General features: G+C 48.2%; 10 protein-coding genes and 1 long non-coding RNA gene across 28 annotated transcripts; 4 read left to right on the forward strand and 7 right to left on the reverse strand.

The window, feature by feature from the left end:
- Window positions 1-20,983: 20,983 nt before the first annotated feature.
- On the reverse strand, window positions 20,984-99,661 carry LMX1A (LIM homeobox transcription factor 1 alpha). The gene is made up of 9 exons (XM_075937146.2): window positions 99,443-99,661; window positions 99,215-99,320; window positions 95,983-96,169; window positions 38,757-38,989; window positions 28,599-28,768; window positions 26,295-26,372; window positions 26,096-26,165; window positions 24,757-24,927; window positions 20,984-23,472 (listed from the first exon to the last, which is right to left on the reverse strand). Exons 2-9 carry the CDS (start codon window positions 99,288-99,290, stop codon window positions 23,312-23,314), a joined length of 1,146 nt encoding a protein of 381 aa, XP_075793261.1. The 5' UTR covers window positions 99,291-99,320; window positions 99,443-99,661; the 3' UTR covers window positions 20,984-23,311.
- Window positions 99,662-110,576: 10,915 nt separating this feature from the next.
- On the reverse strand, window positions 110,577-168,079 carry RXRG (retinoid X receptor gamma). 6 transcript variants are annotated; one of them, XM_014569940.4, is made up of 10 exons: window positions 167,396-168,079; window positions 129,205-129,458; window positions 120,397-120,541; window positions 119,552-119,731; window positions 118,834-118,994; window positions 116,996-117,125; window positions 115,947-116,079; window positions 114,135-114,226; window positions 113,109-113,214; window positions 110,577-110,965 (listed from the first exon to the last, which is right to left on the reverse strand). In XM_014569940.4, the coding sequence occupies exons 1-10, from the start codon at window positions 167,604-167,606 to the stop codon at window positions 110,818-110,820; spliced, it is 1,560 nt and encodes a 519-aa protein (XP_014425426.2). In that variant the 5' UTR covers window positions 167,607-168,079; the 3' UTR covers window positions 110,577-110,817. The 6 variants fall into 6 exon arrangements, with proteins under 6 accessions (XP_014425426.2, XP_025036927.2, XP_075793087.2 ...); XM_025181142.3 differs by lacking the exon at window positions 167,396-168,079 and adding an exon at window positions 166,050-166,832; XM_075936972.2 differs by lacking the exon at window positions 167,396-168,079 and adding an exon at window positions 165,740-166,008.
- A 7,896-nt stretch (window positions 168,080-175,975) lies between these two features.
- On the reverse strand, window positions 175,976-218,678 carry SELE (selectin E). 3 transcript variants are annotated; one of them, XM_075936977.2, is made up of 22 exons: window positions 218,144-218,675; window positions 217,205-217,355; window positions 194,536-194,647; window positions 192,608-192,740; window positions 189,808-189,980; window positions 188,986-189,065; window positions 187,486-187,878; window positions 186,099-186,206; window positions 185,777-185,959; window positions 185,052-185,237; window positions 184,767-184,952; window positions 183,899-184,084; window positions 183,614-183,799; window positions 182,752-182,937; window positions 182,467-182,652; window positions 181,600-181,785; window positions 181,315-181,500; window positions 180,283-180,468; window positions 179,321-179,440; window positions 177,766-177,787; window positions 177,570-177,654; window positions 175,978-177,206 (listed from the first exon to the last, which is right to left on the reverse strand). In XM_075936977.2, exons 6-21 carry the CDS (start codon window positions 189,020-189,022, stop codon window positions 177,606-177,608), a joined length of 2,586 nt encoding a protein of 861 aa, XP_075793092.2. In that variant the 5' UTR covers window positions 189,023-189,065; window positions 189,808-189,980; window positions 192,608-192,740; window positions 194,536-194,647; window positions 217,205-217,355; window positions 218,144-218,675; the 3' UTR covers window positions 175,978-177,206; window positions 177,570-177,605. The 3 variants fall into 3 exon arrangements, with proteins under 3 accessions (XP_089636746.1, XP_089636745.1, XP_075793092.2); XM_089780620.1 differs by lacking the exons at window positions 182,752-182,937; window positions 183,614-183,799 and having other exon boundaries at window positions 175,976-177,206; window positions 218,144-218,678; XM_089780619.1 differs by lacking the exons at window positions 181,315-181,500; window positions 181,600-181,785 and having other exon boundaries at window positions 175,977-177,206; window positions 218,144-218,676.
- A 139-nt stretch (window positions 218,679-218,817) lies between these two features.
- Window positions 218,818-220,428, forward strand: LOC102447649 (14 kDa phosphohistidine phosphatase-like). The gene is made up of 3 exons (XM_006115886.5): window positions 218,818-219,047; window positions 219,324-219,448; window positions 220,204-220,428. The coding sequence occupies exons 1-3, from the start codon at window positions 218,906-218,908 to the stop codon at window positions 220,294-220,296; spliced, it is 360 nt and encodes a 119-aa protein (XP_006115948.2). The 5' UTR covers window positions 218,818-218,905; the 3' UTR covers window positions 220,297-220,428.
- Window positions 220,429-226,078: 5,650 nt separating this feature from the next.
- METTL18 (methyltransferase 18, RPL3 N3(tau)-histidine) lies at window positions 226,079-228,323 on the reverse strand. Of its 5 annotated transcripts, none has more exons than XM_075936992.2 (2): window positions 228,251-228,323; window positions 226,079-227,500 (listed from the first exon to the last, which is right to left on the reverse strand). In XM_075936992.2, exon 2 carries the CDS (start codon window positions 227,238-227,240, stop codon window positions 226,134-226,136), a length of 1,107 nt encoding a protein of 368 aa, XP_075793107.2. In that variant the 5' UTR covers window positions 227,241-227,500; window positions 228,251-228,323; the 3' UTR covers window positions 226,079-226,133. The 5 variants fall into 5 exon arrangements, with proteins under 5 accessions (XP_075793107.2, XP_006115945.2, XP_075793105.2 ...); XM_006115883.5 differs by lacking the exon at window positions 228,251-228,323 and adding an exon at window positions 228,069-228,222; XM_075936990.2 differs by lacking the exon at window positions 228,251-228,323 and adding an exon at window positions 227,966-228,201.
- A 32-nt stretch (window positions 228,324-228,355) lies between these two features.
- On the forward strand, window positions 228,356-261,878 carry FIRRM (FIGNL1 interacting regulator of recombination and mitosis). Its single transcript, XM_075936976.2, has 26 exons — window positions 228,356-228,527; window positions 230,461-230,501; window positions 231,610-231,698; window positions 233,237-233,341; window positions 234,608-234,748; window positions 235,893-236,055; window positions 236,502-236,586; window positions 237,114-237,252; window positions 237,781-237,861; window positions 239,772-239,836; window positions 240,599-240,747; window positions 241,389-241,518; window positions 242,808-242,985; window positions 245,274-245,356; window positions 246,689-246,740; window positions 247,295-247,384; window positions 247,955-248,140; window positions 248,678-248,800; window positions 250,334-250,429; window positions 250,860-250,973; window positions 251,402-251,506; window positions 251,865-251,945; window positions 252,933-253,052; window positions 253,706-254,912; window positions 259,786-261,102; window positions 261,755-261,878. The coding sequence occupies exons 1-24, from the start codon at window positions 228,412-228,414 to the stop codon at window positions 253,889-253,891; spliced, it is 2,718 nt and encodes a 905-aa protein (XP_075793091.2). The 5' UTR covers window positions 228,356-228,411; the 3' UTR covers window positions 253,892-254,912; window positions 259,786-261,102; window positions 261,755-261,878.
- On the reverse strand, window positions 254,170-280,510 carry SCYL3 (SCY1 like pseudokinase 3). 2 transcript variants are annotated; one of them, XM_089780622.1, is made up of 15 exons: window positions 280,291-280,510; window positions 277,930-278,100; window positions 273,735-274,022; window positions 272,412-272,597; window positions 271,518-271,631; window positions 269,614-269,670; window positions 266,871-266,973; window positions 264,716-264,827; window positions 263,914-263,991; window positions 261,736-261,875; window positions 260,842-261,029; window positions 259,890-260,061; window positions 257,115-257,267; window positions 255,753-256,429; window positions 254,170-254,732 (listed from the first exon to the last, which is right to left on the reverse strand). In XM_089780622.1, exons 3-15 carry the CDS (start codon window positions 273,897-273,899, stop codon window positions 254,670-254,672), a joined length of 2,208 nt encoding a protein of 735 aa, XP_089636748.1. In that variant the 5' UTR covers window positions 273,900-274,022; window positions 277,930-278,100; window positions 280,291-280,510; the 3' UTR covers window positions 254,170-254,669. The 2 variants fall into 2 exon arrangements, with proteins under 2 accessions (XP_089636748.1, XP_075793102.2); XM_075936987.2 differs by lacking the exon at window positions 277,930-278,100.
- A 7,742-nt stretch (window positions 280,511-288,252) lies between these two features.
- KIFAP3 (kinesin associated protein 3) lies at window positions 288,253-387,669 on the reverse strand. 6 transcript variants are annotated; one of them, XM_075936983.2, is made up of 22 exons: window positions 387,494-387,669; window positions 372,330-372,461; window positions 370,881-371,035; window positions 370,582-370,620; window positions 368,038-368,093; window positions 367,415-367,556; window positions 365,826-365,925; window positions 364,794-364,918; window positions 364,213-364,311; window positions 362,570-362,748; window positions 360,194-360,356; window positions 345,827-345,927; window positions 341,268-341,376; window positions 338,961-339,073; window positions 337,998-338,163; window positions 337,634-337,759; window positions 337,128-337,226; window positions 335,674-335,759; window positions 321,461-321,650; window positions 315,216-315,315; window positions 311,994-312,096; window positions 288,253-288,711 (listed from the first exon to the last, which is right to left on the reverse strand). In XM_075936983.2, exons 1-21 carry the CDS (start codon window positions 387,550-387,552, stop codon window positions 312,015-312,017), a joined length of 2,421 nt encoding a protein of 806 aa, XP_075793098.2. In that variant the 5' UTR covers window positions 387,553-387,669; the 3' UTR covers window positions 288,253-288,711; window positions 311,994-312,014. The 6 variants fall into 6 exon arrangements, with proteins under 6 accessions (XP_075793098.2, XP_075793097.2, XP_075793100.1 ...); XM_075936982.2 differs by lacking the exon at window positions 311,994-312,096 and having other exon boundaries at window positions 387,494-387,666; XM_075936985.2 differs by lacking the exons at window positions 311,994-312,096; window positions 387,494-387,669 and adding an exon at window positions 382,710-382,865.
- A 1,909-nt stretch (window positions 387,670-389,578) lies between these two features.
- Window positions 389,579-416,613, forward strand: NTMT2 (N-terminal Xaa-Pro-Lys N-methyltransferase 2). The gene is made up of 4 exons (XM_006115881.5): window positions 389,579-393,284; window positions 399,838-400,013; window positions 407,326-407,575; window positions 410,491-416,613. Exons 1-4 carry the CDS (start codon window positions 393,131-393,133, stop codon window positions 410,787-410,789), a joined length of 879 nt encoding a protein of 292 aa, XP_006115943.1. The 5' UTR covers window positions 389,579-393,130; the 3' UTR covers window positions 410,790-416,613.
- Window positions 416,614-442,019: 25,406 nt separating this feature from the next.
- Window positions 442,020-460,152, reverse strand: LOC102446426 (uncharacterized). The gene is made up of 4 exons (XR_012906060.2): window positions 460,055-460,152; window positions 458,338-458,679; window positions 449,552-449,612; window positions 442,020-446,088 (listed from the first exon to the last, which is right to left on the reverse strand). It is a non-coding gene; the product is annotated as an uncharacterized LOC102446426 (long non-coding RNA).
- A 31,753-nt stretch (window positions 460,153-491,905) lies between these two features.
- GORAB (golgin, RAB6 interacting) lies at window positions 491,906-504,639 on the forward strand. Its single transcript, XM_075937003.2, has 5 exons — window positions 491,906-492,066; window positions 493,653-494,001; window positions 497,185-497,286; window positions 499,138-499,278; window positions 502,410-504,639. Exons 1-5 carry the CDS (start codon window positions 492,003-492,005, stop codon window positions 502,891-502,893), a joined length of 1,140 nt encoding a protein of 379 aa, XP_075793118.2. The 5' UTR covers window positions 491,906-492,002; the 3' UTR covers window positions 502,894-504,639.
- The last annotated feature ends 14,600 nt before the right edge of the window (window positions 504,640-519,239 follow it).

The following is a 519,239-nucleotide window of genomic DNA, read 5'->3' on the forward strand; positions in this document are numbered from 1 at the left end:
CGTTGACTTATTTCAATATGTTTCAGCTTTGTGCCCCTCTCGGATGAGGAGCAGAAGCACCAAAATATTGGGATCGGTGGATGATGGGGTTACCATCCTCACCGAAAGTTTGGATCATCGCACCCTGAAAGAGACTTTACCTCCTGCACTTCTTCCAGGGTGGGCTGTCTTTCCGCCATATGAAGAGAAATGAAAAAACCTGGGACTTTTCAGCTTAGAAAAGAGGAGGCTAAGGGGGGATAGGATAGAGGTTTATAAAATCATGGCAGGTATGGAGAAAGTGAATAAGGAAAAGTAATTTATTTGTTTCCATCACATAAGGACTAGAGGTCACCAAATAAAATTAATAGGTAGCAGGTTTAAAACAAACAAAAACAAGTTTTTCTTCATGTCAACCTGTGGAACTCCTTGCCAGAGGAAGTTGTGAAGACGAGGGTTCAAAAAAGAACTAGATAAATTCATGGAGGTTAGGTCCATCGATAGCTCTTGACTAGAATGAGTAGGAAGGGTGTCCCTAGCCTCTGTTTGTCAGAGGCTGGAAACGGATGACAGGAGAGAGATCAAGTGATGGTTCCCTGTTCTGTTTACTCCCTCCGGGGCATGTGGTATTGGCCACCGTTGGCAGACAAGACACTGGTCGAGATAGACCTTTGGTCTGACCCAATGTGGCCATTCTTATCTCATGTTCTCCCCCCATCCAAAATGATTTCTTATCTTTCTTCCACCTTGATATTCCTCCAGGAGAGGCAGCTGAGAAACTGGCCAGTGGATGTTTTCTCACCTGCAGATAAAGACCAGGCACATTCGGGGAGTGGTGCAGCTGCTTGCGTCTGCTGCCAGCTTTCCTCCAATTCGGTCACCTCCTCCCGGCTCACCTCGCTCCCGGACCATCTGAACTGAGACGAGCCTTCATTCGAGTGTCAGCCTGGCTGTGAAAACACCTTCGCTCCGGTGTGCAATGGTGTTGATTGTGTCTGCGGCCCTGCAAGAGAGCTGGGAGACCTGACTCACGTGGCAGGATGAGACGTACAGCGGAGAAACTCCATTTAGCACTAAGTCAGGGCCGAGTCTTTCTTTTTGCAGGGGACAATGCACTTCCGGACATGGGATGGCAGAGCGATGTCGACCCATGGCCACGCCACACCTGCCCTCGCCCCTGTGTGAGAGCCAGCGGCGCACGCTGCTAATTAAAACGGCTCCGTCAGATGCTGGAGAGAGATCAGTTGTCACATTGTGTTAAAGGAATCCTCGGCTTATTCCCGACTGCCTGTGAGCTTGTCATCTGTTCAGGAGCAATGGAGATACCCAGCCAGTATGGCTAATTGGCAGATTCTGCAGGACAGACGCCCCCTTGTTCTTGGGAGACTCCTAACGAAGAAGAAAAAGGAAGGGGACGCGCAGGATCTAAAGGGTCCCAAGGTTTCTCTGGACGGGCACATGCTGGCCAGATTTGGGCTCCGTTTGAACGGAAAAGAACCCAACCGAAATGTAGGGTGGAAAGGTGGCTAGTGGGTCTCGAGCAACTGCACCCAGCTACACCTCAACCTGAAGCCTAAAGCAAGTGGCTTCTTGGGAATCTCCTGATTTAAGCTTCCCATAATCATAAGCAACTGAACACTGAAAACTTGACGCACTTATAAGAACATAACAGCCAGACTGGGTCAGACCAAAGGTCCATCTAGCCCAGTATCTTGTCTTCCGACAGTGGCCAATGCCAGGTGCCCCAGAGGGAGTGAACAGAACAGGGAATTATCAAGTGATCCATCACCCAATCCCAACTGCTGACAGAGTCTAGAAACACCATTCCTGCCCATCCTGGCTAATAGCCATTGATGGACCTGTCAAGTCCTGGTCTTCATAACATCCTCTGGCAAGGAGTTCCACAGGTTGACTGTGCATTGTGTGGAAAAAATACTTCCTTTTGTTGGTTTTAAATCTGCTACCTATGAATATCATTTGGTGACCCCCTAGTTCTTGTGTTATGGGAGCTAATAAATAATTTTTTCTAATCTATTTTCTCCACACCAGCCATGACTTTATAGACTTCTATCCTGTTTTCTAAGCTGAAAAGTCCCGGCTCCATCCAAGCACAGTTCTAAGGGCTGCTCACTAGAGCCGGGTCAGGCTTCTTTGCTAGCATGGAGAGGAAGTAGAATTCTCCTACTGGTTTAATAACCACAGTCTTATTTTCTTCAAAGGCTCAAAAATTGGCGAGAGAAGGTTAGATCCTACGAAGTCACCACTAAGCATAGAGGATGCGGTGGCATAGCTAGGCTATCAAAATCCCTCCATCTTCTTCTAGCTGATCATGCATAACTATCCCGTGGATAAGATGTTAATAGTTATTTGTGTACTAGTAGCTCTCCAAGGCCCAGCTGAGATCTCGGTCCGATTGTGCTCATCATGGTACACGGTGGTGGAAGACAGTCTCAGCCACAAAGAGCTTACACCCAAAACAGGGGAAAGAATGGGAGCAAGGAGATACCTCCATAATAGAGATGGGAAACTGAGGCACTGAGCAATTCAGTTCCATGGCCCTGTGGCTTGACATAGGGACCTGGTGAGTTCCAGATGGCCACCCCCGGCCTTTCAATCCAACCATTATAGAGTTGGATTTTCCCTGGTTGTTTTCCACTCCCTTCATCAGTCTTGGATGGTTTGGTGCATTGGCCCTCTCAAGATGTTCCCGAACCAAAACGTTTCCTCCAAAGATCCTCAAAGGCGGAAGAGTTTGAGATTCGTGTCTGAGGGGTTGTGGCTTGAACCCACCTCAAGTGCCCGCTATAACATTTGGATCTGGGCAGGGTGACAGATGAGCTCAGAGGGCCCCAAAGAGGCAGAGGCGGGTGTTCATGGGCAGGTTCAGAAATGACCAATACCCGGGTGGAAAGGACTGAGGGGTGAGTTTCCCGTCTCCGCGCCCGCCACTCAGACCTGGACCTTGCGGCAGAAGTGAGCTGCCCTCTAGCTTTCTTGTCAGGACCGTTATCTGCTTGCAGTAACGAAAGGCCATGATGGAGCCATGACCATGAGCTGGGGAGACTGGAGACCGGAGGGTGACAGTAACACCCATACTCCAGCTGGGATCCCGCTTACAATAAGCCGGCTTCTGAGACATCAGCCACTGCACTGGCCCAGCTCTGGACTTTTAATCGTGCATGGTCTTTGCATGCTCAAGGCAAGGTAGTCCCATAGTCATGGTGGCGCTACAAGAACTGGGGCAGGGAGGGGGATAAAAAGAAGAAGAAAAATCACTCCAGCTGATGACTCTTCTGGAACAGAGGAGACGGCCAGATTTTATTTCACACAAATGTTCTATGAATCGTAACGAACAGAGCTGTAACGTATGGGCTACGTCTAGACTGGCATGATTTCCCGGAAATGCTTTTAACGGAAAAGTTTTCTGTTAAAAGCATTTTCGGAACAAAGCGTCTAGATTGGCACGGACGCTTTTCCGCAAAAGCCATTTTCGCGATTGGGGCTTTTTTGCGGAAAACAAATCTGAGCTGTCTACATTGGCCCTTTTGCGCGAAAGTTTTGCGCAAAAGGACTTTTGCCCGAATGGGAGCAGCATAGTATTTGCGCAAGAACACTGACAATCTTACATGAAATCGTCAGTGCTTTTGCGGAAATTCAAGGGGCCAGTGTAGACAGCTGGCAAGTTTTTCCGGAAAAGCGGCTGATTTTCCGGAAAAACTGGCCAGTCTAGACACAGCCCTGGGCTTAAATTGCAGCAAGGGAGGTTTAAGCTGGACTTTAGGAAAAACTTCCTACTGATCAGGGTGGTTAAACGCTGGAATAAATTGCCTAGGGAGGTTGTGGAATCACCATCTCTGGAGATATTGAAGAGCAGGCTGGATAGACATCTATCAGTCAGGGTTGGTGCTTTGTGCTTGGTCCTGCCATGAGGGCAGGGGACTGGACTCGATGAGCTCTCGAGGTCCCTTCCAGTTCTACTAGTCTGTGCTATGATTCTATAACAGAAATTCAGCAATAGCAGTATAAGGGAGCATTCCATTTGTTCGTGGAAAAAATGTTCTTAGTTGTCCTGGAGGCTGACTGATAAACAAGCACCCATATTCTTATTTCTGCAGTGTCTATCCACCCAAGCCAAGGCTCTGTTCTGCTACTCTGCACATTTACACAGCCAGAGATGGCCCCAGACAGAAAGAGAGTGCTTTACAGGTAGATAATTCTTTAGTCTGTTGTGTCATCATCTGTTTACCATAAGGATCTAAGACACTGAGGGCCAGATTTTTAAAAAAATGTAGGTGCCTAAAGACACAGAGAGGGGGAACATTCAGAAGTGCATACGCAGCTGAGTCTCACTTTTGAAAATCCAATCTTAAGTGACTTGCCCAAGACCACCCGAGCAATCTGTGGCAGAGTGAGGATTGACTTCACAACCCCAGACACCCTGTCGGCTGTTTGAACACTTAGACCAGCCTTCCACTCCGCAACACTACTATACAAAATCCAAATCACTCTTCTGTCTCTCTCACCTGATTCTGGATCAGCACAGTTAATAAAAACCTCAACATCGCTGGCTCACCTTTAGTGCTACAACTTGAACCTCTCTAGTCCGGCACTCTCCGGTCTGGCAACCTCCGTGGTCTGGCATGATTTCATTTAGCTGGATATCCACTTTTCATGGGTGTGGCCAAGTTTCCTGCAGTCCCAGAAAGTTTGTTTACAGCCACCGGTCCTGGCTCAGTGTTCTGTGCTGTTATTCAGCTCTACTTTACCCCTCAATGTCTTCTCAGAGCCCAGGAAGCAGTGGGCGTGTTGATAATGCGGCTAGGCAATATTGACCACGATTCACTCGCGCTCAGTTATCAGTTTATGCTTCTCCCTGCACACACGGCGCGCTCCTCGCATGGGGCACGTCACCCCTGGACAATACAGAGCTCCCTGCCAGCGAGTGACGGCCGCGGCATGCTTCTGCTATGCCCGGCATTCCTGACGGCAGGCCGAGCCAGCAGATTCACCTGTGTGAGCAGACAGTGGGGGATTGTTCTGAGCAAACCCCTGTGCAACCGCGGCGAGATAGCGGCGGCTGCGGGGTCAGGCCGGCTGCCTGGGGCATCTTTCATCTCCCGTTTATAGCGGTGGGGTGTAACGCGTGTGCCGGACGGCCCCAAGGGTTGCTCAAAGGCAGCCTTGTTCAGCTGCCTATCGCTCTCTCTCTGATGTCACGGGTTTCAGGTGGTTAGCTTGCTTCAAAGGCGCCGTGGGGGGCTGGAGCTTTCGAAGCGGGGGCGAAGGGCAGCTTTTGAAAAGCATTTTGCTGCCCAATCAAAGCAAATATTCTTAAGCGCAGCCGGCCGGGTTCACCCAGCTCAAGGCAGCCAGGCCGGGGCCGAGACAGGGCAGCGGGGCTTTCTTGTCCCTTTCCACCAGCTCCTCCTCGCTCCAGCCCCGCATGAGGCCCGATGCGGCCAACAGGGAGGCTATGTCTAGACTGCAGGCTTCTTTCGAAAGATGCTCTTTCGAAAGCATCTTTCGAAAGAGCATCTTTCGAAAGATCGCGTCTAGACTGCAGGCGGATCTTTCGAAAGAAAAATCCGCTTTTTCGAAAGAGAGCACCCAGCGAGTCTGGATGCTCTCTTTCGAAGACGGCCTCTTTACATTGAAGAACGCCTTCCTTCGAAAGAGGAACTTTCGAAAGAAGGCGTTCTTCCTCGTGAAATGAGGTTTACCGCCATCGAAAGAAAAGCCGCGTTCTTTCGAAATAATTTCGAAAGAACGCGGCTTGAGTCTGGACGCAGGGGAAGTTTTTTCGGGAAAAGGCTACTTTTCCCGAAAAAAACCCTGAGTCTGGACACGGCCGGAGCGCGCAGCACGTGCTGCTCCTGCTCACGGAGGGCACGGATCGGCGTGCGAGAGCTCGGCTGCACGTGGAAGTCGGCACAAGTAAGCACGGAGCACACAATCTAAATAGATAAGTTCGTTGGGCTGACGACTCTCTCACCAGGGGTAGGTCCAGCCCCGGCAGTGCTACCCCCAGGAATTGACATTGTGGGGGGCGGGTGTTTGAACTTATGGGGGAAGGAACTGGAAAATAACTCTACTGGCAACACTAAGTAATTAGTTGCCCACTGGAGGGGTGGGGGCAGGAGATGTAGACGCTAAGTATGTCCACAACACACATGCACCATCACTGTCTAAGAAGCGCTATGGGATGCTCCAGTGTGTCCCCTGACATAGACTAGAAGAAATGCCCCCATCTTACTGAAGACAAGCACACTCACGTACGATCGTCTTGGATCCTCACTAGCAGGCCGCGCGTGGGAGGATTTTAGCACGTGGTCGCGCTGCTGGGGGATGTGTCCTGTCTCCGGGACCGAAACATTTTCCAGCCTTCCTTGCTGCTTTGATCGGCCACGCCGGCCACCGGGTCCATCTGCCGGCACCGCTCCCCCGACAGGCTCTGCGGGGGCTGCTAACCGCAGAGGAAGCAGCTGCCCATCGCTTTAATTGACTCCCGCCAGGGTTCGGCGTTGGAGGGATGCTCTCTGAGGATCGGGGGAAGGTTGTTAAGCACGGGGTGGCCCGGCCCTGGTACAAAACGCGTAGACTGAATTTGTGGCCTTCCGTTTTCCATCGCTCAATTGCTTACATAGGCCAGCCGGGCCTTCATCCCCACTCCATCTGACCACCCCATTTCTCCCCTCGAGTCAAAACTCTTCTGATTTTGGTGACAGCTGCAGAACCCCAACCAGAGTCCGATTTCCCTTCAAACCGGCGGCTTCTCACCAGACCCAATAGGATTCTGACCCAGGACTAGAAGGGCCCTGTCGGAAGAGGCGCTAGAGGAGTCTTATGATCGCTGCTGTCTGGGGCTTCTTATCTTGATTCTGGCACTTTAGACAAAGAGGCGGGGTGGGGCTTACATAAGGGAGCAGCTTCACAGGACAATATGGTAATGGCAGCTCCGAAGGAAATGGAAAATAACAGAACCCATAAGGATGGATGGGAGCTGGCTACGCACAGAGCAAGCTGATTGGTGAGTATTCAGCATTCACAAGAGCCCTAACAGGGATCTGCCAACGCCCAGCTAATCCTTCTTGACAGAGGCCGTATAAGAAGTTTAATGCGTTAACTTGCTCTAGAGTCTAATCAGTGTAAAAGCGAAGGCGGTGGAATAAGGATTATATTGGCCTTCCTCATTTAACTGATATAGTCTGCAGCGTCACTGAGAAAATAGAGGCTTTGGCTTGGAAGTTGCTTGCTGTCCTTATTGAACGGGGCTCGAGCGAGCGGTGGCACAGCCTTCTCTCCCTCTCCCCCAATATGCATTCACTCGCCTCCCCCCCACATGCTTCTGATGAATACGCATTGGACACCCTGCTCCATGAAGGACAATAGTGGGTCTGTCTGCCGGCGGGGAGGGGGTGGAATGCATGGGGGTACCAGACCAGCACACCTGTGCCCACCTCAGCCCGGTCAAGAATGTTAATAATTTACATTTTGCAGGAGTCGGAAACCCCTCGGTGATGAGAGACGCTGGATCCCTGTGCCCTGATGGGGAATAGTTTTCATACGCTGGAAATCATTTTGGTTGCACGGACAGGTACAGACTCCTAGAGTCAGCTTGTGTATTGCCGCTGAAGACCGTAATCCTGCCTTTTGGCCTTCAAAGCCATGAGTTCGAAGGCCAAGCGGGAGCAGCATGATACTCCAGTGCAGCGGTTCCCAAACTTTTCAGCATCACGCCCTCTTTTTGATTTTTGAAAAACCCTCCCCCCCCCCAAAATAGCAGCAAAACTTGTTGAACAAAGAAAAAAAGAAACTGACCAGGGCAGCAAAACTTGATAGGGGGAGGGGGGAAGGAGGCTGGGTTGCTTCATGCCCCCCCTGGAATTTCTTCATGCCCCCCAGTTTGGGAACCCATGCGATACCCTTTGTCACGTAGGCCACAGGATCTCATGAAACCAATGAACGAGCAAGTGAATTACGGCATCTCTGGTAGGAACCCATCCCCACTTGATTTAAAGATTCCATGTGGAGACTCCACCATATTCCACATATCCTCCCTGTTACTAGTCTCCAGCCTGAACCTGGCTGGTTTCTGGTCCAGCTATTGAAGCACAGACCATAGACAGGCATGAACCAAAAAGCTCATATCTGCACTCTGCTGCACTAGAGGAAGATCCCAACTTTAGAGCATGGCTCCATTTCGTCTGATCATGGGCCTATGGACAGAATGGACCCTGGTTGTTCTTTGACAGACCCATTCGCATACATATCATCGCGCCTTCAGCTATGCTGGGGAGTCAAAGCATTTTACAAATTGTAGGCATGTTTTTACACCTTGTCTTCATGGTCTCTCTGGCTGTGTCTACACAGCAACTTTCTTTCAAAATAACTAGCATCCTTTCGAAATAATACAGTCCATGTCAACACAGCCGGCAGTTATTTCGACATAGTGTCGAAATACTGTCAAGCCGGAGGACTTCTTACTCTGACTCCTGTAACCCTCATTTTATGGGGATGTCTAGACTGCAGCGTTTTTCTGGGATCCCAGAGGTATCCCGGAAAAGCTCTGCCACATCCAAGGAACGCGTCTGCTTTTCTGAAAAAAAATGTCGGAAAAGTAGACACGTTTTTTTGGCATCCCTGTAAACCTCGTTCTATGAAGAAGGAGGAATATTCCAAAAGAAGCTTTTTTTCCGATATTTAGACCAGTGTAGATGGCCCAATGGTCGGAAAAGCCTCTTTTGGAATAAAAGTGGAAAAAGCTACGCATATTGCAGTTCTCAATTTGGGTATCTTTTTCCGACTTTTTTTTGTAATCTAGACACAGACTATGAGGAGTAAGGGAAGTCCGAGGAAGAGTGCTCGATTTTGAAATACGTGCTGTGTCGACAGCACCAAAACTCAAAATGAGTACGGGAAGTCCCCGGGTTACGTACAAGATAGGGACTGTAGGTTTGTTCTTAAGTTGAATTTGTATGTAAGTTGGAACTGGTATATATTGTAGGGGAAACTCGAGCCAAACATTTCTCCAGAGCTCAGTTTTATTCTCCCACACCTCACTTCCCTCAGTCCTTTATTCTCAAGCTGAGGTGTCTGCTGAGAAAAGCCGCGGAGGACGTGGGCGGCGGGACCGCGGCGTGTCTCGGCGGTCTGCTGGGGGGCGGGGGGCGCAGCTAGTGCGGGGTTGCCTCACCCCGTTTGTAAGTAGGGATCCTATGTAAGTCAGATCCATGTAACCCGGGGACTGCCTGTACTCTGCTTCTGTTTCTCCTCCCCATCCATTTTTAAAGTAAGCTCCTCCGAATAGGGACAGACACTCGCTAGGTGTTTGTACAGCCTCTCGCATCAGTTAACACCATGATGTGTTCAACACCAATGGCAAAACCTGGATGCAAGAGGCTGTAATGCCCACGGCAGCTTTTTATGCCTATCTTGCCTCCGCAAAGAGAAGCGTAACATTGCCCCCAAAGGTTTTACTGAAGGACCAGCAGGTCCCTAGAGATCTGTAAACACAGTGAGGCATTGTGAATACTACCTTCAACTCCTCTGTGTCTTAGTAGTGGCTCTTTGTTTCCATTTGGCACACCTTTCTTTGCAACTTGTACCTTTCAAGAGCTTTTTCCCATGGACTTGCCAGAGTCCTTCACCTGTTTAGAAAAAGGATCGATGCTACTTCTGTTGGAGAACCCCTGGGGCATTTAATCGAGGCTGGTAATCTTGCTGGAGGTTTTCTTCCAAACAACCCCATAGAACTGAATGGAGAATTTTCCCTTGTGCAATAAAATTCTGAGGAAAAGCGCAAAACAGCGGCGCAGAAAGGACTTTGCGCTCTGTTCAATTCTAGATATTACTTTAAACATCTCGGAAGGACCCTCTTGGTTTTGATGTTACCAAATTCAGTAGGATTCGTCCTTTATAGGGAAAAATGTCCCAGCCCAAAAGGCACTGAATAGCAGAGTGGCAGAGCAGTCGTTAAATTCATGGAGGCGAGCAATGATCGTGTAAATGAGTAGGAACAGCTGCCGTTAGCCTGCTATCTGCGTGCTTGCTAGCCACTACAGTGTTGCTCCTTACAAAGCCGCTGTGGGTTAGGCATGAATCGCTTTTTAAAGGTGGGGAAACTGAGGCACAGCACAGGTAGGCGATTGGCCATGGTCACAAAGGAAGGCTGTAGCGGAGCAAGGAAGTGAACCCGGAGCTAGCCTCTTCACTCACATCAGCAAAGGATATGGTTCTACAACCCCTGTGCCACTGAGTCTGGAGTGATAATGCCTTGCACTTGTGTGTTGTGAATGCTGCGGCCTGTGCCATTCAGCCCTTCAACACTGCAATCACAGGGATAGCTTCGTTGCCAGGCAACTGGCCGGCGGTACCAGTCCACTTCCAATCCAGCCTAGGCTGAAAGATGCCGCTCTGTGGTGGTGGTTCTGAACGTGACATGACTTTTGGACCTTAGTCTTGGTCCTTTTGGACACCTGACTACCTCCTCTGGATGCGATGTGCCATATGGCAAATCTGCTGTAAATCCCCGTGGAAAACGCTCTCCAACCAACCCCAGGGACTCTCCGAATTCCCTCGGCGTGCCAAGCGTTTCAGAACTGCCCTCAGGCCGATGAGTTGGGAAGCCCCCAAGAGGGACACTCCTATAGGATTTCAAAACCAATCTCTTTTAATGCCTTTTTTACTGAGTCATTCCCCAGTTCTTGTCAGCTCGCCCTCAGCCCCCACTGAGCTGTTCCCAGGTAACCCGAGCCCTTCCCGTACACAATGGGCCTACTGTACGCAAAGTGATGTTATCAAGGCAGGCTCGGCCTAGTGCGCCCGGTCAGAGAGCGGTTGAGCTAGGGTGGCCCTGGGTTGATGGAGCGAAATGAGACTCTTCATCCTCAATCAATACACAGCGGGCTTTGTGAGGCCTGTGGGGCTCAAAACACCTTTAGAAAGACTCATTAGGACTTAATTGGGGAGTGATTTACTTGCTGAGTTCGGCATTCGCTCCAAAGTCACTGTACGGATCTGTCTGCGGAGCCTTTCATTGCAGATAAACGACACACTGAGGTAAATAGTTCGTAACGCCTTGAACGTTATGGGCCTGAGGTGAAGTGGGCAGGGCAGTTGTGGATAGTCTAAGAAAGAGGGGGGGAAAATCAAAGACACATATGTTAAACTGCAGGAATAATTAACTGAGGGATAATTCCATTTTCCTGATGAAGCTTGCTTGCTGTTAAAAAGTTTCGGGCCTCCGCTTGATGGGGCTTTTATCACTGAGGAGGAAGAAGATGGAATAAAGCACAGGGCACCCAGGCACACAGGGCACTGACGTTATTCTGAAATAACATGGTCTGTGTCTACACTACAAGCAGTTATTTCGACCTACTGTCGAAATAATACCGAGCTGGAGGACTTCTTACTCCAACACCTATAGCCCTCATTTTACAAGGCGTAAGGGACGTTGGAGGCAGAGGGCTCTTTCTCAGCCTTTCTGTTGTGTAGACTGTGCCAAAATCTGAATTAAGCTATCAAATTGTGGGCTGTATAGATGTGTCCCTAGAGCTATTATTTAATAGAAAGACACACTCAGACCTACAAGGTGTTTAATGGACAAGGGGCAAATAGGCCAAAGAGAATTCTAATGACACTCAATGGGTTCATCGTTATGGTCTTTGCCCCACACGGGGACTGAAAGTGAGGGGAAAGGACTCTTAATGCCATGGGAAGGACACATCTTCATGTGTCGCGTTTCCATAGGCCAGGTTGTGATTTCCTGACTGTTCCAAACTAGGATCTGACTCTGTGGGTGGAATCCTTCCTGGCCACACGGATGTCCCTGGGAATTTTGTTGCTGATGTCAATGGGATGAGGGTGTGCCCCATTGATTTCAGTGGGACGAGTCTGGGTGTAAGGTCCTCCGGCCTTCTGTATGTAAGAATGCAAGAAGCCAGACATCAGCAAGAGCAAGATATGAAAGGTGCCCGAAAATACAGGAGTGTTCCCAAAAGCATCACCGGGATGAGATATTTCAGAGAGGGAGCTGTGTTAGTCCGTGTCAGCAAAAACAAGAAGCACAACAGGACTTTACTGGGAAATTCTTCCCATCAGTCGTTTTAGGGCTAGATCATACCTAGAGGGGGGAAAAACCCCAAACAAACCCCACACCAAAAAAACCCAACCAACCAAACAAAAAACTCATTAAAAGATGATTGATTGCTATCCAGGAAAGCTTATAGTTTGAGTCTCACATCACGCTTATGGGGCCTGGCCCATGGCTTCCACAAGTGGTCATGCTGTACATGAGATGTAGAACCAATAGACCGTGGAGCCTTGCTCTTTTCTATTTTGAAAAACATAGAAGATGCGCCGATGTTCTTAAATTGCATAGCTGCAGATCCTCAACCGCTGCCAAAGAGGAGCGAGAGAAGCAGACAGAAGCACTCTAAACTCAACGGGACTCATTTTAAATCCCCGTGAGGAAGAGTGTTATCTAGCTCTTTTTCAAACCCTGTTATAGTCTTGGCCTTCACAACATCCTCCAGCAGGGAGTTCCACAGGTTGGCTGTGCATTGTGTGAAGAAATCCTTCCTTTTGGTTGTTTTAAACCTGCAACCTATTCATTTCAATGGGTGACCCCAAATGACTGGGAAGCATTTAACCTCCCGGTTCCTGAATGTGCCACTAGGAAAGTGCTGCTTTTCTCCCCTGCTTGGGTCGGCTTAGGGCCGCTGCCGCAACGGATCTACCTCATTTCGATTTCAAACAGATGAGGTTGCCCCGTAATTTGGAGTGTATTTGTTCCAGAAGTCCTGTCTCGGTTATTATGTGCTTCTGCACCACGCAGTGCTGAACTTTCCCTGCTCAGAAGCTCACATGCTCCACCTGACTTTGGTTGATTCTATTTCAGCCTTGTTCCGTCCGTCGTCTGGCCACGCACCTGCAGAAGCACGTCACTGGGAGCAAGTTAATTAACATACTGTCACTCAGAACTCGCGAGGGCCTTCCTATCAATAGCATCTCCTCCGTAGCCTCAGCTGAAAGGTAATCTCGGCCTTCATCGCTGGTTGGCCACAGAGCAGACTCTGCCTACACTGGGTCTTTGTTTACGCAGTGTTCCCACTGACTTACACCAAGGTCACATCCCGGTCCCTTCCCCTTCAGCGGCCTTGCGTTGGGTAAAACAGGCAGGACTTGTTTTCTGTAGGAGGCTCCTAGACAAGCCCCCCGTGCCTTTCCTAGGTGCTGTGGCAGGCGGCAGTGTGTCCTGCGCAGAGGAGAAGCGAGGAGCTAAATGCGCAAGGAGCAGGCTGAGCAGAAAAGGAAGTGGACGTCCTATCATAGAATCCTAGGGCTGGAAAAGATTTCAGGAGTCATCAAGTCCAGCCCCCTGCCCAAAGCAGGACCAATCCCAACTCAATCATCCCAGCCAACACCTCTAGGGATGGAGCTTCGACCTCCTCCCTAGGGAACCCAGCCCAGTGCTTCCCCACCCACCTAGGGAAATAGTTTTTCCTAATGTCCAACCTAGACCTCCCCCACTGCAACTTGAGACCATTGCTTCTTGTTCTGCATCCGTCACTACTCAGAACAGTCTCTCTCCATCCTCTTTGGAACCTCCCTTCAGGGAGTTGCAGGCTGCTCTCAAATCCCCCCTCACTCTTCACTTCTGCAGACTAAACAAACCCAAATCCTTCAGCCTCTCCTCATGAGTCCTGTGCTCCAGCCCCCGAATCATTTTGGTTGCCCTCCACTGGGCCCTCTTCAATGTGTCCACATCCTTTCCATAGTGTAGGGCCCAGAACTGGACACAATACTCCAGATGTGGCCTCACCAGAGCCGAATAAAGGGGAATACTCACTTCTCTGGATCTGCTGGCAATGCTCCTCCTAACCCACCCTACTACGCCATTAGCCTTCTTGGCTACAAGGGCACCTTGTTGACTCGTATGCAGCTTCTCATCCACTGTGATCCCCATGGAACCCTTGGCTAGGGTTCTTTTAGCTGCCTTGTCTATCCTAGCCCGTCAGTCCCCAGCCTGTCGGAGAGTTTGGGATTCTTCCGTCCCAAGGACTCTGCTCTTATCCTTGTTGAACAAGTTGTCCTAGGTGAGCCCCCAAAAGGTCCAGTCCATGCTGAGGTTGCCCTATGACCTTGCAGCTCAGGAGAACAGTATTGGCTAGAGGGACGTTGAGATCTGGTACGTGCCTGGTAAGAGGGCTGATAGCGATCCGGGCTGACAGTTATCAGTCACCTGACAGCTCAGCTAGGCCAAGGACACGGGCTTGAGGTCATGGCTTAGGAGACAAGGGACTGGTGCTCCTTGGCCATGTAGGGTACGTCTCCACTTCCATTAAACACCCACACGCACCTGGTTCAGCTGACTTGGGCTCGGGGGAAGGTGCTAAAAACCATTGTGTAACCGTTCAGGTGCCGGCTCAAACCTGAGCTTTGGGACCCCACGATGAAGGAGGACCCCCCCCCCCCCCCCGCAGCCACAGCTGACCCAGACTAGCCGCGTCTTTTATAGCAGTGTAGATGTACTCTCGTGAACAGTCCCAGGCCACATGCTCAGTAACTAAGGCACATTCATGGGAAGGCAGGAGGAACCAGCTTGTGCTACCGACCAATGCGCCTCTAAACTTTTCCATCATGTGTGGATTTTTTCCATCAACGTGCGGAATAATTGTATGCGCACCAAGGCATGTGTGCATGTGCACCACCAGTAGAAACACAAACCTAGCTGTGGGTGCCCTGCTAATTGGCTGAGTGGTAATGGAATCTCTTCTGAGTGGCCGCACAAGCACCCAGCTTACACGAAAGACTGCTACTGATGTTAAACATAAACTGCCTGTGTGTATTACACTCCAAGAAACTGCCAGCTTTGCCGAAATCAATGGACACTAATTTATACCAGCTGGGAATCTGTCCCTTTGAATCATTCTGTCATCAATTCACCTTGCTTTATAGCTCAAGAGAGCTGGCTGAAAAATGCTATTTGGGTGGAAACTTTTCTTTAAAAAAAAAAAAAGTTCTGCGAGAGTGTTGAGTGTTGTCAAAATAACCTAAACCAACGAGACCCTTTTTGAAAACTCTGTGGGAAAAAGACATTGGGTTTCTGGACACATTTCTGGTTTCTGAAAAACAAAACAAATCGGGAACACGCAACATGTCATCAGGAAAAACATGCAATCTTTGAGGTCTTGTTTTCAGAGAAAAGACTGGGAGGTGTCTGACCCACATGAAAACATTGTGATGAAAATATTTTTGACGAGAAAAAAAGGTGTGACGAGAAATTTCAAGCATTTCAAGCCGCCGCTCTCAGAACAAGGGCGACACGCCCAACTCCCTGGCGAGGATTCAGCAGCGAGCCGAGCAGGAAATGGCCCGCACTCAGAAACACATGCATGTAACGCGAAAGGGCACTAAAAACATGGCTGGTGAGCTGCTAAGCCAGGACCTGTGTTGCAGTAGGTCCAGGCTTGACGGCCTTCCAGGAGAACTGGAGTCCCAGTAAAGATGCCCTTCCCACAAAGAGCCACGGAGCTGCCACGGAGCTGTCAACCTGCCGCAAAATCTGTTGCTTAGTTACAGCCCAACGGCTCAAACTGGTTTCTCTAGGCTGAAGCCAGTTTGTTGAACAGGTCATGGAACGGACTGCTTCTTGGTTGTTCTCCCTTATTAGCCCCGTGCTAAATGGAAGGATTTCTCCTGACGCTTTTGATGTGTTCAGTCCCTGAAGAGGTTCTGCACAAATCCAAGGTGCAGAACAATTTCACAGTCAAAAGGGCAGTCACGGAGGGCTGGATACAGTGCAACATTGGTGTTCATTTCATCGCTGACAGCGGTGGAAAAGGTCACGTGCTGTGGAAAATGTCAACCTATGCTGTAGACAACGCTAGGCTATCAAAAATAGTTTTCCCTAGCTCCCATTTCTTGGGGGAGTGAATTAACTACGCCAATAGGACAACCCCGTCTGTCTACACTGAATCACTTCAGGGACACAGCCATTAATCTGTAGTTTCAAGTGTAGCCAAACCCTCAGGCTACGTCTACACTGGCATGATTTTCCAAAAATGCTTTTCACGGAAAAGTTTTCCGTGAAAAGCATTTTCGGAAAAGTGCGTCTAGGTTGGCAGGATGCTTTTCCGCAAAAGCACTTTTTTGCGGAAAAGCGTCCGTGGCCAATCTAGACGCCGTTTTCCGCAAAAAAAAAGCCCCAATCGCCATTTTCGTGATCGGGGCTTTTTTGTGGAAAACAGTACTGTGTTGTTTACACTGGCCCTCTTGCGCAAATGATTTGCGCAAGAGGGCTTTTGCCCGAACGGGAGCAGCACAGTATTTCCGCAAGAACACTGACGATCTTACATGAGATCATCAGTAGTCTTGCGGAAATCAAGTGGCCAGTGTAGACAGCTGGCAAGTTTTTCCGCAAAATCATCTGATTTTGTGGAAAAACTTGCCAGTCTAGACACAGCCTCAGTGTCTACATTACAGCCAGGCGGCGGCGGCTTTTCCAGTGTAGACATAGTGGTGGCATCCGCAAAGGGACACAAAGGCATCCACAAAGCATGTTATGAGGCTGAGTGTCACAGCACCTATCTGTGAGGGGCCTGGAAATTCACAGGGACAACGTGCGCTCCACAAAGCTTGAGTGAGGTACTCCGGACCTGGGTTGTCATGGCTACGGCGCTGCAACCAGGGCGAAAGAGTTGAGCTCGTCAGACATCTCATCCCTTGAGCAAGGCCCTTTCGGGGGCAGCTGGCGATATCCGGGGCTCTTCCGCACGCTCTCTCCGAAGGCGGCCCAGGAACGATGTGCCACACGCCTGGACATCATTTTTGGTGGAGGACGGATTTTAGAAACCTTAGTTTCGCTGCACTCCAGGGCTCGCCGTGTCCTCCACACCCCGAAGGGCACCGCTGTCGCACAGAGAACTATCATTCACGGGGCGTACGCTTTGACATACCTTGATACAGCCAGGAGCCAACCCACCTCAGAAGTTTCCATATTTGTATGGCCAGATCTGGGAGCCACCCTAGCCCTGTCAAAGGAGGCCTGGCACCCCCTGAATTTCAGGCAGGTTTCCCGGCCTTGTTGAAGACGCCTGCCTGAGGTACAACTCCAGCTGGGAACAACGGGCGTTTTGCCCGAGACACAGCTGCCTCTCAGCGTTGGCCGCTAGCGACCAGTGTCTTTTACCTGGCCTTTTCAGAGATCTGAAGGGGTTTTGATCCTTATTGCCTCCGGCCGGATTCCTTTCATTCCGGCCTCTTGAAGCAATCCTATTAGGCCATTGTTCCCTAGCTCCTTCCAGCCACGATTAGTGAACCCCTTGAAGTCCTGAGGTACCCAGCTGTGTGGGCTAAGATCCCAGCCGGCCACACCTCCGCGGTTTGCAACACTTGGTTGCTTCGAGGTGGCTGGAGGCAAGGCCTAGCTCTTCAAAGGTGCGGAGGCCTCTAATTCCCACGGATGTCCCGTTAAGAGGGGTCTGGAAACAAGGGAAACGGGTCAGTGTGAGCTTCAGGCTTGAGATTAGGAGGGGACAGGGGCAGGTTTCCCCATTTATCTGTGTCACTTCAGTCTGACCTAATCCTCACCAGCTGCTCTGTGGGGGTCGGGCTCTTACTTCAGCACCCAGAGTGAAATTCCCCTGCTATAAATCTGAAGCACCATTTAAATCTTCCACAGGAGGTGGGATTGAAATTTCTACCCCTGACTTCCTCCACCTCTGTGCTTCTGTTCCCACTGCCTCCATCCCCCCAAAAATCCTATCCCCGACTTCCTCCACCTCTGTGCTTCTGTCCCCACTGCCTCCATCCCTCCCCCCTCCCCCCAGGCAGCTATGCAGGCAGCAAATTCAGACATAGGCATGGCTGGAAAGTCCTCCTGCGACCTTGCTTGCATGAAAACCTCCCTGGTGCGCCTGGCAGGGCTGACAGCATTCACCTGTGGTCCAGATCCTATCAGTGCAGGGTGCGGAATAACCTGTCGCGTGACCTGCAGTCCTGCCACCGGCCGCAGACAGCTGGTCTGTTAACTCCACATGTAACAGGCCAAGAACGGGGGGGGGGGGGGGAGAGCGAGGGGAAAGGGGTCTGGGCTTTGTTAGACACAATCCTGCTGCGCGTGTCTGTTTTGAAATCAAATGCCAGAATTAAAGGCAGGACCAGCCAGGGCTTGCGCTCAAGGACAGCTAGCCAATGGGCTGCCTACATGCAAGCGAGGCGTGTGGGGATTTTGGTATAAAGCTGGGACTGAGGGGCGGGTGACCACAGAGCCGCTGTGGGAAACAGTGAATAGGGTTGCCAAGTGTCTGGTGTTTGCTCGGACAGTGTGGTATTCGGGTCCCCCATCTGGTAAAAAAACCCAGAAAATACCGGACATGTGAAATGTTTTGTATTTCCTGTTTCCCTCTGCCGGTAGCCCGACGGGGACAGTTTCCCCTGCTGCGTCTGGTAGGGGCAGGGGTGTGAGGAGCGTGGGGCTATTTAAAGGCACAGTGATTTTTTTTTTTTTTTTGCTCAACAACTTCTTTGGTCTCTCAGTTTTTTTGTTTGTTTGTTTTTGCTCAACCAAGTTTGCCATGTTCGGGATTTTTGTTGAAAGCAGCTCGCGTGCCTAACAGTGAATTGTGCAAAGTGCTTCCGTGAATGGTTGCCAAAAGCCAGTGGCAGAGGGACCTGCTCCGAAGCCCAAAGACGTGAAAGGAAAAATTCCCACCGATGGCGAAAGCCTCTGGCTCAGGCCTCATAAAGTGAGCAAACACAGGGCCTGCAGTGGAGCAAGTTTAGAGCATCCCCAGAGAGGCGGAAACTCCGTATGCTTAAATTTCTTTTTGTCTACCACCTTCCCTCAGCCTCGGCAGGGATCCCCCAGCATTTTGTCCGGTCTAATCACAACCCTCTGATGTTGAAATGTTATTTAGTGGGATTTTCCAACCCCAAAGCAGTGACGGATTTATTTCTGAGTGGGAGGCAGCCATGGACTTTCGGTGGCTTCTCTATTGTGTGTGGCTATTTCCCTAAGGGTACAGCTAGATTACATGGCTGCATCTAGACTGGCATGAGTTTCCGGAAATGCTTTTAACGGAAAAGTTTTCCATTCAAAGCATTTTCGGAACAGAGCGTCTAGATTGGCACGGACGCTTTTCCACAAAAGCATCTATGTCCAAAGTCCGGCCCACGGGCCAATTGCAGCCCATGTTCTGGTTTAATACGGCCCCACAGGTAATTTGGCAATATCTATCTTTTGTGGCCCCCAACGAATCCATGGCTGTGTCTACACTGGGCCACTTATTCCGGAAAATCAGCCGCTTTTCCGTAATAAGCTACGAGCTGTCTACTCTGGCCCTTGAATTTCCGGAACACTCTACTGTACAAAATCAGCCGCTATTCCAAAAAAACTATTCTGCTCCCGCTCGGGCATAAGTCCTTATTCCGGAACACTGTTCCGGAAAAGGGCCAGTGTAGACAGCCCAGTAGTCTTTTCTGGAAAAAAGCCCCGATCACGAAAATGGAGATCGAGGCTCTTTTCCGGAAAAGCGCGTCTGCATTGGCCACAGACGCTTTTCCAGAAAAAGGGCTTTTCCGGAAAAGCAGCCTGCCAATGTAGATGCTCCTTTTCCGGAAAAACTGAAAACGGAATAGTATTCCGTTTTAAGCAGTTCCGGAAATTCATGCCAGTGTAGACACAGCTCATATGTATTGAGATGAATACATTGTAAAATCTCAGTTAATGTCAGTTGGTCTAAATCAGTTATAAATATATTTGGACACAACATGTATACTTGGTGTTATGTTCCTGTTCATATTTTTTGAACTTAAAAGTTGACAGACAACCTTTATTACCAATCATATGTAATGTACTTTACAATGTTCCTGACGTATATTTCAGCTTCCTGGATTTTTTTTTCATCTGGCCTTCAGATCTGAAAGGCAGAGTGATTTAACACCTGTTTAGATTTGTCATCCATGTGACGAAATGAAAAGTGTGCCGTTCGCAATAAACTTTGCATAAAATAGTTAATTTGCATTTAATTTTAATGGTTCAAAGAATGTCAGGCAAAATGGTCGGCCCTCACGCATGTTCACTTCATCAAATCTGGCCCTCTTTGAAAAAAGTTTGGACACCCCTGATCTATGCCAATCTAGACGCGCTTTTCCGCAAAAAAGCCCCAATCGCCATTTTCGCCATCGGGGCTTTTTTTGTGGAAAACAAATCTGAGCTGTCTACACTGGCCCTTTTGCGCAAAAGGGACTTTTGCCTGAACGGGAGCAGCATAGTATTTCCGCAAGAAGCACTGATTTCTTACAGTAGGAAGTCAGTGCTTTTGCGGAAATTCAAGCGGCCAGTATAGACAGCTGGCAAGTTTTTCCGGAAAAGCGGCTGATTTTCCGGAAAAACTGGCCGTTCTAGACCCAGCCCATCTGTTTGTCGGAAAAAGCTACGCAAAATCTCCGATACTTTTATCGGAAGAGGCTTTTCCGACATTTGGCCCATCTAGACTGGGCCAAATGTCAGAAAACCCCCTCTTTCGAAAGCTCCCTTCATCCTCGGGGAATGAGGAATACAGGGGCTTCTGAAAGAGCGCATTTGCTCTTCTGCAAAGAAAAGCGGAAGAGCAAACGTGTTCCCTGGACGTGGCAGAGGTTTTCTGGGACATCTCCGGTATCCCAACTCCCCCTCCCCCTCCCAGTCTAGCCTTACTGTAATAGAGCCCTCGTTGTTAAAAAATAATACCGCTTGACCCTCCTAAATCCAGGGCTCTGTGGTCCAGCAACTTCTGTGGTCCAGCCAGGAGCGGGATCCGGCTGGGAGTCCGGCAGCTGGGAGTCCCAGTCTGGACCAGTAGCAGTGGGGCCAGCAGTGGCCGGGAAGTCCCATCCACAGGGAGCCCCAGCTGGGCAGAGCAGAAGAGGGGCCTATGGTGAATGGTGAGCCCCCGAGAGACCTTCTGCTAACGGCAGAGGAAACAGGCCATGTCACACACACAAAGAGACCAGGCGCTTTGCAGAGATTTTTAATTCAATCTTAGTACGTCACTTCCGGGGGTGTGTCAGCTTCTAGCACAGTTTTTTCCCCCCCTCCATTAAAGTTGGTGTCAGATCTTTCCCACGGCCCCTCGCCGGACACAACCGCGCCACCGTTCCTTTCGTTCCCCTACATGTTGCGGTTTGCATAATGCATCCAGGACAACAGCACACGATTACACAACACAGAAACGCTACCAGGAGAAGGATGGGGCTGCGCCCGCCTCCGCGCAGGGCTCGAGTCGGAGAAAAACGCCGCCAAGGTGCCCGCGGCTTCAGAGCAGCGTGCGGGTGGGAAGTGGACGGCCCTTCCCAACCTCACCCTGCCCCGAGCACTCAGCGTTCTGCAGTACCCGGTGAGCTACTCTGCTTTGCAACGGGAGCAAAGCACGCATGCCCACCTCCGCCCACACGGCTAGCACAGGGTAGAGTCACGCCCCAGCTGGTCGCATGAACAAACCCGAAGTGTGGCCCGCACGCTGCCTGCCAGGGTCCTGGAAAAGTCATCTGTGCTCAGCAGCAGCACGTAAGGGCTTGTCGCCCCTTAAAACGCTACCATGGTGCCGTGTAGCTGCTAACTACGCCAGCAGGAGCGGGGACTCCCAACGTGCCGTCAGGAGAGGCAATAGCTAGGTCAGCAGATGATTTCTTCTATCCACGTACATGAGTTAGGTTGGCTGCGGGGAGCTGGAAACCTTGGCTATAATGGAACCCACGTCAATCCAGGGGGTGCAGCAGCCTCCCCCCCAGTTCCAGCACTAATGCATAGCTATGAAGCTGTAATTTCCTGGCCCCTATATTCTGCCATTGCACCATAGCTAGTCAGGGCTGGCCCCGGGGCAAATCCAGCCTCTATTAATGGTCACACCAGGATCTGCCTACTCCAGGATCATGGAAAAACTCCTCCCAGGACCGGGTTCAACACACAGCGATCCCAATGGGAGGTTTTCCATTGGCTTTACTGGGCTTTGGGTCAGGTCCGTATTTGGAGACTGAGGAGCCCGTGCTGGTCACCGCATCTGCAGGCGTCTAGAGCTAAACCGCTTGCTGGTGATGCGTGGGGGAAACGTGTTCACGCTCCTAGCACTTTACCGGGGTCAGGGATGGAAATCTCCCAAGGTGGTCAGCTGGACTTTGAAGACTCGAGGGGACTTGATCCTACCCCATTGATGTCCATGCCTTTGACTTCAGTGGAGCAAGATCAGATTCTGGTGGCTGACACGGATGCTCTTTGGATTATAACCGGCCTTTAAAAGCCACCGAGCCAATCTGAACGCACCAAGGAGCTCTCGCCTTCACCGAAGCAAATGTTCCTTCCCCATGCCGGAGGGCTTTTGCAAACTAAACATAACCTTTATAAAAGTCAATCAGTCTCTTATAACTTAAGTGCATCGAGCATTTCCTTAAATACGGTTCACGCTGAAAATAAAGTTACTTTTGCTGTACAGTACATTTCTGATAGAATTAGGAATAAACTTTGTTGATTTTCTATGGCACGTGCATCTGTGGAGTACAGACATACTTACACCCCCCCACACGCACACATGGAAACATACCTACCTCTTGCCTGGAGTTTCCCCGTTAGCGAGAGAGATTAGGAGTTCCTAGCTGTCTATACTTGTATGAGAATGTCTATATTAAAAGTCCCTGGTTTTATCAAGAGAGAGAAACAGGAAAAAAAATACGGTGACCATTTCCACGTTTTTTCCCATCGCGTTTTCAAATCTTGCCAAAACGGGACATCTCTGACCATGTCTGCAGGAGACCTGAAATCGTGTGTTCATAGAACGGAAGGCCAGAAGGTCATGCCCTATGACATCTTGAGTGGCTTGGATATCGCAGGGCGTGGCTGAAATAAATCCCAGTCAATCACAAGGGGAGGATGGAATTATGAAATCTTTGCACCAATTGTGCCCCGTTTTTTTCATTCCCCACCCCAATTTCGTCTGCATTTCAAGATAAAAATAAAGACACGAATCATTGTTTTTAATCAGCCCTTTGTATAGCTGGATGGGGGGAGTGGGGGAATGGCAACATTTAATAGAAATGTAGAACCATGTTTTTTTCCCCGTTGAAATTTCAAGTTGAGAAATGCAGGCCAGCTATAATAAATACGTGGTGTCTACTACTAGGATGCTAATAGAAACATTACACTATGTGATTCATAACTTAGTCAGTCCTTGAAAATACTGAGCTATAAAACAGTGTCTGACAGCATTCCCATGACACAAGCCCAGGCCCAGAGCTGCAGTGAGTTTCACCGGTAATGTCAAAGCACCCGAGCCTGGCCGGGCGACAGGACGAAGGCTCATGAAGTGAAATAGGCGTTCTGCATGGAGTACAGATGGTCAATGGGGTTTCCCAGTCTTGGCTGCAGCGGCCCAGCTTCTGACGGCGCCAGGAAACAGTCGCCCAGGTTGCTAAGGGAGGTATCGTCACTATCCATGTCGTGGAAAAGGGGCTCGGCGCCTGAAAGTGAGGCAGACAACGGAAGGTGAGGTGTGACTGGGGAGGGACAGCCCTCGCGGTGTGCTTTGCTGTGCCACTGTCTCTCTGGCCCTTCCCAGGACAACTGTGCAGAGGCAGAGGGCTTAGGCAGTCTGTGTGACCCCCCATGAGAGAGATGCTGCCTCTACTTTACAAAGGGGAAACTGAGGCACGGACCGACACTGTCGCTTGGCCTACATCATGGGAGGCATATGGCCCGCCATGTACACAGCTCTGATAGGTCCCTCAAGGCCACACTCCGCTCGCTCTGTCTTGTGAGTGTGATGCAAGAGGATTTTATAAATAAAAAGTGAGCAAGGAGAAGAGAACCCCAGTGCTCCTGGGCCTCTGAGCCAGCCCCCTCCTGCCGAACGCAGATTGCAGCCAGCACACGTTTGGCTGCAGACGTCACCTACGTGGCCCGTGCTGTAACCCAGCGCTGGTCTAGGACTGCCTCGTGCACGCTGGGCCTCACACTATTCCACAACTCAGGCTGTGGCAGCGACGTGCGGAGCTGTGGCACCTAAGCAGGACTTTGGATTCAGACCGTGCCGGCCTGCCCTGTTCCCTGCGAGGGTGCTCTGCGGCGTGTCGGGAAGGAAGCTGGCTGGGCAGGGCGGAAGAGCAGCGGCTGCCCAACTCCCTCAGCAGAATAGATCTGTCTGCTCCGTAACACAAGGCCTGCGCTCAGCTCAGTGTGAATCACCATTAGCCGTGGACACCAGTCACTATAAGGGGAGTTGGTATCCCATCCAAGTGCATGCTCGCTCACACACGTGCACGCACACACGTGAACACAATGTGCGCACACACTTGCATGCACACACATCCCCGCACCCATGCAAACACATCCACATGCGTGCGTGCACGCAAACACACACACACACACACACACACACAGGTGCACGCACAAGCACACATCCACGCATGCACACGTGTGCATGCGCGCACACGTGTGCATGCGCACACACCCATACGCACACACAATATGTGCGTGCACACACATGTGCACACACATATGCACACACATGCAGATACACTCATGTGCATACACATGTGCACACACACGAAGACATTCACATGTGTGCACACATGTGCACGCACAAGTACACACACACAGGCATGCACACACATTCACACATGCACACACACATTCACATGTGTGTGCAGACATGCACCTTGTGTGTGTGTATGTGCAAGTCGGGAGGGGCCTCTCCATTCTGGGCCGGCTCGGGCAGGTGGAAAGCAGGCCTCTGTGGCGCGTACCATAGGGGTGCATGTGATCTCCTGGCATCTGGGGCGGGGTGAGGCCTTGCCGGAAGGGGTCCGAGCTGTACGCGCCCTGCTCAATAGCCAGCAGCTGCTGCGGGGGGGGCAGCGTGGTGTATGGGTTCAGGAGCCCCTCCAGGCCAGCGCTCCCACCACTGTTTGCCTGAGCTGCAAGACAAGGGAGAAGCAACGTCAGAGCCCAATGCTGCTCTAGTTCCCCCCATTCCTGCCCCGTCACCCGAGCGCCTGGCCCTCTTGGGACAGAATCGGCATCCCTCCGTGCTGCTTCATCCCTCCTTCCCTGCAGAAACGGGGACCCTTCTAGCCCCTGGATTCTGGGGCCATCCGGGAGCACCGTGGCCTGCAGCGTATGCTAGAGCCTGCTCGGGGCTGCGCTGACTGACCCTCGGCTTCCCAGGACTCCCTCTGGGCCTTGGGATGCCAAGAACAGACACAGAGCCGTGTGATTGGGCCGTGTCTCCCACCACGGGGCAGCCCATCCTACACACGGGTCCCAACTCCCCTGTCCCTTGCTCAGGGTGGGAGAGCAGGACCGGTGGACCTTCCGCTAGGTCTCCACTGGCCAAGAGGTCATTCCAGTTCCCTTTCAGGCTCCTTTCCACTCGCAGAGCAGCACCAAGGGGTCTTAGCAGAAACGAGACCCTCTCCCTCCCTGGCAGCAGCTGCTTCCTCGCCCCATCTCTGGCCCCTCGCCCTTATGCCGTAAGCGGTGCACAAAAAAGAAACGCTGCTTCACCCAGCATGCGAACCACCAGCGGAACTCACTGCTGCAGGAAATTATGGAGTCACATGCTATGGCTGGGCTTCTAAGCGAGCTGTTCATCTTATTGTAACCCGGATGGAACCATGTCAGCAGGAGGTGGGCCTGATCCTGGGCCCTTTGGCAGGGCCCCTTCTGCAGAAGCTACAAGCCAACTGGCTGTTTGCTAAGGTCGCACGTCACTCTCCCTTGCTGTGGTCTCAGTGCTGAGGGGTTATCTTACGATGGACGGTAACATTTTCAGCACTCCAGTCTAAGGAGTGGACATACAGCCCTCTCCCCCCAGGCAGGACAGTCCACAACAGGCTAGTGGATTTGGGGGTAACATGCAACCAGTGTTGGGGGGGCCCTGGGCAGAGATGATGGGATGCTGTCAAGTTAGGGACTGCAGTAGGGGCCCGTCTTGTAGTAGAATGGGGGAGCCTGGCTGGAAGGTTGGGAGTCCGGTATCTAGGACAGGTCATGGGGGACGCAGACAGCAGAAGGTGGCTCAGTGCCGCAGAGGACGGGGAAGGGTCTCGTGCCGCAAGGGGGTTAGGAGGCGGCGGGCGGTACCTGAGCTGAGCCGCTGGGTGTTTTGCTGATCTTGCTGCTGCTGCTGCTGCCTCCTGGCCAGTTTCTTCATCTGCTCAGGAAGGAAGGGGAGGCAGGGGGTTGGAATCAGTGGCTCTAGGGAGCAGGCCCTCGGAGCAAAGCTCTGGCATCGGAACCAAGGGAGCTCCTGGTCCCCGTGGCCCGTCCCCACCTCACCTACCTTGGCCCGCTGATTCTGGAACCAGACCTGCACCACCCGCACGCTCAGCCCCGTCTCGGCGGCCAGCGTCTCTCGCACCTGGGACAAACGACACAGCGGCTTCATCTCAGCAACCCGGCACGGCGTGGCGGGCGAGCCGGGACGTCAGGGAGCCCCCGGTTCACCCAGCCCCCCGGAGGCCCGGCAGCCACCCACGCTTGGCTCCAGCTTTCCTACTCCCTGGAGCCATGTCAGGGACCCAGCGCCCTGGCCTGCCCCATCCCTTGGGGGCAAAGGCTTTTGCCTGGCAGCCCGTGAACTCACACTGGCCAGACAGAGGGGGAGCCCCAAGCTGCCATATGAAGCCCTTGTTTCCCAGAGCTCATCTTCTCTGCCTCCCCACAGTCTCCCCTCACTTTGATTGCTCCCCCTGAGGCTGGTGAGCAGAGAGCGGCCGTCCCTGCAGGGTCCCCAGGAATTAAAGGTTAGGCCATGGGATGAAACCTCCTGGGGTACGTCCAACCCAAACCGGTAACCCTAGGCAACCAGGGTAGGCCTCACGCCCTCTGTGGTAAGGACCCTTTATTGAAATGGCCTAGCTTTATGGCAGCTAGTGCTACAGGGCCCCGATCCTGGCCAGGACCGCGGGGGGCTTCCAAATAATAAGGAATTACACAATTTGGTTCACACACACACACACAAACACGCACACTGCCTGGGTATCCCAGTGGCTGGAATTTAAGATTTGGCCTATGAACTGGGGGAGATAGAAGGATGTCCAGTGCCGTCCTTGTGCTGTTGTTTAGCTTTAATTTAGCCCTAAATGTCTCCTAGCAGCCCAGCAAGCAGTGGACGTGTTGGTGACACTGCAAGATAATATTGACCTCCCGTGGGCCGGTGACTTCTCTGGTTCGGCACTGAGCAGGGTGCCGGACTGGAGAGGTTCAACCTGTGCAAACTGGCGCTAACTGGGCTGAGTCCTGGTTATCGGCAAGACTTGTGATCGTGCAGCAGCATGGCAACATGCCTCCCGTTGAGGTTGGGATGGGCCCTTCTCAGAGGGAGGGTCGCAGCTCGGGACCCGTTTCCCCCTCAGTTCACCAGAGCCCGAATTTGTTGACCTTCTGGTCACGCTGAGGCCCTTCTGAGGTGCAGGTAGGGCGTGGGGTGGGGCAGACTAGTTCTGCGGAATCCCAGCCGGGTTTCCGTTGTAGGCCTGGCTGAGCACCTCGTATTGTGACCCGTGGAGAACCTCCCAGCTGGGACACGAGGCCCGCTCACACGGCCCGGCCCAGTCTGGACACGTGCAGCTACTGATCAGAAGACCTGGTTGGGAACGTGAGAACAGAAGCCTAGCCCGCAGGCAGGCAGCCCCTTCAACACAACAGGCAAACTTTTAAACAAGAAAATCAATGTCTCACTTGACAGCGAGTCAGGCCAACCATTTCCGCCGTGGAGTAATGTTCTCGGACAGCTCCGTGCCTGTCACAACGGGTTCCCCGGCAACCCTTAACGAGCGGGTAGCCTCAATCAGTGACGAGAAGGAGCCCCTTCCAACATTTACTGTAAGGGATCCTTGAGAAAACCCAGCCCTCTAGCTGTAACTCTAAATCTAGCTGCCGGAGCACTGGGGGGAAAAGGCTTTTAATGGAAGACAGGCGAAAAGGGACCACATTCCCAACGGGGCTCGCTCGACATGACTCCATTAGCTTTGCTGGAGCGGTGCTGGTTTATACCAGCCAAGCACCTGGCCCCGCTAGGAGGAGAATATGCGGGTACATCTAGACTACAGGCTTTTGCCGAAAGAGGCTTTGTGTGCAGATACAGTCGACAAAGCTTCTGTCGACAAAGAACGTCTAGCCGACATCCAGTTCTGTCGACACAGCCAGCCGCTTTGTTGACATGACAGTGTAGACGCAAAGGACAGTGTAGATGCAGTAACGCCTACTGTCAGCAGAACTCTGTCGAGAAAAGGCGTTATTCCTCGTAGAATGAGGTTTACAGCCGTCGACAAGACTGCTGAGTACTGTCGACAACTCAGCGGCAGTGTAGACGCAGGTATCGTTTTGTCGACAAAAGTCCACTTTTGTCGACATAACCCTGTAGTCTAGACACACCCTGAATGGCAGAGTTGGGTGAGAATGGAGTCGAGCTGAGACGGAAGCTGGTGTCTCCCCGATGATTTCAGTGGAACTTGGAGGATCTACACCAACCTGGGGTCTGGCCCAGACTCTTAAGAACGCCCCACCTCGCTACATGCGCACAGGCATTCGGAAGGACACTAGCACACACACACATCCCCAGACCAGCTCCCCCGCGCTCTACCTTCCTGCACGGCTTGGAGGAGACCTCAAACGAGGCTTTGAACGCCCGCCGCTGCTGCGTCGTCAGGATCGTCCGGGGCCTTTTGGGACGCTTGTGATCCTTGCTCTCCTCAGCGCCTTTCCCGGGCCCACGGCCCATTTTGCATAGATTCTCTTCATCGTCGCTTTTCCCTGAAAGCATCAAGCAGGCCCGTAAGGGCGATGGACACAGCTTGCTGGCTTTCTGGACGGTGCAAGAATTGTACAGTTCTTGGTGGACAATTGTACATTTTAGCACCCAGATCCCCAAAGGGATTTAGGTGCCCAATTCCCACTTGGCCCGAGGAACCTGAGACATATTGACTTTGGGGATTCCACATTCCCTGCTGCCTCAGTTTCCTGTCCAGACCTCTAACCAGAAAGTGGCAGCCATCGTCTCTCCGGGCAGGCTGGCTTCCCCGAACACAGAGGGGACGACCGCCTTCGGGAGAGGCAGCCTCGCTTTCACACGGCTGAATGCCCCAGATGCCATGCTTTTGGGGGGCCCCCGGCAGCCACCCCAAACATCATATGGACAGAGGGCCATGGGAGATTACGGGGCCTGGTGCAGGATGGCAGCAGGGGTCGCCCACTCCCCATACTCACCACCTGAGCGGCAGGAACCAAAGAGGGCCAGCAGCCTGCTCTGCCCCACTCCGACCCACCAGCCCACCACTCTCTCCTGGCCCACCGCCCTGGGCTTTTCAGCAGTGGCTGCCATCACGCCAGGCCTCCTGTAATCGCCCAGGCCATAGCAGGGGCAGGGTGGAGTGGAGGTGGGCAGGGCCTGCAGCAGGAAGGTTACCCTCACCCCACACCTGGGGCACCGGGAGGGGTTGCACCAAGCCCCACACCCCCCTCACGATGCCCATGGTGCACTCTTAACTATGGAGGCCCAGCCATGATTTCAGGTTCTTTGTACTAAGCATATAACACAGGTATCATTCTACCCATTTTACAGATGGAAAAACTAAGGCTCAGGGAGATGAAGTGACTCAACCAAGGTCACACACCAGATCTGGGGAAAGCTGAGCCTAGAAGCCAGTTTGGCAGCGATGCTGACGGGGCTTCACCCCGGGCTGCAGGGAAGATCATGGGCAGCAGGTTCCCCCTTCCTGGCAAAGCAGATCGGCCTGTGTAGCACATCCTGTGGAGCGTGTCCCCAAAGCTGAACTGGAAACGGGCCTCCGCTCAGCTGAACCTGTGGTCGGAGCCCCTGGAGAAATGCAGCCAGCTCAGCTTCACCATAGAGGCTCCATCCACACCCAACCACTCAAGGAAGTAGGGGACCGAGGAGCTAAGCAATTGCTTGGCTGCGTCTTCCTCGGCCCAGGAGGCCAACGCACATTCCCTTGATCACAGACGCCGAGAGAAATCTGGGCCCTTTTCTCCCAGCGTCCCTTGTTCCATTTGCTTGCAGCGTGGCAGTGACTGACTGGCTGGCAGCATGAGACGTGACAATGTTACACACTAAGGCTGTGTCTTTGTTGTACCATGGCCTCTTCAAGCCAGCCTCCTGCTGGCGTCTTGTGGGTCTCTCATCATCACCCACTGTACCAAGACAGTTTCTACTACTACAAAAATGGGGAGGGGGAAAAAGGTCCATTTTTGACTGATCCAAAGATACCCTAGCAGACCCCGGAGCAGGCCTGTTTTCAAATGGGCATGGATGCCGTTTCCCTCACTAGACATTAAGATTTTGTGCCAGGAATGCCTCCAAAGCAAAACACAAAATGGTCGGAGCTTCTACATGTGGCAGAGGGTTTCTCTTAAGGACTGAAAATACCGTGGCAGTGGAATATTACAGGGAAGGGGCAGGCGCGGATGCCCAAATCCAAGGTCTCGATGTTCTTCATCGTTTAACCTGACCGCGCAAAAACGAGATGAAAGGACAAACATTTACAGAACTGTAGCAGATAGGAGTGTACATAGTGGCTGTGTCTAGACTGGCAAGTTTTTCCGCAAAATCATATGATTTTGCGGAAAAACTTGCCAGCTGTCTACACTGGCTGTTTGAATTTCCAGAAAAGCACTGACGATCTCATATAAGATCGTCAGTAATTTTCCGGAAAAACTATGCTGCTTCCGTTTGGGCAAAAGCATCCTGCCAATCTAGACACAATTTTTCCAAAAATGCTTTTAACGGAAAAACTTTTCCGTTAAGAGCATTTTCGGAAATTCATGCCAGTCTAGACGCAGCCCTCCTCTCTGACATAACCCCCCCAAACTCCAGCACTTGGGATAAAATAAGAATTAATGCCAGGGGAAGTTTAAACTTGTGGCACATGTTTTTTAAAGATTGGAAGGAATTTGAGGAGGAGGCTTCTTGTCCCTTCCCTCCCCCCCATTCATACCAGTAATTTATGATGTGAGCAGTCACTGCTGAAGATGACTTCCAGTGAGAGATAGACACGGGTGGAGTGCTGGTTGAGACAACTGTATCAGCGCTAGGAAAAGGAACAACGCTTGATAAATCCGTTTCAGGGAAAGCTGTATTTTCTCCAGGAGGTGGAGCCTGGAGCCAGGCGAACAGGACAATGCTCCCTGAAGGTCTAAACGACTGAATGGAAAAGCTGGCTGCTTAGTGCCTCCGGTGGCAGATTAAAAGATGACTTGTGGAAAGGGAGGTTCAGGGAGAGGAGCAATGTCAGCAGCACGGAGGGACCAGCGTTCAGAATTCACTGTCTTTTCAAAGGCCGCCACTTACCGCTCAACCCCCTGACTCCGAGTGATGCTCAAAACGACGGACAATGAGGGACAACCCACCTTAAAATGAGAGACAACTTTTGTTTGTTGGACACACACGGTTTTTTATTAGTATTTTGGTTTTGAAAGAGAAGTCCAAGCAAACACGCAGCCGGGAACGTATGATGATGAAGCTAAGCAAGGATTCTGTGCACTAAAAAGCATACGCAAGCTGCTACGGTGAACAGGTTGTAAGCGCTTGTCTCTTTAGACTGCTCCTTGGCTGAGGCCTTTACGTTCAAGCAGGAATGTCTCTGGCTTCAGAAGAGAAAAGCATTCAAGCAAATTAACGCATTTTTTATACGACACATTGAACCTCTCTGGTTCGGGACTCTCTGGTCTGGCAACATCCATGGACCAGCAGCACTCTGAAGTAATTTCAAGCCATTTTTATTCCAAGACTGAAGTTATCTTGATTGAAATAAGAGCATTCCATGACATGGGCATATTTTTCCTTTTTCTTTTAAACCATTAATCAGTGTTTTTTAATGCCCCCATTGTGGCAGGGTGGGCTGGCCACTGCCTGCCTCAGAGGAACCATAGAGAGGTCCTCCAAACCATCAAGAGTGGCAGGGGAGGAACCAGCCAATCAGAGGTGAGAAAAGCCTACAAAGGGCGTTGCAAAACAGAGCAGCAGTCAGTGCAGGGCAGAGCTCAAGGTGAGCGGACTGTGAGGCTGTCTGAGGAAGTTGTCTCCTGGAGGAGAAGACCTGTGGAGGCGCCACTCTCTCTAAGTGGGGACCAGACCTGGAAACACTAGCCTAGGGCACCCTGTTATTTGTGTATCCCAGAAGGGGGTTTGTTGTACAGGAGTGAGACTCAGCAGAAGGGCTGAGTAGCTGAAAAGGCTGGTAAACTGAGGCAGTGCAGGTACACACAGTTGGCCAGACAGCGGTGTTTGTGGGAGGCGAGTGCTGCCCCGTTACACCCATAATTTTCTATAACCCAACACTCCTTTTCATTTTTTAATTCCTCAGTTACTGGCCCAGACTGTTTTAATGCCTTCCTTCCTCATTGTCTCCCCACAGTTATTCTCTCGACCTCGTGTCCCACGCTGCTTTGTGCTGCTTCACTCAGGGTGGCATTTGGGGACGCAACTTGGACAGGAGATGCAATGCAAGGAATGCTTCCTCGCACGGCACAATGAAGAGACCTTATTTATGACTGAAATCCTGTATCGGTAACCGCTGTTGTTAATCCTCAGAGGAGCACAGTGAAAGCCCTTATAAAACAACCGTTTTACTGCACACAAACTCCCCTCTCATGTGCTATAAATCGATCGTAACCTTTCCAGCGACACTCCTCTAGGCTCCATTGGGGAAGTGTTTATAGTAATTACAGCTAGAATGAATCTAAGCGGTGACTTTTAACAAGGCACGAAAGGGGATACCCAAAATGGCAGTGGGTGGGTGTGGCCTTTGCCAGAAGTGGGGCGTGGCCTGGGGAAACGGCAGTTGTCGTTTACAACAGGTAGTTGCCTGTGATCCCCCTGGCCTGTTGTCACTGTCAGAATCAGAGGGGTTAGAAAGAGGATGGGGCCACGCTGAAATACTCATAGATATATATGTCTGCTCCTCTTTCAGTTCAATATGAGATACACTGCTATAGGCCTTACTTCACCTTGCATGGTCCCTCGAAACGTGTGTGAGCCATTTATGCAAAAGACCCTGTTCTGCCTGTTATTTGCAGTATTCCCAGACCAGAACGCTTGGACGTCTCCCTCCCGTCCCAGAAGTTGGTCCAATAAAAGAGATGACCTCTCCCACCTTGTCTCTGGTGATATCCGAGGATTAACACAACTACAACTGCACTGCACAGGCCTTGCAAAGGCAGTCTAAGAAACAGGGAATTACTCCCGGCAGCAGCAGTCCACAGAAAACACTGACGTGTGGAACCAGGGAATTTCTCTGTCGGTCACAACTGCACAAGAAAAATGCAACTTCAGCATCAGCCGGGTGTACAGAAAAAAGGATTCTCAAAATAGGCAAAGCTTCGTCTTGGTGAAGGGAAGAAGGCTTCTGTAATTCGGGCATTGGCCTGCAACTCAGCAGATTTGGTTTGACAGCCCAGCTCTGCCACCGACACCAGATGTCACCTTGGGTAAGGCACCTGACCTCTCTCTTCCTCATCTGCAAAGTGGTGATAATGGTTCATCTTCCCACTCGCTTTCTGTGGTGGCTATTTAGGCTGCCAGCTCTTTGGGACAGGGGCTGGCTCTTGCTATGTGTCTGGACAGTGTACACCCCAACCTCTGTTGGGAGGAGTAGGTCCTACTGGAATAGCAATAAATAAATAACAGCAATAAAATGTTTGCGTGTCGAGCCCCTCCTCCACTGATGTCTGCAGCAGCCATTGAATCCTGACGACTGTTCTCTTTTGTTCTGCTGGGTAAAAACTTAAAAAACAGCAAATAGTCCTGCGGCACCTTAGAGACTAACAAAACATGGAGATGGCATCATGAGCTTTCGTGGGCACGGCCCACTTCTTCCGACGAATGGCATTTAAGAGATTCAAGTTCCAAATAAATAGCAGAGAAAGAGAGGGAAGGGGGAGGAAAAGGAGAGGAGAAAAAAATGGGAAAAGAATAGTCAATTAGAGTGTCCATGCTAATTGAAGCTGATAGAGAGGGTTCTAAGTACTCTTAAGTACCTGGTGTTTGGCTTTTTATGATGTGGCATTAGGATGTGGAATGTAGCTGGTAATCCAGTTAAGGTCTCTGTTTAAACCTCTATTGTAGATATCAAACGTGTAAATTCAATTAAGCTCTGCAGCTTCCCTTTCAAGCTGGTTTTTGAAATGGGCTTCTCATAATAAGTTTGAGATCCATTAATGAGTCCCCGGGCCAGTTAAAATGGTCCCCCAACAATGTTCTGCTAGGTGTTCGGCTGACAGGACATTTCACGCTGAGGCCAGAGTCTCAAAGCGCTACCACAATGCCACCGATAATGATCCTAAAGGCTCTGGCGACACACAGCATGAATTTGAAGACCAGAAGGGACCACGGTGATCATGTAGTCTGACTTCCGGCATCACCACACACGGCCCAGGACTGGCCTGAATTAATTCCTGCTTCCAGGCCAATAGCTGTGCTTGAACAAGAGAAGATCTTTTAGAAAAAAACCAGCCAGTCCTCCGGATTATAAAATGTCCAGAAATCCACCATAACCCTCGGTACGTTGTTCCAAAAGTCAGTGTCCTTCAAGGTCAAAAACGGGCATCTTATTTCATGTTGGGATGTGTCTAGTTTCCACTTCTAGCCCTTGAAGCTTTCTCCGCTGGTCTGAAAAGCCCTTTACCCTCAAACGTCGGTTCCTTGTCTCACGACTGATGGACTGCGGTCAAATCCCGCCTTTCCGTTACCACAGTACATGGATTGAGCTGACGGCGGGTTATCTAACCCTTTCATCCTTCTCGTGGCTCTTCTCGGAGTCCTCTCCCATTTCTCAGCCTCCTTCTGGCCTCATGGGCACCGTTTCCAGTGCCAAAGACACGGCTCTTTTCCACCGGCAAAGTGCTTCGCCAATCACACCGGGTTAACAAGCCTCCCAGCTCCCTCTCGGCACCGTCCGGTTGATTCATCCAAGGATCGCGCGGGTCAGCAGGAGAAGAGGGGCCAGGGGTGGCGGGTAACACAGGCAAGGGAAGGCTTTGCCTTCCTTAAAAGACCGGGATGGCTCCGCCCACCATGCTCCGGCCAGCGGGTGGCGCAGGTGCCCGGCTGCTCCCAAGACCGGAATTAGGGCGGGGCCATTGTGCAGCTGTCCGAGGATGGAGCTGGGGGGCAAGGGAGGGGGGAAATTAGTGCTGCTCAGCGCTCTCGATGCCGGGAGGGGGCAGACGGAGTGGGGCTGGGGCTTGCTTTCCCGAGAGACAGCAGGGGGGCAGGCGAGGCAGAGGGGAGGGGTAGAAGGCAGCTCTGATTGGCGCAGGGCAGCTGCCTAACCGCGGAACTTAACGGCTTCCCTCTGCCAGGCCCTGCTGATTGGCATGCCGCCAGCCCCGCCCTCCCTGAGCACACACAGCTGGTGTGGCTAATAGGCCCCGCCCACACGCTTTCTGAGCCGTGGGCAGCTGCTTCCCGTTGCAGCGTAGGATCGGGGGCGGACGGCATGGCTCGCGGCTTGGCTCCTTGCCCTTTTACACATGAACAGCATTCACGCCAGCGTCCGGACGACATTCCAGTGCGGGTCATTGCGCTCTGCCCCCTGCCATCTCAACCGCGCGTGTTCTGCTGAGCCCTGGGCCCCGGTGAGGGGGGTGTTCCGCACCAGAAGTAGCTGCATTTTCAGTCGCGGGGAAAGCGCTGCCGATATAAACAGCTGGCTTCCGCACAAAGAGACTGTTGCGGGATCTGAACTTCCTCAAAGGCCCGTCTCCATGCAGAACCCGCTCACATTTGTCCGACGCTATGTGCAATTGATCAGTGGTACTCTAGGCCCTAAGGGGAACCTCCAGATCCGAACAGCCCAGTCAGACCCACCTCTGAACTTGGGGGCATCAGCCCTTCGCTGGAGATCTACGAATAAAGACACTGAACTGTTTGTCCGTGGGATATAACCCCCCCCCCCCCCGCCCCAAACACCTGCTCCAAGAATCCATCCGAGTGGAGGGGGAACCAGTTGAGTCGGCTTTAGCATGGTAATACTTTTAATTAACTCTGCCTTTAAAGCCTTCCGCGAACGAGGTAGGAATTAATTAATCTTTAAGGCTCCTCTTGACGTCACATGGGAAAGGTCTGGGGGACATTTATATTGTCTGGGGTGACCTCTGGGCGACCCCACAGCTCAATGGGGAAGGGAGCTGGGGGGGGGGGTGATCCGGGGCTACTCGATCTCATGCGCGGAGATGAAGAAATTCTTTGGTCGGAGGGAATTAGGGAGAGGCGAAATGTTAGTACACTTTTAATTGGAAACCGGGGTCTTCTTTCAGAAGGGCTTGTTTACTTAGGCTCGGCCGCCGGAGCTCAGGGGAGGCAGTAATTGAAGCGAGGGCTTGGGAGATTAGAGGCGACATATGGCTTCCACCGCTTTGCTTTTCATCTGCATTTTCTCACAAAATGGCCTTCGGTTTGTGTTCCTCCCTCCCAGCCTCTTCCGCTCCTGGAGGGCCTCGGGAAAGGCAGCCACCGGCTGGACAGGCAGCTCTTGATTTCACGGCTCCTTTCAGCAGGGGGGAAAGTCAGGGACCCAGCTCTGTCTGAGGTCTGAGCGGGGGAGGTGACCTGGCCCTGTGAGAGAGCTGGCAGCCATGACAGGTCCAAGGCCTCGGGGTCTCCTTCCCGCTGAGGTGAACGTGAGGGAGAGGGAATCGTTCGAATCTGGCAGGGGGCACGGTCTGGCGTCACGCTTGCAGTGGGGCTGAGCGGCTCTAGGAGTTCCCATTGCTCTTCCGAGTGGGATGCAGGAGGCCTGAGGAGCATCGAGGGCCTGAGAAGATGAGGTGAAAGGAGCCAGACCAGACGGGCGACTCGTTCACGGAAGGCCATGCCGGGAGCCCAGCTTGTGCTCTCGTTCGGCCTGAGGAAACGCAACCGCGTCCGCTTGGCACACGACGCGGCGTCGCCCGACCTTCCTGGCACCAGCCCGCTTCCGGGAGCACCACTCGGTGTCCTATCCACAGGGCCCGGCGCAGGCCACCGCTTCCTGCTGCTGCTCAGCCCACGGGGAGTGCAGAGCCACCCCGCTCCAGAAGAGGGCAGCGTGGCACCCATGTCCTTTCCCTCCCCCTCGTAAAAGGCGCGTCGAGATACTTATCGAGTTCTTTGTTTGAACCCGATTATAGTTTTGGCCCTCGCAGCATCCCCTGGCAATGGATTCCACCAGCTGGCTGTGTTCTCGTCCACTTTAGATCAGAAGGGACCATTGTGGCTAGTTATTTTTATCTTGACAGGTTGAACCTCTCTAGTCCGGCACCCTCGGGACCTGACCGGTGCCAAACCAGAGCATTTGCTGAACCATGGGAGGTCAATATTGTCTAGCAGCATCACCAGCACTTCCACTGCTTACTGGGCTCTGAGACGACATTTAGGGGTAAATTAGAGCTAAAGAACAGCACAAAAAGCTAAGAGCGAGGACTGGTGACTGTAAACAAACTTTATGGGACCATGGGAAACCTGACCACATCCATGATAAGTGGACATCCAGCTAACGCAAATCATGCTGGACCACAGATGTTGCCGGACCACAGAGGTTCAACCTGTATTTCCGTTTTCACAGAGGGGGAAACTGAGGCACAGAGCTGCAATGTACCTTGTTCAAGGCCACTTGGTGACTCAGGGGCAGAATTGGGACTTAGTAACCAGGTCTTCCAATTTCCCCCACCTATTTCCTATCCTCTGACCCATGGCAAACAGCCTGCCTTCACGACAACACCGGGAGGAGTCTAAGGCTGTATTGTGGATTCCTGCAGGGATCTCCATGGATCAGCCCTTCCTCCAGCTGGCAGGTGGAACTGGGGGTAGGCAGGGGATGGGGATATGCGTGGATCCCCACCTTGGACTCACAGGCTGGAGTTTATATTTGCAGCAAACCAGTTCCACATTGGAGCAAGAGGGAAACCCCTCTCAATTCCTTCCCAGCTCTGTTTCTGAACAGCGCTTAAAAGGTCAACACCTGCCTCCGGCAAGCTCACGACACCAGCCTCCATCGCCCCCATTACCCCCTTGTTGTATTTTCACTTTGGTGCTTCCTCCCCCGGCTTGGAAAAGCGCCCTGCAAACAGCCACAAAACTGACACATTATCCTCCTTCGGATCCCTCCTTCAAAGTCTTCTCTGCTGGGGAGGCCTACCAAAACTCTGAACAACAGTTCGGTGGGCTGTCTGCAGCGACCACGGCCCAGCAGGTGGACTCAGTGGGATCCCACTTTCTGGGGCTCTGTCTGCCCCTATCAGGTGTCTCTTACCTGATGCTCTGTTTGTAAGCCCTTCAGAGGAGCAGAAGTTGTTGTGTTTGGGTGTATGTACAGCACCTAGCGCAGAGGTTTTTAAACTTTTTAAGACCAAGCAATCATTTTTTTTTATGTGAAACACCAAGGATTTTTTGTTGAGGGAAAAAAAAAAAGGTCACCTGCCCCTTTAAGGGCGGCCATTTTGAACTCTGTTCTCCGCGGCACACCGGTGTGCCACGGAACACAGTTTAAGAAACGGGATTTTGGCCCACACCGAGAGCTCCCATACTCGTGTGTCTCTGTCTCCCTCTAGTGGCCAAACCACACCTGGAGATGAACAACCCTACTCCCGCCTACAAGCTAAGGGGATGGGGCTCCGGCGAGGTACGGTCACACAAATCGATCAGCCTCGCCAGGCCTGTCTCTGCGGGGGGCCTGGACTCCCCCCCCCACTCCCTCCCGGGCCACAAGCAGCGCAGCCCCCCCTCCGCGCCGGGTTCCCCCCTTACCGGAATCCGACAAAGCCGGGCTCACCAGGCTGAGCAGCTCCCGCTCCTTCTCGTAGTCGCCCTTACACAGCAGCTGGCCTTCCTTCAGCACGAACTCGTCGCCCTTCTGCAGCCGCCGCTCGCAGACGCAGCAGCAGAAGCAGCCCAGGTGGTAGACGCTCTGCTGGGCCCGCATGACGAGCTCGCTGGGCGCGATGCCCTCCAAGCAGCCGCCGCACTTGGCCGCGAAGAGCCTGGCAGGAGAGGGGGAGAAGGAACACGTCTCGCACGGCTGCCAGGCTGGGGGGCCACCGGGCCCTCAATAGGCCGGGCACACCAAAGCTGCCAGAACACAGCGGCCGTCCTCTGTCACATGGAGCAGGGGCACGTAGATTGGGGCCTGTGTTCTCCTCACGGACTGGGACCTGCCTGTTGCAGTGCGGCACCGCCCGTAAGTGGACAACTCTGCCTTCCGTGGGCCTACACCAGGGATGAGGAACTTCAGGCCCCAGGGACTCAGGACTGGAGCCTGAGGGCTGGACCGCACAAAGTCTATTAGGCAAGGCCCCGCTAGGCTCTGGTGTGTGAGGGGAATATGGGGAGTGTCTTTCTCCTTCTGTCGAGGGCCACAGTGAGGGATTTTTCTATGAGGTTCCCCTCCCCAGCCTGCACAACCGGTGGTCAGAGTCCAGTTGTGGAGCACATCACAACTGGAGCCACCGGCGGTAATCTCCTCAGGCAGAAGAGGGAATTTGGCAGATGGTTCTGGTGGCGGGCGGAGTAGGCCACATGCCCATTTGGCGTTTCGTCTCTCGGGCTTTCGGCCGAAGCACTTAAAAGAGCTGCAGAAACGAGAAGGCGAGGGATTGTTTTGGGGAGGCTTAGAGTGTCGGACAGATGCTTCCCAGACTACGGTGTCGGCACATTGGTCCCACGTGGGTCCGTGAGAGGAGCCCGGTGTCTGTGCTACCACGTGGCTTTGTTCCTGGAATGCAGGCACCGTAAGGGAACGTGCTCGTCTTTGCGGCACCTTCCACGTTTCCCAGGAGGCACCAGGGGTCTGGAACCAGGCTGCGGTGGTTCCTGAACACACCACCACCCAAAAGGGCTGTGTGAGTGGGGAACAGCAGCCTATTAGCCCCATGGGCTGACGCCCCACTAGATGGCCTCCCCTCAGAGGCCCAGACTGACCCTGCCTACCTCATTGGACTAAGCACACCCGCGGGCTGGCTGTGAAAGAAGGCAGATGTCAGCCTTGACAGACCCTGCCGCACACCCCTCGCCGGACTCCAGGTCCCAGTTCATGGCTCTTGGCCCTCACCCACTCCTAATTTCTCTGTGCCACTCACATACCTCAGCTGAGTTACTTGGCTCCAACCCAGCACAACTCATTGACCTCAGCCGTGAGCGTGTCCTACAGCAGGATACTAGCACGGATGGTTGCTTCTGGCTGGGCCCCCCGGCCTGATCTCAGAACCTCGCTACCAATCCCCTCTGGTTTCCACCCGGGATCCTGCTGTTCACAGAGTCTGAGGACACATTGGCTACGTCTACATTGGCATGAGCTTGCGCAAGAACTCTTTTGCGGAAGAGTTCTTGTGCAAAAACTCTTCCAGAAGAGCGCGTCTACACTGGCATGTGCCTTTGCGCAAGAGATGTGCTTTTGTGCAAGAGCATCCGTGCAAGTGTAGACACTCTCTTGCACAAGAAAGCTCTGATGGCCATTTTAACCATCGGGCTTTCTTGCGCAAGAAATTCATGTTGCCTGTCTACACTGGCCTCTTGCGCAAGAACAGTTGTGCAAGAGGGCTTATTCCTGAGCGGGAGCATTATCGTTCTTGCGCAAGAAGCCCTGATTTCATACATTAGAACATCAGTGTTCTTGTGCAAGAACTCGCGGCCAGTGTAGATAGGCAGCAAATTTTGGCGCAAAAGTGGCTGCTTTTGCGCAAGATCGCGCCAATGTAGACACAGCCATTGTGTTCTTCTGGTCTGACCTTCTCCACAGCACCCAGGGATTGCGGGAGGGGACAATTATTGTCTGATACTACAGGACATTAATCCAGACCAATCGCTTCAGCTTGAGCTACAACATGGTGTTTAGAAAGCCTCCAAATTGTACTGAGCGAGGTCAGGCAATGCCGAATTTGCCCCTTCCCTTGAATGCCTCATTTTTCCCTGGGTTTCCCACAAGCAGCTCCTCAGACATTACCAGATAACATTCCTCATTGGGTCTTCAGGGTAGATACTTTAAGAAAAGCTATCTATTAACCTCCCTCCCCACACACACAGAGGACATGAAATGCCTACGTCTTGAGTCAGTCTCGCTCCAGCGAGGAGAGGAGCAGATGCGCGCAGCGGGTTGACAGCCCAATGCCAAAAGTCCCGGCACATTGATTATAATCGATTCCGAGGGCAGAAGGGGCCATCCCCAACATGGGACTTTGGAGGCCAAGTCTGTTGCTAAGGTACGTCAGACCTGGTCCTCGGCTGGCCTCCGTGAGCCTCGGGTCACTGAACTCGGTGGAGCGGATTTTTGGGAAAAAAACCGAGGCACCTTAAAGACGAAGAGATTTATTTGGGCATATGCTTTTGTGGGGAAAACCCCCACTTGGTCAGAAAGTAGGCGCAGGCATAATGAAAAGAAGGGAGTGGCCGTATCACATGGAGGATCTGTGCGAACGAAGGCCAATCCAGTCAGGATAGATGTGGCCCTCGCTCCCAGCAGTCTGAGGAAATGTGACTACGCAAGGGAGGGAAAACGGCTTTTGTAGCGAGTCAGCCACTCCCTCCTGGTCATGACGTGCTCAAGGCCTCCCAGAACGCGAGGATTACCTCAGCGCGCGAGGGGACGCGCGCCGTGCACTTGGTGAGCAATCGTCCCCTGGCAAGTACGCTGATGACCACACGCGGTACGAGGAAGCGTGGGACGAACGCCTGCATAAATCAACTCCCCCATCCCCGGGCCCAGACACCCCGCAGTGAGCTATAGCTCCCCGGGGGGCCTCGCCAGGCGGAATCCAAGCTGCGGGGGCGATACCGGACACCGCTCCTTCCCCGCCAGATGAAGTGTCGCAGGAAACGGCAGCCCGTGTTGTCAGGTTCCTGCACTCCGCCTCACAAGCCCCCCCCCCCCCCCCCGCCAAAATCAGACCTCAGGGGCTGGAGCTGATGAGCCAAATTCAGCTCCTTCAAATCAATACATCAGCCAGCGGAGGACTGCAGCCTTGGTGCTTGGGATGGGGCGTGTCTACCCCACACTGGGCTGGAAGGGGTTAATACTCTGGGTGGAGGAAGTCCTGCTCCCCCCCCCCAGCCCTACTGGGCATGCTCCAGGTGCCGGGGTAGTATGAAAGGGAGGAGCTCGGAACAGTCTGGGCTGGATGCTTGAAAGGAAGGACCTGCTGCCTTGTGACCAAGGGGCTCTCTCATAGACTCTGGCCACTAGGCCACACTGCCATGCAAGGAAGGACTACCTTAAAAGCTCTGGCTGTTAGGCCACACTGCCTTGGGGGTGACAGACCAACTCAGGTCACCCACAGACCAGCAGCGGTGCAAGCGGTGTCTACACACATCCCTGTGACCTCCCCCTCTAGGGACGGGCTGTGTATACACCGTGACCACGCCCCTTCGGGGGTCTGGCCTCTCTCTCCTCCTCAGTACTGGAATGAAGAACAACCTGCTAGAGACGCTTGTCCTCTCCTTTCCCTCGCTCAGTCACCGCGTGGCAGCCAACTGGAACACGCAAGGCCTCCAATTTCAGAGGTAGAGCCGGCCCTGTTTCTGCTGCCCCGACATAAGAGCCACCTGTTGCCTCTTGCCAGCCACCTTTGTCACTTACATCACCCATCCGGAGCGTCCTACGGAAATGCTGGGCTCTTGCATTTCAACCGTGACACTCTGGAAACAAGAACAATCATGTTCCTGTACCAAATCTGAGCTGGACTCAGAGCTTGCGCGCGCGCGCACACACACACACACACACACACACACACACACACACACACACACACACACACCAAAGCATACAATATGGCTCAGCGTTCCTTTCCATCTCCCGCTTACGTTCAACATTCCTACCGTTTACAAAATATTTATCATGTTCTCTTCACAGATCAGTAGGTATCGGTCTGTGTAGGGTCTCTGAATTGTACTGGTTTCCCTGAATGTGTAACAGCTCGGTCATGTGGCTGTCCATTAGTTGTAACAACCGGGTATGGTTGTTGCAGAATCCTTGAGTGGCCATCTTTTTCTGAATCTGCCACCCGTGGAGTTTGTTCCTCAAAGAGCACAATCAAAAGTGCAAACTGTAGCTGCCAATGGTTTCTGTCAAACTCTTCACTGTCAAGTCTCAAAACGACATAAGATCTAGGTGCTGACTTCCCTTTGTTTCTGACAGCTGGGGTTGTCCATCCTTTTTCTCCATCCAGTTTGACACAAAGAGGGGCAACAGGTTCTAGATCAGGCAGTGCTCTGAGGCTATAGCTACACTCCACACTTATTTCAAAATAACAGAGTGTGCATCTACACAGCAAGCCCGTTATTTTGAAATAATTTTGAAAGAACAGACTTCTTACTCCAAAATAATTTCAAAATAAGAGGCATCTTACTCCGACTTCTGTAACTCTCATTTCATGAGTAAGAGAAGTCAAAGGAAACGTGTTCTTCCTTCCACTTCCTGCTGTGTAGACAGTGCCAAAAGCCGAGTTAATCAACTTGGACTTCAGCTATGCAATTAACGTAGATAATTAATTAGCATAGCTGTAGTCTGAGTGATGTCCGTTATGAAAGCATCCGTAAGCACTTTTAGCCATTTTCTCTGATTTACTCTTCTCTTTGCTTTGCAGATAGAGCTGCTGTTCCAACATTGGAAAAGAAAGTGTTGTCTTCCCATGTGGAGTTCTGCTGGATGTGGTCCAGGAGCTGCTGGTGGTGTTGATCTGTAACTCAAAAGAGTGAGGAATGGATCTTTCTGCTGTAGGAATTTCTTGGCTGTCTGTACATCTCTCTCAGCCTCTCCATTTACTTATGATCAAAATCATCTTTGGTGCAGAAACAGCAAATTCGGCTGCCATGAATTGTGGTCCCTCGTCCATCACAAGTTCTGCAATACCAGAGTGAGCAAAAGGGCACTTCGGTTGCTCGATAACAGTGCGACGATCTTTCAAGTATATTGTATTTCTATATATCTTGAGACTAGTCCAGAACAATCAGGTAATTTTGCATATATCTCTGAAACCTCGAATTTTGCATCTCTGCGCTACCAAAGTTCTCCGGTAAAGGTGTTGTTATTAAAAAGATTCTTTGCGTTTGTCTGTTAGTTCTGCAATTGTCACATGTGGATACTTCGTTCTTTATATGACTGCCGATGCCCGGTCTCCACACTGATGGGTTAGCCTAGTCACAGCAATGGTTAATCCTTAATTCCTTCCTGGATGAGGTTTAGGATTTCTCCTCTTGTTTCACTTGGAAACACAATGCAAGCGCCTTTAATCATGAGGCCATCTGACTTGCTGAAATGTCCATTCTCCACAAAGCTGTCATGCCACCTCGTTATGATACTTTGGCCGGTTGCCCCCAAAATAATTTAGACCTTCCTGAAGTTACATCTTTCTCCAATCTTAGAGGAGTTGCTGTGTGAGTCTGTATCTGCAAAAACAATGACAAGTCCTGTGGCATCTCCGAAACTAACAGATTTATTAGGGCACAAGCATTCATGGGAAAACCCCACTTCCTTAGGTGTATTGGAGTGGAAATTAACGAGACAGGGGTGTATATATAAGTACTAGTATAACAAACAAAGGAAATTACTTTTTAAGTGTAGGACCAGTGTTAATAACGTTTATTTAGTTGGGGAACCTGATGGGGAGGTGTGAATGCCCCTTTCTTAATATTTAACCAGTTAACTAGTTAAACAGGATTTGACATCCCTAGCTGCAATGGGTCTAGAACATAACATAAGAACATAAGAACGGCCGTACTGGGTCAGACCAAAGGTCCATCTAGCCCAGTAGCCTGTCTACCGACAGTGGCCAGCACCCGGTGCCCCAGAGAGGGTGGACCGAAGACAATGATCAAACGGTTTGTCTCCTGGCATCCCTCTCCAGCCTCTGACAAACAGAGGCCAAGGACACCATTTTATCCCCTGGCTAATAGCCTTTTATGGACCTAACCTCCATGAATTTATCCAGCTTCTCTTTAAACTCTATTATAGTCCTAGCCTTCACAGCCTCCTCTGGCAAGGAGTTCCACAGGTTGACTACACGCTGTGTGAAGAAGAACTTTCTTTTATTAGGTTTAAACCTGCTACCCATTTAGCAGCATGGCAACTGGTTTTTGTCTGGACCTCCCTAGTATGCTCAGATCCATCCAGCTGGTTGGATTATTATTCTTTGTAAAGTGCTGGTGATTTAGGTTATGCGGCAAGTTCCGCCTATGTCAATATATTTAGTCCGGGAGAAGGGTCACCAACACGATTTTTGAATCACTGCAGCACCACACAAAGGGCAAAGCCGAGGAAGAAGATGCTACCAGCAGCTGGAGGAAGGACGTGGCAGGAAAGAGAGAGAGAGCTGAGAGGTGTGTCTCAAAGCTAGGATATGCTAAAGGACCCTGCAGTGAAATGGAGACGGTGTTATTTGCTGAACGGTATCAGGAGGCTTCGGAGCCATCTCGGTTCTGATGATTAAGTGATGTTTCAGAAGGCCAACTTTCATTGAATTCCAACACCCCAGCGGTTTGCTCTGGACAAGAAAATGTCACAGCCTGGCTGTGATTTGTGCCAGAGAAGGGGGCTCTTCCGCTTGAAAGACACAAACACAAAACCCTCCGCGTGTTTAAGTTAATTGCAAACATTTGCTGCTTCCGAAGAGAGCTCCATTTTTCAAGAACCCATCAAGGTCTGGTTACTGCATGGCCAGAACGCCAGCCAACCTTGTTGGCTCCCTTCATGAGCCAAACCGATGAGTTATCAGTGATGGGAATAGTTTGTCTCTCACCATCCACGTAACCCGAGAGGGTGCGAATTCTCATATTCAACCTATTTATAAATCATCTGGAGGAAGGGGTAAACAGTGCAGCAGCAAACTCTGCAGATGGCACTAAATTGCTCAAGATAGTTAAGACCAAAGCCGACTGTGAAGAGCTTCAAAAGGATCTCACAGAACGAGGCGATTGGGCAGCAAAATGGCAAAGGAGTGTTAATGTTGATAAATGCAAAGTAATGCACATTGGAAAAAATAATCCCAACTATACATACAAATAATGGAGACTAATTTAGCTACAACTACTCAAGAGAGAGATCGTGGAATCATTGTGGATAATTCTCTGAAAACATCCACTCCATGTGCAGCAGCCGTCAAAAAAGCAAACAGAAAGTTAGGAACAATTAAAAAAGGGATAGAGAATAAGACAGAGAACATCTTATAGCCTCTATATAAATCCATGGTACGCCCACATCTTGAATACTGTGTACAGATGTGGTCGCCTCTGTATATATTGGAAAGATATATTGGAAAAGGTTTAGAAAAAGGCAACAAAAATAATTAGCAGTTTGGAATGGGTCTCATATGAAGAGAGGTTAAAAAGACTGGAACTTTTCAGCTTAGAAAAGAGGAGACTAAGGAGGGATATGATAGAACTCTATAAAATTATGACAGGTATGGAAAAAGGAAAAGTTATTTACTTGTTCCCATAATGTAACTACTTGGGGGTCACCCAATGAAATTAATAGGTAGCAGATTTAAAACAAACAAAAGGAAGTTTTTCTTCATACAGTATATAATCAACCTGTGGAACTCCTTGCCAGAGGATGTAGCGAAGACTAGGACTTTAACAGAGTTCAAAAAAGAACTAGATACATTCATGGAGGTTAGATTAATAAATGGCTCTTAGGCAGGAGGGGTAGGAATGGTGCCTCTTGCTTCTGTTTGTCTGGAAATGGATGACAGGGGAGGGATCACGTGAGGATTACGTGCTCTGTTCACTCCCTCTGGGGTACCTGGCGTTGGCCTCTGTCGGCAGACAGGACACTGGGCTGGATGGGCCTTTGGTCTGACCCAGCCTGGCCGTTCTTATGTTCTCCATCAAACACTGAGGCTGTGTCCAGACTCCATGCCTCCGTCGACGGAGGCATGTAGATTAGCCAGATCGGAAGAGGGAAATGAAGCCGCGATTAAAATAATCGCGGCTTCATTTAAATTTAAATGGCTGCCCCGATCTGCCGATCAGCTGTTTGTCGGCAGATCGGGAGAGTCTGGACGCGATGCCCCGACAAAGAAGCCTTTCTTCATCGACACAGGTAAGCCTCGTGAAACCAGGTTTACCTGTGTCGATGAAGAAAGGCTTCTTTGTCGGGGCATCGCGTCCAGACTCTCCCGATCTGCCGACAAACAGCTGATCGGCAGATCGGGGCAGCCATTTAAATTTAAATGAAGCCGCGATTATTTTAATCGCGGCTTCATTTCCCTCTTCCGATCTGGCTAATCTACATGCCTCCGTCGACGGAGGCATGGAGTCTGGACACAGCCTGAGTGAGCATTCAGGATGGGATAAGAACTCTAGTGGTCCATTTTCACCAGCCAATACACTGAGATCGGAGGGGCTGATAAACTCCAGTCGACCCAAGAGGCGTAATAAAGCAGATTTCTAGGCATGGATGCACACAGGTGTGGACTGGGTGGATTCCCAAGCCACAGGGGTAGGAGAAACACTCAGCTGAAACTTTGCTGGCCTCCTTAGCAGGGAATGCAGATTCCGAGAACGCAACACAAGAAGAGATGTGTGTGTGTGTGTGGGGGGGGAGGTGATTGACAGGCGCTTCCAGGCAGCTGGCTTGCCCACACACTGGCGATGTGCGCCGCATATGAATAAAGGCCTCTGTAGCCCTCTCACACGGGTTGCGACGGAGCAGGGATTCCTTTATTAAATAGTGATGGACAGATCTCAAAAGACGCGGAGACTTGCTTCCCCTCTGACGGCCTCAGACGTTACAACTTTGTTCCGCCGTGCAATTTGGCTCCCCAGGTGCCATCCCAGCAGTTTTTCAGAGTTCAATAATTAACCGGAGCAGAGGGAGAGGAATCAAAAAGGTAGATGGATACAAGAGGGAAGCGTTGCACTCAGCGAAGACGGGAATTTCTCTTCTTCGGTGGCAGCTGACAGCCCGGGAATTCTGTATCAAACATAGTGGAAACAGGAATACGACGGCTTTTCTCCCTCCGCCGGCACTGTGCTTTCATCCTAGCTACCTCCCTCTTGGGATAAGAAGGAAACTCAGTCTGAAAACTTGTAGCCCATACGACAAGATCAGATGGCCTTTATTTTACTCACTGCCTTGCCTTCATTATAGTCAACAACAACAAAAGGACCCTACCGGCCTGTAAGCCATTAGCTTCAGCTGTTAGCATGAGGGACATGGATTTTGGCACAGAGAAATGATCAAACAATCACCCTCATGCTTTGAGAACCTGGAAATGGAGTGTAGCCCCCCACAAATTCTTAGCAAAAACGGAAAAAAAAACTTTTTTGGGAAACCCAAAGGTTTGGGATTTTAATTTGGGGATTTCGTGGCAAAGCCAAACTATTGTCATGGGAACATTTCACCAGCAATGAAAATCATGACGCTTTTGAATTTTCTCGCCAAGAGAAATGGATGGTTTTTGACCTGCTCTATCTAAGTCCGCAGTCGCTTTTGGTCACCGCTGAAAGCATCAAAGGATTCAAAGCAGAGAGGAAAATCCAGTCAGCTGATTTCACTCTCCGGAGCCACCCAGAGAGGAGGTGCGGTGAAAAAGCGACATGGAAGCTGTTATTGATGGCTGCAGAGGGAAAGACTCCATCCCTAGAGGTGGCTAAGTCCCAGCTTGACCAAGCCCTGGCTGGGATGATGGAGTTGGGTTGGTCCTGCCTTGGCCAGGGGGCTGGACTCGATACTCCTGAGGTCTCTAACAGCCCTGGGATTCTATGCCTCTCGCCCCAGCAATGGGAAAAGGGAGGAAAGAAGCCTGTTACAGAAGGGGAAGGGGTGCGTATGGGTCGGGAGAGCAAAAGCGTCCGGCTGAAGCTGGCTGGGACAAATCGTTAAGAAAAAAACGGGACTGCTCCATTCTTGTTAGAGATTCACAGCTTTCAAGGCCAGACGGGCCACTGTGATACCGGATGCTGGGGTGGCTATTGGGCATATCTGAGCCTGGCTTGCGCGTGTGACGTCTCCGGTACTCGGTTGTAAAGACCAGCGGAAGGGAAACGAGGGGCAGAGACAGAGGAGCGGGAAGGCAGCTGGAGAGAACTCTAGAACAGTCGGACTGGACGGGACCTCGAGGGGGCATCAAGGCCAGTCCCCTGCCCCCATGGCAGGGCCAAGCACCGCCTAGACCACCCCTGGCAGAGCTCTCCCTGGGACGGGTGTGGCAGTGACGGACAGCCCGGAGGGGCCAGGAGGAGACCCTGAGGAGACTGCAGCAGGCAGCTAGCAGGACCACTCCGCAGAAGACAATTCTGGGGGCTGCGTAGTCCTGGCACCAGGGCCGGAGAAGCTCGTGGTGGTGGTACGGTGCCTTTCCTTGCCTGCATGGTTTGGACATGCATCCGGGCCCAGCGGCAGGAGCCAGATGCAAAGCTTCTGCTGTCCTGGCAGACTTCTTGTGGAGCTGCGCTTGGGGAAGGCTCGGCCGAGGGGAAGGCTCGGGGAAGGCTCGGCCGAGGGGAAGGCTCGGCTATAGTTGGTGCCCGCCCCAAACCACCTTCCAGGGGGACAGAGCAAGTAACAGGACTCTGTGGGGCCTACTGGTTGGCGAGGGGGGCGGATGGGGACAGAAGGCAGGACAGACACCCCGGCTCCTTCCTCCTGCCTCTCAAATGCCAGATTCTCTCTCTCGCTCTGCCAACCTCCTTTATCAGCCGCTATACTCCTTCCACACAAGAGCATGCCACGTCTCCACCTCCCACGCCACCCCAGGCCGCCGTCTGACTGGAGTGGAGGGGAACGTAAGGAGAACGTCTGTGCCACGTACACCCTCTCCTCGGCTTTTGAGGGCTTGTCACTAGACTCCTGTCATGGGACGTGAAACGCTTGGTTCTGTCGGAGGGAAGAGAAGCCATCAGGAGATCAAAACGGCCCAAGCTCCCTCCATTTTGTCTCTCCGAACACTGCCCGGGCTCCTCGCCAAAGAGCAGTTTCAAGCAGAGAGACCCGGCGAGGGAGGGCCGCTCTTGCACTGGTTTTGTAGGTGCGAGATTCCAGCTTCCGAGCGCTTCCTCGGGTCCGGCCTAGGAGGTTGCTACTTCTCCTGCGTAGCTCGAAAGCTGGCCTGTCTCCCCAAGAGAAACTGGTCCAAAGAGAGATTCCCTCGCCCGCCTTGTCTCTCTGACCTCCTGGGGCCGACCCAGCTACCCCACCCCGGCGTGAGGTGCGTACACACACCCACCGCAAGAGGCGGGGCACGGTTTTCCATTCGAATGGAATTAGGGAGCGGGGGACCTGTGGGTTTGTTGGATTAGTAACACCACAGGGCCGGAGGCCAAGGCGCTGCTATGAAGAGAGATCACAGAATTTTGGGGGGTGATCCCGGCATGGCCAATGAACTCCCTGGAGCATTCCTCCCAGTGCAAGCTCAAATGAGGCATAAATCTTTAACCCTTTCTAACCCGTAACAAATGAGGCGATTTGTATTTTCTCTCCATAGGGGGGAAAATGTCCAAAGTTGTTTGGGGGGAAAAAAAACCCTCCCAAATGACTTGAAGTGGGGGGAATGTTTTTCCAAGTCGTTTGCACGACCCTTCCCTCCTCCCCCTCCCCACTTTTCCATCCCCTGGGGCGGACAAGTGTTTCGCTTGTCTGCCTGGCAACCAGGCTGGAGCTAAGCTTGCTAAAATATGAGTGGTTTTTTGGCTGGAGTACCGGAGGGCTTGCAGCCCTAGGGAGAGAAAAAAATGGAGCACTCCATGCCATGGCTCCAGAAAGGGGAAGAATTAGGTTTCACACTGAGCAGGCTGGACCATCGCATTCTTTAGCTAATGCTTAACAAACCCCTGAACAAAAGCTGCTAACTTCGCGGCATGTTTGGAAAATGTATTCTCAGCAGATTCGGGTTTATTGGGGAATTCGATTGCTTTGCAGCAAGGGTGGGGTTAAGCTACGCCCCCTCCGGCTCCTGTGTCTCACTCCCGCCGGCAGAATGCATCCGCTCATGCTTGGAGGGGACCTAGCAACCGAGGGTAAATCGTATTATTGTATCAAGTGCATTGACTTTAGCTTCGGCCATGGGACGTGGGCTCTGAGGGTTCGGTGTCTCCCTTTTGCGAGGGGACCACGCAATGGCACGAGGTGGCGAGCTATCGTCTAGAAAGGGGCCACCCTCGACCCTTTAACCCCACTCCCTTCACCCCACTCACCAGGATGAGGAGACCAACCCCACAACGCTGCCACCTCAGCAGCCCAGACTCCACCTGGAAGCCGTTGGGCGTCTCCAAAGTGCTGAAGGAGGGAGGTGAGGCCTTCAATGCGAACGTGCGGCCAAATGCTGCCCTGCCTCCTTCCTCAGAAAAATACCATGAGCACGGCCCCTCAAGAGCTAGCACCAACTACGGTTCTAGCCTGCGCTGGAACCCAGGAGCCAGACCGGCCCCTGGTGTAAACGGGCCTACGGCTGTTGAACCCAATGGAGTGCCAGGTAATGGCTGGGCTTGAAAATGCACACGCATTTTAAGGGGAAAACCAACCACGCAAAAACGCAGTCTTGGATACTTCGGAAGCTTGTTGGAGACCCTCTGGGGTTAGACAGGACCGGAAATACCCAAACTTCTCAGCAGCAGTTCCTTTGACAAGACCGATGGTGACCGGAGAACTAGTGAGATCATAAAAGCCAAGAGACTGGAAGATGAGCAACAGAGAGGGATATGTTGCCTGGCTGTTTACAGTGCTTGGGTTTTCCCCCTGCTGAATCCTCCTGAACGTAAAGGTCTAATGAATATCTTGGAGAAAGAATTTCTTTGTCCCCGTTCTCTGGGTACGATGTCAGACCTAACAACCTACATCCTCAGACATCCCAGGGAACCTAGGAGGGAACAGCCAAGCTGCTGTTTAACGCTCATATTTCAGCGTTAAAAAACAAAAAAACATACAAACCTTACTTCTATCCCAAAGGCGCCAACGAGCCTCATTATTAAAAATCTTCCACATGTCACCTTGACGGCAGGGGGTGGGAAAGGGTTTTCTAATATTAACATTCGCTGCTAAGGATAATGGACGTGCATAATAACCGCTCATATTTTTATAGGGTCTTTAATCCCCGAGAACCCCATAACTGTTTACAAGCCCTGGCCTGCCCCTGTTTACATAAAGTATCAGGACACCCATTGAACTCAGCGTGGGCAGGGTGAGGGGGGGGGTCTCTTAATTGTACCCATAGGAACCATGCGTCTGCTTCTGGGGTGGAAAAGCAACAGCTAGACAGATCACCCGCACATAACACCAAGGCAATAGAGCCAAGAGAAATCCTTGGCTGAGGGCAAAAGTCTGGGGCAGATCTCTACCCTGAAATCTCCCATGAGATTTTTCATGTGCACAAAAAGAAGGCAGGATCTCACCAGACGGTCGCACCTCGACCTGCATAGCACTCGGATCAGGACTGAGGTCAGTGTCGCCTATAAGCCGAGTGCTTGGGTGGACACCCAGGAGAGATTCCAAGGCCACCCAGGCACCAACAGCCTCTCACAGCTGGCAGCAGGGCCGGATTAAGCCATGGGCTAGCCAGGCTGCTGCCCAGGGTGCCAACCTATGGGGGAGGCCTTATAGCTGCCATCAGGCGCTGCAGCGGCCGCCCGGGGCAGGGGCTGCGTTAACCCCCGCAGCGCCGGCCAGCAGTGCCCTTCCCCCTGTGGTCGCGGGGCCCTGCATGCCCCAGACGGCCCCGGGCTGTGCCCCAGCAGCGGTAGCTGGGCTGGGCACATGCGTCCTGCCACTGGCTCCGTGTGCCCTCTCCCACGCACCGGTGCAGGGGTGGGGCCGTGCTTGCACCCTCCCCCAACCTGGGGCACAACTAACCTGTCTGCTCGGGGCGCCAGAATGGCTCGGTCTGGCCCTGGCTGGCAGCGTGTGTTTCCTTTGGTGGTGCACATCTGCACATGCCTTGGTGCGTTAAACAAAATTTATTCCGTACATGGATGGGAACCGTTAGAAGGAACATTGGCTAGGACTAAGGACAAGCCAGTCTGCAATAACATCAAGCCTGCTAGTACCACATCCTCCACTGGTATAAAATCACGGTCGAGCCATCAACGCCAATCATCAGCCGAAGTCAATGCCGATTTACACCATCTACAGATTTGGCCCCACTTCCCTAATTGCAGTTCCACATGGCAGAAGCCAGCACCAACTCAATTTACTAGCAGGGAAACCCCCCCAAGAAAGACAAGATAATTGAAAACCAGAATATCACTAGTCAAATCTAATATTAAGAAAGAGCAAGCGGGAGCCAGAGGTCAAAATTAATTACACCTTTCCGTGTTTCACCACAAAGCCCCGCTCTCCCGGGGGCGCGGCAGCTACCAAAGAGAGACCGACTGACATTATTAGAAAGGACTGATTTAAATGTGCCCCCAGGAGTTTTTCAACTTTCTTCTTCGGAGCTTTTGTTTTTATTGAGATTAACGGGAGTGAATATGAGGCAAAAGCCGATCCACCAGGGGCACGGAGGTCTCCTGGCTTTACAAAACTCATTGCCACGTCCAAATTAAGCCACTTTTCAGACAGGCTTACGAGTGGAAAATTCAGAATGGTCCATGCCAAAAAGTTGTCCTGCTGTAAAATACGGTTTTATTGAAATGGAATTTCTCTCTCCTCCCCACACTGGAAACGTGTAAAAGGAAAACGTTTGTATCGCTCTTTGGAAGGCCACATTTTCATTTTGCTTCCACTTCAATTGTTTTAGTCCAGTTTTTCCTAAATGAACATTTTTGTTTTGAATTGGTATGAAACCTCCCATGGGAAAACCTTAACCTTGGGAGTGCAAACATTTCATTAGAACATAAGAACGGCCAGACTGGGTCAGACCAAAGGCTCATCTAGCCCAGTATCCCGTCTGCCAATAGTGGCCAATGCCAGGTGCCCCAGAGGGATGGACATAACAGGCAACCATCAAGTGATCCATCCTACACATCCTGGCTAATAGTCATTGATGGACTTATCCTATGTGACTTTATCTAGCTCTCTTTTGAACCCTGTTATAGTCTTGGACTTCACAACATCCTATGGCAAGGAGTTCCACAGGTTGGTCATGTGTTGTGTGAAGAAGCACTTAATTTTGTTTGTTTTAAACCTGCTGCCTGTCTATTTCATTAATTCCATTTCTGGCGGGGGGGGGGGGGAGGGAGGAATGTTTTCCCACACCAGCTGGTTAAATGTGTGTGCCTGGGGAGGGCTAAATACTCAAAAGTGTTCAGCTCCCATGAGCACCAAAACTGGGGCCAGATTTTCAAGATCACTCCACACCTAGCAGCTCCCACTGGAACGTGCGCAGTCAGATTTTCACTAACGCTCGGCAGCCAATCTGCCTTTCTACAACTGGCCATGGGAGACCAGCCCGTACCCTACAGCTTCATTGATCCAGCAAGGGGTGGGAGCATAGTCACTCCCGCAAGGAGGCGATCAAAGGTGGAAGGGTAACATCAGACCGGGGTAGGGAGGAATATGAAAGAGCTGGACAATTTGAACTACACAGCTATAAGAGTGCCTAGGTTATTGCTCTCTCTTTAAAGTGCCTGGCAAACATCACTTGGGCCAAAAATGGTTGCAAGGGACTTCAGTTTATGGTCTCATCTAAAAGACAGATCTTCCAGCAACAGGTGCTCAGTTTTCTTTCGTTTTTTCCCCCCGATGCTGGGAAATAGAAGCTGCTGTTTGGGGCAAAGCAGACACTTTCAATCAACATTTTTGGTTCCTCAAAACCCAATTTGCTTTAAACAAAAAGTGCTGATGGAAAAACAATTGACCTAGCCCTAGGACAGAGATTTAATTCCTGTGCGTGGAAAACTCAGGCTTCGTCTATACTGTGGTTTTTGCTGCAAGAGACTATGCAAATGAAGCATGGGTTAGCATATCACCGCGCTTCATTTGAATAATTTATTCAAGCTGTTTTTGTGCAAAAACAAGCAGTGTGGACTTTTTTTTTTTGCGCAAAAAACCCCCGTCCACACTGCTTGTTTTGTGCAAAAACAGGTTGAATAAATGATGCAAATAAGTGCAGTGATATGCTAATCCATGCTTCATTTGCATAGGCTCTTGTGGCAAAAGCCACAGTGTAGACGTAACCTCAGAGATCTCCAAGGTTTAGAAATGTAAAAATTCGAAGGCAAGAAGGGATCATTGCAGTCAGATCCGAGCAGAAGAAAACAGGCCAGAAAACATCTCCAAAATAATTCCTCCAGCAGATCTTTTAGAAAGGCCTCTGATCTGAATTTAAAAACGGCCAGTGACGGAAAATCTACTCCAATCCTTGGTACAGTGTTCCACTCCTTAATTTCTCTCAACATTAAAAACTTGAGCCTCAGTTCTAGTGTGAGTTTGTCTAGCTTCAATCTCTAGCCACTGGCACATGTTAGACATCTCTCTAAGACTGAATAACTCGATACAAGTTGAACCTCTCTAGTCCTACACTCTTGGGACCTCACCAGAGAATTTGCCAAACTACAGGAGGTCAATATCGTCTAGCAGCATTCCCAATACTTCCAATGCTTGCTGGGCTCTTAGATGACATCGAGGGGTAAAATTAGAGCTAAAGACCAGCACAGAACATCAAGGGTACAGCTGCACTGCGACATTACTTCGAAATAACCAGCGCTATTCCAAAATAACTTAGTCTGCGTCAACACAGCAGGCAGTTATTTCGAAGTAGTGTCAAGATACTGTCAAGCTGGAGGACTTCTTACGGCAACTCCTGTAACCCTCATTGTACGAGGAGTAAGGGAAGTCGGAGGAAGAGCGCTCTGTTTCGAAATAAGTGCTGTGTAGACACTCCCTATTTCAGAATAAATAAGCGACATCGATTTGCATAGTTTATTTCGAGTTAAGCCCTGCAGTGTAGATGCCCCTCAAAAGCCAGGACTGGTGACTATAAACAAACTTTATGGGACTGCAGGAAACTTGGTCACACCCATGATGAGTGGACATCCGGCTAACTCAAATCATGCCGGACCAGGGATGTTTCCAGACCAGAGTGCCGGACTAGAGAGGTTCAACGTGTATTTGTTCCCTGTATAGGTACTAAAAGCCATTGTCAGCCTTCACTTGGATTGAACTTCTCGGTGTTATAAGGCAGAGTTTCTAACCCATTAATCGTTCACTGAGCCCTCTGCAATTTACAAATATCCCGGACACGGCACTCCAGCAGCAGACACACCAGTGTCACATGCAGAGATGCACTAACCTCTTCATTCCAAGGTTGTGTCTACACAAGAACTGCTGCAGTGCACCTCAGTATCCACCAGCACCCTCAAATCGTTTCCAGAGTCACAGTTCCCCAGGATAGAGTTCACCACCCGGGAGAGCAGGCAACTGGACTCGATGACCTTTCGAAGACCTTTCCGGTTCTGGCGTTCTATAAGTATGACCCATGTACTTTGCTCCTCGGGTATCCATTGACCGTTAGTCCTATGGAAATTGCGTGTACTTTGGAAACTGGACTCAAAGGCTGTGTCTACACTGGCAAGTTATTCCGGAAAATCAGCCGCTTTTCTGGAAAAACTTGGCAGCTGTCTACACTGGCTGCCTGAATTTCCGGAAAAGCACTGACGATCTAGTGTAAAATCATCAGTGCTTTTCCGGAAAAACTATGCTGCTCCCGTTTGGGCAAAAGTCTTTTTCCGGAAAACTGTTCCGGAAAAGGGCCAGTGTAGACAGCACAGTAGTGTTTTCCGCAAAAAAGCCCCGATCGCGAAAATGACGATCAGGGCTTTTTTGCGGAAAAGCGCGTCTAGATTGGCCACGGGCACTTTTCCCGAAAAAGTGCTTTTCCGGAAAAGCGTCCTGCCAATCTAGATGCGCTTTTCCGAAAATGCTTTTAACGGAAAATGTTTCCGTTAAAAGGATTTCCGGAAAATCATGCCAGTGTAGACGTAGCCAAACAGTCTAGATCGCTCTGAATCAGTGACCTGCCTTCTTCTGTGCCAGGAAAGATAATGGAGCAAGTAATAAAGGAATTCATCTGTAAATACTTGGAAGGTAGCAAGGTGATAGGGAACAGCCAGCATGGATTTGTAAAGAACAAATCATGTCAAATCAATCTGATAGCTTTCTTTGATAGGATAACGAGTCTTGTAGATAAGGGAGAAGCGGTGGATATGGTATACCTAGACTTTAGTAAGGCATTTGATACGGTCTCGCATGATATTCTCATCAATAAACTAGGAAAATACAACTTAGATGGAGCTACAATAAAGTGGTAGCTGAATAACTGGCTGAATAACCGTTCTCAGAGAGTAGTTATTAATGGTTCACAATCCTGCTGGAAAGGCATAACAAGTGGAGTTCTGCAGGGGTCTGTTTTGGGACCAGCTCTGTTCAATATCTTCATCAACGATTTAGATATTAGTATAGAGAGTACGCTTATTACGTTTGTAGATGACACCAAGCTCGGACGGGTTGCAACTGCTTTGGAGGCTATGGTCATAATTCAGAATGATCTGGACTAATTGCATAAATGGTGTGAGGTGAACAGGATGAAGTTTAATAAAGACAAATGCAAAGTGCTCCACTTAGGAAGGAACAATCAGTTTCACACATACAGAATGAGAAGCGACTGTCTAGAAAGGAGTATGGCAGAAAGGGATCTAGGGGTTATAGTGGACCACAAGCAGAATATGAGTCAACAGTGTGACGCTGTTGCAAAAAAAGCAAACATGATTCTGGGATGCATTAACAGGTGTGCTGTAAGCAAGACACGAGAAGTCATTCTTCCGCTCTACTCTGCGCTGATTAGGCCTCAGTTGGAGTATTTTGTCCAGTTCTGGGCACCACATTTCAAGAAAGATGTGGAGAAACTGGAGAAGGTCCAGAGAAGAGCAACAAGAATGATTAAAGATCTAGAGAACATGACCTATGAAGGAAGACTGAAAGAATTGGGCTTGTTTAGTTTGGAAAAGAAGATTGAGAGGGGAGATTATCGCAGTTTTCAGGTATCTAAAAGGGTGTCACAAGGAGGAGGGAGAAAACTTGTTCTACTTGGCCTCTGAGGATAGAACAAGAAGCAAGGGGCTTAAACTGCAGCAAGGGAGATTTAAGTTGGACATTAGGAAAAAGTTCCTAACTGCCAGGATGGTGAAACACTGGAATAAATTGCCTAGGGAGGTTGTGGAATTTTCATCTCTGGAGATATTAAAGAGTAGGTTAGATAAATGTCTACCAGGAATGGTCTAGACGGTACTGTGTCTGCCGTGAGGGCAGGGGACTGGACATGATGACCTCTCAAGGTCCCTTCCAGTTGTAGTGTTCTATGATTCTATGATTCGTTATTCACACTCCTCACTTAGTGTGCCATCTGCCAACTTTACAGTGGTGATCCACCTCTCAGACGCTGCGTGAGAAGGGTTCACCTTTGATGCCCCCGCCTATCCGGCCAAAGAGGGAAAGGCAAGCCAAGCCAACCTGGCAAGGACAACTGTTCTTTTTCAGGCGGGAATCTCCTGCTGCCTGTCCTACAGGTCTTCTTGGGTTTCAGTGACGTCAGCGAGCTGGAGGAGGCCGGGAAAGAACCAGATCCCAAACTGCTCTCCTGTCTCCAAGGTTAAGGTCAAGGGCTGCATTGAAGCAGAAGACCAGGGGACTACCTAAACATCTGCATACCGGATCACACAAGCCCGCTGTCAGTACCGTTCCTCAAACAAACCTCGCTCCAGTAGTTCAACTGCGTTATCTGTGGCAGCATTGGCGAAGCTCTGGATGTGTTAACCCAATTATACGAGGGGTAATATCCTGTTGCGCTGGCATGTCATTTCTTTACGAGCTGGCTGCTGTAAAACTCGCTGGGTTGTACACAATCGAAACAGAGTAAACTGAGCCTCACGGACAAGCCAGCTGCTTAGAGCAAACATGACAAAGAGCTGAAACCGTCAGGAAGGGTTAGAGAAACAAGCCAGGAACTGATCAAACGGACTTGTCAATTTCCCCGTTCGAACAGTTCTTCATTATCTAATCTTTCATTTTCATGGCCATCAAATCGGCCCTGCGTGTGTGTGGGAGGGGAAATTAATGTTGATTCTTCCATAAAAATAATTGTAACGTGTACTTAGGTTGGGGGAGAGGGGGGAGAGTTTAGAATGGAAAAAACAACGGTTCTGGGATCATTTACAAGCCAGATAAACTAGTGCTTAAAGCAGATCCTGATAGCTCAGAAGAGGCCTCCTTCATTCATGGGTCTATGCACTAGACAGCCCTCGCACAAGTGTGTCGATGGCTCCCAAATTCAGCCGTGTCCGAGAAACGTGCTTGGGAATGAATGGAAATATTCTGCCACAAGAGTTGTTACTTTAAGCCAGCCTCTCGCCTTTCCTTTCCGTCTTCCTGCAGGCGCGGTCTAGAGTTCTGTCTGGATGGTTTAAACAAAAACCCGCAGCGATGTGTCGCCAGATGCAAGGTGACACCGGAGGGCAAGCCAGAGGGCACGGGTTTCAGGCGTGAGAGACCGTGTCGGGAGCTCGCACGTGTCTGTCCACACTTTACCCAACGTTAGCAACCCCCTTGCCATGGTCTAGCCGCCCAATGATACTCAACCACCGGCATCACGAAGTACACGGCGACACTGCAGATGAAAAACCCACCACGCTGAGTCTCAGAGCTCAGACCCAGGCGGCGCAGGGGGAGGGGCTTACAGGCTCATATGCGCCCTCCCCTTCCCTGCTTGGCTTGTACTGAGCAGGGTCACATGGACTGGGCATGCTCAGTAGCACCGTTGAAGACGGCTGCCCTCACTCTGCCCTTCCTCCCCCCACTAATTGGCCAGCTCAGGTCATCTTGGGAGGTCAGTTGCTTTGAGCTGGCCGGATTACCAATAGCAGTGTAGACAAACTTGGGCGCCGAGATCCTTCCTTCCATCATTATACCCATTGTACAGATGGGACCCAAGCACCGGGCCGTCACCTTGCACAGGGCCCCCCCCAAAGGAGGTGGCAGAGCCGGGCACCCAGGTCTGCGTGCCAGTCCACGGCTCTGCCCACTAGACCACACTGCCTCCATACCAAACAGCCAACTCCCGAAACCACACAGAGCCATGGACGGTCCCTCCTCCCCCCCCCCCCCACACGTCCCTCACAGCCCCAAACCACACAGAGCCACACACACACGAGCACGGAGAGCCACGGGAACGGCTGTCTGCTCGGTCGCTTTTGCAAATCAGGCCCCAAGAACCTTGACACGGAGCCCCGATCTCCGTACCAGCTCAAGGGCATCCCCAGCTCTGCCATGACCAGCGCTGCAAGGGCTCGAGGGAGAGGGGAAAACGAGCCTATTTCCAGACCAACACGTCCCGCGCCGTGTTTCCCTGGGTGAGCGGTGCGTCGGGTGTCGGCGCGGTTCCCCCCAGCCTTCGGCAGCAGGATACTGCATGGATGTGCAGCCACTTTATTGCGTCTCCTTTCTAAATATTTGCTTGGCAGGAAAAGGGTTCGCTTCACTATGTATCTGTTTTTACAGCTCAATTTAATTTCTGGCTCTCTAAAGCCCTCTTTCCCTCCGCTCGCATTTGCAAACCAAATATTGATCGTACCAATTAACTGCTCGCTCCGCCAAAGGCTGGCAAGCATCTCCCACTCCATCCAAGGAGCGGGGCAAATTTCCAGCATGCAAACGGAGAGCGAGCCAGCCAGCCAGCCCCGTAGCCCCAGGTGAGGTAGCCAGATGTCCACACCTTGGGCAACATTGGCTGTTTCAGCCCTGCTCGGGATTCGCAGTGGGGAACCGTTGATTCTGACTGGCCGCAGAATCCCTTGCAGTGACCAGATCTTTACAAGTCTTCCTTCAGCACAGGCAAAGGATTCTGGGGAGTGAGCAGTGTTCCCTGTTAGCTGGAGAAGTTCCAATGCTGCCCCGCTAGGGTTTTTTGTTTCTCTTGGTGGTGCACATGAACATGCCTCGGTGCACATAAAATTATTCCACACATGCATGGGAAAAAATCCACATACACGTGGAAAAAATGAAAGGGAACATTAGGCATGAGCGGGGACTAAATTTGTTCATTAAAGACAGCGCAGGATGGTAGGAAATGATGCAGGGAGGTGGGGAGCCTGGAGAAAGGGACAAGGAAGCACAGGGTAAGAGGATCCACATCCAGTCTTTCAGAGGCACTCAGAGCTGGGTCATCTCTCAGCCCCTACAACCACAAACGAGCAGGTTCAGACCATAGGTAACCCTATAACAACAAGCCAATATGCTCAAAGGGACGGAAATTTGATAAGGACACAGGGCCAGATTCACCTCAGGCCTGCCTCAGGAAGTGGGCTGTGCTGGCCCCATGTGACCCACTGCGGACAGGGGCTGCTCCAGCAGTCTGGAACCGCCCAGTCCATGATGGGCTCAGGTGCGCACGTCCCAGGTAGGGGCAGTAAATTTTAAGCAGTTAACTAATGAAGCAGTTAACCATCATAAATTTGAAGCAGTTAACCGATTAAACAGGATTTTACACCCCAAATGGAAACTGGGTGCCTCAGTTTACTGCCAGCCCTGCCCATTGGGGATGGTTTCGAGTTTCCTGTGCCATTCATTACAGATCACCGAAGGCTTTGCTCCCAATACGACAAGAAGTAACAGGTATGTTCTTGCACAGTCACATTCTCCCCTGGACACCAGTCGCTGGTTACTTTTTGTTATTGATTTCATTTTTCCTGGTGAAAATGGGATTTTGTCCAAAACATCCTTTTGGAAGGAACAACAAGAAGTCCTGTGGCACCTTATAGACTCACAGATTTATTGAAGCATAAGCTTTTGTGGGCAAAGACCCACTTTGTCAGATGCATGTAGAGGAATTTCCAGTACATGCATCTGACAGAGTGGGTCTTTACCCACGAAAGCCTATGCTCCAATAAATCTGTTAGTTTATAAAGTGCCACAGGACTGCTCATTGTTTATGCAGATTCAAACTAACACAGCTACCCCTCTGATTTTTGGAGGAAAAGGTCAATATTTTTACAGTCACTGCTTCTATTTATTAGTGTAAAAATTTCTGAACAAAATGAAATGAAAGTTTTGTGGGTTTGTTTAAGTGACATTTTTGTATCGTTTTCGCTTCCGAAATAATCTTTTTTGTTCTTTCAAACTTTCACATTCCCCCTCCCCCACAACACACTTTTTTTTTTTGCCATGAAATGAACATTATCTTGGTTTTCATCTCACTTTTTCTTTTCCCTCATTTTTCCAGTCTGTAGCATCTAAGAATGTTCTCAATTTTTAGAGCAGCAAAAGGAAATTGAAGCATTGTAATTTTGCCCAGCAGAAGTTTCTCAAACTTGAGGAAGCTCAAAACTTTACTTAAACGAATGGCTCCTTTTTTAAAGAGTTGTTCCACTTTGACCCTGCAAACCAAAAACAACTTTAAACAATCTCTTGCCCTCCGTCCTCATGTCTTGCCCTATTTTTCAACTGACTCTCGTGAGAATACAACAGAATGGATTAAGAAATAAAATGCGCTTTGCTTATTCAGAATCCACACTTTGGGTATTTCTTATCTGAATCAAACGCACTTCTGCTGCTGTCCATCATCTCAGTTTAAACACGTGGGGTTGTATTGTGAATTCACTACCCACCCACTTGTGCGGCTAACCCAGCCAGCGAAAACTGATGTGACAAAGGAATACGAAATGACTGCCCAGGGCGTGCGGGATTCAAACGAGGTAACATGCTGAGTCACTTGCAGTGAAAGGATCCAGCATCCTGCTCCACTCAGAGAAATGTGACAGTGATCACTCTCTCCTGGAGTCTGTCTGCAACCTGGCAGCTTGCCATGGAAAAAAAAAAAAGTCAGAACTCACTGCTAAATATGCCCAAGCGGTGTCAAAACTCACAGCCTAGATCAAGGAGACACTGAAAAGAGAAATCTGCAGCTAAATGAGTCCTAAAACATGAGGGAGGGCGGGGAGCTTATGGTGGCTTGAGAGGTCTTGTTTTCAATGGATTGATCCCTGGAAATTCAATGTGTTAGTTGGACTAACGCAGGCTGGGTTCGAAGCAGCACAGAGTGTAACGCACACTGGCCACAGTAGTGTCACCCTGAGGAAATCTAGCTGTTCCCAGGTTTGTTACACAAACGGATGCCACAGTCCATTGCAAGCAGAGAGGAGGTTAAAGACCCCACGCTGGACTCTGGGCCGGACTTTTCCCAGAGGGCTACCCAGGTGGATGTTTTATCCATCACAGAAGGCAGCCAGGCCTCTAAACTTTGGCAAAGTTTGGGGCTCAGGCCCATGTCTCCAATTTTAAAAAGCTGTGTTCACACCAGAGGCTTATGAAGTCAGGCCGCTCCCTGGCTTCACTGGAAGGTCCGTTTGGAGCAGGTGAAAGACGCCGCACTGTTGCCAACCCTGGTGATTTTTTAATCTCGAGACTTGCAACGGTTGACGTTCCACTCAGGGCCCCAGCTCCGGGACGCATGCGATTGGGTGAAAAATCTCAGCTTTCTAATTGGTTTTAAATCTGTTCCCAGTCCTCGCGGCTGCCGAGAAAACACTTACAATGAGGATGCTTTAAAGGCGCATAAAAGGAACCCCCCTACTTCTTGAAATCTCATGATTTTTAAGCCAATCTCAGGGTGTTTTTTAAGGCCGGTTTGTGAAGAAGTGAGGCTGGCAATACTGTTATCCAGGAAAGACCTGGGATTTGGATAGTGTGCTCTGTCCTTCTCCATCATCTCCAAGCAGACTGCAGTGATCTGCCTTTCGGTCTGTTTAACCTTGCGCTTGCTTTCAGGGTCAGTGTGTTATAACCATCGGGTTTGAATGGGCTTTTAGTTCTTGTGGGTTCAGGTCCTCTCCTGAATTCAGCTGAGTGAACAGCTCAAAATGCATAATTTATTTGGCTTCAAGCCTGGATTCTTTCCCCCTTTCCTTGTGGTCTGCTGCAAGGAGTTTGTATTCGAGCAGTTGCTTTCCCGCTCTGATTTCAGCCGGCCGTTTCAATGCAGCTGGTCAGAAGCCACGCTGGATCGGAGCGGGCCGCGCCAACACGTTGCTATTCAAGATGTGTGTTCATAGGAGTCACATGAGGTCTGTTCTGTCACCGGACTGGGCGGCTGAGATTGCTTAATGAACAGCTGGGCCGGACGAGTCACTGTGACTGGAACAGGTGGCAAAAATTTGAGGCAAGGAGGGACTTCTATGAGCAGAGCCAGGCACGATATTTAGGCTGCTTGGTCTGCGAGGAGACGGGTACGGGAACTAGTGAAGGGTCGTGAGAAGGTAGGAACGGAAAATAGAAGCACCAGCCTCAACAAAGAGGTCATGCAATGAAAGTGAAAGGCATCAAAATAAAAGCTGGAAAGAGGAAATGCCCCCCCCCAACACCCAATTAGCCACTGCCACAAGATCCCACTTCCCTGCCTTGTTCCTCAGTTTCCTCATCTGTAAAATGGATATAATGGTCCCGACCTACTTCATAGCACCCTTCCCTCCAGATGTTGCCCCACAGCAGGGCCCCTACACTCTAGGGTCCTCCCCCTCAGGGAGCCCCCAAATCCCTAGGGCCTCAGTGACCCTACTGCCAGGTGTCCTGTAGCCCCGTACCTCAAGGGCATACTGCAGTCTGACATGGTTACTCATCAGGGCAAGGGGGTGTGGACCTGCTGCCTTTGCATGCTCTGGCTGCCTCCCTGCAGGCCTAGCATTCCTCAGGCCCCTGTCGCTTGGCTTCAGCCTAGGGCTACCTGCCTTACCCTGCCTTTCCCCAGCACCGCTCTGTCCGTCGTTCCCTGGCTAGCAGGCAGCTGGGTCCTTCTCCCTTCAGGCCTGGAGTGAAAGTGAGCTCAGCCTGGCCAGCCATCTCGCTTATACAGCCCTCCTGGGCTCTGATTGGCTGCCACAAGGCCTCTCCTGATTGGCCCCTGGCTACAGCCCTCTCCCAGGGCTGTTTTAACTCTGTGTATGTCTGGAGCGGGGTGAGCACCCTGCAGCCCTGGGGAACCAATATTTAATCGTGGGCGCTTCAATCTAGCAGAGAAAGGTCTCACAGCGGGATGGGCACTAAGTGACACTTGGAGGGGTCGGAGGCTTTTCTGGAGCCTCCTTCATTTGATCTTGTCTGGTCTTGAGTTCTGGTCAGGGTTAGGTGCCTGGGCTACATGCCCCAGGGGGCTTTCCACAGGGAGGGGGCCCGGAGAACACAAATCCTGCTGGGGTTGAATACAAAATACAAACAGGGAGCCACTATAACCAGGCTGCTGGAGTTGAAGCCATTCGACGCCCTTCCCCTGGCGTGGACGCGGTTACCTACTGGATATTGTAAAACCTCCGTCTGTCTGTGCGTCCGTCCGTCCGTGAGTCTGTGCATTCAAGAGCGTCTCCTAAATGGGAAGAGCTAGGACCACCACATTCGGTAGGCAGCTTCCTCTCATTGTAACATAAAGCAAGGGCAGGGTTTGGTTGTGCCAGGCAGGACAAAGGGATGTGCCTGGAATGGGATTGTTTCGCATCAAACGGAAAGGGAGGAGTATGATAGCAGGGGCTGTTATACTCAGGAATGACCACAGGGGGGCAGCAAGTGACCTAGGCCTGGGGAGCAGCTGTCAACCATACCACATAGCTCCTACTACCCTGGGCTAGCCCCAGGCCTTGACAACACCAGGTAAGCCTTCTTACAGGCATAAAACTGCCTTATATCTCTATAGCTGTTCCCCTAGAACAGTGATATTCAGCCATGCATGATTCAGAAGCCAATTTTGCAATCAGCATTACCAAAAGAGCCACAGTTGTGTGACTTCATTGTTTAATACAGTATTGTACTAGATAGTCACCTTTAAACAGTATGACAGGGAAATAAACTAATTAAATTTTATATATATATATATATATTCTTCTCTGTGCAAATAAGTTATTAACTTAGTGAAAGTTGTTAACTTCGTTGATTAATAACAGTAAAAGCATCTTGATCGGTTAATGACTTAGATGGGTTAATAATTAAATCACAGTGGTTTCATATCATGCGCTGCACAGAGCAGCGGGAGACACGTTAACAAGCCCCAAATCTGCATTTGTTGTGGTTACAACAGCGATGTCTCACTGAAACTGATGGAGCAATGTTAGTCCATGGTCCTAGGACCTTACCTGACCCCTGGTACTGCCCCTTCCCAAGACATGCAAACCAGCCACACATCTATTCCCCAGCAATTAAGGATTTTAGATACAAATTTGTCTAACACCACTTGCATAGACTGTAAGCTCTTTGGGGCAGGGTACCTAACAACGCAATAGCCGATTGTGGGTGAATGTGTGCAAATTACACTTGAAAGTAAAGTCCCTAATCTGCATGAGCAGACAGCCTTGTTTATTATCACGCCAGACTATTTCAAGCCAATCTTCATTATTCCTAGGCCCTAGAACAACATCACACAGTCAGCAAAACCAGTGAGAGACAAACCAGGCTGCTCCAAAAAGCTAGAGAGGCACAAGTACCCCACATTGTTCTAGACTGCTTCTTTCCAGACTGAGAGCCGCTCCTTATAGAGTCCCTAATCAGCAATCAGGACCAGGCAACTCCTTAGCATTTAACGTGACGGTGCTACAATTTGAATGCGGTTTTCCATAAACCCCCAGTAACAAGTTGTTGGATTAACAGGCACGAGGACCAGTGTGTTCTACTTACAAACTAGGTACGAGCATAAGCTGCGGCACAGCTAATTTTCCCCACGCTGTTGGCCAACAGGCTTTTAACCTTGGAGAGACACCAAGGGAGTCTGAGTGTTGTGACCCGTTCAGCCAGGACCCTCTCTGCTAACACTGCCACTCGTGGGCAGTTGTGATTAGAGATTTCATGAGAGGTCACTTGCAGGGTGCGGGCCCCGATGCAGGCTAATCTGCCCAGGCCTTTTCCAAAGAGAGCAGAGCCTTGCAGTCACGGTGCAAAATCCGCTCCACGTGAACCTGCACCCAAGGTGGGTTCTAAGCAAGGCGTAACATCAGGTTGGTCTGGATTTCCATTTGCAGCTTAGACATGAAACACCCTGTACCCCAGGGCTGCACAACTTGCCACAATTATGCTCACAGCACATGCCAAGGGCCACAACTTTTGTGTGGGTGCATGCACAGGAAAATATATATGCAAATATATGCAAATAGCTTCTTTCACACAGAGGGGTATGACTGCAAAGATTAAGGCAAGACTATATAACACGCAAGCCCCATTTAAGTCAGTTCTGCTGATATTCATACAATGCAATGTTTATCTGATTTCCACCCATATGACAGCACTTTCTGGGTGTTTCTAAACTACACCCCTCTGTCGGCAGAAGGATGTAAATGAGACACATCGAATGTGCAAATGAAGCGGGGATTTAAATATCCCATTCTTCATTTGCATAATGGCGGCCACTACTTTTTTCTTTTTTTTTTTCAAAACGGGGCTTTTTGGAAAAACCCAGCAGTTTAGATGGGGCATTTTCGACAGAAATGCCCCATTTCGAAAGATCTTGTACTCCTTTTTGAGGATCTTTCGAAACAGGGCATTTCTGTTGAAAAATGCCCCGTCTAAACGGCTGTTTTTTTTCAAAACGCCCCATTTCGAAAAAAAGCGGTGGCTGCCATTATGCAAATGAAGCACAGGATATTTAAATCCCTGCTTCATTTGCACTTTTGATACGTCTAATTTACAACCCTTTGCCGACAGAGAGGTATAGTTTGGACATACCCTTAATGAGCAATGACAGTCCAGGAATTTAACTATTAAAGTGTATATCAACAGAAGACCATTATATTGACCATTATGGAACGTGTTCCCAGTGGAGGCCATGTTTAAAAGACCCCATCCACGGGCCATGTGTTGAACCCTGAATAAACCCAAACTGCACCATGGGACACAAAAAAACCAGGCCACGGGTCACATGCAGACCACAGGCTGCGCGTTGAGTAGCCCTGTACCCAATGTCTATTCACCAGTGAAGGACGCCATCCTCTCTCTCTAGTATTTCCTTCTTCCCGTCGCACAGTGTGTTCTTCTTTGGGTGGATTCCGAATCTGGGTATTCCCCCTTTGCACATGCTCGGAGTTTCTAGCTCATCAAACCATTCCAAGATCTCTGCTTCGTCAGCTATGATTTGACATCTTCGTTCCGTGAGACCGCGGCGATATTCCTCTTCCGTCAAGCCAGGCGGGGCCCCGCAGCCCTCGATCAAGAGAGGCCCGCTGCCTTTGTGGCCACTATTAATTGCTTCCTGGTTTTGAAAAAGCATAAATAAAACAGCTTGCCGGGGACTGATTTAGCCCGAGGATAAATGCTTCGCCGTTAATGCATTGTTGACCCTGAGGATGATGGGAGATCCAGGAGAGCTCTCAAGAAATTTACCAGAAACCATTTCAGCGGAGGCTGTGCGGTGTAACTCCTTAACGAATGGCATGAAGGGAATTAGGCGAGATAATAGTTTGCACCAACAGCCTGACCAGGAATCTCCATGAACGACCTTCAGAGCACTATAAAGATGACATTGCGATGCCGGGCTTTCATGCACAGTGATCCCAGAAATGAACAAATGCTTTTAGACATCGTGAAACACGCGGTGATCGCGGGGCGACTCAGGTTTTTACACACACGGCAATACCAAAGACCAATACATTGCTCATCTATGGAGAGTGGCATCCCAATCCTTAGAAGCCCACCGCAACCAGCATCCTCCTGAATTTCAAATGGTCGGGCACCTGCAAGCGTGGCCTTATTGTCAGGGGCCACGAGAGCCCACTGGCTTAGGCTGACTTCCCCAGAAGTTGTAGGTGCTTGGTCCCAATGAGATTTAGATCATCCACTGGGGATGATCCTCTGAGCTGCATGTGATAACAGCAGGTTCATCAAGAGCAGGGCCGAAGCCCCATCCCCAGCTGAGATCTCCTGCAGCCTTAGATCCTCTCCCACTAGGCGGAAGCCCTCAGCCCCGCCTCCCCATTGCAGGGGAGAGTCCCTGAGCTCTCCCTCCTCTCCACCCAGTCTGGTTGGTGAAGAACGCGGGGCTCCATGAGCCGTACTTTAACTGTATAAGAGCTGCATGGGGCCTGAGAGCCACAATTTGGCCACCTGTCTCCAGGACCCTGGCAAAGCAATAGCCAAGCACCTCACAACATGCCCATTTGGTGGGGCAGCGTCGTTATCGGCCCACTGCTGCTGGAGGGGACTGAGGCACGGAGAAACTAGCGGTGGTTCCAGCCCTCCTGAGGGATGGCCTCCATCGACAGCCACTACACCTGGGGTTTGCTGACACCGAGCACTGTGGGCCACGAGGATGGAGCGAGACCTGGTCTCTTTGCCCGTCCTGAGTGACGAGAAGCAGTCTAATTTGTGAAGGCCTGAAACTCAGATTGGACTCCCTGTCCTCTTGCCAGCTATCTATCTCTCCCGTCAACTGAGAGAATGGTCAAGGCTTCTAGCACTGAGGTGTCCAAGACGCTAGCCGGTTGAGTGTGGCTATTTGGCCGGTGGAGTGTGGCTAGTTTGCTATAGCAGCAGCCATCTGCTTCAGAACTGGTTGAACACCACGGGTCTAGAAAGTCTGAGCTGGGTCTTGGCACCCCTGTGCCAGCTCTGCCTCCCTGCCTAGCGATCCCGAGCTATTTCACAAGGGGGTGTTGGCGTGTGGAGATGTTTGCTGCCTTCGCCCCAGAAAGCATCTTCCGTTTGCTTGCTACCTTTATCAGTTTGCTGCTACCGCTCCTCTCTCGGTTCAAAAAAACCATGAGCCAGGATCCTGCCATCTGTGGACTTGTAACGTGATCTTTCATCGCTGCTGCCCCACGTTTTCCTGAATGCTAGGACAGGCTGGGGCAGGGCAGCTGGCACCATCCAATATTTTTATTTTCTCATTGGCCAGGAGAGAGGAAATGAGCTAGAAACTCTTCTCCTTTCCCTTTATAATTAGAACTAGAACAAGAGATTTGGAAGAGTTGTAAATCTGTAGATGTCGGGGTTATTAGTTAAAGGTTGGTGTATGCAGGAACCTTCCCTCGGGGCAGATTTATTCTACAGCTGCATGGTTTCTTGTACACTCTTTTGGAACTAGCTGGCATGGGAGGTGGACCACTGGTCGACCCCCGTGGAATATCTTGTAACTTCCTAAATGTAGTGGTCACAAGAGGGAGGATGGGTTGACCTGATGGCTTGGCAATCAGAAGGACAGGCCGCTCCTCATTTTCAGGCAGCATGCCAACGTGGCAATGAGTGAATGTTATGAAAACGGGTGCTTCCCACTAGAACAGATTCATGGTCCCAGCTCCGTTTCACCCTTGGCCACTCTTCTGAGTAGACAGTGGAAATTCGGTATCATTTCCAGAGCTGGTTCTTCCTGCTCCAAGTTCACACAGGGTGTGTCTAGACTACACCTCTTGGTCGACAGAGAGATGTAGATTAGGCACATCAAAATCGCTAATGAAGCCGGGATTTAAATATCCTGCGCCTCATTAGCATAAACATGGCCGCCGCTTTTTTCCGAAACAGAGCTTTTTTTGAAAAAAACGACAGTCTAGACATGATCTTTTGAAAATACAACCCTTTTTCAAAAGATCCTGTGAACCACATTTTTCGAAAGGTCGTGTCTAGACTGCTGTTTCAAAAAAGCTCCGTTTTGAAAAAAAGCGGTGGCCATGTTTATGCTAATGAGGCACAGGATATTTAAATTCTGTCTTCATTAGCAATTTCCAAGTGCTTGATTTGCATCCCTCTGTCAACAGAGAGATGCAGTCTAGACATAGACACAAGTTGCATGGAGGAAGCTAGTGAGAGATGGAGTCAGGGAACTAGAAACTGCCATTGCTTGAAGTAGAGGATTAGCTCTATTAGCTCTAGTAGCAGTAGAGATTCATAGAATCATAGAATCATAGGACTGGAAGGGACCTTAAGAGGTCATCGAGTCCAGCCCCCCGCCCTCAAGGCAGGACCAAGCTCCATCTACACCATCCCTGACAGATGTCTATCTAACCTGTTCTTAAATATCTCCAGAGAGGGAGATTCCACCACCTCCCTTGGCAATTTATTCCAAGGCAATTTATTCATAAGGCTTTATTTAGTCTCTGGTCACTCAAGGGAGACAGAGAGACACTTTGGGATAGAATGGGCTACCATTCCACTGCACTTTATCCCACAGTGGCAGCTCCTACCCCGTGGACCTGGGCTCAGCTCCCTGCTCGGGGAGTTGCAACCTAAAACATGTGGCACATCAGCTAAGCTGAAGGGGTGGAGCAATTCACACACTTCGATCAAATTCATGGTTTCCATGACCATCATGAGAAAATGGTAGATTCAATCATAAAAGGAGGCAACTGTCCAGGGCTGTCCAGACGAAACTATTCATCAGCCCAAAATTCACTTCGAAAACCCTAAAAATGATGACACCTGATAGCAGGTCAAATTAACATTTCCCTGTTGCCTCCATCAGGAGTTTGGTTCTGGTTTCATGGGAGTTTTAAGTCACAAAGTGGTGATCAAACATTTCAGGGAACAGTTGGCATCTTCAATACCCCAGGCATTCAACAATTTTGGGTTGTATTTTCTTTTTCAATCTCAGGATTTTTAAGCCAATGATAAATTTCTCATCTGTCTTTTGAGTCCTTACAATGCATTCGGGTCCCATTTTCCAGCTTTCCTCCACAGAAATTCCTTTTTCTCAAAGCAAAAGCTGAGGTACTCACCCTAATCCCAATGACAAGCAACAGAGGGGTCGCTGTGTTAGTCTGTATCCCCCAAAACAGCCAAAAGTCGCATGGCACATTCACGACTAACAGATTTACTTGGGAATACACTTTCGTGGGCCAAAACGTCTTTGATCAGATATAGTCATTCATCTAACAAAGTGGGGGTTTGCCCATGAAAGCATATGCCCAAATAAATCTGTAAGGCGTTAAGATGCCACACGACTCTTCGTTTTCTCCCAATCACGTGTCGTCTGGAGATGGGGCTTGAAAATGAAGTACACTCGATATCACCAGTCTCACTGTCCAAATCAGCTGAGCTGGCAAGCTAGCATCTTTCTGGAAGAACGATGCAGATGTCTTGGCCGATGACCTATCAGACTAGCAGCCCTAGGTCAATTTACTTGGATGCCAAAAGGTGGGTAACATTAGGCCCCCGTGTTTGAAATAATTGGCAATGTCCTCTTCTGGGCCACAGAAGGGGTTTAGCTCATGGACAGAAGCATGGAGCTTCTTCGGCTTCCCTCCATACCCACATGGTGACCTCAATGGACCATCTAGGAGAGTGACAGGACGTGGACTGACGCCAGTAACTAGCACCTGCAGCTGAGGTCCCTGGTTGCATGACACTGGTTCACAAAGGCCACCAAACAGCCACCACGCAGCAGCGATTTTCATTCGCTACCCTCCCGAGCTAGTCCCCAACCAGCTGCATAGAGGTCATGTATGTCCCATCCCACCCCCTACACATGACCGGTAGCTAGTGCCTGGCCTGAGGGAACTACCCCAAATTCAGCTGTACTTTGAGCATCTCCTAGAACCACCCAAGTCTTGTCCCAATCACAAGTGAAATGTTTATGTAAGCAGAGAGCGGGCGAGAGCCAAGTGTCCATTAATATTTTATACCCCACTAATTCCAATTTAATATGCCATGCTAAAGGTACTCGTCTTTGTTATGTACAGTAATAGGCCTACACGGCCTGTTTAATGATTAAGAATGCGATAAGACTCGCCCCGTTGTTTGGGGGAAGGTTCTGTTCTTGCATGAGGAGATACGCAGTGAGGGGAAAGATAGAAACAGCGGGGGGAGTCACTGGATAGACCATCAGAACCCAACATCTCAGTTGGGAGCTAGCAACATGCCGACCCTGTTCCACCCTCTATACGTTCATTGAGGGGCTCCGGTGCGATTCCGGATCCGTGACGCTTTACCTCAGGACTCAGCCAATGCGGGCGACCCACAGGGCTGTTGCTCCTGTCCGGTATCCCAGTCACAGGCCGGCCCCATATTTCCCCTTCGCAGCGAGACCAGATGGAGAAGCAACTCCTGAGGTGATCCTCTCCTCACTTCTCTGGCAGCCTTGGGCTGCACGACTGAGGCGGTCAGGCCTAGATGAACACATGCGCGTGCGCTTACACCAAGAAGCGCCATCACATCAGCCCCCACCTCGACGGTCTCTAGTGGCTCCCTGCCACCCCCGCTGCCTTTTCAAGGTCGCCCCACGGAGAGGCCTTGGTCTCAGAGCCTCACATGAAGGCCGTTTGCTATCCTTTCACCGGGGAGCATTCCTGGCTCCCCCCCAGGATGCAATGCATTCTGCTGCGGGTTCCTGCACCTCACTCACTTCCCTTCATCGGGCACACCCCTGGCATGCTGGGAAACCCAACAGAGTGGTGGGGGTGAAGCCTAGTGGCTAGGGCATGGCTCCCAGAAGCCTTCCCAGTCACACCTCTCAAGAGTCAAAGTGCTGGGAGGTAGAAGCCAGCCAGGAGGCAGAGCGTGTGACGAAGAGATTCGGAGGGTGAATTAGGGCAAGAGGAAAGGCATGAAATCTCTGACACCAGCCTTGGCTACCACCCCATGGAGGGAGACAGGACTCATCTCACCGCACAGGTGAAGTGTCTCTCCCCAAGGAGCCAATGTGGAGGCGACAGAGCTGGCGACGGAGCCGAGAGACGAGTCAGGAGAGGCGCCGGGGAAAGCTGCTCTTTATATCTCCAAGACCCTACGCTGAATACCCTGTGATCGCCCGCCAAATGTCAGCTCAGCTCAGGCTCGGAGGTTGGCAGCAGTTCCAAACCTGGTGCTGAGACGCGATGCGCTGGAGGCTGGGGGATACCTGGGAGTGTCTGCCCATCCGGCTCCTAGGGGTCTCGTGAGGCAGAGGGCCCCACCACTCCCTCCCTCTCCTATGCAGAGGGCTCAACCCACCCGCCCCTTCCCACGGGGTCTCTCGTGGGACATCACAAGAGGGAACAAGGGAAAGCAGGGGGCACCGAAGCAGTCAGGGACTCAAGTGAAGGGGGCAGATTCTGACCAGGGGTAAGTCGGTGGGGCTGAAGTGGAGGGAAGGAGGGGCGGGAGACCCCGAGCTTGGAGTGAGAGCAGGGGGCAGCAGAGACGAGGGGGAAGAGAGGACCCTGCGGGGAGAAATACCAGGTGGAAGAAGAGCAGGGATGAGGCCCTGAGAGGGTGGGCTGAGCAGAGAACGGCCGCGCTCTACGGCGGGTGACGGCGTCTCCGCTCGGACGCCGGGGAGGGAACCGGCACCGAGCTACGAGCCACCCTGGGGCCCTCACGCCCGCAGCCAGCTCGGCTCCCGGCGTCGCAGCAGCCCTGGCCGTGAGGCGTCGGCCGGGAAACCAACACACCGCCTCCCTCGCCCGGCTAATCCCCAGCTCCGGCCTGCGCGCTTCCTTGCCTCTAATTACTCCGAACGCCAGCCCCTCGCCCCTCTCGCTGGGACCGCGGCACCCCGACGAGCCGGGGGCATTTGCCGTGATGAGCAGAGACTTCCCCAACTTAATAAAAGCGGGAAGCGGGGTTATTAGCATCCGTGCCGGGCTGGGACCTCCCCTCCCCGCCCCACAGCCGGCAGTAATATTGTGTGAGTAATCCCAGCGGAGGCCCTCAACGCCGGCCTGCTGGAGGAAGCAATAACGCAGCCCGTGTAGGCAGCCCCCGGTCCCTCCAGGCCCGGCTCTGCCCTTTTATATTACACACTCTTCACTCAAACGCAGGCCTTTCCAGCGGGGGAGGGGGTGCGGAGAATGATTAAAAGGGGGGGTGGCGGGGGATTTGGGTCATGCCTGAGCTGTCAGCAGCAAGTCCGCTCGCTCAGCTTTCAATATGATCATCTCGCAGACTCCATATTTCTCCAGCCCCTCCGGGCAGGCGGCTCCCCTCTCGGATAACTCAGGGATCTCGGGGCGCGCCAGGAATATTAGCCAGGCTCCAACGGCGAAATCCCACACGGAGGGGCTCACCAGCGCATTCCTTGCGCCAGCCCTGGTATTTATAATCGGGGACTAAGGTCAGTTGGGGCACATCCAGGCTAGTGCTGTCTCTTCTGAGCTACAGCAGCCAAGGCAGAAAGACGGGCAAGAACATTCCTGTGGCATCCCATAAAAACCACGGCCTCGATCCTCCAAGGTACTTCGACAACGTACTTCCATCGATTCCATTGCCTTGACTCCCCTGAGGAGTTAGATCCACAGACTCACAGAACACTAGAACCAGAAGGGACCTCGAGAGTTATCGAGTCCAGTCCCCTGCCCTCACGGCAGGACCAAGCACCGTCTAGATTATCCCTGACAGGCGTCTGTCCAACCTGCTCTTAACTATCTCCAGTGATGGAGATTCCACAACCTCCCTAGGCAATTTATTCCGGTGTTTAACCACCCTGACAGGTAGGAAGTTCTTCCTAATGTCCAACCTAAACCTCCCTTGCTGCAGTTTAAGCCCCTTGCTTCTTGTCCATATTCTTTAGCGAGACATCAAGACATGGGAGAAACAACACAATGCGATGCTGCCAAATGTCTGTCCATCTGAAACCTGGACACTCAGTTCTCATTCAAATTAACAGGGAGACAGCTGCCCACATCGCCGAGGTGGCTGTGAAAATCTCAGGTGAGAAATTTGGGGGGGCTTTGGGTCTTGATTGGAGCTCAGTTCTGAGTTGCGTCGATGCTATCCCAACGCTGAGTTCCAAAGTGGGCAAGTGAGCGGGGGCCAAATTTTCAAACGTAAGGTCCAGATTTTTTAGACAAGGTGCCTAAAGTGAGCGGTATCCAAGAACTGCCCTAATCGCCAAAGCTCTAGAAGAGTGGCGGGGTGCTTAGCAATTTTGAAAACCAACCCACGTATTTAGAAAACTAAGTCGAGCTTTATGGGCAGGGTTCTTTGAAATGTCTACGTTGCTTATGCTCATGAGCCCTGGGAAAAGTCATTGGGATTTCTGCTGCTACATCACCGAGGTGTTGCCATTTTAAAACTGTTGGCCCAGCTGTTTAGCTCTGCACCTAAAATTGAAAATTTGGAAGGAGATTTTCAGAGGCCCCAAATGAAATTAGGACTCTATCCTCCATCCATATCAATGGTAATGGGTGGAGAAATAGTTCTCATTTGTACAGAGTGTGCCAAAAGTTTGGGGTGGAGAGATTTTTTGGTGAACCAAAAAAAGTGTAAACAATTTTGTTTTGGGTTGAACAAAACATCGAATTTGACCTGACAAGAAACGTTTCAGCTTTGAGTTGAAGGGTTTAAAAAAAATTCAAATCAAATTAAAAACAACAACAACAAAAAATCATTTGGAAACCAAATAAATAAATAAATAAATATTATATTCTAAAAATGTCCAAACACTTTTTCTGTTTATTTCCCCCGACCAAAACAAATCAGTAATTTGACCTGGATTCATAAAAATGTTGCTGTTGATAGAAAATCTGCATTTTTGCTGCCTCTCCCACCCCAAACAAAAAGAGTTTCAGCAGAAACATTTCACCCAGTTCTAAATGAGACTTTTTTCCATTGGTTTCAGTGGGAATATAGTGCTGATGTCAAATGTGTAACTTGACCAGCTGGGGATGTTGTAGGAGGATAACCATCCATAAATATCTGAAGGCTGTGAACACAATGGAGGAAGAGCAATGGAGGAAGAGCAATGGAGGAAGAACACATCAGGGCATAATGAGAAATTCATGCAGCTGAAGAATGGAACATAAGAACGGCCGTACTGGGTCAGACCAAAGGTCCATCTAGCCCAGTAGCCTGTCTACCGACAGTGGCCAGCACCAGGTACCCCAGAGAGGGTTGACCGAAGACAATGATCAAACGATTTGTCTCCTGCCGTCCCTCTCCAGCCTCTGACAAACAGAGGCCAAGGACACCATTTTATCCCCTGGCTAACAGCCTTTTATGGACCTAACCTCCATGAATTTATCCAGCTTCTCTTTAAACTCTATTATAGTCCTAGCCTTCACCGCCTCCTCTGGCAAGGAGTTCCACAGGTTGACAACACGCTGTGTGAAGAAGAACTTCCTTTTATTAGTTTTAAACCTGCTACCCATTAATTTCATTTGGTGTCCTCTAGTTCTTCTATTATGGGAACTAATAAATAACTTTTCTTTATCAGCCCTCTCCACACCACTCATGATTTTATAGACCTCTATCATATCCCCCCTCAGTCTCCTCTTTTCTAAACTGAAAAGTCCCAGTTGCTTTAACCTCTCCTCATATGGAACCCGTTCCAAACCCCTCATCATTTTAGTTGCCCTTTTCTGAACCCTTTCCAAGGCCAAAATATCTTTTTTGAGGTGAGGAGACCACATCTGTACACAGTATTCAAGATGTGGGTGTACCATCGTTTTATACAGGGAAATGGAAAACTGTAGGTGCATCCCAATTAAAAATGTGAAGCTTTATCACTGGATCGCACAAAAGCACTAGAGAATACACACGAGAGAGTAACCGTGCAAGTGTCTCCAGGGGTGAGCTAGCTATGATCCAACAGGACCATCATCTATCATTTCAAAATCCATTTCTGATGCTTCTGTAGCCAGGAAACGTCCATTCATTTACCCGGTGGGGTTTTGCTGTTTTGTTTTGTTTTTTAAACACAAACTGTAGTTAAAACTTGAAGGGCTTCAAAGTCTTACATATTTTCAGGGGTACCAAGGAAATGCACGTTACTTTGTGGACTGAAAAAAGCCAAATCATTCAGAACTGCTTAACAAACACAAAGCCCAAAGCGCTTATAATTATGTCTGTGCCAAAGGCTTGACAATCCGCCCTCGGACACTAATCCTTACGGAAAAATGCAGATTCTAGAATCGGTGCTGTCACTCAAACGTTCTCCAATTTTCAAGTGAGATGAACTAATAATAAATAACAGTAATAAATGCATTTCTCTCTAGGCAGCAACGATCACCCAATGGAAGCTCACAACCCACCACCAATAGCCCTATGACCGTCGTGTCCTACCACTGCTATGGTGAACTAGCCACACTCAACCAGCCACATAGCCACATGTGGCTAGCGGATAGTGTGTTGGACACCACGGTTCTGTGAGACTCATTCATAAAACCAGAGAGAGGACGGGACCCTCGACAAAGGTCATTTAGTCTAACCGCATGGGCGTTCACTCACAGCTGAAATGCAGCCACCTTTGGGTGAAACACTTCAGGAGGGGAAGTGGAGACTAAAGGATTTTGAAATGTGGGTGCCTGAAATAAGGAACTTCGGCCAGGATTTTCATGAAGGACCAGGCAATCTGAGCCCCACTGGTTTTTGGGGCCCATTCTGAGATCTTAAAAGGGGGCTGGTTTTCAGCAGGCAGGTGCTCAGAGGTGTCTGAAGTCGGGCTAGGATTTTTGTAGGTGCTGGGTCTATTGACGTCAGCGGAAGAACCGGGCGTTGACCACTTTAGAAACTCCGGTGCCGAACAATGAACGTAGGGGTTGAACTGTAAGCATCCTAACCGGAAAACGGAGGCCGGAGTCTTCATTTCAACCCCAGAGGGCAATGTACGGAAAAGAATGATACAGGCTTAGCTAAGCTGAGTTCAGCCCTTGTAGAAAGGTCCAGTGACTGTTTAATCATGATCGCGCCAAGGACCTCGCAATCTGCCATCACCCAAGTGTCATTCCGGGCCCGTTACGAAAAGTCCATCAAATGAAGGATGCTAAGCAAGTCCACCAGGAAATGACTTCTCCTCCGCTCCCACGGGGTCCTATCAAGGGGCCATGGAAGGAAGGACCAGTTCTCGGCTACATGAGGAGAGATCAGTCCGTTCGGTCCCGGACCTCGTTTCTGAGACCACTAATTAAATATGGATTGGGTGCCGCAGGCCTCAGGCAGAGAGAACTCCCCGGATGGTTCTCCCCATGCTAGGGACGGCCGTTCCCACTAGGAGCCCACCAGAGCTTCTCACATGGACCATCAAATGGCCGGGACTCCACAATCTCTCTCTACAGAGAGGGGCTGGCCCACAGGAGTGGACCAATCCAGCCCCAGTGATGAAAATGGTCCCGTCGCAGACTCACCCACCTGGAGCATCTCCTGATGGGGAAGCCCGGCACTGCAGCCCCTCGGCCTCACCATCTTTTCCGAAACTCTCCTGCCTCCCAGGGTGGCAATGTCCCAACCCAACAGGGCAGAAGCTCCGCCACCTTTCCCAGGCTCAGTCCTCTCCAGAGATCTTCTTCGTTCTATTCTCCCGGAGCGGCGTCCTGCCTGGTGGCCCAGATCTTCTCAGATCCCCTGACCCTGGCCTCTTCTCAGGGTCCAGGCTCTTTCCCACAGGCGGGTCCTCCTCCAGAAAGAGGACGCTTCCAGCCATCTCTGCCTTGATCTCCTCTCCCTATAGCAGGGGAGGGCAAAAGCCGGCTTGTGGAGATCCTGCTGCTCCCCCACCCCCAGGCCAATTAGGATCCGGGAGCGGAGGGGAGGGTTAGGGTTAGGGGTACGAAACCGCCTCCCGCCCCGCGAAGAGCACGCGGCACTTCCCAGTGCTATGCGCTCCTCACACGGTGGGGGTAGGGCAGGAGGAAGCTTTGTGCTCCCCCCACCCCCAGGCCAATCAGAGCCTGGGAGCGGGGGAGCTGCGCAAAACTTCCTTCACCTTGCTCCGGACCTGCTGGGGCATGGGTGCCTAGTGGGAAGGGGGGAGGCAAAGGGGCTCCCCCACCCCCAGACCAATTATGGTCTGGAGGTGGGGTAGCCCAGAAGAATCCTGGCCCCGCCCCTTCCAGGCAGCCTGGGGCCACTTCAAAAATGTTTAAAGTGGCCCCCAGCCCAAAATGATTGCCCACCCCTGCCCTATAGCCACACAGTCCTTCCTCTATAGCAGGGGTTCCCAACCTTTTTCGGTCCCCGGACCCCCTTGGCTTTTAGTAAACCTTCCCGTACCCCTATCCAATATGAAAGGAAATACATTCTAGACACTAGAATCCACAACTTTTTTCACTCACACTATAACTTTTGGAATATTTCAGTTAGGATAATCTAGTTATTTACCAAATATTCCCCGTATCCCCTTGACAAGCTTCACGCACCCCCTGGGGATATGCGTACCCCAGGTTGGGAACCCCTGCTCAATAGGAACCGCTGTCTTCCCCCTCCCCCCTGCAGCCACATCTAATCATTAATTACCTCACTTCCCTCCAAAGGCCAGGCAATGGGTTAATTAGGTTCTCCGCCTCCTCTTAGTATTGTCACTCCCCGTGTGGGGAAATCACCCCAACGCTGCAGGGAATTTGTAATTTACCACCCCTGGACTCTAAGGCTGGCTTGATTTCCGGCCCCACGCCGACCGGCGAATGGAAACATTTCTTCCCTGCGACACAAGCGAAGCCTCCCAAGTCCATTTTCCTACACCAGACCCAGGCCTGCTCTCTGGTGCGTCACGTTGCTCCCCCATTACATTCTCCTCATCCCGCTCCCTCGTGCGACCTCTTCGGCGTGTGGGTTTAAACGTCCTCGAGGAAATGCGCGTGCCGTAAAAAGGCGCTCGTTCTTTCTGGTTAACCAACGGCCTCAGGGCCAGGGCCGAAACAAGCCTGGTCTTCAGAGTCCAACCCATAAAACTTTCAGCGTCATTAAACTTTTAAGCTGCTCCACGGAGGTCACCCGCTAAGCCGTTCATAATTAGAGAGGCAGCATTTACCTGAGCCGATATTAAGTAGATTCCGCCGCTAATGGCTTTCCTACCAATGCATCGTGGCCATGCGGCCTTTTAAAAGGATACATTTAATAGGCTCTCCAGCTCTTTAGCTGTCAGCGGAGAAGTCAAAAGATATACATAATTAAATATTTCATCCCCCTCCCAGCCTCCTAGCACACTTGCGCCCTGTCCCGGGAAGCACGGAACAGCAAAGGAAAGCAGCTTAGGCATTGGTAGCCCAACAATCGTACGAAGTGTGGGACCGTTATGCTCTGGAGGACCCTGGTGGTTTAATGTCCGTGTATGTGATGGGCACAGACCCGAGGTTCCATGGGGAAAGTAAGCAATGCATGGAACTGCCCAGAACATACGTTGGAGAAGTAGAGATTCAAACTGTATCCTTGTCCATGTGCAGAATGTTTCTTGAGACGTTGGGGGAGAACTGGATCTGGTTAGGGCACATTTAGATTTTCCTTCCTGATCAATTGCATTATCATAGAATCATAGAACTGGAAGGGACCTCAGAAGGTCATCAAGTCCAGCCCCTGGCTCTAGGCAGGACCAATCCCAACTAAATCAACCCGGCCAGGGTTTTGTCAAGCCGAGACTGAAACACCTCTAGGGATGGAGACTCCACTACTTCCCTAGGGAACCCATTCCAGTGCTTCTCCAACCTCCTAGTGAAATAGTTTTTCCTAATATCCAACCTGGACCTCTCCCACCACAACTTGAGACCATTGCTCCTTGTTCTGCCCTCTGTCACTACTGAGAACAGCCTCTCTCCATCCTCTTTGGAACCCCTTCAGGTAGTTGAAGGCTGCTATCAAATCCCCCCTCACTCTTCGCTTCTGCAGACTAAACAGACCCAAGTCCCTCAGCCTCTCATTATTTTATGGGCAGGCACAACTAAGGCCGTGTCTACACTAAACGGAAGATCGCTGCTGCCGCGATTGATCTTTCAGCACTCGATTAGCAGGTCTAGTTAAGACTTACTAAATCAAACTCAAAGGGCACTCCTGTCGGCAGCCTGTACGCCTGCTCCTGGGAGGAGTAAGAGAAGCTGATTGGAGCTGCCCCCGTGGGGACAGCAGGGAAACACAAAACAACATATGTCGACTCCTGCTACGTAATCAATGTAGCTGGAGTTGCGTATCTTGCTTTAACATTCCCTATGAGTGTAGACCTGGCCTGTGTCACACGTCACCACGGACTAATGGAAGCAGAAGTATTTGGTGTCAATAATACATCCTGTACTCCATACTCTCTTAACTACTCTTCAGAAACTCAGTGGCACGACTTCTTTTAATTGACCACAGGCCTTCCCGGGGCTGTTTGCATTTCTTGTCCATGTTTCCACAAGATAAACGTTGGAAGAGGGAGAAGACACGGGATGTGTCAGCTGCAGTTTTTGTTGCCGGCAGCAAACGATAATTAGTCCTGTCTCCTCACTAACTGGAGTCCCTTCTCCCCCTGTCTTCAAGCTATAAGAGCTAACTTCCAGCCGTCAGCTGGGGAAGTGTCCCATTTGGGAGTGAGACAACTCTATTCTCTCCGTTCATCTTAGAATCACAAGGATGAGAATCTGTAAGGATTGAAAAGGACCCTTTGCTTCCTATGGTGTGTCTGTGTACGTTTAATCTATTTTTGTTGCTTAATCCAAACTGTAAACCAGAATTCTCTCTGAAATTGGAAAAAAAAATAGATTGGATGTCTTTCGGAAAAAAATGGTCTAGCTTAACCAGAAGATATTGGCTTGATGCAGGAATTGGCTCCTTCCAGTCTTAAAAAAAAATCTATGAACCTATTAAATCAATATTAGTTGCTCTGGAGACATGTAAAGGCATAAACACAGACAAAAAATTGAGTTTCATGAGAAATTTTGAAGTTTAAAATTCAAATGCACAGCATTCAAAAAAATTAACCCATTTATCCTTTGTTCTTCCTCCCAAAAATGAATCAACACTTTTGCTGAAAATGTCCTACGAATTTTGCATTTACCAAAAACCTGTTTTCCAATCAAAGAAAAACTTCATTAACATTTCCAAAACAAAAATGGGATGGAAACATCCGTTTAAAAATGTCACCACATTTTTTTGCCGAAAAAAATCGTCAGCTTTAATAGGGGGATAAATTTGGGTTTGGAAAAGAAAAGGCCACTTTTTCCCTACCACAACAAAAAAGCTTTTCCTCCAAAGATTTCCAGTGAGCCGGCCTTGCACACAGGAGATCTGAAGCCTAATTATCCCTGTGCAATCTGGTTCGTTTGTTCAAGATTGTACGGAGTGTAAATAAACTCATAACTTGCACCTGAATTCAGCTAGAGAAACAGAATCCCAGAGTCTCTCAAATAACCCTGCATAATAAAAAGGAGGTAAAGAGACATGGCCAACAAGACTGAGTTACCGTATTATGACAAGCCAATTTCAAAAACTAGCTTGAAAGGGAAGCTGCAGAATTTCATTTCATTTACAAGTTTGGTACCTGCAATAGAGGTTTAAACAAAGACCTTAACTGGATCACCCGCTACAGTCCACATCCTAATGAGATAAAAAGCCAAGCACCGGGTACGTAGGAGTACTTAGAACCCACTTTATCAGCTTCATTTAACATGGACACTCTAACTGACCATTTTTTCCCCATTTTTTCCTTCTCTTTTCCTCCCAATCCCCTCTCTTTCTCTGCTATTTATTTTGCAACCTGGACCCCTTAACTCCATTCATCTGAAGAAGCGGGCTGTGCCCACGAAAGCTCACGATCCCATCTACATTTTTCGTTCGTCTCCAAGGTGCTGTATTTTAAATGTTTACAATTATAGGGCTATTCCGTGACACTTTTCGCCATGACAAACTGGGTGAGATGCTCCTCCCTGAGTTTAAGTCCCATTTTGCTTTCTTCAGGTGGAGGGAGAGAGTCTTTTTCACTGAGTTCTGCCCCCGGCGCATCATTCCGGCGTGACCCAGGACTATGGATACGCCACTGGGAGATTTGCACGGTGCCGATGCGGGGGTGGGGGGACAATGAGGAAAGGAGTGATGGTTGTGTTAAAAGGGATTTGTTCCGCTGTCAACGCCAGAAAGACCTCCCTACGAGCGGCATTAGGAAATGTAGCCCAGGAGGGGAGGAGAGGAGACTATGTACAGACAACAGCGACAGGGAGACAGCTGTGAAGAATCAATACATACTGCCCTGATGGACTCGGAGTGCAATTATTGTCTGAGGACTACCCGGCAAACATGCTACGCTCCTCTAGGCATGTAGGCCCCGGAGAGGAGACGAGACACTAAACTGACTTACCCAGTCTTGAGACGTCAGCGCGCTGCACAGTTAGCCGGGTACAGAGCAACTCTCCCTCCTCCTGCAAACCATCTCATGGCAACGCCATAAAACGCCGACCAGGGGCGGAGGCAGCTTCCTGTACGGTTTGGAGGAGAACCCAGGAGCTCAAGGGAAAACGGCTCCTGATAGAACAAGGAGGCATCTCAGAAAATGGAGGTGGGTTAAAAATTCAGGTGGAACAGAAGTTGGGTGAAGCGAACTGACCACTTGAGGGTGGGCAGGGGATATTTCTATCACTATTAAAAATGAGATCACTCTGCAAAAATAAGGAGTTGGAAATTACAGGGGTGCACTTTCATAACACGTCAATCCTTAAGCAAGTGATTATTATTACTGAGATTGCTGAAGAACCTAGGGCCAAAATCCGATAATGCTTCATACTGTATAAACACTGAACAGAAAGTATGGTCCCTAATGCATGAACCCAGTTGGAACTGGTCCTGCCTAGAGCAGGGGGCTGGACTTCATGACCTTCTGAGGTCTCTTCCAGTTCTATGATTCTATGAACCCTTGAAGCACCTCTTTGGGGGTACCTATGTGAGATTCCCTCCAGAGTACAGTTGGGGAAACTGAGGCACAGGCGGGGTTAAACAATTTGCTGACAGTCACACAAAGTCTGTGAGAATAAAACCGGATATCGATCCGCCAGCCCCTTTGAATCCCAGAATTGTATCTGGTTCACAAGGACAGAGAATACTTTATGTGTGTTGCTGATTAATTAGGTCCCCAATTTCATTTGACCAAAGAAAATCAAGAAAGGAATCATTTGTATTAAATATGACATGACGCCACCCTCTTTATTTTGATCTCTTTAGACAAGTACTCTTGTATTAATGACAAGGAGTCCGGTGGCGTCATGTTATGTGTGTTAGCACATAGACTTCCATAAACCACAACTCACTTCACCCTAATAAATTTGTTCGTCTTTCAAGTGCCAGCGGATTCCTGGTTGGTTTTGCTGAGACAAACTGACCCGGCTACTTCTGTGATTCTTGTCTTAGTCACACACTAAACAAGAGCTCTGCTCAGCAAGCTCTTCAGAGGTCTCGGCACATTGGAGAATCTAGCCCTGAATTAATCAAACGATTCTGAGCAAGACGGATGATGAGTGAGTCCCCGGAAGAGCCAGCCGACAGTGCAAAACAAATGCAGCCCTCCAGATGTCGGTAGTGCTGCTCGGCCAGATCCTCAAGTCCTAACGCCCTACGAACTCCCGTTGGCTTTGGCCCAGATATGAAAAGGTATTTGGACTCTTCACCGACGTAGGCCCTCACGTCTGAACGAGAGCTGCGGGATTTGGCCGTGTGTTTTCAGAGAATCAGCAAAAGCCGACGAGCTCATCGGGTGACACGTCCGTGCTGATCCTCTTCTGCCCCCACAGCCATTGGTGCTTCTGAGATATCCCATAATGCACAGCTGTCTCACCAGTGGTACTGGCCAAAAGGGGAAGAGGCTCTGACATTGGCCCCCTTTCTCCAACGCGATATGATGCTGCCTCGGCCCAGGGGGTCGGACTAGACCAGGGGTTTTCCAGCGACGGGGCACGACCCGGTCTTGGGTGGTGGGGTGTCGGGTGCTGGGTCTGGTTGCCACAGGGGGATCAGGTGAGCAGTGGGGAGAGCCAGGGCTAAGGCAGCTCCCTGCCTGGCCTGGCACTGCAGGCTTTGCTACGCCCCAGAAGTGGTCGGCAGCAGGCCCGGCTCCTGGTGCAGGGAGAGCACAGAGGGCTCCGTGCACTGCCCCTGCCCCAAACATTAGCTCCGCACTCCCGTTGGCTGGGAACTGCTGCCGGCTGCTTCTGGGGGCAGCCTGGTCTATGGGGCCAGGAGAGCCAGGAAGCTGCCTTAGCCCCCCGCTGCATCACTGACTGGGAGCCGCTCAAGGTCAGCCCCTCCTGCCCCAGCTCTGCCCCCCCCCACGCCGGAGCCCCCTCCTGTACCCCAAGCACACCTACTCCGCCCCACCCCGGAGCCCACGCTCCAGCCAACTTCTGCTCAGTCGCGGGCACCAACGATTTACTTCAACTGGGTCGTCAGAAAAAAGAAAGTGAAAACCACTGGAGCAGAGGACCCCTCCAATGCCTACACGACGTGGGTTCTAGGCAGGCTGGATTCCTCCCCCTGGCCTGCCTTCTTCTGACGTCAGTGTATAAGGAGACTTCACCCTCTTGGATGAAACTCCGGCCACGGTCCTCACCGCCCTACTGGTTTCCTCTCTTCCACTGCGTCTGAGGCTCAACACGGAAGCAAGGGGGGATTTCCTCTGGCGCAGGACAAGCTGCCCACGGCCAGCCCACAACATTTTGGCACCTGAGGCGGGGAGCTCAAATGACGCCCCCTCGCTTGGGCCAAAACTGGGAAAGGTCTCAATTCTGCCTCCTTCCTGTTCTGCTCCTCTCATGGGACTGCTCTGCTGCCCACCCGATAAAGGAGAACTAACAACTTGAAATGTCGTGTTCAAAAAGCGTGAACCAGTGGCGCCTCCCCACAGTCTGGCACCTGAGGCGGCCACCTCAGTTCGCCTCGTGGTATGGCCGGCCCTGCCATCATCCCTTGGGGTCTGACGGCTCTCCTGGCTATAGGCCCAACTCAAGGCCTTGGTCCCCGTTTCCATGGCCACCAGAGGGGACAGGGCACTGCCACCACACCAACCAACGGGACAGCTGAGCTCCTCCGACAGAAAGCCGCTGCCAAAGCCCCAGGCGAAGGATCTGAGAGCCGAAAATAAAGCATCACGCAGCTGAGCGGGCCTGGCTGTAGAGGGAGCAACCAGAGGACGTCCGTGAAATCTGAAGCAACTTTCAGGACATGCAGCAAAACTCATCATTTTGGTAAAACTTTTCATACCATGACTGAAAGGGGGAGGTTACATTAAAAATAGTACTTAAAAAATGCATTTATCCCAGAAGAACCTGAAATTGCATGAGGAGCGGACAGACAGACAGACAGAATTTGCTGGTGTTACTGACTACAACTGAAAATTGAAATGCTCGTTAAAACGTTCCCTACAATTTTGGTGTCTGTTTAGTTTCTTCGTTGATATCACAATGACAAAAATATTGTCGCCATTTGATTTGTTTTGAGCTCTGACCTACCCAAACCTGCCTACCAGTTGCCAAGGGGTTGAATTGTGGGGGTACAGCATGACAAAAAAAATCCAGCAACAGAGGCAGATGAAAGCTAGTAGCACAAGAAGCTTAAGTCAACATGGGACTCACTTTATCAGCCCCGATAAAAATCCCCGTCAGCTTAGTTTCGCAAGTCGGCCTATTGCACGTCCATAATTTTATAGTGATAACAAGGAGATGAAAACAGGTCTCTGAGGAACGGAGGACGAGAGATCCAAGACGGAGTCCGTCCCGGGCAACGAGAGACAGATGATGAGTTTATCTGGCTTGTTTGCATGCACGGATGCCCAGTGCTAAGGCTGCCAAGTATCTATCAGCTCCGCTCCTTTATATGAAATGATCATTGTGAGGCACAAATCTAATTAAGGGCGGGGTGAGCGGGCAGCCGGCCAAGTCTATTATTTGCTCCCCTTCTAAAATAGACGACTTAAAGTAGAACTCTGGATGAGAGGAGCCATTTCATGTGGCTCGTGTTACCCGCTAGGAACAGCGAGCAGCACGCCTCGTATTTTTAGTTATCCTCATGGTGGGCTTATGAGAGGAGCCCTGATAGCACCCACAGCAAACCCCGGCCTGTCCTGACACAGTGGCCGGGCCAGCGTGGGGCCTAGCCTTCACTTCAGGCCCAATGCGCTCGAGAGAGACCCCTTTGGTCTGGCACGTCCCAGTTCCCAGGTGCCCTGTGTAATAAAATGTGGGTTTCTGCTAGGACTCGCCCTCAGAATTCCCATCTGCAAAGTGAAACCATGGACAGGGACAGCTCCCAGAACCGTGACTAGTTCAACACCAGTGATGGGATCCGGGGAAATTCCTGTTCTCAGCTCCACTGGGGACAATCTGGATCCGGATTCACTCCAGAACAAGTGAGAGCCACGTGATGCAGAGAAGAAAGGCAGGTGAGACAGACCAGCAGAGCCACCCTGTCCCAAATAGATTCCCTTTCACATCCTCCCTTATTCCCCTGACATTGCCCCTGGGAAAGGTCGAACTGGAGTGCCGGTTGCCTAGGGAACGCTCCATCCGCACCATGCTCCCGGCCCATTCACCCCAGAGCCACAGAAGAGTGTGTGGAGAAACCAGAGCTCCAGGCTGGCCAGGGCAGGGGCACAGTGGGAGTATACTGAATGGAGGGGGGCATCAGGAGATGAGAGGGGAAATAAGGGGGGAATGCCAGCCGTTAGGAGGAAAGGGGATGGAACTAGGAGCATCTGGTGAGGGTGGAAAATGGGAGGCAGAGATCTTTGGAGGAGAAAGCGAGGGGCACAGAGGAAATTCTGGAGGGGGGGGAAGCGGTCACTGGTGGGAAAGGGTGAGCAGGTGGGGAACAGGGGCAGATAAGTTCACAGGGCTAACACCAGCACTCTGTGGCTAGCCTGGTCACCCCTCCCAAGCCACCTCTGGCTCCCCCCTGCTCTTCTGAGGGGAGATATACCTATCTCATAGAGCTGGAAGGGATCTTGAGAGGTCATCAAGTCCAGCCTCAAGCCTTCATGGGGTTTACACTAGTGTTAACAGGCAAACCACAGTGATTACCCAGAGAAACACCATGGGGCTGGCAGCTTCTCTCCAGCACGTCCATTCCTGTCAGGTGAGGAGAAAAAAATGCCACCTCAGCCAGCCACAGATGAAGGGCGGGTCTACACAGCACCCTAACCTCGAAATTAGATACGCAATTTGCACTATGCAAATTGCATATCTGATTTCAACTGAATTTCGAAATCGGCTATTTTGAAATTTGGCACGTCTCCGCAGCACCAAATTTTGAAATAACCCACTCTTTCGAGACATCCCTTAACCCTCGTGCAACGATGCCGAAATAGCGCGCCCATTATTTCAAAAAATATTTCCAAATCGCGGGCAGCTTGTGTAGACACAGGGTAGCTATTTCTCCGGTAGCTATTTCTCCGAAATAGCCGTGCAGTGTAGCTATACCCTAAATAAGAACCATTTCAGTTTTATGAATGAGAATATAAATAGTTCCTAAGGGATTTAGGAGCACAAATCCCACTGAAAATCAAAAGGACTTAAGAACATAAGAATGGCCGATCTGGGTTAGACCGAAGGTCCAGTGTCCTGTCTGCCGATAGTGGCCAATGCCAGGTGCCCCACGTGATCCCTGTCACCCATTCCCAGACTTGTGCTCCTAAATCCTAGGAGGCTTAGGAAAATGTGCACCCCAATTGCTTAACTGCCGGTCCTTTCTCCTAGGTCATTTTCCCACATCATAAGTAGCGTTGAGTGTTGCTTTAACGCGGCGATAGAAAATCACGTCCATGTTTTTACCTCGTAACGTCTGTTTGCATGTTAAAAAGAGAAGGTGTCTAATAGCGTCCTAACTCTTTCAACTGAAGGGATGGATCCTAAAAAAGAAATTTTTTCAGATACTGTTTAATTCTAGGCAGGGCCTAGATACACACTAACCTTTCAAGGACTCTGCTTTTCAGCCCCTGAGCCACGAGTAACTAACACGCTCAGCAATGTTTGGCTTTTCTTTTTCCGAGGGTTCTTTTTCCCCCCTGCGTTTCATTTTACCCGCGGTGGTGCCAAAATAATAAAAACCCAAATCCCAGGCAAACGGCTTTACAAGTGCCGCTTTATATGAGCAACCACAGATGTAGTTAGGATCTCGGCATAATGTGTCTCGGCCCCACAAATAAATACAAATACCGACCCAAACTCCACAGGATTGATGAACTCCAGGTTTATAATCCCCACTTTCAATACCGAAAAACACAATTGGCATTCTTCCGCAATGTAGGACCCCATCTCAAGTCAACGGGAGACTTGTCACTAATATCAACAGGCTTTGGCTCAGGCCTTTCATTGTTGGCTAGCTAGAAACTCAGACTTTGCTTTCTCAACCTACTTCCCATTCTAAAAAAGCTCATTTTTTCCAAGCCAAGGTTTTCCAAAGACTCCTCTGACTTACTGGGCTGCACACGGTCTGGTGGGAACTAGGGTTGAGCAAAAACCAAAAACCAAAAACCGGGGGGGGGGGGGGGGAACCAAAGTTGTTAAGGGGGGAAAAAAACACGAGGGACCAAACTTGTTGAGCAAAAAAAAAAAAAAAAAAAGATGCACTGTGCCTTTAAATCTTCCATCTGAGAAAAACGGAAAATACTGGACATTTTACATGTCGGGTATTTTCTGGGGGGTTTTACCAGACAGAGGTCACAAATACCAGACTGTCCGGGCCAATTCCAGATACCTGGTAACCGTAGTGGTAACCGCTAGTGACAGTGGAATCATGATTCCTATCTTGGCCAACAACACTAAAGAGCTTGGAGTGGAGGCTGTAAAACAGACTCCTGTCCTCTGTGGCATGGGTACAAGGAGCACAGGTAATAATAATTAATAATAATTATTAATAATCCTAGAACACTAGAACCGGAAGGGACCTCGAGAGGTCATCAAGTCCAGTCCCCTGCCTTCACGGCAGCACCAAGCACTGTCTAGACCATCCATGACAGGTGTCTGTCCAACGTGCTCTTAAATATCTCCAGTGATGGAGATTCCACAACCCCCATAGGCAATTTATTTCAGTGTTTAACATCTACCCTTGATTCACAAACATATGAATGTAACAATGAAAACGTGAGGCCAAATTCTGCTCCTATTAAAGCAAAAATACCCTGGACGTCAACAGACACAGGCCCTGGATTCCAATCCAGGGTGCATTCCACAAGGCCTTTATCATCTTAATCGATGGCCGGCACAAGTCCCCGGTGCTATTTAAGACGGGTGAGCTCACCACAGAAGGCTTCCGAGCCGCCGTTATAAATGGAACCTTAATGAGCGGGGGTTGGTTCTGTGCATACGGGCAAATGTCGCACAGACAGGAAATTTTGAACCCTCAGTCACGAGGATGCACAGAGCAACTCTGAGTCCCAAAACGCACCCTCCTCCAGTCAGGGAACAGACACAACGCCAGCTGACCTCTGTGTCCAATCAAAAGGGCACCAGTTTCGAATGTCAAATGCTTGCAGTGAACGGCTTGCAAATCATCCGCACACCCAGCATTATTCAGAGGGATCAGCTGGCAAATGATGTCTAATGCCCTGGTCAACTGGGAAAAATCGGGCTCTTTTCACAGACCGAAAACGAGGCGAGGCTGGCCAAATACACACACACACCACAGACATCCTCCTAGGGCACTAGAATTTAGGACATTCTAAAAGAAGGGTATGTCTACACTACCCTCCTATTTCGAAATAGGAGGGTAATGTAGGCATACCGCACTTGCAAATGAAGCCCGGGATTTGAATTTCCCGGGCTTCATTTGCATAAGCCGGGCGCCGCCATTTTTAAATCCCCGCTGGTTCGAACCCCGTGCAGCGCGGCTACACGCGGCACGAACTAGGTAGTTCGAACTAGGCTTCCTAGTTTGAACTACCGTTACTCCTCGTGAAATGAGAGCCACCCTTACCCATTTGCACAATATGCAGCTACGTAGGGCACCCGAAAATTTGGGGCATCGCTGGGTCTTAATGTCCACCTATCCACCTCTTCCTACCCCGTTCTGTGGCTCTGCTTCCTAAAGAGAGGATCTAATTCACTTAAAAGTGAAAAAGCCTGCCAGATCTTTGCAAACACCTGCCATGGGGGGGGGGGGGGCGGGGGGAGAAGTGGCTCATGCATAGTTCAACTCCTCCTAACCAAAACCTACCACAAATAAAAATCATGAAACATTGTCTATTGATTCTCTTTTCCCCAGCCTGGCTCTTCAGGTTCAGAACTGCCTAGTGTTCTGTTTATATCGTCCTACCACAACAGAATCCCTATCTTGGTTGGTAGGTACTACTGTCATCAACCTAATTCATTAAGTATCCCCCCTGATTGTTCTATGAAGATACCCAAGAGTTAATGTTGTGTATTGAATGGCAGGATTTGGACTTGTGTATTTGGACTTAGACAACGTCAGCAATTGTCAATGCATTCCCCTTCACGGTACCATTTATACAAGTTTTCTAATAAAAATGTTTAATCGACTTTTTAAAAAATGGTTAATCAATTATGATAGAGGCTAACGAATCAGTTGCTCATAACTCGGGCTAGGAAGACGAGGTTTTCTTGCCCTTTGCAAATTTTTCACATTTTGAAAAATGTTGCACATCTTCCATGGGGACAAAATCCCCCAAATCTCAAAAAGATGCCTTGACTCAAAGCCATGGAAATGGACTGTTTCCATGGTGTCAATATGGGAGCATTTGACACAGTCTTGGAACTTTATTTTAAATTAAACTCTTTTCAAGTCGGATGCTTCACTGCGGCCGCTTTGCAGACTGGCGTTTTCAGCGCAAAACATTATGTTGAAAAACCTCCAAGCACCCTTATTACAACCATCTGGAATGCTTTCTACTGCTGTGTTTATCCCTGTCTATAAACACACACTAGACCATCGAATGCTCACGGATTAACCCTTTCTACACTCTTCATGAATGAAATCTTAACCCCATCGCAAGCAGAGACACGCTGCAGATACCGGAGAACTGTAATTATTTATCTCAAGTAACATGATTTTTAGAGCCATCATAAAGTTTGTCCAAATCCCTCCTCTAGATAATTTTTTTAAAAAATCAACATCTAGGTTCAGAGGGTGAAATCTGGCCCTATTGAGCTGAACAGCAAACCTTCCATTGACTTCAACAGACCAAGTTTCACCCTGGCACGGAAGCCAATAAGAGCCTTGCCGTTAATTTGTACAGAAGAGGTTCCAGGCCATTAGAAATCTATTTTACGTTCATAAACACTTATTTAACGTGAGATTTTGTAGGTAATATCTAGGTGCTTACCTTTGGAAACAGAGCCAATGGAACTAACTCATAAATCGCCTACTATAATAATCAGCCATTAAAGAATCATAGATCAGTTTAGCATAATTTGCTGTTTCCAACATTAACGGCTTTCCCCACATTAATGTCATGCTAATCATGCCATATTAAGGCTCTGGATCTGTTTGTCTGTGTGCTTTTCTCTGTGGCTCTTCTAAGAAACTGTCACTAAATCGAGCACTTGAAGAAACCGAGCTATAGGCAGAATGAGGGGAGGATTAATAGACATGGAAAAGTTATTAAAAACATACAAGTATGGGAAACCTCAATACAGTTAAAAGAAATTGGAAGGATCCAGAGATACTTGAGGTTCCCCCCTTCTTCTCTACATTGTGTCACACTAATTAAAGTGATCCGGTTATGAAAACAATTTGCATGCCCACTGTAATTCATACTGTCCCCATTCTGTTGCAATCCCTTAACTTCTGAAGGTTTTTTTAACCCCTTAAATCTCTGATTCTGTTCGCACACAATTCAAAATGGCACAACTCCCACCGATTTCAGTGGGTTAGGATTAAGCCCTGAATAAATTAAGTAACAACCGATTTCATTTATAATTACACCATCAAAGGGTGGGTTTTTAAAAAAATGCTAGTAAAAAGCTATTCGCAAAATGCAGCCATCTAGGTATCTAGTGGGTATATTCACAGGAAATTGGCTCTTTGTATACCTTTCTATATGTCGCTCTTTCTCTAGGTTGGAATCATTTTCCCATGTAAAAGTCCCAATCTGCCAGGTCCCCTCCACTGGTGAACATCAGCCTGGCTCAGTGCATTTCAACAGAACTATTGCAATTTGGCCCAGCTGCAAATCTGGCTAAGTGACTACACTGGGACTGCTTAGTTGAATTAGAAAGATTTCAAATAGGAGTCGAGGCAGCAGGAGTGGGCCCCGTCCCAAGCTAAACATTCAGAAGTCAGGAAAAATGGACCACTCTAAAGCACAGCCTCCAAAGCCAAGCAGGCGGCAACGTAGACAGGTGTTTCTATTGTGACATTTCGGCATATTTCCCCTTCCCTGCCATCCTAGCAACAAAGTTCATTCCTCAGGTACATTTTGATTTCTCTCTCAACCCGGCGACGCATTCAACTGCTTTTGATCCCACAAGGAACTAAAAATCCCAGCAGGATTTTTGCCAGCGGATGAACACGACACACAGTCACGAGCCCAAAAAACACACCCCAAAAACCCAAACAACAACAAAACCCAACAACCCAACCGCCAGTTGTTACTTTTTTTCAGCTGAATCTCTTCCTTTCATTTCATTCTCAGAGAATTCTTTCCTTGTTTCCTGAGGGTTTGAAAACAACACCACGCTTCTACTCTCAAAAAATTCGGCTTCAAACTTTCCCTGTCGCTGCAGGAATTAAACGCAGGACTCCACAGGACTTAAAGGGAGGTGACAGCCGCGGCGGCAGTGAAATAGATGTGTGCTAGAAAACACCCTCCTTATTAACGTGCCGAGAGAAGAACGCAATAGACTCGGTTTTCTAACAAATCTGATATATTTCCAGTGTTCCCGAATTAGATCCTGGGTGTTGTTCTCATGTATAATATAATTCTGAACTTTTAACTCCTTGGGACAGTCTCCATTAAGTAAGTCCACTAGCCCACAAAATAGGGTGGCCACAATTCTGGTATTTCCAGGAACAGCGTGGGCCCATCCCACCTTCGTGACCTTGCCTGCCACCCAGAGGGTGAGACTTTGAAGAGCCACTGGCGTGACCTCACATGGATGGGCTGAGCGGTGCGCTCTTTGCCCATCCGAAATACGGCACAGGGCAGAAAGCCACGGAGAACCGGAGGCCTGTCTGGTTTGACATGGGGCGAACGGCCGGCCTCCCACCAGCACACACACCTGCTAAACCACTCCCAGAAACGGGGCAAATGAGAGCAAAACTGCCAAACTGCCACCGACTTCAGCAGCAGCGGCGGAATGCGGCTCTGTCCCCCCCCCCGCCCCCCAGCCCCATCCAAAGCCCGTTTAAAGCAGGAGGGCTCTTTCCATGGGCTTTGAGGCAGGCCGTTGTGGGGGGCTGGTGGGGCCATGTCGGGAGCGCCCCTGTAAGAGGCCTGCCTAGCCCCCACGGGGAGCCCAGGGAAGGAGTGAGAGGGGGGAAGGTCGTCTCTGATGACCTGCCTTTCCCGGCAGGGATTTTAAGAGCCTAATTTCCAGCGGGGCTACAAAAGGTCTCACACCTGATCTGCAGACACATCACACGCGGATCATGGCACCGGTAAGTTGCTGGCTGGCACAGTCCTGACGGGCTACCCTTTCGGTGAATCAGGGGCCTCCCTGTAAGCCCCCCATTCATTCCCACGGCAGCCTGCCCATTGGCATGGAGAGGGCCCTAGGGCGATGCAGCGTGGAGGGGAGGGTGAACCCCTGGGGGGCAGGGCCTATGGGAAAGTAGCAGCCCCTGGGCCACTCCTGCGTCTGTCACTCGTGCTCCTCGCACACCAGACCTCCTGCCCTGCCTGGGGCATGACCCGAGGGTTGGAATGGGAAATAGAGGCACCTCTTGCAGCCCCTCCCCACGCCATGCACACTACAGGGCACAGCCTGCGGTATCCCCCAAGCCACCTGCTGCAGTGAAGATTTTTAGCGCAAGGCCCAGTACAAGGTACGAGTCCTCTCCCCTTTTCCAGCCCTGCACGGACACGGGTTCCATTCCCGGGAGGGGAGCTTGGCTAAGTCCCCTCCAATGAAACCAGAGTTTTCCCCGTTCACCTCTGGGGGCCTCCCTGCAGCGGAGCGATGGACGGACACCCTGGAGCCTGCGGGGCTGGGCAGTTCCTAAGGGAGCATTTCCGCCCCCGCGTGTCAAATCCGCTTCCTCTCTGGACCAGCGGGTCGGGGACCCAGCGTGCGCAGGGCGCCGAGCGCCAACACGGCCCGGGGCGAATCCGGAGCAAGGGCCCGCGGGCTCTGGGGACTCTCCGAACGCGCCTGGAGGAACCCGGCTCCTGAGGGCACCGGTCCCTGGTGGCCCCAGGCTCTGCATGGGCAGGGCGCCCGCTGCAGTCCGGGCCCGGCTGCTCTGCGCGCCGTGCGCCGTGCGCCCTGGCCCCGTGCGCTCCAGCGGCGGGCACCGAGAAGCGCGGCCCCGCCCCGGCCCACGCCGCCTTCCCCCGGCCCGGCCCGGCCCGGCTGCACTTACTTCTCGTAGTCGAGCTTGCAGTAGAGCTTCTTGTCCCGGTAGAAGCAGGTGGTCTCCAGCGGCTCCTCGCAGGCGGCGCAGCGCACGCAGCCTTCGTGCCACAAGCGGTCATTGAGCCGCAGCAGGAACCGGTCCGAGATGACGCCCTGGCAGCCCTCGCACACCGACTTGCCGCTCCCGGCTCCCCCTGCCAGCGAAGACACCCAGCGGGGTGGCACTAGGGGCAGCCAAGTAGCCCCCGGCGGGGCTCCGAGGAGCCGCCAGCCACGCCCAGCGCCTCCCCGGGTGTGTGGCTCGAATCCACCCCCCCCCAAATGCGTGGGGGAAGGGGCTGTCCCTCCTAGGCAGAGAAATCCCCCAGCAAACGGGTTTCACCGGGGCGAGGCCTCCCTGGCACCCCCCGATCGCGTTCACACGCCGGAGAAAAATCCCCCACGCGTGGGAAATGGCCCTGGCCCTCGAAAGCGCCCGTGTGCGGGTCAGGCCCCGAGCTCGATCCAAGGGCGCTGGGGGAGTTTTCCGACACGCATCTGTCGGGGGAAATAACACACATTTGACCCCCAAAGCGGGCGAAGCCTCCGGGGCAGGGAAGCGCTTTGGAGAGACGCCTCTTGCGGTGGGGGAGGGGGAGGTCGTTTTACAAAGAACCAACCTTTCCTAGCTTAGTCTGGATTGATGCCCCCCCTCAAAACTCCCCCCACATTTTTCAAGGGGCGTTAAAAGAGTGACACGGTCGGTGTCCAAAAAACCGCGAGGGCTCGCTTGTGCCTCGCCAGGTACCGGCACGATTCCCCGCGCAACAAAACCCGGGCGCGCAGATTCCCCGCGCAACAAAACCGGGGCGCGCAGATTCCTCGCGCAACAAAACTCGGGCGCGCAGATTCCCAGCGCAACAAAACTCGGGCGCGCAGATTCCCCGCGCAACAAAACCCGGGCGCGCAGATTCCCCGCGCAACAAAACCCGGGCGCGCAGATCCCCAGCGAGCAAACGTGGGGCCTCGCGCGAGTAAAGAAGAGAAATAAAGACGAAAAAAGCAAACACCCCGCCCGGCTAATTCAAAGGCGACAGTTCCCTCCGCTGAACCCTGAGATTGTTACCGACGGTGTAACTGCGGTACTTGAAACCGAATTCGTTTGGAACCGTCTGCTCCGGAATTAGGAGTTCCTGACAGAGACTAAAGCGACTTCAAAATATGGGCATGTTCCTCTCACCCGCATTGTCTGTCTGTCTGTCCCCACGCACCCTATTATCCAGCTAGCTCTCTGAAACACCCAATTCTAGAATAGACGGCGCCAAATTAATTCGTTTTCAGTACCTCAGCGGAAGTGTTGATAAAAATCTTAAAATTCAAACGAGCGAAATGTCTTCTCGTAATTAGCTGGAGTGTTTGCTTTTTTCGTCTTTATTTCTCTTTTGCATCTTGACAGACAGAGTAGATAGATAGATAGATAGATAGATAGATAGATAGATAGATAGATAGATAGATAGATAGATAGATAGATAGAGGAGGTGTGTGGGGATAGATAGATAGATAGATAGATAGATAGATAGATAGATAGATAGATAGATAGATAGTGTGTGTGGGGATAGATAGATAGATAGATAGATAGATAGATAGATAGATAGATAGATAGATAGATAGATAGATAGATAGATAGATAGAGGAGGTGTGTGGGGATAGATAGATAGATAGATAGATAGATAGATAGATAGATAGATAGATAGATAGAGGGTGTGTGTGGGGATAGATAGATAGATAGATAGATAGATAGATAGATAGATAGATAGATAGATAGATAGATAGAGGGTGTGTGTGGGGATAGATAGATAGATAGATAGATAGATAGATAGATAGATAGATAGATAGATAGATAGATAGATAGGCGGTGTGTGTGGGGATAGATAGATAGATAGATAGATAGATAGATAGATAGATAGATAGATAGATAGATAGAGGAGGTGTGTGGGGATAGATAGATAGATAGATAGATAGATAGAGGGTGTGTGTGGGGATAGATAGATAGATAGATAGATAGATAGATAGATAGATAGATAGATAGATAGATAGATGGGATGTTTGGGGATAAATATATCGATAGATAGATATTTGTGGAGTCTATTCTCTTATGAGTATACCGGTATGCTTTACATACCCGCACACACTCGATTTGTGTTTTATAGATTTGTCTTTACAGCCCCGAACCCAAACGAGCACAGCTAAGAAAGAGACCCTAGCTCTACCATCGCAGGAAGGGGGGTGAGGTCGCTGGGAGCTTTACACCCCTTCCCTGGGTATAAATTACGCAGCGCTATTTGCGCCCATCTGGGATTCCCAGCTCTGTAATTATTATTTGTATAATAATTACTAATCAAAGCCCCAGAGAAAGCTCGAAGCCGTTACTTCTTTTTTATCCACTCCCTTTATAACCTTTATTTCGCCAATTAGGTGGCTAATTTGTTTCGTTTCTTTTAAGAGCGGGGGAAACATTTTAAAATAAAACGAGTCCGTGGAAAATCGCCCGTTTTCCCAGACCCCTCGCCAATATTTTTGAAGGCATTTTTTAAATGTTTTTTTTAATTTCCCAGCGCCTATTTCGCAGAAACAAAAGACAGCCGAAGAAAGAAAGAAAGAAAGAAAGAAAGAAAGAAAGAAAGAAAGAAAGAAAGAAAGAAAGAAAGAAAGAAAGAAATTGCCAATTTCAGTCCCTGATTTTTCTACACTCGGTCGCATTTGTCACTTTCTCACAGGTGGGAAATTCGTTGCAAGAGGCGGCTGGGGTGGGTGGGTTTGCACCTAACTGGGGTGCTCATCGCGGGACGCTGGAAGCCGGGCGCGTGCGATCCGGAGCGGGGCCGTGCACACTTTGGCTCCGGCTCCGGCTCAATCCGATTTCGTTCCTTGCGGCGGTGGGAACGCGAGCCCGCCAGAGGCCCCTTCCCCAGCGCCTGTGCCGGGGATGGGCGGAAAGGCCCGGGGACAAACCGGCCGGTTTTAGCGCAGCCTGAGGCTTGCCGGGCGGGGCTGCGATTTCAGGGCGAAGCGGGGCTCGGATCTCTCCACCGGCGCTGCGCGGGGGCTGCCCTTTGAGCCGGGGCGCAGGGCCTGGGCGGAGGTGCCCCGCGGAAAGGGGTTCACCCCGCAGCCGTCTCGCTCCCCTGCCCCGGGGCTGGCAGGCGGGTCCCTCCCCGGCCCGGGGGCCGGACCCGCGCGGGAACTTTCTGGCCACTCACCCAGCAAGGCGGAGAAGGGGGCCGAGGTCTCCAGCGCGCTCTGCAAACTCTCCTCCATTTTCAGCCCGTCCAGCATGGCCAGGGCCGGGCTGGGGCGTGCGCCCGGCTGCAAAACAGCGAGGGACACGGGGCGCTTAGGGCCGGCCGCGGGGCCTCCCCCCCTGCACGCCCAGGGACCCCGCTTAGAAGCCGCGAGGGAGCCCCGCAAGCGCCCCCCGCTCCGCTCACCTGGCCGGCGGGGGCGCAGGGCGGCCGCCAGCTGGGCACGGCTGGTTCCCGCGGGCGGACGCGCCCGGAGCGGTCCAGCTGCCCCCGGCGAGGCTTTGCCCCCCTCCTGGCTCCCCGCGGCCGGCCCGGATCCGGCCGCTCTCCCGCCGGGCTGCGCTGCGGCGCCGGGCGACGCGGGAGCCGCAGGTGAGCGGGGGGCGGCTGCGCGCATCGGGCGGGTTCTCCCGGCCGCTCTCCGCCGCGCTGCTAGCTCCGGGCTCCTCTCCAGACTCTGGGACCGCCCCGTCTGGCCTCCAGGTTCCCTCCCCATCTGGCCTGCCTCGCCCCCTCTCCCGGCCCCGCAGGTTGCAGGAAAGGCGCGCAAAGCAACCCCCACCCCGCACGGTTAACGGGGGTGCCCCTCCAAAGGCGGCGCGTGCGGCCCTAACCCCCTCCCCCCGCGGGTGCGATCTTTGGGGGACCCGAGCTCCCCTGAAGTCCAGGGCAAAACTCCCAGTAAGTTCACCGGGCCCGAGGCTTCCCCCTTCCAAGTCCGGACTCGTCTCCAGAGTACCCCGCACCTGCTGCATTCAAACCCGGCCCGACCTAGAGGCGGGAGGCACCGGGCAGCCTTGCAACCCGTGCGGGGAAATCCTCCGCAGGGAGAAGCCGCCCGCCCCGCGTTTCAGAGGCAGGGCAGCAGAGCTGAGCCCAGATCCAGCGAATCCCCCCCGCATTTGTAAGGACGGCTGTGCCCACCCCTGGCAGGCCTTGACAATCCCTTCCCAGTCGGGACTACCTGGGAACCGTTCGGTCCTGGGGACACGTTTCCTTTTATAGCTTCAGAGGGGTAGCCGAGTGAGTCTGCAACTAGAAAAACTTCAAAAACAACCCCTAGTCTGGCAGCACCTTAACGACCAACAAAACAGGTAGATGGGATCATGAGCTTTTGTGGGCACAGCCCACTTCTTCAGATGACTGGAGTCTAGAAAGTCCAGATCTAATAAATAAAATAATAATAATAATAATAATAATAAAAATATTTAGTTAGTTTTATGTCCGAGCAGGAAAACAATCAAATCCGTTGGCAAACTCTGACCCTTGCAAAGTTCGCAAAAGAATCGGGAGCCCAGTGTTACTGGGGTCAAGAAATTGGGATCGCTTCTGCATAGGAAAGACGCCTTGTCATCAACGACCCCATGAGATTTGGATTGGATCCTGCCTAAATCCATCTTCACCCCCAAGGTGAAGCGTTGCTCAAAATCAGATACGCAATTTGAGCGAGGCAAGTTGATCTTATTTCGAAATAGCTTATTTTGTCAGACGGCGCCAAATTTTGAAATAACCCGCTATTCTGAAACGTCCCTTACTCCTCGTGGAATGAGCGTTACAGGGACGTGGGAAGAGCGAGCCCGTTATATTTCGAAATAACGGGTTTGCTGTGAAGATGCAGGATGGCTATTTCGAGATACTCTGGTATCCCGAAATAGCGCCGCCGTGTAGACATAGCCCAAGACAGAAATCGCTGCATTTTGCAGTCACCAGGTTCACACCAGTTTTAAGTCCTGTCTTGCAAACAGTGATAGAAATGTAGCCGTGTTAGTCTGGGGTAGCTGAAGCAAAATGCAGGACAATGTAGCACTTTAAAGACTAACAAGATGGTTTATTAGACCCACTTCCTCAGATCAAATAGTGGAAGAAAGAAGTCACAACCATATATACAACCATATATACATGTCTTGCAAACAGCACTTCAAGAGAATCCAGAGAACAAACTCAGAGGAAACTCAAATAGGAATATCTTACAAGATAGTAAATACCCTTGCCTAATTCATCTACCTTGCAGTCCTCAGTAATTTCCATTAGATATTATTTGAGACATCATTGGTGATCATTTAAAGACTGCTGCTTACATACACTTAAAGGGCATACACATTTGCACAGGCAAATTTCAGCCCGGTGCTTTTGACGACTTCTCAGAGCCATCTGAAATGTGCATCGCTTGCATTGATTCTCAGTCGTGTACAATAGTGCAAAAAACAAGGCATATTTCCATTACAGCAGCGTTACAGCAGTGCCTACCGGTTGGCTGTCTGAATCCCTTTGTTCCAGTCCCTGTCCATACACGTAGACACAAAAGCTGATTAGCGAAGGTTCCTCAAAACATTTTTCCCCTTGGAAAAGGCAATTTTCACTGATTTGCAACGGTTCCTGGCACCGTATTGATCTGGGTAAAAAATTGTGGGTTTCTTTTTTAAATGGGAAAACCATTTTGCAAATGTAGAACATCTCCTTTTGACATGTTTGGAATGGGAAAGTTTTGATTTGGTTTCCCTGGGAAGTGCCTTTTCACCTGGCATTTTGTTGTAGAAAAACATGCAATGACTTAAAATCAAAACCCCATCCCCCTGAAATGTTTCTCGTTGCTAGAAACAAAATATCTGGACACAACACTTATTTTCTATTTTGTTTTGTCACATTTTTAAATGTTTGGCTTTTTGCTTCACCGTGGGACTTTTTTTTGGGGGGAGGGGAGGCAAAATCTCCGGATTTGTCATAGGAGAGAAAATCCATTTTCTGACCTGTGGTGCCAGTAACAGACAGGCGAGCCTAACCCTGAAAAGTTGAAAGCCAAACAAAGATGACTGACAATGGGTTTGAGGAGAAACTGAGGCACCGTGCTGTGAAATGACTTGCCCAAGTTCTCACGGTACACCAGTGGCAGAGGTGAAATAAGACGGTGAGGTGTCCAACACCCCAGGCTATTCCCCTAACCATGCTGCCTCACACACTAATTTAACACCGAAGTACAAGAGGTAGCACAAAAATTTTTTTAGTTGCCTGTCAGGTGCGTTGTGTTCCCACCTCCTGGCTCTCCAGATTTGGAGGGTGGGGGGGGACAGGGTTGCACCAGACTGTGGCTTGAAGTGGTTTCATCACATACAGGGGTTACAGTTGTGCGCAGTGGATACAAATCATTCCAACGCCATTGGTCAGAAGGAACTTTTCCCATAGGTCAGAGAGGCAGCGGCGATATTGGGGTGGCGGGTAGGGGGGGATTCATAGATTTGTATGACTCTTCCTTTGGAGATTGAGCAGTTCGGGTCTGCTGATCATCCGTCACCTAACTAATTACAGGCCGTGGCAGGTGGCATCTGCATCTCTCTTACACTCTGCCCTGGACACATCGGGCACATCTACACTGCAGGGCAAAAGTCGAATTAAGCTATGTCACTTCAGTTACGTCAATTGCGTGGCTGAAGTCGAAAGAGCGTAATTCGACTTTTGGCGCTGTCTACACAGCAGGAACTCAAAGGAAGAGCACTCTTCCTGCGACTTTCCTTACTCCTCGTAAAATGAGGGTTACAGGAGTCGGGGTAAGACGACCTCCAGCTCGAAATAATTCCGAAATGACGACTTGCTGTGTGGACGCGCACTTTGTTAATCCGAATTAACGCTGCTATGTAGACGTACTCGTAGCTACTGCCTTGCAACTTGCCATTCTCCGGACAACCCTCCGCCCCCTAAAAAGCCCCCCCAAAAACACAAACGCAAACAACAGCAACAAAACCTTCAAAAGCAGGCTGCAAGGAGAAACTGCCACGCTGGCCCTCACATGCAAATCTGACACCCTGAAGCAAGGTTTCAATAGACACGTGGACTGACTTGCTCATTCCAATAGGTCACTTCCCAGCCGGGTACCCGCACCTTCTCATCCCTGTCGGACGCAAGCCGCATCCGCTCCGATGTAATCAGCAGTGACGTCAGCCCCCATCTCGGCTTCCCTTCAAGCATCCCAAGAAGCGAGGGGTGGGTACTCACGAGAGCCTCTGGCTTAATACACGAGCTAGTCATCAACGTGTCGCCGGACATTTTAAAACTTGCAATCTCACCGTCCGATTTGAGAACATCGCTCTCACAGGGATCCGGGCCTGGGGGCTGCTCCGAGCACCAGCCGCCCCAGGGCCCTCGGAAGGGGAAAGCACTGGGAAGGGAGCTACAGAAAGGGGAGAGAATCCGGCATAGGGGCACGGCCCTTTATGCCCGGTGGGCACAGATCTCCGCCATCCTCCGGGCCTGGAGGAGCACAAGGCTCGTGTTTCTAACAGTCCTTCCTCGGGTGGTGGCATCAGTGGGAACCTGGCTCCGAGACGGGATCCAGCGAAAAAACCAGGAGAAAGCTGCAGTGCGATATGGCAGGATACTGACTGTGAATTGGGTCCCAGTTCCCTTCCGAGTGCTGTGATAAGAGCCCCCTCGCTCCCCGCGCCCCCACGCCAGGTACTGTACAAACACGGAGTAAGAGGCATTCTCTGCCCTGGGAGTTTACACGCTAAATCGGCAAGGCACAGAAAGGGTGGGGAGGGGAAACTGAGGCACAGCTCAGTGAGGGATGGGTGCAGCTCCCAGCGTGCCAATTACAAGGATCAAGGGCACTGTTTAGAGACAGCAAGGTGGGGCAGTAGCTGTGGACACCAGGAAGCGGCTGGCTTTTCATCCTGTCCCCCTGACTATCGGGGTGAGGGGGAGTAACTGGATTCTGTGCAGGCCTCTCCCACCTGGAGGGTGAAGGGAGGGGGCAGAAGAGTAAATCAGGGAATAGTATTCCCCCCTTGCTCCCTGATCGTCCAGGGATGGGATGAAAAGCAAGCTGCAGCCCGGTACGCACGGCTGCCCCGCCCCTTCTGCTCTTCCAAAATGGTGCCTTTGATTGCAATGCAGACCCACGTGGCCTACCGAATGCGCTGTACCTCCATGTTGCTTCACGGGGGCAACCCTCCCCGCAGATACGTAACATCACATCAGACAGCGCTGCCTACTAGGCAGAGCACTGGCTGGGGACCAGCGACTTGGGAGCCTCTCCTGATGCCTCCACTGGCCTCCTGGATGACCTTGGGTAAGTGTCATCTCTGCTCTGTGCCTCAGTGTCTCCAACTGTGAAGTGGGGCCGAGGATAGAGACGGGCTTTGAGAGCCAGGGATGAAAAGCGCTGCCTTAGACCTACGTCTTGTCTAAATGGCACCCTCGGGACCTGACCGGTGTGGAACCAGAGAATTTGCTGAACCAAACCATGGGAGGTCAATATTGTCTAGCAGCATTTCTAACACGTCCCCTGCTTCCTGGGCTCGTAGAAGACACTGAGGGGTGAATTAGGGCTAAAGACCAGCACAGAACCTGAGAGCCAGGACTGGGGGCTGTAAACAAACTTTAGGGGACCGTGGGAAACTTGGCCGCACCTATGTTAAGTGGACATCCGGCTAACTCAAATCATGCCGGACCAGGGATGTTGCCGGACCAGAGAGGTTCAACCCGACCTGACATATCGATTTGCATGGAACTTCCTTGGTTTTATTTTTCCAAAGGCAAATACCAATATTTATCTCCAAAGAAAGACATCTCCCGCACCAGCACCATGCTGCGCCTGAAACCATGAGCAGAAACACGCCCTCTTAAAATTCGCAAGCATCCAGCCAATCCAGCGCTGGGGGTGGGTCCGTGCAGAACGGGAGGCAGGAGAGAGGGAAAGCAGAGACATGCGCTCTTGTGGCCAACGTCCCAGCACCACGCCACTGTCCGTGGAGCTCTGGCAATTGCCAGCTGCTGAGGAAATAGGGGCGAGGAGGGGACAGACCCATTTGGGAGCTAGGCCCAGGTCGTCACCCGACTCATGCAGCCACCGATCGGTTTCCCTCCAGCAGGGGAACACGTGGGTGAGTTTTTCCGTTGATGGCCATGCTGGAACGCGGAGGGGTAATCACTGACCTGCAAGGGGGCAGTGAGGCACAGGTCCGCCGTTTGCCCTGTCCCCGAGGGGCAGGGGCTAGCGAGGGGTGTGGTGTCAGCCGCACGCAGGTCGCCACGTTCATAGCGAAAGGCTCAAAGCTGCGTCCACTCCAGTGTTAACCTGTCAGAGCTTTGGGGCAGGGACTGGTTCTGTGTTTGTACAGCGCCTGGCGCAGCGGGGACCCTCTTGCTGCAGTATGAATATCATCCCCACCCCATGCAGCCCCCCCACCTCTCCCAGATCTCCCATCTCGGGGGAGCCAGAGGTGTGTCCTGAAGGAAGCAGCGGTGCTCCTGGCATCCCGAGGACCTTCCTTCTTATTCTGCGCCTCCCCCGCACTGGGCTGCTGTGGATCCTGACAGGACAGGAGGGGGGACGGGAGAGGGGCAGCTGCAGTTCCTCCCTGATGTTTTCAACAGCAGTTTTGATTCAGGAAGAACCACTGACATCTTTCCAGGCACTGCTGCTGCCCCAGCTGACTCCTCCCCTTTTAAAGTTGTGGCTACAAGCCCCGCTCCTTTCAAGGCCACCTGAGTGGGGTGTCTAACTGCAGTCAGGCAGAAACAGGGAAAGGGCCCCCAGATTAACAATTCACAGAGGCATGATGGACACCTATGGTGCACAGAGAGGCACGTATGGTGAACAGACAGGCGCATATAGTGAATAGACAGACATGTATGGTGCACACACAGGCACATATAGCGAACAGATAGGTGCACAGACAAGCACATATGGTGAACAGACAGGTGCGCATGGTGCACAGACAGGTACGTATGGTGCACACACAGGCACATACAGCGAACAGACAGGCGCGTATAGGAAACAGTCAGGCACACATGGTGCACAGACAGGAGTGTACGGTGCACAGACAGGCATATATAGCAAACAGTCAGGCATGCATGGTGCACAGACAGGCACGTATAGCAAACAGTCAGGCATGCATGGTGCACAGACAGACACGTATACTGAACAGACAGACACGTATAGTGAACAGACAGACACGTATGGTGCACAGACAGCAGACCAGTAGAAACAGGTGCACACTGATGCTTTAAGGAAAGTGCACTGAATATTGAGAGAAAGTCAGACCTGAATTTTAATAAAACAGGCCTTAAGCACCTGCTGACATGTGTTCCTGACCAGGGATGGTTTAAGGAGACTCGTAAGTGCTTTCTGACTTAGAGCTACGTCTAAGGTCAAGTCACCTGAACAATCCACTTCAGCTCCAGTTCTACATTAAAGGAGAGACACAAGATCAGCTCAAATATACTCACTAGCAGAGTTACCTGGCACTGCTGGACAGGGGGATGGCGGTGTGTGTGTGTGTGTGTGGGGGGGGTGCAGGAGACAGGGAAAGGCCTTGGGGATGTGGCGGGGAGGGGTGCAGAAGGCTGGGGGAGTGAGTGTGAAGGTTGGGGGTAGGAGGGGCCATCTGACACAGGCCTTTTCTCTCCGCCCAGAAGGGGGAAAGAGTTTGGGGCAGGGAGGCTACTTACCAGGTGTGCTGGCAGGCAAGATGGCGGAGCCTCATCCCCGCTGACCACGCCCTTGGTGGTACAGCTGCGTCCCAGTGGTCACTTTGCAGGATAGCTCTCCCCTGCCGGCTCGCTGCCCCTAGTGGCCACTCTCAGGATTGCGTCCTTCCGAATAGCAGCCCCTCCCTTTGCATGTTGTGGAAAACAGTCCCTTTCCTGGGGCTTCCAATTGTCCTGGCACAACCAAACCCAGCCCTTACTTTAAGTTAGGAGAAACGGAAGCTGCCTACCAAAATTTAGTGTTTAGGAGGAGTTCCTGAACAAACAGACTGACACACAGACAGACGCACTCACTCTAAAATACATATATAGAGAGATGAATACAGGGTCCACTTCCCACCCCACAGATGTGATTTCCTGGAGATCAGCTTACACTATATTTATTATTAAAACAACAGCTGAGATGTAGTTGTCCGTGCAGGAAAACAGTTTTACCCTCTTAAATAAAAATGCACAGCATGGGAGGAGTTCCACAGGGCGGGTAGTTAACCACTGGAACAATTTGCTATGGGATGTGGTGGATTTTCCATCACATGCAGTCTTCAAATCTCTATGTGTTCTCTGAAAAGTGGAATATGAACAGAGATTTTATGACTGTGCCAAGCACACACCTTTAAGGGGTAATATGTAAGATTTGGGGGGAGGGTTTGTTTTTTTACATGCTTGAAATGGGAAACTTTGGCATCCAAACATTCCTCTAGCCCAAACATGCAAGGCCCAAAGAGCAAGAGATAGACAGTTCTATTGCTGCTAAGCAGGCATATTTAGCTCTCGGGTATTTCTAAGGTGCTTGATCACCTTGGTTTATAATCACTGTACAGAATTTAGAAGTCTGATACAATTATATTAAATAAATAATAATAATAAAACTCCTTGCTCTTTTTTTTTAGCCCTTCTTGCTAGTTGATCTCAGAGCACTTTGCAAAGGAAACCAGTGACATTAGCCCCACTTTACAGATGGGAAAATGGAGTCAGAGAAAGGCAAAACCACTTGCCTTGGTCATCCAGTAGTCAATCTGAGAAGAGAAGCGAGGTCTCGAGTACCAGTCCAATGCTGTATCCACTAGGCAACGCTGCCTCTAGAGTTTCTGTGTTCTCTTGTGACCAGAGCTATGTGATTTTAAGTGTTCAGGCAACTGCTATTGGGGAGTGTATGGTGGTGATGCTGGCAGCATTTACAGAGACTGTTTTTACAGGATAGATTTTCCCCAATGGATGTGTCCCTACTCAGTGTTGAGAAGTAGCCTCACGAAGAATCACATGAAGAACCGGGGAGTTAGGACCAAACCCAGGTGGAGCCACACACCAAATCCTAGGGGATGATGGGAAGTCATTAGTCGTTCATTACCCGTGGCTGACTCCAGCCGTCTAGATAGGGCAGAATCCTCTGGGGGCAAGTGTGTGTAAATCTGGCATCTATGCAACAATCCATGTTCGGGGGAAGGGGAAGAGGAGGGTCCATATTTTCAAGAGCTGGTATCAGAGGATTCTGGGAAATCCAGCATCCGAGCAAACCCCCAGGAAGACTGTTCCATAAGGACCTACCGCAGACAAAAGATTAGGTCATGTGATGACCCATCCAGGAATACGTCCAACCAAAACTGGCAGCCCTTCTGAACACACCCAGAAAGCGTTCATCTAGCTGGCTCCTTGCGCTGCCTACAGGTGAGGGTAAGTAACATCCCCGAGCGTCAGGCACAGCTCTTGTGTGGAGCCAGTTAAAGTTTGTTCTAAACGTCTATTTTTAATAAAAAGTGGTCTTTTATTTGCAAAAAAGACCCCAAAACAGCACTGAAACGTTCTCAGTTATTTTGAAATGTTCCGAAATGTTCTGGTTTTTTTCTCAAAACAAAAATATTTGAATTTTCAAGAGATCCCATTTTCCACGTGCTGGGTTTTCCCCCCTCCGCCCCATTTGTAAGTGGCATTTGTTAGGTGCACTCAGACCCTTTCCCAGGGCAACTTTCACAACATTCAGTCTCGCTCATATTTTTTACATTCCCAGGTCCTGGAACTGTGGGATTAGGAGATTTTTTTTTAAAGGGTCAATTTCTAACCCTGCTGGGTTTCAAAGGAGAGCTTGCAGCTATGACCCTTCAAGGCTCAGGAGCCAGAAGGCAAACGATAAGACTCCCTAATTTATTTGTTTTTAAAAACGTGGTAATTTTTAAGCCCATCTCGCAATATTTTTGGGGTGCCTCAATTTTAACTCAATGTAGACTGTCTCTTTGTTCTGTGTTTGTACAGCACCAAGCACAACGAAGTCTCAGTCCATGTCTGGGAGTCCCAGACGTTACTTCAGAGATATAATAGCTACAGGGATGATGATGGCTTTGGATTGGTTGGCCCTGGCAAATTCGGCAGGCTAGAATCGCTGATACTTGCCTTGCAGCGAGGTGGCGTTAGTCAAAACCGAGGCCAAGAAGTGTCCGTAAGCCATGGCTCACACCAAGTAAGGCGGGGCCTGTCCACTAGGGGGCATTATCTTGCCAGCTGGCTAGGGAGGAGTAACAACTCCATATTTGGCTTGGCCACTAGGGGGCGATGTGCATAACGCCATCACAATGCACCAGGAAACACTGCGGGGACTGAATGCCACTGCGGACTTTGCGCTTGCCTTCCCAAAGCGCTGTACCCTTCCCTGCCCACTTCCAGGGTGTATCCTGTCCACACCACCTTCGCAGGTGGGGGGGCCCAAGGACTGGGTCATGATGGGCTCTCAGGCTCACAGGAGAAGAAAATTGTTCCTTGTGCTTTCGTCTCTCCCATTGCTTGAGCTCCGGACCACAAGCTGGTATAAATAGACTTCATTGGCGCTACGCCCATCTACCCCGGCCGAGAATCTGACCCAAGGCCAGAGCGCACGTTCCCCTTCTCAATGGCAAATAGAAAGGGATCTGCCCCCTTTCCATGGCCGGGTAACGCTTCCAGAGTCCCGACATTGGCATAGGGGGCAGCATTCCAGCAGGTGGGAAGGCTGATCCGTGCCTCGGTTAGGGGTAGCCAGCCTGGCCGGGCCTGTTTACACGTTGGCTTCAGCGAAAGCCGTGTGCTAGGGAGCCCCCTAGTGGAAAATGACTGGAAGTATTTCAAACTCTCTGCATCCGAGTGCCAGGCAAGATCAGCCAGTGTTTAAGTCACGCCGGAAGCCCACCACAGGCCTTGGAGAAGAGTCTTAGCTGGGCTCTGGCTCAAACCCACGCCGTTCCAGGTGCAGTAGCCACTCGCAAGGCTATGTGGGGTGATGTACCCCACTGCAGTTAACGGTGGTAACCCAGTATGACCCCGGAGGGACAGGTTGGTGGGAAGCTGAGGCCAGGACTTGTTGTGAGTCTTGCAGTAGTCTGCGTTTTCCTGGACGCTCCAGGCCCAGGTGTCCTGGGATTATGCGAGTCCCTCAGCTTCCATTGCAACCTCACCAGCCAATTTCTAGCCCGCAGGGGTGCAGGGAGCTGGGTGCATGCTAGTGCGCAGCACAGGTGGGCGTGCAACCTGAAATCCTGCCCACGCCCTGACATCGGCACACGGGGGGAGTCTAACCCGCCCTGGCCAGGCCTGGGCCTGCCCGCCACCGCAAGGGGGGGTTGCAAGGCCTGAGTGAACAGACCTTACATCCGCAGCACGAACTGGCTGCCAATGCGTTGGTTCAAACGTCGCCCACGGGTAGGCCTCTGAGCTATCCGACTCCTTCCCGGTCCCCACCTCTGTGCCGAATGCTCCGCCGGGTGACAGAACAACACACACTCGGCTCTGATCCGGGCCCGTGTCGTATATATATATTTTTTTTTTGCGTTTATTGAGAGTGAAAAAATAATTTAAACCGATTAAACGTACAGGGGGAAAGGGTCCTGTTAGTGCTTTGATAAATTGCAGCAATTCCACAGGGGAGGGGCTGATGAGTAACTTCCTGTTTGTACAAATAGTCCCACCTAGAAAGATCGGAAGGTTTAAAAATCCTCTCTTTATTACAATCAGTCGCAGGATGGGACAGAGGCCGGGTGGAGGGGGGGGGGGGTGCGCAGGAGCTGACGGGGTCCACGATGTCCTAAATTGTCCTCGACTAGTTCCTTCCCAGGTCAGGTGATCTGCAGCGGCGTCTCCAGCATCTCCATGAGAAAGGTGTCGATGGGCGTGTCCCCGATCAGCTTGAAGAAGAAGAGGTGCTCCAGGCATTTTAGCCCAATAGATCTCAGTGCCGGCAGCCGGAGGAGGAGTTTGGCAAATCTGGAAGAACGTGCCAGAGAATCACAGACGTTAGAGAGGGGAAAGGACGGTTATCCTCGGTAGTCCAGTCAAACACAACCAAGATCAGGCACCCATTGCACAGGGCTGCAGAAACTCACAAAGCCTGTCCTGAAAAGCTCCCACTTTGAATAGACAAGGTACGGGAAGGAGAGGAATCAAGGAGGTGAAGGACAGTAGCAGAGCCAAGATGAGAATCTGTGTCTCGCAATTTCCCCTCCTGTGCACTAGCCACTGACTCACACTGCCTCTTCTCCCTGCACCTGGCCAGCCATACCACTATGTCCCTGCCAATGCTGGATTGTTCCCTACTCTGCTACACAGTACTGAGCAAATGAAGGATTCCTCCCCTCCCCCCATTTCAGGGGCTGAAATAAAATACCTAGAAGAAAAATTTGGTTAGGTTCAAATAGAAACTGATCTATTTTCAGAAACACACAAGATAACAAAAAATAAAACAAAGCAAAAAAAAAACCCCCAAAACAAAAACATTCAATCCCCCCAAAACAAAAAAGCTCCCCCAAAACCCCCACACAAAATAACAAAAACAATCTATTTCTGGCTAAACTATACATTTTTTTCAACCTGAAATGATTTTGTTGTTGTCCTTGGCTTTTTTGTTTTAAGTGGTTTTCCACCATTTTAAAAAAATATTTAATTTTCCAAATGAAATGGTGGTGTATTCCAGAAAGTGAAAACATCTTGATTTTTTTTGCAGAATTTGACCTCGGAATTCACAGAGATTTTCAGTGCCCTGAAAAATGCAATTTGCTGAAAATATTTCACTGCATGTTCTCTGTTCTGTCCAGTCTAGTTTGCACAACTTTCCTTAGCAGAATATTTCACAAGCCCAGAATAGCACGCCGTGAGGAAGATGTCTTTGATGCTCACCCTATATTTTCCTTCTCATAATTTAATCTCTCAGTAACAGATGCTGGTTCTCTGCTTAATCGGATCAAAATTACGGGGCACATTTTCACTACCTGCCAGATCAAGGAGAAGTGATCGATCCCATGAGGGTTGATTTATCATGTCTAGTATAAACACAATAAATCAACCACCAAGTACTCTCCCATTGACTTCAGCACTCCACAAAATGAGAATAAGGTGAGTCGATGGGACAGGTTCCGCTGTTGACCTACCGCAGTAAAGTCACCACAGTAAGTAGAGCTAAGAAGTTCCACTTCAGCTATGCTATTCACACAGCTGTAGTTGCTCAACTTACATTGACAGCCCCCGGTAGTGTGGAGTCGGCCTCGGGGACTCAACTTATCTGTGTTGAAAGCACTACAAACCCCTCTCTTTAGAACATTTGGGGGCAAATTACAGCAGCTGTGCAGGATACACAAGGATCTTCTTTCTGGCCTCCTAAAACCAGCCTGTCTTTGGAGAACGAAGAGCAAAGAGCAGGAGAAATTTTTATCCCCCATTTTCAAACCTAAAAAGCTAGTTTGGCATCTCCCCCAGACAGGGCTTGAACTAGCGATCTAGAGCTAAGCCATGCCACTGAAATCACTGCTGAACTCTGCTTAAAAATGAATGGCCCTTAAAAAACCTTCATCGCCTATCACCAGCCTCGGCCTGCTCACTTTCTTTAGCTTATGGACCAAACATGGCCATGTTGACAGCTGATTGACCTTTAACCTTTTCCCGCTTCCTGTTTGCAGCACACAAATCCGGAACCAAGAAAATCACAGTAATGCTGCCTGCAACTGAGGAAGTGGGTCTGGCCCACGAAAGCTCATCACCTATTAAACCATCTGGTTAGTCTTTAAAGTGCCGCATAGCTTTTCCTTTTGCCTACAACTTTAGGAGGTTTCAAAAAGCCGTGTGATGTTACGTGTGCCAGCATTTCTCAAAATCAGCCAGGAGAGGGGAGTGTTGCACTGGGTTCATCAGAGAACCACCACCGGTCAGCCAACACAAGCATTTTTTTTCCAGCCAAAAATGTTTCTAGTTTGGGGCTGCAATTTTGCTGATACAAAATCAAGTCTCCAAACAGGTCTCTGTTGAGTCCTTCGTGCCTATCAGCATTGCTTCCTAGCTGGGACCGGTGCCATCTCACTATTCCACACCCCTAAGGTGCATGCCACGTGTCCTGTAGCGACCGAGGCTCAGGGTTTACCTTCCAGGCTGCTCAGGATACTTCTGCTTTGTATAGGCTTCCAGCGTGGCATAGACCTTCTCTCGAAGAGACTCCACCTCGAAGGGACTGGACAAGCCCTTGGCATCTGGACCAGGGAGAAACCCAAAGCAAGAAGATCACTGTAGAATTGACGTTCCATACTGCATGTGGTTTACAGGACGAAGGGTCACTGAAGAAGTGCTGGAGATAGCTCCAGGGTGCTAGGGCCTGTACATACACATAGCCAGGGACAGTCTGAGCGTGCAGTCTTTAATGATGGGATCTCACACTGTCTCATGCCACGCACAGGTGGAATGCCCCGTGGGACAGAGTCAAGGCTGTGTGTGGAAAACCGTCAATGTGACATTTACTGACTTTCAAGTGTTCCCACTTTGCACCCTAAATCCTGCTCTTTTGATGCAGTTTTTAGCAAGTGCGTGCTCTCTCACTTTCTCACACACACACACACACACACTCTCTCTAGTCCCCCCAGCACTGAAATTACCAAAAGCCTTTGACAGGGTCCCTCACCAAAGGCTCCTAAGCAAAGTTAGGAGAAGAGGGAAGGTCCCGTCCTAGATCAATGACTCACATTTGTCGAGTCCTCTCAGGGCATAGGTCTTCCCTAGATTGCAGCCGCCACACGGGCAACCTGATCACAGCACACTCGGAAGAAATCAGAGTAGTAGCGTACGGACCATGTGTAGCCACGAGAGGGCAACACCCTCCTACACCCTTGTGAAATCCGGCTGTCCCAGCAGAGGGCAATGGTGAAAACACATTGTGTGGTGGGACAGACTCACAGACACGGCACAGGACAGATGGCCATAACAGTAAGAGGAGGCGTCTCCCCTGCATGTTGCTGAACCCCAATAAGAACAATTAGAGAGAGCCTCTGAGGGTGCCAAGACCCTGGCTGTACCCATGGGCGTATCCATGGCTGTACCCATGGCTGTACCCATGGGCGTATCCATGGCTGTACCCATGGCTGTACCCATGGCTGTATCCATGGCCACCAGGACGTACCTGGGTTGAACAGGACAATGGCTCGCAGGCATCCCAGCTCAGACTTGTCCATCTGCATGTCTTTCATTTTAGACACCAGTTCTGTCAGAACCCTGTGCACGGGAGACACAAGCGGACAGAGCACGTGTGAACGGCGGGAAACGCCGCGCCGTGGCCACCGGGGGTGGCTCCGTCGCTCAGGGCTGGCAAAACCCTTGGATGGCTCTTGGGAGAGGACAGGTCCTTAGGCTGGTGCCTTCACACAGGGCCCAGCTCCGGGGCCTGCAGCCTGAGGGACGCTAGCCTGAAACGGAAGCTGCTGCTAGTACTGGCCCTCCGGCCTCGCTGGTCCCCCCGCTGGCTGCTGGCCAGCCCCTCCCGCGGGACCCCGGGTGCCCCCCATGTTCCCTCTCGACTGCAACAGCCACACACGGAGGGGCTGGCCTGGGCTCAGGCCAGTGGGGCGCCAGACGGGGAGCCCCCCCACGAGCCCCACCGAGCTGGTCAAAGGGGACCTCGCTTCTGCCTTTTTACACCGCTGCTTTCTTTCCACCGTGACATTAACTGACAGGCGCTGTGAGGGAAACAACCCGCCACGGGATTTACCTCAGGGCGACGTGGAAAATCCCGGATTTTAAATCCAGTGAACGCAGAGTTCGGGGGCCAACGGTTTCCCAGTCGGGGGCCTCCGGTTAGGCCCCTGAGTCGCCAGGAGGGCATTTAAAAAGGGGCCTGGTTTCCCAAAGCGCTAACCATCTGCCCGTCCCCCTGACAGGCCTGGCCTTCCATTTGTAGTCAGCCCCTCTGGAAATCCAAGCAGGTCCTTAGGTGCCTCCCTTTAGACCTGGGGTGGGGAACCTCAGGCCCGGGGGGCTGGATGCGGCCCCCGGCGTGCCTGAATCCGGCTCCCAAGACTCAGGGCTTCCCCCTCAGCATTGGGGAGCCTGTGCTGAGTTCTAGCCCCCCCCACCCCCCCCGCTGCCCCACCATGGGCCTGGAGGATGCAAAATCTACTAGCCTGGGCCCCCCTTAAGGTTTGGTGCGTGACAGGAATGTGGGGAGGGTCTTTCTCCCTCTCAGTCGGAGGCCACCTCAGTGAGGGTCGGTAAGTTTTTCGGTTTGTTTTTTGTTTTGCTTCTCACTTGTGTGCGGCCCCCGGCTGATTTTTCTGTGGGTCAGCGGCCCCCGACCCAAAAAAGGTCCCCCCCTCGCTTTAGACCCCTAACTTAAAGCCCCCGATTTCGAAAACGTTAGCTCCTGTTTCCACGTCTGCAGGGCCAGATCCATCCCCGGGACCCTTCGCAGCGGGGTTGCTCAGGGTGGCTCCTCAGAAGGATATTTAAGGCCCGTTTCAGCAGGACGCTCTTCCGTGAGGGACCTGCTCTTGGCGACAACTCAGAGCAGCGGTTCAAATCTCTTGGTTTCTCCGGCTGGCTTGTGGCCGGGGCGTCCGATCTACAAAATCATGCTAAGGGAGGTCAGCGTATCGTCGTTCGAACGACGACCTGACAAGCCTGGGAATAAAATACCTCACACTTCTGGTGGAAGAGAGGTTTATCCCTGTGTCTCGGTGAGATTTTTCCTCCCGTCACTTTGGCGGCGAGGTGTAGGAGACTGAGCCTTTAAGAGCGGAGCGTCCCAGCCAGAGAGACGGAGTTAAGGGCACAGCCCTCAATACCAGAGGCCGGGAGGTGGGGGCAGGGCTGCGCGGGTGGCTTGTGAAACACCTGGGGCCAAGACCCGGTGGCACGGGGAGATGTGAGCAGGAAAACGCGGCAGGTTCCTGAGGCGCGGCCCGGCGGGGAACGGAGGGCAGAGAAATGGAGGCAGCACCTGTCGAAAATGGAGCCCACCCCGGCGCTGTGGGCGCTGCTGCGGTGCACGTGTAAGCCCGTGGCCAGCAGGATGCCGTCTTGCACGGACACCGAGCGGTGGGAGAACGAGGCGATGAGCAGCTCATTCCAACCTGCAGGAGCAAGAGACGGGTGCATAGGCCGTGCCAGCGACGGCCCATTGAAATGCCGGGCACCGGCCCTTAACAAAGGGAGACGGGGGGCAGGCAGAGGGGAGCAGGACACCGGAGCGCCCCCTTCTGGCTGGTGTTGTGCCCACTGTTCCCTAGCTCCTGTTAGTGGCGCTGCCGCCGCCGCGCGTTAGAACCCGTGTCCCTCCCCGACCACGGCGCCGCCCCCTGGGTACCGCCCTGCCGCAGGGACCCCTCGCTTTGGGGTCCTCCCTCTCAGGGAACCCCCAACCCCCTCAGCTACCCTACTGCCAGTCGTCGTCTCACCCCTTACTTCGGGGCACACTGCAGTGTGACATGGCCACTCATCATGGCAAGGGGGTGCGGACCTGCCGCCTTCTTCTGCAGCCCTAGTGCCCCTCAGGCCTCTGTTGGGGGACCTCCGCCTGGGACTACTCAGGCCACAGTTCCCCAACTCACCCTGCCTTTCCCCAGCACCGCTCTGTCCATGGTACCCTGGTTAGCAGGCAGCTAGGTCCTTCTCCCTCCAGGCCTGGAGTGAGTGTGAGCTCAGTCTGGCCAGCCGTCTCTTTTATACCACCCTCCTGGGCTCTGATTGGCTGCTGCAAGGCCTCTCCTGATTGGCCCCTAGCTACAGCCCTCTCCCAGGGCTGTTTTAACCCCTTTTTATGCCTGGAGGGGAGTAACTGCCCCGCTACACACACTTAAAGGCCACCAACACCATAAGGTACCGTCACTATGTACAACGCCTGACCACAACGATTTGGGACAAAGACGTTAAGTGGCAGCACTAGGAGAACATTGTGACGTATGGGCAGACACGTCTCCGTAGGCAGAAAACAAGGACTAATGCAGAGAAACAAGAGACCGGGGGGATGCCGGGAGCCAAGAATTTTACCTGCTCGCAGAAGAATCACTTGATCTTCCAGCATGAGGTCTGAGAAGTGGGGGATGCGCTTGGCCCATTCCACTAAGGTGAAAAGCTGTTTGTCTGCGGCGTGGCATATATTGGTGACAGGGTCATTAGTCTGAGGAAGCAAGAGAGCGAGAGAATACTCCACTGCGAACTTCAGCTCTGTAAAAATCCATGACAACAGGCGTCTTCCCCACGGCCCACGAACGCTCATGATACCAGCTACATGATTGGTTAGTCTCGACAGCGCTATTACAGACTACAACGAGTCCCCTTCTGAAACTTTGGTCAGGTTAATGTTACTCCAAATCAGCACGGACGCAATCCAGTCTTTTGCCAGCCACATTTCAAATTGTGCATTTAACATTCTGGCTTATTACTAGATGTGGCAACATTCAATCTTTAGTTTTTATCATTAGGACACATCTTCTCAAGGTTTATTTCTAAGCCTATTTTATTATTTTTATGGCTTTTCATTTTCACAGGGGCGCTAATGTGTGGGTTTATAAGCATTTATTCGATTTTTAACTGTTTACATTTTCATGTGTGCAGGTCATAATGAGGCATCAGACAATGCGGGAGGGTTAGACAATAATTATTTAATGACAGTGGACACGGACATAAAAAGTTAAAGCTTTGAATGGTTTAAACACAAATTGTCAACATCACATGTCAAAATATCCCTAGTAAATATCCCTAAATTAGACTCTGAAGTTTTCAAGGAGCTTTCTCTTTGCTTTGACAATCTGAAATTTCAATCTTCATTCATGGAAATGTTTTTCTGTCTGTTTACGGTGAAACTGACATTTATCGACATAGATAAAAATCGAATCCTTCTACACCACTTTATTGTATGTGCTTGTAGGATGCCAGCTCAAATCCAGACAGGGTTGTTTGTTCACTGTCCTTTGTGATAAGACATTGAATCTCAGTCTAGTTCCTACCGTGTAACAATATCTCTGGAGATATTTAAGAGCAGGTTGGATAGACACCTATCAGGGACGATCTAGATGGTACGGGGTCCTGCCATGAGGGCAGGGGACTTGACTCGGTGACCTCTGGAGTCCCCTTCCAGTTCTAGTGTGCTAGGATTCTATGTCACGTCATACCAGCATTGGTGGCCCTGGCCAGTAGCTGAACAAACTCAACGGTCCTGTTCTAGTCTTAAAAATGAGGCAATAAAATCAGAGACCTTCATCCAAATTCCTCCTGCCACAAACACAAATGCCCATTTAAACGGAATGACTGCGCTCAGACCAGCAGGGCGCACCAGCGCACAACAGCCGTCAAAGTTGGCGTTAGTCATTATTAAAGGCCCAGTTGACCTCAAAAAATGGGGGGGAGGGGGGCGGGGGAATTCACCTATGTGCTTTGCAACTTTCTTTCCATGTGATATTTTTACATCGCTGGTTGGCACATGGATTGATCAATCTGTAACAACTTCCTTGGAAAATTTCAGCCAGTTTTTTAAAATCAAAATTCAAATTTTGAATGAAAACTTCGATCGAGAATCTAATGTTTTGGCCAGCCCTACTACGAGTCTGTCGGCCACTGCAGCTCACCAGCAGCCATTGGAAAGTGACTCTCAGTCCTCTGCTGACAATCCCAGAATTTGTTAGGGATCACGTGGCTTCCGTCTGGAACTGCCACAGACTAGACGCCCGTGTCCCTCCCAGGTGTGGCACCTTACTGGAAATGCAGCCCCATCAATTGGTTATCAGCTGTCACTTCTAACGACAGGCCAGAGTGCTGCCATCTCAGACTGCAGGTGACTTCACTGCAAGGGACCTGCCGACACAGGCCTAGCGGAAGCAGCCGCTTACCGAATTCTCAGCGCTCACGTCGCTGTAGGATTCCGTCTTTGGCTCAACCGCCAGTTCGGCTTCTAAAATCCTCTCCACGGGCATATCCTCATTGCTGCTGCACGTGGACTCGGCTTCATTCTCACTGCGCTCTCGGCTCCTCTGTCTCTCCTCTTGCACGGCTGGAACACAGAAGGAGAGTCCTTTGCATCAGGCAGAACTGGGGAATACTGCCCAGCTCTCTAACCCGGGGGATCAGTCCCTCTCCTTCCTGGGAAGGAGAGTGGGTGTAACCTTGCCCACGAGCGAACACCACTCCCGCCCTTCTCTGGTAACGACCCCCAGGGCTGCGAGGACCAGAGGGACGCGGGGGAAAGTCCCAGGGCACTTGAGGCGGAAGGAAGGACGCCGGCGTGATGTGTGACAGGAAAGGCCTACCACCGTCTCATCACCCGCAAGCCGGTTCCTACAAGCGGAGCAGCCGGAGGGTTGCTCTAACAGCCCTCTGGGAAATGGCTGGGCCGGGCAGAAGTGACTGACACGGTAGACTTTTCGGAGCCGAACTGGGAGCTGTCGCACCACATCAGAGATGAGGCTGGGCTTTGGGGGCTGAGGAGACGGCGTGTTCTCAGGTGACATGGGAAGCTCGACTGAGATACCGCCTGTCTGGCGCTCCACAAGCCAGGGAGGTAAGGAGGGGTGTGTTTGTCCACCCACCCCGGCATGTGCTCCTGCCTACCTTCTCTCTTCATCCCCATCGCCAGGCACTTCTGATAGCGGCAGTACTGGCAGCGGTTGCGCTGCCGCTTGTCGATTAGACAGTCTTTGTTATCGCGGCACGTGTAGACCAGGTCCTTCCTTATCGTCCTCTTGAAGAACCCCTTGCAGCCTTCGCAGCTATACACCCCGTAGTGCTTCCCTGAGAACAGGAGGAGGAGAAGTCACACACAGCCCAATGGCCTGCCTCTCCCCCCTTGTGCTACTGTACAGCGCCTCCTACTGGAATAGCTGTGGGCTACACGCCAAGACTGAGGGGCCGTGTCAGGGAGGCAGGGGTGGGTGCATAGGGGAGACAGGACTCGGGGCAGACGTGGTCTGAGATACTTCCCGTCAGGACGGAGGCGCGCTGGGGGAAGGATGGGGTTACGTCTCAGGAGCCCGGCACACTGACAAATCGGGCGATCAGGAAATTCCCAGAATCGACCCTGCGGTGTTATGTGAGGTGCTAGCGTGTTCTAGCAAGATTCCTCAGCAAACCTCCGTAGGGTGTGTCCCATGAAAGTGCCGTGTCACGGCCCAGGGAAGGCTTGTGTTGCTAAAGGCTGCTCCAGTCATCGGAATCGTATACCCCTGGGCGGTGGCTGAAGGGTCAGCTGTGGAAGGCACCCAAAGCCCCGCCCCCCCCACCCAAAGCCACACCCATTCCCCAAGACCATGCCTCTTCACAACCTTCCCTCCTCCAAGCCCCGCCCAACCCCAGCTGAGGGCCAGGGCTACCACACCACACGGCCCCAGTCCCTCATCAGCAGCTGAGTAGTGTAGGAAATTTCCCTTGTCTACATTACCCACCGCCCGTGCATATACCTGATGATCTGTCCCCGCAGATTGCACAGATGTGTTTGGCCAGGGATCCTGGGCTGGTGGAGGCATAATTCATGTTTCCGATCCCTGGGAGGCCTGGCAGAGGCTTAATGTCTTCAGAACTGCTGACAGCGTTCATGATATTGAGCTAGAAACAGAGGAATTTACAAGAGACAAGCCCAATGAATGGTTAAGCTTCATAGGCTAGGTCCACACCTGCACTTGATCGACAAAACTTTTGTCGTTCATGGTTGCTTAAAAAACACCGCCCGTGAATGAGAAAGTCTTGCTGCAGCAAATGAAAGCGTGACCACTGCTTTGCCGGCAGGAGCGCTCTGCTGTCGACAAGACGAAACCCCCTCGTTGGAGGCGGACGTATTTTGTCGACAAAAGTACCAACAAACAGCATTCACAGAAGTTGACTTTTAGTGAAAGGCTCCATCCACGCAGCCCTGTCACTAAAAGCTGCAGAGCGCAGACATACCCCTAGTGCAGTAATGTCCGAAGAGCTGAACACGGTGCAAGGAGCTGTACAAATTCATATCAGGACAGATTTTCTGTGAAACCTGGTTGGCATTTTTCCTGCAAAGGTGTTTTCATGACAGAATGGCCTTTTATTTAAAACAAATATCTTTTTTAAATCATGAGAGGTTATCCATGTTGTAAATTTTCATGAAAAGTTTTATGATTTTTGATGGGAGTTATTTGGAGGACAATAATTCTATTTTGCGGCACCATACACCAGCCACTGGGCTAGAGAGAAAGACTATCCACTTAAAAATGACCACAATCATCAGAGTGCCCTGGCTACAAAAGACAAACAAACAAACAAACAAACCCAAAAAACCTCTCTTCCAGAGAGAAACTTAGCAGAAACAAACATTTTCATTCATCAGAAACAAGGTTTCTGATGCACACATTTTATGAACCATTTTAATACCATTTTCTTTTACAAAACCAATACATAATATCTGATAAAAAAAAAGTGTTGTGGATATTTTTTTAAATTGAAACATGGCTCCATTTGGAACAATGCTTAAAAAACCTTGAATTTATTCATGACTTTAGTTCTTCAGTTTTTGACCCCACTTTTATTTGTATCCAGAAGACATGGAAGCAAAAATGCATTTACACACACAAACACACACACACATCCCTTTAAGAAGCTAATGAAAAAGGGCTTGATTTTGTCATTGTTGTCCCATCTGCTGAGTTGCGGGGCACCCCGTGTCTTGCAAGTCAGTTTCCAGTGTAGAAGAAATTGGCATAAGTGTAACTTGCTTTATTTACATATACATACGCACCAGTCCCGGAACAGAGGTAGTCAAAACAGCAAAACTCCCAAAATCTGAGAATCTTTGGCGCCATGGTTCCAGCTTGGGCTATTACAGAGCTGAAGGGCCATTTCCAAAATTTAGCCCTAAATTCAAATTCAAATTCAAATTCAAATGTGGGTTTGATTTCTGATTGTGCCCAGTTCTGCTTTCTAGCTCACTCATGTTTCCCCCAGCTCTTGTGAGATTTGATATCGGAGGCCTGCTTTTAACTCTAGAGTTGCTCATGTTGACTTTTCTTTTAGGGCACGTCTACATTAGGAAACTATTTCGAAATAACTGAAATCAATTTACTAACTCCTGATTTAACAAAATCAAAATAGCGTGTCCTTACTATGGGAAAGCCTCGAAATGAGTCCGAGGCAGGCTCCATTAATGTGGACACGCTACCTCAGACGTAGAGCCCCAGGAAACACAGGGGAGTAATTAGTTCGAATTTCTCTGGGAAGAAGTTATTTTGAAACAGCGACACCAGTGCGTCCACACGACTGTTATTTCGAAATAACTATTTTGACATTAGCATTATTCCTTGAGGAAAGCAGGAGTATAGATTTTGAAATAAGCGGCCCGTTATTTCAAAATAATGGGCGTGATTGTGTGGCCGCTCTACTTATAAATTCGACTTAAGGGGCTTGATTTTGAAATAAAGCCCTAGTGTAGACCAGGGCTAACAGACTTATTAGGGTATAAGCTTTTGTGGCAACCTGATCTCAACACACTTGGAAGAAATCAGAGTAGTAGCGTAGGAACTATATGTAGCCACTAGAGGGCAACTCACACCGATACCCTTGAGAAATCCGACTCTCCCAGGGTTAGTAATGGTGAAAACACACCTTGTGGTGGGACAGAGTCACAGACACGGCACAGGACAGATGGCCACAATGGTAGGAGGATGCATCTCCCCTGCATGTTGCTGAACACCAATAAGACTAATTCGATAATTATTCAATAATAATTCAATAATTCGACCTAAGCAGGGTTATTTCAAAATAAAGCCCTAGTGTAGGGCTTAGAGAAGATGCTTTGAGCTGTCAATTCAGCCAAAAGAGCAAATCACTCTGATTTGGAACAAGAACAGAGGATGGTGTAAGCACGGGAAACTGCAAACCTACAGCTGATTTGATGCCCGATGCAGAGCATGGTTTTACTCCCTGGATTGCTCAGGTATCTGAATCTGATCTGCCCATACACCAGCCGCTGGGCTAGAGAGAGAGACCCTGTTTTCTGTGAATAAACGACCACAACCACCAGAGCGCCCTGGATGCAAAAAAACCCGGGAACGGAGGTGGGAGACACAAACCCACAGTTGCTTAGCTGTAGGTCATGTTTTGTCTGACTCCTGTTGTTTTGAAACACCGGCAGAAGGCAAGCCCATTAGACCTTTTCCAGCCTTGCAAACCCACAGCTCTTGGTGCATGACAGCCAGTTTGCATCCTTCAGTGGCTGAATGAACCCAGGGGAAGGCTCCGGCGTGCGTTCGGTCACTTGCGGTGTCCTGGCGTTCTGTCTCTCCTATTTGTGCCTGAATTGGTGGCTACCGCATCGCTGCAGCAATGCATCGGTGGAATGCAGCACTCTGGGCTCGCAGGTCATCTGCATAAAATGTGTCAAGCCTCCGCAGCCATAAAATCCAAGCCTGGGCGACGGGCAGGCGTGTATGTTCCGAACACCACCCCGCTCCTCGGCAGGGCTAGTGCAGAGACGCAGGTGTCTCTTGCATCCCGGCGGGGCTTTGCGAAGTGGGATCGGAGCACTCCACCTGCTCTCTGCGGAGAGCGCTGCCAATTGCATCTGGATTCAATAAGAAAAGGACACCTTTCCATAGAGGCATTTCCATAGGGGCTCCAGACAAGCGTGTGGACACGAGCGATCATCCGATGTACCAGAGGCCTGGGAATTCCCCTGTTGTATCACTGCACACAGAACAGCCGCACAGATGCTGTAGTGTCGCTGGGAATTAAATCCTGACTCCAAGAACATCGTCACATTTTGGGAACCGGCAAGAGGTCTGCCACGTACAGCTTTTAAGTGCCGGCTGCTTAGCAACAAAGCGTTTTTTTCCATCAGACGATCAGATGGTCAGAAAGGACATTGGGCTAGATGGACCTTTGATCAGACCCAATATGTTTGTATGAGAGAGGCTGTTCTCAGTGGGTACGTCTAGACTACAGAGCTTCTGTTGACAAAGAGTGTCTAGACTACATTCAGTTCTGTTGACAAAGCAAGCTGCTTTGTCGACATAAGAGCGGAGACGCAAAGGACAGTGTAGATGCAATAACGCCTTCTTTCGACAGAACTCTGTCAACAAAAGGCATTATTCCTCGTAGAATGAGGTTTACCGCCATCGACAAAACTGCCGAGTTCTGTCGATGTTATGTCGACAGAACTCAGCGGTAGTGTAGACGCAGGTATAGTTTTGTCAATAAAAGTCCATTTTTGTTGACAAAACCCTGTAGTCTAGACACACCCAGTGGTAGCAGATGGCAGAAGGAGGAGCCCTTCTCCCAAGTTGCAGTTGGGGAAAGTCTAGGTTGGAGATTAGGAAAAACGATTTCCCTAGGTGGGTGGGGAAGCACTGGGCTGGGTTCCCTAGGGAGGGGGTGGAATCTCCATCCCTCGAGGTGTTTAAGTCCCAGCTTGACAAAGCCTTGGCTGGGATGATTGAGTTGAGATTGGTCCTGCTTTGGGCAGGGGGCTGGACTCGCTGACCTCTTGAGGTCTCTTCCAGCCCTACGTTTCCATAATTCTTATGTTCTCAGTCTGACCTCTGGTCTAACAAAGGCCAGGACATTTCCCCCAGCGATATCCACATCCAACCCTTTAACTTCTGGTCGAGCTGGGTTCTCTATTCAGACCTCCAGATCCAGATGTAACATGAGGGAGAATCCACCGCAACCCCAAGCTGTTCCTGTCAGAACCACCCGGCACATTCCCCACCTTCCAGTTTCCAACTTCTGAGGGAAAAATTCTCCTGTTCATCCAGGTTAACCACACGTATTGGTCAGCTAAATAGCTTCCTCCCTTCTAAAGTTACCAAGGGGAGGAAAATAGGACTTGGAAAGGTCTGGCCACATGCTCGGCTATGGCTCCACTCTTGCTAAAGTGATGGATGTCAAGTGCATTCCTGCAAGTGCTTATCTGGCCCGAGGAGACTTCCACCCCCTCGTTAAAACTGCTCCAGGCAGAGGTCATTAGGAAAGGACGATGAGAACAAGAGGAGAAGAACAGTCCACAGTGGCAAGACGTGGAAGATGCGTCCATCCGCCCTCAGTCAGCCTCCATTTTTTGCATTTAAAAAAAAGTAATTTTGAAGAAAAATGGGACACTGGCATTTTTTTTTCTGGAAAAATTTAACTATTTTACAAAGCAAAAAGGATTTCAAAAGATGAGTATTTTACCCCATAAGGAAACTTTTTTCATTTCAATCCCATTCCTCCCTCAGTAAAACCTAGGTTACAAACAGCTCAAGTATGAAGGTTGTTCGTAACTCTGAACAAGTCTGACCAAAACAAGATGGCGGCTGTTTCAACCGTTTACAATAGAACACGGACTTCATTCAGCTTTGAACCTTGACTATCCAGAGGGAAAACACTGCTTTTAATCATCTTCATTTAAACAAAACCATTTCCTGACCTCGTGAAATTTTTGGTAAACAGTCCCGTTATTTTTTTTTAGTAGTTCATGTTTAGCAAAATACTGCATTTGCTTCTCTTGATTGTTTCTGATCATGCCTGATTGTGTTAGACCGGTGCTAAATGAAGCATGTGATCAATGCTCCTCACATTTTTTCAGGTTTGTCAAAAGTTTTTTTTCCGCCAAGGGAAACGAGAAATCAAAAACCATTCTCACCCACCCCCCATTTTTTAAAACTGAAGTTTTTTTTTTGGGGGGGGGGGTTCATGTTTTCAAAAGAGAAAAAAAGACTGAAAATGCGACATTTCTAGTGAAAATGTCTGTGTTGTGAAAAAGTCATTTTTCACTATAAAAAATAGGCTTCTTACACCTATGGAAAAACAGGGTCAGTTTTGAACCCTGTCCACACACTGCACCACAGACGCACCCCGCCCCTGGCACAATGGGAACTGAAAAACAATCCGGTTTGTGACTGTGGAAGTGGACTGCAACCTTTTGAACACCTTCTCAACCTACGCCTCAAGCAATACCAGCCTGATCGTACTTTTCCATCCACTCCACATCACCTGAGGCAATCCATTAGATCGCTAACCTGGACTTGACGATCTGGCATTGCAGCTTTTGAAGGAGACAAATGGAAAAAAAGTTGCCTGAAATTTTTGGACCACCCCTATTCCCAAGAAACATTCTGCCCAACCGAGAACTAACCCCTGCGAACGGACAGTAATAAACTCCGGTGTGGTGAGCCCTAAACTCATTAAAAAAGTGCAAAGAACAAGAGAAATTCCAGCAGCCGTCCCTCACCGGGCAGCTTCCTCTCACCAGGATACTGAACACAGAGAAATTCTTTATGGTTTTAAATATTAGGTGGAGCCGGGGTTCACGATTTTTTCCTCTCTTTGGCTGCACTCTGAGATCACAACAGCTATGAAGGGAGGGGCAAGTTTTTAGCCATCCGTGTCTTTGGGGCTTTTTTGCATGTTGAGCGCAATGATGTGTGATATTTGGGACAACTGCTTGAACCCAAATCCATTAGCAGCCTGCCTGCTGAATCCCCAAAGCCCGGCCGTCTCATTCGATTAGAGGCAACACGAGTGAAGTGCGCTCCTCGGAGCTGCTAACTCAACATGACAGCTGAGCTCTGCCGCTCCGATCAGAAAAGCTGCTTCCGGATTTATCCAAGGCTCTGAAGGAAAGGACTCAAACTCCCCCACATCTGGGCCAGCAGCTGGTTCAGAACTCAAGGAGAGACAAAAATTTAGGCTAGGGCATGCACAAAACTTTTATTTCAAACTACAGCAGAAATGCAGGAAAGGCAGAATGAAATTAACCAGGATGAGATTCGACTGGGACAATTCAAAGTGCGGGGCAGGAGGAACCACAGGTCTGGAGGGCTCCTATTCCTTCATGCTGGTTTCCCTCACGACAAGGCCATGTCTACACTAGGAAACTATTTCAAAATAACTAAAATCCATGTAATGACTCCTGATTTAACAAAATCCAACTAGCGTGTCCACACTCCAGGGAAGCCTCAAAATTAGTCCGAGGCAGCTCCGTTAATGTGAACATGCTACCTCGGATTTAGCACCCTAGGGAGCACTGGCAGTCGTTATTTCGAAATAGTGGTCGCGGAGCGTCCCCACTAATGCTATTTTGAAATAACTATTTCAAAATGACCGTTATTCCCTGAGAAAAGCAGGAGGACAGATTTCAAAATAAGAGGCCCCTTATTGGTCATGAGGCTGCTCCATTTATTAATTCGACCCAAGCGGGATTATTTCAAAATCATAGAATCACAGAACTCTAGAACTTGAAGAGACCTTGAATGATCATGAAGTCCCGTCCCCTGCCCTCACGGCAGGACCAAGCACCGTCTAGAGTAAGACCATCCCTGATAGATGTCTGCTCTTAAATATCTCGAGTGATGGAGATTCCACAACCTCCCTGGGCAATTTATTCCAGTGTTTCACCACCCTGACAGTTAGGAACTTTTTCCTAATGTCCAACTAAACCTCCCTGGCTGCAGGCCAAGGAGAACAATTTTTCGCCTTCCTCCTTGTAACACCCTTTTAGATACTTGGAAACCGCTATCATGTCCCCTCTTGGTCTTCTCTTTTCCAAACTAAACAAGTCCAGTTCTTCCAGTCTTCCCTCGTAGCTCATGTTTTCTAGACCTTTCATCATTTTTGTTGCTCTTCTCTGGACCTTCACCAGTTTCTCCATCTCTTTCTTGAAATGTGGTGCCCAGAACTGGACACAGTACTCCAACTGAGGCCTAATCAGCGCAGAGTAGAGCAGAAGAATGACTTTGTGTGTCTTGCACACAACACTCCTGTTAATGCATCCCAGAATCATGTTTGCTTTGTTGTTGTTGTTGTTTTTTGCAACAGTGTCACACTGTTGACTCATATTTAGCTTGTGGAAATAAAGCCCTAGTGTAGACCAGGACCAAGTGTCCACCTCAACCCATCCTGCTATCTTGCTTTCCATCAGGACCTTGCTGGATCTGCTCGTCCTCACAGACCCCATCTCCACTCCCACCTACAGGAACTCCAAAATAGCTCGCTTGGCCAGAACCAAAGCAGTGTCCAGTCTCTTGCTCCCCATTCCCTGCTGTCCTTTGATGCATCTTCTGCCTGGTTCTCCTCATGCCAGCAGACCCCGGGGGTGAGATGCTCCCTTCTCCTGTACAGTAGGCCTGGAACCACCTCTCTGAAAGGCATCATGAGACTTTCATCACCGTCAGGCTCTCAGGGCCTTCATTCCACAGCTCATCCGCAAGGTATAAGGAAGCCTTTGGCAGAAGGAATATGCAGCCCGGCTCATTGGTATTTCCACGCATTGGTCCTCCCGCCATCCTGTCGCTGTCGACAAAGTTGAGGCTGTTTTGAAAAAAGCGACGGTGCCGCAAAAGGGGAAAAAAAAGGACTCGGGATAGAATTGGGAGCATGGCACTCCGCAGGTGGAGAGGGGAAAAGATCACGATTCACATGCTCACATTTCGATTCTCAACATTTCAAATCAAACTAATGCCAGGGGGTTTGGAAACCGGTCGTTTTTCATGGGGGAGGGAGCGTTTTGACATAAAAGATTCCAACTAGCTCCTGTTAGAACCAGCTTGGCCTTGTTTCTCTGTAATCATGTCTTGTACCACCTCTCCTGGGAGTCCTTTCGAGCACCTGCTTTCTCTCGCACTTACAGACATTTACCTAATACGCCGCCCATCCTCCCCTTTTAGTTTCAGGCCATTTGCCTTTGTTCTGCCATCATCTGATTTGTCGCACCCTGCTGGAACGACCAGACAAGAGACTTTTCCAATTCTCAAAAAATTTCAAAGGATTTTTTTTTCAATTTTTTTGGAATTGCCACCAGACTGAAAAAGTAATTATTCAGTTACATAGTAAAGAACCGATTCTTGCTGTCCATCTTAAAGAGAGTTATTGGGGAACAATCAAAGGGCCTTGAGGTCAGAAACAGATAAACACGCACAACTGAAAACTAAGGCTATGTCTACACAGCAGCGTTGTTTCGGAATAACGTACATTATTCCGAAATAACATAGTGTGCATCTACACTACAAGCCTTTATTTCAAATAATGTCGAGCTGGAGGACTTCTTGGTAACCCTCATTTCACGAGGAGTAAGGGAAGTTGGAGGAAGTTTAGCGTAAAAAGCGCTATAAGTTGAGTTAAGCTATTTCGACTTAAGCTTTGCAATTGCCATTGCTGAAGTTGCATCACTTAATTTTACTCTAGCCCTGCTGTGTAGACGTACTCTAAGTGATCAAATGTGGCCATTCATGCAAGAAATATAATAAGCCTAGGCAAAAGGACAGAGTCCCCACCTGTGGGCTGGTGTGCGCCACGAAATTCATGCTGGGAGCGGAAGCCAGGGAAACGGAATGGGGTCCAATGGAAGAAGCGATGACTCTGTAGGGTGAGCCTAGTGCAGGCGACCCGAGCGTGTTCATTGGAGATGTCCGAGTCCTCGAAGCATTGGCTGGAGCCTCGATGTAGCTAGGATGACCATTCACTGCATCCCCGGGGGAAAAGCTTGGTGATGAGCCCACCGATGTAGAACTGGCGTGAACGGGAGAATCTAAAAGCACAAAGGAAAAGCCTTAGTACATGGAGGGGAAGAGGGAAACCCAACCAATTTCTTCTCCAAATCAGTCACGCTCCAGGTCACCCTGTCGAGAGTGACTCAGGACAGGCGGCTACAAACCCCAAGTGGGCTGTGAGTGGTACACTTCAGTTTCACCGACCAGGTATCGAGAGTTATAACAGCTGTAAGAATAGAATCACAGACAGTCCTCTTGGGCACCCACTCCCTTGAAGTCCAGCTTGCATCTTTGTCTTAGATGGTCCCTTCCACCAAAAACCACGATATTCAGGTTACTCCCAGTCCCAAAAGGCCAGTCACTTACCAGATCTCACACCAAAGACATTTGTAGCCAATCCCATCGTAAACTAACTAGAGGTTTTTTAACTGAACCCTGGTCTACATGACAAAACTACTTTGGTATTAGAGGTTGAACCTCTCTAGTCTAGAACAATCTGGCCCAAAAAAACCCTTGGTCCGGCATGATTTGAGTTAGCTGGATGTCCACTTTTCATGGGTGTGGCCAAGTTTCCCACGCTCCCATAAAGTTTGTTAACAGCCACCAGTCCTGGACCTCAGTGTACTGTGCTGTTATTTAGCTCGAATTTACCCTGAATGTCTTCTAACAGCCCGGTAAACAGTGGGAGTGTTGATAATGCTGCTAGACAATATCGACCTCCAGTGGTCCGGAAAATTCATCCAGAACCTGTCACGTCCCGAGGGTACCAGACTAGAGAGTTTCAACCTGTAGTACATTGCTCAGGGATGTGAATAATCCCTCCTTCCCGAGCAACTTAATTACACCGACTTTAGCGTCGGTATAGACCGTATTGTGTCAACGGGAAAATATCTGCCACCAATTTAGCTCCTGCCTCTCGCAGAGGTGGAATAATTAAGTCAATGGGGGAGCTCTCATCTGAGGGCTTATAGCTTCTTCACCAGACGTACTACAGGGGTGCAGCTGCTCCAATGTGAATTTCTAGTGTGGACCTGCCCTCAGAAAAGAAATTAGAGAGTGATTGACAAGTTAAGGCAGGTAAATCTCTACTCTCTGATCAGTTACAGTCTGAAGCAGATGTAATGTGCAAGCTCTCTATGTTCTAACCCAAGCTGCACAGAAGGGGATCGCTTGCTTATGCTTAGAAGTTTTGCCGTCTCCTTAAATGTCCAGGAAGCTTTGCTCCGCAGAGTCCACACAGCATAAAGGCAACAATTTTTGTTTTACCCACTTCCCCCAGAGTGCAAGCTAATGGGACGAGGGAACCTGGTGCTGGCCACTGTCGGCAGACAGGATACTGGGCTAGAAGGACCTTTGGTCTGACCCAGTGCGGCCATTCTTATGTTCTTATGACTGGCCAAACAGCCACATGCGGCTAGTGGCTAGGTCTTGGACACCACAGCTTCTACCTATTAGTCAAGACCACTGCTCTTTGCCTTAAAGGCTTCTGTTGCTGTCATGGTCGTTGGCTGCTTTCGGGCTGTGTCCCTTTCCCTCTGGGAGAATTGATCGCAGAAGCTACAGCAGGGATGGACAAAGACCTTTTCCCCCTCCCTGTGCAGAGTGGAATCTGAAAGGGGCTGCTAACCGCACGATCCAGCCCTCCTTGACGCTGACAAATGCCTTCAATGTTACTCGGCGAGCTGACCTTTTCCCGTCTTTATTGTGCATCTTCCCTCGGAATCAGATTTGATTGGGACTTCAGGTAGAATCACACACGCTGTCATGGAAACAACTTTGCAGCAGGGTTCAAAGACGAGACGCTGCCAAGTCAATGGAAAGCTACAACCACGCGTTAGTCCAGGGGCTCTCAACCTTTCCAGACGACTGTGCCCCTAGCGGGAGTTGGGCTTGTCTTGGGTACCCCAAGTTTCACCTCACGAAACAACTATTTACTTACAAAATCCGACACAAAAATACAAAAGCGTCACACCGCAGGTTGTACCTCCCTGGTCTGGCAGCCTTGGGAGCTGATGGGTCCTGGACCAGGAAATCTGCCGGACCGGGGGAGCTCAGTGCCGGCCAGACCTGCCGAAGGGGGGAGGGGGAATAAAGGGGGCAACTGGCCCAGGGCCCAGTCAATCAAAGGGCACCAGGACTCCCAGTCATCTCTGCTACTACGGCAGCAGGCGGAGTCCTGGGCCCTTTAAATCACCGCCGGAGCCCCGCCCCACCCTGCACGCTCCAGGCGGCTCTGAGGGCTGGCGGGGGAAGGGCACACTCTGGGTGGAGCAGACGTCTGGCTGCTCCCGGTGCTGCCCCGTCTGCCTGAGGCTCCGCCCCTTCCAGGAGCACAGAGAAGCCCCACCCCCAACCCAGAGGTCAGTGAAGGCTATTGGTGCCCCAGTGCCCACCCCTCTGCTGCTACCGGCTGCGGAGCTCCACTCCAGTAGCAGCAGAGGGGCCGGCATAGACCAAGCTGGGGCTGGTGGGGGTGCCTGAGGCAGGGTTTTTATAGAAAAGGCCGGGGGGGGGGGGGGGGGAGAGGAGGGGTTTTCCATCCAAAGACTAAAAACTGTGGACAAATTATTAACGTTGCATTTTTTGGGGTCTCCCCTCAAATTTTCTGCAACAAATTGAGTCGACCAGTGACGGAAATTTCTGCAGGTATCAAAAAATCCACGTGTGCCAAAAAAATAAAACCCGGGTCTGCGCAGGTCCTGCTTTACACCCTTTTTATTGGTGTTTTTAAACCCAATGAAACGGAAAGAATGTTTTTGAGAAAAATTCAAACTGTAAACCAAAGCCGTTTGGGATTCTCTCTGCCCACCCGGGGTGTGTGTAGTCTCCTCTTCGTGCCTCAGAAATCGTTCAGCCGGAGACGTGTTTCCAAAAGAAAGCAGATTGACGACACACCGAGCTGCCTGGGGCCTGGGTCCAGTCCTTGTGGACAAGATGCACTGGTGTTAGGGACATGCTGCAGAATAACAAAAAAGGGAACAGCGCACAACCACACACACACACACACACACACACACACACACACACACACACACACACACACACACATTTCCTGCAGGCCCTGTGCATAAGGTTTACCTGCAGAAGAGCAGGACCGTAGCACGGACCTCACCATGCGTCTGTGGTCGTGAAATGTTTTGCAAACAGCAGGTGAGAATCTCAGCTTATGTTACTTTACACAGTAACCTTTGAGCCCTCCTGATGGCAGAGAAAAATATGAAGAGACGAAGCCCAAACACTCAAAATCCAGAGGACAAATTAGGGGGGAAAAAGAAGCTGTTTTAAAAATCTCATGAGTTGGGGGCTGCCGTGAAAGTTCTCCACCTGTGTGGGTGCATGTGAGGGGGTGATGTCAGAGCCCTAGACCTGGAGAAAAGGCGGGCATGTTAGATCGAGCCAAACGTGTCAGAGGATAAACACGCTGGTCACATGACGCAGCTGTGGGGCTCAAACCCAACCCTGCAGAAACAGCAGCAATCGCTAAGAGGAGGCCACCAGAGAACCGTCTTATCGCCTAGTGAGGACACCAGGGGTGTAGATTTTAACCTCTCCACAGACGGCACAGACGATTCATCACCTCTCCTTTGGCAGGTGTCAGTGTTTCAATCAGACACTCAGCAAGAGCCGCATTGACCCCAATGAAACAACTGATTGCTGGCGGCTTCTGATCTAAATAAAGAAGCAACTGTTTAGGGGGGGCCGTCTAAGTTGGTACTGCAAAATGGAAGGCCAGTGGTTCAAGGCTCTCTCATCCATGGAACCATAACTGCACAGATTAAGGACATAAGAACGGCCACGCTGGGTCAGACCAAGGGTCCATCTAGCCCAGAGTCCTACCTGCAGACAGTGGCCAAGGCCAGGTGCCCCAGAGGGAGTGAACACAACAGGGAACCATCAAGTAATCCTTCCACTGTCGCCCATTCTCAGTCTCTGACAAACAGAGGCCAGGGACACCATTTCTACCCATCCTGGCTCAGAGCTATTGATGGACCTGTCCTCTATGAAGTTATCTAGCTCTTTCTTGAACCCTGTTAAAGTCCTGGTCTTCACAACATCCTCTGGCAAGGAGTTCCACAGGTTGACTGTGTGACGAAAAACTTCCTTTTGTTTGTTTTAAACGTGCTGCCTATTCATTTCATTTGGTGACCCCCTGGTTTTTATATTATGGGAACAAGTAAATAACTTTTCCTTATGCACTTTTTCCACACCAGTCATGAGTTTATAGACGACTGTCATATCCCCCTTAGTCTCTTCCTTTCTAAGCTGAAAAGTCCAAGTCTTTTTCATCTCTCTTCATATGGGACCTGTTCCAAACCCCTCATCATTTTTGTTGCCCTTTCCGGAAGCTCAGAGGAGAGTTCCCAGTTTTCTACTGTCACCGCTCGTTGGTCAACATTAAAATGATGAATGTCAACCACAGAGACCTCTGGAGCGATGGTGGGCAACCTACAGCCCATCGGGGTTCTGTGTGTGGCCCACGAGACATTTTGTTTACTGTTGCCCACCTACAGGTTTTCCAATTCCACTGGTTTCCTTCCATGTCGTTTTTTTCCTACTGGTATTACAGAAGTGCCGGGCCCATAAAGCTAGGGTACGTGACGTAAGGTGCATGCTGATTGCACATAACGTTGACCGTCAGAGCCGTGTGCTCCATCTGCATCCAATCAAAGCGCTGTTACGGTGCAATCGGCACCCTTCGTAAATTCTAGGCACGCAAGCGACCCTGTCCCGGGAGATCATCTTGGTGACAACGATCTTGCGGTCCACGGAGATGGAGGATCGCTGATGTGGCCTGCTCGCTGGCCGAGGTTGCCCCTCACTGATCTAGCCACTGAGCAAGAAACTATTGTTTGTGGCTGCTTAGACAAGCTTCTGTGGAGCCCTAGGCAAAAAAAAAAAAAAAGCGTTTCCTCCAGCTCACGTTGATTGAGTTTCTGTTGCTGCACAATGATAAAGGACCAGATGGCTTCAGGAACTACCCAGGAGCATGGGGGTAAGATCCGGAGATCTCTCATGGGAGTGAGATCTGGAGATTTGACCCCACTAAAATCAATGCAGGTTTTGCTCATTCACAAATTAAGAGGGTGATCTCACACTCGGGAGTCAAGGCCACACTCAAGGGCTAATCCCAGCTCTGCCACTGACTCGTTGTGCAACCCTGGGCAAGTCACTTTGCCTCTCCGGACCTCAGCTTCCACACCCATAAAATGGAGACCTGACGACTGCGGTGTCAGGTCGGAGCATCTGTAGGGTGAAAGCGTCACACGTACCACAGGAAGGCCCAGAAGCCTCATTCAAGGTCAGAGCCCCATTGTGCTCGGCGTGTACAGACCCGTGCGAGAAGGCAGTTCTTGCACGAAAGAGACACAGAGCGCAGTATTGCCAACATTTTGCAAACAAGGCGCTGAGGAATGCGGAGAGTAAATAACACACCCAAGATCACACAACAAGTGGGCGGCAGAGCCAAGAATCAGATCCTACGTCTCCAACTATCTTGGTAGGCAAGTGTGGCATGTATCACATTGTTATGGTGGCAATCACTAGATGGCACTGCAACCCATAGTTTGACACGTTCTTTCTGTTAGCAGGCGAGCGGCGTACTGTACATGTTTTAATGAAACACCGTGGTTGGTCGGCTGATGGGGCTGTTGTTGCAATCAGAAAGCTTGTCATTAGCCTTACATTCGCTCATTAAAGTCAGTGCTTGGGGCTGATTTCTTTGCTGGGAACAGAGCACCCGTGTTTGGGTGAGAATCCTGAATGGAGGAGACTGTGTCGTTTGTGACCACCGCTGTTCCAGGCCATGTGCATGTAGCATAAATAAAACAAATCACACTAGCAAAGTACTCGGCTTCTACCTCTCTGATTTTTCCAACAGGAAACTGACCCCAAAGTTCCCAATATTCTTCACAACTCCCCAGAGAGTCAGCAGAATAATTCATATCCTTCCAACTTAGCAAGGAGAAAATTTCAGCCGTGGGGAGTCAACTGATTCAGCAGGGAGATGACTTGCTGGAGAGACGATGGTGTTATTGTGGAGGCGAACAGACACTAAATCCTCGGAACCAGCCGCAGCCTGGAGGGATTGAACGTTCAGCCTTTCCCGGCGACTTTGGGACCCGTGACATTTAAAACAGGCTCCTCCGGACCCAGAGCCTGCCCGTCAGGTAATGAAACATGACAAGTGACTCCTGGAAATTCTGCCGCCCACGGTGCAGCGGTGTGAAGGGGAAGGGCGAGCCATTTGCAGAGCAAAACAAGCACCCCCCATCCCACTGCAGTTTCAGGGTGGGCAAAGCGCTCCGATCTCCCTCCCCAGCCCTCGCCCTGCTACCGGAAAGCCTGGCTCAATTTTCTTATTTACTGGGGCCCAGATGAGATTTGCAGCCTACACCACGGATGGAAAGCCTGATTTCCCCGACTCACGTCGGTTTCATGCTGGTGTAATTCCATTGACTTCAATGAGGTCACACCTGTGTAAGAAAGAGATGGACCGAGCCCTTTTTCTGCCGCTGCATTTATTATCTCTGGAATAGCTGCACAAAAATTACAAGAGCAAGACGATGCCATTAACTCTTTAGCATCTGAATACTCTGCAGGAACATTGCTATACTGGAAGAGATCACTGATACCGTGGTATCCTGCCGCGATACCCGATGAAAAACATAAGAGCAGCCAGATTGGGTCAGATCAAAGGTCCATCTAGCCTGGTATCCTGTCTGCCAACAGTGGCCAATGCCAGGTGCCCCAGAGGCAGTAAACAGAGCAGGGAACCATCAAGTGATCCCTCTTTTGTCACCCATTCCTGGCCTCTGACAAACAGAGGCTAGGGACACCAACCTTGCCCATGCTGGCTAAGAACCATTGATGGACCTAACCTCCATGAATCTATCTAGTTATTTTTTGAACCCTGTTAAAGTCCTGGTCTTCACAACATCCTCTGGCAAGGAGTTCCACGGGTTATCTGTGTGCTGCATGAAGAAAAACTTCCTTCTGTTTGTTTTAAACCTGCTACCGATTTGGTGACCCCTAGTTATGGGAAGAAGTAAATAATTTTTCCTTATTCACTTTTTCCACACCTGTCATGATTTATAGATCTCTATCCTATCCCCGCTTAGTCTCCTTTTTTCTAAGCTGAAAAGTCCCAGTCTTGTTAATCTCTCTTCCTACGGGACCCGTTCCAAACCCCTCATCATTTTTGTTGCCCTTTTCTGAACCTTGGCCAATGCCAAGGAGAAGAAGAGTCTCCCTCCAAGCCAATGGGGCAATAGTGCACGTAGAAGGAAAACATGTCTTCCACTTCCTGCACAGACCAGCTGACATTCTGCAGGGTGCAGTCTGGTGATGCTGTCTGATACAAATGTGGCTAGCAAGCCTCAAGTCTCTAGCTCCTTGTACCATGCAGCCCCGGTGAGTTCCAGAGCCAGGCCTGGGTCTCTATTTGCAGTTACCAATCACACGGTTTAAAAAAACAAACTCAAATGTAACGCTGAAGTTCAAGAGACAAGTCTAGAGAGCACTTCGCAGGCTTTACCCTGTCTTGGCCATCGCTCCACCTCCTTCCGCCACCGCTGGTTTTGAAATTCGTGTGTAGATTAAATGCAACATGGTGCTACAGCAAACCGAAAGGGGCCCGGGAGGAGATCAGCCAGGGCTAAAATCTGCCCAACCGGCCGAAAAATATCTGACGGGGAACCCGATAAATACTTATTTTAAACATTTTATTAACATTACAGCTTAAGGCCATTCTGAGCTATTGTGCCATCTTGGGTGCCCGGCTACTGAGACTCAGAGAGAGGACAGGAGGTTTTGATTCTCAGGTTTTGTCGGGGTGTGGGCGAAGGGTTTAGCTACTAGTGTGGTACCAGAGCACTCGTCGAAACCGATTGAAATTGATTCAGGTTTCACCAGTGCAAGTCACCATTTGCACCGGTGCAAGTCACCATTTGCACCAATGCACCCAGCAAACGCTGGGTGTTTTCTCCGACACAGGTGTGCGACGTAGGAGATTCACTCTCAAAACAGACACAGCCCAAAGGTGTCCAAACCCAGCGAGCTAAAAGAGCAACTCTTATTTATGGCGACATTTCACCCACCGAAGGCAGGTGCACGCACACACAGACAAACATCAAACGCATCAGGCACCAGAACAAGGGATCTGAGTTATAACTAGGGATGTAAAGGGTTAATCGGGTTACCTAGTAAGTAGGGTCTTAACCAGCGCCTAGCGCAGCTGGAGCAGCCTGCGCCATGCTGTGGACTGGTTAACCAGTTAAACATATAGTTTAACCAATTAATATTTGAAATAGTATTTTACATCCCCGTTATAACAGATTCAACAGGTCAGGTTTGCTCGCCTGCCTGCTTCCTGACATGCGTAACAATATCAGCTGTCCCTCTATCTCCGCAGCGGAATATGTAAAACCTACTCCTCGTTGTTGTCTGGGGACCAAAGACATAATTGGGGAATGTTTCAAGGAGTAAAGCTGCTAAAGAAGACAAATTCAGTCAAATACACGGGCATATGCATGCATGCTCAGTGACCCCAAAGCCCATGTAAGTAGGAGGGTCTCGATATAAGAGCGTTCCCGTGTGGGAGTGGAAAATGGCGTGTGTCAAATTTGTCTTTGCTATCTCAGAAGAGTCTATAGTGCATGGAAAAGTAGGGAAATTACAACACGACAAATGACAAGGCACTTGAGAGGAGAAACAAGTTTGCTTTCACTAATATGCATTTAACTCCAATACCTAATATACTCTTGGGAGAAAGAATGTTTGTGTCAAAGGCTCGACTATCCCTTAAATAACAGTGTAAATGCTCACAAGAAATAATTCTGAGATTCCCTAGAAGTCCACCAGTAGGTCTAGAGAGGACCAGATCTACGAGTCCTGATATTTCTAAGGATCTTTGGGGGCTTTATTTATGTACAGGGCATCCATGCTAGAAGTCACCCTGGTATACATCCGTTCCGCACTAAAGTCATTGATGCTTGTAGCAACTGATCCATGATAAGTCCTCCCATTCCTCACTCTTAAGTTGCGCAGCCCCCGCCCCCCCCACACACACATATTTCCCGCTCTTAAGTCGTGCAAAAAAAAAACCCAATTTGCACAAATGGAAGTCCGCCGTGGGGGTAAAAATTCCCCTCGTTAAGTTGTTTCGCTATAAGTCCAATTTTTTTGGAACGTATCTTGGACTTATAGCAAGGACTTATATCATAAAGAAGCAAAAAAGGCACGAACATAAAAAACTTATTTGCAGGTGCTGCTAAGAGACCATCTTGCTAGTAGGAATAATTTCTGTGGCAAAACATCCAAGACTCAAATTGCTTCCCAAAACAATTAGGCCTTGCCTGACCCATACACCCCCCAAAATGTACAACAGGTGCCTGATTCTCAAAGGATCCGAAAATACCAAGAAAATCCATGGGGGTGTGCACAAGAGACCAGAGTGGGAAGGCCAGAAAGAGGAGAGAGCCCTTGTCAGACGCAGGATATGTGGAACCCTTCCACAGAGGCATGACTTGACGGACATCCCTTATGGGCAAGTCTTGTAGAAAAAATAACCAGGGTAAAAGCAACCAAAAATAATACAGTTCTACTGAAAGGATTAAGTTTCAAGAGTTTTGCCATGGACCTCAAATTGGTCAGGGTTTCAGCCGGACCAAAGAACAGAACACAAGACAGTTCTATAGGATTTTATAGCCATCCAACCAAATTCTATAGCGAGGAAATTCCCGATTAAATTCCGCCAGGTGGTTTTAAATCAACCCTACAGAAAAATTGTTTTCTACGCAGTCCTGCTGGACTCAGGGCAGCACTAGTTTCTATTTATTCAATGAATAAAGCATACATCCCGTGATAGAGGAGCCTCGCAGGGGAAATGAAGTTCTACAGCACTTCCTTTCTCCCGTCCCTTACAAAGCCGAGTAGATCACGCAAACTTTCAAAGAAAAAAAAAATGAGTGAGAGGAAGATGGTTCCCCTGCTGGCCAAGCCTGTTGGGTTGGGGAGATAGCAGCTTTCACCACCAGCACTATTGGAAGTAAATTACAGTGTGCGGTTTTGAGGCTATAGAAGAGTCCACAGGAGAGACCATGTGTTGGAACCGCCCTCTCTATTGGGTTTCCCAGCTCAAACCAGGCTCCCCCCGGTGTCTGTATTTTGCCATCTTTTTCTGTTCAGGCTGGAGTTCCTGTCGTTTCCTAGTGTGCTCCTCTCTCCAAGCTCAGCTCTGCACTGTCCCATCGGGAAGATCTGTGCCCTTCCACCCCATTCCGCACTAACGTTCGGATCCACCCTGCAGCATCACAGAAGCTGCCCTGCTCAGCCATGTCTCTCTGAAGATGTCTGCACTCCTGTTGGTGGGGGCCTCCCCTGCCCCACAGTACCACCAACAGAATCATTTGCAGCGCCTGGGAGTTTTCCTATTCAAAGGCTGACCTGACCTAACCCTATGTAACTGGGGAGAACTGATGAGATTTCAGCCTGAGGCGGCGTGCCCGCCAGCCCAGCTAGATGAGTGTTTATAAAGGAGACTTTGTGGCCAAGCCAAATAGCTCTGCTCTCCGAGTGAGTCTGCCAACAAGCATTGGTGGCAAAGGAGACAGCCAGTGCAGCACCCCCAGTGAGCTGTATTCTCTACCCCATGTATCCTTTTAACACAGAGAAACTTGTCAGATCCCCCCCACCTCTCCAGCAAGAATGGATCGGTCCACGGAATGTCGTTATCGCATGAGGCGACCCCTTGAGGAAATGCCACAAATTGGGGTATCTCCTCTCCTCCCACTTTGAGAAGAAAGGGCCCCCAGTCTTTTGGGTTTAGAGAAATTAAGGCAATCAAGTGTCACGTCTTGGCTCCTGCAATGGTCTGGAGGGATTCCACACCTCCCCGGGTACCATCACCAGATGAACTGTACGTTTTCACGAACACCTGCTTTACGCAGATCCACCCCATCAGATGGACGCTAAAAAGATCAGAGCTGAAGGGCTTTGGAGGAGGACAAAACCAATAGATAGGACAGGAAATTACGGCAAGGCAAAGGTGGTGGCTAGGACACCGCTGGAGGAAAGAACCGAACAACGGAACAACAAGAGAAGTGATGGATTGGGCTCTCCTGAGCAAGAGGAGACAGGGTAAACCTAGGACAACGTGGAAACATACAAGAGAAGCAGAAAGGCCCTCTATCAAAATGGTTAGGGAAGATGTTACGAGTCGATCTATGCTTAGAGCGGCTTATAGAGAACAGACACGACGCCCCCAGACAGCACAGGTATGAAGAGGAGTATAGACACTGAGGTATGGGCTTAGGCGAGTACAGCAGAAGGTCCTACACGCCTGATCGCCTGGTGTCTCCCCTACTCAGCTCTCTACGCCTAAGAAGTACCCACCTCCATGCTAGTTTTAGCAGTGCAGCATCCCGCTACCTCCCGGTTCACAGGACCTCTCTCTGCCGCATGTAGCCACGCTCCCGAGAGAATTTGGCTGCAACCTGACTTCCCCTGCGCCGGGTAGCTACGGGATTGCCACACACCACCACATGCACAGAGGAGGTCCAAGACCACAGCAGGAGACCGGTGAAGGATGGAAGGCCGGGTGAGGGCCTGAGGGACCGCACGGAATAAAGAAAAACAACGCAAGTTCACCAGAGAATCTCAACGTACATTGAGGCCTTCAACCTCCCAACCGCCTGGTAGGCAAATGCCGCCCTCCGCACCTCACAGGTGGGCCGCTATGCGTCAGAGAGATGGGGTGGGCGAGACAGAGCTGAGGAGACGCCCTGCAGCTCTGAAGAAGAAGGGAAGAGCCGGGTGGGAAGGGAACAGGCCGGGAGCAAAGGGGTGACCGTTTTCGCTCATCGTTCTTGGTGGGGAGTTGCTGAAACGAGCTGCCCTCAACTCATCACGCCCTGCTTCTGAAGGTAACAGGGGGCCAGCTGTACCTCACCTACAGCCAGTGGTGACGGGGTAACGGATCCCTCCGGCGTCCTGACTCCACTGTTGCCAAGGGGGAGTTGCTGGGTTTTAGCCACTGGTTACCGTGGGAACGGCCGGCCTTTGAGATGCCCGTTCCCACTCACCAGCAGTCAGCCAGCCCCTGGCCCTCTGCTCCAATGAGGGACAACTCCAAAGGCCCTCGGCCAGGGAGTGCGTCGCTTCGGGCAGGGAGACTCACCTCACCATCATGAGGGGCCAGGGCAGGGAAAGGGAGCTGAGGGAAAGAAAGAGGACAGAAAGATGAGATGGGTGGAATTTGCTGACAGGAACTCATGGAGCTGAGGCCGGGCAGCTACAGAACAATGCACGCAGCTTGCACGCACAATCTGTGCAAAACGGGATCGGTAAACTCTGTACACAAATTCTAGCTTTTTTTCCCGGCCACTCCGGGCAGCTCTGAGTTGCTCCCATCTGCCAGCTTTTGAGCCAGCTACTTCTGGATCTGCCTATGGAAACCAGCCAGTCACGAAGGGCCCACCCACGTCCCCAGCCACCTCCTCAACAGTCCCTGTTTCTGGCAGGTCAGTATTGAAAATCTGGCGCCTCGCGAGGAATTCTCACTACTGTACTTCAGCCGTTGGTATTAATGCAAATATTTGCCCACTCAGCTGTGGTATTGACTGTCAGGGTGATTGGCAGTGCCGAAGAAGACCTAAACTTCAGGGTTTAATAAACATAGTCCCAATTTGATCGTGTGGCTATGGATTTTTTCCTCCCGAAAGGACAGAAATGCCTACGTGTAGCAAATAGTTAAACCGAAGTTCAAGAGGGGACAATGGTAGCACACCGTTTCCATGATACCTTAGGTACTCACGCTCTAACCAGATGAGGATTACCGTCTTTTTCTACTTAGCCACCTGCCAATTAGCCTTTCACACCCAATCAGTGGACTGGCACAATGCAAGAATTAACTCACGGCCCAAAAAAGCTCAGCTGATGACAGCCAAAGAGTTATGTCTCCCAGGAGAAAAGGTGTGCGTGCTAAGCTTGGATGAGGCGTGGTTGGTAAGGGTCTGTTTTATTATTAAACCCAAAGGCTGTGTCTAGACTGGCAAGTTTTTCCACAAAAGCAGTTGCTTTTGCGGAAAAGCTTGCCAGCTGTCTACACAGGCCGCTTGAATTTCCGCAAGAACATTGACTTCCTACTGTCTGAAATCAGTGCTTCTTGCGGAAATACTATGCTGCTCCTGTTCGGGCAAAAGTCCTTTTGAGCAAAAGCTTTTGCGCAAAAGGGCCAGTGTAGACAGCTCAGATTTGTTTTGCACAAAAAAGCCCCGATCGCGAAAATGGTGATCGGGGCTTTTTTGCGGAAGAGCGCGTCTAGATTGGCACGGACGCTTTTCCACAAAAAGTGCTTTTGCGGAAAAGCGTCCATGCCAATCTAGATGCTCTTTTCCGCAAATGCTTTTAACAGAAAACTTTTCCGTTAAAAGCATTTGCGGAAAATCGTGCCAGTCTAGATGTAGCCCAAACGTATTATTTCTTCTGAATCGTAATTTTTTAAAAGATTTTTGGGAAGCCCAACTAAGAGTTTGAGTGCTCGGCATTGGCAAAGAGAGCCCGAGACAGTTTTTCATTCAAAAATTGTCCAAGCTTTTACCCAACCATCCGCTCACAGGCCGGGAGAGTATGCTGTTAAACAACGGGCATGGTTCATTGAGTATGCTCCGAAGTGAATCTGCAGTCATTTAGGAAGCTTTTCATACCACCCCTAACCCCCAACGCATTGATCTTTGTGTGGGTCTCTCTGTGTGTCAGTGGAGAATCCCTCGCTTAGTGTGAAAACTGCTCGAATGCAAAGAAATTAATAATAATACAGAGCCCTGTAAAGCCTGCTGAGTTGAACTAGAGCATTATAAAGATGGCTTTTTTATTCTGTCTTTCAGCCACTGCTGACTTGATCACAGTTTATCATGCCTCAAAGACAGACAGCTCTCAAAGTGATCAAACAGATGAACTAAACGGGTTTCAGACAACGCATATGCCACTTTTTCCCTGTTGCAGTTAAATTCCCTAAAGTGTTAAGCTGTTGGTAAGGTGCAAAACAGCATTATAATAAAAGCAGCATTGATCAGTGTGGGTGGAGCATAAAATAGCTCTCTTCGTCAATTTCATTCACACCTAAACCTCACTAACAAATAGCGTCCTATCTATGCCCAGGTAGGACTCACTACCTTCCCTGATTTAAACTTCAGCATTGCTTTGATTCATTTATTTGACTGTATCTCTGTTCAAATACAAGGGGGTGATTTTTTTTAATGATGGGAAAAGGATGGGTTCTCTCCTCCCTTATGCTCAGAAATGGATTTTATTCGAGTTTTTCCCAAACCAACGTCCCCTTTTGGCCAAAACGAATTCTAGAAAAATTCTGCCTGAAAGGGGAATTTTTTCGACAAGTTAAGGGTGCATGATAACAATACAACATCATCATCAGCCAAGGTAGCATGGTAGGGAGCCAGTGACTTCAAAGGCATTATAAGCTACAAGGGTCTGCACCAATCAAGAACCCGGTCCGAGAAAACAAAAATCGATTTGTTACTTTAGCTAGTGAGCTTTGAAATTAACTGCTGCAACTCTGTTAGCTGAGAAACTGATGCGATGCATTGCTAGCTAGACACCTCCTAGGTGGCCTCTATGTGTGGTTTGAAATAATTTACATATTTAAGTACGTGTTTAGAGAATTATAACAATTTGCATACTTATATAAATGTTCACAGCCCAATGTAGTTTGTCGTTTAATTGCAGGTATTTTTAAGCAGTCACTAGGAGTACGTCTATACTGCACGGCCATTTCGGTATCCCGAAATAGCTACCCCGCAAGCCATTCATTATTTCGAAATATTTTTGGAAATAACGGGAGCTCTATTTCGCCATCCGGGTAAACCTCATTGCACGAGGGATAAGGGATGGCGCAAAGAGCACATTATTTTGAAATTTGGCTCTCTGTAGATGCGCCAGAATTTCAAAATAAGCTATTTTGAAATAGTTTTGAAATAAGATAGAGGGAGGAAGGGATAGCTCAGTGGTTTGAGGATTGGCCTGCCAAACCCACGGTTGAGTTCAATCCTTGAGTGGGCTATTTAGGAAGCTGGGGGAAATCTGTCAGGGATGGTACTTGGTCCTGTCATGAGGGCAGGGGACTGGACTCGACTCAATGACACCTCAAGGTCCCTTCCAGTTCTATGAGATAGGCAATTTGCATATCTTAACCATATAGAGATATACCTATCTGGTTTAGGGTGCTGTGTAGATGCACCCTAGTGAAGTTTAAGTCTGAGACATGTTAAATATAAATACTGGAAGAACCAAATGTAAACCTGTCCAGATCTTTGTATAATGGACTGAAGTGATGCCCAGATCCCCAACCACCTCATGAAGCCAAGACCCTCTCCATTTAACTCCGACACATCTTCCCAATGTCTCTAGGGTATGTCTACACTTGCACCCTCTTTCGAGAGAAGGATGCAAATGCAGCTGAGCAAAATTGCAAATGAAGCGTGGATTTGAATTTCCTGTGCTTCGTTTGCATAATCACAGACCGCCGCTATTTCAAAATAACAAACACAGTGTAGACACGGTTATTTTGGGAGAAAACCCATCTTCCGAAATAACCGGTAAACCTTGTTGTATGTCCTCAGGACATACCACACTAATACCAACCCTGGAACTTTCCCTTGCAACAAACCCCATTGCCAGCTTTGTCCACATATTTACTCTGCTGACACCATTGTCGGCAAACCTTGCCAGCTACAAGATCAAGAACACATATTCCTGTTCATCCAGAAATATAACTGATGCTATCATGTGTCTAAAGTGTCCGTCTGCTATGTACATTAGACAAACTTCTCAGACACTTTGCCAAAAAATCAATGCACATAAAACAGACATCAGGCTCTCTCACAGAGAGAAAACTGTTGCTTGCCATTTTAACCAGACTGACCATTCTCTCAATGACCTTAAAACATGCATATTGCTTCAAAGAGATTTTAACTCCAGACTTCAAAGAGAAGCCTCAGAACTGTCATCCATGCTTAAATTTGACACTTTATGCATGGGTCTTAACAAAGATGCTAATTATCTTACCCATTACAAAGATAGCTTCCCCAATTACCACCCCTAATGTCATTATCTCACAGACACTAACCTTCCCCCTCCCTCCCTTCTGTTCTTAAATCTGATTCGTCAATTTTATATGTGTTCACTTTTTTTTGATTGTATCCCTTTGGTATATATGGCCATGCCAATTTTCTTCCACATCTTGATCTGAGGAAGTGGGGCTGTCCCACGAAAGCTCATCACCTAATAAACCATCTTGTTAGTCTTCAAAGTGCTGCATAGTTCTGTCTTTTATTCAGCTAGACCAGACTAACACAGCTGCATCTCTATCACTGAACTTTAGAGAAAAACCCTTCCCTGGCTCCGATCAAGCATGCTTCATTTCTAGGCAAAGTTCAGTTGTGGCATAATTAACAAGGATAAACTTAAAAAGCAACAAATGCTCTGGTAGCACTTTATAGACTAACAAAATTGTAGATGGTATCCTGAGCTTTTGTGGGTACAGCCCACGTCTTCAGATCACCGGAGTTATGAGTTTTGGATGTGCAGACCCAAAACCAATAGGGGAGAAGGGAGAGCAACAGTACAGCTGTCTAGGAGCAAGGTAAATGCTTTTCTCTTTGCCATTCACATACTCTGGCACTTTTAAACGGTCTCTCTCTCCAACCCCGCGGGCTAAGATTGCGATAAGCGTGATACTTACTCCCAAAGCCAGCGGGAAACTTAATGAAGTGAGGATAATTCCCATACATGTTTAATCTTCAGTTCATCCCTCGCTTTTTGAATACGACTGCCTCGTCTCTGACGGCGAAGATGCTTAATGCACGGTGCGGTCCGGCAAGCTCGGAGCAGCGACTCTGTGATGCCCTGGGATCTCTGACAAAGCTGAGGCCACTGCCTCCTCCGACCTACAAGCGCCCCTCCATGCAAGAAGCTTCATCGTCTCTCCGAGGCGGTAGCAGCTGCCGCCTGTAATCTGACATATTGCTGTTCTGCCGCTCAGGGCTCGGCTTCTGCACGCAGCTGTTTCAGCTCCTGCACAGTGACAGAGCACTGTGCTGGTGGCTTAATCCACCAGCAACGAGACCGGTTGATGTAGGGCAGCGCCCGGCCTGGGTCAGAAATCTGAGGGGCGGGGGAATGAAATTGTTCAGGTGGTGGCGGCGTTTGGCCCCCAGAACAACATGGTGCAATTGATCACAGCTCTTCATTATTATTTACAGTAGCCCCTGCTGGTGGGGGAAGACGCTTTCAACAGAAGACGGAACAATTGCTGCTTTTCATGAAGACAGAGAAGGAGACTCCGGCTAGAGGAGGGGAACTCACAGATTTCCTCCCCCGACATTTCGAACAGTGGGATACGTTTAGGGTTAGGATTGTGATCCCCAAAAGGTCGCACTCACGGTGTCTGAAACTAACGTTCATTCCATCCACTCCTCCTCCGGGTGCCCAGTGAAACAGCATCAAGGCAGGGTACACTAGACCAGTGTTTCTCAACCAGGGGTACGAGTACCCTTAGGGGTACTCGAGAGAAGTCGGGGGGCACATCAACACAGCTGAAATGTGGAGAACACTGAATTTTTGTTTTAATTTTATAGCGCTTTATTATTTGTGTACTTTTTACACCCAAAATTTCATCGCCTGCCCGGCTACGATTAAGTTGTTTAAACAAATGTGTTGCAATGGTAGAATAACGTGTGTGTGTCTGAAAACTGTAGGTACTGGGGGTACTTTTAATTTTTTTTTTTTTTTTTGAAAAAGGGATATCTTGTAAAAAAAAAAAGGATGAGAAACACTGCACTAGAGTTTGGGTTTGTGTAGCTCCTTTCGGTTTCTCAACAGCAATTGTTATTAGTTTCGGTTGGGGGCTTCGAAGGGCGAGGAGTCCCACGCAAGCTGAAATTCAGCGGACTTTGGGGCGGGTGAACTCCTTTACGTCTCTTCGAAAACCTGGCTCACGTGCATTCGGGGGTCCCGACACTCGGCAGAGCTCCGTCCATTCACAGACCATGCCCAACCGCGCTGAGTCTCAGGAGCCAAGCAACTCAGAGGGTGTGGCTAGACTACATCTCTCGGTCGACAGAGAGATGTAGATTAGGCACGTCGAAATTGCTAATGAAGCCGGGATTTAAAAATCCCGTGCTTTATTTGCATAAACATGGCCGCCACTTTTTTTTCGAAACGGCGCTTTTTCGAAGAAGAAAAAAAAGCCAGGCTAGACGTGATCTTTTGAAAAGACAACCCTTTTCCGAAAGATCCTGTAAACCTCATTTTATGTCGACAGAGGGATGCAGTCTAGACATAGCCAGAGAGAGAGAGGGCTGCAGCATTTGTACGTATTATACAGTGTGGGTTAAAAGTCCCTCTCCGCTCTCCCCAGCTGCCCCTTGGCTTAGCCATTTCCTGCATCCAGCAGGCCTCCCAGTGGAGGGTACCAAGTTGCCAAAGAAGTGGAGGTTGAAGGTAGGGCTGGTACAAAATCTTCCCTCTAAACTTTAGTTGCACATCAATTGGGGTTTTCGACTAAAAAAAAAAGATTTTGGGAAGCAAAAACGCGTCTGTTCTCTTTAGAAACGTGCCGTTTTTCAGCAGACCCCAAACCTCAAAATCTCAGCCGAAGTGCAAAGAACGTTGGGGCTCGGTCGCTGATAACAAAACCCAAAGAAAAGTTTGCGGCAGTTTGCTTTTGGACCGCAAGTCAACCTTTCCCATGGGAAGCAGGCTATCTGACCCTTCGACAAAGCTACTGTGCCTGTCGGAATGCAGCTTGCCTCTGCTGTGCGTACCAGTCCCCCTGCCTATCCCTGCATGGCACCCATCTCACGGGCACCGGGGGAGCTAGCTACGCCTGCCCACACACTTCCTGCGGCACCCCAGGACAGCTCCTAACCTCCAGCTCTCTGCTGTGCAAGCACCACCCTCTCCCTGCTTCTGCCGGGGAGAGAATTTCACGGTGCTCACACTAGGGTTGTCAGGTGTCCAGTATTCACGTGGAAAGTCTGGTATTTTCACCTCCTGTCTGGTAAAAAAAATTCAGAAAATACCGGACACCTAAGATGTCCGGTACTTTCTGATTTTTTTCCCCAGCCAGGAGGCAAAAATGCCGGGCACCTGGCAACCCTACAAACACTCAGTGCCCAGCCTTTCCCTTCCCCGGCCCCCAACACCCCCCAGCCTGCCAACCCCAGATCCTATGTTTTCCTGGTTCCGCAAGGCTGCCAGCATAAAATGACTGTCGGCAAAAAGACCAAGGAGAAGCAATGACTCCTCTGGGTCTTAGTGCTCAACTTCTCCCCTCTTCTTATCCCTGCACTCACTTTTAAAGGGGACATGCTGTTTTATTTTATTTATTTATTTATTTTTTTGCTTAATAAGTCTTGGAGTCTTTGTTTTTTCTCTCAACAACTTTGGTCTCCCCCCCCTTTTTTCCCTTCAACTGAATTTTTTCTCAGGTTTTTTTGGGCGGGGGGCGGGTGTTCGGTATTTTTGTTTCAACCATCTGGCAATTCTAGCTCACACTCAGCTTGCACATCTCTTTGCGAGTGGCAGACCCAGCGGTGTACTTTGCGGGCAGCTTAGGGTTAGACCTGCAAGCGAGTCTTCTGCGAAGCCGAGTAGGCCGAGGGGCGATTGGCTATGGCCAAGCCGAGGTGGTGAAAAGCACCAGCCACGGTTGGATTTTCATGTGGCTCCAACAGCTGACGATGCGGATTTTAGCAGCTGCCTGGCTTGGGAGCGGGCACACGGGACTGGGGCCGATTTTCAGGAGCCGCATCGATTTTCGGGGCTTGCGTTGGTTTTTAGCAGGCGCACAAGGTCTGTGCGACTACTTTAATGATGCTGTAGTGGAGAATTATATTCCTGACTAGCCGTGGGCAAAGCGGCTGGGCTAGCCACGCCTTTCCTCCCTCCAGCCGGAGAGAAGAAAACAGAACAGCTCTGAGCTCCTTAAAAAGGCTGAAGGACCAAAGGAGTAAGTGGATTACTTTATTGATTTTCCGTGGATCTAGGTTAGCGTCTGCTTAGTGCTACACACATTTTCTCTCTCTCACACACACGCGCGCCAGGGGAAATGCATCTCAAGATATTGTTATATACTGTGGCTAATATCTTAAGTCTTTAGTGCCCAAACTTAAGGGCCTGTCAGTTTTAGTTAGTTCACGGGGGACTGCAGATGATTAGCACCATGGAAAAACCTGGCCACTTGTTTATGTAGGTGCTGGAGTGAGTGTAAGCGACCGGCTTTCATATGTACAACAGTCCTGAGAACAGCCATGTGGGTGATTTAATCTAAGTTGGATAAAGATCTCACTAACAACATTTCCCTCCTCCCCCTCCCCACAGCTGCCTTCTCCTTCCTTTCCTTCCGCCCCGGTGATGGAGGGGTGGTCACAGGCTCTCTCACCTTGAATGGGCTCCTAAAACTTTCAAGCCACGGGGTGCGGCCCAGTCCTGGGGGGTTGGATGTCGGGTGCTGGGTCTTGTGGGTGCAGGGAGATCAGGTGAATGGGGGGAGGAAGGGGACTAAGGCAGCTCCTGCCTGTCCTGCACTGCAGACTGTGCTGCGCCCCAGAAGCAGTCGCAGCAAGATCAGCTCCTAAGTGGTGGTGGTCTCTGTGCACTGCCCCTGCCCCGAGCGCTAGCTCCACACTCCCATTGGCTGGGAACCTGCTGCCGGCTGCTTCTGGGAGCAGCCTGGTCCGCGGGGCCAGGAGAGGCAGGAAGCTGTCTTATCCTCCCCACTGCATCACTGACCGGGAGCCCCTCCTGCCCCATCCCTGACCCCTCTACCCCAAAGCTGGAGCTCCTCCTACACCCCAAAACTCCCATCCTCCACCCCACCCCGGGGCCCGCCCTCCAGTCACATGACAATGGGTCGTGGCATCCACCATTTTCTTCAACGGGGCCAGGAGGAAAAAAAAGTTGGAAAAACGCTTTCTTCCACTCTGCTCTTTAGCTGGGACGCTCGGCCCTTTCCCCAGCCCGGTGCAGCTCGACAGCTTGTGTCTCCCCCCCAGAAGTTGGTCCGGTCTCCCCACCCCCACCCGGTAGCTCTGCCGTGAATAACAAATACTCCCATACCCTGCAGCAAGATCCCCCAATGCCCCGAGGGACAATTCTCGAAGCAGCAGCCCCCCGTTGCCATTGCTGGAAACGAGCGTCGTATTTTTTCATTCGTTTTAGGACGGGGGCTGATCATAGAATCATAGAACCCGAGAACTGAAAGGGACCCCGAGAAGGTGTTAAGCTCCATCCCCTGCCCCTCCGGCAGGACCGAGCACCCGCTCAGTTGTGCCTTATCCACCCCCTGGAAAGTAGGGAGTCAGAGAAGAAAGGGTCGTCCGTACGCCGTCCAACCTGGCTTGGGTTTTCACAAAAGCAACACCTAGTGGAGGAGTTTGTGAAGAATCTAACAAAATCTGACCTCCGCCTCCCTGTTCTCTGCCTCAGATAGTTACAGCAGCCTCCGCCCCACGATCTTTAACAGGTTTAGCCTCACAACAGCCCAGGGACCTCACAAGAGCCCCACTGTTCAGGTGGGGAAACTGAGGCACGCAGCAAGCAAATGCCATGACCCAGGTTACACAGGAAGCTGGGGTCGAGACAGGAACTGAAACGCCAGCACCCAAGTCCCAGGCCGGGCACTAACCCCTAGGCCAGCCTCCCCCTCTCTCTTAACCTGCCTCCCTTTGTTCTATTGCTTTCTGTCCTCGCTCACCCCGCGGCACCCTCGTGCGACCACACCAGGCAGATTTGAACCTGGGACTTAGTGTAGGAGCTGCTCCTGCTTGAAATAAAACACCAGCTGGCTCTCTGCCTAGGCTGCGGAGCTCCCTTGCTCTTGTGTCTTGCTGTACGTGGTCTAAGTGCCGCTCTCAGGGATAGTGACCCACACTCGGGGTGTGGGCTACACTTGCAATGGCCGGGGGAGGGGGGTTATAAAAGCCAACGCTGAAATTACTCCCTCCCCACATCGATGCAGAGGAGGGGAAGGCAATACCTCCCCCACTGTCCCATTCGGGGAGACGACAGCTGACATGGAGCTAATGAAATTAGCCCCACCTGCTAATGCAATTACCAACGGTGGCGTGGTCAAGCCAGGGCGTCCCCGACACACCTGAAAACAGAGCCGCCCCCTTGCCCTCGTGGCCTTGCCCCACCTCTCTGTCCCCAGTCACTCTCCGCCTCCCCCGCACGGCCAGGCGTGGCCTGGCCACCCTTCCCACGGCGGGCCCACAGCAAAGCACCCACTCACCAAATGCAAGGGACCCGGGGCAGCTCCGATCTTGCACAGCGCACCATCCCGCCCGGGCAGACGTGGAGACTGCGGGCCGGTAATTCCCAGTTCGTGTAAACCTCAGGGGACCGGCAATTCCTCGCTTCATCGGGAAGCCCTGGACGCTAATCAGCGGTGTCACTGAATCCTCTTATGTCCGCCTAAGGACCGCCTGCAGCTTTAGCCATTGTGCGGCCAGCTGCCTCGTAGGCCCAGGGAATTGCCTGCTCGGTCAGGCGCAGTTGGCAGGCTGAGGCTATTTTGACACATGCGAAGGGATGTTGCCATTGGATTTGAGGTTTAATCTCCACCTGAAGCACCGGGGCTCTGAAGAGGCACCAAGCGCCCTTTTTCTTAGGTGCTTGGTGGGTTGCTTCTTGCTTCCACGCCCAGGGTCTTACTGTTCGCTTTCCCCTGCAGCCTCTGGGTGTGGGTCGCACTGGGTAGCTCTCGCGCAGGGAGTGGCTACACCACAGCCTGTCAGTGAACACGCTACCCACGCCACACATGGGTCCCACCTGTTCTCTGCCTGGGGCATGTAATAGTCCAGTCCGGTGTTTCCCAAACGGTGTTCCGCAGAATGCCGGGATTCCGCGAATTGAAATGAAGGGTTCTGCCAGAAAATTCCATTACAACATTTTAGGACTTAAAAAAAAATTAACATTTAAGCATTTATACATTTAATTTTCATTTGTGTTTGCCACAATACGTGTCCCTGCGTCATGTCAGCTTAGCCAGAGACAGGGGATGATGATATCACTACTTAGCGCTGTACACGAAGTCGGTCAGTGGTGCGATTGCCTGTTAGATACCACAGTAAATCCCCGTCCTCACTCTCGGGAGCGTGGATCACGTGGGTGACTGAATAACGAGTATACTAGCGCCGCCTCGGACACAGTCGAAGCTGATCGAAATCACTTCGGACGGCCAATACGTACAAAAATGTAAAGAAGTTTCTCGGATTTCATTTTGGGGCTGCTTATGTCAAGAATATTCAGCTTTATCAAGACGTGCAATTCGTCAGTTGTTACCCTTCGCCAGCACATACTTGTCCAAAACTGGGATCTTGTATTACGCAGAAAAACAAAAACGAAATACAGAAATCAACTAAATGCCAACCAGATATGCGAATCCAACTTGCCAGCGTTAAACCAAATATAAAAAGAATTTGCCAAGAAAAGAAGTAAAACCACTTGTCGCACTGAAAACTGACAATATAATGCATATTCGTTTTTGAGCTTTATTTTTTGTACACGCTAAATGTGGTTTTTGTTTTTAAATATGTGCAATTAAACGAAATGTTGATCTCATGACCTTGTTTAGCATTTGTTTATTATTATCCTTACTTATTTGTGGTCTGCTTTTTCAGCAGCGGCAATGTTTCTATTCACGTTTCTCTGCTTCAGAGCACTGTAGAGACCCAAGTGTTCAAATCATGCGTCGTCTTTGTTCTCCTATGCAGAGCAGGGACAAGAAATCGCCAGGGCCCTCTCTCTCCTCGCTCCTGTTCCTGGGAGTATACACGTCGTGAGCTCAGCGTCAAGGTGGGGCTCATGGCTCCCAAAGACCACAGGCAAGGAATGCTGGGAAAAGAGGCGGGGCTATAAATAAGGGTGGGTTGGGCTTCTGTTGAGCTGGAAGGGGCGGAGTCTACTGGCTGAAGGGCCACTGAAATAGCCTGTCAGGAGAAGTGAAACAAAACGATGAGCCAATGAGCCGCTATTACGCCTGGCCTATGAACAGCCTTCCGCCCGAAGTCACCACAGGTGCCGCTCAGCCGGCGGCAGCCATGACGGCATCCATGACAGAGCCACGGCTGGGGTTGAATTACCAAAAAAAAGCTTATCAGTGAAAATAAAGGCCCGGAGATTTCCCTCTACGGTGCCAGCGTTTTCCTTCTTCTCCCTCCCGCCAGCGGCGAGGCGCTCACTTTTTCCAATTCCCAGGCTCCGAGCACAGGGCGGGCCCCCCGCGCACCCCTCTCTGACTCACACTCGGATTCCACAAGGCACTTTTTAGGCAACCGGAGGGGCCAAAACAACAGGCCCACTGTTCTGCCGAGATAGCCTGCGGCAGAAAAGCCAGCGGCAGCCCAGCGAGCGAGATCGGACTCGGACGCTGGATCCGGCGCAGCGCTGCCAACAATCCCTGCCTTTGTGAGAGCAGAAGAATCGCCGCTTCTGTGCTCCTCCGGTGACTCCTCTTGGCCAGAGCAGAAAGGTCAGCCACAGAAGCATCCTGGGAAAAAACTCTGCCTGGGAAGGTGAAGCAAAAATAGCCGTGTGGGTGCTGTGGAAAATGCCTCTGATTTCCCAATCATCCACTCATGGGAGCTCCGGGATGTGGGGAAAGAAGCCAGGACAGGGATGATTCATGGAGGAGGGCACTAGCCTAGAAACTGGGAGCCATCTCTGCCACCGACTCTCCGTGAGACTTTGGGCAAGTCACTTAGCGCCCCTCTGCCTCAGTTCCCCGGCTGTGCAATGCACGTCCTTACGCCTGCTGAGAGGGCAAACGCATGAGAAGGTGAAGAAACACTCAGGCACGGGGTGAGGGAGTCCATGGAAATAACTTCGGCAAGATGCTGAGCAGCTGTTTAGATGAGGCTGCACTTTTGCTCAGAGGCGCTGTTGTTTTAAGTTGCTAGTGGCTACTTGGACCCCCTCTTTGCCCCAGGCCCCGCCCCACTCCACCAGTTCTGCTCAACCCCACCCACTCCCCACATTCTGCCCCCTATCTCCAGTGTGCATGGCCCTCCCCCTTCTCACTCCCCTCCAGCACTGCTGAACAGCTGATCCTCAGCAGGTGGGAAATGCTGGGAGGCGGGGGGCGGGGGAGGAGCAGCTACCAGTGGGTGCTATGCACCCACTATTTTTTTCTGTGGGTGCTCTAGCCACATAACACCCACGGAGCCGGCACCTCTTGCCACCCATGAAGCGAAAACCTTGAACTGGAATCAGGATGCACCAAGGCCAGCGAGCTCACACGGGGGTTCCTAAAGCACTGAAATCTACCTGCGGGCATCTGGTTTCCAGCAGCGATTTCAGTGGGGGGTTCGGGTCGGGGGCTCAGCCCTTTGGAAAATCGGGCCATTTTGCATGTGGACCTGCTCTCGCCGTGCCAGTTCGCAAATCTGGGCCTCTGATCTCCCGGACGTTGCTTTGCAGACAGACTTTCCTGCCACGCGCATCTGCGAGTTGGAGCGGTGTCATGTCAGCAGGCAAGCGCGACCCGTTTTCTCCTGCTCCGGTGGTGAGGGACGTGTGCCCAGTTCATTAGAGCGGGGGGAACAGATTTTCCACCAAAAAACAATCTGAAGACAACCGAAGGCGTTTGGTTTTGTTTAATGGTTTTGGGGGAAACTTTCATTGCAAAACCAAAACACGTGCGTTTTCCGTTTGTCAAAAAGCAACACGCTTTCAACGAAAGCCAAAAAACGTTTGGCAAAGCCCAGAAACTTCCTTGTGGAAACTTCCTGGGTCCATCCACCAGACCAAGTTCCTAATATCGGTGAGAGACATGGCAGAGTCAACTGCACGACAGGGCTTGGATTGCTGAACAAAATACTCCCCAGATGCATGAAAAATCTGTCTGACTTGAAGGGCACTCCCTTAATTATAATCATGCAAAGCAATGAATGGACCCTTAGGGGCATGGTATCTTACAATGTCACCCGAAAATCTTCCCGGCCTTCAGTCCTGAAGCCATTTGCTGGCTCCGATGCACCCAGGTGAGATACAAGCCCTTTGCTTGCTGCTGTCGGCCGCTGCTTTTGGATTCCTTCATGATCCGGGGAGTGCAAAACTCCAGAGACAACCTGTCAATTCCCATCACATCCACCTGCCTCCAAAGCTCTATTTATACCGCTACAAATATAGAGCGGATCTGGGAATTCAGGGTCAGAGGAATTATTTATGGTTTGAATGGCTCCCTCTTCCTTCTTCGGGGAGCCAAGAGTGGAGGAAGTAGCTGCCCAGCTTCCAGGCTGTCAGAGATTCAGCCACGGCCCACGGTAGTTGAGGTGGCCGGCCGGTGAAGCACCGCGTGGTTTTAAGGGAAGTTCCAGCTCCTAGAAACAAGAAAGGAGCGCTGGTTCTGGGCAGCACGCACCAGGTGCCTGGGACATGCCATCAGGTCTTCACGGGCTTGGCCCAGGAGGCAGGTGGGGGGAGAAGAAAGTCCAAGGACCTGGCGGGACCAGCTCTTCTTCACCGCCTGCCACACGGAGAGGAGAAAAACGGAGACAATTGTACGGCTTCCCCGCCCTGCTCCTTTCGCTCGGCCTCTCAGGGCCGACTTATCCAGTAGGCACAGTAGGCACAGTGCCCAGGGCCCACGACACTTTTAGGGACTCACGCAAATGTTTTAATTTCTTTTAAAATCAGAAGGGAAAAAAAATGAACTTTTAGGGGCGAAGAAAACGTTTTAATTTTTTCCTCACATCAGAAAAAAATGAAACTTTTAGGGCCCACGATAATCTATTACATTTTGCCTAAAACAAAAACAAACAAAAAAATGATGAAGAATTTAAAGTTATATCAAAAATAAATTTTAATATTTTTTTTTTATGGAGGAAAGGGCCCACGAAGGCAAAAGTGCCTAGGGCCCACGAAAGTCATAATGCGGCTCTGCGGCCTCTTACACCCACGTTCCTCGGCTCTCTCCCACTCACATTCCTCGGCTCTCTCCCACTCCTCCAGGGGACCCCCCCCCCTCAGCCCGGCGGTCTTTCTTCCACGCCCTCTGCTCACCCGTTACATCTGATTGGCAGGGACGCAGGTGGGAGAAGGAAGCGAAGAGCCCCGTGCAGCTGCCGGCGTCGGCACTCCGTCTTCCCACAAGGCTTTGCTGTCTTACCGAGTGACCCATGGGTGTGGCTGCATAATGACCATGCTCTTCCCAGTGATGGGACTGTCCATCAGACCAGGGGGATCCTAATGTGTTTCCTCTGCTTTAACTACCCCAACAAATATCTCTGGCCTTGCAGAAGGTCAAAGCTCAATGTTTCCGGCCACTAGGCCAGCCTACCACCAATGTATCCAGCACCGGGAGCAACAAATCAAAGCCAGCAAACGGCAGCTCCCTGCATGGGGAAGAGAGGAGCGCCTGACTCTGTGTGATGGAAGGAATGGGTTTTTTCCTCAAGTACCCCATGTGACGACACCTCAGGGAGGCCCCGACCCTGCCCCCCGTCCGCAGCCAGATGGGACACTCCACCAGCCAGTAGAGTAGACAGTTTAATTGCTTCTCAGACACAGTGTGGCATAGAATCGGTGTTAGGCCAACGCCGAGAGCAGACAGCCTCATTCCTTTGGGGGGGAAGGGCTCATGGGCACCCCGCTTTCCTTGGTCTCAAACATCATCACTCAACCTAGCCCAGCCGAGACCACCCCAGCTCCCTGGCCCTGCTCCCCTGCCTGGGGACAGTCCCCGCCTCTCTTCTTTTGTCTCTCTCTGGGAACAGCCTTGATAACTGCTCAAGGCTAGGACTTCGCTGTCTACGGCCAATACACATGTGGAGTGAGTCAGCGGGAATCACACATAGCAACACCGCCAGGTGAGAACACCGGGGTACAAAGCAGACAGCACCCGCACTACGTCACCCCCCAGACACAAGGATGCGCGCGCAAGAGAAAGGCCCCTCCTCAAACGCCAGGAACCAGAAGAGACGTCTCACCCAAGGTCTCATAGCCGGTCTCTTCACCGGGCTCTCCTTTCGGTGGCTGCGGGGGGTGTTTTACGATGTGAGCTTTCAGCGAGATCTGAGCTAGGAACCCCTCTGGAATTCCCGACCTTCTGCTGAATGTACAATTTCAACGGGCCCGTCTCCTGGTCACGGAAGAATCAAAACTGGCCAGACCCACTCAAATAAATCGAGGATCCACCTGAATCATTCTCTGAGCTCCAAACTCTGGGGGTATGTCTACACTACCCCCCTAGTTTGAACTAGGAGGGTAGTGTAGACATACCCTGGTTGAGTCTCCAACGTGCTTAGAAGAAGCATGGTTATCCTCTTTCCTCGATGCCCTGCTCTGCTCTGATCACAGGGCAAGGGGACGACGCCTGCTCTTGAACTGGGCAACGGTTTTGAGTTTTCTATGGGATTGGTTTTTGTCTCAGATTGTAAAGTTGGCCAAAAAAAAATCCGTAACCACGCAAAAGAAAAAAGTCCCGAGGATGACAGTGGATGAGACGTTTGATATGAGTCAATAGCACGTCCTTGTCACCAAGACGACTCACGGCATATTGGGGTGCATTAAGAGGGGCATTGCCAACAGATCTAGAGAAGTGATTATTCCCCTTTATTCGGTGCTGGCAAGGCAACATCTGGAGTATTGTGTCCAGTTCTAGGCACACACGCTCCAAACTTCAGTCAATTGACTCTCACGTTGGAATGCTCCATCGCTGTAGTCTTTTTGCAGTATAAACATACCCTGAGACGCTTGCTAACCACTGCACAGCTTGAAATTCGCCCATTGACAGTACCGGGGTGTCAGAATGACAAGCAAACAAGTTGCTTTCCCCCTGTGCTTTGCAGCCTGTACGCCTTGGCTACAAAAGATCTACATTCGTTCAACTGCGCTAACACAGTGGCGGAACTGTAAACTCATTTATCAATGGGGACCTGGCCTTTTGCTAAGTGCCAGAGGCCCACGAAACGAAAGGAGACAGACCCAAAGATAAATGGAGTCAGATCCAGTCCCAAAGGGGCGTAAAGTTCAATGAGCTTGCATCTGTGCAATCTGTTCTCCTTGCAGCAATTGCTGTTGATACCAGACCTGATGGATGTGAAGCGGCTAGTTAAATGTATTGTTACATTTGGAGCAATTCAGAACATTATTTCTAAGACTGCTGCTGATGTTAAGTTCCAACAGAAGTGAGTAACCAAAAAAAAAAAGCTTTTTTTATATAAAACATATATATCTCCACACACACTATCCATATGATTTTGCACCCGCAACAGAATTGACTTGAAACTTACAAATGCTTAGGTATTTGTAAAACACAATGTCTGAAAATCAATTCCCCTGCCAAATCTCATGTTCCTAGACTCTGTTTCCCCAGCAAGCTAACATCCCTCCATCGGAAGGCAAAGGTTTTCCCTGCAATCCTTCTCCTGCCTTTTCCTTAACAGCTGTATTGCCATCAACTCACGCAGAACCACACTGCCCAGAAGTGAGACTGTGGAAAATACAGAAAAAAACACCCCTCTAAAACTCCCTCCATCTGACTAGGAAAACCCCTTTCCTCAGGGTTCCGAAGCATTGCCTACAGAAGATGTGGGTCCCTATTAAATGTGATAGCGTTACAGGTTAGCACCTTTTGTAGGACTTGCCAATACTGGAGCCCCTACCCGATGAAGGAATCGTAGGCCGAGATACATTAGGTAGAGCCCAACTTACAAAATCCGGTGGGTCAGATCCCCAGGTCTTGATTTCACTGGCGTGAGTCACAAAACTTAGCTGGCCCTCAGCTTCCCTTCCTGAAAATGCCAGAGATGTGCTTCTAAAGGAGCAACATGGGAAGTCCATGGTAGCAGGGGGGTAAGAGCCAAAGGGAAACCAACAGAGCTGGAAATCACCAGAGGAGAGTTTTGCCCATTCAACTAAATCATGGCCTGCCACACCCTCTGCTTTCCCAGTCCTGAGGCCCACACCCCACCCAACGCCCCTCAGTCCTAACCTGTCGCCTCTGCTGCCATCCTTGTCTAGGCCCACACACAGAGCTGTCTCAGTCCTACCCTGAAATAACGCAGCCTCCCTGCAGACCCCAACCCTAGTACTGGGCTGAAGTTGTTCCCACACCCCCATCCCCTCGAACTCTTCCAAGGCGGCTCCATCCTGACCCGCCGCTGCACCCCCAGGTCTCTCCCAGGCCAGCCATGGAAGGTTCTAGACACTTCTACTGACACGGCCAAACGTCCTCAGAAATGCGCCTTTTTCTCACTGCTCCGGACCCCCGTGCAGACATTTTGCTTCTAGTCCTGCCCTCTCTCAACCCCCCTCTCACAGATAACTCCTCTGAGCAGCCGTGTCCCTCACCTTCGTACCGAGCCAACAGCCAGGAAAGGCCGGATGCTCGGATCAATACCCGCGTGGCTGTGAGCTGGACCGTGAGCGACAGGACGCACAGGTGAGGAAGAGAAAGCCGTGAAGGAGACGTGTATTGACAGAAATGACATTGCCATCAGATCACTCTCTGTCACGCAAGAGAGAAGTCGGCCTCTTCCGCACGGTGCTCTGAAACCGGGGCCAACGCAGCCCAGTTGGGTTCAAAAGGATGGATCAGGACTGGCATCGGGAGAGTCCACGGCGGAAGGCCACGCAGAGCGGCGCTGAAGTGTGCCCTGCCGCCCAGAGTCTCCACAGCCGGGGAGCTGCTTGGAGCTTTCCTTCTGCCCCACAAAAGCCAGGTGAGACTTCCATGGCGGTAGAGTAGAAAGTCAAAACTCATCCACGATTTACTAGAGGGCACGTCTGCAGTGGGGGAGCCACGTGACAGAGCCAGGACCGTAGATGGGAATTTGGGGAACCACTCACAGAACACGCGGTCCTCTGTGGCTCCAGCCTTTCCCTAGTACTCCGGCCTGGATACGGCTTTTGCTCTTCCAGTCCATCCTTGCTCCTGGACTGAGCAAATCCGGGGCGAGTCTGGGTGCATTGGGATACACTTTATGCTTTAACATGCAAGCCAGGAGAAATCTGTCCATTTCATCCCTTTGGTGTGTTGTCATTCATTCAAGCCTAAAACGCAGAACGCAGCCCAGAGGTACGAACCGTGTGAACCAAGAGCAGAAAGAGACTGCTAGTTAACACTTAAGTGCTGGCATTTTCCAAGCTGTCGGGCAAATTAATTCCTTGGGAGCATGTGTATTTTCTCTATTCCATTCAACCGGTCAGTTTCCGCTAGATCCTCTCAAATTCTACTAATTAGGCAGCTAATGGGTCACATCCTGCTTTTGCTTGCACTGGCTCCCATGAGCCCTGCAAATGGAAAATGCAGAGTCACTGCCCTCGTGGGTCAGAAAGGTTGGTGTCCGTCTTATCTGGCGTGAAACACATGTTTCCATAGCTGGAAGAGACGTGGGGTGCTCCAACTCATCTGAGGAAGTGGGTTTTCTGCACAAAAGCGCATGACGTCAGACACGTGTTAGACTCCAAAGGGGCCACAGGACTGCTCGCTGTTTTGAGAAGGACGCAGCCTGTCTCGTCTCTTGGCCAGTGCGGAATTGATCCCGATGGTGCATTTTCCACGCCTTCCTGCCTGGGATCTGGGAAGTGCGCCACGCCTATGAGCCCCTAACCGATGAAGAAATCGTAGGCCGAGTTACATTAGGTGGAGCCCAACGCGCGAAACCTGGTGGGTCGGATCCTCAGGTCTTGATTTCACCGGAGCTGCTCCAGCGATTTATAGCAATCTAAAATAGGAGCGTGCCTGTCACTATGGGAATAAACATTTGGGAGGGACCCAGGCTCTTCTCCCTGCATCTCCATGCCCAAGGACATGTTCCAGCCCCTCCGAGGGGATGCAGCTCCCTTGCTCTGGGGAAGGTGGGGGCTGCTCCATGCCCCGGTTTGAGTCAGATCTGCTGGTCCAAACTGGCTCTGGGCGAACCCCTTGACTCTCTCCCCGCTGCGATGCCCTCTGCCCCCCGCCCCGTGCAGCCCTCTGAGGACCCTCTGAGCTCCACACGCGGCTTTCTCCGCTCCGCTGCGCGCCCGCCCTTCCCAGAGCAGCGACGTGGCCCCGCCCCGAGAGGCCTTCCGCTCCCAAAGGGCAGGAGCCCAGCCGAGCGAGGTGGAGGTGCCGGCCTACCTACTAAATACACCCCTAGGCAGGGGTGTCTTTCCTCCAGAGTCTGCCCCCCCTCAGCCCTCCCTCGTCTGCCACAGCTGCCACCCCGGCCAGTGTGTGCCTCCGAGCACAAAGCCCCACAGAACGCCCGCCTCCGCTTTCTCCTGCTCTGGCCCTTTGGGGCGTCAGCACCCTGGAAAGGGGGTTCCAAAGAGGCTGTTCTCAGTGGGGACGGAAGCAGAACGAGGAGCAAGTTACAGTGGAGTCCAGGCTGGATAGGAGGAGAAACGATTTCCCTAGGCGGGTGGGGAAGCCCTGGGCCGGATTCCCTAGGGAGGGGGTGGAATCTCCATCCCTAGAGGTGTTTAAGTCCCTGGCCGGGATGGTCGAGTTGGGTTGGTCCTGCTTTGGGCAGGGGGCTGGATTTGATGCCTCCTGAGGTTTCTTCCAGCCCTAGGATTTTATGATCCTTACAGCAGGCCCAGTTTGCCCTTCCTGGGGCACCTGGTAACCTTCCTCCCCTTCAGCCCCCTCCCGAAATCCCCACCGTCTGCCGGCCCTTCCACCAGCGACTCCGCCGCCCTGGCGTTGCCCAGCTGTCCGAGAAGCCAGTGGGTCATTTCCTGTGCGCAAGGAATCCCTCCCCAGCAATGTTCCCCCCCCCCGCAGAGAACGTGCCCCATGCCTCAGCGGCCCCCACGTCCCCGGCCCCCTTCCCTCGCTGGGTGTCTGCCCCCTGCCTCACGCTTGCCGGATCGCCGGCCGCCCCCACAGAACGAAGCTCCCGCCGGGAGAGGGAACAAAGGCGACATTCCGCAGCAATTAGGGCTGAGGAGAGGAAGGGGCGCGGAGAATGAATGGACAATGGCGACGGCCAGGCCGCGGCAGCCCAGAAACTCAGCCGGCTGTGTGCAAATTGCCACGCACCCGAGGCCGCAGCCGCAACGGGCTGCACGGAGCCGACGGAGAGTTGTTTAAACACGCTCGGGGCCTCCCCTCGGGCTCGGCTCCCTCACACTCTCCCCTGTGAAGCGTTTCCCCTCAGCGAGCCCTGTCCGGGGGTCTGTGTGCGGCTGGGCCCGGCACTAGGGCAGAGGCTAGTCCTCGCCCGTTCAGGGGGAAGGACTCCATTCATCTCACTGGTAATTACCGGCCCGTCGGGGCCTGCACAATTACCCTCCGTTAATTGGTCGTCGCAGGCGAGCCAGATGGATCGCACAGAGCGCTGCGGCGTTAACCCCTCCGCTGCCGCCCCATGGGTGCGAGGCGCGGCCCCTCCCCAACGAAAGCCTCCTGTCACATTGGGGGGAACGCGCTCCAGGGCCGCCTGAGCTCGGCTACAAAGTGTCGCCCCCAGTTCCCGATCGCCTCTAGCGCCCCCTTTGAACCGCCTGGCGCCCCATTTCCCCCCAGGTGCGGGCCCGCCTACCCCCACGGCCTTGCCTTCCGCGCCCCGCGGAGAGCTGGGGTTGTTATGTCGGCGTAGCAGGGCAGTTCTTTCGGCAGGTGCCACATTAGGCATTTCCGCAGTTACGGTGACGGAAGCGTCACCGTGACGCTTTGGAGGAGGCCAGGCCTCTGCCAGATACCAGTTGCCGGGTGAGAGACGACTTTTTGTGAATCAACGGCAAGAAACTACCGGACTCGCCTCGCTGATTTCTCAGCCTAAAGAGAACAACCCCCAGAGTCAGCAACCCCCTCAAGCCAAAAGGGCCGCACACTCGTCCTTGGCACGTGGTATTCCGCTCACCTGAGTCCTGACAGCGGGATGCTGGTGTGTTCCACACATGGCCAGCAGGGGATCAGCGCGCTGCAGCTATGGGTGACGCAAACACCCACAATCATGGGACGTTCTCCATCCTACTGGGCCAAGCTAGGCTCAACCCCCGTTTAACTGGCTGTTTGCCCCTGTTAAGCACCCCTCGGTGTTAAAGTGAACGAGTGACATAAACGCAGTCTCCAGCCATCCAAGTGTTGTAACCGCTTGCAGCAACTCAAACAGCTGGGCCGGGCAGACCCACCGTTGCAGCTTGGGCACACCCACCCTGGCACAGAGGACTTTAGACAGCTACCACCGGCAAGCCCCAACAGGTCCTGGCTGTAAAGTAGGATCCCTCCTGGAAAGTAGTCAGTACACCCGCTAAGGTACAACAGCTTCCGCTCTATGTAGACTGGGAAAGACGCACAGAGACCTAGCCAACCTTACACAGCAAATCGGTCACAGAGCCAAGACACGAACCCCACTCTCTTGACGCCCAGGTTGGCGCCTTCTCCACTAGGCCACACTGCCTCTGTATTGAGATCACGCACCGGAACGTTGCTGGACTCTGCCGCTTGGCAGATGGATTTCTTCTCCTGCCCCCGCGCGCACACACACCCTACCCCACACACAGCCAATTTCATGGGGTGGGGCCAGAGTCCCTGGATTTTGGACCTATATCTCGAAGGTGACTCATCACGCTGCAGTAACAACAAACAGGGCGCACGCCAGGCTCGGCTTGTGAGCAATCCGTGGGCTCACCATCGGTTCCTTGGAGGGATGTTGTTACCCAGCAGTCACCGGCCACACACAAACTCAGGAACATCAGCCTGTTCTCAAACACGAAACCGGCTGGATTTTAGACAAAAAAATAATCTGGCCTGCAAATAGTTCAGCCCAGTTCTACTGTATTCCGCACTCAGTTCAGCCCTCCGGTCTTGATTCCCCACTGCCGTGTGCCGGGGGTAGCCATTTAGAGCTATGCCAAAGGGCTGCAAAATGCCGCCGTACAATCACACGGACCAGACTGGTGTGTGGGTGGCGAGGGGATTCTAAGGGGCAGCTTGATTCGGAGTCTAGTTCTACAATGGTCTTTGCTCCTGTTTACTTTAGAGCAACCTCGGGGCTGCTCTAAACTAGGCAGGCCGATTGTTCCCACAAAGGACCCCCTGAGACTATCTGGAGCACAGTACAGCTGTAGCTGCATCCTCTCCTGCCCCGCTATGCTGGGGAGGTATTGAAGCCAGCTATGCTAACTCTATACTATCTACTGACTCCCCACGCCCAGGGAATCCCCCCATGAGAAGATCTGGGGCGGTTAAGGCCCCTTTGTAGCACCGGAAGAGCATGAAAGGACCAGATCACAGAAGAATCTGACCTATCAGAGTTCATTAGAGAGCTCCATTTATGCAGCCGGGAATTAGAACACGCGGTATAAGATTCTCCACTGTGTAACCAGCTTCTGATCAGTTTTAGTTTCTCTGAAAGACCAGACAGAAGACTGTCTGACAGATGAGGTTTCCTCGCTGTGCAATACTTTGCACTATATGCAATAATATTTGCACATCCGTGAAAAACCAACGTGCCCAGCTTCCATGTGTTCTGCCGTGAAATGCTAGTGAACGTCTTGGGTCACACCACTATTAACCAGTTTTCGTAACCTACCTCGTGACCCAGTGACGTTTCCGTCGCGCTCTCGGTCAACCTGGTACTAAGCATCAGTTCGCAGAATTTGATTTCGCACAGAAGCAGTGAGCTTACTTGCTTGTTTCAATCCATGTGTGCTCTGCAGTCTGGAATCATTTACTGCCCCAAGACGGGTCACATCATTGATTTAGGTGCATTTATAAATAGCCAATAAGGGGCCAAGAGATGATTGTATTGGTCACCAGCAGTTGGTTCAATAAAAGGCATTACCTCACCAGCATTGTCTTCCTAATAAATGACTGACAGCGTAAGAAGCAGTTAGATCAATTGTTACTAATTGTTAGAGTCTAGCAGCTCAGCAGGTTGATTTTATAAACATCCATACCCTCACTTAGGGAAACAGACTTGAAAAACCACCAGGCTAATGTTTGGTACAATATTTTTTCCTGGATCTCAGCATACTTCTCTGCTAGGGTACAGACCAGGACTTGATATATGTTACAACATGGATTGATTTAAATCAAAGCTGTTTAAAATCACTGATTTAGCCACGATTTAAATGAGCAGGTAGGAAAACTTGACAAACAAACAATTTTAATCTTGGTTTGCATTTGTACTTTGTAGTTATTTTCCTAAAGAAAAGTTGATACTCACGATTTGATACCCATTAAAACACAGTGATTTGCAAGTAAATAAAGCTTTTAAACTACATTCATTACTTTTTGCTCACTGGAACAGCATATTATATCTATACACATCCATTTAAGCCATGATATAATGTAACATACCTGTATTCCGATTCATAATGTTTATATTTTTATGTTGGAAAATTGTGATGACGCATTTCTCATTACTAGACGATTCTTAATTTTTTACTTGGGATTTGTATCAAGTCTCATTTGGCTAGAAAGTAGTGTTTGTTTAAAAATGCTCCAAAACAGCATTTTTTAAAAAGTAGTTACATAAAAACACCTTACCAAGTGCTGGAAACCTTAGGGGAAAAGATCAAAATAAGTTTTGTATTTAACACTAACTGAGTTAGTAAACAAAATAAGTATTATCTGTAGTTAGTGAATTGAACACATTTTCTCTGCTCACCAAGCTCTGCAAGATAGAACTAGCAGACCTCATCCTGTCATGGCTGATTTCTATTTGTAGATTGGAAAGAAAAAAAACCCCAAGCTTTCCTGCTATTTTCAGCTTTCAATTAGTGTCTTCACTGTGAATGAACTAGTCATTGGACTGAACTAGTTGAACAAAATAAACTCTCTGCAGCTGCGGAAAGACGACTGCTCTCAAAAGCCGGGTTAGCACTTTCTCATAGAGTCCAAGGCCAAAAGGGATCATTGTGATCAGCTGATTGTAATCAAGTTACCCTGCTTTGTGTTAAACTAGCACTTTGGTGCTATGACTGTCTTTACAGTCCCAGCTGCAAATAGGGCACTGCTTAACATTCACTTTCATTTCCCTTAAATGAACTGAATGGTTGATTGTAAGTTTCCGCCTTGGCAGAGATTGTCTTGTCTTCACATTTAATTTTAAGGAGGTTTATTTTGAAAAACAAACTTTCAAACCCCTGATTAAAATAAAATTGGATTTCAATAAAAAAGTTGGGGTTTTGCATATTTTAAAAAAATCATTTTTCCCTGCTCATTTTGATTTCGAGCAATAGCTTCCGCAGGGGGCTGCAGGTAGGTTTCGAGGGGTCTGCCAAGCAGGATCCAAGTTAGATTCCTTGAGGCCCCAAGACAGATAGCTGAAACCCCACCACATGGTCTGAAACTTGGGGTGCTCAGCCCTTCCTCTGGGACTGAAGCTAAAGAAACTTACCTTCATGGGGATCCCAGTGTTGCAGGGCTCCAGGGAGATTGTGCAGTTTGCAACGCCCCCGTGCTAGTCCTGGATTTTTTATGTAGAAAACTAGGTGTTGGGGCACGGGGGGGGGGGGGGGCGATGGAATTTTTATAGCATGTTGAAAGGACCTCAGGAAGCACAAAGCTTGGAACCCCTGATCTAGAGTTAACTAGCTAATAGGAACCTGACCCCAAATCTCTACCAATAAACATTTATTCAATAGATCATGGGTTCCCAAATTGGGGGTGTGAAGAAATTCCGGGGGGGGGACGGACGCAAGGTGACCCAGCACCCCTCCCCCATCAAGTTTTGCTACCCTGGTCAGTTCCTTTTTTTTTTTTTGCTCAACAAGTTTTGCTATTGGGGGGGGGGGAGATTTTTCAAAAATCAAAAAGGGGGTGTGATGCCGAAAAGTTTGGGAACCGCTGCTCTAGATGCACGCACAACCCTGGTCGCAGTTCTGAATAGTATCAATAACAACCCTTGCTAACTGACAACACTCTGTCAAGGGGACATGTCCCCAAGTTTTAGCGTTTGTCACTCGCACGAAGTCCAATGCAAAACGTAATTCCACGCGGGCTCGTACGTACGTTTCTCCAGGGCTCTTCGTGCCACCTCCTTCAGCTGGGAAACAAGCGCTGGCCAGTCTCCTTCAAATTCCCCTGGAGTCTTGTTAACCCCCAGACTACAGTCGGCACCGCCTGCAGCCAGCGTAGCCCTCTTCTGCCGAGTCTGCGGGAAACTGTCCTCTAAATCCAACACCCTGGCAAGATCTCTGGAATAGATCTTGGGTACAAGCATTTAATCCTTGTGCTGCTCCCACCATTAAGTTCTCCACTCCAGCCAGGCTCCTCCTCTTTATAAACTCCTCCCCTTCCCCTCCAGCTCCCATTGGTCCACCCGAGAGCAGCTCTGGGTGTGTCCTGCCAGGCTGCACACCCCCCGTGGAAATCACTTACAACACCCCATGAGCATGCTGGGTGGCCACCCTGCTACCTCGGTGGAGGATTCTGGCCCAGCCAGCACCGTGTTCCAGTCCCACCTCCCATCGGCATCTGAGGGAAGGCAGAGAAGAGGACTTATGGAAAGGAGGGAGGGAGCCCGTCACCGGGCCCTGGGGGACCTTCATCTCTGTGCTCCGTCCTCCTGTTACCAGCTGGGGAGGGGCACTGCAGCCTCCGGTCCCTGGGCAAAGGGGACCCTCGGGGGAGGATGAGGTGGGAGGAGGCAGCAGGAGCCCTGTTGGCACATTAGAAGCTGCTTCCTGACAATCGGCCCCGAGTTACAAATTTACTTCCCAGACCTTGACCTGGGCTGGGTTTGGGGTTTTGTTGTGGTTTTTCTGCATGAGCGCGTTTGCTTATTGGGCGCCTCTCGCGTCGGTGTTGCGACACCGCACCAAGCGGTGCCAGACAAACCAGCCACGGCTGGCACCTTCTCGGCCGGGGCGGGGGAGAGAGCTGGCTGAAAACCTGTGTCATCCAGGGAGAGGGGGCAGTTTGCTGCTTGCAAGCAGGGTGTGTTTCTAACCAGGCCTGCGCCTCCCCCCATTCCAGTCTCGGCTTCCCCCTGCAAGATAACAGCGGCCCTTTGAACCTTCTACCTGACTCCATAAACTAGCCACTCGCATTTCTGCTTTTACCACTTCTTTTCTCCGCCTGTACGAGCCTCTCCCTGGCTCTCTACGGAGAGCTAACAAACGCGCATTAGCTCTTTGCCTGTTAATGCTTAGGACACACAAATCACGGGGCCTTTTTACCTTGCTAAACCTACCAGAAATCCACCCAGAGTTGACCTTGACTAGCTACATCAAGGCAAAACACTGCAGAACATTGTCTCCACTGGGATTAGCAGCTACTATGTGCTATCCTCTTATTTTGGGAGAGACGGCCTAGTCACTGGCTTTGGATAGATCTATATCGCAATTGCGGGAGGGGCGCGACTGCAGCCCCGAGCTTGGCGCCGTCTTCAGAGAGGGAGGCTGATGGGAGCAAACACTCCTGTCGGCTTCCCCACCGACCGGAGCCGCCCTCAGCATTCGATTTAGCGGGTCTTCACTAGACCCACTAAATCGAACGCCAGAAGATGGCTCTCCTGAGCGGCAAGGGAAGACGTGGCCTAACCCGGCTCCCTCTCTGAGACTTGTATAACTATAATGGATGCTTCTTAAGGATAACTTCTTGATCTGGTTCTAAAACACAGCTGGGGAAATGGGACACACACTGCTAAAGAGAATGAATTGCTCTCTGCACATCAGATTCACAGGTGTCTCTCTGAGAGGTGCCGGGGTAATATAGGGCGTAAAAGGACAAAGCCAAGGAGATAGGATGAGCTGCAGTCAACATGTGGGATGCTGGATTTGAAACCAGGGTCGATCTATTTAATCTCATAATGAAGAACTCACACCAGATGTCCCCAGGATTCTGGCAGACACCGGATTGGGCAATATTTAAATTTCCGAGGAGCCCTCCGATACAGCCGAGATAAGCAGCGTGTAAAAACCTGTAGAGAACAGAAATCGTTTGATTGTTTTATGAAACGGGAGGCTATAAACCTTTATAGACCAGGTGGCCATAAAACTTTACAAGGGCAAAACCACGTGGGAGCTTGTTCGAGTTGCCAGTTAGTTTGCAGGTAGAATTTAAGCTGTTGGTTTTGCCGTATAAAAACAATCTCCATATCCTGGTATCACCGTATGTAACAGGCTGCCTCCCGCCCATGCCGCGGAGCCGCTGATGCATCCCTGTGAAATTCCCCCGTCGATGATGTGACGTTCCCTGAGCAGGTGCAGGGACGTTGGATGCACACCCCATGCACTTGCTGAGAGGTGGCGTTGGACCGCCAGTTTAGCATTCCAAGCGGGAGCACAGGAACCCAGGAATGGAGAGTGACGACGTCCGCGGATCCCCAAAACAGAGAGGCACGAACGCCTCCCACTTTGATTTCATTAAACACTCCATTCCCCAGTCCCTCGCCTACACGAAGGACCAGGAAACCATGTGAAAGCTGAAAGTCACTGATCACAATTTTCACTACACCATCCGTGACATAGAAGGAATTGCTCGCAGGGCCCATTGGGTTAGGAATTCAGCCCCCTCATGATCTGAAAATGCCTGAAACCATGGAACATCAGGGAACGCTCGTGGTCCCATTTCCTTTCTCCAGGTTTTTGAGGCAGATGGGGTGCTGGTATTAAGGTTTGCCCACAGCTGGATTTCTACTGGGGATGGGCGTTGCATTGTACTCTGTGACTGGCATGTGTTTTATCCAAGGGATTTTGCTGTGAGCCCTTTATTTGGATTGCTAAATAAACCAATGCCCCGCATTGTGTTAGGTGCTGTACAAACGTGCCAGCCCGAATCACATCCCGCGTCCATTCCCTGTATCACACAGCGGATGTGAGTGTGTTCCTCTGTGCTTTGCACGTGTGCACCCAAATATTGATTTTTGGCATGCGATTTTTGTCCGCCTCTCTTTCGAAATAAATGTCAAACAAATAAGACAGGCACACACACACACACAGACACTCTTATTGATTTCTCTTGGGACTTTAACCCCCCGATGTCATCCCGTTCACGTGGCAGATGCTCCCACGCCTGGGAACAATGTACCAAGAGGCTCAAAGAGCAGAACTAATGTTAGCAGGCGCTCGGGCCGTATGTCCCCAGACTACTTTTCTGCCGGTGAAAACTTGTGGTGCAAGCATCACACATAAAAACACACCGCTGGCCCTGGATTCTGGAAAAAAAATAAAAATAGAAACCTGCCAGCAGGAGGTGAGCTCCTGGGCAGATTTGCAGGGGGAACGCACATCTGCGTTGCTTGTGGAACTATGGAAGAGACAGGAGCAACAGAGTGGATGCCAGGTGACACCGTTTTATGTAGAGAGCTAGATACCGATGGTAGCTCTCTCAAGCATTCCAGCTCCTGCACTGATTCCTATCTCCCAGGGATCTCAGCTCACTTCACAGAGATCTCCCAAGCTGTTATACAGTTAGAGCGGTGTGTTCAAAACTGGCACGAACATTTAAAAAAACTCACCCTGTGACTGTTTTGGAGTGGCTCCGAGTCTCCTGTGGGAAGATGCAGGGGAATGGATGAAGTTTAGCATGAAGTGTTGGGCTAGGTTCTTTCCTGTACCCACGCCTGCGGACGGGGGGGCCTGTTGCCCCAGGGCCTGGCGATTTAAAAGGGCTAGGGGTTCCCAGACACTGCACCGTTGGAAGCCTGAGCCCTGGGCCCTTTAAATCTCCGCCGGAGCATCAGGGAGTGTGCTCCAGGCAACTATGAGGGCTGCTGGGAGGAAGGGAGGGGCTCAGAGCAGCGCTCCTCCCACTCAAGGCCCCGCCTCTTCTGGGAGTGTGGAGCTGGGCCTCCTCTATCTTGCCCAGGGGTCGCTAATCCTGTTGGTTCTCGCCCCCTTCCTACAGCGGCTTGTGGGGGAGGCATGACGGAGCGGATTCAGATCTACATCAGGCAAAGTGAGAGAGAGAGAAGCCTCCGGCTGCCTGTAACTCACACCAGTTGTATCCGGGACTGTGCGTCCTCACCGGGCAGCCCTTTGCACCGCCCCCCAACACAAGCAAGTTACTCGGGAACCCGAGTCTTCCTCATTGCAGTCACATACATGCTCCCGACGCCGGTCAGGGCTCTCTTTCACACCGGGCCTTGGGTCAGGGTGCCGGTATGCAGTTCAGAAGGAGCGCTGCTAGAAGCTGACAAGATGGTTTCAAACACCCCCCATAAAGTAACTCTGGCTACTCTGCAGTGAACGCAAGAAAAAGGTATCTGGACGCCTTAAGAAAAAGTCAGGCATTTTTAGGCTTTTGGAAGGCAACAATTTTGGTTTTGTCTGTTCAAAATGTGCATTCGTTTTGCAAACACGAAGAGCTGAGTCATTGTACTGCCTTACTAAAGCGACGTGGGGAAAGCATGGGTTTATTCTTGTATTCAAGCCTATCCCTGCCCTCCAGCATATCTACCTCTCCCCTACTGTCAGCTGGGAACTTGCTGGGGAGCAACCCAACCCAGCATCCAGAGCGTTAATGAAGATGTTGAACAAAACCAGCCCCCGGACTGAGCCCTGGGGCACTTTCTTGAGCCCGGCTGCCAATAAGTTAAGTGCCTTAATAATAATACCTGCATCCCCATGCACTTTAGAAAGGAGAGCGGTATCACGGAGCCCATTTTAGAGATGAGAAAACTGAGGCACCTAGTTGATGTGTGTGGCTGACAATCGCCCCACAGCAAAGCCAGGACCAGCACCCGGGTCTGCTAAGCCACAGGTTACTGCGCTAGCCTCTAGTCCACACTGCCTACAAATGCTCGCTATGCTCCTGCTGGGCCTTTCAGGGTGGCAGGCGTGACAGTCTCTGCCACGCCTCCAGAACAGGAAAGAACAGCCACCGGGGATAGGGACGGGCCAGGGAGCAGAGGACCATGGATCTTAGACAACAAGCGGGACACACTGGCCTCGTGGAAAGCAGCAGGTGCTTTGCCCTTGAATTCGACAGGGCCAGGACTTCACCCCAGCCGGTACAGACGTCAGGCAGCCAGCGCTTCTGGAGGGATCGGGCACCATTGCGAACCAAACAAACGTGTGCCTGGCTTTGAAGAGTGGAGGCCATTTCCCACGCTGGGCTTGTCCCCGCTCCCCGCTGCTGCCTGGGGGTCCCCCTCCCAGTTTCTGCGGAGGCAGAGCTGTGAAAAATAATTATATAACAGAGAGATACCTACCTCATAGCACTGGAGAGACTGGTGAATCCAGTCCCCCGCCCTCACAGCAAGGCCAAGTATCATCTGGCACAGGTCTGCCCCTGATCCCTAAATAGCCCCCTCAAGGATTGAACTCTCAACCCTGGGTTTAGCAGGCCAATGCCCAAACCACTGAGCTATCCCTCCACTGCTGCTGCTGTGCTTGTCCCTGAAGGTCACACAGGAAGGTGAAGGGGAGGCAAGTGGTCAGCATGGTAACCAGAGAGCCGGCACATCCCGCTGCTTCTCACCGAGGCGCAAATCCACCTGCCCTTGGAGAAGAGACGCGCGAGCTCGGTGGGCGCCTAGCGAGCTGGGGGAGCCTGGCGTCCAGCCGCTGTTTATACCAGCCGCCGCCCGTGCCCATGGTCGCTAGGTGTGAGTCACGGGGGCTGTGTCCGCTAAGGATGCCTGGATTCGGGGCCCGCTTCGAGCCGTGGCATCCCCCGAGAGCTGCTTCGAGTTCCAGGCCGAGGCGGGAGGGCGGATGCCTGCGCTCTATATAGAGCTCACGAGGGTGACGCGCTCTCGAAGCTGACGGGTCGCGTTGGCCCGAGCACAAAGGGATCTCGAGGCCAGGAACCAATTCAGGCTAGAAATCAGCCGGTGCCACGCCCGAGAGGGGTGGGTTTGGAGCAGCCTCCCCCGGGGCGAAAGGCTCCAGAATGCTTGCCGCCTAGATAGGCAAGATGACCACAGGCGGGAGGAAGGAAGGACCATGAGCCCCGCGGTCCAGCTGGGGGTGGCTGAGGGAGGGGCAGATTGAGTGACTGGGCCAGGAACCGAGGTGTGTACAGGCGTGCGCCCTGGCTGTAACCGGACGGCTGCTTCCGCCCTCCAGCTCGGTGGCCTAGCACGCTGTGCGCTTCTCGGCCCCTCACACGGCATCACCCACTCCTGGATGGCAGCTCCGTAGCCACCAGCTGGCGTTTCAAGGAGCCAGGACGAGCCTTAGACGCAGCAGCCCCCGCGAACGGCACCTCCCACCCAGAACAGCCGGGGGCCTTCCCCTTCTGCTGCCCCGGTCATTCCCCGCCTCTGGCCAAGACGGCCTCCCAGTGATGGTCACCTGAGAAACGTCCATTGGAGTCCGGGTGCAGCAGGCCACCTCTAGCAACACCGGCGAGAAAACACGCTTCACTCCGGCGATCTGCCTCCCACCTGGACCCCCCAGCTGGCACAGACGTGATGGCCTGGTTGCCACATCCGGGACCCAACCAGAGCCCAAGCATGAGTGGAAGAACCCAGCTCCCCCTCTCTGGGGCCATCACAGCGTCATCTCCTTGGCTGCCTTAGCCCAAAGGGGGCCTAAACCCCCCACTTCCTTGCGGGTTACACGGGCGCTGTTCAAAATGGCCTCAGCTTCTGGTGCCAAAGCCTCGCTGCCCGATTGGCTGACTGGCTGGTAGCCTCTTCCTATATAATCTGTAACACGGCTCCCTTCCTTTCCCAACTCTTGTGTAGAACACGCCGGGCGGGTATCATGGGACCCACATTGCTGGTTGAACCGGCGTTGTGCAGCATGGGCTTTTAGCCCACCGAATGCACCCCCGAGGGCCAGCCTGCTCCTGCGTGGTCGGTAGCTATGCTGTTGGGCCGCAGGTCTTGTGCTGCAGGGTAATAACTTGCCCATCCACAGGAACAGCGCCAGGTTCATTCGCAATGAGTGACGAGGCAGGCAGAGGGGTAGGAGAGAGGTCTTTGCTGGGCATGCATGGAGACCCGTGTTCCTGTGCTTGGGAGGTAGCCACCTGGCCTGGCTTGCACCCTGGTGCTCACCCTCCTGGCATCTAACTCTCCTTCCTCTGTTCCACTCATCCTACTAGGGCGGCTGGCAAGGGGGTCAGAGGCTCACTGTGAGGACGGATGCCCCGTTGATATCCCGGTCGCGGGGTGACAGCCTCAGGCTGCTCCGGACGAGCCCAGAGCTTGTAAAAACGTGCTCAGGGTGGTTTAGACCACATGGAAACTAGGCTCCAGTCCTGCCTCCCTTGCGTCGGTGGTGCTGGATGAGTGATGGAGAGAAGTCCCCTCTGAAGAAGTAGGGGCAGCAGAGATAAAGGGCGTAACGAGGGCAGGGTGGAGAACCACGGTGGTTTAACTCTCCGAACAGCTTCAGATGGGATGCTGAGCTGGGCGTTTAGGGCTAATCTGCACCTACCCTCGGGGAACCGGGGGGATTAACGCTTGACATATGCTCAGGCTGTCGGGCTCCGCCTTCTCCGGGGGAGGCCACATTAGCTGCCATTCGTTAATCGGTTTGTAACGAGCCATCGTGGTTCTGTGCAGCGTTGGGAAGGGTTCGGACCAACTCCTTGCTAAGGCCACGATCCTCCAAGGTATTTCGGTGCCTAACTCCCATTGGTTTGGGTTCCGGGCAGCTCTCAGTTGCAAGTAATGCTGGCTAATGCCTGGAGTAGGACAAAGAGTCCCATGAGTCTCGGCTCAGGGATAAGCTGGCCTGCCATGAATCTGGCAACTCTTGAGCGCTGCAGAGATGCCATGAGGCCAAGGCCTGGCCATCGATCGTTGGCCCTGGACGAGTTCCCTGCCCTTTGTCGCCTTTTAGCCTCTGAGCTTGGTGAGAAGTCACCCTGAAAAATCCCCAGGCCCCATGCCGAGTCTCCAATCCTTCTCTCCTTTCCCAGCCTTCATCCTCAGTCAGCACCCCCACGGAGAGGAGAGTGCAATCAAACCAGGCGGCTCGCCTGCAGAAGAGCGCAAGAATGGTCCCAAACGCACACACGTGTGTGTGTGTGTGTGTGTGCGTGCGCGTGCGACAAAGAGATGGTGACAGAGACTCCAGACACAGCTCTGCAGTGACAATCAACGAGCCGCTTCCCCCCAGTGACGTGGCTAGACTCATTAACATTGCACAGTGGTTCCTTGTGGCTTAGCACGAGTAGGTCTCCCCATCTTCCCTAGCCTTTCCATCCCCACATTCCCCTGTGCAGGGCTACAGATCCAGCAGCCACGCGCTAGACACGTCTGGGGGGTGCAGGTCTGTTCCGGATTCTAGAACTCAGCTGCTGTCCACACACGTCACCTGATCACTTCTCCTGCTGGGCTCATAGCCTACCTGCCACATGCCCAAGCGAATGCTTCTCTGTCTTCCAGTCCTCATCCCTGCCTCAGGCACCTGTCTTATACACCATGTACCGGAGCCCTTCTCTTTCCAGCACCTTGGATGCTCTGCCGGGCTGTTTATGCCATGGTGCTTTGGCGGCCACGCAGCCGTTGGCACTGAGCGCCATCTTCTGGCTACTTTGTGGCCTCCCACACTTTACGAATATGAGCGTCAGCAAAGCCAACTTCCGAAAGCCCCAAATTCTTTTCCCCCTCTCACTCTCTGTTTTATTGAACGGAAACTTTTTACTGAAGCAACATCCACGCCTCTTGTACAAGGAAGATTAATAACACACATTTCCCAAATGTGAGCAATAATCTCAAACCATTTTATTAATCAACGTCACATAAAGCACTGCACATATCAAATTAAAATGGATGTATAATTATAAATAAATTAAATACATAGCTTATTCAAAACCACAGTGATAAATATAAAACCTAAACAGATTATACTTGTTATACAGAAAGATCATCTTATGCTTCCAGTTAAGAATTAAATAATCTGCAGGCATGGATGTACACACAGACCTTTAATCATCTCTGTCCCTACATGACGGAGAAGTTTAAAGGAATAAGTACATAGCATGAAACCCTGTCTCCACTGAAACCAATGGTAAAACTCTCATCAATTTAAATGAAGCCAGAATTTCAATAGTCAGTTTGGGATTCTTTCAGGTCTGCAGTCATTACCTTTTGAGATAGACTGCAGACTATTTTATCTGAACAGAGTAGGTGTCCCATACTTTTTGCATAACATCTATGATGCTGCACTGAAGGGCAGACATGCTACAGCGGTTCTACAATTAACAAGCAGCACAGAAGTACATGCAGAAGAAGGTACACAAGAAACTAAACACATATTTATATAGATTACAATCCTTAATCCCATGGGGATGAGCTAGTTCCCTATCTACTTACTGCCTTCCCAAACCAGAGGGCCTGAATAATTACTCATTCTGATTGTCCTCCCATTAGCATCGCTTTAAAGTTAAGAACTTGCAAGGAACTGCAGCAAAACACCCTGCCCTTAGTCTCACAGACATATGTATTAACTGTGATGTATTGCTGCAGTACATTTACTTCAATAACTATCAGCGAACCAAATCAATGGTTTGCAAAGCAGTTCTGCACATATATCCTACTTTGCTTTAAAAATGCAACCCGTATGTCTCCATGGGAGAGATCTCCAGCAGCGTATAACAAGGTATTCACTCCATCCTGCTAGCTACAGACTGACCCTAAGTGTCCAGCTTATTTCGTCTCCATCCAGAGAATGAAAACATTTCTCCCAATCACTGTAGCTGTATGTTGACCGGGTCTGTGTAGTCTCTTGGTAAACAGCCAGCGTTTTACCCCCAGCTCGCTTGTGGTTGTTAGCCAAAGCAGATGACTCGGCTCAGTATTTAGTAGCAAGAGACGAGGCTAATCTTCTTGTCAGCAAGATAGATGAACGCCTGGTCACTTGCAGATCCCTGTATACTTCCGATTCCTAGGCATCCGTGATAACAGCTTCGATTCCTGCAGAGAGAACAGGTTTCCTTTTTAAAACAGGAAGATAGGGGCACGGGTTTGCATTCACTTCTTCCAAAGCTCTTTTGCATCTGGCCCCTAGCCACAATGTAAAGAAGCATCTCCTACTTCGTATGGCAAGGCCCAGAAGCTAACACAATTGTCCCTGCCTTGCAGGAATGTCACTGAATCGATTCATCTGCCAGTCTTCGGGTACTTTTATGGCCCTCCTCACCCCAGCACGTATGCTAGCAGTCCCACAATTAATCTTATTGCTGGAAATCCACAGCAGTGAAAGGTCGCTGGTGCATTCAGTGTCCGCATTATTAAAAGGAAACTGAATCACGAGAGTAAACATCTCCCGTATCTTACCTCACTTCTCTCTCGCGTCACTTGGCATTAGATGAGTTACCCAGTACTTTGGTAGGTACCTTCAGAGTTGAGAGTCTGACAGCTGCTGTAAGATCAAGAAGAGAGGGGTTTAGACACAACTGCTCTGCTCAGCCATGTGATGTTAGCAAAGAATGGGAGGCAATGATTTTCGTGGGGGTTTTGAAACACAACTTACCTGGCAGGAGTAAATTTCTTTGCTGCAAGAGAAAAAAATAACATCGTTAGCTCTTAAGGTCAACATTCCCATCTCGCAAGCTATTTATTTTGTCATTTTCTTGGAGCATTTGCACCATTGATTCAACAGCAGAAATCTGTTGTAGCTTGGAACTGAGCTACCATCCCCACTTCTCCATAACACTTCTGCCCGGTAGTGGCCTTAGAGCTGGGAGCTGTTCTCCAAATTGTTATTATTTGTGAGCAGTGCTACCAACCCCTCTGCTCTCTGTGAGAAACCAGCTCTTAATAGTAGAACTGAACAGGTATCTCAATGAATGTTGTCCCCATACAGAGAATGAAGATGGGGTATTCTCTTAGGGTGTCTTTGTATCTCTCTTGTGTGTTTTTTCCATTCATAAGCTAACAAACATGTTGACTGTCAGGAAAATTAATGGAAATAATGAATCGTAAGTTAATCTGAGGGTATGTCCACACTGCACGGCTGTATCCTGAAATAGCTACCCTGCATCTTAACATGCTGCCCTTTATTTCAAAATATTTTTCAAAATAACAAGTACACTGTTTCAGCCTCCCTGTAACCCTCGTTCCACGCTGTGTAAATGCACCACATTTCAAAATAAGCTATTTCAAAATAGAATCGAAATAAGATACGCAATTTTCATAACGCAAATTGCGTATCTTATTTCAGGTTTAGGGTGCTGTGTAGATGCACCCTCAAGGAATATTCCTGGGGAGTAAATTTTTAAGTTGTAAATGCAAGTCATTTAATTGAAAAACGGATTTTATATCTCAACCAATCAGGAAAATGAAAGATACCATGTGACTCAACTGTCCAATTACAACTAATCAGCATTGCTCATGTTTTGAATATCTAACACTTGCAACAAAGTGTGAGCAAACTGAAGAGAAGAGAGGTACTCAGTGAGTCGTTTTTAAAGTACAGATCAATCAAAAATGGCATACACTGTGTATCACTGCTTGTGAGAGGAAAAAGAGGCTCCATTTGACAAATAAATGATTTCCTACGAATTATTTGTTCAGCTCTGCAGTCATTAATGTCTTTACAGACATCTGTTTCTATAACGATCATTATTCATTGAAACAAAGTGGTCCAAAAAGAGACATTCTCTTACACACCTTGTCTCTCTAATTTACTGGGACCAACACAGCTACCAAGAGACAGCAAACCCCTTAGCTTGCATACTGAGCAATGGCAGTTAGACGCACTAGTGTTATTTCTGGCTGACATCCTGCTGGCTAATCCCTGGTCAGCTCTCCAGCCAATAAATGCTCATGAGTCAAAAAATGGTATTGTATTGTCTTCAACAGCATTCAAAGAACATGAGAATTCTTTTTTATTCCTTGAGTTTGGGGTGATTTTTGTCAAAACCCTGACAATGGAATATTCCGAGGGAAAGTTGAATATTTCAACGAAAACGGGAATTTTCTCACTACACTTTCCACATTTATCAAAAAGTGTTTTCCCCCCGAAAGATGTCCCGCAGTCCTACGGAGGAGGCAAATAAAGAGAGGAACCTGGTGCCGCGTCTCACCTTTCCTTCGAAGCCGCTTTACGAGCCAAATGAGGAGTGATGCTGTCGACAGCAGAGAGGCGCTGGTGGCAGCTATTGCAATGGAGATGTAACTGATGAGTTTCTCAGATGCCGGAGGAGCTAGGGGGGCAAAAAAGATCCTATGAGAAGCCCATTCTATGAAGTGCTTGTTTCCTTTTGCTTTCTCCCACTGAGTGGGGGCACACACTGGAAGCAGAGCAGAGCAGAGAAAGCCTGGCAGAACGCTTCCTGATGAAAATACTTCCACCTAATGGACGGTGCAATGTTGTAGGACCCCTCATTACACTGGATGGGTCAGATCTCAATATTTTGACGCCCATTATGCGGTGTCCGACTCCGTGAACTCTCACTGAAGTCAATGAAGTAACTCAAGGAGGACTAGGTGACCCAATGTGAGTGCAGGTATCTTGGGGACAATCGGTGGGAATTTCTGAAGCACTCGGTGTTCGCCTGTTGTTGCTGTGACATAACTCCCATGGACTTTGATGAGAGCAGAGTTAAGCAAAGACAGAGCACTCAAAAACCACAGCCGGTTGTGGAAGTGAGTTCTTGGTCCCAGCCTCACAATACATTAGTGATGAGGCATTTAGAATTGACTAAAAAACCCTGTCTCCATTTGGGGATTTGTCTGAAAATTGGGCTTTTGCCGAAAGGAACATTTTCACAGAAAGTGGCTGCTTTCTTTGAAAATGTTCAGATTTTCCATAGAAAGCCAAAAACCCAGAGAGAATTTTTTTTCTTTTTAGCAAAAAGTCGATTTTTGAGTTTCTGAGGTTTTTAACCAAAAATCAAATCTTTTCAGTGGGGAAAAATATTGGGCCAGCGCTAGAAATGACCACAGTCTGCCTGGTCACATTCCGTCCTTCCCTGCACTCTTGTCCAATGACAAAGCGAGGCCTCTTCAGCACTGGTAGTCACGAGGAAAAACCCAAATAAAATACCTTCACACGTCGGCTGCCTTGAAGTCCAGTTCCCTTCAGGGCTGCACTGAAGTACGTTCGAGCCGTTTAGCAACCATCCCCCGGTGCAGTTAAACTTGCACACTGTGCCGGATGCAAAATCCCCAAGAGGGTGTGAACAATTCATGGAGCCCTTTTCAGGAGGCATCAGGGTTTCACACTGTGCAACTGAAATACAAAAACACACACAAATCGTAATCACCTCGCTAAGAAGTATCTTAAATTAGGTCCCACCATCGGTGCCGATAAACGTGCACTGTATTTCACCATCTGCATTTAGCTTCTGGGGTAAGGGACCTTGCAGTAAGTTTTTGCTAAACTGTATGGCTGTGTCTACACTGGGCCACTTATTCCGGAAAATCAGCCGCTTTTCCGGAATAAGCTGCGAGCTTTCTACACTGGCCCTTGAATTTCTGAAAAGCAACGATGTTCTACTGTACAAAATCAGCTGCTATCCCGGAAAAACTATTCTGCTCCCGCTCGGGCATAAGTCCTTATTCCGGAACACTGTTCCAGAAAAGGGCCAGTGTAGACAGCCCAGTAGTCTTTTCCGGAAAAAAGCCCCGATCGCGAAAATGATGCTCGGGGCTCTTTTCCGGAAAAGCACGTCTACATTGGCCACAGACGCTTTTCCGGAAAAAGGGCTTTTCCGGAAAAGCAGCCTGCCAATGTAGACGCTCCTTTTCCGGAAATACTTATAACGAAAACTATTCTGTTTTAAGCATTTCCGGAAATTCATGCCAGTGTAGACACAGTCTATCAGTGTTCAGCAAAGTAAAAGGCTGGTACTATTACTGTAGCAAGCTAAATGGTTTTCCCAAATGTGCTGTACTTGAAGACCTCAATGAAAATCACTTTAGACTAGATCCTGAGCTCCTGTAAACTGAAGCTACACCAATTTGAAACAGCTGACAAGCTTAGTCCTTGATGCACAGAGCTGAGCTATCCGAGGCGTGTTTTAGATACCCGGGCTCTTGAGCCTGACTCAGTTATTTCCAAAGGAAAAGGACCTACCTTCACACTTCGGGAAAGGCGTTGACCATTCTCCCTGCGCTGTGCACTGAACTGAGGGTGCTCCACGTAAACGGTAGCCCTCCTCACAACGGAACTCACAGGTCGAGCTGTAGGCGAATGCTGGCTCATGGGGGGTGCAGTCCACAAAGCCGTTTTCAAGCCCCCTCACGGCTTCGCATGTCACAGCTGAGACACAGAGAGCACAGCAGCAATTAGTCTGGTCACCACAGGACACAAGCACCGAGAGCCCCGTGTGCTGGACAGGGCTGTGACAAAGAAAGGTACCTTCGCATGTTGGCGGCTGTCCTTCCCACCTCCCAGAAGCATCGCACTGGAGCCGGCCTGAGCCCTTCAACGCAAACCCTTCTTCACAGGCAAAGTCGCAGGTTGAATTCCACACAAAGTTCCCAGAGGCAGGAGAGCACATCAGGGAGCCATGAGCTGGAGCCTTTAAGCCGTCACACTGCACCACTGCAAAGCACAGGAACAGCGCGCAGCTTAGCTTGGAGCAAGCAAAGAGAAAAACGCCCCGTCTGCGAGGTAACAGATCCCACAGTGCCTGGAGCCGGGCGTGGGACAGTGAAGCTGACACCCAGCAGGTGAAGAACGTGACTGGGGCGGTGGAATCTGGGAGTCTCAGGGGACTGGACGTGGGCTGTCAGTGGGATCAGAGTTTTACACTTAATAGTGAAAATACAAAACTTTACGTGTGTCCTTTATAAAGTGTCTCCTATTTCTGGCACAGACACATGTGCACCAGACCCCCCTCCAGAGCAAACTGCATTTCAGCTCTCAGGCAAACAATTGTTCAGTCACCTTTCCCCAACTCATCTTAGCGTTCAGCCCTCTCCGAAAAGAGGAGCTAGAGGAGTATCAGGGCTAAGATTATCCCTCAATCTAGCGGGGCTGCATTAGCACAGCAGCTGCACTTGAGGCATTGGACAGCAATTGTTTAACCAGAACTGCGCCCATTCCTAGTGTGCAATCATGCTGTTCAGATTTCTGCTGTCTGCTGTGTGCCTCAGTTTCCCCTTTAGTAAAACGGAGGCACTAATATTGGCCTCCTCAGGAAAGCACTTTGAGACCCATTGATAAGAAGTACTGTTTACAATCCAGGCATCGTGTTGTTATTTCCAAAGGCCAAAGACCTACCTTCACACTTCGGGAAAGGCGCTGACCATTCTCCTTGCCCTGTGCACTGAACTGAGGGTGCTCCACGTAACCGGTAGCCCTCCTCACAACGGAACTCACAGGTCGAGCTGTAGGTGAATGCTGGCTCATGGGGGGTACAATCCACAAAGCCGTTTTCAAGCCCCCTCACGACTTCGCATGTCACAGCTGAGACACAGAGAGCACAGCAGCAATTAGTCTGGTCACCACAGGACACAAGCACCGAGAGCCCCGTGTGCTGGACAGGGCTGTGACAAAGAAAGGTACCTTCACATGTTGGCGGCTGTCCTTCCCACCTCCCAGAAGAGTCGCACAGAAACCGGCCTGAGCCCTTCAACGCAAACCCTTCTTCACAGGCAAAGTCGCAGGTTGAATTCCACACAAAGTTCCCAGAGGCAGGAGAGCATGTCAGGGAGCCATGAGCTGGAGCCCGTAAGCTGTCACACTGCACCACTGCAAAGCACAGAAACAGCGCGCAGCTTAGCTTGGAGCAAGCAAGGAGAAAAACGCCCCGTCTGCGAGGTAACAGATCCCACAGTGCCTGGAGCTGGGCGTGGGACAGTGAAGCTGACACCTGGCAGATGAAGAACGTGACTGGGGCGGTGGAATCTGGGAGTCTCAGGGGACTGGACGTGGGCTGTCAGTGGGATCAGAGTTTTACACTTAGTAGTGAAAATACAAAACTTTACGTGTGTCCTTTATAAAGTGTCTCCTATTTCTGGCACAGACACATGTGCACCAGACCCCCCCTCCAGAGCAAACTGCATTGCAGCTCTCAGGAAAACAATTGTTCAGTCACCTTTCCCCAACTCATCTTAGCGTTCAGGACTCTCTGAAAAGAGGTGCTAGATTCGTATCGGGGGTTGAGATTATCCCTCAATCTAGTGGGGTTGCATTAGCACAGCAGCTGTGTTTGAAGCATTGGACTGTGATAGTTTAACCAGAACTGTGCCCGTTCCCAGTGTGAAATCATGCTGCTGCAGTTTCTGCTGTTTGCCTCAGTTTCCCATTTAGTAAAGTGGAGGCTATGATGTTGGCCTCCTCAGGAAAGCACTTTGAGACCCATTGATAAGAAGTGCTGTTTACAGTCCAGGCATCGTGTTGTTATTTCCAAAAGACAAAGACCTACCTTCACATTTCGGGAAAGGCGTTGACCATTCTCCTTGCTCTGTGCACTGAACTGTGCGTTCTCCACGTAACCAGTAGCCCTCCTCACAATAGAATTCACAGGTAGAGTTGTAGGTGAATGCTGGCTCCTGGGGGGTGCAGTCCACAAAGCCGTTTTCAAGCCCCCTCACGGCTTCGCATGTCGCAGCTGAGACACAGAGAGCACAGCAGCGGTTAGTCTGGACAGCCCAGGACACAAGCACCAAGAGCCCCGTGTGCTGGGCAGAGCTGTGACAAAGAAAGGTACCTTCGCATGTTGGCGGCTGTCCTTTCCACCTCCCAGAAGCATCGCACTGGAGCCGGCCTGAGCCCTTCAACGCAAACCCTTCTTCACAGGCAAAGTCGCAGGTTGAATTCCACACAAAGTTCCCAGAGGCAGGAGAGCATGTCAGGGAGCCATGAGCTGGAGCCTTTAAGCCGTCACACTGCACCACTGCAAAGCACAGAAACAGCGCGCAGCTTAGCTTGGAGCAAGCAAAGAGAAAAACGCCCCGTCTGCGAGGTAACAGATCCCACAGTGCCTGGAGCCGGGCGTGGGACAGTGAAGCTGACACCTGGCAGGTGAAGAACGTGACTGGGGCGGTGGAATCTGGGAGTCTCAGGGGACTAGACGTGGGCTGTCAGTGGGATCAGAGTTTTACACTTAGTAGTGAAAATACAAAACTTTACGTGTGTCCTTTATAAAGTGTCTCCTATTTCTGGCACAGACACATGTGCACCAGACCCCGCTCCAGAGCAAACTGCATTGCAGCTCTCAGGAAAACAATTGTTCAGATACCTTACCCCAACTCATCTTAGCGTTCAGCCCTCTCCGAAAAGAGGTGCTAGATTTGTATCGGGGGTTGAGATTATCCCTGAACCTAGTGGGGTTGCATTAGCACAGCAGCTGCACTTGAGGCATTGGACAGCAATTGTTTAACCAGAACTGTGCCCATTCCTAGTGTGCAATCATGCTTCTCGGGTCTCTGCTGCCTGCTCTGTGCCTCAGTTTCCCCTTTAGTAAAGTGGAGGCCGTGATATTGGCCTCCTCGGAAAAGCACTCTGAGACCCATTGATAAGAAGTGCTGTTTACAATCCAGGCATCGTGTTGTTATTTCCAAAGGCCAAAGACCTACCTTCACACTTCGGGAAAGGCGCTGACCATTCTCCTTGCCCTGTGCACTGAACTGAGGGTGCTCCTCGTAACCGGTAGCCCTCCTCACAACGGAACTCACAGGTTGAGCTGTAGGCGAATGCTGGCTCATGGGGGGTGCAGTCCACAAAGCCGTTTTCAAGCCCCCTCACGGCTTCGCACGTCACAGCTGAGACACAGAGAGCACAGCAGCGGTTAGTCTGGACACCACAGGACACGAGCACCGAGAGCCCCGTGTGCTGGGCAGGGCTGTGACAAAGAAAGGTACCTTCGCATGTTGGCGGCTGTCCTTTCCACCTCCCAGAAGCGCCGCACTGGAGCCGGCCTGATCCCTTCAACGCAAACCCTTCTTCACAGGCAAAGTCGCAGGTTGAATTCCACACAAAGTTCCCAGAGGCAGGAGAGCACGTCAGGGAGCCATGAGCTGGAACCTTTAAGCCGTCACACTGCACCACTGCAAAGCACAGGAACAGCGCGCAGCTTAGCTTGGAGCAAGCAAAGAGAAAAACGCCCCGTCTGCGAGGTAACAGATCCCACAGTGCCTGGAGCCGGGCGTGGGACAGCGAAGCTGACACCCAGCAGGTGAAGAGTGTGACTGGGGGCCGACAGTTTGGGTGTCTTTGGGGACTCGAAATAAGAGACAGTGGTGGGGTGCAATGTTAGCCTGGGCAGGAAGGAAACGTTGTAACCAAAAGTTGTTTCCCTTTGATGGCTGTTTGAGCGCATCTCTGCAACAAGCATGAGGACCTCAGGCGATGTCTTGCAGAAAGGGGTGTACTCAACTGTCTTCTCCCCAATGGGGCACAGGGTGTAAAGCTGTCGAGGGCAGGGTTAAGGCAATGCCCCTCACCGAACGGTACTTCTTTGGGAACTACGGGAAGCTTGGGACCCAATTCACTTTAAGGATTGAATCTGAAAACAGTGGGCCAGATCCTCTGTTGCTGGGAAGTTGCATTGAGATCAACAGAGTCAGCCTGATTTATGAAAACGTACCTGTGCATGCTGGAGTTGGGGCCGACCAGCTCCCGGAAGAGGTGCACAACACTGGCTCTTCCGTGGGTTCGTAGCCTTCTGCGCACTGAACCTTGCAGGAGGAGTTGTAGCTGAAGTTCTGCAGTGGATGGATGCACTCCAAGGTCCCGTGTTCGGGTTCTTTTAGTCGGTCACACGCCACAACTGCAAAGGAAGGCAAGCAGGCCTAGTGTGAGTGCCACTTTCTCTCCACAGCTACGCTCACCCTCCCACTAGCTAGGCCGGCAGCAAACTGGCTGGCAGCACAGCTGCTTGCTTGGAAGGCAGTGAGAACTCCACTTACCATGCTGGCATTCAGGCCCGTAGAATCCCGCATAACAGAGACAGGTATGATTGTTAATGGTCTCCACGCATTCACCACGGCCACTGCAGGAAGACGCGTTGCAGGAAGCTAGAAGGAAAGTCAGCATGGTTATAAAACAATCTCCCTTCACTCCAGGCTGACCTTATTGAGTCCAGCATGGGTGGTGCTGAACCAAAGAATTTGCCACACCCTGGGCGATCAATATCGTCTAGCGGCATCACCAACACGTCCACTCCTTGCTGGGTGCTTAGAAGACATTTAGTGGCAAATTAGAACTAAAAAACCAGCACAGAACACTGGAAGCCAGGACTGGTGGCTGTAAACAAGTTCTATGGGACCCCAGGACACTTGGCCATGCCCACGATAAGTGGACATGCGACTATCTAAAATCATGCTGAACCCCGGACATTGGGGGACCAGAGAGTGATGAACTAGAGAGGTTCAACTGGTAGTTAATCTGTTTCGAGGCACTGCAGGGCTTTACTTATCCAAGAGAAAACACACGCTGGGTAATAAATACTTTGCAATGTAAACGGAGGGTGAAGGTTAATGCCGTGTGAAATGACAGTGGTTTTTGCATTGCAGCATTTCAGGAACCAAGACTATAGCTATTCACAAAAGTATTTCTCTGGCTGGAAGCAGACTCCCCAGCTTTCCTTCCACCTTTTACCAAAAGTCAAATCACAAAAAGCCATAGACATTCACAAGCTCTGCATTTGAGCACCTACACCCTGATCCATCGGACACTTTGTGTACAACTGGCTTTAAGCATAGGAGTAGCCCTCTGTGATGTAGTGGGGGGCTGTCTGCTCTGTAACCCGGGGTCCTCCTGCGCTGTGATGTGGGATTCCCACTGACCCACCCACGTGTGTATTGGCCCAGACACCCAGGCTCAGCCTGGGCAGTTAGCAAAGCTCTTCCCAGGGGGAGAGACAAAGGGAGGGAGGCGGAGAAGAACATCAGGTATAGGGGGAAGCGTTGGGAAACATGACGGGAACAGCCTAAGCTGAGGGCTGAGGGGTTAGGGGCGATGGACCCCCTAACCGCAGGGGTCTGAGGCATCCTGGCTTTGACTCCTGCAACCACATCCCGTCTGTGCTGGGCTGTATCCTGGAGAAGCAATAAACCCCCTCTATTCTACTGGCTGGCAGAGTCTGTTCTTGCTGCCACGGGGCTGCAGGATCGAGGGGAACCCCGACTGTGCCGTCACACCCTCACATTCTTAAAGTTGGGCAGAGGCATGAGTTTGCAGAATCAGGGCCTGAGATAGTAACGCCTTTTAATGCATCTGCACAGGTTAGGGATCTAGTAAACCTCCACTTTCTTATTAGCACGGAGGCTCTTTGGGAGTGACTGCATTCTGTACCTGTGTAGCACAAGGCAACCTTCTCCTTGCTGCAGCTTTCATCGTTCCATTTCCCAGCATTAGTTGAGTTTTTTTGTTTGATGTAGATTTCTACACAGTCCTCGTCGTTATTTCCATTGTTTGGCTCGCTTTTCGCCCAGTTTTCAGCCTCGGCCGTCAGCTGCTTGTTGGTTCCAATCCAGGTCCACTTATTGTCAATCTTTCTGATTCCAATCCAATAATAGGCTGGATTGTAGGGTAAAGATGCATTCAGATAGGCAATTTCCTCTTTATTCTGAATGGCAACCATGTCTGTGAAGTGTTTCCTACACCAGTCCTTCGCATGCAGAAAAGTCATATTTATTTCTGAATGATGATATGTCCAACAATTGCCCTCCTCAAGCACCATGAGTCCTAGAAAGAGAAGACGCAGAGAATTTGGTACCCTTTTACCTAAGCTTCCTGTTCTGTTATCAAAGGCCTTTTTTCTCCCTTCGTATTATTCTGCATCATGGTGAGCATTTCCAGGAAGAATCTCTCTCTTTGCGAGAACTATTCGCAAAAGACCAGGAGCAGCTAGAACCCGGTTGGTAGCAGAGAGAGTCAAAAACAGAGACAAATCCCAGAATGTTACTAAGAGAAGCAGCGGCAGAGGGAGAGAGGAGAGGAATGAGACCAGCATAGAAATTTAGCCAAAGCATTCAAGGTTTCAGTGTCAAAATGCTCTTCTAAGAGCTTCCAGAAATCATGATTTTGAATTAGGGAATCCTGCCTACATGCCATTTTCTGACAGAGCTTCTATAGCAAATTGGACCTTATTGGTTTTTTCCTAAAGGAGAATCTATCTAGATGCCAGTGGATATTGCATAGGTGCATGTACTTGAGTCTGTGTAGGTATTGGCTGCATTTGCTTTGTACAGAGTCACGTTAGTCCAGCGGTGGACAGCTTGTGCTGCTTATGGCTCCTCATGCCACGCACAAAAAGCAAGGGCACGAGAAGTGAAGTGGCTTCTATTGCAAACACTGACCGTGAGAGCCGTGTGTTCCCTCTGCCTCCAATCAAAGCGCTGCAGTTCAGTCGGCACCCCCCACACATTCGAAGTGCACAAACACAGTTAGCCAAGCCCCTCTATCCCGAGAGGCCGGTGTGGTTATAATCTTGCGGCCCACTGAGATGAAGGAGGGTCGTTCGTGCAGCCCACTCCCTGGTCTAAGTTGGCCATGGCTGCATCAGTCTCCCAAGCAGACATGTCAAGATCAAAGGTAGGATGTCCAGCTCCTAAGGGTGTGTCCAGTCATTGCCCACCCTGGCTGGGAATACTGCACAGACATCCACAGGAGTCTCTTTTGGCTTTGGCATTAAAACGAGGAAGCCCATCCTCGCGTCTACTGTTTTCTGAGCAAATCTGCCCCCTGAAGTTTAACCCTTCTATTGCATCCCTGGTTGCTTCAGAAGAGAGCTGAGAGAAACCAGCCGCTTCCACTCTAACTTCTTTCCCACTCCGATTTACGCTTGCTTACCACAAGTGAGAACAGAGAGGAGCCACAGGCCAATCATGTTTCTGGGGAACTTCTCTTCACTTGGCTCTTTGAAGAGAGGGCTGCAAAAAACAAGCGTGCAGAATTACAGCCCATGGTTTGATCACGGATACACACAACAACGCCCTCTGAATCCGACTTTACTGTCCACAGTACCTTTCCCATCTGCCCTTTTACAAATCACTGTACAGGGTTAAACAGCAAGTGTGTTGTTTAAAGCAGATCGTAATGGTAAGGCAGACTGGAAGTCGAAGTAAACTGCACAAGATATTCGCGTAGTGTTACTTCAGATCTGGCTGACACGGACAGATCATAGCTAAGCTCCCTGAAAGTGAGCTCAGCTAAGATAGGGATGCCTTTGGAAGGATTCGATTTTTATTGGTAAACGTTGATAAATACTGACTTCAAATAAGAAAAATGCTGCATGAGAATTCATTAGACTTTGATTTACGAAGATTGACTCAGTACATTGTTACCTACGATATTGACAACTGGTGTTTTAACTATTATAAGGCTTTAGCTTTTTGAATCTCAATGTTTACTGTCATTAAACAATTATTGATTCGCTCCCCAACAGACACACTTTCTTACTCCCCTCTTACAACTGTGAACGTTTAAACTGATATAATTTGGAGGGAACATGCTTAACGGCAATAGTTTTTTACAACTATGAACATTTAAATCAATAACAAAACTTTAAGAATGATCTGAAATTATTCATCAAACTTAGAAAACTAAAACTTGAATCCTTCCCAGCCCTGAGATGAAATACAACAAAACAATGTGAAAGCCTCAAATACGTACAGACGGTGGTTCTGATGTCCTGGTGCTGTGTAACGGCTTGGTAGAGTGGTTCCTTCTGCCGCTGGTTTCCTTTGATAAGCTGCTGCAGTAGTTCTTGCACTCAGTCTCAGTGTGTGCTCTCTGCCTTCAGCTCGTGCCTCGCAGCCTTTTTGTTCTCTCTCGGCTCCTACTTCCTAGAAATTCCAGTGACGTGGCTAAGAGGATATCTCATAATAAGTGAAAAAGTCCCCAGTAAAGGTAAATCCCTGATGCCAAAACTCACAAAGATACACCCATGTGCCTTCCTCTCCCCGACACATGCCAATACCAGGATGAGAATTTGCTGAGTCCCGGCTCATAGATTTTAATTCAGATGAACACACAATTCCAGGATATCAAGAGAAATTAAACATTCGGACACAACTAATCTTAGCATGTGGGTGAACAGAGTCCTTCCAGCTTTTCTGTTCTCCTGCCTGTGTTTGGTTTTTTTTTTATCATAAAAGGTTTTACATTGCTTGCCCGCACATTGACTTTCCATAGTGCAGTGTTTTTCAGAAATGTAGGAACAAAATCTATCATTTACTGACTTACATAAGTGCTCCAATACATGGGGATGGGCACAGAATGTGTACCAAATAGATGAAAGTGGCATCTTACTAAAAAAGCCATCCTCCATCTCTGTCACATTTCTAGAGGCTTAACATAGTCAAAGCCATTTAGTGGATTTAGATGCAAAACTCCTACTAATTTCAATGGGAATCGTGCATCTAAATCCTCTGGACATTTTGGGAAATCTTAGATAATCTTAGCTGAAACATACAGAAACATATTCAGTATTCCACCCACCTTCTCCTCAAATTCTTCTAGGTGTCATGCATTGTAAATATATTAAAGAGATGTTCATTCTGAGGACTTTGGAGCAGCTGTAAAATTAAGCTGAGCTGAACTTGCAATTAAAGCAGGCGGGTTAAAACTCCTTGTGATGGATGAATAGTTCAGTGTGTCTTCCTCGAACATATCCCAGTCATTCTTTGAGTACGGGAAGAATTGTCGGAAGATCGACAAGTTAATCCATGGATTAGTTTGGGAGCAAAACCATGAGAGTTAGACATCTACCTCCTTAAAAACCTTATAAGATCCCGTCTTTAGATGCTAAGGTGATACTTGCTTCAGAAATGAAAATTAGATAGATAGATAGATAGATAGAGGGGGTGTGTGGGGATAGATAGATAGATAGATAGATAGATAGATAGATAGATAGATAGATAGATAGATAGATAGATAGAGGGGGGGTGTGGGGATAGATAGATAGATAGATAGATAGATAGATAGATAGATAGATAGATAGATAGATAGATAGATAGATAGATAGCCATTGTACCTCAGCAGAAATAAATGTTTAAGAAATAGCCATAGTTTGGTAACTGACCACAATTATCAGTCTTTGACTTTGATAGAGACAGGAAAGATTCAACAGAGAATATAAACTGTGCTGCTCCCAGTCATCATTAATTTCTTTCAGTGACCAGAGCAAAATTATTGGGATAACAAGGCATTTCTTGTACACAATATGCACTTAACATTGGAACTTTCCATTACCATTACAAGGCACTGGGCTAGGACTCAAAGAAAATCTGGGTGCACTTTCTGGCTCTGCTACTGATTCCCTGTACGATCTTAGTCAAGTCACTTAGGCCTGGATCAATTCCACTCAAATCAATTATCAGTGGGGTAGCCCTGTTAGTCTGTATCTGAAAAAAAACAAACCAGTGGGGATCCCTGTGGCACTTTAAAGATTAACGGTACGTCTACACTGTAAGGCTATTTTGGAATACCCCGCATCTTTTGAACGCGTCTGCTACTGTGAAATATAGCGGAGTTGCTATTTTGGCATCCCTGTAAACCTCGTTCCATGAGGGATAAGGGATGTCTCGAAATAGTGTGTCATTTCAAAATAGAATCAAAATAAGATATGCAATTCGCATAGTGCAAAATTGCATATCTTATTTCGAGCTAAGGGTGCAGAATAGATGCACCCTAAGGCTACATCTACACAGCCCAGTCTTGCGCAAGAACATATGCAAATGAGGCACATTGATAAATATCGCTGTGCCTCGTTTGAATATTTAATGAGATGCCATTTTTGCACAAGGGGCTTCTGCGCAAGAAGCAGTCTACGCTGCTCCTTCTTGCGCAAAACCCCCCTCTTGAGCAAGAGCCGTTCTGCCTGAAAATAAGCGGCAGAACGGCTCTTGCGCAAAAACGGCAGCTCATTTGCATATGTTCTTGTGCAAGACTGGGCAGTGTAGACGTAGCCCCCGGGTACAGCTACACAGCAGGGCTAAACTCGAAATAAGCTACGCAACTTGAGCTACGCGAATTGCGTAGCTTACGTCGAAATACCGTATTTCGAATTTGGGCACGTCTGCACAGCATTTATTTCGAAATAGAGCACTCCCTTACTCCTCATACAATGAGGTTTACAGAAGTAGGAGTAAGAAGCCCGTGATTTTGAATGTATTTTGAAACCACGGGCTTGCTGTGCAGATGCACAATATATTATTCCAAAATAACGCTGCTGCATAGATGTACCCTGACAGATTTATTTGGGCATATGCTTTCCTGGGCATGCATCCTATGAAGTGGGTCTTTGCCCATGAAAGCTTACACCCAAATAAATTGGTTTGTCTTTAAGGTGCCACAGGACTTCTTGTTTTTTTTTTTTACTGAACTCAATGGGAATCTTCCATTAGTGCTGTATAAGGTTCAAGATTTCTCTGTGCTTCAGTTCCCCATATATAAATTGGACTAATCATACCTCCTTTTTCCCAGCCTTTGCCTGTCTTGCTTATTTCAACTGTAACCTGTTCAGACCAGGAACGGTCTCTCACGGTGAGTATCTAGTTCATAGTGCAATGGATTTCTGATCTCACCTGGATCTCTAAGTGGAACTGTAAAACAAATCAAGAATAACGATGAGTTGAAGTATGCCCTTCCTGATCATTTACTATTATGTATACAGAGACACAGACCCAGCCAGAAGGGATGCAATACTCTTTAAAGTCAGTGAAAAAATTAAACAAAAAGTATATATTTTTTCTAACAGTTTTTATGAGCTTCCTACATGGGCAAGGCGCCTAGTGGAAAATTTGATTAGAACAATGCTATTGTTGGTGGACTTACAAGAAGGAAAGAAACTTCAGGAAGGTGTAGACTTGTTAGTTTAACATATCCTTTCCTGCACAGTGGCAGGCCAGACCCCTTGTCTGCAGCCCGAAGCAGGAAAAATATCCCTGTGGCATACAAAAGCCCCTCTCGGGCTGTTTGCTTTGGCTGAATCAACTGCCTCTTTTCGTAACTCCAGGCAATCTGTTTCTGTATATGGCCCACAGAGGACTATTATTAGACCTACTCCTCAAATCATTTCTCTCGCCTCCTTATTTTGTTTTGATCTCAATTTCATATCACAGAAAATCAAACCAACAATAGAAACTTTTTGACAAATCAGAGATGTCAAGGACCTGTGGATCAGGGGTAACATTTTCTAAAACCCCAGAGTGTTTTAGGAAGAGCCAAAGTCCCGTTTTCAAAAGAAACTTACAGACTCATTGACCGTCCGTGAGACTGGGGCTGCTAAGTGTGTACGTTAGTTTTGAAAATGAGACTTCATCTCCTAAATCACTTTGGTGCTTTCTGAACACTCTCCCTCTGGCCTGGTAGGTTTGCTGGAATCCCTGACATTAGTGGCAGAAAAGCCGTTCGGCTTGCCCGTGGCTGAGTATATGTGACTAATTCCTGACTTGTTCTTTCAGTTCTTTTTCCTTTGCCCCCTAATTTGGGACTATAATAAACCACTTTTCTTTGGCAATAAAGAACTAGGGCCTGATATTTCACTCCATTATGGCAGCTTTACACAGGTGAAATTCGGCTGAAAGAGACGGAGCAACACACTGGCATAAAACTGGAGAACTGGGCCCCTGACATGGAGGGTAGGGGCTTCGCTGCTCCACTGTGCAGTAGTGCATGCTGTGGGGTGAGATTTCTAATGCGCACCAACGTGTTGCACATGAATAGGTCTAAGTGGACCCCGTGTACACTTTAATGTAAAGCTGGAACCAGTGCTGTGTTAAACCATACAGTGCGGCCCAGCAAGGCCTACCTGGACCAATTAATGCCTAACACATTAGCGCCCATTAGAAATCACACCCCTGCAGCACACATTGCACCCCCCCCCCCACCTATCTACACAAGCCCTACATATCTTGAGCTTAGTTTTTAGAAGTGCTGAACTCCTGCAGTTCCCGTGGACTTCAATGCTTCATTTCCACAAAGTGAAATCCTGGCTCTGTTGAAGCCAATGACAAAACTCGCATTGATGTTTATCAGGCTTAGATTTCACCCCCTGTGTCTAAGCAGAGGAGGGACAAATTGCCATCGATTAATTAAACACAGACACCTAACACGTTATAGATCTACCTCACTGTGGGTATGTCTACACTACCACCCTAGTTCGAACTAGGGTGGTAATGTAGGCAACTGGAGTTGCAAATGAAGCCCGGGATTTGAATTTCCCGGGCTTCATTTGCATAAAGCCGGGCGCCGCCATTTTTAAATGTCCGCTAGTGCGGACTCGGTGCCGCGCAGCTACACGCGGCACGGACTAGGTAGTTCGGACTAGGCTTCTTATCTGCTGCCCTGTGACCATTCAGAGACCCATATGTTAATTTAGAAATAAAATCCCATTACCTTAATAATCATTCATTGCGTATTTCCAGGCCAGCACAATCTGCCCCCTCTTTGGGTGACCCATGTGTGCTTGGTGTGTTGTTCTGTCCCCCTCTAGTGACACCTAGATCACCTAGAAATTAATGAGTAGCAGGTTTTAAACTAATAAGCGAAAGTTCTTCTTCACACAGCGCATAGTCAACCTGTGGAACTCCTTGCCAGAGGAGGCTGTGAAGGCTAGAACTATAACAGAGTTTAAAGAGAAGCTAGATAAATTCATCGAGGTTAGGTCCATAAAAGGCTATTAGCCAGGGGGTAGGAATGGTGTCTCTGGCCTCTGTTTGTCCGGGGTACCTGGTGCTAGCCACTGTCGGCAGACAGGCTACTGGGCTAGATGGACCTTTGGTCTGACCCAGTACGACCGTTCTTATGTTCTTAAACTCATGAGCCTGCTACAGCCTTAGCTAAGTGGTATGTAGTGTTTTGCTTGTGCAGTAAAAGCTCACACATTAAGACCACAGGTCGATCCCGCCCTGCCAACAACCAGGGTCTGTTATTATTACATTTGCATTGCTCAAGCTGCACAAGATAGCCAGGTTGTGGCTGTAAAAGTCTGACAGTGAATTCTTCCACTGGAAGGGAATGATCTGGTGGCATAAACCTTGTTTGCACTCCTGCACCAGCTACCCCCAAGCTGGCAGCCAGGGCACGCCATGGAAAAGTGGGTACTGAGCAGAGTTCTGCTTAGGCCCTTTTGCTGGTGGAGGGCTGGTTTTAAGAGGCGAGACTGCCACAGAATCAAGGAGCCACCGGCTTCCTGATGCCCCCTACCCTTCCCTGCACCGAGCAGGACTCAGAGTTGGAGGCGTGAGCTGTCTCTGTCCTCGTAGAGAAGGAATTCCCAGGAATCTCCGTGCAAATAGGGGGAAAGGAAGGCAGCAGCCTGAAGATGTTTCCTGTTTGGTGAGTTTCAGCATAACCTTTAACATTATTACTTTGAAGGGTTCCTTTTGTTTTTAAAAGGGGGAAAAAAATGGAAAACTGGTGCTGGCACTTTCCCCGGAGATCTTTCCTGCAAACAGAGAGGGAGGGCTTCTGAGAGACAGTGTGTCATCCCACTTCGCATTTCACTGGGAAAAGCAAAGAGGGGCATGAAAACAATCCGACTGAAGGAATTTTTCTGGTTGTGCAAGACAGTCTCCAGTCTGTCTGGCTCGAGGCACTAAATGCATGAAATAATTGGTCACCCTTTCTAGTGCCCGGAATTCTCTGCCTGGTGACACCTTGGGTGACTCAGACAAGAGTCTGACTCCTCCGAAGAGATAGTAATAGACACCCCCGCACCAACCTGAGACCAGGGTTCATCCTCGCTGGAGACCTTGGAGTCCTCTAGGCGGCTGCAGTAGGCTGAACAAAGGAGCAGAGGAAATGTACTTGGCAAAAGGACAGGGGCTTACTAACATCTTTTTAAATCAAAGCTGGCTGCTACCACTAGATTTACCTGCATCTCCTCAGATACTGGTGATCACAGCTCCCCTTGTGTCAGCCGACAGTCAGGGCAGTGTGTGTGTCTGTGTGTGTGTGTTACCGAGAAAAGGTTTAGCGTCTGTGTCTTTACCACTAGGACCGGGGTCCCGTAGCAGAGGGCAGCCAACAGGCTGACAGATGCCCCAAGTTTATAGGGAGAGCTTATTACATCTCAGATTTCAACTGCTAGGATACAGGATCCCTGTGCAGCAGGCAGTCTAGGGAAGACTGAGAGATGCCCCAACGGATCTGTCCCCTGGAAGGGACATGATCCAAAATGCCCAAGTTCTTCCGATACCTGTCCCTTATGACCGGCTGAAGTTCTTTTAAATTGTGCTTGGTTCTGTTACAGCCACTGAAGGAGTCAGGTTAAAGCTTAAGCAGTTACAGGTTTATTAAAGAAGCTTATAAATCATATGGTTACAATGGCTATTGCTCTATTTCTTAACTGCTAGCAAATATAGATCTTAAAAATGGTTACAAAGAAATAAAGATAGAAAATAGAAATAATGGTACCAAGTGACAGCTTAATCTTTAAAGAGCTCTAAGTCTATGTGCACACTTAAGACAAAGGACCACATCCAGGTACAATTTTTACCCTCTTCTGTGCCTCTCGACTCCAGCGTGTCAGGCCAGGGCCGGTCCCTCAATTCCTAGGAAAGACGAATACGAGGTGGGCGTCCCCGTGCAACCTCGGGAGGTCAATCACCTAACCCGACCAGCAGATAGATGGTAGATTGACACTCAGAGTAAATGTGCTGCTGGACCCATCTTTATACCCATAGGGGCCCGTATCCTCTTTCTTATCTAAGATGCCAAATTGTACTGGTTTGTCTTTGTGGCACCAGTTCTTACAAGCGAGTTTCAATTTAATTTACACTTGCAAGAGAGATAACTAAATTGTGAGTACTGGACATTTTTTTTTACTGGGCGGGAGATTCCTCCCCCCGCGGATGGCTGTGTGTTCGTATCAATATGGGTTTCAGTCAACGGCACTCCTTGGCAGCCTCATGGTCAGCAATTGGCGTATCTCTGTTTACAGCCATTCAGGGTCACTGAGCCTGCATATCTGGGCCTCCTGTTCAAGGCTTTTACTGCTCTGTGTGCCCTGCATGCTCCAGGCAAGCAAAGATGGTTGTTACAGCAGGGTTCCTGTCTGGCTACACCTTGGTCGGGACCCGCGATCCACAGCCAGTAGGTGCTGTGATGCCCGTACCTGTGGAGGCACAAGTAAATATGGCAGTGTTCAGCCTGCCTGAGACCAACCCTGGCATACCAGACCACGGGATTTACCCAACCCCATTTTAAATAAAAGATTGTACTTCTGGATACGCGCCAGGTGCCATCTGCTCTGCGGCAAATAGGATCTTAATTCTGTGACTAGATCTCTTTTTTCTCTCTCTACCTCCACCGATGAGAATTCCAGATCCAATCTGAGTCCTGGACCACCTCTAAAAGATCTTTAGTAGGATGCAGTTTGGGTTCTAACAGGCCATCTTCCTACCAAAGCAGCCATGATCCCTGGGAACTTGGCAACTTTCAAGGCCAGGGTAAAACTGGAAGGAGTCAATGGCTGAAATGTGCTTGTGCTGGGCCATAAACCATGGAACTGGTCCCTACCAGAAGAGCTCAGAAGGAGCATATGCCTCACCATGCTGAGAAACACGTATCTGATCCATTTCTGCATGCAGCGTGTCCCCAAAGAGAATACCAAGCATCTCAGAAAAAGAAAAGGGACACTATCTACTAAATATAAAATAAAAGAAGAAGAAAAAAATCTGCCCCAGAAAGCAAGAGCTGCTGATCACAGCTATATGCATGTTAGGCTGGATACAGTAGTAGATGATCTAGAGATGATCTAGATGTCTAGAGAACATGACCTAGAAGGAAAACTGAAAGAATTGGGCTTGTTTAGTTTGGAAAGGAGAAGACCGAGAGGGGACATGATAGAAGTTTTCAGGTATCTAAAAGAGTGTCACAAAGAAAAGGGAGAAAAATTGTTCTCCTTAGCCTCTGAGAATAGGACAAGAAGCAATGGGCTTAAACTGCAGCAAGGGAGGTTTAGGTTGGACATTAGGAAAAAGTTCCTACCTGTCAGGGTGGTTAAACCCTGGAATAAATTGCCCAAGGAGGTTGTGGTATCTCCATCTGTGGAGATATTTAAGAGTAGGTTAGATAAATGTCTATCAGGGATGGTCTAGACAGTACTGGGTCCTGCCATGAGGGCAGCGGACTGGATTTGATGACCTCTTGAGGTCCTTTCCAGTCCTAGTATTCTATGGTTCTATCCCCTGCAAAGTTACAGGGAGAAGAATTCACACCCATACTACACTGCATCCCTATGCAAAAGCATATTCAGGCAGGATATAATTCTGAGTCCTGGACCACACATCTGATACCCAGAGTTCTCCGTTCTTCAGCTTATACAAGCGGAGGGACTCCTCCTCCTCCTGCTCTTCCACCCGCTCTCTCTATGTAGGCATATCTTCAGATCACTTGGGAAGATCGGATGTGCCGGAATGGATTCAGATTTCCTTGGCCTTTCTGCTCTGGGATGGGCAGACCTGTCAGTTTACTCCCTTCTGTGGCAGAGAAGTGCTCCTAGAGAGAGAAGCTTTCTGAGAACCTCACAGGAGAAGGCTGCAATCTGGGAACCTATCCAAGCTGACTGATGACTACAGTTGGCCAGTAGCATAACCCTGGTCTAGGACAGGAGGTGGGGGTCTCCTGGCTTAAGGTGAGCAAGACACTGAATTAGCCCAAGACCTGTGGGTCTAATGAGGACTAGTTTTCTTTGTACTCTGAAAAACAAGCTAATAAATGAGACCCGGCAAAGGAGGCATCTTGTTCATAGTTGCCACGTGAGAAACAAGATTTTTGCAGGGTCCACTACAGTGTCATTGATTGGAAAGGTTATTTTTTGATCCTGGAGGACAACACATTTTTATGAGCTTGTGAGAAGGTTCTTGGACACATTTCAGAGATATCTGCATAGCCAGAAGGTTGTGAACACCTTTCAAATCATCCAGATGTGATGGGATAGCTGGAATTACGGCCTCATCTGGAGATAAGGAAAAAATCATGGGACCCAGTATATCACACGGGTGAGCTACATCCTCTTCATTTGGTTCCTCGGGTTGAGGCTTGAGGTTGTTGAACAGGAGCCGCTTGTGTAGCCCTCGCTGGAAAGGATCTTTCATGGCCAGGTGATCGCCCACAATAATGTTCCAGCCTGCACATAGGCCCCAAGGATTCCAAAATGGCGGAATTCCTAGGCTGACTATCTCTGTAAAGTTTCCCTCCGGAGGAGTATCTGGAATCTCTACCCAATGCAAAAGATGTAGGAAGGCTGCTCTTGGAGAATACAAATTTATGAGATTCCCACACATTGCCTTGAGATGATGAAGAAGATGAACAAGAACATTCCCCATTCAATGGTGAAGCAGAGAAAACAAGCTGACGTTTACCCCAGAAAAGACTGAAGGGTGGGGCTCCTAGATGTACCCAGTACAGCAGATAAAGCTGGTCTCATTATTTAAGATGTCTCATTGATAAGTCACAGAAAGCAATGGAGACTTAGACTCTTGCAACACCTGTAGGTCTCCTAGTTCCATATATCTTGTCAGTATTAAAAGGTAGAGGCAGGGCAAATAGAGGAGCCAGAGCTGTGAAGAGTGGCGTCAACAGTGTTGATTCAATTGGTACTGATACATCTGGGAGTGGAGACACAGTACCAACATGTCATGGTACCAATATGGTAGGTACCAACATGACTGTTACTAAAAGAGCCGTAACTATAGTCTCACTGGGACATGAAATCTCTTGACTCAACAGTGCAGGGAAACAAAACTTTTTTTAGAGCAGATCTTCTGCGGGGACAGCTTTTAATTTTCCCCAGTGTATTTTTCACAGCTTCTCAGAACGCTCTGTCAGACTTTCCTGAGGAAGCAGCTGGAGCCATAGATGATAGGACTGTGGAGCTTTCAGACCCTATGCTGATTGGCGCAGCATTGGAAACAGGAAGGTCTTGTACAGAGAGGTAAATGACATCACATTTCTGGCTCAGGGACCCATGCAGTAGAAACATCTTGAGACAGGCCTCTTTTGATTGTAAGGTCGTCTTGGGAAAGGATTACTACATGACATATGTACTGGTGGTGTGAGACTCTCCAAAACAGAAAAGGAATCTAGTATTCCCTTCTTTAATGGACACTGAGACGTCTCATGAGGGACAGTGCATCTCTGGAGAAGTCAGAATTGTTCATCTCTAAGACACCTGAGTCCCAGAGAGTCAAAAATACAAAAAATTCCTCGGGAATTTGTCAAACATTGATTGTCAATGAGCAAACAAGTGACCCCACTCTATTTAAAACCTAAGCAGGTCCTGGAGAATGGACAGCAAACAGCTCTCTCTTGTAGCATGAGAAGGAACTGAGTGGTGGCTGGCATGACCCTTTTTATAGGCTCTCAGTGTGGAGTGCAAGAACACGCAGAATGCACGCATGACCGAGTATCTTCAGCTCTGCACGTTACCATTAGAACCAACATCCAAACACGAGAACGAGTTACACTGCAAAAAGTTCCCAGCACTGGTTTCAAACTGACACATCCACAATCTGTTATGGTGGTAGTTCAAATCCGTTGCCCAGATCTACATCCTTCTCAGGTCTTGGACCTGACTGATCTGACTTCTTTAAGTAAAGAAGGTACCCAAGACAGTTGGTTCTGATTCCACAAGTGGTAAGTCGTTCTTTGGAAAAGAGAAGAGCGGTTAATGTCTGAATCGCTCCATTTGTCCTCCACTTAAGACCCCTTCATTTTCTGCAAACAACAGGAAAACCAAACTCCCAATCCGTGCTGAAGGGGGCAATATTATATGCATATCTGATTAGTCTCATCTTATTGGCCACTTTCATGCTCAGCTTGAGTCTGCACCTCCCCTATGATGCTAATTCTAGTTATCCAGCCATTAGCCATTATCATCAGCTCCTATTCTCTATCTTCACTGAATGGGTGAACTTCCTCTCATGGAATTTACCAGCTTCGTGTTACAGGAAAAAAATGAGCGTGTGTTAAAAATACTTAGCAAAAAAATCATTAAACCATCAGCCAAAATATCCTCACATCTTGCGCCAGGTTGGCAAAGGGAATGTGAATAGAGTGTTTTCCTATTCGGGAATGCATTAACCTGATTATATTTCTCTACGGTTTGGCAGAATCCGCACCTCAGTGCTCTCTCTCCCGTAACGCAGGTAATTGTAAGTGCCTTTTGGAGTTCTACAGTCCAGAATTCTCCTGGTCTCCTGAACTAGAAGAAATCAAAACGAAATCATCCCAAGCTGGGCCATAAAAACCTCTAAGGGTGGAGAGTCTGCCTCTCTAGGTAACCCATTCCAGTGCTTCACCACCCTCCTAGGGAAATAGTTTCCCCTAATATTCAGCCTGGCTCTCCACTGCAAATTAAAACCATTGCTCCTTGTTCTGTCATCCACCACCATTGAGAACAGCCTCTCTCCATCTTCTTTGGAATCCCCCTTTAGCTAATTGAAAGCTGCCCATCAAATTCTCTCTCTTTCTTCCCTTCTGCAGACTAAATGTGCCTCAGCCCCCTAATCATTTTCACTACCCTCCTCTGGACTGTCTCCAATTTCTCCAAAACTCCAGATGTGGGGCCAAAACTCCAGATGTGGCCTCCTCAGAGCTGAAAAAGGGGAATAATCACGTCCCTCAATCTGCTGGCAAAGCGCCTACTAATGCAGCCCAATATGCCGTTAAGCTTCTTGGCAACAAGGGCACACTGCTGACTCACATTGAGCAAAATGATAATATTCATTTTGCTATAAAATGTTTCTGGGTTGCATCTATTTTTCACAGATGCCCTGAAACGAAAGGACTGCTCTGCTAATTGGCAAGTCAACTCCTTCTTTTTTTAGTCTCTCCCCACATGTCCCCTCCCAACATTTCAATTTGAATTGGCAGGAGCACCTGCCAATAGCTCACATTACAGTTTGACTCCTGGCTTCCATTAAAGGCCAAACTCATTTTCAGACGCCCCAACTAAACAAACTTGCCTTTCCTGATCCACTGTCACCCTTTGAAATGACTATCTCTGTGCTTGTTACTGAACCTAAACAGGCCTGTGGGAATTCTGTCAGTAACAGGCTCTTTAGGAAATGGACAACGTATATTCCCTTTGTAAGATTTAGCTACAGCATAATAATACTATACATTGTCTGAAGTCTGAAAAGCACAAATCAAAAAGATCAATGAGAAGTGTCATTAAAAACCCCTCCATTTTGATTGTCCAGGTCTTAAAAGAAAGGTAGTAGCATCTGGAGTGAAGAGCCAAAATTCCATCCTGATCTGCTATTCATAGCCAAGCCTGAATCGGAGACCTGTGTCAGCCAAATTAGAACAGAAATACTGTCACTATCCATGGAGCCTCGGCTAGCAGGACAAAACCACGCTTTGGATCGTTATTATTTGGGGGGGGAGGGAGTTTTGCATAGAGCCATGGTGCTTAATTTGTTCCAGGGCTGGGGCTCCTGCATGTCGCGGTTCAGAGATTCATAGCTCCACACTTCTGGGCTGGCTGCGTCCGTTATGAATGTAAAACAATTGCTCCAGACTCAACACCTAATAGCTTGTGCACCGGCACCTCTTTCATTACAACCTAAGCACTGTCACCACCCTAACAACACAGACACCAACTCCTTTTAATGGGAGCTCCCTACAGGAACATGGATGGGATGGAAAAGGGAATTCTTTTCCCACTGCTTTTTGCTGAACAGCAACAAGCAAACAAACAAAAAACCACCCTCACCAAACCAAACCAAACCAAAAACAAACCAACAAAACCCCAGTGGACACGCTACAGAATAGCTCTTCCCTGCCGACTCCCTGCCCCCCGTGTCCACTCTCCTATCACGTCCCCCTGAACAGCAGCCCCTTACTTTGCATAATATAGAAAACAGTCCTTTTCCCGGGGCTTCTGGCTTTCCTGGCATAACCAAACCCTAACCTTGCTTTAAGTTAGAAGAGGAAGCTGCATACCAAATTTGGTGGCCTTACCTCTTACCATTTAGGAGGATTTGTTGAACAAACAGACTCGCAGACAGACAGACACACACACACACACACACACACACACTCTAAAATATATATATATTTAGTGTTGTTCTAAGCCAACGGTTGTTTTGGGGTTGTTGTTGTTTTGTTTTGTGTTTTTTTGCAGTCCCCTGTTCTCTGTTTCAATGGGGCTCCAAGGTATAAAACTGGAGTATTGCAGTCCTGAATTAGGTGCTCTATAAAAACAGACTCATTTTATTTTATTTAATTATGTGTTATAGATGAACCATATATTTAGAGCCACATAGTTTGCATATACATAGCTGACTACTAGGTTCTGATCTTTTACTTCATTATATTAGTTTTATGCCATTGTAGCTGAATGGATTTCTAAATACTATGATTCTATACTAAACATCTATGTCCTTCTATTAGGGTGTGTCTAGACTACAGGGTTTTGTCGACAAAAGTGGACTTTTGTCAACAAAACTATACCTGCGTCCACACTACCGCTGAGTTCTGTCGACATAACGTCGACAGAACTCAGCAGTTTTGTCGACGCTGGTAAACCTCATTTTACGAGGCATAACGCCTTCTGTCGACAGAGTTTCTGTCGACAGAAGGTGTTATTGCATGTAAACTGTCCTTTGTGTCCACACTACCATGTCGACAAAGCAGCTTCCTTTGTCGACAGAACTCAATGTAGTCTAGACGCTCTTTGTCAACAGAAGTTTTGTCGACAGTATCTGTCGACAAAACTTCTGTCGACAGAAGCCTGTAGTCTAGATGTACCCTTACAGGCATTCACTCTTGGAATAGAATCTTTTTCCCCCTCAGAATGTTTATCTTCAGTTGATGCGGCCAAAATATGTTAATAACTCTGGACAATAAAATGGCAATACTGCTATTATTTACATGCTGGTTGCATTATATTACCAAATGCTACAAAGACCTGAGGAAATGAACACTTGAGAAAAAGAAACTGTTTAGTTTTCATTCATTGGGCTGTTTGCCGTAGTGAGGTTATAAGACACCACATTGCTACATAATTATGTGTCCTTTGACTGATAAGGCAAGTAGGGGATATATCTCTTAGAGCAGGAGAAGGAGGGGCGTTCCAATCAGATATCCTGAGAGAGGCAATATGTCCACTGTGATAACTAAAAAAAGAAGTTGGCATGCGTAGTTCTAGGGAAAGATCTGGAAAGAATTCACAGAATGGTAAAAATGTAAACCAGTTTGCCTTTATAATGCTCATTTTCTGAGGAAAACGGAACAAACTTTGGAAAGCGACTATGAACAGGAAATGATGTGAAAAGAGAATTCTGACTTGACTCTACAGCCGCCTTGCGCAGGTGTATCTCATCACCGTACAGAGAACACTGGGCCCCCAGATCACCAGGCTATGGATTAACCGCCTAGCCTCTGTGATCGGCTCTGTCATTGGACTCAGTGCTGAGCCTGCCAACTCAGAAGCTGCTCTCAGCTGCTGCAAATTCCCAGTGGTTTTTCTGATGTACAAATGTGCACAATAGAACTGCCCCAAGAACCACCAATTCACTGCTTACTGAATGAGCAAATTACAACTCAGTTTTAAGGAGACCATCAAAAGTCAATTCATCATGTGGACTTGAGTTTCAGACGCACAAGAATATTATTTTTCTTATAAAACAGCCCTTACAAAAGGGGATATCTAATGGCTTAATGAAAGTGCTTCCTGTTAGTATAATTACCCCACTGTAACAAAAGAAATCAGCAAATAATTTTAATATGAAAAACTACACAGCAAGGAGTGCAGTACAATGGATAAGGTTATTGTTTGGTTTTCAGGGTGTCTAGTCTGTCCCCTTTGAGAGTAGTAGGGACGGTGGGAGAGTCAACCTTTGCTTTCACCCCCTCTGTGTCCCAACCTCCTGCCACAGCCCAGAACCCCCACCTGCATCTTAAGCCCTTCATTTCTGGCCCCACTGCTGAGGCTAGAGGAATCCATCAGCTTCTGTAGCACTGCCTCCATGGGTCTTTGTGTGCTCCATCACAGAAAAAACTTTCCCACTGCTGCTTTAAAGGCAGACATGCTTGAAAGAAACATAAAGATAAAACGCTTTCTAAACTTCACAAATTAGACTTGATTCAAGATGAAGTCTCTTGCCACATGTTTCAGTGCACAGCTGACAATACTCTTGGGCCAGGATTTGCTCCCAAAGTCCATAGGGATTTTTTTGTCTTCTTAAGTAGAAAAGAGAGATGAACAGAAAGAGATAACTTGGGGTGCTTTTGCCCCCCACTTTTATAGTTCAGTCACCTTTTGAAATGCATTTTCCTGAGAGTGAAACTGAGATAAAGTTCTTTCCAGCTGCGACCAAGGAGACATGGAGTCTGGTGGGGGAGAGGTTTTATGCTGTTGTTTGCTAAAACAGCGATCTGATTGTTCCTGTCCTCCTTCCTTGCCAACATTGATGGGTGATGGTTCATCAGTTTTGCTGACATCTGGCCAGAAGCATCAACTTTGTCTTTGAGAAAGATTTACCCATTATCAGACTTCTCTGGTAGACACACTTCAGTTATGATTTCAGTTTACACTCAGAACTTTACATATAAAATTGATACATTCATTTCACTATGATATTATTGACCAGCAAAGTAGTACAGGTTGAACCTCTCTTGTCCAGAATTCGCTGGTCCAGAAACAGTTAGTTAGCCAGATGTCCATTTTTCATGGGCAAAGCCAAGTTTCCCATGGCCCCATGAAGCTCTTTTACAGCCACCAGGCATAGCTCTCAGTGTTCTGTGCTGTTATTTAGCTCTAATTTACCCCTAAATGTCTTCTACGAGCCCAGTAAGCAGGGGAAGTGTTGGTAATGCTGCTAGACAATATCAACCTCCCGTAGTCCGGAAAACTCTCTCATTTAGAATAGGTTAGGTCCCAAGGGTGCTGGACTAGAGAGGTTCAACCTGTAGTTTTCAAACAATACCTTATAAGGCATATTTTGTAGAACGTTCTTACAGTAGTGTGCAGGGTATTAATATGGAATGCATTCTATCACAGCGGGTGACTGTTATTTTAAGGGCCTGGGACCAGGAGCCCTGTAACGTGGGGTAGGGCGAGCCACCCCCCACCCTGTCAACTAGGACGAGTTCAGGAAAAGAAGTGTCTATTCTGCATTTTCCTTCAGAAGAGGGGACGATTGCTATCTGCTGACCTATATCAGCCGAAGCAAAAAGCAGGCCAGACGAGTGGAGATTGTTTAGAGCCGCAATCAACTTGAACGAACTTAGTGCAAAGAAGGGCTGTGGGACTCCTGGGTCAAGCAGAGGACATTGACATAAACCAGCAGACAGGCACTAGAAGGAGGGCTGTGAGACTCGGGAACGAAAGAGAAGAGGGGTTGAGCCCATCGGGCTAAAAGAGCTCTATTTGGGAAAAGACAAAATAAATCAATCCCTAATTAAAACTTATTGGAAGTATTCTGGCCTGAGTGTAAATTATTGCAAAGGACTAAGAAGGAACTGAAGGCAAGATGCTGTGGGCACAAGGTAGGATCTGATGTGTGCCGTACATTACACTCATGGTGCTCCGGTGTATGGGATATCTGCACGACTTGCATCATGTGCCTTTGCACCAAAGATTGATGTCTGTTCAGGATAACAGTATCCACTTCCAGACAAAACTTCCACAGAGTACTCAATGGTTATGTGGCATTTTTTGTCCTATAGTGGCTTAGGAGTCTGCTTTTTTATGACCTCTAAAAGAGGGGTTAGCCTGTAAAGGACTATATTTTTAGATCCAGAGGCCTTGCCAGCCTGACCAAGGGTTAAACTAGCTGTCATTTCAAGAAGCGCATCCTGAGTTAAGGCTGGCATAAGTCGACTTCCCTGCTTAGCGCGGATTTGACTTGTTTGATGGAGTGAATTGCAGAAATAAAACTCTGACTTTATGTTCATGTTGGGTATCAGAGCCTATTGACTTCTATGGTGTTTTCATCAGGATCTTTGGCTACGTCTACACTGGCCCCTTTTCCGAAAGGGGCATGTTAATTTCACAGGTCGTAATAGGGAAATCCGCGGGGGATTTAAATATCCCCCGCGGCATTTAAATAAAAATGTCCGCCGCTTTTTTACGGCTTTTAGAAAAGCCAGAAAAGAGCGTCTACACTGGCCCCGATCCTCTGGAAAAAAAGCCCTTTTCCGGATGGTCTTATTCCTACTTTTCCGGAGGATCGGGGCCAGTGTAGACGCTCTTTTCCAGCTTTTCTAAAAGCCAGAAAAAAGCGGCGGACATTTTTATTTAAATGCCGCGGGGGATATTTAAATCCCCCGCGGATTTCCCTATTACGACCTGTGAAATTAACATGCCCCTTTGGGAAAAGGGGCCAGTGTAGACGTAGCCTTTGTGTTTGAATCTAGGGTACAGCTACACTGCACAGCTATGTCAAAATAAGCTATTCTGGAATAGTTATTCCGAAATAGCTTATTTCAAAATAGGACGTCTACACTGCATGGAAGCCTCAAAATTAGTCTGAGGCAGGCTTCCTTAATGTAGACGTGCTATCTCGATTTAGAGCCCCAGGAGGCACTGGGAGGAATACCTTAGAATGGCCCTGTGAGGGGCTATTTTGAAATAGCAGAAGTGGAGCATCTACACACGCCTTATTTCAAAATAGCTATTTTGGACTAGGCATTATTCCTCGAAGAATGAGGTTTACAGATTTCGGAATAAGCCATCTGTTATTTCAAATTATTTCGAAATGACGGAATGGCTGTGTAGACGCTCGCATTGTTATTTTGAAATAACACTAGTTATCTTGAAATAACGGTGCAGTGTAGATGCACCCCTAAAGACTAAACTTATACAGCGTGAGGGACACAATTAAAAAAAAGCTGGCCATCACCCTCAGCTTCATGCACTTAATCAGTGAGGATTCCGCTTTTCCATGTTACTGGCTAAGGAACTGCTTCTGCTGTTACCTAGTATCAGCTTTAATGTTTCCTTTCCTTTGTAGAAAAAGTACATTTAGGTGATACTGTGAAGTAGGCGACAGTCGCTTGGGCAATGCAATTTCTGGTCTGCTGAGGAAATTCAGTTGAACAACCTGGCACTGTCAGTGATGAGTAAACATATCCCATCTACAAAGAGGGTGCAGCTTGGAAATTCCCTCAACAAAGTCCTATTTATTTGTCTTGGGCAAAATATATCTCAGCCCTTGCTCCATCCGCTTTGTGCTCCCTGAGGGGGTCTGGAAGAGACATAAAATGACCACAAATGGCCAGATGAAAATTCTCCCAGAAAAGGGGAATTCTTCATTGGCATAACACCAGAAGACTGTGCCTGTGCCAACTGACCCCACCACATATTGGTATGGGTAGCTATGTCAAGTGTACAGAGGCGTGAGGACAGAACAGAGCTCCGTGATGCTAAATAATTCTTAACTCACAATCCAAGAGAGCTGCCTAATGACTGCTCTAATGTTCATCAGGGCTAGATTGGGAGGACCTCTCCTTTGTCAAGCATGAGATGGTGCAAGGAACCTGGCCACTCATTTAAAATATCCTGTATCTGTCATAATGCGCACATTACAGCTATATGTTTTATGAATTCTTATAGCTGACACTTTTGGGCCTTCTTCCCCACTCCACCACACTGTTTTGTTGTCCCTTTCAACGTTTCATGTCTGAAATTAGGTTCCTCGTTTTTTCTGCAGGAGAGGCCAGGGCCATATTGTCTGGTGGGGACACTCTACTGATTTCAAAAGAGTTATGTCAGGAAAAATTTTTGCCTTATGCCCTTTTATCTGTACTGTGAGACACCTATCATACTTGGGGGAACAGTACAGTTAATTCATAAACGAGGAGGTAACTTTGGAGGAGGAATGAGGGTGGGCCCCCTTTTCTAGTGGTGCCAAAGGCAACCACAAGAGGTATAATGAATTGCTGTTGGAAATCTGAGACTTCTCTCTCTAATTACCTGACTTGTACCCACAATGGAGTCGCCAGAAGCACAGGTCCTGCATTATACTCACAATTCAATAGCAAGCCCCAAAGTAAAGTGGAATTCCATGGACTGAGAACATTCAGTCTGAACGTCACTGAGAAACTATGAACTGAGGATGCCACAATGCTGCAAGGATTCCCTATTCAAATTGCAGATTCCCTATTCAACTAAGAATGCTTTCACTGACAGAATGATTAATTTACACAAAAATCTGCCATGACTAAAGCCCTTTTTTCCTCTTACTGAGCACATTGGTTGTGACAATTCCATATTTCCATTCAGTGCCCTGTGTTGTAGAATGGGATCTTCTCAACGGCCCCCTTATAAATTGAGAGACCCTGTCCTCAGAGGCAGTGTGTTCATATGTAAAAATGACATTACTGGCATCAGGTGCTGCTTTATGCTGTTTCTCTCAGACATCAGCTGTGAAACCCCAAAAAAGTTTGAAACCAAGCTAACCCTTAACAGTATACCTAATTTAGAAGTGTCTTGCCAGAGAACTGTATAATCCTATTATTTCAACCCTTGTCCATTCTTCCTCTTTTCTCTAGGATACTTTCTTAACGTGCCATGCCTGAGTTTAGACAGTAAGTTCTCCCCAGCAATGTCCATCTTCACTTATTTCTGTGAAGAAACTAGAATACATTGGAGCACCCTGAGCTCATAAACAAGACCAGATTCTCAATGGCATTTAATCAGTAGGCAAGTAAATGATAATGATAAATACCTTATATAACATATTTACAATTGTATCTCTACATTAGAACTCACTCAATCAAGTTCACTATCTAGGGGTACCTAATTCTTTTTTTCCATCCTATTTGCATGGCTACACATTAAACATTTTAAACGGTTCTTTTAATTCTTGTATGTTGTTAATATATTTGGTTCAAAAAGATCTCCTGTCCCATGTGGTTGAAAACAGGTCTTTTGTTACGCTGATCATGCCTACAGCACAAAACTATACCGTCTGTGAACAACTGAGTTAGTTGATGTAGGAAAAACTTAAAAAACAACAAATAGATTAGTAGCACCTTAAAGACTAATAAAATAATGTAGATGGTATCGTGAGCTTTCGTGGGTGCAATCCATGAAATGGCTTCAGATGAGACCAGTCATCTGAAGTGGGTTGCGCCCATGAAAGCTCATGATACCATCTACATGTTTTGTTAGTCTTTAAGGTGCTACCAGTCTATTTGTTTTTTAAGTTTTTTCTGTTATAGACTAACTGGGCTACCCCTCTAAAGATGGTGTAGTAAGTTGAGGATCAGTAACATGGAGTCAGCAGGCCTGAATAAAGGCCTGTAACATAAAAACAGCAACAGGCCTGAAATCTAGTGAGCAAGCCTTTGGTTCAGTAACACAGCAGCCAAGAAAGAGGCCCTATTGATAATTGTGTGATTATGTAAGTTAGGTTGAGCATGGAAGGACATAGGGAGGCACCGAGTACAGATTGTAAGCCAAAGGGGAGTAGAGGAACATCTTAGTACGAAATGTCTTGGTACCAAAGACTCTGCAAAAACTAAGGTACATACCAACCTAGGTTCAGGACTGGGTCGAAGTTGACAGCATGAAGGACAGTAAGTAAGATCCCCTCCTGTAAGGTGAGGGGTGGTAACTATACAACAGAGGATGGCAATCCGGTACATAAAGGAGTGATGTAAATTGTTTGTACATGTCTATAAAAGGGCACCGCAAAGGGTGAGCGTCGACTGATTCTGGTTGGGGGGGTGCTTTATGCATTTATGTAGGCAGGGATGTTATCAACGCTTACAGACTGCACAGTGGCTTAGTGTTGAGACTTTCTGCTGACAACTGTTAATGCATAGCATTTGGCAATAAACCTGCTCGATTGGTTTCATTCTTGCCTGAATCTGTCACTTCCAAGGGCTCTCAGAGATCTACTGTGTTGACCCAAGTGCACAGAGTTTAACGGTCTAGATAAAGGGAGTACACGCAAACAGCTGAGAGTTTATCACCACCGATGGAGTAGAGGACCTGTCAGGAACGCACCAGGACAACCCCAAAACCCTGACGACAGATGACACAGTGCTGACTATACTTTTCCGGTGAGTGTAGTCTAAAGTACGCAATGTTCAGACATGTGCCCTATTAATCGTAAGTAATAGCAGTCACTATTATGTCATCTAACTATATTGTTCATAATTGTTCAAATGCAGTCAAATCTGTACAGTGTAGATAAGTCAAGCTGGTTTCCTTCTTCCTCTGGCTACCTTATCCAACAGTAGAAACACACAAATGGCAGAATAAAAAGAAAGAAAAGCTTGTGCAAAATATGGAGTCCAGAAAGTCCACATTATTCCTGAATGTAAACACATTATTTATTCCTAGTTAGGGCCATCGAGAATACTGAAAAAGGAGTGCTGAATACTGAAAAAGGAGACACATAAAAATGAGCATAGAAAATATGGAGGGATCAAATACCAGAAGCCCGTACAGGTGACTCCCGACTTACAAACACCTGACTTACGACCCCCCCAGCATTTACAATCATTTTTTTCATGTGAGATAGCTCCTAAACTCCCCCAATTTACATCCGCAGTTCGCATTTATGACAGTGTATGACGCAGACTCCACGCATCATCCCAAAACAGGAAACATACAAAGTCAGTCAGACTCGCCAGTCTGCAGCTGTTGCTTGAACTGACGCGTCTCCACCACATCAGTCTTCACTCTTTAGTTATTTTTGTGCATTATTTGAACTATTTAGTTTAGTTTTCCTCCATTTCTGTAGTCAATATTGGTATTTTTAGGGTATGAAATGGATTTCCAGGAACAGAACCACCATTTATAACATTGAGCCTCTAAGAAATCAGGGTTCGACTTACGCCGGCTTGACTTACGCTGGTTCTCCTGAAACCAATTAGGTTGTAAGTGCGGGGGTCACCTGTATTAGGGTACATCTACACTGCACCGTTATTTTGAGATAATTGGCGTTATTTCAAAATAACAATGTGAGCATCTACACAGCCATTCCATTATTTTGAAATAATTTTGAAATAACGGAGGGCTTATTCCAAAATCTGTCAACCTCATTCTGCGAGGAATCATGCCCATTCTGAAATAGCTATTTTGCAATAAGGCATGTGTAGATGTTCACTGCTGATATTTCGAAATAGCCCCTCACTAGGGCCATTCTAAGTTATTCCTCCCCAGTGCCTCCTGGGGCTCTGCATGTTCACATTAGGGAAGCCTGCCTCAGACTAATTTTGAGGCTTCCCTGCAGTGTAGACGTGCTATTTTGAAATAAGCTATTGAAGAATAAGTATTGCAGAATATATGACTATGCAGCACTTTAAAGACTAACAAGATGGTTTATTAGGTGATGAGCTTTCGTGGGCCAGACCCACTTCCTCAGATCAATTTGTGGAAGTCTGGCCCACGAAAGCTCATCTCTTAATAAACCATCTTGTTAGTCTTTAAAGTGCTGCATAGTCCTATATTCTGCAATACTTATTCTTCAATAGCTTATTTCAAAATAGCACGTCTACACTGCAGGGAAGCCTCAAAATTAGTCTGAGGCAGGCTTTCCTAATGTGAACATGCAGAGCCCCAGGAGGCACTGGGGAGGAATAACTTAGAATGGTGCATAGTCCTGTCTTTTGTTTCAGCTAGACCAGACTAACGCTATTGCAGAATATCTTATTTCAAAATAAGCGTGTAGTATAGCCGTACCTGTAGTGAGATAAGGATTGTGTAGGGGTCACGAAAGAAAACATTGCATTTCTTTGTTATTCTCCTGAACATATTTTGGAATTTCCCTTTGAAAAAAAGTTCTGAGCGCCTTCTTTTCTGAGTAGGTTTTTGGCAAACATAAAAAAAGACTGTTTTTTCAATATTCAGACAGGAAATGACCAGAAAACAATATCAGGAAGCAATTCGTTGGACAGTAAATGTTGTAGAAACAAATGTTTATCTCAGCTTGGTCAGAAGAAATTTCTGAATACTAATCTTGATTTTTGCCAGTAAATCACTGTGTGGCCATTAACCAATCATTTGGCCCCTCTTATCAAAGATCATGGGGCAGTAAAGAGAAAAAAGGCTTCTCTTTTTAGCTTTCTTATGATGTATAAAGGTGAGTTATAAGTCTTTACTTATTTATTTTTCCAGCTTTGTTTTTTTTAATATTATAAATTCAGATGCTATCTAACGTGGAAGGAAAACTCTAATCAATGATGATTAGAGTACTAGAGAAATGGTGACACCACAAGATCCAAGTGAGTGAAAGCTGAGCAACTGAAAGGCAGAATTTAAAACTTTTTGGTTTTGTTAATGCTTATTTAATCTTCATGTAACATTGCAAACTCTAACAATTTTACCCCAAGTCTTGACACATTAGGTGTTTTTCTTAAAGCCTGGAATCAAATGATTAAGAAGCTCAGCTTCCATTTTTTTTAAAGTGAGTTTCCAGCCCTTATAGCTGGGGAGAAAAACTTGAATATGTGGATAACTTAGAGCAGAGCTACTCAACTTTGGAAGCCCCGGGGGCTCAGTAATACAGCACATGCTGAGAGCTGCAACTTAACTGTGGTTGCATGTACATATATGTAAACTGTGTCCAACTCTGGGCACCATATTTCAAGCAAGATGTGAAGAAATTGGAGAAAGACCAGAGAAGAGCAACAAGAAGGTTTAAAGGTCTAGAGAACATGACCTAGGAAGGAAGACTGAAAAAATTGGGCTTGTTTAGTTTGGAAAGGAGAAGACTGAGAGGAGCCATGATAGAAGTTTTCAGGTATCTAAAAGGGTGTCACAAAGAAAAGGGAGAAAAATTGTTCTCCTTAGCCTCTGAGAATAGGACAAGAAGCAATGGGCTTAAACTGCAGCAAGGGAGGTTTAGGTTGGACATTAGGAAAAACTTTCTAACTGTCAGGGTGGTTAAACACTTGAATAAGTTGCCTAGGGAGGTTGTGGAATCTCCATCTCTGGAGATATTTAAGAGCAGGTTAGATAGACATCTATCTGGGATGATCTAGACAGTACTTGGCTCCTGCCATGAGAGTAGGGGACTGGACTCGATGACGTCTCGAGGTCCCTTCCAGTTCTAGGGTTCTATGATTCTATGAAATAGCTTCTTTCACACTGATGGGGGCATGAATACAAAGATTAAGGCAAGTCTACACAACACACAGGTTCCGTATAAGTCATTTCTGCTGATATTAATAAAATGCAATATTTCCCTGATTTCCACCCATAAGACAGCACTTTTAATGAGCAATGATAGTTCAGGAATTTAACTACTAAAATGCATATCAACAGAAGACCATTATATTGACTACTTTTTTGTTTTGGCTCCTACCCGCAGGCCTTGTGTTGAGCCCCACATGAAACCAAACCACACCGCGGGCCGCAAACAAATGGGCCGGGGGGCACATGTTGAATAGCCCTGAATTAGAGTATCAAAAATCAGCTAGCAAAGAAATAGAACCCCGACTGTATTATTTCTAAGTCAGTCTCATAATTTTTCTTGCCTGACTCATGACTTTGGAATACCCAGGGTTAGCAGTGAGAATGACTAATTACTGTAACATAAACATTTCTAAAAGAGCTTTCAATCTTAGACCTTTTTCATTTAGGAGTTTAGAATAAACATTTTTGAGACCTTTCAATATGTCATAAAAGTCAGCCACTCTGGATATTATGAAGGTAAAGTAAACAAAAACAAGGAAAAAACACATGACAAAACTGAAAACCACCATAGACAGGAGGGAGGTACAAACCCACACAATTAAAAAAAAAATTGCATGTCACATCTGGGTTTCCCTATTAGAGCTGATCATATTATCTTTTTAATAAAGGATCTAAGTAAAAAATACAGTAAAATATGTTCAATTATTTTAATTTTTTATAAATATTTTGATATGTTTGAGGGTTTTTTTTCTTTTCTGCTTTTTTATTCTTTTCCAAGTAATTTTCCAAGAAGAAAAAATAATCTTTTTCAAGAGCTTACTGGAATAAGGAAAAAAGAAAGACAGTGAAAAAGAGACAGAATGAAGAAAAAGAACATAAAATCAATGTATTTTTTAAAACCTGACAAAAACACTTTTAAATACCCCCACATTGGTCCATGTCAAACTCTTAAAACAGAAACAATTTCAATATGTTCATTCAATTTTTTTCAAATGGAAAATATTGTAAACTTTTGCAATTTGATCACGTCTTGTGACATTTGGTGCATTTCTTATAGACCCAGTTCCTGGAGTCAAGGGCTCTCAACAGAGATTCTTGATTTTAATTTTGTTTGAGTCTCTAGCTCTCATCGTTACAGAGAACAGCTTGAAAAGGCAACCCCTAAAGCCCCAACTCCAAAGCCAATATTTATTACAAGCAGGTGAGGCCTGTAACTGACTGGGCAAAGTCATTTTGTGTAGATTACACTTATAGTGAAGTTCAAGTTCAAGAAATTAAATATATGTATTAGAATGTTTATTAATATGCTTGCAAAAGGGAAGCAAAAGTACAGTTTTAAATTTGTAGGATTTCAACTTCAAACATTATTCATTTTATTGAACAATTACCATACGTAGCAAATATGAATCAGAAAGTCATAAAGTTTCTATTACTCTTTCTGTAACTAATTTTAATTATTTTGTGATTTGTAGCAGTAAAAATTTTCTTTGCACTAAAACGACAGTTGAATAGGTGACCCAATTTTAATTTTGTTAGCAAATATTTTTATGAACTCTAAGCATAATAGTCATAACCAAAGTTAGTCTTTAACAGGAAAAACTTAAAAAACAAAAAATAGTCTAATAGCTCTTTAAAGACTAACAAAACATGTAGATGGTATCATGAGCTTTCATGGGCACAACCCACTTCTTCAGATGACTGGAGAGTTGGAAGTCCAGAGCCAAGAATAAATAAGGGAAGAAGGGAGGGGGAAAGAAGGAAAAAAAATTGACGGGGAGGAAGAAGCCTGTGAGTAGATAAGCTTCAGAGGGCTAGCCGAGTGAGTCTGTAACAGGAAAACTTTAAAAAAAAAAAAAAGTCTAGTGACATCTTAAAGACTAAATAGTTACAAGAGGCTGATAAGGACCGTTAGTTTGCACTTAATAGTCATGACATTTTTCCAATGAAAAACAAAAATTAGTATTTAAACCTTTCACCTAGCATAGTCTGGTGTAAAAAGTAATATTTTAATCTAATTTAAGTGGCAGGATTAAACCAAAGTAAGTGCTTGGTTGTGCCAGGAAAAGGGGATGTGCCTGAAATGAGATTGCTTCTCATAAGACGATATAGAAAAGAACAAGGAGACCTGTGGTACCTTAGGGTATGCCTACACTACCCTCCTAGTTCGAACTAGGAGGGTAATGTAGGCATACCGCACTTGCAAATGAAGCCCGGGATTTGAATTTCCCGGGCTTCATTTGCATAAGCCGGGCGCCGCCATTTTTAAATCCCGGCTCGTTCGAACCCCGTGCCGCGCGGCTACACGCGGCACGGACTAGGTAGTTCGGACTACGCTTCCTAGTCCGAACTACCGTTACTCCTCGTGGAACTACCTAGTCCGTGCCGCGTATAGCCGCGCGGCACGGGGTTCGAACGAGCTGGGATTTAAAAATGGCGGCGCCCGGCTTATGCAAATGAAGCCCGGGAAATTCAAATCCCGGGCTTCATTTGCAAGTGCGGTATGCCTACATTACCCTCCTAGTTCGAACTAGGAGGGTAGTGTAGACATACCCTAAGAGACTAACAGATTTATTAGGTCATGAGCTATCACGGGTAAAATCCACTTTATCAGATGAGTTGGGAGTGAAAATTACAGAAACTGGGAAATATGTAACAGCAAAAGAAGTTACCTATTAATCTCACTGCCAATTGAATCAGGAAAAATGTGAGGTTGGAAACGGCAGTGTCATGAAGTAATCCAGGCAAGCTCATATTCATACTCATACGAGGCTTATCCTAGGAGTGATGCCATGTATAGTGTGCTCTTTGATTGGTGATAGTGGGAAGGCTGACACCTTTTGTTTATGGTCCAGCTCGCTAAGTCTTATAGTGCTTTTGTTCCTGTTTTTCTTTATTAAGTATTAATGTGTTCTTTTTCCTTTTGACCTGTACATCTGTGTATTTTAGTGCACCTACCGCATTCCGCTTGATGTGCTATCCATACATCTCATGATTTGAGTTTGCAGGTGATCATCTTATATACTTGGATTGAGTGAATCTTGAAGAAGATAAACTTGCGTTGGCTTCCCCCTGTCAATTCTGGGGTCCTCCGCTGTATTTTTATGGCCTGGCAAAAGAAAAATCACAGCAATTCATTGTTTGGCAGCAAAAATTAAATTAGAACAAATATTTGTAAATATATTTTATATATTGTTGGGATACAGACTGTATTTCCCTAAAAAAATTACTCAAACTCTTTTTTTTATTTATGAAAAGAAGAATAAACTTCCTTATTCATGGTGTAAAAAAATTATATATCCTCTCTTGTTCCTCTGTGAGAACATAGACAAAATAGTACTAACTTTCACAGAAATATCCTGGTAAAATAAAACAGGTTTTTGGCATCTACAGCCTGTCTCCGACTTACGAACCGGTTACGGACCAAGCAATTGGTCGTAACTTGGTTTGTTTGTAAGTCGGACCCCATTGAGTTACACGCGACTGTGCTGTTCACAAGCGCGGATCGCATTCGTAACTCAGGGTCCGCCATTTATGACATTTTTGGTCGTAACTGTGAACGGTCATAAGTCGACCGTTCGCAACTCGGGGACTGGCTGTATTAAGACATTTATTTGTTGTTATACAAATATATAAATCTCAATATTTATAATATAAAAATATGTGTACTGGTTTCAGGAAAAAAATTCTGCTACTAATTTAGTACCGATATATGGTAATTCAGCATAATCTTCTATAAAAACAAATCAATTTATTGGACAAATGCAAGCTACATACAATTTTCTGATGGCTTACTTATTCCCTAGATGTAAGTCATATCAATATAATTAATAGTTGTGCTTTAATCTTGTGGGTTGTCTATACAGATAGTCCCTGACTTATGAACAAGTTACGTACCAAACACTTGGTCGTAACTCGATCTGTTGGTAAGTCGGACTCCATTCATTTAAATGGGACCGCGCTGTTCGTAAGCGCGGGTTGCCGTTCGTACGTTGGGGACCGGCTGCATGGGAGGTTGGTCGTAAGTGCGGCTGGTCGTACGTTGATGTGTTCGTAAGTCGGGGACCACCTGTATCCACTATTGCCTCTTGTATCCTCTATTGCCATTTTATAGCCTCTAGGAGTCTCATCGTGCGTTTAGACAAGGAACGAACGTCACAATGCGCAGAGGATGCAGCAGAGATGAAAAATGTCCCGAAAACTTTTCGTAAATTGCATTATTTACTGGAGGGGGGGGGATTCCAGTGTTTTAGACTCTATTGTTTACTTCAACCACAGGGTGGCCCACAGACCTGTCAGGCCCTTGGGGAAGATGGGGGGGCTGGCTCCGCACCCAGGGAAGGCGACTCCCCCAGCCAGCCCTTCAGTGCTACCCAGGTGCCCCTTGCCACGTGCGGGGGGAACTGTGACCGTTATAACCCAGCCCCCGACGGGCACGAGCCAGTAACGGCCAGCGTAGCCCCGCCCCGAACGGCACGAGCCGGGAACGCCCCTTAGCCCCGCCCCCTACCACCTAGCCAACAGCCTCACCGCCGACGGGCCTGGCCCCGCCTTCTCATGGCACGTCATAAAGGGCCATACGCTCCCCTTCTCCCCCCTCCTTGCAGGCGCGTAACGGTCCCTCCAGCCCCGCGCGCTTGGCGCCTGCGCGCAGCGGCCATGGCGGCGCAGCTCGAGTCGGTGCCCGCGGTGGAGATCGACCCGGACGGCACGTTCAAGTACATCCTGGTGCGGCTGCAGCGCGCGGGCGGCGCCGAGCACCGGGACGTCGTCCGGGGAACCGCGGCCGCCGAGTTCCACAGTGAGTGGGCCGCGCGGGGGCGGGGCCTCTCTCCCGAGGGGCGGGGCCTGGCGGGAGCTCCGCCCCTATCTATTTCTCCCCCTCCCCCCACGCTGTTCTCTTCAGGCCCCTCCCTACTGAGCCTCCCTGCTGCCCCATAGAGCTGGGTCTGGCTCGGGCCCCTAACGACACTTGCCCCCCAAGGGAATGGGGGGGGCGCGCCCCATCTACGAGCTCCCCCCAGTCCAGCCCCCCTGCCTGCGCCCTGGCCCCTGCTCTGAACCGGTCGCCTTGCAGATCACATCCTGGAGCGAGTCGGGCCCGAGCTGGAGAAGCTGGGCTTCGAGTGCAAGTGCCTGGGAGGCGGAAAAATCGAGCATCGCCCGCAGCAGAAGAAGATGCGGGTGTTCGGCCTCTCCACGGTAGGTGCCAAGACGCCAGCCCCTCAGGGCTCTGTTTGAAACCCCCAGCAACGGGGGACCCGTCCTGCACATTCCTGAGGTCATCCACAGTATGCAGCTGTGAAGGGGGTACAAATGCCCTGTTGTAGGGGGGGCAACTACAACAAAGAGGTGAGATTGGCTTCCCCACAACCACAGAACTGTATTTAGTGTTAGAGCTGTAACAGGTACTCGGCAGCGCCTGACAATTCTGTACACGCCTCTGGAGTAGAGGTAAGGCTCTTGTGATTACCTGAAGTGAGAGACCATACCTTAGGGGCAACTTAAGTCTGATTTTCCTGACCTCTAATTCTGAAATGTTTTAACTCAGATATTCTTGAAAGGGAATAAACATCTAAATCACATGTTTGAGCCTGCAGCTTTAACTCAATTTTGTTTTGTCTGGGAATGATTTCTGGGTACATTGTAGTTCTGAAAATGGAATAACGCCATAGGAATAACACCATTAGGAGTAACTGCAAATGCCATAAGCTGCTTTATTCCATCATGTGAATCTAAAGAGTTATTGTGTAATCTGATTGTTAGTCTGAAAGTCACGATCTGAAATACATATTAAAGACTTGATATTGCAAGTGTGCAGCCTACAGAACCTGGTTCTCCTTAGTGGGACTTGTGTGAGGGGAAGAATAAGGCCACAGGAGTGCTAACTGGAGCTAGATACTCTTGCAGTCTTACATTTTGCATCCCTTTAAAATCTTTTGTTCTCTTGTTTGCAGGGATATGGTAAAGCAGATCATGCAGTGACAGTAGAAATACTGAAAAAAGTATACCAAGACTATGAAATCACTTGGTCAGATGACAAGAAATGAAAAACCACTCCAGAATCTGAAATTCAAAATAGTTTGCACTCTAGTTATTGATCTAAATGAAAGTCTATATTGTGTTCAAACAAACTGCTGTTAGCTTTATCTGAATAAAATATGGAATGGGTGTTCTCCATGCTTCAGAAATTGGAATTAAGTCCTAGTGAGCAAAACAGAAAGGTGCATAAATGCTGATAAAAGTGTAATAAGAAAGACAGGGGGGGCCAGTACTCATGGGGTGTGGTACTTCTGCCCCCTGCAGGCCTGGTGCTACAGTGGTTGGGCTGTCTCTGCTCCCTGCCCGTCTTGCTCCCTGTGGCACTGAAGAAGTGGACAGGGCTGCTCTGAAAGGCTGGGGTTAGTAAGAGACCAAAACACAGCACTGTGTATTGACCTCCTCTGCTGGACTGGGCCCTTCAAAATAGCCCCATCTGCTTTCCCTGGCTGATGGGTGGAGGGGTCAGAAGAAGAGCGGAAGGTTGCCTCTTGTCACTATTGCGGAGATCAGGAGGGGGTTCTGCCTGGCAAGTGAAGCAGATAGGATTCTGTGTCCTGGCGCCATGTTGAAGGGTTAGGATCAGATCTGGAGGGAGCTCTAGGAGGGGGATCTAGTACTGAGGGAGACAGGGCAGCATTCCTGCTCATGCATACAGCATGGTACCCTCTGTTCCTCAGCACAGTGAGAGAGCAAAACCTGCAGGAATCCAACACCCTGCAGCTGAGACCACCTACCCACTGCACCCCGTGGGTACTGGGCACCCCTCCTACCACCTACTGCCCTTCATTTTCAGCTTTTACCCTTGTCACTTTAAAAAAAAATAGAACAAACACTTACACATACTTGAGCAATTAAAACAAAGACTGAATATGAAGAGCTCCATTTATAATGCCAGTGTTTAAACTACTGGCCAAAGCACAGACAGCTGATTACATTTTGAAATCTGACATATCTACTTTTAATGGCAACTTGTTTTAGCATGGGGAGCTGTGGACAAAGATTGGCAGTGCATTGCTACTGTTTTCTAATGTGAGCCACAAGACAGCAGAAAGTGGTTGTGTACAATAATGGTGTCTCTTTCTTGTGCTAACTTTACTGTTGCCTTGTGGAGTCCAAAGTCTTTGAGCTAATGAAGTGCATGCAATCCATTTGTACTGGGAGCATGAGATGCAAGAAAGAATCCTAGCTAGGTCCTTTTGATGAAATGGTACTTATAACCATGTATCTACTTTAGCATATCCTTCTGCAAGGAACTTTTTTCAATAATGGAAGAGATGCATAATTCCTCCTCCTCCTGACCCCAAAACTATTTTAAGACGACTTTTAGAAAAAAACTCTTACTATATATTTTAGAAAGGTCTGTGAGTCTATTAAAAAACTTCTAAGACCACCAAATGTGATGTGCAGCGTCCTCTTATAACTTAAAGCAAGGTCAGGTGTTGGTTGTGGCAGGATAATGAGATGTGCCTGGAATTTGATTTTTCTCAAAACATTAGAAAGTGAGGGATCTGGTTGGAGGGACAGTTATATAGTAGAACAGTAATTATGTATTTCAGAGAGTTTGTGCATCTATTTGTGTGCTAGGGGATATGCATGCTCCTGGCTATGCCCACTGCAGCGGCCATGGATAGGTATGTCTCACCTGGCCCCAAGCTGCTGTGGCAAGACGGGGCTGGAGTTGTCCTCTCTTTCCAGGGCAGCCTGCATCCTGAACCCCGCCTCCCCAGAGCAATTATTTAAATGAAGAAAAACAACTTATTTGAGTTAAGGACCCAAGCAATGCCAGTAAATCTATGTTCAGATACTTGAATGCATTCAAGTCTCTGATCTAGTGCCTTATGCTTCACACTAAGTATTTATTAGTAGCAAACCTTGAGTTGACTTACTGCTGTACTCTCCCATATTTTAACTGTCACTAGTCACACAATGTAGCTTTTCCTCTCATCCTTTTGATAATATACTTCCTTATGAAAACCCACTGTTGTTTTTTTCCACGTTACTTAATTTCCTCACTAATTCTACATTACCCAGCTTCTTGGAATGTCCTTGAAGTTTTATGTATCTACCTTTTAAGGCTTGATTCAGTACTTGGTTTTATTAGCGCTATACCACAGGCAACAAAAACACAGGAGAATTGACATAGTATGAATAATTTCCTCTTTCCAAATCATGGCCCAAAGGTGAATAAAATTATCCATTTAGGTCATTTGAGATGAAACTAACAAAAACAACTCTGGAATTTCTAAATACTCTTTTAGCTCTAGTTCTGTTCTGTCCTCCCTGCTCCTGTTAGTCAGCAGCCATATACCTCAAGGGAGATGGATTGAGCCATTGGTTTTAGAGGCTGGTGAGCCTGAGGTTTGAAGATGGGCATCGTTCTTCCTTCTGGCCATGTCTACATAGTAAAAACCACACAATGGCTTACCTACCTGAACGAACATGAATCTGCCTAGCACAGGTAACAATGGCATTGGAAACAGTGCAGAGCAGGCTAGCAGCCAAGTGACTACACAGGGCCAACACCAGGCTTTTACTATGCTGAAGATGGGAAATACAAGCCTGGCATGAACCTTAAGTGTGTACTTTGCTCACTAGCCCGCTCTGTCCTATCTTCAGTGTTCTTGCTAGCTGGCTTCAAGCAACCTGTGCACAACTTTTGATGTGTAGACTCACCGTTAGACAAATAGTAACACTGCCACTCCAAACTTTCAAAACTTTATTACTCAAAAGCCTAACTCTAAATCATCTTTTCAAAATCTGAAATGTATGGCCACTCCCTTCTGGCTAGGGAATGCAAATAACCAGTGTTTCCATCACAACCCCCTCTCCATACCTTTTCATTACAAGATGAGGGGATAAAATCTAGAGGTTTGTTCCCCAGCCATGTCCCCTGATAGGAACTTGATGTATTTCTATGCCATCCACCATTTTCTGTGTGTGCAAACTACACTGAAGATTGCAGCTGTACATCTTTCTCGTCTGCCCATTCCCAGAACTCATCCCCACTCCACCCTCACGTTTTGGAAGTGTGACTTGTATGATCAGAAATCCGGTCTGGCTTTGTCTTTCCAGTAAATCAGTATTGTTGGAAGACTTATAATCCTGTCCAAATTCTCTCAGGAAAGCGAGTTTCAGAGAGACTATTTTTGCTAAGGAGTTTGCCTTATCTGATTATCATCCTTTGAAGAGAATGTTTGCTGATTACAGGAACTGAGACCAATCCAACTTTCCGCACAGGGACTAATGAGGCAATACAATAGTATCAGTTATCTTTTTTAAGGCAAAAAACAAAGGGGAAAATGCATCAGAGGAGGCTCATTGGGAAATGTTTAGAAACAGTTCTGATTCTCTTTCCCCATTATTGGTTTCGGGACACATTGGCATGGAAACATGTTCTATATTTGTGATCCTTGTAAGGAAATCAAAGCTGTAATCTGTATTATTGTGATCACTAGTTATTATTAAAGTCACAAGTGTTAGCTTTGTGCAGTCCAGATTGGCATCTTGGCCTCTCTGCTAAATCTGGCAGCCACAGTAGCACATGCACGTGTGTGTGTGTTGTGTTTTATACATATATCGGCTAGGAAATGGATTTTAGAGGAGGAAACTTTCTCTTTGATACCACAGGTAGAAGATTCATCAGGAATCCCAGCAGAGGGGAGAAAAAGGATTTAGCTATATTTACATAACCCGTAGTCATCTGGTACACTTAGCCACCATAAGCTGGAAATAAAACTATAGAGGCAGGAGAATCCAGCTTTGGTGTAGACAGAAAAATATCAGCTGCAGCAGCGGCATTACCAACAGGAATTGCTACATTAAAATCACAGATTCATGGAAGTGGGAGTATGGACAAAATAAGCTTAAATTTCTGCAAGTTTCTTACTGGGTGCTTCAGTTTCTTGGTTGAACTTGTTTTTGTTGATAAGTAGAAACTATGAGGTTTAGCTAGAGAAATTTTATCAGCCCATTAGGGATTCTGATTGGTTAGATTTAGTGTATAGCCATGCATTGATACGAAGAACTCCCATTTTAACTATAGAATGAGGGTCAGAAAATAAGCTTGTATCGTGGTGTTAAGGTCCAACAACTCAAGACCAAAGCTGCCAAGACTTTTAACGCCACAGTTTCATGTTGTGCAGAAGCTAGAGCTGCAGTTCTATAGGGGTGGCTGTCGTGTTTCAGTGCAGATACTCGCTACTGTGACAGGATGGGGTCACCCATTGCTGTAGTTAATCTATATCCCTAAGAGGTGGTATTTGTTGGATTTGATCAGTTTTAACTGTGAAGATCAAAGGTTTGTATTTTTCACATCCCTGAGTGACATAGGCTGGGGTCAACTTAATTTTGAATGTAGATTTGGCCTTAGTTTGAGATCTGTATGCATCAACGTTTTTCTGAAAGTTCACTGAGCTATCTAGGGCTATGTCTAGACTACGCTCTATTTTCAAAAGAGCATTTCAAAATTTGCATATCTTCTTCCGATTTCACTTTTGAAAGCAGATCTTTTGAAAGTGAAAATAGTCTGGATGTGTTTTGGTTTTTCAGAAAGAAAACGTTTTTTGAAAAAACTGCTCTTCCTTTTGAAAATAGAGTGTAGTTTAGACGTACCCTATGGGATTTACTGGGTGAAATCTTGGCCCTTCAACATCAACAGTAAAACACACACTGCCTTCAGCTCTGAAATCAGGAGTTCACCAAATTATTTTAACCGATGTACCTCTCATAGAATGAATCCTTCAAAAGTTTTCCTAAGTCCCATAACAACTACACATGTGCACGTTACAAGCATTTACAGAATCAGATTAATAGAACACAATAAAAATGATACATATGGCCACATTGCCCTCTGGTGGTAAAATTGAACCTATATGTAATTTAACAACATGTTTAAGACTAAGACCTGGTCTAGATTTGAAAATTAAATCAGCTTACCTGTGTCACTCAGGGCTGTGAAAAATCCACCCCCGAGCAGTGTGGTGAAGCTGACCTAGCCCCTTGCTACTGCCTCTCAGGGAGGTGGATAACTATGCTTTTGAGAGAACCCCTCCTGTTGCTATCAGGAGCACCCATACACAACAGCTGTGCTACTGGAGCAGTTCAGCGGTGGAACAAGCCCAGTCTGCAAACATCACCAAGATGAATGTAAGGCCTCACAACTTGCATGCAACAACAACAACAACAAAAAACCAGAAACCACCTTCCCCTCCCCACATTCCTTGTTTTGAAAAGGAATCAAATTCCATGTGTGAATTTTAAGAAGTTTTTGGTTCAGGGGAAGTTAGATAATTGGGATTAGTGGTATGTGATGGGAACTTTTCAACTCTAGTACAGCTTTAAATCAAGCCCAGGTGAGTGGTGATTGCTAGCAATTACTATCAGATGGTTCCAATCCAGTGGACCAGCGTCACCACCACAACCACAGAGTATTAATCCTTGTGGGCCTGCCCCAGCAGGCAGGCCAAGAATTGAACTGAAATGGAAACTATGTTCTCTTACTTGTACAGGTGGTCCCTGTGGAGCAGGGAAGAACTGGATGGATGAAGAAAGTTGTACCACTGCTTCCTCTGTTGTATCTGTTTTATAAGAAAGAATTTAAGTGCTTTGCCTTGTCAGTTTGACACCTTCTGACACACTTTAAAAACTCATATGAAGAAAAGCAAATTTATACAATGATCTAGTGAAAATGAATTTTTCACCTTTTTCTCCAGCTCAAAGAAGGAAAAAAACCAGCCTGGCCTACAACACATTTCAGAACTACTCAACAGAAAAAAAAAAAGAAGCAGGACATCTGGCTATACATCATGTCTTTATTATTTATCAGGCACAATAGGGAATGAGTGGATTAACTGGCACTCTTAAAGGCTATTTCAATAATGTACCGCCTCAGTCCTTCATCAATAACTTTGACAGTTCTAGTCTTGAATACATTCCTCTCTTCAATGAATTTCTCAAAGAGATGCACACCACCTCCCACCCCAAAATAATGTGCTTTGCTAGCCAAATACACACAGCCATTTTTATGCAATAGTTTAGAAAGTGTATCATGCAAAGCACTGTAGTATTCAGGATTGTAGATGGTCTCTGATGTGAGAATAAGGTCGTACTTTGAAAGGGATTTGCTGTCACTTAACATGAGTTGGCTAAACTCAGTCCATTCTCCAGAAAAGAATCTGCACTTGGACATTAAAGCTGGTATGAAGTCTGCTTTCTTCTGTCTTTTTGAAGAAGGTTCACTAATTCTGTCATCATCATCGTCACCACCAGTACAATTAGCCACTACGTTAGGCAAGGTTATTTCATCAATCACAGTACTGTTATAATCCTGAAAATGGACTTTTTCAGCTTTTCCCTTTAATGCAAATATTCCCAGCAGCCCTGCCCCACAACCAAGATCCAAGACTGTCTTGTTGAGAAACTGCATTTCAGCTTCTGACAAATAATCCAGGAGATCAAAAGTGCATTCCCAGATTTTAAGTCCCCCTTCATAGACGCCCGTGATAAGATCAGAGTGAGAGGAAATACTTTTAGATACGATGTCTTCTTCATGGAAGTCATCTGAAAGGGTCATTTCCACCACAGAAATATTTACATGGTATAAGCCCTGTACAGCTTCCAGAACTTTATTTTCTAATACTCTGCTGAAATCTTCAGGAATTTTATGCTCTTTGGCAACTTTAAAGCAAGTTTGTTTCTTTGGCAGCACCCGGACTTGGCTTTTGTCTGAGCTACAGTTTGCTACTGGATCAGCAATCTTGGGTGTTGCTTCATGTGTACTCAGAGACTCCTTGGACACAACCTTTTCTTCTGATAAAACTTCCTTGCTCTTTTCTGTAGATCTGTCTGAGTTCAAAGACCCCCGTGCAGAGCCCAGTAGTAAGGGTGAAACACCAAGAGTCTCTAGTTCATTTTCTTCATTCTCTTCAATAGAGAAGTTAAATTGAAATGCCATCTTTCACAAAAGTATGAAAAAAATAAATCACAGCCTAGATCCAAAGTTACAACTACGCAGACACTCATCCAGTGAAACTGCTAATATAAATATGATTTTTCTTCTATGGCTTGTGCAGATAAAAACTTCCTCCCTGGCTGTCAGGATGCTCTGCTGCAGTTAAAAGTTCTCTGCAAATATTTTTACATTAGTCATTACAAAGAGAACCTCTGCTTTGAAGGTAAAACGTCCACTTTCTCTGCAGGTAATTCTGTTGCATTCTATAAAAAGAGAATATATGTCAAATATCACGTCATTAAATTGCAAGATAAATACTTTACACTTGTATCTCTTAATTGTAACTTATATTGTTCTTTTCTCTAATACCACCTTGTAACATCCCTTTGACGTAAGCAATTATTACTCTTTCCATTTCACAGAGGAGAAAACTAAAGACAAATCAAGGCTTTGTGAAAGGTGACACAGGAAGTGAGTGGCAGAACTGAATAAAGTCTGGTCTCCTACTTTAATCACAGTTTTTCTCCCTTCAGCATCCACTGGCAAGTTCAAGAAGAGATACATTGCTTGTCTACAGGAAGGGAACATTTCAAATTGGATTGTCTGGCTCATATTCATCTAGCGTGAACGCAACAGCCAACGACCCAAACCAGCACTCCTCTAACTCCTCGCTAGCACGGCCCCATCGCGCTACTTCCGCGGGCACTACAGCCCATGCTTAACCTGACTGCTGAGCGCAGCCCCTCGCCTCGGCACGTGTTGTCTCTCACGCGGTCCCGCCGCTCCGCGAGTCTGGTCCGGCGCGTGCACGGGCGCGTGCAGCACTTGTACCTCAGCAGCGAGACGGGCTGTGCTGGGCGCTGCGCACACACAGCCCCTGCAGCGCAGGGCCCAGCCAGGCACCAGCAGCGGGCTGCCCTGCCCAGCCACAGGCAACCGATGCCAGGTGCCCCGGGCTGGGGGAGGGGCCAGTCACCCGCCCCAGAGACCCCCCCGGCCCCGGTGTCGCTCACCATCGCCCCGCGCATGGCCACAGCTCCCGGCCTTCCGCCCCGCCCCCCTGCGCGTGACTCGCTCAGCTCCGCCCCCCGGCGCGCGCTTCCTCCGCCCCGCCCCGCCCAGCCCCGTGCGCGGGGGCCGCCGGGAGAGCGCGCGGCGCGGGGCTGCGGGCGGGATGGAGCCGGCCCGGGCCGTGTCCCCGGCAGACCCCGAGCTGCTGCTGCGCGAGCTGGGCGGCTGGGACGGGGCGCTCTGCCGCCGGGAGCTGCCCCGCGCGCTGCCCCGCCTGCTCATATCCTTCCGCCGCGCGCGGGGCTGGGCAGCGACTGCGGGGGGGGGCAGTTACTGGGGTAGTTGCTATGGGGTAGTTACTGGAGGCTGGGGGGTTGGGGCAATTGCTGGGGGGTAGTTACTGGAGGCTGGGGGGTTGGGGCAATTGCTGGGGGGTAGTTACTGGAGGCTGGGGGGTTGGGGCAATTGCTGGGGGGTAGTTACTGGAGGCTGGGGGGTTGGGGCAATTGCTGGGGGGTAGTTACTGGAGGCTGGGGGGTTGGGGCAGTTGCTGGGGGGTAGTTACTGGAGGCTGGGGGGTTGGGGCAATTGCTGGGGGGTAGTTACTGGAGGCTGGGGGGTTGGGGCAGTTGCTGGGGGTAGTTACTGGAGGCTGGGGGGTTGGGGCAATTGCTGGGGGTAGTTACTGGAGGCTGGGGGGTTGGGGGGGGGAATTGCTGGGGGGTAGTTACTGGAGGCTGGGGGGTTGGGGCAATTGCTGGGGGGTAGTTACTGGAGGCTGGGGGGTTGGGGCAATTGCTGGGGGGTAGTTACTGGAGGGCTTGGGGGTTGGGATAGCAATTGCTGGGGGGTAGTTACTGGAGGGCTTGGGGGCTTGGGATAGTTGCTTGGGGCTGGAAGCGCTGGGGGGGATTGGTTGTTGGGGCTGGCACAGGGGCAGGGTTACGGGTGTTGGGGGCAGGGGCAGGGCGGGTGTCTGGGCACTGATGAGAGCAGATACAGGGTAGCCATTGGGAGGCATTGGTAGGGATGATGGGTTTAGGCAGGGTCTCTAGTGCCCACCACTGTTGGTTTCTGACTGACGGGCGCCCATCGCTCTGTGCAGCCCGCAGCCTTTCTTAGCCTGTTCTCCAGCCTTAGCCACCACTAGTCACTCCCTTACTCTGGTTTCCTCCCTACTCACATCTCAGTGTGCTGGGCTTCCTTTAGAATGCCTGAAGATCAACGCTGCTTTGGTCGATCTTCCGGCACTCGATTTAGCGAGTCCAGTAAACAAATGCTGTTAAATCAAATGCTGAGGACGCCCTCCTCCCAATCTACGCTGATATGCCTGCTCCTCGCAAGGAATAAGGGCAGTCGATGGGAGCATTTCTCCCATCATTCTCCTCCTGTGAATGATAGCGGATGCGTTTAAAAGACGAGGGATAGCAATTTCAGGATACCTCTGTGATTAACACGGCTACATTTCTGTCTGGGGTAGCTGAAGCAAAATGCAGGACAATGTAGCACTTTAAAGACTAACAAGATGGTTTATTAGATGATGAGCTTTCGTGGATCTGAGGAAGTGGGTCTGGCCCACGAAAGCTCATCATCTAATAAACCATCTTGTTAGTCTTTAAAGTGCTACATTGTCCTGCATTTTGCTTCAGGATACCTCTGGTATCCCGAAATAACTCTGATGTGTAGACATACCTTAAGGGAGCCATATGCTCCCTATGCATTTCCTCAAAGCGTTGTTATGGTTCATTCGGCACAGCTGCAAATTCTGGATATGCAAGCGCAGTTAGCAAATCTACCCTCTCTTGGGAGACTGTCTTGGTCATCACAATCTTGTGGCCCACCAAGATTGAGGGTCACTCACGTAGCCCACTTGTGACCATAGGTTGCCCCTCACTGGCAGAGAGGGTGCTGTTCCTGGAATATAGGAATAATTCAAAATTATAAAGAACATTTTATTTATTTTTCTGTTTGATTACAGTAGTTAAAGTAACTTTAAAAAAATATGACTTTGAGTATGTATGTGTGGGTACATAGTTATATCTGTTGTAATCCTGCAACTATTTAAGCTCACGGTGGATACAGCTATGGAAATAGTGCCATTGATTTACCACTTCTTCTGAGGTGTTTGCAGAACTGCCGTCATACTAACTTCCATTGTGAAATTAGTCTGTACTTCAGGGCACATTTGTGTTTCTTTTCTTTAACCTTTTTACTCTGTGTATCAAAATTCTGATGACTGGAGCGAACACATTCGTAAGTTGCGATAGCTTTCTTTGGTGTTCCCTAGAAATCATTTTGTGTTATAATGATTGTACTGTGTTAATTACAAATACTTCTATAATGTGACCTTCCTTGGTTTTGTAAGAAAACCCTCAACAACCACAGACACTGTGAAAAACTTAAAAACAAAAGGAGAAATAGATGCCTGTGTGTGTGTATTTTTTTTTTCCTTTTTTTCCTTCCATTGCTAATTGCTAGGATATTTTTAAAAAAGAGAATCACTTCATTTTCTCTCTCATTTGTACACTGGCATCACAGTTTGTCATCAGCATGCAAATGGTTCTAAGATCCCAAGAACTAAAGTGTGGTAACAGGGAATCTGACACATTAATTAAGCAATCACTTATATTCTAAATATTCTGGTAAAGAATGGTGGGGAGCAGAAGAAATGCAGACCACGGATAACAGTTTAGTGCCTTGAGTGTTCTGTATAAAATTGCAAGTTGTAGGATCATCCAGGAGAGGGGAAACTGGAATATTTTATTTATATATATATATATATATATATAAATATATATATATAAATAAAACCTCCACAACACACACACACTTTCAAGTGCAACTTCTACTAACTTCAGTAGGTGTTGTGTATGCTGAGAAGTTGGCATACAGTAAGCTTATTTATAGTTGTCATAATAGTTCAGACTACTAGTCAGTGTGGCCAGGTATCCTGTCTATAGGATATAGCATTGTATTACATTGTGGCTTTCTGGGAAGGTAGACATTCCTCCATCCAGTGCTTTTTTTGTGACGGTAATGGCCGGTACGCAGTACCGGTACCTCTAGTCAGAGCTTAACAACTTTTCCCCTGGAGTACCAGCACTTTTTTTTTTAATACAAAAAATGCACTGCCTCCATCCATGCGCCTCTCCAAATGTGCATTGCTATAGGGGTGTGATGGGATTGCACCCCTCCTAACCCCTCAGACTGCCAATTTGTTTGTTGGGATTGTTAATTGTTTGTAGCTTCAGAAAGAATACTCATGCGGTTGCAGGTATTTTTATTATAGCAGGACATAGGTAGTGGTATTTTTTTATCATTTTGTGGTGTTCTCATTTACTGTACATATTTTGCTTCACAGGTGTACTGAGAATCCTGACTGAAATGTTCCTGCCTCATATCAACCTTTCAGAGTTAGAGCAAACCTTTTTCTCAAAAGTGTTACCTAAGGTATGATGTCTTCCGCAATGTGATGAGTCACACATTGATATAATACTAAAAATCTGGTTAGAACTGCAGATTTGCCTCTCCAAGGTCTGTAGTAGTTTGTATTATAGAATTCTTGTTTGGAATAAATTCCATTTCACCTTAAAAAGGTCTGGAGTCCTGTACTTATGATTTTTACTGTCAGTTTCACTGGCAGGAGGAGAGGATCCGTGATGTTATACATGATATAGTCAGCAATGGGAATTGTAAAAGCCTGTTTTGATCTATCAAAACAGCTGATAAGCAAATGCAGAATTTCATTATTATTGTTGTTATTATTAATTATAACTTTAGGTTGCTGCTTTGGCTAAATAAATTGCAAGGCCCAAGACCAAAGTATTTGTAGCAAATAATCTGTTAGGTCCAATTAACCTAGGTATGGTTAATCATGACTTAACATGACATACTTTCTGTTTATCATAGCTATACTGAAAATCTTAATACTCACATTGTAAATGGAATACAAGAGTGTACAATAGGGTTGCCTACCTCCCATTGTCTGTAGGAGATATTTAACTCCCTAGAACCCCGGCTTGCAGGCTAGAGGACATCTGTAAGGTTTTGTCTACACAACAAGCACTTATTTTGTCAAGCTGGAGGGTGTCTTCCTCCGATTCCCATAACCCTCATTTTACAAGGCATAAGGGAAGTCGGAGGAGGAGTGCTCTAACTCGGACTTCTTGCTGTGTAGACAGCACCAAAAGCCAAAATAAGCTATTTCGATTTAAGCTACACAACCCTAAGCTCAAATTGTGTAGCTTATTTCGGCTTTAGCCCTGTTGTGTAGACATGCCCTAAGAGCTCCTGTTCAGTTCCTATCTCAATATTAATCATCCTTGAACAGATTTTCAGAGCATAGAAAAAAATGTGCATATACTAAGCCTGTGTAATTTCGCCACATCAGCCATGCAATGTTCTGTATATGCTTGGGATGAGCTGTTTGTTGTTCTAATTCCACCACTCGCAACTCTAAGGCATCAAGACCACGCAAAAGAAAAATCTTCAAAATGGCATGACCTCCAAAACTCAAATATTATGAACAGAAAGAGTTTTTAACCTTTTCAGAAGAGTTAACTGCCATTAACTCCAAAATGATTGATTTGGACCAAATGTGTTAAAAACAAAAAAGTCTGTGATAAGGTATGATGTGCTATATAAAATGCGCAGTAATGTTAATATTGGTTAGAAAAGGGGATGGAAGACAAAATTGGGGTAACATGGGAAACTTATTTTAATTAACTCACTTCTGTGTAATAACAGAACACATGATATCTGCCCTCATGTTGAACAGACGTGTGATCTGTGGAAATGGCAGATTTTGGCATGCAGTACTTAGCTTCGGCTGTGAATGGCTATGAAGCATGTCTCTGCATTCCATACCTCCGTAGCAAAGATGAAAGTGAATCTACTGTGACTTGTACTGTAGGTGCCCTTGATTTATGAAGGGAATATGTTGGAGTCTATTAATACTGGGTTTATTTTAATTTGCTTTGTTCTGACAGGCTATGCAATTATTTGATGATTTGTTGTATGAATTATCCAGTCAAGCCAAAGGACTAACCAGTCAGAATGCAGAATTATGCAAAGCAGTGAGGAATGTTTTGCAGGTAAGTCTATTGAAATGGGCTGTAAAAAGAGTGGTTCAGTGACGATCTGTTTTTTTACCAAAACTGTGGAGAGATTTTTGAAGTGTTTGTGCTAGCCACAGCGGACTGTAAAATTCAGTTCTGGATTTGTCATAGTGCAGATAGTTTGACTATATTAGGCACTGTCCATATATTTCTGTTGATAAAAGGTAGTTCTGCATGTGTATAAATATTTTCAGGATTGGGCCTTAAACTTCTAATCCTCAGCAAAGTTAGTCTCAGTTTTCATCATGTTGCATTTTTTGTGAGGTTTCTTGTTTAGCTGCCATTGACTCTATATCGTATTCCATCCTCACTAACAAAGATTCTACAGGCCAAATTCTGCCTTAATGACACATTGTATTCAGGAGTGTCACTTAAGTGTAACTGAAGGCAAAAGTTAGCCTGCAGGTGGATCTGAGTTAAAAATGTGGTAGATGATGTATAAGCTAAAATAAAAAACAGGTTTTTTTCCCAGATCTGAATTGGGTCTGCAGTGCTAACAGGAATAAATACTTGTTAAAACTACTTAAGTGCGGTCAACATTACCGGGGAAGGTCAACCTAAGACATGCAAATCCAGCTATGAGAATAGCGTAGCTGGAATCAGCGTACCTGAAGCTGAATTTCTGCAGCATTCCCACTGCGGGACGTTGATGGGAGAAACATCCATTTCCCTTTCTCCTTATGACCTGGTGGAGTACCAGGGCACTGTCATTTAGCAGGTCCTTAGTAGACCAGCTAATTCAAATCCTGGGAGGTCAAACTCCAGAGCATTGATCTTGGGGTAAGTGAAGACAAGGCCTCAGTCTCTGAAGCAAGCAGGTGTTCAAAATGCTCTCAAAGAGCAGAGCCAGTATTTAGGAAGATGGCATTTTGTTTGTAATTATTTTTTGGTGTATAATTGTGCTTTGAAAGAGATGTTGATACTTTGAATCTTGCAGTAATAAATGACTGATAAACAGCAGGCAATACAAACATGATTCTCACATAAAGATACTATGACATCACATAAAAATTAAGGTCTGAAACGGCGGCTGTTTTTTTACAGAGCTTCATTGATCTTTCTGGCTTCCTAGTACTTTTCTGTTTGCTAATGTTCTTAAAGATGTAGAACAGTTTAGCCAAATGCAGAAGGGAAGAGCTGCTCTATAATTTTTGCTCTTTGAATTATTGACTGCAGTGTTCTGTCATAGATTGTGCTTTTAGACTGTGCTTTCAGTGAATGCGGTGTTGTTGTCACTTGCAGACTATGGTTCAGCTGCTGGAAACTCTGACAGCTTGTGTGCGACATATCTGTACTTTGCAGGAGTCTGTGCCTCTGGAGAGTATCCGTTCCCTTCCCTCTTCCATTCTATATGTAGTCAAAACCACATTTATGTACTGCAAGGTAGGTCTCTGAATTAATGGGAGAAAACATAGTTCTAGATCTAGTTTGAGATCATTTAAAGAAATCCTTTGGGATATGATTCTGCTTTGAAAAGTCGCTTGTGGCTTTCCATAGTTGTTGCCTCAATACTAAATCACAAGTGCTCAGTTTATAAGTACGAAGATGGTCTTTCCAACTACCAGCTCTACAAACTCAACTTGAGCTCTGGGAGCCATGCTCAGTTATTTCTATCTTGTGCATTACTACTAGTCATAAAGGTCCTTCTGATGGAATTGATAGAATTTCATAAGAGAGGATCACTAGATTATCTAGTCTGATCTGTATACTGCAGGCCGTTACATTTCACCTGGTTACTCCTGTATGTATGTACTCCCAATAAAACTTGTTAATTAATTGTGCTCTCATTGATACCTGTGCAAATCCATTTTCTTCATTGGATTTGCAGAGGTGTAAGTGATTATGGATGTGTTAATATTAACTCTATGATTCAGTTTGATTCAGAATAGTGGTTGGAATTTTAATACCTTGCTTTGTGTAAAAACACGTTTGCATGGCACTTTACAGCACCTACACTTGGAGGAAAACTGATAGTTGTGCTTGAAATCTTTCCCGCTGTAAGCAGTGTCAGTAACGCTGTTACAAATCTATAGTAATTTGTCATCTGTCTTAATGGCATCAGTTTCACTTTCCTTGCTTACTTAATATCTTTAAATACTTACAGAGTCAAATTATTCAGTGAAACCTTTGCTAAGGACTCTAGGAGACAATCAAATACTTTAACTTACTGGGAAATATTTGGGTTACAACTTTGTCATGAAGTTTGGTACTAGATTTTAGTAGAAATCTGATTTTAGAGTCACGCGTCAAGGGTCTGATGCAAAATGCAGTGAAATCACTAGAAAGACTGTTGCTGACTCATTGGTCTTGGGTGAGTGAGATTTTGCATTTCATGCCCAATACCCACAGATGGCTTTTTAAAATCTATAACTCTTGCTGGTTGTACGAGTTGAAGTAGATGTTTGTATGCCTTGATTCTGCGTCCATTCAAATTTGTATCAATATTCCCGTTGATTTCAGCAGGAGCAAGATCAAGTCTTGATCCTGAGACATTTTCTAACTCTCCATCATCCCACATTTCCTACAGGACAGTGAGTCACTGTACAGTGGGTGCCTGCACTTGATTTCTGACCTTCTCCAGGCTCTGTTTAAAGAGACCTATTCTCTTCAAAAGCAGCTTATGGAGCTGCTTGATATGATCTCCGTGGGATCTGCTTCCGCTGAGGAGAATGTTGCAGACATGGTGTCAGGTATGTATTTCTTTATCCTGGCCAGCCTCCTCTTTTCTACAGACAGTAGGCCGCATCCTCCAAGAGGCAGAGCACTTTCTGCTAGGAGCTGAGTACCTTTAGTTCCTGATGCCTTCAGTGGGAGTTAAGGGTGCTCAGAACTTTAAAGGAGGCACTTGATGTGCTTGCAGGATTTCCTATTTCCTGCAATCTGGTATTGCCCTCAGTTAGATAGGAGATGGAGTGTTGATCTATAAAACCCAGGGATTGAAGTGGTCTCTGTCCCACCAGGCACCTGATAATTGATCAGTGTTCCAGACCTGGAAGTAGTTTTGCAAACACAGTGATCTGACAGCTGTTTGGTTGTGGGTTTTTTTTTTTCTTCCAAGCGCATGGAATAAGCATTGAATGTCTGGGTCCATTTTAATTCAGTGTTTATTTGCTTTCGCTTACTATTCCCTCTGCAGTGATCCATACTGTGCTGGAGATCTGCGCCGTCATTTCCAACATGGACCATGCCCTTCACGCCAACACGTGGAAGTTCATAATCAAGTATGTTTTCAGACTTTGCATGTTGCTGTTGTGTGTCCCAAGTGTATTTTATAGCTGCTGTTCTGTAACATGTTTAAAGTGCCTGACGTTCAACTAGTGACCAGAATTAAATGCATTCTTAGCGGGAAGAGCTCTGAGCCTGGCCTCAGAAAATCAAACACACTTTGATCTTTTTATATGCTAATGTTTAGGAAATAAATTCTAAATGAAGTATTAGGCTTTAGATATTCCCGCAGGGTCTGAATTGGAATCCCACCCATGCTGTTAGATTAGATTCTGCCACCTTGTTGATACATGCTGTGTCCCCCTGGTGCCTCAGTGACTAGTCACAGTGAGACTAGTGTGCTTCTAGCTCCGAGTTTTTTGGTATTTATCGGAAAACTGCTGCATTAGTGCACTCAGATACTGACAGGTCTTGACAGGGTAGAGTGGGCACCGTGGAATAACGCTTGCTACGACCTGTTGTCCCTTGATGATTCATTTCTAGTAATTAAGCCTCTGATCCTGTTCCTGTTTGGCTTTTTTAGGCAAAGCGTCAAGCATCAGCCCCTACTACAGAGCCATTTGAAACACAAGGACATCCTTTGTGGCCTGTGCAAGGACACCCTTTTCTCCTTCCATTCCTGTGTGCAGCTGGCTGAGCAGATGAAGCTGTCTGGGACGCAGGTGAATGAACTACCACCCAAAATGACTTTTGGGCTTGAGAGAGAGTTGGGTTAGGAAGCACTGCAAGGATCATGTTTGCTATGCAGTGTCAGTGGCTAAAGTATCTCATGTTACACACTAACTACCCAACACTTCCATACAAGGTTCTCTAGAAAACCATGCTGAAAGGGAATTTAGTATATATGGATAACATCCTGGATACTTTGGGTAGATACAAAGAGTGTTCACCCCCATCTTCCCCAGAACTCTTATCAGGAATCCCAATCATTTCACATACTGCTGCTTCCACTGGCCAATAAAAAGAGCAGGTAAATGTTGACGATTCCCATGACACATTGTTTTGAGAGGCCAGGGTCATCAAACTTTTTTAGGGGTTTCCCCAATATCTGCTGTATTTGTGTGGATTCCAAGCATTCTTTAACAAACAAGGTTTCTAGCCCCGTTAGCAATGTATCGTGCAATGTAGATTTCTTTGATTACTTCTTGGTCTGTCCATAGTTATTTTATAGCTGCTTTCCTTTTGGGTAGGAGACCACTGACCAGAAGTTGTTCCAGAAGACAGTCAAACTCTGTAGATTCTTTGCAAACTCCCTTGTACACTACACCAAGGTAAGATTCATTACTTGGGTCCTACGTGAGGATAAAACTGTAAATAGGCACACTGGTGAAGTATTTGGTATTGCTATTCCATACTTATAACTGTGGAATCTGGATGGCATAATAAACACCCATACTCATTTGGATCCCTACTGTTCAGCGCTTCTGCCTATCTTCTGCTGAATACCAATGCCTTGCTATCTGCTGAGCACCATGCCCTCTGACGCCATCAGACTCCATACGCCAGGCATCAGCACCGTCCCTGCATGGGAGCAGCAAGCTGCAGCAGGCAGTGGCATTGAGGAGTCGATAGGGGTGCTTATCCCTCACAGCTGGCAGGGAACCGATGTCGTGGCAACATCGCTTTGAAAATGTCAACAGGCAAATGGTTGCGAAGGGTGCGAGCTTGTTGCTGATTTATCCCTAACGTTCAAAACGTATTGGTGGTCCCGCTTCCAGCATCCCAGGGCCGGCATTTGCCCACAGCATCCTCCGCTGTTGTCAGTGGGACTCAAACGAGCAGCCATGGGAAGTAGTTCTACTCTGGAGGCTGCTGATTGTATTGGGCCCTTTCACAGCTTCCTGTTAACATATTGCCTTCGTCCGAACTTGTTCCACTGCCGAATATGATCTCTTGCCACGAGGAGGGAACATTTGACAGCAGCCGAGGCAGCATGGGCTGGTGCAGTGGCTTTCAACCTGTGGTCCATGGACCCGTGGGTGTCTGCAGACTAACAGGTCAACACCTCCATTCAAAATGCCTATGGGCTCACAAATAAGTTTGAAAGGATTAGGTAGAGGATTGAGAGTAAGGGATTCCTTCATTCACGTCCTGTCTCTGATTCTTTGACTTTTGATCAAGCCATTTAACTGTTGTGCCTCAGTTTCCCTGTCTGTAGGATTGGGATATTAATACAGATCTACCAACGGAGGGTGTGAGAGAATATCAAGTTCACCAGAGGCTTTAGGGCCCATTGATCGCCAGACCTCCAGCTTATTTGAACAACTGCTCTTTGCAACATTTGAACAGGGGTTGGCAGCTGTGCATAGCGCCAGCACAATAGGTCGATTTCATTTCTTGCTGCTGGAGGTGGGGGGATAGGTTGGTTGAGTTTGGGATGTAGCTGAGTGAATCCCTTTCCCAACCGTCCCAAATCCTCTGGCTAGGCTTGTGCAGCAGCGTAATAGCGATGCAGAGGAATCCGTTCCATATGGAGATGGGCGGTGAGCGATGCATTACTAGGCTGTCCCTGAATGTGAGAGGTCGGGGGTATGTTCGACCTTCAGCAAAACATTGCACTCCCTTTTAAAGCAAATATGAGCAGGAGATCACTGCAATGCTTACTAAAAGACAATGCTCTAAAAATAAATAATCTAGAGGCCCTCTTTTTCTCCTGGGATATTCTGCTTCCCTTCTTCTCCTACCGAGGGATAACTCTTCCCTACCCTTTCTCTCTGTCCTTTACTTTCCTTCTCCCTCAACCTCTTTCTTCTAATAGCCTTGTTGTATCCTCCTGATACCCATTTAGGGAACAAACCAAATAGCAATAACAAATACGGAGTAGATAATGAGGTGTAGAATCCCCTTCTCTGTTGTATTAATGTCAGTTACCTCTTTGTTTCTACTTAAAATATGCGAAGCATGCATTTTTGTTTGACTGACTGTAGTTATTGCTCCTGTAAATGAAGTGTAGGAAACTTCTTAGCCTATTAATTTAGCTTTCTAAAGAGAAGGAAAAACATATGGTAATATTACTTAGCATTATGTCAGGTGTTGTGGATTTTGCGTGTTTTGCTCTGTGCATTGCAGCAGGCTACAGCCTGACTTCCTAATGAAGCATTTCACGAACTCAAGCAAGCAGTAGAAAAATGTATTCTTGTTTCATTTTGAAAATATCATTCAAACTTGGTGACTTTTGCAGGAATTTATTCCTTTTCTCTCGGATTGCGCCAGTCAGTTACATCAGCTGTATCTTCAGATATATAGGTAAGTGAGCTACAGAGACCGGCTCTTTGGCTCTGTTTAAGGGACATCTCTGTGTCCACCCCGAAGGGTCACAGCTAGGGACAGCAGTTCTAAAGGTTACGAGACTTGTAACAATAGAAGATTGCAGCAGCCATTGGGCCCGGTTGGCTGTCTGTAGAATTGCAGTAGTATCTAGAATTTCTTTGGTGCACAGAGATGGGAGAAATTTGCACTTCCTCTCTGGAGACTTCTTTGGCTGCATTAGTGGGGTCTGTTTACTCGTGTAGCTATTAGACACTCTAACCCGGTGACAAATCAACCTATTTACCATTGTGGGCCACATCCAATACTATCTGTTTGGCCCTGAGGATGTCACCTGGACTGCAGCGCTGCCACCAGAACGGGGGGTCAGTGCCGGAGTGGCAGCATGTTCCCAAACTCCTCATTTTGTTGCATTTTCTTCTACTAGTTCCTCTCCGTGGCTATAGCTGGGGAGAGTTTGCTGTACCTGGATCCCTTTGAGCCCTTCAAAATGGATTTTCTTGTATTCACCCCACAGGCCCACTGCTGTGAAATAACTAGGCAATATTTTGTTTAAAAGAAGTTAAGTGCGAAAAGAGAAGTTAGGGCACTCTTAATCTTCGCTTAAACCCCACAAAGGTTTGGAAATAATGATTTCTCCCACATTTACTACAGCTCTGCACTGGTGCTTGCTCTGTGAGTTTGTTACTGTGTAATCACCTAACAATGGGGACGTGCACATCTGTATTCTCTCCCCCTCAGCAAATTCCCTCCGAGTCTGTATGCTCCTGTGATTTTCGAGGCCCATCAGGATGAAATGAGCAGGGTTTTTCTGGTGGCACTGGATCCTCTCATTCACCAGCTTCTTCCCTTCAAGCCTTTTCTGGAGCAGGTATTAAGTGAGAAACTAGGTAGGTTTAAACCTGCGAGTGCCTGTGTTTTATAGCAGAGTCGGTGCCATCTCTCGGGAACAGAACGAGGCGTCTTGACTTTGTGTGCTTCACTCACGATGTAACATTTCCGCATACGTCAGGTTCTTATTTCCACACGGTGGTTTTCATAGCGGACCCTAAGCAATACTTCCAGGTTCATAAAACAACATGAAAGGTTCCTTAACTTGACCACTGCTGCTGTGCGCGTACTGGAGAAATTACATTAAACCATTGGTTTTGTTACATTGAGCAAATCATGTTTTTTGTTAAGATGCTCTTCTGACACAAAAGTGGAGGCAAAAATAGAGCTGTCTGAAAATTGTCTGCCAATTCTTTTTCGATGGGAAAAATTGAGGTTTTGTCCAAAAACAATTTTTTTTAAATAAAAAAAAGTGCCATTTGGTGGGAAAATGTTTCAGCAAAAGTTGCATTTTTGTTTTCTAGTTTGGGGCCAAATCCGAAATATTTTAACTGAAAATAAAATATCTGTGAAATGCTGCCCCAGTGCATCCTGGGAGTTGTAGTTTAGGCATCTTGTGCTCCCACTGTCCTCTTGTGTGCAATGCTGGGCTACTCCAACCAGCCTTCATCTTTCCTGATGCGCACTGAATTCCCCGCAGATCTCTCTCCTGAGTTGCACCTACCTCAGTGTCGTCTACTGATCACCATCATGGACAAGCTGCCCTCTCAGCCTGAGGATGTGCAGGCTCTCTGGACAACAGGAAGCCAGTCGTCAGAAGAGAGTCCCAGGTAGTTTCTGCCAGGAGCAGTCAAGCTGCACAAGTGGACATTGGGGTTCAGGTGCAAGAGGCCCCTCAGGCTAGCAGGTCGGTAGCATTAGCAGTGCCGAGGGCATGCGGTCTGACCCTCGGCCAGTCGTGCTGGTGGATGTGATGTAACGCCTCCAGGGGACACAGCACAAAGCGGAGATGCACTGGTCCACCGAGGGAAAGGTTGGCCTTCAGGCTCAGGCAAGGACGTGGAAGGCCAATTTTGTTTATTTCCAAAACTGGTCAACTTTCCCCTCAGGTCAGCATGTTCAATTTATTCCTGTGGTAGGCAGGCTATTTACTGAGGCCCATTGTGGCCAGAGTGAGGATGTAAATTGTCATTTAAGAAGTTAATCGGTTAAACACTGTGCTTAACCAGTTCACTGTGGACTAGCCCCTTGCCCATGGCATGATGCGATGGCCCAGTCTGGATGGACCAGCCCCCCGTCCACGTTGCACACAGGACTGGCTGAGCATCTAAGCCCTGGCACTGTGCTGCCCCTGATTCCCTTTAGACATTCCCTCAGTTTTCCTTAGGATGCCACCACCTGTCAGCTCTCCATCCTGACAGACAGGGCTACGTCTGCACTCGTGGGAAGACTGACGCTGCGGCGTTCAATTCAGCGGGTTTGGTAAAGAGGGCGTCCCAATACTGCTCCTCGTGAGGAGTAAGGGAAGTTGACGGGAGCATTTCTTTTGTTGACTTCCCGCTGTGCGGACGGCACCACAACCCGGCTTAAGTTCGGTGGACTCGGCTACGTTTTGTACATAGCTGGAATTGCGCACCTTAGGCTGACCTTCCCCTGTAGTGTGGACCTGGCCTGAGTAGCAGCAGATATATTGCCCTCCCTCAGAGAGCTTCCTCTTGATTGGGCAGACTCCCTTCCCTCCTGCCCAATCATACACTACAAGGCTTCTCATCCTGGGCTCTTAAAGGGACAGTGACTGGATTTTTCATAACCAGCTGTGGATCGCCCAGGATCACTTCCTTTCTTCCTGCTACGAGGCCATTTCCAGAGCTGCTGTTTGTTCCAGTGTCCCTGGAACAGAATCTCCTGGCTACCTCTAATTGTAAAGGGCCAGTGTACCCAGTTACAGCCCCGTAAGCCCGATAATGGCCTGAGTTTATAAGCAGGAAGTTGACCAGAGTTGGTGGTGTTGCCTCAGCTCGCAGCAGGAGGCAAGAAGGAGGTTCCCTTAGTTCAGATGTCTGTTCTTGGGGCAGCAGGCGTGGACAGAAGTATCCTCACTGCCTTCATTGTTCTGCAGGCTCTCTTTGTTCTCCGCCCTTTTCCTTGGTTTCCAGCAGTGCTCTGGGGAGCTCTCTTTTCCTGTTTGTGTGCCAGGAGACATGGCTAATGGACAAACTGTCACCTTGTATCACTACGTCTGTGTCCAGTTGTGTGCCTTCATCGCATCCACCCCCCCGGCGTGCTTCCCTCCGCTGGTAGGTTGGCTTTTAGTTTTCAGCTGCTTCCTTCTGGTGGATTTAAACTTTTTCAGACAGTGACCCTTTCCGTACGCTCTGAGCGCCAAAGATGCTGTGCACAGGCAGGCACAAGGCAGGTAAGACTGCAGGTGTGCCGCAAATGCCGTTTGCCAAAGAACCCACTAGAGCAACATGGCTGGAGACCTCAGTTACATTAGACATCTGTTCGTAAAAGCACAAAAGGAACGCAAAAATCCAGCTTCTTTTTTAAAAGCTGCTTAGTACTTTCCACCTCCCAAACACTGAGAAATTCCAGCTGCCGATTTTATCTCCTAGAACAGGGGTGAACAAAGGGGCCTCCGTGGGCCACATCTGGCCCGCCAATCCAGACCTGGGGACAGGGGAGTGTGCAAAGTCTCCTCCTTACCGCTAGGGGCGCGCAGCATCAGAGGAACAGCCAGCTGTTTTAAAACAGCCAGTGTTCCTCTCTAGCTGCCACGTGCTCTGGCAGGGTGGGGGCAAGGGGTGAGGGACTTCACATGCTCCTCCCACCCCCCAGCCCTCATTGGCCTGGAGAGGGGGAGTGAAGCATGTGAGGTCTCCTCCCATTGCAGCACCTGTTTCTTAAACTGTGTATCACTCACACTGTCAGAGTTGCGCCGCGGAGAACAGATTTCAAAATGGCTGCCCTTAAAGGGGCAGGCGACTTTTTTTGCTCAACTTCCCCCGAACCTTCCCTCCCAAACCCCCCGACCTTTTTTTTACGCTCAACTTCCCCCGTCCCTTTTTTTCCTCAATAACTTTCCACCGACCCTTTCCCCCCGATTTTTTGCACTCAACTTCCCCCTGACCCTTTTTTTTCCTTAATAACTTTCCCTCAACTCTTTTTCCTCCCCACTCAACAAAAATCCTTGGTGTTCCTCATTAAAAAAAAAAAATTGTTTGGCGTTCCGTGGTCTTAAAAAGTTTAAGAAACACTGGCCTGGGGGACTCGCTGGCTGTTTTAAAACAACTGTTGATTCTCTCTTAAGCGTGATTCTCTGAGCGCCGGGGGGGGGGGGACTTCATGCACTTCCCCAGGCCAGTGGGTCTGTGGGGCAGAGCATGAGAAGTCTCCTGCCCCCGCCCCTTCTGGGTGGCCTGGGGCCACTTCAGACATGTATTAAGTGGCTCCTTTTGAAAACGATTGCCCATCCCTGTTCTACAAGATAAGACATCACAACTACTCTCATCTAGGCTGCACTTAAGACCAACTTCATTCTCCAGCTTGTTTTGAGCCAGTGAGCTGCCAATTTACAATTCCATGAGCCAGGCCTTTTAAGTTTGTCAAAGTGTTTTACTCATTCACGGCGCATAGACATGAGGAAGTGTCACCTAGTGATCGCAGCAGCAGCCTCCTCGTCTACCACTGTGTTTTTGTGATCCAGTTCAATCCTGTGCCTTAAAAGGGAAATAAGTAGTTAGCAGCTTTTGGAGGGTGGTTTTGAGGCGTAAAGTTACTGTTTTTATAGTGTTTTGAGACCTTCTATCAAATTCCCTCTATGTTGGCGACAGTATATATAAGTAGACAGAATAAAGGGCTCTACAGAATTGCAACATATTAAGAAGTCCAGGAAGGCATAGCTGTGTATGTGTGTTTGTATAAACAATGCAAACAGTCTTTTCAGACAATATATTAGGACTGACTCCTGAATTCCTCACTCAGAGGAAACTCCTACCGAGGCAGCCAAGTGTTTTGCCTGCAGAAGTACTTAGTGAGGATTGCATTTGGTCTTAAGTGAAGTTTAGAGTGACCCGCCAAAAGGATAACATTTTCATGAAAAATTCATTCCCCTTTTTTGTCATAACTTCTAGCAAAAAAGTTGGCCCTATTTTTCATTGAAATTGTTTGAAATGTACACAGCTGGCCAATGTTGACAGGTTAATGTTAAAAATAAACCTAATGTCTGCTTGCCTTTTGAACAAAGCATGCGATATAGTACTAAAGCCAGTTTGTTCCTATACATTTTAACCGCACAGACTGACCGTCTAATTATATATGCAGTGGAGTCGTCGTGTTGCCGGTCCCCGGATATTAGAAACACAAGGGTTACGTAGTATCTTTTTTTTGGACCAACCGCTCTTGGCGAGAGGGAGAGAGAAGTTTTTCGGGTCAAGTTTGAGCGGCTTGAAAACTTGTCTCTTTCATCAACAAAAGTTGGTCCAATAAAAGATACGACCTATCCCGGTTTGTCAGTCTAATTCTGTCCCCCACAAGTCAGTGGATGAAAATCAGTTCATAAGTGCCTTCTCCGGTCTTTCCTTAGGAGCGGGCTCTGCTGGGTGCAGTCCTTGGTTCTAGTATGATCACCTCACTACTAGCTATGGATGCCTGGTGCTTCCTGGCCCGGTAAGAGACCCGGTTATTGTCGGGCAAGGAGCAATGGGCTGTGTGGTTCAGGCTGCATGAACGTGGGCTTTGGCCGCATGGTTTGAATTGCTCATTGCTCTGACAGGTTCACTTGTTGAGCAGCAATGGTCCAGGGCTGGTCTCCCTCAAAGATGTAGTTTATTTTGGAAAATGAGCTGTTTTTCCAGCAGCAGGGAAAACGCAGTGTCCCCCTTTAGAAGAGACTCTACAGTGGAGAGCTGGCGGTAGCAAGTTGAAATGTGCTCTGGACATGCCCATCTTTGAGGAGACAGAGCCTTTAACTCGCTGTGATGCTTTATTTTGACTTGTTTGCGTTACAAGCTTTTGAATCACTTTGCTCATGTCTAGTGTGTTTGGCGCAAGGTTTTATCCTGAGCTTGTGACTAGTCCAATGGCGCACAGCGTGGGCTGAAGGAAGGGGTGAGAGATGCTTGAGGGAGGGCTCTTGCGGTGCACGTCCTTAGCTACGTGTCTCCTGTGGCTTGCAGGAGAGGGGCTTTCCATTACAGCCCCTGGAAAGTGAGCGGGACGGGGGTTCTGGCGGGATCTGGCCAAACTGTTCTAGCCTATTGACTTTCTGAGCATGGCTTCCCAATTTTGGCAAGCCAGCGGCGGTCCAGAGTCCTGTAACATGGAGGTGCTGCTGTGTTTAGGGGGGTTTCTTAAAAAAACCCACCCAAACATCTGCCAAGAATGGACTTGCCACTCACACTTTGCCCCCTTGTGCACATGCGTTATGCACGGGGGTTAAAGGAAGATCACAGACCATTTCTCAAATAATTTATTAACATCACACGTGTGCCACCTTAGATCTACTTCTCTAGTATCATGTAACTTGCATTCCCCTATAGTGACACTAATGTCACTGTGAGAGTGGTCCAGTGAACCTGTATTGGCTAAAAGTCTTAGGAAAGTGTTCTTCACTCTACATACAACACTCACTTGAATTTATTATTCATTTGAGTAGCATCAGCAGCGTTCATGTAGTCACGTATGGACTGTGCACTTGGACATAGCTGTCTTTTTTTAAATATTGCAATCACAGGCAATGCTACAGCGGTCCTGTGTTTTGACCTGCAAAAGGTGGGCCCAGTTTCCTCCCTCCTACTGCTAATTCGAGTCCTCTACATTCCTTGATTTGGTGGCCAGAGAACAGCTTTGGGGTTCTCTCCTGGCAAATGAAATATGCAGAGGCCTTAGGAAACCCCATTTCTCTGCTGCGTGTGGCAGAGCACAAACTATGCTCTCAGAGCCAGCAGGACAGGGCAGATGTGCTAACGGGCTTACCTAGCTCTCTCTGTTGCATCCCAGGTATGGAACAGCTGACCTGTGCGCTCATCATGCCGGTGTGATTGCCCACGTGGTGAGTAGCATGGCAGAGGCTGGTGTACACACGCATGGGTGTGCTTGAACAAACCGTGCTTCCCCTCCTCTCTGTGCCTCATTTTTGCTATCCACAAAATGGGGAGAATCCTGTAACACCTGTAGCACTGAAAATACAGCAAGTGGTAAGAACTACACAGACGCTGCCAAATTGATGTGCTAATGTAGGAGTTACTATAACGATCCCATATGGCTAATGAAAGGAGCGTACAGAGAGGAAGTCAGCGAGATGTCCCAGGAATAAATAAGAGCACAGGAGCAGACACAGGCAATACAAATAGTGCCCTGAAGTAGAAAGCAGTCGATGGCCTGTAATGCAGGGGAAGACCTGGCCGCAGTGGCTCATCGGGAGGTTTTGATTCACAAGGGAAATGCAGTCTTTGGTGTAAGAGGAGGATTTGTTGCTGCCCGAACAGAGGCCCAGGAGCTGTTAATGTTCCAGGTCATTTTCTTGAGGCTTTGGAAATGGTTCATGTGCAGGAGCAGCGTGTCTCTCTCCTTTGAGGAGCTCAGTTCCCTGTTATCCCATTTCAGATAAAGGCTTCCCCTGGCGAATGTCACCAGCTCTCTGCCTTGGGAGTCCTGCTGCGGCGTATGCTGTTTTTGATGGCTCCAGAGCACCAGGCAAGTCCAGCGCCGATTCCCCCAGAACTCCAGCTGGCCTCTAGTAAATCACCAACCCTCCATCTTCAGTGCGCTGGAAACAAGAGGGTGGAGCAGACAGTGGTTTCTTGCCAGCCTGGTGGTGTGAGATGGTAAAGCAGAAAGGGCGCAGGGGGTTCCCGCCATAAGTAACTCGGCCGGTGGGCTGCCCCAGAAGTGCTTTCTCTGACTGCTCGCCTGCGTGAAGCTACGCAGCGTGAGTGGTAGCAGGAGGGGCTCTTCAGCAGCAGGCCGCTGTCCACGGGGAACTGTTCCCCAAAGGCCGGGGGTCAGTGCGTCAGCTGCCCTTGCCCTGGCGACCTCAGAGAAGCAAAACGGAGTGGGGATTGCTGGGGGTGTGGCCTGTTCTCTGGTGCTAGTCGGCCATGAGGTTGGGAGGGACGGCTGAGCCACCAGGCCCCTGGTCAGGATTCTCACACCCCTCGTGTGGGGCTCCCCATGAGTCGCACGTCCCAGGGCTTTGCACCAATGGTGAGTTCAGGGGCTTTGCAGCTCGCTGGGGCGGAAGTGATCGCGCTCGTTAACTTGCAGGTGGAGTTCACCCAAAAGTTTCCTCCCGAAGAGGCAGAGAACTTGTCCCTGTGGCAGCACATTTCTCTCAAGGCCCTGCCTCCCGAGCTCAGGGAGGAGGTAGCCCGCCAGCTGTGCGCGGCGGGGCTCTCGCAGTGCAGGCAGTGGCTGAGCGGCAGGTGCACTCTGGGAGAACTCCCGCCTGTGGTAAGGGAAGGGGCGACTGCTCGTTGACCCTAGAGCTCGACGTGATAAGCAACCCAGCGCGTTTATCTTCCCCGGGGGCAGCCTTGCGGACTTCAGGCTCCTAGTCTCGAAAGAGCCCATCTTTGGGCACGTAGCACCTCCCTTGCGCTCGTGTCCGCCCACGCAGACCAATAATTAGTTCATTGCCACGCACGCCCCCGATGGGCTCACCTAGCCGCCTGGGCTGCTCCTGCGAGTGACACGGCCTCGGCTGGTCTGGGAAGCTGACGTACCTGAAAGACAAGCCCTGGTTTCCTCGGCAACCTAAGGAGACACCCCCACATCAAAGGCCAGCGATTCAGGGCTACTTGATGGATAAGACAGCTAGTCCTGCCCCTCTGCAGAAGTCCCCGGGGGCTGGCTCTGGGGGGGTGGCACGTGTGGGCTTACAGCCTGGGGGAGGAGCAGAACTACGTTACTGACGCTGTGGGCCTCTGGTGCGGCTGTAGCAGCTGAACTCAGCAGGCTGGGTGTTCCCCCTCTCTCTGTCTCTGCTAGAACACTGCGCTCTCCGCCTTGCTGGCTGGCTGCAGTTCCGCTGGCGACTCTCTGGAGGCAGGACTCCGGGCAGCAGTGCTGGCAGCTGCTGGGCAGCTCTGGGCTCGCCTCCAGGCCAAACAGGTGAGGGCATTTGCTGCTGCAGCAACGTAAGGGGTCCTAGTGCCCCACCAGGGCTGAGCCTCCCTCTGCTTCAGGGAGCCTGGAGCGTGAATTCCTCCCACACGCAGGCTTGCTCCCAGTGTGGTGTAGCTGGCACTGCGCGTGCCGTGAGGAGTCCTGGAGTTCCCCGGCTCAGTTTTAGAGGGACTGAGCCCCAGAAAGGGGGAACACAAACCAATAGCCAGATCCATCGGCCAACAGCGATAACTTAATGACCTTATCTGACTAAGAACAAAGAGAGAGGCAGCCAGGGATTTCCTTGCAAGGAGAACTGGATTCATCCTGGCCCTGTGTAGCACTGAACTGCCTGCATAAGCACGGTTCTTTGTGCAGAATAGTGAACATAACAGTCTTCCGTGGGAACTCCTGGCAGTGGTGAAAAAGAACGTAGAGATGGACGTCTGAAGTCAGAATTTTCTCTGTGGTGTGTAAACGTTGTGATTACTGTTTTATCTTCCCAAGCTAAATATATACGCCCAGATCCACAGCTATCGCAAATCAGTGTCATTCCATTGACTGTCTGAGCTGTGGGTGGACTAGGACTTCAGCAGAGTTACTGCGTTTATACCAGCTGTGTATCTGCCCCATGTTTTCAATCCATTCCTAATGTGAATGAAAACCCCTTCCGTCTAGTCGCACTCCCAAGCTGATGTTCCTCTTTCCACCCAAGTTTCCACAGTGCCTACTATACCAATATCCTCACTTAAACACCAGGCACCTTTGTCCATCTCTTGGTATTTCGACTTCTTGCCTTCCTCCCTGCTTCTCGTGGGGACTGTCCCTATGATAAGAACATAAGAACGGCCCTACTGGGTCAGACCAAAGGTCCATCTAGCCCAGTAGCCTGTCTGCCAACAGTGGCCAGCACCAGGTGCCCCAGAGAGGGTGGACCGAAGACAATGATCAAGCGATTTGTCTCCTGCCATCCCTCTCCAGCCTCTGACAAACAGAGGCCAGGGACACCATTTCTATCCCCTGGCTAATAGCCTTTTATGGACCTAACCTCCATGAAATTATCTAGCTTCTCTTTAAACTTTGTTATAGTCCTAGCCTTCACCGCCTCCTCTGGCAAGGAGTTCCACAGGTTGACTACACGCTGTGTGTTGAACTTTTAGTTTTAAACCTGCTACCCATTAATTTCATTTGGTGTCCTCTAGTTCTTCTATTATGGGAACTAATAAATAACTTTTCTTTAGTCACACTCTCCACACAACTCATGATTTTATAGACCTCTATCATATCCCCCCTCAGTCTCCTTTTTTCCAAACTGAAAAGTCCCAGTCGCTTTAACCTCTCCTCATATGGGACCTGTTCCAAACCCCTAATCATTTTAGTTGCCCTTTTCTGAACCCTTTCCAAGGCCGTATATGATCGTATCTGTCTGACATTAACTGAACTGGGGGACGATACTGAAGTTTCACATTTAAAAAAAAAAAAATTGCCCTGTAAGCAGAAATGTCCTGGTGCTAAATATGCTCTTCTGATCTGGTGAAGGTCTCAAGTCAGCCCTGCCTCCAGCAAACACTTGGCTTGCTCCTCCCACTGCTGGAATTTTTCATCCAAACCTTAGACCCTCAGCTGATAGTTCAGGTAAGAAACATCTTTTTTGGGCAACCAACTTCATGCATGCTGGATTTTTGGTTATTACATGAGATCCCGTCTAGTGAATTGTTTCATGGTCTGCTTTCTACTACTTAGCAAGAATGAGGAGTTCTTAACTTTATTTTGATTCCTTCCTACACTGTTTTGTTGGCTTTGCTGTGGTATTTGCTTGGCATTGGTTTTGGGTCTATTTTTTTCCCCCGGCGTAGGGCAGTGATGTGGTATGAGGTGTATTTCTCTTTGGGGTTTTCCGGAAGGATCCAATGTTTTTTTAAAATTTTGACGAGCTCTAGGATACATTTTCTTCCATTGACCTGTCTCTATGTAGACTTGGTGGCCATTGCAATCCCCAGTGGAACAAGGTTTTTGTCTTGTTGTTTTATTTGATTGGCCTTCACCCTGATTGATTTTCCTGCAGGTGTTTGCAATGCAGGCTTCTCTTCTGGAGTTGGATCCCCCAGATCATGTTCGCTTGGCAATGCTGGATCTGCTCTCGTCGATGGGAAAACTGTTTATACCACAAGAAATCCAGGTAAGTGCAACATTTTGTCCTGAGACATTTGTGTATGACATTGTAGTCAAGGAAAATACACAGCGCCGCGCCGCAGGGCAGGGGATCTCGGAGACCTTCACTTTTCACGTCAGGAGAGAATACTCCCATGGCAGTGCTCAGTGCCATTGAGGCGGCTTCTTATCCCCATGGTCCGTGGGATGCCGGGTGCCCTCTCCCGTGTGTCAGGTCCCGGGGAGGGAGAGACGGGCTGCTGTCTGAGCTGCAGAAGGGAAGGAGCGCGTTTTGTGTACCTGTTCTCTCTTTCAATGGCTTTTGCCAGCAAAGGCCGGTGCAGACTCTCGAGAGTTGTAGACTCCAATCCTCTGACTCGAGTGTTTTTTTGAGGATGAATCGGGGCAGGCTGTGCCAGTGTAACACAAATCTGACTAGTGTGTGCTCCCCTTCAGGGGCAAGTTCTACCCAAGCTGGCGTGTCTCTTTACCTCCCTGTTGGCTGACAAGACTTGGCTGATTTTCCAGCATGCACTGGAGGCATTCACTCAGTTTGCAGAGGTAAGGATACGTGGTTAGCCCTGTTAGTCTTTCCTTGTGGATCGGTTCCTCTGGCATTTGAGTGTTTGTTGCTCTTAACTCCCTCCACTGTATCTGTCCAGTGCTGGGACCTTGACTACAGTATTGCATATGCAGTCACACCGAAGTAAAAGGATTAGCAAAATTCAGGAGAAATGCAGTGGCCTGGGGAGGCGGTAGAAGAGATTTCCAGTATTGTTTTAAATCACACACCCCTGCGTGCTCTTAATACGCAACAATTTTCAGATTGTTGTGTAGATGATCTACAGCTTGTCCTGAATAGGGCTGCACTGGACGTGAACATACTAACCAACTTTTTCTTGCTTAAAACCTTCCACAGGCAACAAGGCATGAAGATGCAGTTCCTCTGTGCCTTAATTCTGAAGAAACTAAAAACAAAGTTGTTTGCTTTCTGGCCAAGGTACCTTAATGAAATACTTTCCTAGGTCCTTGCTTAGTAAGGGAGGGGTTCTTGCCCGCAGTTAACTGAAACAAGATTGCTCTGGATCCGGAATCTGAGGATCGGCTTCATGCCTGCTAAACTCGGCCAGACTGAGGAATGACAAACGCTGGGCGGGTTTCCACCACAGATCTCTTTAGTGCTCCTCAACTCTGATTGGGTCTTGGTGAGAGGATTATTCCAGGAGTGGGTGGGTGAGATTCTGTGGCCTGCATTGTGCAGGGGGTCGGACTAGAGGATCTGACCTTAAAGTCTGAGTCTATGGTTCCCCTCCCCTGCCCTTCTCTTCCTCCTGCGAGGGGACAAAGTCGGCTGGCGCTTGGGGTAAGGTGACACGGTCGCCATTAGGGAGCGGACAGATCGCAGCTCGCTCGTGTTCTTAGCCCCAGCACAGAGAGGCAGGCCAGGGTCCTGAGCCCCTTGGCTGGCTCCTGTTTTGCATGTACCAAGTGGCCAACTGAGCGCATCCATGTACTTCCACGGCAGCCTCCAGAGAGTCTGGGGGAACAGCTCAGGAAAGAAAAGGGGGGTTGTGCTTCCTGGAGGAGCACGTGGACTCGGTGACTGTGAGAGGGGAAGAGGGTTCTCTGCTGCTGGAACCCATGCTAGCTTCCCCCCACGGTACCAGACTGCTGGAACCCATGCTAGCTTCCCCCCACGGTACCAGACTGCTGGAACCCATGCTAGCTTTCCCCCACGGTACCAGGCAGTGGAGAGGTGGCACTGAAGTTGGTACCTGCCAGTGTCGTACCCAAAGGGAGGTTACAGCAGCATGGGGGGCCCACATCAGCTGGCGCTTGCCGCAGACATGCTGGCTGCCACCGGGCCGATGCGCTGCCGTCGGTCTGTTTGCGCCAGGGTGTCTGTGGGTCCGAGGGAGCAGGGCCAGGGCTGGGAATGCTGCTGTTTGGGCTGGTGCAGTCACCTCTCCTGTGGCTTTTCCCTTAGACGGGGCTGGCGGAGGAGACGGCAGAAGCAAGGGCAGCGCGAGTGAAACAGGAAACCGCCGTGTGCCGTGCGCACCTGCTTCGCGTGGAACTGGCTGGAGCCGGGGGTGCAGCATTGGAGGTGGGTGTCTGTCAGACAGGCCAGGGGCTCCCCCTTGGGGAATGGCGCTGAGCAGGCCGTACGTGCCCCCACCCAGCAGCTGCCCTTCAGCGCTGGGGAGCGGGGACAGCCAGGAATCCTGGCCCACCCCTTCCATTGCTGCCCAGTGGCCCGGTTCTAGTGAGATTTTCCATTTGGTGCTGGTACCAGACTGTTAGCAGCAGGGACTAGAAACAAGCCCTGTCTGTGGGGCGGAGCAGCGCCCCCTAGTGCTGCAGCTGCACGTACCACAGTGGTCTGGGCTGAGTAACAGCTGTTAGACTGTTGTACGCAAGGGCTGGGTGAGGGATCTCCTGTCACTAGAGCGAGGAGCCCGAGTGCCTGGCTGTGCCCCTGAGTGTCTCGAGGGGTATTTAAAGAGCAAGCGAAAGGGGAACTTCTTGGCCCTCAGCCTTACACCCCTGCAAGGGATTCCGCCAATGTGGGGAGCCCCCGGCTGGGGTAATTGGCACACCGAGCCAGCAGGCAGGGTGCATACAGCTTCTGCTAGGAGAAGTTCAGAGGGCTGAAACCTGCACGAAGAGTCCCGGCTGAAGGGGCTTGTGCATTCCTGCGCTGCCTGCATACTTTTCATCTCCGAGGTGGCAGCTTTAACATCTTGTTTTCCTCCGCAGCCCTTGGCCAAGAGAGCGCGGGGCGCGCCCTGCGAGGAGGAGTACAGCGCGGCCGTCGCGGCAGCCCAGAGCGCACTGGAGGCTGTGAGAGCGCTGCTGCAGCACGGCCCGGCCCCAGCGTGGCTGGCAGGGAAACTAGATGCCCTCCAGGCAGCTACAGCTGCTCTCAGAAGCAGCGTAGGGTGAGGTGCTACAGCTGCAGTTCTAGAGCCTGAGCTGCCCAGGGACCAAGCTGGATGGAAAGGGAGACACCTGGCTCCTGAGTCGCCCTCTGGCAGCAGCGTGTTGTGCTCAAGTTAAGATGTTGAATGTTACTGAGTCCCTGCTGCTGTTTGAACCTTTTGTAAGAGAAAACTCACCCGCACGAGCCCCACCAAGGGGACACTTTTGTATTAAACTGTTACCGGTGAACGTGGGAGTAGTTCGAGTGCATTTAAGACGCCGCCGCCCAGCGGAGCTGCTGGTCTCTTGAAAAGAAGCTTTATTGGCCAGGTGTAAGAGCAGCGTGAACTCTGAGCTCTGATAGGCTGTGTTAAACACACTTCCCTTGCAATGGTCTCCCAGCACGCTGCCCCCTCCCCCCAGCCTGGGAGAACAGCAATAAATAGGTCACCCAGGGACACAGGACAGGCTAAAGAGTTAAAAGGAGCCCCCTTGCTGTGGCTTCTTTCCAATAAAATGGCACGCCCACGAGTAGAATTTCTCCGAACGATGCAGCTCTCCTCTAGAGTAGTGATGGCTCCTGACAGAAAAGTATCAGTCACGTGTCTGTGGGAACTTCAGCTCCAGCACACGAGCCCTTCAAGCTGTTCCGCTGCCCCCGTGCCCGGGCTACGCACCTCCCTCGTGCATATGGCTTTGGCCCAGGCGCATCCCGGTGCAGGAAGATGGGGGCGCCCGCCTGCCTGGTACGTGTTGGTGAGGTAATAATCTAGACTGGCGTGGAAGCAATAGGCTGGAGCAGTCACCAGTCAGTATCGTCTTCCCACTTCACCTCTTCCTCCTCGGCCCAGCCGGCAGCTTCTGCCTAGAAGGGGATGACAGTGGGTCAGATGAAGGCCGTGCAATATTCCCTGGGCAGCCCCTTGGGGCACCGCCGCCCGCTCCGCCAGCAGGACTTTCTCCGTCCTTGGATGCTGGGACAGGTCACGGCCCACTTCAATGGGCAGCACAGGGCTCGTCTGGCTCCAGCTGTCTGCCAGCCCAGGTGAGCATGGGCCAGCCATCACATTCCTTTGCACAGACCCACCCCCCGCCCACTGCACAGAAGGGCTCACTCGGCAGGGATTACAGAGTCCCAGAACCCACGTCCCATGGAATGCCCCACAATTCACACTGCACCCCTCCCCCCAGCCTCGGCTGGCTCAGCACAATCACTGCAGGGGAAACGAGGCTCCCAGTTGTTGGCCACTGCACTGAATCGGCCACAGGGCCAGGCCTGCACCTCAACAGGCTGCACAACTTGTCCCCACCGTGGCCGGGGGGGGGGGGGGGGGCGTTTTGTGGGCGGGGGCAGTGCTGGGATTGGTTGCAGGGGGGCGCCTGGCACTGGGTGCCATCAGCCGTGCCTCCCTTCCCAGGCCCTGTGCCACGGATACGAAAAACTGCCCCGGGACCCGAGCCCGCTGCACATGAGCAACAGAACCCACCAGGGGTTGTGGGCCGCCCCCGCCTAGGGAATCCTCATTTCCCACAGGCCACTGCGCCGCCCCTCCAGGGTCTGAACTCTAGAACCCGAGGGGGAGTTTCCAGCCTCTTCCTCAGTTGGCCCACAGGGCACCGTCCGTCCCACAGGCCTGTCACACCTGCCACGAGGAGAGCGGATCAGACTGACCGCACCGGACAAGACGCGGCCTGGAGCCAGGCGACGGGCACCCATCTTCCCGCCGCAGAGGGTCCTTCCCTTCCCCGTTCTGTCTACAGGAGGCGGCTGAGACCTGCACTGGGCAGCCCCCCAGCAGCGAAGGCCAGGGCAGTGCAGCACCAGCTTGCATCCCTCCAAATGCATTTCCCCTCCCCCCCACATCCCCCTCCCCCGTCTCCTCACCTCAGCCACTTCAGCAGCTGCAAATTTGGATGAAAAGGGCCCGATCCGCGAGGCGCCCGCTCCACTGGCAACCGCACTGAAGTGATTGAGAACGAGCGAGTCCGTGGGCCCGCCCTGGAAAAGCAGGAAGGCAGCAGAGGGTTTGATGTCCGGGGTCATGTCAGCAAACCAGTCCAGCTCAGGGTCCCGCACCGGCCTCCTCTTCACTTGAATCGTGAACTCCTCTCCCAAGCCAGACTCCCACAGCGGCCGGGGAGCCGGGGCCGGGGTTTCCCCCGGCTGCTCCCAGCTGTCCCTGCTCCAGCAACTGGCAGGGCTGGATGTGGGGGGAGGACTCGGTTTGATGCTTCTGGATTCTTTGCTCAGCTGAAGGGCACCAGGCCTCTGCGCGTGGGCTCCGTCAGCTCTCGGCGTGCAGAGGCCGTTCCCCGAGCCCAGGGGAGGAGCAGGGCAGGCCGGGGGTTCCTCGTCCGCACGATCAGCAGCACTCGGCCCCGCGCCGCCAGCGGGCTGTGTCGGCCACAGTCGGACGGTCACAGGTTTCTGAGTCTCGGGCTCCTCGGACTCGCTCCAGTCTGGCCACTCCTCCGCTGGCTTTTCAGGAGTGCTCCAAGGGCCTCCAGCACACTCCAGCCCGGGCGGGGCTCCGTTCAGGGCCGGCAGAGGGGCGTGTCCGCCTGTGGAAGACACACGGTTGGACCTTCCCCATAAAACTGACACTTCTACCTAGATCTCCATGATGCCCCAAGTCTATCGCTAAGGAAACAAGCCTGCTCGGGAACAGTCACCCCCGACCAGAACAATGTTCCACGCGGCCCGGTGCTCTAAGTGCCAACGGGGGGAGGCAGGGAGGCCTCTTGCCTCAGCAGCTGGAACCAGCTTCGTGCCTGGGGGGGCGTTACTGAGCTCGGAGCATCTATCCGACAAGTGACCCAGGCGGGCGGAGTTTCCTGGACAAGGACACAGCAGCACTCGCGGACGAAAGTTTTGGATCGGCTTGCGGAAGCCAGTGCACACGCAGGGCCAAGCACGACCAGCTAGTCAGGACAGCTGTCCACACGTGGCGAGAGCTACCTGGCAGGGCGGGACGGCCAGGGTAGGTAGAAAACCTCCCTGGGTTTGGTCTCCTCTCTGACCTTCTCTCCATCCCTCCGGAGAGCGAGCCCTCAGAACCCCCCTCCAGAGGCTACACACGCACCGTTCACAACGTTGTGCTCTCACCATCCCCTCCGCTAGCCTGCCCTATGGCAGCAAACCACAGACAACTTGCAGGCAGCACGAGGCAGCGCTGTCGGGCCGCGCCCGGGACGGGTATCGTGCATCAGCAGGGACGGCTCCCCTAGGAACGCGCCAGAGGTTTACCTGGCGTTAAGGCCACGGGAGAGTCTTTTCTTGGCGCTCGCTCCTCGCCGCCGAGGGACGCGTTTCCAACAACGGGGCGCTGGGGGAACACGCTGGGCGCGCTGTTCTGCAGGGGTTGGGCGCGCTGGCTGCTGCTAACGTGAGCGGGGGAGCCTGCGGGGATACGAAGCAAAACACAAATGAGGCTCGCTCAGCAGCTGATGCTCTGCTCAGAACAAAGGCCCAGGGAGATCCTCGTGGCATCCAAGTGCCAGAGTGGGGCCGGAGCATCGCCACGCACGAGCCCCTTGCACCTGCAGCACAGATCTGGGTCAGGAGACCGCCGGCCCCACAGGCAGTGCTCCGGAGGGACCCACGCCACGCCGGAGCGAGACGGAGGCTCGCAGGCGCATGCTCGTAGCAGTCACAGCTGCACCATTAATCCCACCAGCTACTGCAATTTAGTGGGGTCTGCCCACTCCTGGCCACTCGCTAAGGCAGCCCCTGGGGGAGCAAATCGACTTAGGCTCTACAGCGATCTGGCTGCTTTGCAGACCCGAGTGAAATTAGCACGAGTCCCACTCATATTCGATACTGGGCAGGTACGATCGGTCTCCCCCACGCAAGCATGTGCTCTGCAGAACACAGGCCCAAGAGTGACGGCTTCGGTCAGAGATCCCGCCTGCCCTGCGGGGCGCCCCTCCTGCTGAGCTGACCCATCTCCTCCAGCGCTGGCGCCACAGATGCGGGGATCAGCTCGGCTCCGGGAAGGCTCCATCACAGAGACTTGCCCCAGTGGGAGCAGAACCCCAAATGAATCCGTCTTACTCTGCATAGCGTTGTATACAGAGCAAGCTCATAAGTCGATCGCCCGCTAGCAATGAACAAGAGCTGCACCGCTGTCCCCCAAGGGAAGAATTGGTTAGACGGGTTTATTAATAACGTGCTTTTTATTAAGTAGAAAAAGGAGGCTGGACGTGCAAGTAACAGGTCAAAGTAAAGAACTAATCCAAGTCCAGCAACACACACCGGCTACGCCTAATACTCAAACCACCGCTAATCCTCTTTCCTCACAAGCTGGGAGCTCCCAACTTGAGCCTGATGCTTCTTAATGTTCATTTCCCGGTGGCTGCAGCAGAGGTCTTAGATGGTATAACAGGCGTCTCCTGGTACGACACAGGCACAAATAGAACAGAGACGTTCAGCAGATTGCAACTCGTTAAAGGGCGTTACGGGAAGTATTTGCATAAAGCACGTCCCACTTAGGTCATATCCCTTTTCCTGAACGTACTCCCATAAGGAATCTGGGGCCCATCACCACACCCCTCGCCTGGGGTCACTCCTAGAGAACCGGCCACTGCCCGACACGGAGGCAGGGGGTCTAATCTGTTTGGCCTTGATTACACATCCACCTGGTGTCATTACAGGGGGGTTTGCAAAGTTCTAGGTTTCTGGTGCCTGAAAATATTTTGGGAGTGTAGTATTGTCCTGTCCCCCACCCCCACATGCAGGTAGCGAAGTTTTTTAAATGTGTAGGTGTCTTGGCATTTAGCCACCAAAGCCATATGGCCGCGTGCCTCCGTTTCCCCTTCCAACCAGCAGTGTTATGCTCCTGCTGTGAGGCCAAGCTCTAGGCCTGTTCACAGGTATCAGCTCTAAGCTGCCCCTACCCCAAGCACATACAAATGTTGTCTCCAAAAACTGTGTGTCGCATCCATTTCCAAGGGATTTACCACTGGTACCAGTTCCTTGTTTTGAGCCCTCGGGGTTGCAGGAAAAGGCCTGAGATTGCCAGCGAATGTGTAAGAGGGCGGTGTTCACCGGCCCACGCCTTGTGTTTAAACCTGACGGGAGGCTGAGTGTTCACTGCACCTTCCACGTACCCAAGTGTGTCGTTAGCTACAGGCCGCCCGTTCCTTCAGGAAAGCTTTCCTGTCCCTGTGGCTCTGGGAAGGAAGGGTTTCCTCTGGAGTTGCACCCTCTACCCCCAGGGCTAAACTCAGTTCTGGGGCTTCTAATTCTCCGTCCCTCCAGGGCTAACCTGGGCTTTCATGGCTCTCTCCAGGGCTGCTTGTACTTCAACATCCAACCTTTCAAACCCCACCTGGCTCACATACCCGCCCTCTCTCGTTTCCTGCCTCTTTCCCTTGCCTGAAAGCCGCAAACAGGACAACCAACCAGCAGCCACGCTGCTGTTCTCCAGCCCCCAGCCTCAGCGCGTACGTCAGTCACCCCGGCACTCCAGAGTAACGCCCTGCGCGTGGCTGCGCCTCGGACGGTTTCGGTCACAGAGATCCCCTTGTGGCTGTCGCGTGATGTGCTGAAATGCCACTGAGCCCCCCGGGGTACCCCCCACCCTGTCCTGCTGGGCCAGCCCCCCACGGTCTCCTCCAGCACAGAGCTGGGGCCTCAGCCCACAGCAGAGCAACAAGACCCTGCGATCAGCTCAGCTCGGGAAGGCGTCCTGCCGACACCTAGACCCACCCAATCAGTTGCTGATTTTCCTTCTCCCCCCATCGAGGGGGCAACAGATCTGTCACAGTTAAGATGCCACCAGCTGCCACTCCAGGCCCACTGTGTTGTGCCCAAAGCCGCCGCACAGTCTGGCACTGGGACCCAGCCCTCCTAGTGGAGCAGCCCGTGCGAGGAACAAGCTGTCGCTAACCCCGTTGCCCTGGTTCGATCTCTGCAGGTCACTTTTTCACGCTCCTTGGAGTCGCTGGCCGAGCAGCACAGGGCAGGCCTGGACAGCAGGAACCAATCCCATTTCGCTGCCACCCCCCTGCACTGACCTACCTGCCGGCGAAAGGTCCGTGGTTTTAGTGAAACTTGGTGCGGAGGATTTGAAAATCTTCGTTCGTCCGCCCCCCACAACCACCTCGGGGCCCAGCAGGGAGACCAGAACCGCCAAGCCGTGCAGCGTTGTCGCCACAATGGAGTCGCTGCTGTCTCGGAGGCCCAGCAGCACCTAGGAGAGGAACCACCAGGCAGCTCAGACACGGCGAGGAGCCGGGGCTGCTCTTCCCCCAAAGAGGTTTGCAGGTTTCTACTCTCATGCAGAGACTGGCGTGGCCAGCCCCCTCTGCGTCACCACAGGCCTCAGCCGCCCCCCTCCTCCCCCGCGGGCAAAGCCTGATTAGTGGTACCACTCAGCTCGCTCCCGGGGGAGGCTTTACCACCCTGCAAAGCTACCCAGTAATCTAGCACAATTCAGAACCACCAGTCACCTCTGCTCACGAGAGCCCCCGGGATATTGGGGAGGCGAGGATGGAGAGGCAGTGCGCTGTCATAGGAGGAAGGGAGTAAGTCAAGAGTGGTGGGTAGGAGTCCTGGGAAGGGAGGAAAGGGAAGTCCGAGCACTGGAATCTCTATTATTCCAGGAATGCCGGCATCGCTAGGGGGAGGGGCAGGACTAGACTACCAGGGGGTGCCCCAGATCAGGACGGAGGACACCGGCGTAGCTAGGGGGAGGGGCAGGACTAGACTACCAAGGGGTGCCCCAGATCGGGACGGAGGACACCGGCGTAGCTAGGGGGAGGGGCAGGACTTGGCTAGCAAGGCGGAGGTGGACTAAGCTGCGAGGAGGCGCATGGGTGCCAGGCCTGGGAACGTGGCTGAGCTGGGCGCCTGGCGCGTACACAATCTGCCTGACTCTGGGTGACTGTTGCCTAGGAGATGGTTGTGTAACAAGCAGGAGAGGCCATCCCCCTCCCCCCCCCCCGCCCGATCGGCTGCCTGGGGCATTCACCTGGGGCAAGATGATGTTTCTCAGCTCGTCGTGGGTGAAGAGCTCGGCGTAGGCCTCGATGTGGGACAGCAGCACCACACGCACGTGCTCTTCGTGGACCTCAAACAGCTTCAGCAGCACCGGCGTGATGTGCGTCTGGAAGAGGGCCGGGGACAGCAGGCGGGCGGCCTGGCTCTCTCCACTTTTATCTAGGGACAGCGGGAAGACCAGAGACAGCTGGCCTCGAATCAGTTGCCACGGGCAACGGCCTCTAGGTCTGAGGTGTGGCAGGAGGGGCCTGTGTGAATCGGGCCCTAGCCCCCCCCCCCCCCGAGCTCTCTGGGTCAGCAGCAGCCGGGAGCCCACAAGGGGACACGCCGCGTTGCCCAGCAACTGAGGTCCCACAAGTCCCTTCCAGTGGCTGGCTGGCTGCAGTGCTGGGGGCTGCCTAGGGCCGTGAGGGCGGGGGAGCAAAGAGCAGGAACAGGAGCAGCTGAGGGGAAAGGAGGGAGAGCGAGCGAACACCCCTGGGAAGAAAGGCTGCCCCTGCCAGCAAGGGGGCAGAGGAACTGCTGCCACCCCATAGCTCAAGCGAGGGGGCGGAAGGCTAGGCCAGCGATACCATGTGCTGCCCTACGAATGCCCCAGCCCAGGCTAGGCCACTCACAGCATGGAAGGAGTTCGGACAAGTGTTAATCCCCTTGTCAGCACCAGGGGGAGACGAAGGGCCAACGGGACGTCGCTGGGCAGCCGCTCCTCAGCGTCTGGAATGCCAGTTCTCTTTGGCACTTGGCCGTACCGTCCTTGCTTGGCTTAAACACGGCTACTAAAACCACAGCCCCGATTCACTAACCCTTCTGGCTTCACGCCGAACGGGGCAGCGTTTGCTCTGAAAAGAGAACACTCAGCTGTCACCTTTCTTTGGACCCAGCAGATGCGGAAGGAAACTCTTGACAGCCACCGGCTCAGCAAACACAAGCTGATTGAGTAGAAGGGGCACCAGCCGCTTCGCTATCAGCTTCTCTGACAAACCAGCCACTCTATCCAGCAGGAACCTGTACGGCAGGAGAGAGGAGTTAAAAACCTGGCTAGGACTTGGTCTCAGAATGAGTTTCGAATAAATATCCCTCCCCTTGCATGTCCTCTCTATTTAGGCTGTGGGCTCTTTGGGGCAGGGATGGTCTCATGGGGTCTGTACAGTGCCTAGAATAATACAGCCCCAGTCCCGATGGGGGAGTCGAGGCCCTACCGTAAAGCAAACAATAAATAATAAGGAAATGGATACACTGAGAAACCTCACAGCCAGGCTACTGGCTGACAATGACACCAGCCAGCCAGCCAAGCCAGCACCAAATTCGGTAGCTAGAAGATGAACATTTCCGCCTTCTATAAAACTGTTCATCACCTGTTTCCGAGTTTGGTTCGGAGCCAGAAGGGCCCATTACCTAGCCCGAGTTCAAATGCACTTACATCTCAACCCCCAGACGCTTTCCAAGGGTCAGCCTACTGCCACTTGGTAAGAGACAAGCCACAGGGCATCGCCTGACCAAGACTGTCCCATGCAAGGAAGAACGTCAACTCAGGAACACACTTCCCTTAGTCTGAGGCAAGAGGTGATTTACAAGTGAGCTGCAAAGTTCTTTTTAAACGGCTCTATCACTTATGCAGAGGGTGTGAAAGGGTTAGGACTGCGGGACCACTTAGCTGGAGAGACCACTTAGCTAGCCACGTGGAAGAAGACCACTCGCTGGCGTGCCCAGCATCACACCCCTCCACTCCAGATGCCTATGCCACTCCTCCGGGGTATTTCCTGCACCTGAAACACCAAGGCCAGGCAGCATCATCCGTTAAGGTAAACCCGCCTCTATCTCGGCCTTCCGTCCGGGAGCGTCTGGACGTTTCCAATTCGCCCAACCGTAGAAAGGCATTTCCTTAAGGGCCTGGAAAGCTTAGATCCACATCCGACAACCCGGGCCTCCATGGGACCGTAACTCCATCCTCTTCAGACTCCCAGGGCCCCCTTTTGAACAGCGGGAAACTTGCTCCCTTTTCTATTTGTCGTCGAAGGTGGCCTTCCTGGTCACCATCCCATCAGCTAGGAGGGTGTCCAAGTTAAAGGCATTAACCTCCTACACCCCCCTACAATCTTCCACCAGGACAAGGTGCAGCTGACCCAACGGGAGTGAAAAAGGGAAAGTCACCGACCGTGCATGTGGCATGCACAAACCTGATTGGAGTGGATGTGACCAACACATCTCAAAGAATTACGAGAAGGTGAGTAACCGTTTTGTACGGGGGGAGGTTCTTGGATTTAATCAAATGAGCAGAATTACAATGAACGGGACACCAAGACTGATGCAGAAGAGGAAATGGATAGTTCGGCAATGTAGAGCAAATATATAAAAAACCTTCTGCTGTGTTAATCATGCTTCTCCCTGTCTGTACTAAACTAACTAGACTAATTTCCCATTGTAGCTTATGGACAATATAAAACTTGGTTTGTCTTCACAGCCTGCGCCCAAGGGAAAACTTCTGTCCTTGGTTTTGCACAAGTTCCCATTGAAAATCCAATCAGACCTCCAAAATACACCTGAGATTTCAGACAACCATGCTTGAAGTAACTGCAGTCCAATTTTCTAGCTCATTTCCAGGGTACAATGGGACCAATTACCTCTGCCGTAAAAATACTTGCTGCTCACGTAGGTAGGTTTGCCTATCGTTTTTATTTATTTATTTTTACTGACAGTGATCAGCTGCACATAGAAAATTGCGTAAACACCATTTCCAAGAAATCGACTGTTCAGAATCCAACCACACAGCAAAGCTGGTGGCAGGTACATCGTAGTCAACACTAACCGTGGATTTGCTTGGAGCGTGTCTGAGATTGCATTAAAATCACAACGCACAGGTGACGTTTTGCATAAGAGACTGAGAACCACAGATCGAGGAAGTATTATCCCACCCGTCAACCTGCCACTGAGATGCTGTTTGGATTACGAAGGTGTTTCCCTCCCTCTCTGCCCTCCTCCCGCTCCCCCCTCCTCCTCGAAATGTTCTCTGCAAAAATCAAAATTCTGAAAATGTCTCACTTACTTGAAAAATTCTGTTTTTTCCTCTTCAGTCTTTAGGGTTAAACTTTTCAGAAAGTTCACAACTTCCAGAAAATCATTCCTGAGCACAAAGAGAAAGAATGCTAAGCATCAGGAACCCGCGACTCCAGAAATCCACATCCTGCATTAAGCAAGCCATGGAAGAAAGGGGAGTATCAAGTCACATGACACTGTCATGCCAGTGCTCCCAGTCCAATCTGAGCATCTTGCGTTCCTCACTGCACCCGTGTGCTTCAGCCCCCGTGGCCCATTCCCTTCTTAGCCTCTCTCGAGTGCAAACATTATGAGATCTGGACACCTGTCCATTAGAAGTTGGATTGAAACCAACAAGAGTAACTTCTTTAGTCTGCTGGTCTACAAGTGGAAGTTAGAGAAGCCGTTTTTACAGTGTGAGCTGGCTATAGGACAATTGCAAGCCCTTGAGCATGGTACCTACATTATCATGAGAAAAGGAAATGAAGTTCAGTAGAAACTGGAAGTCAAGATGGAGCTAAGTCAGAGGCACCTCCGTCAGCAACTGGCATGAAGTAGGGGAGATCACACTGGCTATGGACAGTAGTGCCCGTCCTTCAACCATCCTGCTGCTAATTCAGCAGCTTGGTATGAGGACTTCTGAACGTAAGGCGTCCCCGGGTCAAAGATCCCACACAACACCACCCCCATGAGCGTGGTAATTACGTTTGCACTTCATGCAGCAAACAAGAACCACCCTTCAACACGAAACGAGCCTCAGGAGTGAGGAAGAGGGAACTAGATCCAGACACATGGCACATGCATTCCCTCACCTGAAGAACTCATGAGACAGTAAGCTGGACAGTGGTGGCCGACTCTCTGGATCTGGATTCAGCAGTGTACAGTGCAAGGTCTGTTGAAAACTGGAGAGAATATCCGCTGAAACTGAAGCCAGAGTGAGCGTTAGGTTCGCTCCCAGAGCCGGGAACAGACTACGCTCAGACACTACCCCTCTCTCTGCTGCAGACTTGCTAGTTCTCAAATGCTGGTGGACAGCAAACTAATTCAGAGCCCCTGCTATTGCTCTGCAGTTGGCATATGCCTCTACCTTTTTTAGAAAGGCCATGTCTCAAGGGTAGACTTCTCCTTGGCTCAGTGAAGAGGGCAAGAGAAGCCTTCTTTCCCCTCACCCTTCACATTTTCACTGCTTTCCACTGCAGAAACTACAGACATCCAGTTTGGGACGACAGCGGGACAGGAACTAGGAGTTCCATCTGGTGCTGTTGCAAGCAAAGTGAGGCATAGGCATGGGCAGGCTTCCACGTGACATGACAGTAGAAAGATTCAGTTTACAGAACAGATGAATACGGTGACATGCTAGAGATCTATAAAACAGCGAGTGTTACAGAGAAGTCAAGTCATGATCTCCTATTAACTCTCATAGAATCATAGAATTATAGGACTGGAAGGGACCTCGAGAGGTCATCGAGTCCAGCCCCCCGCCCTCAAGGCAGGATCAAGCTCCGTCTACACCATCCCTGACAGATGTCTATCTAACCTGTTCTTAAATATCTCCAGAGAGGGAGATTCCACCACCTCCCTTGGCAATTTATTCCAATATTTGACCACCCTGACAGTTAGGAATTTTTTCCTAATGTCCAATCTAAACCTCCCCTGCTGCACTTTAAGCCCATTACTCCTTGTCCTGTCCTCCTTGTCCTGTTCTCACCACGCAAGGAAAGAGACAGTGGTTCAGGGAGCCAGTGTTCATGTGATAGACTCAGAATGTGATAAGAGGTTTGACTTGGGACCACATGACATTCTGATAAACTAAAATGATATCAAATGAATATGGCACGTAGAAAATGAGTTACAAACAGGCTGACCGATAGGTTGCAAAATGTAACACTACACAGAGAATCATCGAGTGGGTCTGTTTCCAGTTTTTGGCCCGACACTATTCAACACTTATCAATGGCCTTGATGAAAACAAGACCGCTGATAAAACTTGCCGATGACACAACAATTGGGAGTACACAAAAGAGGACAAATCACTGGTTCACAGCAATCTAGATGGCTTGGTAACCAGTGCAAGGAAACACAATGTGCATCAGTACAGCTAACTGTCTACATCTGGGCATGAAGAGCACAGGCCATAGTTACATGAGAGGGCACTCTACCCTGGGAAGCAGCGACTGTAAAAGATTTGGGGTCCCGATTAGTAGCTGAACGTGAACTTCCAGTGCAACCCTGTGGCTAGAAGGCCAAGTTAGGGACTCGAGTGGGAAGAGAACAGTCAAATTATACAGAGGTCCAACGAGATGATCACTATGGTCCCTCCTAGCCTTCGAATCCATATGACAGTTGAGAAGTGAAAACATGGGGCAATTTCTTCTACCTTAGAACTGCAGGGAAAGATCACCCCCAGCAATTTGCATTTACACGGATCCTTTCACTGACCATCACAACATGGTTTACAACATATAAATCCATGATCTAAACATTGCCGATGGGAAAAGGTGATAGAGGTGAAACCATTTACCCAAGCCACAGAGGAAGTGAGATTTTCGAATCAGACACAGCAACCCAATAGCCACACCTGGTGCCAGTTACTGGACAACTTTCCCCACTCTCCCCCCCAATGTGCCCTCATTTCCATTAACACCCCCCCCCCCCCACCCCAGTCACTGATTCCTGGACTACCACGCAAGCTATACAGGAAAAGCAACCAGCAAGGAGTCCCCCGTCCGGCGAAGCACGGCATGGAACAGGAAGAGCTCTCACAAGAAAGTCATTTCTGAAATGCATTGAGAGTGAAATGTACAATCACTTGTCTGCAACAAGAATTTGGTCAGGCTTCTTCTTGGGGACTCCTATTGGAAACGGATAGCTTGGGTCATTCATGCAAGGAACGAGCTACACGGGAAAGCATGGTAAGGAAGGCAGCAAAATAAAATCATTCTATTCCTTGTCTTTGGGGAATCTCACCCTGATCGTTTAAGAATGTCAGCAGATTTTCAACCATTGTTCCAAATGAATAGGCATCCCGGGCATGTCCGTGGCTCTCAGGAAGAATTCTGAAATCTGCAGACTGAAAAAATCATCAGCATCAAGCAGAATCCTGCTATATAGTTTCTGGGTTCCTATTCTCTCCTTATACCCTCTGATTCTTTTTATAGTGCCGTAACGCCATTCAGCACATTGCAAGTGGAATATTACGCTAAACTCAAAAGCCTCTAGAGCCTTTAAGAACTTATAGCCTAGACACACAAACAAGAACACCACAGTTAAATGATGCCCCAGGAGTTCATCCAGCATCTGTAAGCCAGAAGCTTCCTTCATTTCTATAGAAACCAACGTTAACCAGGGAGAGAACTCTCTCTTCGGGTCTGTAAGTAGCCGATGTGTCAGTATAGACATGATAGATGATAAATAAGGGAAACACATGAACATTAAATGCAACAGGGCCACGAAACTACGTAGCTATAAAAGGATCAACAACTTCTCAAAGCAAATGTTAGCTGAAGGAGGCTTTGAGGTCTTAGAAGTTTAAAGAGCATACTATTTGCATCAACTTTTACAAAATGAAATTGACAAGTTTTAAAATTTAAAGGCTCAAGGAATGACTTTCTTTTCTGAAGTGCAGCTTACTAGCGTCTCACATTTGAGTTACTGCATAGCACAAATTGGCTTCAGTTTCAGGATTGGCACTTTCTAAGTTATTAGAATACAAGTGGCTAGATTGCTCAAGAGTACAACATTTACATCAACAACCGCAACCTTCAAATGGCTACGAGTGACACTTGAAAATCAATTTCTATACATACCCAGCAACCTTTTATATACAGGCAGTCCCCGGGTTACATGGATCCGACTTACATCGGATCCCTACTTACAAACGGGGTGAGGCAACCCCGCACTAGCTGCTTCCCCCCAGCAGACCAGGGAGACGTGAAGCTAGCGCCGCTTCCCAGCAGACCAGGGAGACGCGGAGCGGCTTTTCTCAGCAGACACCTCAGCTTGAGAATAAAGGACTGAGGGAAGTGAGGTGTGGGAGAATAAAGCTGAGCTCTGGAGAAATGTTTGGCTAGTTTCCCCTACAATATGTACCAGTTCTGACTTACATACAAATTCAACTTAAGAACAAACCTACAGTCCCTATCTTGTACGTAACCCGGGGACTGCCTGTACAGGATCTGGCTTGTTCTTCTGGCCAATTTCATCTTATAAAACTTGGTACAAAAACGTGCTCAGCACGAGCATGCTTACAAATACCAAAGCCTTATTTAGCCAGTGTTGGTTCTGGGAAATGATTTGCCAGTCATTTTATGGCTATTTATCTGTGCAGTCCTCTGGCAATTTAACAAAAACTAAATAATATAGCAGCCATTTACTTTTAATACTTCCTAACAGCACCTAGCAAGAATACAGAAAGGCATAATTTAAAAAAAAATAAACCAAAGTTGGGATCTACCTTGGAGATATGAACTGGTTCTGGAGCTAGAACATGACTATTTTATATCACATTCCATGGAGATCCATCCCAACAAAGAAGTGTCAAAAAAGAAAAGACCATCAACACAAACAAAACAAAACAACCTGTGATAGATCTCTGAGTATTAGTTCATCCTACAGCTGCTCTCCCCTGTAACTGCAAAGCTCATCAACTGTGGGTATTTATTGCTGGGAAAGTGTTTTGTGTTTATCAAGACAGACAGAAGCAAATACTGTCAATTCTCTTTTTAAAAATATTTAAATGCATGTGAAAAATTGCAAATGTAGCTATTGGGGTGGGAAAAATTAGGCACTGCTGTTGCAAATATTAAGGCTGGGACACAAATGTGAAAAAAAAATTCAATGTTAGGGCAGTTACTCTGTCATTAACTTATTCTGTTGAGTCACCATTCCCTTTCGCAATGTACACGTTAGGGATAGAAGTACCCAATTCTGAAGTTATTTAGATGGACATATCCCTTCCCGTCAAAGCATGCTCTATTTTATATAAATCTAAAGAAATAAATCTTTTATATAGATCCATAAAAGCCTCCAGCAAAAACAGAGGAACTTAACTTCCACTCCTCGGGGAATTCTGCACCAAAAGAATCAAAAGTCCGCATTCCAAAATGCGGAATTTTGCGTATTCTGTCAAAATAGTGCAATATAATCACACCCGTTTTAATTAATTTGGGATTTTGTTTTAAATGACAATACAGAAAGCAAGTCCCAATAATCAGTCAGCATTTCCTAAACACAGAGAGTGAAGTTATAAACACTTGGTAACTAATACCCTGCATTCCCGTTTTAATCCTGGCCTTTTATTTAAATTCCATTACAGAACACTGAGCAGAAAAAAAGTAGAATGTCATTGTAAACTGCGGAAAGTCAGACAGTTTTGCTAATCATTGTCCTGGACCTGGCTGGGTGCTTTGGGAAGTGCTTGGTTCCAACTGCCCTGGCATTTTATTCACTGCTTGGTAAATGTTTTATTTGCCCTCTGTCTTTTTTGTGAATGGGCAAGTAAAATCAGTCTTGGCTATAATCACAGGAGAAAAGAGAGAGAGCACATAGCTCTTCCTAGCTTTCCCTTCCTGCCATTCATCATAAAGTGCACGACCTCAGCTATCGGGGAAGAGCCAGCGTGTGTGGCGCAGGCACATGCAGGCCAGGGTGCAGAATTCTGCCAGGAATAAATATCTGATAAGCCCAGGACATAGCAATGGTACTCACTCACCAGCTCTTCCGGTGGGATGGTTGCCTGGTCTCGCACCGACTTGATACTGCACAGGAACTAGAAAGGAAGGAAGGAAAACGTCACGGTAAATGTTTTGCTCCAATCATCGATCCAGATTGGCAAGTAGGTGTCAAGTGGCAGCGGACAAACCCCAGCTTGCACATGTGCAGGTCGCGGCCAGTAAAGACGGGCTGAATGTACACTGGGGTTCCCCCTTCCCTGTTCAGTATAGGATATGCCTCACTACCTTACCCACCTGGACAGACAGCGCTGAGGTCTCAGCGTCAAGGGTAAAACACTGAGATGCCCTGGTGCCGCTGAGTCTTACCAGTCAATTCTGCCTTCAGTCTTACAACCACAGCCCTAGTTGCGGTATTTGGACATCAGAGGGGAAAGGAAGTGGGTGCCCTGCTTAGCTGTGGCATAAGCCAGCAAAGAGCTATTTAAAGAGCTGGCAGGCCCCCGGGCTGCAATAGAAAAGTTACTTTCACCGCTGCTGGTCATGAAAAGTACCTCTGGGCCTGTAATGACGATAGGCTATTACACCAACTCTCCGGGTGAGATTCTCACCTCTTGTAATCACAGAGCACCAGGACTGGAAGGGACCTCGAGAGATCAAGTCCAGCCCCCTGCCCTCATGGCAGGACCAAGCACCATCAAGACCATTCCTGGCAGGTGTCTGTCCAACCTGCTCTTAAATATTGCCAGTGATGGGGATTCCACAACCTCCCCAGGCAACTTACTCCAGTGTTTCACCACCCTGACAGGCAGGAAGTTTTTCCTAATGTCCAACCTAAACCTGCCTGGCTGCAGTGTAAGCCCATTGCTGCTTCTTCTATCCTCAGAGGCCAAGGAGAACCTTTTTCTCCTTCCTCCTTGTGACACCCTTTAAGATACTTGAAAACTGCTCTCATGTCCCCCCGCGGTCTTCTCCTTTCCAAACTAAACAAGCCCCATTCTTTCAGTCTTCACTTATAGCTCATGTTTTCTAGACCTTGAATCATTTTGTTGCTCTTCTCTGGATACTCTCCAAATCTTTCTTGAAATGCAGTGCCCAGAACTGGTCACAGGACTCCAATTAAGGGCTAATCTACACAGATTAGAGCAGAAGAATGACTTTTCGTGTGTGTGTGTGTCTCTCTCAATGCAGCCCAGAATCAATGTTTGCTTCTTTTGCAAGTGTCACGCTGTTGACTCGTATTTATGACCCTTTCTGCAGTTCTCCTTCCTAGACAATCACTTCCCATTTGGTATACATGAAACTGATTGCGCCTTCCTAAATGGAGCACTTTGCATTTGTCCTTACTAAACTTGATGTTGTGCATCACGCAAAGTACCGATTGCCTGGCCAGAGTCCCCCTCCAGGAGGTGGCACATCCGTTAGTGATGCTATGTGGGGACAGTTCAGGAAGAATGTGGGGATCCTTTGCAATGGAAGTCAGAAAGGATTTGAGAGGGGCCTTACTGTGCCATCAACTGCACAGAACGGCATTTTCCTGCCAGCATCGCTAATGCCCAGTTAGGGATGGCCGCAGGGAGAGCCAAAGCGCCCTTTAAACGAGGGTGTTAACCCACTTTCACCTGGATCCAGCTTCTCTGCTGCAGGAAATGAAGGCAAACTCCTTTCTGCACCAGGAGCAGTAAAGAGGACAGACATCAAGTTAGTTCCCACCATTCCTCGCATCTAGCACCTTCTTGCAGCCACTTCTGGACCGGTTGACTTTACCCACACCTGGCAATGTCTGGCAAGTGCGCCCTTAGAGCGAGCATTCGGGCTGGGAAGCAGCGGTGATATTAATTCTCAAGTCAGGCAATTACATTTGAGCAAAGCTTCCTACAGATGATGCTCCAACAAGCCAGAAGCCCTTCTCCCAGGCACTGCAAGTGGGCTGCTGGGCTCTTACCTCGGGGGTAGCTTCATTAAGGTTGCAAACCGTTTCCATTCCTCCTAGTTTCCAGTGCCCATCCTCACTTACAAACACAGACGACAAACAGACGTTGTTATGCGTTAGGTTTCCCTAAAAATACAAGATAAACAATAGACCTGGGGATAGATGAAGGCATTCAATCCTTGTTAGCACTAATTAGGAGGGCTGATTTCAGAAAAAGCTGCTGCTAAGTATGCAGACCAGCATTTATGCCGCAGCTTCCCTAATGGGTTTTAGTAGGCCACACAGCACCTGTTCCACAGTCTGAGGTTTTAAAGGAGGCCACAGTTAAATATCACAGTCTTTTCACTGTAATTTCAAGTTCCAAGAGGTCCTCCATATCTGAGCACAGAGACTGAAAGTTACACTGGCTTTGCTACTTTTAATCCTGGACACACGCCTCAAAAGCACCAAGCGCAAAGTCTGATATCTCACGCACTAGCACAGCGATAAACAAAATATGCTAGGCTGAAAATCCCAGTTTTCCAGCAGCATTTATTCATATCTCTGACAATCCATAAACATGAGAGTCTCATAATTATCTTCCCCGTACTGGCTCTTCAGTTACATGCTTTTATCATTCACTGTCTTAAGAACAGCTAGCGAGAATCCTTTGTACCGTCTAACAGAAGTCTGGCGCGCCAGCTGCCAGATGGTAGAAAATGCTATTCCCTACCCGTCTGAAATAGCTATTAACGCCCTGTCACAAGTGAAGTCAAATGAAAAGCAGGCAGTGACCAAGAAATGTGAGATTTTCAGGGTTCAATCTCTCACAATTATCCTCATAAGCTAAAGCCATCCCTCTCCTCACCAAATCCCGCCGGGAGCCCAAACCCTTCCACACGCACATCTGTTCTCTTGGGCGCTTACCCGGTCGTGGAGGAAGATGAGCGCTAGCAATACATCATAGATCCCCGCACAGATCTCATCAGAGGAGAGCTCCTCCAGCGCCATCTCCAAAGGCTTCACGCGCTCCGTAACCAGGTGAATTCCATCTGGCTCCACAGTACACGAGAGGAAGCGCAGAAGGCAAGGGTGGCGTAAGGTTTTCAGGTGCTTCAAAAGAGACAAGGAGGAAACAAGTTGGTCTATATCCCACATGCTTTGCAGGCAGGGGGTTTAGCAGGAATTCATCACTTTGGCATCTCCCCACATGCAAGTGCTTAACCACACGACCTGCGTGTCCTCTGGCGTGAGTTTTCTGGAGGGAATTCTAAATTCCAGCCCCGCTCCTGCCAGGATCTCCCCCACCACACACTGCTTTGATTTTCATCGCACTGCGGCGCGTCCGTCACACAAACCCCAAAGCCAAACCTGTCTGCGAGAGCTGTGATTGGCTGCAAGCGGGGATCATGACCTTTGAACAGCGTATGAATTAACCTCCTGCCTCCCAAGGGGCTTTGAGGACATTCCTGTACAGCAGTGGTCACCGAATGGTCGATCCTGGGGAGTCTCCCAGTCGGCCCCCTGCCTGCCCTGACCCTAGGCCACCAGCCCATTCCTGGCAGCGGCCAGCACGGCTCCATGTTTGCGGAGGTGGGGGCAGGAGTCTCAGCACATTGCTCCTGCCTGCAAGAGCACTGTCCCCTACAGCTCCTATTGGCCGGGAATGGGAAACCACAGCGGCCAACGGGAACTGAGAGGGCGGTGCCGGCAGAGAGGGGCTGTGCATGGAACCACATGCCCTCTGTCCCCCCAGGCAGGGCAGACAGGTAGCCTGCTTCAGACTCACTGCACCGGAGCCGCCCACTGCAAGTACCACACAGTGGGAGGCCACCTCTCAGCCCCCCAGACTCCCTTCCTGAACCCCAAACCTCCTTCCACATCCCTGCTCCAGCCTGGCCCGCTGCCGCAGCCAGTGCCCCATACTTGCTCCTGCACCCTGACCCCTCTGCTCTGCCCCCGCTTTCAGAGACAGCACCCCATACCCACTCCAGCCTCCTGAGCCCCCTCCTATACTCCAAGCACCTGCCTGAGCCCTGGCCCCCTCCTCACAACCAACACCCCACATCCCTACCCTCTGCTTTGGGGGAGCAGGTTCTCTGGGAAGGGGCAGGGCAGATCTTAGGTTGCCCTTGAATTCAGAAAGTGATCTTGGCCATAAAAAGGTTGGAGACCACTGCCGTACAGCCTCACACTGGGACTCGCAATCATTCAAAAGAAGCCTGTTTTCAGTACGACCACGTTCTCTACCTTGGCAGCTTTATTAACTGTGTCTTCATTCTCTGCTTTATACACAAAGACTGAGGCAGGCTTGCCATCTTGCAACGCAGCTGGGTAAATTGTGAGTCCAGTCGGCAACGTGTAAGGTGGCTCTTCCAGTATGCAGGTCTTTAAAGTGCTGTTCTCCGAGCCCATCACTTGCAGAGGCAGGCCGTTGTGGGAACTCTCTGTGTCAAACAGGCCTCAGGGTGATGGGGTGTTTCTCAGACACGATTTAATTTCAACAGGCACCATCCAATTTCTTCTTCAGAACATTTTCTGAAAAGTGGAAAACAAAACATCAAAAAAAAAATCTCATCTTGTCGATGTGTCTGATTCACCTGCTCTCCCCCTGGAGTGCCAGGAGATACAAATCTAAAACTCAGCCTTTTATTTTGTAAAGGTAATTAATAGGGATGTGAAAGTGTAACCGTGTACACGGTTAACCAAGGAGCCTGGGCTCACGGGTTAACATTCGTGGTTACACGCAGGCTCCCCCTACGTGCGGGAAACCAGGTTAAGAGCTGGCTCCCCCTCTGCACAGAATCTTAGAACACTAGGAGTGGAAGGGACTTCGAGAGGTCATCAGGTCCAGTCCCCTGCCCTCGTGGCAAGACCCGATACCGTAGACCATCCCTGATACAGGTCTCTCTTAAGTATCTCCAGAGATGGAGATTCTACAACCTCCCCAGGCAACTAAATTCCAGTGTTTAACCACCCTGACAGTTAAGAAGTTTTTCCTAATGTCCAACCTCAACTTCCCTTGCTGCAGTTTAAGCCCCTTGCTTCTTGTCCTGTCCTCAGAGGCCAAGGAGAATAATTTGTCTCCCTCCTCCTTGTGACACCCTTTTAGATGCTTGAAAACCGCTCTCATGTCCAGTCTCAGTCTTCTCCTTTCCAAACTAAACAAGCCCAATTCTTTCAGTCTTCCTTCATAGCTCATGTTCTCTAGACCTTTAATCATTCTTGTTGCTCTTCTATGGACTTTCTCCAATTTCTCCACAACTTTCTTGAAATGTGGTGCCCAGAACTGGACACAAAACTCCAACGGAGGCCTAATCACCCACATGTAACTAGTGACACAATTACTTAAACACATTTTAACATCTTTAGTAATTAAGGGTCTGGGCAGCTCTAGAGATCAGAGACTTTATCTAGAGAACAGATAAAGCACAAACCACTCACTGCAAGCCACACAAGATATTGCTAATGTGCCTCAAACTTGCCCTACATGGTAATTCGGCTCCATGCTGGCTCACTCTTCGGAGTCTCTGCCAAAAAGGCAACTCGCGATGGTGACCCCTCATGCGGATCCCTGCCCACGGGATCTTCAGCAAAGGCAACAAGTGACGTAGCTTAAAGCCATCTGACAGCCATGGCTTCTGGTCCCCACCAATCTAAACCTGATGTACAAAATAAAATCAGGGTTCTCGAGGAGTGGAGCGCCTTTCTTCATCACCAAAGCGCCTCAGCGCCTATCTCCTCAGAGCTAAAGATTTCATTAGGTTAAGTGACAATGAACATTAAATGGAATCAGACAGGTGTGCTACCACCCTGCTGGTGCAGTACCGACAAATGAAGGAGTTCCTATCCCGAAGGCGTGGCCTTACATGGGTGATATCAGGCAAAATTCACCTCCACAGCTGCTCAGCAGTAGCAGGTGCATCATCGCGGAAGTGTTGACAGAGCAGCCGTTGCAGGAGACACCTGCACTGAAGGGTTGATTGGATGTTTAGCCCAATTCTCCCCTTTTTGTATATGCAGTTTGCACCTCAAAGCTTGAGAGCTGACTGGATTTTCCTCCTAACTGCTTCTCTCCATCTGGCAAAGGGTAGGTTTGCTTGCCTGCCAATCCCTTCTCCCCTCAACTTCATCTCCACCATAAATACAGTGAAAGTGAATTTCCTTGCTTGTGAACCAACTCCAGAAGATAAGAGGGGAATGCACAATATTCTTCTGGGGGCAGAGCCCCTTTTAAAAGCATTGGTCGGACAGGCATGTGCCCTGTTCTCAGTGCTGTGCTGCCAGGGTTCCTCAAGCTCTGAGCAAGCCTTTCTCTAAGATATACACGACACATTGATTGGCCTTTCTTGAACGAACCAAAACCACCTTATGTAGAAATGCAGGTTAGGGAAGGAAATCATCGCTCATCTTTGAGGGCACCTGCTGAGCACGGTGGGGACCAGAAAGGAATTCTTGCCCCAGCCCACAGATATTATTTTGCACAGCTGGATCTCTGCATTAAAGTAGTTCTTGCACCTTCCTCTACAACACAGACTCCTGCTGAAAGCAACAGAATAGCCTTCTTGGACTCTTGTTCTGATTGTTATGAGGAAAAGCTTCCACTCTGGCTTCTCTCTGAGTCTCTCTTCTATCCCAAGGATCATTAGTCTGGAAATGTTTGCGGGATTTTCTCTCTTTTTCTTGGTTTTCTTCTCATGTATTGAGTCAATTAAAAGTTAGTTATCTAATTGGTTATTTTGAAAAATATGTTGCATTGCAGTGTAACTGTTTCAAAGTAAATGGATACATTTTTATTAACCACGGACTAACATATCACTATATATGCAAAAAAGGGCCAAGTCTCAGACCATGCTTGTATCTAAGATTAAAGAATGAAACATGTGCTAGGGAAAGAGAAAAGTCACTTTTAAACAAACATCCTTTTAAGTGTCATTTAGGACACTTGTTTGTTACCCTCAGCAGATGGCTGGTCTTGCATGTGCGCGCATGCACAGTGGAATTGGGAGACCGAGTCTAAAGAAATTGAGAATGGTGCCTACAGAACAGCTCCTCGAATACCTAAACAGCCCTCAGCTAACAATCTCATTGTCTAAATCTCATGCACATATTTCATGAGAAATGTCACGTTTAATCCTATAAATCCTCAGAAATTATGTTGTTTTCACCTAATTTGTCATTTGAACATTAAGATGTAACAAGCTGTGGTCAGCTTGAATTGTATTAGAACGTTTCATGTAACCCTCTCTTGTGGGCTGGGGGAAGAAGAGATTTTTAACACCTCGCTCCAACTAACCTGAACACACTGTCTTAATTGACACCAGAGCTGCCAATCTCAAAATTAGCTTCAGCACAGGAACGATATGTCCCTCCCTGTATCCACTGTTTGGCTGCAACATAAATATATCTCTTGGCACCCAGATTGAGAATAGCTCTGTTACTTTGGATCTGATAGCTAAACAAGACTGCTACCCTATCAAATCGTTACTAAGAGCTTATCAAAACATGGTGATGTTAGAAACAGTTTATTCAATCCGATAAGGACTTGATTTAATTACCCTGACTGATTTTAGATAAACCCACTTTGTTCTAATTGAATTTGCTAATATGGATCACGTTTTATGTTTTTGCTCAGGCAGTTGGGCCTAGACTTTTTAAAGATATTTAGTTCTTGCTCCATTCACGTTTCAACACCTAACTGATCTAGGAGCTTACGTCTCATTTTCAAAAGCAGCTTTAGGCAATAAGTCACCTACGTGCTCAGGCCCTTTTGAAAGTGAGAGGCAGGCTCCTAATCAGTTAGGCAGTAACACACTGAGGGGCCCAAACAAAAAACCAAAAGAACCCTAGATCTTATTTAATAAAATAGATATAAATGGAAAATCTGTGTGGTTTGGATTTTTTTATCTTCTACAAACATTAAGGTACCAGACCTGAGGGGTCCCTGAGTAAATACAAGAGGCAAGTCTGTGGCCTAGCTAATGGTGGTCCTCGCAACTGCTCTATAGTCCTCCCGTAACTAATGTCTGAACAAAAACACTAACCTTTCGAAGGATAGTTGACTTGCATATTTCCCAAAGCAAGGTTGGTTCCAGAACAACCTTTGAGGTCCTAGGATGGTGGATACTGCCTGATCTACCTAAAGGCTGCCCAATTCTCCCCAAAAAGTCTATTCTCCTCACATGGCAACGACTTAAGATAACCCGTGTTGTTCATGCATGGCTTTGCCCGTTAAGAGTAATGCAGACATTTCAAATGCATGCTGATAAACCCCACATTTCAATGTCAAAGAGGCCACCACATTTCTTTTGCCAGGGTTGACAAAGGAGCATCTTTTGCGAGCACTAATGACCTTTCTTGTTGTTTGAGTCCTTCACCACTAAAAGCACACAGTTAGCCAGCCATGTGTTCATTTTTCAGCTGCAAAATGCCCCAGACTTCATACCTTTGTGGTAGAAGGGGAATGACCAGTGAATCCAGCTTCTGGAAATTCTTGCTTTTGGACAGATCTCATTTAATTACATGCCCCTCCAGCTAGTTGTCTCATGCAGCTGACACAGCAGGCTGGATGTATTTCATGTCACTGACACCAGAGTCAGGAGAGCTCTTCTCTCGCCTGAATAAACACCAAAGTCACTCCATGGACAGGACAAAAAAATGCTTGGCATGGAGGTTTAGGGAAAACAAACCATCGTGTATGTAAACATCACCTCCCTTCAGCCAAGCACAAAGCATTTTTGTGACTACAGGCGCAGTATGGGCTGAAGGATGGGGAAAACAGAAGATATTTCATACCTTGGTTTCACCAATCAGTTTGCCACAGAAAGAGACTACCATTTTCAACCCAACAACTCGAAGAAATAGCAAAGAGAATTGCAACATCTGTCATGCAAGGAACTCCAAATATAGAATTGTCCAATGGAACACTCTCACGCACCCCAAGATAAGGATACAGAAGCAGTAGCTCCCCAAATCTTTCTCTGGTAAAGGTCCACACCCCCCTTTGATGGATTGGTTGCCCCCTCACACCACGTTACCCATATTGCCTCCTGGCACAACTACAACCTCTCCATTTTCCCGTGCCCATTCACTCATTCTGGCTCTTCATCTTTTTTCCCCATCCTCCTTGCCTTGTTTCCCCTTTTTTTCCTTCCTTTTTCTTGTTCCCTATTTTCTGCTTGCTCCCTGTTTTTCCCTTTTCACTAGGCTGTATAATCCTTGGGACTGAGGGCTGACTTGTAGATCCGTGGAGGTTGGCATCATGCCATCCTGTGGAGGAGCCAAGTAAAGAGTAGCTGCCGTCTGAGTCTGTAGCCCTCTGCATACAAACTACCGTCACAAGCAAAGACGCATTCGGTACTGCCCTCGGAGAAGATGAGTAAGGTGTCACGCTACACCTCCACTCATCCCATCCTCTTAAACTAGTCTGATGCCCCGCCCAGACTAGCAACCGACCCAGAGCCACCGTTGGGTGTAGAGCACAGAGTGAATTTCTAAACTCTCTCACTGCAAGGGTCAAACTGGCACCCCGCAATCACACACACAGCTCACCAATAACTCTACAACACAACACAGCATGTGAACAAGGGAAATGGCATCTTTTGGCAAGGAAGCAGACTTGTATTCCAAACCTTGAAGGTTCTGGGTTGGAAACGATAGGTTTTAATGTTATGGAAGGTCCTTTGAAAACCTCCTGTCTGCCCATTAGCCAGTTTCAAACTACAACCTATTTATTGACAAGTCTCCTATAACAATTCCAGGGTGAACGTACACGGGGGAAGCATGGTTCCCCAGGCCGGATTTTTGGTAGCAGGGGATCAGATATCTTTGCTACTGAGTTATAAATATCTGTAGTCATCTAAGGGCCCGGTGAAGGCAAGTCGAGTTGTGCCATGATCCAAGCATATTTGTCCCGGCAAAGCACACAACTCCCAGAGTGACTGAGCTGCAATGTTGCATTTGCACTAGAAAAAAATTCCCATTGAGAACCCCTGACAGGAAATAAACAGAGACCCCCCTGAAAAAGCCCAGCAGGTGCTCTTGGGACGAAGGTCAGTGCCTCTAGCTCCAGTGGTCTCACCCAAGGACAGGGGACAGTATCCCACCCTGGGTCCCAGAGGCATCTGATAGACTCAGGGGCACGGGCAGGCGGCCACTCGGGGAGCGGTTCCTGAACCACTGAGCCTCCAGGCAGAACCCCTACCCCCTCTTAAGGGCCCACCTCTTAACACCCACACCCTACCTCTCCCACCGCTACCCCCCGCCTCCCCCGTACCCCCTGAGCCCCGCCCCCACCGCTACCCCCCGCCTCCCCCATGCCCCCTGAGCCCCGCCCCCACCGCTACCCCCCGCCTCCCCCATGGCCCCTGAGCCCCGCCCCCACCGCTACCCCCCGCCTCCCCCGTACCCCCTGAGCCCCGCCCCCACCGCTACCCCCCGCCTCCCCCGTACCCCCTGAGCCCCGCCCCCACCGCTACCCCCCGCCTCCCCCGTACCCCCTGAGCCCCGCCCCCACCGCTACCCCCCGCCTCCCCCATGGCCCCTGAGCCCCGCCCCCACCGCTACCCCCTGCCTCCCCCGTACCCCCTGAGCCCCGCCCCCACCGCTACCCCCCGCCTCCCCCGTACCCCCTGAGCCCCGCCCCCACCGCTACCCCCCGCCTCCCCCATGGCCCCTGAGCCCCGCCCCCACCGCTACCCCCTGCCTCCCCCGTACCCCCTGAGCCCCGCCCCCACCGCTACCCCCCCGCCTCCCCCATGGCCCCTGAGCCCCGCCCCCACCGCTACCCCCTCAGCCCGGCCCCCACCTGCCGGCCCCGCCGCTCCGGGGGGAGGGGTCGGGGTCGAGTCTCCGCGCCGGCCTCAGCCCCGCCGCTTCCCTCAGCGCCGCCGCCTCGCCGGCTTCCGGTCCGCGCCGACCATAGAGCCGGTCCGCCCGCGGCCAGAGCGCCTCCCGCAGGCCGAGCGCGGCGGCCGCCATCTTGGGCGGGGTCGGAGCGGCGCAGGGCGCGGCGGGCGGAAGGGGCGTGGCCAGCGCCTGAGGCTGGAGGCGGCCATGTTGGATAGGGGCAGGAAGGCTGTGGGGGCGGGGCCCTGGGCCGCCGTCCTGAGCGGCGTGACAGCCCCGCCCCCTCGGGGGTCGCTATGGTCACCGTGACTCCTGGGGGGGGCAGGCCCCGCCCCCTCCCGCCTCACCCAGCCCTCAGTGGGCGCCCGGAGTCTGACAGAGGGGTTCAACCAACAGACCGGACACGGGTGGCATGACGTCACAATCTCGACATGACGTCACAATCGCTAGCCCAGCCGAGTTAGAACACACCCGAGCGTTCTGTTCCCACACACACAGCTCCCAGGGCAGCCCCCCCTCGCCTGCCGGGGGACACGGGCTGGGCCCAGCGCTCACCGTGCGGGGGGGGCCCCTCGGACACTCTGTCCCAGCTGCCCCGTGGGGATCGGTCCTGAGTGAGTCAGGCGGGGTCCTGCCTTCGGGACCGCCTGGGCTCTCGGCCAGCTCTAGGATTCCCTGTAGTCGAGGGGGAGCCATGTTCTTGCCCCAGTTCCTCAAAAGAAAAAGCTGTACCAACAAAAGATGAAATTATGCCGATTAAAATACCACCCCCTTAAGCAATGTTAACATATTGGCAAAAGTTTCAATGCAGACAAGGCAAAAAAAAAAAAAAAAATCTCTCTCGCTAAAGAAGTGGCCCGATGAAACTGGGGCATTTATTTTAGAAGCAAGAGCCCTCGGTCTGGTAATAAGAACGTTCTTGAGTCGCAAGTTTATTGGAGCGATACTGAGACCGGAAAGCACCAGTGGCCACAGTCTCAGGGTTGGTATGACTGGCAATTAGATAACAGTTCTATGTGCTGTCATTTTTAAAAGCAGAGCAGTGAGGAAACATGGATTGCTATGAACCAGCTGGGCTCTGGGTGAATTTATCAGTGACTAATGAACCAGCCTCCTACAGTAGAACTGCTTGCCAAGATCCTGTTCGCTATAATCTAAACGGTATTGCTACATGTAACACTGACTCATACCGTACATAATGGCATGGCCATTAGTCAGTTCAATTCAAAGAGACTTTGTTGTCCTGACAAGGTGGGCAAGTTGCCAAAGTGTAAAAAAAGAGGCAGCCCTCATTTCTCTGCTAGAGAGGTAGCAGAGCACCCTCCAGAAGATGCTTAGATATTGTTTGATCCATTTCTGATCAGCCGGCAGGTTGCCACAGAGTGCGATCTCTCTCTCTCCCTCTTCTCAGAAGGTCGGGGTGGGTGTTCGACGCTGCTTTTTGATGGGACATCTTTTGACTCTTGATAACTTGAGGAAGTTTCTTTTCAGGCGTATTTCAGACACTGGTGCAGAAAGTGCCTCCTGTCGCAATTTTTTCTGTCTCTCGTTAGTTGTATAGCCTGTCTTCTGTGGGTATGAATCGTTGAGACCACCCAGACGGTGCACTTTTTCAGGGGATATGCTCAAAAGAGTAATTTCTCCCGGTAGGCTGGCTGGCTTAGTTCTGGGCCCCTGACCTGCAAGTAAAGATCCAGCAGCTCCTCTCAAACCACAGGCCCTGAGGGCAGGGCAGGAAGCAATGCAAATGCAGCCCCCAGTCAATAAGGCCCCAGGCCCTGGTGCAGGGCGAGGCAGCAAAGCAAACAGTCCTACAGTTAGTAAGGCCCAGCCCTGGTTCAGGGTGGGGCAGGCAAACACCTTTCCCTAGACACAAGCAGGGAGGGAGAGACTGCCACCCGGTATGTGGGATGGCAAGGGGGACACAGGCCCTGCCTACTTCCCAGCCCAGGGCCCTAGCAGTGGCAGCCTTGGCTACCCCTGGGGTCAGCGGGGATCCGATCCTCAACACACTGACACACTTTAGTGTTATTAGGTCAGCCTGACAGTCGTCGGCTTCCCCTAGGCCACTTCCTAACTCCCTCTCAGCATCGGTCTGGCTCCACACTGGCTGTTGGTCCTCAGGGTTGTGGTAGTCTGCACCCTGGGGCAGGGTAAAGAAGGTCTCCTCTTCGGAATACGGGCCCAACGGTCAGCCTCTGCCAGGTCCTCAGGGCCTCCTGGCTTGGGAGCTCAGTGCAGGCCTCTGTTTCCTCTGGCAGCTGGGGCCTTCCTGAGCTCCTGGGCTGGGCTTTTATGCTCCCTGCCCCACCCCTTGGCCTCTGTGGTGTTAAAAGGGGCAGGACCCGGCTCAGAGAGTGGTTCTTCCCCCTCAGGGTCAGTGAGCGGCCACCCCTGCTCACTACACTTCCATAGGCCTGAATGGACCTCTTTGAGTTTCCCCGGTAATTTCAGCATCATGCCCATAACTTCTATTTGGGCTAGAACATCTCTTTAAAATAGGCCAATGATCTTGATTGAAAGGCTTCACGTGATGACGAATCCACCACATCCCTAAGTAAGTTGTCCTATTGTTTAATCAGCTTCATTGTTCTAACTGGTATCTTATTTCCAGCGTCAGCTTGTCTAGCCTCGATTTCTAGCCATGGGATCTCAGTACGCCTTTGTCAGCTAGAATAAAGAGCCCTCTTATCAAAAATCTCTTCCCCCCCATAGGTGCTTGTAGACCACGATCAAGCTTTTGAGAGTTTTTGCTTTGTTCCATCCGACGTCATTGGCAGGAACAGGAAATTCACGGCTGTCATTTTGAGTTGTACCCCACAGAAGACAACAGAACTTACACAGGCCTTTAACAGAAGTGGCTTACCTGCTTGCACACAATGTACGCGCTGCATTCAGCCTCCTGCCAGGTTTCTAATCGGACTCTGGCTTGGACCACATGCTGTAGATCACTGGCCTGGAATACAAAGTTTGTACTGATCATTTATATTGTGTGTGTACTGGCTATAGGACGGCCAGGGCAAATCTGAGCGACGCTGCCACTCCGTGCGCCAGGTTGTAACCCCATTGACGCAAATCCGAGTGAACGGGGTTGCAACCTGGTGCTTTGCCCCCCAGCCCCACTTCTTCTTAGCATCAGAAGGCTCATCATACACCCCCAAGAAAGTCCACCACCACCCCCAGTTGAGAACCTCTGTCCTAGAAGGTAGGAAAAGGGTGGCACATTACAATCTGCCACCATCAGTGTGGCCTCTGCTCCCTAGTGTAAATCCCCCCACCCCCATGTGAAAACTAGTTTTGCCCGTGTCATTCAGGGACTCAGAGAATAGATGTCTCCCCGCCTAACTATATATACACATTTGCTGCCCTGCCTTCAGTGAGCCAGTGTCCTTCCCCAGTTTGCTTGTCGGGCCAGTGTGGTTCCGTCTCCCAGAGGCATTGCAGGGAATCTAGCCGCTAGCCTAGTCTAAAGCAATCCCACTGGGTGAACACTACATGCGCAAGGCAGGTGGTCTGCGTGTGAATGTTTCCTCCTTAAATACTATGCAATTTCTTTTGTGACAATGTGTGCATCATGAGGAGATATTTTCCATACTATTAAAACTAATTGTGCTCTGTGTTTCATAGTAAAAGCCTCCAGGGAGAGACTGAATTTGAGCATTTTGAACAGAAGAATGAACATTAAAAAGGAATTCCTATAGTATAGTGGGAGGTCTTGGCTTTTCACATCTCACGTTATCCCTGTTCCCTACCATGCGGGGGCTTTAGGATGTGGTTTGCTCAATTATTAGGACTCTAAAATACTGTATAAATCATGGTATACCCCCAAGCCTCCGTCGCTCTGGCCTTGTCTAGATTAGGAATTAAAGGATGTTAGCATATGCAACTAGGATGTTAGAAACTGTGCTAACACTTGGGCTCTTCTCTCGGTAGTCAGTGCAACCAGTTTAGAGCCACACATCAGAGCCTCCACTACCTTATCTGTGCGAGTCTTTCCGCATGTTGGTTGGTAACTTGCCTTATAGCCGGTTCTGGACAAAGGCTTTCAGTTTGTGCACAGAGCTCAGAGGTCAGCACCGCTGGGCAACAGAGCAAGGGCTGCGATTCTCCAAGGGGTGGATGTGCCTGACTCCCGTTGCATTGGACTGAAAACGAGCACACCAAGTATCACACCAAATTCAGCCAGTGGAGATGAGCAGAGCCATTTGGACAAAGAGTCAGCTGGAACGGTTATCCAAAGCTCAGACTGCCTCTTCATTGGAGCTTCATGAAGGAAGAAGGAACTTCTTCCCCACACACCTTACTCGTCTCAGATTGGCAGACTCTCCAAATCCCAGCGTGGGCGCTCCGCACCTATGAACAGCTGGCCAATTATTCGAAACATGGATGCAAGTGCCTAACGTTATGCATCCAGCATTTGAACATTTTGGCCTTGGTGCATATGATCCGTGGAGGTCAAAGGCGCAGGAGGGAGAAATTAATTACAGAATGAGAGAAGCACTGTTCAGCAACAGACCTGGACTGCTTTCCAGTCCCTCTGCATGCTACAGTTTGCGGGGTGGTAGAACCTTGCGGCCTTTATGGAGAAACGAGTCTCATTCTTGATGGCTGGCTGCGCTGTGGGGTTTTAGACGTATTGATTTAGAGTGCTGGCTCTCATTGCGGGCCGGCTCCACCCTGAGGCTGAAGTACAGGCGTTTGCATAGCGGGGGCAGGGGAGAAGAGATCCGGCTTTGCTTCCGGTTTTCAACATGGTGCTTAAAGTGGGGAAAGGTAAGAGAGAAAATAGGGCAGACAGAGAAGACCTTTGCCCAGACTAGTTCTCCCAGGTACAAGCATAATACAAATAAACCAAAAGAAAAGATGGAAAAAGTACAAAAGAAGAATCTGACCAACACCACACTGCACTTAGTGCACACTGCATCATGAGCACACACCTGGTTTATTTCTTTACATTGACGGGGTTGCGGCTTTAGTGCAGTGGGATCAAGCACACAAGCCACAGGCTGCTTGTTTGTGGGCCACACGGCACATTCAGGATCAGCAGAATCTCACCTTTCATTATTAAACAAAGTTTCGTACTTTCAGGGTTCTGAAGAAAATCTTCCAACTGCAAACCCTGTGTTACTTTTGCAGTCTTCTCACCATCTCAAAGGTGAGGCCTTCTCTGCCCACTGTTCATCTCATTGTTGTGCTAAATCTGCAAATTAATGAGACTTTAAACACCAGTATTAACTATGTCTTTGCTTAAATCAGCAGTGGAAAGGGGTAGGGATTGACCCTAAATTGGATGATACTACATGGAAGGAATCACTGGGAAGAAAGAAGGAGCAATATAAAAGCCAGGGGAAAAAGAGAAAGGAGGATGAGAAAAGAAGAACAAAAATAGCAAGGATCCTAACGGGAAGCAGAATTTTCTTCCAGTTGATGCAGAATATACCTCAAAGGGACTGAACGCAATAAATGAGTGTCAGTAAAACGTTGACATAGGCCAGACTCCCCCATTGCCCTCCATGGATGATTGGTTGTGGGTTGAGGACAGCCATGTCTTTTTACATTGCCCACTGACCATCATTAAAGTGAGATTTCACTCCCCCCAACCCCGCCCAGCAAGATTTTGACACCCCTGCCTTGGGGAACATAGCAGCGTAACTGCTTTTCATCTCGGCTAGCAAATTCAGTCCTCAAGCAAGTACATTTTACCAAGCCCTACTGGGGAATAATGATTCTTTCCCCTCAGCTGCACTTAGCCAAGCTGAGAACATTTAACTCTTTCATCCTTGTCTCTCAAAATCTCCAGGATCCGATATTAAAATGCAGCCAGAGATTTTCCATTGCTGTTTATTTTGGGACTGATCAGCACAGTACAATCACAGGCATGTACCGTACACCAGGCCTAGCTTGAGTTCTTGTTAACCTGACGCTCCCAATCCAACGCAGCAGAGTCCTGAAGCACCTTATAGACTAACAGATGAATTGGAGCATAAGCTTTCATGAGCCAAAGACCCACTTCGTCAGATGCATCTGACAAAGTGGGTCTTTGCCCACAAAAGCTTATGCTCCAATTCATCTGTTAGTCTATAAGGTGCCACAGGACTCCTCATCGCTTTTGCAGATCCAGACTAACATGGCTACCCCTCTGATACTTGAATCCAATGCAGGTTTAGTTTCCCCAGTCGCAGGCCGAGCCCTGAGGAAACCACTCTTACCTGTTTCCAAGGCACATTCAAAAGGGAGGCCAATTGCTTTGAAATATTTAATGCTAGTTCTCGGAAGATCTTTTAAAACAACAGATGCAAAGGCAGAGCTCGCCAAATGAAAACCACGGGCGTGTGCAGTTCCAGGCGTTCCCCTTGCAGCTGTAACGACGTCTGCGTTGAAGGTATGGCAGGCAGATGTGGTGTAGCCTCTGTGCACACAAACATGGGCCCAGAGCCATAGGAGGGATGTAGAAAGGGGCAGTATTGTGAACAAGAAAGCATCAGACGTTTAATAGATTAACAGACGTACGACAGGTTTGGAGGATTACAAACCGATTTTAGTTGTAGCAGCAGCAATGCTAGTAACTGTCCCGTCTCCAAGTATTATGTTTGAGGCCACATCTGAGGGGAAGTCTGCTTTGGTATTGTGGCTAGTTTTAATGCTCCTGCCATGCTCTCACCCACAGGTGCACAGAATGCTATGGTTAGTGAGATTAACCGGCCACAGCAAGTTTTAAAGCATCACGCAAGGGTTTCAGCCCATGTTGCTTTTTAGGAACGGTTTTCAGAGGGTCACATGGCAGCGAGATGCCTAACGCTCCGACTGTCCTTTGTGCCTTCGAAAATCTTTCCCCTCGGCATATTCATGGGTCTTTGGTGAGTTTAATATTGTAGCAACACAGGCCTGGGATCCCAGAAATCAAAAGGGATGGGACTGAAAAAAAAAAATACACCTGTAAACCAAACTGCCACTTTTTAAACCGTGAATTTGAGCTAATTCTTGTTTTGGAAACTGAGTTCCTCAGGCCTCCTTTTCACCACAGTCCGGTGTGCTTGGGGAGAGAAGAGACAGCCGGGCAGCAAGCTGTCCCGGAGGACAAGGAATCTCCCGCAGGCATCATGCCACCCAAACTGCGCTGCACTCACCCTGGAGGAGGGCCCGGATTCTCAAAGTTATTTAGGTATCGCTGTGCTCAGCACTGCAGTGCCTATTGAGTGAGAAGCACGAGTCTCATTTTCCAAAAGGATTTAGGCATTTATGAGCCTAATTCCCATTCAATCACTTTTTTAAAAAAAAAAGAGACTTGAGCTTCCAAACCAGTCAGGTGCTGCAACACTAAGTGCAGCAACATGTAAACAGCTTTAAAAATCTGGGCCAAGAAAACAACCGAAGCCGGGCATGTATGTCAGTTTCAAGGGGAGACCTCTTGGGCCTGTAACTGCTATTCCCCAGTTTCCAGTCTGTGCACAGACACTAAGCTGGCATGTGAGCTAGTGGGGTGGTTCTCAGAAGTTTTCCTCCACCCCAAAACCTGTTGGGCAGCTTCAAAACCATGCTCTAGCTTAGGTCCATGGTTAGCGATCGCAGATGTTGTTCTTCCCCTGTGCGGCTTCACACACAAAGGCTGGATGCACCATTGGAATATCAAAGCTTCCTTTTTAAACAGGGTTTCTCGTTGTGGTCATTTAGATGGTGGAGCTGGCTTGTGGTGTAGCTGTCTGAAAATGGTTTCACACTCAAGAGGAATGAATCTGCGTCTCCCCTCCAGTGTTCGAGCTGTACAACGCGTCTGTGCTGGACTGTTTGAATCCAGGGCTGTCACAACCTTCCAGGGAGCCGCTTACTCGAGTATTCAAACACCCCTGAAAATGCTCCCCAAGAGGCATTTCCAAAGCCCCTGCACGAAGCAGAGAGAAAGGAGCTCAGCCACCCCTCAGCACTGACTGCATGGTTTTCCTTTTTAATAGAAATTAAATTACTTGCTTAATATACATAATGCAATGTTTACTTTCCAGTCTAGTAGCTTTTCAATGCTTGCTTTCAAGTCACATGGCAAACACTGTACATAAATTATAATAAAGAGAAACCAAGGGGCGAACACAGTCACTTCTGAAATGCTAGACCCAGAAAGGGTTAGATTTATCTACAGCTACACATACCAAAGGATAGCTCACACAGATCCATTCCAGTATAATCATGCATTACCAGGGAGTGCTCTAAAGTCAGCTACATACAACTGGTTTCTAACAGAGCAGGAAGACAGCACCCTAGAGGACGCAGAGGGATGTTTTATCGGGAACCAAAGCCGTAGTAGAAAGGTTCATCAGGACGGTATCCATACGCAGTCGCAGGGCGGCCTGGGGTACCCGCTGGGTGACCAAATCCATCCACTCCAATGCTAGGGGGAAAGACAGAAACGAATGGTTATGCATGCCTGTCACATAGAGAAAGCGTGCTCTGAGGTAGGGGCGTTTCAACTTTTCCCATAGGGCAGCCCACATTAAGGAGCAGTATCTTGAGCACCACCCCGCTTTGGGCTCAAGATTCTGAGGACCTTCTCCTCTCCCAACCATGATCACATGCTCTCTCTAGAGACGAAGGCAGCTCCTGAAAAGGAAAAGTAACACGAGGAAAGTATTTGATGCAATCTTGTCATCGAGTGTTCCAGTCGGGAACGGAAGACCTTGTATCGTGTGAGTAGCCAGCATTCTGTGGACAACACTTTCGGCATTTTTGCTCTGTTCTTGGGATTCCCAGATCCTGCTATACTATTCATTCAGTAGCAAGTCGCTTCACTATCACTCAGTTTCCTTGTCTATACAATACGTCCCTGTCTGAGATGATTTTAATATATTGCTATAATCCAACATTGTTAGAAAACTGCTATTGATGCAAAGCCCTCTACAAAGTGTATGCTAAACAATTATCTTCTGACCAATGGAGAAAGACCCCCCACAGTGATCGGGGAAATGCCAGCTGGAAATACAGCTCTGATCATTTCTAACTACTACAAACAGACCATGGTTTCTGAAGTGGTAAGACTGACAGCAGAAGGCCAGATTTGCGCATTATAAAGCCTAAGCCCTCTCCGGTCTAACTGGACTGAAGGTCATTTTGGTCTTAGAACGTATGAACGGCCAGACTGCCCCGAGGGAATGAACAGAACAGGGAATCATCTAGTGATCCATCCCTTTGTTGTCCATTCCCAGCCCTGACAAACAGAGGCTAGAGACACCATTCCTGCCCAACCTTGCTAATAGTCATTGATGGACCTAACCTCCATGAATCTATCTAGCTCTTTTTTAATTCTTTTAAAGTCCTGGCTTTCACAACATCCTCTAGCAGGCAGTTCCACAGGTTGACTGTGTGTTGTGTGAAGAAATGTTCCTTTGTTTGTTTTAAACCTGCTGCCTATTCATTTCATGTGGTGACTTCTAGTTCTTGTGTTTTGGGAAGGAGTAAATAGCACTTTCTTTTTACATTCCTCACACCAATGATGATTTTACAGACCTCTATCATATTCCTTATTACTTTTCTCTTTCCCAAGCTAAAAAGTCCCAGTTTTATTAATCTCTTCTCATATGGTAGCTGTTCCAATGTATCGTTTTTGAGATGAGGTAACCACACCTGCATGCAGTATTCAAGATGCAGACATCTCATTGATTTATAGAAAGGCAATAGGATATTTTCTATCTTACTATATCCTTTACATTATTCCCAAAATGGTTTGCCACTGCACACTGAGTGGATGTTTTCAGACAACTATCCACAATAATGCCAACATCTCTCTCTCGGGTGGTAACAGCTAATTTAGACCCAATCATTTTATACGTATTGTAGGGATGATGTTTTCCAATGTGCATTACTTTGTGTTGATCAACACTGAATTTCATCTGCCATTTTGTTGCCCACTCATCCAGTTCTGTGAGATCCTTTTGAAGCTCTGGCAGCCTGCTATGGACTTACGTTGAGCAATTTTGCCCCATCTGCAAATTTTGCCACCTCACTGATTACCCCTTTCTCTAGTTCATTTATAAATACACCGAATAAGACTGGTCCCAGTACAAACCCCTGGGGGACACCACTAGTCACCCGTCTCCAGTCTGAAAACTGACCATTTATTCCTATCCTTTGTTTCCTATCTTTTAACCAGTTACCAATCCATGAGAGAACCTTTTCTCTTATCCTATGACAGTTTACTCAAGAGGCTTTGTGGAGGGAGCTTGTCAAAAAGCTTTCTGAAAATCTAAGTACACCATATCCACTGGATTTCCCTTGTCCGCTTGCTTGTTCACCCCCTCAAAGAATTCTACAAGACTGTTGAGACATGATTTCCCTTTACAGAAACCATGTTGACTCTTCCCCAACAAATTATTTTCATCTACGTGTCTGACAATTCTGTTCTCTACTATAGTTTCAGCCACTTTGCCTGGTACTACCATTAGACTTACTGGCCTATAATTTCCAGGATCACCTCTAGTGCTCTTTTTAAAAATTGGCGGCACATTAGCTATTCTCCAGTCATCTGGAACATAAGCTGATCTAGAGGACAGGTTAACAAACCACAGTTAGTAGTTCTACAATTTCACATTTGAGTTCCTTCAGAACTCTTGGGTGAATGCCATCTGGTCCTGTGACTTATTACTGTTTAGTTTTTCAGTTTGTTCCAAAATTTCCTTTAAGGACACCTCATTCTGGCACAGTCCTTCAGATTTGTCACCTAAAAAGAATGGCTCAGGTTTGGGAATCTCCCTCACATCCTCAGCTGTGAAGACAGATGCAAAGAATGAATTTAGTTTCTCCGCAATGGCTTTTTTAGCATCTCCATTGTCCAATGGCCCTAATGGTGGTTTATCAGGCTTCCGCTTTTGATGTATCTTACAAAATTGCTATCATTGCATTTTTGGCTAGCTGTTCTTCACATTCTTTCTTGGCCTTCCTAATTATATTTATACTCTTCCATTGCCCGAGTTTCTATTTTCCTCACTAGGATTTAACTTCCACTTTTTGCAATATGCCTTTTTGTGTCTCACTGCTTCTTTTACTTTGTTTAGCCATGGTGGCGCTTTTTTGGTTCTCTGAACATGTTTTTTAATTCGGAATATACATTTAAGTTGAGCTTCTGTCATAGTGTCTTCAAAAAGTTTCCATGCAGCTTGCAGCCACTGCACTTTCAGCACTGTGCCTTCTAATTGCTGCTTAACTAACCACCTCATTTTTATGTAGTCCCCCTTACAGAAATTAAATGCTACAGAAATTAAATGCCGGGCTGCTGTAGTGTTTAACCTGTCTCAGGGGCCGTCTTCAGATACCATACAATTTTCCACCCTCTAGCTGTCCGAAATTGGCAAATATTCCCCATCCAGCAACAGCACTGACGTAGGGCCTTGGATTATTGCATACTCTTTGGTATTATGCCATCTGCACGCTTGCGCCTAGACAGACAGAAATGGACAAAAGGCACCTGAGTGTAGCACGGGGGAAGCAGCTGAACCTCTCACACACAGCCAAGTGGCCATTAGCACTGAAGGGTGGGGAAGAGATGCATGTAATTCCTGCTGCCATTCTTCTACACATACGCAGTTGTGATAGCACCACCCTGGAAAGGAACGGCATCCCCAAGCCACACAGGCCAGTAACATCGCATGTCCTGATCCAGCAAAGCAGGGACACACCTTGAACGTCAAGCCCCTACTTGAGCTAACTTGGGGTCCTGATCAACAGAGCACTGAGAAGCTCGTGGTCCAGCACTTTATCTCCACCCACACTGCGCCCAGCAACATCCACCTACAGGTATCTGTACCGGTGCACTACATCGGCAAAGCCCTCCTAGTGCGGATACAGTGGAGCACGGCCCCCCGAGAAAATAAATCTGACTGAGAAGAGTGCAAGTTTGCCAGCATAGCTTCGTGCACATTAGGGACTTCTGCCAGGACAGCTGTGTCATCCTGGGATCACACCTCTTCCACGTCCGACAGAGCTTGGCCTGCAAGTGTCTCCTGTAGACCGGCCAGCTAGTGCTCTATCCCAAGCCAGGTGGCAGAAGGGCTAGCGTCACACCCCTAGCTCCCCATGGCCTTCGGAGAGGCCTGGAGTACCATGCTCATCAAATTCTTCAGCCGGGCTAAGAGTCAAATAACTGGTCCGCGCTCTAGTGCAGGGGTGGCCAACCTATGCTCTTCTGAGGTTAATATGCAGCTCCTTGCTCAGGCACCGACTCCAGGGCTACAGCTACAGGTAGCAACTTTCCAGTGCTCAACTCCAGCCCACCTCCCCCTCCAAGCGTATTGCGCCCTCGCTCCTTCCCTCCCCCAATGAGCCTCCTGAGGGCCATGAATCAGCTGATTGCCGTGGGCAGGAGGCGCGGGGAAGGAAGAGGCGGCACTGATCGGTGGGGCTGCTGCAGGGCAAAAGATGCTGGAGGCGGTAGAGAAGGCACCTGATGGGGACTGCTGACAAATTACTGAGCTCTTTGGCAGTGTACATCGGTAACCGGTGGCTCTCTCTCAGGCTCAGGTTGGCCGCACCTGCTCTAGTTCCCTGTCGGCGTAGGAGAGCTAGAGAGCATGCCGACACCTCCACTGGCTCTCGCTTCCGCACCGGAACCTCTCTTCTACCAAGCTCCTTAGGGGATGGCCATGTCATCGTCATGCCTGCCTCACTTTCTAGGTCTGTCTGCAGCAGCGGTGGCCATCTACCGGGGGCCCTGGGTATGGCCTTCTCAACAGCAAGCTGGAGCCAAAGCAGACCAGGAAGGGTCCTCTCCTCAGGCACCTCTTCTCCAGGCCCTGAAGGATCACAGACAGTCCAGATGTCACTCAGCATTAAGAGCCTAGGATTATGCCCAATGCGGGCCAGAGATCTGATTTCCCTTCCAGACTCATCTTTCCCCAGCATATAGCATCTCGGGGCTACTGTGACAGGCCTTTGATTCAATGCAGGGCTCTTCTTAGGTCTAATTTTCTGTGTACAGGCCACCGAGTGACTGAAAATAAACTGACTAATCCACTTTCAAGAGCGAAAAGTAAACAAGCCGGGGAAAGGGTGAAAAGAGAGAGTCAGTGTTCGGAGATGAGAGTGGCAGGAATTACTAACGTACTGTCGGCGAGGGAAAACGGGTGCGGATACGCCTGATTCTCTATGGCAATGTAAATCCATGGATGTTAGTGGCAATGCACAGAATAAAACTGGGTGACAGGGTAGAATCAAGTTCATACTTTGTTACCTAGTGTCCATTCAAGTTAGAATTCGGGATTTTTTTTTCTTTTTTCCTTGCACAAATTCTCATTAATGTATCCAGTTCAGGAACTGCAGTAAAATAATTTATCATTTAAATAGAGGTTGGACTTCCCTGATCTGGCACCCTCGGGACCTGACAGGTCCCATCTAAGGGAATCTGCCAGACCAACGGGGGTCCCTTGCCAGTGGCTCCCTGCCTGCTGCCCCTCAGTGCTCCTGGCTCTGCTATTGCTCCAGCCGGCCCCCCATCTCCAGCCCCCACTATTGCCGGTTCCGGCTGGGCTGCCAGCCCCAGCCGGGATGTCTTTGACTCCTGGCTGGCGAGGCTGCTGTGCTACACACTCCAGCCCTGGCCTCACACTCTGGTCCAGGAACATTCCCAGTCCTGCCAGACCACAGATGTTGCTGGACCAGAGCGCGCCAGTTTCGGGAGGTGCAATCTGTAGTTAGAGTTTGCAGTGTCGGTCCCAGGATATCAGACACACAAGGGGGGCAAGGGAATATCTCTTATTGGACCAACTTCAAGCTTTGTGTAGCCCAAGAATTTCTCTTCCATCAGCAGAAGTTGGTCCAAAAAAAGATTCTCTCACCCACCTTGTCTCTCTAATATGTTACAGAAAACGCAGTTCTTCGTTTTATTTATTTTTGACAGTGGCCTTTGGTTTGTGATTGACGTTCCATTAGTTTCGGATAATTTACTGCGTATTGTTGTGGTCAACTCGAGAGCCAGAACTGGAAAATTGTAGGTTGGGAAGATGCGTGTACATATGGCCGGGGGACCATGCTATGGCCAGCTGATGGCAGCTTTGGCAACTAGTCAGAAACCCAAAGAGCACACCTGTTTTGCATAAAACAGAACCAGGTGCAGCCCCTTTCAACTTTCATGTGGTGGAATGGGGAGAGGAGACAGCAGGCCTCCACTGGCTACTTAGCTCAAGACACAGCTCAGCAGCCTCAGACCTGTACGCTGGATCAGCAGATTCTCCTAATTAAATACAAAAGTGGCTGCACCTCACACTACAGAAATTGGTGGGCTTCTTCTGGCCTTTGTCCGCACAAAGCCCTGGGCACAAGCACTGCCAACCACTAGGTGGCGCTCTCTCCTCGTTATAGACGATCGCCCAAGTCCTTCCAACTATTTCCAGTGTAGTAATCCTTAAACAACTTCCAACTGTATCTAAATGGATAAAAAGATAGGCACAAAACATGGTTTCAATTACGCTCTCAGCAAATCAATTTCCCCCCTTTTTGTAAATGTGTAAATAATTAGGCACAGGTCCCTACAGGTTAAACTTTGAGTAGCAGCGGTTATTTCCCAGTGGTTCCGACATGTAGTGTCCTGAAGAAAAATGTACGAGATGGATCTGTTGATAACTACTTCAGACATTATGGTAAAAAAGGAACAGAGAAGTTCATTAAAGTCCTCCCCGCCCCTCCAGAAAGCGGTGCACTAAGTATTTTCCTTAGCTGAAGAATCCTTCCTTGCCAGTGCCTCAGAAAATAAAGGCTTTGCTTTCAAGTGAGTTTAGTGCTCTTGAAAGGCCCCAACCTACCCTCTCGGATGACTGGTCAGGTGGGCAGAGTGCACCTGAACAAAAATGCCCGTTCCCCCATCCCACAGCTGAGCACCAGGGACAACCGGGGGTGGAGCTGGCTTACTAGCACTGCACAGTGAAGGCCTGCTGATACCCAGAGCAGCTACCCCACGCAAGAGCAATGGCAGGAGACGCGTGCCCCGTGCCTGCGTTCTGGAAAGAGCACCGGGATGGAGGAGAAAGGGGTTTGGTATCTGTGCCCCACTGTGACGCTCACATCTCTGCCAAGGGTGGAGAGGGGTGTCCCACTGGGGGTTTCAGATGTCCACTAGCGATTGCTTCGTGGGTTCTTATCTCTACACTTGCAGTCAAACCCAAACTTCCTCTGCTAAAGATCTGCTGTTAGGTGCTGGGCGCCATCCAAAGCCCTGTCCTGAAAAGGCAGGGACATATCTTAATGAAATCAAACGAGTAACTCCAGTCCCCCGCCACCTCCACTCTTCTAAACAACCCACCTCCCGGCTCCAACAGATCCCTAATGGGAGCTGGGTCGTTCCACATGCAGTTATCTAACCGAAACGGATCGCACATCGGCGCGAGTCGGGGACAAGTGAGTTTCTGAAAACGCCCGAATCTGTGAACGGTTACGGCATCTCAGTCGTGATTCTTGTACGTGAGTAGAAGTTGGTGATTGCTCACCATCCAGCAAAGGCACCACTGTTTTCTCACGGAGAGTTTACCAACATGTCTGGGACTCGTGGGGTTAAACAGGGAACACACCTAATTATTATGTCATGCTAACCTCCGCTGCTGGTTCATTTGGAGACCCTTTAAAATATGAACTGTGTATTTTACCCCTATGCGCTCGCTTAATGATTTGTTTTTTTTAGACTGAAATCACTTCCAGCCATCAGTTATACTCGCAGTCTCTACACATGCACTTCTCTAAGCGCAAATATTTCTTTTTCCTATTGGTCTGCCAGCCCCTGTCAGAGCAAATTTCACTTTAAACTAAATGCAATGACACTTAAAACCTCTTGGATTACTCAGGCTGCTGGCGTGATCTATGACCTGCCCAGAATGACAGCTGAACTTTCCAATTTGCTTGCACGGCCGGGGACCTGACGAACGCACGCCGGTGGGGGGGAGGGGGGGGGGGGGGGAATGCTCCTAAGGTGCCTGAGTGAAGAGAGATTTCTTACCAGCTGTAGTTACCGATAATTCCTTGATTCATAATGAACACAAACAACGTGCCTGCCCTAGCCTTTGGTGCCGAAGACATTTTGAAACAGAACTCAAACCAAATTCACAATGTCATCCCTACAATTCCATGTAGCATCCCTCTTCCCTACACGGCCTTGGCTCTCTTTGGTACGGGTCCCTGCTCACAGCCTGAGAAGAACGGCAGGCTTCGTAGTAGGCCCGGAAGACGGGGCTGTTTCAGAGTAGGGGATGAAGGGGAACATCCCGTGCCAGGACCTAGCTGGTTTTCCAGTTCATGGGGCTCCTGCTGTCTGCAACTCTGGTGCAGGCAGAGAAAAGGGCTCTCTAGGTTCTTCCACATAAGGACCCTTATTACAGAAATGGCCAGCGACGGTGCACAGCTGCTCTCTGTAGATTTTCATGCCAGGGGTAAGACGGCTGAGTCCCACCTACAGTGGCTGTAATATCGGAAGTAACTCCTCAAGCGTAGGCCAGCCCTCAGACAGGCAGCTCCCACGTCATTTGGAGCAGTATGGGTAACGCAACACTTTGAAATCCATAGGTAGCCAGCACAGACTCCGGAGCATTGCCTGTATGGACTCCGTGCAGGAAATGCTGCTTAGGAGACACAGGCAGCCTCATTCAACAGGAGCTGAAGTCTCCGCCTGCATTAAAGACGCTGTATTGCCCCATGCATGATACACTGCAGTGATCCAACTGGGAGGTGGCGCGGGATGGAGGAGGGAAGCCAGCCCCGTATCTGAAACAGGCTGCGACCTCCTGAGGAGACGGAGATGGACATAGGCCTTCTGGCGACTGCTGCTACCTGACCTCACAACAGGGGGGAAACTGTATTTCAGACCTTGAATATGGATCTAAGAGCTTGATTTAAGGACCCACATTTGAAATGTGTCGGCCTCGGTTTCATGTTTGGCACCCAAAAATGCAGGGACCAAAATTAATTGGGCCACTGAAAACAGGAAGTCAAGTTGTTTTCAAATCTTAGCCCTGGTCCTGCTCTGAAGACCGGCCAACCCACACGAGCGCCAAGATTTTGCATGAATCCGTTAGGTGCAAGAGCCACCTGTAATTGAGAGGCGCTAAGCTAGTCAACGGGATGGCATTTTTAAAAGGTCTCCATTTAGTACAAGTGCAAATGTTTATCCACTCACACAAGGAGGGGCCCTTGAGCTAGGCTCCCTCTAATCTTTCCCATCCATGTGCAAAATACACTTGATGTGCACCAAGGCATGGAGAAACGGGCCCCACCAGCAAAAACAAAACCACTAGCTGTGGATGCTTTGCTAGTCAGCAGGGTGGCATCTGGATCTCTGCTGAGTGGCCGCACAAGCCCACAGCTGGCAGGGACCACTGGCCTTGATCCAGCAAAGCACTTTACATACGTGCAGAACTTTACGCTCCTGACTAGTTCTGCGGACGTGTGTGGAACTACGCCCGCACGCCGCTTTGGTGCATTGCTGGACTGACGTCCATTTGCATGCACAAGGATGCAGCACATACGTACACACAAGGCATCTGCTCCTGCTGACTTGTACTGTGATCTGGCAAAACTTCCACAGATGTCAACGGAGTCAGGATTGGGTCCGTGATGCTGCATATCCAGGGTGCTTCGGCGACTTGGCCTCAGTGCAGACAAGGCGCTCCCTCGGAGAATCGTCTGCAGGCCTTACTGTGGGGACTGCCCATTGTATCCTGTCTTAAAATAAATTCCTCTCCCCCTCCCCCCCGCCAGCCACACAAATGGTATTCCCAATAATCTTACCCTCAGCGTCCTATCGTTTGAGCTCTGAAAGAGAATCAATTCGTCGGTATTGTTACAGTTCTAGCCATCCTGCTCTAACATTCTATGCCATAAAACTCTGGGATGTAGAACTTGTCTCGGGTTCCTGGGTAGATGGCAGAGAATGAATGACATTCAAGACACGGCAGACGTTTCCCTCTTGGGGTGCCCACCTACGAACACGATTCCTCCCTCACCAGAACTTTGAGACATCCGCTCCGGGACGGAATACATAACTAACCAACCAGTGCCGGCAGGGCTGTGATAGTGGTTTCGTCTGTCTGTGGTTTCTCCCATCTCCTAGTAGCTCTCATTTTTAAGAGCTGATGAAAGGCACTAGGGTTGAAGGCCCAACAGCTTCTATGTGCAGGGAAGGCACGGGAGGCCATGACTCTCCTGGCTCTTCTGCTGAGACTATGAACAAGTGCCATCTGGAGTGATGATTGTGGTGATGACATCCATCTACTAAGTACTGGATTGAGGCCGAGGCCACTATGCTAGTGTCACACAGGCTGCTGAGCAGCCAAGTAATTACTCTTGGTTGCTCTGATAATCAAAGATACGAACAGTTCCACAGACCCACTATAGAATCACGTGGGTGGCTCCTTTTCAGTTGCTCCCTAATTGTCCACTAACCTGTTCTGCCCTTCCGATTAGGGGAGTAAAACCTGGGAGACTAGGAGGCAGAAGAGAAACTTTTTAAAGCGTCTGGGGGTTCTATATGTAACAACATGTCCCGTAACCACAGATCCTACCTTCACTGCTCATGCCATTACAGCATAACCCACAAGTATTTTAAGTTCTGTATTTCCTGGCACAGCTTCCTTCTCCCCTTGTCTATTTTCCCCATTCTTTATCTCTCTCCAACTCTGCTTGGACAGAAGTTCGGGGCAGGAACTGGGCATTTATTGCTACATAAATTGTCACATATATCGACAGACCAGTATTTAATATTAATTACCCAACGAATTACGTTAACACCATTAAGGTTGCAAAGTCAAGCACTCAAATGAAGAAATGTCAGAACTCAGGTTCTGTGTGTTCCCTTGTGCACATGTTTTATGATACAGTCTGTAATTACATGATCCTTCTGGGTTTTTTCCGTGAGATCCCTGCCTCATTCAATGTACAGGATAGGGCTCATTTAAGGAACAGCTATTAGTTAGTTAGTTTTCTCCCCGCTTTTCTGCATGTGACCCCATGGCTTATATAGGGGACACTATTCAAACCCTGCTCTAGAAACAGAATGATTAATTTCATGGTGGGGGGAAGAAGAGGACTTTTCCATTGTGCTCATGATAGATCAATATCTGTAAAGCAATCTTCACAACCCCCTCCCCCCCAAGTGCAGAATATTACCCTCCTTTTTGAAGATGAGAAACAGAGGCACACAGAGATTAAGCTCAGAAGTATCCTTATATGTTGGGTGCCTAATCTGAAACTCTTCCGAGCACTTAGCATTACAAAGCACTTTATACATAAAAGCCCAGCGCTCACTGACTCCAGCATTTCTATGAATCAGACCCAGAGTCTCCGACCAGGCACCAAGAAATGAGGCACACACAATTAGTAACCATCTGTGAAAAGTTTGGTTTAAGTGACTTGCCCTACACCACACAGGAACTCTGTGGCAGAGGCAGGGATGGACTATGCTCTAGAGTAGCATTCAGCTCTTTTAATCATGAACCATCCATTCACTTTCTGCAGTCTCCTGCCTCATTCACGACACGCCTTTCAATTTCTGCAACAAATGAGGCAGAAATACCACACACGACCGACTCCTTCATTGCACAGCTGCGATTTCTCCTAAGGGGTCCTGAAGGACAAAGTAGTATGGTAAGTCACTGAAGACTGCCATAACGAACATGCGCAAGAAATCTCAATTACGGTTGTGGAGGCTCTAATTCTGGCATGTTCTAATTTGAGTGCCTGACCTTGCAACTTTAACGTTCTTTTAAACGTAGGTTGGGGAGTGGGCTGGCTGTTTTCCCACATGCATTATTTACTAGCTTTAAACGAAACAGAGAATACAAATTGTGATGTGGCCTCACAGGCTCCTGACTTTTGGTTCAGGTGCTCTGATCTGCGCCGGAACTGCCAGCAGTAGCCCAGAGATGCAACTGCCAGGGAAGTCCTATTCAGCTCTAGGCTAGTGCATGACAAGAGAATGGAGGGTTAGGTTGGATATTAGGAAAAAACTTCCTGTCAGGGTGGCTAAGCAATGAAATATCTGCGTAGGGAGGATGTGGACTTTCCATCATTAGATATTTTTAAGAGCAGGTTAAGACCAATGCCTGTCAGGGATGATCTAGATGGTGCTTAGTCCTGCCATGAGGACAGGGGACTGGACTAGATGACCTCTCGAGATCCCTTCCGGGCCCACAATTCTACATTCACAGTGGACAGACTCTTCAGGCAAGTGAGCTGCTAAGAATCTCAGTCTCGACACGGAGCTTGTGTCAACTACAACTGCCATTTGCAATTTTTCAAAGGTTTATACCATAGGCAAAGTAGGGCGGATTTCTACACAGACAACAAAACACGTATCCCCGCTACAAAGGGGCCCCAGCTCCCGCCAGATTTGAAGTCTGTGATCCGAAGCAAGGAGTGCTAGAGCTTTTTAAAGAAAAGGTCCCCAAGAATTTTTTTTAAACACGGGCAAAACAATATTTGTATTTAGTCTTGTTCTCAGAAATGACTACATAATTTTGGCCAAAGTTTTCCAAAAAATTCAGCCTGAGGCAGACACCCAGCATGGAAAATTTCAGCCCAGAGACAAATTCTGGGCAAGTTAAAGGCCCCGGAAAACAGGATCTTCTAATGGGAAGTGACAGGCAACCTCAACAACAGGCTGTGCTACCACTCTGCCTCTCCCCTCCTTTTCTGCATGAATGGGTAGGACTAAGGGCTGTAGGCAGAGAGGTAGAAAAGCTCAAGTAGCATTATACCCTCCCACTGGTCCTGAAGGAGCTGTAAGCGAGGAGTCTGGAGGACCTCATTCAAACGCCACAACCCTGCAACTGCTGGAGAGAAAACTCTCTCTGGAGCACTCTCGGACGGCCTGGGCTGAGCTGCCAGAGTGTGGCTGGGGAGGCTCAGGACGTGAATGGTCAGGCCAGCACAGAGAAATCTCCCCAGTGATACAGCACCACTGATTGACAGCCACAGATTGTCCAAAACTCAAAGAGCCCGTTTCTCTCCAAGACAAGCTGCAACAAACCCTCATTAGATCCCTCTTGTGCTGACAGTGAAAGCCTGCAGACCTGTGCCCACGTGAACAGAGCAATGGCCTGGAAGAGCCTTTTTAATGACTGAAAAGTTATACTGTGGTGCCTGCTGAAAACCAATAATCCACACACTGACTGGAGGACACTAATCTCTCACCAGCTAGAAAGAGCTTTTATCACACCATGCTAATGTATTTCCTCAGAGGAGGATGAATTGCATTGCATATTCAACAGCTTTTAGTAGCCCCCTTCTTCAGGGGTGTCCACTGGCTGGAAGGTGGAAGGAAGAGTTCATGACCAGGCAGAACCAACAGGCTAAAAGCCTGATCACCTGGCTTTGAGGAGCAGACCCAGAAGTGAGGCAGAACCCTGCAAATCCACAGATACCCACAGCTTATTTTTGCAGATATGGACACGCATTTTGTGTCTAGAACCCTGCAAAGTTGCAGCTTTATATCTGTGTGTACCTGCATCCGCAGATGTGGAAGCGAATATCTGCAGCTCATTTTTGCGGATGCGGATACAAATTTTGCACCCACACGGGGCTCTACGGGTATGAGCTCTCCCTAAATCTGGTTAATGGCAGCAGCCCTAATTATTAAATCAGCCAAAAGAGAAAGATGCTGTGTAAAACAACCATGCAGAACCCATAACTAGTACCTCACCACGCCATGGAGTGAGACAGAATCCCTTCCACACGTGGGCCCACTTCAGAACACACAGATTTCAGTTTTGTGTATTTACCTAATACAGGGCTGACTTTGTGCCCTAAGCAAACCCCAAATTATTCCTGTCCCTCATTAAAACAGGCTACGCCCAAGGAGTCCATGTGTCCGGCTCTCACAACACTGAATTAAATGGAATATGCATTAGTGCAAAGATTCTGAATTTCCAGATGCCATTTGGCAAAAAGTTCAAGAGCATCTTAACAAAATACTCTTATTTCAGCCATTTAATTGTAGGCCAGCCACCAAATCTGAGACCTGTGGAGAAATGAGCAGTATCTGCTCCATCGAGTCTAGCTACCGATCCACGGGAAAGAGCTCAGGAGTTCCCTGCTGCAAAGTGATTCTTAAATGTTTCACAACCGAATGGTCTTAAAACAAACCAAATTCAGAAACCAGCAAATCTTGCTGGAAAGTAGCGTGGTCTGTCAGCTCTGCCAGCTGAGTGGAGAGGGGGAGCCTGCGACTTAGGAGACCCAGGGTCAATTCCCCGCTCTGATACTGATGCCAAGTGATCTTGGGCAATCAGACCCTCTGTGCCCAAGCGCCCCATCTGTGTGATGGAGAGAACAGCACTCTCCCTGCCACACAAGTGCTGCGAGGATAAATATTTTGGAGATTCTGAGGCACTCAGATTTGAAAACCCCAACGTGATTCTGCTGGAATATTTTTAAACATTGGAAAGACTAAACAATTACCTAAAGAATAATCAATACCATCCAAAAGAACCGACTTCTTCACAAATATTGGCTAAATACACAGAGTAATCTGGCACCAAGCACAACATCTGAATAATTTAACAACTTTCATCAAAAAATTACTTCACAAGCCTCTCTGCTCCCCTTGCGGTGAACATTACACCCATTTTACAGACTGGGAAAGTGGTTCAGAAGCTCAATGATCTGCCAAAGTCTCAAACCGAGTCAAGGAAAGAACAGAGTCCAAGAGCTCTGACTTTTAAGTCTCATCTCCATTCCACGCCACAGAAAATGCTCCCCGCCAAGGAGAAGTGTCCATTTCTAAAACAAAACAGGGGGACCGAGCACATGAAAAGCAAGGAAGGAGCTCTCCAAAATAGCTGGGGATAGGCCAAAATATTTCATATCGATCTTGAATATGGGTGAAGTTCATAACCTAACGTTAGACTAGTATTATGGCTGGTTTGGGACTGATTTGACCATCTCGCTGGTCTCCACTAATGGCAGATTTGTGTTCAATATGGCCTCTTCAAGGAAACAAAGGATGAGGTGCCTCAGCTGGTTTAAATGAGCGTGGCTCTAGCATCTCTCTCCCCCTCACCCGCTTCTCCTATTTATTTCGAGTTTTCATTTCCCCTACTCATAACTGCGGTCATCTGAAGAAGTGGGCTGTGCCCACGAAAGCTCATGATACGATCTACATGTTTTGTTAGTCTATGAAGTGCTATCAGAGCATTTGTTGTTTTTTCCTGTAACAGACTAACTCGGCTACCCCCTGAAGCTCCTGAACATTAGTGGATCTATTCTACTGGGCAGAGCATGGAATCTGGCCCAAATCTTTAATTCAAAGCGTTTACTTGTCCTTAGCTCTTCCATTTTCTGTATGTTCCTCACCACCTTGGCTAGGTTTGCCAGGTGTCCGGTTTTCACCCGGGCAGTCCGTTTTTTCAGGTCCCTGTCCAGTAACCCCCCCCCCCCAGAAAATATCTGTTTCCCTCAGACAGAAGGCTGGCGGGGAAAGCGAGGATCGCAGGGATTCTTAAAGGCACAGTGACTTTTTTTGGGGGGGCCCTCAACAAGTTTGGTCTCCCATTTTGTTTCGTTTTGTGTTCTGGTGGTTTGGTTTTTTGCTAGGTTCGGGATTTTTGGTGAAAGCATCTGGCAAGCTTACCCTCGGCTGGGCTTTGCGCAAGATGCGCTCTTGGTAGGAGAGGCTCTGGGAATGCAGTTTTCACGGTCAGGAAGCTGTGACAGTTGTGCAGTTACTATACTGTTAACTCCCATCTCGTTTACATATTTCCTCCAATGCCCAGGGACCAGACACTGCTAATGCCCCAGGATTGGAGCGAAGCTGAAAAGAGTGTGGGGAAAAGCAATTCTCTCCAGCTGGGTTTTGAAAATGGCTCCCAAAGAGAATAATGCCATTTTATGACTAGCTAACAGTGTTGTCCCCAGCCGAAAGCACCGAAGAGCTGGCAGCCTGCTGCCACGGGCTCCTTGCTAGCTAATCAATGCATCACAATTAGTCTTTTAGATCACATGAACCCTGCTACTGCACGACACAGCTCGGCATGAAAGACTAAGAGAACCCCTGGCTGACAGGGAAGGGATCCCATGAGTATTCCTTGTTGTGCTCCCTCCCTCCGGGGCATCTGGTATTGGCTGCTGTCGGCAGACAGGACACTGGGCTAGATGGATCGCTGGCCTGACCCAGTCTGGCCACTCATGTGCTTATCAAAAGCCCGGAAAAATGCCAAAGAAACTTTTGCTTTGACTTGCACAGCATGTGAAGGAGAGTTTTAAAAACTGCATTCAGTATGTAACCATTCCTGTGGGATGGTCAGCATTCACTATTTGGTGCATGTAGGAAATACGGTTGGAATGCTATTGAACAGACAAATCATGGAGCAAATGTTACACACCTCATACCAGAGCAGGCTTCATAAAGAATCTGACCCAAATCACCCAACATTGTAGTGTCATTTAAACAAATTCATTAACCCCAAACTCTGCTCGTGGAAAAGTTCATCCTATTCTGAACGCTTTGCAAGGGGACATATCAGGGATGAGATGTGCACACATGGGATTTTTTTCTAGAGCTTTATTATGCAAGCATCTCAGCTTTAAATATATAAAACAATTCTCATTCTTGTGGTTGTGCAGAAAGCCTTGAAGATAGGAATCCCAGAAGGCACATAAAAATAATCCAAATTTATGAATTTAAAAATCTCATGGTATCTTACTCACTTGGGAGCCTGGCTCACATTAGAATCTCTTTCATAGTAACATTTTTATGCCAAGCCAATTCTGCCAAAAACTGAAATATAATGAATCTGATAGGTGAATTTGCACATCAGTGGCTAATATCCCACTCATTTACTGCACAAAAAGGCTGTGCTGTTTAGGATGACGTTTTAATTTTTAATCCTGTGAGCATTCTTGGCCACAATACCCCCTCCCTTCAGGTTATTACTGTTTTAAATCTTTCTTCCACGATCTGGCCTTGCAACCACTCATCTTGGTAAAACAGGTCACTTAAAGGAAAGCTCAATAAAATGAATTACAAAGACAACAGGATTAAACTGATTGTACTGTTTTTGTACAGTGCAGCTGAGTTCTGCAGATCTGCTGCTGGCTGTGGTTTGGCATTTAACAGCATGCGATCAGTGAGAAGGAAATTTTATTCTCATTAACTGTTGCAGATTTACTGCAGCGAAAAAGGGCTATGTAACCTGAGTAGTGACAGAAAAGAGAGATCAAAGCCACGGTCTGGAAACTAAATAAACCTTCTGGCTACTTCCTGCTAGGAAAATTCACTCTGGCAATGTAAAACAGAGTCCAGTTAAGAACTACTCTCAGTTTTATGAGCTGTCACAGCAGCTCAAGTGGTTTGGACTAGTCAAGTTTAGAACATTATATTTCCTTGTTTTTGCCTCAGATACTTCTGTGAGCAGTTTGATCGTTTCTTTTGTTTTCATTTTTTTTTAAAAGGAGAAAAATAAAACTGGTTTCTTTGGTGAAAATCAAGGTCAGAGCTAAACTCGTTAAAGCCAGGCAGGTCTTCATTTGCACATTCCAGTTTCATTTACTACATTTTAATATTTCACTTGGAGATTTATAGGCAATGTACATTTGCTTTAATAACTCTTCCACATTCTGTTCACTTATTGTTTAATGTAAGTGCAAATCAGTTTACAGAACCCAGATGGCTTGTAACGCAGGAGCCAGTCTTTCCCTTGCAGCACATCTGGAAGGGCTACGAGCGGCAGACAGAACGTGGGAATTAATTAATGCTACATTTCAAGAGAGACAGACCCAGATTTGGGTAGGGCTGCAAGACATTCCGAGGGACCTGATCGTACTGCTACAGTTTTAAATTATTAATAGCCACCCAAACCTTATTGGTTAAGTCAGTCACAGAATGCAGGTGGAACACAATAGAATTCAAAGTAACTGAAAACAGTTAAGAGCCACCACAAGTCGCAACTGGCTCTAACAATCCATTGATCTAAGAGCAGAAGTGGATTAAAAGCTCGCGGACGAGCCGCTGCACCAATGGAATCTGCATCTCACTGAAATGATTGCAAATTACAATATCCCTGATGAAGCAATGTCATTTGTTTCACAGCCCCTCAAATGGTTAGGAGCGATGAAACACAATACGAGCCTGCACAGTTATGGGCCGTACAGCAGAGTCCAGCAGACTGGGCACTGAAGCAGTTCTCAGGAGATCTGGGCTGTATTCCTGGCCCCACCACACAGCCTTGGTTAAGATTCTTTACTTCCCCTTCCACCTTTTGTCTACCTATCTCTAGAGAAGCTGTTTGTAGGTGCAAGGCCTGCGTCTTACTGTGCAAGCTGGTGGCACCTCTGCTTTTGAGGTCAGACTAGATGGTCAAATGGCCCCTTCTTGCCTTTCAGAAGAGCTTGTTTACACAGGAAAAATCACTGCAGCGGGACTCCACCAATTTAGTTCTGCCTTGTTTGGACTGCACCAAATCACAGTCGGTAGCGGGGACCCGCTCCTGCAAGAAGCTCGGTACAGTCAGACCTCTGTGCCTTTGGAGAGCCTAACATGCAAAGATTCTTGTAGGATCCGAGTTCTGTTCTTTGGCCCACACCGTAACAACATGCTTTGATCCAGTCCATACAGCAGATATCCAACGGTGTCATAACATGATCAAGGCACTATTACCAACTATTATCAATGACTAACTTTAGCTTCATAAACAGGCCCTAAAATCTAAATCGGGAGCCTACTGCATTGATAACATAAAGCTCACAAGGGATCCCACATGAGAGAGCACAATTCAATAGCCACTGAATTCAACAGGAGTCTTGCCAGCCTTTCACGAGAGAATCAGAATCTCAACAGGGGACAGAGTCCGGGCTGGTGCTTTCAGGACAAACAAGATGTACATTTGTGTGACATTAACACTGTCCTGCCAGACCTAAGGGAATATGAAAATGTGCTGAACTTGGTGATGGCCTCTGACGTGTGTCAGCTGATTTTATACTAGAATATGGTAAATATATATTTGACTTGGTAATACCAGAGTATTTTTCCAGGATAAAAAACCTTTTACCTCCAGAAACTTCACTGATCCTGGGCCTCTCTTTGAGGCCTTTTCCCTTCTTCATTTGAGTGGGGATTTACAATTTGCTAATGCTGATGTGTGATAAACCAATAAAACCTGACGACGAGGTTATAGGCCCAATTTACTAATAAAACCTAATTCAGTTCTCCTTGGGAGCTGCAAATTGAATAGTGTCCAAGTGTAGAAGCTGAATATCACTCTGCTGAATGCATTTCAAGAGCAAAAAAAGTATCACTTGTTAAGTTTAAATGAAGCAAAAAGGCCACCACAGAAATGTAAAAAACAGACACCACCATGGTAAAGTAATATAATTAATATAGCTTTAGTTTATTCTATCCAAGGACACGCTTATTTTAGAGCACTAATACATTCAGTCCTACACCCCACCTACCGGGCAGGTAAACTTTATCCCTACTTTATGGAAGGGGACACAAAAGGCACTGAAAGCTTATATGGCTTGCCCCAGAGCCTACAGATGCACTGTGTGGTCCCCTTCAGGCTCTGTTATATTTCCTGACTCCCAGTCTTATGACTATCCTACAAAGCCATCTACCACCCATTACACAACTGTGTATCGTCCCTCTCTCCCCTGCAGCAAAGGAGGCTTTAGTTAATAAAGTAACTCCTCTATCGGCAAGATCACCACAGCATCCACAGTAGCAGTATAGGAATAAAGGCCATTTTTATACTTTCTACTTGCAGGTAGAGTTTAGCAATTTATAATAATCTTCCTCTTTAGAAACTCAGGGACTGATTTTCATTAATGCTCAGCACTGGCTTAACTCTGCTCGCACTGAAATCAACTGAAATTGGATCGCTGACTTCCATAGGAGCAGTCTGAGGTCAGTGCACTGTGCTTTTCAAAATCTCACTCAAAATCCACGTAAGCGCCTTGGCATTATCTCAAAGATCTTACGGGCAGCGGGGACCATTAGACCATGTAGGATGACGTCCTGCAAAACACAGGCCAAAGAACCTCACCCAGGAATTATGAGACCCCCTCCTCCCCCAACTCCCAAAGAAAAGAAAATGCATGCTCAGTACAACTACTTGCATCTGTGGTCATGACTACTGTTATTCCTAATGCGCAAAAGTTACATTTTTGTAAAAGGGCATGTTAGTTACTTTCCTATCACTGCCGCAGATCTGGTTTTAAGTGTCACTTAGACGACAAGTGCTTGTTAATTTGATTAAGTCGCCAAGACACGGATCGGATCCATGTCACCAAACTACACTCCACAAGCAGCCTCTGCTTAGGAAGGCTGCCAGTCAGGCCGGCAAGTACACCTGCAGCCTTCTGCTCGGTTGCTGAAATGACAGGAGTTGAAGACGGAAAGGAAAAAGCGAAGCCCAGCGTCTGACTGCAAAGGCAGCTGCCTGCAGGACACAGGCAAGCAGGGCTCCTCCTCAGAGACCAACCCCAAGCTCTAGTTCTGTGCAAATGTCTGGTGCTAGGCTGGAGCGGCTGTCTGGCATGAGTCTAACATACGAATCCGAGGGGGAGCCGAGTTCGTCTGTTAGTCTACGATGAATAGTTTTGCAGCGTAGAACAGCTAGACCCATGTTAAAAGGGCATGTTAATGCACATGCATGATCAAAAGAGAAACCGAAGTCCTGGTCTCAGTGGAAAAAGAAGGGGAAGGCTGTGTAATGGGATCACTGCTCCATTTTGCCCAGGGTTATAGGAGCCTGTACCAGAAAAAAGGGCATTTCGAAAAGTTCTTCGGCAAGAACAACTGAAAGACTGGGGTGATGGCCAGCTTCTCTAGTTGTTATTTATCTAACATTACAGACAGCTTAGTCAGAATTCCCAGTTTCTCAAGATTTACAAGCAATTGGCACTTACTAAACACTATGTTTGTGCCATTACCTAAGTTTCCTCAGGATAAGTTTAAAAAGTGAGTTCTCCTGCAGAGAAAAACAGAATCCTAGAGAAGTCTCCATTCCAAGATATTTAGCTCTGGCAATTTTACCTGTAGTCAGAAAGCCATTAATCTCTGGTGTATCATTAACATTTGAAAGGTGGGTGATTACCAAACCGTACGTAAACAGGAGGAGGCCGGGAGGCTGTAGATAGGGCTGAGTGAAGGCCAACCTTTCCAAAGGAGGCATCAGTAGAGTCTTGCAAAGGTGTGAACTGGGCCCCACATACCTGCTTCTTGCCTATCACAGAGGGCTGTGCAGGTTAAAGGCCAAAGCCCGCCAGCCATCAAGGGTAGGGTGTCTGTTCCTTTGAGAGATGTGAGATTTAGGAAAGAGCACATTTAAGTGGACTGACTGGTTCAAGTGAAACTCCAAAAGAACCTGGGGGAGGGGAGTGAATTTAGTGTTTAAACATAAATCTGTATCTTTATGGAATACAGTGTAAAGAGGATCTGTCATCATCGCTCAAAGCTTGCAATCACTTAGGTGATCGCTTCCTGGAGAGGAGAGACACGAAGCAGGAAGCTAGAGGTTCAAAGGATGGCCTTAGGACTCCTAAGAGAACAAGGTTCAAATACCACTGAGGGACCAGCTTGCGAAGAGGTGGAAAGGTTCTAATTTGAGTAATTCAGTCTTCACTCACCTACTGGCCATCCGATTTTGGAAAGACCTAATTAGAACCTTTCTACCTATTCACAAACCGCCCATGGCCTCAGATGCCAGCACCTCCAAACCCAATGCAAGTCTTTTGGGTGGCAGAAGATACATAGGGTGGATCATGAGGAGAAAGTTGCTTTCTGTTCCAGAGGCGGTACCACCAGTACAGGCGAAAGGACGTTACGTATCTAGGAAGGAAGAGATGATAAACTCCAAGCAGTCAGCTTCTCATGGGGTGTTATGACATCTCTGGAAAGGATCGGACCCGAGCGAGGGGATTCTACGTACAGCAGTGCAAAGAAGTCCTATGAAGTCACAGGACCTACCGTGAGAGGGGATGTGGGCTCCCCTGCGTCAGAAACAGATTCTGCAGGACAGAGACCTGGGGTGCCACAGGTCGGTGTTGAAGCGCTGTCCACGCCAATGGATCCCAAGGCTTGGGAGGTGCCAAGGACGACAGTACCAACAAACTGTTTCCCAGCACCGATGGAATCCAATGTTTACATGGGCTTTCTTGTCAAGCCTTGTGGACTTAGAGTGTCCTACGTCCTCTTGGGCTGAGGTGCTGGGCTTGCTCAGAGCTGAATCTGACTTTTGAAGTGGATTTCAAGGAAGACTTGGTCCAGTGTAAATGGGAGACTTCTTGGGCTCCCGAGAGGATCCTTCCAGGAGATCTATGGGGGGGGAGGGGAGGGTAGATTTGCTGGTACCGGTGTTGGACTTAGCAGGAGGTTCACTGCTTACTGAATCAGGCCAACGTATGAAACTGGGATGGCGGTCCCTGACCCGGGTCCAGTTAGGTGAGAGTTCCTTTACCATGGTGACACAAGTAAAGAGATGCCGTACTGTCCTGACATGGTCTCCTCCACCTGACGGGCACTGAAACTGACAAGGATTCTGCTTGCTAAAGCTTCTGGATGGAGAAAAAGGCAAGCAGCAGATGAGCCACGCAAAACACAGCAAAGGTGGTGATCTAATTTTGTCCAATGAGCATTTGCCCGCATCCCCTTGAGAAGTTTTAGACTCTGACATAGGAATCAGTCAACAGTATTCCTGTCGCTGATGGAGATCGGTGTCAGATGCTTCAAAAGGAAGGACAAAGCCCCCCATGGCAGACAGCTTATGCCCTACAATTTTTCATCTAATGGATCTGTGACAGTCCTTACTCATATTTATTTCTTAGATTTCCATTAGAATGAGACATGCCTGTCCTATGCTTTAGGGCACACAGGCCAGGGGCCTCTAAGTAGCTAATCCAGTTTGGATTCCAGTTAAGCTCTTGGCTCACTAAGTGCCCTTAGCAGCTGTAGGCCTGCAGCCCCGATGTCTACTGGAACAGAGCCCAGACCACAGGAGTGGAGAGGAAGTCACTTGTTTTATAGTGACTCTCTGGCTACGCTCATCCTACGTGGCTGCAGTATTGGGCCCTGCCTTGACTAACAAGCTTCCTCTTGTGTTCCCTCATGCAGGGCTGATGAAAATTTATGGCTGATACTCCAGAGGCAGAAGCTGCTCTTGGCCCTTAGCTGAAAGTGTGTTGAAGCCTCAACCAGTTGTCAAATGAATGCCTCTTGGCCTCTGGTTGTTCTCTGTAACAAGGCTGGTCTCATGATTTGATAACGGTGTAAACTGGGTCACCTTGTGCAGTTATCTTATGCTGGAAACTTTTGGTGCAGAGGTGGGTGGCAATTGGAGCCCAGCTATGCTAATTTTGGGGGGGTCACCAAATCCCCCTGGCCTGGTGTCACTGTTGGCTACCACCACGCACGTAAACTGTAGTATGGCCTTCCTTTGCTATTACACCATGGGCACCAATACCAATTGGGCCTGTCATCATGCATACAAGCATTAGAGGTGCAAAGTCATGGAAAAATGAGCCCTTTGTATCCAATTTGTGTACAAGTTCCTTGAGCCAAGGACTTTGTTGTACTTGCAGGGACAGAGCACCTCATGGTAATAGGATTTGTAGGGTTTCAAGAGTCTGTGTGATATTACTACAGAAAAGCGAAGGAAAACATGGATTTTTTCACACCCAAGTGGTACTGACTCATTTAAGCTTAATGTTGTTACTTGCCTCAGATTTCACAGGATGGTCTTAATTTGGATAGATCTGGACCCTTCCTTCAGCACCTTCCTTCCCCAAGTGAACAGAATTCTTCCTATTGACTCCAGAACATCTGTGCCAGTCAAAGCACAACAAATACAAATACATTTGATGCAAACAGATTCAAACCACGTGGAAATACGCATCATTTCATCAGCTGGCTATTCCTTCTCCTAGCAACTGAACGGGGATGATTTTTAAAAAAGGAAAGTTTGGACTGTTACAATTTTCACATCCTATTTGCTAAACTAGTTTCTGAAAACGATCCAATAATTAATAGAAAAATGAACCCTTTTATACCAAGAAACCCTAGTTTATTACAAGCTGGAACTGGTTTCCAAGAAAAAGTATTTTTAGCATACGGTTCTTGTTATCTTTAAAACATAAGCATAAAAATACCCTGGAATTATGTTATGGCATGGATAAAATGTACACTATAGAATACATGAAAAAGCCCTGACTAAGTGCTATTATTTTTAATCAGGCAGTACTGCAAATACGACTTCACTTTCCAACACCCACTCAAATTTGGGGAGGCTGAAATCTCCAAACTCATGGGACTGGCAATTCTGTTGCTCATGCCTCGGAGCACTAATGCATTTTACATTAGCTCTGAGCATCAGGAAATCCTGGCTCCTGTGCCAAGAAGTTCAAAACGATAATGACACACGTCTGAAAACCAGGATTCGCTGCCCGACTGCCGGTGTCTATGCTAGCAAACAGTCCTGCCCCTCTGTGTGGTATATGGGTCAGAACATTTCGAACAGCACAAGCTGTTTCCAATTAGGTTGTCTCCCTATATGGCGGATAATTCCAGAGACAATCGTATTGAAAAGCACTCCCAGAAACAGAATCCTAATTGGAAATCAGAATGTATTTGCCTGCACCCTACACAACGGGCTGCTATCAAGTTTGCAATTTGTATTTATTCTTTCCATTTAAACGGGTCCCCAGACTTTAATGCCTTGTGGTTAGGTAACAAGGGCATTCTACAAATACGTTCAATTTTTAAAATATATTTGAGGTGTTTTACCAATCGTTTTAGCTGGAAGGAGATCAGATTTAAAGCCTCACAAATGTACATTTTTGACAGAAGGCTGAAACGAAAGGCTCGGCAATCGACGATAGCTCAGATGCCCAAACTTCCCCCAAACAAGGGCTTCATTGGCAAAGCTACAGGATCTTGAAGGAGCTATTCCTAGTTTCCCAAAAACAAAGCAGCCCACGGCCATCTTCATCTTTAACAGGAACATGCAGCCAGTGGGAACCGTGTCCCTCTGACATTCCAGCTAGATCCCAGCTGGTCAAGGTGGATAACTGCGTCCTGTCATCTCCATAGGGCAAACTGAGAATGGCTAAGAGCCACATTGCACAGGTACGTCTACACTCCAATCAGAGATGTGATTACAACTCATGTAGCACGTCCAAGCTAACTCTCATTTGGTGAGCTAGCTTAGGAGTCAGAGCAGTGAAGCAGAAGTTAACACATGCCTCTGTGTGGCCTCCTGGCCCAAATAATTACCCAGGATTGCAGCTGAGCTTGTACAGTCCATGGGATTACAGCTTCACTGCTAGCCATATGAACGCTTGTCAGGTATGCAGTGTGCAAGCTTGCCCTCGACTGTTGTGCAAACATACCCTAAGACTCTGGGGGTTGTATCCGGCATCCCTTTTCTTCAGTTTCTCCATCACACACAGACTTTAATAGACTTACACATTTTAAAGTTAATAAATTAATCACAATCTCTGACAAGGGCTTTCATTTTAAAAAACTGATTGCAAAGAAGTCACCACACTGCAAAAAAGATGTTGCAAAACAATCTTAGCCGAGCCATGCTTGGGAAGTCACCAAATTGTCAGCCCTTGCGTGTGCTTGGCTTGCAGGCATTTCTGTGGCAAGAATCCCTCCTCCAATCAAGATACAAGGAAGCAGAAGGGGCTCGCCTGGAAAATGAGCAATGTCAAATAGCCATGCGGGTGGGATTTCAGATAAAGAGGTGCACAAAGTGAAACACCTACATGAGGGTCTCCTTCCAAAAGGAGTGCAATTACCTAGCCCAATCTAGTACCTAACATCACCTGTTGGGAAAAGGTAATCACAGAATTTCCCCAAACAGATTATACTGCTACATGTTGGGATTTATTTACACTAAACTCTACCTGTCGGGATTTGTTTACACTGTACAATTAACTACTAAAGTTTTTAGCAGTTCTGTCCTGGGGCGGGGGGAAATACAAGTCCACAAGGGGAAGCAGCAGGTCTCAATTTCTTGTTGAAGTGAATGCCACAGGATTACTACACAGTGTACTAAGTACATCCTTCTATTGGCGTGCCCGGTCACACGTGCCTATCTGCCACGATTTGGCATACACGTCCCATAAAATAAAGCCTTTCCTAAACCCTACAGATGTCGTGAGGGACAGGGAAGGGTCGTCTTCTCTAAAATGGGTGTTTTCTTACTTGACCTTGTGAGCAAAGCCAGTCCAGAAATCCAAAGTGGAACAGCTTGCTCCGATGACATGGGAGAAAAGGTCAGAGTAGAAGGGCAATTCAGATAAATGTCTCCAAAAGCTCCAGGAATCTACTAGTCGAGCCAAAAGGCAGACATCTTTCACCCATCCACTAGATTTTCAAAGCAGATGACATCAGTAATCTAGCTGGAGTGTTAGCTAGGAAGATTGAGTAAAGTCAGGAAACAATCCTGACAGCTGAGAAACTTATTTTTAACAGCTTAAGAATACTGGAAACAATTCTCCTAGTTAATCAAATCCCCCAGCGTCTCCTTAGACATTTCCAAACAATGATGCCTGAATAGTGTTTGAATAATTGTCATAACACGTAATGAGTTGTGCACTCTAGTTTTCTATTCCATTTTTATTGCCTTTGGAAAGCTATCAGGAAATACTACGCATTCATTAATGTGTTAAAAGAAATGTGTAATTCAAAGGCAGACTGGATCCTCCAGTGTGACAAAACACCATGAAGTTTTTATTTGCGATTTCCAGAAACCTGCTCTCTCGATGTAAATCATTCCCCTAAGTACATTTTGAAAATCTAACCCTATTAAAGCTTATGTTTTGGAATGGAAAAAAGGTTACTCAAGTCGAAAAAAATGTAAATCAAGCACTAAAAAGAAACTTGAATGAGTAGCTTTCTGATTACGTACATGCTTCCCAGAGAGAGGGGTTTACCTGCTGGAGAAGGGATGTTGCCCGACTAAGTCTCCATTTTGGAGGTGATAATCATTGAAGAAATCTGGACTCACAGCTGCATCAGGGGCTATCAGGCCATCTATGAAGAAACGAGAAATAGAGGTTGAGAAATAGCAGCGTGCCAGGGGTGTCAGCAAAGCAGGCCACACAGCGAGTGCTGCTTTCTTCCAGCCACGCTCCAGTCAGCAATCTGTGTGAGTTTAGGGATCAATAACCAACAGCAAGAAACAAGGCCAGCGCTTGGCACAGTAAGAGAAGAGACTTGCTGGAGCCTGAAGTAGACTTCACAGCCCAATGCCCAGCTCCTGGGAAGAGCCACAGTTCAGAGCTGTATCCCTCTCACCTTTGCCAGCAGGACGGGAAGAGATGTACCAGGCTCAATCCTGCCCATCCTGTCACAGGAGTGGGACCAGCAGAGAAGTGATAAAGAGCCACACACCAACTTCCAGGTCAGTGGAATAGAAATGGGGAGGCAACATCTGGCTTCTTTCCTCAGCCACTATCCCTCTCCACCTTCTTTTTGAGGCAGATCTTCATGACCTGTTTTCTGCACCTTCACAGAAGTGTAATGCCTCGTAAGACTAATCTAAACATCAATTTCACGTGACGGCTCTTGGGGAACTCTAGGAAGTGGACAGTTCTATTATCTTACTTCCTTTTACATGCACCGCAGGGAAAAGTAGGTACATGTGTTAATAAAGTCACTAAGATCGCTTCAAGGAATCTCAATCTTACCTGGTTTACAGGTGAGAGCCGGATCTAATGGACTAAGCTTTCCTCTCAGTTATACTATCTCCGGAATGTGTTAAAATCCCCAACTGAGGAACAAGCCTGACAAGCTCATTACAAATGGTGCCAGTTCCATCACAGAAGTGCCACCTGTCAATACAGCTGTTCCCACCACTAAGTCAGACCAAATTCGGAGGGATATTCTGAGAAGCCCTGCTTTGGCTATAACAGTATCTCACCAGAGTTCTTGAAGCACGCCAAGGCTTGTACTCACCAGTGGCTGGCACAGTTCACATTATAGTCAACGAAAAGCAACGTCCGAAGACATCATGAATGTAAAAAAATCATTGCTCTCCTGAAACCAGGGAAAAGCCACATAATGTCGCAATCATCTCATCCTTCCCCAGAAAGAGAGTCAAAGCTCAATGCAGTCTTTCAGAAAGGCTGGAGCAGCTAGGATCAAACGCTGCTTTGACAAAATGGCTTTCAGAAAAACCTGAAGACAGGAGCCACAGTCTGGGACATGTGGTTCAGACATCTGGTTCTTTGCCAAACTGCCAAGAGCACTCCCAGCATGAGTAGTCAACATGGTTGATCTTTTCTGCAACAGACATTTCTGAATGCACATGGGAGACAGAAAAAACTTAAACAACAAATAGTTCTGCAGCACCTTAGAGACCAACAAAAAATGTAGATGTCACCATGGCACACCCCACTTCTTCAGATGCATGATGAATGGGACACAGAGTTAGTGGCACGTGGAAAAGAAACCAACGACCTACCACAAGGCTCTGTGCAGGCACCAATGCTTTTCAACAGGTTCACATACAACTTGCCGCTCCCCCAGTCCTGCACGGGTGTTCATATATGCAGACGACATTGTCTAAGTGTCCAAGCACAGTCATTCCCAAAATGTGGCGATATCCCAAAGACTGATGTCATTAAGACGGCTAATACTGTAGTTTTGTGAGTCGTTAAGGTGCTGCTATACTATTCGTTGGTGTTTACTGTAGTCAGTGTGACTAAGACATTTTCGAGTGAGGTCCACCTTCCCAATGCCAGAGCAGACCAAGAACTCGATGGACATTGCCTAAACCATGAATTCCACCCAATCTCTCTCAAAGCACCCCTCGATGGAGCTCTCACAAACCTCAACCACCAGCGGAAAACTGCAGTTACGGCAAGGACCTTTGACAATAGTCTAATAATCTAATAAACTCTATCTGCCAATTCACGGGGCACAAACTTTCCAACTCTCCAGTCATCCAATGTAGCCCTCTGGTACTTCGCAGCCGAATACTCTGTTCTGGTCTTCGCTGGCTCCATTCATCCCATGTCAAGTTGGCTGACACACAACTCCCCTGAACCATGTGCACTGTAAGTGGGATGATTCTACCCACCCCAATATCATGGCTCCCTATATTAAGCACCATCACGTCTCCATACATCCACCTGGAGGATGTTATAGCCAGAAGACCAGGGCAAACCCGAGTCTACCACTATACATCTGAGGACCCAAGAACGTACTTGTTGAAGCGGTCATAGTGGGCCCACCTACCCCTGCCCAGATTTCAGTGTCAGGGTGGTTTGACGAATGATTTCCAATGACAATTGCAGACCAATCTCTTAACTGAACCAACCAGGCATGTATCTGGCTTTGATTTACCACGCTGTTCATGGGTCCTTCTGAATCAATTTTGATTGGGCTGGGCCCAACGTGCAGCCAGCCTCAACACCTGGGGCCAACAAGAGGCTCCCACATGTGGCTATGGCCAAAGACAGCGTAACACACCACTGAGAACTGCCCTCTGACCAGACTGGATGGTGGTCTGAAGGCTTCTGCATCTGGGTGAAGAAGCTACTGCAAACGGACTTGGCAAGCTTCATATCTGATAAGAACAAGCTGAACCTGTGTAAATCCAGTCACTCCACTGCTCCAGATTTATTTCAGTTAAATGAAAGCACCACTTAGCATTATTGCTATTCTTAGTTTCTTGGTACATCCGTTGATAATAAGAAGGGTATAGTTCTTTACCTGGTGAGAAGAGCCAGGCTTTATTAGAGAAAACAAAGCTATCTCCATTACAATATACAGTAACAACAAAAGTCTGAAGCAGCATTTAGAAGTGAGTCCCAGTCTTACAGATCAGAAAGCATGCCAATATATAAAAAAAAAAAAAAACATGGAAGAAACAGCTGCATTCTGGCTGATACTTTAATAGTTTAACAGAGGACAGAAGGATTCATAATGACGAGGAAGTAACAAATGCCATTCCACTTTAAAGTAAAAGAGATAAGATCCAGGGACTCATATGCCACTTAGCTTAACCTCTGTGGTTTCAAAGATACTAAAGTTGCCTACGCAGGAAGCAGTGGAAAGTTACTTACAGACACAGAGGCTTAAAGAGGAGGACTCAAGCATTCAAACAAATCTCTCTTTGCATTACAAATTTACCCGATTTTTTTTAAAGATAATGTAGTGACAAATGATAAAAGGAATAGAGCTGACACATCCAGATTTCCAAGAGACATTTGATGAGGTGCTACAGAGATTCATTTAGAAGATAATAGTGTATGGGAAAGTGATTGAAGGCAAGGTAACAGATTGTAAATGAAACATGCTAACCATGATCAGACAGCATTTTGAGAAGTGTAAAATGCAGTGGGAGAGCCTACAGCTAATTGCATGCATGTGTGTGCAGCATGAAAGAGACTAGAACCTGACAAGAAAATATTCTTGCAAATACATAATCTTGTTTTTTCACATTGTTCCGATAGAGGCAAAATACAAGTGTGCTATAATGGAATAAAATATTTCAAAGAAAAATAGACTTAACTGTATTAGTACTGATATTAAGTCTCTTTTCCTCTATCTGAATTTCTAAACAAAAAATATGATGAAGAATAAGCAACTTTGCACTAAAGGCATTCTCAAATTTTAAATATACTAATTAAGTAATTTCATACAGATTTATGCCAAACTTCTCTCTCAACACCAGGATTATTAAATACCAAAATACGTTTTTAATCCTTCTCAATGGAAAAAGCATTACATTTTAACGTTGATACTGAAGTAACCATTCACTGCTTAAGGTTTCTTCAGACAACAACACTAGCATGAAACCATAAAAATCAGAGTTACTGCCAATAAACACATGAATTTATAGGAAAATAAAAGTACATAATGTCAGATGCACGGAATGCTATTGCAGGTTAATCGGTATCTGTTGTCAGTCACACTTACTTAACGTAAGTTAGGGATGTGCATATTCAAACACAGGGAACACTGAATGCTTGGAAAGTTACTTTAGATTATGTTAGTGATTTGCAGAATTCTTACAGGTTGAGAGAAGAGATGACTATTTTGCTTCGGCCAATCAGACAGCAGATCATCCATAAAAGTATCATAATGTAATTTCATAAATAAGCTGGTTCTGACTGAAGTTTTGATTTTTGACCTTATGAACAAAAAGTCAGTCCTTCAGAAATCTATACGACTACAAAAAAAAAAAAAGAGATGCCAGTTGGTATAATAATCCATAGCCTTTTCAAAGTTACACTGTGTGTGTGTATATATGTCCTTGAAATGTGATCAGATTTCAGGAACATATCCTTAGTGGCCCTTGCCAGAAGGAAACTGAAAAAGTGAATCTGTATTCTGCATATAATCACTTACTCTTCTACCTTAAAAGAACAAAATGACTTCTCAAACAGCTGCAAAACCTATCATTTGAAACCTGCCCCTCCTCCCCCGATCAAATATCAATTCCAACACAAAAATCTTTGTTCAAATGATGTTACGTCTGTAGCACGAAAGCCAGTAATTCAAACTGACTGGTTCCACTCTGTTCCTAGCTCTCAGAACTGGGAAAAGAAATGGTCCACTGAAGCAAGCCGAGGGCTATTTTAAAACTCTGGAGAGGGGAGATGACAGCAGGCATGCTTTCACATCTTTCACTCCAGAACACCAAAAGCATTGCTAGAATAAGAGACCCCTGTAACATACTATGAATTGCTCAAAGTTTGTCTCATAGTTTTAGTGCAATTCAAGTGTTCAAAAAGGAAAAAATATCTAGCTAACAGATCACCAAATCTGTACATCAGCCAACTATAGTGTTGACATACTTTGAAAGTAACTAAAATGGCATTGGGGGGTTCAATGTTTGTTCTTGCTCAATAACTTCAGATTAAACATACCTAGTTTACAGTAGAAAAGTGTTTGATGTCTCTTAAATAATTACCCTTCTTGCAAATTGTACTTGGGGTATGAAAGCCAAACTGAGCTCATGCACCACCATCAGCAAAGGACTGTGCATTTATGTAGAAGGTAAGACTAGCTCCCCGCAAGAGTGTTTTCAAGGATATAAGTCTTCAGGCTTCTGGGCGTTAATCAGCCTTTATTTAGAGTTAGAAAGAAACTTCTCCTATGGGAAAGTTATTCTAAAACTGTTTCCTGCAGGGTGTATCTTACAGTGTCCTCTGAAGCAGCTAGCAAGAGCCATGGGAGACAGCACATTAGGCAACATGGACAGGAAGGGTTCAGCTTGGCAATTTCTGTGTTGCAACTTCAAAATCTTGTACAATAATGTGAGAGAATATAGTCCGTCTCAGCTCCACAATTCTATGGCGGGGCATACCTGATATTAGTACAAAAAAAATCAAGCACTTAAAACACACCCACCCACCCACATACCCACACCCACACCCCAAGTCTGGCTGCATATACACAGGGACCAAATCTACTGAGTAAGAAGGTGCCACTTTCACATCATTTTTGTGACCACAGTCACTCTAATTTTCAAGTGACAAAATATTTTTTCTTAAGGAAAAAAAATGTATTAAAAAATGGAAGCCAGAAAGCATAAAAATAGAGCTTTTAAACAAGGTTTTCCTCAGACAAGAAAACAACAAGAATGCCTAGGATATAGTCTCTGTGTGGGACAATCAGTTGTTTGTATTGTTGTTCACAGGATATCAGACAGATGAGAGGGGGTGAGGTAATATCTATTATTGGATCAACTTCCGCCGGAGACAAGCTTTGGAGTTTATACAGAACTCTTCTTCAGATCTCTAAGTCAAAAGATGATTTTTCGGGCTGCCAGCAAAAGCCGGGATCTACAAATCCAGATGGGTTCTTTCTAAGTCTTACATCCCCCTCAGAAACCAATATGCCACCACTGGATTTGAACAGACACACAAGGCAAAATGGAACCCCACTTCAACTCCCATCACTGCACTGCTGTGGGGCTAAAAGGGCTAAAAACGCTGGCTTCATTTGCTAAGCAAACCAGCTATGGTCACAAGACACAGGTGTGAGGCGCAAGACTGGGCCAGTTTTACACATCCAGGAGCCTGCTGAATAAGCTAGTATGAAGTAGACGGTAACAACCCTCCCCGGCTGATGTGTAAGCACAGCTCCACTACAGTTGAAAATCAGGTCCCCCGTGCAGACGTTGAAAGCATGGACAGATGCTGAACTTAGTCTGCTGCCTTACCTGAATTGTAATAAAGGTCAGGCCTTTCGAGAATGTCTCCCTCGTGGATGTACGGCTCAATGCGGTCATCCCCATACAGGCATTGCTCATTCTCATCCATCTGCCGGCTTTCCACCATCTCCAGCCACTGAGAGTTGTGCCATCGGAATTTCTCACTCTGGATCTTCTTGGCCCACTCCTCATCGTATTCCTGTGAAAAATGCCAAGCAGGTTTTTAACCAGGCACTGGAGAAAATGGTGGGGGAGGGGAGAGCAAACTTAGCGCTAGCTAACGACACACACTTAGCGCTAGCTAACGACACATGCTTCACAGTCTCAAGAGACAGACATCCTCTGTTTAACTTGATGGTGCCCTGGAAATATAATACAACATGTTGCCAATATGCGAAATGCTGGCATAGCAGAAATCGGCATCCACTACGCACGGACAGATTCATAGCTGGAAAACAGACTGATTCACCTATGTATTATCGTCGTTCAGGGTTAGACTTGTGAGAATGTTTAGTGTTCAGACTCTATAAAATGCTTGAACCATGTTGCATGCATTAACCTTACTTGTGGCATCTGTATCATGTGTGATAAGGGAATAAGCAAGTTTTGCTTTACAATTCAAAACTTGTGAATCTAGGCATGAAGGAGGACTCCCTGCCCACCAAGAAGTACTATCAAGATTAAATGGGCCACAGTAGAGAAACTGTGTTCACTGCTCCATCCACCCGTGAAGTTACATGGAGGAGCCATTGTCCCATAGGCTTAAACTCTGGGGAAAGGACATATAAAGATGCTCACAAGAAATGGTTCTCTTTGCTCTTTGGAGTTTTACAAAGCCTGGAGCTAAGAAACAAAAGCAGAAATCCCCAGGGCAAATCTAAGACATTTAATGGACAGATTACAACAGCTCTCAACATTTGGAACCACAGACTCACTTGTGCAGATAGGTCACCTGCTCTGACCTGTAAACAACACATGTCTTTTTCTGAGTTAATAAAGCCTTAGTTTACTAGAGGATTGGCTATAGGTGCTGTATTGTGCACCAGAGACAAGGTACAAATACATGTGGGGTAAGTGCCTGGTCTCCTGGGATTGAAAGCAGACTGAATATTTTGTGGTAATAAGTGACCATTTAGTGACCACCAAGTGCAGCTTGCTGGGGTGGTAAGATATACTGGAGTGCCCAAGGGGACTGTTACCATAGTCCGGGCTGGGTCACATTTGTTCTAGGGCTGGTGATATCTAAATATGAAGCACCACCAGTTTGGCATGTTTCTCCTGCTTTTTGACAGTTTGCCCTGAGGTTGGCACTCCCGGCCATGAATCACTCCAGGCAGCATGACATCACATAGTATTCTCTTTCTCCACAGCAGGTACAGCACAGATGGAAGCAGTACAAATTTCTCTTAGCCCTCACTGATTCTCAACACCATCTGACAGACCCTCGTTTAGGAGCAAGACAGAGAGCGTCAAATGCCGCCCAGCTGATTAGCAGAGCACGCACAGCTAGGTTTTGTTTCTGTAGTGGTGGTGCACATTCGCACATGCCTCAGTGCGCATAAAAAAGCATTCTGCACACGGATGGAAAAAAATCCACCCCGGATGGAAGAGATTAGAGGGAACATTGGTCTCCACAGTTTTTGATTAACCTGCTGACAAGGAGACAGTTATGCCAATTGCAACAGAGATTATTATGGTTATTATAATAAAAATATATTGGACATATCTGTTCATTGTTCCTGTTTAAAATTCACTAGGAGTTAATTGCTGGAAAACAAACAGAGGTTCAAAAGATGTTGATAAAAATCTATCAAAACTTATGTGGCTGCACCCTAATTTGTAAGCAATTTTCTGTTTAGCATCCCCCAAGTCTATTCCGATAAGTCAAGACCTTGGAATCCATGACCTGCTCCCTATGTTTAATACTCGGTGTCCAACAAAAACAAGCAAGACTGGTATTAGAAGAGATTCAAAGTTCAGACCTGAACTGAACTTCCAAGTTTAGAGGTTTAGGAGCAGTCCACTGTGGAACTGAAGGCCAGCTATGAAATCTGAATCTGGTTCAAAAACTTTCTGGAAGTTTGGGGTGTTCAGATACAGAGTTAAGATTCAGGATCATCTCTAGGTTATTTAATGAACAGCCTAGTAAAACTTGATTTCCTACCCCTAGTGACAGGATTCCCAAAGCTGGTTACACAGGACTGCTATAAAAAAGTGCCAGTCTATCAATGTTGAAATGAGCTGCAAGATAGTGCTGGTTTAGAGGAAGCAACAGAACTGTCTTGTACACATCTTTCCCGACAATGTAAAGCTGGTTTTACAAGTGCCCTTTCAATGAGAACATGTTTGTCAAGAGGAGGTAATATCTGTTATGGGGTCAATTTCTGCTGGTGGTATGCACAAGCTTTTGAATTACAAAGATTTTTTTAATTCAAAATTTTTCTTCTTCGTCTGGAAAAAGAAATCAGACTAGTTGAGCTAAATCCAAGGTGGGCTAGATAGCATTGGTGGTCATTCTTCAGCGATAAGCCACATGCTGACATTTGCTAACACTACTGGAAAGAAAGGCCTCGTTCTAGACTCAAGAAACATGTGTGTGCATTTCCACAGCCAGCTATCACATCTGTACCCAGGTTCACAGCTGAGTGATAGCTACGTGATATACAGCGGTTAACAACCTTGTCAGAGGCTTGTCGACTGCAACATACGTGTAGCAAGAAAAGACAATCAGAAATAGTATTTCATGACATTCCTTTTTCACAATGGAAGCCTAACGTGTCCTCTCCATACCCTAGACACCTGATTCGCTGATATCAACAGATGCTGGATCAGTCCCTAAGGGTACATCTACACAGCAACTAGACACCCATGGCTGGCCTATGTCTGTGAGGTAGAAGGGGGTCCCAGCAGCGAGACAGCCCGAACCCTGCATCAGCTGGCATGGACCAGCGATAAGGTTTTCTTTCTATCTAGACATGCCTTAAAGCGATGTGTTCATTCCCACAACAGGTGAATCTCTGAAAACAACCTATCAACTTACCGTGCGCCTCCATGCCTCGTGCGACATCCAAACCTTTATTGCTCAGGAAACAGAGATCAGGCCTTAGTTTTACTTGACGAATGGCAGTTTCTTTCTTTTGGCACGAGGCCGGATATTGACTTTCCATTCTGATGCAACATCAGTACAAACAGCTGCCTGCATTGGGCTCTATGGACCTATTTGTGGTGCGCATTTACACTTCGTAAAATACAGATCTAAGATTTTTATCTCCGAAGTCTGTATGTAAACTCACCACACTGGGATGCCTCTCCATCTGGCAAGCAAGAGATTGAGATTTCAACCCAGGTCTCCCACACAGCTCTGTGCTCACCAGGCTGGCTCTCAAACACTTGCAGGCCCTGCTGGCGTCAATCCCCAAACTGCAACCTAAGCTCAGGATAGAAGCATAAAAATGCCACCTTGGTGAAAGAGCACTGGGCTGGGCTGAGTTGAGTTCTTTCTTCCCATCGCACCCTCACTTTTAATTCACTGAAAAACTAGAACTAGCTGTGAAAAATTAATAAACTTCTTGGAAAAGGTAAGCTCATCCCGGAGAAGATTTATAAAGTGACCCGTGAAAAATGAAAGGGTCCAACTCTCAGCGATGACATCTGACCAGCATCTTGGAAACATTCCCCGTGCTGTGTCTGCCAGAACTGTCTATTATATCAGCCCTCGGCAGCCTTAAGCTCCTTTCAAGCTTTAGAGAAACACCTTGTAACTGCCAGCAGCCAGTCTGTAAATCCCAAGAAAACGATTCCCAGAAATGATGATTACAAGAAGGGGAAAAGCTAAACAAACAGCAAATCAGATTAATTTGTAGAAAACTTATTTGTTACACTGGCTTATTCAGTTTCAAAAGGTCCCAATTGGAGCAATGGTGATGACTAAGCTCCCAACTGCAGAGTTAGCAGGGGAAAAATCTAAATCTACAGACATAATAGAGGAACATGAGGACTTTTATTAACCATCCCACAGATATCAATTTAAATTCCCCCAGCCCCTTATTGTAGTAAAAAAAAATAGCGTCCACAGAACAGAATATTCTTTATATGCTTCTTTCAGAAATTCAACACTCCACATGAACTGCAACAAGCTCCATGAGACAAACTACCTGCTGCTCTAAATACGCCTCTTTAGCCCTGAGGAGCTAAAGCCGGCAGCTGAACCGATGAATTAAATTGGCATGGACCGGGCCACCTCTCTCGAGTGAATTGTGCACATTTTTTTTTTATGATCTAAATCACATTTTCCCCAACTGCCTTCAGGTAATTTTGGTGCTTTTCTAATATTTCCAAAATCCATTTCAGATTATTGTTTTGGAATTACCATACCAGATCATAGTAAGAGTAATTCTGTCAAGGATCCGTGTTTGGCAGGGGTCATAGGTTTTAAAACCAGAAGGGATCATTATGATCATTCAGAAACTGATCTGCTGCACAGCACAAGCCAGCGGGTCTAAATCAACAGTCCCTCCTGAAGCCTCTAGCTTCTCCAGAGGTTGGTACAAAAATACCTGGGAGTGAACAATTATGGAAAAAACTGTCCAAGTAAATATTGGCACAAAAGTGAAAATTCAGCACCATAAAACTACAACTAAAGGAAAAACTGGGTAACAAAAATCAATCAATCAAGGAAAAGCAACTCCCTGCAATCTCAATGGTCCTAGTGTCTACAAGGTCCTTGAAGGGATTCATTTTGAGCCACTTTAAAAGCCTTCTTCACTTGAAAGGCATCTTCTTTACCCAATGAATTTCCTCAAATGAAATACAAAACTACAACAGCCACATGCAGAGTGAAGTCTGCCAGCCTTCTTGGCTATTAGGCCACGGTGTAAGCAGGGGTGCAGTCTGTCTCTGATGGTTTTCAAACTTGCAAGTTCAGTTGTAGCAGGAGAGGAGTGTTTAGAGGTGGATGGTATGCTCCCTTGACACTACTATCTTAAGCATTCAAGTTTCCATAAATCTTGGAGCATCTTGGAAGATGTACGGCTTGATTCTGCATGGAATGTGCCATCCCTTTTGAAGTCTTACATCCAGCTTTGTTTACTGTTGAACCACTGAAACATTATGAAGCGTTAACTGGCCTATTATCAGAGCATGCCTGTTCCCTATCAGGGGTCCCCTTTGTCACTGGCTTCCGTCACACCTTGTATCTGATTAACACACTATAGGATAACATAGAACTCCACAGATCTGTTTTGTGTTCCCTCTAGCTGATGGAAAACAGATTTTCCTTTACACTTTAATGTGGCTGCCCTCTAATTAGGTCTTTAATCCGGTTCATTTCATGTGATTCCCTGTACTGAATTAAAGCTGCTCTACAATAAATTGAATCCTTGTTAAGGTTAGGATTCTAGTTGGTAAAGTGATACATTGAATTGACTGTTACCTAAATATACACCTGCTGCAACAAAATGCATAGTTTATAACTCTATACGAATGGTTAGATTAACAGCATGTCAGTCACTGATGAACAGGGTAGGCTTTTCTGGTTAGCTAATCTTTAGTGGCATTTCTGCCCAGTCCCTAAAACAAGCTGCTTCCAGCACATAATGGTCCAAATTCTGCCCTCATGTACATTTGTGTAACCTTGAATGATTTCACTCGAATTATCAGAGGGGTAGCCGTGTTAGTCTGAATCTGCAGAAGCGATGAGGAGTCCTGTGGCACCTTATAGACTAACTGAAGTGTAGGAGCATAAGCTTTCGTGGGCAAAGACCCACTTCGTCAGATGCATCTGACGAAGTGGGTCTTTGCCCACGAAAGCTTATGCTCCTACACTTCAGTTAGTCTATAAGGTGCCACAGGACTCCTCATCGCTTCACTCGAATTGTACAGGTGTAACAGCTCATATTGATGGGAACCAGCTTTTGACATGGCTCACAATGAAAAATCACAAGAACATAAGAATAATCACACTGAGTCAGACCAAAGGTCCATCTAGCCTAGAGTCCTGCCCTCCAACAGTGGCCAATGCCAGGTGTCCCAGAGAATGAACAGGGAACCATCAAGTGATTCCTCCCGTCACCCTTTCTCAGCTTCCGACAGAGGCTAGGGACACCATTCCTACCCATCCTGGCTAGTAGCCATTGATGGACCTAACCTCCATGAATTTACCTAGTTCTTTATTGAACCCTGGTAAAGTCCTGGTCTTCACAATATCTTCTAGCAAGGAGTTCCACAGGTAGACTGTGCATTGTGTGAAGAAATATTTCCTTTTGTTTGTTTTAAACATGCTGCCTATTAATTTCCTTTGGTGACCCCTTGTTTTTGTGTTATGAGAAGGCATAAATAGCACTTCCTTATTTATTTTTTCCATAACAGTCATGATAATAGACCCCTAGGGAAAATGATTTTCATATCCCCACATCAGTCACCTTTTTTCCCAAATTGAGGAGTCCCAGTCGTATTAATTTCTCCTCAAATGGCAGCCATTCCATACCTCTAATCATTTTTGTTGCCCTTTCCTAACCCTTTTCCAATTCCAATAGATCTTTTTTAAGAGGAGGCAACCACATCTGTATGCAGCATTAAAGATGTGGGTGTATCACGGATTTATAAAGAGGCAATATGATCTTATCCACCTTATTTTGCGCCCCTTTCTTAATGGCTCCCAACATTGTCTGCTTTTTTGACTGCTGCGCACAAGGAGTAGTTTTCAGAGATCTATTCACAATGACTCCAAGATCTCACGCAAGTGGTAACAGCTAATTTAGACTCCATCGTTTTATATGGATAGTTGGGATTCTGTTTTCATTCATTTGTTTGCGTTTATCAACACTGAATTGCATTTGACATTTTGTTGCCCACTCATCCAGTTTTGAGATATCCCTTTATACCAGCTTCTGTACCATGAGACTAGAAGATTGCTAACATGATGCCAATTTTTTAAAGGGCTCCAGAGGTGATCCCAGGAATTACAGGCCGGTAAGACTGCCTGGGACTTAACCATCTTAAGCAGTTTTGTATCATCTTCACGTTTTGCTACCTCACTGATTACCCCTTTCTCCAGATCACATACAAATACATTGAATAGGACGGATCCCAGAAAAAACCTGTGAGAAACACCACTATTTTACTCAATACTGAAAACTGACTATTTATGCCTACCCTTTGTTTCCTGTCTTTTAACCAGTACCAATTCATGAGAAAATCTCTTTTATACCACGGCAGCTTACTTTGCTTAAGAACCTTTGGTGAGGGACCTTGTCAAAGGCTTTCTGAAAATCTATGTACACTATATCTACTGAATCCCCCTCGTCCACAGGCTTGTTCACCCCTTCAGAGAACTCTAGCAGATTGGTGAGGCATGATTTCCTTGTACAAAACACAAGTTGACTCTTCCCCAACAATTTATTTTCATCTACGTGTCTGACAATATTATTCTTCTCCGGAGTTTCAACAATTTGCTTGGTACTGAAGTCAGATTTACTGGCCTGTAGTTGCTGGGATCACCTCTGGAGCCCTTTTAAAAAAATTGGCACCATGTTAACTATCTTGCACTCATTTGATACAGAAATTGATTTAAATATGTTCTAGACCATTGTTTGTAGTTCTGCAATTTCATGTTGGAGTCCCTTCAGAACTCCTGGGTGAATGCCACCCGGTCTTGTTGATTTATTACTGTTTAATTTCTCAATCTGTTCCAAAATGACCTCTAATGATACCTCAACATCTTCTAACGACACCTCAATCAGTGCAACATGCAGTAAATGTAAATTAGATGTTGGAAAGAAAGCATCTGTTTTAAGTCTGAGCACAAGCTCTCCCCCATCCTTCCTTAAATGATCCCCTAAGATGGTCCTTAGAGGAACAAACCAACGATAAACACTTTCAAAGCAATAGGCAAAAGTCATATATGAGAACACGCGCTTGGCATTTAATTAAAAATGAACTGCGTACCTAAACAAATAGCATTGAGCAAATAAAGATCCCAGCTGCTATAGGAACTAGCTGAAAGGGAGAAGTATGCAGCAATTTCTGCCCTATTTTGTTTTACCTGTGTTCAAGGAAAAGCACTGTAATCAGAACGTTAGAGACAAGCCAGAAAACTAACAGGACTTAGCTGCTAGCAGAAATAACCACTATAGTTAAGTTTGTCTGACGGTTTCTATTCTAATCCCCGGTTTTCAGTCTAAACGGAAACTGAAAACCAAAATTGCCTCTCCATTAGGATATGTCCCAGGCTAAATTCAGAGGGCTGGGACAGATGTGAATCACTGGCTATATGTGAGGATAGAGACAGAGAATCCAGGGTGCTTGGTCTGCACCCTTATTCTCATACTAGTAGCTGAAAGTCTGTACTGTCGCACAAGTGCCGTTTGTAAAGTCACATGCATAAAAAAGCCAAAAATGGTTAAGAACTTAAAAACTGGCCAGTAACAGACTAAATCCTACCAATGATTGAACCTGGTAATATTCTAAACAGAAAGAGCTCTCAAGCCATGCTTTCAACTATTTCCACTGCTTCATTATAACTCCAAGATATTTTAGGCTTCGGAGCGAGGTTTAGAGTTACACGTGCTGGTTGTGTTGTTTCATGTCTGGGTATGTGTCTTCTGGAAGATGTGTTGATTTGTGTGGGCGTAGTGGGGCTCGCTGGTGTGGCAGATGGTCAAGTTATCCTCCATCTGTGCCGTCTCCCTCTACAACCAATGCAACTGTTGTAGAGGGGCTGATTGGTTGAGCTGCTTCTGATAGCACAATGGTCTAGGACATCCCAATTCCTTTTCCTGGGCCCTCCCCACTGTGACCCATCATCACAGGCAGGTCACAGCCTCCAAGGACACCCCCTCTCTGTACCCACCACCAAACCAGCAGCATATCATCAGGGAGTTGCAAGCCTAACAATGCATAAGTGGTCAGAGATAAGACGGATTCCATCAGTGAAGCTCTTAACACTTCTCCCCAAGGAGGTCCAACCATTTTTCGTGCCATTTCCCGGCCTGTTGGAGGGAGAGAGACATAGGGAAGAGCAGGTTGACTGGCTTGATGAGCAAAGGCAGGAATTCCCCCCGGATCCAATACTGCACCTTGTACCGAAAGAGGCGGGAAGAGCAGGAACCAAAGCAGCAGGCACTAACATTAATCTCCCTTGAGACTAAATTCACGCTCTAACCAAAGCCCTCACCAGATGCCTACAGTCTGTGCTTCCTTGGTTCCCAGCAAGTTCTCAATGGGTCTAGCGGGAATGCTTGTCTCTATTCTTATGCAGCTCCGGCTCCAAATCCCGAAGTATTTTGAAACCATTCCTGCAGCTTCTTAGACTCATTTGGGATCTGATACGGTGGACTGGCCCTCGGTTCAAAGACAGCTGTCAGAAAAACTGACCAGATAAGGTGGAAGGGAAGAAATTGAGTGGACTGAAATATCGACCTTAACACAAAAAACGAAGAGAGAGAACAAAGAAGAAAACAATGTAATTAGAATGCCCAAGTAGACCGAGGAAGAGAAAAGGAGGCGGAGCCTGACAGTTCAGAGACCTCTCTCTTTAGTGATGGAAAAGTTACCGGTATAGGTGGAGCCCACTGACCTTTAAACACTGATCTGTTTGATGCTATGAGTGAGCGTGCAATGTGGAGCCAACTGCCGCTGCCTTCCAAAAGGGGTCAAAGCGCATGAGCTCTCAACAGTGGGGGCAGCTAAAGCAGCCAATGCTCAATGGGAAACGTCGATCTATTCGTCCGAATCTGGCAGAACACACTACGCAGGGAACGGACCTCAGTCCCCGTACTGAGACGGCCATTGTGTGTCCAGGTTAGGGGGTTCTTAGCTCTCTCACCAGGACTCAGCACCACATCCAGAAAACTGAAGCGATTCAAGAACAGCCAGAAACTCGTTTTCTTGTTGCTGACAGAGGCTATTGGCGTCCTCCAGTGCAGATTGCCCATATGACTCCATGGTACATACTGTACTAAAGCAACACATCTGTTTCAATTCACCAACGGCGGAATCAAGCCAAACTGCATTAAACAAATCATCACTAGTGTAACTTTTCCATAATTTCTGTGACAATTACTTTACAGCAGAAAGCATATTCCCCCCAAGGCTTGCAAGGCCTCTAGCTTTCCTCAATGTTGTTTCAATCACATTATGTGCAGCTTCTTGATGACTGAAAAACGTGTTTCTCTCTTTAAAAATAAATTAGTTTTAAGTAGCAAAAATCTCTCCCCGCATTTATTTTCTGATTTCTCATCGTTATAGCAACTTGCTTATGTTAAATACATGTGGGCAAAAAGTCTGCAAAATTATTTAATTACTTTGTTGTTTTCATTGTTATGAGCTACCCCAGCCCCTCCTAGGTTCTAGCAGTGCAAGCAAACCACATAACCAAGCACGTGCAACGCTGAACTGGCTGGGTAGCTTCATGGGCTGCGCCATCATGGATTCTGATCTGGGAAGTGAATCCTATCAGGACCACTAATGTTTTGGCCCCTGCAGCTTCATTACTGAGGAAACGATCTATGTAGGATCTCACATCACTTCTAACTGGCAAAGTGGCAAGTGTTGGAGAACAAGGGGAGCAGAGAGTTCTAACAATATATACCAGTAAGACCAATTCCTCCATGTGTGGCATCCTTCTGACCACAGCAGGCAATGGGAGCTGGAGAAGATTCCTGCTGTTCATGTATTCATGCCTGATAGTGTGAAAAAAGCTATTTGCATATATATTTGCATGTCTACGCAACCACATTTAAGTTGCGGCCCTCGGCACGTGCTGGGAGTATCATTGTGGCCCACAGAGCTTCCAAAGTTGAGTAGCCCTGGTCTACACCATGCTATGTCAATAGGAGAAGCTCTTCTGGAGACACAGCTTCTACTTCTTGGGGAGGTGAAGTACTGAAGTCGAGAGGAGAATAATTTCACACCAACTTATTGCATCTTCACCAGACCCACTGAATCAAAGCCCACTGCCCAGATCACAGCAGGGCCGATTTAGCCCATAGTGTAGACGAACCCTTAACGTAAAGCTTCTAGAGCACTCGAAATGCCTTCTGCGAAATCAGAGTATTGGTACAAGAGGGATCCAAGACTGGACGTCATGGCTGTGCTAATGGAGATGTGCTTACATGGAGATGTGACCTGGTCAGTGAGCAGAAGTCAATGTACATTGGGACACAAGACTTTCCTGCAGGTGCACTGATCTAGCTTAATTGGAGCCTGTGGGAAGAACAAATGAGATTTTCAAGAACAATGATCCTAGAAAAGAGCACCCGAGCACATGCTCGAAAAACAATGAACAAAGCTATTAGCTTTAAGGATCTTACATTCTGTCTCCAACAAGTTGCAAGCCTTGTTCTGCCAAGCCTGGGAACTACCGAAGGTCTCCAGGTAGGGGATAGGTGCCTAAGCAGGAAAGGACTCCTTCCTTAGGCGTAGAAGAGAAAACAGGCTTGCATGTAAAGGAAACATATAGTGCCAGCCAGAGGAGAACAGTCTCAGGCTGGTGGACTTCGACAAGAAGCTTAGCTCTCCCAGGATCCCCATGCGGAAGATCACTGAACACTGCTACGCTAGAAATGCATCTAGTCTGTTTTATTCCCCAACGGGTTTTGTTTTAAGAGGGCTGTTGGCCCCTCAGGACTACTGTTATTGCTCCTGGTGAGGGCAGAACTGCAGAGTCTAAGCCTAAGTCTGGCCTGCTGAAGTAAACATGGTTGCTACACAAGGGCCAGTCTGTAAGTAGGAAAATTGGTGATTCTATCCCAAGAACAATGACTGCTTGAGGAGAGGCACAGCACTCAGAAACAATGAGACCAGGAACAGAGATACGGTGCATGACGATCGCTGGCCTATATTTGGTGCTTATCAGCTAAGCAAAAGGACTAACTGAACTCAAGACTCTTGCTTCTGGCGCTAACATGGAAGCTTTCCTGTCCCCATCCTTTTTTTTTTTTTTTTTTTTTTTTTAAGGCTAACATTTTTAAAAGCATGACACGTATTGTACAGGTTGGACCAGTGGTCCAACACCTTTGGGACCTGAATGGTCCTGGATGAGAAATTTTGCCAGACCAGGGAGGTCATATCTGGCCACCCTGCTACTATCCCCCCCAGCCATGGGCCAGCCGCCAGCCTCCTGGCCAGTTCCCCACCTCACTCCCACTGGGCAGCCCTGCTGCCCTGTCAATCCCCCAAGCCCTCGCTAAGCTAGGCAGCCCAGTTCCAGCCCAGCTCCCTGTGCAGCACTCTGGTCCCGGTACATCCATGGTTCCACAGATGTTGCTGGACTAGGAGGTCCCGGTTAAGAGAGGTTCAACCTGTAGAAAAATCTGATCTACAGGAGCATATACTATCATTTTTCCAATATCTACCATCCTTTGATTGGCAGGTAGCCTCAGTTATATGAAAATTATTGTTCCTGATGTCCATTTTACTTCAGCCCCTTATTACAAATTCCCCGGCAGGTCGCCTTCCTGTAGGAATAGGGTCTTACAGCTAAACTGAGATCACGGAGGCCTTTGCCAGAATCCCCTTGCATATTCAGAGAGGTCTGGAACGCAAGGAAAGAACATGTCAAACAACACAGGCCGACTGGCAAACATTGCAGACAGCAGAACAACAATGATCTTATCTGGAACAATGTGGACATGGCGGTCTCTCACATTTTCCTCGAGGTTTTCCATTTAAGTAATCTTCAACAATGCAAGACGAGAAACATTTCAATACTGGAGAACCTCCCCTCGCGGCCAAAACTTCTTCTACCAAAAACGTCTAATGCGCCCAGTGGGGCTCTGTCTCACTACACTAATATTTTTTCCCTTGGTAGATTAACTCATGAGCATTTTACACACAGGATTCAGGTGATAGGATAGTGCAAATTCATCACAGATGAAATCCTGGCTCTACTGAAAGTCAATGGCAAAACTTCCATTGACTTCAACAAAGCCAGCATTTCAGACCATCTCTCTGCATGAAACACAAGCAAAACTTATAAGGCAATCAATACAACATACCAATGCATACACATAGAAAACAATAGTACTAATATTTTGCACTTCTCTAGGGCACATTTCAGCTAAGCATTTGTGCATGGCTATTACATAAAAATAAAATAGAAAATGTAAGCTTTAAGAGCAAGTAAGCTTCTGTAGTACAGCCTCTTACCGACTTACGAACCGGTTACGGACTAAGCAATTGGTCCTAACTCAGTTTGTTCGTAAGTTGGACCCCATAAAGATACACACGACCAAGCTGTTCGTAAGCGCGGATCGCGTTCGTAACTCGGGGTCCCCCATTTACAACAGCTTTGGTCATAACTGCGAATGGTCGTAAGTTGACCGTTCACAACTCAGGGACCGGCTGTATATAGTTTTCAACTGAGGAAGACACAGGAAAGAAATAAGGAAAAGGCCTATTCAAACAGGAGACTAGTCCAACCAAAATTTTCAATACTACTTTCCAAATTCTCAGGTAGGTTCCGTTCAGCTACAATTCACTTTGCACGACCACGAGAGTACATTCAAACTACACCATTCATGCAATGGATCCCAAAGCTTGCTGTATAGGGGAATTACTTCATCCACTACAGAAATATAGATGATATTTCAAAGGGGATGACGACTGCTGAATCCATCTGAATTTGCCAAGAGGATTTAGGAAGCTGAAAAGTAATTGCCTGAAAAGGAATATGGTCAGAAAGCTCCTGTTCTTGATCCCAAGTAGGGATGTAAAATCACGTTTAAAATGTCAACCAGTTAAACTACATGTTTAACTGGTTAACCTAACCACAGGATGGTGGGCCCGACCACAGGTGGGGGGCTGCTCCAGCCGGGCTGGGCAGGGCACAATGCCCAAGGATATGAGGGAGGCTGCTCTGACCTAGCTGAGTGCCAGTTAACTGGTTCTCCTGGTAAGCATGCATCCCTAGGCCTGACCACAGAAGTTTTATATAAGGTCCATCTAGTACATTATCGTAGGATTTAAAAAAATGTGTGTGTAATCTGTTATTAACCCGCATTGTTTTTTAAGAATGTGTGAGATTTTGAAGGTGGAAATTTAGAAACCGACCAGTATAACATGACTTTTGCCAAGAAAATGCTACTTCCTCTCATGTAATAAAAGTGTATGTTTGTTTTACAAATATTTTCGCGCAACAAGTCAGTGTTTAATAAAGCTATTTCAGAATGCAAACCACTCACATTCAAACAGGCTCTTCGAATGGACAAAGAAACTCAACCTACCGCTATAATATCCAGTGTGTTGTCACAGACTTTGCGGATCTCCGCATTTTTGTCATGCATCAGGTCTATCAGATATGCTGGAGCCTCTGGGGAGAAATGGTTAAGGATGCAATGCTGGTTTCAACCACAGGTTTGGAGTCTTCCAACGGCCACGAGGAACTGAATATCACACTGGGGAATATCTACAGCATGCGAAAGCTCAGAATTTTTTTTAGTGGTTCATGTGCTAAGTAGAGAGATATACACGTACAATTCTAATGGAAAATAATATACATTTCTTTTATTAAGAATATATTCTCTATATGCCATGGGAAATGCTGCCATTCGGAGATCTTTACACCTTACATGTTGCTCAATTTGTCGAATTGCTGTGGCATAGCTTAGTATATTTTCAAACCCTTAAAGAATCTATAACATTTAAAGACTGATTTGCAAATTATTTATCCTAAGGAAGAACATTCAATTGGCACATGTGCTCATGGCACAGACTACAGTATTTTAAAAGTCTGATCTTACGTGGACAAATGGGGTGCTATTCAAATTGTATTTTTTGTGGCTCTGTAGATAGAAAGCATGTGAGCTTTTCTTAACAAAAACTAAGAGTGGAGGTATTTGAATCAATTAGATTACCAGTGTTTTGAATTTAAGATTAAGGAAATGAAGGATGAAGTATAAACTAAGCAGCCTTCTAAATGCCATGGTGGGGTGTAGGTAACAGCAGCAGAAAAGAGGAGGTAGAAGGGGTGATAAAGACTAGCTGTTGTGATGACAACAGGGTAAGAAAAAGTTGACAATGAATTGTTCATGAAGCTACAGTAGAAGTGAGAGATCGGTACCCACCATGCTTTCTGGAACAAGCCAGACGCTGTTTTATTTAGAATTTTCAGAGAAGCCAAAGTTAGTTCTGCCTGCCCGTCAACATCCCCTCTAATTTTTTTCCATCTATGGGCAGAATAAATTTTGTTATGTGCACCCAGGCATATATGGATGTGCACAAGTTTTTGTGTCTTACAAAATCAAAATGAAGAGATCACGTAGGAAATGTAGTTGAGTTCCTTTGGATCCAAACCCTCAGCCTCTTGATGAGGCAAAGCTAAAGCTACAGAGCCACCCACAGCTGGCAGATGCGGTTACCCGTGGATATAAAGCAGATATCCGCAAATCTGGGAGGTTCTACATACAAAATTTGTATCTAAATACAAAATGTGTGGATGCAGATACCTGCGGCTATAAAGCGGATATCCACACATTTGCAGGACTCTACCAGTATAACCTTTATACTGCACTGCTCCCATGGTCCCTATATACCTATCTAATGTCTATAGTATTCAGCCACTGTTTCAACTCAGACCAATAGTAGTTTATAAAACCATAGCAAAGCTTTGACACACAAAATTCTAATTGCAGCAAGTTAAGTACTGCAATTCTAAACCATCTGGTTTTTAAGAGGATACGGGTCTCCTTGATGATGACATCTCTGGTGGCTTGGTGGAAGACCATCTGGTAAAAGACATAGATGATTTGGCAGACAAACTCATCATCTTCCTGCTGAGCTGCAAAAAGGAAAAAAAAGTATTTCCTCACATCGCCAAGACAGAGCGCTTTGCCGTTGTACATTAATGTCCCAAGAGGGGCGCTGGGTTCTCAGGGGATGCATTTTTCTAGTGGCTTATGTCTAATGGACCCCAACTCCCCCCGCCAGTGCGCACAGAAGTGTTATGGCCTAATCCAACCTCCAGCAGAGTCAATCGAAAGACTCTCATGGACGTCAGCAAGAATTGATTAGAATGTGAGCAGCGCAGGGTGAGTGAGCTTTCTGCTAGTAATGGAAGGACAGTTCTGTAGTTTCATTAGAGACGACCTACTTCTATCCTGCAGGCTATCAGAATGAATTGTGCCACCTCGATCTGTTGGAAACAATAGATGAAAATGAGACCTGGAATAAATTCAGTCAATATACCATTGAGAAGTTCAATGAGTGCTGGAATAATTCCAGATTTGGCCAACATAGCAGCACAGGAGTCATCCATCGATACCGTTCCAATCATGATCACCACTTCCAAGACGAGGTCATCTTCTGCAGAGCCTGGGAACCAGAACAGCACAGAGCTGGGTAGTTAAGAAAACACTTGGATGAATCCTTGAACGTTCTCATTACTTATACATAACTCTCGTTTTCAACACACTAACATTAGGCTAATACCTACATCCAAAAGAAACTACGGAAGCAAATCAATACTGCAATAGGACAACAACATGATAGCAAACGTTACTACGATCAGAAAACAGATCATCACGGGAGACTAACCACTCTGAGTACAGACCTGGTTTTAGTTTATCCTTGAGGTATGGAACCAGTTTGTACTCTTTCAACACAAGCTCCCAGTCCAGGTCAGGTAAGGTCAGATTAGCTAGTGTTCCCAGGCATTCTATCACAAATTCTTCTTCTTCATCATTAGAGATCTGAGCTGCTAAGTCACCAACATAATCCTAAGAAAAATACATCGGATGGTAATTAGTAAAAGTACTGCACATGAACGGCATGTGGTCTTGAAAGGTTCCTAACTCAGTCAAAGCAAAGCGGTTTTTCACCAGGACATTCAAAAGGCGCATCTCCTGAAGGAGGACTACTTTGAAGCCAAATATAACTCAACGGGTTGCCCCGGATATGGGGGCATATTCCACTGGGGACAAAGTCCCGGCTGGGACCTACTTAACAGATACTTAGCATGACGTACAAATGCAAATGGATAATGTCAACGATAAGAAACCACAAGTCCTGGCATTCCAACTGACCACCTCAGGCAGAAAGGAACTGAGAGGGTGTGGGGTTAGCAGTGCTTGATATACCAACACGAGCACAGCACTCAAGGGGGCAACACAGCCAGCCCTAGGGTCAGACTCCGACTACGGCAAAAGTCCCCAATGACCGACAATGGAATCAACACGAGGAAGCACTCAAAGAAGAACAAGGTTTAGGGCTAGGGCTAACTGCCAATGGTTTTTGTGATGCATATACTTGCACGGTTTTGTACCACTGACCTAGATGTCAAAAAGGTTCTATATGGAAAACAAACCACCACTCCCTTGAGGCATCTAGAACCCCTTTAAAATGCCAATTGAACCAGATTTATAAAGCAGAGATGAAGTAACACATGAAACTCAAAAAAAGTCTAAAACTGTTTGTAAAAGATGAACGCAAACCCATCCCTCCAGATGCCGGAGGAGCACCCACCTCCCCAATGCAAAGGAATAGAGGGCACTGAGAACGTAGAACGAGTGCTTACAATAAACAGGTTTTTGGTTGGCTCATCATGTTGGGAAATGTTCCTGATCATCTTCATCAACAGTGGATCCTTGAACTTCAGAGCTCTCTTCATTAACAGCTTCAACCCATTTCCTGGAAAGAAAATGGTATGTAGCAAATCTCCTAGATCACATTAAAGCTAGAATCAGGCATTTTGCTCCAAAAAGAAACAATTCGCATTTCTTTCTTATTAACAAGGATTGAAAGGCAAAGGGAAATAACCCAGACAAAGCAGAAACGATTTCCTTTCCCAGTCATAATTGGCAGGACAAATTTCACTCGAATAAACTCCAAGACAAAATATAAACAAGTATATAATTTAAAACAAATATATCAATTATTCAACATTAGAGCTCATCACTATAGCAGAAAAATGAACTAAGTAGTTCAGTTATCAACTATAACTCTGATAAAAGCAACTTACCTGCTAAATCTCAACCTCTACCACCAGTATGACTACTCGAATTCTACGTAGCCATCCCAAACTCCTAAACTCTTAATTTCCATGTCAAATTCTCTAAAAATGTCTGTGCATCTCAATGCAGGCAGCTGGAGGAGCTACAAGTCTGCATAGGCTTCTTGCAAAGGTATTTTAAATAGCAGGTACTCATATACAACAGCCACATCGCCCAGCGGAGCTGACAATGGTTATAAACAAAAGGATTCATACCGTACACTGGAATATAACAAAGGATAGGTCTGATATGTCAGAACAAATCAGCAATGAAAGATGATTATGTAGCAGCAGAAATCCTGTTTTCATAAAAAAACATCCCCAATCAGAAAAATGCAATACGTATACAAAGTTGCGTCTAAGTTGGCGAAAAATTATTACATTTCTCATGGCTATAATTCTAAAAGGGAATTCTGTAAAACTGGCCTTATTGTACTTCTTGGTTGTCTTTTGCCGATTCCAAACCAAATAGGCTCAGCCCGCAAGTAAAAGAGAGGTTGTTCTCTCTGATCCCTACCAACTCAGTCTGAGTTCTGGGGATCAAACTGGGATCTTCCCTTCTCATGCATCCTCATCACGAAAAACCATCCTGCAAACTAAATTATTCCCTCAGTGATACTTGTGCAAGTCCACTATGTGGTTTGCACATGTATAACTAACTGGAATTTAGTAAAAACAGAGTTGTTAAAAAAAAACAACCCAGAATCCAGCTTACTCCATTTTAGAGGAGACAGCGTTGAAGTTATAAAGGACTAAAAAGCTATTTTAAAAATTCTGTTCAACTGCAAGTGACAGAGTGTGATGCAGAAATCACTGGATAAATTCCATGTGCTGCACAATACAGGGGACCAGAATAAATTATTATTCCTCCTAACCTTAAAATCTATGAAACTGGTGCCACTGAAGTTAGTAGCTAGGGGTACGTCTACACTTGCCCCCTAGGGAGGCAAATGAAGCATACAGAAGTTGCTAATGAAGCACGGGATTTAAATATCCCGTGCTTGATTAGCATATTCGCGGCCAGTCGCCATTTTAAAAAGCTGGTAACCCAAATTAATTCGCCGTGTGTAGACGCAGTAGTCCAATCCAAAATCCTTCCCTCCCTCATTGCACGACTTATTTTGGGCTACCGGCTTTTTAAAATGGCGACCGGCTGTGAATATGCTAATCAAATGCGGGATATTTAAATCACGTGCTTCATTAGCAACTTTGGTATGCTTCATTTGCCTCCCTAGTTCGGACTAGGGGACAAGTGTAGACATACCCTAGGATTCCAAACACATAAAGGGAGAATAATGGTTGTTGGGAACGTGCCGTTTTTACTGTGTCATTTCAGAGAAGAGCTTCACTTTCAAGTTGTGAATCAGGGAGCTCAGGAAAAGAGAGGGCAGCTTTGGAGCAACCACATGAAAAGTAAGACTGTTCATACTAGGCAGCCTGTAAACACCAGCTTTGTGGGACAGTCTTAATATAGGCCAAACTACATATTTCCATTCAAAAAACTTAAAAGACTCTGGGCTATTAATTCATGTCTGGAAACAGAACCCCAGTTACCTGTAGGATAATTTGGGGGGGGAGGGGAGAGATGCCATAAAGAGTTACATTCATCCCACATATTACAGGTCAGGACAAGAATAAAGTTTTCAATACACTAATCAGTAATTTCGTGGATCTGTTCACCAGACAACTGGAGATACTACGGCTCGATGGGGGACAGAGTGACATTAGGAGTTGACCCAACAGCACACATGCGGTCTCAATGTTTTCCTGTTGTCTTTAGTTGTATGCCTCTGACGTTTGCCGCTGGGGCATGAGGAGTGGCAGCACACTTACCTTCGCAGATAAGTTGCACATTTCTCTTGTTAGCAGCCAGGTTAATGCAGAAGGAAATGAGCTCCAGGTCAATGCGTTCATCAGGGAACTCAAAGAGCATCTTCATGAGCTACCAACACACATGCACGAGTCACTCTACTGTCCCGAGCACGAGAAATAAAACAGAGCAAGATTCTTAACACAGCTATGCTCATCTGAACACTTTTCCTAGTCAGGTCTCTGCATCTGCTGCCAGCTTGTCACAGGGGTTCCTTTGGAAGGACTAGGGTTTGATTATTTGAGGACAGCCAGAGTTACTAACACTAAAGAACTGCCATCGCTTGGGACCCTTCTAAACTAAACGGAGTTTTTGAAATCCATGGAAGGGATAGGGAGACTACTGATGGGAAGGTTTACATTCCTGAGACCACTTAGCACCCCACATGGTTATTTTATTGTATAATTCTACTCTTGCTATTTTGAACAGCCTATAACTAAATTCACTCTGATCTAGCTGCCACAATGTGTCCTTCCTGCCCTCTGCCTAAGCAGACTTACTACTGCCCCACTCCTCTGGTGGAGGAAAGCAACAACACACATTTCCCACAATCTGCCCTAATTGCTGTGATGCAGGTTAGTGACTCCAGTCAGGGGGCTGCCATTCTAGAGAGCCTGTTCCAGTGCAGTCACTGGTCTATCGCAGCTTACATATCAACCCGTGTTTTGCCCTTTTAAAATCTGTCTTACAAACAGCAAAACCAAAGTCCACTTGTCCAGCTTCACTTTTCACACCACGCTGTGGCCTTGGTTCAGTGACTCACTCACAAGGCAGATCCGCCCCTACCACAACACCAACCCCCAATTCCGTAGCGCATTCATCTCCCATGCGAGCACTGACGGAGCCAGACCACTGCGCTTGCCAGGCTTGTCATAATCACCAGGTAGACCGAGGGCGAAGCTGGGTAAAACAAATGCTCTTTTCGAGATGGCAGATGGAAGGGCACTAGATGTAATGAGTACAGTAGTTCTCAGTTTGCAGCAGGGGTAGCGAAAGGAAGAAAGAACTCACTGAGCAGTTCCACTCTCGCCCCCTAGTGGTAACAATCTTGGAACGAGTAAGTCCAAGACAGAGTGAGTAGCTACTATTTATTGTGGGTTTGCACATCCTAAACTCAAAACTCTGGGCATCTGAAGAAGTGGGCTGTGCCCACGAAAGCTCATACCACCATCTACATGCTTTGTCTATAAAGTGCTACCAGAGCATTTGTTGTTTTTTAAGTTTATCCTGTACAGACTAACTCAGCTACCCCCTGAAGCTACCAAAATATATTCAGAGAAAGGGCAATGAGGAGGCATTATGCACATGCGCGCGTATAAAAGCCATTGCCGATTTCCTTCTTTTCTTACATAAAAGTTAATCCGATTCCACTAGCTGATTTCAAATACTAAGATCTTTAATTTACTAAATCTATCTCGACATTCACATATTGCAAACACGAATTAACCGGCAAAGTCCCACAGAAAGATGAGCAAGTAGAGGTCATGACCTTTCAGATCCCTCCAAATTATTTACACGTATTTTAAAACAAACATTCTCTTTGCACTTATGCAAAAAATCTATGGAAATTAAATGTTGTACGTGGGGGGGGGGGTGTCAAATTGTCATTGCTTGAGCTACTTCTCTGTAAAAAGAAACAAAACAGATCAGCTCAAAATAGTCATTTTGTATGAACTCCATGTTTCCCATTATGTCTTCATTTAATTTGATTGCTCCTCGTGCCACTTCAAAGGGGAGTGTAATTGCTGCCAAATAGGAAATATTAAAATTAAATTTGTTCTGCTTTTACTACGGCCATTGTCATCTTTTACTGATTTAACAGGAAGGCAGTAAAAAGGCTGCAGCATGTGCAGTGAAGAGGCAGTAGTGTTCAATCAGACAAGTCCCATATTGAGTATCAGATACCACAAACCCAGGACTGAAATCGCTGTGTCTAGACTCTCTGGCACCTGACTTCACTTATTTACCAGTGACCAGAGGCCAACCCCCCCAGCTCTCTGCTCGCACACACCTCTGTCCAACCCCCTCCCCAAGCCGATTCAACATCTTTGAATGATTATGCCAGAACTGCACGCCTCAGGAATCTCCTCTGACCGGTTACTCCCTAACTCGGCTGTTTGAAGTGATGCTCTGGTTTCTGAACTTCAGCAGATAATGGCGGACAGGAGCAAAGGGCGCTGTCAAGAGAGGACGTTTACCAGCCTTAAACTAAAAAGAAGCATGTAGATCAAAGAGGAGCCAAGCAGGAGAACCGTGGTGGAAAACATGTGGAGAACTGAGGAGATCCTTGCACACCGCTCAGTGGTAAAATATTAAATATCACAATAACATCACCGCCGAACCATGCTCTTTGATTGGCCAGGCTATTACCAATAAATGCTTTTATACACATCTGGATGGCGTTTGCACCTATTTAAACAAAACACACGTTGCTGAGGTCTAAACAAGAAAGAACTGTTAATACTCACTTCTGAGTGGTACTAGAATAACACCCATTAACTCCTGAGATTCACCAGGATGCTCACCTGAGAGAATGCAGCCCCTTTCACGCAATGTAAAACGTTCAAAGGAAAGACCTGGGCAAGCACCCCCCTAGGACCTGCGGCCCTTAGTGGCAGCTCTGCGGCGGTGACACTCAACCTACAATGGGGCAGGATAGGGTTGTTTTACCCTATTTGGCTCACGGTACCCATTGGGTCAGAAGAGAACCTTTTACGAAGGAGAATTCAACTCATTCATCAGCTGGCTTGTGCCGGGCTCTAGAGCTTGAATGTGGGCGAAAGGGAGCACGTTTCTCAGTGAATGGGGAGTAAATGGCATAGTCTGCCACCTTAGACGTGCACCAACAGCCCACCAGACAAATCCTGATGTGGCCTCTTGCTAAAGGAAAATGGTTGGCTCCTTTGTTTTATATTAAAACCGAGTTAAATACAGTCTGGGGAAGCGGGAGGGTGATCGGATTATCCGTATAAAATCAGGGTGTCTTGATACTTGGGATTTTTTCTTATACAGGCACCTATTACCCCTCACATGAATCCCGATTTTTCACACTTTCTATATCTGGTCACCCTACGGAGAGGGGAGTGGCATTTCGAAGGGCAAAAAGGGGAGGCAGTCACTTTAAAATGTTCATTTTCTCCACTCCCATCCCGACCTCTCCCCCTTACCAGCTCTTCCATCCAAAGTCATGCTGTAATTTGCCAGTCGGTCCTTTGTGATGAACGTCACAAAGGACCAACTGGCAAATTACAGCACAACATTGGATGAACAAGGCCTTTGGCCACAGGTTAGTACAGAAATTAACGAGCATGTTAACTCTTCATCATGGTCATGGGTGACCTTAAAGTTTTGCTGTTCTTTATGAGCCTGACAAAGAACAATGAAATTAATGAGAATCTATTTACCTCAATGGGCTTTGGAACAGGGGTTACAGGCACAACTTTGAGCAGCCAATGCCCATCAGAAAAAGCATGTTAGTTAAACATCCTTGACATTTCCACGGTCTTTAAAGCCCTAACGTGCAAAATAAAGCCCCTGGTTTTGGTGGGCGGCAATTCAAAAGTAGCGGGCTCTCGGTATCATTTGGACTTCTTAGCATACAACTTCATCCTGTAGCACACAATCAGCAGGATGTTTACATGAGTATTTTGCAACATACACTTGCTATTCCCGTCAGATCCTCCTCCCCCCTCCCCAGCCCGGACTTGGAAGAACATTACAACTTTTGCCATGAAGTACTGACAAGAAATCTTCTGAAAACTTTCCATGGCAACTTCCCATCATGGATATGTTTGATGTTAAAAAGATGTTTGGCAGGAAAGAGAACGGAGTGGTGCAATTCTAAAAAAAGATACTAGAGAGCTTTTTACACTTAGGAGATGGAGATTTGAATCCTTAACTCTAACCTTAAATCAGTACCCTGAGAAACTGACCCGCAGCTGATTAAAAGATTCAGGTCTTTTTAATGAAATTGTTCGTTTGTTCCCTATACAGTGAGAGGCACCGAGCACTCCTTAATCCAGAAGGTAGGTAAAAGGTATTTTTTCCCCCAGCTACATAGGGAATGTAATCAGAGCAGAAATAGTTCACGCAGTGATGTAGCAATTGCTTGGCTGGTTTCAAGCTCATACCCTGTAACGCTACAGACAATGAAGTTCTGATACTCAAAATGGGACTGGAAAGGAACGTCTTTTGAAGCTACAAAAAGCAAAGCTCTCCTGGGCATGCACAGTACTTGGAGGGAACCAACTGCATCTCCCTTTAACATGGTTACTCTTCTGTTGGATTTTTTTGTGATTGCCTATATCCTTGGCAATACGCGGATGCACCTTATTTGCCAGCAGCACTGACCTATTCCTTCTAGGGAAGGAAAGGGAATATTACTAGAGGCTCATCATTATCTGACTGGGAAGATTCACTGTTGTTCCCATTACGACCTGAGGGTGTCACTGTGAGCTCTGCTACCAGGAAGGCAACAAATGGTATGGTTGGGGGGGAATGCGACTAGAAGGAAAACACATACCTGTGGTATACAGTCTGTGTAGGCAAACATCGATTTAAAGCGATCGTCCATGCTTATGTGATACAGAACACACATTGCTACCTGTCTGTAGCTTTCGTTTGCTAGGGAGAATAAAAAACACCATGAAATTGTGTGTTAACTAAAACCCCCAACACTACAGTTACTGTACATTCCCATATCTGCAGGTCTACACTTTTAATTAAGATTACTACGATACTACTTTTTACATTCTCTGTTGCTTTAACAATTTTTGTATTAAAATGTGTGAGATGCACTGGTGTTAGCGAAAGATGCGGGACTGACAGCCCAGAGGACAGATCCACAGATCTTACACAGCATGGGCAGCAGTAGCGCCAGCTTCCTCATCCCAACTATTCAGGGACCGACATTCAATGCCTTAAAGGGGAGATCAGCCTCAGAGGCCCATCCAAACACTCTCTCTGCTGAAAATGTCAGCAAAGGAACAAATTACGGCCAGTTAGGCTGTAGATGCGGGTGCCAAGCTGACACAACTTTTCTTTCTCCACATAAACAACACTGTAAGAGTTTTTTCTAACAGTGCTGGAAATAAAAGAACATAACAGATGAACGTCTTCAGTGAAAAGGGAAATATTCTGGCGTTCCTGTGCTATTTAAGCCTTTGCAAGGTGCAGGAAGGCAACTCAACAGAGTTTAGATAAACAAGCACCACAGAAGACTCACAGAACACACCCCAAAAAGAAAAGAGCTCGGTGTTTTTGCACTGACTGGTGACATTTTGGAGATCACCCAGAGCAGTAAGAGATTCCATCACTGCCTGCCTGGTGGCTTTCAGAGCCTTCATGGTATGCTGCTATGGCTCACAACTCTGATACCAGTAGCCCGCCTATGAGCATGCGGTTTCACACTGGCTTAGTTACTCCTTCTGGTCCCGAGTCTCCCCAGGTTTCTAACTACCAGACACTTGGACTGTTCCCATTTGATTCATCACTTCAGAAGGGATGAAAGCAGCCCTTAATTATCAGTTCATTTTGAGAGACGGATGGTGTGCACACCAGAGACCGCCATCACTTCAAACTCCTCTTTGAACAGGGTTTATGGAGGATGCGGGGGGCTCCCCCCCTTTCTTATAGACTAGGTTAATTCTTGGTTACACAGTGCAGGGGAAATTCCCTCCTTCCTTAAGAGTCCAGGACAGAGGTTCTCTTTCCAGTTTTGCTACAATTGCAACGTTCTCTACACATATCCAATACATGCATCCAGTTACAACCAGAACTTGCATCTAGATCTCCTAATGGCCGTTCAGGTCAGAAAATTACAAGCTTTTCTAAAAGACTTTATTGGGCGTATCGTTATGCACAAACAACCTTGTATACGACCCCTGGATTCAAGTGCTTATTCTGTGGGGTGCAGAACCCCACTTCTAGACCCTGACTGGCACAATGGGAGACATATTTTATCAAATGTAATGCTGGTGATAGGTGGGATTCATGCACTTATCTGAACACTCCTATGGACTGAATCAGAGTACATAGCAGCCACCACTGTGAAGTCAGCATTTGCCTGCAATTACCACACAAGGTGATTTGAAATGACACATTTCCCCCATGTAACATCTTGGCAATGTGTTGATGTTTTCAGACAACCATCGTAGTGAAACTCCTCCCACTAAGTGACATTAGAGGAGACCAGGACCCTCATCACATCAAAATGTTGTTCCTCTGCTTAATTATTTACCCTGAAGCAGCATATGTATAACTGCCATTACTTTTAAGATTAATTTATAAAAACAAAATGAAACGGTCAGAAGTTGCTTTAACAAACTCGCCATTTGCCAAGAGACGCTGTGTTTTTTGCGCTGCTAAGCATAAGGGGAATTTGATCTCTCAGATACCGCTGGGAGATAATTTAGCAACAGCTGTCCTACCTTGCAACCTCTGGCCCATATAGAAACAGACCTTTTCTATAGCAACTGGGGAAAGAAACATGCCCAGCTTTGGAAATCGTTCTAATGCTAAGATAATAGACTGAATATGTAAAAGATGTAACCTCTGCCATTTTTAAACAAACATTGCCATTTTTTCCACTCCAATTTTATTTTTCTTTTGTAGGGACTCTACATACCTCACCAACCCGCTTCCAGAGAGTGAAATTGTAAAGCCAACTACAATGTGAAGGAAGATACAAACTGCTATAGATATAGCTAGAGGCTTTACAAAGAGTGAGTCATGCCCTCAAATCTCAGGGAATTGGGATAAGGAGTTGTTTACATTGGTCTGAGAACTTCCTTCCCCAAGTCTGCTTGGAGTCAGATGCCCGGCCTGTGCCTTCTTGGTCATACAGGAACATCCCCGCCCCCTCCCCCAAGAGACGCAGAAGAGGAAGGATGCTCTAAACAACAGTAACAAAATAAACTAGCCAGATTCTCAGCTGATGGAAACTGGCATCGCTTCACAAATGTCAGTCAATGGGTATTACCCCCACTGAGAAACTGCCACAATTATGTTCACCAAACACCACAAAGCTTTTCATTCTTGTACACAACCTTTACCCCCAGTAATCAAAATTATTACTTGGAACAAGCAGACAGTTCAACCCTTTCCTTTGAATCTCAGGTGTTAAGGTACCAGCAGCTAATTTCTAGAACACCGGATTTCAACCAGGGTTCCGCAGACGAAAGGGTCTGCAGACCACAGCTAATATTTTCTAAGAGCTCTGCACTTCTATTTGAAATTTTTTAGCTCCCTTCCAACATCTACTGAAGAAACAGCAGAATGTGATGGCAAAGGGTTTCTTAGGCTCTCAACACAGCTGGATTTACACAAACTGGCATCAATGGTGCACAGAGTTTTCTTACCAAGCCTACTGAGAACTTCAAGTAATATGGGATCCAACTTCTCCACTTGAGTTGAAAGTTTCTACGGTGCTATATAAGGCCCAATGCACGTGATACAGAAAAATTCACAAGACACACGGAGGTGGTAACACTACGCTGAAATACAAGAAGATTTATGGAATGCGTAATAAGGATCTTGACGTTGTGGGAGAGGGAAGGGGGAAAGAAATAAAAAACTAAGCACCACCATCGTACATTCTATGGTTCCTTTAAACTCTGCACCAGTGGTGGCCAACCTGAGTCCCGTAGGTCACAGGGACTTGCTGGCTGCTGCTTCCATTAGCCACGGACAACAAAGAGGAATCTTTAGACATGTACTGTTCTTAAACCATTTGGCAGACTGCTCAACGATAAAAGAAAAACTTTGGGCATGATCCTACTATCTCTGATCTGCTGAACTTTAAACCAAGAAAATCTGAACTACTGGACAAAGATCCCCAAATAATCACTTGGGATGCTCTGAAATCAGAGAGACATGAACAGACTCTACATCCAAGCAACCACTGGACAGGGACTCTAATTTTTTGGCTGTACCAGAGAGATTTATTGCAAACTAGCAGAAGTTAACATCGCTGCTGTCCTCCTCATCTGCAGACTCTGAAATTGACCGTAAGGTATAGAATTAATTGTAACCGTTTAATAACTCTTTTATAATTAATAAGTCTTTAGATCGTTTACTAAAGATTGGCTGCAACAGCGTTTGGGGAGATCCCAAAGTATATTTTGATTTGAAGTGTGTGGCCACTTTCTTGGAGTTGGAAGATAAAGGATGGACATCCCCAGCCCGGCACCCTCAGGAACTGAGTGGTCCCAAACCAAGGAGTTTGCCGCACCAGGGGAGGTTAAGATTCTCCTCTTGGCTGTCAGCCTCGCTCTGGGGTGCCAGCCCCGGCCAACGGGCTGCGCTCCCTGCCACGTCGACTTTTGGGATCCGCTCCCCACTTCACCCGTCCAGCAAGGGCTCCTGGCCTCCATACCTGCTGCCGCCACCCATGGCTTCACGCCTCCCCCTGGCTGGCCTCTGCTCCCAGCCGGGCTCTCTGATCCAGCAACATCTGTGGCCGGGTCAGAGTGCCAGATTTCAGAGGTTCAACCTTTATAAGCGATTTTTGGTTTTAATAATCATTTAATCGCAGAAGTCCAGTTTTTCTGGGTGGTAAACCAGGGACAGATTGCCAAGAGGCATGTTGTGACTATGTTAATCTTGTGTAGCAATACAGGAATATTCATTTATTGCTTGTTTGATTACATCTAATTGTATTGTGGGTGTATCTGTCCTATTTTCTGTCAGTCTGTCCTGAGTTTGGCATTCTTGGCTGTGACCCATGACAGGCTCAACCAGCATATTGGCAAACATTGGAGCCGACCTTTTGCTATCTTCCCCCCCCCATGTCATTCAACACATCAACAGTCTGCAAGTTCAACATCATCAGTTTTTTTAGTATTTGGCCAAACTCAAAGGTAGGTGGCTAAGACTCTTCAAAGGAAATGCTGAAACTGACAAGCCAGGTGCTCTCCTTGCTCAAAAGGATTTTAACTCCCTAAAATGGATACACATAGATTACAAGGCCAGAAGAACTCCTTTATAACACAGGACAGAGTCTTTCCCCGAAATAATTCCTCCTGTTTGAAGTGTCTGAGGAAAAAAAATAACGTAATGGTGATTTAAAAGTCACCCAGGAAAGATGGAGAATCATTGTTTAATTATTCCCGTTTGATTATTCTGACCACTTTTAAAATTTGTACCTCATTTACAGATTGAATTTCTCTAGCTTTAAGCTTCCAGCTATCAGATCTTGGTTACTCCTTGGTCTACCAGACTGAAGAGTCAATTATCAAAATTTGGAAGCAAATATTTATAAGCTGTGCCCCTTAACCTTCTTTTGTTAAGCTAAACAGACTGAGTGCCTTGAAGCTATCACCGTCAGGTTTGTTTGCCAGTTCTTTAATCACTCCTGTGTGAGTGACTGATCACTGTTTAACAGATTAAGCAAAAGACACCAAACGAAGCTGAGTCAATCAATTATTTGGAAAGTCTGTTGAAGACTGGCCCTCTCTTCCTAGCTCCAGAAGCCTTAAGGAACAGGGTGGGGTACATTTTCAGCTATATTTTAACACAACCCAGGGCCACACATGCAAAAGCAGGCACTGCAAAAGGACTTCCTCAATTATTCCCCCAACTGGAACAAGAAAGAAGAATCCTGCCAACAGTTTGATATAAAAATGACCAATGTCTTGGGGTTGTGCCAAGGCTGTGCCCTGCAAAGACTGGTAGTCTTGAGAATCAGGCACTTAATGACAGACGGTGGATTAGCCAAATTGCCTGAAGCCGTCAAGGCACCCATAGAAAAATAATGGCCTAGTCTTTATGGATTCCTTTGGTATTTATGGTAATAAACATGAATCATGATGAACTCATTGGATATTAAATGTGGAGGTCGTAAGTACTTTGATAGGATTTCCACAAGAATTTAGCAGTAATTAACGAAATCATTATTTGAAAGTGTTATTGAATTATCCTTAGTACTTATACAACCATTCCACAGAAATTGGTCATTCACAGCTGAGTGCAGTTAATGCCTTAACAAACCGGTCATTAACTGCCATAACTGATTTTGTGGGAATCATTGCTGTTATATAAAATACACTCAGCCGTTTATAGGAACAATACGTTTTTCTTTTTTCTTTTTTTTAATTTGCAGCTGTAGTTCAGCTGGAGCAGCTGGGGTGGAAAAATATCAGGTCCCTTGGGCTGTTTTCACAACTAGTTTTCTGCAAATTAGAGGGGTGGATTCTGAGTTCCAAATGGTTTCAGATTTTCAGTCTTTGAATGTTAACAAGAAGGCATGTGCTGGTAACTCTGACCAAAGCCTGCATTCCTCACACAGGTCTAAGACGAAATACCCTTGGGTTTCAGTGGCCAAAGTAACTTCATAAGGACAGAGGAAAATCTATAAAATAATTGCAGGATACAACTTTTTATTTTGGAGAAGTTTGTGATTTTAAGGGCTTGTCTCGCTGGTGAGACAGTGTGGGGCAAGCTGGCATGTGAACCTACAGCACTTTAGCTGGCCATACGGACCCACTGCAGTGTCCTACAAGTACCATAGTGCACTCGGATGTATTCCCATTTGAAAGTGACTTTTGAAACAGTCTGAATGAGCTTCTAGCATTCTGTAGATCAGTGTTTCTTAAACTGTGTTCCATGGCACACCAGTGTACCACGGAGAACAACTGAGTTCAAAATGGCCACCTTTAAAGGGGCAGGTAACTTTTTTTTCCCCCTCAATAACTCCCCTCCGCCCTGCCGAACCTTTTTTCGGAGGGGGGGGGGGGGAGGTTCAACAAAAAAATCCTTGGTGTTCTTCATAAAAAAACTGTTTGGTGTTCGTCAGCCTTAAAAAGTTTAAGAAACATTGCTGTAGAGTCACACCCTGGTTTACTGTGCATTAACTCACTTCGTAGGTGAGCCTGAAGACTAAGGTCTTCTATTAGCACTACACTTAAGAAGAAAGCAATTAATTCAGGAGAAATCTGGACATTTGAATTTCAGCAGCCCAGAACAATGCTGAAGTAAGACACAGCAAACATACAAGCTATGGACTACATTATCCAAATGGAATGGCATAACAGGAATTCAACATAGTCTCTAATGAAATCACCAACATCACCACTTTAAGTGTGAAATATATTCAACACAACCCATGTGGAAAACATTACATACTCTTCACCGAAAAATGAGCAAGTCAAAAGAAGCCTCTGTATGCATGTTAACTAGCACAGGAATTCTACATTTCAGCATCAAGCACAAACTATCCAAACTTACATTACATTTACTGTAAAATATTTAGGTAAGTTAAAACAAGGACTCTGGCAGGATAGGAACGTCAAGAAGCTGGCCTTGGCCTTCTTGTGTACATGCTCTCTTACAGTGCTAAATCAGTTTATTAAGATAACAACTGTTCTTCCATTAAGAAGCCCACGCCTATATCATAATAAGCAGTGATAGTAAGAAACTATTAAAGTAAACTGGTCTAAAACATGAAGTAAAACAGCTAAAGGAAAGTTGCATTATTGTACCAATTCTAAATTACTGGATCAGGTTATTCATTGTATGGTTTAAATCCCATTCACTTTATTTACATATGGCAAATATCAACCTTGTAGAACATAACTTATCTAATCAAAAGAATCCATAAAAGGGTTTGCAAGCCTGTTCCTTTTGTAACTTTCCACTGTGTAAATACATTAACTTGTTTTGAATTACTAAGCATTAATAAAAATAAAACCCGTAGTGCTAGTGTAGTACTCATCTTTACATCTTGACATGCTCTGCAAAGGAGATCAGTATCATTATCCTCAATTTACAGATGGAGAAACTGAGGCAGAGGGAAGTGACTTGCTCAAGATCATCCAAAAGACCAAGACGCAAACAGAAGCTGCAAAACTAATTACAGTTACAAGAAATGTTGTACATTAAAAACTATTTGCCTTTTTTTTTTTAGCATATACCAGGCTAAAGAAAGCCTCAACCCTGCCATGGATGAAGACACACTGTGCAAATCTAAGTATGTTACAAAATGTGAGAACGCAGTACAGGCAGTCCTGGACTTTACAACATTCAACTTACAACAACCAGTACTTACTACATTTCTGAAATGACACTCTGCTTCCACTTACGACATTGAGTTAGAGTTAACGACAGTCTGTTCCACAATGGAATAGATTGTGGTTCCAAGACACAACATTTTGATTTATGTACGATGTAATTTTCAGGAACCAACTGTGTCAAGTCGAAGGACTACCTATATTTTATCTGCTTAGTCCCCCTTTCCTATTAATCAGACAAAAAGTCAACAAAACAAATTACAAGGGGATTATAACATCTCGTTTCCTGTTCCTGGGATCTCTTACCTGTAAGTATTATAAATATTAATACACATTCAAAAAGAGTTACAGCTTAGTTACCATGCCATACAATTAAAAATAAAAACTTTTACAATGCACTTAGATAAACCCCCTCTACCATATTAACTCATTTCTCAACACTAAAATATGATTCCAAAATGCCTAAAATATATCCTTCTCCAGCAACTCATCCTCTTATGAGAAATTTACAGGCCTCAGACATAACTCACTGCACTTGGGACTAGACATCAATGGGAACAGGACCAGGCACAAAGTGTTCTGTGGAACCTGGCACTCAAGTACACAGAAGGGAAAATGTTACTGAACTTCTAGGTTCCACATGAACCTAGGCAGCAAAAACTCCCCCTCTCCCCTTACCTGCCCAATTCCTGAGTTCAGCGGCTTGAGGGCTTAAAGTGATTCTTCCAAATGTAGGACTGCAAGGGACCTTGACAGGTCATCTAGTCTAGTTGTTCTCCACCTTCCCAGACTACAGTACACCTTTCAATAGTGGTTTGTCTTGCATGCCCTCACACTTCACCTCACTTAAACTACCTGTTCACAAAATCAAACACCACCACAAGTGGCACAGCACATTATTATTATTGAAAAACTGCTGACTCATCTTTACCATGTAATTAGAAATCAGCTGGAATATACATTGTATACTTACATTTCAGTGTAAAGTATATAGAGCAGTATAAACAAGTCATTGTCCAGATGAAATTTTGTTGTAAAATTAGGCAAGCCTCTAGATAAACTGAAGTATCCCCTGGAAGACTTCTGCCTACTCCTGGTTGAGAGCCACTGACCTACACCGAGGCAGGGCTAAGTATTATCTAAAGCAGACCGTGTCGGTCTAACCTGTCCATAAGAACCTCCAGTGACCAGAGATTCCATCACATCTCTCAGTAATTTGTTCCAGTGCCTTACTGTAAGGAAGCTCTTCCTAATGTCAAACTTAAATTATCCTTGCTACAATTTAAGCCCATTACTTCTTGTCCTGTCTTCAGTGGTTAAGTAGAACAATTTATCACTCTCCTCCTTACTACAACCTTGTATGTATCTGAAGACTTATGTCCCCCTCAGTCATCTTTTCTCCAGACTAAACAAACTCAATTTTTTAAAAGCTATTCTCATGGACCACATTTTCTTGGCTTTTAATCATTTGTGTTGCTTGCCTCCAGACCTTTTCCAATTTGTCCACATCTTTCCCCAAGCGAGGTGCCCAGAACTGCACACAGTACTCCATCTGGTGCCTTATCAGTGTTGATTAAAGTGGAAACATCATTTTTCATGTCTTGCTTGCAACTCTCTCTGCTAATCCATCCCAGGGCTTCTTGGCTACAGCATTTTCATTGTTGACACATAATTAGTTTGTGGCCCACTATACTTCTCCACATCCTTTTCTACAGTACTATTCCCTAGTTAGTCACCTCCCATTTAGTATTAGCGCAACTGATTACTTCTTCTGAAGTGTATCACTTTGCATTTGTCCTTCTTGAATTTCATCCTATTTAATTCTGACCATTTCTCCAATAAGTCTAATCTGTAGCCCATAGGGCTAATCTGCTTGTTTGCCTACAGATGTTTATTTCCTTATGGTTTTGATTATTTGTTTCATTACAATAGTTGTATAGGTTTATAGTCTGGTAAATGAACTACAGGCCACATCCTGTATGTTGAGATAAGGCAAAGTTACCATATCTATATCTGGGATTTTTTGCCCAGATAATACAGTTGGCTCACATATGTCTGGGATCTTTCACCTAGATGGATAATAAGATAAAGCAACCTTTAATGGCAGAGGGGCTTCCAGGTATACCCTCAAACTTAAGAGGAACACCATGACTTGGAAAAACCTGAAATAAACAGTTAAGACTAGACTGCATAACCAGGTAGGACAGAAATAACAAATGTGATACCTCACCACAAAAGGGGCCGTGGTAATGAATTGATGTATACAATAAGAAGTTGAGATCAAGGACATACTGACCTATGGGGAAAAGACACTTCACCATTACTAAGGTGAGGAAATACAAATAAGGAGAACCCCGCTCGATATACCTGCCCTTCCAGCTTCCAGAACGGTCTCCCCACACGCCCTTCGCAGCTCAGAATCCCCAGACTCATGGCCCCTGTGAAACTCTTCCAGATGCTCCTTTCGGAGGTTGCCAGGAGGCTCCCTCTGCATCCACAAGTCCCTTAAGGTCTACTTGAGAAACGTATCTCTAAGGTACTAAGTAGCAAAACCCCACCTCCAGAACAGCACTGCTACTCTGTCCATTAGGGGAGTGTGTGTCTCATGCCAAGCTTACACACTTTATGGCCGTACAGATCCAGCCTCCTGTGAACCTCTGAGGGTATGTCTACACTGCAATGAACACCTGGAGTGTAGTTGCTCTGGCAGCACAAGCTCTAGGACCCTTGAGCCTCCAGTCCAGCTGATGGCAGCTTTTCAGGTAGCAACCTCTGCAATTTTTAACCTATCCACTTCTGTGACACATACAGAAAGCTGATGAAATTGTGCATTCATGCAGTTTTGCAGCTTCAGTATTAGAGCTTGTGAACTACAGATCTATAAATACTTGGGGCTGGTCTACTGCAAAGCTAGAAATTGATCTAAGTTATGTTAGTTCACTTGTGTAACTGAAGGGGATGTACTTAGGGCGACTTACAGCAGTGTCTACACTGTACTATATTGATAGGAGACGCGCTCCTATAAACACAGCTTCTGTCTCTTGGGGAGGTGAAGTACAGCTACTGATGGGAGAGTGCTCGGTCATCAACTTGGCAGCTCTTCACTGGACCTGCTAAATCAACATTGCTACACCAATCGCAGCGGTGCTGATTAAGCCAATAGTATAGACATGGCCTTGCTTTCTAACTTCTGACCATATTAAAGGAATAAAAAAAATAGGGTAGATTTCAATGAAGGAACTACAGAAAACCCACACTGTGCAATGAATTGCATTCGCACTTTCTTGACAATACTTCTATTTGTTATCAGCAAAGCAGTGTGATTTTGATGAACAAATATTTTCTTATGAAGTCAAAGAAGTTGATCCCAGCCTTAAGTGCCCTTCACCGTACAATATTAATCATAGTTGTGATACACTTTACACTTTGGTAGTTTTACATATAATAAAATCGTAGACAAGATTTTAAAAGCTTTGACATTAAAGTTAGGTTCCTAAATCTATATTCTGGTATATTTAAAAACCAGGCTATTTATTTAATGTGCTATGAACCCAATATCCTGCTGAAGTCACCTGCAAGTGTATGCTCAGTAGAGCTGAGCAAATAACTTGGCTTTTTTTGGGGGGTGGGGTGGGGTGGGGGGAGGGAGATTGTTGTTTTTTCCAGTTCAGCGGCTGAACCAAAACATCCCCAGGAAAATGCAGATCGGTTCCAAAGGAAACCAAATGGTTTTCAATTTTTGTAACTGAATCAAAAAACGAGATTTTTTTCTTCGTTTTGGGTTTCTCACCCATTTTTTTTTAAATTGGCCAAATTTCAAAACAGAACACAATTTGAAACACAGTCAAACAAGACAATTCAAAACAGTCACAACAAAGTGCTGGCTTTTTTTTTTTTTTTTCGGGTGAAACTATTCTTTGAATCCAAGCCAAATTTGTGAACAATCTGAACCCTGAAAAATGCATTTTTTGGCATGATTTCTATTGGCTGACAGCTCTAGTTCTCAGCGGTATTGAAAGTCAGGCCATTTATTCAAACACCTATATATGGATTTAGAGGCCTAACTTTAGGCTCTTATTTTTGAAAACCTTGGCCATACTCAACACAAATGATAAAAAACACTCGCAAAAGAAATCCCTTAATAATTACTGCTTTCCAACAGACTGGTCCCTTTAGCTGAACTATTACTTAATGTGCTTGAGCCAGCTTCTACTATAAAGAAATGGAGACACCCCAGGCAATGTTCACACACCGAGTATTGGAACCAGCTGCTGCAGAGCCACCTTAGGAAAAAAGGTTTCTCAATTTAATTGGGAAAACAGGAGGAAGCATAAATTTTACTGCCATTAATAACTTCAAGCAATCCTGATATGACTTTACCTCACCCTGACAGCTAGACATGTGCTTTTTGTTATGGTCTTTGCCACATCTGACCCCTATTGTTAGCTCACTTGATCAGGTAGGAAAATATATGCTTCTTTATACGATAAACGAGGCCTATTAAAATTGCAAAAAAGCTGCAGTAGTCTGTAAGAAGCTCCTTCCTCAAACAGATGTGTGACGCTCCATAATAAGTTCACTACAAAAAGCCTAAGCCAACTCATAATGAGAAAACATCTACTTTAAACATTCTGAAAAGAAACCTTTATAAAAGCAACAAAATGGTTTGGAAAACCCACAACCCATTGTTAATTAGAAACCAGGCTAGTTCTGGAGTTTGCAAACCGAAGTCCGTATATAACTCAGCCCAGTCGTGTAATGCATCATGAACTGGTCTTTCAAGACAAAATGTGAACTCTTTAGTACAGGAGTGGGGAACCTAAGGCTCGGGGGTGGCTTGCCTGGATTCAGATCCCAAGGCTTGGGGCTCACCCCCAGAATTGGGGAGCCTGCGCTAGCACTCCAACCTCCCCACTGTTCCTTCTGCGGGGCTGGAGCACACAAAAATCTACTAGCCTGGGTCCCCCTAATCTGTGGTGTGCAAGGGGAATATGGCGAGTGTCCTTTTGTTTCTCAGTCGGGGGCCAGTGAGGGTTTGGGGGGAAGGTTATTTTGTTTTTGCTTCTCACTTGTGTATGGCCGCGCTTGATTTTTCTGTAGGTCAGTGGCCCCCAACCCAAAAAAGGTTCCCCACCTCTGTTGTTCTTTGTTTTGCTCATTTAAACTTACGTATTAAACAAGGAGAAAAAGTCACGTCACATTGGAAGATTTCAGAAAGGGCCTTGGACAGCAAGATACTGCCTGAACATCTGTCAAGGAAACCAGTTGTGACAAGCAAAGGAAGCAATATTTGACTTCTGAATGATCAAAGCTGGTTAAAGTTGTAGCCTGATGTGAATAGCTCTGGCCATCTCCACCACTAAGGAAAAACCAAACTGCCTCATTCAAAAAAAGGTCAAACTGTCAATGAACCCTAGCGGACTTCCTAAGACACGGTAGGTGACCTTGTTCCTCACAGCACGTTGACATAAGGTCTCCAGAGCACAGAGAATGCCTTCTTATCTAGAGTACTGGTACAAAATCTAGATCAAGAAAGGATTGTGTTTCCTAGTGGCAAAACAACCTAAAAAACCAATTTAGCGTGATCGGATCACTGAACCCATGAAACGTAGACATTCCATTATTCTGGACCAAACAAATAGCTTCTCAAACAACCCACCACAGGGGGACATATGCTTAAAGATTCTGGCATAAGATTATGAAAGTCTTAATTTCCTTTCAAATAGGATCACATGAAGCTGTGCAACAGATACGTACAGACACTGGTGAGACCTTTAGACCCAAATTCCTCAATATGACCCTTACACAGAGCTGCTGACTGTGCCTTATTCTATCTTGCAAAGTCAAAATGTGAAGGAAATTACCTACATTACATCTAGCACAAAACTTATGAATGCCGGCTGCTGAACTGGGGCTAGCAACAGCTAACTACGAAGTACGACAATTCGGTGACTCTAGTGCTCTGCCAGCAACCCACCAATTTTTCAGCTTATTCCAGTCACTTGTGTTCAGTCAGACCGAGATTTTAAAAAGTGACCAGGGGTTTTGAGTGTCTGAATTGAGACAATTTCATGGGACCTGATTCTCAAAAAGTGCTGAGCACGGGCTCTCTGAAAACCAGGCCCCTTTCGGGTGTTGAGCACCGCAAAAGTGGGGCACGCAAAGACATGACTCGCTTTTGAAAATACAGGCCTCAGCCCACAGCCCAAGGGAATGAACATTATGTACATGTTATAGCCAAACCCTCTTCTCTAAACTCCGCCACAGTGTCTGTACCACAGATCTCCGTGCTGGAGAGCCACCCTCCAAGCAGCTGTACACTTGTTCCTGCCGTAGCTTTCCTCTCTGCAGGGGACAAACAGCAGCCAATGCATATACTGGTAACGGACACACTGCGGCTGAGAGCAGGGCCGGGGACAGTACTGGGAGCAGGGCCCAAGGCTGTGGCTGGGGCCAGACTAGAGTTGGGTGACGCTCCCCCCACAAACTCCCGTTGGGATTGGCCTGGGTCCTGAACATTCCTCTGCACACCCCATTGTTCAGGGACCCCTGCTCTACTAGGATTAGAATGGACACCAACATCTTTGTTCCTCATCAAAAGTTGGCCACCAATCCCACTATCCATGCAGTCTCCATTCCACACCCAGGCATACAACTCAATTCATTAGGGTCCAAATTCACTAGGACTCACATCAGTGCATAACTTCCATAACCCTCTTGATAATCTTCATCCAAAGAGATCTGACAACGCAGACACTGGATTGCAAGTGGCAAGAGAGGATTTCTTGATCAAGACCGACAATTGCTTTTTGAGGGAAGCTGATACCTGGTACTTCCACAGCTCAATAGGAACGAGGCTGACCCAGGGACAAAAGAAAACATACCTAGAAGTGCAGTGAGTTTGGGAAGCAGCCCAACTTGGACCATCTTGTTTCTCAGGCCCGTGTCAAAGGACAGGTTCAGGAGAAGTCGAAGGGTGATATTCAGGAGGTCTTCATGCTCACACGGGACCATTTTCACCAGTTTTTCAACAATATCCATTTCAACCTGCATGAGAAGCACGAGACGTCACCACGCCCACCACCTACCCAAATTTCTACTTATACATGAAAGCAAAAGTAAAGCCAATTGTTAAAGGTACCACCATGTCTCCATTCAAAGAGGCTGCACTTTCCAAAATTTGGAGCTAAAATGTTCTAGGTCTGGTCCCTGCCTAATTATGATTTTATTAAACAAATATTAGGCTAACAGTTTCAGCCATCTTTGGAGTACTAGAGGAATGGGGGAGATTTCGATAGCTTCTTGTGCAAGAGTTATTCCTCTCCCCACAAGGAATAAGCCCTTTTGCGCAAGAACGCAGTGTGGATGGGCAACAGGGGTTTCTTGCGCAAGAAACTCCTATGCCTAAAATAGCCATCAGAGCTTTCTTGCACAAGAGAGAGTCCACACTGCCATGGACGCTCTTGAGCAAAAGCACATGGCAGCGTGGATGCGCTCTCGTGCAAGAATTTTTGCGCAGAAACTCTTGCACAAAACAGTTCTTGCTCAAAGAGTCTGCAGTGTAGACATAGCTAGGTAGATTAGTTAAATGATCACACCATTAGGAGTTTTGCCCAAGCAAAATGAGAAAGCCTGAAGCAGCTAAATTTGGTTCATTATGTCTCCCAGGGTTATTTAAGACAGCTAGAAAGACAGAAAACTTGCACGTTTTAGAATCCCATCTTCCTCACTGTATGAGAAAAGTAAATTAAAGTTTCCTCTAAAGTATTGTGTACTATGAAAAAAATGCATGTGAATATAGCCAAGCTAAGCTGTATGGTCTTTTTTAAAAATGTTCAAGGCTATCCAAAAAGCCCAAAATAAAATAAACACTAATTCTGTTTTGTTTGTTTCCACGCTAAATCAAATGGAATGCAAAAAGTGCGCCAGCCAATCAGCTGGTTGGATAGCTAATCCTTATTGTCCTAGTAAGGTGCTTTAGGGAAGGGCATGTTTATAGATTGATCTCAAGAGCACATGACTTCACCACCTTAGAAATACATTCCTTGGGGTTCTTACTTGTTATGGAATAGATACACATATACCAACAAAGGAAACTGCCTTACATATAATCATATAAATACCCAAAAGTGTGAGCGAGACATTAAGCACCAGCTGTCTACAATTCTCAACTCATTTTTGTGGCATTTTTACACCTTTCAACGTCGGATCCAAAATGCATTTGAAGCAATCGTTAAGTGTCATGATCATTAGCCCCATTCAGCAGACTGGTGAACTGATGGCCACTGGGCCAGTGACTTGCCAGTGTCACAGAGGGGTTTGGCGAAGGAGGGGGAGGCTATATTTGTTTGCTCTTTTACAGCCAACTGAAAAATCCTCATAGCCCATGTTCCTAAGGGCCTAACATTTCTTACCACCCTCCCAGGCTTACGTTCTAGGAACCAGCAGCATGGAGCACTCGCAGGCTGCTTGCCACTTCAATGTGGAAGGAGAGTTGCCTCTGAGGATCCTGCTGGCCTAATGGGAAGGCAATAGCCCAGTCTAGCAGCCTGCTCAAGGCTATACAGAGCTCCTTTCCCAAGGCAACATGATGTGGAGATGAATAGCGGCTTGTCACAAAGGGGTCTGTGGCAGGCTGGTTTTGGGGTCCTCCAAATGGTTGGCTAAATACCCAGCTTATACCAATCTTTGCAGTTCCTCTCGTTGCCCCCATAGTTACATGAATTTTGCTATGATGAGGCTGGCTCCCTATGCCATTCTAGATCCGCAATGGGCCAACTTTGGCCCAGAGGCTGCATCCAACCCAGCAGGCCAGACTTTATGCGGCCCGTGAACTCCCACCATGCAGCGGGTACAGGGGCTTTTGGCACTACTCCTCAGCCCCCAAATTCACAATTCCACCATCGTCAACCCACTCTCCATCTCTATAACATGGGCCCCTAGAGCCCACCCCAGGAACATCCTTTACTGACCCCCCGCCTATGCCACACCCCAGGAGTCCTCCAGACCCCTTGTGGCACACCATTCAATTTCCATGCATAGATGCAGCCGGCAGGCCGAAAAGTTTGCCCTCCCCAGTTCACGATGTAGTTGTCCACAGTAGTTCGCATTGGGTTTACAGTAGCCCCTTCACAGTAAACATCAGGGCTGCATTGGGGTGGGGCTCCAAGAGGCTTATTTCACTTTCATTGGAATCTCGGACACCCTCTGACCTCATGAGCAGCCGCCATGGCATTGCTGCAGATCGCTAGAACACCTACCATGTCATTCTTGTTCTCCATAAAAATGCTAAGTTTCTTCAGGAAAGACACCACCAGAATAAGCAGCTCAAAGTTCTCTCGGTCCAGGGCTTTCACTAGCATGTGGACAATGTTCTTGTTCCTCATCTTCAGCTCTGTGCGCGTGTCCTCAGCGAGGTTCAGCAGCAGATAAAGAGCCACTAGCACCCAAATCAATCATAACATTAGGTCAAAGAGACTGGAACGATGTCAATCTACAGTCAATGCTTAGGACGGGATTTTCAAAAGCATTCAGTGCTTTTAAATAGGGTTTGAAACACTTATCACCATCAGCAACATTTTGTTTAAATTCCAAGGAAAGTGTTAAAAAAAAAACTAGAACGTTTCCCTGTGGTGACTGCAACCCAAACATTTCAGCAGAATGCTAAATGCATTTGAACTGAAATGAACTAGAAAAGGCTGTATAGTAGGCAGTTATGCCATTTTTTTATTGACTAAGCCAAGAAAAAGAAAAACAAAGAACAGCATTAACACCAAAAATAAAAACAGGGGCCTATTCTCCACCATTCTGCACCTTGCGTGGACACTTATCGCTAAGAACAGCAGGATTAGAGAGTTACCATTCTGATCACTTTAGACAGCTGCACATGACTGTACAAGTAGTGGAGAATCAGGCCCTACATTTTGACAGATCTCAGTTTTAATAATTATCTACGTTACTAACAAAAATCTAAGACATTTTTGGAAACAAGTGATATTTTTAATCTGCGTGTTCTCTTCATTTAGCTCTCTCCCAAGCCGTCTGCAGATCTGCATGCCTGCCTGCCGGACCTCACCATGTTTGCTAGCTGCGACATGGAGACGCTGCCTAAGCACTCACGCTGCCTGCTTCGAGAGGTCAAGTACTATCAGCAGTTTTTCCCTGAACGCTGCAGAACTTGAGATTTATAACGATGAAAGTGTAAGATTATTACCAAGATGGATTTTCACTTTTTACAAGTGAACTTAGCACTGGTGTGAAATGCAAGGCAGAGCATCTTGGAAAAAAGAACTATTCCGTGCACAGAACAGCAATAGTGCAGCATAGACAACTGCTACGCAGGCATTTCGCACTGCTCCCTGCCAACGAACCTCAACCCCTAACAAATTCATTACCTGTATGGCAAAGGCTTATCTCCCTGGCTCATTGGGGGGCTTCTGTAAGGAGAATACCAACAAAGGGGGTCATTGGTACCCCTTGTGTTGGTAAAACTGGGTTAAGAATCATCTAGCACGTTCCGAAGAGAGAACTCGCAAAAGAGCAAGTAGCACTGACAAGACATGTAAGTTACTCTACATACAAATTAAAAGGCTAGATCCACAGCTCATACCAACAAGGCCTCTCTATTGATTTCAGCAACACTCTGCTACTTTGGTGAAGATCTAGTCCTTGCACGCTTCCAGCGCTATTCAATGGCACAAGCAGTATCACCGGCAGCATGTAGTGCTCTCACATACACGCATCAACGTTCTCTCGGTTTAAAGCATTGCCACAGCCATAGAATGCAGACTTGGTATTTTTCTGGTTTGTTAGTAAACATCCTCCACACTAGTTAAAAGTTCCCAGGAAGTCCTGACCCTCCACGCTGGGACAAGATCCCCTTGATTGTTGCTTATGTTCGTACCTCGCAGCAGCTGCTCCTGCTTGACCACCAGCCCCTGGTACTTTTTATAGGTTTTCTCGTAGTCCTTTTTCAGGGTTTGATTCTCAGGATCTTCATCAAGTAAATAACTGGAGTTAAGGAGTGTATGGTAATACAGCAAGAGACACAGGGAAATTACAGAGTGAGGACAAATATTAATCACAGATGTTATCTTATCAGCAGCGGGGAGACAACATGATCTGTGTAACAGTGACTAAGAAGAGGTTGCCCAGGAGACAATAATTCTATTAAGATGTGGTCCATGTTATGAATGGGTTTAGGAATCAACGGTGTGAAGGGTTCTACTAGTAATAAAAATGTCCCATAAAAGCCATACTACTGGTATAATTTAAAAAAAAATAGCAATAATTTTAACCTAAGAACAACAATCCCTTCTCCAGCCCAAATTTTTCACTTTCAGTTTTCATCTGTTCTAGTCCTGCAACTAGATTTTGTGCTCTTACTCATATGCTACATTAAACACGAGTTACTGCACATATATTGTGTGTCAACTGCTAGGACTCAGACAAGCGGAAAGTTACGCAGGCACCGAGAGAGGATATCAGCTTTCTTCTTCTTGGTGAGTTCCTCCTGCCAGAGCTCATGCCTCTTCAGCTCATGATCTATGATGTTCATACATAGAGCTCCAATTTTGTAGTGTGTGATTAGTCCATGAAACTGAGAAAAACTATGGTAAAAAAGATATGTAGTGCATGAGAGAATTAAACCCACGATTCTGTGTTCAGAACTGGGATAGTAAGATCCCAAAGTATTGCACAACATGACTGGTTTTTCATTAGAGCTAGTTGAAAAATTTTAAAATGCTGTTTTGTCAAACTAGAAGCATTTTGAGCGAACGTGTCAATTTTGATGAGACCTTTGATAGGAATAAGTCAACTCGTTTCATTTTGATATAGAATTCTACTTTGTCATTTCAAAATATTTTATTGAGATTTTAATAGTTCATAATTTAATATGTCTAAAAATGACAAAGTCAAAAAATTATACTATTTAAAATGATTTAATGGACATGAACCACATTGTTTTTAAAATGTCATTCCATAGGAAATATGGAACAAAAAAAATTCGGATGTGTCAGATTTGCTCTTGGAACAAAAACTCCATTTTTCTAACCAGCTCTAGGTTGCAAGCTATACAATTTGTTTTGCCAGCCCACCTTCACAAAAAGGGAGGAGGTAACGATCCACCTATGTGGCAACTTCTTTGTCACCGATGTGCTAGATGTATTGATGCTGTAACATTACTAACAATTGGACATTTCAATTGACTAGAGTTTTGATTACCGTTTTCACTGATGAGGTAGTTTTGTGGGAGGAAAGAGAAATACCAAAGAATCCAATTGAAAGGAGTTACTTAGGACTGGGACTCAAAAAATAGGTTCTGTGTTCCTGGCTTTGCTGTGGTCTATGTCCTCATGTGTTTACTTTCTATGCCTCAGTTTCCCCACCAACTGTGATATTTCTCAATGAACATGCTTGAAGATGCAGTTCCAGCTATACTAGAGGAGAAAATGAAAATTCAAGGCGACTGATCGAGTAAGCTCCTCATCTCTGTGTATAAATTCTTGTACTTACCTTGAAAAGCAAAAGAAAATATAAATTATATTAGTAGCAAGTTCCACACTTTGTTTCCAGTCTTCTCTCAGCACTCTGGCTAATGCACCCAGTGCAGTTTCTAAGAAAACAAACAGGATTCAGATGAACATCTGTAATGCCTCTCTCTCTGACTTGCTGGACCTAAGCATTTAAACACACCTTTTACTGGACCCTGACTGTTTTCTGCCATGAGATTTACAGAAGCCTCTTATGCTAACATGCCATACTGTATGGGATTCTCCATCTGAGGACTGTGCTAACATACGAGGATGTGCTTTGATTCAGTGATCCTCCACTCACCAATCCAGAATGGGATGGAAAGCATTGAGGCAGAGAACATCATAACCCTAATGGGATATTCAAAGGGAACTATGAAAACTCCTTTAGGTCCTTTGGTAGTGTTGTGACAGCACACCCCGTTACATTAACAGCTCCCAACCAGTGTTCCCTGTAAGTTGAGTGCTTGGGTTGTGCCCAGGAGAGATTCCAGCACCACCCAGCTGATTAGCAGAGAGCCAACAGCCAGCAGCATGTGTTTGTACCGATGGTGCACATCTGCACATGCCTCAGTGCACAGAACAAAATTTATTCCACCCATAAATGGAAAAAATTAGAGGGAACATTGCTCCCAACCTCTTTTGGTGTTAGGCCTCCTGCTCAGGAGAGTTATATCAAACTCCTTGTCCAAGCACCCCATTCTCAGACAACACCCCAGCAAGGCTGCCACCTCACCTGTGTCAGCCACTCCTCCTGTTTTCTTCTCTCACCCTGACCGTTAATTTTCCAGCCATTTTCATTCTCTATCCTGTTTTCCCCCTCCCCATCCCAATACTCTCACCCCTTCCATCTTTTCTCCCAATCCATTCCATCCTCCCTCTTCCATCCAATGCTAATTAGGCTGATGAATGACAAAGGGAAGTGATTGGCTCTGACTGAACCTGACTGCCAATCAGATTCTTTCAAGCAGTATGAATTGCCAATCCGTGCAAGAAGCAGGTGAGGCCACGTAGGCCCCTGCCACCAGAGTGACCGCATTTTCATTAGCAGGGTCACCATTTGACTGCCTGATCCTTTTCTGCGTCAGTCTCTCAGACCAACCCAGTTTTCCGACCTGGGGTGGGCTTGCTGGCTGGAGGACATACTAGGGCATCAGTGATGATGCCGTTTGATGAGACATCAGGGGAGAGAAGGGATGGCTGGAGCGGGAACAAGGGAAAGAGCATCAAGCTGGCATCACCACGAACCCTTAACTCAGATTGGCTCATCTATAGTGTTTCTTTAGAGGGAAACTTTTGAGGGCAAGGAATGCCTTCCACTATAGCTCTCTTCCTTTTCTCCTTCCCCCGCTCTCCACGCACACAGCACCTCACACACTGTGGGTGCTTCAGCAGTGTTGAAATAGAAACAGTTAATGTTGTATTCAGGCCCCACTTTGTCCTAAGAGCAAACGAATACTAGAGCCCCAATCCACCCCAAAAGACAGACAGGGGAGTCTCTCCAAGCAGAGAAATAGATCCCTAGAGATGGGATAAAAACAGCATAACTTTATAAGAGAGGCTGGAAGTTACCATTGAGCAGCAATTCTTCCAAATTATCAGGGTTCCTGGCGAGTTGTAGGATAAGGGCAGAGCCACGCACCTTATCAGGAATATCCTCGTACAGTAACTCAATGTACTCATCCATGTCATTGATATTGGCCACTTCATCAATCTGAAAGCAGCAAAGACAGAGCTGGGCTTTGACACAGCGAAAAAGGAACCTACTCAACAGGCAGAAAAAATGATGTTACTTTGCAAACAAAGGAGGAAAAAAAGTGTAGTTACGTTTGAAGATGTAAATGACAACTCAAACCAAACACCATGCACAGAATCATTGCTACCGACTGCCCAGAACACACAAGGGGATTTCATTACAAAAACAACCAGCAGTAAGTAGTAGTTTTGTTTCCTCTAGCCCCATGTTCCAGAACCTCAGTCATAAGACCATTTAAGTATATAACCCAGATATAAATGTGCAAGAATTTTACCAGTTACTGAAAAGACTTTTCTTATTTAGGATTTTTAAAGCAAGGTCTTTAATAAAAAAATATTCAATATTTTACATCTTTATTTTTTTCCATAGTATATAAAACAGTTCCATAAAAGTAAAGGTCTCTATTTAATTTCCTTTCAATTCTAGCTTAGATTCTTACCTCCATTCCTTCAAAAGGGGGTGGATCTTTCGGTTTACTAGATTTCTCTTTCTTTTCTGTAGTGAAAAAAAGATAGTTCTCATTTATGTTGTGCATATTCACTGACAACAGCATATTTAGTATTATCATAGTATCTAGGAACCCCAAAATGGAAAATAAGAGCTAACAATATAAGTGTATAACAAAGCTCAAGTTTTGTTTAGCTCAGCATAAGGAGGCGTTCATGAGAAAATTCTGCCATGACCTTTTGACACTTAGAATAATGTACTAGAGGTAGAAGTTGAGGGTGTTTTTTTTTTTTAAATGATGCAGCTTTAAAAGACCAACATTTTTAACTGCATCAGAACTGGAAAATTAAGAGTTAAGCCCCCTTTTTTAATATATGCCTTAGAACAGAGTCTCATCACATGATTACAAGATCACTATCATGTAGGATTGGATCTTCATGATTCCATTTTCCTCTATGCAGAGGGCCACCAGAAAGCTTAGGTCGATGTATATATGCCACAAGAGTAGAAAACAACAGCCTTCATTCAGTAGGATATTTGTTTACTCGGGATACTGTAAAGTAGGCCTTGATTCAGCAAGAGAGAGAAGACCAATTGATATCCATGGAACTCAAATACTGCTCAACTGCTTTGCTGAACCAGGCCCAGCACTAGTTCCTGTGAAGTGTGCATGATGGTAAAGAGTGGAAACAGTTATGAGTAAAGCATTCTAGGATTTTCATCTCTGACAAGAAGCATTTGTGCGGGACAGATAGAAAGTTTCCGACTTTCTCTGGGGAAGGCCTTGAAGCTACGGCTTCATTCTCATCAAGGCCTGCCCATAAAGCAGGGCTGGGCAAGTTGCAGCCCGGGGGCCGGATCCGGCCCACCTAACACTTTGGTCTGGCTGGTGGGCTGCATCTGGCCATTTCTATTTATATCCTGCTGTCCAGGCCACTGAATTTCCAGGTAGTGGCTCAGGCAGCAGGATCCTATTGAAATGGCTCATGGCGAGCCCTTTGTCGTGTTTTTAATTCAGAGCCTCTGGCCCCAAACAACTCTGGGGAGAGGCTAGTCCTCAACTCTGCCCCTTCTGGGGGAAAGGGGGAGCCAGCCTGTGACCACGTACCAAAATTCATTAAGTGACCCCCCCCTGAAAAATTATTGCCTGCCCTTGGCGTAAAGGCTGTTGCGTCCTTTTATGGAGTGACCTGCTCCCACACGTTGACATATCAGACCAAAATAGACATCTCTGTGGAGCAGGAAGAGCACTTTTTAAATCCAGTATTCCGGCTCATTCTGTGGTTTGGCAGGAGACCTTTGGACAAGTCATAACTCTATACATAAAAAAAGCATGCAAACATTAAAGGTAACTGACCAAGGGTAACACACTAGGCAACAGCGAAGGGTCTCTTCTGTTTCTTTATAAAGAAAGCCTGAAAGGTTAGGGGCAGAGAGGTTGGTTGGTTGGTTGTGTTTCAAGAAAAGCTTGCTGCTTGTTTGTTTGTTTTTAAATCGTTACATATCCTCTCAATGTCAAGTGGCTTTTTTTTGCTGACTGTCTACTGGAGAACCCAGAGAAAAGGACTAGGCATTCCCTCAAGCCTTAGGTGAAGAGATGAAGTGTTGAAGATTTATTTGAAAATAACCAACCCTTTTCTTCCTATTCTTTGCCAGGCATTTGAGTTCAGGGAAATTGAGAGAGTTGTAAACAATCTGAACAAAATCAGCTCCCCTCTCAATCTGGATTTCACTTGCTTTGAATCCATGATGTCAAAGTCGTAATTCTCAGGACACCCACCTACAGAATTTTCCAGCATACTATGGCTAGACAAGATCTACATTTCTAATACACAACAGGAAGCAAGGTAGCATTTAAAAAATAACTGAATTTCAGGTCTTCTTTAGAAAGCATAAAAGAAAAAACTATAAACTGGCACAAGCCCAGTATTTTTGCTTTTGCACTGAGAACTATACACTCCACTAAGTGGTGGCCACCAAAGAAGACAGCAACAGAGAGTAAAGAAGACCTAACACTGTGCCTATTTCATGAAAAAAACTGGTTTTACAATCACACCAGCGATTATAGGGAGATTGGAAACTTTTATACCTTCCGTTACAGAACATGGGTTTGTAGAAGTAGGTCTGCAAGCCCCTAATAATTAACTGCTTTAAAAAGGAGTCCAGGACTTGGGTGGAAACTTTTCCAGGACTTTTTGCCTTCTTTGAGCCTTACCAAGAGACAAAGCTGAGAATGCTAGAATTCTTTTAACATTATTCACTCTCCATGTGCCTCAGGACTGAAGGCTGCTGAACCAGATGGTAAAACAGAGGCTTAACTAAAGCTAGGATGTATAATTCAGCCCTGTCAGCAGACAGAGTGAGGACTCATGATACTATAAAGAACCTGTTGACTCTGCAATTTAATTGGCATTGAACTGTAGCTTCCTAATAAAGACATTTGAAAGCAGCTCGCCTATGAAACGTTTGTAACAAAAAAGAGAAGAGTTTGTGATTTGCATGAAAATAATTACATCGTCATCTTTATAGCACTAACCTAAATAATCACTGCACCATTTAGAACAGGAGACTTCAACTGAGAAACAAAGCGAAAGAGAAGAATCAATTTTAAGTTTCTAAGTATGTTTTTAATTTTGATTAATCAAAATGACAACTTTTCCCCACAAGTTTGTGTCAGTTCTTCCAGGGACAACATAAAACACACACTCCCCATCTCTCCTTGGGTTTCTAAGGATCAGGGAAAGTAGCATCTGAACCACAAATCCCAAAACACAGAGCACGGCTACAACGGCTACATTCCAGCACCCCACTGATCCAGCTCTCTCTCCTGCTTACCTTTCCCAGAAGAGGCATCTCTGCGGTTCTGCAGGTAGTACAGCAGCTGTTCCACCTCTGCTAGCTTGGAGGGGTGAATGAGCTTGCATTCCTCCACCACCTTTCGAGCCAGGGAAGCAACATCTGTGTTTGCATTAAGACTCTTCAGCCGAATGCTGCAAGACACAGGTCAGATAGTTTTCTTCCCAGGTGAGGAAAGAATTTTGTGTCTTCAACGCTTCGATTTCAACTTACACAGTCCTGAGTTTGACAAGGCTCAAGGCATCTGAAGCTCATGCTACAGTTTGGAACAGCTGACATCAGAAAGCAGTGGCACCCTGAAGTTCAAAACAGCAAGCAAATTGCCTGTCTGGCAAATTGCCTACATAGGGTAGGACTATTTTTCACCAGCTGATGAAATAGCAGTCTTAGAGATGGCTGCCTTAGCAAATGCCTCATATTTATCCAAGACCCAGCAGTCTGTTCTCGGAAAGTAACATCCTAGAATACAGCATAGAAAATATACTTTTCATAAATAAAATCTGCTGTCAGTATTGATTGTTCAGTAGTTTCCTCACACTGGATTAGCCAGCCATGGATAGAAGTCTAGTTAGCCATAAAGTATGAAAAAAATCACAGATCATACCAAGGGAGAGAGCAAGCATGAGCAGATATCTGTAAACTCAGACCAGGAGGTGAAAAGAAAGCATTTCTGTTGAGTTGTAGGTGGAATAGATTCATTGCAAACCAGATGAACATTTTAATGTCTTCAAAAATCCACAATAGTAATATTTTCTTATATGATGAAAATGTTTATTTTTTCTGGTTCCTTATTCTAAAAATTACCACCACACACCCACACCCGGCAGGATCTTTCAGAAAAACAAACATCACCTTCTGGCAAAAAACAGACTTGGAAATTTTCACCATTAAGATGAAAGTCTAAGGAAGTTGCTAGAAACTGAAAAGGGGCCTTTCACAATAGAAATGCTTAGGCAACCTTAACTACAGATACTTTAATTAAATTGCCAACATCAACTGGACATATGCACGCTCCAAATAAGGGAGGCAGTGTATCCCAATGGACAGAGCACCAGAGTAGGCATCAGAAAATCTAGGTTTTATCCCAAGCATTGCTCTTGACCACTGTGTAACCTGGAGTAAGTAACTTCCCTCCTCTCCGCCTCAGCTTCCCCAAACACAAGACAGGGAGAATGATCATTATTTTCCTTAAAGTACCTTGAGATATACAGATGGAAAACACTAAAGTTTATTATTACAATGAATGTGTTACAACACCACTGCAAACAACTATCCATACATAGTATCCCCAGACTCACTAGTAGTTTAATAAAATATTTTGAAGATAGAAAAAGTATTGGTAGCATATGAAACAATATAAGAGAATACTAATTTTAAGAACTCAGTCTAGAAATCCAGGAAACTGTAACTTTAAGAAACAACACTTACATTTTTTGACACTCCTTGCGCTCCCCCAGCATGGGGTCCCCCATTTCTCCAAGAATGGTTGCTTCCACTTCATAATGAACAATAAGGGCTTTTTCAGAGGGATGTACATCGATGTTACCTCCTTTCACCTTCCTGCAAGACAGAACAATAAATCCATGACACAGTCCCAAGCAAACGAAATATCTGGGAAAAAAGGTTAATGAGAATTGGACATTTCCGATCAAGCAGTTTGCATGACAGACTGGTTCTACCCACATTGCATAAACCCAGTCTTGGCCCTCTTTGCATTAGCGCATGGTCTCTTTTTCCCACATTCATCTTGCACAAGCAGGGTCCAATCTTAGCACAGTCTATCATTTCTAGTATGTGCAAAAAATAAATACAAAGAATGGTGACTCAGTTATAAGAGGATGTGCCTTTGAGTTTCAAAGCTCCTATCTACCTAAATAAAGCCTATACTAACCAAAACTAAGAGGGAAGAATCATTGAATCCGAACGATATGTCTCACATAAAAGATCAGAAAAGGAGTTTAATTTCCTAAATATGCCTGTTTTAAGTCTACGTTCCTATCTCACAAATCTCTTCTGCTAGAGCACAGATTTCTACAGTACCTATTTTTCCAGAGCCTGAAAGAGGAAGTTACTCACCGTGTGCAGTAACGACAGTTCTCCGAGATGCGTCCCCCTGTGGGTGCTCCACTGTTGGTGACTTTGTAGCAGTACTTGAGAGCACCTAGAAGGCGGGTCTCGGAGTCATGCTTTAACAGCTGTTGAAAGTACTGCTGAGGCTACTGATGAATCAGTAGTCAAATGATGTACAATTGCGTAATGCTTCATAAAAGTAGACAATCATGTGGCTGCCCAGCAGATGTCTCGAAGATGGACCCCTCGTAGGAAAGCTGGGGATGTCGCTACAGCTCTAGTGGAATGAGCCCTGGGTGTTACTGGAAGTGGCTTATCCCAGATGGCATAACACTTGTTGATACACAAAACTATGAGATTCGAGATATGTTGAGATGAGTGATTTGCCCTTGGAGCGGTCCACTAGAGACACTAGCAAGCGTTGAGACTTGAGGAAAGCTCAAGTTCTACCTACGTAAAAGGTGAGTGCTCTACGCACGTAGAGAGAGTGCAGGGTTGCCTCCCAAGACGAGGCATGTGGCTTGGGATAAAAGGACAGGAGAACGATTGGTTTGTTGACATGGAACTTGGGACACACTTCGGGAATGAAGGCTGGGTGAGGCCATAGAACAACGCTGTCTGTGTTAAAGGTAGTATACAGTGGTACCGCCATCAGAGCTGCAAGCTCACTGACCCTATGGGCAGATGTAATGACAAGTAGAAAAACCACCTTGACTATGATTATTGAGAGTGGTGAAGTAGCCAATGGTTCAAAGGGTGATTGAGTAAGGGTGTTCAGAACTAGATCTAAGTTCCACGGTGGTGGTGGAGGCCTGTGAGGCGGATTAAGTTTGAATAACCCTTCGAGGGACCTCTTGGTTGTCAGATGTACAAACACAGACGTGCCATCTATGGAATGTCGGAAGGCTGTGATTGCTACAAGATGTAATTTAAGGGAGGCAATGGCTAATCCTGACTGCTTTAAGGAGAGGATGTATTCAAGATTTCATGTAGGGGCGCTGCGTATAGGTCCAAGACGGTTAGTAGCGCATCAGGAGGTGAACCTACGCCACTTGTGGAGGTAAGGTGACCGCATGGTACCCTTCATGCTACGTTTCATGACTTCTAACTTGCGTAGAACAGAGATCTTCGGATTCGCAGAACCAACGAGGAACCAGGCTGTCAGATGCAGGATGTGAGGCTGGGGGTGCAGGAGGGTCCCATGGTTCTGGGTCAACAGATCACCAAGTTTGGGTAGGGGATATGATGGGTGAAGAGACATTCGACAGAGAAAGGGTAACTACATCTGACAAGTCCAGGAGGGAGCTATGACAATCACCTTGGCTCCATCCCTGTTGATCTTTTCGGGGACGCTAAGGATGAGTGTGGAGGGAAAAGGCATATGGAAGAGGGTCTCCCCAGTTGAAGGAGAAAGGCATCTTCTAGGGATCCTCGACTAATCCCCAATCTGGAACAGTAACGTTGGCACTTTGAATTTCTGTAGGAGGCAAAGAGGTCTAGTGGGGGACGCCCCAACAGCGGAAGATATGTTGGAGAATGTCGTGTCAAAGTTCACACTCATGGTCCTGTGGAAAGTGTCTGCTTAAAGAATCTGCAGCATCATTGTTGATCCCAGGTAAGTAAGAGGCGATTTATGTAATACATCGTGGCAATGTTGTCGGTAAGTATTCTGAGAGTGGTGTCACAAATGTGCATCTTGAAGTGCTTGCAGGTGTTGAAAACTGCCCTGAGCTCCAGGATGTTTATGTGAAAAGTTACTTCTCGGGATGTCCATCATCCCTGCGCAGACAAATCGTTCATGTGAGTATCCCAAACCAGGAGGGAAGTATCTATAGTAATGTGAAGGGACAGTTGAGGCTCATGAAATGGGACTCCTGCAAGAAGGTTGCGTGGCTCAGTTCACCATTTGAGGGAAGTTATCACAGCAGATGGAGGAGTGACTCATTTGTGGACGTGGCACTTTGTGGGAGTATACATAGATGCCAACCAATGCTGGAGGCAGTGGAAGTGCAGTTGTGCATGGTGGATTAAGCATGTTGTGGCAGCCATATGACCCATGAGTTGTAGGCACATACAAGAACTGGAACTGTGGGACTCATAGTAACCTCCGAGACAAGGTCTTGGATAGCTTGGAACCTCTGAATAGCTAAGTAAGCCTGTGCCATGGTGGAATCGAGGCGACCACCTATAAACTCCAAGGTTTGCGACAGCTCAAGCGTGGATTTCTGTTGTTGACCAGACCCAGTGATTCGAATGTCCGCCTTGCTGTAAGGCACGTTTCCATTTACAATGGACCCGTTATGAGGCAGTCGTCGAGGTAAGGGAAGATTATAATGTCTTGTCATCGTAGATGCACTGCCACTACCGCAAGTGTTTTCAAAAACACTCTGAGTGCGGAGGAAAGGCTGAATGGTAGTACTTGATATTGGAAGTGCTCTGTGAGCTGAAGAAATTGCCTGTGAGTGGGATGGATCATGATGTGGAAATAAGCATCTAGGAGGTCAAGGACTGTAAACCAATCCCTGTTGTCTAACACTGGGATTATAGGTGCAAGAGTTACCATTTTGAACCTCTGCTTTTGAAGGTAATGGTTGAGTTTCCGGAGATCGAATATAGGTCTCCAACCTCCTGTTTTTTTGGGGTGAGGGGAATAGTGGGAATAGAAGTCTTTGACGCTGAACTCGTTGGGTACCCTTTCCACTGCTCCAATGGAGAGGAGTCAACAGACTTCCTGTTTTAGTGGGTCCTCGTGAAAAGGGTCCCTGAAGAGGGATGGGGTGGGTGGGGAGGTTGGAGGTAGTGTTACGAAAAGGATGATGTAGCCGGGTGAAACGATCTCAAGAACCCAACGATCGGATGTGATGGTAGACCAACAATGGTAAAAAGGTCTGAGGTGGTGGTGGAAAATGGGAATAGCACGATCGTGTGGGTGTGAAACAGGAAGGATTTGTGAGCCCTCAATCAGGAAGTCAAATCTGCTGTTTTTGTTTGATGGCTGGTTAGAGGTGCAATTATTTTGAGTACGCCTCCTCTGGGTTCTCTGTCTTGTCTGTGGTTGATCAAAACCATGCTGTTGATATCGCAAGTATGAGAAGTTATGTCATCTCTGATAGGGTGTGTACCGGTTGCACCAGTATGGAGGTGTGTACATACCGAGGGTATGGAGAGTGGTTCTGGAGTCCTTGCTTGAGTGGAGGACCTCATCAGTCTTTTGTCGAACAGGGAGGTCCTCTACTTTGTTTTGAAGCTCTCATGGGTCTCCAGCGATTTGTAGCCCCGAAGCTCTTCGCAAGACTATAGCAGTAGCCGTAGAATGAGCTGCTGTGTCCACCACATTAGGCGCGATCTGGAGGCCCATCCTAGCAGACACGTAGCCTTCTTGAACAATGGACTTCAAAATCGGTCTCTGAGTCTCAAATGTTCCATAAGTGAAGTAAGCTTTGTGTAACTGGCAAACTCATGGTTGGATAAGAGAGCAGAATAATTGGCAATGCGAAGTAGAAGTGTTGAAGAGGAGTATACCTTTCTGCCAAAAAGGTCCACGTGTCTGCTGCCTTATCAACTGCAGTATTTTTCTACTGAGGAGTCTTGGATCTGTGTTGAGCCACATCCACAACTAGGGAGTTGGGATGAGGGTGAGAAAATAAAAATTCTGTGCCCTTGGCCAGGTCAAAGTACTTCTTATCTGTTCTCTTATTGGCTGGAAGAGCAGAGGCTGGGGTCTGCCAGATCTCCTCGGCAGCCTCCATAACGGCCTCATCTATTGGCAGCACAATCTTGGCTCATTGGAAGAGTTGAAGGTTTTTAAGAAGGTGATACTGCTTCTCCTGAAGCAGTCAATTGGACCTCTTGGCTAGTGGCCACTCTCAAACAAGTCCTGGAATTGTCTGAGGTCGTCCATGGGTGACATGTCCCCTGGGATAACAGCTTCATCCAGAGCCAAAGAGGACTGGTCTGTAGGGGAAGTATTGGACTGCTGCTCCTCTAGTTCCGATCATTAGACCTCTTCCAGTTCAGAACGATGTGATGGAGGGAAAGAACTCTGAGGTGGTGGAGTGCGTTGTCTGGGAGCAGGTACAGCAGAAGAAGCATATCTATGTGTGGGAGAGGACCTGTAGCAGCAAGGTGACCAGTGTCTAGAATATGGAGGTGGTGGTAGCCAGTCATCCAACGGGGTGGGTGGTTGTGGTAATATCTGTGATGATCGTAGTATGACTGCCTAGGGGAGAAGATACTCCTATGCTCCTCACAATACGCTGCATGCCCTGATAATGTCGGAGAATGAGGAAGTATTACTGAGCCCCCCAAAGGAGGAAGAGAAAGAGTCATATATATCAGCTGAGTGTTGGGATGAAATTCACGCTCTGGTGCCGGAGGTAGTGGGGACAGCGATCTCTGGTATCTTCTGCAGGAGGGGACACTGTATCCAGTTCCTGAACACTGCAGTACCGATGACAGCGGCAAAGATGCCAGTGTTCGCGAGAAAGTCAGAGACTCAGGACCAGGACTCCGAGGCTTACTGGATTTAGTGAGAGCCTTCGGTGGTGCCGGTGATCTGTTGGGGACATCCAGTGCCAAGGTTGGGGGCTACAATGTCAGTTCAGGCATGATGGTTGCTGCCGGTGCCACTGACAGCATAGGTGCCGGTGTCAGTGCGAGAATTTTCGTGGATGGGACTGCCGGTGCCGATGAGGACTTTGATGCTGTTTGGTGAGAGGGCATCCCTGGTGGCAGCACCAATGGTGCCCTTTGTCAGGCTTTCAGCTCTGGGACAACCTTAGAGTGCGAAAGGGCAGTGCTGGATGTTCTAGGCTTGTCCCCCGTACTAACTCTACTTGTCAGTACTGACGGAAGTGAGCGCGCTGGTGAGGTGCGTTTCTTTACTGAAGACCCTGAAATGGGAAAGACCCCCTTCATTTTGGGGGCCTAGCAAGGTCTGAGTGAGTAGTGAATGGTGTAGAGTCCAATGGCTGGATGCCTTATCAAACAAGAGCATGCGAAGACGCATCTCTCCGTCCCGGGGTGCTCTCGCTGTTAGTTTAGAGCAGTGCAGACATTTCTGAGGCACGTCTCTCACCAAGGGATCTAATACAAGAAGAGTGCCCATCAGAGGCCGGCATGGCCATTTTTTGAAGCCCGGTGAACCCAGCATTGTGAGGGGGTACTCTCATCGGTCCTTCCTCAGGATACTTAGGTTTGGTTTGGTTTTTTTTCAGCTGCGGCCTGAAAGACTGCCAGTAAGTACGTAGTTTAAAAGAAAAAAATTCTCTCTAGTTTTTTTTTCTTTGACTAGAACAGTTGAGGAGAAGAGCTCGCTTTGCCTGTGACCGAGGGCAACAACGAAGGAACTGGAGGGAGACGGACCATGCAAGTGTGCAAAAGGGCGTGAACATCGCGAGATGCCTACCACGCATGCGCACTCCGGCTGACTACTGCTATGCAAAACTCCAATCTGCAGCGCCGGGACGACCCAACACCAACAGTGCAGCACCCACGGTGGCATCACTCGAAGAAGAACTTCAGTGTCTCAGGATGATTTTGATGGTTTCTTACGGGGCTTGGCTGACTTAAAATTCATCACCATCACAATCAGCAAGAGATATAAATCAAATAAGTCCAAGCTTGTTTCAATATATACAAATATTCAGTAGGAAGCTATTTCAGGAAAGCTCTGTGAACTTGATTCTATGAGGGACTAAGCATCCTCAGCTCATTATAATCAATGGAAACTAAGAAGATATTAGGGCTTTAGTGAAAGACTTGGGAGAGTAACTATAATTTATGGGACAGTTTCACTCAAGGTCTACTTTCTGGAGGGCAAAGGGAATCATAATAAGGCCGACCTTAGGACATTTGTATATGATAGCTATATTTCCATAAAAACACATTAACAGACTGGGGCTGAATCTTCAAAGTCAAGTAATGTCAGAGTTAAGGTTACTCAGGGAGCTTAACTGTATACATGCCTAGACAGTCTTTAGCTCTACAACCACCATTTTCTGCTCAAACATAACATTCAGGGGTGGATTTTCATTTCCCATTGAAAGTTGAGGAGCTTTGGCTACTTAACTTGCTTAGACCCCTGAGGCAATCAAGAGTCTATAATATCCAACATCTTTTCCCTACAACACACCTATAATGTTGCATTTTTTCCCTTCAATATACACACTCCTGTCTACCAAAAACTGCCAAGAACATTCACTTAGAGCCAAATGCAGAAAGGTGTTGAGGAGCTCGTGACAATGAGTAACAATCTAAATTTCATTGTCAGATGCCACTCTGCTAAGTATGTATTTTATTCATTTTCTCAGTAGCATCCATGATATTTTTCTCTTTTACAGATGGACACATCTCTGAACAACAATTTATTATTGTAGTAGCTAGGTATGTAAACATGTAACCGTTCAAACAGTTAACCGATAAGTATCAGCTTAAAAGTTTCCATCACGGTTATACGCTGGCTCCCTGGAGCCAACTTCACTATGGGTTCTGCAGTAGAAAGCTTATATATAAGCTGTATACCAGAGAGCCCACAGCACGTGTAACTGCTAGAATTTTTAGCACTTACATGGTTACATTTGTAAGGACTTTTTACATCCCTAGTAATAGCTGTTTCTCAAAGAAATACATGTAAAGAGCAGGACTCTAAGTTCACTCTAAGCTGCGTGGCCACAGAGCAGCCTATCAAGCGCCACGCAGGCACTCAAGGCTGTAGTGGTAGAGGTGCCTCTCCCCCAGCCCTAGACCTGCCATGGTGAGGACAGGCGCCTCTCCCCGCCAGCTCCAGCCCAGCCCAAGCATGGACCTGCCACAGCCAGGGAGAGATGTCTATAACCGCAGCCCCAATCCCAGAGCTGGTATGGTGGGGAGAAGTACTTCTCCCCCTGAGCCCAGGTGCTGCTGTGGGGGGAGCTGGAAGGAGTCCTCTCCCCCTGCTGTAGCACTGGGGCAATCTGAACCCCAAACTCCTCATTCCTGCCCCCCATAAGCCCACACCCCCAGAAGAGCCCTCACTCCCCCCAGCATTCCAACCCTCTGCTCCAGCCATGAGCCCCTCATCCTTGGGCTCCACCTGGAGCCCACACCCATACCCTCTGCCCTAGCACTGAGTGACCTCTCACACACCAAAACCCTCAGCCCCACCCCACCACATTCATTCAGTTATGAGCCCCACTGTGAAGGTGATGAGTCACATATACGCAACTACATCCCACCCATACATTGTCACACATCACCTCCATATCGGCACATATAACAAAATTCGTTCCACACGAGTGGGGAACACTGGTTGGACTGTGTGCATTTATGAGGTTTTCATTGAACAACGTACCTTGTATAGAAGTAAACAAAAGTACAAGGTAACCAAGAGGGCCTGATTGCTAAAGAGCTATTTTCCCCCTCCTGACTATAACAGACAACCACACTCTGGGCAAACTCTCCAAATTTTGATTGGTTTAAAATACACAGTTACTTTCACCATTCATAATTCTTTGGGATGGATCCTGTACCTCAGACCTGGTTCTGCAAGCTGCTTCATGTGGGTGAGCCACGTCAGGACCAGGGGTCTGCCCAGATACAGCAGCTTGTAGGATCAAGGCCTGAATAATAGGATGAGAGTCAAAGGAAGCCAGCTTTTTTATTCTCTTCCAAATCCACTTCCTCCAAGCTTCCATGCAGAAAAATTAATTGTGACTGTTTCTTTTTAAATAGTCTATGCAGTCTAAAAAACTGTTTTTAGTTGCCAGACTAGGTCATATTTATGAACAGGTTGAAAAGCACTCCTGGCCAAATTAGCTGTCCCGCAGTGAGAGTTTTAGCACTGCTTTCAAGCTTTTTTTCTCATGGAAACAGCCCCTATGTAGGGTGGAGGCATGGGTGAGCATGAGACCTATTGCTACAGCGAGCTTCTGCTTTTCCTTCATGCCACTGGAGAGGACCACATAGTGGGTCATAAGCCATGCTTTACTTATAAGTCCAGAGTAGGTCATTTTCTTCCCCTTGCATGTGGAGAGGCCCAATGTCCATGCAGCTACTCAGGCTCAGTCTTTGCAAGGGAAGTTGCTCTTTCACCCACGCCTCAGTTTCTTCATATGAAAGTCTAAACTTTGAGAGGATAGCCAAAAAGCTAGCCTACAAAAGCTCTAAGCTTATCAACATTTACTGTCCACTAGAACAAAAGCAGGATAGGGTTTTCTAATGCCATAAAGGATTAAAACTAAAGAAATGAAACATTTCTATTCTTATTACATTTTGTAGCCATCCATCTACTTGAAACAAATACAAATGCTGAATCATTGTCAAGGTTTGAAGGACAAAGATTATGCCAGGTTGTTGGTATACAGCCATGTCATGCTGTCCATTCCACCAGCCTGCTTGGTTCTTGAAATTGACAAAAATCTCTATAAGGCTTAAAAGAGGAAAGTCTTGTCTCTCTCAAATCTTGCACAAATTTAGCTTCAGTGTCAACTGAATTAAGAAAATCCACACAGCTGCTTACTCCAGTTTAAATTAATTAAAAAACTATTTTCATTAAACTTGTGCAACTTTATTGAATATACAAGACTAAAAATTCTTGTGATCCCCATAGACTAACAACAACTCACATCAGTGAGTCAGACAGAATCATGGGAGAATGACAAGGGAAAAGAAATCAAAGGAGCACTATACTTGCACACATGATAGCCATTCCAAACAATAGGGCACTGGGTTTCTTTCAGAAGTTTCTCTAGAGCACAATAATTTAAAGTCTGCTGCCAAGGACATTAAAAAAAAATCTTCTGAATATAAAAGTGTGCTGCTTAGAATATACACGTTTATAGATAGGTATTACAGTGATGGCCACTGAAAATTTAGCACCAGATGATTATATATCTTCAAAGCAGAATCAATGGCCATCAGAAATCATTGGTAGATTTCAGTGCATTTTTAAAATCAAGGATCTTCATCATTTGACATATGCAGGTAAATAAGGGAGTGACACATTCTGCATGTGAATGGGGTATTCCAACACATTCAGATGATAAGAAAATCCAGAGTTACACAGGGTAGGGAAAAACAATAAAGGCTCGCACTTATGGGGTAAACCAGACACTAACTGACAGCAATTAAAAAGAAATTTTCCCAATGGGCAGGTTATTCTATAACTACTCTTGGGGCTGCTGGCATTTTCCTCTGATGCAGGGGGTAACAGACATCACTGGAAGCCAGAATACTGGATTAGAGGGACCCTAATCTCGGAGTAGGGCAACTCCACCATAAAGCTACGGTGTCAGCAATCACCCACTTATCATTCCACGCCTCCCAAAAAGCCCATCCATCCAATCCCTCAGATCCACCCTCCTCCACTACAGCCCTTGCCTTTATCTACCTGGCTACTGGCCATCCCACCTGTGCAGTGACCCCTCCCCAGCTGTCTCTCCTTAGCTACACCCCACCCCTACTCTGGCCCAAATCCAACCCAACCTCTGCCCACAACCACAACCCCCCCCCCATTCAAACATCTCCCCTTAACCCCACCCAACTGAACCCCCAGTACCCACCCACCCCCTCCTGTTCGCCCCCACCCAGCTGCACCTCCCCCCACAATACCCCACCCCCACCCATCCCCTCCTATTCCCCCACCCAGCTGCACCCCCCCACCCCACCCAGCTGCACCCCACCCCCACCCATCCCCTCCTATTCCCCCACCCAGCTGCCCCCCCCCGCAGCCCCGCCCCCGGCCCCCTCGCGGGGCGGTACCGCTTGAGGTATCTGGCGTCCTCCCCCTGCATGGCGGCGCCGGGCCGAGCGGCCGCTGTTACCAGGGTGAGCGCAGCGCCCGGCCCCGCCCGCACAGCGCCCGGCCCGGCCCGACGAGCTCTCCCTAGTGCGCAGGCGCAGCGAGGCCGCGGGACTGATGTGGCGCTGCCCGTGCAGCGCGAGATGGGGCGCAGAGGAGCGGGAGCCGCACTTGGCCCCCTGGAGGCAGGGAGGAGACACTGCCCGAGATCAAGGCTCTCCCCCGGCCGGGCTCGCTGCCCCTCCCCAGCTGCCCCAGGTACAGGTTCCCCCCTGGGCGGGTGGGGGCAGCCCCTAACACAGCTGCTGGGGCAGCCATTGCGTAACTGCGGCTGGCAGCTCTGCACTCCCCCAAAACCCAACCCCAGCCCCCCCCCCCCCCTGAGGAAGAGTTGTGTGGGCTGCAGGAGTTTGGTTTAGTTTCCTTGGGGGGCAGGGGCATTGAAAGTGCCACCCTATATTTTGTGTGTTTGCATTTGGATAACTAAGCCTTTGCACTTTCACCAGAAGTCTTGCAATTAAGGAGGTTTTGCTTAAAGCCCCAGTTCCTGGATGCCTGTGAGTAGACGAACCTCTCAGCTACCACTTACACACAGAGTAAGCTTCCAGCTCTTATGGTTGCAGAGTAAAGTTCGAAAATGTGATCTGAGTGCACACTAAGACTCACAAGCTGATGACAAAGAACCATATCTATCTATCTATCTATCTATCTATCTATCTATCTATCTATCTATCTATCCCCACATACCCCCTCTATCTATCTATCTATCTATCTATCTATCTATCTATCTATCTATCTATCCCCACACCCCCTCTATCTATCTATCTATCTATCTATCTATCTATCTATCTATCTATCTATCTATCCCCACACCCCCTCTATCTATCTATCTATCTATCTATCTATCTATCTATCTATCTATCTATCTATCTATCTATCTATCCCCACACCCCTCTATCTATCTATCTATCTATCTATCTATCTATCTATCTATCTATCTATCTATCTATCTATCTATCTATCGGTATGTCAGCCGATCCCAGGATTTGGGTTCATGATCTTTGAGTATATGTGGTTGGCAGCACCGAAACAAGTTCATTTTAAAATCTCAGAAGCACGAGGCCATGTGCAAACATATGCCTAATGCTACAAAACACATGCATGTGAATGATTTTGATTTGTGGTCATTATGAATGTCTCTCTCTTTCACAGATGGAAAGCTGACACCCTAGAAAATTGAAGCAATTTGCCTGTGGCCATCATATATGGTAAAACGATTTAGATTAGCACTCTAGTGTTGTTGGCTTCCACCCCCACGTTCAGGCCGGTAGGCCATTCTGGCACTCAATATAGAGAAATGCAACTGCTTTTAAATAGACAAAAACTAGTACACATTGCATGCATCATTTGCTTTCTCCTCCTCCTGCCCAATGTTTGATCTTGTTTCTCAACCTATTTTTAACAAAACACTCCCTGCTACTTATATGCACTATTATTTGCATTGTGGCAGCACCTAAGTAACCGAGTCATGAACCAGGAACTCATTGTGGTAGGCACTATGCAAACACAGCGCACAAAAGGTGGAGACTGTAAGCCCTAACGAGGTAGTCTGAGGCCTTGTTTATATTCCCTGGGGTCTTCAAGCTAAGTGACACAACTTCAGTTGTGTGAATAATGTAGCTGAAGTCGAGGTACTTAGATTTAATTACCACTGTATCTTCAGTGCAGTAATTCAACAGCTGATTCTCTTTTCCACTTGCCTACTCTTCTCGTTTTGGTGGAGTACCAGAATCAATGGGAAAGTGTTCGGTGGTTGATTTATCGTGTCTGTACTAGACATGCTAAATTGACCGCTGCTGGATCAATCACTGCTTATCAATCCAACAGGTAGTGAAGGCATGGCTTACCAAAGCACCATAGCCCCAATATTACATAAGAACAGCCATACTTGGTCAGACTTGTGTCCATCTGGCCTAGAATCCTGTCTTCCAACAGTGGCCAATGCCAGGTGCTTCAGGGGGAATGAACAGAACAGGGCAATTATTGAATGACATATCCCTGGTTATCCACTTCCAGCTTCTGGTGAATACCAAGAGCATGATGTTGCAAAACATCTTGCAAAACGTGTGGGCATTTTTACGCAAATTGGGATAATTTGGCAAATACAGGTTGAACCTCTCTAATCCGGCACCCTCATGGATCTGACCGATGTTGAACCAGAGAATTTGCAAAACCACGAGAGGTCAATATTGTCTAGCAGCATTACCAACACTTCCCCTACTTGCTGGGCTCTCAGAAGACATTTAGGGGTAAATTAGAGCTAAATAACAGTACAGAACACTGAGAGCCAGGCCTGGCGGCTGTAAACTTTATGGGACTGTGGGAAACTTGGCTGCCCCAATACGTGGCCATCCGGCTAACTCAAATCATGCTGGACCACGGATGTTGCCAGACCAGAGAATGCCAGATTAGAGAGGTTCAACCTGTACAATCTTTTTTAAAATGTCAACCCTTCTAGGTTCTGTTCTGACTATGCCCGTGCCACACGAGGAAAGATGCCAATATTCATTTCACAGTGCTAATAAGAGAAGATACATTTGTTTGGGAAAGTGCCAACATAAGGCCAGAAACCCAGCTGCCTTTTCAGCAGCCTTTTGTGGGCCAACAGCTAGTATGAATTCACTTTCTTTTATCAAAAAGTGCATTTAGACACTAATTTAGTGTTCTAATTTAGCTTTTACACTGACAGGACCTCAGTTGCTGCTGGAAGGGGAGCCTGACAGTTAAAAGCTTTCACTTGTTCTCCTTTGCTTTCCCCCGCAAATCTCTTCGTGCCCACATTATTGCTGCTTATCATCAGAGTTTCTCACGTCGCAAATTGCACCTCATGCGTGTAAGTGTTGTTGCTGGGGGGAAAGCAGGGATGAGTCCCAGCTGTGTGCTTTTGAGAGTTGTTTCACAGCCGTGGCATCATGAAAAAGCCCCAGCTCATCAATCAGAAGGCGACTTTGGATAACCAGGGTTCCCAGCCAGATTCTAATAAAGCAGGGTGGGTTCTTAGCTGCATAGTTCCAGGTCCTTTTTTTTCCTTCCAGCAAAGAAAATTAACCCCCATTCTGCTTGAAGTCTGGTGCGGACTTTCCAAAATTCCCCATGAAAAGTTGGGTTTTCTGTCATTATGACCCCGCAAAACAGAAACAGCTCTTAAAAATATGTATAACATCAAGTTTCTGATTCAGCCTCCGTCCCTTGCTGCTGGCTGCAGTATGCGGCTCTGACCTAGCAGCAATGCTACCAAAGTCTAGTGTGAATTGTGTCCTACTCTTCCTTCCTTCCTAACTTCCTCTCACCAATAATCTTGCTACAGCCTCCTCTACCTTACCTGTTGCCCCATATCTTCTCCTATCTGTCTCAGATTGTAAAGCCTTTCGGCCAATAGAGTTTAAAGAGAAGCTGGATAAATTCATGGAGGTTAGGTCCATAAAAGGCTATTAGCCAGGGGATAAAATGGTGTCCTTGGCCTCTGTTTGTCAGAGGCTGGAGAGGGATGGCAGGAGACAAATCGCTTGATCATTGTCTTCGGTCCACCCTCTCTGGGGCACCTGGTGCTGGCCACTGTCGGCAGACAGGATACTGGGCTAGATGGACCTTTGGTCTGACCCAGTACGGCCGTTCTTATGTTCTTATGTTCATTAGTCTAATGCAGGGGTCTCCAAACTTTTCAGCCCGAGGGCCGCATTAACTATCAAACAGCAGTTCGGGGGCCGACTACACACTTGAGGTCCAAATAAAAAACAATCAAAACATGCAATGTAATGATCGGTTGGAAAACATAACGCACTACTGCGTGCCTCTATTTTAATTCGGTAAAAACATAACGTCCACATAAGCGGCGGCTGATCTTGGCAGGATACACGTAAATTTCCGTAATTTTTTTTCCGTAGACAAAAAGGTCTCCACGGGCCGGATGAGAGGGCCTCGCGGGCCGCATCCGGCCCACGGGCCGTAGTTTGGAGACCCCTGGTCTAATGCATCAGCATTGAGGGGTAACTAGTTTGGGAGCCTTCTAATAGGACTTCCTGCCTTTTATTGCAGTAGTCACCAGAATCCAGCAGAGAAGCAGGATATACAGGTATTTAGACTTTGTATGGCCGTATATAATTAGAAAACTGTGATGATTCCCTGTAATTTTCTTGTATCTTTTGTTTTTCTGTAGAACATTAAGACACAACAGGCCTTTGAAACCTTGTCTCAGGAACCAACCAACTCAGATTCCTTAGCTGGAGCAGTCGTCTAATAAACGTGGAGTAGACTCATGTATAGAGGTGCGTACTCGTGAGGTAAATTCCAGAGGCAGGTGTGTATATGAGCTCTTGGACAGGCTACATTGCAAAATTGATTCAAAACAGGCATAAATATCATGAATAAGTCCCCAAAACTCTGCATGCTACCGTGGGCTAATGGTGAGAAGTGTGAATGTGCAGTCAAGGAAGAGAAATGACAGGCAGTCTTGGAGCTCTGAGGGAGGCTAAAAGGACCCCGCTGAAGGGGAGAAATCCCATAAGGCCACAAAGGGCATAGGATTGATGCACCGGATGGGATTATTGGTCTCCCTAATCTGGAGTTCTGCCTTCCACAATGTTCTCAACCCGATGGGTCAGTGGAGCAGGAGTGAGCCAGCTTTTCTAAATGTTTCCCTGCCAGCCACCCCTTCAGCAGTTCCCACGGGACTAGAGAGTGTTACCTGGTTACAATATTTGGGAGGGGATCCAGGGTCTGGTCCTGTGTGGGAGCCGTCCCCATCGTGGCCAGCTGTGCTATCTTCTTTCCACCGCTCCTGTGGGGCGTGCTCACATTGCGGGTCACAGCCCTTGGGCAGCCTCAGCTGAAAAGGCCGTTTAAAGCCAAACCTTCTTGCTTGATTACTCGCCCCGGGGCTCAGACCCGGCACACAACTGGGCTGAACTGTGACATCACGATGACTCGCTGCCATGGCTGAAGAGCCGTGGGTGGGATGGGGAAGGTTGCAGTGGGCAAGCCGGTACTGATTTGTCCGTCTTCTTTCCACACCTTCCCAGCCCGACCTGTAAAACATCCATCCGGCATCATTTTTGGAAAGCAAATGTGGGATCTGTTGTCCTCCTGATGTGTCAGGAGACAGTTTTAATGCACGTAACCTCCTGGAATCTTTAATCTGCCTTTACCTGAGCTCTGAATTGTTTCTGGTCCCATTGTGGGGATCCCTGTAACTGATTCCATTCTTTTCTTACATCCCCGGACCATGGATCCTAAAGTAAGTATAGACAAGCCCTAAGGCAGAGCTGGCTGCAAAGCAAAGGTACTGCATACCAGGGGTGTTTCACAATCAGCGGATCAACAGCGCTCTCTGAATACCTGTTTGTTTGTTTGAGGTTTTGTTTTGAAAGATTTCAGACCAGCTGGTTCTAAGTAAAACCTGGGCTGGGGGGCAGCTGAAAGAAAAGAATTAACAATGGGAGAAAGCAGAGCAGAGAGGGAAAGAGGGTGAGCGTTATTGAAAGAACCAAGGCAGGAGAAGAGGAAGTGAAAGGAAACATGATGAGAGGGATGTATGGAGACGGGGAAATAAAAAGATGTGCAATGGCATGAAAGAGAGACTGGGAGAAAAGCAAGAATTTGAAGAGTGATCTCAAAAGACAGAGCCTAGACAGGAATCGTGAAGCCACCTACAATTACAGATTAGAGCAAGGCTCCTGACTTCAACATGGCACGGCCCGTTAGTTTGCGGCATGTGGTACAGTTTGGGTTTGTATGGGGCTCAACACACAACCCACAGGTGGGAGCCAAAACAAAAAAGTAGTCAATATAATGGTCTTCTGTTGATGTGCGTTTTAGTAGTTAAATTCCTGGACTGTCATTGCTCGTTAAAAGTGCTGGCATATGAGTGGAAATCAGGTAAATATTGCATTTTACTAATATCAGCAGAACGGACTTAAATGGGGCCTGCGTGTTGTGTAGTCTTGCCTTAATCTTTGTATTCATGCCTGTCAGTGTGAAAGAAGCTATTTGCATAAATTTGCATATATATTTGCATGTACGTGCAACCATACTTAAGTTGCGGCCCTCGGCATGTGCTGCGAGTATCATTGTAGCCCCTGGAGCTTCCAAAGTTGAGTAGCCCTGGGTTATAGTGTAAAGTGTGCTGTATATAGCATTGATCTGGTTTCTATTTGTATTTCATTCTAATTGCAGAGGCAGCTCCTATTTTTGTTCAGACCGTGGTTGGTTGAAATGTTTTTGCTGAAACTTTTTTTTTTCCTTAATGAAAAATAGCTTTTTGACCAAAATGAAATGTTTGTGTGTGTAAATATTATGATTTTAGAGTGGAAACCATCTGTCTTTTATTTCTCCTTCCTCTGCTTTTTTTTCTTTGTCCCCACTTTTCCAGGGGCAGAAAGAAAAGCAAGGGGAAGGATAAAAGGAAGAAGGAAAATGGAAAACCAAACGTTTGGGTTTCATGGAATGAAACGTCCAAAATCTTACACCAATTTTTTAATCCAAGTGAAAAATTTTCATCCCCGTTTGAAATTTTTCACTGAAAACATAGAATTTCTCAGCTCGGACACAGGCTGCTGCAGGAGAGGCTCACACACTGTGCTCTCTCTCAGGGAAACTTTATTTTTGTTCCTTCTTGTTTTGTTGCTCTTTGCATATAAAAGAAAGGTCATCCTGACTCAAAGGATTTGGATGTCCTTTGGGCATGATCAAGTCAACAGGAATCTTTCCGTGAACATCAGTGGTACTTGAGGTAAGTGGAAGGACTCTGATTTGCTTCAGAGCCTGACTGAATCTTTTGGGGTTTATTCAGTTTCTTAGTGAAAAACAGACTAAACCAACCTAGCAACATTTGTTTCTCTCTGGAAAACAAAACTATTACCAATTGAATAGAGTACAGGAGACCCTCGTAATCTAAGGACTCTCCCTCTGTATCCTCTTCTGCATGGTGAATCCTGGGTCTGTCTCTTAAGGGAAAACGTGGCTGCATGTCTGTTCTGTGGCCCTCTTGTAAATGAATGGTCTGTATAAAAATCCTCTTGGAAACTTAGTAGCTAAAATAAAAGGTTGTTGCCTGATAAGGTGACTAACTAACCACAATAAGGGTTCACACCCAGACAGTCCTAGGGGGAGAATTCCTGGAGGCCTCACGTGCAGTCTCATCGTTACCGATTGGGTAGTAAACACTCAGCTTAAATATTTACATTAGAAAGAAACAGTGAGAAAAGAAGAAGCAAAATCGGATACGCTAAGGGGAAGTCTGGTCAAAAAGTCCAAGTCTCTTTAATCTCTCCCCAGATGGGACCCGTTCCAAACCCCTCATCATTTTAGTTGCCTTTCTCTGAACCTTTTCTAACGCCAGTATATCTAATGCCTGATCCTCAGGTTTTCCCCTAATTCAGTTCCCATCTGTGAATTGTTTGGGTCAGTCCTGCCTTGCAGCCTCTCCTGTGTAATTTTAGCAGCTACAGGTGCCTCCTGTTTGATACCCAGAACTCTGGGCGGATACAAAATTGCTATCTGTATCTGCAGAAATGAGCTGTGGGTATTTGCATCCACATTCGCAGATCCGATACCCGTGGATGGGAAACGGATATCCGCAAATTTGCAGGATTCTAGGTACAAAATTGGTTTCTGCATCCATATCTGCAAAAATGAGCTGCGGGTATTCACATCCGGCTACCTGCAGATGCAAAGCAAATACCTGCACATTTGCAGGGTTCTCTTGGTACGTGTTCTCCTAGACATCTGTACAGGCATCGTCATATAAGTGCACAAACTAGTCTGTCTCCTGCACTAAGGGGCACACCAGCCACATTAGCTATGTGCCTGTCTTCCTCCCACCCCCCGGTGAACGTTAGGTAGCTACCTACACACATCTACCACTAAAACACAATGTACTAAAGGTGGAGTTTGATTTGACCAAGGCCTTTTCATCTATAAAGCACTTCTCATCCTTGGCTCTCGAATATTAGAGACATCGTACAAACTCTGTCCTTAGCTCACCCGGCTCAGCCTGAGTATGCACCTCCTCTGGTATAAAATTTCCCAAGGGTGACAGGGACGTAGCAATTGTCTTACAGTGAGACGAGTAGTTGGCTTTTCAGGGCCGAAGAAGGAAAGACCTGGAAGGTTGCGAGGTCCAGTCCAGAAGAGCCAATCCGGAAATGCTTACGACAGCTTCCCCTCTTGAATTTTTCTCATGCATATTATGCCAGTCTCAGAGGTCTCCGAACTCAAAAGCATTGCTCATAAAAGAAGTTAACAGCATTGCTCATAAAAAGAAATTCGGGCTAGTAGTCAATGTGGAAGGGAGAAAACACGCAAAAACATTGGAACTGAATCAGTTACGTTACCAAATGAAACAAAGTTAAGAGACTTTTTTCCCTGATAAAAGTGGGGGATGCAGTTTTCTTTTGCAATAAGCTCATTTTTAATGTTATCATTTTGTAATAGGAAAAAACCCCTACATTTAAAGTTTGCCTCATGCAAATGTTACTTGCTAGCTTTCTTGCTAATCCAGAGGAAATATTATCCTAGGAATCCCCCAGGCCCAATGTCTAGGTGTCGGATACATGATAAACTTACCTGAAGCCTTTTTAGTGAGATATAGTTCTCTGGAGATAGCTGAGGATTTAATTTTCCAAGGCTTGGTACGACCTAACCCTTTAAAAATAAGATTTAAATGTTCCTTGTCAGGTCACTTACAAGTTTCTTCTTTTATTTTTGATTAACTGCTTGCTCAGACTCCTAATCCCCAGCTTTGGCAAGAAGACGTTAGCCACCTCAAACTTTTCATGTCTTGATTATGATACAGTTCCGGGGGACTCTGCACACATGCTACTTTTTAACTGCGTGAGTCCTGGAATGGGATGGGACGCAGTTACTCAAAGCCAATGGTGTCTTCAGATTCTACTCTCAGTTTTGAACTGAGGTGATTTTCCAGATTCTGCATCGTTCCTGTGTTTTCGAGCCGCATTTCATAGGAGGTCGTATCTGGATTCCTTGGAATCCATGTCCCCATGTGTCCCAAGTTTTCAGACCAAGTGAGGCACAAAGCTTGAAGTAACTTGCCAAAGGTCCCACCCCAAGGCAGTGGCAGAGCCAACAATAGAATCCAGCTCTCCTGATGGTCGGCTGCATGTAACACCCACTTCTTTTCTTCCCTCTACCAACCAATGGTCCACGTACCCGTACTGCTTTGTGGTGTGGCAGATTATGGTGGGAAACTCCTCCCAGATCGGCGTGTGCACACACACACTTGTCTGTTTCACTCACCCGCTGGTCAGCAGTGAAATGGAAACCCCAATGTCTGGGCTGGATTCTTCCTGTTGATGTCAGGCCGGTGTGCAACGGGGTAGAAATCATGGGTCGGTGTGGGCCCTGCAGCACTTCGGTTCCCAAACGAAGCTAGCCGGGCAGATCCCTTCTTTTCTGGGAATTTAAAATTCTCCCCCTTCACTTTGTGCCAGCTCCACTGGTTTGTAATTAACTGGTTTGTAATTAACGAGTGCTGAACGGGAAGGGCTTGATTCTCTTTCTACTGATTTTACTCCAGTTTAACTCCAAACGGAGTTATTCTTCATTGACACCAGTGTGGGCAAAATTAATTATGAATTATGTGATAGTGCACCTAATGGGTGCCAATGAGATGAGGGCCTCCTTGAACAAAGTGCAGAATACACGCCGTATTAGAGTCAGCCCTTGCCGGTTAAGTAGACAGAGGGGAAACTCAGGGACAGACAGCAACTCCCTCGAGATTACATAGTAGAGCTGGGATTAGAACGCCTGTTTCCTAAACGCCCGCCCAGGACTCTATCCACTAGACCGCGCTGCCTCTTTAGACTTGGCTACACTCTACCCGCTTTGTGCCTTGCCGCAAAGACCTGGCTTTTCAGGGGAATAAATAGCAAACGTGCCTTGGCAGCGACCCGTCGCCTGACGAGCAAAACTCACCCTCCGACATGTCAAAGGGGGGGAGGGAGCCAGAACGCCCCGGCCTCGATCCTTTGAAGTAGACGCTAAAAGAGCTAATTGAATTAGAGCGGGCCCTCCGGGAGTGCATATTCTTTTACCCTGCCTAAGCAAGATCCCAGTTTGGGGTTTTCGCACGTTCCAGCAGCTGCTCATGGAGGAGGAGCGTGAGACTGCAGAGATAATTCTGAGCAAGTGCCAAGAGCCAGCACTTCTCCTCCGGCCATTCCCAGACACCCGCCCCCCTACCTCCGGGATAGAATGACAGAGGACGGGCCCGGTTTAAATGACACCCTGCACGGCTTGGGAAGGACAAGTCCTGCATAGAGCACCTTCCAGGCAATTCCCTCCTCCCCCGTAAGCCATCTTCCCCATGGAAGGCCGGGGCGCCCACTTAGCCTTTAAGTCCCGCTGGTGCAAGACGGACGAGGAGCTCTGCCGACACAGCACGTCGTTTGTCCTGCACAAGGCCATTCGGAATGATTTCTTCCAGAGTTACCTCTACCTGCTGGAGTGCTTCCCCCTTGGTGAGTGATCTGCGTGGGTCTGCCTGGGGCGAGCGGCCAGACCACAAAGAAAGGGATCGTCACGATAACTTGCTCCGGGAAGCCCTAGCACAGGCAAGCAGGGGCTACGCCGGCTGCTCTGTCCCAGTCTTTGCCCACCTCCGATCTGGCATGCCGGTGTGTTGCACCTCGGTGCCGCCGCTGAAATCGATATTTGGCAAAGGACGCCTCCCCTGCGGCTGGGGACGGTTTGTGCGATCTTCCCCCCCCCCCCCCGGCCCAGTGCAAGCCGCGTTGTGTGTGCGTGTGGAAGAGAGAGCTCAGGCGGGCTTTGCGTGGTGGCTGTCAAACGTCCTTGTATGTTATCTGCCAGATGGCCAGATCTGTGGCTCAACTCTTGCGGGGAGGAGGGCTTACGAAATAATGGGGGGGGGGTCTTATCTCAAGTCTCCATTGTCCCAAATCCCTACCGCACCCAGTATTCCCACAGGGTCTCCCATCCAAGCACGAACCAGGCCCAGCTTTGCTTCTGGGCTCGGGCATGCTCAGAAACATTTCCTCACCCCCCAGACTCCTGCTGGCTGCCAGGCGCATTGTCTCTTGCCCCAGCCCCCTCCAGCTGCCAGGGGACTTTTTTCTCCCCTCCCCCCGGGTGCTGGCGCCACGGGCCAGGAGAGGGAAAAGGGTTTGGGGCGGAGGGCTACTTCCCGGGTGTGCTGGCAGGCAAGATAGCGGAGCCTCATCCCTGCTGACCACTCCGTAGGTGGTACAGCTGCTCCCTGTGGACACGCTGCTGGATAACTCTCCCGTGCCGGCTTGCTGCCCCTAGTGGCCATTCTTAGTATTGTGTCCCTCCAACCAGCAGCCCCTCCCTTTGCAAGATATGGAAAACAGTCCCTTTCCCAGGGCTTCCAGTTATCCTGGAATAACCAAACCCTGACCTTGCTTTAAGTTAGGAGAAGAGGAAGCATCCTACCCAATTTCGTGGCCCTAGCTCTTATCATTAGGGAGGAGTTCTTGAACAAATGGACTCACAGACAGACACACAGCTGGACAGACACTCTAAAACAGACCGACAGATTAGATTAGATTAGATTAGATTAGATTAGATTAGATTAGATTAGATTATGGGAGTTAAATTAGACCCCAGTCTAGCAGTGCACTTAATTGAGTGTATAATGCTAAGCACATGAGCAGTCTTGTGGTCTTCAGTAGATCTACCCAGATCCTTATAGCCAGGCTCGACAAGTAATGCAATCTCCTCGCCCGTGGCGAGTAGATTACAACCCGGAAGAGCCGGGTTTACGCGATCTGCACATGCGCAGAATGATCTGCGAGCTGCTCGTTTGTTGAGCCCTGCTTACAGCTATAAACATACTTAAGTGTTTTGCTGGATCGGTGCCTTCATGGTGACGGTGAGGAAGTGAGAGCCACTGCAAATGAAACAAAATGCTGTCAGTTTGTAGGGCTACATATTCTGAACCGGGAGCCCCAGGTCTGTATGTATGAACGTCATTATTGGGCAAAACAAGGCTCAAGTGGAACTTAAGTGATTGCTTGGTCTTGTGCTGGCCTACTCTGTGTGAGGGTGAATTTTACCCTGGACTCCTGAATGTGTATGTAAAACTTACGCACCTGGCATAAGCCACATGGTGCACGCTCCAGTGGGGCTCGGCCAAAGGGACACAGTGGAACTGGTTCAGTGTCTTACAAGAAATTGGTTGGCGCCACAAAGGCCGGCTCACGAATGCAAACTTCTGTTCCCATCAGGCAACTGTAGCTGTGTAAATCCCACAGCTGCGAAATACGAGATGATGTGTCTGAGAGCAGGAATGCTTCCAACACCCTTTCAAGGTGCTACCATTTCTTGGATCGGAGGAAGGGCGCTTCAGACGCCTGGGAAAGAAAATCCTAAATTGATGCCTAAGAAAAGAACTGGGATGACATTTTGGACTTCGCAGAGGCAAAAGGTTTTAAGTCAACATTCATATATCGACCTCACGGGCTTGGAATTCCCACTGCTCTGCATCCAGACCATGTTAGTAGTTACTTAAAATCACTAACATCTTCTGACTGTTCGGTGACCTTTACAAAATGAATTTCTGGTCTCGGTCTGTTTTCTAGTGGGCACCTCGTAACCATCGCTGCTTGGAACCCTTGCCAGCGGCTTCAGCTAAGAGACCAAGAATAGAGAGAAAAATGCTCCTTCTCTAGAAACATTTCTTGTGTAGTTACATGAGTGGGAACGCTATTTCTCCCCTGAAAACTCTAGGCATGAAAAACAGCTACAGCCCTCCACATCTCTGAGGCGATGGGGCCTGAGATCCTGGCCTGGATGCTGGATCCCATTTCACGGATCCACTATGATGAAAAGTTTGATCAAAATGCTCCCTCGTTCACTTCTAGTCGGTTGTTCCATAGCGAGCAGCCTGGTCAAAAACGGTAGGCTATGTCTTTCCCGATGTGTACAGTAGTGGAGGACTTACATGACCTATGGTTGGTTTGATTATCCTCATTGTAGCTCGTTGCTCCAAAACTGCACCCAGGACTGGTATTGTCCCTTTACTGGACGTGTTCCTTGGGCGTATGGGATATCGAGAGGGGACGTCACATCAGGGGGTGGTCACTTGTTTGCTTAGGGTTGGCACATTCACATTTGGGGTCATTCTTCACTTCCACTTGGTCATGTTGTCACCGGTCTTGCTTGATGTAATGAACACCAGTGTGTTTATTCTAGGTCGCTGCTTGAGTTCCGAAGAAACCAGGTTCTCCAAGGTTTTCGGCATTTCCGGACATTTTGTTACTCTGCAGCCTCCCACAGTGGCATTTTGGGGGTAAGGGATTTTCGTCCTTGAATGGGGGAATGTGTCCACACAATGGGTGTCTTGCATCATGCATCGTGGTTTTGTCTCTCCTTTTTACTGAAGGCATCTCACTGGGTAATGCAATCCCAGTGAGGCAGTATAGAGAAGGTGTGGGAATCTGTTTCAAGGTCACTGTGACGATCCTCCAAGACTGAGTTCCATGGCAGTTCCGTGTGCCTGGCTCGAGCGTGACCGTCCCGGGCATGGGATGCCACCACTGAGTAGCACAGGGCAAGACTGATTGCTAAGAGCGCTCTAGGCTCCAGTTTGTGTTGGCCAGTTTCTAGAGCTTGCGTTCTTTTTCAGCTTCTTAGGTGCTTCTTCGGCCCAGAGATCTGTAGCGCTCAAGGATTGCATCACCGCAGTGATGTCGGGAGTTTTGCTTGGCCTGAAGGTGTGTCAGGTGGAAGGTATACAGACTTGGCATTCAGGAACCAAGCATAATAGTATTTTCCAGGTACTCTCAGGGAGCCAGTTAAAATGAGCTCAGTGCCCTCAAATCTTTCTACCTGCAAAGATCATCTGCCTACATGAATCTTTGCACGTCATGATATTCCGGTTGGTCCCTCAGGTGGACGTTAAACAGCACGGGTGATAGTACTGAACCTTGGGGCAAGAATAGTTCAGGGTCCATGAGCAATTCCAGATCAGAGCTCAAACATCTCAGATCCTGAGCAGCATGTCATCCCCTTTCACTGGGGTCACCTTGTGAACGTTACTGCTCTGCAAAGCCGTCACATGGGCTGCTGTTTGCACACAATCCCCCGCCCCGAAGCCCAAGCTGTGTGTTTATTCCTCTCCTTTCCATCCAGCAGGAGAATGTGACATTCGGTCTCTTGACAAGCCAAGGAAAATGCCTCCAGAAATCAGCCGTGGAATCTCTTGAGAACTTGTGAAGTCAGCACGCCAGGGCTCGCTTCTACTAGCCTCGGAGACAGTGGCAATCGAGTTCAGAGAAAGAGGAGACGAGGAAGAGGCAATAGCCCGCACGGTAGGATAACAGCCAGTGGATCCTTCTTGACTCACCATGGTCCAGATTTGCAGGGGATCAGCCGCCACTCCCTTGTTTTTCTTCCTTTGGAGTATGGAAAATAACCAGTGGAATGTGTCAAAGCTGGGTTTGACCCTGGCTGGGCAACGCTCACTTGTGCTTACATTTCTCAGGCATAACACAAATGTGTAATGGATTAAAGCTTTAATAGTATCCGCTCGGCAGTCAGCTTAAGCTGGTGATGACAAGAAAGGCTGGTAATGCTGCTTTTGTTGGATAAAAGATATCCCTGGCATGCCGCTTCTAGGTAACCCAATAGCACTGTTTTGCTCCGAGTGGTCTTTGGTGGTAATTATTCCCGAATTGACTTTCTTTGCCCCTCCATGGGCTCCCTGCCTTCAGTAAATACATAGCACGCTCCTTAATGGATCGTGGCCCACTCTGACCCTCCACAGTAATCTGTTCAGGTCTGGGCAATACTTACAATCAGCGACTCGTTAGGAATGCAAAGATGCAGTACCAAGATGACAAAGTCAGAACAGTTACAAGCTACATAAACCGCATTCCTTTCCCATTGTTTTAGTTGTTTAGTCTGCACGGAGGTCTGTGTTTATGTTATGGCTGAAGATACCTAACCTTCGAACATTTGCCACTTGCTCGCTTCCAATGTATTGGAATTACACGACCTACGGAAGGATCGGACATGTACTACGAAACTGCTCACAAGTGCTTGTTCCAAATCCACACCAGGATTGGATTCGTCCCCACCTCCTTTGTTACTTGCTGCTCACCGGCATCATCTGACTGGGTCTTCCTTCACAGAAAAGTTCAAGAACAGTTGCTTTTTTCACACCAGAAAGAGCTCCGTTATCTGCCTTCAAAGCCCTCCTTTGCATTGATGCCTACAAAAAATCTTGACAACGCTTAGGAAGAGAAAACAGCCTCGCATGCTGGCCAATGTTGTGTGTCTGTTTCCTTACACTCCCTGTCTGTCTGTATCTATCTGTTGTCGCTTGTCTTTTACTGTGATTGTAAATGCCTACACATGCTCAGGATTAGTCCAGAAAACCCAGGACATAATCTCAATTAATGAAAGAAAAAGGGAAAAATAGCAAATACAAAGATGAGAATCGCATGTCTTAGATGGCTGCGAATCTACTATCACTTGATTGTCACCTGTTCTGTTCCCTCCCTCTGGGGCACCTGGCATTGGCCACTGTTGGCAGACAGGACTCTGGGATGGATGGATCTTTGGTCTGACACGGTGTGGCCGTTCTTATGTACTATTCCGGGTCCCCGGCAGCCCATATTTAGAGCCCAAACATTTTAAAAATGAACTAATGAAAACAGAAACGCCAAACTCTGGAATGCATTGTGTTCCCCTCACAATTACGCATCCCTTATCCTTTTGGATCTGTGGCAGATGAAGGTTTAGGGACTGCTGTGTTACCACCTCGCACCATATATATTCATTGAGAGATGGACTTTGCCATCAACCATCACACCTGCGCCACGCAGGAAGCAAACATTCCCAAAAGTCCCAGAAAGCTCCTGTTTGACTCTTGGGCTGTGTCCAGACTCAGGGGTTTTTTCGGGAAAAGTAGCCTTTTTTCGAAAAAACTTCCCCTGTGTCCAGACTCAAGCCACGTTCTTTCGAAATTAAATCGAAAGAACGCGGCTTTTCTTTCGATGGCGGTAAACCTCATTTCACGAGGAAGAACGCCTTCTTTCAAAAGTTCCTCTTTCGAAAGAAGGCGTTCTTCAATGTAAATAGGGCTTCTTCGAAAGAGAGCACCCAGACTCACTGGATGCTTTCTTTCAAAAAAGCAAGCCGCTTTTTCGAAAGTTCAACGTACAGTCTAGACGCGCTCTTTCGAAAGAGGCTTGCAGTCTAGACATAGCCTCGGTGGGCACACACTTTGCACTCTCATCCACCAGTACGCGAGCTGCCGGGCCTTTCACTTTTCACACTGGTTAACCTGCTCTCCGGGTGCCTGGACACTGCACTCAGAGGCATGACTGCAGTACGTGTAGGCAAAGCAACTCAGAGATTAACCGAAGTGGAGCTACAGCAGCAAAGGCCGCTCAGCTCCTGCTGGGGAACACGGGTTTGACCTCAAGCAGCTGGATTGTGCTGGTGGCATTTCTCCGCTGCTGCGAGCCCAGCGCAAAGCCAGCTCCGCTATGTGCCTGTGTGTGCCGTCGTCATGCTGACCGCAGTGTAGGCAAGCCCATGGTCTAGAAGAGGCACTGCCCAACAGCTAATGTGACTCGTGGTGTCAGCCTCCGGGCGCGAATTTGCAGGCACGTTTGCTGCCAATGCTGGATCCTGAGGCCACGTGGGGAAGGCGGGGATATGTTTACACACACGGGGCCTGACCCTGGGAGGAGGTGAGTGGTTCCCATTGACGTCAGCATGAGCCTTGCCCGAGCCAGTCCAGAATCAATCCTTTTTTTAATTAGGAAGAGAATTTCGCAGTCTTCATTTATTCCCACCTTCAAAGCTCTGACACACATGCACACCCACCGGGCTACGGGCTGGAAACTAGGAGTCAGCAGCCCCATGGTTAACTGTGTAACTGATATCATTTTGATCGGTTACACGGTTACTCCTTTTTTACGTGTCTTACATCCCTAACTCCAATGAGACACCCACCCAGGCCGCAGAGGAGCCCGTGATAAATAAATAAATAAATACTAACACACTTTCTGTTTGCAGTGAAACTTTATACTTTCACGAGCGAAGTGATCAACGGGGAGATGCAGTTCTATGCCAGGGCCAAACATTTCTACCGGGAGGTGCCGGCGACGGAAGAGGGCATGATGGGAGATTACGTCGAGCTGTCCAGTGTGGATATTAAATCCTCCAGGGAATTCCTTAGGAAGTTTGTTGGGGTGAGTCATCTGCTCCCACCTTCTGCAGGAAGCAGGGCGCATGGATCATATTTCACGTGCGTCATGCCCAGCGGATCCTGCAAAACGCATCCCGCAGAGCCAAGAACTTGCCCAGAGTTCCATGGAGATTGAGGGGTGATTCTAGTTGTAGGATCGGGGAGTTGTAGGGTTCAGTGGGAGTTTCGACTGTGTAAAAACTACCCAGCCAGACCTAGTCTGTTCTGCGAAGTAGGACAGGCTATCCCAGATCAGACGAATACTCCAGCTGGCCCACCACCCTGCCGGTCTCAGGGCCTTCTCCTAAATGTTTCTGAAGAAGTTGTGAAATTCCCAGCTGGGCCTTTTTAGGACCAGGGTTTTTCAGAGACCCTTCCCTCTTAAAAGTCTTTCCGATGACAGGGGTGCTGGCTGCCCACGGCCTTCCGAAAAGTCTCTCTCTCACGGGGCTCTTGCAGCTCTGAACTAGTGTCAGTGATGGTACCTACAACCTACTCCGTGCCGCGTGTACGGAGTCCGCACTAACGGGGATTTAAAAATGGCGGCGCCCGGCAAGATGCGAATGAAGCCCGGGATATTTAAATCCCGGGCTTCATTTGCAACTTCGAATGACTACATTAACCACCCTAGTTCGAACTAGGGTGGTAGTGTAGACATACCCTCAGAGATTAGGGGCCTGACGGGTGAGTGGGTGGCTGAAGTTTTGCGGCCTGTGATATTCAGGAGGTCAGCCCAGTTGGTTATGACAGTCCCTTCTGACCCTGAGTCTATGGAGATCAGGCTTGTCTACGAAGGTAAGTGCAGATCCTTGGTCAGGCTGTATGTCCCACCCCTCCCTGTTGTTGTCCTTGGTCGGGAGGGCCCTTGCGTGCAGCAGAAGGAACACAGGAGGGGCACCGGCCACGTGACCGTAAGCTGTCTTCCTCCCCTTGCTGCCTCTAAGACAAGGCAGCCTTCCTCTAGCTCCCACCCTTTCCTGCGACTGACTCTGGTTTAAGTTCATTTTCTCCACGTGACATAAGCTCTGCAGGTGCACTAACGGCTGAGCCCAGAGGAGCTCGTTAGTGTTTTCCTGATTGGGCTAGGGGTCTGCAGCATCCCACTCCTTGTTAGGCAAACACGGAATAAGCGGCCCATAGAGAAATTTTTTCCTAACCTCCGTCATTTAGGGGCAGAGTTTTAAAGGTCCGGAGGTGCCTAAAGATGCAGGTGGGAATCAAGGGGGATTTTCAAAAGGGCCTGGCTGGGTATGTTTTCATACAAATGTCTTAAACATTTGTGCAGCCTGCGATGCTTTTGGCCTCACTGCTGTCTGGGAGCTATGAAGACCATGAGTTCATGAGGCTTTCTAGAAAGACGTATGTTCCTTTATCAGCTTTAAATAGGTTGGGATGGAAAATGGAACTTGTTTAACAACACTACATAACAGCATAGGGCGAGGGAGAATATTGTATCCAATAGAAATTACTGGGGGAATACTGATAGAGATGCAGCCGTGTTAGTCTGGTCTAGCTGAAACAAAAAACAGAACTATGTAGCACGTTAACGTCAGTGCAATAGAATTGCCTGAACTGGTAAATCTGTATTAGTACTAGTAATATTAATTATCAATTATTAGTAGTACAGTTTGAACCTCTCTAATCCGGCACTCTCTGGCCAGCAACATCCATGGTCCGGCATGATTTTAGTCCACACTTAGCCAAGTTTCCCGTGGTCCCATAAAGTTTGTTTTCAGCCACCAGCCCTGGCTCTCAGCGTTCTGCACTGTTATTTAGCTTTAACTTACCCCTGAATGTCTCCTAAGAGCCGAGTAAGCCGTGGAAGTGTTGGAATGCTGCTAGATAAAATTGTCCGGCAAATTCTCTGGTTCGGCACCAGGCAGGTCCCAAGGGTGCGGGACTAGAAAGATTCAATCTCTAGTACACTAGCATCTAGAAGTCCAAAAAAAGACCTAGACACCAGGTGTGTTGGGTGCTGTACAAACGCATAGCAGGAAACACTCCATGCCCTAAAGAGGCAAGGGAGAGAAAGGGTGGGAGCAGAAACAAAGGAAGGAAATGACCAGCCCAAGGTTTCAGAGGAGATTAGTACCAGAACCAAACCCAAGTCGCCTGACTCGCAGTGCACGTAGGTAGCTAGACGTGCACATGTTAAATAAGTGTCTGACCAATGCGATCGAGAGCCAGAAAGTCGTTTTTCACTACATTCTGCTTGTGCTGGGTGGTGTTTCGGTGGCCTTGCTCCCTCTCCGATCTGCATAAACTTTGGTGACTACCAGTACTTTTCTCCCTCGTTCTTTAAAATTCTCTGCTGCTTTGCACGGAAGGTAGCAACATACTTTGGCTGAGAGGCCGTGTACTCCAGGTCGCTGCTCACAGACCAAGGAGCCAAGGTCTCCTTCCCTTGAACTCCAACGCTGCCAGTGACTTGTTGGATGACCTCGCTGGGCCAAAATCTGCCCTTTGCTACATCCTAAGCCAGTAGTCTTCAATCCATGGTCCATAGACCCCTGGAGCTCTGCAGACTATGTCTAAGATTTCCAAAGGGGTCCGCAGCTCCATTCAACATTTTGGAGGGGTGTGCAAATGAAAAGAGGTTGCAAATCACTGCTCGAGGGAACTCTCTTGCAGTCCTGCTTTTAGTCTGTAACATGAAACCGACACCATTTGCTTCCCTGCCTCTCAGGGGTGTCGTGGGAATAAATTAGTCAAAGTCCGCACAATGCTTAGAAAAAGGAAAGTGCTGACGCAGCTTCTTTTGCCTTTGAAGGGGCGAAAGGCTGTGACAGAACGCGTCTTCCCCGAATGACATTGACCCATGGGCCCCAGGCTTAGGTAACACTTCAAGATAGGACTTGAGGGGGACTTGAGTGGCTCATAAGAACATAACATAAGAACATAAGAACGGCCGTACTGGGTCAGACCAAAGGTCCATCTAGCCCAGTATCCTGTCTGCCAACAGTGGCCAGCACCAGGTGCCCCAGAGAGGGCTGACCGAAGACAATGATCAAGCGATTTGTCTCCTGCCATCCCTCTCCAGCCTCTGACAAACAGAGGCCAAGGACACCATTTTATCCCCTGGCTAATAGCCTTTTATGGACCTAACCTCCATGAACCTATCCAGCGTCTCTTTAAACTCTATTATAGTCCTAGCCTTCACCGCCTCCTCTGGCAAGGAGTTCCACAGGTTGACTACACGCTGTGTGAAGAAGAACTTTCGCTTATTAGTTTTAAACCTGCTACCCATTAATTTCATTTGGTGTCCTCTAGTTCTTCTATTATGGGAACTAATAAATAACTTTTCTTTATCAGCCCTCTCCACACCACTCATGATTTTATAGACCTCTATCATATCCCCCCTCAGTCTCCTCTTTTCTAAACTGAAAAGTCCCCGTCTCTTTAGCCTCTCCTCATATGGGACCCGTTCCAAACCCCTAATCATTTTAGTTGCCCTTTTCTGAACCCTTTCCAAGGCCAAAATATCTTTTTTGAGGTGAGGAGACCACATCTGTACACAGTATTCAAGATGTGGGCGTACCATAGTTTTATACAGGGGCAGTAAGATGTTCTGGGTCTTATTTTCTATCCCTTTCCTAATAATTCCTAGCATCCTATTTGCCTTTTTGACCGCCGCTGCACACTGTGTGGAAGTTTTCAGAGAACTGTCCACGATAACTCCAAGATCTCTTTCCTGATTTGTCGTAGCCAAATTAGCCCCCATCATACTGTACGTATAGTTGGGGTTATTTTTCCCGATGTGCATTACTTTACACTTATCCCCATTAAATTTCATTTGCCATTTTGTTGCCCAGTCACTCAGTTTGGTGAGATCTTCTTGGAGTCCCTCACAGTCTGCTTCTGTCTTGACTATCCTAAACAGTTTGGTATCATCTGCAAACTTTACTACCTCACTGCTTACCCCTTTCTCCAGATCATTTATGAATAAGTTGAAAAGGATTGGTCCCAGGACTGACCCTTGGGGTACACCACTATTTACCCCTCTCCAATCTGAAAATTTACCATTTATTCCTGCCCGATCCCCTACACGCTGGGGGGACTTCACCCTTCCTAGACAAACCTGTGGCTTCACCGGTCTCCGCGCAGTGAATTTGTATCAGGCTCTTACTCCTGTTGCTGGTCTGATGAAAACACCCGGAGCATCAACAATCTGCGGAATTTCTCGTGGGTCTCGACTCCGTCACATTGTTGCTGCCTTCTGAAGCCAAACCGCATTTTTCAGAATCTTACCCTCCCAGGTGCTTGAGGGCTGGAGCACCCACAGAAAAAAAATGAGTGGATGCTTAGCACCCACCAGCAGCCAGCTTCCTCCCTGCCCCCCGCCCCGTAGCACCTTCTGCCCACCGTGAGCAGCGGTTCCACAGTGTGTAGGAGGTGCTAGGGGGAAGGAGCAAGGATGGGGCACAGTTGGTGGATGGGGCAGAACTGTGTGCGAAGGGGCGGGGAGGAAAGAGGTAGGGCTTTGGGGAAGGGGTGGAGTGGGGGTTGGGGCTGCTGGCAAAGTGGGGGGGGAGAGGTAGGGGGCAGTTCGGGGAACAGGGTGGAGTGGGGGGGACTGCTGGAGGAGCAGGAGTGGGAAGAAGTAGGGGGCAGGTCGGGGAAAGGGGTGAAGTGGGGGTGGGGCTGCTGGTGGAGCAGGTGTGGGAAGAGGTGGGGGGTGGTTCGGGGAAAGGGGTGGAGTGGGGGTGGGGGATGCCAGCAGAGCAGAGGCAGGAAGTTTTCTTTGCAAAAAGCATCTGCTCTCTGTGGAAAATGTTGATATTTCCTTAAAGTACAGGACACCCCCAATTCAGACCATTTCAGCGGAAAAGCAAAATGTTTCAATCGTTTGTTTAAAAATGGCGCTGCGATGCCTCATGGGACCTGTAGTTCCACAGCCTCATGCTCACGTTCTCCCCCAGAGGCAGGCCTTTCTGGTTAGACTACATCTCCCATGATGCACTACTTTACCTGAGAGAAGCAAGAGGGTCCTGGGTATGGTGTATCATGGGTGATGAAGTCTGGCCAGACTGCCCTGCCTAACAAACAGTGAGAGTATAAGTTACCCAAACTACATCTCCCAAGAGGCAATGGGATGCCATTTTCAATCAGAATGTTTTTGATTTTGATATTGTGTGGAAAAGCCAGAAATGAAAAATAACGGCTCGTGCTTTTTGGCTAGTCAAGAGTTTGTGGGGCAGGCAGTCTCCATAGGCCAAGGCGGTTCTTAATTAGCCAAGGGACATTTGTCATATTCATTTACATGCTGTACACAATGTGCATGGATACATGCTAATTGCGTGTAGATTAGTAGGCGTGTTTATGGAGGATGGGACCGTGCTCTTACAAGAAACCCCAAGGATGGAGTTGTGACCCTAACTTCTCCGATGGGAATTTCCACATGGCCTTTTAACAGTTCTTTAAAGGGAAAGATTAGAGCTGCTCTGATAGACCTAGCTGGAAAACAGGGAGTGGGAAATCTTGTCTTTACTCTGTGCAGGACCAAGCTGCACTTTTGCAAGCGAGGTCATATTAATCTTCAGAAATGGACAACGTGGGACCAGTAGAGTGAGTGACTGTAGGGAGATCTTTCCTGGCCTCTGTGTTTATTCTGCAGCTACCTCATGGAACGAGAGGCACGGCCGGTATATTTATAGCAGTGATGTCGTCCTTGGGACTGTCCTTTGACCTTAATAATCTGCTGAATTAATCACTGAAAGGGGGCCCAGGAAGCGATGATATACAGGCCTCTGACATGATTTATTCTCAGCCCCCCGGAGGTCGTTTAGTAAGCTGATAGAGCCAAATCCTTCCTCGCGGCATCTGTTTGGAAAGGTATGAAGTTAGAGCAGGGGCGACTTTGGCCCTTGGCTTTCATTTCAACACTGAGTGACACAGGAGAGCGGAGAAGGTGTTTACATTGTCTCCAACGTGTTTTCTTTTGCAGCCCAGTTGGCGGAGGGGAGGGGAGTTCTCATCTCACAGTTGGTGCCTGCACACTGACAAAGTGCAGTTTTGCCCGCAAACGCCTCGGCCCAAATAGATCTGTTGGTCTTTAAGGTGCCACGGGACTCCTCGTTTTTGTGGGCACCGACTAACTCGGATGCCCCTCTGAGACGTGTCAGCAAAATCAACGTGTCCATTTTTGAGTTCTATGTACGGGGGTGGAGGAGAAAACGTTTTTCCCCCGTATGATTCCACCCTTTTGGTGGTCGGAACCCAACCACGCCTTGTGTAAACACAGCTTGTTTTGCAGAGATCAAATGTGTGCTTACATTATCCTGGGAAGGTTCTTCAGACCTAGTTCTGGGAGAGGTTGGTTTTGGCAGATGGCAGCGGAGAGCTGAACTTCCAAGGACTTACAAAATAGGTGAACCTTTTAGGAAGACAAAGGACTCGTGAAAACATTACGCTCACCATTGTGCTGGGATTTAAGAGGGCCCAAGTTCTAGTCTATTGTCAGGGACTTCCCGCTTAAACATTCCTTAATTAGGCCTCCCAGCATTCCTAGACTGTAGGCAAATGTGGTTAGCTACAGATTGGATGGTTTTCTCAGGGCAGGAGCCATGTTCCCCTCAAACATTTCACTGCTCTGTTGATGGACGAGGCAGGTGAGGTAATATATTTTGTTGGACCATCTTTCGAGTAACACGGGACTCAAAACCGCATCTCTTTCACCGGCAGAAGTTGGGCCAATAAAAGATGTTACCTCATCCGCCTTGTTTCTCCAGTACCTTGGGGCTAACACGGCTCCAGCAACCCTACACACATCCTGCTGATAGTCATTTGTGGCCAGGGTTGTCAGCTAACGGGTTTCTTCCTGATCATGCCTAAACATGATAAAGGGCTATAGGGGAAACAAGCCGCCACAGGGGAACCAGCTAGAGCCGTTCAAAGTGAAGAGTGTAGTTAGTACAAGACCCTGTCTCCCTGACCAACACCAAAAAGGCATGCCATGGAGTTAATGACCAGGAAATCCAGGCCACCTGTGAAACTCACTGCCACAGCGGATCCTGGAGTTAATCATCTGGATAATTTTCTGTCTGGCAATAACATTTTGGGTTTGCAAGGTACGGTGAGTCACCGCTCACGCAGTAGACTAGAAGTTGATTGCAGCAGGGGACGGGAGAATTTCCATCTGGGCGGACACGCCCACCGAATTCTGTAGAGCACTGCAAAGCCGACTATGCAGAGTTTCCTTTTCACTGTCAAGCATACAGTAGTGATGGAGGCCAGACCCTGGACTTGATGGACATGACCCAGCGGTCCTCCAGGAGGTGCCCTTCCTGGCTCTGAAACGGTTTTCTCATCCTCCGCAGGGTCCTGGGAAAGCTGGCACCGACTGTGCCCTCGACTGCGGTTCAGGGATCGGACGGGTCACCAAGCATGTCCTCTTGCCCGTTTTCAAGAGCGTGGAACTGGTGGATATGATGGAGAGTTTCCTGGCTGCGGCCCAGAACTATTTACAGGGCAAGGAGGAGAGAGTAAAGATGTACTATTGCTCCAGCCTCCAGGAATTCACTCCAGCCCCCCAGAAATATGATGTCATCTGGATACAGTGGGTTTCAGGTTAGCGCACCATTAATTTATGTATATAACGAACCAGATGTATACATAATGCGTACCATATGCATTAAAATACATATCCACAGAACGTTGAGGTTGCAAAGTCAGGTACTCGAAAGTTAGGAAATGCGGGAATTCAGGTTGACCGGCATGGGCACTGTCAGAGGCCGCACACTGAGAGCACAGGAGATGCGGTTTCCTTGTTTTCCATTCTAGTGCACCGTAGCAGCCCCCAGCTTCCGGGGGAGCCACTGTGGGAATATGGGGCTGCACCCCTGAAAGGAGCATCCTCAACCACGGTGGGTGTGGCACATGTGCAGTCTGGGCATCATTTTCAGGGGTGAACTGCTGGGGAGGGACACAAGGGGGGAATATGACTGCCCTCTCATGTGTCTCCTCTATGCGTCACCCGTATCCGGGGAGAGAGCCCCGCCTCTTCCTGTCTCTGCCCCGCCCCCATGCCACCCCAGAGACTGCCTCTTCCTGTCCCTGATCTCCTAACTTCCCTCTACTCATCCCTGCTGCCGACACCCACCCTTCCCCCTAATCCCCTGGGCCACATCGCTCAGGAGGAGGGGGCTGGGGGAAAGGGGTAGAACAGGTGCCGGGAAGTGGAGCAGTGGAGCTGGAGTGGACTGGGGCTGGGTCACTTTGCTTCCCACTGCTGCTGGTCAATGCGGGAGGGCCCCTATTGCCAATGCCAGCACCCCACTAATTCTGAGGCCCCTCCAGGACTCCAAAGGACCCCCCAAAGCGCAGAGCCCTGGGTGGTTGGACAAACCGTCCTCTGGACGGGCTGGCTCTGCCCACCGGCTGCTGGCCTCTTGCCCCTTACACACACTGCATTTGGGGGGCATTATGTGACCCTGGGTGCCCCCAGGCATCACCCCCCGATCATGGTAGTTCCCTGCCCCTTATAATGGCCACAGAAGCACTTCCTGGGGCACTGGAGTTTGCACCACCCAGGACTCCCTCCTTCCTGGCTCTTCAAGCTTTCTGGGCCGTCTTCTGCCCCCAGGATCCTGCCCTCTACTCAGGCCTCGCCAGGGCCCACCTGCTCCCTCACAGGAGGACTGAGGCCCTCCCCCTTAGTGTGGCTCCTGCCAGGGTGCAAACCCTGTTAAAGGGGCCACATCGGTGGGTGGTCCCCAGAGCAGAGCTGCCTTCCAGCCAGCTGACCTGCGGTAGCAGGATGGCTTTGCCCCGGGTTGTGCTGGACTTGCCATGCCTGACCGTTTCTGCGTCCCTTGGCCGTTTTCCTAATGGACCTGCTGTGGGTGCCATTTGGGGGAAGGTCTCTAGCTTGTGTTATACAGAAGGCCACACACTCACCATGGTCCCTTGTGGCTTTGGACTCTCTGTGAATGGATGATGAAACCCGGTGACGCCGATCCACAGCGTGGGGCACTAGAACTTTGCAACTAAACATGTGCAAGGATTTTTAAACTTTAGAGTCCATCCCCCGCAAACTTGGGTTTGGGGAACAGCTGAAGCATTTTTGCAGAAACTTTACCAAAAAATTCACTCTGAGGCCGACACATGACCTGGACGATTTGAACCCCGAAGTTTAAGTTTGGCAAAGTGAGAAGTAACTGAAAACAGGGTCTTATAATGGAAACTCTTAGGCTAGCTTAAGTATAGCTAGCACTATCCGCTGCAGCTATAGAAGACCAGGGACGGTGCTATTGTCTTATCTGCCAATGGTTGGAGTGAACCATGCTTGCTAGGAAAAGAGCCGTGGTGTCCAGTTTCTCAGATGCCTGCGGGGTATGCAACTAAGAGGCAGTAGCTAGCTACCATGTCCCAGCCCAAATCGGAGCCAAGTTAAGACATTAAAGTTGTGGGGAGGGTTAGGGGGCTCATGGGGCAGGAAATCTAGGTCCGTTCCATTCTGAATAGGAACATGAGCCTTTGAATGAGAAGTTGTGCTAAATGAAACAGGCTTCATCACATGGATTCGTGATTAGGGGATGGGACGCGACCCGTTTCAGATCATCTCCTAGACGTGGCGCCTGGGCGATTTCAGTGTGTTTGGTCCACCCCGTCTCTGACCCTGGCGTGCGCAAAGAACTAACGCGTTCATAACTCCTGCAGTGTTGACCCAACAGCCTGCCACCAGGCTAAGGCAGGGACAGGCAAAATGCAGCCTGCAGGCCGGATCTGGCTTGCTGCACAGCTGGATCTGACCCGCTACCAATGTCCCGTAGCCCACTGGTCAGGATCCTCTCCCGCACCCATACTCCCTCGCGGACCCTTCCCCCTCTCCTGCACCCCAATGCTCTTCACCGCCACCACCACCTCCTTCACCCAAACTGCCTCCCAGACTCCACACCCACTCCTGCCCCCCAAGCTCACCCAACCTCCATTCCACATTCCAGACCCCGCATCTCCTCTGTTAATATCATGGAAGAGCGCGGCCCTTGACCTCTTACCAAATCCTGAGGGTGGCCCCCACCAAAAATTATTGCCCATCCCTGGGCTAAGGTCAAGTTTGCACTAGACAAGATCTGGTGGTGGAGGCAGTTAATACTAGCAAAAAAGTGCTGATATAAGGAGTAAACCCCAGTATCCTATGAGTCCCAAGACGTCTCTACTTCCCAAGAGATCGATGCTGTGGAGATCAACCTCCCGGGGTTTGATTTAGTGGGTCTAATAAGGACCCTCTAAATCAATCACTGATGGCATCTCCATCAACTCCGGTGCTCTACTGGGTCATGAGGAGTAAGGGGAGTCGAGAAGAGAGCTTCTCCTGTCGACCTCCCGCACTGGGGACACTGCGGAAATTTGACCTAAGGTACGTCGACTCTGGCTACACTATTCTCATAGCTGGAGTTGAGTATCCTAGGTTGACTGTCTCCCCGACTGTAGATGCCTTTGGGATGTTGAACCACAACTCATTTCTGCCTCTTCCCCTTTAGGAAACCTGACGGACAAAGATCTCCTGGAGTTTCTGATCCGGTGTCAGAATGGCTTGAAGGACAACGGCGTTGTCATCCTGAAGGACAACGTGGCCCGGGAGGGCTGCATCCTGGACCCCTTAGACAGCAGTGTGATCCGAGACCTGAGCATCCTCCGGCGCCTCGTTGAGAAAAGCGGACTCGCCATCCTGGAGCAGGAGAGGCAGGAGGACTTTCCCGAGCAGTGTGTCCCCGTCTGGATGCTGGCCCTGCAGAAGGCCTTTCCTGAAAGGGAGGGTGTGTGGGTGCGAAGCCCCTGAGACAAGATGGATGCTCGGGGCTTGCAAGAAGAGGAAGCAGAGAAAATGGCAGCTAAAATCCCACGAGTGCCACACCCCTGCTCCCATAACGACAGGCCTCTGAGTCATCGCCCTGCTCCCAGAGCCAAGCTGCCTCGTCTTCATGTCCTCCTCGCTGTGAGATTTCTAGTTTGGTAACGGGCTAAGACTCAGCTGTGAGGAAGTAATTAGGCTACAGCTTTCCAAAGTGACCAGAGAGTCTCCACTATTGGGGGCCCAATTCAAGATGCAATAACAAAGCCATTTTTTCCCCCTTCAGAAATCGGGTGCTCTGCATTTCCTGGAAAATCAGGACGATTCAAGCTGTGTGGTTCATAACACTGTGGGCTCTTGGCATGGAAAATGTCAGGAGTGTCTAATGTACTTGCTGTCAGTTATGCTGTCTGTTTGTTTATTTATTTTTGCATTTCACTCCCTTTGGACAGTGAAACGAATCTGGTTGATTTCATATATTTAAGTTAATTTCATTTCTTTCTTCTCCTGCCCTAGATGGGGGCTGTTAGGGTTCTTCTGCACTGCACAGTTATTTTGGAATAAGCTGTTCCGGAAGAGTTATTTCAAAATAGCTCATTTCGAAATAGCATGTCTACACTGCAGGGGAGCCTCAAAATTAGTCCGAGGCAGGCTTCCCTAGTGTAGACGGTGAGGGGCTATTTCGAAATAGCAAAAATGGAGCATCTCTACATGACTTATTTTGAAATAGCTATTTTGGAACAGGCGTTATTCTTCACAGAACGAGATTTGCAGAAGTCGGAATAAGCCGTCCGTTATTTCGAAATGATTTCAGAATAATGCAATTGCTGGATACACGCTCGCATAGTTAGTTTGGAATATGTAGACATACCCTTAGAGTAGGACTCTCCAATCTTGTGGGGAAACTGTCGGTGACAAAGATCGACGTGGTGAAACGCTGTTTGCATTGAAAGCTTTGCAAAATGGTTCCTACGTGGAATAAGTTGTGGGAAATGTTTGTTCTGAAACCAAAAGCTACATTCAGAGCAGAACGGGCTCCGGGGAGTTGGGCCTTTTTCTCCCGCTGGTGTGAATTTCGCGGAGAGGCTGGCAGGCCTCGCAGGCAGGTCGTGCCCATCATTTTTCAGTGCCCCCAAACTTCACCCACATGGACTGAGAGTGGTGTGTAGGGGGACCCGGACCACCATCTCCATCAGGTTCCCATCCCAGGGCATCTGGGGGAGAGCTCTGGAATGTCTTGGCTACATCTTCCTGGTGGACTTCCAATAAGCATTTCTCAGCTCTCTTGGTAATGTCCAGTTATTCTCCTTCTGCGGGGAGCAGAGGAACCCTTTGCTTCCCTGTTTGGGTCTGACCCATGATCCAGACCCTCTCCTGTGGATCACTTTGTCCCAGAAGCTGCAAATTTACCTCCTCCCTTGGGACAGCCTCTCCTTCACCCTCTCTGCTCAACTGTCAGGCTGTGTCTAGACTACATGGCTCCATCGATGGGATGAGGGATTCCTCGTGGGATGAGGCTTACCAGGGCTGCTGACAAAGGGCTTTGATGTCGGCAGGGGAGCGTCCAGAGTAGTGCGCTGAGCAGACAAACAGCTGATCAGCTGTTTGTCGGCTCAGCGCGGCAGCCATGTAAATTTAAATGAAGCGGCGATTATTTAAATCGCCGCTTCATTTCCCTTTGCCAAAAAAACAAATCTACATGGCTCCGTCGACGGAGCCATGTAGTTTAGACGTACCCTCAGAGTCCCCTTCTGGGGACCTCTTGGTCTAGTAATGCTCTATCAATCCCCATATTTAAATCAAATCAGATACAATACGCAGGGCTAGTGGCATTTCAAGGGATGTTAAAAGTGAGGCTAAGAGATGATCCGAATACAGTATTGAATTAATTAACAGCACTCTGCTACAGAAGATGTTACTTTAACCCAAAGGCATCTATGATTTATGTTTAAATAGAGCGGCTTTGACATTACTAGTAACCATAGATTTCCCTCTCCTCTGCTCCACCCAGAGATTACACACAGAACAGCTTCCTGCCTCAGTCACCAGGAGAGCGGTATGGAGGACAGGAAGGATTTTGATGTTTCGTTACGAATCAGAGCGAACATGGAAAATTTCAAAATTCCCCACGAAAGAAAAGTCCTGGGGGAAAATATTGTGTTCGGGTAGATAAACCATTTCCATTTTACAAATTCTTCTGCTTTGGTCTTGTGACACTGACTATAAAAAATTCAAAGTGAAAAGTCATTTCAAAATTAAAAATCAAAACTACGGATTGGCTGGTTTCCTGCCAAAATGAAATTCCAGCAAAATCAGCAAGATTTGTGGAAACACTTCAATTCTGAGCGAACGGCCTGGTCTGACAGACTGTGCAGTCTGTCAAATACGACCAGACGAGATTACCTCCAGCTATCACTTGGAGGCCATTGGTGTTCGCAAGATTCCGTTGTGGGGTGTGTGTCCATTCAATTACACTTTTAAGGAAAATCACCTCATGTTATTTTCCCATAATACACCTCTGCCTACTACCACCGATCTTGCATAATCGCATAACTCAGCAGTTCTGGAAATGCGATCACCTGTGTGTGCAAACTCATCTGTCTGAGCAAGATGGCCACTTTTGTCAGTCCTTACACAGTAGTTGTGCTTGCTGGCTATTTCAGACATTCTCGGGATACAGCCCTGGTGGTTCGGTGAACACTCTAGAAGATAATGTGGCACAGATGCTTGTAAACTGCGTGGCGCTTCTAGACCATGGTGGCATCTGACACAGCTGTGTTGCACACATGTGGGCAAATTTTCTCATTGTAGCAATGTGGTGGCTGAAGATTAAATGAAACGGGTAAAGAATGTTCCAGAAAAATAATGCTGAATAATCAAGTCTGGAGGTTTTGCTCTGAGAGTTTTTAAGTCTCTGTGACTTTTTCATTCTCACAAGACTGTTAACAAATGCACCAGCTGTGGCTGTGGTTGGTAGACACAGGGATATAGGTGGAGTCCCTCACTGTTCTTCTTCAGGCAGAATGAAAAGTCGGGATTTCGAAATTCATTGTGAAAAAAAAAATTCTGAAATATTTTGTTTTGGAAACCTTGAGAATATCCTAGCAAAATGTTTCATTTAGACTTTATCATTTCAACTTTTATATGGATATAACATAGATCAATAGTTTTATATTATACTATAAATAGTTCACTTATTATATTTGTTCTAATAATATGCAGCAGTTGACTTATACTATACAGTTGGAAGGACCAAGTCATAGTTTCCTGCTGTAAATTTTGACAGAATGTTGCACTTTACTCAAATCGACGTTCCCCCAACAGAAAACTGGTCTGCTGGAAAATTACTGACCAACTCTATTTAGAGACATTTTAGCAGTGTTAGTTGTGAATCCCACCCAGAAATACTGTACAAACTAAGAGTGTCAAAGCCACCTAAGAGATTTGGATACCAAATTCTCATTAGAAACAAACCTCTTGGTCCTTGCACATTACATTAATAGGGCTAATATAGTATAATGAATATGAATCCTATTAAGGAACAGTTTAGTAGCTTAGTCTGCAACATATCCTGAATGCTTTTGTGTCACCATCTCCACTTTTCCACTTCCTTAATCCCGTTTTCTTAGAGCATTTAATATGGCAGGTCAGACAGTAGCCCTGTCCCAATGAAGTTGACTGTAATGTGTGATTAAAACCAGTTACTTTACTTCCCATTTCTGCTCTCTCTCTTTGAGGCTTCTGCAACCACGCCAAGAAAATACCTCTTCTGTTCGCCAACATTGATTTGCTCTTCACTGGAATGCAGCAATTTTCAAGAAGGAAAACAGATCACCTTTGATTTGCAGAGGCTATAATTTTGTTTATCTGAGAGCAATAACAACGTACTATATTTCAACTTGCAGGGTAATACCTGTCTCTTCAAATTGATGTCAAGTGGATGTGCTAAGACCCTTAAACCAAAAAGTTCATACTACCCCTAATCACAATAAATAACAACCCTTAGCACTTGTATGGAATGTGTCAGGCATGGATCTTGAAGCGTTGCACAAAAGTGGTTATTACTGCCACTTTGAGTGGGAAACTGAGGCACATACGTTCGTGCCAACCCTTTCAAACTTGGGTTACATTACATGTAGATGTCATTAGGAAGAGCAGCTGCTCAACAAATCAGACTACTTATTTAGGAGAATTGGTGGAAGAAATATGAGCAGAGGTATTCATAAAAATGTAGGAAATTTTTCCTCCCCTCCCCAGTTTTGCAATTTTGAGACTGGAAACATTTTGGCCAGCTCTGGTGACTTGGAAGTTAGATGTATAATCTGGAAGGGCCAGATTTATAAAGGCACATTAGTGCTGTCACTGGGCATTGGCCCATTATGGGGATTCAGAGCCAGTCTTCCTGTGACAGGTTCACGACAGGCTTTTGACAGACCCACCTTGATGGAATGAACTCCATAACAGGCTGATTAGTAGCTAATTAGCTAATCAAGAAGAGTCGTCTGGACTCAGCTGAGGGTTTCCTTGAGACAGGAAGCTCCTGAGGAGATGTGCTCCTTAGACAGCTCACCAGAGCAAGGGGCCAGGGTGTGGTCCTCAGAGGATGGAGAACCTTGAGGTCTTGCCCCGGCAAGGGAAGCCCAATCTGTTCGAGACGACATATTGGCCTGGAGAAGAACTGCTGTTGACCGATTTCCATGGTGTCTGGGTAAGGTCCCAAAATGTCGGGCTCCGGGGAAGGGGCCCAAGTTGAAAGAACCCTGCTGGTAAAGGGCCTGACTAGAGAAACAGTAGACTCAGGTGAGAAGAGAGAAATTAAGACTGGCTCTCTCTCCCAGCGAAAACGCTGAGGAGAAGGTTTGCCTGTATCCTCAATGGGCAGCGGCTTTGCATAGACGTGTGTATCCCGTTGTGTCGATGTGCAGCCAGGGCAGAGGGAGAATTTCTGCTCAGGACATCTGCAGCCTGCCCTCAGCAAGACAGTGGCTGTGTCGGGGTGGGGCTGGAGCACGGTTTCTGAACAGCTCCAGGGCGAAGCGCTGCCCCTAGGCCGCCCAGGCAGGGTTAGCGTAACCCCCAGACAGCATAAGTTCCTGTGGCAGCCATTTTGTCCCCCTCATCGGCCCAGAATCCTGGGGGCGGAAAGGTGGCTTGCAGACAGCTTCCCCGTCCCCTCTGGGCTGCAGCTAAGTCTTCAGATTCCCACCTCCCGTCTCAGCGTCCCGCTCTTCGCCTGATCCACCGAGGCAGCGCGGCTGCGACTGACGTCCGGTGACCCCTCGAGTTAATGGGCTCAGAGCCAGCGCCGACCCTCCCCTGGAAAAACCTCTGAAAAACACAGCTCGTAAAATGGACGCCAGCAATGGCCTGCCCCTCGCGCCAGCAATGGCCTGCCCCTCGCTCGGCAACCCCGCCGACGCCCCGAAGAGTTAATAAACCTCCCCAACAAAATGGCCACCGCAGGCCGTGCTGCTGAGGTACCCAGGGCCGGGCGAGCTGTCAATCAGTGACGTAGCAGAACATGCACGTTCCCAGAGGAGTCGTATTTGGGCTGCGTGGGCCGCCCTGATCCCCTTCCCTGACTCCAGTTGCCGGGGGAAAACAGACGGTGGAAGACGCCTCCGTTTTGACAGTGGCCGTAGACTGACCCTCTGCCGGTTTCTTTGCTACCTGCCTGGGGATTAGAGACCTGATCCCCTCTTCCCACAGAAATCTCCGAGGTGAGGGGGGATGCTAGAGGGGAGAGGAGTCCCCAAGGATTCCCAAGATCCCCATTGCTTCCCCTCAGGCAGTGCAGGCTGCGGTTTGGGCCCTGGACCCATAGCACGCAGGCCATTGGTAGGAGGCCAGGGTTATCACCCATACGGCGCCCTCACTCCTCGGCAGTGATCCCGGCCCCTCACCTGCGGCCTTCTCCCCTCTGCCCTGCAAGAGGCAAGGCGACCGACCCCCACTTCTGAGGAAAAAGAAATGTTGGACCTAACGCTACTTGCGCGTCTCTTAATAGTGAAGCTGGCACGCTCAGTCTAGCCCCCCCCCCCCCAGCGTTCAAAGGGCAGGAGACACGTCCCTAAAATAACGAGTTGACTTGAAGAGCCAGCGCAGTATGTCTGGCTGGAAATGGGCTCCTTCCCCCTTGCCGAGTAAGCAGGGATTCTCCCAGAATCACCCCCTTACAGGGACGCCAAACACTGGCAGGCTGGCAGCCGGGGGTGGGACTGGTCCTCACGCGGCGGTGCAGAGAGCACGGGGCGGGGGAAAGGGGTAAACTGGGCAGCCGCAGTCCCAGATGCTCCTTCAGGAAGGGAGGCAGAACAGCCTTGCCACAGTGCCGCGAACAGGCTGAGAGGGGCATGTGCTCTTCATGGGTAGGGAACAGGGTGGTTTCCTTCTCAAGGTGGTGCCTGTTATAGGTGGGGAAACTGAGGCACGGCCACTTGCACAGCGTCACAGGGCAAGTCAAGAGCAGGGGGGTAGCGAGAACCCCGGTCTGCGGAGTCACTCAGGGGCCTGACACGGTGGACCAGGTGGCTTTCCAGCACAAAAGCTTCCCTCTCTCTCGGACACACACATTGCTTCTGGGCAGCGGTAGAGCTGAGTGGCCATTCTGGAAGGACCCATAGCGGGAGAACAGTGAGAACTCCCCTGGAGTCCACCCCGACTCTCCTTGGAGGCTTGGCAGGGCCTTACGCTGGGAATATCTTGGTTCAGTGGGTCTGGCTTTCCAGCCAGGACTGCAGAGGTGAAAATCCATCACAAATCCATACGAGACACCCATGCGACCTGAGACAGCCATCAGCTAATCCTTCCTTTGGCCAGCACTCCTAACTCTCCATCAAGGGAGCTTGGGTTACAGCAGCTGGTCACCGAATGAGACGTCTCCCAAGGAGACTTGCTTGTCTGGCATGAAAATAGAGCGGCAAGTAGAATATTTGGCTCAGGACTGATTTCCTGGGGGCTTTGGGACCGTCTGCACAGGAGCCGGAAGGTGGAATTTTCCGCTCAGGTAGACAGATGGGCACTCGCTGTGACTTTGCTAGGATGTTAAAAATAGCAGGGTTGATAGGACAGCAGGAATGATTCGCTGCCCCACGAGGCACCTTGGATCTGCGATAGGATCGTGTCTGCTTGCTCTGCTCTTTTCAGCACGGCAGCTCCATCAAAGCTAGTGCACGTATATTTCCCTCCCCAGCTACAGCTGACATACTCAGAGGAGCTCCGAGCACTTAACATGCACTGAGCCATGGAGAACACTGCGAGATAGGCAAGTGCTAATCCTGCTTCCTAGATGGGGAAAGGGAGGATTAGAGAGGTGAGCTGTTTTGCCCAATTTGAGACAGCGAGTCAATGGCAGAACGAGGAATAGAACCTCCCTCCGTTGGCTCCCTGCCTCCGGGCTCGGCTGCAAAACTAGGGTCTTGATGGTTTGTAGTCATTAAAGATCTCGTGCAGCACTCTGGCAGAGTAAAGGTGTGAACTTTGGTTCCTTGGCCAAATATCAGTTTGGCTGATTCTCATCTTGCCTTTCGAAATTTCCCCTGCAGTTTCAACTGCATGCTCCATGCATTGCTTCCTGTAATAAACTCTGCCGTGTTTCATAAATTCATAGCTTCCCGGGCCAGACGGGACCAGCTAGTCTGACCTCTTGAATAATACCAGAGAACTTGGCCAAAGTCATTCCTGGCGCAGATCTTTGCAAAAAATTCAGTCTCGATTTAAAGATTGTCACTGATGGGGATCTTTGGAGACCCTTCTCCACCTTTGCTAGACCCACTAAATTGAACCCTGGAAGATCACTCTCCGGAGCGTCAATTTCCAGGTAAGTATAGACAAGGCCTATAAGTACCTGCAGTTTCATGGTGGGTAAGTGATTCAGGCTTATACGTGTGTGTTTGTGCATGTGCGGGAATGCATCCCCTCCTGGTCCTCCAAGTAAGTGTAAGTGTGATTCTCCGCCCCCCCCACCCGTTCCTCAGGAGCGAGGCTGGGGGGTGGGGCCATGGAGGCGGGGCAGCCACCAGCCCCTCCCACCACTCACACCCCTCCACAGAAATTCCTGCATATGGACCCGTGATGCCTACACAGCCAGTCTGTAAAATGCCTTGGGATCCTTCTTGATGGAAGTTGTTTTCAAAATGTACATTTAAGATGGCTGCCTTTAGATTAGACACAGGCTGTTCCTCGTGGAGGGAATTCCTAAATACACACAGTCCAATTCCCCTCCCCCCCAAAAGCAGCAGGCAAGTTATTCATTTTCAGACAAAAATCCTTGTTTTTTCTTCTCTCTCCCCATGCAGCTTCTTTGGTAACTCGTTAAAATGGGCGCCACGAATGGGAGATAACGGAGTTCGCCTTTCAACTCCTGCTGCGGGGGATCAAATGACTTCTTAGAAATGACTGACTCTGGCCAAGCAAATGAATTGGAATGGATGCTCTTAATTGTTTTCTAAATTGCTACCCCCTCCCCAACACAGCTGTTTTGTATCCGAGTGTAGTCAAATGGGCACCATCAACCGCACAAGGGTGTGAAGTCATGTGGTCGTAAAGGAGAAGCGGTTGGGGGAAGGGTAAGAAATACCACCCAGGGTATTGACTGGTCATAAGACACGCACATTGAACAGAAATCCTCCCTCCCAACAATACACGCAATTCCGTCCTGGGCTAGCAAACACGGAGATTTTTGCCTTTCTCCAGTTATTTAAGCAAGGAGGAAGGTTAAAGGTCTGGACTGGGATGCAGGAGACTGGTGTTAACTTGCTGACTCTGCCACAGACTTCTCTTTATGACCTTGGGCAAGCTCTTTATTCCAAAGGCAGTTAGGACTCTAACCCCCTTTGAAGAGCTGGGCCTCAGTTTCCCATCTGTCACATGGCGATAAGAACACTCTCACTTTGTCATGTCTATTTAGACTGTAAACAACTGTGGACCAGAATCTGTCTCTTTAAATGAGGGGCCTCTGATCTCATTCGAGGTGAAGGGGAGGGTGCTCTGAGGCTACTGCAAGGAGAGAGGACACCCCCAAATCTCTCTCCTCACAGCAGCACCTGGGTTACGGGGCCTGGACTGTGGTGGGGGAGGGAGGGTCCCAGGCTGTGGCGGGGAAGGGTCTGGCTCCAGGCCGTCCATGCTGTAGCAGGGTTGCTCTGGGGCTGCCTCAGAAGCAGGGCTCTTCGCAGTCCAATGCGCATTCCTGAAAACCCACCCCTGACGAAAACAGGCTACACCTGGGGTCAGAACAACAGCTAAGCTGGCTTTCTGGCTCAGCGTCCTTCTTTACAAATCAAAGGATGATTTTTCTACCTGCTACCGCTATACACTTAACTCCCGTTCTTTTCACCTTTTACACTGGCCCCACTAGGATTCTGCGCCCCACATTCTGCCGAGAAAGTGCCAGGAAGAGTAGACCCCCAACTTGTTTCCTGATTCTGAAGGCACCTTCCAGGGCTAACAGCTGTAAAAAGGTATCTGTGTCGGGTGAAGCAGACAGATGCCACTTTCCAACACCTGGGCCAGATTTGGCTACATTAGCTCGCGTGGAATTGTTCCTCGCTACCTGAATAGTCTAATTCTCCTCGACGGGAACTGATCTGGGCAAAGGGGCCGGCACAGCGGAGATGCGTCTACACCGCAAAGTTATTTCGAAACAATGGACGTCATTTCGAAATAACAATGCGAGCGTCTACACGGCAATTCTGTTATTTTGAAAGAATTTCGAAATAACGGAGGGCTTATTCCGACATCTGTAAACCTCATTCCACAAGGATAACGCCAATTCCGAAATAGCTATTTCGGAATAGCGGTCGTGTGGACGCTCCACTGCTGCTATTTCGAAATAGCACCTCCCCAGGGCCATTCAAAGTAATTACTCCCCAGTGCCTCCTGGGGCTCTAAATCGAGGTAGCGCGTCCCCATTAGGGGAGCCTTCCTCGGACTGATTTGGAGGCTTACCTGTCGTGTAGATGTGCTATTTCGAAATAAGCGAAATAAGCTATTTCGGACATATCCTGGGAGTAAAGATATCAGAGTCTGGCCCGGAGGAATTAATACGGGGAGTAAGAAAAGGCCCTTTTATATTATCTCTTGCTTTTGAGTCCGACATTTGCAGTCAGCTCCAATATTGGGCCAAACTAACCCCCCAAATACAGACACGTTTAGCCTTTGGGGAGTTCACTTCCAGATCCAAACTTCAGTCTGGACCAGGCTTTGCTGGTTGGACCCACCTTCATGCCGCAGAATAATCCATCTCCCAGCCTTGCCACTGGAGTTTCTTGGCTCCTTCCCGTCGAACGTTGTTGCTTTTCTTTTAAAAGAAAAGGTTGGCCTGGCGGAGGCAGAAACTCTCTTCTTTTCCAGAGGATGATTGAGTGTCGAGCTCCTCCGCTGAGATTTCTCCGTGGAGACATTGGGTTTTCCTGGCAGGCCAGTCAGAAACGGCTCAGCGGAATGTCTATAGCTTTGCCGTTCGAGAGGAGCCAGGAGGCCGGGCATCTCAGCCAAGGGAAACACTGCCTTCGTCCCAAGAATGCACTCACGGAGTCTGAGGTGCAGGCTGGATTAGGCGGCGACTGACTGGGTTGTTGGTTATTTCCCTTGTTCTCCCCTCTCCCCACCCTCTACAATTCACAGTGCAGAGAAGACAACTCCACAGACGAGAAACCTGGAAATCCTCATGGACATGGGGGCCTGTGGTTGGACGGCGGAGTCTTTGATTCTTGCTGCGTTGGGTTTGTGCAGGATGTGTCAAAACACATGCACCGATTCAGAGCTGAACTTGGCAAGCGAGTGTTTTCGCGGCAGGAAATGGGAGTTCCCTCCTTCGGCTGGGAGGAGACAGGCAACGAAGCAAAGGTGGGATGCGGACCCAGCCAGTCTCCGTGGAACCAGGGCCTGGGCAGTAACTACACAAATAATCTCCAGGAGCTCGTGCTTATGGGTGACATGGACCGCGCGGTAGAAAAACAGGCTGAAATCGCTGCTTGTTCGAGGCCTCTGTAGTGTAAAAATGGGCTCAGTCCAAACCATTGTGGTTGGAGTATCCTGACACCTCATAAATTATCCGCAAGGCGCAACCGAGCAAAGGATGAAACTCGATGCTGAGGTCAGCAGGATAATTCTTGCCTCTCCTTCAGAGGAGACTTTTCATTCTGAGGAAAATCACCTCAGAGAGAAAGCAGAAAGAAGAGGGAATGTTCCTTAGAATTAGAACCTGTCATCAGGGGGACAAGAGTTTTTCTGGCTTCCTCTGGCCACCGCTCTGCTCACGCCTTGTCAGAGCAGGGTGGCTGGGAGAAGACACCGTAGCCTCCAGGGCTCCTTCTGCATGTTCTTCTAAGCCGGTGGCTCTCCAAGTGTGGTCCATGGACCACTAGTGGTCTGCAGCCATCTTGAGGTGGGCTATGGACTCAGGGCTGCTCACACGGGCACTCCTGCCCCACACCCCTCTCCCCCAAGGTTGGCACGCCAGTGCCAGCTTCCTGCAGCAGGAAGGGGCAAGGCTTGTGGGTCAGATTTGGCTCGCAAGGGCAGGAAGTGGCTCCATGCGCTACCACTCCCCCTGGATGGGGAAATGGCAGTGCAGGAAACCGCTCACCTAGAGGCACTCCCCGCCGCTCCCATTGGTGGGAGTCACGGCCAATGGGAGCAGCGGGGGCGGAGCCTGGAGGCGTCAAGAGGCACGGAGCCACGTAAATGCCCCTCATCCCTCTCATGCCCAGATCCCACACGTCCGTCACCTTCACTCACTCCTCTCCCACCCCCACTCTGCTCCTGAACCCTCCCTCCTAGGCCCTCCCCACCCTCCACTCCCATCCTGGACCCAATCTCTCACCCAGACCCGCCAGCCTCGGCCCGCTCCTGCACCTTACCTCCCACCCAGATCCCGCATCCCCACCCCCTCCTACACCCATTCTGTCATCAGGAGTAGCTGGCTGGCAGTCTGTGGAGAGGCTGCGTTGAGTGGGGTAGGCTGTGGGTCAAGAAATTGGACAGCCACTGTTCTGAGCCCTTTCCGAGCAGTTCCCTGTCCTAGGTCTCGGGTCCTGCATGGTTTCGAGGAGCATCCTCAGCGCTCACGGACTTAAGTGGGAGCTGGGTGTGCTGAGCACCTTGGAGGAGCGATGTTTTGTAGACACAACAGGACAGAGGATGGCAGAGAGTGATGCTACGGCAGTTCCTATGTTGTGGGCCATGGGGAAGCGGGATAAGTAGGCGGGGCTAGTGTATAAGTAGGCGGGGCAAATTCCCAGGCCAGCAGCCCAACAAAGCTGAGTTCCATTTCCGGTACTTCTCCGGCATCACTATGGAAACCTGACCAGCCTGCCCTTTAACCACTGTGTGTTTTTCACCGAGGACGAGTGGGGACCGATGCCATTTTCATCTGGGGTGTAGGGGGGGGGGGGTTTGCTTACTCTCTTCTTGGGCCTAGGGGGATGACTCAGGACAAGGACGCGGCTGAGCAGAGAGGACCTGTGGGAGGATATAAGAGGGACTTAGAGCTTTCTTTACACTAGGGAAATTTTGCCACACTGTTCCGTCTCCAGGGGTGGTGAGAAAAAGGGAGACCAGCTAGTGGTCTACCTAGAATGGGGCTCCTAACGCTACAGAAACTTAGCAACGGGAGGCAACTTACCCAAAATGGTCTAGAAATGGCCGGGCGTAGTGAGGGGCAGGGAGTTGAGTCATTTCATTCCCCTTCCCAGCGCCGCCATGGGCTGAAAAACTATAACCGTGTGCCTGGAGAGTGAAACGGGTAAAGCCTCGTGCGTGTGCATCAGAAGCAGATGAAACCACAGCCCGACGTTGCACTCCTGTGTTAAGTTGTCACCGCGGGTTTTCATAGGAGACCGTCGCAGTGTCGGGATGCGCATTGCTGGGCTGGTTGACTGCAGTAAAACGCGCTCTCTAGCAATAGCGCGAGGAGCTTACTTTTAATCTGTCGTATCCTCCGCCACATTGCTGTATCTTTTTGTGTCTAACAATGTGAGAGGTTAAGTAGGGAAACTGCCTTCCCCTGATGATGATGGACGGGACTTTCACATTTAAAATGTCTCCCCACATCCTGCTCCCTATAAGTCCCTGGCAAGACCCCATTCCAGTTAGTAAATCAGTCATTTCTTATGAATGCGGAACTGGTTTTATGGCAGCAAGATGCTTTTCACTAGATTTATGGTATTAAACCAGAGAGAGGATTTGCCCTTTATTTGGGACAGACCTTGAGTTTTACAGGCTTGTTTTAGTAAGTAATTATTTTGGTAATGCTGGGGCCTCTTTTATTGAATCGTAAATGCATCTTGGACAGCCCTGGGAATAACAAGCAGACCTTTCTGTTAAAGGCTGTGGATTGCGCTGATTAGCAGATCTGAACATTGCTGGCGTACTCTAAGATGATTATTATTACATAGGCTCGGTTCCTGCAAATTCTTGCGCATACATTGAAATTCATGCACATGCGTAGCCCTGTTGGTTTCAGTGAGACTGCTCGTGTATTAGGTTCAGTGTTTGCAGGATGGAGGCTGTAGAGGGGGGAAAAAAATCCCTTTTTCTGGAAACATCCTCTCTGACCATGTTAGGCGAAAGGATCAGATAATTGGGATCTTTATTATACTTGTTATAAAAAATGTTCTGGAACCAATTCAAGTACCAATCAGAAACCACATTGTTCAGTTAATCACTTTCAGATGCCGTTTGCAATGCAGACTATAATGTTACTCCCAGTTTAAAAATATAATGTACCCTTTATATAAAAACACACACACACACACAACTCTGTTTTAATTTATTTTTCTCTGTCTTGCCTGGCATTCTTGCCTCTCTCCGATGATCTCCTGGCAGGCTTTGAAAAACTCCCTTCTGGCTCCAAGTTTGCAGAACCCACCAAACTATGCTGGAAAGTTCCATGGGACGGAAACGGCGACTGTTTGCTTTGCACACAGCTGAGATCCTGCCGCGTTCTCTGCTAAGTCCTGGGTGTGTACGTCTGCAACAGAATGAAACCAAATGTATTTCAATCCCATCTGTCAAAGATGTGTCTTTTCTTTCTTCTGTTTCCCTACTTGGAAACAGGATACCTGTGTGTCATCCTTATTAGTAGAAAGGCAGATATCGGAAGACATTGTCTGATCTACCATACCAGGCTGCCGCATGGCGTCTTTAGAAAGAAGGTTCACCTGTTACAAGGATGGGCATGAGCTTTTAACGGGCAAGGAGTAAAATTCCAGATTCACTGAAGTCAACAGGAGTTTTGCCAATGGCTGCGATGGAGCTGGCATGATTTCACCCACATGGGTTTACCTACTGCGGACAAGACTGCCTTGAATTCGGCCCCTGGGCTACGTCTACACTACGAGTTTTCTCGGCAAAAAATATGCCGAGGCGGGACTCATTTGCATGAGTTGCGATCTCATTGGCATATTTTCTGCCGATCCATTTTTGCGCAAAAACAAGCCGTGTGGACGTTTTCTTTTTGCGCAGAAACCCGCAAGATGGGTAAACCTCCTTTTTGGGGCATAAGGATCTTGCGGGAAAAGGGTTTTTTTGCGCAAAAAGAAAACGTCCACATGGCTTGTTTTTGCACAAAAATGGATTAACAGAAAATATGCAAATGAGAGCGCAACTCACGCAAATGAGTCATTAGCATATTTTTTGCCGAGAAAACTGGTCGTGTAGACGTAGCCCCAGAGTTTCCTGCTCGGGACATGAAATCCTGGCTGCAAACATAATTCGTAGGCAGGACGAGCAAAGACAGCTCTGCCCCCTGATCCGGTGTGGCTGGTGGTGAACAACGAGAGACAGACTAACAAGGCTATTTCTGAAGGACGAATGGCCAGGCTCCCAGGGGAGTTGAAAAGCTGTTTTTGAGCCATCAGGAAAGTATCGTGAGGGTGGGATTTTTCAAATGTGCTCCCAGTGGCTCTAACTCTGCTTTCATCAGTGACCTCCGTGGGAGCAGAGTCAGGCCCCCTCCCGCCCCCCGCCATGTAATACTTAATATTGTGAAATGCCCCTTGTTGGAATGCTTTGCAAAACCATAGACGCTGGTGTTAATTATTGGTGCCTACCGACCCCAGCCATTTGCAAGGAGCCCATTGTGCTAGGCATAGCACATGCCTCGCTGGCGAGGAAGGGGTTAAGGAACAGCGATGGGCTAAGGGGCGGGGCCCTGCTGCCCATGTTCCGACTGGAGGCGGGGTTTAAAAGCCAGCCAGTTCAGTCTGGGGCTGACCAGCCTGGGAGGAGGATGTACCCGGGGAGCCTGCCTCACAGTGGTGAGCAGGAGAGAGTCAGTAGCTGGCAGCAGGGATGAGAGTTGGCGCCTGACGGCAACATTCCCCAGAGCTGGATGGCAGCCAGATGGGACTCGGACGGGAGTAGGAAGTGACCAGAGAAGCTGACAAGAGGCTGGAAGCCCTGAAGAGCCGATGAATAGTCAGTCAGCTTCCTAGGGCTCTGGATCAGAAATTTGTGGAGAAGGGTAGGCCCAGCTTCCCTATTCCCACTGAAGTCTCACCATTGGGTGGGACTGCCACCAGTGGAACTCTTGCCATTGGGCAGGACTGCCACCACTGGATCTCTTGCCATTGGGCAGGACTGCCACCGCCAGAAGTCTCACCATTGGGCAGGACCACTGCTGCTGGAACTCTCGCCATTGGGTGGTACCGCTGCCACTGGAACTCGTGCCATTGGGCGGGACCACCACCGCTGGAACTCTCGCCATTGGGCGGTACCGCTGCCATTGGAACTCTTGCCATTGGGCGGGACCACCACCGCTGGAACTCTTGCCATTGGGCGGTACCGCTGCCACTGGAACTCTTGCCATTGGGCGGGACCACCACCACTGGAACTCTTGCCATTGGGCGGTACCGCTGCCACTGGAACTCTTGCCATTGGGCGGTACCACTGCCACTGGAACTCTTGCCATTGGGCGGTACCACTGCCACTGGAACTCTTGCCATTGGGCGGTACCGCTGCCACTGGAACTCTTGCCATTGGGCGGTACCACTGCCACTGGAACTCTTGCCATTGGGCGGTACCGCTGCCACTGGAACTCTTGCCATTGGGTGATACCGCTGCCTCTGGAACTTTTGCCATTGGACGGGACCATCACCACTGGAACTCTTGCCATTGGGCGGTACCGCTGCCACTGGAACTCTTGCCATTGGGCGGTACCACTGCCACTGGAACTCTTGCCATTGGGCGGTACCGCTGCCACTGGAACTCTTGCCATTGGGCGGTACCACTGCCACTGGAACTCTTGCCATTGGGCGGTACCGCTGCCACTGGAACTCTTGCCATTGGGCGGGACCACCACCGCTGGAACTCTTGCCATTGGGCGGTACCGCTGCCACTGGAACTTTTCCATTGGACGGGACCGCCACCGCTGGAACTCTTGCCATTGGGTGGTCCCACCGCCAACAGAATTCTAATCAGTGAGCAGTAGACCTCTGCACCAATACCCCCAATCACAGCCTGCCCGAAGACTTCCAGTCTAAGTGGAGCTGTGTGAATAATGTATTTTTCAGTTGCAGGCAATTAAAAAAAAAACAAAATTTTGTTTCCGCCCAAATCAAAACATTTACTCCTCCCTCCCTTAAATTTTAGGCCTGTTGATAAGTGGGTAGAAAAGTCATTTTGAGTCAAACAAAATGTTTCCATTTAACATAATCTAAATGTTTCCCCTATGTTGGCCATTTTAAAATGTTTTTGATTGCGTTTCAAAATTTCTTTCCACTTTATTCAAAATACAAATTCATTTCACATTGAAAAAAAAAAACCCAGACTGTTTCATTTAGAAGATGCTTAAATGAAACATTTCGATTTTTTTGAAACTTTTTTTTAACCAACCATAATTTTGTGAAATCAACCCACGTTGGCGAAACATTTTGGTGTCCTTGCAGCTGCATTTTTAAGAGACAAGTTTCAGCTGAACATGTTCTGCTCAGCTCCTAATCTAAGTAATTACTCAGTGTAAGTAGGTTGGAAAAGTTTTACAACCTCTTCGGCTGCTATTTGGTTTCCTAGTGTCAGAAATGACCTTGCTGTTGAGAAAGATGGTTGCCTCCAGCATTAGACTCTAACATGCTAACCAAAATGAAACACTTAAAAAAATCATATTAAGTTCATGCCAAGAAATGTTTTTTACCTTGTGAACTATAATCCTCTTGAATAGTCTGGATGCAAAGATTTCAGCAAAGAGCTCCCAATGTTGTCAGCTCTCATGGCATTTGATATGTTTCTGAAAGTCCTATTCCTTGGAGGCCCATGATTAGGTGAGATTGTTTTCATTTTTCAAAAAGGAAGTTTCTAGCCCTCAGGGTTGAAGAGAAAAGCTTGGGGAAAAAAAACCAAGTGGCATCAAATGGATTAAAATCCAGGAGGCAAATAAAAAAAAAATCTTGTGATTTTTTGATGCCAATCTTATGACATTTGGGTGCCTGATTCTTTGATGCTTGCAATTGGTGATACAGCTAACACTGGGGGCGGAACGTTAAAGTTGCTTGCTAATAAGAGAGGTGTAACGGGAGGATGTGGCTTCTGACTTGGATCCAAACTTCTCCACAGCTGAGGGTTTTTAGACCTGGGAGTTTGGTTTGGCCCTTCTGCACACACAAAACTTAATTGCCTGTCCTGAGATGTGGAAATCCAATCACCACTGGTTATTAGCAGAAGCAGGACAAAGTGCCCTATATAATGTAGACATCTCTTTTGGGGCTCATAATTGCTCCATGATAACAGTCCACATGACAGAGAAAACACGAGCAGCGGGAGTCGTGCTAACGGCCTCAGAATGGTGCCAGACAGTGTTCCTGATTTCCTTGCAACGTGTCCATTGAGACATCCAGTCAACGTGAAGGAACATTGCTATTTGTCTCTCGACTCTGCCATAAACCACCGTGTAGAGGGTGTTGGGTTTTTTTCTCTGTGCAGTGTTTAGCAGCTGTGTTTTTCAAATCACAGGTAGACAAATTGGTCCTGAGATGTCCCTTAACCGCCTTGCAGAAGTGTGGTGAGGCTAGATCCTCAAAAGCACTTAGGGCCCTCACTTCCATTGACATCGAGGAGTCCATGACGATGGAGAATCTAGGCCGAAGTGTGCCTTGAGGCATAGAGCCATGTGTTCCTAGTCTTCGGCCAAGATTTTTAAGCGAGGCACTACTGATTTTTTTTGGCCTGAGACACTTTAGAAGGTGCCAGACTTTCAAAAAAGTAGCGAGTATCAACCCTCTGAAGATCAACCCTCGGTCCTTGGGCACTGAAGGTGATTTCCTGGTCCAAGACATCAATAGGACCTTTGCCATGGACATCGGTGGAGCCAAGAATTTGTCCATCATTATATAATATCACGTCTCGTTCTTCTTGAGTATGTTCTATCCCCCTTGGATCTGTGTACAGATATGTGAATACATTCACACTCCTTTTAAATTCTTCTTCCTTGTAGAACGCCTACTGTTTCTGCCTTATTATTCAAGTTGGAAGTACATTTAAAAAGCAGGCTATTTAAAAGTGTGAGAAATAAACTGCAGACACCCGCTTTTTAGGGTATGTCTAAAGTACACGGCTATTTTGGGATACCGGAGGTATTCCGAAATAGCTACCCCATGTCTACACAGACCGCCAGTTATTTCAAATTACTTTTTGAAATAAGAGGCGTGCTATTTCATCATCCTGGTAACCCTCATTGCATGAGGATTAAGGGACGGCTTGAAATAGTGCGTTATTTTGGAATTTGGTGCTGTGTAGACACGCCAAATTTCAAAATAGCCTATTTCGAAATAGATTCGAAATAAGATACGCAATTTGTGTAGCACAAATTGCGTATCTTATTTTGAGTTTAGCATGCTGCATAGACCTCCCCATAACTGCCCCCTCAACACATTAAATGACTTACTATATCTTTTCCATCTCTAACTTCTTACATATCCTTTTTAAGTGGGGTGGGATAGCTCAGTGGTTTGAGCATTGGCCTGCTAAACCCAGGGTTGTGAGTTCAATCCTTGCAGAGGCCATTTAGGGATTTGGGGCAAAAATTTGTCAGGGATGGTACTTGATCCTGTTGTGAATACAGGGGACTAGACTCAATGACCTTCCAAGGTCCCTTCCAGTTCTAGGAGATAAGCAATCTACATTATTAAAAAAAAATTAAAGTGAACATTTCCTCTGGCTGCATCTACACAGCACCCGTAGCTTGAAATAAGCTACGCAATTTGAGCTACACAAATTGGGTAGCTTATTTTGAGTCAATTTTGAAATAGCTTATTTCAAAATTTCACGCTGTCTACACAGCACTTATTTTGAAATAAATCACTATTCCAAAAGTCCTTTACTCCTCGTGAAATGAAGTTCACAGGGATGTCGGACTAGTGAGCCAGTTATATTTTGCAATAACGGGAGCGCTCAAAAGACGTGGAATAGCTATTTCAAGATACCTCCATTATCCCGAAATAGTGCTGCACGGTAGACGTAGCCTCCGTGTCCCCATCCTGGCTAGTTTATCTATTTTAAAGTCTACATAAAGTGACAGGGTCAGATCCGAGGGATACAAAAAAGTAACAGAAGGGTGGTATATTAAATTCAGACTTAGAAGATCTCTGTTCCCGGGGTAACCGGCAATGGTTAGTCTAGAACCAGCAGAGTCAATCACAGCAGTTGAGCACCTGGGGCTAATTGAGTGGTCTTGCAGAGTCAGCTAAGCCTGGGCTAATTAGAACACCTGGAGCCAATTAAAGAAGCCAGTTGAGACTGGCTATAAAAAGAGCTTCCCTGCAGTTGGTGCAGGGTGCGAGTAACGGCGAGGATGGAAGAAAGTTACTCCACGAGTAACTGAGAGGATCGAGGAAAGTTACTCCACAAGTAACTGAGACGATGGAGGAAAGTTACTTCATGAGTAACTGAGAAGATGGAGGAAAGTTACTCCATGAGTAACTGAGAGGATCAAGGAAAGTTACTTCATGAGTAACTGAGAGGATGGAGGAAAGTTACTCCATGAGTAACTGAGAGGATCAAGGAAAGTTACTCCATGAGTAACTGAGAGGATGGAGGAAATTTACTCCCTAAATAACTGAGAGGATGGGAATAAGACAAAACGAGCACCAAGCAGACACTACAAGGACGAGCCCTAGAGAAGGGAGGTGCGGGGAAGTGGCCCAGGAGTCTTGTAGCTGTCTTGTGGCAGGTGTTGGAGATTCACATAGGCAGTTGCTATTACAGGGCCCTGGGCTGGAACCTGGAGTAGAGGGTTGGCCCGGGTTCCCCCGAACACCCACTCCCCATTCCCAGTCAGGGAAAAGACAGTGGAATTTATTCTCCCTCTATCCCTTATGCTGTGAGCCTCTGAGGCAAGCCAATCTGCCTGCAAGCGCACGTGTAAGTAGGACCTTTGTCGCAGTAACAATTCCTGCAAGGTTTTATTCTGTGAAGTTGGCATCCATCGGCTGCAATATAGACCCTCTCCCCTCATCAAGGTCACGACTGTACTCTGTGGATCTCAGACCTGCTCTTGGTCTCCAGGAGAGGGTGGCGTAGTAATTTCAGCCATGCTACCACCAGTACCGAATGTGACTCTTTTAGTCACAGCCAGTGCACGCAGATAGGTAGGCTGGGAATCACAAGCTACCAGAGCCCTGCCACAAGTCCCCTGTTAGAATGAAACTATTCACTCCTCTCTCTTTGGGCATGTCAGGGGGAAAAAAGGGAGCTTTCCACAAAGCAGTGTCCCCAGCCCTCACCATGAAGAGTTTGGGTTTGTTGCTGTCCCAGGTCTGATGCTGTCCTATTCCGGGGCATCCCAGTATGGCCAGTAAAATAGCTGTTTTTTTTTAAAAGGATCAGCTTACATTTCTTCTCATTGTGTAGAAGATCATGTTGGTGCAATTCTGGAGGGTGATGCATTTCCCACAGAAAACAAAAAGGGAATTTTTTTTTTACACAACACACAGCTAACCTGTGGAACTCCTTGCCTGAGGATGTTGTGAAGGCCAAGACTGTAACAAGGTTCAAAAAAGAGCTAGATAAGTTCATGGAGGATGGGTCCATCTGATGTAAGGCTGAACGGATGTCTTTACTGGAGTTGAAAAGCAGGATTCACTACAAGTTTAAGTGTTATGAATAACATATTTGGTTTGGACACAGGCAATAACATCCAGAAAAAACACAATCAAAATTGAAAAAGGGGGAGCTATATGTAGTAGGAAGAGAGTCTGCGACAGAAGCTCTTGTGTTAGCCACCTGGTATGAGGCAGGATCTGCTCGCAGGATTTGGTACTGCAAAAATACACATTCCTAAAAGGTGCTAGCCACAGTGTACTCATGAAAACACATCCCCATATCCAGTAGTGGGGGGTGCGTCTTTTGACTTGTAAACTGAACAAATGGATACAGAATCCAAGAAAGGGAAAAAAATATGGGCTCCGTAGTGTCATTTTTTCTGCTTGGTGTGACCTTAACTATTAAGCTTTCAAGATGTGTGGGCTTTTAAGTACCTGCTGGCTTAATTACTGCTTCACAACCACACTTACACAGTCTGAAGTTGCCAGTTTGGTCTGGAGTTTATTTTTTATTAGCACTGTCTGGAAAGTTTGTGGCGATGGTTTTGGTTAAATCCTTCTAACCTGGGCCTTTCGAGTAGGAGAGCAAAAAAAACCCCCAGCAAAACCATCACTCTGCAAAACCTGAAGCATTCGGCAGCAAGCAGTCCCTAAATGCAAGGGCCACTTGTCTGACAGGAGGAATGCAGGAAAGTTCGGTAGCCGGTCTCTTGTAAAACACAGTCATGTACAGATAGGATGACTTAGACTGCACAGCTGCGCCGGGGCTGTAAGAACGGATTCCCCCCTTACTCTGAAATTCATCACTCTCCTGCGATCGGGGCACAGTAACCCAGCAGGAGCCTAAGAAAAAGAACTGGCGTGCAAGGAGTTAGCGAGGTGCTAATTTCTAGGCACAGGCTGCAGGGGCGGGGGGGAGGTATCGGCGCTGGGAGAACTTTATCCTGCTCAGCCATCTGACACTGCTAAGTCCCTCCACTCCCCTCATGGGGCCTGGGAGGAGCCGAGCGAGCAGAATTTTTGGCAGTCGCGCTACCTGAGGGCATGGGGGGCGGGGAATGCGGCTGTTCATGAGGGGGACGGAGGAGGATTGGGGTTTGAGCCAGAAGGGGGCCATGTGTGTAGGGGGGGGAGGCAGAAAGGAACCCTGCTCTCGTGACCCACCATGGGACTAGAATTTGGGAGGGTGAGTGGATGCACAAGCAGTCATAGTAATAGGCACCTTTGTTTGATATTCACAAACCAGTCAAACGCATTATAACAAGCAGCCACCTTACAAATGCTGGCTGGCTGCTGTGGTGTATGTTGTATCTTGTATCAACACTGCATCTTGAAAGGGTCACCCCCTGAATTCCTGCTGGAGAGGCGGCGGCCATTTTGTGTTCTGATTTGCTACAGCTTGTCAACTACAAGACACCCACACCGTGCTCTCTCTCGTTCTCGTTTTCCTTAACCTAAATGAAGCCATTTTAAAAACGACAAGTGGTCCTGTGGCACTGTAGAGACCAGCCAAAATCTAGACTCATGAGCTTTCATGAGTAAAACCGTTCTCGGAGCTAAGTTTTACCTATGAGAGCTCATGATTCTACAGCTTTTGTTTAATCTCTAAGGTGCTGCGGGACTCTTCGTTGTTTTTAAAGTTACAGACTCACCTGGCTACTCTCTGACATGTTTTAAGTCACGTTAGACAGAGAATGTTGTGATGTTCGACTTTGGGCATAGACGCATAACAAGAATTCTGGCAATGAAGAAGTTAGCGTAACAAAGAGCATAAAGCGAAGAAGGGGTGAGCAGTTTTGGTTAGACACACAGAAGGGAAAGCAGACTGATAAAATAGCCACTCACGCAAATATGGAAGATTTCCAGTTTAATGACTAATAAGAATTCCAAGTATAGAGGCCGAACTCTGAGCAGTACGGTTGTGTACATACTATCACAGAATGTAGAGAAAAAAGTCCGTTTCCTTAATTTTGGCAGGGAAATGGACATTTGCCGTTCTGGAAGACTTGCGTTTTCCATCGGAACCAGATGAGATGAAGTATATAAAGACTTAACAGAGGTGATTAAAAAGTCGTTAGTCTAAAACCAAACGTTCTTGTTGAAAGAAATCCTTTGCAGCTAAGGGACCGGATGGAAAAAGAAAATGATCACTGAATTTTCGAAGCAGTTTGAGAAAGCGTTTCATTGCCTGTCTTTCGGTAACCTTTGTAAGAGATCAGATTTCTGCGGCGATCTGAGTTCAGAAGGAGCTCTGGACACCTCTTCAGGGCTACACCCTCAGGTCTGGTCTACAGGGGAACATCGAATTAAGATACGTAACTCCTGTTTTTAAACTCCATCTCCGTTAATGACGGAGCTGGAGTCGACGTACCTGAAATCGAGTTTCCGCACTGTCCACACAGCGGGAGGTTGACAGGAGCAAACACTCCCACCAGCTTCGCTTACTCCTTCCCATACTCAGATGGGGGCATCCTCTGAATTCGATTTAGCAGGTCTTCACTAGACCCGCTACAGGTTGGACCTCCCTGCTCTGGCACCCTCGGGACTGGTCCCAGATGAGGGATTTTTCCAGACTAGTGGAGGTCATTTCTGGTCCCCCTGATGCCGGCCTCACCCTCTGTCCTGCCTCCTGCCCCCCACCCTCCCAGACTTCCTGGCTCCCCCTGCAGCCCAGCTGAGCTGTGTGCCAGCTCCCACCCCCTCCCCCAGTCCAGCTGAACCATGCACCAGCTTCCGGCCTCCCCTCCCCCACAGCCCACCTGGCCTGCACGTCCCCCCCCCCCCACCCCTGAATAGTGCCAGGCTCCTGGCTCTCCTACCCCCACAACCAGCTGGGACTCTCTGATCCTGGAACATCCATTGCCAGACCTGAAAGTTCCAATGTATGAAGGTGCAACCTGTAAATCAAACCTCAGACGATCAACCGAGGCAGAGTCAGTCTTCCGCAGAGTGAAGACGTGGCCTCAGATGGTGCAAATCAGCACGGAACTGCTGAAGTTATCGGACATAGTCCCATGTGAAAGGGGAATAGATCAACATGCACCCTACGTGTGCGACAGCAGTTAGTGCTGGGAACACTCCTTCGCCAACAGGGGTGCAGTTTAAATTCTCTGAAAAATTCCCCCGAAATGTTGGAGGTTTTGGACAGATTATTTGCGAGCCATATCTCAACTGAAGTACAAGGACAATTAGAAATGGCACTCCGGGTTAAGGATTTGCCCAATTTCAGATTTTTCTAAATGAAAGTAATGTTGGATTTCGGGACTAGGCTAGTCTCTGGAAAGCTGTAATATTGTAGTCTAATTCCGGTTGTCGGGCTTGGTATATGGGTGGAGTTGAAGGCCTGTGATCTATAGAACAGCTGGCTAAATCAGCTGGTGGTCCTTTCTGGACTTAAGCTCTTTATCAGTACGTTCACACCACACACAAAACTCTGCCCAGAAAAAGGAGCGAGCTACTTGCTGTGCGTTGCCATGTGTATTTTAGGTTTATTGGAGGTTTGGAAATGATTTTTACCCTCTTACACATATCCCTCCGTCATCAGATTTGAGTCAGATTCGGCTCCCAGTTGCCCCAGTGTAGACCTCAGTGGAGTTCCTTCAGATCTATATTTGCCTCAGCGCCACCCAGTGCCAGGGCAGGGTCTCTGTGCAAGCACAAAAGTCTTTCCAGAGTTCATGGTAGAACTGGAGAGGAAGAGCAGAATTTAATCCCAAATGTGGTTAATTAGTGAGATCTCGTTGAGTGTGACCCTTCATTCATTCAAGCCAACGGTGAAACGCCCATTGATTTCAGTGCAGCAGGATGAAGCCGGTAAAGAAAGTATTATTTTTCAGACAACTCTACAATAGCTGCAGTCCTCACCCTGGGACGCATTGGAACAATTTGGGACTTGATGGGAGTTTTGCGACTCTTGACTTTTCACATGTGGATTACTCTGTGTCAGGTCCAGGCTGGACTGTTGGCGTTCTCGGCGCGAACGCAAAGCTTCAACTCAAAGGGAAGGAAGATGTTTGTGTAAAGTTTTCAAAGGCAACCCAGTTCGGGGCTCGCTGCTTCGTGCAGCTCAGCCCAAAGTCACGCTGGGCTCCGATGGTAGAGCACACCCTCTTTCCAGGAGCTAAGCCAACTCTCACATCCTCGCTCTCCTTAAGCACTTTGTGGTCAGAAGACAGACTCCCCTATAGTCATTAGCGAGAGCCGCGTTAGAAAGTCCAAAGCCGCCGCAGAAAGAGAAGAAAGGGCTTAGAAAGCTGCCCAGACCCACGTGATCTCTGGTTTCTTTTGTTGTTGTGTTTCTTGGACACCGTCGGTGGCGAGATGGCTCCGCGTGAGCAGTGCCTGATTTGGTTCATGACTTCCATAAAGTTTTCCGTCTCTGACTGAGCTATTTCAGATTGGGGTAAAAATGTGAGTCAGTCACGACTGGCACTCATCCCAGACGTATTCACTCCCCTAATTCCCTTTTCCTCTGGCATCGGGACAACCCAAATAAGGGATGTTTCCAGGCCCTACCTTTAGGAACGTACACATCTGACAAGTGCACGGTGGCGGTTCCGTACCGCGGCCATTACCAGCGGCACAGCTTTCTCCAGCGCTGGCCTGCCCCGGCGCCCTTCAGCAAAGACTGTACAATTGCGGGGATCAAAACGCTTGATGGGGCGGTTCACGGAGCGAGGAGAAACAAGAAGGAAGCCCCGGGCTGCCAACCCTACCAAAGCTCTGCGGTTGAAAATCCGAAGGCCGTGTGAGGTGCCGAGGGGTCTGCCTGTGGTTTTGGAGAGTGGGGCCGTGTGGCGGCCGTGGCGGCGACCTCACCGAGAGTTCCACTGGGCTGCTTCAAAACACATTTTCCTCTTTCGCAGAAAAGACGACCCCACCCCGTCCCCAGACGCTCACCGAGGTTTTGCCCAGCTACCTCCACAGAGGATGTGGGCTCCAGGAGTCCATCGAAATGCGCGGGGGCCAGCACGGTATAAGCATGTCTGCAGCCAGGGACACCTCGTGGTGTCAGGGAATTGCAGGATCTGTGCAAAACGTCCCTATCAGGTATCGCCAGGGAGCAGCCGTGGGACGTGCAGGTAGCTGGTCACCATAACGTGTGCCCCGATGCACCCTGGGACAGCAGTCCCCAAAGACCGGGACATCGAAGTGACACACAGACGTCCATCAGGACATGCAATAACCAGCCACAGTCTAAACAAAACATCACAACTGTGGAAACAGCCAGGAGGTAGCCACAAAGCTAATGCTAGGCAACTTATTCCAGGGCTTAACTTACTTTTAGCCTTCACAGCGCCCCTGGTAACAAGTGCCACAGGCTGCCTATTAATTTCATTAATTGGTGTGTTATATGAAGGGGTAGCAGACACCTCCTGATACACAATAGGCTTGATTTTATGGATCTCAAGAATAGTTAAGAACCAGGGTCTAGAACCCAGGCCTGCAAAGTAACTAGGTATCAGACACTTCCATGCTACCACCCAGCAGCAGGTCTGGGTTAGGTTGGTAATGAGCTAGTGTGGACCTAGAGTAGACCATGGGAAATCCCGCCTTAAGCAGTCTGACAGGCAGCAGCCTCATGGCTCCTGATTGGTTCCCCAGCTTCTATAAACCCAGTGTGTTAGGTAAGCTTCCTGTAGCTGCCCTGGCTGTTCTAATTCTTGAACTCCTGGCTTTGCCCTCAGCTTGATTTTTGTCTTCACCTCCACACCTTGGATCCTTGGTCTCTTGACTCTGGCCTGGAACCCGATTACAAACTCCTCTGCTATCCCAGCCTCAGGTTTGACCCAGCTCGTGGCCCGTCTCTGTACTTTCCCCCAATTCTAAGGTATCTTTTCTTGAGACTCGACCTGTGTGCAGAAGCCAAGGGATGCACGCAATGCACCACGGATGTATAATGTGGTGTTATAATAGCTTCTGCCTTACGAGCTATCCCTTTCCTAGTGCTTCCTAGCACTGGTGGCATCGTTTTGCTGTCACTGCACACTGAGCCGACGTTTTCAGAGAACTGTCTACGATGACGCCACAGTCTCTTTCTGAAACGGTAACGGCGAATGTAGACCCCATCATTGTATACGGCTAGTATGTTTTCCAATGTGCGTGGTTTTGCATTTATGAATGTTACTAGATTTATCTGGCGTTGCTCGGGGCCTTATGATCAATTGGTTAACTTTTGGGTTTTGGAAAATAGAAATGAAAATGCCCCTGTTTCATTGAAATCATTGCTTTGGCGTGGGGCTGGGGAGGAGCGGGTCAGTCTGCAGGCTGCCCTGGGGTGACAGGAGAAACCCAGGCTTCTCTCCCCACAGCTGCTTGAGGCCAGGTGAGAAGCGCCTCTCCATGGCAGCTGCTGCTCCAGCGGGCACAGCTGGGGGAGGGGTGCATATCTCCTGGCTGGGGCAGGACCAGGTTCATCTGCCCCCTGTGATCCCTAGCCAGAGTGAGGAATGCAGCAAACTATGCACTTTCCCCTTGCTCCCTGACGAAGGGGAGCAGCCAGCAATATTCCCGTATGAATGGAGGGCGAGGGGGAACATTCCCAGCCAGCCCCTTTTACCTGCCTGATGATTGCTACTCAGAAAACCATACAGAACAGAGACAATCCTATTCCAGACACATCCCATTGTCCTGGCACAACCAACTCCTGACCTTGCTTAAAGTTACGATAAGACGAAGCGGCCAACCGAATGTGGTGGCCCTAGCTCTGAGCATTTAGGAGTTCTTGAACAGACCGCCAAACACAAATACATGGTAGATATTTCCCCTTCCGTTTTGTTACCCTGTCACTCCATTTTGTGAGAGCCCTTTGTCAACCCTTCACAGTAAGCTTTGGACTTAAAGTTCATGAGTCATTTTGTAGAGTCTGCAAATTTTGCCACCTTGCTGTTTACCCCGTTTTCCTGATCTCTTATAAACACGTTGAGCAGCACTGGTCCCAGTACAGATCCTACGAGGACCCCCAGTTACTGGTCCATGAGGGGGCAGTCCCTCTTATCCCATGACCGTTGTGTTTGAACAAGAACCTGTGGTGAGGACCTTGTGAGAGACTTTCTAGAATACACTAGATCTATTGGCTCACCCTCGGACACATCTTCGTTGTTGCCTTCCCAGGATTCTAATAGATTGGTGAGTCATGGTTTCCCTTTACAAAACCTGTGTTGACTCTTCCCTGACACATCACGTTGGTCTGTGTCTGATCGTTCTGTTTCAGCGAATGTGCCCGGTTCTAAAGTTGCCAGGATCACCTCTGAACTGTTTATTTTTATTAAAAAATCAGCATTACATTAGCTAGCCTCTAGTCACGTGGCACAGTGGCTGATTAAGTGGTAGGTTACATATTACTCATCGTGGTGTTGAAATTTCATATTTGAGTGCCTTCAGAATTCTTGGGTGAATACCATTTGATCCTGGTGACTTATTGCTGTTCCAAAACCACCTCTGCAGACACCGCGAGGTGTTCCGCAGATTTGGCTCCTAAAAAAAATGGTTCGGGTGCGGGGGTCTAGGAATTATTTTGGGGAAATTCCGTGGCCTGTGTGAGACAGGATGTTAGACTAAATGATGAAAAGGTCCCTTCTTGGATAGGAATCGATGAATTTTTACGATGGGACATCAAATGAGTTTCTGTCCACTAAAAAAATCACATGACACCTTTTGCGGGTGTCTTGGCCAAATTACAATTAAAATCCTCCCCAAACTATTTCATTTCTTCGTTGTCTCTGTCTCAAGATGTTGTGGTGTTGCCAGCCATTGTTAAACAGCCTTGTTCTACCCACATGTTGCTCCATCTCTGTGGTAAATGAAACCATTCTCCAATGCGCCTGACATTTTCCAAGGGGTGTTGTGAGGCTTAATTGGTTCGTCGGTAAAGCCCATTGCGATCTTGGCTGGAAGGGGCTATAGAAGGGCAAAATGCCATTATTAATACAGCTGACACCGAAGAGCAAAAGGTCAGATACTGGTTAGGTTTTGTCTTTTGTACATGAAGGGAATGTAGGTGCAGAATTGAGAAGATCTGAGCCTTTCTCAGATATAGAGAAGAAAAGTTATTTATTAGTTCCCTAAATAGAAGAACTAGAGGACACCAAATGAAATTAATGGGTAGCAGGTTTAAAACTAATAAAAGAAAGTTCTTCTTCACACAGTGTGTAGTCAACCTGTGGAACTCCTTGCCAGAGGAGGCTGTGAAGTCTAGGACTATGATAGAGTTTAAAGAGAAGCTAGATAATTTCATGGAGGTTAGGTCCATAAAAGGCTATTAGCCAGGGGATAAAATGGTGTCCCTGGCCTCTGTTTGTCAGAGGCTGGAGAGGGGACAAATCACTTGATCATTGTCTTCGGTCCCCCTCTCCGGGGCACCTGGTGCTGGCCACTGTCGGCAGACAGGCTACTGGGCTAGATGGACCTTTGGTCTGACCCAGTACGGCCGTTCTTATGTTCTTATGTTCTCCTGATCACGTACTAAACCAGAACTCCCATGGGACCTAGCAGCACATGGGATGGGATGGACCAGGACTCAAGAGCTGACAAGGTTTACTCTTGTGAGGAAGTGGTAGAGGCAAGCGAGCACTAGGATATGCAGGAGGCTGCAGGTAGGTGCCTGCTCCAATCCAGCTGGGCCCACCACACGATGGGTAGGAGGCACTCCAGCAGCACCCCACCCGTGGCACAGTGCAGCAGGCCCTGTCTGAAGTAGCCCCCTGCACATGGCGCCCTCTCCCCGCTAAAATTTAGAGCGAAAACTAAAAAAATATCCTAGTCTGCATGCGAGGGGTTTGCGCAAGGCCACTGCATTTCAGGCTGCCCGGTCTGGGCCGACGTTGGGGCAAATTGTCAGTGTAGACAAGGCCTCGGAGGAAGGGAGACGGAATGAGGGAAGTTGGGGAAAAGGGAAGTGAAGAAACAGCTCCAAGGAGGAGAGAGGTGGCTTGCCGGTGAAGGGGCAGAGCAGGAAAGGGATCTCTGCTTTTATTGTTGAGCATTTTACAGGTTTCGCCGTCGTTCGTTCTGACCTTTACAGTTCAGGGGATTTTAGATGTCTGAGTGGGTCGGTGAATCACTGCACATTCTAACTTCAGGCCCCTCTGGTTGCCAACGGCCTCGCCTCCGAGTGCCAGCTCAGCATTAAAGCGGAGGAAAAGACAGACACTCCCGCACCCCCCGGGGCCGGGGCTGTGGGCTCAGTCCTCCGCCGACAGGAAAGCACATTCCATGCCGCTGGCAGCATGAGTCAGCCCGGTGGGGGGGGGAAGAGCGGAGGAAAGAGTCACCGTCAACAGCGCTGAGTCAGATGCTCTGCGGTGTGCTGAGGAACGGGCCTGGGAAGGCGCCTGGAAACGGGGCAGCGAGGGGAACGTGTGGCGTCCATGGCAGGAGAAGAGGGCACTTACTCCGCAAACGGCCTTGCAGAAAACACTTCTAGGAAGCCGAGAGGCTGCGTTAGAGCCCTAGGCCCGCTCTAGCCAATTAAATGAAATGATATTGTGGGGGAGTAACCCCTTAATTACCGGAGCCTTGTTTCCCCTGCCGGAACACCATTCTTGAGGGACACCAGCATTTCGAAGAGGGACACCAGAGGAGCACGGAGGATTGGGAGCTGGGGCTGCGATGACCCTACTCGGTCACGCCGGCATGTGACGCAGCTGCTGAGGGGTAGAACCGGCTCCCACCCTGTGCCCGTCACTGGGGGCTACCAACTCACGTCTTGCAAAGAGATGCCACCTGCTTCCTCCCTAGTCACTGGCTCCCCCGTCTGCCTGTCACACCCACTGTCCTTTCTCTATTCATTTTTGTTGTTGGTCGCAATGGGCCCGAGCCCCAAAGTCCAGACCAGATGTTCCAGCAGCCCTCTAGAGGGGTCGGCATCGTGGCCTTCGGATCGGGAGGTTGGCTCCCCCAAAGGGGTGGGGCCTCTGACAGAAGGGGCGGGGCTGGAGGGCTACCCTCCCCGACTCAGGCCATCAGTGCTGCCTGCCTCACACGGCCCATGGCTCTGATGGTGATTTCAAGGGCTCGGACCTCCATCCACTGCTGCAGTAGCTGGGAGCCACAGGCCCTTTTAAATTGCCATTCCCCGGGGCAGCTGACCCTCCCCCCCTCCCCAATCGGCAGCCCTGATCTTTGAGAAGTAGCCAGGAAAGGGGGGTCCTCTCCTGCGCCCCGCTGCTGGAGGCCGGGGAAGTTTTGTTTGGTGGGGACGCCGTCGTTCGAGTGTATTGCCCTTGTTTGAGAGGCAGCCCCGAGGGAAAGGGCTTTGTACCGACCAGTCAAAAATCAAATTTTCCCCGTGGTCCTGGTGTTTACAGGTGCAGCGTAGAGCACGGCTGTCTCCAACGCTCGGCTTTATTGGCATGAGGTGGGGCTGTCAGCGAGGACTGAGATTTTCTTAACCCTGCTACCGTGCAGAGGGTTGGACTTGATCATCTCTCGAGAGCCCTTCCATCCCCGGTGTGGATACGAGTCCTAAACCGATACAGGTCGATTTATTCCCATTTATTCTAGCGCATGCCGCCTCCATGCATTTGCGGCTGGCTTGCCTGCCCCCTGCAGGCAGCCGAGGGCCATCAGGACACGTTCCCCCCGCTCGCTGGCCTGGCCCAGAGAAGGAGACACGAATTCTGGGGCTGCTTTCGGGCACCTTATTGGGAAAGGCTTCCTGGCATCACACAACCTTTGCCCAGGTTGCTGGCATTTTTGTTGTCGTGGAAGATCCACCTGGGACGGACCGGGCCGGGTGTGGGCACCGCGGAGGGCGTCCGCTCAGGGCGAATTGCTCAAATTCGGGGCTCTGTATAGCCCCCAGACTGGAGACCTTCCCAAATAGGCCACAAACCAGTCCCACAGAGCACTTCAGCAGCCTGCCTAGCCAGCCAGAAGCCTCACAAGCAAAACCCCTCCGACATAACAGCTCTCCCCATGCCCCAGATGGCCCTGGGCCGCATACACAAGTGAGGGGTTTTAGAACCCAATCTCACCTTCCCCAAACAAGTTCTCTCTGGTTCCAAGAAACCAGCCATAGATCCCTGGTCAATTTACACTCTGGATCTTAGCCACAAATCACACTGAGCCAATCCTTTAGCATCTAAACTCTAAGGCTGAGTCTAGACTGGCAAGTTTTTCCACAAAAGCACCTGCTTTTGCAGAAAAACTTGCCAGCTGTCTACACTGGCCGCTTGAATTTCTGCAAGAACACAGACGATCTCATGTAAGATTGTCAGTGTTCTTGTGGAAATACTATGCGGCTCCCGTTCGGGCAAAAGCCCTCTTGCGCAAATGCTTTTGTGCAAGAGGACCAGTGTAGAAAACGTGGTATTGTTTTGCAAAAAAAGCCCCGATGGCGAAAATGGCGATCGGGACTTTCTTGCGCAAAACCGCGTCTAGATTGGCACGGATGCTTTTCCCCAAAAAGTGCTTTTGCGGAAAAGCATCCGTGCCAATCTAGACGCTCTTTTCCGCAAATGCTTTTAACGGAAAAACTTTTCCGTTAAAAGCATTTGCGGAAAATCATGCCAGTCTAGACATAGCCTAAAGGTTTATTACTACAAAAAAGAAAAGCCTGAGAGTAAGGTTGTTACGTGCATCGAATCTCCCAGTTCTCGATGGCGGCTCTAGCAGAGATGTTATAACTTCTGGCTTAAAAGTCTTTGGTGTACATTCTATGTCAGGATGGGTCCATAGTTCTTTCCAGCTCCTCGATCCCCGCACTCTTGCCTTTGGGATGAAGAGCTGAGCTGAGCACCCAGATGGTGTCGGCCACATGGCAGATGTATATCCCCTCATGGCTTCTTCCAAGCTGGAGGGAGTCACGTGGCCAGTGGCCAGGTGTGTCTTTGGCCTCCAGAGGTCCATTGTTCCCTGGAGCTTTGCTCATTAGCATGTCCATGGGCAAACAGTCCTGGCCCATTGCTCTGCCTCAGACAGAGAATTTTTCAGCATCAACACAGAGTCCATATTTATAACTCCACACACAGACATTCCACAATTACATGAGTAGCATATATAGAATCAGAAGAAAGTAAGCTTTCGTTTGACACCTCACATGACCCCCTTTGTACCAACTTTTGGGGCAACCCCCCAATGGGTGCAGCACTAATGTGACACCCCCATCTGAGTGGCCAGTGGCCACGTGTGTTACCGAATGGAGGCCTTTTGGACTCAGACCTCTGAGCCATTTGGGCTTGCTTGGGGTCCTCCATTTGCAAGTGGCCACCAGATCCTGCGGGCCCCTCAATGGTCCTTTCCACAGCAAGTGCACCAGCTGTGCTGTGTTTCCAGGCAACCATGTATGCCTTTGCCTTCGATTGGCTTCTGCTGGGGAGGGGGATGGAATTGTAACCAAACCGTGTTCCGAAGAGCAGCAAGTTGCCGACGTTTCAGGTCGGGGCTGTCGAAACGCATCAGCCGGCCGCCAGCTTCCCTCTACATCCGCTCCGCCCCGTCTCTCCCCAAGCAGGCGGCCGGCGCAGCGGGAAAGGGTTAAGCAGTGTTGTTCCTTGTCACGTGAGGCTGGGAATGCGAGCGGAGCACGGACCTCGGGAGCCGGAGAGGCACATCTTGACTGCACATGTGGCCCATACCACAAACACTTCAAAGTGCTTCCCTCAGACTGACAGAACAGTCTGACGCCAACTGTAAATGCCCTTGACACGCAGAGTGGAAAATATCAAAAGCTTCAACAGTCGCCTAAAACGCAGGCTGTTTTCGCTGGGGAAAGGCCTTAATGAACCTGCGCTGGGGAGGAGGAGGAGGTGTGACGGATGGTTGTGATTTAGCTCTTGTCCTGGGCCACGCCAGCATGGGCAACTGGACTTAATTGGATGCAAATCGGCATGCTCTAGTATATTTGGAGTGGGGCTGGGCCATCCATTCCAGGCCACGCTAAAGACCTGCTGTCTGCTCCCTCGTGAATGGCAAGTCGGGACAAAAGAGTTCCCAGGCTAGGATTCCTCCCCCCGCCCAGTTTAACCCCTTCCTCGCCCCTTCCCCTCTCACCCCAGTCTCTCATCCAGTCCACCTGCATCCCACTCGCTTCTGAAATGGGTTAAAGTTGGACACCCTTTCAAGCCGGAGACCTTCTCTATGGCTCCCCAAGACGGTGATCAGCACCGTTTCCACTCTCCCTGGGTCTTCATCACACCATGAAAGCCAACATGAGAAGCACTGCAGCCTGGTGGGTGTCCTAGGACAGGGGTGGGCAATAATTTTGGATGGGGAGGGGGCTGCTCCAAGATTTTGGTAAATGGTCATGGACTACACTTTTCTATGGAGGGGGTGCAGGATCTAGGAGGGAAGTCGGGTGCAGAAGGGAGCTATGGGTAGGGGGCTGGGAAACCGGAGAAAATGTGGAGTCTGAGAGGGAGTTTGGATGAGCTGGGGCAGGGGATTGGGGGGGCAGAGTCCGGGAAGGGGCGTGAGTGCAGGAGAGCATTAAAAGAATTGGCCGAGGAGATGTACGAAGTATTTATGTTGATTTTTTTTGAACCTCGTGGAACACTGGGCGTTCTAAGAGAATGCACAAAAGCTCATGTTGGACTGAACGTTTTAGAAAAGGAGGAAACAGGATGACCTGAGACATGATAAGCTGGTTAGTCTTGCATCAATCATGGGAAAAATCATGGAAAGGCTGTTACAAAATGAGTGTGTCTTAAAGTCAGCATGGCTTTTGGGAAAATAGAACTTGTGAAACAAACTTTTTATCATTTATGGTGGAATTACAAACATGGTGGGTAAGGTAACTGTAGATGTGCTGATTTTTTTTTTAAGCGTTATGCTATAAAATCAATGCAGTCCCACTAAATGCATTAGAGACAAGTTAACTGATCACAAATAGTCCCTGAAAATGGTGAATTGTTATTCGCTGAGGGCATTTCTTACGGGAGTCCAAAGGGATGTGTTTGAATGCTATTCAATATTTTTATTAGCGATCCAGAAGAAACTACAAAAGCGTTGCTGGTAAATTTTGTAGGCAGCAAAAATTGGGGAAGCGGTACATAACCATGGAGACCCCAGTTATACACACTCATCTGGATTGCTCAGTACATTGGGTGCATTTGAGCAGTAGACGTTTTTGTTCAGCCAGATGCAAAGTCAGGCAAGTAGGAACAAAAAGTGGTGTGTTGTCTGGAGGCCTTATCCTGCAAGATGCTGAGGGACCTTCCCCCTGCTGGATGTACCTAACAGCCGTGGGGATTGTGTCCCGAGGCGTCGGGAGGTGATGGCGACAGAGAAGAAGGCTGTCCTTGGAATACCTGAAAACGAGACGGATAATTAGCACAGCTGCCAAGTGCCGTGAGAACTATGTTGTTAACCTTTTAGTGCCTTCCTCACATTTCCCTCCATCCTGACTTTTTGGATGCCTGAATTTTAGCTCCCTCGGCTGAAGGAAGGTGTCTTAGGCTAAACATCCCAAAAACTGAACCTCCTGCCCCCAAATCCATGACCACTTTTGAAGACCTGGCCACTAATTTTTCTGTCTCCCCATATCTCCTCTGTAACAAAGGAATGAGAACGTCTCCCGGAGCTGTCAGCGGCCTCCCTTGCAGATTTCTGCAGAACAATTCAGACAAACGACCGAAGCCACTTGGAGGTGTCCAGGGCCCCTCCCGCAGACAGAAGATGGCCTTGACTGTGAATCAAGATAAAAGACCATTTGAGTATAATAGAGAACGTCACAAATAGGGCTACTCGGTGTGACCATGGAGTAGCAGACTGCACCTGCTCTAAAGAGTTGACAGTGTAAATAGACGAGATTGACCTGGAGGAATGTGGCAGAACAACCCAACGGATTGACCCATGTGATGCATTCACAGGAGTGTTGTGAGCAAGACACGAGAAGTCATTCTTCCGCTCTACTCTGCGCTGGTTAGGCCTTAGCTGGAGTCTTGTATCTAGTTCTGGGCACCGCATTTCAAGAAAGATGGGGAAAAATTGGAGAAGGTCCAGAGAAGAGCAACAAGAATGATGAAAGGTCTAGAGAACGCAAGCTATGAGGGAAGACTGAAAGAATTGGGCTCGGTTAGTTTGGAAAGGAGAAGACCGAGAGGGGACATGATAGCATGATACTTTCAAGTATCTAAAAGGGTGTCACAAGGAGGAGGGAGAAAAATTGTTCTTGGATAGGACAAGAAGCAATGGACTTAAACTGCAGCAAGGGAGGTTTAGGTTGGACATTGGGAAAAACTTTCTAATTGTCAGGGGGGTTAAACACTGGAATAAGTTGCCTAGGGAGGTTGTGAAATCTCCATACCTAGAGATATTTAAGAACAGGTTAGATAGACACCTGCCAGGGACAATCTAGATGCTGCTGGGTCCTGCTATGAGGGCAGGGGACTAGACTCGATGACCTCTCGAGGTTCCTTCAAGTTCTAGTGTGCTATGATTCTATGATAGCAGCCCATGTCATGTTGATTCCACAATTTTTGCATGTGTGTGGGGGGGTAGGGGAGGTTGTTGAGTTAGGAGGGGGCAAGCTAAACAGAAAGAAAAGCGAGAGAGAGGGGACACTGGGAGAGACGTGGATTTAGACTATGGCGAGTTTTCTCATGGCACGTCACATAATGGCAAGCTGGCGTGGATGGACTTGCTCATGGGTATTTAATGCGAAGGGTACTGACAACACCACACACCTCAAACCTGTTGACCGAAAAAAAAATCGCTGAAAATATCGAGGCACCAAAGGTGAGCTCTGAAATATTGAAAAAAGGCCTTGGGGAAGCAGACAAGTGGGCGGAAAAGACCTCTGGGATGGGACGTGGGTAGACGCCTGGCAGGAAACGACTTCCAGCCAAGACTCTGCAGCCCAGCAGATCTGTGTACGCAGGCTGGGGAGAGTTACGTTTCTCCCTCCGGTTCTGAGAGGCAGCCGAAATCGGGTGATGACTTCAGCAGATGTGCCTGTCAACAGAACGCCGACAAGGAAAACCAAGAAAGAAAAAACATCTCTCCCTCCCCCTTTTATCCCCTTTTGCTGACTATGCCTGAAAGGTGGGGCTGGGCCCGGAATGCAGCCTCATGCCAATACCATCACCATTAAGGTGTCATCAAAGAGGAGCGGAAGAGCTGACGCTGCAGCCCGCAAGCCAGGCTGCCCCTGCCTTGAGCGCTCGCCTGGAACGTTTCAACTTCCCTCAGGGCTGTTTTCTTTCTGTGGTGAATTTAGGGCCGGACGGTCAACATGGGAGACCTCTATTCGCTCTGTTGACAGTCCAAAGAGAGGCAGAGTTGGCTAGGCCGTGAAGGTAGAAATTCCCTCTCTTCTACCAAGAATGCCCCTCAGATACTTAAATTCAATCGATGAACCAGCAAGGGGAGCGTCTCCATGCTGACCCCTCGATGGCTTTACATCTGGCCGGGGGTGAGGGAGACATTAGTTCTTCCTCGTCTGAGGGGGCCGCCCAGCGAGCCAGGTGGTGCCCAGTTCTGAGGGTGGTTTTGTGGTGTGTGTTTCTGCCCTCTGGAAGTGGGACTGAGAATGGTGACCCAAGTGAGAAGTGTTGCTGCACCAAACTGCCATCCAATGGGAACAACTCCGGGTGACGGATGTGGACTCAAGGGAGACCTGCCCACCCTCAGGCTTTGGGAGAGTTTGGATCTGGACCCAAACTTATCACGTTGGCTCCTTTCTCAACAGGGAGCTAGGTTGACCCTTCCCCATCGGTACTGTCCCCGAGTCTGGAGAAGAATGGATCTGGACTCAAAACTTGGCCGTTTGGGCTTGTCTCTGATCTCCAACAGCCTAGACCCAAGGAACTTAAACCTAACCAATCACAAGCAACGCAAGTTGCATCCAGTCCCCTAATCTTCCTGTCTCCCGTACATCAAACTTGTAGCCAAAATTCTCTAAACTCGGAGCCTGTCCATGAACACCCAACTATTCTCACGGATGGTAACGGGAGCAGCTGAGTGTCTCTGAATTTGGGCCACTAACTTAGGATCCCCGTTCATCAAAGCATTTCGACGTAGGCTGAAGTCCCATTCGGAGGTCTAAGCACAGGTGTGGTGTGGGTCTGATTCAGAGAGGGTGTGAACCAATCACGATCATCATAGCTATCAACTTCCTGTCTACCTGGGAGGTGCTTGCCCGTCCCCCGGTACCTGGCCCCGCCCCCACTCCGTCCCCTTCCCCTAACGCTCTGCCCTGTCACTTCTTGCCCCTCCTCTGCTGCTGCCCTGCACCCTTTCCTCTTCTTTTCCAAATGCCCCACCCCAACCCCGCCTCTTCCCCCATCTCCTGTCTGGAGCGCACTTCCTCTCCCTCCCTCCTAGAGCATCCCGAGCGCCACCAAACAGCTGTTTCATGGAGGGCAGGAGGTGCTATGAGGGATGTCGCCAAGATGGCAGCCATCAGTATATGGAAACCTTGGCCTCTGTATATCAAACCAGAATGAATGTTGTGTGTGTGGCTTAACGCACAAAAATCCTGTTTAAAACATCCGGGACAGCACAATTCACTTTTGTCCTGTCTCAGGTGAAGTATATAATTTTATCCCAATAATTATCACAATGCATCTGCCCGGTTTTAAGAAAGCGCGGACTGTTTAAAGTAACTCCAGACGTTTCACTCCAAATTCTGTCGCATCTATTGTGAGTGAAGGGTGGAAATATCTCATGAAAGGCAAGATAACATCACATGTGGTTAAATAAGCTTTGATTTCTAAGATGGCAACACGCATGAAATATGTACAGATCATATGGTTGTGCTAAAATACTTACTGGGAAGACTTTGGACCCCTTTCCTCTGTCCTACGACGTGCCTCCGTCTGTAGGCAAGATACTTTAAAAACAATTTAAAATTAATTTTGCTTTCAAGCCTTTTAAAAACATAGTTAAAAAAAACCCTCCTATTTGTTTTTGGTTTTTTTTCAATGGGAAAATGTTCACATCAGGATTGATTTAATTTTTTTCCCCTTTTGAAATCATAAACAGTCCTACTACAAGAAACAGTAGCTGTTATTGATTAAAAGTTCATTTGTCTTGTCTTTGCTGCTGATTGATACCGGGGAAGGAGAGATGGAGGGAATGTAAAATTTTGCAGAGGGGAAGAAAGTGTGTTACAAGTTGCCCGTTTCTTAGAACAATGTTAGTTTTGGAAGGTTTGTGGATTATGCGGCATAATCTTTTAAGGTTCAGTAAACGGTACTCCAATTTTTATCATTATCACTCAAAATAACGGCATGATGCATAACGAGAGCAAGCTGATTGCATTTCCAAATGGGAGTTTTATAACCCGCTGAAGGAAAGCAGTTACTTACTGAATAAGACTGAGCCGTTTCCAGTTGCTGATTTTAAATGCTTGCTTTTAGAAGTGGCATGAGCCACACTACTTAGCAAAATGTCTATCAGAGATTGGGATAGGTTACACCCCAAAGCATAGCAGAGCCTCTTGCACTGCATAACTATCCTCAAAATGTTGGTTTAACTAACGCGGATAAACCAGTCCACATGGAAACAACAAGAAGACTTGCGGCACCTTAGAGCAGGGGTAAGCAATCATTTTTGAGCGGGAGCCACTTCCAAAATTTTAGAAGTGGTCGCGGGCCTTGGACGGAAGGGGCGGGGCCTTAGATGGAAGGGGCGGGGCTTTTAAATAGCAGGAGTTGAAAGGGCTCGCATCTCCCCTGCTGCTCCCGGACATCACCTTAGCCGGAGATGGGAGCTGCGAGCCCTTTCAATTCCTGCTATTTAAAAGACCCGCCCCTTCTGTCTAAGGCCTTGCTGCTTCTGGCCTCGCTCCTCTCATGTTGCCTGGGAGCTGGGGACACCTGAGCCCTTTCACCTGTTCCTATTTAAAGGGCTTGCGTCTCCTGACAGGAGCAGGGAAGGTGCAAACCCTTTAACTAGAAGCAGTTGAAAAGGTTCGCATGGCTCCAGCTCCCAGGCAACGCGCAAGAGGGCAGGGCCTGGAACAGCCGCGCGGGTCGGATCGGAACCCTAGGCAGGCCGGATTCAGCCCGCCGAATGGCTTTTGCCCACCGTTGCCTTATAGACTAACAGATTTATTTGGGCCTAGGCTTTCTTACGTAAAACCCACTTCATCAGATGGAGTGGAGTGGAAATCACAGAGGCAGGGGTGTATATATAAGGAAGAAGTTACTTATGTTAATGAAGCTCACCAAATCAGGGCGGAAGTAGCTCGTTCACAGCATTGGGCATGGAGATGTGAATATCCAGAGAGGGGAAATTGCCTTTGTAGTGTGTTAACTAGCCCAGATCCTTATTCAGTCCTAAGCTGATAGCCTTGAATTTACAAATGAACTGCAGTCCAGCTGTCTCCCTTTGTCACCGGGTTTTGAAATTCTTCTGGCCATCCTTCTCCGAAAGAATTTCAAAACCATCTCACGAGTGGACAATTCAACTAGCAAGGCTCACCTGACCTGATAAGCAGCCGGAAATTATATTGGAGGCTCACACAGCTGCTTGATTGCCAGACACAGATTTGCTCTTGAAGATAGCCACACAACAGCTTTGTTAAAGAGCTGGGCAGGCGGTAGCTTATCTGCTTTGATAAATGGTGGTGTCCACAAGAGGGAACAGCACTTCCTGACACTGCCCTTCTTCAAATAGGCTCTGGTTTCAGTTGATCTCCGGCCACGTCTATACTTCCATGCTAGAGATCGATCTTCTGGCATTTGATTTAACAGGGCTAGTTAAGACCTGCTAAATCGAACACTGAGGGCACCTCCGGTGGTCACAAGTAATATGGGAAGCTGACGGGAGCATTTGTTCCTGTCAACCTCCCACTGTGAATATGGCACCAAACTTGGCTTTAGGTATGTCAACTCTACGTTATTTATGTAGCTGGTATTGCGTATCTTAAGCTCATCTTCCGGGTTGAGTGTAGATCTGGCCTTGGTGTAGGATCTGATCCTCCTAGGATGACTTACACTAGCTGAGCCGCTGGTCTGTAGAAACTAGTGCTGGGTGAACCAATGGGTTAGAATGGATGTTGCATTGTGCTAGAACTATTCTGATTGGACTGTTAGCAGAATGGTAGCCTGACATCAAGACCAATGTGAATCCATATGCAAATTTCATAGAGAAAGGAATGCTGGGAGTTACCTTAGTGCTACAGACTAGCCTAAAAACTATCCATTCATTAGTTAGTCTAGTTAAATTTTTCACAACATGAGGGGTTTCCCCTCCATCTTTGTATATGTCTGTAGAAACTTGCCATCATTCATACCAATGGGGCTGTTTTCTTCGAGACACTTTTCATAAAGCTGGTTATCAATTCACATTTGGCATGTGGTCGCTGTGAATAGAAAGTGCCCCCAAATGATGCCCACGTCTGCAAGATCCCTGTGCCACACATTACATGTGGCTAGCACTAGTGTTAGTCTATAGCCTTGGACAAGTGCTTTTAGTGGGCATGACGTTATCGCGATAAATGACATAAATATCTCTACCTCTTTCACTTTGCATAGCACAACCTGTGCACTAAATGCAGCAGAGGATGTGCAAGGAGAAAAAAAGGCATGTAATTATGTAAATAAAGATAATGGCAATTGCACACATAAGGGCAGAGTTAAGGTTGCATAAGTAATTTTAATTTAAGCTGTTTCATTATGCTTTAGTCCATACAACTGCAGCATCTGGGTTTTTTATTGCATTTTCCCAATGTTTTGAAATCCTTTGAAAGGGGGAAAACCCAACATGTGTAGAAGCATTTCTCGATCGGCGCCTCATGAAAAGGCGAGATTTTATTTAGCCTCGTGAGTTTATTGCTGGCTTTATCATAAAGAGCGTGTTCTGCTTGTTTATCCTCTTAGGGGAAATCAAGTCGTGTTATTTTGAAGCAACTTATAATGATGTAGAAGTAGAGATGGTCTGAGTTACTAATGTGGAATCTGGATCCAAACTTTTGCAATGTTAGGGGATATTTGTATCCCTGATTATCAGCCAGGCCTGCACCTAGTTAACATAATATGATTGGAAGAGCCAGATTTCCAGCTGCTGCAACCTGCCACATGCCTTCACTGAAGTCAACTAACTGACATCAGTGATGGATTTGGCCCCTACATAGCCTTGTGATTTCACAAACCTAGATTCTCAGCTGGTATAACTCAACTTAGCTTCATTTACTTCCCTGCTGCAACAGCAATTTATACTCGTTCTTTTCCAACATGGCGGGATTTTCTTCACAAATCTTTTCAGAGCTTGTGGCCCTAGTTTATTGAGGTTAGTTGCTGAAGATGGTTGACACTGGCATTTGTAACGGGGCGAAATCAGGTGCCCAACTCCCATTGGCTTTCCGTGGGAGTTGGCCAACTAGCTCTGTGCGGCCCTCTAAAAATTCCACCTGAAGTTCCAAACCTTTTGGGGGTTCACCCTGTTTACCAGCAAAAATGGGCGATGGAGAACGAAGTAGAGCTGGGGATTCTCTGAGGATGAAAGGAAGAAGGGGAGGAAGAGGACAAGGAAGAAGATGAGGAGCCTTCAACGGTTCTCCAGACCTTGACAGCTCCACACATGAGATCCAGATGTTCACCGGCCCCTGCACTGCAAGCCAGCAGCAAATGAAGGCAAATACGTCAGGAGAAGGATGAGCAACGGAAATTGGAAATGTCAGGCAGCAAAGCTTTGGGAACAGGAGTTCTTTCAGTTTGGCACTCGCAAATACAAACCAGGAGTTAGGCAGCACCGTGATTATTGGGGAATCCTTTACCTACTGCTCTCTCATCACCAACAGTACAGATTCCTGGAAACGGGCAAAAAGAGTTTCATATCGATTCTACCTAGCAGATCAAGGGCCTGAAAAAAGTACTGTTAACCTCATTCTTGGCCTGGTAGACTACTAGCCTTTAACCCACCCTTGGCCCCACCAGACCACTGTATCTTAGATTGTAAAACTTGCACTTGCTTTCACTTTGTTTTAAACCTTCTTTTTCAGTCACCGACATCTGAACACTTTGCAAACATTAATTCAGCCTCCCAACAACACTGCAGTAAATAGTCGACCAGCCCCATTTAACCGATACTGTATCAATCCCATTGGCAAGCACAGAGAGGATATATTGCCTCTCTGGAAGAGATGGAGCGAGTTTTCCAAGGTAAATCGGTGGCACCTCTCCCAGTACGTACCATGCCAAATTCCCTCTCCGGTGCAGGTGGTCCTTAGCATGAATACCTAGACGGCCCTATTCATTGTGTGTTGCAACAGAAACATCTTCCGTTCTGCAGCTCGTGTACCAGGCGGTTGGGCAAACGGACAATAGACCACAGAAGCTCCAAATTTGCCTTGTAAGTTCAAGAGGCAGCTCAAGAAGACCGTGCTTGTTGGATGGGAACAGGTGCCTTTCCTCTGACTCTCCTGCTGTGCGTGGCTAAGAAGTGGAACGGTTCTCTTTTCATGACGCAGGAGCTGCTATTGGGGAAAACCCATGATCTGAATGCCCAGTGCCCAGGGAAAGTCATTGGCGGTCCGGTGCCTAGCTACCTGGTGGGTCCCAAGGGTGGTACCTGTGGGTAGGTAGTCAGTGGGGCCCCCCAAGGCCTTCATGTTGAAGGGGTCAGGCTCTTCGATGCTGGGACTCTCTGTGGAACACCACGCCCCTTTGCTGCTCTGGCTCTGTTACTGGCTCTGTAGTGGGGAATTAGCAACGTCCTGCCAGCACGGTTGTCACTGCCCACCGTAATTGATCCTCACTGCTGGTCTGAGCTCCCTAGTCTGCTGTCTGTGCGCCCAGAGACAGGGGCAGTCTTCCTGCTCAAGGGTTCTTCCTCCTCTGGTGGCTGGGCCCATAAAAAGCCACAGGGCCCATCTCTTATACTTCCTGTTCCCTTCAGAGGCTCCGCCCTTCTGCTTCCTGCCAGGCAGCAGAAACTTCCCCGGTTCTGCCAGCAGAGGGCATCCGTGCTGGGATTCTCCGTGGAAGGCCACGCCCCTTTACTACCACAGGCTGTCCTGGGGAAAGATGGGAATGTAAGGACGCCAGGCTGTTCTGCAGTGGCCAAAAGGGCCCGATCAGAGATACTGATGGAATTTGTGTTTGTTAAAAGATCGGATCCTTCCCCCTCCATGCTCGGCCTCTGGGAGACCTTGCCAACGTACTGGCTTGTGAAACACCCCCCGACTGCACCAGCCGAGACTGGTAACCCTGCCTCCAGGGCCACGGAATGGCCGCTGCATCAGCGTTGGTCCTACGTGGTAGCCGATCTGGGCGCTAGCAGGAGGCCTGCCTTTGAAAGAGCAGCTCTCCATCCCCGACACCACCCCCTCGCTGAGATCAGATCAAACCCTTCGCTGCTGACATTCTGATTCCTACCTGGATCCGGCGAGCGCCTCTGGACTATAAAAGTTTTGATGTTTCATTCAGTTCTGAAGATTTCAGGGCCGGGTTCGCCTCAGCCCCCGTGAATAAGGAAGGCGGAGGCGGGGGTCGCAATGGGGCAGCTGCTGTGGATTATGCTTCTCCTTGGTAAATTGCATGGCTTCAACGAAATGAGCCACAAACCCCTGGAAGTTTATGACCTGTGATTTAATGCAGCCTCCATTCATTTTATGACTAGATTTGTGTGTATTTACTCTCCTATATCACCCAAGGATGGGGGGAGGGGAACCTCTCCTAATCCCCACTACACCTACTGCTCTTTGGCCGTGGCTTTATAGATAGATTTCACATTGAAAAGGAGTCTGTCTTGGTACCTGTACAGCTCCCATCACCGTGGTATCTGGGCACAGTGATGTACTGATTTTTTATTTTTATTTTTTAATGCTAAGCTGTCCCTTTGATTCCTAAGGGGTTTTCTGGTCCTACTTGCAGGTTCGGGGACTCTGAGGGAAGTCTGAGATCGGTCAGTTTTGCAAAGAGCCAGCCTACAGCATGTTGGGTGGGTTGCTCCTCTGGGCCTTACAGAGCAGCCTGCTTTGTCTCTTCTTGGGCTTTGGTGCTTGTGTGTGAAGGCTCTGGGTTTTAAGAAAGAAAGCAATGTTACCCTGCTGCCACCATCAAGAAAGATGTAACCATTTAGCCTCACAACACGGCGGTGAAGTAGGGCGTTGCCACTATCCTCGTTTTATAGCTGGGGAAACTGAGGCACAAAGGACCACATTTTTGAAAGCACTTACGGGACTTGGGTTCCTAAGTCCCATTGGACTAGACTCCTAAAAGACACAGAGTAAACAAAAATGAACGTGATTACCAGACTCCTGAAGTTGGGGATTTTACTAAAACCCACCCAGTCCACAGAATAGCAGTTTCAGAAGAGGCGTTGTTCCTCGTGGCGTGAGGTTTACAGAAGTCGGACTAAGCCTCCCGTGTAGACGCTCCCATTGTTATTTCGGGAGAACGGCTGCTATTCTGAAATAACGCTGCTGTGTAGACGCACCCTGCGTGATACTCGTGGGCAACGGGAGAAACTGAGGCTGGGGGAGGCAGACACCCAGCCTGCTCCTTCTGCCTGAGACCCCTCCACTGCCACCCGGGTCCCCAGGAGAGACTAGCACCCTTCCACCCACTGTAGAAGCAAGCCACCCCTCTCACAGTGGGCAGCTCACGGCCCTGGCCTTCCCTCCCCTAGCCCAGGAGGTTCCAGCTGGAAAACAGGGGAGAGGAAGGCTAGGTGGTCCGTGGAGGGCACTTGGTATGGGTCCCTCCTGGCCCTGGAGTGCAGGCAGCATCCATCCCAAGCCTCCACTGCCCTGGAAGGGCTGGCGGCACGTGGAAGATGTGCCGAAGGAGGGCGGGGCTGGGGGCAGAGTGTGGGCGGGGCCGGCCGGACAGTCTGTGATGGTTAGGAGGAGTGCTGGCCAGCACCCGGTGATGACGGGGTTAAACGCAGGTAGCTAGCAAGGGTGTTGGCAGGGGGCTAGAAGAACCAACGTGCCTGCAGCACTGAAATCTGAACTGGATCGAGATACCTGGTCTGCTCTTCCTTGGAGTGATTTCTAAGAACAGGGCTGGAGAGAGCAGATGCAGGGTTCAGCGTTACCATGCCGATACGAAATATTGCACATGAACTGGGTGAACTGGGCCTTGAAGTACAGATCAGCACGGATCGTGAGTAGAGGGGCAAGTGGATCTAGTCGCGATCAGGGTATTTTTCTTTAGTTTGGTTTAAACTTCTCAGTGTGGATCCATGCTGTCCTTCCCCCATTCCCTAAGGCTCTGTCTATGCTGCAGGCTTGTTGCGCAAGAAGCTTTTGGCAAAAACGATGCGCTTTTGCACAAGAGAGCGTCCAGGCGGCATGGACGCTGTCTCGCAAGAAAGCTCTGATTGCCATTCACAGAATGGCCACCAGAGCACCTGTGCGTCTTCCAATAGGCTGTTTTTGCGCAAAAACCTTGTTTCCCATCCCCACACACCTTTTTGCGCAAGAGCTCTTGTGCAAAAAGGAGTTATTCCTTATAGAAAGAGGAATACCTATACTGCAAAACTCCCTGTGTTCTGTCGATTCACTGTACATTTTCTTGGGCAAAAACCGTGCTTGAGGTGTGGACACTCTGCAAGTTTTTGCACAAAAGCAGTTGTTTTTGAGCAAAAGCTTTGCTGTGTAGATATAGCCTAAGAATTGTTCCCAGAGATATTCTCTGTGTTTTAATTTGTTTTACTTAGTTGCTCTGTAACGCCTAGCAGCCAAGTCTGCTGTGTCAAGCATATCTTTTGTTTGTTAATAAAAAATCACCTTTCTTTAAGGTGATGATTTGATTCTTGTGTCCTGGAAAGGAACAGGGGCTCTGTGTGTGTATTTGCCTGCCTAAGACGGGGCGGTCAGCTACCAGAGACTGCGGCGTGTTTCCAGGAGCGGTCCATGGCTATAGACCGACTCGGCCGTCGCCTAGGACGCCGCCTTCAACGGCGCCCAGTGATGATGTCATGGGGCGCCCGGGGCACCCGATGATGGTGCCACCCCATTGACGGCTCATTGACGGCTGTGCAGGTGGGGGCACCGATCACGCGTTCCGCCTGGGGCACCAGCTGCCGCAGCCGGCCTCAGGCCACTCCCGTGTGTTTCTCTCTTACTTTTTTCAAGCTCTTTTGGAGCAAAAGAGCTCGGGGGTACCCCTGGGAAGGAATTCAAGCGGGGAAGATGAGAGTGCTCTGGGGCCGCGGGCAGCGAAATTTCACGGGGCCCCTTCTGTGACACAGCGCGTGCACGGGGCCTCGGGAAGCGCGGGGCCCGGGGCAGCCACCCTGCTCGCCCTGCCCTAAATCTGCCGCTGAATTCAAGTGTTCCCTCTTGGTTGTTAGGGAGAAATCACTTGATGGTGGCGGCTTTTTGGGGGGCCGGGGATCTCCACACCAGTGCATCTGTGACTCTGGGGAATTGTTTTTGTAAGCAGAGCCTATGGAGGCAAGGTATTTAATGTCTTTGTGGGCCCCCGTCTTCTGCATTCGGAGTGTCAGAGTGGGAAACGGCACCGACACGGGCTTCTTATACCTGCCGCAGATGAGGGACTGGAGGAGCTGACCTCTTGAGGTCTCTTCCAACCCTACATTTCTGTGATTTTTCCTCCTCCTGTCCCCCTACGCCCAGAGAAAGCAATCCTGTTACCTACCTACTTAAACAGGCCCCGTGAGCTCCAGGCTAGGCAGGGACGACGCGTGCCGGGAGGGCTGGTTCCAGCTGTGGAGGTGACTCATGTTCCAGCTAGAGGTCATGTCTGGGTTCGCCAGTGCTTGAAGCCGTGCGAGCTGCTCTCGGAGGGCTCGGCCGCATGTGTCTGGCTGCATCCCATCTCAGGGACAGAGAGCGTCCGCAGACAACAATAAGCTCCCTCTTTCCCCGCGGATGGCGCTGGAATGTCCCGTTGACTGCAGGCCCCGCTCTGAGGAGAGGCCGGGGGGCCGCGCCGGGAAGGGAAGGCTCAGCGCTCAGGATATGAAGGGGATGGAAAAGGCTTGCCGGGGAAAGAAAGCAATGAAAAGGGATTAGCAGCTGATGAGGGAGATAGAAGGGCCAAGTCTTCACTCAAGCCTGCCTGCCCCCGAGAGTTTCACAACGGTGAGCTTTCTCCGCCAGCCTTTAATAGACGGGAAAGGGAAAGAAACACAGCGGCTCTTCGGGAAACAGCCTCCTTGCTTCTTTGCTGTGCTAGCCTCTAAGCTCCAGAGGGCAGAACCACGAGGCAAACGTGCTCCTTGAAGGATGCCCGGCCTAGATACCACAGGTGTCTCCTGCAGGCCAGGAGAATTAACCTTCGCCGGGGCCCACGAGAAGGAACCCGTCGATCTCACCAGAGGGACACGCAACCCCCGCCCGTCTCATGACCGAGGCAGGGTCGTTGGCCGCACAGCATTTTACTGAAGAAGGAGCAAAGTCTCCGAATAGCAGAGCAGCTTTCAAGAAGGGGGCGTGCAAGTTCAGAAGGAAGTGCAAAGGAGGTTGAGTTTTATTCACGTTTCTCTCCCTTTTGCCCAAGGACTGGCTCCTTCATTCCTCTTCCTAGTAGAAATGCGCCCACTCTGGGGAGAGGCTGGCATGTGTGTGTGTGTGTGCTGGGGAACCGTGTACCGTAATGCAGCCTCCGTTCTCGGAAACACTCCCCTGAAACCGCGGTCACGTTCTCCTGCGACTGCTAACCCATTAAACCTCCCCTTGGGAAGAGGAGCCCTCAGCCCTGCACCCTTACTCTGTACGCCCCATGGCACTAGCGCGGCAGATGCCTGTACTGCCCGGTTAGCAGCAGTGCACGGCTGCTATGTGTCCCACAGGGATGCGGCGGTGTGTCGGGTCTCCGCTGGTCCCCCCGGAAGGCCAGGGATAGTCGGGGGCAGCCTTCGCACAAGCAAAGTGGCTGTTTAGGCTCCTTCCCCACTCTGGCATGATAAATGCAGAAGTGGGAGCCAGCAAAGTACCCCCAAAGCCTGATCTTTCCAGGCCTCGGTATAAAACTTCCCCCAAAATCTTAAAAACCTAGATTTGGGGAATTAAAATCCGCTGCCACCACCCAAGTAATGATAAGAAAATCAGGGGAGAGATCACTTGGGAAATCTCAGCCCTAGAGTAAAAACCTGGACACCAAAATTAACCAATCCCAGGTTAATAAAAGCAAAGAGAAAGAACTTTTATCAGCACAATATTCCTGTTGCAAGCATAATGACTAGATGGGAAAAGTCACCAATTAATATACTCCTGGGGGAACCCCCCTCCCCATGGGCCAAGACTTAATTTCAAAGGAGAGCAAAACCCATTTTTAAATGCACAGATAGCAGATGCCATCTCCCAAACCGTAAAACAATACAACCGAACGGATTTCTCTAACCTTATCCTACCTACAGATAGTGAAGCGTCTCTTCTTGGAGGGAGACGTTCTGTCTGAACCCCCTCACTAGCTGGAGAGCAAACTGCTCAGGGACAAAGGAGAGAAACCCCCCCAAATTCCTTTGTCCCGGTTTGAAATTCCTACCTGCATTCCTATTGGCTGAATCTACCTGGCTTAGGGAAGGGACATAGTTAACCCCTTATTTCCCAGGCTGCTGGCTAACTCTGATGGTCATGACAGGAGCCCAGGTTGTCTCTGCACCTCTCCTGCCTGCTCTCTTTGGCTGCAGCACCAGAGCACGAGGCAAGCGGGGCTCTGGTCTCCGTTCGGTGCAGGGCCGGCCCTCAACATTTCGGCACCTGAGGTGGGGAGCTCAAATGACGCCCCCTCACTTGGGCCAAAACTCGGAACGGTCTCAATTCTGCCTCCTTCCTGTTCTGCTCCTCTCATGGCACTGCTCTGCTACCTACATAGGCACCAGCATCGGGCACAATTTTCTACACTCTGGGTCCTCGTGGCGCCCCCCACAGCCTGGCACCTGAGGCGGCCGCCTCAGTTCGCCTCCTGGTAAGTCTGGCCCTGGTTCGGAGGGAGGTCTGCCTCGGTGGCCTGGAGAGACCTGACTTTGTGAATTGGCCCCCTGGCAGCCAGGAGAGAGGACCAAGCGTCTCTCAAAGCCACACAGCTTCCTGGGACATCTCTCTAGGACACCGCAAAGCTCCTTCTGAGAAGACGTACCTGTGCAGGTGTATCCAGAGACACTTGGTCCTACGTCAGAGCTGATGGATGGACTTACTGACCTCTTGAAGTTCCTCCCAGTCCTGCATTTCTGTGCCATGTTCCCCTTTGGTCATTATTCTTAACTGCCCCCAAAACTTGTTGTCCAGTGGTACCTGATCCCCTTCCAGGGGTTGGCCACCTTCAGACCTTTGAAAACCAGGCAATGAAGTACACGCTACCTGCACAAAACAACCTTAACTCTGCCCTCTGGAGTCAGCAATAGCCACTGGAAATGGCTCAATGAGGGGGAAGAAGGGTGTAATCATAAGAAGCCACGTAGAACAACTATAGAAACATGCTGTTGCTTGTCTTGGGTGCCATAGAGCTGAATTCCAGAGTTTATCTGCATGCACTCCAGCTGCATTCACCATGTTAGGTGTAGCTGGGAGTAGCTTGGCAGAGCTGCGATTGTGATAGAAGGAGACCTAGGGGATGGGGGTCTGAGGTGTACGTGTACCTTGAGGGATGTTTCATTTCAGCTCTGAGTTCTATTGGCTGTGGCATAGAAGCACATACAGGTGGTCTTGCAGGGTGGGGTGTCTCGTCCAAAAATCAATACCCTACCGCCTCTACAACAGCATTGGTTCAGTACAAGAACTGGTTGAAAGTTCTTGGAAAACGGATTTTATTATTCACAGAAAAGAATCACTCCAAGGACTCCCCCCCCCCCCCAATTTTTTTTTCCTGAACAAACCCCAACATTTTGTGGTTAGTGATTGTGGCTTTTTTAACCACCCATCCTACCGCTTTGTTTTCATTTTCCAACTGGTGAAGATTGGACACTTTTGAGGAACAATTTAAGCTGGAAAAAAAAAAAGAGTTGATAAATGCTGCCAGAAAAAAAATCCATTTTTCATCCAGCTCTAAATACCGACTCGGAGCAAAATACTTCCTAAATTGCCAGCAGACATACCACGAAAATTGTTCTCCAAGAAATGACCAAAAGGGAAGGAAAGAACAGACGTGTAGAGTTCTTTCAATATTCTAGGAGAGCATATGAGTTCTCCTGTTTCCAATTCCCCGAGTCTTTCCGGAGCATTGTAGTAATGCTACAAATTTGGTCGTAAAGTTGTGGTTGACTTATAGTTAACACTGTAAAACAATAATGACTATGAAGATACATATTATGACGCATTAGGTTACAGTGATAGTAAATCTGTCATAAAAGCCCATGGCAACCATTTTAGCTGGGCTGTAGGAATTCCATTACGTTATTGATAAAATCTGTGCAACACTGCTGTCTTCTCCTGCACAGAGCTGCTTTTCTATTTTATTATACGTAGTGATTTGGTGACTTGCTGGTCCCTAGTGGTCATTTAGCCCGAGTCTGCACCAGGCCCAGAGCAGAACGCAGGAAAAACGGTTTGTAACTTAGGGTGATAGCCTTCCATTATTCATGTTTCTGCTTTCAAACTCTCATTAGGATGGTTTATTGGAAGTATAACAGGGTCAGACACCTCCCCTGTGCCCCGTTGTGGCTGGGGTGGTGCGGCAATACCCTGCCTCAGTTTCCCCTCTGGGTTCCTCAGTAACTCAGAGGCTTTACCAAGCCCAGAAAAAGCCAGATCTGGTTTTTCGAACATCAGGTTCCAACATAAAGACGGAAAAGGTCTTTCACTGCAGCAGCAAGGTGCTGTCTCTCCCTCTGTTCTTCTAACCTCTGGAGAAGCAATGCCAGATTTATGCACATGCTAAGTAAACTACATTGTAGGGCCTCAGATTATGAGGGGCTCTAACTACAAAAAATGACTAGTTGTTAGTTATAGCTTCACCTGTGTGCTCGTATACATGCAAATATAAAACTTGATTATTTTTATTTTCACTGTCCTTTCTGTTAGCATCACCAAAAAAAAGTGAATTATTTTATGGGGCCTCTTAAACTTGACATAGTTTAAGGCCTTAGCATGTCTTAATCCAGCCCTGTGGAGAAGTGAGAAACCTGCCTTCTTCCGAAATGGGGGGGGGGGGGATCCCCACTAGCTGTTTTTTATCCAGATCCATCTCTCTCCTTCAAGGCTCTGACTTCCTGTAGGTTCATTCTGTAGTTGATGTGCACACATAAGGTTTGTCCGTAGGGTTGCAACTGCAGGTTAGAAGTCTAAACCTGAAAGGGAGGTGGGGTAGGAGAGGCAGACTTTCCAAATTGGCCTGTGTGCAAACCTGAGCTGAGTGGGAAATGTTTTTCCCATCCCACGAACATTTTTGAGATTTCAGACCAAAAAAAAAATCTGTCTCAAATAGGGATCAAAAAGCTAAATCTCATATTTTCAAGATCCGGAAATCAATCCATCAAAGTCAGTTTGGAGCCATTGAAATGTTTCATTTTGATTTTGACCTTTCCTCCTCCCCTTCCCTCTTTTAAAAACTAAATGAGCTTAAATTTCCAAACCAAGTCCTTTCCAATTGAAAATTCAGAATGTTTGGTTTAAGAGTAAGTCCACATAGTTTTTGTTTTGACCATTTCATAACTGTGTGGAGGAGCAAGATTTATCAAAACCAACCTATTTTTATCCACGTCTATGGATTTGATAAATTGGCAATTGTTGATTAGAAAAAAATTGCGGCCTCGTTAGTGCAAACGCGCTTGTTTACTTTTGGAGAGCAAGAAGGATTTTAGCTTCTTCTTGGGATTAAAATAGGAAAATTACACTGACAATTTGGGCACCTTGTTCAGTTCCTGCTAGCTGATACTGGACATGTAAAATGTCTGGTATTTTGTGTTTTCCTCGGATGGAAGGCCGGTGGGGACATTCTTCCCCTGCCGCATTTTTTTTTGCTCAACAACTTTGGTCTCCTGGGTTTTTTTTGCTCAATTAATTTTTTTCCCCCACCATGTTTGGGATTTTTTGTGAAAGTATCTGGCAACCCTACATGTGTCGTAGTCAAGCACATGACTGGCTTTCCCCAGCTACTTCCAGAGATGCGTCAATGGGCTGGGGAAATGGCTGGCGGGGGTGTGGGGGAGCAGGACACGTTTCGACAACTCACCTGGATCCTGACACTTAGTACTTCCTCCTAGTGTGTCTTCTCCAATCTCAGGAGAATGGGTTTTTTAAACAGGGTGGTGTTCTCCACCTGACTCGCAAGTCGGACGGCTTGGTACCATCCCCTTCCCAGGCCTCTTTCTTGTTTCCAATGCTGGCCAGATCCCTCAGACACAACTTTGGGCCCCAACGAGCAGAACCTGCAGCAATTGTCCTAAGACAGTTAGATCCACATTTTCCCACAGAGCTTTTTCCTGGACACTGCCGGCAGGACGCCAGGCCTCAGAGCTACCGAACCGTGTGGGAATGGTTCGGTGCTAAAGCGCCGGTAATCGCTTCCTGGAGTATGGGCTACGGTTTTTGCCTGCTCATCGGATCAGGCTGTGTGCTTTGGGCCTTCTCTGCCAGAAACAGGCTCTCTGGCTCGCCCGTAATAATTCTACCCAGACTGCTGGACTCGCCAGCCACTCAGAAAGTCTCGGGGCTGTGAGTTGGCCTCTTCCCAAGGAGCTGCCTGATTCCCTGCGGTCCTAGTCTTCCTTCAGGCAAGAGACCCGTCATGCTATGGCCGATCCCCTTACAGCTGCTAATGCCAGGGGCTGAAGGAAACCCCCGCGTTGAATGGAAGCTCGGTCTTCAGCTGGCCATGCCCTCTTGCATCACGCTGAAACATCTCATCACAGCGATTCCCTGCTATGCCGAGCCCCGGCATATGGACTAGGCCCCGCTTGGGCCTCACTGAAGCCCTCAAAATAGGGCCTACACAGTGCACAGGCCTAGGCTGGCTCTCTGCACGGAGAGCCCAGTGAATTAGTTTTGTGCCGAACTCCAAACCACTGCCTATTTGTCCCGCTTCGCCCACCCCGACCCCGTCTGACATTTCCAGGAGCCCCTCGTTCCCGCAAAAGGAGACGGCTTTTCCAAAGACGGTTCTGTGGAGGGAGCCTAATGCCCCGACGTACCACATGAGGTGAAAGGAATCTACTGTGCCGGCATATTCCCAAGGCCAAGTGCTCAGGAAATGACTTGGAAGGGGAGGCCCGGGGGTACCATCAACGTCTCATTCCCCTCTAGGGTTTTCCATGCGCACATGCGCATTTTTCCCGGCTCGCATGCAGACAAAGCCATATTCGGTAAGCGATTCTGAATCGAGGGCCTGTGGAGGTAGGGGCAGCTGATACAGACATGGGGACTATCCTACCAAAACTGGGCAGAGCTGTTTATTTATTTCTCTGTTCGCCGGCTTGTTGCTGTTCTCCTAAAGACCAGTCCAATTCTTCCTATCCTTGCCCGCCCTTTGTCACGTACACCACAGGGTGTAAACTCTGCCTGGGTTTCAGGGATGTGGAGTTCGGCGCCTTGGATTCCCATTCCACAATTGTTTTGCTTATGACAAAGGCCTCCGAGAATCGGCGCCCTCAGTGGGAAAAAGGAGCAAAAGACTGAAACTCCTAAAGGAGAAGGAAAAACAAGCCCTTCTGAACCAGGGATTTTAATTAGCATTTAAAATGTGAACTGGCTAAAGACTGGGTTTAACCAGTTAACCTTAGAGCAGCCTCTTGCGCGTAGCTCAGCATGGCTGGGCGGGGGGCTGCCGGTTAGCCGATTTCCTGTAAGCATCATCTGATAGGGGCGATGCTTAGCTGGTAACCGATTAACCCTTTACTTTCCTACTCTGAACTGCCATTTTGTGACCGGGACGGATCTTTTTCCCCTTTGAATCCTGCCACTTTTCGTTATGCCTAAAGACAATTTATTCCTTTTGTCAGCAACTGCTTTTTTTTTTTAATTTAATGTTGTATGCACAGGTTTTGTCCTTGTTCCCTACCGACGGGATGCTTCTCAATATAAGCACATGCAAATGTGTGTGTTTCCATATGTGCCTTATTTAACTTTATTAAATAGCACAGTAGTTCCATTACATTCCATTAACTGTTACTGATCAGTCTTACAAGGGGTCCGATCTTCTTCACTGAACCAGTCCATTTTGTAACTGCATTGCAAACCTCTCTATAGACCAGCATGCAATACTTTCGCTGTTTCACTGCACTTCGCCAGGAGAAGGGTTTCAAGCCCCCAGTGTGTCTACTACATATTTGAGATAAACTTAAAAAACAACCAATGGTCTGGTAGCTCTTTATAGACTAACAAAACATGGAGATAGGATTGTGAGCTTCCGTGGGCACAGCCCACTTGAGGGAGTGTGTGTGTGTGTGTGTGTGTGTGTGTGTGTGTGTGTGTGCTGTCTGTCTGTGGGTCTGTCTGTCTGTGGGTCTGTCTGTTCAAGAACTCCTCCTAAATAGTAAGAGCTCGGACCACCACATTTGGTAACTGTTTCCTGTTATCTTAACTTACAGCAAGGTGAGGGGTTGGTTGTGCCCGGACAAGGGGATGTGCCTGGAATGGGATTGCTGCTCAGAAAACCAGTCAGAAAAGAGACAATCACCAGGCTGGTGCAAGGGGCTGGCTGAGGTTGTCCTGGCTCTCCGCACATCCAGGACTGCTCCAGCCTCAAGCCTCCTACCCCCAGGCGCCCTTTGGGGTGGGGACTGAAGCTTCATTTCTCCCCAGTTCATAGGGGGACACTGCTGGCTGTTCCCCTTTGTCAGGGAGTGAGGGGAAAGTGCCCAGTTTGCTGCATTCCTCACTCTGGCTGGGGAGTGCAAGGGGTAGACTAGCCTGGACCTGCCCCAGCTGGGGGGGGGGAGAGCTGCACCCCTCCCCCAGCTGTGCCTTCTGCAGCTGCAGCAGCTATGGAGAGGTGCTTCTCACCTGCCCCCAAGCTACTGCGGTGAGAGAGGGCTGGGGTTAGAACGTAAGACCGGCCGTACTGGGTCAGCCCAAAGATCCATCTAGCCCAGTAGCCTGTCTGCCGAGGGCAGCCTGCATCCTGGAGGCAGCCTGCATCCTGAACCCCTCCTCCTCAGCCCCGCCCCAGAGCAATGAAGCAAAGGAAGCCTGGACATTTCCATTTTATTTTCCAAAGCCACAAAAACTAACTGAGGCAAGGACCTGAGCAGCGCCCGGGAAATCGTCTCGCTTGATATATTCCGGGGGCCAGCGAGAGAGGTTTATCTTTTGCAGCGTTAAAAAAAATCTAGGCCTCAGGACTGCAAAACAAAAACAACCCGTCCCTGTGCACCCGAGGTAGTCATGTCTGCTGGGGTCAGCAGACAGCCCGAAACGGAAGCTTTGTGAGGTGTGAACAACTCGCTGGCTATCCAGCTCAGCGGAGACGCTAATGACGAAGACCAGTCATGACCTTTAACCTCAGCTTGAACTGTGTCTTTCCGCACTGCAGGTCTGACGGGCGTTAAAGTGTTCAAAAATCGGAGCCAAGGCAACGCCCTTCAGCAGAACGACTGTGCGCAAAGGTGATGCAGTGAAGTTGCAAGGTGGCGATGGTGGTGATGTGGTACGGTCGTCATGGTAACATGAGCCTCCTTCCTAGCGGGATGATGTCATCAAAGTAGCCCAGTGAAAAGGCCAGGCAACACCCAGAAGGCAACACCCCAGTTGCTCAGTTTTGCTCTATGTGGTGTCACCAAGGTACTGGTGTTGTCAAGAGGTGCACAGCGGCGCTGGGACATCTCGGGTCCCAGGAAAAAATGAGTCTGCTGCCTCTTGTTGAGATGAGAGGAGGGCGTCCGGTGGGAGTGGAATCTGGCCTTCGCCCGTGCTCTCTGGGGCTCCGCTCCAGTTCCCCGATTGCTCCTCCCTCTGATTTCAGGGTCTTTCTGACTTTCCCTGCCTGCACCCTGGCAAGCGCGTCGCTTCTGAGGGCGGCCTTCAGGAAAATTGGTCGTTTGAGACGGCGCACCTGGGAGCACTGAAGAGCGTCTTGTACTGGGCTGTGTTGAGAAGGAAAAAAAATCCCTCCTTTTGTTCTGGCCTTGGCGAGCACATGGAAGGGATGCCTCTCTCAAGGCCGCTGCCTTCATTAGCGTTCGGACACATCGGGTCACGGAGCGGGGAGTGAACAGGGCTTGTGTTGTGTAAGCACTGAGCCTGAGACCCCCCCCCCAGGAATGGGCCTCGTTAAATGGCTCAGACCCAAACTGGAAGTGCAGCCCTTTAGGGAACAAAGTCCCTCTCTGCATGTGCCCTAGACTGAAGCTGCCTGAGACCAAAATAACCGCTGGGCAGTCCTCAAAACACTGACCTGATTTGGGAGCTGACGAGCTGCGGATCGAGGTAGATCTCCGGCAGGTCGGCGGGAGGGAACTGGCCACCGTTCCATCCTACCAGAGGTGCTCTGATCCGCTAAAAGAAACAGGCCTTTTAAAAGGGAGATGCTGCCTCTAACTCCTATAATTATGGCGGACGGCAAGTAGTTAATCCATTTCTGGGTTAATTTAATCACACGCTAGCAAAGGCCAGAACCTTGGCCCTTCAGCTCCAGCAATGCAAGTCGTCCCGCTCTGAGCTAAAGGAGAGCTTCCTCGGGTAGTAGCAGTAATAGGGCTTTTGTCTGCTCTCTGAGCTAGCCGTTCAGGGGGACCGTCACTCCTTTCTGGAAGTATGTTACCAGACCCCCAATTGGGCCTGCCCTCCAAAGCTACAGGACCAGGGTGTCACATGTCATGATCCTTAATAATCCCATTCAACAGCTTTCGCTGAACAGCCGGGTTGGAGGGGTGTACAAAAATCCAGAGCATTGAAAAATCCACTCCCTTGCCCAATGCATGACACAGAACCAGAAGAACCCCTATGCCAGAGATGGCAGTAGACAGCTTTTCCCTACGGGTATGGTTTACGGTTCACCCTGACTAGGATTGTTGCACGTGGGGGTTAATATGTTTTAGTTAACAGGTGCTAAACACACTTTTCTTCCCCCTTCATGCAGAGCTGGCCTATTATATGTTTGTATAGCATGTAGCAAAACAGGGCCTTGAACTCACCGGTGGCAAAGCTAGCGCCTTGTTTTACTGTGGAAGATATTTTGCGGCTTAGCATGAATTTAGGAAACTGTGCGCCACTTGGATGGGCCAAGTTGAATTAATGCAGCTGCGCTCTTGTGGCATCTCATTGGCAGCTAGTCGACCGAGTGACCGGTACAGGGAGAGAATAAACACAACCACTGCTTCATAGACGCATTAAGCCGATGACAAGAGGTAGACGGTGCCTCTCTGTGTGTGCATGAGGTGTGCAAGTCGACCCCTTTGTCTTAGAATGTGCCACATATTACAGGATGAAGAAATAACACCCAAATGGAGGGAACCTCATTGTCTTTCGGTAAAATTATCTTATCTGACTGCATGGTGGGACATGCACAGAGGTGTGGTAGGTGAGGTGTGTGTGCTTCTGTGTTTGACGGGGTGGATATCTATGTTCGTAGCTTTTTCGGTGAGGTGTGCGGGGGTGGGCTAAGTAAACTGAGTGGGGAGTGTGTCTCCAAATGGATTATGGGGGGGGGGGGTGAATGTGTTTGTGCGTCTCAGGGTGGTTAATGTGTCTGAGTGTGTATATCTGAGTGCTTAGAGGGGTTGGTATCTATGGGAAACTGAATAGGAGTGTGGCTGAGTGAGCGATAGGGTGTGTATCTGCATGTGTGCGTAGGGGGTGTATGTGCAGCTTCGTGTTGTGTGGAGTATGTATCCATATGTTTAGATGGTTAGTATGCATATTTGTATGTGTACAGAACTGAGTGTGGTGGAGTGTGTGTGTATATGTGGCTATGTATGTGTGTTTGTGCTCTATATATCTGTGGTGGGGTGTGTATCCAGCTGTGTGTACAGCTGTGTGTGTGTGGCTGTACCAAAGTGTACGTACACGAGGGTGTGTGTACATGCTCTGTATCTGTGGTGGGGTGTGTATCTGGCTTTGTGTGTAGCTGTGTGTGTGTGTGTGTGTGAGGGGGTGGCAGTAGCTGTGGGTGTATGCACAAGGGGTGTGTGTGTGTGTTCTATATCTGTGGTGGGGTGTGTATTTGGCTATGTGTAGTTGAATGTGTGGGGGGGTGGCTGTAACTGTGGGTGTGCGCACACGGGGTGTGTGTGTGTGTGTGTGTGTGTTCTAGATCTGTGGTGGGATGTGTATCTGGCTCTGTGTGTAATTGAGTGTGTGTGTTTGTGTGGAGTGGCTATAGCTGAGTGTGCTTGTGTGTGCTCTGTGTATCTGTGGTGGGGTGCGTATCTGGCTGTGTGCGTAGCTGAGTGTGTGATGGAGTGTGCATATATTCCCCCCTCCCCCCGAAAAGACCCCTTCTGGCTCTGAGGGTTTGGACTACACATTGGAGTTGAGCTGTTCTCTCCCAAATGAAATCCACAAGCCGCCCCTCCTGAAACAAACAGCAGGCCCCTACAGACATCACCTACGTTTATAATCAAGCGCTGAAACATGAAACAGCCCAAACAAACAGTGAAGTAACCAAATAACGTGCATTTTATTGGCTGGCAGAACATACTTCCTCCCTGCCCTCCAGAGAAACCTTTCCAGGGAACAATCCCAGAGTTACAACGGGACTAGCTCCCAGCCGTGCGACCCCGCAGGGGGTGTCCGCTGAAGACAAAATTACAGGGCTCCGGTTCTGTTCACACTCCGACAGCCTGACTGGCTGACCGGCCCTGAGGGCTTTTAGAACCAAATATTTGTACATCTAAATAGGAGCGAGGCAAGGAAAATAGTTCATAAGGCAAGTCCCAGTGTGCAGAATATTGGAATAACAGATGGAAATATTATATTTTTGAAACATTCTTTCTCCAAAGCAGCCCCTTTGAAGTGTCTTTGAGCAGAAGATGCGGTGCCAAGAACGGAGGGAAAAATTATGGTGTCAGCAGAGACTCGAGTCAGCTCTTCCCAGACGGCGCGTATCCCAGCTTGTCGGGCAGCCGGGCCTGCCAGCAAGGCTCTGTGGCGTTAGCGATCGCTACACCATGCCTCTCCCACCAGGCCGTCTTGCTGACCATGCCTGGGAAACACGGCGGAATTAGCATGGCCTGTAGGTGTCTAGCCCAGAATGCACTGCGACCGACTGGGCCAGGCAGGAGAGCGGATCGATACGTTTGCCTTGGAGGCTTTTTAGTGAAGGACAAATGGCCCTTGCGAGAGGAAGTTGAGATTTTCAAAGGAAACGTTCGTTTCTTTGGAAATGTTCTGGTTTTCCAGTGAAAGATAGAAAAGGCATTCCTCTTTTCCTCCACCCCAGCACCAAAGGATAAAAAAAAAAAAAAAAAAGCAAAAAAAGGGCCATTTGGAAAACAAAAAAATGTGGGTTTGAGGTTTGGCTGAGGAACTGGAAAATGTCTTGGCGGGGGGCGGGGGAGGGAAGAACCTAGTGAACTGTATTTTTAGTTTTTCTACAGCTTTTTCATAGACTGTACCTACCGTTTTCCGACGGGCTGTGCTCGGGGGAGAAAGCAACGTTAAAGACGTGTGGTAAGGGGGCTGAAGCTAGACACATCCATATGGGAACGAAGGTGTGCATTTTTAATAGTGAGGGTAATTCATTGTCCGAACAACTTACCGAGGGTTGGGATGGATGCGCTATGAAGGTTGGTTCATAGATTCCTATGCCCACCGGTGGACGTAGACTCAGACTCAGAATACATTTCCAGGACTCGCTGCTACTTGGGGAGCTCACAGTCCAGTTGGGCCCCTAGCTAAAGTGTGTGTTTTGGGGAAGTGGCAAGTCTCCACGCCGCAGCCATCCTCCTGGGGCCGCTGCTGCTGCCGCCGCTGTGGGGAGAAGCCCTGAGTCTTGGTGCCCCCCCCTCCACGGGGCAGGAGTGCATGCAATGTTTTGGCACCTCAAGCTGAGTATTAATGAGGTGATTGCCTCTTTTTTCCTTCTCCCTTGGGGGCCAAGTGGCTGCCAACCAAAATCAAGTTACTCCCCCCGGTCTAGGGGCTGGTCTTCCCTCTTCCCCCTACCTCCACACTGGGGTGAGCAATGTTGGCAGGGAGAAACTTTTGCTGCCCTCCGGCCTCCCATCCTGTGCCAGGTCTGTTCTGCGGCTTCCCTCTTGAGGGCTACTTTCACCAATGCTAATAGGAACAGAAAACGCAATCAAAATACGGGAAGAAGCCATTTCTTCCCGTTATGGCCGAGCGTAGGGGCTGTGTTCTGCTAGATTTGTACAAACAGACATCCCAAGGGACAGTCCCGACCCCCAAAGAGCTTACATTCGACATACACAAGAGAAAAGGTGTGACAAACAGAGGCAAAGTGATGTGCCCAGGGTCACACTGCTGCTAAGTAGCAGAGAGGAGACCCATTTCCAGAGCCCAGTCTCTTTTCTACTACACTGCCCTGCCTCCCCTAAATTTTGCTAACTCCGCAATCTCATTCAGCTAGCAGTAGAGCCAGGAACCTTCGCTACGGCAGCATTTCAAGCTGCCGCCCGATCTATGCAGACAACATGCAGGAAACTCTGCACTGTAAGGCCCCTGCAGGAGATTCACCACACCCCATGCGTCACACCGTGCCAAAGCCAATTAGGCAAGTCGATTGCTAATCCCCGGAGTGCGACCCCCCGGGCTTTGAGGCTTGACACTCGGACCAGGGCTTGCGGGGAGGCGCACGCTGCGTTCGGTCTGCACTTTTCCTGCCCGCGTTAGCTCAAAGCTTCCGCCGCCTTCTGCATCTGGATCCCATGTAGAGCAAGTGGCAGGATTTATGTCCTGCTGAAGCATTCCACAGGTTTGAAGCACAGAAACGACTGAATGCCAGATGGGAACAAGATGCAGGGACCCCTTTTGATTATTAAAAACGTGATCTCTTGTTTTGTTCCTGATGAAACCCATCAGATTAGCTTATTAGGCGCAGAGGCCTTGGGTGGGAGCCGAGTCGGCAACACTGTCAGGGGAGCGCGTCAGAGCTTTCGCAAGGAACGGGCGCCACCAGGAACACAGTCGCACCCAGGGCCGTCCTTCCCCCTGCGCAGCTGCGTAGGGCCTCCGAAAATTTGGGGCACCGCTGGGTCTTAATGCCCACCCGCCCCTGGTCTGAGGCTCTGCTTCCTCTGGAGAGGATCTAGTGACTTTAAAAGTGATGGTCGGTCCCTAAGCCAGCAATGTTTCCTATAAATGGTCAGTAGCAACGTCTGCTACAGCGGCCTCTTGTCGAAAGGCCTCGTTGGGCAAAATCCCTCCAGCGCAGCCAGACCTGCTGATGGCAGGAGGGGTACAAAGAGGGCAGTTGCCCCAGGACCTGGCTTTCTGAAAGGGCCTGGGACTCACGCCAAGGCTTGGAGACTTGCTGTGGGCTGGATCAAAGTAGGCCGGGGGGCATAGGTTCCCCAGCTTTGCCCTAGACCCATTTCGTCCTGACGTTTCTGCTGCGGCTGCCAGATAAGATGGTAACACTAAGGTGAGCCAGAATCCGTAGGCGATATTTCAGTCACGTCACGCAGCGCAGCATATCAGCAGCGTGATGGTGGGCAATGGACAGCCAAGGGCAGATGGGAATTCGTGACCTATCACAATCTGTATTAATGGCCCAGTGCTTCATGGGGCTAGACCCAATAGACAGCCCCTGCACCAAGCAAAAAGTCCCCCTCGGCCACACTGCTGCATGTGCTGCGTCCTACAATTAAAGTAGTCCAGGATGTGCCGCAATCTTTTTCTTGAGTGGTTATAGGTAATGTAGGGTCCACCCTTGGCCATCTGCTGTTCGGCTAATTCCTTCCAATGTACGTTGCCTTGCATTCATCAACACCAAATTTGCCCTACCATCATACGGCTCCCTCACATTGTCCTTCTGAAGTTCCTCCTCATCTCTGCTCTTGACGAACGTAAAGAGTTGCATGTCATTTGCACGTTTTCTCACCTCGTTTTTCACGGCCCCTTCCAGGTTGTTGAAAAAATATAGTACACAATCCGCCTTGCAAAGAACCTGGAGACCTCCAGCTGCTAAGCTGATGTTATGTTGAAAATTAATAATTTATCTCTGTTCCTCTTAGCCAGTTCCTAATCCATACCATTTCTCCGCCTCTCACACTAGAACTACTTAATTTCCTTCCAAGTCTCTTGTGAAGGACTCTTTCAAGGGGGTTTGGAAGTCAAAAAAAAAAAAAAAGTCATGAAAAGCTTCAATGAAAACAATCAGAAAACTTGTTTCATTGGCTTTTTTCCCCCCAAATTGTCATTGAAACAACAAACTTTTTGGTTGTTTTTTAAAACCGACCGTTGTCAGGTTTTGTGTATTTTGACAAATGCCTGAAAAAATATTTGTTTAAAACTGCCCTTTTTTTCCTAAAAAGTTTTCATTTGCTGTTGAAGAACATATTTTGGTGAAAAAGTTTTTCCACATGCGCGACTCAATGCCTTGATAGAAGAAACTCGCTAATAACTTGGGAGCGAATGTGGGGAAATTTCATATTAGGAACCTTAGAGAATATTTATTACTTGTGTTTTTATTTTAATTTTATTTTATTTATTACTGGTAGTTTATTACTTTTCCATTGGAGTCTTTACTTTGGTGCATGGTGGCAAATGCATGATGCTTTTTAAGTATGGTACCCCCTTAGTTACTTAATGTGAACATGCAAAAGAACATGGCATAATGATGCTCTGCTATTGTTAGCCATGGATATATATTATAATTGTTATTTTTTCAGTTGTCTATTTTGGGCCCTGTAAAATGAAAATGAACTGCAATACAGTGATTTCCAGAGTCCCACTGACCCTTACAAGAGGGGAAAAATGCACCTCAGCGTAGTGAGAGTCTTAATTAACACATGATGGGCACATCTACACAGCAGGGCTAAAGCTGAAATAAGCGACGCAACTTGAGCTACGTCAATTGTGTAGCTGAAGTCGAAATAGCTTGTTTCGGCTTTGGGCGCTGTCTACCCAGCAGGAAGTCCATGTTAGAGCACTCTTCTTCTGACTCCCTTACTCCTCGTAAAATGAGGGTTACAGGAGTCGGGTAAGAAGTCCTCGAAATTATTTCAACATTATGTCGAAATACCTGCTTGTAGTGTAGACACGGACTATGTTATTTCAGAATAACATCAGTTATTCTGAATTAGCACTACTGTGTAGACGTACACAATGATTTAGTACATAAGAACAGACAGACTGGATCAGGCCAAAGGTCCATCTAGCCCAGTATCCTCTCTTCTAATAGTTGCCAATGTCAGATGTCCCAGTGGGAGTGAACAGAACAGGAAATCTTAAAGCAATCTCTTTCCTGTCACCCATTCCCAGCCTCTGACAAGCTAGGGACAACATTCCTGGCTAATAGCCATTGATGGACCTAATCTCCATGAATTGATCTAGCTCTTCCTCGAACCCCGTTAAAGTCCTGGTCTTCACAACCTCCTCTGGCAAGGAGTTCCACAGGTTGACTGAGTGCTGTGTGAAGAAAAATTTCCTTTTGTTTGTATTAAAATCAAGTAGTAGCCATTTTATGGGATCCATCTGGCAAGGACGTTTATCTATCTGAACCCAACGAGACTTCCAAAGTGTCCCATCCTGGTGCGCACTGCTTCTTGTGTAACACTTGGGAGTGACTTTTTTTTCAGGAGCTGTTTTATAACTGAAGCATGCACAAATGTGCACCCCCAGGGGAAACAAAGACCAGCGGTGGGCACTCTGCTAATGAGCCGGGTGGCATTTTAATCTCTCCTGAGTGGCCGCACAAGTGGCCAGCTTAGAGGGAACACTGTTCATGGCCTCAGTCAGAGTCCTGCTGACACTGACATTTGGGGGAGACATGAGCTGGGTTCCCTCAAAACAGAGCTCTCAACGGAGCCGGGAGCATGGCAACGGCGCCCAAAAAATGCAGCGATTCTTGCTGCCCACGTAGGATCGACAGCAACGATGTCATCTCTGGGTAACTAATTAGCCCTGCCTTTTAAACTCTGACTTTATTTCCCTCCTATGGCTGCCAGGTGGAAGCAGGCAGTAAAGCACCATGGAAAGACTTCATTGTCTAATTATCAGCACGAAGCTGTCATTCCTGGGCGTTTCCTACGTCGTTTCGGCCTGGAGCGTGGAGTTTGCTGTTGTAACTGAGGCATGAACCCTCAAAGATATGAGCCTCAGAGTGTGACTGTTTACATTAATAACGTTATCCCCGTGTTATTAATAATATCGCACCTGGGTCTAAATGTCTGGCACATTGGCACAGTGGCAGGAATTGGTCTATCTACCCATCCTAGGTATGTATCTCTCCCTTCCCTGTTACTGTACAACAGTGAAAAACTCTAGGCTATTCCAAAATTTTGGTGTCCTTTACTGGGCGAGAAAGGAGTGTGTGGTTGCAATCCACACACCTGCTGGGCATGCTGTGATGTCCCATGTAGTGGCACTGAGACCACTTACAGAGAGAAGACAGTCTGCTCTACAGCCTTAGCTTCTGCTTAACACCCCCACCCTCCCTCCGGTAAGGTCATAGATTCCCTGCCCTTGGGAGGTAGCTGCCACCACCCAAGTGGGGGGAAAAAGCCCTTTTTTTTGAACCCAGGAAGAAATCACTTGGGAACGTCTTCCAGAAGGGTACCCAAAGCTTTTTTACTACAAGAGAGCTTGAAAAAAAAAAAAGAAAACAAGCTTGAAATCTCTGATACCTGGCCTTTCAATCTTAGGCATGCATACACAGACCTCCTGTTACCTTCCAGGACAAGGAACTAACCTGATTGCGCCTAACTAAAAACTTTCCCTATCTACTCACATATCTGTACTTCCAAGGTCCGGTCCAGTTCCAGGCCTGGTATTCTTTTCTGGGCTTGCTCTTCCTGCCTGGTTCAATTCCTCTTGTTCCCCAGCTCCTGGTTGGAACTCCCCAAAACACAAGCAGCAGACAGATTCCCTTTCAATCCAAATCTCAACACTTTCTTCCCATTGGCTGTCCTGGTTCCCTGCCAACACTTCCTAGCTACCTGGGGTTAACCCTTTAGTTACTGAATGTGGGGGTGTTAGAAAAGGACAGCACTCCTCTCATTCATCACAAGCTCATGTGGTAGAGGCTCATGCATGAAGCTTCAGAGGTCCCAGGTTTGATTCTGCCTGCAGATGACCAGGGTCTGTCAGCATTACATAGTGGCCATTAGAAAGTGTCTGTGTTTCTCTTTATATTATTAGAGTGAGGCACTCTAATAGCCTCATCTAACAAAGGCGCTATAATTGACGGGGCAGGGTTCTCTCCCCCCTCCCTTCTTTTTTTACTTTAAATTTGGGGGGGTTCTCCTTTTCGCTCCACACATCTGAAGAAGTGGGTTGTGCCCACTAGGGCTTTATTTCGAAACAACCCCCCTTAGGTTGAATGAATAAGCGGAGCGTCCACATGACCAAGCCCGTAATTTCGAAATAACGGGCTGCTTATTTTGAAATCTGTCCTCCTGCTTTCCTCGGAGAGTAGCGGTCATTTTGAAATAGCAGCAATGTGGACGCTCCGGTGCTGCTATTGTGCAATAACTACCCCCAAAGTAATTAAAGGTAATTACTCCCCAGTGCTTCCTGGGACCCTAACTCGAGGAAGCGTGCCCACATTAATGGAGCCTGCTTTGGACTAATTTCAAGGCTTCCCCATAGCATGGACACGCTAGTTCAATTTTGTTATTTCGAGAATTATTAAGTTGATCTTAGTTTTTTTTTTAATAGTTTCCTAGTGTAGACATTCCCTAAGGTGCTACAGGGCTACTTGTTGGTTTTTTAAGTTACAGACCTCACATGGCTACTCCTCTGGTTATGTCTACACTGCAACGCTATTCCGAAATAACTTAGTCCGTGTCTACACGGCAGGCAGTTATTTTGAAGTAGTATCAAAATACTGTCAAGATGGAGGACTTCTTACTCCAACTCCTATAATCCTGATTGCATGAGGAGTAACAGTGAATTCGAGGGAAGGGTTTTGGAGCGGACTACCGCGTCTACATGCGGCAAGGTAAATCGAGCGACCTGCATTTTAAAATGCAGCCGGCCGCGAATATGCTAATCAAGCGCAGGATATTTAAATGCCACACATCATTAGCAACGTCGGTATGCTTCATTTGCCTCCCTAGTTTGAACTGGGGGGCAAGTGTAGACAGACCCATTGAGACAACTTTTAAAAAAAAGATACTTATATGTACCTTCCCCTAAGCGTTTTTTGCAAGTAAATTGATGCTGTGTTCCTCCCCAGCAGTTCATTAAGAGATCTATTACATTCTGCCAAGAACTTGATCGCATTATATACAGCAGTAGGCACTCCGCAAAGGTAGTAAAACAGTTTCCATTAAACCCCCTGTTTTCACAAGCTCATAGCTTTCTGAAACATTCCCTTTTTTCGGTTGAAATTTTGTGCTGCTTGGGTGCGATCCAAAGGAGATTTTTGTGGACAGTGCGGGCACAAGCTTTCAGGCTCTTTCAAGTTATGGGAGAGATCTGAAAAAGCCTCCATTTTTTGCATTGTGTTTAAAAAAAGAATTGAACGAGCTTTTGCCTCCTAAATAGTTCTAGGAAAATGATCTGATCTCAGCAGCTTGAAAGCAGACGGAGATGAACTCCTTACAGTAGTCCTTAAATGCTGACTTATAAAACACTTAAGTGAACAATGTGATAGAGACAGAAAATCCAGGGATGTATTAAGGTTGATTATGCCTCTGTTACCCGTAAGAATTCATTGAAGGGCTCACTTCTGTCAGACAGGTCGATATTCTATAATTGACCTTTTGAGATGCTTTTTACTGAATTATTCTGGAAGAGGCTATTAAAGAACTGAGTAATCATGCTTGAGAGGTAAAACTGTGTAGTGGATTAGAAATAAAGCTGGATGGGAAATGGATTTCCTATCCTGAATCAGGCCAAAAAGTTTACATTTTAAATTTTCACAAGCCAAAAACCAGGAAGAAAAACAAAATTGGTTCAGGTCAGTCCAAATATTTCAGTTTGATTTTAACCATTTTTTTTAACTATAAATACTTCAATTTTGAGACCGTTCTTGTGAGCCAAGAAACCAGAATTATTCATTTTGAAAATGACGAAAGGAAATATTTTGGCAACCTAAGAATTCTCAATTGTTCTGAGTGAAACAAACAAACAAAAAACACTTGTCAAAATAGATCCTTCCCCTATGAAATTTCAGTTTTGACAAATTTGCATTGTCTGATGAAAAACCGTTAGGCTGAAATGTTTTCCCAACCAATTAAAAACTGGTTAAAAGACAAGGGTTAACAAATGCATGGTGAAATATACTGGAAGGAACAATCTAAGCGACCCATAAACACGGCTGAGTGCTAAACTAATTATAAACCTGCCATGGAAAGATCTTGCGTAAAAGAGTCTAAAATGTGCGACTTAGGTGCATGTGTCACATTTCCAAAAGTGACGTTAGTTATGAGTAAAACCAACAAGGAATCTGGTGGCACCCTAAAGAATAACAATTTTATTAGGGCATAAACTTTCATGAGTTGCTGATCACTATTGAATGCCAAGAATGAGTAAGCTCCTCAGAGGAGCCAGATTTTCAAAGATATTTAAGCGACAAGAGATGCAGATAGAAGTCTGGTGCCATTGGTCACTTGGCAAGATTGGGTGCTTACTTTCCTTCGGCACTTCAGAAAATTGCACTAGGTGCAGTGTTTTCGTTTGTAGGCCATTTGAGCTACCTAACGACCTTCGAGCAATTGGTCAGAAAAGGTGGGAGGGTAAGGGAGGTACAAATGACGAAAACTGTCACTAGCGCTTTCTGTAAATCAAAATGTTGACCAACAAAAATCATGGACATGCCCCCCAGGTCTAGTGCTAGCGGTGGAAGGGGAAGAGGGAGGAGAATTTGACGCTACACTTCCCCCTCCCCCCCTGTTTTGTGTGTGCCATTTTCAAAATTCCCCTGAAAATGGAATTCAAATGTAATACGTTTCCACCAGCTGCGCCTTTGGGATGGGATTTTGGACGTGGTCAGCATTGTCCTAACGCAACTCCCCATGGCAGAACTCCCGTGGGAGTCAAGTCAGTGCTGAGGGCTTTTGAATAGGCTTGCGGTGCCTCAGTTTCTCTATCAGAAATGGGGGGTAACCCTGCTCCCGAAAGGCCTGGAGTGACTCCGTTGGAAAGGACTGTTGTTTTGGCGCAGTGCTGGCATGGCCCCCGAATCGAAGTTGTCTGGGCAGTAAGAAGCAGACAGGCGCAGGCACAAGAGTGCATGTCTGTGCTTAAGCCCAGTGCTGGGAATCCTTGGGCGGGAACGTCTGTTACCCCATTGGAAAAGCGTGAACGTGGGGTGTGCATTCAGCTGGCTCCACAAGAGAGCATTTTCGCTTTTCCTTTGCAGCGTTCTTCCCCCCGCCGTGCATTCCTGCACAGACCCCTTTGGTCCGCTGCCCTGAGCCAATCTCCCGGCAGCCCAGATGTTCCCTATCAAAGGGGAAGCCATGCCAGCAAACTTTGGCACACATGAAAGTGCGCTGAGTAATGGGTCTCCGCAAATACCATTGCTCCCCTCTGATTTCTGCAAGTATTTGTACATGCTAATGGGTTCCACGCCAGCCCGAGGGAGGCCACAGAGCCAGGCTGGGTGCGTGTCCGGCAAATTAGCAGCTAGGGATACCAGGCGCCGCGATGTTGTCCGGCCTGCAGGGCCTTGTCTGGGCTCCTCCAACCTGGAGTGCCTGTCACACATTTGCCTGTGACTATCTCGCCCGTGAGGGAGCCGGATGGGTGTTGCCTTTCCAGATGAAGATGGTCTGAGGCGGCAGAACAAAATGCGTGTGGTGTTCTGCCTTCCTCCCCAAAGTGCAGGTGATGCTTGTGTGTGTTTACAGCAAATCCAGTTCCCTCGGGACCATCCTACATCTTACTGTCAGAGCCGGTCTTAGGGGTGGGCCGCGACCGCATTCGGCCTGACCTCCCGTATCGTCCCCCAGGTTTCCCTTGGTTACGCCCCAACTTTTTTGCTTGACAAATTTTTGTCCAGTATTTTTTTTAAACCATCTGGCTACCCTACGGGCAAGCTGGGCAGTTGCCTGGGGCCGCCAGTTGGTTGGGACCAGCCTTGCTTACTGTCACATATAAACCCCGGAGGTTTGTTGTGTGTAAAGCTCATTCATTTGGCCCCGCCGGCAAGGGATGTTTCAGCCTCTTCTTTCACATTTCCTCCCTTACAGCAGCGGTTCCCTTCTCTCCTGGTGTGGCTACTCCTTAGCCGGTGGCAGAGAGCCCGTAGGGCAAGTAGATCACGCTTCCCAGTTCCCCTTTCCCCGGCTGCCACCAATCGCAGGTGCTAAAACTCCCCTAACCTTGAAGCCAAAGATCCCAGGTCTCCCAGTGTTATGCAGAATTGTGCCTTTCCCAACAAACAATTAAATAAGGCACGTGCGTTCATGTGGCAGAGTCTAGTCCTAAATGATCATGTGAGACAGACTGCTGCGTGTATTTATTCTACACGAGGTAGGGTATTAACACACCTGTCTATCTAAGGTACTTCAATGCCCTCCATTACCGTGACATCAGCACACCTCACAATAGTTAATGGATTTAAGGCAGTGCTATCATCCCATTGTACCACAAGGGCATTTTGGCACAGAGAGGCTAAGGGAGCTGCCCAAGGTTATGCAAAGCCTGTGGCAGAGAAGGGACTTCATCCCAGGTTTCAGGCTCGCATGCTAACCATCCTTCCTTTCATATCTTTGCTGGAGGAAAGGTACCAGAATGTAACAATCTGTGTCTCTGTCCAATGCTGGTAGAATTATTTTGCTGCCTCCCAGAGGAGGTTGTGAGCTGGGTAGATGTCACTGTCTTTGTGGTATTGGACAAAAAGGTTCATCTATTAAGCATGATTAATGGAAAGTAACTGGTTTCAGCGGTGCTGTGGCTGCAAAGGTGGGAGAAAGGAAAGATTTTAGCGATCAGCAAAACAGAGTAGGGTCGGTTTTTGTGCAACCCGAACTCAACCCGTTGGGTGCATTGATCATCGGTCATTGCCGAATCCCATTCCGTTTCTCAAATCGTTACAGAAAATCATGTGACTATGAGCTGAGCGGTACCATGCACCAACTTTGCATGGGCACCCTGCCAATTTTTAGACCGTCATATCTGAATCTCCTCCAGAGCCCATCAAAGGCTCTTCCTCTAATAACCCGCTCCCATTCAGAGCTACTCAATGGGCGCTGGAAGGTTGTTTGTTTTATAATAGGAATGGTGTATTTATTCCACCCCCCTTCCTATCTTACAATGACAGAATCATTTTTACTCAAACATTAAAAAAAGAAATCCTTGGACAGAAACCAGACCTCGAAAATTCCCCAAGGGATCTGGCATGTTGGAGGTGGCCTTTCCACAGAGGACAGCAACGTCCCCGCCTCTCGGTGGGACATGTTGAGGTTATCTGTGCCTGGAATTCTTCATGAAGATTTCCCCCTAAAAAAGGCCCGTCTGGTGGTTTTTCATGTGAGAGGAGACAACCTGGACCATCATAATTAGAGCATCCAGTCCTAAAGCTAATACAGTACCACGATGAAGAGAAAAGCAGCAACAGAGGGAAGGGAGGACCAATACAGTGCCCGTCCAGATTTGCAATGAGCTGAAGAAGGAGCGAGGAGCATTTCAGGAAGACTATGCAAGATGGCAAGAGAAGTCTCTTGCACCTAGAGTGACCAGATGAGGAGAAGAAATGGAGAGGAAGTTCTTTCACACAATCTGAGCAGGAAGCGTGACTCTAGGGTCAGGACTTTTAAAAAGAAGCATGATTTTGGGGGGTGAATGATGAAATTCATAGACTCATAGAATCATAGAATCCTAGGACTGGAAGGGACCTCGAGAGGTCATCGAGTTCAGTCCCCTGCCCTCATGGCAGGACCAAATTAAGGCGGAAGAGAGCAGAGGTGTGAGAAGATGAGGTAGAGACCTAGGCTGGAAGGGTGGAAAGGAAAATGGGAATATGGTCACAGTTTTCAAGATTTGCAGGAGCTAGTAAATGCTTATAAAAAGCAATGGAAATTTACCAGCATTCCACACTCCCTTCATTAAGGGAGAAAAAGCACCATTTTAAGAGTTTTGTCATTAAAAAACAAAACAAAACAAAAATGAGCCCCTAAATTATCCTGTTAAAAAAATTAAGAGGCAGCTGCCATTTCACACGTGGTTTGGTTTAACTAGTCGGTGCAATCTGGGGTATAATGGCCGGAGGAGCGTCCAGCTGTGTTCAAAGGAGTCCTCGATTCTCGCTAGCATTCCCGCTCATCTTGGCCTGGGCTGCTGAGCCAGTGGGTCCCGAGCGAGTTCAGAGAGAGCTCTCTGTTCTAAATCAGATGGTGGGGGGAGGAACTTGGGGAATGTAAGGAAGGCCTTGCAATGAGGCCGTCACGTCTGATGTTTCCTCAGACCGTCTTCTTCTGGAGCTAATGCCGAGGTCAACGATCTGAGAAACCCAGTCGAAGACAGAAAGCACCAACATCAGAAACGAGGAGACCGATGCGTTTTCCAGTTCCCGGGCAATTCCAAACCAATTGAGGGAGATATCACTTCGGGTTGACACAAAACCAAAATTCTTTGAAATTGTGGGTGAATCAAAAAGTTGAAAAAATTAAGTGCATGAGAATGGCCAGACTGGGTCAGACCAAAGGTCCAGCCAGCCCAGGTTCCTGTGGCTTGTGCCCCAGAGGGAGTGAACTGAACAGGTAATGATCAAGTATCCTCCCCTGTCACCCATTTCCAGCTTCTGACACACAGAGGCTAGAGACACCATTCCTACCCATCCTGGCTAAGAGCCATTGCTGGACCTAACCTCCATGAATTTATCTAGCTCTTTTTTGAACCCTGTTAAAGTCTCGCTCTTCACATTTCAGTTCAGTTCCAACACCATGTTTTGTGTCAGTCGGAAGCGTCATTCGGAACCGACAGGTCGACGTGTTTTGTTTCAAAAATGCCGAAACTAAATGTTTGACTTTGTAAAGGGTCTTTTTTAAGTGAAAACAACTTTGCACATTTGCAAAACATTTGAGTCACCAAATCTGCTTTTCCCACTAAAATAAATCTCTCCCTGCTCTCCCAGAACTTCCTCCATCTGCAATCACAGCAGCAATCGGATGACTAACACTGTATAGCTGATCCCAACATGTGATCTCACCCAAATGTTTCAGAACTTGATGAAAAATCCCAGCATCAATATCTGTGAAGCACATGGGTGTTATCTGCTACAATGATTCTCAACCAGTGGTATGAGTACCCTTAGGAGTACGCAAGAGAAGTCTGGTGGATACGTCAACACAACTGAAATTTGGAGAAAACTGATTTTTTGTTTTAAGTTTTACAATGCTTTATTATTTTTGTACTTTTTACACCCCAAAATGTCATCGCCTGCCCGGCTATGATTACGTTGTTTAAACAAATGTGTTGCAATAGTAGAACATTTCTGTGTGTGTCTGAAAACTGTAGGTACTGAGGGTACTTCTAATTTACTTACTTATTTATTTGAAAAGGGGGTACTTTATAAAAAAAGGTTGAGAAACACTGCTCTTCGGTATTCTTCTGAATGTCGTGTACATCTCCGTCTGCTTGGGGGTTAGTGTGTTACTGTACAAAACACAAAATTGATTCCTGCTGGAGTCTGGCATATGAACAAGAAGCAGAGACTGACTAATTTAGTGTGGATATTTAATGGACAATACCTCAACCTATTGGTGGAAGAGGACGAGAAAAATGCCTACACTTATTTGGCCAAGTTCAGAGCTCCTGCTCCGTCTCTTGGGAGGCTTTCAAGTAGAAAGTCTGAAACAAAGACACCCTAAACGGGGCACAGATCTGTGTGGGACATAGGTGCTGAGGGGGTGAATAAAATTTGAAGCAAGAGGCAGCGACGTTGCCTCTGTGATCCTACCTAGAAGTGGCAGGGAAGGCCGAGGTGGAGGTCAGATAACATGTGTTTAGCCTTTTCTTGCGTTGACCTTTTCACTGCTTGAGAAATTTCCAGGGACAAATGTATTGTACTTGGGTCTATTTTATCAGCTGATCACAGCTCCCCCAGAGACGTGTATCCTAGGGCCTGATCCCAGCGGGGCCTGCTGGAGGAAGTAAGGCAGCTGCGCTAACAGGGTTACAGCAGTTGAAAAGTGGGGTGAACTGTGGGGTTTCATCCTACGAGAAGCACAGGCGTGTGGCCTGGAAAGCATTCCTGCTGGAGAGCTCACTCAGCCCTGCACCGTGACCACATCCATGAGTGTTGGGAAAACAGTCATCTGCTTCCTGATACACCTGGGCAATACGGAATGAGAAGGGCAGCGGAGCTCCTCCTGCATCATTCCTACACTCCTTGTCCAGTCTCCCCAAGCCCTCGGGTTTTGGTTTTGCATGTGATTGCATCACTGCCCAGCACACAGTTGCCAAATGACCCTTGTTCTGCTGGAGCTGCTTCTCCTGCCAGACAATGGATCTGGAAACTATTAATAACCGTTAAGGCTGAACTGTTGGAGCAAACCTTAAATGCCTCGCTTAATCTCTTGCAGGGTTTAAGCTGGAATCTGAACCGTTATGGTTGGTAGGGTAACAGACTGTCAGGAAACTGTACAGCTCCACTTTACTACGAGAGGGAGTCTGTCGACCCAGGATGGGACGCTCACGGCCAGCAGTTGGGTAGACCTACCCGTTGGGTTCCAGCTTCCCAGAACCTCTTGCCTTGAAGCTGCAGTATTCTTGTTTTGGGTTGTTGACCTACAGTGCCGGGTCCTGGTTGTCACCACTCCGGGCAATTCACACGCTGGACTAATGAGCAGCTCTGTGCAGAGTTTCTTCCACGTTATTCCATTGGGGAATGGGTGGGAATGAGCTGCTGGGTGCACCACATGCTTCTAGTCTCACTTGGGTGTCCTCGGGTCCCCCTCTTGTCTTCCCCTGGTTCCACTGATGCAACATTACCAGAGACGCCCCCAGGTTATGGCTGGCCTGAGAGTCTACGTAAAAGGCCAGGACTCCCCATGCTAAAGGAGAGCCATAGAAAAGTAACATATCTACATGTCTTCTCCTGGTGCTGCTGCTGCTGGTGTGTTATAGGGGTGAAATTGTGGCCCAGTGACTTCAAAGGCTGCTCTTTTCCTACCCCTGCCTCACCCAACATGGAGCCATTCTCTTTCTGCCCACCCCCAGGACCGGCCCAGTCCTGCCAAGTGGATCCCAGTTCCCCACGGTACTCCCATAGGGTTCTGGAAAGAGTAAGGCAGAGACACAGAGAAATACAGATTTCCTACTGCATAGGAAGGGGGGGCGGGGTGTCCCTACATACAGGGACCTGACAAGCCTTACAATGAACTCCCCTAGCTTCTATATGATTAAAAAACAGGGTGTTTCTAGAATCATTTGCAGATGTTAGCTCTTCGGACAAAGAGATTTTTGTCCCCACTAAGAAGTCCCTACAGCAGACAACACCCTATTGGCCTAATCTTTGGTGGCAAGTTCAGATTCTCAAGTACTGAAAGGCAGGGGCCATGATAATGTCATTTATATATTTTAATTCTCCATCTCTCCCCCCTCCCCAATGCCTGAAGGCTACTCTGCATTAAGAGGAGGGCTTAGATTTATATTAGAGCAGCTACATTTGGCATCTGATTTGCCGGTAAACCCAATAATGCGTTGAGAAAGAGACATGGTTCCTTCTTTGCCATGCCTATCACAAAAAGGCCCTGTTTAATTTTACAAAGAAAATTGATTAAAAATGGTAAGGAAACAGCTGCATTTGATACAGCAGACGAGGAAGAGCAAAGTCACTCTGCCCTCAAGAACAATGGGAGATTTAGCCATGGACTGCTTTCTCCTTTATTTGGTTGGTGTGTGGAGTGATCCATTTTGCGGGATTTGAAAATGCTTTAATATTCAACACAGCCCATTGCAATCTGGAGGAGTAACTGTCAGATAACATGGAAATCAATTCTCCTCCCCACATGACATAGTAGGAGTTTTTGACTCATTCCATTTTTCCCCCCCAGAATAAGGAAGCTGTACAGTGGAGCTAGGTAAACCATACCCAGCAAAATTATACTCAGTGCTAAGCTATTCGTCTACATTGCACGCTTATTTCAAAATAAGCTATTCCGGAAGAAATACTCCAAAATAGCTTATTTCGAAATAGCACATCTACACTACAAGGAAGCCTCCAAATGAATCTGAAGCAGGCTCCCCTACGGTACGTCTAGATTACATGACTCTGTCGGCAGAGGCATATAAAATAGGCTACCTGACATAGTCAATGAAGCAGGGATTTAAATATCCGCAGCTTCATTAAAATAAAAATGGCCATCGCGCTGTGCCAGATCAGATGATTGTCGGCACAGCGTGGCAATCAAGACGCGGATCAGTTGACAGGGGAAGACTTTGTCGACTGCTCCCTTATGCCTTATGCCTCCACTTCATTGACTATGGCGGGTAGCCTATTTTACATGCCTGTGCTGACAGAGGCATGTAGTCTAGACATTCCTCTCATGCGGACATGCTACCTCGATTTGGAGCCCCAGGAGGCACTGGGGAGTAATTACTTTGAATGGCCCTGGGGAGGGGCTATTTTGAAATAGCAGCAGTGGAGCATCCACATTACTGTTTCAGAATTGGCATTATTCCTCGTGGAATGAGGTTTACAGAAGTTGGAATAAGCTGCCCGTTATTTCAAATAACGGCCATTATTCCGAAGTAACGCTGCTATGTAGACGCACCCTAAGAGATGTAGTAAAGTTACAGTGGTTTACACAGTGGTTTACTAAACTCGGGGCTTCATCACGTTATGCTGGGTTAGAGACAGAATTCTCAGCACCACCCAAAATCAAGCCTGTTCGCCCTGATCAAGGAAAGCACTTGCTTAATTTTAAGCATGTACTTGAGTTAAGCACTTGCTTAAGAGCTTACCCATCCAGCACCCATTGCAGTTACTGGAAACACAACATCCTGGAGGTTTTGCACTTCTGGCAAAAAGATGCAAATCCTGCAGTCACGGCTGGATACTGAGCAATTATTTTCAACATACCCCTGGCACATCACTTCTGCATGCAAAAGTCCTTACAGATTCTCGAATCCTTAGGCACAAATCCTACCGATTCTGACGCGTAAGTAGTTCCACTGAAATCGATTAGACTTACGTGTTTAAAGTTAAGCACACACAGACTTTTTTTGCAGACGTTTTTGCAACAAGTCCCTGTTGTTATTTTTAAGCTTTGAACTGTTTTCCATGCCATGTAAGAAACAATTTGTCATGATCCCAGTTTCTTAAAACTTCCTTCCTTGCTGTGAGATTCTCAATCATTATATCACTGAGCATAACGTTATCAAGAGAAAGTTTCATTACCTGGATGTATGCAGTACATACAATAACCACCTTTTTTTTTGTTAATATGTTAAATTTTCAACTAACTGCAGTTTTTGCTGGCGTATGTGAATTTATTCCCCTAGAAAGAAGGCCATCGTCAATCACGACAATTCAGCTCAGACCACCATACAGCACAATTTGCAGATGCTCTAGTACAGTGTTTCTTACTAGAGGTAAGTCAGAGGTGTGCCGTGGAGAACAACAAAATTCAAAATGGCCATCCTTAAAGGGGCAGGTGACCTTTTTTTTTTTTTTTTGCTCAACAAAAAATCTTTAGTGTTCCTCATAAAAAAAAATTATTGTTGGTGTTCCTTGCTCTTAAAAAGTTTAAGAAACACTGCTCTAGTAGCATCAAAAATGGATCCATGTTAATATCTGTTATCAGAGTTTCAATTACATGGAATTAGTTTGTAGTCAAATGATTACACTATTTGAGATTATGAATTGTGTGAAATCAACCACTGATGGCACCCCCATCGACCCTGGTACTCCATGTGGTCACAAGTAAGGAAAATCGATGGGAGAATTTCTCCCGTTAGCATCGTGCAGTGGGGATGCTGCCGAAATTCGACTGTAGTATGTTGACTCCAGCTCTGCTTTTCTCATAGTTGGAGTTCTATATCTTATGTCCACTTTCTCCGATAGTGTAGACTTGGCCTTAGCTAAGGCTACAAAACAGACTTTACTTTCCCATCTCAGTTACTCTGGGTTACAAAAGTTAGCAAACCTTTTCTGAGTCTCGGGCTCAGCTCCCATGTTCAGCAAAAGGTTGGGTTATTTTCTTCTTTATCTGAGCTGGTTTATCTATTCCTCCCAAAGCCCCTTTCCCTCATTTTCTTGCCCAAGTACAAACCACGTGTTCCAGTGATGGTAACTGTGAAAACACTGTAAGACAGAAATATTAAATCTACAGCGCCGGGTCATTTGCAAGCTAAAAAGGCCTCCAGTTTTATTAAGTCTGGTGTTTGTAAATGTCCAATTAAATGACTTCACAAGGTCATAATTATTGCTGGAGAAAGCTGGCCAAAGCGACTGGTAATTAAACCCTGGACTGATGGAAACTGTTAAATAGCAGAGCTGTTTTGCCTAGCAGTGTTCTAGTTAACAATTTAAAAGTCCTTACACTTTTCTATAATACACATGGGAGTTTTATGACTGGAATTCAGTGGCAATAAAGAGAATATGGTGCTTCATTTTCATTTGCAATATTAAAACTTGGAAGCAATCTGAAAATTTAAAATTCAGATCTACATTTTGTACTCCCAGCAGTCCAGGACTGGTCAATGTCTAGGGATCGGGTGCAGTCCATTATACACGTATAGGGACTGCGAAAATCATATTCAGAACCAGGACTGCGTTTTGGACCCACCAAAGTTGGAGAACATTCACTTTAGGGATGTAAGCAACTAGTCAAGTAGTTGAAGACCCGATAAGCCTAGGCTTATTGGGTAGTCGAGTCACTTCTCCCTACCCTTGCTGCCTTGGGATACTGTCCTGCTCTGTGCCTCTGCTTTTTGAAATGCAGCTTTTAAAAATCCACCTGGCTTTTACTACATTTAGAAAGCAGAGGCACAGAGTCTGGGACCGGGCATGAGCTGCGACAGCTGAGTCCTGGCTCTCAATCACCCACTAAACCTCTGCCTTTTAAATCTAGTAGATAATCACACTGTGGCTCTGCAGTTTCTTGACCCTTATCGAATGGTCAATGGAAAATCTATTGACTACTCAATTAGCTGATTAAACACAATTTAACCTCCTTAATTCACATTTTGAGTTTTGACTCTGCCCTTCTTTGCTCTGGAATGTCAACAAGAAAAACTTACCTCTTGCTCCCTTTTCTCTCCCTTCCCTTCCCACCAAGATCAGCGAAGGAAGATGCCAAAAGATCATGGTTATTGGTGCTAACCCCTTACCCTCATCATTGTTAGACATCAATACCATTGCCGTTCCACACCAAAGCCTGAAACCAGACTGCTTAAGGACAGTTCTGCCCTTCTGGGTCTGTCTGACCAGCTGTTACACACTCATTTAATTACTGCCAGAGAGTGGAAATGCAAGCCCTTTCCTTCTCTCACTGAGTGTGACCAGCATATATGGGATGAGTTAGTCATGCAGAAGCTGTTAAAGTGTTTCCAAGATAAATCTTAAAATTATACATGGTCATCTAGTTAGGAATTCTCTCTTCTAGTCCTCGAACATGGCAAAGCTTCAGAGCCTAGCTAATCCTTTACAGATTGGAAAACTGTGGAAGGGGGAGGGTTGTGATTAGACATTGCAAGTGTCCCCTTTTATTGAAGATGATGTATTACTTAAGCCTCAAGCTGGTTGGCCATCTCCGCTAAACCTGACTGCTCCTGCTTCTGCCTTTTCTTCTGCCTTTTTCATGGCTGGCGGTAAACTGGATTGTTTGGAGCAGTCTGTGTAAATCAGGAAGTGTGTGTGGATGGACAAAATACTCACTGTACTTGGTGAGATCTAAAAGAACATTATTTCTTTTCCCTTTGTCTCAGAGGGGTTGCTGCGTTAGACTGTAACTTTAAAAACGAGTAGTCCTGTGGCACCTTAGGGTACGTTTACACTAGGGCGCTATTTCGGGATACTTCTGGTATCCCAAAATAGCTATTCTGCATCTCGACAGCACGCCCATTATTTTGAAATATCTTTCGAAATAAGGACGCGCTATTCTGACGTCCCTGTAAACCTCGTTCCATGAGGATTAAGGGACATTTTGGAATAGCTGTTTATTTTGAAATTTGGTGCTATGTAGACTCGAAACAAGCTAAGATCAAATTGCATAGCTCAAATTGCGTAGCTTATTTCGAGCTAAGGGTGCAGCATAGATGCACTCTTAGAGACTAACAAATATAGATATATAGAGAGAGATAGCTATAGTATCATGAGCTTTTGTGGGCCAAATGTACTTCCTAACTTGAGGCAGTGGGTTTTGTCCATGAGAGCTCATGATACCATGTATTGGTTAGTCTCTCAGGTGCCACAGGACTCCTTGTTGTTTTCCGTGTATGTGTGTGCGTGCATGTCCAGACAAAATATTGGGATAGAAACAAGGCAAAGAATTCACATCGGTAAGTTAGGGTCCGATACATCAGGGCTGTGTCTAGACTGGCCAGTTTTTCCGGAAAATCAGCTGCTTTTCCGGAAAAACTTGCCAGCTGTCTACACTGGCCGCTTGAATTTCCGCAAACGCACTGACTTCCTACTGTAAGAAATCAGTGCTTTTTGCGGAAATACTATGCTGCTCCTGTTCGGGCAAAAGGGCCAGTGTAGACAGCTCAGATTTGTTTTGCGCAAAAAAGCCCTGATGGCGAAAATTCCGATCGGGGCTTTTTTGTGCAAAAGCGCGTCTAGATTGGCCACGGATGCTTTTCCGCAAAAAGTGCTTTTGCGCAAAAGCGTCCGTGCCAATCTAGACGCGCTTTTCCTAAAATGCTTTTAACGGAAAACTTTTCCATTAAAAGCATTTCTGGAAAATCATGCCAGTCTAGACATAGCCCAGGGCTGTGCTGTTGTAGGGGTCCATGCACATGCCCGGCCCGTGTCTCCAGCCGCTGCCCCGTACGGTTACGGTTACGGTTACGGTTACGGTACAGGCGGCAGTGACCCGGTCGCGAGGGCGGCAGGATCTGAATTGCTCCATTCCCGGGGGCGGCCCCAGCTGGGTGGGGGGGCTCCAGAGGGGCAGTTGCTTGGGGCCGATCCCATTGGCTGCAGGAGGTGCCAGGCTGGCTGCTGGCCCAGCACTGGCAGAGCAAGGGGGGGGGGGGATGGGTTGGAGTCAGGTGCCCCGCCCCCTCTGCAAGGCCCCGCCCCCTCCGGGCTCCTTCCCCATGGCAACGCGGCAGGACCCCGCCGGGCTGCCCGCGCGGCTGCCTGACAGCCGGGCCCGGACGCGCCGGCCGGCGGAGGCGGGGGCAGCCGCGGGGGCCTGCGGCGGCCGGGACGTGGCGGCGGAAGCGGCGGGAGGCGGCGCCATGGCGGGGGGCTGGGCCGGCTTCTCCGAGCAGGAGCTGCGGCGGCTGCGGGGCCCGCGCGCAGGTACCGGCCGGGCCCGGGGCCACTTCCGGGTCCCGGGGGGGGGGGGCTGGCGTGGGGGGTAAGATCCCGTTTGATTGGTCAGTGGGGGCGGGGCGGGGCTCCTGGGCCCTCAGCGCGGGGAATCCGGGGCTGGAGCGCACAACGCTTCGCCCCTCCCCCCGCTGTGCAGGGCACGTGCCCCCCCCCCCCGGCTGTACCAGTGAGAGAGACGAGAGACCCCCCCATCTCCTCCATTGGCGGGTCGGGCCCCCCCATCTCCTCCATTGGCGGGGGGGTCGGGCCCCCCCCCATCTCCTCCATTGGCGGGTCGGGCCCCCCCCGGACCCCCCCCATCTCCTCCATTGGCGGGTCGGGCCCCCCCCCATCTCATCCATTGGCGGGTCGGGCCCCCCCCCCATCTCCTCCATTGGCGGGTCGGGCCCCCCCCCCATCTCCTCCATTGGCGGGTCGGGCCCCCTCCCATCTCATCCATTGGCGGGTCGGGCCCCCCCCATCTCCTCCATTGGCGGGTCGGGCCCCCCCCCCCCCATCTCCTCCATTGGCGGGTCGGGCCCCCCCCCCATCTCCTCCATTGGCGGGTCGGGCCCCCCCCCCATCTCCTCCATTGGCGGGTCGGGCCCCCCCCCCATCTCCTCCATTGGCGGGTCGGGCCCCCCCCCCATCTCCTCCATTGGCGGGTCCCCCATCTCATCCATTGGCGGGTCGGGCCCCCCCCCCCCATCTCCTCCATTGGCGGGTCGGGTCGGGCTCCCCCATCTCATCCATTGCGAGGTGGGTCGGGTCGGGTCGGGCCCCCCCCATCTCATCCATTGCGAGGTGGGTCGGGTCAGCCCCCCCCATCTCATCCATTGCGAGGTGGGTCGGGTCGGGCCCCCCCATCTCATCCATTGCGAGGTGGGTCGGGTCGGGGCCCCCCATCTCATCCATTGGTGGGTCAGGGCCCCCCCATCTCATCCATTGCAAGGCGGGTCCCCCCCATATCTCATCCATTGCGAGGCAGGTCGTTATTCCTGAAAATAATCAGCATAGCGGCATTGCGCAAGAGGGTTTTTCTTGCCCAAGAAGGGGCCGTGTAGACAGCTCCTTCTGGCGCAAGAGCCTCTTCCACAAAATGGCAGTTCATTAGGTACGCAAATGAGGCTCGGCGATATTCCACGCTTAGCCTCATTTGCATATTTCTGGCGCAAGAATCCACCAGTGTAGACATAGACAAACTGTTTAATACTGGGGGGCACAAAGCAACTTTGTCAATATCAGAGGGGTAGCCGTGTTAGTCTGAATCTGCAAAAGCGGTGAGGAGTCCTGTGGCACCTTATAGACTAACTGAAGTGTAGGATGCACATGCATCTGACGAAGTGGGTCTTTGTCCACGAAAGCTTATGCTCCTACACTTGAGTTAGTCTATCAGGTGCCACAGGACTCCTCACCGCTTTTGTCAATATCATTATTCACATCAGACTTCTCCCCACTCACATGACTTTTTGTCAAAGATTGATCTTGTTACCAGCAATAGAGTTGGTAAGAAAATAAATAGTCAAGATTCTATGTCTCCTGAAAGGATTTGTTTTTATTTTTACAATAACTAGACCTATCCGAATCTTCTGATCAGAAGCATAGACCTATCTCCGTAAATAAGAGCCGGCAGCAGGTGCAACGAGAAAAAGTTCTTCAGCAACAATATCGAAAACTGGGACTGCAGGATGCAGCAGCCTCTGTACCTTCAGAACAGCTGCTTTCTGTGCCAAAACACAAGCCCTGTCTTCCAAGTCCCCCTCTGCAACAATCTCCTCCATCCTCAATCAAAGATCAAAGGCAACATGACACTAGAGATCAAGAGGCTGTGCAGGGACTTGAAAATCCTTGTAATGGCGATGAAAAAACCCAGCATCTCCTTGTAAAGATGGATTTAAAAATGGAGAACAAGAGAGTGGAATTGTTAGTAAGTCTGTACAATCAAGGGATTGGTTTTATTCCTTACTGTATTTTAGATTCAGACTTCTTCTTTTTTGCTTCTTTCCTGCTGATCCTTTAATTGCCACCTTTTGGTTATATCTCATGCAGATCTGAGTCCTGTAATCTAATTTGTGCAGATGGGAGTCTCACTGTCTTCAGTAGACTCCATGCATGCAAGATTGCAGGATCGGAGGCCTAAATCATAAGGCATCCAGGTCATGGGACTGTTTTTTAACATTATTTTTGAAGGGTTAAGTGCATCTCTCGTATATGATGTAAATAAATCAGAATCAGCAAAACTCACCTGGAAATGCATCTTTGTGGTTTTCTGTAACTTTTGCCCCTTTCACAAAATTGCTCCCCTGGTTGTCAAAACTTTCTATGGGTCCTCTTTTGTTTTGGTGTGGGAAAGCATTTCACTTGTTTAGTCTCCCCTATTGACTAAATTCTGGCCAGCTAACATGGTTGTAGATGCGCTATAGATTGCATCTTGATTGGGGGGGTAGGTTCAGTCATTTTGAGTTAATGTGATTGAAACCCCCCCCCCCCCCCGCCCTTTTTAGCCTCAAGGGAAGGCCATGAAGTTGACTAGTTGCACACTGGTGTCTTCTTATCTGCTGACTAAGGTCCTGTCTCGACTTACCTGCACTGTTGATCTACTTCAGATGTGCAAATAGCATAGCAGCGTCAGCAGATGAGATCTTGGCGGGTGGATTATTCGCTGCCATGTTGATCCACTGCGAAGTGTAGACAAGGGCAGAGTCTTTGCCTCCTTTTTACTAGGGAGTGGGGGTGGGAGAATCATTTTTCATTTGTGTTCTCTCTCCAAACTACTTGAATTACTTATTTTTTTAAAAAGTTGGTCTTAAAACCTTCCTGTTCATTGTGCTATAACATCCCAAAACCCATTTCAAATGTCCCTTTCCTACCTTACCTCTCCTAATCTTCTGTTTTCTGCTCACAGTAGCTAGTAGAGCTGATCAAATCATTTATTTGATGAATTTCACCATTTTTTCACCCAATAAACTAGGCTGGTATTTCTCTTTGTTCACTCAGTTTGTAGAGCTGGATGAATAATAAATATCTGACTATAGAAAGTCCTAATATTGGAATAGTTTTTATGATTTGCTCGTTCTTATAATTAGACTGCCAGACTGTATACTTGTTGTCTTGTTTGTTGTAACTATTTTGCCTTTTTGGCTGTAGTTTTGGGTACCCAGAATAATAAAATTTTAGGCACCAAAGTTCTAGTTAATACTAAACAGTTCCGGAAAAGAGACGAAACATCATATTTAGGCTTTGAGTTTATTTTTAACAATTAGGTGTTAGGATGAGACTATCATAGTCGGGGGATTAGTTTACCCCGAGGTACCTACAGTGGGGCGTTTTGCCTCGGAGTAAATGACATACAGTACTTGATCAGACACATTGCCCCTTGTAGTCCACTATCCCATGTTCCTATAAGCAGCTGTGTGTGGTTTTAGTCAGGAAGTTCTCCTTCTCTCTACCATGGTACAGCACCGCATAAATGCTGAGATGCTGTACACGTATTTATTTTTCTTGGCTATCTGGGACAGCCCTCATGAAAGTGATTTTTTTATGTTTACATTTTTAGGGTTTTTTTCCTTGCTTGCTCCCATACGCTCTGTTTTGTTTTCCATCAGAGTCCCAATAATCAGTGGAATGTTCATTCTTCCATGGGTCGTGCCATTTCAGAATGACACAGTCAAACGTTGTCATTCACTAAACTCTACAGCTATCGAAAGCTCATCATCTAATAAACCATCTTGTTAGTCTTTAAAGTGCTACATAGTCCTCTATTTTGCTCAAAGCACCCCTAAGCACCGTGTATATTCTATTGGAACTTTCCCTCGTCAAAGAACCACCACCACATTCAAGCATCACGGTGGCTTGAAAAACATTCTTCCTTCTCTTTAGCTATCAAGTAACTTCTGATGTTTTATTCTGGGGTGGATTGATTTAAATCAAAGCAGTTTAAAAAGCCAAGTAGAAATCCTCAATTTAAAATCATCAATTTTAAGCAACATTTCCATTTGTACATTTATTTTCTCAAGAAAGGTGCATTCTTATTGATTGATATAACCATGAAAACATGTTGATTTACAACTAACTAGAACCTTTATTTTTTAGTACATGCCTAGGAGGATATACTAGACTTGTATATGTTTCTTTAGATAATTGTATAGTTTGCTATTTTCCGATTTTTATTAATTGTCATTTTCAGTATGTTTGAAAATGGTGAGTGATATGTTGTATATTTACTAGAACATTTTTTGCTCATGTTTTGTGTCAAGTTGCATTGGCGGGTAACTGGAATTTTAAACACACAGCAACATATACAAATTATTTTATTAAAACAGCTTTGAACATTTTGAATACACACATTTTCTCTGATCAAAACATGTTCCACATTTACAATCAAATTATCAGTTCAGGCTGGTAGAGGATTATATTCACATTTCAACAGTTTTGTTTTTAAAAAGAAAGCCTTATTCTAATTTAAATACAACCAGGCAGCCAATGTAAATACAAAATGTTTTAAAATTAAAAAACAAATTTAACTTCCACTTTCTTCCTTAGAAGAGCACACATATTATACATTACGTTATGGAGAGCAGATCATTCTGAAATGACTTTGAAAAGTGATGGGTAAAACTTCACTTCAACAACTAACATGAGGCAACTTATGTAGGGAAAAGTGGTATTCAGCCGCATCCAAAGCCTAATCTAATTAGGATGAATTTATTTAATAATATAAAGATAGGATAACACATGAATGATTTGTAATGAAAAGCCACCGATGTATGAACGATATATGTTGTCACTGTAGATGAAAACATAGGATTCTGTTGTGGCAAAGAACTAACCCAACAATCTTGGCTCATAAGAGACCCTGGTTTGTTTGGGTTTTCTTTATTTAGAGTAAACTTGTTGAGCTTCTCCTGATGCTAAAACTCTTCTTCCTAATCAGTCTTCCTTCCTAATTCCCACACAACCAAGGTGTTGCGCTATCCTTGGATTCTTGGGAATCCTTACTGGGTGCTCCAACAGAATAAACACAAAGCGCCTCACTGCCGTTTTGGGTGAAGAGAGGCAGGAGAGAAACAAGTCCCTGTTTAACGCTGTGACTTTGTCAATGCTCAGGCAGGAGAAATCGCGGTGGGAAGTCCTCCAGCAGGAGCAGCGGCTGATGGAAGAGAAGAATAAACGCAAGAAGGCGCTCCTGGCCAAAGCCATCGCTGAAAGGTGATGAGGCCGTCCTCTGCAGTAAAGGTTCTGTGTTTTTGTGTGCGCAGATGAGCGATGTTATGCGAGATTCACATTTTATTCCAAACGGTGTGGTGGCTAAGGCGCACTTTTTATGTGGGTTGCATTTCTGTAGCTCCTTCTGCAGGTTGATAATTCCAGTTATAGACAGATCGACAGAGCGACTCTGTTCCTGAGCACATGCCTTGGCACTCAAACATAAGAACAGCATACTGGGTCAGACCACTCAGTTCTATCCAGCCCAGTATCCTGTCCTTCGACAATGGCCAATGCCAGATGCCCCAGAGGGAGTCAACACAGCAGGTAATCATCACATGATCCCTTTCCTTTCATCCATTTCCAGACAAACAGAGAGTAGGAACACCATCCCTACCCATCCTAGCTAATAGCCATCGATGGACCTAACCTCCATGAATTTATCTAGCTCTTTTTGAACCCCGTTACAGTCCTAGTCTTCCCAGCATCCTCTGGCAAGGAGTTCCACAGGTTGGTTGTGCACTGAGTGAAGAAAAACTTCCTTTTGTTAGTTTTAAACCTGCTACCTATTAATTTCATTTGGTGACCCCCTACTTCTTATATTGAGGGAACAAGTTAATAACTTTTCCTTATTCACTTTTTCTACACCGGTCATGATTTTATAGACCTCTATCATTTCCCCTCTTAGTCTCCTCTTTTTTAAGATGAGCACCACTTCATTTAGTGATGTTCTGTGTTGTGTTTAGAGCTGTACTACAGGGTTCTAGTCCCAGCTATGCCAGTGACTTGCTATTAGGGATGTTAATGGCAGGGAGATTAGCAAATGTGTTTTTTGGTAAATGTGTAACTGCTGAATTTTTCAGCAGTTACATGTTTACACGTAGGGGGGCAGGCAGAAGCTGCTACACATGGGAAGCCGGCTTGAAAGCTGTCTCCCTGCGCACACGCATTCCCTCCCCCCCCCACTCTGCTCCCTCTCTTTAGTCTGACCCAGTGTGGCCGTTCTTATGTTCTCACGGTTATGTAGGGCTTTAAACCTTTCACATTTGATGTGAATCTTTTCATTGACTTCATTGGGCTTTGGACCAGGCCTATGGAGAGTAATCCTTCAAAATGGAAATAACACGTTTGGTTTAGTTGACTCAGTCTCTCTTTGGCTCCTGCTATTTGGGATTCTTTCAATTGCAGGACTGAATCCCCTCTGCTTTTCTAGCAATTTCCTATGTCCTTACCCTTCGAAGTATTTAGTTAGGCTGTGTCTAGACTACATCCCTATTTCGGAAGAGTTATGTAAATTAGACCTATCGAAATTGCAAATGAAGCCAGGATTTGAATTTTCCGTTCTTCATTTGCATAATCTCGTCACGGCGTTTTTTTGAAAAATGCTGTTTCGAAACTTAAACCACGGTCTAGAGGCAGTTCTTTCGGAAAGCTACGCCTTTTTCGAATGATCCTGTAAACCTTATTTTTTGAAAAAACGCCGTGACTTGATTATGCAAATGAAGCACGGGAAATTGAAATCCCGGCTTCGTTTGCAATTTCGATATGTCTAATTTACAGCCCTCTTTCGAAAAAGGGATGTAGTTTAGACGTATCCCTACAGAGAGTGAGTTCCCGAGTGAAGGAGTACAATCCATTTTAGGCACTCTGTTTGCAGTAATGTAATGATGTACTTTTGATTCACTGTTTATAGCAGACACTTTAGATCCCCATAGAAAAAAGATCAAGAGTCTTAAAGTTTGCAATAGAAACCTTTGAGCAGCTACGGATGAGCTGGTGGGCCTGTAAGTGCAACACAATGTGTGTCTTGCGTCGAATGCACATAAAGCGGGAATTCACATTGTGTTTTTTCAGATCCAAAAGAACTCAGGCTGAAACAGTGAAACTAAAGCGGATTCAAAAAGAGCTGCAGGCTCTGGATGATATGGTGTCTGCTGACATTGGGATCTTAAGGAACCGAATCGACCAGGCCAGCATGGACTATTCATACGCTCGGTAAGCAAGTAACAGATAGAGCAGCTAGTACTCTTGGGAAAATGTTGGGAGAAAGTGCAATTTGCTTTCACTGAAGAAAGGCTGATGGGAGTCATGTCATGTCATGTTAGTCAGTCATATGCATTAAATGGCATTCAGGTGCATTTAATGAATTTCAGTATACGGTGGTTTTTCTTTAGGTCATAGCAGCCTAGAGAAGCTTGCGACTGAAATAAGTTTCCTGACTGAAAACTTCACTTGCCGCCACCTCCTCCTCCCCCCTTTCATCATGCGTGTGTGCTGGTCCATTACGGTACAACCATGACACTGTTGCAGGGGATTTAGTTGCTGGCTGTTTTTCATGGGAGAGAGGGGGAAACAGCTTTAAAAAAGGAATCAGACACATGTAATGTGTTATATCAACTCTGCCAAAACAATTCCTGAGCACCTTAATTCAGGACAGCACTTAAGTTCTGTTGAAATCTGTGGGAGTTGCATATATGCCGAAAGCTAAGCTATGTACTTAAGTGGTTTTTTGAGTTGGGACCAAATGTAGATCAATTTCAGTCTTCCAAGAGTCTTGATGTCCCTTTAGTCAATTGAGGATTTTTAAAATTATTTTTACAAAGTCGTACAACTCCAATTAACTTTGCATGTTGAAGGATGCTACAAAAGGGAATTGAAGTGCCTCATTAGTACAGGGTAAACCACAATATGGGTATGTATATGTAAGCATGTTTATATAGCCATTTCATGAAATGGAAATATTTGGTTGTGGTTTTTAGTTCACTGTTTAGTGTGTGGAAGTTGTAGTTTTCCTTGTGACTTTTGCTATACATTGATCACAGGCCAATAAACATGGCACTTAGCTTTTTAAGTGAATATTAGTGGTACCTAAGATCTGAGGATGGCTATTGACTAATTGTCATTTAAAATCGCAGGGACTAGCTGACGTCTAGTTCCACTATTTTAGGATATTTTGGAAAATCTAACTTTTTCAGATTGACATCACAGAAGATTTTTCAGTGTCCGTGTTTTTGTAGGGTTGACTCAAATATCTTTCAGAAACCATTAAACCTTTAGAAATGTTTTATGATAACATTACACCCATTTTTGAACTCTGCATCTTAAATTCCCAGTGGAAGGAAAAAAGACTTACAGAATGTTTATAGGAAACGTAGGTCTAAAGATGAAAAAGGAAGGTTTGTGGGGAAAAAGGCAAAATTTTAAAAATATGCCCAATGAGTTTGCTGTGTTTTGTACAAACAGTGTTTCATGATTTGGAAGGTAAAGTTACACATGGATTTTCAATGTTGTACAGTATACCACCCACCATTAAAAGCTTTCATTCACCTAACAAGCAATGCCTTACTGAGCTATTATTGATGCCTTTGCTTTATGTTTTAAGGCTAACTGCCAAATTAGTTTAACATGCCAAGAAGTGCAATATTTATAGTCATAATGACCTAGTTCAGACATCTGACTGTTATAAAATGGAATATTTATAAACATTACGATGAAAAAAAAAAACTGAACGCAGGTTAAAATTTTAATTGGACAAATGTTTCCACAGTAAGCATAACTTCGTTCCTTGCATGTATACTTCATGTCTGAACCCTTCATGACATCCTCTCTGTGCCTCATTATATAATCTCTGTGACTCCCTTCTGAGTGTGTGTCTAGACTATAGGGGATTTTCCAAAAAAACTTCATCTACGTCCACATTGCAATCGCTTTCTTTTGAGAGAATATCAAAAGAACACAGTGGTTTTTCCGACATTAGTAAACTTCATTCTATGAGGAAGAACGCCTTTTCCGAAAGAGCTCTTTCACAAAAAGGTGCGTGTGGCTTCAAAAGGGGGAGTTTTTTCGAAAGAGGAGGCCTCCAGGAAAAAGCACAGGTTCCCTGGTGGCCATTCCGCCCATAGTAATCACAGTTTACATGCAAGAGAGCATCCAATGTGTGTGGACGCTCTCTTTTGGAAGAAGTTTTTTCGGACGATCTCTTCCGAAAAAGCTTGTTTTGAAAGAAGCTTGCCATCTAGACATTCCCTGATAGAAAGAGAAGTGAGTATTTTGGGGACCCTGTGGATATAGCTGCGTCATTGATGGCCGATGGCAAAGATCTGGCTGGGGACGGAGTCCTGCAGTTATTTTTTGCTGGAATATATGCTGAAAGACTTCCCGTTTCATTTAATTTCTGCTTCCTCAAACAAAAGGCCCACTGTATCCCTCTATTGCTTGGTAATGGGACACTTGAGTCTGCCTTTACGAAGCAGCTCCCTGGGTTTATAAGCACCTTTGTGATGCTACGTTTGTGGATGTTGTCTGATGTGGGGCACTACAGACTCACTGTGCATCTGATCCATGGCCTCCTTCCCCTGTCAGCCAGTCTGTGATACCCTTCTACTAGTTAAGTCCACCCGCGTTATGTTGCCCCTTGAAATATCCATAATTGTTGTTCGCCATTAGAAAGTTTGTCACGTCAGAGTGTAAGAACTGGCAAGTGCCCATGCCGATGCTGCAATTATTTCTACATTGGCGGCTCTGCAGAAGCTGTCGTCATTAGCTGGTGTCATGTTCCGAGCCTCTGTGCTGCTTGTGACAGAGGGATGTGCTTTTTTTTTTTTTTTTTTTTTTTTTTGAATGACAGGGAACGTACACTTTTAGAAAAGATTGAAGTGGCAACGTAACTGCTTCATTGAATTGCCAGAATTTCTCTCTGTTGGTTTGTCCATCTGTTTCGCTAACAATAAAGTGAACACAGATCATTTTGGTAACTTTCGGAATAATTAGTTTTCCATTGGAACAAATGGAGCAGGAACCGGCGATGGGTTTTTTTCAGCACGCTGGAGATGTCTCTCGTACAAAAGTCACCAAACCTGTGCATTTCAGACAAGAGAACCGAGTCCTAGAATGCAGCAGCGGTGGAAACTAATGGCGTTCCCTTTCATCCGTTGGCACATTCGCCTTTGTGTCCCTTGCTTTATAACTGTTGAGCACTGTTTCTGTGTGCTATTAGATTCGTGGCATGGCCCAATCCAGCGGAGGACACCTGTTAGTGACCGCTCACGTAGTCATCCAGCTGTGTAACTTGTGAGCTGCTTTGGGCTTCCGTGGGACGAATAACTAAAAACCGATTGGTTTTGCAGGAAGCGATACGAAAAGGCCGAGGCCGAGTATGTAGCAGCAAAGCTGGATCTCCAACGGAAGACTGAGCTGAAGGAGCGTCTCACGGAGCATCTGTGTACCATCATACAGCAGAATGAACTGCGTAAAGCCAAGAAGCTGGAGGAGTTGATGAAGCAGCTGGAAGTGGAGGCAGATGAAGAAAATCTGGAACTGGAGATTGAGGTGGAGCGGATGCTGCAGCATCAGGAGGCAGAAGCTGGGAGACAGGCTCAGAATCTGCCCCCGACTGCCGAGGAAGCGGCTGCTCTGTGTGCGGCTGCGGCGGAAAAGGAGCAGGCGGGTGCTGTTCTGGAACACTTAGTGGAGCTACCTGGACATGCCTGTAGCAAATCACTTTCAAATACAGGTAGCTCAGATCAGTCGGTAAACACTACTGGGGAGGAAAGCACAGCTCACTCTGATACGCTACTATTGCATGCCAAGAAGGTAGCCTCTGATGGATGATATACTTGATTTGCTGCCGCCGTAAGGCTTTTGCAGCGCCAGAACATACTTCTCTTACGTTATTTCTATTTGTAATTTCATTTAAAATAACCATTTTTAGTGATCTGTCAAAATCTTTCTTTCTGGGCCACCTGTCTCTCCTATTTTGTATTTTTAGGTCTGTTCATCCCCGGATTTGCTCACTCTTTATGGTGCTTTGTGAGATTGGGGCTTGCTAGAAGGGGGTACAAAGAAGCGGGCCACAGTGGAGACTAGTTTTGTGTGAGTGAAGATTCCGAGCTAACCATTCCGGACATCAAATCAGGAAATGGAGATGCTGGTTTTCTTGAGCAGATGTCGTAAAGATGAGACTTTATTATAGATACATACAGTAATAAGACATTTCCGGGGTGTCTGCAAATTTCATTTAACCCTGTCTGGGTTTCAGAGACATCCTTGTCGATGGTAGTTCATTCTGTAGAGAATTAAAAACAAATTTAGAAATGCATGTTACTATCAAGGTCAAGTTGGCTCTAATATTTCCTATTTATAACTCTGATGTCTATTTTTTTTTTTTTACAAATGATTGTAAAATTCTCAATATCTGGTCTTTGGCATCTGTTTTGTGCAATTACAGCATGAAATATGTTACAAAAGTATCAGCTTAGTATATGGTAGAAAGAAACACTACACTAGAGATCAGGCTAGTATTGAAACAAATGTGGTTACAAATATTTGTCTCCTTTTCAATAATGTCATATCTGCCTTAAATCCCCAGAAATCAAAGTAGTGATAAAATAATGAATAACCCCAAAATAAATGAGAACTAAGCCCTTCCATACATCATATAATGTTCATTAAATTACAGCTACTATACTTCCTTGTCTTAAGGGTGGGGGTGTATAACCCCAGCAGGATCTGTTTATTTGCCCACTTACTGGTTTCAAAGGGCTTTTAAAAATCATTCCAGATGGGGAAAGACAAAGGAATACAATTCTGATTTTTGTGATGACCTCTTGGAGGGAGGTGGTTAGCAGAAATCCTGTGGTGCCATCCATGAACCACAGCAATTTTCATATTTTCTCTGCGACACAATCTGCAGCTTTCTTTCACTCTGGAAATGTTAACAGTTTCTCTAATATGGAACGTTTGTGTATCACAGTTTGACGATCCCTGGAGTGACCCCACCAAACACGATTATTAGGGACCAATTAACGACTCAGTCGTTGAAAACATGACACTTTGTTTTCAATTTTTATTCTAAAAATAAATGAATGCATCTTCTATGTGGCTAGTTTGCTTTCCATTATAGTATATGGTGTTTAATACACATTGTTAGCGGTTTGGCTGCGTATGTGTTTCCTTTGTGTGCTGCCAGGCCTGTACAGACAGCTGGCATGGCAGACCTCGAGTGAATGACCACAAGATCCGTTAAGGGACGAAGGCACCTGGCCAGATTGATGTTGATAAACACAGTCCTACCATCCCACAGACTCTACCGGACCATTAATACATGTATGTCTGTAACAATGGACCAGCTCAGAAAATTTTTCTTTTATCCCTAAGCCAGGCAAAGATTTTCTCTCCGAGACACACTTTTATGCCCCGCTCCAAACAAATTAGTACTGCCCTTCTGACACAGGTACTGCCTCCTGATGTGTCTAGTAATTACTCATCACCTTGTACATGATGATTTGATTAAAACATTTTTATTACGTACTGTTATCTGGACTTTATCTTTTAGGAGGGGCCAGTTCATTCCTCTTGTGCTTGGGGAATGGTTTTGTACCGTCGTTGCAATTGGAATGTGTTTGCCGAAGTATTCTGTGACTCGCAGTTTTTTTAGGAAAGTGTGTTTTTTGCAAAATTAGCCCTGTTCTTGCCAGATTCTGTGAGCAGGCTCTGCCTCATACCAGGCCTCTGATACAAGGGCTTATGATTCAAGCTCTCTTCCTGTTACACATGTTCAAGAGATGGGACAAGAATAGGTTCTTGAATAATCATGTAGCAAGCTTGAAAGCTACATCCTTGGGCAGCCTGTCTCTGCATACAACCAACACCCCAAAGATGTCTCTTCCAAACAAAGAAGGGTAAAATAGCCTTGGCGAGCTATATCCTGTAACATAGAACTTCAACTAACCGCAGTCCATTTTGCAAAACCCCTGCCCAGATCTATGACAAGCACTCGAAATAGAGAGAAACAAGCCCACGTGTTTTAGTTAAAAGTTGTATCTCTGATTATACAATGTGAATGTTATGGAGGAAAAACCCTCATTTAAAATCTGACCTGTGCTGCTGATACTACAGTAACTTCATTTCTCTAGAAATGACTTGACCCGGATTGTTTTGCCGTGGGAGGGAGGAGTTTAAATGTGTTACCAAAATTGCCTAATCCTATTTGGTTACCAACTTCTTAGGTACAGTGAATAGATCCTCATCTAATCAGAGAGCCGAAAGAATGACATCTGCCTGAAATTATCTGATTGCACAAAGACAATAATGAATAAGAAGTGCTCACTGTGAGCACAGGGTGTGAGCATCTGATAGACAGAAATGTGTCTGTAAAATGATCATCCAATAGTTGCAACAGAGAACAATTCAAAAAAGAAAAAGCCGGCCAGATTTATCAATTGAGGAGATTTTTAAGAGTGACTCAGAGTTCTAAAGCACAAGTGCTATCGAAAGCCATTCCTCTGGAATGAACAATCTTCTATCCAGCCGAAGTGTCTGAACAACAGAGCCCACGGTGCCATACGGACATAATACTGAGGATTTTTACTGTGTCCAAGAACTTAGGGTTCTTTCTGAATCAGTGCCAATTTCTGTTATACGGAGGATTTCTTTGTTAGTTTGTTCCTTTTCCCCTCCCCATCTAAATTCTGACCAAGTTTATCTCTAACAAAACATGTAGATACTGCTGTAAGATGCTGCTAAACTATTGGTTGTTTTTTAAGTTTTTCCAGTTACCGATAAACTTGAGTGGGGTAGCTGTGTTAATCTCTGTTTAGCTTCTGAGAATGCAAAATGAAGTGATCTGAGTGGAAGCCGGGGGTGGGGAGATTTGAAATGCAAACAGACGTTTTCATCCTTTTTCTCTGCAGGAAAGAGTTAAATTGTTTTTCTCTTGCTTGCAGAGCTCTTCTGTGGCATGCGATATAAAACATTACAAGTGTCATTTCCAATTTAGCTGACACAGCTTAAGTAGTTCACAAATATTTTGATGGATGCCAGTCTGACCGGTTTAAATTCTCCCCCTGCAAGAATTAAGCAGTCCAATCATAACAATATGTCCATCAGTCAGAAGAGCCAAGCGATAGTTTGGCGGAACCAAAATACTTTCTCCTCAGAGGAAATGAAACCATTGAATCAAGCAAATATTCCTAGTTTCATCGTTAAGGGGTCCATAGGCCTTGAAAGTGAGTCAGTTTAACGATTTGTGATGTTGACATCTGAAATGTCGAGGGGAAGGGGGTTGTAACCACTAGAGTCCTGACCCAAAAGGCTGTCAATGGACTGGTCTAATACTGATAAAATATTATCAAAATGGTCATATTTTAAAGCACTAATTTATAGAACAGTAACAAAACAAGGGTATGACTTTATGGCGTAGAATTAGTCTCCTGTGGGACTTTTTTTTTAATGCCTGTTAGAGTGCGTACTCCCCACCGTGCCTCAGTGACCCTCCGACTGTCTTCATCTAGCCCATCTCAGGGCAAGCTGCAATCTGTACGGGCCGCTCATCACCGGCACCGGGTGTATCTCTGCTGCCCTGCTTACCTGGGCTGCGTTGCTACCACCCTCCAAGCCCCGGGCCTTGCCCCAGGCCCTGCAGCCAGGGAGCCCGTTAGCCAGCACTCCGCTAGCCCTTCCTGGCTGCCCCAATACTGTTCTCCCTCCTGGGAGCCTCCTGCTTCCTCCACTGCCAGTTCTTCACTGCTCTTCTCCCTCCCTTCTTCTTTATAGAGCCCCTAGCTGGGCTATCATTAGCCCTAAGGGCCTTAGCCGAGTCTTTGCTTTCAGCCCCTGCTCTGGGCCTGAGTTTTGCCCTGAAAGGGCCCTGTCACACGCCCTCCTTTTTGGACCGGGCTTCCCTTCCCCTGCCGGCCCCCATTCTGGGCCTCTTGTGTACTTTCCCTCTGGACCTGGTCCCCCCCCAGGGCCCTGGCTATCCTCGGATTTGCCCTAGCTGCCTCTGAGCATGCGCAGCAGAGTCGGCGTGACGGCCGGCGGGCTCCCCAGAGAGTCACCACGCCGCTGTCGGTGCGGGGCGACAATGCCCCCTCACTATGCCTAATTCCAAAAAGCAGGTTATTTGACTCAAAAATGTGAACACACAGTGAAATGAAGCTCTAAAAAATTGGGGGCTGGGGAGAATGGCTCCATGAGGCAATCGAAAAGGTAGGCTACTGCCGACGTCAGGGCATTCGTGGTGGAATATTTGGCTGCGGTCAAATAATTGGGCCTGGCAAGCCTGTCAGCCGACTGCCTATGTGGGGTATTGTTTCAGGTCTGATTCAGAGAGAGGAATGCTACTTACTCTATGACCAATAATACTCCCGCCTGTGTGGTGGGTTTTTGCCTGGCTCCCATCCGATTCCTGAGTCAGCAGCCCCGTGCTTAGTTTATAAGACCCAAAGAACTTTCTGCCTGAGGTGACAGTTTCAGAGAAGATTTCAGTTCTACAAAGAGATACACTTCCTCCGAAAACGGTCCAAAATACCGTGCTGCCCTTTCTACAAACCTTTCCCGCATCCTGCAGGGTAAGAAAGGAGGTCAGGCTCAGGGCTGACGAAAAGTCCCTTTTGGCCTGTAAGCGTGAAGAGGGCTTTCCAGCTCATGGTGGGTGAGGGAGCCAGCAGCAGTAATATGGCTGGTTTAGGCCTCCAGCTACTTATCTCTGCAAATGGGAACGGGACAAAAGGTACCTACAAGAAGAGGACTCTCCCCTGGGGGATTCAGTAGCCACAAAGGCACAGAACTTCAGCGACGTAGGCAGCTCATGAAATCAATGAGCGTTAAGCACCTAACCTTGAAGGATCTGGGCCCAAGCTTAGAAAGTAAGCCACGGGGCAACGTCAGTCTGCCTGCGTTCCAGGGCTGCCTTTTCTCCTTCGTCTCCTGCTTGGTCCAATAGAATCGACACCCTAAGATCTCTCTTGTCCCTAAACCTTATGGGAAGCAATAGGTTAAAAGGGATTTAATGTGGATTAAGGGCCTTGGGGGAGATTCTTGCTTAATTATGAATGGGTTTAGCAGGAGTTTATCATCTATCTATGGTATTTATCTCTACTCTAGTAGTGTCATATCCGAGTGACACACAATCTTCAGTGTATTTAGTCTCTTAAGACCGTTCCATTGTCACTACCCATTCAGGTCTACCAGCTCTTTTGTTTCCACATTTACTAGTCTGGAGTCTGTCACCCCCACTGACTTCTTCACACAGTTGTGGGAGATGGAAACTTGCTAGTAAAATATCAAACAGGCAGTTCTCTACCAGCTCCTGTGACTAACTGGATGAAATTCCAAGTCACCGAGAGAGAGAGAGACTGGGGCAGAAATCTTGGAAAGAAAATTTGTCACTGGAAAAAAAAATCCCCAGTTTGAGAATTAAAACGCATCTCAAAAAAGTTCAACTTTGCAAGGACGTGTGGTTGTGTTTGGGTGGTTTTATGCTAAGGTTTTCCTTCAACCCATGACGAAAGTGATCATTGAAAAGCTGGCTGTGGGTGACATTTTTGGAAAATAGTCAAAACACAAGCCAGTGGCTCTATTTCTAACACTGCATCATGCAAACAATGTTGTGTTTTTGTCCCTCCCTCCCCCACACACTTTTTCTCCATCAAGGAAAAGTTGAACGTAAGGGCCCAGTCTGATGATTCTTGCATAGGCGACTCTCCCCCTTTGACGTTGGTGAATCAAACCTACAAACCAGGAATCGTTTCGGAGGGCCGAAAAACCCCTCAAAAAATAAAAGTCGCTGCTTTCTCTAGAGATGGGTCCAGCCCAAAACCATGGGTTGCAGTCTTAAAACGCTGTTTTTGTGGCAGTTCCAGTTCAATCGGAAGCAGAAATTGCTGGGCATCTCACCAGCTGTCCATCACGGGTGAGTAGATGGAAGAGGTTCTGAATCGTGATTATTAATAATACCGGAGCCTCAGCCTCGGAGCTAGGTGCTGTACAAACACAGAGCAAGGACAGTTCCTGTACCTAAGAGTGTGTGGGGCGGACCACCTCCCAGGGAATGGAGCCAATTCGCCCCGCACTCAACCCACGCTGACCCCTGCGCTTTACGGGGCGCATGGTGGATGGTCGGCCGCCTGCTCCCGCGTGGCGGCCTAGCTGAGCGGCGCCGTGGTCGGGAGAACGCTGAACGCAGCGGTAGCAGTGACGCGCCAGACGGTACGTCCGGGTGGGGTTGGGGGGGGGGGGGGAGTCTGGAGATGTTACGGAGAACGTGCGTCAGGGGGAGGGGCCAGGCGGGCTGTTCAAAAGGGGTACGGCCATGGGAGGCGGGGGAGGGATGGAGGAGTATCGGGAGTAGGGCAAAGGAAGGAAGCGGAGGAGTAGAGGGAACGCCAGGAGAGTCCCAGCGTCTGGGGTAGAGACGCGGAGGCGGGGTGGAGAAGCGCAAGCAAGGTGGGCCGGCTCCAGAGGCCCTTGCGGGTAGCCCAGGGCGGGGCTTTTTTGTAGTTGGCCCGCAGGCCGGTGCGTTTCGGCAGGAGCCCCACCAGCCGGACAGGTCTCTGCCGGTACCTGTCCTTAGGGCCCTGGGCCTACCCCCACCCGCCACGTTTGAGACTTCGGTGGCTTGAGACCATAATAGACGGTTACTGAGGCCGAAGAGTTGTAAAATTGTGCATAGAAGGGACGGCTGGGTAGCCGCCAGACCCAGAGTAGTCCAGGAAGGAGGGAGGTGAGGACCGGCTCCTCCACAGCGTGTAATCAAAGGTTCAGTGAACACCTGCACGTTTGGGGGGCCAGCTAAACTGCCCCACATCTTCACTGTCGGCATTCCCCAAACTGAAGCCACCCAAATAGGTAAGGAATAGATTTCAGGAGCACTACAAACATGAATTATCTTCTCACCAGCCCACAGAGGGGTCACAGAGGAAGCTGGTGGAAGAACTTGATTTGGAACGGGGAGCCTCTTGCTCCTCCCACTAAACAGCACTGCCTCTCCCGAGGTGGGGGGGGGGGAAGGTTTCTCCAGAGAGCGAGTGGTTGGGAGCGTTTTGCTCGGCATAATGGAAACCACATGCAAAGTGCCAGAGCAGGCCTCTGTCTTCTAGCGCCGTTAAGGTGGGCGCAGGCTCCTTTGAAGGGCAGGGAGACTGGTTTCCTCTGGCATTTGTCCTGATTTATGTCCAAGGAGCAGCCTCCCCCCAGGCAGGATGGAAAAGGCCAAGTAACTGGAGCAGCGAAGCATTAAAAAATACATCGATGTGTGTATAGTATGTCAGACAAAACTTTTTTCCCTCCAATCCTTGCCTTTGGCAGCCTGTTACAGAGTTTAAATCATACCTTTACAATCCAGATCGAGACACTAAAAGGCTCAGGGGCTCTATGAACTAAGAACGGGAGAGAGGAGTTAGTCATTTTCTCAATTAGCTGGACATAAATCAGCAGTAATGAGGCGCTTTAGGCAAATCGGGCAGGTTTAGTGCCCCTGTGCCTTTTCTCCCCCAGAATCCCGCCAGATTCCACCTGCGTGTTAGGCGGCGCGGTCAGTTATTTCATCGTGCCGTCGCTACAGCTCTGAGTGACGGGTTTTAATGTCGCCAGTCTGACTGGAGCACCTGGCATTTGTGTATGTGGAGGGGGAGCATGTCCAAAATATTCTAACTGGGGACACATTTGTATTCAGTAAGTAGAATGCAGGAGCTTGCGTTGAACAAGAGTATGGAAAACCAAGCAGCCTCAAGGTGCGTTTTGCTTGTGTGTGGTGGGAGGAGGGGGGGGACTCGGCATGAGTAGGAACTGAAAAAAAACCTGTTAAAGTTTCAGGAGGGACTTAGTTCGATGTGATACCAGCCCCCCTCAGTCTGCTCCGTATAGATCTCCTTTGTCCAACTCTGCCTGCCGCACGTTTGTTGTTAAGGGAACAGGATCGCAATGGGCAAACCACAAAGAAATCAGAGGTTCAGATGCAACATGGGTCCAAAAGCTGACTTTATGGGTGATTTGACAGCTCATGCAATCTGAGTTGTACAGGGAGACCGGCGAGAGCCTGGGAACTTCTGTTTGCCTCTCATCTCGTGCAAAACAAGGGGGCCATTGAAAGGTTACTGAATTAAAAGTAGCAAAAGGAAATGCCACAATTAAACTGCGGAACTCACTGCCACAAGATCTAACTGCAAGACCCAATGAGTTTAGAACTCAGGTCGGCAGACTTTCCCGGCAGACTGGTGCGAATAGTACCACCAGTTTGTACTCCCCGGCTACGTCTAGACTGGCATGATTTTCTGGAAATGCTTTTAACGGAAATGTTTTTCGTTAAAAGCATTTTCGGAACAGAGCGTCTAGATTGGCACGGACGCTTTTCCGCAAAAGCACTTTTTGCGGGAAAGCGTCCGTGTCAATCTAGACGCGCTTTTCCACAAAAAAGCCCCGATCGCCATTTTCGGGATTGGGGCTTTTTTGTGGAAAACAAATCTGGGCTGTCTACACTGGCCCTTTTGCACAGTATTTCCGCAAGACCACTGACAATCTTACATGAGATCGTCAGTGCTTTTGCGGAAATTCAAGCGGCCAGTGTAGACAGCTGGCAAGTTTTTCCGGAAAAGTGGCTGATTTTCTGGAAAAACTGGCCAGTCTAGACACAGCCCCTGAGTCTAGGATTTGCTGTGGACAAAGTCCCTGGGTAGTCTTGCTTCGAGGAGTCTTCCAGGCAGTAGCATCATAGCTGCTGATTGGCTCCCTGCCCTATATAAACCAAGGGGTCATTGGGGGAAGTGTCCTGGCAGAGGTATGGATCTTCTGTAGCCACAGTGAGTACTTCTGAACTCTTTTTTTTTTTTATTGGGACTTTGCCCCCTGGCCTAGAACCTATGAACCCAGCCTCAGGTTTGCCTCTGCTCTGACCCTTAGTCCTGACTGCCTTTGTTGGTATCCTGACACGGAGGGCAGAAATGGAGCAGGGTTAAAAACGCACACATGCACACGCACACAAATATGGGTATCTGTGTGGACAAGGAGGCTATCTTCAGTCAGTGCGGATGGAATATAGTTTTTAATAAGGGATGTACACTTGTAACAGAGTGATCTGTCCTGGGAACTGGGGGCCAGTCAGCCCCATTTGAAGACAGAGCCTTTTTCACAGTGATGGTTGATCCTGGGAAAGGGACTGATCAGAGCCAGCTGGACTCCTAATGATGCTGTTAACGAGAGCTCAGCTGATGAGGAAATGCAGGTCGCACTGGGTACTGTCAAGCCCTGGAGTAGGAGGAAAGGTGGGATGGAAGAAAGGCCTTTTGGCCCTTGCAGAGGACTGTATAAATGGAGGGGGGAAACCGGTTTTTCCAGGAGCATTTACGTCGATTTGCTTTATTGTGTTTGAAAATAAGCTGGGCAGCAACGGAATTCCCCGAACAGCTGTTGGGCGTCATGTCAATCCTTTCTTGGCTGGGCTCAGGGGAGACAGATCAGCAGCCAACAAAACCCTCTTGTTTCTAGTCATGGAAGTTTCAGGTAGCATTTGACATGTTCAAAGTGCTGGACAGCTTGTAGGAGGTTGGTGAATAAGTGGTACCCTGATTTTACAGCTAGGATGTTAACAGTATCTGATGAAGGAGAGCAGTTGAATCGTGGCAAGTCATAAGTCTATTTCTGGGATGCCTGTTCCATGAATGAGTTAATAGAATTGATCTTAAGGTGGAGCGAGATGTTTGTCACACTCATTATCATCGTCAGTTATTAGCAGTAGAGAGATTGGCAGACACGGCCGTTCAGTCCTGCAGACCACCTTCTCTCGTGTGGGAGTCATTCAATTAGCTGGATAACACATGGCTTCTCAAACGCCGCCGCCACGCTGGGGTAATAAGTCAAAAGTTACGCATGAGGTCATTTGATAAAGTCATGGTCTCTCAAACCTGTCACCTGGCTAATAGGGGTTCAAAGGAGAGATTCAAGTTCTGCCCTGCTGATTAGCAGAATGCTCACAGCTGGCAGCGTGTGTTTCTACTGGTGGTGCACATCCTGGGTGCACACGGCAAAATTTATTCTGCACATAGGTGGGGAAAAAAAAATAGAGGAAATATTGCCCTACACCCAGACTGTGGAGCGGAGCCCTTTGGACCCCAAACACCTGCACTTTTAGACTTCTAACCCTGATCCTTCGAAACAGAGCCCTGCCCTTTCAAACCCCTATCCTAGCATCCTTGTGAATCCCACCCCAATCTTAACCCTAAGGAGTACTCTTTGCGCCCCAACCCTGATCTTTGGTTTGGGAAGCCCCCTCCTCATGAACCTTTACTCAAACCTTACAAACCTATCCTTTGGCACCCTGCTTCTCGAGGCCTGCCTGCAAGCTGGTTTCTGCTCACTCACCTTTCGTGGTGCTGTTTAGCATCACCTGGCATGATGGGCTCCTCCTGATACTCAGAAGGGATCATGTGGCTTTTTTCCCCCCCTGAAGTTGCTAAATATTTTGATTTGAGAAAAAACGAATGTTATTTTGGGGGGTGGTGGGGGAAGGTGCAAAAAGGGGGAGAGGGGAAAGCAGCTAGTGGAGGCACAGTAGAGTCCCTGTTTGGACCCTGGACTAGCCCTTCAAACAGCGGTAAGATTTACCTGTGATGCAGCGCTCGACAAACCCTGCAGGCAAACCCTAACCCATGTCCCTCCCCCTCCCTGCAGCAAAGACGGTCTTCAACACAAACTCAACCCCCTGTAGCGAGAAGGTCTTGGCCTGCCGGAGGCACTGCTTGCACGATGCTAACGATACCACCCGATATGGGCGCAAGCCAACCCAGCGCCAAGGTGACTTCTCCGAGCCGCTGTGTCCTTTTCAAAGCTGACCCCAGCTCAGTATTTTGGAAATCGGAGCCCAGCCCTGCAGGAAGAAAGTTGACAGCCCCAGCCGCGTCTGTTTCCACAAAACACGTGGACGGTTCTTTGAAAAGTAGGATGCCTGGATTACATTAATCCCCCAGTAGGTCTCACTCGAGGGTGAGCACTGGCAGGTAACTCACAATATCGCAAGGATTGACATGCATAGCTCACGTCTTTCTTGCACATGACGGCAAGATGAGAGGATAAAGGAAATGCCGTGAATATTCCGCGTCTCATCTTTAAGTAAGACATCCGCTGCAGTCCCCAATGGCATGCTGGCAAAGGACGAAAGAGGCCTAGCTTCACAGATGGCTACAAAAATTGAACCCAGACAGAAATTATGACTGGTCCAATATCAAGCTGGGAGGGGTTGTCAGGTTGGTTCCTTCAGGGATCTGTTCTGGGCCCGGTGTTATTTATCATCTTCAGTGAACGGCTTGGAGGACGGAGTGACGTGCACCCATATCCGATGCGGAGCTGAGAAGGATCATAAAATCTCTGGTGGATAAGATAAAACCGCAATGTGAATTTGATACGCCGGAGAAGTGGGCTGAAAGAAATCAACGAGAGACGGAGTAATTCAAATACACAACACACAACAGTTCCCCTTTAGTACCTTTAAATTTCTTACAGATACTGGCTTATAGCATCCTGGGTGCCTGCCAGCTCTTGCCGGAGCTGCACACCAGGGTGCACCCGCTTCCTTTCACCTCTGGCAGCACCATAGTGAAAGGGCCGAGAAGACGTGAGCAAGGAAGATAAATTGCACGTCAATAATTGAATGCTGCTGCGGAAGAGGCAAATGCTTGTCTCTTTTACAGATGTGAGTACTTTACAAAGGTTTTATTAGCCTCGCAACATCCCTGTTTAAGCACCCCGCCTCAGTTCCTCTGGTTTCCACAAGTGGGGAAACTGAGGCACGGAGTCCTTACAGTGTATTTTCCTGCTCCAGGGAGAAATGATGGGGCGGGTGTAGTTCCTCCTTACTAAATCTATCAGTTCCTGTGTATTCTGAGTCATAGCTACTCGCTGTCTTACTGTTTTATTAGCTACCCTGAGAGCACCCAAAGGCCCCAGTTGAGATAGGTGCTATCCACTTTCCATCAAAAGCTTTCAGGACAGACAAAAGGTGAGGAAAGGAAACTGAGGCACAGAGGGGCCGGGATTTGCTCAAATGACACACAGGTAGAGCCCTGCAAATGGGCGTATATCCGCTTTATATCCGTGGGCATCCGCTCATTTGTGCAGATCCAAATTTGTGTCTCGTCGCAGGGCTCTACACACAGGCCAGTGACAGAGCGAGGGGGAGAACCTTGCTCTCCTCGTCTCCTAGAGCGCCCCCTGCTGTTCAAGCCCTCATGTCGCAAGTGTGCAGTAGCCACTGGGGGGCTACTTTTGTTTCTTGGCTTGACTGTAAGTATCTGAGGCTTCTGAGCTCGGAACCGTACGTGTTTGGCGACACACATATTAGGGGAATTGCTTAATCTCTTACTGATTTCAGATGATTGGGATGTGAGAAGTACCGTATTTCGTTTTTACAAACCCCGCACGCACCTCCCATGGGGTATACTCGGGTGCGGGGTATACAATATTTTTTTACTCACCTGGTGAGTTCCTGCGCAGCCTCCAGCCTCCGGGCGGGGGAGCGCTTATCCCCCTGGTTCCTGTGCAGCTGCCTGGAGGCTGGAAGCTGTGCAGGAACCGGGGTGGTGAGTGCCCGCAGGAACCGGGGTGGTGAGTGCCCGCAGGAACCGGGGCGTTTAGGCAGGCTAATTCTCCTCCACTTCCCCCGGCACCGTAAATTAGCTAATATACCCCAGCACAATTTGAAAGAAAAATCTTGTATTTCCTGTGGGTTATACTCGTGCGCAGGGTATACATGATTTTTTTACTCAATTCGGAAAAACTGCGGGGTATATTCCCTAAAATACGGTAATCACAGGGGATAGCAGGGCTGACGGTCATCACGGGACCCAGATCCATGCTCCCAGAAGGGGAGGAGTTGGGGAGGAAGGGGCGGGGCTTTGGGTGGAAGGGGCGGGGTCTGGAAAAGACCGAGGCACTGGGCCGGCCCCCATCCCTCAGAGCCCCGCAGAGCTCCTGGCACAGTGCTCTGGCAGTGATTTAAAGCGGGCCAGGGCTCCACCGGGGAGCCCCAAAGCAACTGCCCCCGTCCGACCCACCCGTCGTTGGCGGGCCTGACAGAAGATGATGGAAAATAAAATAATTTATGACCCTCACCTAGAGCATTGGTGACGGAAAACCGCTGAAACAAAGCGCAGCAAACTGGCAAAGACTGGCTGGTTTTGAAAAAGCACAGAAAATATCTGAGCTGGTGTAGCCCATCTTGCTGTGAGCTGGGCTATCAGACAGCGGCCTGGATGGGGACCTGGGTGAAGCGGGGTCCCACTGCGATAGCACAGACACAGCCATAGACTTGTAAGGCTGAGGGGTATCTCAGAGACTTCAGACTCCTTCCCCTGCACTGTGGCGGCAGAATCAAGTGAACCTAGGCCGTCCCTGACAGGTCTTTGTCCAACAGCTCGTAATGTTTTCCAGACTGTTCTCAGTCCCCCCTCATTTTCCCCTCCCCCCCCGCTCAGTTTTTCCTCAAGACTGAACAGGCCCCGTTTGTTAAACTTTTCTCACAGGGCAGGTTTTCTGAACCTTTGATCATTTTCCATGCTCTTCTCTGGATTCCCTCCATGTCCACAGCTTTCCTTAAGTCTGGTGATCAGAACTGGCAAACTACCCCATCCAAGGCTTCTCCAGTGCCGAATAGAGCGGAGACAGCTCCCTCCTTTGTCTTACGTAAGACACTCGAGTTACGACGCCCAAGAATGCCTTTTTTGCAGCGGTATCATATTGTTGCCTCGTATTCAACGTGTCGTCCACTATAACCCACAGATTGTTCTTAGTGCTGCCATCTCGTGTGTTATTCCCTGTTTTTGTGGTTGTACGTTTGATTCCCCCCCCCCAACAAGTAAAATCCTTCCCACTTGTCTTGATTGAATTTCATCTTGATGAATCCAGCCCACTTCTTCCATTTGTCAGGGTTGTTTTGAATGCTAATCCCGTCCCTCAAAGTGCTTGCAACCCCTCCCAACTCAGTGTCATCTGCAGGTTTTAGAAGCACACACTCCACTCAGCCATCCAAGTCTTTAATGACAATAGCACGTAGTACCAGACCCAGGACTGACCCCTGCGCTAGATACGCGCTCACGGCTGGATGGCGATCTGTTGACAACTACTCTTTGAGTAGAGTCTTTCAACCGATGGGTCGTCCACCCTTTATTAATTTCATCGCGCTCACATTGCCTAGCTTGCTGCTTATAAGACTGTCCAAAGCGTGACTAAATTCAGTACATCTCATATCGACTGCTTCCCTTCCTGTTTGGCGGGTCAAAAAAGGAAGCGAGGTTGGATTGGCCTGATTTGTCCTTGTTGTTGACACACGTTGGCTGTTCCTTATAACCCTGTCGTAGTGAGATGAGGGCGTAGAACATAAGCCCTTGTATCACAGGCCTGAGGCCTAGGCAACAGTGGTCAAGGTTTGCTAACGCAAAGCAAAGCTAAGCTGGGAGCAAGAGACAGGCCCCTCTCATGGAATTGGGCACAAACAGGGCTGAGAGTGTAACGCTCTAATTGGTACGAGGCCCAGGCGGGGAACAATCATTGGGACTGGGTACCGGCTGTAAAACAGTAGTTCTGGGCATAGGTGGAAAGCACATTCCAGAAGGATGGTAACAACACCTCGTCAAAAAGGACCTTAGTACCCACACATCCCCCACAGAGAACGGGGATGTACCGACTCAGGTTTAAGGGTCTAAAATGACAGCAAGGTGGATCGAATCACCCAGGGGAATGGGCGGTATCTAAGTAACGTCACAGGGTGGCAACCTGACACGTCAGGAGGGCTGTGTAACTTGCTTGTGCCTGTATATAGAGTTGTCTTGGAGGGGCCTTGTCCGGGCTAGGGGGGAGCAGGACCTCCCACTGACGGAGCCAGTCTGTAAGCGTAGTTGTTCAGTAGAGTCTTCCGACAACGATGACTGAACTTCGTTTGATGGTAAACCTGGGCGCCTTCCATCCTTATCTGATTTCGTGGTCTTTGGGGGCTCTCTCAGAATCAGCCGTGGTGGCTACTCACGCAGTCAACACAACACACAGGAGGAGCACGTAGACACAGGAGGAGCACGCACACACAGGCAGCGGACGGAGCAGGAGACCTGCCAGGACACCACACGGGTGATCCTGACTACTATACCTACTATCCGCCGAGTGCTTACAAAAGCGATGGGTTGTTTGAGCTGTGTGGCGTGGTGTTCGCTTTCCGCTCTCCCATCTCCTTCTCAGCTGTGTCCGTGAGGAGTCAGGCTCTCCTCAGTCCTAAGGAATGATCCAAGCTCCCTGGAGTCTCTTGGAGTCCAAGCCACAAGCCCCATAAACCTAGACAAGAGAGGTTCATTGGCTGAGGTTCTCTGCCCTCTTTCATTCCGAACTCCAGTTAGATGCCCTCTTCTGGCCTTAATCTATGGAGGTGAAATAAGAATGGCCACGTTCACTCTCCGGTGAATGGCCTCCAAAGCTGCATCATCTTCACAGCAGCAGCTGGAGAAATTGGTCACCCAGCCCTAATCCTTCTTCTGAGAACCTCTGGTGGACCACTTCCTCCTCCCAGCCTTCGTCCAGCTGTCCCTGCTCCCGTCCAGCAAAGGCTCAGACGTTTTCTGAGTTCAGTTCAACTTTCATGTCAGGCTTCTGATTGGCGTTCCAGAGGCGGAGTCGCTGAGAGCCAATCACCCAGCTGACCCTTATTTGTGAGGCCTTGAGAAAACGCACGCTGGGGTGAGGTGAAAGGATTGGTTTGGCACTCATTTGAAGTAGCGGCATTGCACACCTATCAAAGGCATGACTTTGGCATGTAGATCATCCCCGTCTAAGGCCAGGACAACCTGTATCCAGCCCCACTCCCTCCTGTCTTGTAATTACATGACAGATCTGGAATAAACCGTGTTAGAGAGTTTGCTATTTCTACTGGAACCAGATCTACCATCCATTGCAAAAAAAAAGCAAACAGGCTCCGGGGAGGCATTCACAGGAGTGTGGTGAGCAAGACACGAGGAGTCGTTCTGCCCCTCTGCTCTGCGCTGCGTAGGCCTCTGTTGGAGTCTTGTGTCCAGTTCTGGGCACCACATTTCAAGAAATCTGGGGAGAAACTGGAGAAGATCCTGAGAAGAGCAACAAAAATTATTCGAGGGCTAGAAAACACGAGCCATGAGGGAAGACTGAAAGAATTGGGCTTGTTTAGTTTGGAA

This window comes from Pelodiscus sinensis, chromosome 9 (genome assembly GCF_052426305.1).
Source record: "Pelodiscus sinensis isolate ZL-2025 chromosome 9, ASM5242630v1, whole genome shotgun sequence".
Lineage (NCBI taxonomy): Eukaryota > Metazoa > Chordata > Testudines > Trionychidae > Pelodiscus > Pelodiscus sinensis.

What these genes read in the sequence shown, in the direction of transcription:
- LMX1A (XM_075937146.2), bottom strand. Translation starts at nt 99,290, where the DNA reads ATGCTGGACGGGCTGAAAATGGAGGAGAGTTTGCAGAGCGCGCTGGAG. An exon ending in CACCCAGCGGCTCAGCTCAG is followed by an intron (nt 24,928 to 26,095) that starts GTACCGCCCGCC and finishes CTTGTCTTGCAG; the next exon opens with CTCAGGCAAACAGTGGTGGG. An exon ending in AGATCACATGCACCCCTATG is followed by an intron (nt 23,473 to 24,756) that starts GTACGCGCCACA and finishes CCTCACTTTCAG; the next exon opens with GCGCCGAGCCCCTTTTCCAC.
- RXRG (XM_014569940.4), bottom strand. Translation starts at nt 167,606, where the DNA reads ATGCTTGTACCCAAGATCTATTCCAGAGATCTTGCCAGGGTGTTGGAT. An exon ending in TGGCGCACACCAGCCCACAG is followed by an intron (nt 120,542 to 129,204) that starts GTGGGGACTCTG and finishes CTCTGTTTCTAG; the next exon opens with CTCAATATCATGAACGCTGT. An exon ending in GATGGGGATGAAGAGAGAAG is followed by an intron (nt 118,995 to 119,551) that starts GTAGGCAGGAGC and finishes TCTGTGTTCCAG; the next exon opens with CCGTGCAAGAGGAGAGACAG.
- SELE (XM_075936977.2), bottom strand. Translation starts at nt 189,022, where the DNA reads ATGATTGGCCTGTGGCTCCTCTCTGTTCTCACTTGTG. An exon ending in GCCTTTCCCGAAATGTGAAG is followed by an intron (nt 182,938 to 183,613) that starts GTAGGTCTTTGT and finishes TGTGCTTTGCAG; the next exon opens with TGGTGCAGTGTGACAGCTTA. An exon ending in AAGAAATTTACTCCTGCCAG is followed by an intron (nt 177,655 to 177,765) that starts GTAAGTTGTGTT and finishes TTGATCTTACAG; the next exon opens with CAGCTGTCAGACTCTCAACT.
- LOC102447649 (XM_006115886.5), top strand. Translation starts at nt 218,906, where the DNA reads ATGGCGGCGCAGCTCGAGTCGGTGCCCGCGGTGGAGATCGACCCGGAC. An exon ending in CGCGGCCGCCGAGTTCCACA is followed by an intron (nt 219,048 to 219,323) that starts GTGAGTGGGCCG and finishes GTCGCCTTGCAG; the next exon opens with ATCACATCCTGGAGCGAGTC. An exon ending in GGGTGTTCGGCCTCTCCACG is followed by an intron (nt 219,449 to 220,203) that starts GTAGGTGCCAAG and finishes TCTTGTTTGCAG; the next exon opens with GGATATGGTAAAGCAGATCA.
- METTL18 (XM_075936992.2), bottom strand. Translation starts at nt 227,240, where the DNA reads ATGGCATTTCAATTTAACTTCTCTATTGAAGAGAATGAAGAAAATGAA.
- FIRRM (XM_075936976.2), top strand. Translation starts at nt 228,412, where the DNA reads ATGGAGCCGGCCCGGGCCGTGTCCCCGGCAGACCCCGAGCTGCTGCTG. An exon ending in CATTCACTCAGTTTGCAGAG is followed by an intron (nt 251,507 to 251,864) that starts GTAAGGATACGT and finishes AACCTTCCACAG; the next exon opens with GCAACAAGGCATGAAGATGC. An exon ending in TTGTTTGCTTTCTGGCCAAG is followed by an intron (nt 251,946 to 252,932) that starts GTACCTTAATGA and finishes CTTTTCCCTTAG; the next exon opens with ACGGGGCTGGCGGAGGAGAC.
- SCYL3 (XM_075936987.2), bottom strand. Translation starts at nt 273,899, where the DNA reads ATGGGCTCGGAGAACAGCACTTTAAAGACCTGCATACTGGAAGAGCCA. An exon ending in TCCCGTGGCCTTAACGCCAG is followed by an intron (nt 256,430 to 257,114) that starts GTAAACCTCTGG and finishes TGTCTTCCACAG; the next exon opens with GCGGACACGCCCCTCTGCCG. An exon ending in CAGCTGCTGAAGTGGCTGAG is followed by an intron (nt 254,733 to 255,752) that starts GTGAGGAGACGG and finishes ATCCCCTTCTAG; the next exon opens with GCAGAAGCTGCCGGCTGGGC.
- KIFAP3 (XM_075936982.2), bottom strand. Translation starts at nt 387,552, where the DNA reads ATGGGGACGGCTCCCACACAGGACCAGACCCTGGATCCCCTCCCAAAT. An exon ending in CTCCCAAATATTGTAACCAG is followed by an intron (nt 372,462 to 387,493) that starts GTAACACTCTCT and finishes TCTGTCTTGCAG; the next exon opens with GAAGGTGAAAGGAGGTAACA. An exon ending in ATGGTGCAGTGATTATTTAG is followed by an intron (nt 368,094 to 370,581) that starts GTTAGTGCTATA and finishes TTTTCACTACAG; the next exon opens with AAAAGAAAGAGAAATCTAGT.
- NTMT2 (XM_006115881.5), top strand. Translation starts at nt 393,131, where the DNA reads ATGGAAGGCCGGGGCGCCCACTTAGCCTTTAAGTCCCGCTGGTGCAAG. An exon ending in TCCTTAGGAAGTTTGTTGGG is followed by an intron (nt 400,014 to 407,325) that starts GTGAGTCATCTG and finishes CATCCTCCGCAG; the next exon opens with GGTCCTGGGAAAGCTGGCAC. An exon ending in CTGGATACAGTGGGTTTCAG is followed by an intron (nt 407,576 to 410,490) that starts GTTAGCGCACCA and finishes CTTCCCCTTTAG; the next exon opens with GAAACCTGACGGACAAAGAT.
- GORAB (XM_075937003.2), top strand. Translation starts at nt 492,003, where the DNA reads ATGGCGGGGGGCTGGGCCGGCTTCTCCGAGCAGGAGCTGCGGCGGCTG. An exon ending in GAGAACAAGAGAGTGGAATT is followed by an intron (nt 494,002 to 497,184) that starts GTTAGTAAGTCT and finishes GTCAATGCTCAG; the next exon opens with GCAGGAGAAATCGCGGTGGG. An exon ending in ATGGACTATTCATACGCTCG is followed by an intron (nt 499,279 to 502,409) that starts GTAAGCAAGTAA and finishes TTGGTTTTGCAG; the next exon opens with GAAGCGATACGAAAAGGCCG.